Source organism: Thrips palmi, unplaced genomic scaffold (assembly GCF_012932325.1).
Source record: "Thrips palmi isolate BJ-2018 unplaced genomic scaffold, TpBJ-2018v1 HiC_scaffold_19, whole genome shotgun sequence".
NCBI lineage: Eukaryota > Metazoa > Arthropoda > Insecta > Thysanoptera > Thripidae > Thrips > Thrips palmi.
In genome coordinates this window covers 4,017,196-4,566,765 of record NW_023144628.1, presented here as the reverse complement: position 1 = coordinate 4,566,765, position 549,570 = coordinate 4,017,196, and the positions used below count along the sequence as shown (strand labels likewise).

The 549,570-nt window shown below is 57.3% G+C and overlaps 30 protein-coding genes, 2 long non-coding RNA genes and 1 other non-coding gene across 82 annotated transcripts; 16 read left to right on the top strand and 17 right to left on the bottom strand.

Annotated features, from left to right (window-relative positions):
* Positions 1-57,032: 57,032 nt before the first annotated feature.
* On the bottom strand, positions 57,033-59,298 carry LOC117646012. The gene is made up of 3 exons (XM_034386631.1): positions 59,133-59,298; positions 57,744-57,832; positions 57,033-57,571 (listed from the first exon to the last, which is right to left on the bottom strand). The coding sequence occupies exons 1-3, from the start codon at positions 59,193-59,195 to the stop codon at positions 57,454-57,456; spliced, it is 270 nt and encodes an 89-aa protein (XP_034242522.1). The 5' UTR covers positions 59,196-59,298; the 3' UTR covers positions 57,033-57,453.
* Positions 59,299-64,159: 4,861 nt separating this feature from the next.
* Positions 64,160-79,557, bottom strand: LOC117646644 (SUN domain-containing protein 2-like). Of its 4 annotated transcripts, none has more exons than XM_034387734.1 (12): positions 78,912-79,557; positions 69,322-69,458; positions 69,003-69,239; positions 68,672-68,908; positions 66,913-67,217; positions 66,559-66,837; positions 66,183-66,477; positions 65,809-66,093; positions 65,550-65,665; positions 65,304-65,471; positions 65,133-65,225; positions 64,160-65,050 (listed from the first exon to the last, which is right to left on the bottom strand). In XM_034387734.1, the coding sequence occupies exons 1-12, from the start codon at positions 78,995-78,997 to the stop codon at positions 64,940-64,942; spliced, it is 2,349 nt and encodes a 782-aa protein (XP_034243625.1). In that variant the 5' UTR covers positions 78,998-79,557; the 3' UTR covers positions 64,160-64,939. The 4 variants fall into 4 exon arrangements, with proteins under 4 accessions (XP_034243625.1, XP_034243627.1, XP_034243626.1 ...); XM_034387736.1 differs by lacking the exon at positions 78,912-79,557 and adding an exon at positions 71,096-71,192 and having other exon boundaries at positions 64,940-65,050; XM_034387735.1 differs by lacking the exon at positions 78,912-79,557 and adding an exon at positions 70,915-71,089 and having other exon boundaries at positions 64,940-65,050.
* A 223-nt stretch (positions 79,558-79,780) lies between these two features.
* LOC117646645 (partner of Y14 and mago) lies at positions 79,781-82,821 on the top strand. Of its 4 annotated transcripts, none has more exons than XM_034387739.1 (4): positions 79,781-79,906; positions 80,216-80,340; positions 80,586-80,822; positions 80,921-82,821. In XM_034387739.1, exons 2-4 carry the CDS (start codon positions 80,301-80,303, stop codon positions 81,400-81,402), a joined length of 759 nt encoding a protein of 252 aa, XP_034243630.1. In that variant the 5' UTR covers positions 79,781-79,906; positions 80,216-80,300; the 3' UTR covers positions 81,403-82,821. The 4 variants fall into 4 exon arrangements, with proteins under 4 accessions (XP_034243630.1, XP_034243633.1, XP_034243632.1 ...); XM_034387742.1 differs by lacking the exon at positions 79,781-79,906 and adding an exon at positions 79,938-80,009; XM_034387741.1 differs by lacking the exon at positions 79,781-79,906 and adding an exon at positions 79,965-80,081.
* Positions 82,822-82,932: 111 nt separating this feature from the next.
* LOC117646643 (ATP-dependent RNA helicase DHX8) lies at positions 82,933-88,627 on the bottom strand. Its single transcript, XM_034387733.1, is given in 21 exon segments — positions 82,933-83,248; positions 83,321-83,500; positions 83,598-83,801; positions 83,894-84,015; positions 84,104-84,198; positions 84,201-84,255; positions 84,350-84,490; positions 84,578-84,718; positions 84,795-84,976; positions 85,069-85,293; positions 85,381-85,499; positions 85,586-85,833; positions 85,921-86,102; positions 86,189-86,312; positions 86,392-86,598; positions 86,674-86,812; positions 86,896-87,167; positions 87,291-87,714; positions 87,797-88,128; positions 88,205-88,290; positions 88,534-88,627. Coding segments are annotated over 21 exon segments (3,795 nt in total). The 3' UTR covers positions 82,933-83,025.
* Positions 88,628-88,957: 330 nt separating this feature from the next.
* LOC117646389 lies at positions 88,958-105,123 on the top strand. Its single transcript, XR_004587781.1, has 4 exons — positions 88,958-89,223; positions 89,313-89,397; positions 99,679-99,763; positions 105,080-105,123. It is a non-coding gene; the product is annotated as an uncharacterized LOC117646389 (long non-coding RNA).
* A 231-nt stretch (positions 105,124-105,354) lies between these two features.
* On the top strand, positions 105,355-195,106 carry LOC117645671 (calmodulin-binding transcription activator 1). Of its 8 annotated transcripts, none has more exons than XM_034385979.1 (30): positions 105,355-105,796; positions 150,823-150,914; positions 173,771-173,838; positions 175,801-175,936; positions 176,028-176,099; positions 177,047-177,191; positions 178,743-178,789; positions 179,167-179,367; positions 179,442-180,096; positions 180,181-180,547; positions 180,675-180,892; positions 181,028-181,317; positions 181,396-181,519; positions 181,606-181,853; positions 181,938-182,189; positions 182,299-182,504; positions 182,637-182,900; positions 182,985-183,055; positions 183,137-183,329; positions 183,422-183,528; positions 184,002-184,094; positions 186,358-186,425; positions 186,507-186,670; positions 186,765-186,946; positions 187,034-187,179; positions 187,266-187,465; positions 187,574-187,648; positions 187,747-187,774; positions 188,010-188,160; positions 188,241-195,106. In XM_034385979.1, the coding sequence occupies exons 1-29, from the start codon at positions 105,367-105,369 to the stop codon at positions 188,133-188,135; spliced, it is 5,268 nt and encodes a 1,755-aa protein (XP_034241870.1). In that variant the 5' UTR covers positions 105,355-105,366; the 3' UTR covers positions 188,136-188,160; positions 188,241-195,106. The 8 variants fall into 8 exon arrangements, 7 of the variants coding, with proteins under 7 accessions (XP_034241870.1, XP_034241869.1, XP_034241871.1 ...); XM_034385978.1 differs by having other exon boundaries at positions 177,047-177,281; XM_034385984.1 differs by lacking the exon at positions 105,355-105,796 and adding an exon at positions 140,170-140,277 and having other exon boundaries at positions 177,047-177,281.
* Positions 195,107-218,753: 23,647 nt separating this feature from the next.
* Positions 218,754-239,429, top strand: LOC117646247 (bromodomain adjacent to zinc finger domain protein 2B-like). The gene is made up of 26 exons (XM_034387080.1): positions 218,754-218,844; positions 218,926-219,087; positions 219,174-219,534; positions 219,620-220,194; positions 220,279-220,714; positions 220,762-221,110; positions 221,220-221,486; positions 221,644-221,969; positions 225,957-226,038; positions 228,146-228,496; positions 229,438-229,491; positions 229,800-230,118; positions 230,215-230,472; positions 230,553-230,865; positions 231,007-232,456; positions 232,536-232,696; positions 232,780-232,964; positions 233,052-233,197; positions 233,284-233,481; positions 233,565-233,746; positions 233,828-234,011; positions 234,120-234,241; positions 234,332-234,473; positions 234,557-234,720; positions 237,732-238,121; positions 238,207-239,429. The coding sequence occupies exons 1-26, from the start codon at positions 218,832-218,834 to the stop codon at positions 238,397-238,399; spliced, it is 7,383 nt and encodes a 2,460-aa protein (XP_034242971.1). The 5' UTR covers positions 218,754-218,831; the 3' UTR covers positions 238,400-239,429.
* Positions 239,430-239,517: 88 nt separating this feature from the next.
* Positions 239,518-246,165, top strand: LOC117646147 (acyl-CoA-binding domain-containing protein 5). Of its 4 annotated transcripts, XM_034386884.1 has the most exons (10): positions 239,956-242,185; positions 242,267-242,272; positions 242,748-242,941; positions 243,025-243,187; positions 243,267-243,442; positions 243,523-243,688; positions 243,761-243,915; positions 244,259-244,333; positions 244,748-244,947; positions 245,029-246,112. In XM_034386884.1, the coding sequence occupies exons 1-9, from the start codon at positions 242,092-242,094 to the stop codon at positions 244,898-244,900; spliced, it is 1,182 nt and encodes a 393-aa protein (XP_034242775.1). In that variant the 5' UTR covers positions 239,956-242,091; the 3' UTR covers positions 244,901-244,947; positions 245,029-246,112. The 4 variants fall into 4 exon arrangements, with proteins under 4 accessions (XP_034242774.1, XP_034242776.1, XP_034242778.1 ...); XM_034386883.1 differs by lacking the exon at positions 239,956-242,185 and adding an exon at positions 239,518-239,715 and having other exon boundaries at positions 243,523-243,915; positions 245,029-246,165; XM_034386885.1 differs by lacking the exons at positions 239,956-242,185; positions 242,267-242,272 and adding an exon at positions 239,526-239,715.
* A 1,551-nt stretch (positions 246,166-247,716) lies between these two features.
* LOC117646146 (CTD small phosphatase-like protein 2) lies at positions 247,717-257,433 on the bottom strand. 3 transcript variants are annotated; one of them, XM_034386880.1, is made up of 11 exons: positions 257,031-257,433; positions 251,819-251,960; positions 251,519-251,741; positions 251,291-251,428; positions 251,006-251,171; positions 250,664-250,908; positions 250,360-250,503; positions 250,022-250,251; positions 249,816-249,942; positions 249,620-249,715; positions 247,717-249,538 (listed from the first exon to the last, which is right to left on the bottom strand). In XM_034386880.1, the coding sequence occupies exons 3-11, from the start codon at positions 251,687-251,689 to the stop codon at positions 249,473-249,475; spliced, it is 1,383 nt and encodes a 460-aa protein (XP_034242771.1). In that variant the 5' UTR covers positions 251,690-251,741; positions 251,819-251,960; positions 257,031-257,433; the 3' UTR covers positions 247,717-249,472. The 3 variants fall into 3 exon arrangements, with proteins under 3 accessions (XP_034242771.1, XP_034242772.1, XP_034242773.1); XM_034386881.1 differs by lacking the exon at positions 257,031-257,433 and adding an exon at positions 256,875-256,990 and having other exon boundaries at positions 249,473-249,538; XM_034386882.1 differs by lacking the exon at positions 257,031-257,433 and adding an exon at positions 256,017-256,837 and having other exon boundaries at positions 249,473-249,538.
* A 332-nt stretch (positions 257,434-257,765) lies between these two features.
* On the bottom strand, positions 257,766-261,004 carry LOC117645659 (carnosine N-methyltransferase). The gene is made up of 8 exons (XM_034385948.1): positions 260,757-261,004; positions 260,170-260,374; positions 259,932-260,098; positions 259,714-259,854; positions 259,439-259,598; positions 259,245-259,353; positions 259,024-259,148; positions 257,766-258,943 (listed from the first exon to the last, which is right to left on the bottom strand). Exons 1-8 carry the CDS (start codon positions 260,852-260,854, stop codon positions 258,773-258,775), a joined length of 1,176 nt encoding a protein of 391 aa, XP_034241839.1. The 5' UTR covers positions 260,855-261,004; the 3' UTR covers positions 257,766-258,772.
* Positions 261,005-261,331: 327 nt separating this feature from the next.
* On the bottom strand, positions 261,332-297,372 carry LOC117645658 (protein alan shepard). Of its 8 annotated transcripts, none has more exons than XM_034385939.1 (12): positions 297,109-297,372; positions 274,954-275,103; positions 271,348-271,562; positions 271,128-271,186; positions 270,764-270,903; positions 267,803-267,960; positions 267,567-267,726; positions 267,428-267,439; positions 266,961-267,164; positions 266,742-266,837; positions 266,524-266,663; positions 261,332-266,438 (listed from the first exon to the last, which is right to left on the bottom strand). In XM_034385939.1, exons 1-11 carry the CDS (start codon positions 297,166-297,168, stop codon positions 266,538-266,540), a joined length of 1,380 nt encoding a protein of 459 aa, XP_034241830.1. In that variant the 5' UTR covers positions 297,169-297,372; the 3' UTR covers positions 261,332-266,438; positions 266,524-266,537. The 8 variants fall into 8 exon arrangements, with proteins under 8 accessions (XP_034241830.1, XP_034241831.1, XP_034241837.1 ...); XM_034385940.1 differs by having other exon boundaries at positions 271,134-271,186; XM_034385946.1 differs by having other exon boundaries at positions 270,812-270,903; positions 297,109-297,371.
* Positions 280,979-281,051, bottom strand: Trnaa-agc. The gene has a single exon. It is a non-coding gene; the product is annotated as a tRNA-Ala (tRNA).
* An 11,122-nt stretch (positions 297,373-308,494) lies between the features above and the next one.
* LOC117646403 lies at positions 308,495-310,597 on the bottom strand. Its single transcript, XR_004587782.1, has 3 exons — positions 310,392-310,597; positions 309,809-309,890; positions 308,495-308,643 (listed from the first exon to the last, which is right to left on the bottom strand). It is a non-coding gene; the product is annotated as an uncharacterized LOC117646403 (long non-coding RNA).
* Positions 310,598-310,611: 14 nt separating this feature from the next.
* LOC117646399 (tRNA N(3)-methylcytidine methyltransferase METTL2) lies at positions 310,612-312,316 on the top strand. 2 transcript variants are annotated; one of them, XM_034387296.1, is made up of 7 exons: positions 310,612-310,752; positions 310,817-310,964; positions 311,062-311,214; positions 311,299-311,550; positions 311,634-311,747; positions 311,833-312,005; positions 312,085-312,316. In XM_034387296.1, the coding sequence occupies exons 2-7, from the start codon at positions 310,831-310,833 to the stop codon at positions 312,234-312,236; spliced, it is 978 nt and encodes a 325-aa protein (XP_034243187.1). In that variant the 5' UTR covers positions 310,612-310,752; positions 310,817-310,830; the 3' UTR covers positions 312,237-312,316. The 2 variants fall into 2 exon arrangements, with proteins under 2 accessions (XP_034243187.1, XP_034243186.1); XM_034387295.1 differs by lacking the exon at positions 310,612-310,752 and having other exon boundaries at positions 310,759-310,964.
* Positions 312,296-320,119, bottom strand: LOC117646393 (tyrosine-protein phosphatase non-receptor type 4). Of its 3 annotated transcripts, none has more exons than XM_034387285.1 (19): positions 320,006-320,119; positions 319,392-319,484; positions 319,143-319,320; positions 318,888-319,016; positions 318,746-318,788; positions 318,490-318,657; positions 318,289-318,409; positions 318,117-318,204; positions 317,842-317,997; positions 317,529-317,761; positions 317,264-317,434; positions 316,988-317,174; positions 316,736-316,906; positions 316,545-316,662; positions 316,196-316,456; positions 315,997-316,113; positions 315,671-315,906; positions 315,299-315,583; positions 312,296-315,206 (listed from the first exon to the last, which is right to left on the bottom strand). In XM_034387285.1, the coding sequence occupies exons 3-19, from the start codon at positions 319,290-319,292 to the stop codon at positions 315,123-315,125; spliced, it is 2,718 nt and encodes a 905-aa protein (XP_034243176.1). In that variant the 5' UTR covers positions 319,293-319,320; positions 319,392-319,484; positions 320,006-320,119; the 3' UTR covers positions 312,296-315,122. The 3 variants fall into 3 exon arrangements, with proteins under 3 accessions (XP_034243176.1, XP_034243178.1, XP_034243177.1); XM_034387287.1 differs by having other exon boundaries at positions 317,842-317,994; XM_034387286.1 differs by having other exon boundaries at positions 320,028-320,064.
* Positions 320,120-320,449: 330 nt separating this feature from the next.
* Positions 320,450-323,145, bottom strand: LOC117646396 (KAT8 regulatory NSL complex subunit 2). 2 transcript variants are annotated; one of them, XM_034387293.1, is made up of 8 exons: positions 323,026-323,145; positions 322,239-322,560; positions 321,978-322,156; positions 321,718-321,892; positions 321,472-321,635; positions 321,238-321,374; positions 320,885-321,145; positions 320,450-320,735 (listed from the first exon to the last, which is right to left on the bottom strand). In XM_034387293.1, the coding sequence occupies exons 2-8, from the start codon at positions 322,502-322,504 to the stop codon at positions 320,538-320,540; spliced, it is 1,380 nt and encodes a 459-aa protein (XP_034243184.1). In that variant the 5' UTR covers positions 322,505-322,560; positions 323,026-323,145; the 3' UTR covers positions 320,450-320,537. The 2 variants fall into 2 exon arrangements, with proteins under 2 accessions (XP_034243184.1, XP_034243183.1); XM_034387292.1 differs by lacking the exon at positions 323,026-323,145 and adding an exon at positions 322,753-322,993.
* A 41-nt stretch (positions 323,146-323,186) lies between these two features.
* Positions 323,187-324,921, top strand: LOC117646398 (nucleoporin Nup37). The gene is made up of 6 exons (XM_034387294.1): positions 323,187-323,508; positions 323,634-323,831; positions 323,916-324,063; positions 324,175-324,394; positions 324,490-324,649; positions 324,741-324,921. Exons 1-6 carry the CDS (start codon positions 323,323-323,325, stop codon positions 324,831-324,833), a joined length of 1,005 nt encoding a protein of 334 aa, XP_034243185.1. The 5' UTR covers positions 323,187-323,322; the 3' UTR covers positions 324,834-324,921.
* Positions 324,922-324,955: 34 nt separating this feature from the next.
* On the bottom strand, positions 324,956-326,160 carry LOC117646401 (probable 39S ribosomal protein L23, mitochondrial). The gene is made up of 4 exons (XM_034387299.1): positions 325,823-326,160; positions 325,410-325,615; positions 325,255-325,325; positions 324,956-325,150 (listed from the first exon to the last, which is right to left on the bottom strand). The coding sequence occupies exons 1-4, from the start codon at positions 325,834-325,836 to the stop codon at positions 324,998-325,000; spliced, it is 444 nt and encodes a 147-aa protein (XP_034243190.1). The 5' UTR covers positions 325,837-326,160; the 3' UTR covers positions 324,956-324,997.
* A 68-nt stretch (positions 326,161-326,228) lies between these two features.
* Positions 326,229-341,344, top strand: LOC117646395 (trithorax group protein osa). 3 transcript variants are annotated; one of them, XM_034387289.1, is made up of 10 exons: positions 326,232-326,657; positions 326,831-326,896; positions 335,953-336,120; positions 336,563-336,797; positions 337,292-337,627; positions 338,102-338,244; positions 338,327-338,375; positions 338,452-338,607; positions 338,905-339,051; positions 339,539-341,344. In XM_034387289.1, exons 1-10 carry the CDS (start codon positions 326,578-326,580, stop codon positions 339,647-339,649), a joined length of 1,491 nt encoding a protein of 496 aa, XP_034243180.1. In that variant the 5' UTR covers positions 326,232-326,577; the 3' UTR covers positions 339,650-341,344. The 3 variants fall into 3 exon arrangements, with proteins under 3 accessions (XP_034243181.1, XP_034243180.1, XP_034243182.1); XM_034387290.1 differs by lacking the exon at positions 326,831-326,896 and having other exon boundaries at positions 326,229-326,657; XM_034387291.1 differs by lacking the exon at positions 337,292-337,627 and having other exon boundaries at positions 326,239-326,657.
* A 134-nt stretch (positions 341,345-341,478) lies between these two features.
* LOC117646400 lies at positions 341,479-342,836 on the top strand. Its single transcript, XM_034387298.1, has 5 exons — positions 341,479-341,764; positions 341,861-342,017; positions 342,103-342,196; positions 342,291-342,467; positions 342,538-342,836. Exons 1-5 carry the CDS (start codon positions 341,697-341,699, stop codon positions 342,696-342,698), a joined length of 657 nt encoding a protein of 218 aa, XP_034243189.1. The 5' UTR covers positions 341,479-341,696; the 3' UTR covers positions 342,699-342,836.
* LOC117646394 lies at positions 342,833-346,406 on the bottom strand. Its single transcript, XM_034387288.1, has 11 exons — positions 345,977-346,406; positions 345,689-345,899; positions 345,485-345,615; positions 345,210-345,401; positions 344,596-345,137; positions 344,237-344,523; positions 344,070-344,165; positions 343,699-343,983; positions 343,534-343,624; positions 343,345-343,456; positions 342,833-343,267 (listed from the first exon to the last, which is right to left on the bottom strand). The coding sequence occupies exons 1-11, from the start codon at positions 346,131-346,133 to the stop codon at positions 343,218-343,220; spliced, it is 2,154 nt and encodes a 717-aa protein (XP_034243179.1). The 5' UTR covers positions 346,134-346,406; the 3' UTR covers positions 342,833-343,217.
* Positions 346,407-346,618: 212 nt separating this feature from the next.
* Positions 346,619-348,651, top strand: LOC117646402. Its single transcript, XM_034387300.1, has 2 exons — positions 346,619-346,970; positions 347,104-348,651. The coding sequence occupies exon 2, from the start codon at positions 347,133-347,135 to the stop codon at positions 347,520-347,522; it is 390 nt and encodes a 129-aa protein (XP_034243191.1). The 5' UTR covers positions 346,619-346,970; positions 347,104-347,132; the 3' UTR covers positions 347,523-348,651.
* A 1,644-nt stretch (positions 348,652-350,295) lies between these two features.
* LOC117646246 (carboxypeptidase N subunit 2-like) lies at positions 350,296-355,877 on the top strand. Its single transcript, XM_034387079.1, has 10 exons — positions 350,296-350,327; positions 352,345-352,564; positions 352,670-352,900; positions 352,976-353,370; positions 353,731-353,971; positions 354,068-354,463; positions 354,563-354,706; positions 354,783-355,091; positions 355,222-355,374; positions 355,442-355,877. The coding sequence occupies exons 1-10, from the start codon at positions 350,296-350,298 to the stop codon at positions 355,583-355,585; spliced, it is 2,265 nt and encodes a 754-aa protein (XP_034242970.1). The 3' UTR covers positions 355,586-355,877.
* Positions 355,878-355,922: 45 nt separating this feature from the next.
* LOC117645740 (neo-calmodulin-like) lies at positions 355,923-451,645 on the bottom strand. 12 transcript variants are annotated; one of them, XM_034386107.1, is made up of 10 exons: positions 451,587-451,645; positions 450,110-450,248; positions 422,893-423,003; positions 400,349-400,390; positions 376,037-376,105; positions 366,792-367,076; positions 359,356-359,491; positions 359,142-359,277; positions 358,913-359,061; positions 355,923-358,843 (listed from the first exon to the last, which is right to left on the bottom strand). In XM_034386107.1, exons 2-10 carry the CDS (start codon positions 450,146-450,148, stop codon positions 358,812-358,814), a joined length of 999 nt encoding a protein of 332 aa, XP_034241998.1. In that variant the 5' UTR covers positions 450,149-450,248; positions 451,587-451,645; the 3' UTR covers positions 355,923-358,811. The 12 variants fall into 12 exon arrangements, with proteins under 12 accessions (XP_034241998.1, XP_034241999.1, XP_034242001.1 ...); XM_034386108.1 differs by lacking the exon at positions 400,349-400,390 and having other exon boundaries at positions 451,587-451,644; XM_034386110.1 differs by lacking the exon at positions 376,037-376,105 and having other exon boundaries at positions 451,587-451,643.
* On the top strand, positions 393,012-399,603 carry LOC117645742 (troponin C-like). Of its 2 annotated transcripts, none has more exons than XM_034386121.1 (6): positions 393,012-393,065; positions 397,302-397,332; positions 398,555-398,698; positions 398,985-399,101; positions 399,182-399,313; positions 399,396-399,603. In XM_034386121.1, exons 1-6 carry the CDS (start codon positions 393,063-393,065, stop codon positions 399,422-399,424), a joined length of 456 nt encoding a protein of 151 aa, XP_034242012.1. In that variant the 5' UTR covers positions 393,012-393,062; the 3' UTR covers positions 399,425-399,603. The 2 variants fall into 2 exon arrangements, with proteins under 2 accessions (XP_034242012.1, XP_034242011.1); XM_034386120.1 differs by having other exon boundaries at positions 397,302-397,359.
* Positions 401,409-402,322, top strand: LOC117645743. Its single transcript, XM_034386122.1, has 2 exons — positions 401,409-401,563; positions 401,805-402,322. Exons 1-2 carry the CDS (start codon positions 401,467-401,469, stop codon positions 402,047-402,049), a joined length of 342 nt encoding a protein of 113 aa, XP_034242013.1. The 5' UTR covers positions 401,409-401,466; the 3' UTR covers positions 402,050-402,322.
* A 1,300-nt stretch (positions 451,646-452,945) lies between the features above and the next one.
* LOC117646010 (uncharacterized abhydrolase domain-containing protein DDB_G0269086-like) lies at positions 452,946-475,572 on the bottom strand. Its single transcript, XM_034386629.1, has 4 exons — positions 475,136-475,572; positions 457,933-458,164; positions 457,213-457,854; positions 452,946-457,146 (listed from the first exon to the last, which is right to left on the bottom strand). Exons 1-4 carry the CDS (start codon positions 475,156-475,158, stop codon positions 454,663-454,665), a joined length of 3,381 nt encoding a protein of 1,126 aa, XP_034242520.1. The 5' UTR covers positions 475,159-475,572; the 3' UTR covers positions 452,946-454,662.
* Positions 475,573-476,555: 983 nt separating this feature from the next.
* LOC117646443 lies at positions 476,556-488,200 on the bottom strand. Of its 4 annotated transcripts, none has more exons than XM_034387367.1 (32): positions 488,049-488,200; positions 487,162-487,490; positions 486,550-486,640; positions 486,386-486,462; positions 486,104-486,301; positions 485,926-486,021; positions 485,700-485,825; positions 485,262-485,357; positions 485,102-485,176; positions 484,915-485,001; positions 484,685-484,831; positions 484,505-484,598; positions 484,220-484,419; positions 483,980-484,134; positions 483,617-483,898; positions 483,292-483,535; positions 483,117-483,210; positions 482,919-482,997; positions 482,783-482,821; positions 482,372-482,696; positions 481,736-482,280; positions 481,303-481,620; positions 479,094-480,323; positions 478,829-479,018; positions 478,602-478,754; positions 478,255-478,520; positions 478,063-478,165; positions 477,871-477,984; positions 477,494-477,799; positions 477,355-477,420; positions 477,103-477,283; positions 476,556-477,025 (listed from the first exon to the last, which is right to left on the bottom strand). In XM_034387367.1, coding segments are annotated over exons 1-32 (6,318 nt in total). In that variant the 5' UTR covers positions 488,050-488,200; the 3' UTR covers positions 476,556-477,014. The 4 variants fall into 4 exon arrangements, with proteins under 4 accessions (XP_034243258.1, XP_034243260.1, XP_034243259.1 ...); XM_034387369.1 differs by lacking the exon at positions 488,049-488,200 and adding an exon at positions 487,822-487,988; XM_034387368.1 differs by lacking the exon at positions 488,049-488,200 and adding an exon at positions 487,575-487,793.
* A 116-nt stretch (positions 488,201-488,316) lies between these two features.
* On the top strand, positions 488,317-495,019 carry LOC117646446 (ras-related protein Rac1). 2 transcript variants are annotated; one of them, XM_034387375.1, is made up of 6 exons: positions 488,317-488,646; positions 491,660-491,731; positions 491,824-491,941; positions 492,030-492,092; positions 492,185-492,319; positions 492,404-495,019. In XM_034387375.1, the coding sequence occupies exons 1-6, from the start codon at positions 488,612-488,614 to the stop codon at positions 492,557-492,559; spliced, it is 579 nt and encodes a 192-aa protein (XP_034243266.1). In that variant the 5' UTR covers positions 488,317-488,611; the 3' UTR covers positions 492,560-495,019. The 2 variants fall into 2 exon arrangements, with proteins under 2 accessions (XP_034243266.1, XP_034243267.1); XM_034387376.1 differs by lacking the exon at positions 488,317-488,646 and adding an exon at positions 491,081-491,162.
* A 1,105-nt stretch (positions 495,020-496,124) lies between these two features.
* LOC117646445 (transmembrane protein 147) lies at positions 496,125-497,383 on the top strand. The gene is made up of 4 exons (XM_034387374.1): positions 496,125-496,307; positions 496,476-496,614; positions 496,720-496,941; positions 497,024-497,383. Exons 1-4 carry the CDS (start codon positions 496,231-496,233, stop codon positions 497,273-497,275), a joined length of 690 nt encoding a protein of 229 aa, XP_034243265.1. The 5' UTR covers positions 496,125-496,230; the 3' UTR covers positions 497,276-497,383.
* Positions 497,384-497,699: 316 nt separating this feature from the next.
* LOC117646444 (T-complex protein 1 subunit epsilon) lies at positions 497,700-502,334 on the bottom strand. Of its 2 annotated transcripts, none has more exons than XM_034387373.1 (10): positions 502,223-502,334; positions 501,268-501,493; positions 501,001-501,199; positions 500,431-500,623; positions 499,416-499,565; positions 499,046-499,165; positions 498,573-498,758; positions 498,361-498,498; positions 498,041-498,221; positions 497,700-497,962 (listed from the first exon to the last, which is right to left on the bottom strand). In XM_034387373.1, the coding sequence occupies exons 2-10, from the start codon at positions 501,419-501,421 to the stop codon at positions 497,841-497,843; spliced, it is 1,443 nt and encodes a 480-aa protein (XP_034243264.1). In that variant the 5' UTR covers positions 501,422-501,493; positions 502,223-502,334; the 3' UTR covers positions 497,700-497,840. The 2 variants fall into 2 exon arrangements, with proteins under 2 accessions (XP_034243264.1, XP_034243263.1); XM_034387372.1 differs by having other exon boundaries at positions 502,039-502,294.
* A 317-nt stretch (positions 502,335-502,651) lies between these two features.
* Positions 502,652-508,121, top strand: LOC117646206 (putative zinc finger protein 840). Its single transcript, XM_034387013.1, has 9 exons — positions 502,652-503,031; positions 503,165-503,358; positions 503,445-503,656; positions 503,759-503,784; positions 503,884-503,957; positions 504,168-504,254; positions 504,326-504,515; positions 504,630-505,116; positions 505,207-508,121. The coding sequence occupies exons 1-9, from the start codon at positions 502,730-502,732 to the stop codon at positions 507,331-507,333; spliced, it is 3,699 nt and encodes a 1,232-aa protein (XP_034242904.1). The 5' UTR covers positions 502,652-502,729; the 3' UTR covers positions 507,334-508,121.
* A 19,005-nt stretch (positions 508,122-527,126) lies between these two features.
* LOC117646094 lies at positions 527,127-527,765 on the bottom strand. 2 transcript variants are annotated; one of them, XM_034386788.1, is made up of 2 exons: positions 527,615-527,765; positions 527,127-527,546 (listed from the first exon to the last, which is right to left on the bottom strand). In XM_034386788.1, exons 1-2 carry the CDS (start codon positions 527,678-527,680, stop codon positions 527,238-527,240), a joined length of 375 nt encoding a protein of 124 aa, XP_034242679.1. In that variant the 5' UTR covers positions 527,681-527,765; the 3' UTR covers positions 527,127-527,237. The 2 variants fall into 2 exon arrangements, with proteins under 2 accessions (XP_034242679.1, XP_034242680.1); XM_034386789.1 differs by having other exon boundaries at positions 527,127-527,537.
* Positions 527,766-549,570: the final 21,805 nt, after the last annotated feature.

The following is a 549,570-nucleotide window of genomic DNA, read 5'->3' as shown; positions in this document are numbered from 1 at the left end:
GTGTGTGTATTTTCAGCGTCTCTGCGGGACAGGGGCTTTGCTCTCGCTCGAAATAAATTTTTCATACTCGTTGCGAAATGGTAAGTTAACTCGAAGAAACTCCACTCCTCCCGTTTCCCCCGACCACACACCCGCAATATGGGTGTCGAACAGTCGCGGGACGCCACCTTGGCTCCACATCGTCGCGGGCAGGGCTGAGTGGGGGACCAAGATGGCGGCCCGTGACTATGGGGTGTCTATACTACTGCCGCACTCTGGCCTCCTGGAGAACCACCGCAGCAGCTGGCGTTCTATGCGGACTACTTGGAAGCCCTAGAGCAGGCCGCGGAGTGCCTCGCCGACGCCAGGACGCCCCCGAAGCGGCAGGCTCAGCGGAGCGAGGACCTGGGAGCCTAGAAGCCTGGAAGCATTATGGAGCAGGCGCGGCGCCCCCACTGGGGCGAGGGGCTCTAGGGTGCACCAGGTGGGGGCTCAGCCGGGCTCAGCCACGCTCAGCTCGGCGCGCAGGGGAGTGGAGGAGGGGGGCGCGGCCGGCGCGGCGCAGCGCTGGGTGCAGGAAGGTCAAGTTGAAGACCGCGCTCCGCCCGCCCCGTCCGCCCGCCCCTGGACCCCGTGGGTGCACTGCGGCGCGGCGCGCAGCATGGCGGGTGGGGCGCGGCGGGGCGGGCATGCGGTCAGTGGCAGCCCGGGGCAGCCCACAGCGATCTGGGTCATATTTCGCCGCGCAAACAGAAACGCGCAGAAAACGAAAAATAGTCCGGCGTGACATGGCGATGGGGGAAAGTTAGTCGAGAGCGGCTTGTCTCGGGGGCCAAGGTTGGCGGATTCATTAGCGCGGTGGGCTGGACGGGGCAGCGACGCAGCGCCTAAGCCATGGCTAAGCTCGTCGTCACCACCTTCCGAAAAGCCTCTCTGCGGCAGTTGTCTGCAGTGTGCCCGCAGTGCCCTCCAGGGCGGAGAAGGGAAGGCGAAGCAGCGCGAAGCAGGCAGCGCTGTGGTTCCAAGCTCCGAGAGTGGCGGGCATTCGCCGCAGCATCTTGCAGCAGCGAGTCGGCTGGGCCTGGGCGGCAGGGCCTCAGCCTGGGATGGCAATCAGGTGCACTTCTCTCTCCCTCTCTTTTCTTCCTCTCTCCCTCTCTCTGAAAAAAGAGGAAAGCAGAGAAAAACAACATGGCGTTGTGGAAGGTCATGGCGACCCCTATCTGGCAGCTGGCTAGCCCAGCCCATCCCAGCGAGCTCCGTGAAGCAGGCCATTTGCAATTACATGGCGGGTGGGGCGCGGGGCGAGGCGGAGTCCGCCGGGCGGACCGAGGAGTGGAGGCGGCGGGGACGGCGGGGCTGTGGTGGACGCCGCAGCCATTTCCCGGAGCTAGACGCCGCCGCGCCGCCGGGCCCCGCCAAGACTACCAACACCACCGCCGTCCCGACGACCCGCGAGCCAGTCAATCCCTCAACACATCCACGGGTGCCTATCCAAGACGAAGGCTGCTGTGGGTGGGGCTGGTGGGTCGGCTCAGAGCGGTGGCATGCTGCAGGTTTGGCGGGCATGAGTTGTCGACCCGGCGCACCACGCTCCGCGACCGCTCCGCGCACTGACCCGCACCTGCAGGCTGCACACATCTATTTTTCACGATGCGCCGCCACGGCCTGGGCTCCACCTCTCACGTCCGCGACGTCCGCGACGACCGCGACGGGGCGGCCATTGCAGGACGGGAGTGGACGCGGCCGGGGGAGAGGGGGGCAGGGGGCAGGCGGCACCGGCGTCGAGGAAGCAGCAGGGGAAGGGGACGCTTTCAAGGTGAGCCGGTGTGCTAAGATTCCCCTCTCCCTCGGCCCCCCGGCCCCCTCGGCCCATTCCTACACGCCTGCTGTGCTGGCTGTGCTGGCTGTGCTGGCTGGCTGTGCTGGCTGTGCTGCTGCTGTGCCCGGCCGTCTTCCCTTACCTTTTGCCCGATCACGAATCGGCCGTCGCGGGCCGTCTCGGGCCGTGGACTGACGGCTGCCTCCCGCTGTCGTGGGCCCGACCCGGCCCGGCCCGGCCACCGAGTGGGCCAGTGACTGGACTATTGCTCCCTGGCAGGATGCCTAGCTCGTGTTGGGAGCCTCTCCGGCCAAAAAATAACCTCTCACAAAAGAAATTGCACGCGCGCAAAAACACCCACCCACTCACCTTAAATTTTAAGTCCTTTGGGGCATCATCACCATCTTTTAGTAGCGCAGAAGAGCACAGGCGCACTACACGAAGTAAGTGCTGTTGCCACAGGCCGGCGCGGCCCGCGGCCTAACGTCGGAAAAACGCATTAAGACACACACTCACCCACGGACGCCATTAGTGAGTCGTTAAACCCCCCCGAGGACTCTCATCTGGCCGCACCGGCTACTTTGGAACTATGTTTGCGAAGATTTGGGCGAGAGCACAAGCGACGCGGTTGTGTGGTTACGGGCAGCGTCGTGGCACTTTTGCTGCGATTTAAACTTGAACTGAAAAGGCAATAATAGGCGCAGTCCAATAGCAGCATTCCCGCGTCCGAGTCGCAACAACGACACCAGCAATAACAACAACGACAGCAACGACAGCATCCAGGTCGCCATGCTGTACACAGAGCAAGCGAGAGAGAGCGACCCGCAATGAATCACCAGGTGTGATTGATTTCCCCTGTCGCGAGTGGGTGCGCGCTCACACACACACACACACACACAGGCAATACCAGGCCATGTCCGTGGTTGTCACGGTTATTGGTCATCCGGCAAAGGGAGCACGACAACACGCACGTGTACTCACGCCTCCAGCAGGGGGAAAGGGGGGGGAGGAGGAGTTGCATAATAATAATAATAATAATAATCATTTTATTGAATGTTGCGCTCGGTAATCACAAATATAGATTTCATTCCTCAGCCAATCGGAGAAGATGTTCTGCGCACCCAATCAAGTTTCAAGTTAGGGGTTCAACAATCAATGGTTGTGCATAATGTGACGAAAAGTTGTGTGGTGTCCACGGGTATCCAGATTCGACCAACTTTGCGGGGATGCTCCTGCTCTAGCAGTGGCGTGCCAGACGCACCGTCCAGAAAGAGGCAGGCCAAGCCTAGTGCGCGCCATTTCACACAATGCCTAGGAAATTTATTGCTCCAGCACATCAAGTAGTATGCCGTGGCGTGCGGCGTAGCGTAAAGAATAATGACGAGTCACTGTAAAAAAAAAGAGAAGGAAAGAAAGAAAAGGGCTCCGAGAATGAAAAGTCCGACTTGGCGGCTTGTCGGCTGCCATCGCCATTAGAACACCGAGCCGGGCCGCGCACCGGGCCGTGGCGCCGCGGCGAGGCGCACCGAATGGGGCGCACCGACATGCTCTTGACGCCTCTGCCGAAAAGGTTTGACTTGACGGGCGCGTGGGCGAGCCAGCCACATCGCGACGTGTCCCGTCCCCTGACGAGCGGAGCGCAAGTCGGAGCGAAAAGCGAATCGCAAGCCAACGCGGGCTGCATACACCAGCCTGCACGGAGATGGCAATTACACTCCGCAGAGTTAATTGCTGCACCCACACTGCAGCGTTCCCTCCCCCCCCCCTCTCTCTCTCTCTCTCCCCACAGGAGGGTGGAAGTTGCTGCCACGTTGCTCGTTTGAGCGGAAGGACTCTGGGCTGACACGCTGGGCCTGGGTGACTTCAACGCGCGGGGGCGGTCTAAGAGGAACTCCATCGGAATGACCAAGGTAAATTAGGCAGGCGAAAAATATTCATCGCAAAGCCAAAAAAGAAAAAGTGACGACCGCGCGCCAAGCGCACGCACGCGGACTCACGCGCGGTTTGAAACGGTGCGATGATTTTGCGAATGAGTGGGCAGGGGGCGGGCAGGAGCAAGACGGCAGCCAGAACCGCGGGAGGAGTGATGCTATCTGACCGGCCGGGCTTCCTGTGGAGCTTCGGACTGTTGTGTAGGAAGGCGAAGCAGCCAAGTCGAGCCGAGCCGAGCCGAGCCGAGCCGAGCCAAGCCGAGCCGAGCCGAGCCGAGCCGAGACAGAAAAAGAGAAGAATGCACAGAATCCTACGACGAGCAAAGCTAACTCTGCGGACGGCTGGTGTGTCTGCAAGCAAGCGTCCAGGCTGCGCACTGCGCCTCGGACTAAAGCAGTGGTTCTCAACCTTAGGGTCGCGACCCCAAGCGGGGTCGCGAAATTTTTTTAAGGGGTCGCGGCGATGCTGGGGTCGTGTTTTAGGCCGATTTTAAGCAGCCACTGCGTCTGATCCGAGGCGGGCATTTTGCTCCCTCAACGGGCAATCGGTCTTTGGACCTTCCTTTAGCATGCCTTTGTTACGGAGTGCAATTATCAGTCTTAGTTTGGGAGCAGTATTGTCTCAAAGTTGGCCGAAACGCTCAGAAATGTCTATGAAAAATCGTGTTTTGGACCGATTTTAAGCAGCCACTGCGTCTGATCCGAGGCGGGCATTTTGCTCCCTCAACGGGCAATTGGTCTTTGGACCTTCCTTTAGCATGCCTTTGTTACGGAGTGCGATTGTCAGTCTTAGTTTGGGAGCAGTATTGTCTCAAAGTCGATCAAAACGGTCGCAAGTGTCTTTGAAAAATCGTTGTGACTATTTTGGTCAACTTTGAGACAATACTGCTCCCAAACTAAGACTGATAATCGCACTCCGTAACAAAGGCATGCTAAAGGAAGGTCCAAAGACCAACTGCCCGTTGAGGGAGCAAAATGCCCGCCTCGGATCAGACGCAGTGGCTGCTTAAAATCGGCCCAAAACACGATTTTTCAAAGACACTGCTGACCGTTTCGGCCAACTTTGAGACAATACTGCTCCCAAACTAAGACTGATAATCGCACTCCGTAACAGAGGCATGCTAAAGGAAGGTCCAAAGACCAACTGCCCGTTGAGGGAGCAAAATGCCCGCCTCGGATCAGACGCTGTGGCTGCTTAAAATCAGCCCAAAACACGATTTTTCATAGACATTTCTGAGCGTTTTGGCCAACTTTGAGACAATACTGCTCCCAAACTAAGACTGATAATTGCACTCCGTAACAAAGGCATGCTAAAGGAAGGTACAAAGACCAGTTGCCCGTTGAGGGAGCAAAATGCCCGCCTCGGATCAGACGCCGTGGCATGTTAAAGGAGGGGTCCCGTGGGGTCGCGAAATTTTTCCTGGGGGTCGCGGAAATTTTTGGCTTCAAATTTGGGGTCGCGAGCCGAGAAAGGTTGAGAACCGCTGGACTAAAGGCAAAAGGCACATCCTGTCCTGTGAATCTCCAAGCGCCGGCCAGACGGTCTGCAGTGGGGCGGGGCGGCGGGGCGGCAGGTCCTCAGGGCTTTTGGAACATCCTGTCCGGCGAATCTGGACGAGCTCGCCAGTCTAACAGGTGTCGTTCTGCAGCGCTGTCCGGGGGAAAGGAGGGGGAGGGGGCCTCCGTGGCCTTGGACGCCCTGCGGGCCTGCGGGTGCAGCGCCGCGATGCTCCAGCCGAGAGACTCCAGGCGTTGGGACCCGGAAGTCTGCGCAGTAATGGCTGGAGGCAGCCTGGAGGCAGCCTGGAGGCAGCCTGGAGGCAGCCTGGAGGCAGCCTGGAGGCAGCCTGGACTCCAGGCTCCAGTGCCGAGGTGGCGCAGCGACGGGGCAGCACAACTTGAAATCGGATGGACGGACCCTTGTCGTCGACGAGGCGGCCATCGAGGCGGCCATCCGAGCGGCTGCTTCACGCTGCCCCCCTCGGGACTTGGAACCACACTTACACTGGTTGACGACCGCTAAAGGCTAAAGGCGCGCGGTGGTAACCGCGGTGGTAACACCCCGCGAGCTCTCGCGGCTCCTCGCGGCTCCTCGCGGACCGGGTCCGGTTCCGAACTCGTTTTTGGCGTGAGTCCGCAGATCCGCTCTCCGCACCACGCGCACCCTTTGGCCTTGGCCGGGCCGGGCCGGGCCGCGTGCTGCGTGCCCTCTGAGTCCGCTCCCCTTCCCTCTGCTCGACCCTCCCGGCCAAAACGACCAAGACGACGAGCGCCGAAAAAGTGGCGCGACGGCCCCGGACGGCACGGCACGGCACGGTGGGCACGGAGGGAGGGCTGCCGGTGGCGGAGCGATCCCGTGTCCGGACCGTCCCGTCCGGGCCTCCGGGCCGTGGTGGCGGCACCGAAAGGGGAAGTAAAGGTTAATGTGTTTCAGCAGTCGCACACGCACACACACACACACCAAACACGCACGCACACACAGACACAAGAGGGCTGCACCTGTTGGCCGTGCGTGTGCACCGTGTGGACCGTGCCGGCGGCGAACACGCGCGTGCGCTGCAAGGCCCACGCCACGATTCTCGCAACGCCGTCACCTCTTTTTGGGGACTTCTTTTTTTTTGACGTCGGTTTCCTTTTGTACCGCTGTTATTTCGCCGTTGGGAGAGTGGCAAAAGCAAATCCGGAGCGCGCTCGCTGGCTGCGAGATCTGCAATCCGTGTTATGAATCGGGATTAGCAGAAAGAACAAGAAAGGAGGGGGCAGGGGCCGGCGGGGCTGGTGGGGCTGGCGGGGCGGGCGGGCGGGGGGGGGCGGGGCGGGCGGGCGGGGCGGGCGGGGCGGGCGGCACAGCGGTGACTCGGCTGGCCTTGGACTGGCCGCCGAGCAACTGGTGCCACGATACAGACGCGGCGCAGCACGGAGCGGCACGGAGCGGCACGGAGCGGCACGGAGCAGCACGGCCGACGCGGCGGGCAGGACAATGGCAGCACTCACGCATGAATACGCTATTAGACTTGAATAGTACCCATCCTTCGGTCCTTCCAGGTCCACCCAGCGAAAAAACAGGAGCCCGAGCGGAGTGCCACCCTCCCTCATGCCTGGCACAACTTCTAGGAGGCCTGGTAGAACTTGAGGACATCCTCGAATTGCGAAGTGCCATAGGCTGCTTCTCATCGCGCTGCCCGTTTACGAGGCATAGCGTGGACACCGTGGACACCGTGGACGACGACACCGGAAATTGGATTTCGTTTAGCTTTTTTCGCCGAGTTGGCACTCTCTGCACGGCGGGCCGCGGCGGGCGGACCGGTGCAAGTGCACCGCCACGGCGTGCACGCCGACAGTGGACGGGACGTGTCTCGGCCTAACTAGGCATCCGACAGCGACGTTATTCAGGTGCAATACCCGGGGCCTGCCGGGGCCGCCGGGCTGCAGCGCTCCATCTCTCCCGCCGGGCGCCCCCGGAGTGCGAGAGAGAGAGAGAGAGAGAGAGAGAGAGAGAGAGAGAGAGAGAGAGAGAGAGAAGAACATCCATCCACAATGGACAAAGACACGCGGCAGGCCTCGTTTGCGCGCCGCTCCTACAAGTAGTGCGAATGCGCGGCGTGAAAGCGGCGAAGCGGCAGCCGCTGAGAAGGCCGATCGGCGCGGGTCGCACGCCGGGCACGCCGAGGCTCCCCGTCGATGAGTCGGGGGCTTTCCCCCGAGTCCAGGACGCGGCCGGCACTGTGGGCCGTGGCAGTGGCCGTGGCCGAGGCCACGTCCTTGGCCGGCAGGGGCGAGCGGCCGGCCCGCACCACGGGCGTGCCCCCGGGTTGCCCGCCGCCACGGCGCTCCGCCGGCCCGCGGTCGTCTGGGCCCTGCGGCCTGCGCCAGCCAGCGCCTCGCCGCCGTGCCGCCGTGCCGCCGGGAAGGAAGGGAGTGCCCAGACTTCCCTCCCAGGCTCGGACCGGGGGAAGGGGGGGGGGCGCTGCGAAGCCCGGCCCAGTCCAGCGCAGTCCAGCCCAGACCGCACCGCCTGCTGCAGCAACCTTGGGGCCTTGAGGTGACCGAGACCAATGAGAGAGAAGAGAGATAGAGAGAGAGGACGCCCGCAGCTCGCGGCGCTCCTCCTCGGCCTCTCCACTTAACGCCCCCCCCCCTCCCCCCTCCCCCACCGTGACCGTGACTCCCGCAATAAGCACACTTGGATCATTGCGGCGAATTGCATGGATGCGTTGCACGCGGCGCACGCGGCGAAGTGCGTAGGCTCGGCGGACGCTCACGCGGACAGACGGACAGAACAGGGCGGACAGACAGACACGCTGGCGTCGGCGCTGTTATGACGTGGCGGCACCATATAGCTGGATATATTGCGATAGGCTCAACCCGATGAGACGTTGCAGCGGGGACGGACAGACAGGAGGGACGGACAGACTGACGCACGCAGTCAGACGGGCAAACGGACAGACAGTAAAACAGGTAGACGGGCAGAGGAACAGACCGGCAAGCGGCCGAACAGACGGACGGACGGACGGACGACAGACAGACAGACAGACAGACAGACAGACAGACAGACAGACAGACCGCGCGGAGATGCATCAGGCTGCATCGGGCTGTGTAGCAAGGCCACGGCTGCATTGTTCGCCATTATCTCGGCAATCACGCCACGACACGCCGCGCCACGCCATGCCACGCCACTCCTAGTCAGCACTGCGTCCAGTGCCTGCCACCTCGGCCGGCCAGCCAGAATGCTGCTCCTTTTTTTCTGACAAGTTTTGACTTCTTTATGTGAAAATTACGAGTTATTATTCACGCGCGGCGGATAAGGCGAGCGCGGGCTGATTTGAATTTCCACCCAAGAAAAAGGCTCTTTCATTTTCGCCTTTTGGTTATGCGCTGCCGACCGGCACAGCGCACGCGGCACGCCCGGCGGAAATGCTGTACACGATCGAGTGTACAGTGGACACACCACGCACAGCGAAAGCCCAGGCGCTATTCACCAAGGGCCGCCCACCCGAGGTTCGAGCCCGCATACTACCCCGTATAAGGAAACCGAACGAGTATTGACTGAGAAATTTGAAAGGGAAAAGAAAAAAATTGAACTCTACACCCCCTCCCCAGTCTTAATGGGGAGGCCTCCTGCTTTACTTCGGTGTTCGGGATGGGAACCGGTGCTATCAGGTACCTGGGGTTAATCCCGTCAGCGACCCTAAGCGTTCGCCGGGGGACCCAGTAGGACCCCAAAGCTCAGGCAGCTGGGTGAGAGCACCCAGTACGAAGCTCTTTAAGGGGCGGGACGTAGAGTGAGACGACAGAGAGACAGAGAGAGACTCAGACAGAGAAGAGGTTTGGTGGGAGCTTCTTGTTTTCGTAGGGTTGGTTGTGTACCCCATGGTACCCCCACTGTCCGGCGCTCCCGTACCGAACATACAGCGTTTTAGGCCAGCTTCAAAGGACTTATCATCGCCTCCCCGACAAGTCAAGGAGGCACCACCCGCAACCACACACCGGGTGGTCTGGATTGATGGATCAAATACGCCATCGCTCCAGTGCCGAGGCCAACCCGCCGAAGCGGATTGCTTTTTAGACACCCACAGCGGAGTGGCCAGGTGAATGTGACTCTGACCACTACGCTATCACGCTTGTACGTCTGGCAGCGTGTTGGACGACGGGTTTGAGTTCCAGTGGGAGGAAGGCAGTCGAAAAATGTAACGAAACGATGAGATTCGATCCCCGGACCCCGCCACCGGGATCACACGACTTTACGCTCTCGGCCACCACGGCCCATGATGAGGAGACCGGCGTGAGGTGGGTTCTTGACGCAACAGGACTCGACCGACACGGTCAAAATTTCGCAAGAAGTTGGGGGAGTCGAACCGCCGACCGTAGCATTGGTAAACGACGCCTCTACTCCCTGGACCACCACGTCCCATGCACGGAGTGGGCTCACGTTCACGGGTTTCAACCGCACTGGGTGGCAGTAAAATTAAATGGAAATATTTGTTAGGAGTCGAACCTCTGGCATATGGGTCTGTTGCACACGGCTCCGCTCGGATGGCCTCGAACCACCACCCTTAGGATAGTAAGTCGAAAAAACGTATGTGACGCTGGTATTCGAACGCCCGCCTGCGGGAACTCGATCCCACGTCTCTAACCTCTCGGCTATCACAGCAGTTGTGAAACGCGATGGATCATCTGCATTCATTAACGTTCGTTGAATGAGATTTTTTTTTTTTGCCCGTCGCATCTACTATGTACGGTGCTTCTTGCAGCGCAAACGGACCTGAAGAGACAACAGTGTTGTAGTGTCATTCCCGAGACACACCGCCGGCAGGCGCACTTGCAAATTACCTCGGCAAGCACTCGCACACACTGGCAGTACACACACACACACACACACACACACACACACACACACACACACACACACACAAGCGCACTCTCATCCGTTGCGCCATCGCATCTGCAGCTGTTTGGCTGCACCGGCGTGCCCCGTCACGTGACACGCGTCGTCACGCCCAATCGTCGCGTGACGGGAATCCAGGAAGCCGCGCGACGGGCCGACGGCGCTGCGGGGCGTAGCGGCGTGGCATGGCGGGCCCATGACCTTGCACACCTTGAGCGGAGCCTGGCCGGCCTGCGCGGCGGTGCTGCATGGCGCAGCATGCCGGCTGGCCTGGCTCGCCGGGCTCGGCTTGCCGGGGGTGCTTATGTCACGTCCAGTAAGTCACGGCGAGAGGGGCGCGGAGCGGCGAGGAGCGCGTCGACGCCGGGGCGCTGCGTGCGGTGCCGCGCGCGGCTCTGCGGCCCCGAGCAGCGAATTGGTGTTTGTCTTCGCAGCGGTTTCCAGGATATTTGCCACAGCCACACCCCGGCGTCGCGGCGTGCGGCTGGAGCCTGCAGCCTGGAGCCCAGCCCGGCGCTGGCGCGGCGCAGAGCCCCACTACTTCTTGTAGCCGCGCAGCCAGGCAGGCAGCCAGGCCGCGTCCAGTGCGCGCCGCGCTTTGCATATCTCACTTTATTCGCCCACAAAGTCTATTTGCGGCCCTGCCCTGCCTGCCCTGCCTGCCTGCCCCGACGAGCGCGTAGAGTTGTCTCAGACAGGCATCATTAATTCTCGGCCCAGAGGCGTGGCCCGGCAACGAATCCCGGCGACGGCATCAATTTTTCAGCGATAACCAGAACGGAAGGAGTGAGTGAGTTGCGTATTTGCCCCGAGACTACGCGCGCCGAGACGGCTAGGCTCGCGTTCGCCATCCACCATCCGAACCGCGCCCAAAATGAGCAAAGTTTGGCTGCAGCGCAGGGCCGGGCGGCCGGGGCGCGACGCGAGTCCAACCGCGGGATCGCGGAGCAGCGCGTCGGCCTGGCCAGGGCAGCCAAGACGGGGCGTGGGCGCGAGAGGCGCACTGCCGACACTGCCACAGGTGTGGCCCCACCGGCCGCTCTGTCTCTCTCGCACCCCTCGCCGATGAGTGCGACGGAGACAGAGCGACGAAACGGCGCCCCAGCCTGCTGTTGCCGTGCACCTGCGCATCTGCAGATGCGACACTCCTACGGTCGGCTACCCATGGGCAGCGGCCAGGTTGCGAGCTTGCCAGCCCCGGCGCTGAGACGACGCCAAGACGACGCCAATGGTAATGACCCGAATGTCAACCAACCGCCGGTGCCGCCTGGTGAGGTGCCGCGGTGCCGCCTTGGCAGCTTGGCACGCCGCTGAGCCGGGCCGAGCCGAGCCGAGGAGACCCGCTCCCACTAGAGCCCAGCCCGCCTCAGCCTCAGCCAGCCACGGCGTTCTCCCATAAAGGATCCCCTTTACGATTTGTCCGTACACTTCTTGGCACAAAAATACCGGCTTTGACGGCACCCTGGCAACACACGCAACAGTGCTGCCCTCTGCTCCTCTGCGGCGCCGGCTGGCGGTAGTAGAGACCCACAGCCTACCCCGTGCGGCCGGGGGGCGGAGGGGGCGGAGGGGGCGGAGGGGGCGGGTACCTGGGGGCCTTCTCGCTTTGCTCTTCGCGTCGCACCGACTTTGTGGGGCTTGGCAAGGGGCCCGGCCCTCTGCCAGACTGGCGTCGCCGCTGCCTGCCTTACCGCGGCAGAAGTTGTTGCTGCCGTTGTTGTTGTTGTTTGCGAGGAAGGATGTTAAGAGGGAAATAAAAATAAAAATAAAGATGGTGCTCCCGGAGTCGGAGTGCTCACTCCACCCTGAAGTTTGGCGCCGCCACTGCCGCTTGGCGAAAGGGTTGGCGGTGACGGTCGTGCGCACCTACCTCCAGGAGAAGCCTCGCCAAGTCGCGAAAAAGGGTTGGGGGGGGGCACCTTGGCGTCGTGTCCGCCGCGGGCTCCACGCACACACACAGCCACATACGCGGTACACTCATACACATACGCATTCGCGCACACACACACACACACCCACGCGTGTCGCATCCGCCATGTCGAGGCGGGCGCTAGGCGGGCCCAGCACAGGATCCCCGCGGTGCGGTAGTGAAGCACATCCACAGTCCACAGTCTCGCGGTCTCGAGGCCCATCAGGCGAACGCTCTGTCTCTCTCGCACCCACGCGGCACACCGCATCGCTCGACAGCCCGCCATGCCCGCCGTCCCGGCATGGCAGCGTGACGCGGGGAACACAATCAAGACGGCCCTACACTACGAGCGAGTCACTCTGCCGGCCGGAGACGAGGGGTCTCGGTGACGCGACGCATACCGCCAAAGGCAGCGTAAAAGACAGCGTCAAACACGGCGTCAAAGACGGCGACACGCGCGGAGTGGAAGTGGAATTCACCGGGGCCAAGAAAAAAGGAGAATGGAAGCGGCAGCGCCGGGGAGTCGAACCCGGGTCCCAAGGCATGGGAGTCGGTGGCCATGCCCACGCAGCCACCTCGGTAGAAGAACAAGCAAGCTGCCCTGCTGCAAAAGGCCGCTCGGCGGCACTGTACATCGACCACCACCACCGCCGCGTCGTCGGCGCCCTCGTCCTCGCCGTTGCTGCTTGTTGTGGTTGCTTTGAGCCGCCGAGCCGAGCCGCCGAGTGGAGCTGCCCCCGCGCTAGGCCGCGTGCCGAGCCGCCGTGATCCTCCTCGGCTAAAGTCCTCTTGATAATTAATTGGTAGCCATCCAGCCCGAACCAGCCGCCACAGGGTGCCTCTCCGGTGACTTTGCCCTCCCCCCTAAACCCTCAATACCGTCGACGGCCAAACCCCGCCCCGTGGGGCCGGAGCACTACAGAAGCCATTGCGTCATTCTCTGAACTCATTCTCGAGTTCGCTATTGAATGAAAAGTGCAGCGGCTTAAAAAGCGGCAAGGTAATCTACACGAGCACCGCAGAGCCACGGCTGCTGATGCTCCCCCAGACAGTGCAGGCAGCACGCAGAGGCAGGCAGCCAACGGGCAGCGCCCGGCCGCCCGCAGCCCGTCCGGCACCCGCGCGTGGGGGGCTGCCTGCCTGCCTGGCGGTCCTGGCGGCCGGCCTCCGTCCGCATTGCGAGGTACCCGCCGTGCCTGAATGTTGCAGCAGGAAGCCCGCGCCTGGCATTGCATGGCGTGGCGTGGCGTGGCCTGGCAGGCACAGTGACTAATTTCCCCAGACGCACGCGCACACGCGCCCACGCCGCAGAGAAACTGGGGCGAGGCGGAGCAGCGTAGCGGCCGGCCTTTAAATGTGACACGGCGCGGCGCGTGACACACACACACACACGCTTACTCACGCACGCACACTCTTTTACTCACACACACACGTGGAGCGGGATCATCGCCGCGTTTGTGTGTTTGTGGATGTATGTGTGCTTGTTAGCATGTATCATTGTGATGGTGCTGTGTGTGTGAGTGCCGCTGTCCTATCTCTCCCCGCGTGCCACCCCCTTCCACCCCCTTCCACCCCCAGCCGCCCCGCCGTCCCCTTCCTCCGACTGGTCCGACACGACGCCGTGGGGAACGTCGGCCGGTTTATATTTGCGGCGTCAAGGCCGCGCCACACGCCAGGCCTCCGAGAGCACCCTCTTACACTAGTTGACGGCGCGGAGGCCTGGCGTGTGCCGTCGACACGCGCGTCCACGGCTGTGACGCCGTGACGCGATTCGTGACGTGTCCGTGACGCGTCCGTGACGCGCGGTCACAACGGGGCAACGGCCACCGGTTAACCCGGCCGGTCTCCTCGTCCATCGCGGCCTCGTTGGCTGCACCGATAATTTCCAGTGCGCGCGCATTGTGTGCGGCGCCGCGCGGCGCGAACCGCGCCAACAACAACAACGCCGCCACCGCCAACAACAACAACTGCAGCACGTTGTTGGTGGTCATCGGCCCGGCCAGGCAGCCCCAGGCAGCCCGAGCCAGCCGCCTGGAAATGCCGCATTGACGTTTGGCCGCTTGGCTGCTTTGGCGCGGGAAGCCGAAGCTGGAGCTTATTCAGGATTATTCCCTGGCCCGCCCCGCCCCGCCCGACCCCCGTCTAGCATCGACCCCCGTCTAGCATCGACGAGAGGAGAGCTTCCGTCTGACAGGGCCCCGCGGGGGCGGCGCGCCGAAAATCAAACGTGAATGGATAAAGTGGAAATCGTAAAAAAACAACAACAAAGACGACAGTGTGGTTTCATTTATTCCTCCGATTGAGTGGTGCAGCGGCACTGGGACCGTGACCACGCCACTGCCGCGCCACTGCCGCGCCATGAGCGCCATATGACGGTCGTGAAATGGACGCGGCGCCATTCCCTATCCCGTCCACACTTCCTGAGACAGACGTGCCTGCAAACATCAGGACTCTTGCGTGACCAGAAGCAGAAACCGGCGGCGGTGTCGGAGGGGGGGGGGGGGGGGGCAAAGGGCACTGTCCCGAGGCAATGTCTCGACGCAGCACATGTACGCCCCGCACGCCCCCGCAACGCCTCCGCCACCCCACGGCCGCACACACGAGCATGTCTAGGGGATATTTTATTTAATAAAAAACAATCCGAAGCAGTGTGGCGCTGTAATTCAAGCTCGTGCGGAGAAAACGTAGCGGCGCGACGGGGACTCGAACCCAGGACGTTCCGCGCCGCAGTGCAACGCGCTGGCCACTGCCCCCGGCAGCCGGATGAAGAGGCCCCTCTTTGAAGGACGCCGGGCTGGGCTGCCGAGCGGCCAAGCGGCGCAGCGCGTCTCTTTCTCCCCATTCAGTCGGCCGCGTAGCGCCGCGTAGCGCCGCGTAGTCCCGCGGTCGCTGGTCGCGGCCCGCGCCCCTTATTCTGATTCAGCATCCGACGTCTTCCCCGATCCACTCGCAGCGGACAAGGCGGCTACGGGCAGCTACACTGTAACAAAAGGGTTCGTGGCGCCGCGGCGCGCCGGGCGGCTGAGGCCAGCAAACGGACCAAATAAACAGCAGAAAGTAACAAAAACCAATTTGACGACGCGAGCGCGGCGCCGCGACGGCAGTGCGTCTTTCCGATCCGGGCAAATATGGGGAGGGCGCCATGAAGGCATCCGTCAATAAACGCGGCCTTTACGACGCCGCGGCGGGGCGGGGCGGGGCGGGACGGGGCGGGGCGGGGCGGGGCGGGGCGGCCAAGCCTTGTCGGCCGAAACGAACGTGCCGCCTCTCCGGAGCCCGGGCCGGTGTGGCGAGAGAGTGTCTGCCGAGCCCCGCCCCCGCACGGCCGTCCGGCGCGGCGGCCGCGGCACCCACCGTCAGCCTGCGGATCGGCGGTAGGCAACCCGCAGGCACGCCTGCAGTGCATTGCCTACCGCGCAGGCTGTCTCGCCCGCCACGCGGAGGGAGGGGGTGGTGTGTGTGCACTGTTGGCACTGTCTGCAGACTGCGTTCGACGTGCCACCGCCAACCCCCGACCTGAAAGATGGGAAGAGACGCGAAGAAAACAGCCTAACCTGACCTATCCCTCACCGCGCAGTGGTGGTCAAAGCCTTGGGCTCAACCCTTCGCCAAGCAGAACGCCGCTTTGAGAAGTTTCCTCCGACCTTTCCTCCGACCATTTTTCTCCGAACGCTGAAACTTCTCAATTACACGTGAACGCATTCGAGTCCAAAGGCATGAATGATTGAGCACGCCGAATCCCCGCGAAGACGCGGAGGCCTTTGGGCGCGTTTTGGTGGTGCTGGTGGTTTTTTGGTTGGGGGAGGGGGTGCGGCGGGTCGATGGGATGGCTTCAGCGAAATAACGGCGCCTTTGAACAGCGAGTGGGCGTGGGGAGCATCAATAAATAACCTTCAAAATCGGCGCGCCCTGCTCGCGCCCTGCCGTGCCCCGGGACGCACGCAAGGTCAAGTCGCCCAGAAATAAGCCCCCCTGCATGCCCCGCCCCGGGGCCGCCGAGCTACCAGCCAATTGGAGACAGCGCCGTGATATAGGTGACCAGCGACTCACACTTCGGCACTGTAAAAGCAGTAAAGCGTATTTCTGGCGGCGGGGCGGCGAGGCTGCAGCGCGCGGTCCCCGGCGCGACTTCGACGTGGGCACGGAGCGCGGCACAGTGGGCCAGAAGACGCAGTGACGTGCGCCGTCCCCCTCACCAAGTGCCTGCCGCTGCAGATTGGATTGCTTCCGCACGCCTCCGCCTACGCCGCCATGCAGACCGTGCAGACCGTGCCGACGCCCCACGCCGCCGGAGCCGAACCACAACGAGCAGTGAACCCAACGCCGTAGCGCCGCAGCGCCGCGAGTAGACACGTAAACCTTTCCGTGTCTCCGCAGTCGCTCTGTCTCCCTCGCACCCGAGGCGCGCCGTGAGTGCGAGAGAGACGACGGCCTGGTGCGCGGGCCGACGAAAGGCCCGGCCGTTGGACTTCCCCGCGCATAAACCCGGCCAGCCACGGCGCGGACAATGATCGCGGAACTGGCGTAAAGCCGTCATCGGCCGCCAGAGCGCCGGCAGGGCCTGGGCGGGGAGTGGCCGAGTGACACGACGGCAGCGACAGCTCTCGTTTTGCACGCGCGCGGGTTCAAATCCCCTCTGCGGCGAAGGCACCCTTCCTTTTCAGGGCGGCGATGCGCCTCAGTGTCCGCGCCCCGCCACCCTGTGCGGAGTTTGAGGGACGCTGCACTCTTGTGGGTTGACTGGATGAAACTCTGCACGAATGAAAACGCACTTTGGACTCTCGGTTCGCTAACGTCGGGCGCGCGGACTCGGCGCCACCACTGTCAACGCACCCAACGCACCGCCGTGTACGCGCGCCGCAATGTCACGCAGACACAACACCGAACGACGGCGCAACCAGCGAGAAAAAAAAGGTCTTTTTTTGCGAGACACGCTGCAGACGTGACACCGGCGCAACAACCAGCCGGCTGGCCAAATTACCCGCGCCATTAAAAGAATTAGCCTAAGTACGCGAGTTTCATCCCAGCCAGCGCCCGCGCCATCCGCAGACCATCAAGCCGCTCTTCTGTCTCTCTCGCACCGCAGCGGGACGCCCCAAGAGTGCGACAAACACCGAACCCGAGAAACAAGAAACTGCGAGTGAAAACCTCTGATTTTTCAAAAGGGACTTTGGGTGTTTTGTTTTCTAAAGCTGTATAGTGTTTCGCTGGTTCGTTGTGGAACTGAGTCCGAAATTGGAGTCGTCCGCGCGGCAGTGATGCCCACAAAGGCGAGCCTCAAAGGGCTGCCCGACCGCCCTTTCATATTCTTGCATTCACACGGCGTCGGGCACGGCGTCGAGCAGGGCGCCGGCTCGGCACTGGCGGGCACAGCGCGGCGCTCTCCTGATTGGAGCAGACCAGTGAGCAGGAACCATTTAAAACTCGATTCCACGGACGCAGCGCCATCGCGCTCTCATTCGACTTTAATTACTCAACTGAAAAAATAATATTTGCTTTCTGATCACTTTCCCTGCTACTATTACAAACATGTATCGAATATATTGACTTCTTGACTGAATTATCAGCGTGAATCGGCGGTGCCCAATATGCGTTGCGTTATGAAATTAATCTTTCCCGGCTTGCCTTCGTGCCCGGCGCCATTCCGCGCGAGCGTGATAGTTTTTGTCTTCTAACTCACTCCAGTAATGCCGTGTGAAGGGAAAGGGGCCCCTTGCCTTTTGCTGTGACATCGGCCTTCGGAATTACGCTGTACCGAACAGTAATTGCTCCCAGGAACGGAAATTCGGGCCACGCGGTGATGAAAAAGGGGAGGGCTGTGGACGGCGAGGGGGAGGGGGCAGACAAGTCTGAGAGATTCCGGCAATAAGGGGATGATGAATGTGTCTGCGAGGCCAGGCAGGCCAGGCAGGCCGGTCCAGTCAAGGGTACTGAACGGGTCCGCCGAGGGGAGGGGGGGGGGGGGGGAGGGGAGGGGAGGGGAGGGGAGGGGAGGGAGGGGCTCTCGACCCGGGATGATGGGGGCGGGAGCATTTGAGTGATAGCACCCCAACTACACGCCCGGCTGCCCGGTTGCCCGGCTGGGCGGTAAGCTCCCTGAGGGGAGGGGGCTCAAGACTCAAACACGCGCAAACGGATGGCTTCCTTAGGACACACAGATAAATGTTTGTCATTCATTAGGCGAAGCAGGGGACCGCGAGCAGTGCTTTCGTGGCCGTCTCCCTCGCACCCCTACGTGCGTCCCTGTGAGTGCGAGAGAGAGAGAGAGAGAGAGAGAGACTGTACGGTGTGCGTGCGGAGCAGGCGAAGACGCCGAAGCACCGCCTTACTTCGGGGGACTGAATGAAATAGCGCATCCTCCCCACTCAAAGCGCGGGCCGCGGGGCGTTGCCGGCGTTGCCTACGGGCTGCCCGTCTGTCTGTCTCTGTCTCGCACTCGCGGGCCGGCCCGTGCGTGCGAGAGAGACAGCGCGCCGCTGCGGAGGAATTCGCTGATAAATTCAGGACGCGACTCGCCGCGGCGTCGTGCCGCCGACTGCAGCACACAATATGTCTTGGCGCGAGACGGCGCGGAAAATCAAATCTGTCATGTTTTCGGATAAATATCCCTCACTGCCTGCCTGCCTGCCTGGGGCGTCCCCGGCGTGGCGCGGCGACGTGGTGTTTACTTGTCCGACGGCGGCACGGCACGGCACGGTACGGCGGCACGGCACGCACGGCGGGCGGCACCGTGGCGCCAAGCCGTGTGTGAAGGGATGCCAACCAGATAGGCGTCAAGAGCAGCCGGGGGCGAATTCGCAAACAAGGTATTTACGCAGCGGGAAGGGTGTTTGTTTGACACCCACCGGCGCCAGCGTGAGCCAGCGTGCGCGTGACAGTGCGAGGCGTCGTCGCGTGCCTGATGAATTTGGCCCGAAAGCGGAAAACCACTCGGCCGCACTGGGACACGCCGAGCCACGCCGAGCCACGCGGGGCCTGCCGGTGGCGCGGCCAGACGCAAGGCGCAACGCACCGCCAGGCACCGCCAGGCCAATTGAAATTCATGAAGGAAATTGCCGGCATGGCACTGCTTTACATTGTAGACACACTGGCCGCTTATGCCGCTCCTCTCGGCCCCGCTGCACCCTTGTCACCGATTCACCGCGGAAAAAGCTAAGTCGATTCGACTGAGCTTTGTTCACCGACGTTGCCCACGCTGCCTTATGCCGTTTTTCCAGTGCAGGCGGTCTCGTGCCCGGACGGGAGCTTTGCCGCCATGCCGCTCAGAAACGCGCGAGGTTCACTCGCCGCAGGCCGCGCAGGGTTGGCGTGTGTTCGCTCTCGCGGCGCCGCGGCAGGCCAAGTTTGTCCGCCCCGACTACGTCCCGACTACGTCCCGACTACGCACCGCGACAGGCAGGCGGCGGCCCGGGCTTATTCCGCTGAGCCTCTTTGACGGAAACAGTTAAAACTTGGGAATGGGCTTCGCGCGCAAATCGGCGATGGAGTCTTCCACACAAAGACGGGCAGGGGGAGCGAAACGCAGGCCGCGCGCGAAGGAACACCCCGCCCCACCCCGCCACGCCCCGCCACGCCCCGCCCCGCCACGCCCCGCCACGCCCCGCCCCGCCACGGCGCCGGTGTCATTCCCAGACAGTGACCAGCCCGCTTGCACGATACTGCATGTATATGTTACCCTCGCACAAAAGCTCTAACACAAATTGCATGCCACGTTATCACACACACACACGCTCACACTAACACCCACACACACACTCGTGCGCGCGTGAATACTGATAAGCAAGCGCGCGCATACACACACACACACTTGGCTGGACGGCTGAATTTTTAAAAGACACCCCTCCCCCCGCGGTCGTCACGGACGTGACAGCTACCTCACGCGCGACGCGCGCGCGACTAAAACGAAAAGATAATAATGTTGATAATAAAAGGGAAAATAAAAGCGCTCACACACACAGACACACGTTCAGAATTTATTTGAGGCGTGGCCGTGGCTCCATCCCCCCGGGGACTCACAGGGCGCCGACGGTGTGCCCTGCAGCGTGCCCCCAGAGCTTTGGCCTCGCGGGAGGCAATGCACCCCACCTTGCTGCACTCCAGCCTGCGAGGACGCCGCTACACATGCGCCTCGGTGGCCGAGAGCAGAGGGGCGATGGGTCCCGACATGCGACTTCGGGGTTCAACACCCGTCCGACTCCGAATTTTTATCACCATAAGTTTGCATCGCACGAAGGCGGCTACAGATGATGGATTCCCGGATGGTTTAATTTTTTGACCTGGCTAGTCCACTGCGGATTAAAGCCGTGGCCGGCCGAGCCCAGTGGCCACGGTGGCTGGGTGCGCAAAGGATCCGTACTCGACGCCCAGCACTCTCAGTCTAATTAGCTCAGGCCTGCTCCGCGCGCAGGTGGCCTTTCGTTGATTTGGTTTTTAAGTAAGCAACACTCGCGGGGGTCGGGTCGTTTGCGTCATGACAGATGGCCGGCCTCCCGTTTCGAGATGGCTAAGTTTGGCCGCGTTGGCCTGATGGACCCTCGCCTCTCGCGGCGCCCTTGCCCGCCCCGCCGGCTTCGAGTTGGCGCGCAAGAGTTAAGCAAACTTGCAAATAAGCACGCAGAAGTTAGTAGCTCTCGCACCTATTGTTGGCGATGGGAAGGGTCAGTCACTCGGCTTGGCGGCCGGCAGCACGTCGCCCTTCTGCAACCCTTTCCCCGGGGCCCTCCCCTTCCCTTCCTCGACCCGAGCCGTCTCGGAGAGCTTCCCTCCCTTGTCGACCTGCCGGCTTGTCGACGAGGCGTCGAGGCGGCCGGGCGACATTGCTCGGCGCTGTCGAGGCGAAGCGCTGCCTCCATGAAGCAGGCGGCCACGCGGCCTCGCCCTCACACGTCGCCACCGCCGTGGCCCCGCCGTGGCCGTCCAGGCCGTTCAGACCGTCGGCCAGGCGTGCGCCGGTTGCCATGGTGACGCTCCTGTTATTTCGCCGTAATTATGCAAGGCGGTGACGTCATGGCGCGCCATTTTTCATCCGCACCGCGCAGATCGGCTCAGGAGGTGGCCGAGTACAGTGCCTGCTTCACCTTCACGCGGAGCGACGCGGCCATGTCGTGCGGGAAGACCCTGCTTGGGGGAAACAAGCCGACCGAACGGGGGGCCGCGCAGTCGCTAAAACGCTCTCAAGGCTGTCCGGAGAGGGCCTGTAAAGGCTAAACACCCCAACGGCCCGACGGCCAAATGCCCCTAAACGCCACGAGGGTGGTGAGCGCCTCGCGTGGCGACGGCGCCATCGCGGGCCTCGGGGTCACGATCCTCGCGGCCTCGCCGGGCCTCGCCGGGCCTCGCGCACACCACCAACACATTCAGACACACACACACAGACGGGGTGCCGCAACCACGACAGAGGTCCCAAGGGACGCCAGCCCCCGGCAGCCCCGGCCTCCACAACGGCGGCGCCTGCTCCGCCTGTTTCGCCTACCCGCTCGGCGGGGGGCAGACGACTCGAATCTCGTCTCGGAGATTTCACCTCCGCTTGCAAACAAAGGGAAATGAAAAATTCAGCGGCCAGGGCTCGCAGACTTGTGTTTAGAAGCCGTCAAATATTTGAGCAGGCGAGGTGAAAGGGGGTAGGGGGCGTCACAGAGCACTGCCCCAAGTAATAAAGGGGGCTGGCTGGGCGTGCGAGATGGGGTCCCGATTTCCAGTTGGGTGTGCACCGAAATTCAAAGATGACTTCTTTGAGAGCGGACCTTGCTCCGCGCCGCCAAACGAAAACAAACTGGAAGGGAACACATAACGCTCGTCCTGCCAGCGGCCAGGCAGGGCCATGCAGGGCCAGGCAGGGCCAGGCAGGACCCGGCAGACTCGAAGGGCAATAAGGGCTCGTGGCGTCCTCGCCGTCCTCGCCCACGCCTGGCTGGGCAGCCCCAGACGGCCCCCAAGGGCCCCGGCCGGGCCCCACGAGAGGGAAAGTTGGTGCCCCTTGCCTTTTTCAGTGCCGGCGTGAGGAATAGATTCTGACTCAGCTGTTGGCATTTGCCGAAGGCGCTACGGTTCCAAGTCAGGGCTGCCTGCTCCGTCTGCTCTGCATGGTTAGAATCCTAGATCTAGGACTCTGTGCCTGTCTGCCCGCTTGGAATCCAGGACTCCATGCCCGCTCCGCCTCGCCTCCCTGAACGCATTGATATGCCGCGTAACGCTCGGGGGCGTAATTCCTCCCCCGAGAAGGCGAAAACCGTGAAGGTCAGCGCGAAAGGAAACCCCTCCCCTCCGCTCCCCCGTGGAAACGGATCATCCCGACAAACCAAGCGAAACGATCCTGGAGATGTATGGAATCTCTGCGGGGAGCGACCAAGAAGATGGCTTTTGTGCGAGTCCGCTCGCCCGAGCGGACTGACTGCCGATTCGATATTGTGATGGCGAAACCATTCACTGCATCTTGCATCGGCAGGCCCTGGGCAGGCCCGTTCCGTTCGTTCCGTTTCGTGGGGCCCGGCCCGTCGGACGCGCCCCGCCTCGGCCCCGGCCAATGGGTGGGGCCGATGCCCGTCGCCGCATTGTCGGCCGAGACTCTGACTCGGGGAGGACTCTGACTCCCGAGCGCTCGGGACGTCTAGCCGTGGCAGCAGTATGTGCGCAAAAAAGATGCGCCAGACTGCAAGTTCATGATTGCTCGAGGCGCGAAATGACTTTCTCCGGTCACTGTGTCCAATCAGAGCCGGCAAATCGGACTCCCTCAACCGGGGGGGAGGGGGGGGTTGATCTTTGGTCCTTTCTTTGGCATATTGCTTGTGTGTGCGATTTTCGCATGTTTTCGGTTGGTTGTACATTTGTCTTTAAATTGTGAGAGATGTGGGTGAACATTTGTCTTGACATTGTGTGAGATGGCACCAGGCGTAGGCAGCAAGTCTCCGTGCTGCCCCCCCCCCCCTCCCGGCCATGACCTCCACCACGCGCGGGCTGCGCGGGCCCAGCGGCCCAGCGCGAGGACAGTCCTGCAGGGCCTGCAGCGCGGAGCCCTGTGTTTTATGGCGCCCCGCCAGCCAAGCTTTCTGCATAATTGTCTCCTCAGCGACCCTCGCCCCCCACCCCTCCCCGCCTCGCTTTTTCATATCACTCTCTGGGCGCCACGTCCCCCCCCCCCGCCTTTTCACCAACCTTGCTGCCACACCTCGCCGTCCCAGCGATTGAAGCAACCAAATGTGACGAAAGCATGATTCTCGAGGCAAACTCCATCCGTTTTCGACTTGTGGCGGCGGTGGCTGCGGCTTCATGACAAACAGAAAGCAACCCGGGGGCAACGCGACGCGGCCCATAGCACCCGCGGCCTACCGCAAACACACACGGCCCACTGTACACTTATACTGCACCGCGCGGTATGATGGCTTGGCTGGGGGTGGCAAAGTGACGTGGAACGCCTTTACAACTGCCACATCGTGGTGTGTGTGTGTGTGTGTCGCGTAGTCGCGCAGAAAGTAGAGGAAAGAGAGTGCTGTAAAATGTACAGTAACTCCTCCGCGGACAGGGTGGCGTTTCTTTCCGTCCGTTGCTCTGGCCTCCGCGATGACTCCCCCCCCCCCCTACCTCCTGGTGACCATTAAAGGTCTAATTCCTGCTTTATCAAGGGGAAAGGAATGCCTCCCCCCGAAAACAAGCCGCCGGGCTCCGCGTCGCTGGAAAAAGAGACGCTGCCAGCGGTGCCTTGGCGATGCCGCCGAAGAAGCATGGGGAAATAAAGATTCTGGCGCGGCAACGCGCGGCAAGCCATCAGCGTATTGCACCGGCAGCGCCCGTGGCAGCGCCAGCGGACAGAGACAAAGACGTTGGTACAAACCGCTCTCTCTCTCTCTGCTCGGCAGCCCTGCGGCCTGTACCCATTCGGGTAGAGAAGTGTAAACATCGTATCCCGTGAAAAACTCCGGCCCGAGCAGTGCAAATAGTGAATAGAAGAAGAAAAAATACTCTCGGGTCGAATAACTATTTTCCCTTCTTTATCCCGGCCGGCTCTCCTTTTACGACCCCCGTAGTGTAAGGCGGCCGGGGCGGGGCGCGGCGGCGGGCGGCACCCCTTTGGACGGGTAGCTTTTCTGCGCACGTGGCCCTATAAACTCGCCCCCACCTCTCCCTTTGCAGGACCCTGCAGCGTCCTCCAGGACTCTGGGACTCCAGGGACTCCAGGGACTCACCCCCCAGCGGCCCTGCCCACGCGTCCGCCCACTGTCTTACCGCCAACTCTGTCTCTTGATTGCAATCACAAAGTCATCGACGATTGCTAATTGGCTTCTCCATCATCATTTCGAAACTGACACTTTTTCCTTGCTTCCTGCAGCCGGGATCATGCACACACACACAAAAAGACACACACACACACACACAGAGGACGAGCGACGGCGCGCCAAGACGTCGCTGCGGGTTCGACTCCCACCGGCGCCGCGGTCGTTCCTTCGCAATTAAAACGGAACGGACTTTTTCGTCGAGAGTCTTGACTCGAGGCTCCCGGCTCGCAATTAGGGCCGGACCGGAACGGAGGGCAAAGGGGAGAAAAGGTCTCGACTCCGGGCGAGGGGGAGGGTGGAGGGAAGGGGAGGACGCTCACCTGGCCTCTGGGAAGGGCCCGAGGGGCGGGGATGACTTCCGGGCGGCGGAAGCGAGTCTGTAGGGGCTGGGCCGGCTGGGCGGGCAAACCGGCAAACTCAAAGGCGAATTGGACGAGCAAATAGCGAGGCTCTGATTAAGAGCGAGCAGGCGGCACGGTTCGTCGCGCCGAATACTAGACAGAGGGCACGCGGCGCGACGCTGTCGGCAGAGCCAGGGCAGAGCCATGCAGTGTGCGCGAAAGGACGGCCCCAGAGAAAGGGCCTCCCCGTCCTGTTCACAAGGAGAAGCAGGCCCCAGCGATGCTCATCACGGGCATGTCTCGCAGGGGGCAGCGCGTTTGGGCCAAGTACGCCGCCCCGCCCCGCCCCGCCCCGCCCCGCCACGCTCGTTGCCCTGATGGTTACGACCCTGCGAAGGAGCTACACAACACCGTGTGTGGAGCTCATCCCGCGCGGCGCGCTGTCCTCGTCTCCCTCCGACCAAACACACACGCGCGCGCGCGCGCGCACACACACACACACACACACACACACACACACACACACCAACAGAGTGTGCTTATTCGCAGGTACACGGCGGCCAAGTTCTCCGCGCCAACTTTCCGCGCTGGCCTGTCTCTGTGCCGCTACTCTGTTCGGGGGGTAAACAACCCCGGTTCGGTCCGGCCGGAGGGTGCCTGCTTGTAGTAGCGCGGGCGAAGGCCGCGAAGGCGGTGGCCGCGGCCGCTGCTGGGGATGCCAATGACTCGAGCCTGGACTCCGTCCTGGACTCCGGCCACGTTCCAGCGCGAATTTGGGCGCGGTCGACGGCCTGATTGGACGGCCCATCACGGCCGGGACGGCCGGGCGCCAATGGCAGCCAATAGGCAGCTCGTTAGGGGACTGCGTATTGGCTGGCTGCTGGCTGTCTGCTCGGGCTGGCCGCCGGTCGGCGCGTGGACGTCTAATTAGCAGTCGGAAGTGGCGCCGCTGGGCGCTGCTACCCTTTCAAGGCCGCCGAGCGCGCCGAGCGCAGTGCCGCTTCCTTTTTGTTTTCTCTGTAGATCTTTAGATTCGAAAGGACCTTTCGCGTGCTTCCGGGCGTGCGTCCGCATCGTCCGCGACCCCGCCAGCCTGGCCGTGTTTGCGCATCGGAGAGCGGCGCGATTCGTGGCGCTCCATTCATTCAGCGAGGAAAAAATAGGAATGATAAAACTAGGGGACGCCATTTCTTGGGAAACGTGGTTTGCGGTCCGCGCGACGCTCCGAAATGAGGGAGCCATCAGGAAAGAAATTAAACGTCGCTCGGGCCGAGAGGCACCATGCCGGGCCGACGGCCGACCACCCAGCGCCCGGGCACTGCGGGTTGCCTGTCTGGCCTGGCTGGCCTGGCTGGCACCCCTGGCCGAGCTGGCGCAGGCGGAACGGAACGGTGCTCTGGGGACCGAGCGCGCCGCCCCGCATTTGCATCGGGGGATGCTGGGCCGGGATGCCGCACGCAGTGTGGGAGGGGGCGGCCCGGGCAGCCTCGCACGCGCGCCCTGGCGGCGTGCATCCGCCGCGCCAGCGTGGTGGTTCCAGCATCCCTGCAGGCCCTGGGGGCCCTGTGCCCGCTCAGCCCGCTCAGCGCGCTCGCTCGCTTTATTCGGCGTGGCTTGCTGGCTGGGGCCCTGGAGGGGGGGCTCACGGATCTGGGTTAATGTCGCCCCCGCCACGCCGCCGCGCCGCCACGCCGGTACCCCTTTTCCACGCAGGCTCGCCGAGGGGCCCGAGGGGGCCGCACAGCGGGCTGGAGCGGGTTGGAGCCACAACAGCGTGCCGTGCCCCGCCCTCGGCGCTGCGTGGCTGCTGCCCGTGAATGGCTGCGGTGGGGGCGGGACGGGGCGGGACGGGGATTGGGGTGCACTGTGCACGCGGCCATCCAGGGTGGTGTTTGCCGAATGCGCGAAGCGGTGGTGGGGCCGACGGACCGAAGGCCGAAGCGAGACAGGGTAGCGGCGCCGCGCTGTCGAACAGCGTCCAGCAGCGGCGCCGCGACGCACGCCTTGTGGGCAGTAAATCCCGGTCAAGAGCGTGATTGCGCCGTCATCGCCATCCCGGCCGTCCCGCCATGGAGAGGCCGCGCGTCGCTAACTGGCTGGCGCCGCGGGCCTTCATCCAGCGACGCTGCGGCGCGGCGCAGGGCGTCTGACAGTTTTACTTGTTGATGGCCTACATGCCCTGCATGCCCTGCATGCGGCACCAAGAACAACGACACGTGTGTCCGCCGCAACCCCGCCGCAACCCCCCTGCCCTTCCCCCGGAGCATCCACAGCCCCACCCGGATCCCCGCCCCCTCCCCCACCCATCCAGCTTCCTGCTGCAGCACCGCGACGCCGCCTCCGGATTCGGTGACCTCAATTCCAGAGCCCTGCGCTGGGAGGGGGTGGAGGGGGTAGCGTCACAGCGTCACTGCGTCGCCGTCACAGGGGAGGGGGTGGGTACCCGTCCGCGGGCCCGGTTTAGGGGCCCGGGTTAGGGGCCCGTGTTAGGGGCTCGGTTTAGGGCCTGGCCTGCTGGCCGGGTACCGGGTACGAGGAGAGGCCCTGGTGGGCGCCACGCCCCGCCACGCCCCGCCCCCAGAGCGAGCGAAGAGACGCCCGCGCAGCGCGTCCGAGGCCGAGGGGCCGAGGGGCTGTGCGGCCAATCCGGGGCCACTTAGTCGGAACGACTGCCAGATTATCTCGATGCGGGGGAGGGGGGGTGGCTGCTGTCGCTTCCGGCCACTGGAGTGAAGCGGGGCCGGCAGTCCCGGGGGCGGCTAAACCCAGCCGGGGGCTTAGTGGGGCTCTGAACGACATGTCGCATCGTCCCGATCCAGCCAGACGCTCGTGCCCCCCCCCCCCCCCCCCCCGGCGCGGTACGCGGTAGCGCCGCCTTTGTCTCGCAAGGAGGAGGTTGCTGGCAGTGCTGGCGCCCGGGGTGGAAACACCCCATTGTCCGAGCCAAGGCACCACGTCGCGGCCGCCGCCGTGTAGGGCCTGCGTTAGGCCGCGCTGGCGCCGTGCGTGTACGGCCTTCGGCTCCCCGTCAAGAAGGGCCCCAGGACGGCCAGGGCATCGTCGGCGGTGTCGGGTTCCCCTGGTTGCCTCCTTGACGGGGCCTGGCTCGCCTGGTTGTGGCGTCCCCCTCGGCCCTTCGGTGTCATGTGCCGTCGCGACGACGCTCTCAGACTACGTGGGCGTCGCGGTGGTGGTGTGGCAGTGTGGCGGCACGACGAGCTCTCTTGGAAAGTTAATTTCGCCGAGACGAACCGCGTGGTGAAAATCCGGCCGCCCCGCGACGTACGAGCGGCAGGGCGGGCGACAGCAGCGACAGTGCGCGAGGTTGCCGCCCAAAAGTCAGCTCGTTTCTCTCCGCTTTCAAATTGGTCGCTCATTGTTGAGCCTTGTGGTGGTCCGCGGCGCTGCGGGGGTTTTGTTAAGAGGATTTTGAATTCAGCGGTCGTGGCGAGCGGGCGCACAGCGGCACGGCGCGGCGCGGCACGCACACCGGCGAAAAGGTCAGCCAGATGAAGGGGGTGGGGGTGAGCAGGGTGGATGCAGTGGCTGGGGCGGCCCGGGGTGGGGGTGGGTGAAGTGATCCCTGTTCCCCTTTCCAGCTGTTCATGACCCCAATACTCGACGGGGAACTTCTCTCTCTGCTCTCATTGGTCGGCCTGCCTGCCTGCCACATCCCGGCCCCCCACGCGCGGTGCACTAGCGAAGCCCTTGGCGAAGTGCGGGGGGTGGGGGGTGGAAGAAGTAGGCTGCAGGCAGCACAAGACGGTGGTGACGAAGGACGCTGACGGGGGGCCTCCCGTGGCCTCGGACCCTGCGCCGCCCTGCGCGCCGTGGTCCCTGGCCCTCTCACTGTCAAGGCGAGGCTGCCTTGCTGAGGGGGTGCTTGGAGGAGCCGCGCGGAGGGGCGCTAGGCAGGCAAGGCAGCCAAGGCGGCGAGGGGAAGGGCGTCCCCCTCCCCGAAGCAACGTCCTGAGTGAGCCGCGCTGCCGAGTGGAGACAAGCATGGCGTTGAAGTGGTGCCGACGGCAAAGGAAAAACATAAAAGAGATGGCGACACGCCCTGCAGCCCGGCGTGGCGGTGCCCCGCCCCCCAGCCCCCCAGCCTCCCTGCTCCCGCGGCGCGACCTGGGGGTGACCTGAGGGCGCGGCGGCGGCAGCGCGCACGTATTGAACAGCAGAAGGGACGCTTCCGAACGTCGTGCCGTCTCTCTCGCACACATGGGGCGTCGCCGGAAGGGTGCGAGAGAGACAGAGCGACAACACGACTCGGCCTGCTGGTGGGATAGCAGGTGAGCGGGGGTGAGATTGCCGCAATATTCACCCCTGTGTGTGTGTGTGTGCGGCGCGGGCGTGTGTGTCTGTATGCGCGAGCCTTTTGCTACGAGATTTTCATCGCCGCCATTTGCCAAGTGCTCCAGGTGCAATCAGTGCAGGCGCGGAAACCGTGGCACAACTTGGCTCTTGACTTGGCTGCGACGAAGGTGGGGGAAGGCAGGAGTGCGGGGGGAGAGGGTCGTAGGGTTCAATTTTTTATATTTTATTTTCAACCAAATTTTGAAGAGAGTTGTGTATATGACTCCGTCGTGGGTAGCATGTGTTGTTTTGTCGAGGGTGACCGGATTTGGCACCCCTGCCCCTTGCTAGTTGGTCGTCCGCGTCGGACTCGGTATGCAAGACGCGGTGCTGGATCGCGGTGCTGCAGCGCGGTGCGGCCGTGCACACAGCGCTCAAAGCAGACGGTCTCGACGGAGAGGACGGCCACGGCCACCCCCATGCTAGGTCTCTGTACCCCACCAGGCGCATCCTGCATAATAGTACACACCTACAGATGCATACCCAGCTGAGTACACATCCACGGCCCCCGTTATGCTGGAGCCAAACTTGCAAGTTGCTGAGGAGCGTCTTCCGTAATGCCTTCAATAAATTACAGATGTACATCAGCTGACGCCAGTCCAGGGTGCCCGGCTGCCAAGCTGCCCGCAGGAGTGTACCGGTGGTAGCGCGGTAAGGGTAGGTGCACCTTCAATTTGCCTGAGAGCCACTTCAGTGCATTACTGGACTGGCCTGTCCGACCAGAAACGTCCCCCCAGTGAGCGCCCCCTGCCCCCGCCGACTCCGATGACCCTCCCTTTTCCTCACCGAACGCCCCGCGGCCGCCAACGCTGGAGCCAAAAAGTTCAGCTTCGCTGAGGAGGTTTGCCTTTTGTTATCAGATGACGCCGAGGCCTGCAGGCTGCCAGGCTGCCAGGGCCCAGGAGTCTGCCGGGCACGCGGAGGGCGCGGGAGGGGGGGGGAGACAATTGCCGGAGAGCCACTTCGGCGCATTACTGAAATGGCCGCACCAGAAACGCCACCCGGGAGAACAACGCCCTCGGGGACTCGATGAACCTTTTTCAACCAAACGCCTCATGTGAACAGGGCCTCAGTGACGTAGGGCCTTTGGGGGACGGCGGTGGCTTCTCACCGCTTCGCGAAGACAAAGAGATCCACCGGCCAACGCGAACCGAGCTTCGGAGAGGCCCAAACCCTCGGGCCGACAGGGACGCAGGCCTTCAAGTGACCCCCTCGGGCCCGGCCTGTGACCTCGGTGGCGGGCCCCGTTCAAAGCGGACGCTAGGCCCGGCGCCGTAGCAGGGCAGGCGGGGCTACGAGTGGCACAAGGCCCCCCATTCCAGGGGCCGACGACGGTCGAAAGCGGCAGAGTTTCCCTGGCGGCCCGCGTAGTTTTCCTTCTGTGCAAGCCTGTCTTTCTTTACGTTTCGCTGCACCTTTCGAATGTTGAGAAACGATATCGAGTTTTTGTTTTTACCGCAGCACAGAATACTTCCCTGGGCCCCGTAGATTTATGCAATGAATCAAGCCTTTTTTTCAGTCATCCGGCGGGGTCTTAATTTGTTTGTATTTTTGTTTGCCGCAGAAGACCCCGTGAATACCCCCTCGATCATGCAATGAATCGAGTTTCTTTTCAGTGCGCCTCCGGTCGGGGTCTTAATTTTGTTTGTATTTCCCGCGTTCTGCTGCAGAGGACCCCGCTTGAGCAAACCAAGCTGCGGCGCGCGCAAACTATTCGTGCTGAAGAAAGCGCGCCAAGAATTTCCATTTTAAAACGACGCGAGTCTCCGGAGGAGGGGAGGAGGGAGGGGGGGGGGATGGTGGTCACAAAGGAGCGCACCACTATACACTCCGCGTCCACCCGCACCCGTACACACACGCACGCACACACACACAGCAGGGTCTACGGCCCTATTCTCCAGCGCCCCCTTCGGCACGACACACCAACACAAATACGCGACGGGCCAACATAGACACGGATCGATTCGTCAAGGCCACGCGCCGCCCCCACCGCCCCCTGCCGCCCCCGCCGTGTGGGACGCCGAGCGGGGCCTAACTCGGGGGCGGGCGGGCGGCGCGGCGAGGGTGTGGGCTTATTGCTGGTTGACTGCTGGGGCGGCTGGGGCTGGCCGGCGTGGTGCGGCGTGGCGTGCCGTGGCGTGCCGTGCCCCCATCTGTTGCCGTGCCGTGACGGTAAGTTGAAAGGTTCGCAGGGAAAATCCGCGCGCGCACATCGCGCACATTCAGGCAGGGCGGCTGCTCAGCGAAGCACTGCGAAGCACTTCGAAGCCCCTCTCCTCTCTCACTCCCACTCCCTGCGAGTCCCAGCCAGCCGCGTGCCTGCCTGGCCCGGCCGGTTATTCAGCCTTCCTCGACCAATTACCCAGTGGGTGGAATTTAAAAGGTCGTCTGTCTCTCTGTCTCTCTTTCTGGAATGGAGCCACCCTCGACCATTGTTGAGATGGGTCGACCTTCGTTTTGTTAAGCCCAGTGTGGTGTGAGTAACGAGTACTCAACATTACGTATTCCGCAGGTTGGAGTGCGACTGTCCCTCCGATTCTGTTGCTCTCCACAGGCCCTCCGTCCGTCCGTCCGTCCGTCCGTCCGTCCGTCTCTCCGTCGGGAAGGGTTCCTCGGAGGGAGTGAACCGAAGCGAAGCGCGAAGCGGCCCCTTGAGTACTCGTTACCTGGTCCGCCCGGCCCGCCGTGCCTGGCCCGCCTTGCCTCCTCAGCCCCCGCAGGGCCCAGGGCGGCGCAGGGCAGGCAGAGCCGAGAGCAGTCAAGCCCGCAAAACAGCGCGTTGCCATGGAAACTATGAATGGCGTTTGCGCTCCCTTCGGCCCTTCGGTCCACGTCGGTCCTTCGGGGTGAGGAGGCAGGGCCGGGGTACTTGGCAGGGTTTACAGGGCTGGGGTACGATGGACAGGGCTGGGGTACGATGGGGCAGGGTGTGCCCCGCCCCACCAGGCCCCGCTAAGCCGGACCGAGGGCACACATTAGCAAAGGGGGCCCGGGGCGCAAAAAAGGCGCTCCCAGCCATCAGCGCGGTAGGCATGCGTAACCATGGCAACGGCCCTCTGAATGCGCTGAATGGTCCGCCGCAGCACTGCCATGGCACTGCTGGCACGCAAGAAAAGGGCCTGCAGGCCGTGAAAGGGCATCCGCACATCAAAAGGCGGAGTCGGAGTCGCCGTCGCAGCCTGGGCGGCCTCGGCCCAGCCGAGCCAGGAGGGTGAGAAAATGCTGGCAACACTGACGGCCAGCAGGCCAGCAGGCTGCTCAAAAGCGAAACGGGAAAATGGGATTCTGTCTTTCGCCGTTCCCTGTCGGGGCCAGGCGCGCGGCCGAGGCGCGGGCGAGGCGCCCTGGGGCGCGGGGCCTAACCCAGGCTAGGTTAGGGCGTTCATGACGGTCCGACCGCGTAATTTTCTTTGGCGGGGAGGGCCGCCCCCAGCCAGGCCGCCCCTATTTCGGCCATGCAGTGCAGGCCCCGCGAGTGCCTGCCACCCCACGCCCGCCCCACGCCCACGCCGCGCGGGCAGTGCTATCGTGCCATCATGCGGCCGCCATGCAAATTTACACCAGGCGGCGTGTGGAATAGAGAGGGCCTGCCCCGCCGGGCCACGCCGCCACGCCGGCCAGCCCCATCGATATGCACTATAACTTTCGGATTGGTGCGTACCGTTGCCATGGCGACCGACACGAATATCGTAAGTCATACCACCGACTGTGCGGGGTGGGCGGGGTGGGCGAGTGAAGGGCGGCAGAGCAGAGCCCGCATCGCTGCCGAGCCCGGGCCCAGGCTGCCTAGGCCGCAGGGGGTGCGAGCTGGACGGAGACGGAGATGAGAAAATTACTTCACGCCGTGTCTCCCGTTCCGAACCTGTTTTCGCGACGCGCAGGCTGCGGGGGCTGCGGGGGCTGCGGGGGCTGCGGGGGCTCCACGCCGGTAACAGAGTTATCGGTGATCGGCGCCTCTCCGCGCGAGGGTCGGGTTGAGAAAAGCAGAGGGTTTTAAACTCCCCACCCTCCACCTCAAACAACCCTCCACCGAAACTTTCCGAATTTGCCCTTGCTTGTTTGAGGATTTTTGATAGCTCTCTACCCACGCCGCCCTCTTCAGCGCCAAACAAGACCAGACTGTTTTGGCTACGAGGCGGTAGCTACGCGGTCGCGGTGGCTCCGGGCGGCCTCGGCCGGCCAAGCCAATCAGCTTCCAGGCTGGACAAACTTGCCGGGGAAACTTGTTGTCCTGGAGGCGGCGAGGGCGGCGAGGGCGGCGAGGGCGGCGAGGCGCAGGCGGAAGGGAGGAAGTGCAGCCAGAATCAAAACAGTTCCCAACTCGTGCGTGGGAAGCACAAGGACACGACACGACACTGCCGGCAAAACCGAAAACACGGCGACGCGCTGCAAGAAGACTCAAGGCGAGGTTCTACTTCTCGCCCCTGTCGGAGTGAGACAGAAGAGCCTGGTCGCTCGCAGGCAGAGAGGCCATTTTCGAAAGCACCGCCTCTCTCCATCGACGATCAAAAACAGAAAGGCACGCCGAAAAGTGCCCGCGGCACTCCACCGCAAGTCAATGGGCAAAGTCGGGCTGCTTACCGTGTACTTACATCGCCTGAGTGAATATTGGAGCGGCTAGAAGCACTAATAACTCCACCGAGTTCCTTCCCCAGGCCATCCGCCTGCACTCAGTGTGACGTTGGGGGGTCTGCCTACCCTGGTACAGTCAGCAGCAACAACATCAACAACGGGGTTCGACTAAAAAGGAAACCCCCTTTTATTGGCGAAGAGCGGGGTGAAAGTGGAAAGCAATTTGGCCGGGGTTAACTCTATTTCTGCACTCGTCAATGTCGCTGGCCGCCCGGCGAGCGACACCATCAGCCTCCCCCAACCCCCTCCCCCTCTCCCCGAAACAAAATGCTAATTAAACTCAGGATGGAATTATTGATCCCCTTGTGACAGCGACGCGGCGGGGCGAGGCGTGGCGTCCACGCGCGCCACGGACCGAGCGCCATTGTGATAAAGAAATTAAAGTCACAATAATCAACTTTGCGAAAAATAAAGAGGGGGGGGGGCAAAAAGAACCACTCCCGGGTGACATTGTTGCAGTAAAGTGTCTGGCTGCGGTGGGTGTATTGTGTGATGGTGGCCGTGGATTACCCTGCCCCACCCTGGCTTGCCCCGCCACGCCCCGCCACGCCCCGCCACGCCCCGCCACGCCCCTGCCGGCAATGAAATAAACAACACACCTAAATTGGTCGTAAAAGCCCCACTGGCGGTGCTGGCGGCGCTGGCTGTCCGGCGGCGGCAACAGTTGCCATTGGCAACAATGCGCGTGTGTGGGTGCCGTGTTGTGTTTCCTCCGAGCGAAGGCGCGAAATTGGAAACGGGCAAACAAAAGCGTCTCGCGTCGCATCGCGTCGCTGGTCCGGACGAGGCCCCGCCTATCAACTACAACTACCATGCCGCCATCACAGCCACAGGCACCACGACCACGAGACAAAGGACCGCGGCAATGTCACACGGTAATGTCATTGTCCTCGGGCAAACCGCCCCCGCCCCCGCGGCCCCACGCCCCCGCGCCACAGCAGACGACGTTTTCAGCCGAAATATCGATTGCAAGTCGGGCCAGCGACCAGGCAAGTCAGGCCTACGCGCCCCACCATGGCCCCACGTACCCCAGTGCCTCCCTGCCCGCGCCCCTGCCTGCCCCTGCTTGCCGCCACCCCGCGAGGCCTCACTCCGCCAGCCCCGCCAGCCCCGCCACCCGGGCCGTAGACCCGCCGTCCTTGGGCAAGGTTATGCACCAACACACTCCACCGCCACCACCGCGCACCACCGCGCCGCTAGCCCGCTCCAAACGACGGACAGAGCGCGCTGCCCCGCACCGCCCTGCCGCCCCCGGCATCCCACGCAACTTTTCATTTTTTCCGAGGTCCGGCCGCGCGGTAGAGGTAGGAACAAAACGTTTTCCCGATGAGAAATTGAGCGGTCGTTTTCTTTGGTTCGTCAACAGTAGTCGGGGGTCGACGGCTCGCGGGGCTCGCGGGGTCAATGGTCAAAGTTATGAAAAGGTAACGGATGGCTGAACCGGGCGGCGGGCCGAGACGAGGAGTCGAGGAGGCGAGGGCACGGAGCACGGTGTAGGAGGCACAGCGGAGGCAGAGACACCCGTGGAGGTGGCCGCGTGGCTCTGCGGCCCTCCGTGCCTCGGCCCTTCGCACAAAGGGAAAACACGCCTCGCTGCCCTCCTTTGGCCCTTTGTCTTCCTGTCTTTCGATTCCGCCGAAATGAAACAAAACGAGGACGTCGCGGACGCCGTCATGGACCCCGTCCTCGGCCCCGGCGCCTCCGTCCTCCCTTCCTTCATTTCCCGCGAAGGCTTTATTTGGTCCCTTTGCCTTGCACGGCTTCAGCGGCCTCAGCCTGCTTCAGAGCGTTCACCCCTTCACCTTCACCGTGGCGGGGGGGGGGGGGGGGGGGCTCTGTTTGGGCATGTCCGACGCAGCGATTCGCGGAGGGAGAGCACACCGCCACCAGAATTAACCCCGAGACCGAGACCGCCCGCCGCGCGAAGGAAACGGGCTGCTTTGCAAACGCTGGGAGGGAACCGAAAAGAAAAGAGTGTTTCAGTTTTCGGCTTGTGTGCAGGTGTTCCATCTGTTTGGGCTCGACAGCCGAAGCGCACTTCAGGCGAAGGAACTGTTCTCGATTCAAAACGAGAGTTGGTCGGTGCCACTAGCAAAACAGTCACCCAAACACAACAGCGAAATCGCGCGGATGGTCGTGGAGCAGCTTTCCCTCTGCCGCGCCTCCACTCTCCACGCGTTTTCACCCTGTTGGTTTTCCATTTTGGACGCCGCGGCTCGCGGGGCGCCGGCCGATACTGTTCGGGGCGCTGCGTGGCTGCGTGCCTGCGTGCCTCTGACAGCGGCGAGTTACTCCGCCGCGCCGCCTGCTCCAAACAGCCCCGCTCCGCCGCCAACACGGCCACCAATTTGGCAGCCTTCATCAGCACGTCCGTTATTCCCACCATGGAAATGGCGGCTCGCCGTCCACTCCACGCGCGTGTGTGCGTGGCGCGGCGTGGCGCGGCGTAGCGTGTGTTGACGGGACAGGTTATCCACCCTAGGCAAGGCGAGAGACATCGAGGCAGGCGCAGGGCCGCCAAACTAACCTACTCCAACCGCGCCAAGGCCACCGGGAGGCCTACAGGGCTGGGCCGCTGGGCCCCATAGGGCTCCACAGGGCCCGGTCGGGCCTCGCTGCCCTGCTGCGTTGGCCCGCCTTGGCCTGCCTACGCAGCGCCGCATGGCGGGGTCGGGAAGCACACTGGCAGAGGGCGCTGGCGTCGCGGCATCGCCCCCTCCCAGGGCCCCTCCCAGGGCCCCTCCAAGGGCCCCTCCCAGCCCTACGCCCCCGCGTGCCACGCCCGGCCACGCCCAACGCCCCCGCGCTTGCATCGCCCACGCTCCGGCCTTTATGTTCCAGCCGGATTTGGCGCCGTAAAACGCTTGCAATGTAGGACACGGCCGAGCGCTCCAGCAAGGCTCCAGCGTGGCTCCGGGACTCGGGCGGACTCCAGGGCGACGACCCGGCCGATCTCACGCTCGGGAAGGCGTGAAGGAGGCCGGCCAGGCCGGGCCAGGCCGCCACAAAGGGCCAGAAGCGGACGCGGGGTACGCGGCCGTGCGGCCTGCCTTTGGCGCTTGGTCGGCAGCGCTACGCGGTGCCAGTGCGCCAGCGCGCGAGGGGTGTGGTCGGCCAGCAGTCGCACGGTTACGACCACAGACCGAAGAAAGCGCTGCTGGGACGAGCATCCTCGGGGAAAGGCAGGGAAAGGGAAAAGAAAGCCGTGCCGGCCGGACAGGGAAAGTAGTCTGAGGCCCGGGCGGGGTGCACCCCACCGCCCACCGCTCCAGCGACCAATCTGGACGCCACCGGATGCGGAGGGCCCGGGGGGCTGCGGAGGGTGCGATGGTGCCGTGGCTGTGCGATGGCACGGCGGGTGGAAGTGTGGAAGACGAAGACAGGCGGACTCGCAGCACACCCTGCCCTGCTCGCGGTGACGCAACACCAGCCAGGCCGAGCCCGGCCGAGCCCGGCCGAGGACGAAGATTGCCTTGAGCGGCGAAGCGGGCTGGCAAAGCGAAGCGGGGCCTGCATTTGGTATAGGTTAGGTTTGTTTTCGCCAGCCAAGGTCCTTGGGTCTGCGGCTCGCGCTGGGGCCGGGGGCCGGGCCAGCCCAAGCAGGCTTCGTTAGGCTAGGTCACTAGCCCCGCGCCGCGCGCCGCGTGGTGGCGTGGCACAGGCGTGGCCCGGGCGGCAGTCGCGTAAGCCTCGTCTAGTCGGTCTAGTCGCGCGGTGCTATTTTCGCCGCCACTACTGTCAGCGACAGCCCAGCGTAGCAGCGCCGCGCCGACGGACGCGGGGTCACTGTAGTTTTAGAGAATTTGTGACGTAAGGCTCGGGCTTACCAAAGGGAGGGAGGGGGCAATGCGAAAAAGGGGGTGGCCTGGCCAGCGGGCCACAACTGATAAGGGGATTCCGCGAGGCACATTCGTCTGCATAATGCCTCGATGGAGTGCATGGTGCTGGGGGCGGGACAGAGAAGAAAATACAAGAAAAGGAAAGGAAAGATAAAAGAAAGGAGAAGAAAGGGGCGCAAAGGAATCGTCGTCCTCTTTCACCCACGCGGACCACCCCCACCCGCTCATTAAGGTACGGCTTTCCAACGCGGGCCCTTGAATACTTTAGAGTGTTCTGAGGCAGCAGTCTGCTAATAATGGTCGATAACCCCTCTCCCCCAGCTGGTACCGCGATAAATAAATCTCCACCGACGTGCCGCTGACTGGTAGCTGGACCTGAGTGGCATGGAGTGACAGGGAGTGGCACGGAGTGACAGCCCATGACGCATTCATGGCAACTTTCATGCCCACCGCCCTTTCCATGGCCCCGTCCATGGCAGTGGAGCGGCCTGGCAGCTGGGTCTGCAGGGAACCAATTCCCAACTGGCGTTTGGCAATGACGACTCCAATTTAAGTTAAAGGCGGGCCCGGGCCCGGGGCGCGGCGTGCCGGGCCGACGTCGCAGGGGGCACAGCCTTCCTCCGGTATGAATGCCAGTCGACGCCATAAAGGCGGGTCCGCTGTATTCCCAAACATCGACGTAATTAAAACAAGAAACAATTGGCTCTAGCTTTGCAGTTTTCCTCGACACGAAGCTTTACAATTGGCGCTGAGTAGAGCCCCCCCGCCCCCGCCTGCGCCAACCCCGCTCCGAGGGGCCCATGTTGCCGCAGAGGCCGAAGACCTCTGCGACCTTGAGGCTCAAGGCGGTGGTGGTGGTGGTGGTGCGGCGCTGCCGGCGGACGGGACGGGACGGGGGTGTCACTACCACGACGAGGTTGGCCGTGGCCACGGCGGAGGGAGCACCACCATGATGCCGCCCTTGGCGAGGTGCTGCCCGCCCCAGACACTTTGAAAGGCCCCCCGGCGGCACTTGTTAGCAAACGAGTGAAATCCATCCAGTCCCCTTGTCTGCTGCTGGCCGGGCTGGCGGGCTGGCAGGCCGGGAGCCAAAGGAAGCGCGCCCGTTTTTTGATTTATTTCTTTCCTGTTTTGCCCGGCCCGGCTCTCTGTTTGAGACGCACGGCCCCCCGCCGCCACCCCGGCCTCGACCCCTCGGCGTCGCAGGCGCCGCCGCCCCGCCGCCCCGCCGCCCGCCGCCCCGCCGCCCCGCGCCCGCCGCCCCGCCGCCCGGCCCGCGCGGCCTTCAGCCTTCAGCCAAGCGCCACTCGTGTCGTCCACAGGAGGAGGCTGCCAAAAGGAATTCCCTGGAGCCGTAACATGAAAATGATTTTCTCTCTGTTTGTGTGTGTGTGAGTGTGTGTCGTGAGATACGTGAATATTTTTTTGGAAAATAGTGAGGTAAAAGCTAGCCAGCCCCGGCGCCGCCCCGCCCCACCCCGCCACGGCTGGCTCCCCGTCTGGCCCAAGGTCTGGCCGCAGCCGTACAGCCGTTCGGTTCAATTAGCACTCTGCGCGCAGACACTCTGTGCTTTCTGGCTGACATAATTGGGCGGGCGTAGGTTGCCGAGGGTAGCGCAGGTACACTCACACTCACTCACACACACAAACACAGCAGGGATGTTGTTGCTTCAGCCCGCCGTTCCCCCCGCAGGCCACATTCATCACAATGCCCGATGTGGCCAGCCCATTACAGGGCTGCGACGAATTTTAGATGTACTTTGAACGTAATAATGGGTTGTGTGAGTGTGTGTGTGCCCGTGCGTGCGTGTGCGCGTGCGTGCCGCGATGCGGTGGCTGTGGTGTCAGCGGCGGTGCGGTATGGGACGGTCGTATGCATTCAATCAGAAGCAAAACAAGACCCCCAGGACGAGCAACAAAAACGAGAAAGGAAAGAAAGGGAGTTACAGAGGGAAATAAAAGAGACGAGAAAGGCTGCGCTACGCGGGGATAACGTGGCGAACGTGGTGATAGAAAGGCATGCAGGCATGACATGTTTGCCGCGGAACACGTAGAGGGAAACAAAGAGAAAGGAGGCGGGCGCAATTCGTTTACGTGGCGGGAATTCTTTATTTTCGCGGCGTGTACCGCGTGCGCGGGGGAGGGGCAGGAGGAGCAGAAGAAGGAGAGGAAGAAGAAGCAGAAGAAGGAGAAGAAGAAGGAGAAAGAGAAGAAGAAGAAGAAGAAGAAGAAGAAGAAGAAGAAGAAGAAGGAGAAGAAGAAGGAGAAGTCGACGGCGGCGTAGTTCTGATCTCCCCTCCACCAGCAGCAGGGCTGAGGGAGGCACGGCGTCGGGTAGGCCTGCCCGGCACACACCTGCGCGGGCGGGTTGCCTACCTCCACGGCGCTCCGCTCCGCCCGCTCCGTCTGCTCCACCCGGCCACCGCCGCCGCCGCCGCACGACACAAACTTTCTATGTAAATGCGGCGGCGACGCGTCGGGACCGAGCGCGAGCACCGAGCACACGCCGCACCACCGAGGTGTCTATTTGTTGTTCAACTTACGTCGCGCCGGCATACGGACTCGACACCCGCAGTGGGGAGGGGCGGGGAGGGGCTCACAAAGGGGCCCAGCCAGCCCTGCGTCGCACGCCGCCACACCCTTCTTGGTGTCCCCAGCGGGCTGCGGGCCGCAAGGCGAGGCGGGGCGAGGCAGGGCAGGCAGGCCGCCATTACACCCCTCCTCTGCAGTGTGACTACTACGCAGTACGCAGCGCCCCTCCACCCCCTCCCCCTCGGCGGGCCCAGCCGTGACCTACCAGCCCTCCGCGTCCATTGCCCTGCCCGGACCCTCCGCTCCGAGCCCAGCCTGGACCTGCCCCCATACCCCTCCAACCACCCCGTCCAACTTCCCTCGCCGAGCCTCTGGGCTGCCCTGGGCGAGCATGCCATCCGAGTTTGGACCGCCCCGCCCCGCCCCGCCCCGCCCCGCCCCGCCCGGGCAGAGGGGAGCAGCTAGTGGTTCACCGCAGGCGCGGTCGCCCACTCTATTTTAACGCTTTCCCCAGTATTTCGCTTCGCGCTCCCTCGTCCCCTCGTGTGTTAAAATGCTTATCACTCTCCTCCCCCTTTTCTCCCTTTCTTTCCCGATATTTACTGAGAGCTTGCGCAGGCGGGAATCTTGCCCCGCTCCACTCGGCCGGCCCATCTTCGCCACGCCCTCGCTGTCTCTCTCTTTCTCCATTCCTCTCTCCTTTCGCCGTCTCTCTCTGTATTTTTTTTTCTGTTTCCTCTCCGAAATTACAAATATAAACCGGGCGGGCTGCGCGGGCTGGGCGGCCGCAGCGATAACACACATGGCTGCTTTTAATTTGCCGCCCCCTCAATTCAACAGTGCGGCCGTAAGCTCCCGCCAGCGCGGCCGCCACTCCGCCGCTCCGCTCCGCCACATCGCCAGAACGCCAGCAATAATTGGAGGGTAGTAATTGATGCACATCGTCAGAAACGAGGCATGAACGAGCGGCGAACGAGGACCACGTCGTAGCCAAACCGTTTCCCACGCGCTTTTGGCGGAGGAAATCCTCCCTTACGCCTTGGAAGACTCTAGCTATTTCTCGTGCCGTTTTTTCCTTATCATTTAATTTTCCGAAAGCGTAGCACTCGCCCCGCACGAGCGATACTCCATTTGGGCGTGCTGCCCTGCCAGGCCCTACCCGCCGCCTCGGGGCTGCGGGGCTGCGGGGCTGTAATGCGGTATCGCTGGGGGACGGGGCCGGACGGGGCACGGAGGGGAGGGGAGGGGGTAGTTCCGGCGGAAAAACGAGAGCACTGGTGAGGCGGCGCGGAATCAACCGCTGCAGAGGGCGAGCGGGACGGGCCGGGACGGGCAGACGGAGCGTTGGCGGCAAGTTTTAATTAAAATGGAAAGGGTTTCTTTGACGCAATAACGGTGACGCCGACCGCACGGCGAACCGGGCCTGCCGGGCCTGCCGGTGGAGGGCTCGCCGTTCGCGGTGTCGACGTCGAGGGCGTCGACAAAGAAGGTCACCGTCGAGGAGGTGGTCGCCCCCAAGCCCGTTGTTCTGGGGTGCAAGTCCCCGAACGGGGTGGAAGGCTGCCTGCAGGGCACGTCCAGGGCGAGGGGGCGCAAGGAGGCGTCGCGGCGCGTCGCGGCGCCGTCCGGGAGGCCGGCTAGTGGGAGATGGCGGTCCAGACGGCCAGACGAGCTGCTATCACTTTCACTGGTCGGGTTTCCACCCACTGGCCGACGCCGTCCCCACCCACCGCACCGCTAGACGGGGCCCGCGCCCCGCGCTGCCGCCGCTGCCGCGGTACCCATTGATCCACCAGGGCTCCGCAGGGGGCCCCGCAAGGGGTGCGACGGGTAGCGGACGACGGAGGTTGAGGTTACCCCACTTTCCGCGCCGTCAACGAATGGGGTGCATATCAGTTGACCCACCTCTCAGGCAAAATAGCCAGGAAAAATTTATTAGACTTATTAGGTAGAAATGGAAGTGCCCTCTCCTTTCGAAAGAAAACAGGATTTGAAATGTTGGGAGTCGATCGCGAGGCCCCACGAACGGGACCCGACGCCTCTGAGTCCTCGGCCAACGCAGCTGGCGGCAAGCAGTTTCCTTTTTCCTCGCTGGGGCGGGAACTTCTTTTCCATTCTCACTTTTACCGAAGTGCGACGCGCCAAGCGTTCCTCCGCAAAGTTTCTGGCGACGTTGCCTGTCGTGTACTCCGTCCGCCCTCCGCCCGGCCGCCAAGGCAGCGCGCCTTTTGGAGCAGCCAAAACTTGGTTCCAGCAGCCTTGCCTTGCCTTGCCGGGCGCGCACGGACACACACACAGACACACTTGCGCGCATGTCCAGCCAAGCCACTCCTGCAGGCTCCAGGCTGTGCTCCAGGTGTCACGGCAGAGCCAGCAGAGCAGTCGGTCCGAGCCACGCCAACGAGCCAAAAGGACGAAAAAAGGGTGAGGGCGCAAGCGACTTCGCCGAGTATTCCTTGCACAAACTCACCCACACACGCGCACGGCCGCACGCACACACGCCCAGTGAAAGGGGATGACGCCACGACGCGTCCTTGCCAAGACTCGGCCCGCCTTTGTTGCCGAGCTTCGCAGCAATCAGATCTCCATCGTGTTTGCTGGCGGAAGAATAGAGGAAGGGTGGGGCTGGGAGCAGCGCTGGCCTTTTCACTATGTGCGACAGCCCGGCCAGGGAGAGGGACTTGTCCCGGTGTCTGGCGGTCCGTAGGGCCGACGCAGGGCCGACGCAGGGCCGACGCAGGGCCGACGCAGGGCCGACGCAGGGCCGACGCAGGGCCGACGCAGGGCCCCGGGGAACGGGGGCGCTATGGGGCGCGCCATGGGGCGCTCTGGCGACCGACAAGGCCTCCCCCTCCCCTTCCCCGCAGACAACAGGCTGTGTAGTCCTCTCCCTTTGTTTCGTGGTGAGCCCCCACCACCCCCTGTCTCCCCTCTCCTTGTCCCACTCATCCCTCGGCCGGCCTCTCCACGGACTCTGACAATGACGGCTGAGTATCGTTCAACGACAAGCAAGCCGCCTCCATGGTGCCCTCTTCCCCACCCCCGCCCCACGAGTTCGAACACAGCCGCCGCCACGATGTCCCCCCCGTCGGCTCGGCAGGCTCCACTTCCACCGTGCCCTCCATGCCGCCATGCCGCCAAGCGCGGCCAAGCCCACAGGGGCGGGAGGCGTCCTTGTTTCCTCTCGAGTCCGCCTTGACGTAAACAAAACAGGACGCGTAATTGAAACCGATCCGAACGCCACCCCTATCCGCGCCCCGCCACCCCGCCACCGCCCACGTCCCCAGCAGCTCTGCCGCTGGTACTCTCGCTTTCCGAGGGCGGCGCGGCACGGCGCGGCACGGCGTGGCGGCCCCCTGCCGCCCCTACTTTCCCCTGCCGCCCCTGCCGCCCCTGCCACCCCCTACTCCATGACCTCCGGCGGCCCTCCCTCGCCGGCCCTGTTTCCATCCCGCCGTGCCGCCCCCAGTGCCAGACGCCGCTATTGATCGTCTGTAATTTTCCAAATCCCCCTCCCGCTTCCCCTCCCCTCCCCTCAGGCCGCCTCGCCCCGCCTAGGGGCACGGAGGGGGCGGCCCTTCCACCATCCCTGGACCAGCGCGTCGAGCACCGCGGCGACCACGGCGATGATCACCGCGCCGAACACAACGACGACCTCCACAAAGCACCGCGACGAGCACCGCACCCCCTTGAAAGTCCGGGCTGCTTGCTGCTTTCCTCTGCGCATCCCGCCGCGGCGCGCCGTGTTTCGACTGATTGGACCGGGCCCTTGTCGGGGAGTCGGAGACGTTTTTTGTTGTTGACAAGTTGCTGCTCCTGTCGGGCTCTGCGCATGTTAATGACGGGGGCGTTGACTGTCTGGGAGAGGCAAGAGGGGCAAGGCGCGCCCCCAGCGGGGCACCGCGGCACCGCGGCACCGCCAAAGAGGCAGGGGTTATCCACTCCGGGAATCGGCAGTGCAAAAAGCAAAAAGCGAAAAAGCAAAGAGAGAGTCACGAATGATTCATGCAGGATTCCCGCCGGGCCGGGGACCGCCGGGTGTCGAACTCGGGTCCCTCAGACTCAAAGACCGCGACGCCTCTTCGCTCTCGACCACCGTGACCATGAAGAAAAGAGGGAGAGGAAAAGAAGAAACCAGGAAAAGAGGAAAAGAAGGAGGGTCACGTGGGGTCGACAAATTTTGCCGCTGGGGTTGCGATAATTTTTAGTCGCTTTTTTGGGCCGGGAGCTGGAAAAGGTTGACAACCGCTGTGCACTGAATAGGTAAAGCAAACCGTTCGACGACAGGCGACATCCTTCGCCACAGCCAGAGCGCCTTTTTTTCGCCATCCCGCTGTGTCCATTCTGCTTGTAAAAACTGCTGGTGTTATTTTGATGTGCGGTATTCCGCACTTGTTATTTCAGAGTGTGGAATTCAGAGGCATTTTCACGTTGATTTCGGGCGTTTCCAGCGTGGAGAGAGACAACCCGTGTCCGCAGCCGCGAGGGGGGAGGGAGAGGGTTCCAGCCCTTGTTCTCTGCGGTCCGCATACTATTCGAACACCGCACTCGATATTGGTTTATTTCCGAGAAATCGGATACTCTCCAAGTTGTGTAGGAACGGTGAGTTGCGCAAAAGTCAGGCCCGCTTCAGCCGCTTCACTCGCTTCAGCCGCTTCACCCGCTTCACATGCTTCGCCCCCAGCCCCAGCCGGCCACTCGGCCATTCGTCTTCGGCCGGCGGCAGTGCGCTGCTCGGACGGACAAAATACGATAGGATAGGCGATATACGTCAGCGCGGCAATTTCAAGCGTGCCAACTGATAAGGAAGAGATTTGTCGCTGCCTCGCTGCCGTGCGCCGGACGGGTAGGTTGGGGACACTGGTCTGGCGAAACTGGTCTGGTCTGCCCGAGGAGCCGGGGTGAGGCCGGGTCAATAGAAAATAGAGCAGGCTGCCCCGACATAACCTGGCCGCCTAGATCGAATTATTTGTTTCGGAGATCAGACACAAATTTTTGCCGGGTCGGGCAATCACAGCTTGGCCACTGCGATTCCTCCCTCGGGTCGCGTCCGGACGGGGCCGCGCCCGGTCGGCCTCAAGTATGTCAAGGCCGTCCTGGAGCGCCGCGGTGGCGGGGCAACGCGGGAAGAGAGAGAGGGGGCCATGGGGTCGAAAACACGTCGCGAGCGGGAATCTCCCCGGCCGCGGCGAGGTGGTGGTTGTGGCGCTCGCCCTTGTCTCTGCCCAGAGGCTGAGGTCCGACTCGGTGGCCTCAGTGACCCGCCTGGAAGCCTTCATGCTGACCACCACGGTGACCTTCGTCTCCTCCGCCACCTCCTTGGTGACCTCCACGGCCAACCGCGGTGCCGTGCGCCTCCCTCCCCGCCGACCCGGGTCGCCGCGATCCCCCCGCGGATCCCGCCCGGATTCCCCCCCCCCCCTTCCGCTTTGCCCCGCATCCCGACGAGGAGACAGCCGAACACAGCCGCCCTCTGCCGGTGGCCTACTTTCTGCCGGCCGCGCTCGCACCTCCACGCCCCGGCCTGGAGCTGGGCGCTGGAGCCAGCCCTGGAGCCAGCCGAGCCCTTGAGCTGGCGCGTGGAGCCGCCCGGCCCAAACTCGTCCATTGTTTGCCGCGGTCGCGGGTTCGACTCCTGGAGGGGTTTGTTCCTGGAATGCCACCCCGCGTGCTGGAGGGCAGCCCGACCGCTTTGACCTGTTGCCACGCGACGCCGCGGGCAGGGCCATTGCTTGGCGTTCGTGGCGTGACGGCACGTGACGGGGCAAGCGCGGTGCCTGTAAGGTTTCAGACTTTCAGGGCGAACGGTGCTGCGAGGCGAGGGTCACGGCTCGGACAGGGAGTGCGATGGACCTCGGGATCGGCATTGCCCTCGGCATTGCCGCACTGCCGAACCCATCGAGTTCCAATTCGACAAGCCCGGCTGCCCCGGCCCGTTTCGCAGCGAACCAAGGACCGAGGTGCGGCCCGGGCGGGGCGGGGTGGGGCGGGCGGCGACAGGGAATCGCTTCATCCGCGGCTCCCACGCCCCTTGCACGCCCCGCAGCCCCTCGTCCTCGTCGTCTCGCTGGTCGCGGTGGCGGTGCTGGCCGCGCCCTGCCGCGCCCCACCCCAAAAAGCCTGCTGGCCCTGGGTGCCCAGGGTCGCCCGGCGGCTCCACCCGCACCGCCGCCGTGCCGCCACCGACCCGCCCGCTATGACCCATTTTAGGCCGTTGCCGCTCCGCCCCCACCACGGCGGCCACCTCGGCCCCGCCGCCACGCCGCCCCCACCAGAGAGCCCCAGCTCAGCCCCGCAGCACCCCGCAGGCCTCGAGGGTGCCGCGTCCCGCCGCCGCCACCCCCCGGCCCTCCGCCCCCACCGCCCCCGACCTATGCAGGAGAACCGGCGTTAACCGCGCAGCCCCGCGCAGCCCGGGCGTGGGCGAACCTACACGGCACCTCGCGGGGTGCGTTGGGCAGGGGTGTAGCGAAGCAGGGCGAAGCGAGCGGGATGTCGAGACGGAGACGAAACTTGCCTTTGTCACCTCTGCGCTCCCAGCGCCAGGCTCGGACTGGCACAAAAATCTGCCGGGGCCTTCGGGTTTGGGGCCAGTAACGCCACAAAGTTGGTCAAAAAGTGATTGAATCTCCGAAAGTAGCCGTTTTTGCTGAATTTGGGTGGCCACTGTGTACAATCTAGTCGCCGTAAAAGGCCTCCCTCGACGTCCTGGTATTCTTAAGACCCTACTCTTTCATGCCCTGTATCGGGAAGACGTTGACCACAACTATTTTGGCTTTGACCGCAACGATTTTCCGCCCAAGTTGGTCAAAAAGTGGTCGCATCTCGGAAATTTGCTTATTTTGCTGACTTTGGGTGGCCACTGTGTCCAATCTAGTCGCCGTAAAAGGCCTCCCTCGACGTATTAGTATTCTTAAGACCCTACTCTTTCATGCCCTGTATCGGGAAGACGTTGACCACAACGTTTTTGGCTTTGACCGCAACGATTTTCCGACCAAGTTGGTCAAAAAGTGGTCGAATCTCGGAAATTTGCTGATTTTGCTGACTTTGGGTGGCCACTGTGTCCAATCTAGTGGCCGTAAAAGGCCTCCCTCGACGTCCTAGTATTCTTAAGACCCTACTCTTTCATGCCCTGTATCGGGAAGACGTTGACCACAACGATTTTGGCTTTGACCGCAACGATTTTCCGACCAAGTTGGCCAAAAAGTGGTCGAATCTCGGAAATTTGCTGATTTTGCTGACTTTGGGTGGCCACTGTGTCCAATCTAGTGGCCGTAAAAGGCCTCCCTCGACGTCCCAGTATTCTTAAGACCCTACTCTTTCATGCCCTGTATCGGGAAGACGTTGACCACAACGATTTTGGCTTTGACCGCAACGATTTTCCGACCAAGTTGGTCAAAAAGTGGTCGAATCTCGGAAATTTGCTGATTTTGCTGACTTTGGGTGGCCACTGTGTCCAATCTAGTGGCCGTAAAAGGCCTCCCTCGACGTCCTAGTATTCTTAAGACCCTACTCTTTCATGCCCTGTATCGGGAAGACGTTGACCACAACGATTTTGGCTTTGACCGCAACGATTTTCCGACCAATTCGGGTGAAACAAATTCTTCACGAGGCCGGAACAGCGTGCCGTGCGTGTGCCTTATTCTTTGCGTTTCCGTCCGAAATGTCGTTCCGAGCGATGAATTATTTGGCCGGTACGGACGCCGCTGAGCCGGATAGCCGAACGCGTCCCCAGCGGCGGTCCTGAGCCCCCTCGCATTCTTCTGGCAGCTTATAGGCGGCCAAAAGGCATTCTCCGGCCACCCTCCTCGCCCTCGCTTCGCCAGCGGAGCCTCGCCGCTCTGCCGCTCCACCCTTTGCGGCGTAGGCACGGGCCACAGCGTCGCAGGCCGAAATAACAGGCTGAAGTATGGACAAGTTTGCCTTTGCCGCGGCAGCGCTGCAGGTACGAGGCATGCGTGCCTTCAGGGACTTCTGGACGGTTATCATCACCGCCGTGCCGGCACTCCGGCGCCAGGCCTTCCAGAACGCCGGGAACCTTGCTGCCAGCTCCGCAGGGAAGGCCACGCCTTCGGAAACAACGGACGATGCTCCATTTTTGCGGCCTAGGCCGAGCGCGGCCGAGCGGCTCGTACGTTGGGGAAATTGGTAGTCGAATTTCCCCGAGGAACTCCGAGAGCAGCTCGCACCCTCTGATAGGGCGGTAATCGAATACACGGCCAGGGCTGCCGAGGCGCGGCCCTGGCCCGCCTGGCCCGCCCGGCCCTGCGAGGAAAACACGACCAATTTATGGCAGTCGGGCTAATAGAGTGATGAAGGGCTGCTTTTGCTCGACCTTCTCGTGGAAAAGTAATTTGAGCGACTTGTACGAATTGCTGTGCCGCGCTCGGGCCTTGTTCCGCCCCTTGACGGCGCACTCCCCGCTCGCTGCCCAGGTCGGCGTCAATGGCATCCGATGGTCCGATTGCCGCCCCAACTTGACGCCCCGTCCGCGCCGTCCGCGCCGGCCGTACAGAGCAATGCACTTTGGCGTCCCTGCATATTTCACGAACCCGCACCCCTTTCCAGTGTCGATCCGCTGCTGCCGGCCGGCCAGCCGTTCGGTGGCGGATTCGCGAAGCGCGAGGCTCCGGAGTGGCGCTTGCTGCGCGGACGCTCCTCCGCCCCCCGTCCCCCCGGGCAGCCCCCGGGCCCTCGACAGGCTCGCCTCGATGAGTTCCAAGTCGCCGCGCCGCACCGCGCCGCACCGGTCCATACCGCCCGTTGCCGAACGGCCGTTGTGAGAGATCGCGGCCGTCATGGACGTCATCGACGCGGAGGCACTCTGCTGGAAGCGCGGCCCGCAGGCTGATCGGTCTCTCTCTCTCTCTCTCTCTCTCGCTCCCTCCCTTGCAGCGCCCCGGGCAAGAGAGAGAGAGGGGGGCTCCGCCGAATTCCGTTTTATGGCGGCGGCCACTCCAGGGCCTGGAAGGTGCCGAGCGCTACATTATGAGCAGGGCAGCGACTTTCTCGCTCCACTGCAGGCTGCCTCCGCGCGGCCCTTCCGTCGGCCGGTCTCTCTCGCACCCGCATCGGACGCCCCACGAGTGCGAGAGAGAGCCCCGCTCGGAGTCAGTCTGCTGGAGGTGGATCCGATTAAACACGCGGGGGAGCGTTGGCGAGCGGATGGCGGGGAGGTGGGGGAATTTAAATCGATTAACAGGCGCGGGCCGGTGACCTCCCGAATCACTCCGCTCCGCTCTTCTCATTATCGTGACACGACGCACTGTCGCTCGCTCCCTGACAGAGCCTCCTGCGAGGGCGAGCGGCACAGAGCGACGAAGACACTGTCCGGAATCATGCAGGCCGCCGCTTTCGACGGCGTGTCGCGTGCGAGACGCGTGTGCGATGCGCACGCTGGCGGCGCACTCTGGCGGGGCGGGGCGGCTAATTGCAGTCATCAAGCCATTGTCGGCATGATGACGTGTAGCGAGTAGCAGTGTGGTGCCTCAGCGGGCCGAAGGGAGACCTTGGATGCGGCATGGCGGCGGCACGGCGGCGGCATGGCAGCGGCGTCTCCGTGTCTGTGGGTGTGCGCGGATTGTTTGTGTGCGTTGTCGGTGGCGGGGGTAGCAGACGCGCGTGTCGTGTCTGTCTGTCCGCCTGTTGGCTCACGGCTTGCGGCTTGCCCGTCCGTCTGTCTGTCTGTTCGCACAGCGCGCGCGGCGTCCAGTTTCTTTTCTGAAATGAAAACCCATTAATCCTGTGCGAAGCACAGCCGACTGCGGCAGGCTTGCAGGCTGCCTCGACCTTGGCGGCCTTGGCATTGGAGCGGCGCGGTGCAGTGCGGCGCAGCTGCTAACAGGACTGGCCGTGCGCGCAGTGCAGCATGTGTGGCGTGGGGAGTGCAACTAGCAGTGCAGCCGGTGCGCGGCGGCCTTGGCTTGCGCTGCCCGCGGTGAAGAATGGTGTCATCATGGCGACCAATCCGCTGCGCCTCCTGGCAGACCAGCAGTGCAGCCGGTTGAAAATTAAACAAAAATACTTCGCACGTCGAGAAAAAATGTGAAGTCGGAGCCTGTTTGAACCCTGGATTTGATCCCGGTTCGGCGGAGGGCCGCGGCCGCTCACTGTCCAGGGTTCCTTTTGTCGCGACCACTCGCCTTTCTCCTTTCGGCCACGCAAATCCAAGCGGACGTGGATGCATCTTCCGAAGGGCGCCAGGGACCACGCCCGGACGGCCCGGCCCGGCCCTTTCCCAAGGGCCGGAAAGATTGCAAGACTGTGGGAGAAGTGGCTCGGGAGGGCGGGGCGGGGCGGGGCGGGACAAGGGCCCCACTGGAACATGCCACGCCACTTAGCCGCGCTGCCCGGCTCGGCCCGACTATTCGCAGCTAAGAGGCCGGAAAAAAGCGGCCCCGCCCCGCCCTGCCCCGCCTCGACCGGAACGCCAGGGGCTTTTCTGCTGCTGGTGGAGGAAAGGGAAGTCTTGAGTGTGCGCACCGCCCTCCAACAGGATTCCCCAGGATTACTCGCCAAATCCCTTACCCCCCCTTTCCTCCCCCAAAGTCCTGTTTACACGGGCTGCACCGCCTAGGCGCAGCCTGGCCTCCCCGCCGGTGGGCGACGGCGGCGTCCTCGGGGCGTCCTCGGGAGATCACAGCCAAAGTCGATTTTCCGCCGCGGCAAACTTGCCGAACTTTCTCGTTTTGCATGGCGGCCCGATAAACAAACGCAGCCGGCGTGGTCACTGCCGACGGATGTAGGGGCCGACTGGGCGACTCCGTAAACAAGCAGCACTGCCTCGTCGCGGTCGTCGCGGTCGTCGCGGTCGTCGCGGTCGTCGCGGTCGTCGCGGTCCTCGCGGTCGTCGCGGTCCACCCCAACTCGAGCCGGGAACGCGTCCCTCCGCGTACTCGCTGTTGTTCACTAATTCATCGCCGTGCCGCCGCTCCCGGCCCGCCTCATGTTCGTCGGCTTTTCGCATTTCCCTCATTATTTTCCCGGCCGCGTGGCTCTCCTCGCTTATCCCTCTGCTCCTATTACACCGGCAGCCTGCGCGGCACTGCTACAGCACGGCCACAGCAGTGCCGGTGGCCGACAACGGTAGGGCCAACAACCGCATTACGCTGATCCCCAGTCGGCCGGCGGTTCGGTTCGGGCCGCTGCTTCGGAAGCTGCTTCCGACCGAAGCCCCAACCCATCGCGCGGGCTTTTAAATAGAAGATGAACTTCGATGACGGCATCATGCGCCGCGCAGCACCGCGCCGAGGGACTGGGGTTGGTCTGGCCGGTCGAGACGGCTAGGCCGGGTTGGTTCATTTATTGTCCGCCGGAGCGCCTCGGAGCAGCAGGGGGTTGGGGTCGGGCCAAGCAGAAGCAGCCGAAGCAGGCGGAGGGAAAGACTTCATCAATCACACATGATTCTGATCCGCCAAGTCTGCCCAACGAATCCGGTAGCTTCTCCTCCCCAGCCCCCCAGTCGACGCCGCATTGCCCAGGGGGAGATGCTGACGGAGTACAGCGAGGAGGTGAACGCTCGACTGGGTTAGGCCCCGCCCCGCCCCGCCACGCCCCGAGTGTCTAGGGTAGCAGTCAAGCAGCGACATCGCGGCGTCGCAGCGCACGTCCTGATTGGTGCTCCAAGCGGTGGCGAGAGCACTGTAAAAACCTTGGCCTGAAAATTGTGACCGAACAGTGTCAGACTTCAAGTTTTGAACACTTGGAGGGAATGTTGTGACTGCGATCTCGTTCGGATCTCGTTGACGCCGTGGAGCCGTTCGGGACGAGGGTGATGGCAGTCCACTCGCAGTCCATTTGCCGTCCACCCTTTCGCCGCATCGCCAACTCAGTGTACGCCGCTACACTGCTACACTGTGCTGTCACGCTGTTACGCGGTGCTGATGGCGCAGACCCGCGACCCGAGCGTGGCGGCAACGCGCCGAGGATTGATGGGCCTCCAGGACATGTCGGCCCCCCCCCCTCCACCTCTTACCGGCGACACGGAGTCATCCCGCCGTCCAAACATTTGCCGAACAGAATAAACCCATTCCGAAGGACCAGACACTCCATTCCGCCCCGCCGCGCCCCACCGCCGCCAGCAGACTGATTCCGCGGAGCGCTCTCGCTGTCTCTCTCGCGCCTCACGCCCGACCACTGCTTGGAACCAGACTGCCGCAACGGAGAGCGCCCGGTGGATAGGCAGCCCCTTTGGCGGGGGTGCGCGCGCCCCGGTGTTCTGCAGGCGCTGCTGCCGCCGCTGCTCCGAGCCGGTTGGGTTGCCTGCGCGTCCGGGGGTCTGGGAGAGCCGGCGGCAACCCAACGCGCTGCTGCCCGGGCGCGTCTCCCAGACCATCGTCGTCGTTGTCGTCGTCGCCTCCGCCGCCGCCGGCGGCCGTTCCCCGCGTCTCGGCGAAAAATTTATCCCGCAAAGTTTGCTCCGCTCATCCTTATAGCCGATTAAGTCGAATACTGGCGATGCGCGTCCTGCCCGGTCCCGCCCGGTCCCGCCATGGCCCAAGTTGGAAGTTGGGCGAGACGCGGGGGGTCGGCGATTTCCACCGTCCGAGCCGCCGGTCGGGGCGGCCACCACAATGGGCCCGGCGCCGGCGTAACAGAGATTTTATGGAAAGGCGTAGCGACGCATCTCTCCCCCCCCCTCTCTCTCTATCGCTGTAAAGGGAAATTATTTTTTGACGGCGTGTAAGCACAGGCGCGCGTAGTGAAGCGTAGCCGAGCGTGGCCAGGCGAGGGCCAGGCGCCACTTGAGTACAATTTACGGCCACTTGGGGAGGCGCTCCGCGCTCCGCCCCCGCGGGCCGAGTGCTGCATTTACAAGGGCATATACAGCGGGCACTCCAATCCAATGAGCTATCTCGCCGCGCAAGTGTGTGTGTGTGTGTGTGTGTGTGTGTGTGTGTCACACGCGTGAGTGTGAGTGAGGGCGTCTGCAGGCAGAGATAGTGCGAGTGCTTTGTCTCCACGGCGCCCGCTGACGGCGGGGTAGGCCGGCCCGCACGGCGCGCGGGTGTGGTGGTGGAGGCGGTGGCCTACCCAGCACGGCGCTTGCAGGCGGAGGCGCGGAGGCTGGAGCAGCTTGCCGCCGCTGCCGCCAGGGGTCGCCACCCCACGGCGCAAGTCTCAAGTCGGCAGGGCTTCAATAATTTGACAGATTAGTCAGTCCCGCGCGCCGCGCCGCGTCATGGCCGCGTCCTCCGTCGTGTCGCTGGGCGGCCGTCGCGGACGTGTGCGTGGTCGGGGCAAGGGCAGGCAATCAATGAACGGCTTACTCGAGGGAAAGTTTTTAATGCACGGTGCAGGTAGCAAAGCAGTGAAGGAATACAGTGTACTGGCGCCCCACCCCACTGGAAGATTCCCACGGCCCCGTCACCCCTCCGGGCCCTCCGCGTGCACGGCCGCACGGCCGCACGGCGAGGGGCGCGCGCCCCGCCTCGCCGAGTACCTCGTTAATACTTTGCCCGAACTCGACATGGGAATTTACATACTTTAATGTTACTTCGCGGACTGCACACTCGGCAGTGAGGAGCGCCCCCCCCCCCTCTCCCCCGGCGCTCGGCAAGCCTTCCGCTCGGCGAGCTGAGCGAGCCTTCCGCCCGCCGGCGCGGCCGTCGACGACGACGCCGGTTTGTCATGCCAAAATAAAGAGGAGGGTGGAATGGCAGTGCTCCGAAGGTCGTTACTGCTTCGACGCGGTCCTCGAGGGCTCTTTTATTTGTGTGTCCGCCATCGAGGGGTCTTTGACGTCGAACCGGAATGCAGCAACTCGCTTCCAAGGGCCGGGAATCGTTGGAGACGACCGTGAAGAGAGGGCGCGCCACCCGGCCCTTCAGGACGGCCCTTCAGGGCGGCTCTTCAGGGCGGCCACCCTACAGGGCTTCCCGCCGAAGGCTGTCGCCCCCTGTCGCCCCCTGTCGCCCTGCTGTCGCCCTGCACGGCACACCGCCGACAACAGCCGCCGACGCCCTGGCCGCGCGCCGCCATGCCACCCCCGCGCACCGCGCCGCGCGCCGTGTATTCGCCAGGGGCTTTGACCTACTTCTAAAAGGTCATGGGTGTCTCTTGGAAACAGTCCGGGGGGTGGGAATGTGACAGCGTGGCAGCGCTGCAGGGCGGGATGCGGAGAACGCCCTGGGCTGGGGCGCAGGGCGCAGGGCAGGGCGCAGGGCGCAGGGCAGGACGCAGGCGGGCGCGGCAATCGATAGTGGTGCAGGGCAGGCGCGGCGCTGTGCTGTGCTGCGCTGCGGGGGGCCGGCTTGGCGTTAGCACTGACCGCTCTGAATGACCTTGGCGCCCGTCGGCCCCTCAACCCTTGATGCACCGCGCGAGAAAAGACCGAAAAGAGGCACAGTGTAACAAACAGGTATAATTTATTACACAAAAGGAGTGCGACTAAGGCGCTCTCACAACAATGTACACTAAACGTCACAGACAAGAAAAAAACCTGCCATAAAAAAATATAAAAACAAACAGAAGTATCTTGGTCCACAGTATCATAGTGGCAAGAAATGGATGTTATGAGTGCGAAAGAGAAAGGACAGCACAGGTGCTAGAATAAGATGACTAGGGATCAGAGAGAGGAATGAATGGGTGGACAGTTTTCATTTTTAGTCATGCCAATAAAGTTTTAGAATACAATAAGGAGGTTACAACAGTCGATACAGAGTTCCCCAGGCTGACGCACTGGGATCAAAACATTATCAAAATTCCCTGCTACCCTGCTTAATTTCATTCGACTTAAACTCAACTGTCTTCAATCAGAGAAATAAGGAAAGGCATTAGAAGAGTTGAACATTTGTCAGAGTTTTACAAGATAAGCTGAAAGAGGCGTTACATATTACTTCGTGCAGATTTAATTATACGGAGGCTGCACACACAAGGACGACACAAAAGATGGAAACGAGAGTACATTAAATACACTTTTGAACATTGAAACAAATAAAAATAGAGATGCCTCTCGCCAGAGTGGTGTCAATGCTGCTAACGAAATACTGCTCATTGACGTGTTGAGTGAATTTATGTGGTGACAAAGTGATGATAAATGAATGCGATGACGATGTAATGAATGAATAACGATGTGATGAATGAGTGGACAAATGACTGAGACGGAGCGAATGACAATGATTTGATGACAATGATTTGGTGACAATGATTTGGTGACAATGATATGATGACAATGATTTGATGACAATGATTTGGTGACAATGATATGATGACAATGATATGATGACAATGATATGATGACAATGATATGATGACAATGATATGATGACAATGATATGATGACAATGATGACAATGATATAATGACAATGATATGATGACAATGATATGATGACAATGATTTGATGACAATGATTTGATGACAATGATTTGATGACAATGATTTGATGACAATGATTTGATGACAATGATTTGATGACAATGATTTGATGACAATGATTTGATGACAATGATTTGATGACAAGGTAAGTATTGATGGCAACGATTTGATAATTATTTCATAATAATAATTTGATAATAATGGATTTATAATAATGATTTCATAATGATAATTTCATGATGATGATATGATGATGATTTAATGATAATGATGTCATGATGATTTGATGATAATGATGTGATAATGATAATGATACGATGATGATTTGATGATAATGATGTAATGATGATTTGATAATGATTTGATGATAATGATATGATGGTTTAATGATAATGGTATGATGATACTTGATGATAATGGTATGATAATGGTTTAATGATAATGATCTCATGATGATTTGATGATAATAATTTGATGGTGAATGGATGTATGAGGACGATGTGATGGTGAATGAGTGAGGATGAAGTGATGATGAGTGAATACATGGGGATGATGTGATGATGAGTAAATGCATGGGGATGATGTGATGAATGAATGCATGGGTATGATGAATGAATGCGAGGATGATGAGAGGGTGAATGAACGGGGATGAAGTGGTGATGGGTGAATGTATGTGGATGATGTGATGATAAGTGAAAAAACGAGCATGATATGATGGTTAATGAATGAGGACGTGATGACTAATGCATAAATGAATGACGATTTGGTGAAAGAATGAATGTTAAGGATTAGATGGGGAATGAATAATGAGGATGTGATGAAAGAGAGAATGATGAGAATGAGATGAAAGAATGAATGGTGAAAATGCGATGAAAGGATGAATGATTAGGATGTGATGAATGAGAGAATGAGGATGGCGAATGAATGAATGGGTAAATGAATGGGGGAATGAATGATGACATGAAATAATGAATGAATGACATGAAATGATGAATGAATGACATGAAATGATGAATGAATGACATGAAATGATGAATGAATGACATGAAATGATGAATGAATGACATGAAATGATGAATGAATGACATGAAATGATGAACGAATGACATGAAATGATGAATGAATGACATGAAATGATGGATGAATGACATGAAATGATGGATGAATGACATGAAATGATGGATGAATGACATGAAATGATGAATGAATGACATGAAATGATGAATGAATGACATGAAATGATGAATGAATGACATGAAATGATGAATAAATGACATGAAATGATGAATGACAAGAAAGGATGAGTGAATGACATGAAATAATGAATGAATGACATGAAATAATGATGAATGACATGAAATGAATGGAATAAATGACAAAGAAAATGAAAGAGTGGGCATGAAAAGATGAGGGGAAAAGAATAGTGGAATGAATGACCCTGGGGAAACAATGGGTGGGAAATAAATAAATTTTTCGACACTTGGAAAAATTTTTCATGAGAGGAATGAAGAAAATGAAAAGACGACTTTTGGACAATGTGCTGAAAGATAAATAAAGTTGAGATCGAATATGGCAAAAGAATGAGCGCTAAGCAAATCGGGACGGCAGCGACACCGAACAGTGGTTTTCGACGGCTTGGGAAAACGTGCAAAGGAAGAGGGAATTGGAGAAGCATGACAAATAGAGCCGCTTCGCTAGGGCCCCGATATTTGATGGCTGCATAAATTTTTGGCAATAAATTCGAGATCGAACTATCACAAAAACGACATTACCGCTGCTAACGCAAATCGGGACGGCCTGCGACACCGAAGCAGTGCGTGCTCGGCGTGCTCGGCGGCGTGCTCGGGGACACGTGCAAAGGCAATGCATGGCGAAAGGAGAAGGCATGACAAGGATGAGGGCGCTGGGTCGCTAGGGCCATGGCGATGATTGGTGATGGCGAGAGTGGCATAAGGATGGTTGTGGCAATGATGGTACGAATGCGATGACAATGATTTAATGAAAGAGACCCGTTATTCAAACGGGTGTCAAGTTAAGGGAAGAATGGGCAAGAGCAGCAGCGCCGTGACATGTGGTGCAGCCAACGTTAACACAATAATGTCCTAACACCGTGCGCGTGCGTCCGCGTGCGTCCGCGCGCGTCTCAGTGGATGCCTTCTAGAGGTGAGTAGGTCTTGTACTGGTACAGGTCGGAGCCGCCGTATCCATACAGCAGCTTGCCCCTTCCCTTCTCGTCGTAGTACGGGTACCGGTACTTGGGCCTGCAACACACAATGGCCAGCCAATGGCCCGCGTGAGCACTACGGGCAGCAGGCGCGGGCTGGCGGGCGCTTGCACAACACGGCAGTGTGTCCCGGCCACGTCCATGTGCCGTGCCGTGCCGTGCCGGCCGGGTCAACGTCTCGCCGTGTCTGGCAGTCGGTCGGTACGCACCTCTCAAAGTACTGGAAGTTGGGCGCTTTGGGCGTGAGCACGCCCTTCTGGGCCTGCACCTCGGCCAGCAGGACGGCGCTGCAGATCACCTGCAACAGGCAGACGGGGCACACGGTCAGGCCGAGCCGAGTCGGGGCCGAGTCGGGGTCCAGTCGGATCGCGTCGCAAGCAAGGGTACGGAAAGAGCGGTAATGCAAGCGGGCCGGCCGAATGGTAAACAACGCGCTGTGTGTGTGTGTGTGTGTGTGTCTGTCTGTCTGTCTGTGTGTGTCTGTGTGCAACGCCTAGTTCCACATCCCCGCTCCAGCCCTGCGCCTCGCCTCGCCACGCCACGCTTGTTGTTGTCCTGCGTGTGACGCAACGCCATGATGTAACGTTACGCCTGGCCGGCCGTTACGGGCGGGGCGGTGCGGGTTCGGGCGCGGCGTAACGTTGAGGCTCCGGATGACTCCGAAGCGCCCCCCCTCCCCTCCCCCACCAGCAGCACGGAGATTTGGAGGGGTGGGCGAACGGGTGCGCCGCTCGCTTCCGCCTTGAGTCCCGCACGTAGAGGGGCCATTTTAATGACCCAGTTTCCTTCAACCTACTCACACACACACACACACACACGATGGGCAATGCTTATTCTCCCAACAAATCAACCCCCTTTATCCCCTTTTCGCCTCACGGCCACAGCGACGCTCGGGTCAACGCGCTGTGCAGTGCATGTGGCCGTGGGGCCAGCAGGGGCCAGGCCCGACCCCGACGGGGCGCGGCGGCACGGCGGCGGCATGGCGGCGGCTAGAAGCCTCTCGCGTGCAAGAAGACGCGACGTAAAAAGCGCGTCGAATGCGAATCGTCGCCACGCAACAGCGCTGTGCTTCGGCTGTGCTGCAGTGACCCCAAGGGGGCACAGCGTGCCCAGCGTGCCCCGCAACAACGGGTGAGGTGACGGGCGAGAGGTGCGGAGCCGCGCGAGCGACGCCATTCTCTCCCAGCTGGCTCTGCTCGGAATCAGACCACAGAGATGAACCGACACGTTCTGCCAGTCACCGGCGCAGTCACCGCCAAAGGCCAAGGGAATGTCTTCTCGTCAACATTTCAAATTCTCAGGTGACTCGCAAAGCAACGCAAACCGGTGGGGCACAGCACAGCACAGCAAAAAAAAAATTAACTGTTCATATTGTAAATGTCACAGTTTTTGTTTAGATTAAAACTCTCTAGATGCGTTTCAAACACGACAAAAACAAAGAAAATTCCTAAAAATTGTTTCGGGGACTGGAACGTGGCATGGAAAAACAACACCGTCAAGAACCGCCAAACCGCCAAGCGACATATCTACCTCCCCAACGTACAGGTGTTCCCCTGGCGGCGGCCGCAAGCCGCGGACCGGGTCGTCGACGTACTCACCAGCAGCACCCCTAGCTGGGCCCTGGAGGCCCTGGAGGCCGTGGAGGCCGTGGAGGCAGCCATGGCGGCGTCGGCTCGCCGGCCTCCTCGCCGAAGGCCTTAGGGAGGCACTCGTGCCCCGGTGGCCGCGCGTGTCCGTGTCCGCGTCGTGACTGGTGATGCGGCTGGGCTGGCACTTTGGGGCGTCGTCGGGCACTGCCGCCGTCCGCCTGGCCCAGGAACCGCCAGCCGCCGGCCTGCGCCAGCGTGCGCCAGCCCGGCAGGACCAGGGCTGTCTCCGCGGGCCGCCCGCTTTCCCTTTCTCGCTCCCTCTCGCTGCCTGGCGTGCCTGGCCGGGCCGCGGGGGACGAGGACGCCGACGGCCGCCTGGACGGCCTGGACGATCTGGACGCAGCGCGCCAGCGCGGCTCCACCGGCCGGTTACTTCACGGACTTTCCCTTTCTCTGAGGCGGTTGCACCGCGAGCCCCCCAGCCCCGCTCCGGCCGCTGCCTCTCCCCGCCGTGCCGCGCCGCGGCGAGCCGCTCCAGCCGCTCCAGAGCCGTCCGCAGGCGGTCCAGCAGCTCCACCACCACCGCGGCCACGACGGCCACCTCCACCTCCGCGTCGACAGTTCCGATGTAATAACCGGGCCACTTCTCCACTTCTGGCCGCCGCCGCCGCCGCCCCGGCGGAAGCGTTCCCTTCGGCTTCGGCTCGGCGTGATCCAACCGCGCGGCCCGGGATCACGTCCACGTCCCGAGTCCCGGACACAGCTGCGACTAATGCTCACCACTTTACATAAAACCCAAAAACCCGCCCTCCGTTCCCCTCTCGGATTTCCGTCGCCAGGAAGAAAAATGGGAGCTCTGACCGCGCTATTTTTCCGTCACTTCCTTCACTAACTACGAACATCGTCAAACTTTTTGGGTCAGTTTAACTTTGTGCGCTCGACAGTGAGAAACGCCACCGATTTGAATCTTGGCCGCCTGTTTTGAAACCGGCGCGCAGTGCAGTCCTAGTCCTGCCGCAGTCCTGCGCGCCTTGCTGCCGCTGCGCTGGCGCCGCCCTGCTGGACACCGCCCTGGAAGCTGGAGCACTGGAACACTGGAACGCTGGAACGCGGCAGTGGCCGAGGCGCGAGGCACCGCGAGGCAGTCGCCACACAATCGAAGCGGGACGCGGCTGCCGGCTGCCAGGGCCTTGCCAGGTGTCCTAGTTGCTGCTCCGGCCGCCTGGAGCGGCTGGACAAAAAGTATTTGATGTAAGCGAAAAATATTCCAAACCAATGGCGTTTTCAAATGCCTAGGGCTATGCTGCCACGAGGAGCCTAGCCCACTATTTAGCTCCCCCTGTGCCGAAACTACTTAGCTGAGCGTGAAGAGACAAGTCCGGCCGAACGCTTAGCAGCTTGCAGCTACTGACCCAGCCCCGATTATTTTTATTTTCCTCTGTGCGGCTGGATTTGCCCGTTTCAGTCGACCACGTCTGATAAGGTCAATTTGGTTGCGATTACATGCAGATTTTCCTCCGAGCGTACGGTCGCAGTTCGTGTCGCAAACAAAAAAGTAGTGTAAAAAAACGTGAAAAAGGAGGAGTGTTGCAAAGCAACACCCTCGCAGAAACCAGAAGCCATTTCAGATCCAATGTTAATAAAATGGATGTGGATCGAGACGGGCCTAAACCACCTGTGCAATCCAGGGGGCACGGCGACGGTGTCTGGCACGCTATTCGCGGCCAACGCCACACACGCACACACTCTCACTCACTCACACACACACGCACGCAAAAACACTAACCCCGGCCAAATCGTGATGGGAACTCTTTTCTCTGTTGTAATAACGTCTGTTGGCGGCAAATCTTGAGAGAAGCGGAATCATAGGGGGAAGGGAGGGGAGGGGCTGCACTGTCCGGAGAGGGGCAGGGGTGGGGGAGAGAAAGAGAGAGACTGCTGCAGGAATAATGCACCGAGACGGCAAAAAAGACACGGGGACGGTCATCACTCCTACACCGTACACATGCACGCCGGCCATTGTACGTGGGGCGTTCCGAGCGTTCGGCGAGCGTGCGGCACGCGGGGCCTCGTTATGGGAACGTGCTGATGGCAGCAGTGGTCCTGTGCAACCTGTGCAACGGTGCAGCGTGTTTCGTAGTGCAGTAGCACGGTATGTCGTGTTTGTTTTGTTCTCAGCTTCCATTTCTTTCTATCTTTAAAAAGGGGCACGAGAATTTTTTTTTAAAGAAACGAAGTACAAGACTCGTTGGTTCAAAAGTGTGGTGGGCCCATTTTTTTTTTGATTCCCCTGCCACCTAGCTTGCTTATCACCGCTGTCGTTAATTCGGTCGCGGCCAGGGCAACCAACTCCCCGCTCGGTCGCCCCTGGTCGCCCCCGCACCGCATCCCAAATGCACGCAGGCGAGCCCGCCAGCCCAGGCCTGGCTCTGCGCCGCCCTGCCAAGTTTGGCGACAGCGTGGTCGCAAAGTTCAGTGGGTTATGCATAATGTTGGCCGTGGTCCAGACTCCGGCGCCGCGTGTACGTAGTAGCAGTGCAGCCGGGCCCGCTGGAGCTACCTGGAGCCACCTGGAGCCCTCCGCTGGAGTCCCCTGGAGCCCCGGGAAGCCGAAAAGGCGGAAGACAGTTCTGGCCGCATCTCGCAATGCCCCCCCCCCTCCCCGCCCCAACCCGGCCAAGAAGAAGAGAGAGAAACGACTTTGGACCGGATTGGACGGCCTGTGTGTGTCAGTGTGTGTGTCTGTGTGTGTCTGCCAGCCTGAAAAGGCACCCGTTCTGCCTGGATGCGTTGCGACCTACCGCTCTGTGCGCCTTCTCTTTGTAGGAGGATTCTCCCCAGACAAGAATGTTTTCAGCCAGATGCTTTTCTTAGTCCGGCGTCTGGTCTGGTCGCCTTTCCCTGTCGTCTGGCCGCCTGGTCCCGGCCTGGTCGTCCGACGCAGGAAGTGCCGCACCAAGTGCAGCATTCTCCCTCGCTGTCCCGCTGTCTCGTTTCATGCTGCATGCTGCAGGCTGCCATGCTCCACGGAAAGGGAAGGCTATCGACACCGAGCCGACGCTACCTGTTCGGCGCTCCAGAGCCGCCTGCATGCCTGGATCCGCGAGGGCTTGGCGTGGCGAGGCGTGGCGCCGGCCCGTCCGGTGCGCGGCGTCGTCCGGCCCCTCCGCGCCGCCAGCGTCCACGGCGCTCTTACACCACGGCCTCTTTGGGCAGCTCCGGCGGCCCGCACGGACAGCGCCAGCACGGCCCGCACGGCCAGCACGGGCACGCCCGATAGCATCTGTTTGGACTGGAGGCCCACAGTGCCGCGGCCCGGTTCTGCCGGTGGTTTCGGTAATCCGCGTGGAGCGGCTCGGCACTAGTGCGAGTTTGGCTTTGTCAACGCGACACGTCGCGATGCGACGGAGCCCAGTCGAGCGTGAAGTGAACTAAAGCGAAGTGGACTTCCCCGAGCATTGAGGTATCGCCATGCATGGTCGCTGCGCGTGGACCCCGGCCCTATGGTGGGGTCACTGCCAAAGCGATCAGAGGACGCGACCCCTTTACTACTTACTCCCATGGGGAGTGCATGTAAATTACTTCTACGCCATTTATTTTTCCTCGTGAATTCCGACTGATTCTTTACAAGTTACAAGTCATGGGGGCCATGTGAAAAATCACATGAAGACGTCAAAGACGAAAGACGCATTAGGAGGACGCGTGAGCCGACCAGATCCGGATTCTACCGGACAGGACCCCTAGCACCTAGCACCTCCTAGAGCCGGACGGGGCCGACGCCACCCCAGCATCACTGGCCCAGCGGCACGAAGCTGCCTCTTAGTTTCACCCAAGGACTACACTGCTACCACTCTTATTACCCCAGGTAAAAATTCCATGATGCCCAGCCCCTTCCCATGAGGGTTGATGACGTCTATGGGACCTAGGAAACGTCATGCCCAGACGATGCTGTGATTCGAAGTAAAATGTCCAATTTGCTATTCCCATTGGATATGATTTCCCCCAGGACAAGGAAGAGGTCAATAAAAACTTTTGTATGGAAGCAACCGTACTTTAATGTGTCTAAAAAATAAATTACAAATACATTTCAGTTGAAGTGTGTCAAAAGAATTGCACAGTGAATTTTTTTCTATAACAACAGTTATTTCTATTCAAAAAAGTATCAAAATGCAGGCAACTTTGGTATGTATTAGATTTGAATGATAAACAAAACAAAAAATATTGCACGATAAATGCACTTGAAAAGGTATTGTTTGTAAGAAAAATACACCAGAACACTAGACAGAGCAAAGGCATAAAAATACTCAAAAGCTATGGACATCAGTTCTAAGTGCTGTAGATAACAAGCTGGAAGCATTAAAATCTGTGTGAATTTCACATTGCCTAATCTTTGTAATTTAAACATCATAAGCTGTGGATTTCCAACCCAGATTTGGCTCGGCACAATTATTTGCTGTCCTCTACTCACGGACATTAGGTATCAAACCAGTCTTCCCAAATGAGAAACGAATTGATCCCACAAAAAGGTACACTCCTCATTTAGTGATACAAGTAACAAAATAAATTAAAAAGTCTTACATATATCATACATTTCTTTAGGTGGTAGATTTTACTACTAGATCAATTATCACATTTGTTATACTAGGAGGCACACTCAAAAAGGACTTCATCCAAACGTCATCACTAAAACCTACATGAATCAATCTCTATGGACATTGTGTTCGTCACTATAAGGATTCCAGCACATACAAACCAATAATACTCTGATACAAAGTTCAGTATAAAGGACATTTGAACTAAACCATTGCAAAACTCTTTGTACTATCAAGCAAAACTTCTATGAGCACAACTGTGGGCAAAATTAGAAGCACTTAGTAATTTCCAATACCAATTGGAGAAGAAAAACTGTAAAATTTTAGCAAGTCCTGACAAATGCTGCTCTTCACAGTTCAGACACATGAGCATTGTGGGACTGCATACCTAAAAAAGCTGACAGCGTTTCTGCCCCACTTGGAATATTATTTTTGAATGTGCTCATACAAGTTATTAAAAATGGTTTAACAGCCTGACCACTTTTTTTTACATAAGTGAGTCTGTCATGTCAACAACCAGAATGTTATTCAAATCTTGAGATCTGATTGAGGATGAACAAGAATGTCACGGTCTTATTAGGTACTCATCTCAAATTGCTGTCATTTTCTTCAGTAAATCAAGATCAGATCAAGATCATTTGGTCAAAATCATAATGATAAAGTTCGAGGACATCTCTACTATGTCCTTTCAAAATAATGAGTAACACTCTCCTGAATCATAGCAATCAACTATACACAATCTTCTAAAATAGGACTAGTTCATATAAACATTTCTTACTTCTATAAATAAATATTTTATAAAGCACAAAAATATTGACTTTGGTTTAACCACACTATCAATGTTTACCATAAAGGAAGGAAAAAGGTGGAAGAACAAATCAAAGTTGCAAACAAACCAAAAAGTACAACAGGCCAACATCATGTTAATCACATTAAGTAAGTTGGGACATTGAATGAAATAAATAAAGAAAGAGATCATGACTTTGAGTGGAAAAGCTACAGATCATACACTACATTCAGGAACATACAGTTAAAGGAAGAAAAAACATAGCCGTTCCACTGAGAAATTTTATTTCTTTGGGAAAGAGTAATTAAATTGTAAAAAAGTTTGACTCTCTTTTCAGTCTGATATAGCTCTTATTATCATATTTGGCTGTGGCATGGCACGGCATTGCATGGCATAGCCTGTCACAGACAAGCGACAACTTAAATCAAAACAGTGGCTTAGGCGATTTTGCCATGAACTCTAAATCGGTACATGCATGTGTAGTTTATATTGCCATGATTAGACTTAACTTGTATTTCAATCAGCTGAAGAGGCTGCACACCAGAACGCTGACAGAAAAGCAAAAAACCAAAATTAGTATGTTTCTGAAGAAAATAAACAATAGTTACTCACATGTTTTGGGGAACTTACCTGAACTGGGAAATATTGCATGCTAGTACTATTTTGTAGGTAATGGTAGTTTCCAAGCAGAATAGGGTCATGATCTCCTTCTGCCCTCAATCCCTAAAAAGAGAGAAACAAAGGCATTAGAATGACTATGTTGTCAATGAATAAGGAACACACAATACAAATTGCACATACGTAAATAGAGAATTCTTTTGGTGCAGAGTCCATTTTGCCTGTTGGTAGAAGTACTGGTGATATGTGCTCATAAGTGAACCCTTGGACTAGGATTCGATGTGAAAGCTGAATCACAAGGTAGCCTTGTGATCCAACAAAGGCCCAGCATTCACCAGGGTGCATACCAGGCTAATCATGAAGAAAGAGGGTTTCATTAGCATAAAGTAAAGATGAATGTGTGATAAACTGTACCAAAATACAACGTACCTGGATGACAGTGCGAGGACTGTTGGAGGGGTACCATAGGGGAACACCAAACACTGACAAGGTTGGGGACTTTACTTGGTAGGTCTCTGTGCAACGGGTGCTGATAACCTGTCCACCTAAATGTGCAAATGTTACCATTAAATAATCAGCTTTCAAAAGTGTCAAAAAAGTAATACTTAAAGAAAATGATTTTAAAGAGTTAATTGCACAAAAGGGTGCAAATATTTTTTCACACAATTTGAATTTTTGTTGGTAGTACCTTGAGATTCAAGAGCATAATCAGCCATCCCAGTTTTATCTGCGTCATAAAGTGCCAAGGCAGACTGAACTATCATGCGCACTCTGGATTCATCCCACCCGGAAATAGACTGTCCTGAGAATCTTGTCCCTGACTGAAGATGATCATTATGGAGCATATATGAACTGGACACTTCAGCTCGAAGCTTTGACATTTGAGCCAAATACATTTGTGATTCATTTGCAATTCTTGCTTTTATTTCTTCTACTGAAGCTCCCATCATTTCAGCACTGCGACGCTCAAGTTCTGAAAAAAATAATTGAGGTTTGAGACGGTTGAGAAACAAAAACCAAAAAGTTATGCTTCAGAAGTGAGAGGGGATGTTGGCTAGTTACCTTCATTGAAGTACTTTGTCATGTTCGCCATTTTTCTTTCAAAATCATCTTTGTCAAGGAAAGTAGAACTAATCCACAAGCGGATTTCAGTATCATTAAATTGAACAATATTTGCTGGTGCTTTGTCAACAGGAGTCAGATGTGCAGCTACAGCACCGAGCAGAACCAAACCTTCAGGACTACTAAAAAGTTGTTTCAACTCATCGTGAAGTTTTTCTTTGAATGTAGCGGCGCTGACAGGGTCCGACACTCTGCAGCATGTCATGTACCTTCGTTTCCATCGTCTTAATTCGTTCTGGAAACACAGATAAATTTCAAAAGTTGTGGAGGAGTGTCAGAGCAGAAAAAAATTTAATAAAATCAAAATTATGAGTACCTGTAGGGAGACAATCTTAGCATTCAGTTGCTGACCATGTTCTTGTTTAGCTATCAATTCTGCCCGAATCTTATCCTCACTTCTGGCTATTTTAGACAGAACTTCTGCTCGGATGCCCTCTTCACTTTTAGACATTTTTGACAAAATTGAAGCTTCTTGGTTTTGTAAAGCAGCTCTAATAAGGGCTTTGATTGAGTCACTTTGGGCTTCATTTGAAGAAAAAGATGGTAGTCCACTGTCACTTGTCTGATAGTCTGAGCGACTTTCCCATAAATTGATCTGAAAAGTCAATAGATACTTAGGAGTCACAACTTTTCATTTATTCACTGAATCAATAAGAAGAAGACCAATTACCTTAAAGTTTAAAAAAGACGCCATTATCATTTGGAATAATGAAATAATACTCCATCCAAAGGACACAAGCACTTCACCAACAGAAACAAGAAGGTTCCAAGGAGCCAGTACTATGTCATAAAGAACAGAAATGAGACCCTCAAATGATGAAGGACTGAATGGAACTGTCATGCCATGAAACACAGAAGAAAAAAGAGAATGGATCATGCTCAATGGGAATGTTAGGACATTCCATATCCAGCTGCTAGTTTGCTCCTCAGTCATCTTTGGTGGAACTGATGATGAATCATCCCACAACCACCAAACTGAAACAGAGAAAATTTTTTTTTTATCAGAACTAGGAAAGCTTATTACAAGGTTATTTCATATTGATGGTTGACAGAAAATGGATTATCAATAAGAATGAGATGAGGAATGAAACCATAATTAATATACTAGCCGCAGAAAAGAGAAAGGAATTTTTGAAAGGCAAGAAAACTCACCTTACGTTGTACAGGGGTCGAACTACACAAACAACAAGAAGGATCTAGATTTTTGTGACCATCAAAAGAATCCATGTCTAGGACTTACCTCCCCAAAACACCCCAAAAGACATAATAAGATAAAAATGTAATTTATTCATACTGCAGTTTTTGCCAGCTTTCCTTTCTTTTAAAAAAAAACATACAAAATACATGAACAGTATACAGACACTATTTGGATAAATTTAAGTACTGTATAATCATTTGTAATTCACATTTATCCTCACAAGTCTCAAAGTTAATCTGTCCTTTACCTCAGCATGCCCAAGGCTTTTGATGAGGACGAGGATCAATCAAATATTCCTTTCCCCACCTGAGACTTGAGATGTGCAAGCAACATAAAATTTGTTAGAGTTAAACTTGCACACAGCTTATGAGGCTTTGAATTTTATGTTAATCATGATGTTAATGAATACACTAAAAACACAAATAGGTTTTAAAAAGCAAACATTTAATTCTTCAGAAATAATAAAACATAAAGCTTGAATTCTTTTCCAATTATTTTTAAAAGAACATGCCAGATAGTACTTCAATTGAATGTGTAGTTCGCTCCTCAAGTCTGACAAATAGATAAAAGCACATGCAAGAAATGCTAATGCAAGACATAAAAATGTGATCAATAAGTAAGTTGGGTTATAATATCTCATAAGAGACAAGTAAATGTATGTATAGAAGGATGTAAATGTGTGTATGTGAATGTATGAACAGCTGTAATTTCTAATAGAAACAATACTTAAGATAGAGAAAGATTGCATCAGCATCAAAATTTACAACAGGAAAAGAAAGCACAAGGAATGAGAAAAATTTTGGTGGGCATAGGAAGCCTCTCAAAAGGAGCCAAGCCATAAGCAAAGACTATTAGCAGCTTACAACAACAGTGGTATTGCGCATGCATGTTATTATGTCCTGATAGTGAAAGGAATATTGGTCAGCCAGCTTACACCCTGGAACACAGCACAACCAAACTTCAATCAAAACTGAGTCCGTGACAAAGTTGTTGGACAAAATAAGCAGTTTCTGCACCACTACATATGTATGATGTACATGCCCACAATGACTTCAATAAAACATGCGAAACATCCACTCCACTAGATGGACGTAAGTCCATTTTAACTAGTTTTCCAAAATTTCTCAAAAACACAAAGTAAAAAAATTGCAAAAATAGATGCAAAGCAGAAAACAAAACCCATAGAAAACTAACAGTTGAGTAAAAATTCTGAAAGACAAGTTGCACATACCTATAAAACCTAGTAATAGTAGTAGCAGGAGGAGAGGAAGCAATCGAAGAAATCTTGATTTTCTTGTCACTCCTTTGGATGCCCATGTTGACTGCCTGGAGGATGTTGACCACGCATCATTGAACACATCGTGGAATACATTTCGATAGATCCAACTGGATGATCTGTAGATGTGTGTCTGTATTCTTGACAATAGTCCTTCTTGCTTGGGTATGTATGAGTAATAATGTTGAGCTCCTGTAAAAGAGACAAAAACAAATAAAAAATTTACAAGCATGTTTAGGGCCAAATAATAATAGCCAAACAAAAAGGGTAAAGTTGTCAAACTTACTTTGAGCTGGAGGTACTTTTCTCCTCTGACTAAAGGATGTGTAGAAGCTATTTGTGGTTGTTATTAAGAAGGTAAAAATGCTCATCATAAATGATGATACTGTACTTTTCACTATCATCCAAGTGCTTTTCTGTCCTTGTCTTCTGTTGTAAGCTAACCTTGAGTCATCCACCTCATCAGAATCAGAGCAAAAACTGTCTGAATAGTTGAGTCTTGATGGGTTAAAGTGTGACTTGGCTGATGAAAAAATAAAATTAGTAAATTTCAATACTGTTTTAAATGACAAGAAACAACTTACACCGTATATTTTATATCTTACCCGCCACATGGTGATTGACTTGGTTTGTGCTGTGAAGGCCAGACCGGGACATATTTGGTAAAGTCATCACCCCGGGTGAAATTTCACGATGGTAACTTGACAGGGGTGAGTACGTGTAATCCGTTTTGGGAAAAACACTGCAATCAGAAAACACCCATGTTAGAAAGAGACAGAGCATAGCACAGAGGCTCGAGGCGAGGGAATTCAGCAGCAAAGGGGTGACGTCTCTGCCCCTCTCTCGACGGTGGTGCTAAACTGGCGGGAAAGTCAAACATGAAAAAGAGGGGGGGACAGGGACAGGCTGAGTCAACAGCCCCCGCGTCCTCCGTCCGGTTAGCGCGGCGCGGCGGCCAGTGGTCCAGTGTCACTGCCCTGAGGCGGTACGAGTCCTGGGCGCGCCTGCCTGGGCGGGCGAGTCTCGGACCCTGGTCCTCACAGTCCTGGCAGAACTGGAATGCAATGCCCTGGGACTCTACCGGCCCTGGGGCGGCAGGCGCCACTGTGCCCGCTTATCTCGCGCACATCCATCAAGAACACCGTCAAGTAGACGGCCGTCAACGCCAAGGCTGGCCGCGCGGCTGCCACTCCAACTCACTCTCCGTGCGGGGACTCGGGCGACTCCAGCGACACGGCGGCCCTGGACCGGTAGGGGGTGTGCCCCGGGCCGGACGAGGGCGGCGAGCACGGCGACCGCGGCGACGAGACCAGGGAGCGGCGAGCCGACGACGACGACGCGGCCGCGATCCGCGGCGACCGGCGCGGCGTCGTCGACACCGCCTCCATGACGGCCGCGCGCGGCTACGACTGCCTCGACAAAGCCAGGCAAAGCCCGCGCACTTTCAAACTCCACTTCGCCTCGCACTGAAGCCTGCAGGAGCCTTCGATTCACACTACGTATGTGTAGCCAAGCCAAGGCGGCGGTTGCCGGCTGCCAGTCGCCAGACGGGCGATGCCGAAGCTTCGTTCCGTCGCTCTGTCTCTGTTCCACTCGCGGGGCGTCCCGTGAAGTTACGAGAGAGACGGCGACAAAACGACCCCTCGGAACCGCTCGGCAGTCTACGGCGCGCGCGGGAAACGGCGGCAAAAGGGGACGAATTTAGAACGCCAGAGAAAGGCAAGGGGGAGGGAGGGAGAGGGGGGCACATCGCGGAGGTCGACCTCTCCGTCCGACTGCGCGCCGTCCTGCTCGGACTGCGGGCCCCACGCTGCCGTGCAACGCCCTGAAGCAGCTCACTCAGCAAAAGCTGTGGCTGTCCGCCGTCCGCGCGTCAGCGAGCGTGGCCCGACTGACTATGTTGTCGCGGACTCACTCGCTGAACGTGGAGCAGACGCTGTGCGTCGCCCCGCATGGACACCTGCACGCGCACCGCACCTCCAGGGTGCACTTCTCGCACACCCCGGCGCCCTGGCCGCCATGTCCGCGGTCGCAGAGGACCAGCACCTCCACGTCCATGCGCCAGCAGTCCACAACACCGACGCGGCCAGGCCAGCACACTGCCGTCACAGCGGACTCGAGCGACTCGGGGCTCATGGAGACACCCGCAGGGTTCACCGGGGGGAAGGGGGCGGGCCAGGTTAGGTTCACTCGACTACCGAACAGGTGTGTGCCGGTGTCAATAAATAAAACGGCGACTGGCAGACGACAGGCGGCTACAGCGACGGCAGCAAGCAGCCAGCAGGGCTAGCAGACGACGCGACGGCTAGCAGAAGACAAATGGACAAATGCGACGGCCTGACGGCGCTGACACGAGGCGACGCGGCGAGTGCCCCCTACCGACTGCCGACTGATCGCTTGCTTTTCTTTCGGCCGGGCCGGCCGGTCTGGGTCTGGTCGGCTGGCCGATGGCTGAGCCGCCCGGCCCGCAGCGTGGCGTGGCGTGACGTACGTGGACGTACGCGTCGACGGCCGACGCGCCGCCGGCTCCAATCCGCGTCCCGCGTCCACGAGGCTCGCCGGCAGGGCGCGGCGTTGGACCGGTCAGCCGTCGGGCCGCGAGACGCACATGGGCTCTGCCGCTTTGCCCCCACCCAGGCACGCCCGCACGCCGCCGGGCCGCCAAAATCCACGCGACGGACACGAGGCCCTCGAGGCGCGCGGAAAATGGCGGGAAGCAACACACGCGAGCACCGAGGCCTCTGGCGGCAGTGCCGCGGACCCACCCACCCCTATGACAGGTGAATCAGACCCACCTGGTCGCACTCGCACTGGCCACCACACTGGGCACGCGCGCCGACAGCCGCGACGGCCTGCATGGCCTGCAGGGCGGCGCGCGGGCTGATCGGATCGGCCCTTCGTCCGGCTTGGCGGCGCAACCCGCCCCGCCCTTTCCTACTCTCCTAATTTTAGCGCATCTCCACGCCCCGCGGCGCCTTGCCGCCTTTATGGCCCCATTCCGCGCCCCGCGCCGCGGCCGGCCGCCCGATGATTCCGAACACCGCGTCGTCGCTGTCTCTCTCCCACCCCCACGGGGCGCTAGCGGCGCAGCGTGAGTGCGAGTGAGACAGAGCGTGGAAAGCACTGTTCGGGATCGGCCAATAGACGGACACCTTGCGGCGCGTGCGGCGTGGCGCGTGCGGGCCGCTCAGGTTGCGATAGCCGCGGCGTTCCGTTTTCCCGCGCATCGGCCGAACAACGAGGACGGCCCGCGAGATAAGGGCGGATTGGAAGGGGGGCTAATCCACCGTGCCTCGCCTTATCGAGAGGCGATGCCGGAAGGAGAACACACCGACCGACCCGACGGCCGTTGGGCCGAGCCGGGCAGCGCGGCAAGACGAGGAAAACGCCCCGGCCCGGCCAGGCATGAGAAGACAAGACCGAGGCCGGCCCGGGACGGCCGGACCTAGGCCAATTGGGCGGCGTGCTGTGGTGCCGGCCGGCCCTCGGCCATCACGTCGGGGCGGCGCGCGGCGCGTCGCTTTCCTCACAACAACGCGCGCAGAGCGGCGCAGAGTCTCGCCACGCCGCCGAGCCCCCCGCCCGCCCCTTCCGACCAACGCGAGGAGGCTGCCTGCACACAACGAGGGCCACATGGCTGCACCACCGCACGCCGCGCCGCTTGCCCTCGTGTCCCGCCTGCCGACTGAAGAGTCGAAGCGCCCGATACTGCCACGTGCAGCACACCGGAGCGCAGCGGGTTGCCTGCGCAGCCCCTGTCTGGAGCGCCGGGAGGGTAGGCAAACCGACAGAGCTCCACGCACCGCAGTGTGGCGGGGTGCCTACCCTAGCCCCTGACGCTGGAGCGCCCGGAGGTAGGCAATCCGACAGAGCTCCACGCACCGCAGTGTGGCGGGGTGCCTATCCAGCGCCGTGCTTGCCGGGGCCTGGGCTGGGCCGCGGTCCCGCGGGAGCTGTTTAACATTTTTTTTCGGGCCGTAACGACTCGAACTCCTCCCACGTGACGGCGCTGCTTTATTTATAGGGCAATCGCGACACGATTCGTCGCCCAAGGCAGCCCAAAGGCAGCCTAAGGCGAGCCTTCTTGGCTCGGACGGCAGCGGCGCCTTCAATTCAGCCAAATTGCAGCTCCCTCCCCGGGCTGGAGCGGAGTGTTGGCGTTCGAGTGAAAAACAATCGCGTGAGGATCTAGTTCGGCCTGGCCTCGAGGGGCAGCCTCGGGCAGCCTCGCCGTCAGACCGACCGACCGACGTCCCTGTGGAGTCCCTGCGGGGCGTGGTGATGCTAATGCAGGATCACTGCGCTAGCCGCCGCGCCACCGCGCCGCCACGCAGGTGCGCCGGGTACACCAGCATCTCGCTGCAGCAGCGGCAGCGGCCAGTGAATCAAGATCCAATGGCTGCACTCCGCACAGCAAGCGCCGTGCATAAGGACCGGCGGGCGAGTCTCCTGCACTGCAATGCACTGCACAGGTGGCTGCGGCATGCCTTGCGAGCCCCGCGGCGAATGCAGGGAACGGCGAACGGAGAAACGGCCCGTCGCCAGGGACTGCGAACGCTGCGTAGCGCGCGGACCACCAATCCACGCGAGTGATCAAGACACACTGCTCACTGACGTGCAAGCCCGCCACCGCGTGACAAGTCGGGCTTTCTGGAAGGCAGTGCAGTGCCATCACGAAATGCTGGCTCTGCGGCTGAAGCGTCAATGACAGATCCCCCTCACCTCCTCCGGATCGGAGTCCCAAACCGCAGCAGTCCCGCGGCGGCCGGTTCGCCTCACTGCGTTCTGCCGTCCCTATTTTTAGCGATGCGGAAATCGAAGCCGCGCGCGCGGTTTCTATTGGCAGTATTGGGCAGTCAGCGCAGCGCTTTCGTGGCTCTGTCTCTCTCGGGGGCGTTGCGAAGGTGCGAGAGAGACGCCGAATGAGTCCGCAGCAGCCTGCAGCTTGTTGCATGGCGGAGTGGGCTCGGCCTGCCTGGCCTGCCCATGCCCGGCCCGCCCACACCGGCCGGGTGCACTGGCCGGCCGAGCCCAGCCTGGCCCAGTCCAGCAGCGGGCCAGGACTCCAGGCCAGGACTCCAGGAGCCGACCGCAGGATCAGCCGCGCCGCCTCGCGCTTCGGGCAAAGTCGAAATTAAAGCCTGACGAGTCTTCATTCCCCGTTCCGTGCCGTCGTTCCGTCATCAGGGATCAAGACAGCCGGGGGCAGGCCCAGGCAGGCCGTGCAGGCGGGGCAGGCGGGGCAGGCCCGCAAACCACAGGCCCCGCCGGGCCAGGTGAGCGCGCGGAGGGCCCACGTGCTCCCCCCCCCCTCCCGCCCGCGACCTCATTTCAGCCCTTCCAGGTCGGACCGACGTCGGGTCGTCCATCGCGGAGACTGCAGCCCGCCGGCCTGCACCGCGGCCTGCACCGCCTCCGTTGCACGACGCCAGGCCGCTCACTTGCCACCGAACGCTGCCGGGATCCTTCTCCTCCATCGTCCATCCTTCGGCTTCCTCCGGCCTACTTACTTCCACCACTCGCCGGAGCCCTTGTAGAAGCTGACGGCGCGGCGCACCGCCTCCTCCTCGCGGGCCACCTCCTCGGCCTGCTGGGCGCGCTTGCGGGCGAGCGGCGACACGGACAGCGCCAGCGCCTCCAAGATGCACGCCGAGGCCGACCGCCACGGCGACGTCTTGGCCTCCTCCGTGAAGGACGCGTGCTTGCTGACCCGGCCGCCGCGCGCCGCGACGCCGCGGGTGCCGCGCGGCCGCCCGCGAGGCGTCTTCGGCGTGGAGGCGACGGCGGCGGCCGAGTCCTCGGTGAACGACGTGTGCTTGAGGATGCCGACGACGGGGCTCAGGTCCGTCCGGGGCTGTGGCGGCAAGAACCCGTTGGCCATGTCGTCGCTGGAGTGCCGCTTGGAGGAGAACACCTGGAACAGACGTCAAGTTTTGAGCTGAACCCAGACAAGGGGGAAAACTTTCAAGAGACGGGCGCGCTGACTCAGCAGGACTCGGACCACTCACCACTCGCTTCTTGAAGTTCTTGACGGTCTGCTGACTCGGCTGGTCGTGCCTGAAGCGCTCCTGTGCCACTGTGTTGCGTAGGTTCTGCATGGCCACATCCTTGTAGCCCTTCTGGCGGCGCGCCGTGCTCGACGTACTGCAACAGCCAAGCGGAGACTTGAATGCACTTTACGGCTCGGTGCGGCGCGGCCTCGACTCCTCGACGCCGTGCCCGGAGCGCCTCGCGGCTACGCGGCCACGCACGGTACCTGGCGCGCCGCGACACTGTGCCAAGCACCAAAGGATCGGGGGGCCCAGCCCGGCCCGGCCCAGCCCTGCCGCCGCCCACTCCACGCTCCACGCCGTCCTCGTCCTCCTACTCGCCCGCCGGGGAGAGGAAGGAAGGGCTTTAACGACCTGGAGTCACGCCACGCTCCGCCACGCCCCGCCCCGCCAGGACGCGCTTCACTTGCAGTGCAGGCTCCGTCTTTCCTTTCCAGGCGCTGCTTGGCTGGCACACTGCTTTGCATGGCCTGCGTGGGCAGCGTGCCTTGCAGCGTGCTGCCAGTGTGCCAGTGCTGCAGCGAGGCGCCGCGCGGCCCTTCGCGGCCCTAGGCGTTGCGAAACGCGGCGGCCGAAAAGGGCCAAGGACGAGCAAAGCAGCACGGCGCAGCCTTGGCGTCGCGCCTCGGAATCCCTCGACCCGAGCAGCCCGATGACGCTGCAGTACGGCGACTGGAGCGCCGAGGGAAAAGTCAGGGAAAACGGCAATTATTGACTGATTGCGCGAGCGAGCGCTCTGCATCGCCGTGACCGCCGTCGACGCGGAAGCCGGCGCCTCGTCGAAGCAGAGGCAAACTAATAAAACGTTTAAAATACGAGGCGCGCGGTAATGACTCTGCGGCGCGGTGGTCATCGACATGTTTGTCATATTTAAATTGGCGCCGCGCCCCGCCTCGCGAGACGTCTGTCTAGACGGGTCTCTGAATGTCTTTCTAGCCGTGTCTCTCCGTGCCTCTCTGGGCGCGGACGCTCTCCCGTCACGCACGCCGTCGCGCGTCGTCGCGCACGTCGGGCCGTCTGGGGCGTGACTCCGTGACGGCTAATGAAGCGTTCGGCGACGTTCGTCGCGACGCGCGCGCCTCGGTGTGTGGGCGTGTGGACCCTCACGCGCACGAGCGACACCAGAGCGACACGGTGGCCGCCGAATCCAGGTCAAACGGCCGATTGTTGTGAGCTGCCGGTGACCCCGTAAACCGCTCGGGTCGGGGCTTCGGCCGCTTCGGCTCGACGCGTTTCATCCGATGCAGCGATGCAGTGATTCTTTCGTTTCCGGGACGCGTTGGAGCAGCCTAAATGCCGCCACTTGGTCGCCGCTACAGCCCCAGCCGGCCCGCAGCCCACCGCATAGCCCTCCAAACCAAAAGGACAGTTTAACGACTTCCGCCGGACACCGCGCTGCGCTGCGTTGCGGGACTCTAATTGGGCCGTTGACACACGCCGCGCTCTTTGCGCTTTCAGAACCGGACCACTTCATTGTCTTCATTTCGCCGTCTAGTCTCCGCCGCGGCGGTGGTCCCGGTGCGGGCCCTGCAGGACTCTGGCCCGCCGCGGGGCCGCCAGCCCGCCATAGCGCAGCGCGACCGGGCCGTGCCCCGCCATGGGTCCAACACGTGCGGGGTTATAAAAGCGCCGCTATTTTACGACTGTTTGGCGGCGGACTGTGCGAACGGAGCGGTTCGCGCGCTGCTTCACGGTCCACCGCTTCCGCCTCCTAGACCACGGGGACCACGGCCCCAAGGACGATCGAGGACCGCGCCGGTCGGGGCTGGGGATCCTGACAGTAGGCGCCTTCAAGACGACCCGACCCGCAGTGCACACGGCCTAACGGAGCGTGGCGGGCGCGGCGCGGCGGGGCGTTGAGGCTGCTAACAGACGCGTCAAAGTACCGGCTGGCTGGGTACAGGCTGCACCAACACCCGCCCCGCCCCACGCCTCTCACGCGGCAACGCGCGGCAAGCGGTGCCGCCCGCCCGACTTTCCGTGTGCCCGCCCGCCGCCGCCCGCCCGTCCAACCGTCTCGCTCGGGCATACATACATTCATGCATTCCTCTCATGAGCGGCGGCTCTTGTCTCGGGGCCCGGCATGCTGTATGAGAATGAATGAGACACACACACACACACACACACACACACGACGCGTACGCATGCTCGCAGCAATACGGACAGCGGTGGTGGCGGGCCCGTTCGTTGATTCATTCGTTTCGTCCACCCATTCGTTCACTTCATCCACCCGCGTGTCGATTCTGCAGGGGATGAGCTTGGATTGGGCACGAGCCGCGCGGGCCACTCGGGCTTCGGCTTCTGGTCTGCTGACCCGCCGCGCCGCGCCACGCCGCCACCTGGCGGAGGGCCAACGCCCAGTCGCGGGGGAGGGGCGGGGGCGGCGGGCGGCTTCCGTTTTCGTTTTCCCGCCACCGCGAGCGGCGAGTCGGCGAGCAGCGACCGCGCATGAGCGTTGGGCAGCGACACGCCAAGGCGCGCCAAGGCTTCGCCAAGGACACGGAAAGCCGCAACAATGGCTCATTTGGCGGCGGGGCGCTCGGCCCGGCCACTTGCAGAGTTCGCGCGGAGACGACGGTGAGAAACTGTCGCGGAATCCACTGCCTCCCGTGGCTCTCAGCTCCTGGGTGTGGCACCGCTTGTGCAGCAGCGCCCAGAGCCATTGCGCTCTCTCGCACCCCAAGGCGTCCCACGAGTGCGAGAGAGGCAGAGCGATGAAAGCACCGTTCTGAATCGGCCCGGCCGCGGAGTGACGCGTCGCCGCGGTGCAGTCGGTGCAAACACGCGGTGCGCGGGCACACACGGTGTGTACAGTGTACAGTGCGCGGCTAAAACAAGCCGCGGCGTCACGCAGTCACCTCTCCGACGTGCGGCGCCGAGCCGGCCGGCCGGCCGCCGGGACGGCGACGACGTGCGCGACACCGCACCGACGTCGTCGCCGTCCTCGGCGTGGAGGGGAGCAGAGGGTCCGACTCGCCCCCTCGCCAGTGGCCACCCTCGCCTCCCCCTTCCGCGCCGTAACAATGGCTGGCCGTGCCGTGGCAAGCCGCGACGCAATTTAGATCAGCGATAAGGATTCTGCATAACGCGGAACGCGGCGCTCAGCTGTGTCCTCTGCGAGGGGGACGTGCAGAAATGACGTAACGCTGGGCGGGGCGGATTGGGGTCGGCCGGCCGGCCGCACCCTTCGAGCTTCGACTGCTTCGAGGGACTCACCCTCCCTCTCGGGCCTCGGCCGCGAAGCCTTGATCGGCACTGCCGCTGCGCTGCTGCGCCACACTGCGAGTACGGCGCTATTCTCCGGCCCCGTCAGAGCCCTGCCTGCCCTGCCCGCCCAGTATCAAGTGATAAAGCCCCTTGCGATTACTCGGCTCGGCCCTCGGCCCGGTCAGGCCAGAGGCCAGCTCCGGCACGGCTCTGGTTCGCGCGGCTCTAGCACCGGGCAACCGGTTCGGTTCCACGTCGGTAAGGCGTAAGGCCCACTCCGGCTGCAGGCTCCGGTCGGGCAAAGGCGGGCCAAGGTCGCGAAGGCCGGCAAGGCCGGCAAGGCCACCGCACCGTGATAATGGCCTCGCGGCTTCGCGCCGAGCGCGAGGGCGGGAAAGGTGTTCCGTCGTTTTTGGACGGGTCGCGGGTTCAAAGACTCCTAGGGCTTTCCCCCTTTTTTCCCCTCAGAGCCTCGCCGTAATCCTGTCGATAATAACCGACGAGCAGAGAGTCCGGGAGAAAGGATTTGGTGAGAGGGGAGGGGAGGGGCAGGGGCAGACTAATGTGAGGAGGTACTGACTGGGCCCTTCGCGGCTCTCCAAGCACGCTCGGCGCCTCGGCACAGAGAGGGGGAGGGGGGGGGGCATCTTGGTGAGTCACTCCCCTTTACTTGCGTCTAGGCTCAGGTATGGGATGGGCTTGAAAAATAAATTTTAATGCACAGGCACCCTAAAATACATAAGGCACCCTCAATGTAATTGAAACCCTCAGTAAGTTTTAAAAAACAAAGTACGGCCTAAAAAAAATTTTTTTAGTTGTAACTGAGCTAATGGGCCAAAAAGCCGAGGTCTCCGTAAATCATTGAAAATGCAGATTTAGTTTCAGTCATGCCTTGCTATTCAATACTAGGAGAAATGTAAAAGTTTGTGAAAATTTACCTGTACTTCACTTTTTCTCGATCTTCTGATAATGAAATGGAAGCTGATCCATTTCGGACTCTGGATCGCAGCACTCTGTCACTCATGGCTTCAGGTTTAAAATGTACACACAACACTAAAACTTAAAATATGGGGCAGTAGACTGCCTCCAATCTAAAAATTCCATTCAATAATTAATGGAAAGTTCTGTGAGACCCACTAACACGCTCAATCATTCACAGCAGTTAAATGTCACTACAGAATAACCTCTGTATAAAAAGTTTCACAAATACATGTATGGTAGGTACATGAGCTCATAAAATATAGGTTAGTGGCAACCTATCAAAACATTGCTTGAATGCATCAAATGTGATCCTTCAAAGCAATACAGGAGGAAAATGCACGGTCCTAAAATCGTGTTGGTGGTGGTCTTGTGTAGCGTCCTCCAACATTACACTTCACAGCAGTGCTTTCTTCTTGGACACAGTTGACACACAGCAAATGCGTCATCAAATTAAAAGTCACAACCAACTCGCATCACTGAAAAGGAATCGGTGAATCGCGGGGCGTAGCGAACAATGCGCGGACGAGAATATTAAAAACAAACAGACAACTCCCGTCCGACACATCCAACACGACGAACGCAAACAGACTGACCCGTCTGAGAGACTACCACGGTCTGTTGCCTCTGAAAGTGCCTCTTGTGAGACTAAAATAGGCAATGTTATGACAAATTCATAATGAAGAAAAGGCCCTTTGACTAACCTTTGACCTACTTTGATATAAGCTCCCTTATTCGAAATAAATACTTAAAATGGAAGGCAGACTCAAATGTTTTTAGAAAATTCGAAAAAATTTCCCCAAAGTCCTCTTTTTATGCCATGCCCGGGAAAAGGATTGGGATATATATTTCTCATTAGTTGGTGCGGGGAATACGTATCTGAATCGAAATGTTTTCGGTTCTTGGTTGTAGTTGGAAAAACCGTGCATATTTACGGCTTCACTCACCTTCAGAAGTTAGTATTTCTGACGTACTTTAGTAGTAAAATTTGTACGACATGAAGATCAGTTGACCCTAATGATTAACCAAAATTTTATTTCTATCAATATTGCTTTCAAGTATTGCATAATCGTCCAAATGCACCACCGTTCCGAACCCAACTGAGCTTTGTTGTGTTCAGTCCATTTTGGGTTGTTTGTGCAAACCGCTATTACCTGGAGCATATTTTTGTAACAAATATTGAGGGGGATGAGGTTCTCAAATTCGTCGATCGATTGGAAGTCTTTTGCGTCGCTTACTATCGATATGTTGTTTGTTTTTGTAGCTGCGGTCCCAGCCGGGGGCGCTCGGTGCTCGCTGCTTGCACTGTTTACCCGAAACAGGGGTAAATCTTCCCTGGGATTTCCAACATGACATCGCTGGCCACGGAATATGTCAAAACTGACGATGGTATGTACTGCTTGAGTTGCACTTCGTTTTGGTCTTGCTGCAGATGATCGTTACATATACGGTGATTTGGGTTGGTCTCAAGCTTTCTCCTCGTATTGCCATTTAGGCAGTAGTGCGTCTCTCATTGATTTTCAATGAGTTCTGATAGACGTTTTTAAGTTTTGTCTGAAATAAAGATTATCCTCGTCTCCATTTCCAAGCCATATCTAGAACAGCTATCTATAATTTGAATGCCTTTTATTCAGGTACCCGTTTTATCCCTGCGACTCAACGTCCTGATGGCACATGGCGTAAGCCTAGGAAAGTGAAAGATGGCTACGTCCCTCAGGAAGAAGTTCCCCTGTATGAGAGCAAAGGCAAGATGTTCCAAAATAATAAGCCACAGTATCCAGTGGGGCTCAGCCCAGATCTGATTGCTGCAGCTGAAGCAAGGAAGGCCGGCAACAATCCTATTCCCGGCTTAGTGATCCAACCTCAAGATGGTTAGTAGTTTCCTGAGTTCCTGTTACTTGTCTAAAATGATTTTGATTTAAATATCCGGATGCTTTATTCATATTGTTATTTTATTTTTCATTTAAAGCTAAGACTGCCAAAAAGAAGAAGAAGAAGAAGGCTGGTCAGGGGGAAGATTTGAGTGAGGCTATGTCAAGAACATCTCTTTCTGAAGCTTTGCTCTCTACAAACCACATCACATCATCAGAGGCCGCATCCCAGGACAATGAGTGGAAAACCTTTACTGCTAAAGGAAAAAGCAAACGAGGAAATCCAGTTCCGGAAGCTCCACCCAAATCTAAAGCAAATGCGGTTGGAATTTCCCCACAAACATCGAAGCCTGCACAGAAAGCTGCCCCGAAACCAGCACCAGCTCCAGTTGCCCAAACCCCTGCCAAGACTGATACTGTGTCAGATCCAGCTAAGCGCCTCAAGAACTTGCGCAAGAAATTGAGGGAAATTGAAACTGTAGAACAGAAAGCAGCTTCAGGAGTCAAATTGGAAAAGGATCAGCTTGATAAAATTGCTCGCAAAGCTGAAATTTTGAAGGAGATTGAAGATTTAGAATAGATGTGATTATTAGTCTATTACATGGTTTGTAGATTGTTTTTGGCTTTATACTACTGTACTGCCAGGAGCACCTGATTGAAATTTACTCAAATTATTAGCTATTTCATGTTTTAATAGCCTTACCTAAGATTCTGTCTTCCCTTTCTCCTGTAGGAGTAATCAGTCATAGATTTTACCAACCTGTTTTCTTTCCTCCATCTTTGTTTCCCTCATTTTAATTTATTTTTCTGGAATGAATTATTGAAAAATTTTATTGATCTCTGGACATGGTTTTCTGTTGTGGTTGAAAAGTTTAAATTTTATGATTTGACAATGGATGCATTTAATCTTATGAGTAACAGTGCATTTAACCAGGTTTTACAACTGGGTAGGCATCATTATGCCTATTTTCTATCACAATCTGTAAGTGCTACTCACAGAGTAAGTCACAATGATTAAAAGAAGTGCTATGGTGAGGTACTTAATACTAGTAGTTAAATCAATTTCATGTACTAGTAAACCTCACCTTTCCTTCCCAGAAGAAAATTCTTTTAAGGTATGCATGTTAATTTAATGGTAGTAGTAGTGTACATATTAATGTTTCAAATGAATTGCATGGAATTTCATGCCAAATATGAGAAAGTAAAATTGGTACACATCCTGGGCTTTGCACTATTTTTGTATCTGAGTGAAACTGAAACACCAAATGTTTATACTACCTTACCCTCATAGAGGTCTAAATGTGATACATACATGGCTTGAGCGAGGAGGCAATCAGAATTTAAATTTTCTTGCTCTGAGTGAGTGAGCTACAAAATGTGAGCAATAAATGAAATAGTGTACCTGAAATTTATACATGGGTTTAGGTGATGGCATAGAAAACTACATTTTACTTCAAATAATTGAAGCACCAAGTACAATCACTATTTAAGTAGACTGTAGCAAAACTGACTTGTATTTATTATTAGCTTCTTCACTGAGTTGGCTTCTAGTAATATTCTTTAGATCACTGATGATGCTTGAAATTCGAGGTTGTTTTTGTAATTAATGTATGTAGATGAATCATGTGTTATATATTCAGTTGTGTAGATTGAATGAACTGAAATCTGTCCTCATCATGTAAGTTATTGTCCGGTTTAAATTTTACCTCCTTCTTATTAGCCTTTCTGCCTAACCCCAGATGTATGTACTGTATGCATCTGTATGTATGATTTTATCTTTGAAGAACTGCTCTTGACTTAAGTGAAGAGAGGATACTTACAGGCCATCTCAATGACTTGTCATCAAATGAATCATGTCATCTAGCTTTTAATTTACAGAAAGAACTTGAACATATTTCTGAGACTGATTCTACCTCTTGTTGCAGCTGCTGACACAGGTGCAACAATTATAATGTAAAATGTCATGGCTGCATAGAATAAAACCCTCTGATAAATTTGACTTATATTTTTTAATAACCTAATTTTTACCATTTGCAGATCCAAAAGCTTTTTTTTTTTTTTTTTTTTTGGGGGGGGGGGGGAGGGGTTGAGCACTTAATTAAATATCACATTACAGCTATAAATATTTACACTTTATTACAAATGAAAATAAAAACATTGTCCATGTCAAAGTTTCCATAAAATAATAATTGATACAGTTCCATTAGTTTCTGCGTCGCCTGACTCTAGAGATACGCCATGCGTTGGGCTCTTCATATTTGTTATACAAAGGTTCCAAGCGCTGGTTCTTCTTAAACTTGCTGAGTTTTGTGGGGTCTGAAAACTTGAAGAAAGCTGGAGCAAATTCAACTAACCACTTCGGATCAATTGTTGTGACTTCTCTCATATACTCCTTAGTTGTTTGTACCAATTCATGGTACACAACCCTGCAATAATGAAAAAGTAATGTTACCACATTATCGTACACAAGAGGCTTAGGTAGAAGTACAACTGCTTACCATTCCGGCTGTCTGTTAAATAGAGCGCTAGATGGATGAATGTATACCACTTGACTGTCAACAAGGGTACGGTAACCTTCTTGAGGATCTTTTTTGGCAGCGTTACGGAAGAAACCTGAACACACTGTTTTCTGAACTCTAACTGTATTCTTTCCAGCAGAAACAACATCAAGTTTGTGCCTGTGACAAAACAAAATAGAAAATTAATACCAAGTAGTCTCCAACTAAAATTAAGGTTTAACTTCAATTCCTGTCTGGAATGTAATATATACAGTACCTGTCCATGATTCCAAGAAGCTGTTTTCGCACATCTTGAGCTCGCTTTAAAGTACGGATTTGAACAAAGTTTTCATAGCACCAGGCATTGGAAAATTTGTTGTTTTTCCAAGAGTTGTAAACAGAGAGAAGAGTGAGGTGGTCACCCTCGGCCTGATTAAATTTGGCCTTTTTCTGGTCAGCCAAAGACTGCTTGTCCTTGGGTCTAAAATAAAGAAAGAAACACAATAGTGAGCAAGAATAATGACAACAGTTCACACAAGACTATGAAACTTAAGGGGGGGAAATGTTGCTTACCTGTAAAACACATTTTGAACTGACAGCATTGACACTATAGTGAGGACTTCATCAGAACATTGAAGGTGAACTGACATAATTAACATTTTGGACAGATTTGGCTCAAGAGGAAACTCTGCCATCTGTGCAACAAGAAACAAAGGTATCATTAGATTGTGCCCATAGAAAAAAAACAACAACACAAAATGTAGAATATTTATGTGTACTGACCCTTCTCCCAAGCCTTGTCAGAAGACCTTCACTGTCAAGAGCGCTAAGGGAGTGTAACTGCTCTAGAGCCATGATGAGTGATTCTACAGGTGGGCATCCATGAAATCAAAATGAAGGAGATCATTGATACCCATGGTCTTGAGCTGTAGAACCTGAAATATTTTTGAAAATTCGTGTGAATTACAATAAGGTACAGAGGGCAAAAAAAAGTGTTACAATTTTAAAAGAGCTGATTTTATGACTTACTGTAGTGGCGAGGTTGGTACGTTGGATTTCAGGTACTGGGGTCGGTAACATCTCATCTCTGTAGGCACGTTCTGTATACAGACGGTAGCATTTACCAGGACCTGTACGGCCGGCTCGACCCGCCCTCTGTTTAGCCTGAGCCTGAAAGACAAAATATTACTGTCTTTTAGCATGGCAAAAAAAAGAAAGATGATGGGGTATGTATTAATGCATTTATAAGCTAGCTACCTGTGAGATAGGTGTCACAACAAGTGAGTCCATGCCTGTTTTTGAATTATATACTTTCTGTTTTACAAAACCAGGATCAACCACATAGTAAATACCATCTATTGTCAATGACGTCTCAGCAATATTAGTTGCAATAACGACCTGAAGAAAACAAAAGCAGGTTGTAATAAAAATCTGAAAAATGCCTGAAAAATAATACAAATGAAGGTGAACATACTTTACGTGAACCTGGAGGGGCTGGGTCAAAAATACGAGTCTGCATTTCACTAGGCAAGGCAGAGTAGACGGGTAAAATAATAAGTTCAGGAACGTCTGGGCCCAAACTTTTCATTCTTTCAAAAAGTATTTCACACGCCGTATCAATTTCTTCTTGTCCCGTAAGGAAGAGTAGAATGTCACCTGATGAATAAGACAAAATATTAGTTTTTAGATGAAAAAATTATCAAAACACAAATGCAATAGAAAGAAAAGTCACCCAATCATCTACTTGCCTGGAGGTTCTCGCAAGTGGATTTGCATAACAGTGATAAGAGATGCATCAAGATAATCTGTTTCAGGTTCTTTGGTATAGAGGACTTCCACTGGGAAAGTACGACCAGGAATAGTAAAAATTGGAGCAGCAAAGAAGTACTGTGAAAATTTCACTGCATCAAGAGTAGCTGACGTGACAATCAGTTTTAATTCTGGCCGTTTTTTGACAGCTTGCTTCAACAACCCTGCAGAAAAAAAAAAGATTTATAGAGACTGTTAAAATGTTCCGAAATGCAGGCACAAAATAAAAAGTATCATAATCTTAAACTCACCAAAAAGAACATCAGTGTGTATGGTACGTTCATGAGCTTCGTCCAACATGATAACTGAGTAGTACTTTAAATCCAAATCTATCAAACACTCTCTTAACAACATACCATCAGTCATGTATCTGAAATGTCAAGGCAAAATTTTAAATAGATTAGCACAGAAATTTATAACATTGTCGAAACAAGATCATGATGGTGGTAGTCTTACTTGATAACAGTTTCTTGACTGGTGCAATCTTCAAAACGAATAGTGTACCCAACTTCTTGTCCAAGACGACATCCAAATTCTTCAGCCACTCGCTTAGCTACTGACATGGCAGCCACTCGCCGAGGCTGAGTGCACCCAATTTTACCTCTGGAGGTGAAACCGGCTTCAGCCAAGTACTGTGTTATTTGAGTTGTTTTCCCAGAGCCCGTTTCTCCAATAACAATCAAAATTTGGTTGTCATTCACAGCCTGTTGTATGGAAAGGGATTTGTAGAATGAAAAAGATGGAAAGTAAACATAAATCAACAGGTCTGGTAAGCAATAAACCTATCTTACCTTAGCAAGCTCATCCTTCAGCTTGTAAATAGGTAAACTCTGACGCTGCTCCAAAAGACTCATGTTGGTTTTCTTTCCAAAAGAGCTCTTTCGACCTCCAATAACATGCTTTTTCCATTCTGGAAGATCTTGCACCGTGTTTCCTATACCCCTCATATTTGCAGCAAGAGCTCTTCCATCCGCTAGAAAATGTTAAAAGCAGGGGAACATTATTATACAAGAACAGAAATGACAGAAACAACAACACTTGTATGATTACTCAACTTACCCTCAGGCAGAGGATCAATCCAATTTTTATTCAATCCTGCAGGGACAGAATCCATTTCTTGTTCCCTCTGAATCATTTTAACTTCACGTCTTTCCTTGGCAAGTGCACTTTGCATCATAGCAGCCTAAGCAGAAAAAAAAAGTAAAAACAATTTTAAAATGCAAAAAAAAAATTTTTTTTAATTAAAAAATGGTGGAACTTACCTGAGCCAGAGATCCATCTGGATTTTTGACAATTCTGACTGGAGAGAGATCATGCAACATTCGTCCATGCCCTTGAAGGAAAGGAGGCTCATCTTCTACAATTTCTATTTCAATGTCCTCTTCTTCGTCATCCTCTTTAGGAAGAAGTCCTGTTTCGTCATCAAAGTCGGGAAGCTCTGATTTGTCAATGCAAGCTGCTGACAACATCTGCAGAGCAATCAGGTATTAAACAGTGAGATTCAATCAAAAACATATAACCATCTCTTCATACAATCCACATACCTGTTTTATTTCCCATTTCTCTGGTGATGAAATCCTATTCACTCTTTTTCTGCTGTGATTGTCATCATCCTCCAGGTCACCTTGCAGGTCTAGGAGGGATGTTGGCCTGTCTGGATTTCTATGGGCTTGCTCTGAGTCACTAGAAATGACCAATGTAACAAAAATTCATTAGTTAGACAAGAAATTCACAAAACTATGTCCTATTTTATCAACACAACTTACACTCTATTTGCAGGTTTAGCTATGGCAGGGTTGAGATCTTCTCCTGTATCTTGGTCTACATCCTTCATAGAAAGAGAGACTTTTTGACCAGCCACTGATAACACTTTCACGCGCACTTTTTGGCCTCTTTGAACAACGTCTTGTGCCTGCGTTACTCTTCCTTCCCTTCTCAACTGAGAAATATGAACTAAGCCTTCCCATCGCCGACGTAGGCCTTCAATTTGCACAAAGCAACCAAATTGTACAATATTTGCTACCTTCCCAGTGTAGATCTTTGGATAAACAGAGAGATCAAGTTCATTTTAGATTCAGCTTTTGATAATAAAGAGAAGCAACTTAGTTAAGATAATCAGTAGTGTGAGCGGATCCAATACATGGATGAGAGAATATCTTACCTTTCCTAATTCTGGTTCATTGGCCAGATCTTCATCAGGAACCTCATCAATGGATCCTCTTCGCCTATCTCGATCTCTATGATGTCTGTCACCACTTCTGTCCCGTTTTCTGTCCCGACTCCTGCTACGATCCCTCTTTCTATCTCTACTTCTACTTCTGCGATCTCTCTCTCGGCGATCTCTGCTGCGACTTCTCCTCCTGCCATCGCGACTTCTGCTTCTTCTACGACCATCTCTGCTTCTGCTTCGCCTTCTTTCTCTATCTCGACTTCTTGGACGTTTTTCTCTACTTTTGCTACGATGTCTCCTCTCTGTGTCTCTACTCCTATCTTGGCTTCGACTTCTATCTCTCCGTTTGTCTAAATCTCGTTGCTTGGTTTTTGTTGCTTCCTCCTTGCTAGGCTCTGACTTCATCTGAGAGGGCCTAGAAAAATAAAATTATGAAATAAAATTAATTGTTATATAAAGAGTAGTAAAGACAATGAAGGACAATGAAGGCTACATACCCCGCTGATGGAGCCAGGGCCTCCAAAGCAGCCATGGCATCATCAATGACGTCAACTTTAGTTTCATTCTTCACAGTAGGTTTGATATCAGCCTTAGAGTCCGAGTCTTTGTCTTTGGCCTTTTTCTTTTTCTTGCTTTTTTCTTTTTTATCCTTTGAATCAGCACTGTATTTCTCATCAAATTCAGGGTCATTAGGGAGAGCTAGGCCAGGAAATTTCATGGCCAATTTATCTTGTTTGGTGGCAGGCTCAAAATTAGAGGGCAGTGACGAGGAGGAAGAGGCTGGTTTCATGTGTTGAATAATACGAAGAAGGTTGCTGACAAATGAGTCCTGAACAAGTAAGAAAGAATGAATAGAGAGGAATCACACAGCGAACATAATCTTGGCAGTTCCATTGTGAACGTACAGAAAACTCTGCTCCATTTTCGTCTAGAACTTTCTTGAAAGACTCAAGTGTGTTATTTTTCACTGAGAGGGCGATGATGAATTCCGCTGGAAACAAAATAAGAAGAGAAAAGTAAGAGCATGGACCTTCACTGATCATTGATAAAATGGTACATAAGGAGCACATATGGAGATAAGAAGACTGATACCACAATACAAAATATTGTGGAATGAAATAATTTGGTGTTTCAGGTAAGAATGTCCACAAATAACAAGAAGTATCCGTTTGCGTGACAACACCGAAGGGAGACATAACCTCATAAAGATACAAAATACTGCACCCCATCTCACCTAAGTCTTTGTCATTTAAACCTAAATGATTCTCGAGTTCTGTACAAATTTTAGACACCAATGAAAGGTGTTCTAGCTTCTGAACTTCATCCATTTTTGCACAAATGAGCTTGAAAGCAACAAATCGACAGTGAAACGCTTTCTTCACACTTCCAAAACAATGTCAAGTGCGAATAACGTCACGGGTTGCCAACTACGCAACGCTTAAAATTCAAGTTCTAAATGAATCAATAAACGTTTTGGGGTATTTTACGAGAAGTTCTCTAGAAAATGTGGTATTCAATTTATGTTAGTAAAATTCAGCAGAAATGCAAATTTTTCGCCTCTTTCCACGAGGAAAACTGTCCCTTCCCCAAAGGTGGCAACTCATTAGTAACAGGAAAGCTTTATTTGTTTTCGTTCAATGGTACTCACTCTAGCATGCGTTTTGATGAATTGAGTGTCAGGTTAACGTCTATGATCGAAAAACTGGCAACTAAATCTAGTACGTATTCAAGAGAAACAAATTGAATGGGACAACAACGCGCTGACTTCAAATTTCCCGCGGTGTCCGTGCGCACATGCGCACACAATACAAGTACTATGTGAGCCAAGCTGAAAACAAATTCGTCGCATTTACTCGACAAATTTTAAATATTGAAACGAAGAGAACAACTAAAATTTGCTGTTCGAACCTTGAAAAGTGTCGAGGTATTGAAAGCAATCCGTCTAAATAATTTTTCGAGCCAGGGCTGACTCTGTCGTCTGCTGAACCGAGAATCGTCTGTTTGTTTTTATAGGTGTCTGCTTCAGCCACGGTGTGCAAGAAGGTCTGAGAATTTCTGCAGGGTCCACGCCACCAAGAATGAGATTTTTCTGTATTTGGTAAGTGGAATTGCCACATATTTTAGCTTTTTAACACACCTCACCCATCATTCTTACACACAGAATCATAATTACGGTGAGTACGTGTTTCGTTATCAAATCGGATCTCCAAAACCCCTTCTCTGTATCCCGGGGATCAATGCTCATTACCGAATGACCCAGGCTGTGTAACTTCTCGTTTTCCTCTGACCGACGGCAAATCGTCAGCGACAGTGGCTGACAGCGATAAATTTGCGCGCGAGGAGACTCATTCAACAAGGAGACTCCTCTCATGTTCTTGTTCCGCTTGCGAGATATTGTCAGCATTTGACAGGTGCTGGCCTCTAGCCAATTTCTAACCTTACTCCTGCGTCGCTCGGGGATTAGTCGTTACCCTTTTTGTTGTGTTCTAATGCGTTGGAGTGCACGGCAACCTAAAGCCGATCATCTTCTTATATTTTTTAATACTGGGCCTAACAAGCTAAGTAAAGAGACCAAAGGAGGAAGGTTGGTTTTAGTTTGGGACTCCATGGTAATATAATTTAGAAAAAAAATATTACTGAGTTTTTGAGTTACCTTCACCAGAAACCAAGAGAAAATACAAATGGACCATACAAAAAACAAATGGATCATATTAAAAAACGTTAATGGGTTGTCCATGTGTGTCATATCAGTCAAAATCTTTGGCAAAGGTAATCATATCCTCCATAAAATATTGAGATAAAAATACATCTGCATGTGTGCTCCTTGTATGCCGCCCTAATATATAAATTCTCGCCACAGTCTCTCACCCATAATGCTCTGCACCTTCCCAGAAAGATTTAAGGCATTATTTTTGAACAAGGGTGTATGTTTCCAGAACCACTCACCAAGCTAGCACTTGAATCTTTCATTGTCCCCCCCCCCTCTCCCCTCTGTCTCTATTTATCATTTATGAGTTTATCCCCTGATGATCGCGGAATTAATTGTGACATTACCGCCAAAGCCCCCGGCTGCCGGATTAGCGGCGCGTTTGACCCTTTCCGTCATGGTTTGATGAAGCCGGGCTGCTGCTGGCCTTCCCCATTCCCCATTCCAGCCGTGCGTGGCGTGCGTGGCGTGCGTGCTCAGAGGGCTCCGAGTGTTGCCGTCGCGTGTGCCTCCGCCTCGGCCTGCCTCGGCTTGCCTCGGCCGGCGGCGCGGCGGGACATGGACCATGGGCGCGGTGCCCCTTTTTAAGAATCCAATCCTGGAGGCTGGAAGGGCTGGAAGGGCTGGAAGGGCAAGCCGTGGCGGAGGGGCTTGCGGCGAGCGAGAGGGAGTGAGAGAGAGGGGTGGCGGCGGGCTCCTTGGACTGCTCGCCGCCCTCCCCTTCTGGCCGATGAATTTATCATAGCGCCGGAATGTGTGGGATCGCACGGCCAGGGTTGCGGGGGGAGCGAAACCCTTTGCCACACCTAGAGGACCTAGAGACCGACGCCGGCTCCACGGGAAAAAATCTAACAATGTCGAACTGACGACGCCAGTGACGTCAAGGCTGGAACCGGCCGGTGCGGAACGGGCGGGCCAGGGCCCGCCTTGCCGGCCTTGCCTACCTTCGAGGCATCATCGCAGACATCTAAACGGGCCGATGTCATTATCGAGCGTTCTGGCCTTTCCTTCCTCGGCGGGGTGGGCGGCGCGGCGCGGGGCGGCGTGCCTTAGGGAAATGAGAAACCAGAACGCCTGGCGCCCCTGGAACCGAATCTGGAGCGGAAGCGCGCGTCGGGGCGGCGCCGGGCCGCCAGGCCGCCGGGCCGCCGGGCCGGGGTGCGAACCCCAAGCGCGAACCCCAAGCGCGAAGCGTGGCAGAGTCAGAGTCACCTCCGCGCTTCGCTGGCTTCACTTGCTCCGCTGGCTTTGCCCGCTTTGCCCCGCCCGGTCATTATTGGCAACATCCTCTAACGACGCCGCCCTGCTTCCTCCGCGCCCCGCCAGCCCCGCCAGCGCCAGCCCCGCCAGCCAGTCCCTTGTCTTGCCGGTGGAAAGAAATCGGAGGCCGGGCGGAGTGTGGCGCCAGCGAGTGGCGAGGCGTGGCGCTACAAAGGGTGCCACCCACCCCGCCCCGCCCCGGTCGACTTGATGGACCTTTTCCCTCAAAGACCTGAAAATGTCAGGATATCGAAGCCGCAACCAGACCTCCAAATTACCCCTCCCCTCCGTTGCCTCCACGGCTCGCGGTCGCCCCGCGGCACCCCCACGCCCCGACACCACCGCCAGCCACGAGTAACAGACTAGTACTCGGGGTATTGCGGGGTGGGGTCGGATAGACGAGACGGGTCCTCGACCAGCACGGCAGGCGTATTGCAAGGTGGCTCGACCCGAAAACATTTGTTCTCCGAGAGATTTCCACGTGAAGTCCTCAGGCAGAAAGTCGTTCTGTCTCTGTCGCACTCGTGGGGCGTTGGGGTGCGGGAGAGACAGCGACGGAAGTTTTCGGAAGCGCTCGGCAGAAAACTGTGCTGACGGAAAGTGGGGCGTGTGGCGGTGCGGCGCGTGGCCTTGGGGGCAGGGGCGGCCGGGGGCGGGCAGGGGTTGCGCGGCCAAATTTGGCTGGGGCCCCGGGTGGTCCATGCCGAGGGAAAGGGGGACCGGGGGGACGGGACGGGGCCTCGCCGCGGTCCCGCTTGCAAGCGCATGGCCCTCACAAAGGGCGAAGCAGTGCAAGCCAAATAGGCAGTCGCCCGCAGTCGCCCCGCCCTTAAAAGGCGTGCCAGCGGTGCTAGCCCTGCAGGGCCTGCAGGCCGTCGGCGCCGTGGTGCTGGTGTGAGTCCACGCGTCGTCACGACACAGCGGCGTCCTTGACACATAGCCATCACGGCGGGCATCAGCTGATCGGAGCGCGCCGCCCGACGGGGGCGTGTCGACATGCTTTTTTGCCGCGGCACAAAACACAATACGCGAAGCGCGAGGCCGTGCCGGAACCGTCCTGGGCCGCGCACCGCGAATGCAGATTGATGCCTGGCTGGGCCTGTCGGCCTTCTAGGGGACCTGTTGGCTGCGGCGGGCGGCCGGGCCTCGTCGCACCGCGTCGCACCGCGTCGCACCGTCGCCGTGCTACTTAGCGCGCCTTGTTGACGACGGCATTGATGTCGCGGTACAGCGCGCGGCGCGCTTCCTCGCGTTATGCAGTTGGAAAGTGTTGTCGGCGCTGATGAAACCAAGCCGCCCCCTTAATGGCCCGTTGCGTGCCCTCGCCGTCTACGCGGCCCGTGTCGTCCTGGCCGTCCCTCCCCGTGCCGTCCTGCCGTGGTGGTGGCGGTCGAGTGGGCTCACGGGAATCACGCGGACACGACGGCGCGGGCCGCCAGGCTCGGCAGTGCAGTTCCACCAACCGAGCCACTGCCTAAACACAGTTTGAAGCGCGCGACCCCTCGGCCGTGTCTTGCAGTGTGCCGACCGCATGCATGGCCGACTCGCCGGAGTGCCGGGGCATGGCCGGGGGGTTGGCAGCAGTCGCGTGTCGTCTGCTGGTTACTGCGTGGGCCGGGCCCCGGCTGCCCCTGCCCCGCCTGCCCTGGCTGCCCCGGCCATGAATCGTGGCCGAATCGCGCCGAATCTGAACCTGAAGTTTTGTGCGCGTCCCCGCTTCCTTCCCCCTCCCCCTCCCCGGGCCGGTCCATCCCTCTTCGCTGTTGTCGCCGTATTTACACTTAAATGGACGCGAGCGTGGTCCCGCGGGGGCCGTGCCGCCGTGCCGTGCCGGTGCTGGCCCGGCTGCCTGCCTGCCTGCCTGGCGGGGCGGGCCCGTCAAGGGAAGCACGGCATTGTAAAGGTCCACATTGATTCCCGCTCCGATCCCTCTGCGTAATTTCCTCAGGGAGGCGACACGGTCCGACTTTTAACTCCCGACTGCCGCGTTTGCCGCGCTCGCGACGGCAGTAGTTCGCTCCTCGTGTGGCTCTCGCTCGTCGGGACAGGCGGGACCTAACCAAGGCTTCTCTAGGAGTCAAGTCTTTGGTGTCGAAATGCATGCGAGACGTTCTTCGGCAATGTGCGCAGTGTGCCCCTACATCGCGTTGCCGCCCAAAACGGCCTCCCCCTCCCCTCCCTCCCGCTGTGCCAGTGTGCTTGCAGCGTGCTTGCAGCCTGCCCGCCCGCCGCCCGGCCCTCCTCTTTTTGCGCCGGCCTACCCGGGTGTGAATGTGTGGGTGTGTCTGTGTGCGCGAGCGCGCCCGTCTGTGTGCGGAACAGTGTGGAAGAAGATGTGCGATATGAGGTGATTATCTTTTACGAGCCGCTCCTAGTTTGTCATCGAGTTCAATGGGGATTTGGCTTTGATGGCGATTCTCCAGTGAGAAATATCTCATGTCTCGCAATGCTGGCCGAGCGGGGCGAGCGGGCCGTCCGGGCGGCAGCGGCCATGGCCATGGGCCGCCATGGGTAGCCTAGCCGTGGGGCGGCGGTGGAGTTACAGTGTAGGAGGTGGCAACGCGATGGTGGCGCCGTCTGGCGTGCGGCAGTGCCACTATCTATTTGGCTGGCCTGGCTGGCCATGGCTGGCCGGTGCTATGCCGTGTCGTGTCACATTGCGCTCCTTGTCTTGTGTTTTGTGTCTTTGTTTCTCACGACACGAGATATGCCAAGTCATATGCAGCGAGACAGAGACAGCGGCACTGCGCCATTTATTTTATTCGCTTATTTATCTTGTCGGTGCCGCCCACACGTCCAGGCAGGCAGGCCGGCCGCGGCCCTCGGAAACTATCCGCGTGAAAATGCGCGAAGGCGCGCCACAAATTCGCGCGCCAAAGTTGGCCTATCTTCCCGGTGGCCTGGTTGCGGTGGCCGCCGTCCTCGGCGTCCTCGGCGTCGCCGCGGCGCGCGTGTTCGAACAAGTTGCAAATGGCCTTCGCCATCAGCATGAGGAACAGCTTGTGGACTCTGGCTACCTTTTTGGCACACATTTCCTTTTTTTTTGGCTCCCTTCTTTTCCTCTTTACGGACCGCGCACGCGGTGGGCGCCGTGGGCCGCGATCCCAGAATCCGAGTCAGGGTCGTTAGTCGTTGAGGCCGCCCCCGCCCCGCGCCCCGCCCGCCACACGGCCACAGCACCGCGCTGTTTGGCTTTGGCCGGCCCCGGGCTGGCTTCTCGCGCCAAGCACGGCGACCAGACAGCGGCCGGGCCGGCCGGGCAGCGACAAGGCGAATGGATCGCTTTGCCTATTTAAATCTTTTTCGGACAACTAGTCCACACTTTTGACGACGATTGGTCGTGCCGCGTGCCGCGCGCCCTGACGAGGCTGACGAGGCTGACGAGGCTGACGAGGGCGCGCGGGAACTAGGATCAATACAAACCGCCGGCGGCGGGAGCGGGGAGCACGGGGAGCACGGCGCGGCTGCCGGCCAGACTCAGCGTACGGCATCCGGATCGGAAAATAAAGTTGGCCGGAAAATATTTACACACGTCGTCGCAATGTGATGTGACGATGTGCCCCAGTGCCTTGAAGAAGGGCTGGCTGTACCACCCTTGCATGGGCGAGGCCCGGCCGCCCGGCCCCGCCGAGGAGGGGTACCGAGTGTCCTTAATGGGTGTCATGGCGCCGGCTGTGAAGACACGGCCAAGGAAGGCAGAGCCTGGAGGGGCTGGCGGGGCTGGCGGGGCGGCACGCATCCTTGGCAACTGATATTAGAAGGCCGCCTCGCCTCGCGCCCGCCTGCCACACAGACCGTGGTCGTGTTGGTCTGGGGCCACTTGTCGTCGTCGCCGTGCTCGTGCATGAGGGCCTGCGAGGCCCGCAAGGCCCGCAAGGCCTATGCGAGGGGAGGGCCGAGGCGGTTAGCGTCCCGACGGGGATAAACTGAGGCGAGTAACGTCCAACACCTCGTCCACACCCGGACCCTCGCCCCTCGCCCCCACCTCCCCGCGAAAATGAGCCGAACCTCGCAGCAGCAGCAGGCCATGCGGCATGGCCGAGGCGTGGCGGGGGGCGCGGCCTGAAGGGCCTGTTCTGCGCGGCCTCGTGGGAGATGGCTGGGCCGGGCCGGGCCGGGCCAGGCTCGGGGTCGTAATTGTTGACATGTTCCACGCGTTGGGTCGTGCGGCGGGGCGGGGCGCGGCGGGGCGGCCAACCAGGCAGGCGAGGTGGCTCTTGTTTACATATTTCTCTGCCATTGCCGGGCCGCGTGGCCGCGTGGCGTGGCCGCGTGGCCGCGTAAACATACAAAGCACATCACCCCGTCGTCGGCGTGACGGTGGGGCGGCGGGGCGGCGGAGGAGGGCGGCGGTGGCCACTGCGTCTTGTGCGGTGGGGTTAAAGTGGTGCTGCGACCACCGAGCGGAAAATTTAGGGAGGAAACAGGTGCGTCTTGGAGCGGCGCAGCCGAGCGGCACGCGAGAGCAGCCGGGAATCCGTGTCACGGTGCCCGCAGCAGGGCCAGCAGGGCCGCTCTGCACTTGGCAGTGTAGGCAAGCTGAAAGCCCCGGCGCGGTCTTAAATGAATGCAGCAATTAATCTAGAAGTACCCAAGCCGCCACCCCCACCATGCATGCTTCCTGTCCCCCCTGGTTCCGGCGGGGGCGGCGGGGGCGGCGCGGGGGTGGTGCGTCGCCTTTTCCGGCAGGGTATAGTTTGAGTTTAGGCCTTTGGGACTTTGCATGTCGCGCTGCAGGCCTGCAGGCTGCACCGCCGCCCCGCTGCACCCCCACCCCCTGCTCCAGGCCAGGCGCCGCGCCCCGCCCGGCCCCGCCCGGTCCGCCCGGCCCCGCCCGCGAGAGTTATAGCTTGTCTCCTGGCAGCGCGAGCTGCAAGCAGGCTGCAAGCAGGCTGCAAGCTGCACTAGCTCCGAGCCAGTTTTCTCCCATTCTCCGTCTCTGTCTTTTATTCTCGCCGTCCCTCTCGGCCTCTCGGCCTTCGCCGCGGGTCGCGTCGCCATTATCTCAGTTTGGGCGACTGTACGTCGCGGCCATCGCGGCCTCCCATCCGCGATGGTTTTCGCGGTGCTGCGTGTCTGCCCGCCGAGCCCGCCCTGGAGGACACCCTTGGCCGCCCCTGGCCCACCTCGAGCTCCCCCTCCCCCTCCCCGCCCAAATTAGATAATCGCGAGCGCGCCGCGTGACAAGGCGGTGGCCGACTTAGAGGCCTTATAAACAATCGGGGATACAAACGATGTCGAGACGGAAGACTTTGAGGGGGCGGGCTCGGGCTCCGCCCAGGGCTCGGCCCAGGGCTGCGCGGCGCGGGGCGCGGGCTGGGTGAAATGTGGCCCGTTTGCGGCTGATCGTCGGAGTTTGCGTTTATCAACTCTAATGGCGGGCTTTACTTTGCGTTGTCTCCCGCACCACTAGCTGGTGGTGAAGGAGGGGGCGCCCTTCGTCGGCCGACAGCTTCGAGGGCTTCGAGTCGCCGGAGTGAGTGCGAGTGTGGGAGTGACTGCGAGTGTCCCGTCCGAGTGGCAGGCAGGGCACGGCAGGGCCTGTATAGTCAGCTGTTAACCAGTAGTCCTGCCAGCCCCTCCTGCCGTGCATCCCGTCCAGGACTCGCTGGCGTGCTCCGCGTGCACGAGGAAGGGGAAGTTAATTCCTAAGTCGTGCCCCGCCCCGCCCCGCCACGCCACGCCACGCGATGTGCCTGGCGCCGGGTAGGGCTGCCGTAGCGTGCCGTTCGTCTGCTCATTAACGCGAAAATTCATATTTAAAATAACTTTTTTCTCTCTGTCTCTCTCGCTCTCGCGGCGGCGGCCCGGCGGCCCGGCGGCGCGGGATGTGATGCAAAAGGGGTGGAGGTTTCAGGTTAGCATGATTGTGCAGCGGATCGCGGGTCCCACGCCTTCGGCGGGGGCGGCGGGGGCCGCGGGGGCGTCGGGGATATACCCCGTGCCTCAGGCATCGCGTGCCGCCACACTGTCGCCGGGGGTATAGCCGCCACGCTAGGCCCACGGCCCGCGCCAGCGCCGCGCGCGCGGAGCGCCCGTCGGGTAGGCAACCCAGCGCGCAGAGCACTCGGGTGTGTAACGGGCTTGCCTTCCCACACGGCGCTCAGGCTGGGCTGCTGGGAGAACTTGAAGGCCCTGGCTGCCTCGGGCTGGCCGAGGTGGCGTGATTCGCAACAATAATTATGTGCCCGGCCCCGCCCCGCCCCGCCACCACCCCGCTGGCAAGAGCGGGCTGCCAAGCAAGCCGACTCCACCCAGACGCGGCTACGCCAGGGCTACGCCAGGGCTTCGCGGCCCGAGCCAAAGCACGGCGTGTTCCCGGCCGGATCGGCTCCGAAAAAAAGGAAGAAGAAGTAGAAAGTCCCCCGCGCTCGGCAGCCGCCGGGACTCGAACCCGGGCCGAGAGCCGCGCGCGGAAATGACTGGCATAATGGGGCGGCCTGGCGTATTTTTCCGTCTTAAACAGTCTTGCGTGGAATGCCGTGGCGGGGCGGGGATCGCGAGCGCCCGGAGGGACTGGAGGCACTGGAGGGACTCGGGGGAGACGAGGAGGACGAGGAGGGCGCGAGTTTGAGCGGGTGGCCGAGGCGGGCCGAGGCGGGGCGCGCCGCGTCCTTGCGTGACTCGCCCACATTCAGCGTCAGCCGTCATCAAATTTCTGCTCCGACCCCCTGCCCCACTACGGCCTGCTTCCCGTGGCCTAGCGCGGCCTAGCAGGGCCTAGCGCGGCCTAGCGCGGCCTAGCGCGGACGCGAACGTGCGTTAGACGGTGCCTTGACTTGGGCTAGGCCCCCGGCATGGCGGCGGGGCCCCGGCCGTTTGGACTCGGCGTTGGCGAGGCGACACTGGGCGGCGCCCTTCCGTCCGCCTTGGACTTTCATTTGTCGCCGATTTACCCACCCCGCCCCACCCCGCCCCCCCGCCCCCCCCCCGCCCCCCCCGCCCCACCCCGCCCCGCCCCGCCCTCTCGGAAATGAATAATTTTCCGCGCCGCACCTGATTGGCGGCAGAAACTCCGGCGCGGCGCGCCAACTCGCGGAGAAAACTTTGACCGGCAAGTTTTTCATGCCGTCGTCGTCTTGTCCGGTGTGTGTGCTCAGCTGAATCAATCCGCTCTCCGCCTCGCTGCCTCGCTGCCTTGCTTATTGCGAGGCCGTCGAACGCCATCTGGACGCGCGCGGCCCGCGGCCCCGCGTCCCTCCGACTTGTTGAGGGCATCCAGTCGATCCTCCCCGCCCCGCCCCGCCCCGCATTGCTGCTCTGCTGTTGATTGCCTGCGATTTGGCCTGATCTAGTTTTGGAGACCTCCTCGTCTTGGTCCTGGGTCCGGGCCGTCCGGGCCGTCCGGGCGGGAGGCCGCTGGCTGCAATGGCTGGCTGTCGGCGAGGCGACCTCCCCATCTGTCCCTCGCTCGCGTCCCCCGGCCTTCTAATTTCCTGCAAAGCCGAACCGAGAAGAAGGAGAGCGTTTTTGTTTTCGTCGTCTTGGCTCCGGCCTGGCCGCGCGGCCTTGGCTGCCTCGGTCCGTGCACCAAACACGTAACGCTCTTCTGGAAGGGCCCGGCGCATCTACGTCACGGTTATCTTTAACTCGCCGGAAAGGTTAGGCGGAGGCGGAGCGGGCCGGGGAAGGAGGGGCGCCTTGAACACTGAATTCTAGCAGTCACACTCAACCACTTTCTCTGAGATTTTTAGTCGACCGCCGTTCTTTTTTTATTAGCGAATAACTATAAATATCCCATCCGCTTCCGCTGCAACCCCCTGCTCCCCTTCCTGGTGACCGAGTCTGAGCCGACGCCAGCCAGCGGCCGACTGTGGCGGCTGGACACGCTCTGGCCTTCCCCGGCCTTCCCTCGCTGGGCCGCCCGGCCGTGGCTGCTGCTGTATTAATCTCGTAAAGAAAATGGCCGCCCCATAAAACACTTCGGGGGAAACAAACGGCATTCGAAAATGAAACTCGCCGGGGGACACTGCGGGGGGAGGGGGGGGGGAGGGATGCGGCGGCCCGAGCGGCGGCCCGGCCATTTCGGCTGGACGAGAGTTTAGCGCCGCCGAGTTTGTTTTGACACAGCGTTGTCAACACCTGGAAGAAACAACACTAAATGAACAAACCCCGTTCCAAAAGTAAAAAAAATGAATAAAAAGAATGCAAAAAAGTTGTCTGTTTTTTGTGGACGTGTGATTGCGGCCGGCGCTGTGTTTCTGTTGGAAACGGAGACGGGCAGCATAATAAAGGACTGGCTCCGGAATGCAATGCGACCAACTTTGCTGATAAATAATATCGAGACGCCGCGCAGAGGCCGCTCAGGGCCGGACCGGCCGCACTGTGCACATGCATCAGGGTGGCCAACACAACGCCACCCTGCAGTGTCACAGCGTCTCACAGTGTCTCATCCGTGGCCTCTGCTTCCAGAACGATGCCCAGGTGGATGGCAACGGCCTGCCCCGTCCACCACCGCCCATGGCGTCCTCGGCCGTCATCTGCTTCGTCAACGTAGGTGAGTACCTCTGTCTCTCTCGCACCCGAGAACGACTCTTGGGAATCGGCTGCGGCATGCATGCGATTGTAGTGCTGAGCCAGGCGGGCCTCGAGGGGAGGGGGAGGGGGTTGGACTGGCGGCTCGAGTGAAAAGTCTTGGGAGTCAGCGCTTTCATCCCGGCATATGAATGTCTGTGTGGGTGGCGCGCCATGGCGGCCGTGGCGGCCATGGGCCGTGGCGATGGCGGCGGCGCCTGCAGTGCTGCGCCACTGGTGGACCGCACGCCGAGCATGCCGAGAGCCCCGAAAGCAAACTCGTGAAAGGGAGGGAAAAAGAGCCGAGAGGCCAACACGGCTGGCCGATCAAGACGACCGCGCGACCGCGCGCCTCCTCTGCGAATAAGGGCGCGGTATGCGCAGGACGCACTCTGGTGCAGCCCGCCGTCTGCTTCACTTGAGCTGCCCTGCTCTTAACGGAGTACGGCCCTGCGCCGTACATTGACGAGGCGCGCTTCCTAATCTGCACTCCAGAAAAACTACCCAAAAGTTATCTTATGGCGAACCGAGCATTTAAAAGTGCCGCTTGATCGAACCAAACCGAACCAAACGCAAACACTTTTATGACACCGTCGTCTAGCGCAGCCCCGACGGCGTTGTTTAAGGCGGCCGCAAGCAGCAAGCACGAGTGCAGCAGCACCGCCCCTTCCCCCTTCCTCTCTCTGCCTTCAGTGAAAAGGCAGAGGCCGCGATTTGCTGAATTGGACAGTCTTTGCAAAGGGAGGGCGGGCCCATTTAGGGCGCGGCGGCGCGGCAGCAGAAAAGAACAGACGGCGGGCGGGCCGGGAAGATGTGACAAGAGCGCGACGCGGCGGGGCGAGGCGCGGCGCCAAAATTTGAATGGACCTTTTTGTTCTTTGCAATTTTCGGGCTGTTATTTATGTTTGAAGAACCGTGTCACGTAGTAGACAATAGCACCACTTGTGCCCCCCACCCCCTTGATCCCGTCCGTCGTCTGCTTCACAGCGACACAGTCGCGACACAGGCGGTCTTTGCCTTTTTTCCGCGCGCGGCCCTTTAGTGCAATGGTTCATCGCCTGGGGCGGCGGCGGCCCACGCTCCCAGCGCCCCCAGCGGCCTCGCTCCGAAAATACTCGCGGAAAAGGACTGGAGGAAGAAGGGCTTTGAAGCCCCCCCCCTCCCCCCCCCCTCCCACTCCCCCGCCTCCGCCCCGGACGGTCCCTTGCCGCCGCCTTCTGGCGTTGGCAATTTTCAAGGTTGTCCGAACTGGTTGCAGCGTTTGACGCCCGCCTTGCCGGCGCCGCGGTGGCCGACTCACGTGTCCACTTTGTGTCCGGACGGGGCGTGCCCGGCGTGCATACCGATGTGACGTGCCAGTGTCGTGGCACCGTGACATGCCAGTGTGCTGGTCCGAGGCCCTCGCCGTGCGGCCCTGGCTGCCCCTGGCTGCCCGTGGGGACCACATCCATTTCGCCTGCTTCACACCGACACACACACACAGAGACACTTTTCTATCGGCAAGTGCGCGTTAAAGTATTCCTCGCCGGGGACGCTTTGAGCGGCTGTGAGACGGGCAAGAGAAACTGCCCCCGCCAGAGTCGTTCTGTCTCTCTCGCACCCCTATACGGGACGCTCGACGAGTGCGAGAGAGACGGAGCCCCGCAAAGCACCCCGGGCACCGCGGGCGGCCACTTTAATTGTTGGAGGCGCCCCGCCGTTCCTTTTCTCACTCTGCTTCCCTTTGACGAGACATTTAGACATTTAGACGCCGTCGTCGCGGCCACAACAGTGGCGAAGCTGGCGGAGGGAGGGGGGGGGGGTCAGCGCAATTAACTCAAATGCGGTGGGCTTTCTGTCCCCCTCCCACCTCTCGCTCTCCTTCGCCCTCATGAGGATTTATCACCTGCAGCAGCGCAGCACTACCTGGGTACCGCCGTGCCGCCGTGCCGCGCCGCGTTGGGCCCGTTTTGGGATTCATGGCATCGGCCTGCCCTGTGCATGGCGGTAAAACACCCCGCTCATCCAGCAGGCCATCCAAGACCACCGCCGCGTCGAGCGAGTGCGATTTCCCGCCTTGGAAAGGCCGCAGTAGGCGCCCAAAGTCAGCCAGACTCGCGATTTGACGCTGTTCGCGGAAAAGACTTATGGTCGTTTTTTTGGAGTGGCGTCACGACGTGTGGGCTGCGACTCTCGACGCGGTGCCCATCTGCGACGCGCGACGCGCATTCGGCGCGCATTCGGCCATCTGGCGTGCTGTGCTGACCCGATTTCACGTACTATTTTGCACGTCCACGGCGCGTGTTGCCTTGCCAGCGCCGTTGACGTACGATCCTCCGAGGTGCATTATATATGACTTGCCGCTCGCGCTGAAGGCTGATCCCTAGCGCGGGTTCCCATCGGTCTGTCTCTCTCGCACCCGCGCGGGGTGAAGCTCTTTTGTTGCTGTTGCTGGTGTCGTTGTTGTTGCTGCTGTCGTTGTCGTTGTTGCTCGTCGGCAAAGTGCAGGATGAATGCGTGGCCGCCACGTGCTTGGCCTTTGCCTTGGACTGAGTGGGGAGGCTGAGGGACCGGGAGGGGCCGGGGCGAGGCGGGGCGAGGCGGGGCGAGGCGGGGCGAGGCGGGGCGAGGCGGGGCGAAGACCGCTGATCGCCAAGATGGGGCAATTGAGAATTGCTGACCGGACGCTGGCGTGTCGTGTCTTGTTCTCCACTCCCCTGCAGGTCCTGCAGGTCCTGCAAGTCCTGCAGGTCCTGCAAGTCCTGCAGGCTGCAGGACGGAGGGAGGCCGTCGCTGCATCGCCGTGTCGCCGTCAGGTCCGAGGCTAAGTCCCACCTGGCCGTCCCCACCTTCCTTCCCCCCACCCGGTCGAACGAGTGCGGCTCGGATTCGCCGAGAGTGTTTTGTGAGGCCTCGTCCCGGACTGCCAGAAGTACCGAAGCACCGGCCGGACGGCCTGGACGACCTCGTCGACGCCGCGGTACGTTTTGAACCCCGCCGGTCCAGTCGAAGGGCTCTGGCGAAAGGCTTGGGGCTCTTGGGGGAGCCCTTCGGCAGCCCTTGGGGGAGCCCTCGGCGGGGCCCTCCGTGGGGCCCGAGGACCACGTCCCGGCGACAGGGCCGACAGGGGGCCCCGGTGGCTGCCGCTGCCGCCTCCCCTCCCCCGCAAGACCCTTGGCTTGGCGGACACCCCTGCCCTGGCCTTCCTGGCCCTCCTGGCCCGGGTGGTCTTCTGTGGACGTGAACGCCATGCAAATGTCCCCAGCGTCTGCTCGCAGCGGCAGTGGCGACGCGCGGGGCGGGGCGGGGCGGGAAGTTGCTCGGCGGGGCGACACTTGGAGGGGCCCGGCCGGCGCCTCTCTCGTTCTCAATCCGCGATCCGCCCTCGCAGCCGTTCAGGGGATACTGAGTGGCGTCAGGGAACGCGCTCCCCGCCTCAAAAGTAACCCGCCGCCGAGCCACCGCCTGCACCGCCCCCACGTACACTCGCTCACTGCTGCCAGCAATCTTTTCTGGTATAGCGGGATGAAGTTGACGGAGGCCATTTATGCGGATCGCAAAGTGTCGTTATGTGTTGTCGGACGTCTTCGCTTTAGTCACAAACTCGTAACTGAAATAAGAGTCAAAATCAAAACACACGCCAACCCGAATTTACACCTTCCCTGTCGTCTGCCGTCCCCTTCTTCGTGCCTCCCCCCCCCCGCCTAATCTGAACGGCAAGCTGTCTGGACTGCGTCCGATCACCCCTCCCCCTCTCTGTGTGTCCCTGCCCGGTGCGCGCCTCGCTTTGGCCGTGGGGCCGCAGGGGACGTCCAAGAAAAGGGCGGCCTCCGTGATCCTCGGTGTGGCGCGGTGTGGCGCCTCCCCCGCCCTCTTGACCCTGCTGCTGACGCCAACAAGTCAAGGCGCTGCCCGGGACTACCACAGGGGAAAACATTTGGGGCTGCGCTGGCACTGCCTATTGCCTCTGTAGGCTACAGTGCAGCACAGTGCACCGAGCAGTGCAGTGCATCGGCTGCTGCGAGGAGCGGAGCGAGGGATGGCGCGCCATAGCGTACTCAATCGGGCCTATAACGCGCCTCTTCCCCATCGAAATTGGTTGCCATCCATCTGCAGGCCCTCCACTCCTCCTCTTGCCCCCTCCTCAGGCGCGGAGCGCGCAGCGCGCACGGTCGTAAGGACACCAAAACTATGCATGATTTCGTTTCCTGGAGCCTCGCTCGAATCGCAGCGATTCGACTCGAGCGAAGCAAAGCGACGAGCCGACAGAGCGGGCGGGGCGGGCGGGGCGCGCCGCCGCCTTCTATTGTGCTGTATCGCGTTTTATTTATCCGGCTCGGCCCAGCCGATGGCCCGGCACACCCACGCCGCGCCGTGCCGTGCCGCGCCGTGCCGCGGGCCCTCGCGACTGGCCTGGGCCCCGCTGGGCCCCGCTGGGACTGGGACCCCCCGAGGCCCGACGACTCTGTTGAAATAGCTGTGCACGGCGCGGCTGGCGCGGCCTGCATGGCGCTAGCACTGCGCTCTGTGGGATTTGCCTGGAACCGTTTGGACGCTTGCCATAACCCAGTATTGCGTTCACAAAGTCGAGTCCTTCGCTGCGCCGCCATGCGGGCATGCGGGGGATGCATGGGGGAAGGATGAACGCTCCAATCAGTTCGCCAATTTTATCCCGTTTTTCCCGTTTTCGCGTCCGTTTGTCGGGCCGGGGGCGGCGGGGGCCGAGGGCGGCGTCGAGTCGAGCAGGCAGCCCCGCCCCGCCCCGCCCCGCCCCGCCCTGCGTGGCTAGTCGCGCCAAACTTCGATATAGATGTAATGAAATGAAGAATGCATGCCGGCCGGCCGCGGCCAGCCCTTCCGCTACTACTTAAAAGCGCGAGGTTGGCTGTAAATAAAATGTTGCCCGCGGGAGGCCGCCGGGCTGGCCGGGCCGGCTGGCCGGGCGTGCCCAGAGCCTGGACCTAACTAATGCACGCGTCGCTCCGCGGCTCCGCGCCGCCCTCCCCTTTAACGGCGTACTTGAACTTGTTGGGATGGCGGCGCGGCCTCGTCGGCAAGCCGTTCTTGCCCCCGCAGGCCTTCCGCGCCTTCCAGGGATCTGTAAGAGACCCGTAAGCGACCCGTCGGGGAGATGTAAAAGCACTGGGGAGAGGGAGGGGGGTTGACGGCGTGCTCCGAGCGTGCTCACCGGGGGGCAGAGAGTCGCGCGGACAGGTGTGACTTGCGTCCAAAACTAGGTGGCGACCATTTTGGTGTGGGCAGGTGGTTTGGGTTGTCTTCATCGTCTGACGCGCTCTGTGGCGCTGTCTGTGTGTTGCAGAGAACGCAGAAGGCGGCGTGGTGGCTGCGACGCCCCAGGCCCTGGCGCTCGCGCCGCCCCTCGCCCAGCCGCAGGGCCAGGACGCGCAGGACGTGGTGCTGTTCGAGGATGGCCGCGCCCTCGACGTGGCCACGGTGGACGTGGCCAGCGACGCCGCTGAGGACAACGCCCTGGTGGCGGACGACGCGGACGAGGAGGTCGTGTCGCCGCCGCCGCGCTGCGTCACCCAGTACATCCGGTTCCCGGTGCGCGGCGCGGTGCGCGTGGCGCCCCACGACGGCGGCGACATGATGGACGACAAGGGCGACGAGGTGGTCGGCGTCGTGGCGATGGACATGTCGCTGGGCACGCCGGGGCACGCCGTCATCCTGGGCGTGGTGCCGGCCGACGGCAAGGGCGCCAAGTCCACGACGCTGTCGCAGGCCCTGGCCCACATGAAACCGTACAAGAAGCACCACACCATCCACCTGGCCAAGCCCACCTCCACGCTGTGCACCACCACGACCACGTCCACCACCGCCACCGCCGTGTCCGCGCTGCTGGGCCAGGCCATCCAGGCGCAGGCCCTGCAGGCCAAGTCCATCCACGCGCCGCCGCTCGTGCTGACCAAGGCCGCGCAGGCCGCCATCAACAAGCCCACCACCAGGTCCGCCACCGGCAGCCTGGCGCTGCCCGAGGACAAGACCGCCAGGGCCGCCGCCACCCCCATCGGCACAGGTAGGCACCGCGTCGAACGTCCTTGAGGGAGTCCCCCGTCTCCGGGGAGCGCGCGGACGCGGACGCCCCTACACATGCTCCCCGTGCTCCGCTTTCGGCCGGCTGATCGGGCAGGAATGTTTTCGGAAAGCGATCGCGAGCGTCGCGAGGCAGGGGCTCTGGGAAAAACGGAAAGCAAATACGGAAAGCGCCGTCGCGCGCCGCCCCGCGCCGCCCCGCCCGAGCAGGCAACTCAATATTATCGTATATGGCCTGGGCCTGCCCTGGGCCTGCCCTGCCTGCCCGTCCTTGCCGCGAGTAATTCGTTTCCTATGCGCATAGGCCGTGCCGCGTCGCGCACTTTGGTTGACACTGCCAGAAACGGGGCATGAATACAGTGCGGGTGGGCGGGGCGGCGGGGCCGCGCGGGGCGCGCCGGAAGATGGGATAATTTCCTGTCTTCGGGCCTTGGGTCTTGGGGCCTTCGGGGTGGTGCACTGCACGGCCTGCTGCATGCCGGCGGCGCGGCGGCGCGGCGGCCTCGGGGGCCGACATGCACCTCCCCGACGTACGCGCCGCTCACTTCCCAAATTATTTCTCGCAGCCGCATTAGTTCCTCCAGTCAGCCCTAATTACTAGTAATAGGCTGTGGCCCCGCGCCCCGCGCCGTCGGCGTGGTCGGGCCGTGGGGCCGTGGGGGCTCTCCGCGCGCCGCTCCCCTCTTCGGCGGCACCCGCTCACAAATCACTTGGCATCGGCCGCCGGGAGCCCTCCCCTCCCCTCCCCCGCCCCTTACGACGGTCCTGCCCTGCCCGCCCTGCTCCCTGCCTCATATTGCCCGGCAAAAGCGCGCAACAAAACCACTGCTAAATCCCAATAAAAGTTTTTCCCCGGTACGGCCCGGCTTGTGTTCCGGCCCGCTGTGTGTGTGGCGCAAGGGAAGTGCCCAGGAATATGACGGTGCTCTACACTCGAAACATACGAGCCCGCTCACACACGCACACACTCTCACTCTCGCATTCCGAATGGTTGAGTGAAAATCTAAACGGGGACGGCCTGTTTTATCTGTCTTATTGTGATTCCACTACACAAACTTGCAATTACTATGTTTGTTTCTCGAACTCTCAGACTTCTTTCTAGTTTATTTAAAACAACGACAATGTCAGAAATGCGTTCTGCTAATGAGAAATAGTAAGTAACGGTCTGCTGAGAGTGTTCCCTGTCTCTTCTGCACCCTCACCTAACCTTCCCGCCTTCTCTCTCTCTCACACACACGCGCGCAGATACATAGCCGCAATCTCAGCGGCTGACTGCTACCCCGCCGTTGTAGTGATTCAAACCGACGGATGACAAATCGAGTTTTTATGTTCCATACGTTGCTCGTCTGGTCGGCCTGGTCTGCCGGCCGGCTCGCCACGGCCAGGCCGGTGACATGGCGGACTGTGCCTTTTGTTATGGATGGCGGTATTATACGCCGCGACATCGAGTCGCCTCGATTGGGCCGCCGTCAGTCCGCTGATGCCACACTGTCTGTCTCTCTCGCACTCGCGGGCCGTCCCGTCGGCGTGCGAGAGAGACAGAGCGAGTCTGCTGGGCGATGAGCGCGTCGCGTCGCGGTGGCTGGCTCGGTGGCTGGCCCGGCCTTGATTCCGTTCCGGCCCGTTCCCGCTTCCCGCCGCTTCCCGCTGCCGCGCGCCAAAACTTTGCAAATACTGAAATATGAAAAACTCGCCGTCGGAGTGGGGCGGTCGTCGCCGACAGTGTCGCCACCTGTCTCGGCGCTAATCCGCCCGCCACACCGCCGGCTTCTCTCCTTCACGGCCCCCACGACGGCCTGCCGCGGGAAAAGCGACGTATTGAGAGAAAAAACTCGCGCGCGCTTTAATCCCGCCATTTTTCGCCGCGGAGGGCCCGGACGGCCGGGACGACGGCGAGGACGGCGAGGACGCGGTGGTTGCCGAGAAAGAGAAATGCCCCCTCGATGTGTCACCGCCTCCCCGACTTAGCCGCCGTGTTTAGTCTGCGGTCGATCTCCCCGCCTATCTCCGACGGCCTGACGGGGACGGATGCAGTTTCCACGTGTAAATTCCCGCCACTTTTAATCAGGCCGAGGAGGAGAGAGAGGGAGAGGGTGGTAGCGGTTTCGCCGTGCGTACAACCCACCTCCTCTCCTTTAATTTTTTTAAGCGGTCTTGCTACCGCTTCTAGCTCTGCATACGATCCCACTCATCCCATCCCATCCATCCACCCATCCATCCATTCAGCGCGCTCGGAGGGGACTGCATGGTCGGGGTTCGTCGTTCGTCGTTCGTCGTCGCCTGCGCCGCCACGCCGCCTCGCCGCGCCAGTCCCCACTCCTCACAGCCACCCCCTCCCTCCTTGCCCCTTCTCTGCCCGGCTTCCCCGGCCGGTCCACGGCAAGACCGCTTTGCTAAGCTTGCCTTGGCGGAACTTTTTTTTTTAATCGCGTTTTTTCGCGTTTTTGCCTTTCTGCCGCTCCACCCTAGTACATATACTTTTTTGAAAAGGTTTAACGCGTTGCCGTGGGCCGCGATGTGGCTTACCTGAGTGTCATAGTGTGAGTGCGTTGTGGTGTAGTGTGTGTGTGTGTGAGGCGGGGTCGGGCGGCGCTGATCTCGATAAGGGCGGCCATCTAATATTTATTCTGTGATCTGCGAGCCGGCTGAGCCGGTGTTGTACATGGACTACAAACACACGCACTCACACGCACACGCGCGCGTGCAGGCCGTGCAGGCTCAGCGGCAGAAAAGTGAGCAGCCCATTCCTGAACCGGCGCCCCTATGATGCGAATCTCCAAACTCGGCTTGCTAAACAGGTCGATTAGAATAATAAGGCCTGGGGGGGGGGGCGTTGTTTCGCTACGTCCGTCCGGCGTTCAGGCGACGCGTGTGCGCCGTTCGCCACGTCACTGACAAACTGCGTGCGTACTGCCTGATTATCGCACAGTAAATCCAAAACCCAGTTTCTGGGGCGTTTTTGACCAAAATCCGGGGAGAAATGAATCTGTTCCAAGGTGCCACAGCCCTCGGGGCGCGTGCCGCAGCCTCCGAAAGCACCGTGACAGTTATTGAACAGCCATCCTACCAGAAACTGGGGCGTCCACTCCTAGTTCTGCGGCAAACCTGCATGATTTGGTGGCAAAGGCGCACGGCTTCTGTTTGAAAAGTTACCGGTATCTTTATACCCCGATTTCTGGGTTTTTTCTACGTTTTGATGCCCCAGAAACTGGGTTTTGGATTTACTGTGCGTGGGCTTTTTTTTTGTCTCGTCGTCTCTTTGTCGTTGGAACGGCACCGCGCGTGTTTTCGCTTCGACAGTTTATTTTCGCGCGTTTGTCATAAACTGGATTCTGTCTCCCGACCCTCCCTAAATGGCGGCGCGGCAGGCAGCGCTCCCCGCCCCAACCCGCCCCACCCCGCCCCACCCCGCCCCACCCCGCCCGGCCCCGCGGGCGCAAGGAACTGACCGTGACAAACGCCCCGATCGCCGCCCCGTGATGTTGCTGTTGTTGTTTGCGTCATCCGTTTGGCCCGGCCGCGGCCCCGCCCCGCCCCGCCCCGCCACGACACAGGTGCAGCGTGTGTGTTCGTCATTTGTTTTGCGCGGGCTGCAAGCGCTGCAAGCAATGCAATGCATGCTCGACTACCACCTCCCTTCGGCCCTTCCCCGCCCCGCTGGCCTGGCCTGGACCAGCCCGCTGTCCCCCACCGCTTTAAATCGGCCGGCCGGTCGGCGGGGAGGGGAGGGGAGGGGAGGGGCAGTGCGGGGGCGGCCACAAATTCATCAGCGCCGACCGACCAACCCTATCATCGCCCTCGTCCCCCTCCCTCTGTTCTTTCCTCCGCCTTGGCGCCGTTCCCCCCCCCCTTCCCCCGCCCCGCCATTACCAGTGTGCTCTACAACGACGGCCTGCCTCGAGGCCTGCCTCCAAATCAGGGCCGGCGGCGGCAGCTCCCCCTGCCCCGCCTGCCGGCCTGTCGCGCTAAAGGAAAGAAATTAATAAGTGTCAGGCGATAATGATTCTGAATACGTTTCTGCTTTCTTTCCGCGGCGCTGCCGGGCGCTGCCGTCGCCCTCCTCCCCGCCGGAGGGTCGGGGGTTCGCTCTTGTTCCTCGACGGCGGCGGATTTTGCCGGAACAATGGCGGGGCGCGTCGCGTCGCGCCGGACGGCGAGTAGTCATTAAAATTGGACCGGCCGGCGGCGGCAGCGCGGCGGCAGCGGCCGTCTGTTTAGCTTGGGGGTGCGGCGCGGCCGGCGGCCGGGGCCCCAAGAAGCAGGGAGGAGCCGCTTTGTGTTTGTATTCATTGGCGGACGTCGCCGTCGTCGCGGCCCCGAGACTGGCCACCGCGGCGCACAGGCGGAGCGCCCGTCGAAGTGCGGGTAGGCAACGCGGCGCGCTCGGCTGCGCACTGCCCGCGCGGTGGCCTACCTCGAACCTCGCAGGCGCGGAGCGCGAAGCTCCCCGCCGCCGCGCCGCCGCGGTGCATCGTGTCGCAGCTCGGCGTTTCATTGCTTTTTCCCGGCCGGGCTTTGGCTTCGGCTTCGCTTCGCCCCTTTTGTCACAGGTGCGAGAATAGCCACTAACAAAGGGCGCGGCCTCGGCGGCCTCGGCGCGTGGAGGCGCAGGGGGAGGGGGAGTCTCCCAGGGAGTTATTCCGTGGCGCGCTTCCAGGCTTCTAGGCTTCCAGGAGGAGGGAACACGTATCGACTGGTTGGGGAAACAAAGCGTGTGTCGGCGGTTTAGCCGAGCGCTGCAGCCGTGGCGTGCCGTGCCGCGCTGCAGCGGCAGGCCTTCTTGGAGCGCGGCCCTCAGCAGCCCGGCCGGCCCTTTTAACAAGTAGCGGTAACGAGTCCTGCCCTCCACTTGTCGTCGCTGCAGCCCTGCGCCCCGCCCCGCCCCGGTGCACCGATTCGCCGCACGTCCCGCGTCAGGGTCTTAACTAGCTGGCCGGCCGCGTGTTTGCAGCGCCGTGGCCTGGCCTGGCAGTGCCCTGGCCTGGCAGTGCCCTGGCCTGGCAGTGCCCTGGCAGCGCCATGCTGATTAGCGGCCAGTCTTGCTTTTCCAGCCAAGTGATTAATAAGCAGTCCGTCCACGTCGCCGTGCCGCCCCGCCCCGCCTTCGTTACGGATTGGAAAACTGGCCTAGGCTCCAGCGGCACTGCTAATTTGGCGGCCAGGTGTGTCTGTCGGCGGCGGGGCGGCCGGGCCGGGGCGGGGACCTCGGCGACGTCCGCGACGACGACGACGACTTGTGCTCGGCAGGAATGAAAAACGGCGCGGCTGATTTAAGTTTGTTTAATGAATCCTGGGGAGGGGGAAGGGCGGAGGCCTGTCGCAAGCCTTCCTTTGCCTCCTGTCAGTCAGTCACCCCTCATCCCCGCTTCGCCTTCCTGTGACTTCACCTCGGCTTCAGTTCGACTTCAGTTCGACTTCACCTCAACTTCATCCCCGACTTGAACGTGTGCGCGGCCCGTTGCTCACAGTGGTCTTCCCGGCGTCGTTGCGGCACGGTGGCTCGACCGCGGCGTCGGCCTTCATTAAGGCGGAGGAGGACTGCCGGTGCTCCGAAAGTGACGTCGCACAGATGGACGAGCCGTTCGGGGTTCTACTTTTGGCGGCCGTCGCGACGCCGCGCCGTCGACCACACTGCACTTCTCCGTTCTTTGTCGAAATCGGCCGCCATGCTGGCAGGCTGGCGCTGTCCTTGCACGCGCTGGTTGGCCAAGATGGACCGGAAGTGGGAGGGAGGGGGGGAGGGGGCAGACCGCGCGAATAAATTATGCTTGGCCGTGCCAACATCACGGCGTCACAGATTTATGGCGGGAAATCGGTCTGCCAATTACGCGGTATTGCAATACTCGCGGCTGCAAGGCCCGGCAAGGCCTGCAATTAGCAATCTGATCCGCCCTAAACGCTCGCACAATTAAACGCTCCGTCCGACTGCCGACCCGCGCGCACACACACACATTCACACACACACACTCACACCTGCGCACTTGCACATGCATGAGCTGCCCGGTATAGCACTGCTGCGGCTTCCGTGTCTCGTTGCGGTAAAGTGTTGCCAACTTACACTCGCCGGGCCGCGGACAGTGCGACTGCAAAATAATTGACTGGCGTTTCATTTTTTCCCCGTCCGTCGTCGAGGTGGTTTCCCCCGCCGCCTCGTCGCCCCGATTACCAGTGTGGGCCACTTGTTACGACTCGTGATGCCCGGTCCGTGCCCGGTGGCGAACGACGCGACAAAGACGCCAATCTGCCAGTGTTTATATACGGACCCACGCTTACTTGTCTGTCTGTGTGTGTGTGTGTGTGTCTGTGTGTGTGTGTGTGCGTATGTGTGTGTTTGCACGTTATTGTGTGAGTGTGCACAGGCGGAGCCGGATAGGGAGAGCAAGTGTGTTGTGTTTATAGCCCATCGCTGTGAGTTATAGTGCCGTGATGTTGGCAACACTGGAAAAGTTTTTAATTCGGCGTTACCCCGCGGTTTTACACCCTCAAGGCCGCTGCATGACCGCACCGGCCGGGCCTCGGACACGGCCTCGGACACGGCTACGGCCTCGTACACGGCTCCAGCCTGCTTGCCGGCCGCGGTCCGGCGTATAAACCGCCTTCCTTGTAATTGGCGGCCGAATGACGTCAGAGCCAATGGGATCGATGTGGTTGGCTGGCGGCCCGGCGGCGGGGTGGAGGCCGTGGAGGCGCAGCAGGGTCCATCCCGGCAATCTGTGTGTTAAAAGCCGCTCATTGGTGGTGCCACCCTCTCCCTCACACACACACACACACGCGCGGGCTTGATACACATCGCTAACGGTCCAGCAGTGTGGCGGTTCCTCTTAGTTTGTGGTGCGCGTGTCGCGGCGTGTCTCCGCCGTTAAGCGCTGTCTGGAGTGGCGGCGGCGCGGCCGGGGACGCCGGGGCGCCGAGGCCCGGCCGGCGTATCTGGGCCGACGCGATTGACGTCTGACGTGCCCTCCCCCTCCCCTCCCCTTCCCCTCCTCTCCCTCCGCGCGGCCCTTTTTAGTGGCCGGCTGTTCATTTTTCACCGCCCAGTCTAGTGGGCCCGGCGGCACTGGGGCGGGGCGGGGCGGGGCGGGGCGGGGCGGCCCGGCTTGTTGTCCGGCCAAGTCGAGGAGCGTTTCCGGATGTGCACGCTGCCATTTCTATATCCTCCGGGCAGTCCGCTCCCGGAGAAAGAAAGGGGAGCTGGGTCAGGGGCGAGGCCGTCCAGGCCGCACTCTTCTCCCTCAAGAGACTCCAGTCTGCTGTGTGCTGCTCCTTCACGAGGCCTCCAAGTCCCCATCACAAAAAAAATCGCCAAGACCGTAGCGGCCACATCGGATCACCCCGCTTCACAATGGCGTGGGCGTCGCAGTCCGTCCAGAGAAGGCATAAAGTCGAAACCTCCGGTTTTCTCACACACCTTTCGCGCTGGCCGGGGCCTCTGCTGACTGATTCCGCGAGTCGTTCTCGTCGCTCCGTCTCTCTCGCACGCGCCGGGCGTTGTCGGCGCCTCGTCGCTGGCCTCGGCCTCGCCTCCCGATCCGCGTGCTGCAATAATATTGCGATTCCGTTTTATTCAATTTTTGCGCGCTCTTGGCTTTAATAACGTGGCTATCGGATCGGCATCGACGCGCCCCGACCAATGCACCGCCCGGCCCGGCCGCTCGGCCTCGGCCCTTTCTGGTGGCTGTAATTGGTGCCAGTTGGGACTGCTGGCTGGGCCCGGGCCTCGCCGCCAGGCCTCGGCCCGGGATGGCGTGTAGTGTCCTCCGCGCGGCGGCCGCCTCGGCCGACTGACGGGGACGTAACTGGCGGCGCCGCTGTTCCCGATACGGCAGTACGGCAGCACGGACGGCAGCACGGACGGCAGCACGGCGGAGACGGAGAGGTGGCGGCGAAGTTGCAAAGAACGTCAGCCAGGCCCGCGGCCAGGGTGGGGGATAGTGGGATAGTTGTAACTTTTATAATTGGACTGTCAAAATGGTTGGCTGGCGGCCCGGGCGAGGCGCGCGGCGCGCGGCGTGCCATCCCGAGGTACACGCCAGGCATGCAGCGGCGCGCTGCCGCCTCCGTGAGTCCGTGGGTTCGAACCCCGGCGGCGCTTGCGTCCTTTTTTCGTTTTTTTTTTTTGTGCCCTTTGATTTGGCCGCGAGCTGGCCCGGCTCTCTGCCGTTCGGAAGGGTCAGGGACTGGACGTGCAGGCCCGGGGCCTGGCTGAGGGTTCAAAGGGCTGCCCGGGGCACCGCGCGGCACCGCGCCGAGTGAGACATGTGACACTTGGAGTCGCCCTTCACCGCCATGCCGATGATACCCATGCCGTGGACGGGAACGACGTGGACCGGGTCCCGGATTGGATTGATCTAATTTCAATCGACCTCCTCCATTGGGTCTGGCGGCCTGGCCTCGGAGCGGTGCTCGGAATGATGGCGCTGGACTTAATCCCCCTCCCTGGCCGCCCTGGCAGGCCTGGCGGCCATGGCCCGGCCGCCCGTTTTTAGGTGAGCTTCGTGTGGCAGCCTTCCAGCTGGAGGAAGGGCGGCACGCGTCTGGCTCGCGGACTAGTGCACTGTAGGGGCGGCCAAGGCCCGCCAAGGCTGGGAAAGGCCGCCGGCTCTTTCCAATGAGCGGGCAGCAAGGTCGCCGATGTGCAGGCAAGGCGTCACTCAGGCCGTCAGGACCACGGCGGCGGCGGGCACGGCGGGCACAGCGTGAACAAAGAGACAGTCTGCTTCGCCTCGGCCGGGATGGCCTGGCCGCCCCGCCCCGCGCCGCCACAGGCCGTTTCGTCGAATATATTAGCCATTTGGCGACACTGGGTCCATGGCGCCATGGCGGGACTCGGCGGGACTAGGGTCGCCCCGGCCGGCCACCCTATTGGCGCCTGTCTCCCATACACTCCACATGGCTTGATTTGTCCGCGCGGCTCGCCACGGCCTGGCTGCCCCTCCGCTCCGCTCCACCCTCCTCCAACCCCCGGCCGGCGTGCGTGCGAGTGACTGGCACTGGCTGCGACTGGCCGCCCGGCCGGGTTCGAGTCCCGACGCCGGCGTTTCGTTTTGTTCCCCGGCTGCTTGCAAGTCGGCATATAAACCCATTAAACATCGAGGAAATTCCGCGCCCCGCGCGTAGATCGCGTATACACTCCGTCGCGTTTCCCCGCCGAGAAAGAGAAACCTCGGCACGAATTTGGTGTCGTTTCTGTTTATTTTTTTTACGGGTGGTGTGGGTCGCGTTGAATTGAGTTGGGCGGGGTCGGGCGGGGCGCTGCTCTGCGAGTTGGATGTCTCGCGGCCATTACCGCACGGCCCGCCGTCGGCCCGCCGCCCCGTCCGGAACAAGTCGCTCCGTCTCTCTCGCACTCACATGGGGCACCGCAAGCGTGCGAGAGAGACAGAGGCCCTGTTCGGAAGCAGCCCGCTGCCGGGGCGTGGGATCGTCACCGCGAGTTGTAAATAAAGCATTTTTCGCGTGGCGATGTCGCGGTGCCGTCGCGGTGCCGGCGCGGCGCGCGGGCCACGGCGCGCGTTTATTGCCGCTTCCGGTTAAAACTCCGGCCGTGCCGCTTGTTAGGCTAACTGCCGCCCGCTCCCTTCGGCCCCGGGGCCCTTTGCCCTTGGGCTCCAAGGCGGTGGCGCGAGGCGCGGCAGCCATCGCTCATGCGTTGCCGCGTTAACTGCGACAATTAAGCATCTCGCCATAAATATCCCTCATCCCTGGCCGGGCCGCAGCGGCTGCCAACGGCCCCCCGGCACGCACGCGGACGTCTTCGCTGCCGATGACGGCGTCGAGGCCTTCCCGTCGTCGTCCTGGACCCTCGCCGTCGTCCTGGACCCTCGCCGCCGTCCTGGACCCTCGCCGTCGTCGTCCTGGACCCTCGCCGTCGTCCTGCACCCTCGTTAGTCCACCCTCCCCGTCCGATTCCATGATGATGGCCTTCCCGACTTTGATTCCACTTTTCTATTTGACGGAAAGGAGGACGCGGAAAATGTAATTATTTGCGACGAGGTATTGCATTATTCAAGTGCTGCCATTGTCGGCGCTCTAATTATCCCACCTCGGACCGCGAGGCCCGGCAGGCCCGGCGAGGCCCGGCAGACCGAAATGCATGCCTCGGCCGAGTCGGCCAGGGCGCCGCGGTACAACGGGGATTCAATTGTCTTGATCTGTGAATGGCCGTCCGAGCGAGGCTGGCGGATGCCCTCTGTGCCGTGCCCTGCCGTGCCCCACCGTGCCTTTATCCGGGATGGCCCTTGCTGCCGTCTCTGCCTGCGTTTTGGCACGGCCAATGGCATGCCGGGATTGCATTCGGAACACATGTGCATTTGTTTATTACGATTGGGTGGAGCTGGCAGCCGGGCAGGCCGCGCCAGGGGCCAAGCGGTGGCGCGACAGTCCACCCTGCCTCCACCGCCGCGCCAACGGAGTGCGCCGGACTTGACGGAAGGGCAACCGAGCCGTCGGACACTCAGCACGAGACGAAAGAAAACGGCTCTACCTAAACAGTCGTATTTACTTTTAACCATGCAACTGCAAAACATGTACCGTGGCAAGTTTTTGTTTTCCTTTCTGATATGATGAAGCCAGTTTTTGGCGAAACACGCGTTCGGCCTGGCGGGTTATATGCAATTGAAAGACACTAGAAGAGAGGCGCCCCGCCCCACCCCGCCCCACCCCGCCCCCGGGGGACGTATGTAGCAGCATGCAGGAAGCCACCGCTACATTGGGACCTGGCCACCGCCCCGCCAGGGCCCCGCCCCGCCTTTGCCCGGCCAATAAGATAACTCTTATTTATGCTCGCGTGTGAGCACTGTGAACGCGATTTAGAATGCATATGCAAAGAGCAAAGAGGACTCCAGCGTGCTCCTGGAGTCCTGGAGCGGCTGCTGGAGGCACTCTGGAGGCACACTGTGGGCTCCAGGCTCCAGTGCTGTGTTGTCCTTTTGGCCGGCAGCCTCTCTCCGCGGGGGAGAGGGAAGGAGAGGTGCAGGCTGGCGTACTAAACGGCCAGCCGGAAACGGCCACCTTACAAGGTGCACCACTGTCCCGGGGCTTTGGCTCCGACCGCCCCAAGTTATGAGCGCCATTTTTATTTTTCATTTTTCCTATTTTTATTATGTATTTGGAACCGCGCGGCCATCGTGAAGTCGGAGTGTGCGTCGCCCTGGCCGTAAAAGTGAAACTTCCGGGGCGTTTGGCAGTGTAGCGTACCGCTTCGCTTCGTTTTCATGTATTCCTCCCCCCGGGCAGGCAAGCCGCCCGGCAGGCCGCCCGGCCGAACCCTGATTGCGATAACTGGGCGCGCGGCCGCGGGGCAAGTGCCGCTTCCTCAAACAAGCCGGGCCGTGCCGCGCCGTGCCGCGCCGCGCCAAAAGCTCTAAAAGCGGTTCATGTTAATACGCCCCGCGTTTACCATTCGGCACGCGAACGCGCGAACCGCCACGCGAGCGGCCGACCGCCGTCGATACCCCGCGCGCCGCTTCGATGACGCGCGCGGGGTATCGCCGAGGTCGTGCCAGGTTCCAGGGTCGCCGCCGGGCAGAGGCCGAGGCTGGACCGCCCTGCTGTCTGCGGCCCCGTCGTGCTGGTGGTGCTGGTGGTGGAAGGGCGCGGCGCGGCGGGGCAATAAAAATGATCCAGCGACAGAGTCTGGCCTCATTTCCATCGTTTTCGAATCAAATATGTTCTATTCCGGCTTTCGGCTCTCGGATGGTAATTATGCATGCGCCATTGGTGACTCGGCGGAGCGGGTCGGCCTAGCGGGCTGCCGGCGTGGGTGAGCCGAGCCGCCCACCGTGCAGCTCGTGGCAGCTCATTGCATGTACCGAATACATTCCTGCCGGCCTTTCGGCCCTTTGGGCTGCTAAGGGGCGGTCCCGCGGGCCCGCTCCGCCCCGCTCCGCCCTGCTCCGCCCCCGGACCACACAACACACAAAACGCGCGCAAAACGCTGCAATAAACAAATGACTGCATAAATAAGGGAATGAGACGATAACAAGTTTGTAATAATGTGTGCTGTGGACCGACCGGGTCGCGCTGCGGTTTCGGGGCGCGGGGCGCGCCGAGTGCTTTTGGCTTTTGTCGGCCTCTGGCGCCTCTAGCTGCGCGGCCCGCGGTTGCCACCCTTCCGTCCCGCGCTTAGGCCCGCTATGCCGCCATCTGCGGCGTGGCAGTGAGGCCGGGCCGAGGCCGGTAGGCGGAGTGTTTTAGATTGGGCTCGCCGTACCCGTTTGCCGAATCGGCTTCTTTGTCTGTGTGCTCGCTCTACCCCGCTCTGCTCCGCTCCCCGGGACCCTTCCGGACCTTCCGGGCCGCGGTTCGCAATCGGGCGACTTTCTTGCGGCGAGGTACTCTTTGTATTAATAATCCGTGGGCGGGTCGCCGCAGTTTGGTCCGCCTGGCCTGGCCCGGCCTGGCCCCGCCGCGGTTGGTTGACTCGGCCTGGCGGGCCTGGCGGTGCGCGGCCCTACGCGGCGCCACGGCCCACGGCGCGCCGGCCGGGTCCGGGAGGTCGACGCCGCCGCTGCCGCCGCCGGGGACGTCTGGAGAACAAGAACAAGGCTATCCTCTTTCCTTTCTCCGTGGAAATTAGCTGGGCGCGCACCTGGCGCCGCCTTGGCTGCGCCTTGGCGCCTGAAACTTCATCCCTGGCCGCGGTATTCCGTCCCCCCCCCTCCCCTCCCCACGTTCGCTGCCGCTCGCCGGGGCGATGAGGGCCATGAGGGCCGTGCTGGGGGACAGGCAGCGCCCGGCGCGCCGGTCGCTCGCCGAACCTCACGGTAAGCGTAAGCTATTCCAGGGACGAACACCAACAGACCTTATTTTCAAGCCCATTTAATATTTCATGGCCGCAAATGAAACGCAAGGGAGCCGGTGGTGCCGAGAACCACCGCACTCATACACACACACACACTCACAGACACACACACGCCGACACTACGCGCGAGCACTGCCCCAGCCCGAGAGTGCTGGCTCGCTCGGGCCGTTTGGTGTCGTCCGCTGCGTCCGCTGCGAGCCCAATAAGTGGCCTTCCTGCCCTTCCTGGCGTGCCGTGGCGTGGACCTTGGACCGCCCGGCCCTTCTTGGTGCTGCGCCCCGCTGGGCCACGAGGGCCACGCAGGGCCACGCGTGTGGTATGCATGGCCTTTCGGGACTTTGGGCGCCCTGCGGCCTGCGGGGCGGGGAAGGCGAGGCGGACCAAGGCGGACCGAGGCGGTGGAGAAGACGCCCTTGTTGTGCGGGCGCCGCGTTGCTGGCCGTGTTTTTCTCGCTCATTTCGGAGGCGGGAACGCGGGGCGGCGCAGCGGCGAGGGGAAGGGCCTACACTGTGTGGCCCCGCCGGCCCCGCCGGCCCCGCCCTCAAAGAGGACATTTGATCCCGGCGGCTTTGCCCCCGGCGGGGCGGCGCGGGCGCCCCTCAATTATTCAGTCGCGCAATCCCCACAAATATTGGCCCAATAATTTTCTCGTGGAATATTTACAGGAATCGCCACCTTTTGGCTTGGGCGCGGCGGTGCGGCGATGGGTGCGGAGGGGTAGAGGGGATGCCGGGGGAAGGAGGAAGCAGCGGGAGGAGCGGCCGAAATGTAAATATTCACGCGTAGCGGCCCCGCTTCCGGTTGCCTCGAAAAACAACAACAACTGCCACTACTGGGAAACGAGATCGAACGAACCAGAGGGGAGGAGGAGGAAGAAATTGGGGCTTGCTTCCGTGTTGCGCGGGTCAGCGTTGGCATGGCCGGCATGGCCGCGGCTGGCACGGCATGCGCGAGGCCGGACGGCGGACGGCTCTAAGTTTCGGATTTATCTGCTGGCGATGGGGGAAGACAGCGCCGGCCAAAATAGGCCAAAGTAGCCGCCCCGCCCCGCCCCGCCCCGCCCCGCCCCGCCCCGCCGCGGACTGACCATGGAGCTCACTTGCCGGGCCGGCCTTCCTTGTCGGACGCTCGGCGAGTTGGCAAACTCTTTGGCCACTATCTCGGGAACGAGCGGTGCGTGAACTTGGCCTTTTTCTTCGGTTTTGGCAGAGCGGTGCACCGCCCTACAGAGAGAGAGAGAGAGAGAGAGAGAGAGAGAGAGAGAGAGAGAGAGAGAGAGAGAGAACGCCCCTCTGTCCGGCATACATTACACGGCAAAAACACGCTCACGCGGCTCACGCCACGCATGGCCGAGGCATAAATGTAGAGGGCGCTGGCATCTGAAGGCGCGGTAATTTGGGTGTGGAATTGCTATGTGAGGATTCGCACCCTCCCTCTCTCCCTCCCTCCTTCCCCATCCGCTGCCTGCCTGCCGTACATTCGTACAAGGCCCCTCTTCACACACACCGTTGGGGCCGCCGCCACAGCTGGTGGTCGACGGGGGTTCCCTTGATGAGGATAAAATTTGAATGAACGTTTTAAGAAAAAACTTTTTTTACCCGTTTGTGGGTGGCTGGTTTTGGGGGGATATATGTAGTTGGAGGTCATGGGTCTCTTTAAAGACAAAATTGCATTATGTTATTTTTGTGGGTTTTAATTTATCAGCCTTCAGACACGGTTCTAGGCCGACTCACCCAGGTGTGATTGACCCAAAGCATTTTCACCCATACGCTATTCACCCCCAAGTATTTCACCCAGGTGTAATTGACCCACGTGCGATTGACCCAGAAAGCTGTTCACCCAGAATTTTTTTTTTACTTTTTTTAGCTATATAGCTCATAGGCCCTCCCAGCTACCGGAATAGTTTTCCCTGGCCCTCCCAGCTGCCGGAATAGTTTTCCCTGGCCCTCTCAGCTGCCGGAATAGTTTTCTTTGGCCCTCCCAGCTGCCGGAATAGTTTTCCCTGGCCCTCCCAGCTGCCGGAAGAGTTTTCTTTGACCCTCCCAGCTGCCGGAATAGTTTTCCCTGGCCCTCCCAGCTGCCGGAATAGTTTTCCCTGGCCCTCCCAGCTGCCGGAATAGTTTTCTTTGGCCCTCCCAGCTGCCGGAATAGTTTTCCCTGACCCTCCCAGCTGCCGGAATAGTTTTCCCTGGCCCTCCCAGCTGCCGGAATAGTTTTCCCTGGCCCTCCCAGCTGCCGGACCCGTATGAAAATGAAAAGTACGCTTTTAGGACGCTTTTAGGACGCAAACAGGACGCTTGGCCTTGGCTCAGACTTGTTCGCTTTTAGTCTGCTTTGCAGGTGGACTAGGACGTAAACAGGACAGAATCGCCCAAAAAGCGCCCTCTGCGCGTCCTAGTCCGCGCGGGACTAGGGCGCTTTCAGTCCGCTTGCGCGGGACTAAAGCGGACTAGTCCCCTATCGCATCCCCGCCAAAAGAATGCCAGCGCCGGGCCGCCGGGCCCCGCCCCGACCAGCTGCTGAGACACAAGGCTTCAGTGGTAGTCGATCCCCGGACTGCTGCGTTGATGACTCGCCTGGCTCTTCGTTGTCGAGGACGGTGACCACTGCGCTAACCTGGAACATGGGGACCGGGGCCGCAGGCGAGCCTCTTCACTGGCACGGCGCGCTCAGCGCACAGACAGTGCGCGCGCTCCCTTCCCTCCTCTCTGGCGGGCGCGCCTTTCAAGGTAGAGAGGTGCGGTTTTCGACGTGGTGGTCGCTTTGCATGGAACTTGGCATCTAGTAAGGCTCGTCACGTGTCGCTCACAAATATGTACAAAATATTTCGTAGAGGTAAAATTTTGTACGGTGCAAACAAAATAGAACAGATGCATTTACCGCGCGTCAAGTTAAAAACAAAGCGTGGAACTAGAACCATAAATGGGCTTATCTTAAGCAGCCCTTTACAGTGGAGGAGATTCATAGTAGTATTGATGTTGAACCATGTGAAAAGCGTTTAAAAGTCAATCACTGCTGTGTTCTTCTCTTAAGAGGGTAGGATAAAGATACCGCCTGACCAAAATTGCCACCAGTTAAAATAGGTATTATAAGCATTTCGATTGAGAGTAAAGGCGCTGGAAGCGCTAAGGGCAGGGATGACATTGAACATTTAACACTCGATGACTCAATCACCAACCCCTGAACACTTGCGGACTAGTGCGCTAAAGGTACGCTTGCATGAGGGACTAGGACGTGACGAGGCCGCACAAGGGCCGGACTCCGAACGCCCTAGTCCGTGCGGGCATTAGCGCGCCCTCTTTACGCCCTAGTCCCTCCTGCAAGCGTACCTTCAGCGCACTAGTCCGTCTCGAGCGTACCAAAAGCGGACTAGTACCCTCCCCGGGCGCGGACGGCGGGACTCCTAGCGCCCTAGTACCCAACGGAGCGGCCTTTCCGCGTACAAGTCTCGCGCGTCTTCGAGACTAAAAGCGTCCTAGGACGCCTGTTTGCGCACCAAAAGCGTACGAGTCCACCCTGCAGCGTCCTGTTTGCGTCCTAAAAACGTCCTAAAAGCGTACTTTTCGTTTTCATACGGGGAATAGTTTTCCCTGGCCCTCCCAGCTGCCGGAATAGTTTTCCCTGGCCCTCCCAGCTGCCGGAATAGTTTTCCCTGACCCTCCCAGCTGCCGGAATAGTTTTCCCTGGCCCTCCCAGCTGCCGGAATAGTTTTCCCTGGCCCTCCCAGCTGCCGGAATAGTTTTCCCTGGCCCTCCCAGCTGCCGGAATAGTTTTCCCTGGCCCTCCCAGCTGCCGGAATAGTTTTCCCTGACCCTCCCAGCTGCCGGAATAGTTTTCCCTGACCCTCCCAGCTGCCGGAATAGTTTTCCCTGGCCCTCCCAGCTGCCGGAATAGTTTTCCCTGGCCCTCCCAGCTGCCGGAATAGTTTTCCCTGGCCCTCCCAGCTGCCGGAATAGTTTTCTTTGGCCCTCCCAGCTGCCGGAATAGTTTTCCCTGGCCCTCCCAGCTGCCGGAAGAGTTTTCTTTGACCCTCCCAGCTGCCGGAATAGTTTTCCCTGGCCCTCCCAGCTGCCGGAATAGTTTTCCCTGGCCCTCCCAGCTGCCGGAATAGTTTTCCCTGGCCCTCCCAGCTGCCGGAATAGTTTTCCCTGGCCCCCCAGCTGCCGGAATAGTTTTCCCTGACCCTCCCAGCTGCCGGAATAGTTTTCCCTGACCCTCCCAGCTGCCGGAATAGTTTTCCCTGGCCCTCCCAGCTGCCGGAATAGTTTTCCCTGGCCGATCACCGACCGCTCTGTGGCTTTTGACAATACCCCTCTCTTTAAGCAATACTTCTCGCTCCCACAGTGGGCTTGGGCGAATTATTTTGACGTGGGTGAGATCGAGAAAGGGTTAACAGACCTCGGGTGAATTTTAGAGGGTGAATTGGCCGTGGGTGTATTGACTTTGGGCCTGTTGGGTTTTGGGTGAATAACGTCTGGGTGAGTGGGCCGGACCCCTTCAGACACGTCGATGAATTGCCCCTCTTTTATGGATTTCGGTTAAGAGTAGAACAACCCACATTGTTGGCGGTCTGACCCGGTGGTGTCCGCTCGTGCATGCGTGGCGCGGCGTGGCGCGGCGTGGCGGCGTGGCGAGGCCGCGCACTGCGGTGGCCAGCGAGCACTATGAAATGTAGACGCGCATTCCTACCGCAATAATTATTTTCTACTGGGTAATTGTTTCTGGGGTCAGCCCTCCAGTTGCAGCCCCCGGACAGTGCTAAGGCCCGGCCACAACGCCGCAAATCAACATGCATACACTCACACACGCGCACACACAGCCGTATGAAAGAAGGGGAGGGGTGGGGGTGGACCGCCTGCAAAAGATGCGACCACTTATTGGAAGTAAGCGTCACTCGTCCGGGCAGTACGCTGTAAACTTGGCGGAGGGTCAGTGGTGTGTGGCCAGACTGGCGAGGGTGGGAAATGATTTTTTCCGGCCCTGGGGGGCCCAGGCCCCTTTGGTGGGGCCGCGGGCCGCCCGAGGCCGCCTCAAAGGAGACAAGTGGGTAGTTGCATGCCAGCAATGCCAGCCCAGTGAAAAGGCAGGGGAAAAAGCGGCGCGCAGAAAGGAGAACTCTTGGAAGCGCGAGCTCAAAATAAAAAAAAGGCAAAGAGGGCAAGATATAATGAAAGTGGAAATATGGTCTTTGGCACGTATAGAGTCTATCCACGGCTGGCCCTGGGCTGCAAGCCGCTCGTGCCTGCTGAAAGCTTTTGTAGAGGCCGTGCGGGGGTGGCGGCGGGGTGACGGGGCCGTGGACGAGGCCGCGTCGGCCGCGTCTCTCCCACGGCCCGGCCGCCAGCACGGCCTCAGCCAGCACGGCAGCCAGCACGGCCTCGGCCAGCACGGCCGCCAGCACGGCAGCCAGCACGGCCTCGGCCAGCACGGCGCCGGCAGCGCAGGCGGCGTCCTTTCTTTCTTTCTCTCATTACAGCATTTGCATGGGAGATGATGAAGGAGCCCCCCAGCCAGGCCGGCTGGGCCTAGGGCCGGGCCTAGGGCCGGGCCGCGCGCCGCGCACACCGTAAGTGAGGCAGACTCGACTCGCGGCTCCCCTTGTTGTTCGGGGAGTCTCGCGCATCCCGGCGAGGCCCGGCAAGGCCTCCGCTCTCCGCCCTCCGGCCGCCGTAATTGACTGTCGGTACCCGGAAGTAATTCTTTACAAGGCGCGTTAGTCTGCTTCGGGTCCGTTTGGCTCGCTTCATGTTTGGGAGCGTCGCCGCGCTCTGGTGCCGCGCTGCCGCCGCTGCGCGCGCAATAAGCCGTCTGGTTTACAGCGGCAAAAGGATATGGTAACAGCCTCCTCGGCCTCCTCGCTCGCGGCGTGGCGCCGGGGCGGGGCGGCGCGGGACGCACACACTCGAAAAAGAGTCGCACGCGCTTTTGCATCCACATGACAAAACAAAGAGAAAGCTGAATTTCTTTTCTTTTCGCTGCTGTTTAAATTTCTTGGCCGCAGCGCCAAATTTTTTTTTCTATTTTTACTGTGCTGGTGGTTAGGTTGTTTAGTTTTTTTTCGCGAGTTGGTCGTAAAGATTTCGCTCGAAAACGGCTTGATTTTTTTTCGTGGCCGTTTGTCCATCTAGATGCCCTCGCTTTGATTGATTGTCAGGCCGAGGCGATTCGCCGTGGCGACCAGAGCCTTCTCGGAGTGCAAGGCGAAGGGAGTGCGGCAAGGAGGCTCTGGGAGGGAAGGGGGAAGGGCACCCATGCAAGCAAACAGGGGAGCAGGGGGCGGGGTGGGGGTCAAGTATGAGCCATACAATAACGCCATAACATCCTAGCGGCTGCGTGCCAAGCTTCCTTATTCCGCCCCGCCTCGCCCCGCCCCGCCCCGCCCCGCCCCGCCACGCCCCGCCACGCCCCGCCCCAAGGCCAGACAGATCAATAAAGCCTTAGGATTGGAACAAGTAAGAAATAAGGACAATGATGAGGTTAGGGTTGGAGGAGGCGGCGGCGCGGCGGGTGGGGGCTAGGCCTGCCTGGGCCTGCCCGGGCCTCGGCGTTGAGGCAGGCTGGACCTCCCTACCACCCGGACGCTCTGCTTCGCCTGCTACGCCGTCTGGCTGCGCGGTGCTGCGCGGTGCTGCGCGGCGCGACCGAGAGGCCCCCTTAAGGGTGGCGGCGAGGGTGCACCCCAAGTCGGCTGCCCGAGGGGTGCGGCGCCTCGCGTGGCGGGGCCCGCGTTGGGTTGCCTTAGGTTGCCGCCGGCCTGCTGGCTGCCTGCTGGCTGCCTGCAGCAGGGAGCTCGGCGCGGAGCTCACTCGGCCGACTCGGCGTGCAGTGTTGTTCCGTCAAGCTCCACTCCACTGCTATGCCGCTATGCTGCATCACGCCAATGATTCGCCGGTTCGCGCCGCGGCCGCGGTTCATTCATCTTGGCGGCCGGCAGTACCGGCAGCGCGTTACGCCTGGCGGGGCCGCACGGCTCGCCTACACTGTTACACCGCCTGCCTGCCTGGGCGCGGCTACGCCCACGGCTGTCCGTGGCTACGCCTATGGCTACCCCCACTGGAAGAGGGTCATATCGCGGCGCTGCCTCGCTTCCTTGGTGGCGAGGCGGCTCGCGAGGCGCGGCCCCCGGCCCAACCCCAGGCCCTTTCCAGAGGCCTCCAGGGCCTCCAGGGCCTCCCCGGCGCTGTAGGGACACCGCTTTGTGCTGCAGAAGGGCTTTTCGACATGAAAAGGCTGAGATTGACTTGTCGCCATCGCACGGCCCTCGGCTGCCCCCGCCGCCCCCGCCCGCCCCCGGTGCGGCCTCGGCAGGGCCTCGGCGGGGCCGCGGAATGCAATATATGGGGCGCGGGGATGATGGGGGCAAGGCTCGCGGGGGTGGGGCCGTGGCCCTGGGGCCCTGGGGCCCTGGGGCTGTGACTGGCAGCGCTTTGTCCGAGCCCCGCGGCCAACACATCTGCGTGGAGGGTCGCGGCGAGCCGACCGTGGGAACCTGGCGACGTCCTTCCGGGTCTGTCCGCCCGTCGGCCCGCCCGTCCGTCCGCGAATCAAACTGTGGGAACTACTCCGCGGCGACGGCAGCGGGAAGTGCGCCCCGCGCCCCGCGCCCCGCGCCCCGCGCCCGCGCCCGCGCCCCGCCCCAAGCCCCGCGCCCCGCGCCCTCGCCCTGCCCCCGCCCCGCGCCCGCGCCCCGCGCCCCGCGCCCCGCCCATGCAAAGGGACGCTTTTGTTTTTATCGGCCCCTCGCGGGGTCGCTCGCACAGCCTGCGCGTCCTGCACGGCCACGGCGCGTGTTTCTTTTACGAAGGACCAAGTTTTGTCGCTGTGGTTTACCTGGCGTGGCGCGGCGTGGCGCGGCGGGGCGCGGCGGGGTGCGGGCGTGAGATAGGATGCTCCAGGGACTTAATCTGCGGACGGCGGACGCCGAGTTGTCTTGTTTTCGAGTCCGCCGACGCCGCGCCTCGCCCGTCCCGGGGGCCGTCTTGACTAAACTTTTTTCGCACCACCTTCTTCTTCCGCGCGCCGCGCCCCGCCGCCCGTCTTGTGGATCTGTAAATACGTAATGCCGCGGCACGCCGCGCTACGCCACGCCACTGGCAAGGCCGCCACGCCACTGTAGGGCGGAACGCGCAAGTAGCGTAATTAAGCAAACGGCCTGGACCGGAGCGCGTGGGGCCGGCGGGGCCGAAGGGGTGACGGCGTCGCGGCCCGCCGTGCCTTCGCGCACCGCCGCGCCGCTGCGAAAACGAACCGACTCGCACTGCCGCCAACTTGTGAATAACGTCGCCTAATTTTTTCGGGCAGTGTGTTGGCTGGCCTGGCTGGCTGGCTGGCTGCATCCCTTCCCGGCGTGCCTCGCACAGCCGCGCCGCGCGCCCTTGTAGTGTTGTTTTCTGTGGTGGCGCCCCGGAGTCATGCTCGTGTGTGTGTGTGTGTGTGTGTGTGTGTGTGTGTGTGTTGCCCTCGCCCCGCCCCACCCCCGGCCCTGGAGTAGGCCGTCCCTGCCGTTAGACAGCCCCCGTCGACTTGGGTGGGTCCGGGCGGGCTGCCAGCCCTGCGCGGCTCCCAGCCAGGCTCCCGGCCAGGCCGTGGCGGGGCGGGGCGGGGCGGGGCGGGCGGGGCGGGGCGGGGATGAAGAGCTGGAATGCCAGAAGGCTGCCCGACCGTATTAGGCGCGGCCAACAACTCCCTTGTTGCTACGCGGGGCCGCGGGGCCGCGGGGCTGTGGAGCTACGCGGCCCCAGGCCCGAGGCGCAGCCAGTGAGCGACGCTAGGCGCGGCGCGACCGCGAGTCCGAAGTATGATTGAGCAGGCACATCACTCGACGTCGCCCACCTCGCCCGCCTCGCCCACGTCGCCGTCGTGGAGTCACGCGAGGCTGTCGCCCCCGCGGCCCGGACGGCCCGGAGCTCGTTCCAGCTCGGCGCGCCTCGAGGCAGGTGTGCTACTCGGTGTGCCCCCACGCGGGCTGCCTGCCTGCCTGCCTGCCTGCCTGGCGCGGGGCCCGGTGGGCCCAGCCTTCAACCCTTGCCTCCACCCCCACAACCTACCCCCAGCCCGCGCGGCCCCGTCATGATCACCCATTTTCCTTCTCGGCAGACGTTTCCGTGAATTGAATATGGTGGGGGGCTCGGTGGGGGCTGGCTGGCTGGCGTGCTCGCCCCCTTGGGGGCCCTCGGCCTGGCCCACCCGGCCCACCCGGCCCACGGCCCTCGGGGCCTTTACTTGAGGAGCCCCTCCTCGGCACGCCGTGCCACGCCCCGGCACGTCAGTATTACTGTCAAAGTTGCGGCGACGGCCACTTTGGAATGTCAATCTGGCGGCGGGGCGCGGCGGGGCGCGGCGTGGCGCGGCTCGAGGCCCTTCTCTATGGTTTGGCTTCCCTCCCACCACTCCTATCCGCGGCGCGCCGGCCCGGCCGGGCCACCCTCGTCATCCCCACCCCATAAAAAGCAATGTGCAGCCTCTTCAGCCGCGCCACGCCCCGCCACGCCGCGCCACGCCGTGCTCAGATGCGGCGGGGGACACTTGCTGCGACCCCTCTTCTCGCCCGAGCCTGCCCTTCACAATAAACGCGTGAGCACTTTAGCATGTGGTCAGGGTTTGGCTTTATGAGTTTGGCCCTTTTTTTTCTGGTCCTGTTTTCCCTCTCCCTCACCACCCCGCGCGCTCTCCGCGCTCTAACGCCCCTGGCCTTTTGGCCCTTTGGCGCGCCTCGGCCTGCGGTGAAGTTTTCGGGTGCTCACCGACAACAGGTTGTGCGAGTGTGTCCGTGTGCCTTGAGGGCGGATTGTCTCACCTCAAATCCCGCCGTATCGTCTCAGTCAAAATTTGAAAATAATCGACGAATCGGAAACACTTTTGTTCGGCTTTTCCCTCCGAAATGTCGCAGCCCATTATTTCCCACGCTCCGTCCAGATGGCTGATGGCGAGGGCGGCGAGGGCACCGCGGCAACGCTATCCAGTGGCGATGAATGCGTGAGGCGGAAGGGCAGAAGGGCGAAAGCAAAGACACGCGGCGACGGCGCAGGACGGCCTGTCTTCCGCCGCCCCGCCGCCCCACCGCGAAACCCGATCACATTGCCATCCGGCAGCGCGACTGGGCCGCGCCGAAAGGCCGAGGCAGAGGCGGAGGCCGAGGCCGTGTTCCTCTAGTGGCGGCGACGCGGCGACGGTCCCTCGTCACTCGCGGGCTGCCTGCCGCCTGCGAGGTAGGCTACGCGCGCGCATCCGTGCCTCCGCGTTGCCTGCCTGCCGGGCTGACGCCGCCGGCCCGCCCGTCGTGGTGGTGTGCTGGACTTGGCGTGCGCGGCCGCTCGCGTGGCCCACCACGGGGCGCTGCAGCCCGCACGGCAGCGTCACTGTAACACTCTCTTTGCTTGCATTTTGGCGGCAATTGGCGCCGTTTGAAACTGTCGCGGCGCCGCCGTGGCCTTCTAGTGTACGACGCGAGCGGGCCGTGACCACGCCATACGTCTTTTCCACGTGCATCGTCTGTGTGTGTGGTCCTCTCTCTTTCTCTTCCCCGGGCCGGGCGGGGCGCTCTCTTTTTCTCTTTTTCTCTTCCTCTCTCTCTCTCCACTCGGCATTCCGCGCGACGCCGCTGCCGCCCCGGACCGGAACGCACCCGCGGCGGCGGCCTGCGGGGCAGAGGCGCAGCGGCGGCGGCAGCAGCATTGCACGCTTTGGGTTTGAACGCCTTTCCCTTCCTTCTCTCACTCTATCTTTCTCCCCTCCGCTCCGCCTCTCTTTCTCTCTCTCTCTCTCCCTCCTCGCTCGCCGTCCCCTTCCCCTTGCCACCCCAGCGAGGCCCCAGGGCACCACCGCCAGCAAGCACGGTGACGGTCTCAGCAGGTCATCTTGATAAATTTTTCACATGCCACTTGAGTTGCCAAACATGTACAGGCTGGTGGCATATGAAGCGTTGCGGGCGGGGCTGCAGTGGAGGGAGTGAGAGGGGTGGGGGGGGAGGGTAGCTGCCGGGCTGTCATGGGCTGGCTGGCCCGGCCCGCCGAGGCAGAGGCAGGGCCGAGGCTGGGCCGTGGAGACCTTCAGCACACACTTGTCCATTTTGAGCACGCGAGCTCCTCAGAATCCCCTTGCTCCAAATTACACGGATAAATATTGAAAACAAAATATCGCTTTTTTTCCCTTTTTCCTTTTTTTTGGCGGAAGCGCTTCTCTGCGACCTTATTGGAGGCGCTGCGCAGCGCGATGCACGCAGCCGCGCAGCAGCGCCACCAGTGTGCTGCCCCGCTGCCCCCGGATCAATCAAACATTTTGAAATTGTTTCCGCGCGCGACGCGGCGCGACGGCTACACTGTGTGCAGCTCTCCGCGATGATTAATAAACGCTATCCCTTTTGTTGCGCTCCCTTATTTTTTATTCGCGTGTGACCGGGGCATTCGAAAATGGTCATGTTGCCACTCATTCCGGGCGGGGACCGAATTCGTGTGGGAGCGAAAGCGGCGAAGCGGTCTCTGGAGGGGGCAGTGGAAAAAGGAGGGGGGGGGCGTGTATCGGGGCTTGCCTGGGCTTGCCGACACGTCGGGCGTGATTGGCTGCCGATTACTTATGTATGAAACACCGCAGCTCACACCTGAGGGGGCCTCTCTCTCTCTCTCTCTCTCTCTCTCTCTCTCTCTCTCTCTCTCTCTCTCTCTCTCTCTCTCTCTCTCTCCATACACACACACACACAGCGACTCACCTGCGGTGCCTTGCTCCACCTGTTGCACGCGTAACCAGTCGATTTCGCTTCCGAAATAATTGTCATATGACACTTCATCGCTGAGGTCCAAACCCGCGTTCGTGTCTCTTTGTTTTCGTTTTTTTTTTTTAAGCGGGCCGATTTCATTTTGTAGTGGGTCGGAATCCCACGCCGCCCAGACGAGCCAGGCCGCGCTGGGCGCAGACCAGACTGATTGGCCAGACCGCGTGCTAAGTGTGATTGCAAGACGTCAGCCCCCTTCGGGGCCCTTCCAGGTGGCGGACGCCCTGCTGGTGACGTCCTGCTGGCGGTATAATGTCGCCCTCCCCGCCCCTCCCGCCGGGGTCTGCTTCTGCTCACGCGGCGCGCGGCGCTAAGCCGGGATGACAGGGGACTCCTTGTAGGAGCGGGACAAGGCCCTGGCCGGGCTCGCCGGGCTGCTCAGCGCCGCGCGCGCTCACCTGCCAAATGCTTACTTTCTTAATTTTTTTCTTTCGAATTTCGGTTACACGATTTTGCTCAAGCTGACCTTGTTCTCCTCTCTTGTGTTGCAGGTAAGGTTCGGCGGTCGCGGTCGAGAGTGGATGAGTCGCTGCTGCCTGCGTGCGGCACACTGCTGTGGCGAACGGGTGCGCGGGTAAACGGGGAGCGGGGCGAGGAAGTTGGCGGAAGGAGAGGCGGGTGATTTTTCTTGCTGGAGCTGGTGACGCTACCTCCACGGGGATTCGAACCCGCGCCGCGGTCACGCGAATGCAATGGCGTGCCGGTGGCGTGCCGGTGGCGTGCCAGTGCCACTCAGCTGATTTGGGCCGCGGTGTGGCAACGTGCGGCGCGCGTGCACCCCAGCGGTGCCCCCCGCCACGCCGAGACGGCCACGCGCAGCGCCGCGCAGCGCGCAGGGCATCCATGGAGGGCGGCTCGGCGCGGCCCGGCCCGGCCCAGCCAGCCCGCCGGCCAGGAAGACCTTGAGGAGGGAACTGGGTAGGGAGGCGTTGGCACGGCCGGGGCATCGCCGGGGCATCGCCGGGGCATCGCCATAGGCAGGCAGCGCGCCCCGCCCGCCCCGGAACTCGCAGCACCTGCCCCGGCGTCTCGGCCGCCAAGCAGCGCGGCAGCGCGTCGAAGAAGGTCGGCCTACGCTGCAAGTCGCTGGAGGCCTTGGTGGAAGGCGCTGGAATGCACTCGGAGATGCGTTGGGACGAACAGGGAGTCACTGACGGGCGCTGAAGGTCGCTGCGAAACGAGCTGGAATCCACTGGGAGACGTGGGAAGTCTCTGGAAGACGCTTGGCAGCACGCCGTGCGCGCCGTGCCCTGCCCAGATTAGCCGTGATTTGGCTCTGCTCGTCGAGATGCTCGTCGAGATGCTCGAGGCTGTGGAGTGGCAGACTGGAGCCATTTTTTCTCCAGGCAGTCGTTGGGGCACACGGTTCAGGTCAAAGAAACTGGGCGAGGCGGGCCGGGGCGGGCCGGGGCGGGCCGCTGCTGGAGAAGTGTCAAGTTTTGCAACCGATAAACACGGCTGGAAGACGGCGCGCAGGGGTGCCGGGGTGGGGGTAGCGCGGCGTGGGGTGGGGAACGCCCGGGAACCTCGCCCCCCCCCGCGGGGCGCGGGCTGGTGCGGGGGCGGGGGCGGGCGCGCCGGGAGCGCGGGGTGGCGGGGGCGGGGCGGCGTCGGGGTGGGGTGGGACGGGCCCGCTTACCACGCCAGTCTGATCCCGCCTCCCCGCGAGGCAGCGAGGCACAAGTCGCCCACTAGCCTTTCCGACCAGTCTTTCAACAACGGCACCGCCTGGAAGGCCGACCGCGCCGGTGCACTTGTCTGCTTGTCGCGCGTGCCGCGTGCCGCGCCTGTCGTGCGCGCGTTCGTCCCGCCGGGCATGTGACGCCGTCACGCCGTCACGCCGCCGTCACGACGAGGAAGGCGTCGCTCAGGACGCCCTTGCCGGCGTCGCCGAGGCTTGCCGAGGTCGGTGCCGCCGTCACGGCCGTCACCGCGACGGCGCGTCTGCCAGCCGAAGAGGGAAGGGGGCGTGCCTCGGCGTCATCGTGCCATTGTCAGCGACGCCACGGTCTTGTTGTCGGCCCGGTCTTGCAGCCCAACAGGCGCGGCCGGCGCGGCCCTGCACTCCAGGACTCCACAGGACTCCAGCCGGCAGCGGCAGCAGCGGCACTTCCGCGTCGACAATGGGCCCACTCGGCTGGAAGGACAAGGACAGCCTCGCCTCCAACAAGTCCACCTTGATTCCGATCGCAGCGGAGTGCGCAGCGGCGGCTGCAGTGGCGGTCGGCCGGCCGCGCGGGGAAGTGGTCCAGGAAGAGGTCCAGGAAGTGGTCCAGGAAGCTGTCCAGGCCGGCGGCCGATTGTGCGGTAGGGCACCCCGAATCACTCGACCGGGTTGCCATCTTCGACGGCGAGGGTCAGTGGCGTGTCGTCGCGGTTGTCGGGCCGCGTCTTCTTCTGGACTCGTTTGCAGACAGTCATCGGTGTCGCCACAAGCAGGCCGCTGCCTCCAGCAGCACGCCGCGGCGGCGTCCTCTCCGCCTCGGACCGCCTTGGACCGCCGCGCCGTTCAGAGATTGCGACGCACCGCGCGGCCCCGAACCCGAAACCCGCGGCTCGCGGCCCGCCGCGCCGCGCAGTGTCGTCTTGGAGTCCGTGTTCAGCGCGTGTTCTTCTGGTGTTGCTGTCCGTTTTCCTGCGCATCGGCGACGACCGCACCGAGTGGAAGCTGCGCGGAGATGAACCAGAAGCCTCCCCGTGTTTTCTTTTCTTTGGTCCTTGGAGCCGCGCTCCTCGAAGGTGCCTCTGGGCGACCACGACCGTGCCAGCGCCGCCCCCTTGTTGTTGCTGGCTTCTGATGATGTCGTTGATGTTGTTGTTGCTGCTGATTTGGCCGCGGCGGCCGGAGAGGAGGGGAGCTGTGGACTGATTCCGGGGAGAGTCGTTTCGTCGCTGTCTCCGTCGCACTCACGGCACGTTCCTGGAGGGTGCGACAAAGACAGAGCGACGGGGTGACTCTTCGCAGTGGCCCCGCCAGATGACGACTCGTTTGCACTTTGACTGTCACGCGATACTGCGCGGAAAACGCGGCGCCCTAGCGAGGAGGGCGCGACGCCCGGATCGCGCTGGACCCTGGATCGACTACCGGCGGCGGCGGAAAGTTCTTTTTGTTATTTTTTGTTCGGTGCGGCCTTGTGCGTGTGTGTGCTTTTTGTGTGTGACGTGTGGCGCTGGTTGCATACGTACCGCGGCGTTCAACTCTCCGCGCGTGAGTGGCAGGCGGGGCGGGGCGGTGTGGGGCGGGAGCGCCGTTTCGCGAACCCGCCGTGTCTATTAGGGCCGCCCACACGCCCACACGCCCACACGCCCCCGCCCACACACAACCCGATCAGTATTGTTTGCGCGGCGCCACGCCGCCACGCCAAGCAAAGTGTGCTTCCGCTTCCGGCTTTGTCTCGCCTCCGGGGCCCGCCTCCGGGGCCCGACTTCACCCCGCACTAGCACGGTGGGGCTGCCTTTCCGTTCCGGGTCGGCGCCAGGCTGGCTGCTGCTGGCTGCCTTCGCGCTCACGGCTCACGCCGCCACCTGGCCGCCAACCTCGCTGCCCGGTGCTCGTACTGCTCGAGGCGCACGATTGCAGTGCCGGGGCGGAGAGCGTCATTGCCGGAGCAAGGGGTGCTGCGCGCTGCCGGCACTGCGGGCACTGCGACGCCGCGGACAGACGATGGCGCTCGTTGTCTGCTAATAAGACAGTGGCGGCGCGCAGGTGGGCCGGGCAGGCAGGCAGGCAGGCGACGTGCTTGTCGCTGCAACACGGCGTAATGAAAAGGCTAATGGTCGCCGATCCAAACGGCGCGTCGCAGCGCGGCCCGGCCGGGGCTCGGCGGCGTGGTGGTGGAGGTTGAGGCGGTGGTTCCGGCGGCGGATGGTTTCGCCTTTCGCCTCATGGTGGCGGCGGTGCTGTCATGTCGGCGGTTGGTTCGGCCGAGGCGGTAGCGGCGGCGCGGCGGCGTCGCCGGAAGTTTGGGGCTGGAGGTCGGAGGTGTGGAGCCTCGTCTCCGGTCGGCGCGGCCGTGGCGGGGCCGTGGCGTGGCGTGCCTGCAGGCCATGCGCGTGCGCGCTCCGCTGCGTGTCGGACGCGACACGCGAGGATGCGTGTGCAGGCCTCCCATCTTCTTCGCCTGCCGCGGGCCGCGTGCCGCGTGCCGCCCAGGCCTGGTTGCCGCCGCCGTTGCCGCCTTTGTCGGATCGCAAGTGGAGCTCGCCCCGCCCCGCCCCGCCCCGCCCCGGCGTGCGAGGCGAGGCGCTAGCGCGGAGGTGGCAAGCATTGATGTCTCCCTATCTTTCACGGCGTGTAATCCGCTCCGCGGCACGCGTTCGCTGCGTTCGCTGCGTTCGCTCGCGCCTCTGGTTGCTCCTCCTTTTCGCTCTTTGTTGATTTACGCTCCGCGAAGGAAAGTTTCACGGCGTCATCCCGCCCCGCCCCGCCACGTCCTCGGCCGCACGGTCACGCTAGGCGCCCCGCCCCGCCCCGCCCCGGTGCCGTGATGCTCCTGTTTGCTCGGGGTCAGTGTGGCCAATCGCGAATCGCGGCATCGCGCGCGAAAAATGAGTTGTTTGTTTTGAACCGCCGGCAGGCCATGGCAGGCCAAGCTCTCTACCTTTCCGTTGAGCAAACAGGAAGCCTGCCAACGGGCACTAGGAGCCGTACGATGAAAGGGTTGTCGACCTCAGCTCAAGCTGAGTGGGTGTTTCTATTGCCTCTTAGTTGCAGATTTCACGTGTACCCTTCTTTTAAAATCGCTCCTTACATAGCAGGCGCCCGGCGCGCGCATCGTCTTGATGCCTGCGGTATCGCCCCGCCCCGCCCCGCGGCAACCTCGACACGGGCCGCGCAAATATTTGCCTGCCAAGGAGTTTGCCTCCCCCGCGCTGCCCCTCACCAATTACACTGTGATCGTGCTGGCCGGGACGAGGCGAGTGGAGCGCGGCGCGCGGTCAAGCGGGCGAGCTTAGCTGGGGCGGCACGGCGGCAGGATGCGCCCGCGGCGGGAAGCCGAGCCGTTGTTGTATAAAGTGGCCTGGCCTGTGGCGGCCCGTGGCCTCCACCGTCACGGCAGGCAGCCCTTCCGAATCGCGTGTAATGAACACGGCGCCACAGTTTGCCAACTTTAAAGCGTGGCTGTCGCGCGGGGCCTGCTTGGCCTGCTTGGCCTGCTTGGCGTGCCTGGCCTCGAACGACGCCGCCGCGCGTCCCGCCTGACGCATGTGCCGCGGCGGGGCCCGGCTGGCTGGCTGCCCTGCCAGGGCGGCGGCTGGATGGCGGCAGGGTTACCCGGTTAGGTGGGTAATTACCAACGCATCAGGCCCGCCGTCGACCTGAAAATTAGCCCCGGCCTTGTGTCTCAAGGTGGGCGGGGCGGGGCGGGGTGGGGAGAGGAGCACCCCGTCGTGGTGGCGTCGCCTCGCCCCAGTCCACCCCAGGCCGGGCCCCGGCCTGTCGGCCTGCCCGTAAATAGGGAGCGGGGCCTCGTTTACCGCCACCGCCTCGGCCCCTCCGTCCTCCGTCCTCCGTCGCGCCCCCCGATGACACACTGGCAGTGTACCGAGTGTACGCTCAGCTCGCGCGCGAGTGTGCGTGCGGCGTGTGCACACACTGGGCTGCTTGACGCGGTCGCGTGCCTTCCGTAATCCCGGATCGGCAGCGTGCAGCGCGTGGTGGAGGCCGTGGAGGCCGTCCGGGCGGGGCGGGGCGGGGATTACGGCCAGCATGACCACCGACGCGAGCGCGCCAGCGTGTGCGAGTCCAGGTGCGAAGCGAATGTGTGGCCGCGCACGCGGTGTGTGGACCCGCCCCGGATCCTCGCCGACGTCGTCGTCGACGTCAACGTGGTTATTTGCGCGGGAAAATGGCGCGTTGCGAGGCAACCGCCGCTTTTAAAAAAGCGAAAAGCGCGAGGCGCGCGCCGTCGCTCCTTCTTCTTCCCATTTGCCTTTGAGGCGCGCGGCGCGGCGCAGCGCGGCGTCAGGATAAATAAGTATAAATTGTTATGAAGGCTTGTTGGGGGATTATTGTCGTGAAAGAAAAGGAAAGGGCTTGTTTACCCCGACTCCCCTACCGAGCCCCGGCAGGCCGCCAGGCCGCGGTCGCTTGGCCGTGCTGCCCTCGCGGAGCCCCGCAGCCCAGCCCAGCCCCACCGCTTAGCGTTTGGCGCGGGCTCCTCTCTCCTTCTCTTGCCCGCGGGCCACGGCAGCCACGGCAGCACGCGCGCTCTGTCGGACGCAAGAGGAGTGAAGGGTCGTCCCGCCGCTCTTTTTCGGACGTTAGCTTTTCGCCGAGTCTCGACGAGTTTCGATGCCGCCACGTCGTTTGGCGGTCCTGGGTCGCGTCGTCGTCGTCCGTGTTATTTGCAGTGGGCGATAATTACAGGGGGAGGGTCGTTCCCCGAAGGTCCCCGAAGGTGCCCCACGTCGGGCGGCCTATGGCGGTGTGGCGGTGCGGGGTGTGGCGGCCGGCTCGTCCTTCGCCCTTCGTCCTCGCTCCTTCCCACCAACCTGCAATCAGCGGGATTATTGAGCCATTGGATTCCGCCTGGTTATGGCCCGGATGGCTTGTAACGCCGCGCGGCCCGGGTGGCTCGGCGACCAAGCCAGCCCCTTGGGGGCCTCCCGGAGTCCCAGGTCCCGGGGCCGAGGCAGGCGTGGGGGAGCGTGCCCGCCTCATCCCCAGTCCCGCCACGTCCAGAGGAGCTGGTCGGGCGGTGCGGCGCGGCGCCTCATGGCCTCACGGCCAGAGCTCAGCTGGGCCGGTCGCGGTCCCTGCGGTCCTTCCATCCGGGTCCACGAGTTGCTGAAGTGTGATTTATCGTGAAGCCCGCCCAGCCCCTCGACAAGGCGGCGCGGCGACGCGGTGCCATACCGGCCCGGTCGTTCTGTCGTTCTGTCGTCACTCCGGCAACTTGCCGCGCGGAGCCGAGCGGTGCGCCAGCGGGCCAGCGAGGCCCCGCGAGAGTGGGGCCGAGCCGGGCAGGGGGCCCTCCACCCCCCGCGGACCCGCCACCGCAAACTTAGGCCGCACTCACCTTTTTCCGCGCGGGGGCGGCGCCGGACTGCTAATAGTGGGTCCGGGTTCGCCGTGGTTGCGTCGGCTATTTGCGGGGGTGTCAACTGTCAGCCCGACTCGCCCCACCCCTCCCCACCCCGCCCGCAGCGCGCTTCTCGGTGGCACGTTCCCCGCCCCGCCCCGCCCTGCCCCCGGGGGCGACCGGGCGACCCGCTTTGCCTATGCTCGAGAAACAATTCCTTCTGGGCCAAGCGGAACATCACCCCTGCGGCCGGGCCTCGGGCCGGCGGTGGGGGCAGCGGCGGCTTGCTCGCGGAGTTCATGAAGTTATGCCGGTATCGTGGCGGGGCGTGGCGGGGCGGGGCGGGGCGGGGCGGGGCGGGCGTGGCCCGTCTGTCCCGCGTCCCTCCCTGGGGTGCGAGATTCATCGCTTTATCTCGGTGCTGGTGGCGGCCCTGGTGGCGGCGCTGCTGGCGGCGGTGTTAATGGGTCACCTCCTCGAGGCGATTATCACGACAAGCCGACGGCCGACAAGCCCGGCGGTCCCCAGGCGTGGGGCAGGCGGGGGACTCATGCACTACCAAAGTTGCCGCGCTGTCCGGCGCCGAGAGCCGTGAGCCGGACGCGCTGGAATGTTGCTAGTTGGCCCCGGGAATGTCGCCTGCCTGGCCTGCCTCGGCCGCCTCGCGCTGCCACGGCTGAAGCCTCGGGCGGACACGCCAGACGCGCTGGACACACCGCGACACTAGAACCCGGACCTTGGGCCTCCCTCCCCACCCCGCACAACCAGCAGGCCGATTACGAACAGTGCTGCCGTCGCTCTGTCTCTCTCGCACCCTCACCGGACGCCTCATGAGTGCGAGAGAGACAGAGCGACGTTGTTCGGAGACGGGCGGCGCGGATTCGGCACGCTTTGGCGCGCGGCGCGGATATTTACGGCCGCCACCTCTCTGCGCGCGTCGCCCGCGTCGCCCGCGTCGCCCGCGTGCAGCCGGCGGACCGGAGCCACTCCTGACTGTGCGTCTGTCTGTCTCTCTCGCACTCGCGGGCCGCCCCTTAATGGAGCGAGAGAGACAGAGCGACGAAGCGCGGCGCGGAATCGGCTTGCAGAGGTGGCCGGGCCGCACGTGTTTGCTCCGCGACACTGGATGCTCGACCTGGGCCTCGCCTCGCCGTCGCCGCCACTGTTTCCCGTTTTCCCTGTTTTCCCGCTGCTCCGTCTGCTCCGCCTCTGCCTCTGGCGGCACGACGCGAACCCGTGGCTGAGTAATCGTCGCGGAGATACAAGTGCACGTCGCGGCCGCCTGGGTTGATAAAAAGGGGGGGGGGGGCACCCGCTCACTTGTTCGGTACAGTACCGTGGCGACGTGGCCGTGAAATGCGCGGGGCAAAGCCAATTTATGCCTGGCTGGCTGGGGCTGGCCGGGGCGGGGGTTGTCGGAGAGGAAGGGCTCGTAGTCGGCCACTTCCTGCTGCTGCTTCCTGGCCGCCGCTGGGGCCGCGCTGTGCGCTGCGCGGTGTCGTCGCTCTGTCTCTCTCGCGTCCGTATAGGACGCCCCATGAGTGCGAGAGAGAGAGAGAGAGAGAGAGAGAGAGAGAGAGAGAGCCACGGAAGCGCTCTCGGGAAGCAGCCTGGCGCTGAATGGGATGGGCTAGAGGCCGATGCATCTCGCCGCTGATGGTCGCGCAATTCTCGCCGGCTCTGCGTTTCCTCACTTGGTGGACGGGCACGGCCTGGCGCGGCCTCCCCGTCATAGGCGCGCATCTGTCGCCGTCAGCCCCTCGCTCGAAGTCATCGGGCCTAGTGCCTGGTGGTCGTCAAGGCGTCCAGGGGCGTCGAGGCGCCTGCGGTGCGGCGGGTAGGCCGGCCCGCCACACACGCGCGCGCAGCGTGTTGCCTACCCGCGCACAGACGGGCGTGCGGCCCGGCTTGTAACCGGGCAATCACTCGTTTTTCTCGTGTACACAGTATGGATAGGGCGTCTCAAAGTAGCGGTCTTCGCTGACTTTCAGTCCTCGGCGTCTTGGCTTTTGTTGGTTCGGTTTGGTTGGTCCTGAGGCGTCGTGGTCGTGGTCCTCTTGGTGGCGGTCGCTGTCGCGCACGTCCTCGTCGCTGGCTCTGGCATGGCACGCCCTCTGTCCCGCTCCGCCTCCACGTCGACAATGACGCCATGTTTGCACGCAGCAGTCCCGCGGCGACACCCGGAGCCCCAGCACAGCGAGCACCGGCAGCCCGGAGCGGCCGCGTCCCGGAAGGCTGCCCGGCTGGGCGGCGAGGCGTCCCCGCCGCGGCCACGCCCGCCGGACCGCCAGGACACGCCCGAGGCCCCGAAGCAGAAGAGCCGCCGCCTCGGCCACCGCCGCCAGCGCGTGCCCCCGGAGCAGCCGGAGGCGGCGTGGCTGGCTCGGCCCCCATGCCGTCAAGCTGAAGGGACAGGCCGTGGACAGGGTCCGGAGCCGTCAGGGGCCGTACCGCGCCGTGTACGGCCACGCCCAGGCCCAGGGGCTGTCCCAGGGGCTGTCCCAGGGGCTGTCCCACGCGGCGTCCCAGGGCGCGTCCGCAGCCCTGGAGGGCTACCACCACCACTATGCGCCGCACGCCTCGCTGTCCGCGTCGCTGCCCCTGCACCTGCAGATGCACCACCAGCAGCCGCGACAGCTCCAGCTGGAGGCCCCGCACGCGCAGCACGCGCAGCACGCCCAGCAGGCCAGCTGCAGCCGGGGCGGACCCTTCGCCCACCGCGGCAACGCCGTCGTCGGCCCCCACGGCCACCCGGGGGGCCACCACGCCGTCGGCCACCACATGGCTGTGGTGCCGGTGGCCCACGCCATGGCTCACGCCGCGCCGCACCCCGGCCAGCACCACGCGCATCAACCCGCCATCAACTCACGTAAGCCATCGTTTTCCACTCTAAGTTGGCCGGGCCCTGTCCGCTGCCCGGCCTCGGCCCGGCCTCGGCCACGCCCAGGAAGTCGATTAGAAGGAGGCTTCGATTGGGGGGGGGGGCCTTGGCCGCCCCTGGCCGCCCCTTGGCGGCGTGACTGATGGCGCCACTCATTGCGTTTATTAACTGGAGGCGATCGGCGCCACTTTTTAATGGGCGCCATTTGTGCCGCGCGGGCAGGACAAGCAGGACAAGCAAGCCGTACTCCTGTACACGCGGCGCAGCGCTGCGGCCGATTTGTCCAGCGAGGGCGGCAAGGCGCGCCGCGTATAAATCTGTCGACTTGGCCGGCCTGCCCTGGGCCTGCCTGCCGTCCGCTTCGGCCCCCGTCGGACGGACGCTGCCACGCTGCAATAAATGCATTCTGTTGAGCGAAGCGCAGCGCGTTCTTTCCTTTTTCCCTGCCGGCGCATTTATTTGATCTCGGAATACGGTTGGGTTGGGTTCGGTTCGGTTCGGCGGAGCAGGCGGCGCGTTGCCTCGTAATAACAGTTTGCTTTTGTTTTGTTTTGGGATCGGTCCGTGGGTCCGGCCGAGGGAGGGCCCGGCCGCCCCGCGTTGTTCGCGGTGCTTTCCCTTCCCGCGGAGGGTGCCGAGCGAACGCGGCGCGGGCGCGGGCAGCAGGACCGCGGCATGTTCGCCCAACACCTGTTACGGCTTGTTAACGACCGTACCTGTGGCGGCCACCGCGAGGCACTGCGCGCCCTGCAGGGCCTGCATCCCGTGCGTGCGTGCGCCGATAAACGAGTTAGTATCACGCGGCGTCACGCGTCGTCACGCGGCGGCCCGGGAATGCGCGCCAAATTGAGGCACGCCGTGGCGCCGCGTCACGACAGGGCTGCAGATTGATTCCACACTGTTATCGTCTCTCTCTCCCTCTCTCTTTCTCTCTCTTCCTCTATCTCTCTCTCATCCCTACGGCCATGCAGGAGAGACAGAGCGTCGAAACCGCTGTCCAGAGCGAGCCCGGGCCCTGTGCGGCCCTGCTTGCTGGTCCGGCTTAAATTGGGGCGATGTGTTCGCCGTGTCGCGCGCATGTCGGTGGCCCTCCGCCCACACTACACCGAGGCCGAGCCGGAGGTAGCCCAAAGCGGTCCGAGTGGACACGGCGGTGGGGGAGGGGAGCGGGAGGGAAGGCATAATCCAATGCCACTAACCGGGTGACTGGGCCAAACTCTGCGCCCCGCCTGCCCCCGCCGCGCTGTCCCTGAGTGCCGGCAGCGCTGGCAGTGCTGGCACACTGGCAGCGGGTGCAGCGGGCGGAGCGGGTGCCAGCCGTACCTTTGCCCATGATGGATTTAACTACAGTTTTCGATTCGCTTCGGCCTTTGGCGTGCCTCTGGCGTGCCTCTGGCGTTGGCGCTGAGACTGAGAGCCGGCCAGCGACATGGCGGTCACTTTGCACAGGCTGCTCGGGATTTATCACCACACTGCCGGAATTTTGCGTCTTGGAAAATGTAAAGCGCGGGCCGTCGGTGGCGCCTTTGCTGTGTACCGTGTTCTATAACTCATGGGATAAAATTGGCCGGTTCGTTTCCCGGAGTTTGGACGCGCCCGGAAGCTTTACGACACGCTTTTGGCGCGAGATTTGAATGCCGCCCGCTTCCCGCCCTTTCGTCAGCAGAATGCAAGTTTCCCGGCCGGCGGCGCAGGCGGCAATGGCCTCCTCCGGCTTAAACGGATCTCTCTTTTTTCCTCCTCTCCCCCCCCCCTTCCTCTCCCAACCGCCGCCGCCGATGCCGCCTCGGGCCTATGGAAAAAGGAAGCCGGATATTTCTTGAAAATTTATGCACCCAGGATGACATGCTTTTTTCCGCTTTGTCTCTATGGTGATGTTGTAATTATTTGAGAGATCCTTTCCGTCACCTGTCAGCTTGCGGCGTTGCGGCCGGGGCTGTGGCGGCGGCGGTGTGGCCGAGGCCTGCGCGGGCAGCGCGGGCAGCGCGGGCCTCTGCGTTATCTGCCTCGGTCTTTTTATCCGCGTGCCCGGCCGGCCGGCCGCAGCCCCGCACACCGTTCACAATTTGTTGTTATTAGCTGCTTGATCCCCGAGCCCGCTGGGCCTCATAAACACGCCCCGGGCCGGCAGGCCGGCTGGCCCAGGACCCAGCCGGAACTAGGCGAGCCCATGGCCGTGCCGCCGGGCCGTGGCGAGCCAGCCGAGCCCCTCCAATCCACCACATCCACATGCCCGTCCAGAGATTAACACTGATGACCCTCCCTGGCGAACCACTCCCCCCCCCAACCCCCACCGCCGGCACGGCATAAAATGCAACCCCTCCCCCTCCCTGCCCCGCCAGAGATAAAAGTGCATCCAGATTCTCGCAAATGGGCTTATTTCCGGGCTTTTTTTTTTTTTGCGCGGCGCAGCGGCAGGAGTGGAGCGAGCCCCGTTTGAGGAGTGCGCGGCGCGAGGCCCAGAGAGGCCCCACGAGGGGTGCTGCGGGACGAGGACGGCCTGCCTGGCCTGCCTGCCGGCCCCGTGGGCCGCGTGCACTCGGTGCGGCGTTTTGCTGCATCGCCAAGCCGGGCCACTTTATCCTGGACCTGGGCATTTAGAACGTCGTGTGCAGCGGGGCGGGGGGCGGGGCGGGGCGGGGCGGGGCGTTCCCGGGGGAAGCGAGCTCATCCCCGCGGCCCGCGTCGCCCGCCGCATGCTGCAGGCCATGCCGCAGGCCAGGCTGCAGGCCGCGCCGCCAAATCTCATGCGATGTCGTTAATCCCGCCAGCCTTCCTTATTATTTGTGTCCCAACACGCCGCGGCGGGCGAGTCCGTGTGTTTGTGTGTATTGTTGTTGTTGTTTTTGTCCCGCCCCGCTTTGCACTGCTTTGCACCCTTTCCGTCCGCCTCCCTCGCTGGAAAGCAAAGCCCTGTCCGAGGCGCTCTAATCACACACGCTCGCGTCACACATTTGTCACCAACGCGTGTGTGGCTGTGTGTGTGTGTGTGAGTGTGAGTGCGATGCCGAGGGGGCGGCGGCGTCTAGTACCAGCAGCAGGCCGGGGACGCCGGGGACGGTGGCACGGCGGGGTGATGATAAATTTTCACGCAGCATGTGTTGATAATAGTCAACTATTACTTTCTGATAAGCAAACAACGCGGCCCGGCTCAGCTCGCGCGCTGTCCTGCGCAGCCCGTGTGCACCCCGCTGCACCGCGGCGCCCGCCTCGCCCCGCGCCCCGGCCTGGAGGCCCTGCTGCTGGCAGACACCCCACACCCACACCGGCCCCGATTAACACCCTTTGGAACAGGCTATCCTCACTGATTACACGGCCTAACCTAACACAATCCAACATCGGCCACAACACTGGCACCCTCGCGGGGCCAGGCGGCTATAGCATGCCGCCCATTGTTGGAAATGAACCCCCTCCGCGGTGCACTCACTTGGCTCTCTTGACACCCCGTTCCGTTCCGTTCCGTGGCTCCGTGGCCTCGTCTCGCACACACGGTAGCCCAAGCGGCAGCCCTACCCGCACCTACACTCTACTCCTTTCTGCACGCCCCTCTCTTCCGGGCTCCGAGCTTGCCCCGTTGTTTACATGCACACTGTTTTGATTCGCGTGCTGGGTTTGAGTGAGTGAGTGAGTCGGGGAGTGGCTGGCAGGCACCCCGCCCCGCCACGCCCGGGCCGCGCTGCTGCAGTTGCTGCACGTGATGGCGAATTCGCGATCCGACCCGAACGACGGCGTGACCTTGGTCGGCAGCTCGCGAGGCGAGGCAGCCCGCCCGCCCGCCTGCTTATGCAGCTGCAGGTGCGGCTCGGCTTGCCCAGCCCAGGCTTGCCGTGGGTGGGAGGGGAGGGGATGCAGGCTGCTTCCGAACCGTGCCTTCGCCACGCCGTCTCTCTCGCACGCGTGCCGAAGGGGCGCGAGAGAGGCCGCGTCGAACCACTGTTGTCGGGAAGCACTGCTCCGCAAAACAGTGTGCCGGCCGTGTCGGTCGTGTCGGACACGCCGCGCTGTGCCGCGCTGCCTGGGATTCAATTTGTTTCACTCTTGTAAGTTGGCTGCCTGGCCGGCCGCCGCGCCGTGTCGTCAGCCTCCTCGTCGGCTTCCTCGTCGGCTCCCTCGTCGGCCTCGTAGCTCCCCGCGGGGACCTCGCAGCCTCGCATCATCCCGGCCAGCAGGACTGGGTACAAGACTACACTCGCGTCGCCGCTACGAGGACGGGGTGGACGGGGCGGCCGCAGGGACCAGCTGGACGGTGGACGGCCCGGCTGGAAGGCGGGGGGCGCAGCGCGCAGCGCGCAGCCGGGCGGAACGAGTTTTCGAGCCTCTCAACAACTTGAGTATGATATGTGGGCCGAATCTCGGCTCGGGGCGTAAGTGCGCGCGTCGTCTGCGCGGCCAGGCGGGGCCAGGCGGGGCGCTGTTATGGCAGTGTCGTCTCGCCGGCGGGAAGCCGAAGGCCGAAAGCCGAAGGCCGAAAGCCTGCCCAGCTGCCGGCGCTGGAGACGCTTCCCGACGTTCAGGCCTCTCCGAGCGGCCCGCGGTGTAGAGGTCAAAGTTTCGGAAAAGTGAAAATTTCGCTCTGTCGGCGCTGCTGCTAGAGAGAGGAGGGGCACGGCGATGGCGCGGGTGCTCGCGAGGGAGAGAGGGAGGGGGAAGGGGGGAGAGAAAGGGGTGGCGTCGTCGCGCACGTCGCCTCACTACGTCTTGCCGGTTTCATCATCTCGGCGGCCATGCGTGCGTGCGCCGTCCTCGGCGTCCTCGGCGCCACCGTCGCGGAGGCCTCGTGCCGGACACACGCTACGCACGCTGGGCGTGGCGGGGCGGGCGGGGCGGGGCGGGGCGACCGGGGCCGACATTACCACCCCGTGGCACGCCGCCACGCCGCCAGGCCGTATCGTCCGTAATAGCTCCGCGCGGTGACCTTCCCCTTCCCAGCGCCGTGCCCCTTGCCCCGTGCCCCTTGCCCCCGCCAGTGGCGTGGCCGTGCTTGGCGGCGTGCTGCTGGCGCTTCCGCCGCCGGCTTTCGTTTCGCCTCGCCGAGTCAAGCGAGAAGCGCATCAGGCGAGCACTTGCAGTGCAGCGTGCAGCCGGCCCGGCCGCCGCTTCTTTGACGGCTGAGTAATGCGCGGGTCGTGTCCGCCTCCCCCCCCTCCCCCTCCCCCTCCCCTCCCCCTCCCCCTCCCCCTCCCCCTCCCCCCCCCCTCCCCCTCCTCGAGGACGACGCCAGTCTCCCTCCGGCGGCCTCACCTGGCCGCGGTGCCCGCCGTGGGCCCGCTGCCCTGGGCGTCCTCCTCGGCCTCCTCGATTGAAATCTGTGACACGCGGGGCACGCGGACCCCGGCCCGCAATCCCGCATGTCCCGCCGAGATGCTATCGCCGCCGTGATCCCGGCCGGGCTTTCCTGGAGGGACGCGCTGGAGCCGCCGGACCTGCTGGAGTGGACGCGGTGGACGCCCACTCCGCCCCCTTTCGTCCTCGCAGACCGTCGCAGACCGTCGCAGGCGGGAAGGGAACCGACGGGAACGGGATCAAAGTCGGAAGGCGCAACGTCCTAACAAAAGGCAATAAAACGTGTCCGATATGGAGAGGAGGAGGCGTCCAACTGATGGTGAACGTTGCTCCGTCTGCGCCCATGTGTGTGTGTGTGTGTGTGGTGTGTGTGTGTGTGTGTGTGTTGATGCCCTTCCTCTGTGCTTCTTCCCTTCGTCGTGAGTCAAGTCGAAGCCATTCCGCTCGGCAGCAAGTTCGCCTAAAGAGATTGATACTTGGGAATCTGTTTTATGCTCCCCCTCCCTCCCCCTCCCCACCGAGCAAGCCTCATGGGCCTCTCAATGATTTAGGTCCCGCCTGTGACGGGCGACCAACTTTGTCCTTATCAGACGGGAAGTATAGCCCCCCGTGCCCCCCACTCGCGGAGCCTGGTGGGGCCGGGCCGGGCCCCGCGGGGGGTAGCACAGCCGGGCAGGGCGCCCGGTCTTGCCCCCCACCCTCACCCCCGCTTGGGCCTCCCCGTGCCCCTCATTAGACGGATTATGGATAAAACAACTAAAAATGGTCTTGGTCGCACTGTTCGGCCTGCCGCTCCGCCGCCTAGGCCAGTGGTTCTCAACCTTAGGGTCGCGACCCCAAGCGGGGTCGCGAAATTTTTTTAAGGGGTCGCGGCGATGCTGGGGTCGTGTTTTAGGCCGATTTTAAGCAGCCACTGCGTCTGATCCGAGGCGGGCATTTTGCTCCCTCAACGGGCAGTTGGTCTTTGGACCTTCCTTTAGCATGCCTCTGTTACGGAGTGCGATTATCAGTCTTAGTTTGGGAGCAGTATTGTCTCAAAGTTGGCCAAAACGCTCAGAAATGTCTATGAAAAATCGTGTTTTGGGCTGATTTTAAGCAGCTACAGCGTCTGATCCGAGGCGGGCATTTTGCTCCCTCAACGGGCAGTTGGTCTTTGGACCTTCCTTTAGCATGCCTCTGTTACGGAGTGCGATTATCAGTCTTAGTTTGGGAGCAGTATTGTCTCAAAGTTGGCCGAAAACGTCAGAAATGTCTATGAAAAATCGTGTTTTGGGCTGATTTTAAGCAGCCACTGCGTCTGATCCGAGGCGGGCATTTTGCTCCCTCAACGGGCATGGTCTTGGACCTTCCTTTAGCATGCCTCTGTTACGGAGTGCGATTATCAGTCTAGTTTGGGAGCAGTTTGTCTCAAAGTTGGCCAAACGCTCAGAAATGTCTATGAAAAATCGGTTTTGGGCGATTTTAAGCAGCCACGCGTCTGATCAGAGCGGGCATTTAATCCCTCAAACGGGCATTGGTCTTTGGACCTTCCTTGCATGCTGTTACGGATGCGATTATCAGTCTTATTGGGACAGTATGTCTCAAAGTGGCCAAAGCTCAGAAATGTCTATGAAAAATCGTGTTTTGGCCGATTTAAGCAGCACGCGTGATCCGAGGCGGGCATTTGCTCCTCAACGGGCAATGGTCTTGGACCTCTTTAGCAGCCTTTGTTACGGAGTGCGATTTCAGTCTTAGTTTGGGAGCAGTATTGTCTCAAATCGGCCCAAAACGTCGAATGTCTTTAAAACATCGTGCGACCGTTTTGGCCAACTTTGAGACAATACTGCTCCAAACTAAGACTGATAATCGCACTCCGTAACAGAGGCATGCTAAAGGAAGGTCCAAAGACCAATGCCCGTTGAGGGAGCAAAATGCCCGCCTCGGATCAGACGCAGTGGCTGCTTAAATCGCCCAAAACACGATTTTTCATAGACATTTCTGAGCGTTTTGGCCAACTTTGAGACAATACTGCTCCAAACTAAGACTGATAATTGCACTCCGTAACAAAGGCATGCTAAAGGAAGGTCCAAAGACCAATTGCCCGTTGAGGGAGCAAAATGCCCGCCTCGGATCAGACGCAGTGGCTGCTTAAAATCGGCCCAAAACACGATTTTTCAAAGACATGCCTGAGCGTTTCGGCCAACTTTGAGACAATACTGCTCTCAAACTAAGACTGATAATCGCACTCCGTAACAGAGGCATGCTAAAGGAAGGTCCAAAGACCAACTGCCCGTTGAGGGAGCAAAATGCCCGCCTCGGATCAGACGCAGTGGCTGCTTAAAATCAGCCCAAAACACGATTTTTCATAGACATTTCTGAGCGTTTTGGCCAACTTTGAGACAATACTGCTCTCAAACTAAGACTGATAATTGCACTCCGTAACAAAGGCATGCTAAAGGAAGGTCCAAAGACCAGTTGCCCGTTGAGGGAGCGAAATGCCCGCCTCGGATCAGACGCCGTGGCATGTTAAAGGAGGGGTCCCGTGGGGTCGCGAAATTTTTCCTGGGGGTCGCGGAAATTTTTGGCTTCAAATTTGGGGTCGCGAGCCGAGAAAGGTTGAGAACCGCTGGCCTAGGCCCCGCTTTAGCGCGGCCTCCCCCTCCCCCAGAAAGCCTCCTGGCCTGCCTGCCTGCCTGCCTGCTGACATCCTGGAAAGCGATCGCTTTCCGAAATCTCGATCCGCGGTTCTGTCCGCGCGCGCCTTACGCCCCGCGCCCAGGCCGTTCGTACGGAAACGGTTGCCCCTTTTATTTTCCGACTTCCCTTTTTCGCGGTGTCAGGCTTCCTTTCTTTCTCTCTCCCTCTCTCTGGCCTCGCCATTCCCTGTTTCGCCAAATCAGACGCGATGCAAAAATGAGCAGCGCCAGCAGCAAAGTCCAAAGTCTAAAGTCCGTGAGTTGTGTTGCAAACGAAGTCTGGCTGGGAGGCCGGCCGCGTCGCCGTCGTGGCCTCGCGCCGCCTCGGGCGCCGACTTGCCCGCCCGCCCTCGGCGCCCTCGGCGTCCTCACGACACAACGCGTCTCGGGGCGCCACCGGAAGGCGCCGCGTCGCCGAGGTGCTAAAGGAAGGCGTCGTCCTGGCTGGGCTGGCTGCGCTCGTCACCACACACAGCGCCGCCGGGAAGCACAGTCTGCGCTGCGCGGCGTCCTGCCGTTCTGTGCAAGTGCATCTGCCGCCGCGCTGGAATTTAGGGGCAGCAGGAAGCGGGAGAGTTAGTTTTGGGTTGGCTCGGCGCGGGCGAGGCGGGCGAGGCGGGCAGCAGGAATAACGCACTTTCAGCAAATCGTCCAAACCGCCTGCCCTTTCCTCCGCCGACCACGAGATCCTTTCAGACACACTCCATGTCGTCTTCCTGACCCTTGGGCCTTGAGGGGCAGACCGTATGTTGCCTCCCCGTCCCCTTCCCCCAGTGGCGTGGCGCGCCGTGGCGCGGCGTGGTGGCCCCACGTCTTTCCGGCGGAGAGTAAGTGTGACATAACCTCGGCCTGACGCCGCCGGACGGGGCGGGGCGGGGCGGGGCGGCGTGCGCGCACGAGCGTGCTATCAGTGTGTGCGTCATTGGGCCCGTCCTGTCCAGCGTGCCGATAACGCCCACCCTTCCGTGGCCGCCGTGGCCTCGGGACCGCCGCTACATCTGTCTGGAATCAAAAAACCGAAACAGATAAAAACGCCATCTGGAGCGGCGCTCTGCTGCCAGCTCGGGCTGCCGGCTCTTGGCTGCCAGCTCGGCGGGGCGGCCGCCACGCACGGCCCGGCGCCCCCCGCCTGTCCACCCGCCTGTCCGCCCGCCCCTCGGCGTGCCATGCGCTGCCGGAATCGAATCATAGGTCCGAAATATGGCACACTTGTGCTGCTGTGTGGGCCCCACGGTGGGCCCCACGGCCACACGGTGGGGGATCACCGCCGGCGGCGGGGCCGGAACGGCAAGGCAGCAATAACTATCTGCCACCTCGGGCATCGCGGCCTCCCCGCTACACCCTCCGAGTCGGTGTTGCCACAAGTAGACAAAAATGGCCGCGACGCGCCGGCGTCGAACAGTTGGCAACACCACTGACTCGTGGAATAGACACTCTGACTCCCCAAACGCGTGACTGGCGGTTCCTCGCGGCGGAGATGGCTCGGAGGAAGAGAGGCAGCGGCTGTCGGGCGAGAGCGAAAATGAATAGGTCATTCGGGGGTGACGTCCTGGGCCAGGACGCTGCCAGGGCTGGCGGCTCCTTCGCCCCGCGGCATCCCTGCAGGAACCGCAGGCGGCCTGGAGCCTCGAGCCCCCTGTGTGCGTACTCACCTACAGCAAGGCTCACGCGATTTAGCGTATGGAAGGCAAATATTTGCGGCGCGCGTTTGCGTGTGTGCGTGCGTGCGCTCGTCTGTGTGGGTGACGACTTTGGTTGGAGCCGGCGCACACAGACAGACAAGGAAACGAAGATACCGACGGGGGTTGGGGGCTGCTGCTGTGTTTGTGCACCGCAAACAGGGTTCTGGTGACGCCCGTGTTGTGTTACCTGTATCGTGTTTGTGTTTCGTACCTTTTCGTGCCGGCTCGCGCTCGCGCCCCCCGAGGCCCTGTCCCTGCCCCGCCGCGGCCCCGCGGCCAGCGCGTCGCGCCGCGCCGCCAGATTCAAAACATTCATTTTGTCCAAACATTTGCTTTTGTTGCGGCCAACTTGGGCCCTGCCGCCCTGGCCGCGCGTTTTTGTGTGAGTTGCGTTGTCAGCACTGGCCGGTCCAGTTGGGCCAGCCGGGCCGCGCATGGGGACTGGGGAGCAGCCCGCCAGGCCACCGCCGTCCCACAGTGGTCGAGGCCCAGAAGACCGGTTCAGGCGGGCACGGCTCTTGTCGCGTTTTGAGCTTCCTCAACTCGAATCAAGCTGGCGATGGCACCGATGCACTCCTCGTTCCAAAGGCGGTGCTATGGCGCTGCCACGTGCTGGATTCGAGTGACCCTCGACGAAATGAGGGTTTGAAAACATGCCCCGAGCTCGGCCCCGCTGCTGCCGATCCATCACCATTACCCTGACCGCGCGGCCTGGCGGCCCGGCCGGCCTGACAATGCCTGCGCCATCTTGATCTGCCCGTCATTAATCGCCGCTGTTATTACCGATCGATTATCTTTCTAAGGGTTTCTTCGGCCCCTTTTTGGGTCGCGGTTCCGCCCCGCCTGGGCCTGGGCCTGCCTCGTTAACCCTGCCATGTCTCCGCGTGTTCCAGATGGCGAGCCGATCAAGCTGCCCGACAACCTGGAGAGCCTGCCGCGCGCCGAGCACTTCCCCAGCATCCGCCACCGCTGGAACACCAACGAGGTAGGTGCCGTCTCACTCGCACCCCCACGGGGCGCCACGCGAGTTCGACAGAGACAGAGAATGCGTCGGCCGCTCTTTGATGTGGCTGGCTGCGGCTGCCACACTGTTTGCCTCCCTTTTTTTCTGCCCTTTTTGTGTGTGTTGGATTTAGACTGGCTCGCCCTTTGCCTCGTGTCTGGCCTTGCGGGGCCTTGCGGGGCTGGCGGGGCTGGCGGCGCGGGGACATAAAATAAAGGAGAAGACGACAGTTTATGGACCGCAAAACAAGCTGGAAGCGGTGGAAGCGGCAGCCAACCTGTAGGAGTGTAGCGGCGGGCTTGCCTGGCCCATGCCTGCGTGTCGGCGTGCCGACGGCCCACCTCACGGCGCCACGCCGCGCTCCGCCGCGCTACGCAGGCAACGGAACAGGGGCCTGTCACCGCCACCTCTGCTTACTTTTCTCATCCCCCACACATCGAGGCGGCCCGCGAGATGCGCTCTGTATGGCTATACGGCGGCGCCAAAGCCTCCCCTCCCCTCCCTTCCCCTCCCCTCTTCTCCTTCTCCACTTCCCCTTCCGCCCCGCGGCCGCGATAGTCCGATGATTTGCCATTCGGCAACGTAACTTTTACTTGGCTCTCGCGTGATGGGCCGCCCCGCCGCTCGGTCATAAATCTCTCCCCCTCCCCCTCACTTCCGCCACCCTTCCCCCCTCCCCTCCCGCGCCGCTCTCCTTTCCGCCCACACTTTTTGATGAGAGGGTCTTACACAATCCGAAGACTGCTGGTGATAGTCAGGAGAGGTCGCCCTCCCCTCCCCCTCTCCGCGCCCTTCCGCCCTTCGGCCCGCCAAATTACACGGGGATTCCGCGGGAAACAATGAGCAAGCCCTTTGGGCCGACCCTGCGGGCCGAGCCCTCAGCCATAGGGCCGCTGGGCGGCGACCGTCCCGCGAGGGAACGCGCCAACGAGGGCTATTTTCCAGCGGCTGTCCGAAGTCGTCACGCTGCGGCCCCGCCAGGCCCCGCCAGGCTCTACCAAGGGCCCCGCGGCCCCAGTCGTCGTCATGACTCTTTCTTCTTTCTACCTGTGATGTCTTTATGATCCGCGAGGGGACTCGACTGCAGCGCCGGGCCTTATGGCGTGCTTATGACACCGACGCGGCACGGCGCTCATTCCGAACTCGTGGCGCCGTCCCTCTCGCACTCGTGCGGCGTCCCGCACCGGTGCGAGAGGGACAGGAGGGTTCAGGGGGTCGTCAAGCTGCAGCAGCGGCTCGCGTTTCATTGGCGCGGACCTCTCCGTGCGCGGCGCGCGGCCGCCCCGAGTGTTTATGTCTTGCAGAGGTCTTTGACGACGACGACGACGAGCTCGGCCTGCTGCAGGACAGATGACGACACGCCGCCGAATCGCGGCCGGCCGTCCGGTCAGTCGGCCGTAAAAGGAATGCGCAGGCCGCGTGCAGCACCGCGTCGACGCGGCGGCCAGGACGGCGACGACGGCGTGCTCGGCCAGGCCCGCCCTTTACGGCGGGGCTTGGCCCGCTCCGCGCTTCGCCTGCTTCGCGTAAATCAATCCGGGACTCGTCATTTCATTCCGAGGCGGCTTCGCCGTGCTCTGCCGGGCTTTGCGGTTTACCGCCGCCGCGTTCGGCGCGGAGGGTCCGCGGCCGCCGAGCCGTGCCGTGCCGCCGAGCCGCGAGCGAAATTAGCCGCGCACTCCGCAAATGGGAAGTAAAAGCGTAACGGCCGCGAAACTTCCGGTGTAGTGATACGGCCTGCAATAAGCAGGTGATGGCGCGCGCGGAGTATCCCGACTCAAGTTGTCGAGTTTATCAAGTCTTTTCGCGCGTTTTTTTTTTATGTTGTTGTTTTTTTTTTTTTGCGGGGATACTCGCTAGATAGCTGCTTGCGCTCCAGTTTTCGAGGACGGCGGCAAAAAGCGGGCTGTGACAGATCCCCCGGCGTTGGCCGGCTTTGCTCGGCCGTCGTGGGGTACCGTGGCGAGGCTCGCGGACGCGCGCGGACCTCATGGAATAATCGGCCGGGAGGATAGCGAGCTGCCTTGGTCGCGCTGTCTCTCTCGCACGCCCACGGGGACGGGGCGCCCCGTGGGTGCGACAGAGACAGAGGCTGCCGGAGCCTGGAGACTGGATTCCAGTTTCTTTCCCGCGCGGCCCTGCCAGCAGCTTTACGTGCGCGCTGAGTCGAAGGTTGCTGTCACCAGGCTGGCCTCCTCTCTCTCCCTCTCCCTCGTGTTGTACCCCTGCCCCCGAGGGGGGTCCATTCGATAGATAGTCCATTCGAGTGCTGGCTGGCCTGGCTGGCCGTCTGCCTCCGCGCGGCCCGTTCTGTTGGCTGTGCCCCTGTCACAAGTAATTTATGGAGCGCCCCTCCCAGCCGAGTGGCATCCTCTCTTCCTCCCCCCGCCGCCCGCGGGCCCCGCGAGGGGTCCGTCTGCTTGGCTTGGCCGGACACGGCGCGGCCTTGGCTCGCATGCCGCTGGCTGGCCCCGCGTGACGTCACCAGTGTGTTGTGCCCCGCGGCGGGGTGCGGCGCGGCGGTCGGCGAATGCATTGCATACAGCTAACAAAAGAACTGGCGCGGCATTAGCCTATCTTGAGGACCCCGTTACGCTGCCGCCACTGTCCCTCCCCCTCCCCCCCTCCCCCCTGGCGAGGCCGCCGTGCCGCCGTCAGCGTCAGTCGGCGCGACGGGCCGTTGTGCTCGCTGCAGCTCGGCATGATGCCCGCAGCCCCGCAGCCTGGCGGCGATAGCGGCTAGCAGTGGCGTTGCGGCCATAGCGGATAAGGAGCCGAGCCTCGAGGAGGCCCAGCAGTGGCGACGGAACAACGGCGCGGTTTCTTTCGGTTAGGCCGCCGCGACTCGCCTCACGCCACGCAGTCACGCCCAATTTCAATCCCGGGACTTCCGCCACCCCCTGCCCCTGCCCCTGGCCGCGCCGCCGTATGAAAATGTGTTGGCGTGTCCGCGGTGTTTATCTTTTCCGTATCGTTGGAGGCGAGCCGCGAGCCGCCACGGAGTGCCACGGAGCGCCACGGAGCGCGGCGGCGGCCGGTGGCGTAGCCGCGTAGTTGAGTCATAAGCGATCCAATGTGCTCCGCTCGCTCCGCTCCACTGGCGGCGCTGGCCGCGCTGCCCCCTCCCCCGTATCGCGCAGTGTTAATCGCGCCAATTATTTCCATATTTCCCCGCCGAGTGGCCGGGGCAGCCCAGGGCAGCCCAGGGCAGCCCGGGGCAGCGCAGGGCCGCTGCCTCGGTCGTTCTGACGGGACGCTTGGCCGAGGCCGGTAATTTCATCGATTTAACACCTGAAATCGCTGATTACGGCTTTATGAATTGCGCCCCGCCATGAGAAGCGGTAACGCCGAGCGGCCGTGACTGCTGCTGTGTACAAATGTTGTGGGGGCGGTCGGGCCAGGCTGGGCCTCCCCCGCCCCCCCGCTCCCCGCGGTCGCAGGCCGGCGCACCTGCCGCTAGCTGCAATGCCGGCAACGCCTCGCCGGTTTGCAAGCATTACCGCCGGGGACACCGCCACACCGCCACACCGCCACACCGCCGGGCCGCCGCGACACTGAGAAACGGAGTGGCGAGTGTGTCCGTCTGGCACCGCTCGAGCCGAGAATCGAACCGTCGAAGATCGAACCATCGAGGTGGAGCCCTGTCGCCCCTCTTAAGTTGAAAATTTAATTTGGTCCAGCGTTTGCGTGAGCGAGAGCCAACCTCGGGTTGCATTGTCGAGTCAGCCCGGTGTCTGCCTGCGCGCGTCGACGCGTTGGAGGTCTGGTTGGAGGAGGCGGGGCTGGCAGAGTCTCTGCCTCCCTCACGGCCCTCACGGCGCGCCGCGTGTCACGCTGTTGAAGAGAGGAACGTCTCGGCGGCCGGGGAGGGGGAGGGGAGGGGGAGGGGAGGCTGGCTGGGGCGCGGCGCGGCAAGGCGCCTACTGAACACCGTCTGGCTTACGGTAGGCCTGGGCGTAGGCCTGGCCCTAGGCTTGGCTGAAGCCCCCGCGCCAAGCCTGCTCTGCCTGCCTCCGTGGAGCCGCCCTGGAATCGCCTGGAATCGCGGCGGGGCGAATCCGGGCGAGGGGAGGGGGGGGGGGTCTCGGCGGCTACAAATCTTGAAAACGTTACCCCGCGCCCCACAGCGCCCCGCCACGATTGGCCTGGCGGCTGCAGCGGCGGCCATCCCCGCCGCTCCGCCGCTCAAAATGTCCCCGCGACGCGAGAGCCCGCCGCAGGCAAAGAAAGTAACTAGCGTGCACCCGCAGTTACCGAAGAATCGTTTGCCTGCGATGACTCGCCTCCCCTCTGCTGTTGTGGCGGCCGGACGGCCGGACCCGCACCGCTTAACTTTCCTCCATTCGCCGCCGCCAGAGGCTGGAACCGCGTGCCTTGGGCTCGCCTGGCGGGTTTGCGGTTCGCGGGCTGCGGCGGCGGTTCGGGTTCGGGTTCGGGTTCGGGTTCGGCTTGTTGATCGCGCCGTCGCCGTCCTCCTTCTGGTCGGCAGGTCGATAGTGCTTAGTGAGGCGCGTGGCACGCGCTGTGGTCCGGGTGGACGGCGTCTGGCACTGCTTGTCCTCGACGCGGAGTGGAGGGCGGAACCTCGGGCGGGGGAGGCGACGGGGGGCAGGCAGTGCGGGATTGAGTCCTTGCATCGCGCCCCATCGCGTGGCGTGAGTTTGAGGGGGGGCGCCACTGCACGGGGCTGCACGTCCCCGGAAGTGGGGACGGATCCACTGTGAAATACGGGCGGGCGCTGGCGGGCCGCGGCCTCCCCGTCGGGGCGAGCAGCGGCTGCCTGTCATCCGGCAGCGTCTGCGCTGTTCATTCGCCCGGATTTTACGGCCCAAAGTGCCTCTTCCTTCGCGTGTTTGAGAACCGTTTTTTTATCCATTCACTTCATTTTCCCTTCCCCCGGCTCCCCGGCCCCCCAGCCCCCGGCCCGGCCGTGATCAAATTTATAGGAAGGCTTCTCCTTCTGAGCAGCGTGCCCAGCGGCCTATTACTACCTGCAGGAGGCAGGAGGGGGTCGCACGCGGCCCTCCCTTCCCTGCCCCCCCCCCCCCCCCGGCCCGCCTCGGAGCGGAAGCGAAGCGCTGCACTAGGCTGCACTAGGCTGCGCCCGCCGTCGAGGGATTCGCCCGGAAATTTGTTGAAATTGCGCTGCGACTGATTTGAGGCGGTCCGTGGCGCGCAGCGTGCAGCGCGCTCGCGGCGCAGCAGGTGCAGGGGGGCCGAGGGGGGCTTTATGTGGGCCAGGCGAGCCAGGTGCACTGCAAGTCCGCAAGTGCAGCGAGGATGGCGGCGGCAGTGCGAAGGACGATTGCAAAGACGGTGGCGAAAGCGACGATTGCGAGGAGGGTGCGACGAGGACGAGGGTTGCGAGGAGAGTCCAGCGAGGACGGCGATTGCAGCCCGTCGGCAGCGCAGCGCGTGCTCTCTCCTTTATTCCCGCATGCAGCCGTGCCTCCACAGCGCGGCCCGCGAGCTCCCGATGATCGTCTCCACCTTGAGGGGCCCCGCGCCGCCCCGCCCGTCTGGCAGTGAGTGCGGGCGACTGCAGCGACTGCAGGGCAGGCCCGCTCCGGTGGTGGTGTTTGGGGACTGTGGGCGCGGCGGCGAAGCGGCTGGGCTGCCTCGGCTATTCTTGCCACGTTCTCGGCGGGGCGGGGCGGGGCGGGGCGGCGCTGGGGGTGATTCGGTACACGGGTGCGTGGGCGTGCCGGCCGGCGTGGCCAAGCGTGGCGCGGCCGGCGCGGCGGGAATATTGAAGTCATTGATTTTATCGGCCTCCTCTTTGGGCCTTCTGGGGCTGCTGGCTGGGCCGCTGTATTCATGGCCTGCACGGCCTGCACGGCCACGGCGGCCGGGGCGGACGTCCGCACCGAGCCACACGTCGGCCGTCCGCCCGCGTGCCGACGGCCATGACCCCGCCGGGGCCCACCGGCCGACCGTCGACGGGGCATTTAATCGTCCATATAAACCTGGCCCGGCAGAGGTTACGCCCGCGAGCCTCGGCCGCCTCGGCATACGGGGCCCCGCCACGCCCCGCCACGCCCCGCACGCACTCGGGGGTCACGGCCATGCCGCCCCGCCCCGCCCCGCCCCGCCCCGCCCCGCCCCGCCCCGCCGCGCCCCGCCGCGCCCCGTCACGCCACGCTCCGTAACCCGACTTACTCCGGCACACCGGAGGCCGGAGGAACGAGAACGAGCCAGCGGCCCGGAAAAGCGGGCGCAGCTGACCGGTATGTTGAGTCTGGCAGCCTGTGCGTGTGTGCGCGCGTGTGTGTGTGTGTGCGTGCGCGCTGGCTCGGCCAGCCCCACAAGCAGGTCACGGCGGTAGGCAGACCGGAGAGATGTTTCTACGAGCACATCGATGGCGCGAGCGAACACATGCAGACACATGCCTCCATCGACGGGGGTGCCAGCCTCCCCCTGCCCCTCCCCGGGGCTCCTTCATCCGCCATTCCTGGGAGGGAATTCCTGCTTTGGCGCACGGTGCGCGTACTCGCGCGCAAACCGGCTTCAAAATGCGACTGCGAGCGATGGCACGCATTTGGCACCCCTTTTCCCTGTTTTTTTTCGGTTTTGCTGTTTTCGCGCCGAGGCCACTCTTCGGAATCACTCGCCTGTCCCGCCGCGTTTCGCCGCGTGCGTCGTCGTCGCGGTCCTCCGTCCTCCGGGGATCAATAAAGTACTCTGGTTTCGGCGCCGTCTCTTGCGCACGCACGGGGCTTGCCGAAGGGGTGCGAGAGAGACGGAGAGAGACGGCACTGCAACCCTTCGGTGGCCCCGCGCTCCACGTGCCCGGATGTGCACGGCCCCGCACGGCCCTCGCAGGGCAGGCAGGCAGGCCGGCTGGATCGTGCTATGATAGCCTATTTGTCTGAGCCCTCTCTCTGTCTCTCTCTCGCTCTCGCGGGACGGCCCGCTTGCTCCCCCCGAGGCATTGCTTTGCTTTTCTATCGCTCTCTGTGGCGCGCGCGCTCACACATATTTGTACACACACACACACGCACACACGCACACGCACACAGGTGTGCTGCAAGAAATATGTCCTCCTGGGGACTAAAATGCCGAGGCCTACTCAAGTCGCCTCCGATAAATTCTCTCCTTTTGAATAACAGCAAACGCGCACTCACACGGACACACACACACACGCTCGCACTCACACACAAACACACACACAAAAGCCACACAAATACAGCATCGACAGAAGATGACGTGCTCGAGCGCTTCTAGTGACATCCATTCTTCTAGAGAAAGGAACTCTGGCGACGGTCGACGAAGTGGCTTTGGATGCCGCGTTGAAACTGCCCTAGCAATTTATGGATCGCCCCCTCGCCGAGGCACGCTTGGCCAGTGTGTGTCTGTGTGTGTGTGTGGCTGTGTGTCGGAGGGAGAGAGAAAGGGGCGAGTGGAGTGGACAGACTTGGTGGCCACGGTGTCTGCGCAGGGACACATCGGCACGCATTGGAACGGAGCGGAACGGACCGGAACGCCCCGTAAGTCGAAAGCTACTCCTCTCTCTTTCTCCCTCTCTCTATTCCTCTCTCTATCTCGGGGCCATCCTCTCCCATCTTCTATCCTCTCCCTTCAGCGGCCTTCCATTTTCTTCGCCCACCCGAAGCTGGCCAGGGAGCGCTAGCTTCACGGAAAATGCAACGTGTGCATATCTCTTGCATGGTGCGAGTTATGCGCGGAGTGCAGGACGACTTAGTTTTTAAATCCGATTTCCTTAATTTGTTATTCTGTCCGAAACGCTCATAAACGCTTACCGTTGGACTCAATTTTTTTTGTTAAGTAGCCACTCCCTTTGGACAGAGCGACGAAAACGACTCCGCGAATGAGTGTGCTGGCCCGCGGCTTGCGGCCCGATCGGTTTGATTGCCTGGTGATAAATGAGGTCGCGGAGACAGGCGCGCTTCGCAATGCTTTGCAATGCGCCGCGGAATTTCCGATATATTGGCAGAGAGTCTCGATACTCTTATCGACGGGGTGGACCTCGCCCCTCCCTTCCCTCCTACCCGACTTTTTGTGTTTGTTTTTCCCCTAGCCTGCCGGGTCCCGGGCCCCGCGCCGAGGGAAAGTATTACACTAACAAACAGTCTGGATTTAAATTTGGCTTTATTTTTGAAAAGTTTTTCAATCTGCCGAAGTGGCCCTCGTGACAATCCCACGGCCGGCCGGGCCTCTCCGCGGCCACCGGTTGCTCTACGTTGCTCCGCGTTGCTGTGCGCGTCATACGCGGAGCAGCGGGAAGATTGGGGGCCGTGCTGCCCCACAAAGGGCCCCGCCACGGCCCGCCACGGCCAGGCAGGCCGCGTTGTTGAATATGCCCCCACCTGCTGCCTGCCTGCCTGCCTGATGTAAGGAGGACGGTGCATCAGTGGCGACGCCCCCGACAGTTCGCGAGTGAGTGCAAACGTGCAACTAAATAACAGTAACATTCCGCAGAAAAACAAATGAAGGAGAGCAGAAAAGAAGAAGTGGAAAGATGGTTTTGATCCAGGAGGCAGTGAGTGCCGGCGACCTTTGTCGGAGCCCCATTTGCGGGGAAACTCGTGTAAAAGCGCGCGCTGTTCCAATTGATGTGAGACAAAAGCCCGGCCGTATGTACAACACGCCATTTTGCTAGTTCAGCGCCGCCCCGCCCCGCCCCGCCTCGGATTTATAGCCGGGCTTTGCGCGCGTCCTCATCACTTCCCATCGCCGCGCACAATCGGCTCGAAATCGTAAATGAGCTGCTCATATTTCGCGCTTGGCATACCACATCCATAATCAATTGTGATCCCCTTTTACCCCGGCCGCGGGGACAGGCCAGCGCGCGGCCAGCGCGACCCAGAGTCACTTGCTGTGGAATGTATCGCGTTGGCGGGGCGGTCCGAATGACCGGGACTCGAGGCGCGGCGGCCCGCGACGCCGATCAGCGAGACTGTCCGGACGGCAAGTCGAGGCCCGCTGTGCACCGCGGCCGTCACACACTCACTCACACGCGCACACACACACACACACACACACACTGACACACGCCACCTCACGCACTCACACACGCGTGCGTGTTTGCGTTGCAGCAGCAGCCACTTGGCTTGCCGTTCCGCTTGAGCAGTTCCAAGGTAAACGGCCAAATGTGCATCCCTCCCCCTCCCCCGCCCCCAGAATAAACACGACAATTAGCTCGTCGTCGCTGTGCCCGGCCTGGAGCCTGGAGGGCCTGGAGGGCCTGGAGGCGGCGGAATGCGGTTTGGCCTCGGGTAACGACGCCGACGACGACGGCAACATTGTAGCGTCCGGAGGACGGAGGGACGCGGCGGTGGCAACCCTGCCGCCCCGCGGCCACCCCGCGGCCACCCCGCGGCCAGGTGGGCCAGTCGTAGGCCGCGAAAGGAAGCCACAGGCGCTTTTTGTTTGGTTTTGTGTTTTGTTTTTTTTGTTCGGTGCCGCTACAAAAATCCTCCCCGCCTCGTTGGCGCCTCTGTGTGTGTGTGTGTGTGTGTGTGTGTGTGTGTGTGTGCGTGCGTGCGAGAGCGAGAGAGTGTGAGCGCTGCATCCTTGCCCCCTCCCCCCTGGAATTATTTCAGTGGCGTGCAATAATTCGTGGAGGGATTTAATATTTCAAGAACCTTTAATCCTGCTCGGCGCCCAGCAGCAGCGGGGCCCAGGGCATTTGTGCATAGCGCGTGTTGGTGGTTGAGTGAACGTGTGTGTGTGTGTGTGTGTGTGTGTGTGTGTGTGTGTGTGTGAGCGTGAGATTGTGAATGTGCGTGTGTGTGTGCGTGCGTGCGCGTAGGCTGCACCGCTTGAGCCTATGCATGTGCTTTGCAGGCCTGGTCGTTAATTGTAATCTTGGCGCCGTGCTGCCGTGCGACCACCACCAGGGCGTCTCTTTCTGTCTCTTTCTATCTCTGCCCTCTGGCCTGCTCTCCACGGCCCGCGCCTTCACCGCCCTCCGTATCTTTATACTCTCCATGTTGCAAGCAGCAAGCAAGCCCGCTCCGGGGAGCCGTAGGCAAGGCCAGGCAAGGCCGTAGGCGGCGCCGTCTTTGGGGCGAGCGAGCGTCGCGCTGTCTCTCTCGCACTCGCGGCGCGTCCCGCAAGGGTGCGAGAGAGACAGCACCATCGGCCCGCAGGCTGGCTGCTTATCGAGGCCGGCCATTGGCTGCGCGCCGGCGGCGCTGGCTTGCTGGAGTGGCTGCACTCCGCACTGCATAGTCGCGGCAGTGGTACGTCGCCGGCCGGGCTCTCTGCTCTGTGTCCGTCTTTGGCGGTCTTTGGCGGCGCTGCTGCTTTCTTGCTGTTTTTGTTTTTGTCCGGAGCTGGAGCAAGCTGGAGTGGACGGGGACGCGGCCAATGGCTTGCTGCGCGGCGCGGGACGGCCAGAGCCGGCCAGAGAGCGATGCACGTTGTGTGCGTGAATACGGCGAATGCGAGGCCGGACAGCCAGCTCACATAGAAACAGAAGCGTGAAGTTATTGTGGTCGATCTGTCCAAGTATTGAGTGTTTTCGTCTGTGTTTTTTTTTGTGGATTTTGTTTGTAGTTGTGGCGCCGCGCGGCCCGGCCTGATGGTCGCGGCGGCCGTATGAGCCTCGTAGTGCCTTCCCCTCCCCCGCCCCCTCCACCCGCATCGCCACGGCCGCCGTCATCGAGTTAGTCGTTAGCCTCAGCGTTCCTCAACTTTTATCGAGTTCCCCGGTCCAAATGGTCAGAGCGAGGTAGGCAAGTGGGGCCCGGCCGAGCAGGCCGAGCCTGGCGGACGGCAGGACGGCGACGCACTAAAATACGTTTCCGAAATAAATTAGTGTGGCCCGCCGGCCGAGTTCGAGTGGCGCGGTTCCCGTCTCTCTCGCTCCCATGCGGGACGTTGGGGGGCTGCGTCCGGGACGCCCCGAGCACTGACCCCTGCCGCACGCGTTGCCCGCGGAAGGGGGTGGGGGTGGGGCGGATCCCCCCCCCCCGGCACACAAATGGGCGCGCTGTCTACAAGTTTGAGTCGGATGCTCCCTCAGACAAATCGTGAGGCCGTGTTGTGTGGGACACCCTGATAACAGCCAGAGATATGACGGAGTCGGGTTCGGGCCTCCCCGGGGGCGGGGCGGGGCGGGGCGGGGCGGGGCACCTTTTGTCCCGCGTCTGTTCTACCAGGATCAGCTGCTGGCCGGGCCGGCGGGCCGCTCCCCTCCTTAATCACAGCGAGTATCGTGGCGGATAACGGCATCTCAGCGTGACCTGCTCGACCTGCTCCTCGCCCGTCGGTCCGTCTGCCTGTCTGCCCGTCCGCCCGTCCGTCTTTGTGCTGTGCGCGCTGGCCGTCCAAGCCATCCATTCCCGTCTGGCGCGTCTGGCGCGTCTAGCGCGTCTAGCGCCTGCGGGTCGGCGGGTAGGCAACGCGCCTCGCAGGCGTGCGGCCGCACGGCCCGCTTCGCAGGCGGGAAGGCGACCCAGCCATCCAAGCCGCCGTTGGCTTGGCTGCTGCACTCGGGGCACTTCGGCCAGCACGCCATGCAGGCCGCCATCCGGGCCATCCGCGCCCTGGTCGTGGCCAGTGGCGTGCGCAGGGGGGGGGGGGGGGGGGGTCAGGGGGGTCATGACCCCCCCCTTTGGCCACTAGACAGCCGCCTGGAAGGTAGGCAAATTGCGTCACTTTCCCCCTGTAAGTAGGCAAAAAGCGTGGCCTGACCCCCCCCTTTCTAAATTTCTGCGCACGCCACTGGTCGTGGCCGCGCTGCCGGATGACAATCGAAATGTGTGTCGCCGTCGCCGTCCCCTTTGTTGGCGCTCTTTGTCGCCACATCGGGAAGGTCCCGGTGATTTAGCAGCGCGCCCTCAAGGACGCCGCGTGCCAGGGCGCCAGGGCTTCCAGTGCGGGCGGCACGGCGACACTTGGAAACTGTTGGCGCTGCAGCGCTGCGACGTGGTGGCGGCGGCCGAGCCGGACGGTGTAGGGGGCTGCACGTAAAACCCCAGGGCAGGCTCGGCCGGGCCCAGGCCCCGCGGGACGGCGAGTGGATGAGGTGTTAATCAGCCAATCAGGTGCCTCCCCTGGCTCTGCCCCGCCGCGCCCCGCCGCGCCCCTCTCGCTGATTGGCTGATTGCCCCACTCTTGGGACGCTCTTCACTCCATGCCGACCCTCTTCATGTTGGCCCCAGCGTGCCCGGCAGCCCGGCAGGGAGGAGGGTGTCGGGCCGTCTGAGGCCCTCCCCCACCCCCTCTTCCTCCTTTCACGTGTCAAGTGCTGATCGGTTTGCTTTCCCCGTCCAAACAAAATGCCTATGCTCCTCCCTCACTTACTCTGTCGCCGGCCCCTCCTCCTCTTTCACCTCGCCTCCTCACTCCACCTCCACTGATTGCAGCCCTCAAGTCCGGCACGCTTCCCCCCCCTCTCTCTCTCTCTCTTTTCCAGTTTTGCTGCCGCTGCACGCGGTGTCGTAGATTGCTTCCCGGATTTTCAGTCTGGAGACGGAGGAGGCGGGGCGGCTGGGCGCAGCGCAGCGCGCGCCTCCTAGAACGACCCTCTTTGTTCTGGCCGGGCCGCCGAGGCCGCCGAGGCCCTGTGAGTTGTGGCAGTGCAGTGGCGGCGCGGAGAGGGCCCTCATTGATGTACGGACCCCCGCGGGGCCTGGGAGGGGACGGCATTATTTTTGTTTGATAGGCGTCTGTTGTTTCTGGTGGCGGCGGCTTGGTTTGTCGTGCTGTCTGTTTTCTCTCTCTCGCCGACGCTCCCGACCGGGCACTTCGACACTGGCAGTTTTGTCGAGTCCGGGCCCGCCACTGGCAGACCAACGATGATGAACCAAACCGAGGACGGGTCACTGGGGATGCCTCTCCTCCCCGCCCCTCCCCCACACTGGGCCCCACACTGGGCCCCACGGGGGGCAGGTGATGAGGAAAGGCGCAGAGGTCAGTCCAGTCATTGTGCCCCCACGTGCGATGGACAAGTCCGTGGGCAGCATCCACAAGCCCCTCAGCCCCGCCCCCACCGCCCCGCCCCGCCCCGCCCCGCCCCGCCCGGACGGGCCCCGGCCTCACCGGCTACCACACGAGAGGAAAAACCAAACCCACCCTTTCTCGGCGGGCGGGGCGTGCCTCGTCGGCCGAACGGACTTGATTCGCTGCTGATAATGCATCAAATCGGGGTTTTGTTCCGATTTTAAATTGTTCAGGTTTCCCTGAATCGTCATCAACGCTGGCTGCCGCGGATTGGGGCCTGACTTCGTAGGCCGTGCACTGTCGACCCACTCCGAAGCGCTGCGACTGCATTGCATCCCAGTCGTCCCAGTTAGGGCATAAATCTGGCTCGGCCGCCCCGCCCCGCCCCGCCGTCGTCTCGACGTGTCTATACGGCCGAGCGCCGCATTAACAGTCCCGATCGAATTAGAATTTTCATTTACATTGTCATCGCTTCCAAACGCCTCTCCTGCCCTCCCCCAGAAAAGAGAGAAAGAAAGGAACACGAAGGAAGAAGTATGGCATTGAAGGGTGAGTGGTTCATTGTTTGTTTTTCCTGCAGCCGATGCGGCCCTCCTCGTGACAGGCAGGTACTCGGGGGTAGTTTCGGGCATCGCGTGATCCCTTGGAATCGAGTGGGGGGGGGAGCTCCGCCTCCGAACGCGATGTATGGCGGCGGGCATGTAGAGCGCTTTACTCTATTAATTTCACACTCGATGCCAGATTCTTATCTGGCGGTTTCGCGTTTTGGCGCCAAGGCCGCCGAGGCCGCCGGGCCGTTTAGCGAGGCAGGTGCGCCCCGCGTGTGATTTAAGGCTGTCCTTTGTTTCGCACTTTGTGTCTGCGGGCTCCGTCGCTCTGTCTCTCTCGCTCCTACCATGTCCCAAGGGTGCGAGAGAGACGGAATCGCTTCGCTCGGGTCGTGCTGTATGGCGTGCTGCAAACAAATTCTCCTTTTTTCCCGGTGTACTCGTCGTCGCCATTTTCCGGCTTCGACTGATCCGCCACTACACGCTCCCAACATGAAGCGGAAACGCGACTGACTGCGCGATTAATAACCAGTCGGATTGGATTAGCGGGGCGAGGCTGCCGCCAGCCTGCCACCTTCCAGGGCACCCGGAAAAGAGGGGGCACTCTCACACGCTATGTGTGTGTGTCTAAAATGCTGTGGCATTTTTCACGGCGCCGTGCAATACTGTCATTTTCGTCGTCGCACGCCGAGAGATGTTAATCTAATGAAGGAAATGGACGTTCTCAATCTCGTCGTCTGGCCCCTTTTTCTCTCTCCCATTTTCTTACACTAGGTGGCCTTTGATTTCCGCTGTGGAAAGGGGGAGGGGGAGGGGAGGGGGGCAGAGGGTCGCCGTCGTCGTCGTCCTCGTCGTCTCGCTGGATGGCATTTTAATAAAGTGTTCGGCGCCACCCTTCGTCGACGTTGTGTTTCGGCCGCCGGATCGGCCGCGGCCGGGGCAGTGCAGGTCGGACACGTGGGCCGGTTACGCCGCCGTGTGTGTGTGTGTGTGTGTGTGTGTGTGTGTGTGTGTGTGTGTGTGTGCGTGCGTGTGTGCGGCTTGTACGAGGACGGAATAATTAGAAAAGTATGCGCTTAATTCACAGTGCTCCACCGTGGCTCGCACGCTCGTGGGGAACACGCCGCCAGCCGCCACTGTCGGGAGGGAGGGAGACGGAGAAAGAGAGAGAGTAGCAAGAAGAGGAAAACGAAAAACGAGGAACAGCGAGGGGAACCAACAGACCGGTGATGTCGCGGCGTGAAACTCGAAACTGAAAGACTTAAAGTCGACCGACAGAGAGCAGCGTGAAGCAGGCGGTGCTGGTGGAGGTCAAGTCCCTCCTCCCGGCGGCGCGCTGTTCGAGTGGCGACGACGCGATGCCGCGGTGCCGCGTCGCGCTGCCCAAAGTCGGCCAGCCCTCCCTTCCCTGTTCCCATTCCGCTAATGCTATTCATGCATTTCTCACAGTGCTCCCGCGGCCGGGCCGGCCGGGCCCTCCAGTCCAGGCCGGCCGGGCTGCCGAGGGAAGAAAGCATTACACCGCCAATTATTATTGTTATTATGTTTTGGGGCGTTAACATGTTATACGGCTCCATCCCCTCCCACTCCATTTTAATCCACCGCCTTCCCCGCCCCCCGCCGAGGGTGGGGGTGAAAGGGGAAGCAGGTGGTGAGGTAAAAAGGGGGGAGAGTGGCCGCCAGCGATGTTAGTTGATTCCGAGCCCGACGATTGAGGAATGGAAATCGTTCCAGAATTATTTTTTTAATCATTTTTTTTTTAAATTTGTTCCGCGTCTCTTTGTGAAGTTGCCGAGACGCGTTGAGGTGGCGAGGGTGCTGGCTGGGTTGGCAGGTTCTGGGGTGTGGCGCGCGCGTCCAGGGCGTGCATGTGTGCGTGCGAGTGCCTGCATGTGATTAGCACCCTTCGCCACCTCGACCGCCGCGCTGCGCCGCGCGCCACGCCTCGGTGCTGGAGGCCTCGCTGGAGCGCGGGGCGGTGCACCAGGTGCCTCTGGGACTGGTTGACTGGGTTGTTGGCGGCGTGTGGCGGCGGCCCCGAGCCCGGAAGCGCTTGTCCGAGTTTGACTCGTTGCTTCGCAGCTCGCCCTGCTCGCCCTGCTCGACCAGGCCATGATGGCGCTACTACCCGACACGACACTGTACCGCGATACATGTCTGTCGATAAAGTACGCCAAAGTACACAACCAGCCATCAACTGCACTTCCTCTCTCTTTTTTTTATTTCCCGGGGGGTAAAACTTTTTGCTAGCGTCATTTCCGTGGCAAGGAGGCGGAAGGGGGGGGGGGGCAGTGTGAAAGTCTGATTGGGTTGCATGGTGTACTTCTTGGCGTTGTTGATGTTTGTTGTTGTTTTTGAGCAGGTGGGCATTTCCGATCTCCCCTTTCCGCTCACATCAGCCCCACATGCTGCCTTGGGCGCCGCCCGCCATGGCCCGCCATGGGGCGACATTTTGGTCGCTGTGGCGTGTGTGTTTTCTTGGGCCATAATAACCTTTGGTCCGCGGAAATGTCATGTGTGTTGCTGGAGCAGTGGCCTGGAGTCGCAGCGCGCGGCCCCGAGTGTGTGTGTGTGTGTGGCTCCAGTCCGGGCCTGACTCGTGCACGGCGCGTGCCTCACCTTGGCCGTGCCTTGGTCGTGCCCTGGTCGTGCCGCGTGCATTTCGGGCAACTTTTAATAGCAAAGGCAGCAGGGGGATGTCACACGCCGGCGAGGGGCCAGCTCACGCCTCCCACCCCTCCGTCGTCTCCCTCCCTCTCTCTCTCTCTCTCTCTCTCTACCTCTCTCTCCCTCTCTCTCGCTCTCCTCTAGACTTGACCTTGCTCGGGAAACAAGCGCCAATTCCCCTGTTTTCCCAGTGGACCTTTGCGTTTCGCTTTACACAGTAGACTGAGCAATTCCCTGTTGTTACCCCCGAAATGGGGCCATAGCACTAAACGACAGTTTTTTTTTTTAGCCGGACCTGTCTTTTTTTTGTCTTCGTTTAAGCTGGTTAGTTTTTGTTTTTGTTTTTTGTCGACTCGAAGCGATTTCGGAGAAATAGGAGCGGTGGGAGCGCGAACCCCTCGCGTCGGTGGCTCCGCCGAAAACGAAGCCAATAATTGATTCAAATGAGACTCGCGAGAGGCCTTGCCTCCGTTCCCTTACTCGCGTGGCCCACACTTCCTGGCTGGCTGCGTGCCGATGTGACCGAAACCGCCGAAGTCACGTGTATTGTATTGTGCTTCTCGGAGGCCAGGCGATGGCCTCTATGCACTGCAAGGGCTCCATCGGGAGGCGAGCGCTGTCCTGCGGCGGCTAGCCATTGTGGGACGGGGGCACGGCGTACGGGGTCTGGCCGGCTGGCCTTGCCCCTGACGCACGGCCGTGGCTGGCCGTGGCTGGCTGAGGGGAACGAAGGGCCCAACTGCGCTGCTCAGCGCGCATTATATGGGTCAATCCATTTACCGGCGCCGCGCCCCGCCACGCCCCGCCGCGGCCAGGACGGGAGGAGGGCGACAACAGCTTCTGGGCGTTGAGGGGCTGACGCCGTGGGCTGCACCGAGCCGACGATCCTCGCAAACCACACCTAAGAGCCCAAGGCGGCGCGTTTTGCCCGGCCGGGACTCGAACCCGGGCTCGTGTCTCAATCGGGCCGCTATCGCCGGGGCTTTTTCTCGGGCTTTATTCCTTTTTAACACGCCGTTTGAATGCCGTGCCGCGGCGCAGTGAGCCCGAGGCCTGCGGCTGCCTCACGCGGCGATTGCTACTTTCCTTGCCGCTCTCGCTTTCGTTGCTCGACGGCGAGGTGCGGCCGCCAGGGTGAGGCCGCCGCCGCCGCTGGGTAGCAGGCACGGCGCCGACGGCCGCCGACGGGTAGCCGCCGCGCTCGCCGGCACGCTGGCAGCGGTTCAACGCGAGCGCGGCGCCGACACCGCTGGCTGCCATTGGCTGCCATTGGCTGCCATTCAAGTCGAATTAGGAGCTGCATTCGATTTGCGGTCGAGCTGGCCACCGCCCCACCCAGGCCCAGGGCCCCACCCAGGTCACACCCCGTCGTGCTGTGGTGGACGGTGCCGGGGAGGCGCGCCGCTCAAAACAAACGTCCGAAGTGCGCTTTTCTCAAATTTGCCTCGGCGTGTCGCCGCCACTGCGCCGCCGTCGCGCCGCCCGGGTGTCCACTGTTTATCGAGTGCGAAGAGCGGCATTAGGCGCGCGCCGCCGCGGGGAGGGAAGTCCATCGTGATTCATCCGAGTAATGTCCCCCCCCCTTCCCCCGTCCGACTTTCTCGGCCCTTCCTGGTCCTCCGTGAAGCTCATCCGTTTGCGTGTTTTGCATTATGTATGACGCGCGGCAAATGAATTTATGCTTCGCCGTGCCGTGGCTGGCCCGCCCGGCCGCGACGCCCTCCCCGCCCCGGGCAGTGCCAAGGCGGTGCCAGGCAGTGGCGTGCCGAGGCAGTGCACGTCCAGGGCCAGGGCCTCGGCCACGACGCGGCCGGCAAGTGCATCCCACCTCGTCGTCGTCCGAGGTGTCCAGCGCCGAAGTGGGCAGTGAGAATGTTTCTCTACCCTCCCCTAGCGGAATGTGTGATGTCTTGATGGCCGGGCCTGCCCACCGCCTGCCCATCGCCTGCCCGGCCCCTGTCCCGGTGGTGTGGAGGGGCGGCCCCGCGGGGGGCGCTGAGATACTGTGATACGGTTTGCGCGGGACGCGGTGGCGGGGTGGGGCGGGGCGGGGCGACGTTGCGGCCCGCACGCGAACCTCGCATCGCTCCTAAACATACCGCCGGCCCGTCGCCTCCCAGGTTGTTGTTCTTGTCACTCGGGGCCGCCCTCGCCACGCCCCGCCCCGCCCCGCCGCGCCGCGCCCCGCGCTTGGCCTTTTTGCCGCTCCGCTTGTCCATCACCGGGCTTCTGCCGGGCCGCCGCCGCGCCGCCGCCAGTCCAGAGGCGAGTCGGGAAGGACACTGTGGACAGGGCCGCCCGGGGCAGCCACATGAAGTCTTCGGTTTCCCTCCAACCGGCCGAAATGATCTTTCTCTCTCTTTTTGCCTCGGTTCGGCCGCGCCGAGTGGCGGCAAGCCGTGCAGACACGTTTTGCATTCCATTTCTTTCTCTTTTCTTTCTCTCCCTCTCCTCCGCCTTGCAAAAGAGTGAATTAAGCAAGCAGTCCCGAGAATTAGCCCCGCCGTATTCGCTTTTGTTCCCTTGTCTTTGTAACGCCCGAGCCATGGCGAGGCGGGCCGGGACGGGATGGCTTCGGCCCAGCCGCCTTCCAGGATGCCGTGGAATCCGAGGACCGGGTTCGAACCTCGGCGGCGGCGGCGCCTTTTTGGGGCCGGGTCGGGTCCCGGACACCTGGCCGTGGCCGCTGCTCCAACAGGCGCGTTGGCGTGCGACCCGACACGGCGCGGCGCGCAGCTTGAATCGCTGACAGGGAAGAGTTAGGAAGGGTCGGATTGCTGAATGAAAAATCGCCCGGGACGTACGGGGAGCGTGGCGCGGCGTGGCGGGGCGTGGTGATGGATCACGACAGACATTAGGCGCGTGACGCTCCCACGTTCCGGACCGGGGCAGGACGGGGAAGGGGTTGGAGTGGAAGAACCAGAGGGTAATTAAATTGCCCAGCGCGTGCCTGAGCCACCCTGTGCAGGCCTGTGCCGCCTGGACGACCCCCTCCCCTCCTCCCCCCGCGCCTCCTCTCCTTTCCGCCTTGAAAATGCACCTCGCGATGTGCATGTGACACGAATTTTATTAATGGTGCGAGGGATTAATATATAGGGTGAGCCACCGCCGCCGCCAGCCTTTTACTGCTTCGTTGTTGGTGTTTTTCTTTTCAAAATAAAATATAAAATCGGCCCGTTTTTTTTTCTTTTTTTCCTTTTGCTTTACGCTTTTTCCGAGGCGTTTTGTGTCGTGACCTTCTAGCCGGTTCTCTTTGACCAAGTTGTCGTGCGTCACGGAAGACGAAGACGCGACGCCGACGACGCCACGCCGCGGGGCCGTTTAAGTATTTTCGTTTTTGTTTCTTTTGTTTTCGTTGATGCGTTGACGCTCGCAGTCGCATCCACCTGCATCCAAGTGGCAGGCGGGGTGTCGCGCCACTAATTAATACCATTCATTCCGAACGCTCGCCTGCTGCTGTTTGTCACAAGCTCTCTTTCTCTCTCGCTCCGCCAATCCGGCCCCGCGGCCTCGCACTCGCACTGGCTCAATCGCGCGCGAACTGTCCGTCTCTTTTTCCGCTCCTTCCACTTTCTTTTTAGCAGATACCTTTTCTTAAAAACATGCCTAAAACTTCAAGGCTGACTCAAAAATGCCGTTTAACTGACAAAAAAAGATTTTCGGCGATGTTTAAATCCTCTGTTGTCTGTTGTGACCCAAGCGGAAGTGACCCGCTCGCCTTTTGTTCTTCTTCTCGCCTCCGCTGAAATAGTCGATACCTCGCCACCGAGGCACCCAATTATTTCTAGGGTTTCAAGACAAAAACTTTGGGGTTAGGGCCTAGTTCATCGTTTTTAATTTCAAGGAAAAATGGGTGCTTTCTTTAGGCGGTTTTAGGCTCTTTAGCACGGTGGCGGGAAGCAGCGGGTTGAGCGCGCTCTAGTGGCGGGACGGTGCACTAGGGGTCTGGCGGGAACGCCGCGCCGAGCGGTTGGGTTCGTCCGTTGGCTGCCGTTGGCGCGCTCGCTGCCCTGTGTTGTGCCGCCGTGTGGAGCCCGCCGCGAGTGTCGAGTGTAGTGACGGTGCCGTTTGACCGCGTGTGTTTGTGTCTTTGTGCGTCGGTGAGGCCTCGGGCCGACTTTACGACGGCTCTCGTTCAGACAGCCGCGTATGATTGGCTGCCTTGGCTGCGCGGTTTCTGCTTGGAGCGCCGCTTATTCGAATCGAAGCCGCTTCCAAGTGGTCGCGAAGCAGGTCTGTGGCGTCCCGCGCATCGCAGGCCGGCCGGAGGGCGGAGGCTGCGTCGGAACAACCCATCAAGTCATTATCAGCGTGTGTGTTTGTGTGTGCCAGACGGCACGAAAAGGATATCATCGTCGGCGGCGTTTATCACCGTTATCAGGTGCAAGGAGCAGCAGCGGCAGCAGCACCGGGACCGCCCGCCAAAGTTGGCGTGCCCTCGTCTTCGTCCTCCTCTTCGTCTGCCGCCGGTAGTATGGTCTCATGTACTGATTCCGAGAGTCATTTTCGTCGCTCTGTCTCTGTCGCACTCATGGGGCGTCCAGTGTTGGTGCGTGAGAGACACAGCGTCAAAAACGACTCTCGGAATCAGTCCGCAGTGTGACGTCCCCCTGCTCGCAGTCCCCCGTAACCAGCCCAGCCCGTTCCAGCCCTTGCTGACCTCCCCTAACCCCGCACCCAGAAAAAGGGTGTCTTGAATCGAGTCGGGCTGGCCTTGAAACAAGGCTAACTGGGCCTTGATTGCTTCAAGGCCAGAAAAGACTTGAATCAAGTCAGATATTGCCTTGTTCCGTCTTGTCGTGGGTAAAGTCATTTCGGACTTAAAACAAGTCCATGAGTAGTCTTTAATGGCCTTGTTCCGTTTGGGCTTGTTTGGCGCCTTTGGCACCGCCCGACCCGACGTGGTTCCGGCAGCTGCCGCAAGAGTGCGCTGCGCGCGTTGCGCTGCCGTCCGCTCGCGGGGCCAGTCCCGGTCGCCAGTTAGGCTAGTTCGGGAGCAGGCCCCCATTAAATCGCTGGTGTGAGTGATGATAGGTAGCAACTTTCAATCGAGCAGTTGTCCCCTTTTCATATGTCGCGTCCCGTGACGCCGTCGCCACTGCGCCATGGCACAGTGTCGTGACGGGTCGGAGGAGGCCGGGCGCGAACCAAGGTTGCGGACGGGAGACAGTAGTTAACCGGAAAATTTTTCGTCGGTCGACGGGGATCGAACTTCGGCTCGGTAGGGTGCAGTGACGCACCGGCATTGCCGTTGGCATTGCCACCGCGGGTTACACCGAAATCCACCCCACCACTGTTTGATCAAACCTGAACAGTAAGGAAATCAACTTCGCAAACTGCACGATCTTGCGGAATCCCTGTTTTCCTACCCTTTTCTCGTTCCTTTGTTTCTGTTTCTGAGGGTGGCTCACTCATCCCTGGTGCACCTTGCCTGGGTCGGCGCTTGCTCTGGCAAGCCTTTTGGGACTGTGGCGACTCCTCTGGTGTAAAGGTCATGCGTGCGTGGCTCCAGTTGAGCCTCCAAACTTCCAGTGGGCCTCTAGCCAGCTTCTTGTCGACTAAGAAGTCGTACTTGCTCGTCTGCGCCTAGCGAGTTCCCCAATGAGGTTAAGTCTAGCGAGGTCAAGCGAAATGCCAGAAGGCCGCTTCCGAGCACCGTCTCCGATGAACCTCCTAGCCAGCCCCACTGAGTTTGTACGCGGGCGCGGGCACTTGCGAGATGTCCTGGGGTATTTGTGATCCACTCCCAGAAACAAAAACAACGGAACGAGGAAAGGATAGGAAACCAAGGATTTTGCGAGAGCGTGTTGGTTGCCAAGTTGATTTCGTTTCTGTTCGGGTTTTGCCAAACGAAAGGGACCGGGGGGATTTTTTTATTGTCTCCGCTCGGTGAGACAAATCGCAGGTGGCTATTTGACGCGGCGGCGCCCTGGCGGGGCTGGCGGGCTGGCGGCTCGCTGACCGTGATAGATAGGGAGTCGCATTACGTCGTGTCGCCGGACAGGGCCCCGCCCCCCGGCCCCACCGTGGGCCTTATCTCTGAAGCGAATGTAGTGTGACTGTGGGGGCGATGGGCCACGAGCAGCCATCCCTCTTCTTCGCCTCGGCGACGTCTCATTTTCATTTCGCCGGAGCGAGAAAGAAGAAGACGCCTGAAGAAGCTGACACGCGGAGGGCCGGCCAGGCCGAGGGGCAGACAGCACAGCACGGCGCGGCACGGCGCGGCACCGCGCGCGGGTACTTGTTAGGGAAGGAGTACCGTAAAGAAACAAGTTGCGATGGAATTCATAGCGGCCGAGTGGGCCGTGGTGGCGGTGGTGGTCTTGGGGCGCGGCGCGGCGTGGGGCTCAGCAGTGCCCCCCGCCCCGCCCCGCCGTCCACACCCACGCCGAGCGCGCCGAGTCCAAACACGGACCTGCATTATTTATAAGGCCAGGAATCTGAATAAGCTCTTCTTAAGCTTCTTCTTGTGGTTGCCACACGGCTGCCACCGCCGCGCCTCAACTTTCACCTGGTGCAAGGCGGGGCGGGGCGCCAGGGATACTGCACGCCACTGACGGGGCGGGGCGGGTACTCTTCCTGCACAATAAAGCCGCCAAGCGATTTTAGTCCTTTTTTTCCGCGTGGTGGACTTGTGTCGACGACGGCTGACTCTAATAATGGCCATGTCTGCTGAAACGCTATCCTTTCACCCCTCTGTCTGTGTTGCAGGAGATCGCCGCGGTGCTCATCGCCTTCGAGCGGCACGCCGACTGGCAGTCCAAGGAGGTCAAGATCAGGTTCGTGTCGACCCGGTATTCACTCGGGCGCGCTGTGGGTGCGCTGGGTGTGTACACAGTGTAACGGCGCACCCCCTTCTCGTTAACCGCCACCGGGGCCCGCCGGGGCCCAGCCCACCACCCCCGCATCCGTAGTGCAGCTCGTCTAGCCACTGATAGCATCAGCACCTTCGCGCGGCCCGGGCTCAATCTGCAGGTAGCCAGTAAAAAGGGCCGAGTTAGGGCGGGAAGAAAGGGCACGGCCCGGCACGGCCCGGGACCTAAAGGGAAAGGGACGCCTCGCGCGTCACCTAATGTATGGACGGCGCGGCACGGCACGGCCCCTTGCGCCCTCTGGTGTGTGTAATTAGAAGCGAGATGTACGGCGTGCCTTACGGTGTGCCGACCAGCCCTGCCAGCCCCAGCTGTGTGGCGCGGTGTTCCGCCAGGACCGGGGCACGGAGGACGAGGACGCGCAGCTCGGCTTCGGTGCACGACCCCGCGTCACTGCCCAGCACGCCGAGTCAGCCCTCTCCGACTAGAGAAGTCGGCTGGCCTCCGTCGCCGTGGCCGTCGCCTTGCTCCCGGAGCGAATATCGGACGAATCTGGAGCGCCTTTGGCCCCGGAGGCTCCGTCCCGTCCGTCCCCGACTAGGCCTCCATGATCGATGGTGCGTTGTCCGAGACGCGGAGGGCGGTGGGGTGCCGGCGGGGCCGGGACCGGGCCAGGTGCAGCAGGCCGCTGTCAAGCTAGCAGTGGAGCGGCGCCGCCAAGTCGCCGAGGCTCCACACTGGCCGGCCTCTCCGGTCGGCCTCCACGATGACAAGTCTCATTGCTGCGAGCTGCTACGGCGACTCGGTGGACTTTGTCACGGGCTGTGGCCACGGCCCGGCCGGCGCCCGGCCTGGACTTCCCCGGACTGGCCGGGACGGGACGGGACAGCCGGTTGCCCGGCCGCCTCGCCTCGCCACGCCCGGCCATTGTACGCCGTAATATATACGGGTCGTCAGTATTGTTGCGTATAATTTGTGAGGTCGAGAGCGTCTCCCAGCGCGGCGCTGCGCGGGGCTTGGCGGACACCCCCAGCCCGTTCCGGGGCGGGGGAGGGGAAGGGCGGCGGGGCGGGGCGGGGGGCGCTTCTTCACTGGGGCGCGTCGCGCCGCGCAGCCGAGCGGAGGGATTTCCGCGAAACTAACTGCCACTACACTGCCGCGCTGCGTGCTGTTTGGCGCGGCCCACCAAGTACCAAGTAGTGCGCCATCCCCTCCAGTGTACACTCCAGTGTGCGGTCCGCAGGGCGCGCGCTTGCCGAGCCCCTATTGTGGTGCGGCGCGGACCGTCGTCGGGGGCGTCGCGGTCGGCTGGACAGCCGAAGTCGCGGCCCTGCATGTGTGTGTGCGTGTGTTTAAGGAGGGCTGCAAAGGCTTGTTTGACGGCGGATTCGTCAAAATTGAAGGGACTGTGTGCTTTGGGTGCTTTGGGGACTGCGGCGGGGAAGGGCGGGGAAGGCCCATGCTGTCCATGCTGGCGGTGCCTTTTCGCTCAGGCCGTGACGTGCCGGCCGCCGGCCGACGCACGTATATCGAGGTGAGGGTCGCCGGCGTGCAAGTCAGTGTAGGCGGCACGGCCTTTCGTCGCTCCGTCTCTCTCGCACCCCCGCGGGCCGCGCCTTGAGTGCGAGAGAGACGGAGGGTCCGAGCCGGAGGGCAGCGGCGCTGTGATTCGCGGAATGGGATTCCAAGGGGCCGAGGGGAGGGGAGGGGCGTCTCGAATTTGGTTGTGGAGATGGGTTCGGCCTTCGGGGCGCTGCCGCTGCCGGCCGTGCTGGCGGTGCTGGCTGCCGCGAGATGTCGCGACCCAGTGCCTCCGCGACGCCGTCCCCGTTTGCCTATCAGCGACCCGAGGCTCAAGGCCAGCAAGTCGCTCTGACTTGGCATGGGTGCGAGAGAGACAGATGGCTGACGTTGATGCTATTGTTGCAGGCCCAAGAGCGGCTCCATGCTGCTGTACTCCCGCAAGAAGGTGCGCTACCGCCGCGACGGCTACTGCTGGAAGAAACGCAAGGACGGCAAGACGACCCGCGAGGACCACATGAAGCTCAAGGTCCAGGGCACCGAGGTAAGCTTCACGCCTCGTCGCCGGCGTCGCGTCGAGCTTGATGACCCCCTTGGGGGAAGAGGGCGGCCCTGACTGCTTCTTGTTTTTACAGTGCATCTACGGCTGCTACGTGCACTCCGCCATCCTGCCCACGTTCCACCGACGCTGCTACTGGCTGCTGCAGGTGAGCCACGGACCGCCACGGGCCGGGAAGGGCGTTTTGCTTTGTCGCCGTCGACGAGGGCGCTTCGTGTGCCGTCGGTCCGTTAGGCGTGGCGTGGCGTGCGCCGAGCGTGTCGAGACAGAACAGCGACGCCAAACTTTTTCATAATTGAGCAACCCGTATACAAACATGGACGAGCCAAGTTCCGCACCGCACACCCTAATAATCCGGCCCTTCGTCCTTCAGCGCCCCCCACCCCCACCCCCCCACCCCCACCCCCAGGCCGCGCCACGCCGCGCCGCGCTCCCCAGAGCCATATCTCTGTGAATTTTGTCGCCGGGCCAGTCTAATAATTATGAGAATGTTTGTCACTTTGCTCCCGGGAACCGTACTGTGCGCTGCGTCGTCATCCCTCGAAACAAAAGTTTGCTTCCTCCGCGGGGGCGAGGCGTGGCGGGGCGGGGCGGGGCGGGCCCAGTCCAAGACACGGCCCATGGGCCCCATGGGTCAGGTTGGGGCGGGACTGAACGGGGCTCGCTCGGAGGCGAAGAAGGAGAGCCGCTAAAGGGCATGCAGCGAGTGACCTGCTTGGGTCTGACGGCCAGGGTCTGACGGCGAGGGTCTGGCCCCACGCACCGGCGCGCGGCCTGCAGCGGGATGACGTCGACGAAGACGAAGGAGGAGGGGAGGGGGTTGTGTGATAGGCGCCCATTCGGCACCTGTGCCCTAGTTAGTGGCCTTCGCGTTTGGGGTTCGGGGGTTGAGGGTCGTCGCCTCGTCGCCGCGTGAAACAGTCCGGGTAATGACGGTTAGGGTGAGGCTAGTTTCGGCACACCGCCCTACACCGCCGAGAAGAAGCTTGCCGCGCGGGTGACCGCGCGCTCGCTCCCATTCCTGTTTCGAGGTTTTTTTTTCAAAAAATACATGGTTTTAATTTTATTGCCATTAATTCTTGCTTGCTATCGCAGAACCCGGACATCGTGCTGGTGCACTACCTGAACGTGCCGTACCCGGACGACAACAAGATGGTGTCCATCTCGCCCAGCCTGGCGCTGTGGGGTGACAAGAAAGAGTGGACGAAGGAGGAGCTGGTCTCGCAGCTGAAACCCATGTGTGAGTCCCTGGGCCGTGTGCCCCGAGGAGCCCACCATCGACACACGGCGTCCCACCACCAGATGCATCCCTTTTCCAACTCCTCGACCGGTGTGTCTCATCTCTCCTCTCTATCTCTTCTTCTTCCTCTTATTTTTCTCGTTTTTATTTCACTTATATTACTACTACTACTATCGTTTGGTTCTTTTTTATTTGAATAATTTTTTTTTTAACATTACTGATGCCTCGCATATACATCTATTTTGCTGCATTAAGTATCGTATTTACACAGTCACAGTACCTTATCATCATAGCAGTAAATAACTTCTTACTCGGTCCTCTCGTTTCATTTGTCACGGCTTCGTTTTTGCAAACCACGTAAAAAAAAGCATTAAAAACGCGCCCGACAGCGCCAGGCTCATGTATACCTGACCTAATAAACAAGCCGAGCTAGAAATAAGAAAGAATCCCATTTGTCGGGGCTTGAACGCTGCCGCGTTTCGAATGTGACGGCAAATGAGTGGTTTTTACTCTTCCTATTTCTTTTGCCGGCCATTTTCGGGACGCTGTACCCACTAGCGATACTGTGGTCGCTTTCATTAACCGAGTACTGAGTAGTGAGCTTGTCTAATTATTTAGAAAATGAGTTCCCAGTCGGCCGGCTTGACAGTTGCAAAGTTGTGGAGCGTTTCTGTCCGCCCGACCGTCCGATGGCCATTTGGCAACGTGCCCGTCCACTCGAGTTGACTGGGTACAGTGTGTGTCGGAAGTGCCTGTCCGAATGCTTGAATATCGCCACACTGCTTAAAAAAAACAGTATTGGAATTCTTTTAACGTTTTATCGGGTATGAAACCTTCATTTTTCCGTTGTGAGCTTCATTCTGATTCGTTGAAGTAATTTAAAGTAAACCGACTTAGAACTAACTGACACTCTCCTAGCGCAATGTATTTACCACCTTTTATATTTTTTTGTTCTAATTCTTTTACTTTAGTTTAATTGCCATTGTAAAACTTTGCGCTTTCCCTCTTCGTCCATCAGATTGGTATGCAGCGGCTGGGTGAGTCCTCGTCCATCTTTGTATAATTGTAATTTTCGGATTCCTTTGATCTACCTTATAACTCAACGTCGAATAATCGAAGAGCTTGAAACATTCTCAAAGCTGGCCAATTCAGTAGATCGAAGCACACAGACACGAATCGGGGCTTTCTTATCTACCTGTCCTTGTTTTCTTTGACTTTCTTTTCCGTCTTTCTCTCTGTCTGAATTTTGTCTCCCTCTCCCGCCGTCCCCTTCTTCCAACCATTTACCTAAAAAACTCAGTCCAATAACAACAGTCTCTCATTCACATCGAAAAACGAAAGGGAAGGAGCCACACTGTGAGGTACAGTACCACCTGCATGTGCACGCACCGAGTACAGTAAACAAGTAAACACGCCGACATGCATGCGGAGTATACCGTGGAGTACACCGCGACATGTAGCCCCGCGTAACGTCTCTCCTTCCACAGCCACCTCCGTCCCGGAAGTTGCTGGCGGCCAGGGCACTCACCCTCTCTGTTTCTCGGTTTGCAGTTTACAGCGAGGATGAGCCGGACCACAACAACGAGCTCGAGATATCGGTGAGTGTCCGAGAACGCGTTTCGAGTTTGGAGGGCGACGACCCGGCCGGTCAGCGCCTGTGAGCCGCGGGGTAGGCAACGCGCCGCGCTGGCGTGTGCGGCGGGCCTGCCTAGCCTCGCCGCTGCAGGCGCGCTCCCCGGCCCGCCGGCCTGGCGGCCTCTTGGCGTGCTTGCCGTGCCCTCGTGTTCCATACTCCGGGCCAGGCACTCCTGCACCCTCCCCTCCCCTTTTCTCAACTAAAAGTCTGAAGAGCGCGTGGCGCCTCCTCAGAAAGTGTCCTGCAAGTCGGTAATGGGAGGGCTTGGCTGCGCTGCCGGCCGTCGAGCCACTCCAAGACCGCAACTCGCTCATCACCGAATGCCCCTTTCCCTCGCAGACGGCCGAGACGGTCGAGTCCATCGTGACGCAGCTGATGGAGCGGCAGCGGGCGGCGCGCTCGGCCGCGCTGGCCAAGCAGCTGGAGTGCGGGTGTCCGGACTCGACCTGCGCCGACGGCAAGACCTGCTCGCACCCCATCCGCCGCATCACGTCGGCCAAGCCGCAGCTCACCACCGTCACCATGGACCGCAGCAACCAGGTAGGCTGGCGTCCGCGGGGCGGCAACGACGCCGTGCTCGAGACGGAGTGTGACTCGCTTGCATTGCGGCGCAGGTGTCGTCCACGACGGGCACGGGCTCGGGGACGCTCATCACCCAGACGCAGAGGCACCACGCGACGCAGCACACGTCTCAGCACACCGCGCAGCACACCGCGCAGCACCAGATCCACCTGTCCGAGACGCACCAGCAGCAGCTGCAGCAGCGCGTCACGGCGGCGGCGCAGCAGCAGCAGCTGCAGCAGCACCACCACCAGGCCGGCCAGCTGGTGCAGCAGGCGCCGCCGCTGGTGCTCAGCCTGTCGCAGATCCAGACGAGCAGCCTGCTGATACTCAACAACGCGGCCAACGGCCAGGCCAACCTGGGCCCGGCCTCCGCGCACCAGCACCAGGTCGCCACCGTCACGTCCTTCGTGCGCAACGTGCCCGGCGTGGCGCACCTTCCCCACCACCCGCACCACCACCACCACCTCAAGCCGCCCAACGCCTCGGCCACGGCCGCGGCCGCCGCCGTGGTGGAGGCCGCGGGGCTGTCGGGCAAGACGGTCGTGTCGGAGGCCTCGTCGCTGCACGCCGTCATGAAGCAGGAGCAGGAGGCCATGGACATGAACACGTGCCGCATGGCGGCCATGACTGCCGTCAGCCAGAGCAGCAGCACCGTCGTCAGCGTCACCAGCCACAACATGGACGTCACCAACGGCAACATCGCAGGTTCGAATCCCGGCACTGCCAGATCGGCTGCTGTATTTTTTTTCTGGTGTTATAACTTCTACATGGTGTTTTATTGTTCTCCAGATTTTGTCATGTATGACAATATTGGATTCAGTCAAGAAACTCAACACCTTCAAGTGGTCAGCAGTGCTACTAATCAGCAAGCAATACATGTTGACAAAGCAATGAGTAGCCCCCCATCTCCCTCAAAGCAAATGGACACCAGATGCAGTCCAGACATGCTTGTCACACATCAGACTTTCTGTGATGATGCAGTAGGCAATGAGAGTTGTGGCAACAAGTCCAGTGGGACTAGTGGGGCCAATAGCAGCAGTGACGGAAGCACCACTGCAGGCTTCTTCGATGCTCTAGAAATGACGCAGGAGGACATTCAACGAACATTGTCTGCTAATATGCCAATGTCTTGTGCATCTGATCAGAGGCTGCATACGTAAGTCTACTGCAGTGTGCTTTTCTAACTCATGGAGTGTAGTATTTCCAACATGGATCGTTGACTCGAGTTCAGCATTAAGGAGATGCGTTGGTTTACTGTTGTTATTCTCACTGTTCCGTTGCAGTCCAATGGATACTGTCCCATCCGTGCAGGAAACTAGTCCAGATGAAATGTCTCCTCACGACTTAAATCCCATGGACTTTATTGAAGGCTGTGAAGTAGTGTCAGGAGCTGCAGATGATGAAGATGTATTTGTTAATCTGGACGCCTTTGACATGCTTGGTGATTTTGTAGATATAGATGGCCTAGATAACACAGCAGAGAATTCATCTCAAAGTTCAAGTTAGTACCCTTCTTTCAATTTTCTTTTTTCCTTAGGTGCAAATACAATAAGTATGTCAGTTAAGGATTAGGCTAGGCTGATCATCCTCCATCTTCCAAGCAGCGAATCAATTAATAAGCTTTTCTCATTTTCAGGAATTATGATAAATTCTGAAAATTCTGAATCCCCTTCAGTAGGATCAATAGAATTAACTCATCAACAACCTCAGTACCAAGAACAAACAACACTTCTTGAAATAAAGCCAGACCATGATGCTGTTCTTAGTCATTTAAAACAAGAAGAGCCTAGCCCTTTAGAAGAAAATCAACAGCAGCAACTGCAACAGTTACAGCCTCAGCAAATTAATGGAAATGTCAATAGCAGTGAAACAAGTCTTCCATCGGTTGAAATTACCGAATACTCGCCTGAATGGGCATATCCTGAAGTGAGCATGCTTCATTTTGCTCATGGTACTGGTACCAAAATAGAGCAGGATATTTATTGTTTAAAATTTATTTTACAGGGTGGTGTAAAGGTGTTGGTCACTGGACCGTGGTATTCATCTTCTCCCTACACAGTTTTATTCGACACGTTCCCTGTGTCCACAACGTTGGTTCAAGATGGTGTGTTACGTTGCTACTGTCCAGGTATGTCTTTCATTTACTTTCGAATCCAATAAATAACTACTGTACTGTCAAACAGAGCCCATACTAATTGGCCTTTTTTATTTTAGCTCATGAAGTTGGATTAGCTACACTTCAAGTTGCTTGCGATGGTCACATTGTTTCAAATTCTGTGATGTTTGAATATAAGGAACCACCCAAGTCTCCTGTAGAGGCTGTTGGCACAGCACTCCAAGATCAGAAGCGTGATACTGCTGACTCCAATTCTTTGCTCAAACTTACCCTACTTCATAGACTGGAGGCAGTAAACCAACGGCTTCACATTAAACAAGAACAAAGTGATCATTGTTCAGACCTGGTGAGTTCTTGCCTCTGATTTGATGCAAATGTTTTTTCCAAAGCTTTGGAAAGTTACTTGACCTTCCCTCCCATTGTGTCTTAGATGGAAAGCGTAGGTGACTTGGAGGAAAGGCTAGTGGCACGATGCAGACGAATGTCCTCCTGTCAGTGGAAGGATGTTGAAATGCCAGTTCTTACAAGCCATCGCAATATGACACTTCTACATCTCGCAGCAGCATTGGGGTATCCTAGGCTCATTTGTGCCCTTATTCATTGGCGAGAGGAAAATTCATCTCCAATATTAGACTTAGAAGTTGATGCATTATCAAAAGATGAAGTTGGTTTCACCCCTTTGGTAAGAAGCATTCTCATAAAACTATCTTCAATAATCTCTTTAAAACGGTTGCAAAGGGCATTTATATTTATTGAACCTTTTACTATTATGATGATATGTGCCCTTACAGATGTGGTCCTGCTCTAAAGGCCATAATGATGCGGCCTTGGCTCTGTACCGATGGAATCACTCTGCATTGGATTTAGTCAACATCTTTAATCAAAGTGCTTTAGATGTTGCAAGATTGTCTGGTTTTACCTCTCTTGCATCGGAAGTTACTAAGTTAAAGAATGAACGTCTCAAAACTAATGCCCTTTCTCCATCAAGCCAATCAAAGTAAGATTTATTTAAATTCATGCAATTAATTTGGACTTTTGTTCCTTTCTTTTTATTTACATGTAATTTTATTTTACCTAGGCTGATTGCTTACCATATCATTCTTCATTTTCTCCTTATATTTGATTGCAGTGATATGCTGTCGCTTCTCTTTCCTCCATCTCCTTCCCCATCATCTGGGCTTTCACCATGCAGCTCAGTTGTTTCAATACCATCATCTGCAGCGTCATCCTCTGCATCTACATGCACCTCTGCTTCAGCTACTGGAACAGATGTTTCACAGGACAGCTTATTGGATACAAACTCATGGGCTTCATTGTCATCATCCAGGTCTCACGATGGGGTTTTCTTAAGACCCTTAGCAACAAGAACTCGAAGTGACGGCCAAAAACTCAAGTAAGAACCACACTTTTCTGAATAAACTTTGTTTTTTCTTTCCAATGAGTCGGAATGAATTAAACATTATAATTTCTCCTGCAGAAATCTAGAGCTCCAAGTAAACATTCCCCCCTCCACATCAGCCATGCTGAATAACTTAGAAGCTGCAACAGGTATATATTTCTTTTTTTGTCAAAACTTATTGAAATTTATTTTAATTTACTCACTTGCCTCTAAATTTATTTCTGCCACAGAGTCAGAACCTGGAGAGATACGACAATCACAATCCCTAAAACGTGGATCTCATCATCTTGTAAAGAGACCATCTGTGGACAGTGGCATCAACCTTGGTTCTGTTCAGTCTGTTCAATCTTCGTGTGACAGTCTCTCATCTCTTAGATCACTTCGAAGCAATCGGTTTAACAGAGACAACTCTCGCATATCAAGGTATCCTATAATTTTGGTTTGGACTTATAATATTTTTTTTTTAGTAAAATAAGTTCAATGTAATGTAAATATATTGATTTCCCTCTTATTAGATTTGACCGCAGTATGTCACTTCCACTAAATTCACCTAAATCAGCAAGTGATTTGTTTGGGTCAAATGGCTGTAATTCACCAGCACGCAAAGGAGACTTCTCTCTATGTGAGTACAAAATAAGTGGATTCTCTTTGAAATATCCTGTGATGACATCTGAGATATAGCTTAATTAAACATATCTCTCTCTCACACTTAATAATTTAATCTTATCTAAGATGGGTGTTCCAAACCATAGTAGTAATTACTTTTTAGGAAAAAGTTTTGTTCCATGTACATAGATATTAAGAGAAACTGTGCTAGTGAATTGTGGTGAGATGTGACCTTCTTCGTGGTGTGTAAGACAAAGCAATGAGTATCATTGTGAAAAATTGTTCGTTTAGTTAATTGTTTTGGCACTTATAGTTTGGTTCTTCATTATTCATAATTGCAATAGCAAAATATATATGTATGTTTTATCTGTTCACCATCACAGCTGTACTTGTCTCGTCATGCGGATGTTTTCTTACCAATTTTAATCAGCTACTGCCAGCTTTTGTCTTTGTGAAAGTACGCCTGTTTGACGCTTGGTGTTTATCCAGGCGAAGTTACATCTGGAGACCGGAGTGACAGTCCCCTAATCGACATAGAAGGAGTTTCGGATGAAGACTCGGAAAGCAGGGAAAGTGTTGTAGGTCAGTCCTGTGCTTTTCATTCAACACTGCTGATCATGTGATTTTTTTCATCCAGTTCTTTTCTTTTTTAATAAAAAAGGGAGTGAGAGAGGAGGAATTTTGGCCAATAATGATTAGAAATGAACTAATCATTCCAAAATTTATCAGTAGTACTTGATATGATAGATATCACATTGATCAAACCAGTGGTGTTTGTGAGGCTTAATTAACACCTGCAATGTAATGTGCATGTGTGTGTCCCCTCCCCCTCCCCCACTAACCCTAATGCGTCTCATTTGTGTGGCACAGTTTTACTGATATGGTATGGCACAATGACATATTTAAAACTTCTTAGACTGTTTATTTAAGGGTGTAATTCGAAAAGTTAGAGACCAATTTTATTTTTAGTGGATTTCCATGATACAAATCTAGATGATTGCATCCTTTTTCTTTTGAATATGTTAACTTTGTGCCATTGAGAACCCTCATGCAAAATACATTAGCACATTGTGGTACTGGTAAATGATTTGTATGTCTATGTTGTTTAGTGCTCTTGTGTCCTGGTTTGTTCCTTTTCTTTTCTTTTTTAAATTTTATGTTTGTATTATCCTAAAAACCCTAGGAACTTGTTTGGCTGGTATATCTAACAATTGCATAAATCGCATACTGTGCATAATTAGGCCGAAAGCATCAGTTCTTCAGCTGTCTGAATTCTCATGGAAACACAACCATGCTTCATGCAAATTACTACACTACCTGGCAGTACACCCATCTTTTTGACAGCCAAGACTCATGTACTTGATCGGCAATTGTGATGAAGGAATGTTATGGGGATTTGCATGATTGTTTCTATTTCTAGATCTGAGTATAGGAAATGTTACTTCCAATTTACAAACATTTTTCAGGACTATATAAACACAGTTTATATTATTATTATTATTATTATTACTCACAATAGAATATGGGATTAGTATTTTTGTTTGTGATTCAGTTCAGATCCTGATTGTAATACAAATAGATGATTCCACAACACCTACAAAGTACAACTCACCACAAGAATTTTCCCACTAAATGGTGCAAATAATACTTTCTCTCTTTTTGTTCCTCATATGGCCTTTGCTTTGCTAGTGAAATAATTCTTTGAAATTAACATGGTTTGCTGTTACATAGAATATAGCAAGAATGTTTGGTGTTTAGGATTTACTGTTTTCTCTGAATGTGTTTGGTGTGGTGCACTGGCGCTTGTCTCTGTGTTGATTAAACTGCATGCAGTGTCCAATCACAGCTTGTCTATAGTTTCACTTGGTGTTAGTTGTCTCATTACTTTATTCAACTTTCCTATTTTTACTATTGGAACAGAAGTGGTGCTGCGTGCTTTGGGGCAGTACTCGTCATTGTAACTCCATCTGTAACTTAAGAACTAGATTCGTGTATGCACAGTGTTCACTTCAGTTGCAAGGTTCTGAGAAACTCTCAGCCCATTATCAAAATCAGGTGCCAAAACGGGCAAGTTTGGAAAGTTCCGAATCAAGATTTTTCCATTTAGCCTTTTACCTATCATAGGAGGGAAGATAAGAAAGAAGACTTTTGAAGAATCAGTTTTTGTGATTTTGAAATCATTATAATTTGTTTTTAATTGGAGCTTTTGTAGCATGTTGCTGATGAGCAAACTTTAACAGTGATCAGGTGGTGCTGAGTGTATTCCTTCTCTTTTAGACTTTTTCCCCCTTCCTTTTGCTCCCAATCATATCCGCACCCCTGCAAAAATAGTTCGATTAAGCTATATGTGTGCTATATGTGTGCTAATAGGTTTGGCTTTATAATTTGGACGAAGGGAATACCATGAGCATGTTTCAACTAACAAACCAAAAAACTCAACCTTTTTTTAATTTATTGTTGGTTCTTGAAAGATTCATTTATCATATTCCCTGTTCAAATACTACAAACACATTCCACCCATTAGTTCATCCAAGTGACTTGCCCATAACTACAAAATAAAATCAGACTTTTGAATAAATGTGGGTGGTTTGTGTTGGAAGTAAATTTAGGTATAATTGGTGTTGCTTCATATCTTGCGGGTGTTTGTTGGTGTTATCTGCATATTGGTCAATGTTATTTGTGGGGTGTGCTTGCTGGAAGTTTTCTAGTTTTGTCCTTGTATTTCTCAGTGTGTGTTTTCTTAGGCATGACAATTTCATAATTTTTTTTAAAACAAAGGTTAATTTCTACTCTTTTAGCTTAATCAACAACCATGTGACTGATTCCCCATTACTCCATGTTACAGGGCAGCAAGAAGTTCGTGTATTAACTTTGGCAGAGCAAATAATTGCAGCAATCCCAGAAAGAATAAAGGTAAAACTCTTCCTTATATTTCTTAACAGAAAGTCCTCACAAAACACAGTAAAAAATAAATTTCCCCTTTATTTTTTGTAGAATGGAAGTGACGATTCTATGATGAGTGATGATAGCTCCTCTCCTGGTGATCAGAAGAATGAAGGCCTTGATGTGTTTATGGACTCATCCCTCTTGGATGAGCCACCCTCTTCTGCCTTTGAATCCAACGAATTCAACTTTGAATTCAGTGATCATAACTATCGGTAAGCAAGTTGCCTCAATCACTTGGAACCCATATCAAGCATTTTCAATTATAATTATTATGATTAATTATTATCTTATCCATGTTCATTTTAGATACTATGATGTGAGCACACCTAGTTCTAGTCTCAGCCCCTCATCAAGTTGTCTTCAATCACCTTGCTCCTTTGTGTTGGAACCCTCACCATCACCTCCCCCTACAACAGCAGACTTCTGTGAATTCTTTCAGGCTTCAGGATCTCTTTTTGAAAAGGATTTCTCTAATCTAACTCTGTCAGGTAAGATGTTGATCATAGAAGCTTTATCATGGTACATCACTGGTTTTCTTGTCCGGTGTATACTATACAACATTGCACCCATATCAGATCGTGAACAGAGGGAGCTCTATGAAGCTGCAAAGATCATTCAAAAAGCATACCGGTCTTACAAAGGACGTAAAATTGCTGAGGAACAGGAAAAAGAGCGTGCTGCTGCTATTTTAATCCAAAACTACTACCGACGCTACAAACAGGTATTCTACTTCACTTGTCATAGTTCTTGGTTTTGTTATTCGTTATGGAATTTTGTTTCTACCTGATATTATTGTCCCCTCAACAGTATGCGTACTTCAAACAAATGACTCATGCAGCAACAGTAATTCAGAATGGGTTCCGTTCTTATCAAGAGCACAAGCGCTTCAAGAAAAGTAAAGAAGCAGCTGTGTGCATTCAAACATACTACCGTAATTACCGTGATCATGGAGGACGATCATCCAGTTCTAGTCCAAGCTTTGAAAGCACTCCGTCCTCTGGTCTCAAGTCAGTTATTTTCTTTTGCTGAGTTTTGATGATTTGGGGTCTTAAATTACCTGCTTCAACTTTCACAATTTACCTGCTGGTTCTGTTTTTGTTTATCTGTTTTCATAGGCGGACCTATTCTCAGCGCCGACAGCATCAAGCTGCCAGAAAAATTCAACAATTTATGCGTCAATCTAAAAACAAGTGAGTGCTCTGATATGACTGTATTCCTTTTCCTAATAATGGAATGTTTGTTGGTGGGTGGGGTACTAAAAATAACTGGTTTTTCAATGCTGCATTAGTGATTGGGATGTATCAACAGGTCAAGTGGTGAGTCCTGGTACAACTGATATAAGGAGATGTTCCATTATTTATTAATCTTTTTTTTTCAATATTTGGCTAAAATGCCGTAGTCTGGGTATACAATTTTGTTTGGCTCTTTGTCATTCTTTTATGGTAAAAAAAAAAAAAACCATTGTCATTCTTTTATGGTAAAAAAAAAAAAAACCATCACTAAAACACACCTTTTGCTGACTTTAATATTTTTTTAAACTTTCTATTTTAGGTTGCAGACAGAACGAGCTTTGGCAGTCGCAAAAGAGAAGCAGTGGGGCCTGTCGGAGTTCCTGGCTGCCCACCGAAAGTAGCCTTATCACGAAACTTTGGACTGATTCAACACCGTTCAAAATAAGAGCAGCAGTGTCTTTGTGAAAAAGGTAAACAGTGCACTTTTCCTTTAATGCATGATGAAAGGAATATCTGCAAATTTCTAAAAGTTGTGTAATTTTTTTTCCAGGCAGAAATACATACTTTTAAATTGCAGCATATTTCTAGTGTTGCCACTCTCTCACTACAATGCTCACCTCAAATTTGCTTTTGTACCTCTTAAAGCACTTTGCCGAGGAAATTCGTAATAAGATTACTGTATTTAATGATATTTGCAATCACCACCATTGATTCTGGTTCAAAAACTTCTGGTATTGTTTCAGTGTTGTTTGGTGTGTTAAGTTCTGTTAGTCTGTGGTAAACTTACTTCTGTGTGTGCTGTGCATTGCAAAACACTTATCCAATGATCGGATTTTTGAATGTGCACTTTTGAATGTTGATGACTCCCTGGCATCAATGTTTCAAAACTGTATTATGAAGGCTTTTGTGGTTGTGCTGGGTCTTCTTATTTCTCTATTTCCCCTAGATTTAGAGCATTTCTTTACATTGTTCAAATCAGGTGAGGAAGCCAGGGTATTTTCTAATATCTCCCTTAATGTTATGTATATTCCACATTTGTGGCGATATTTTTATTCTTATTTCTCGCATCCAGAGTCCAGTTAGCCCCTGTTTTGTGCCATTTTCTGCAACATAAAGTTTTAAAAAAGTCATTCAGAACACTTATGTGTATTCTTTCAAATATATTTATGATTTTTAATCATGTTATGATATTTTTAACCTTTGGTGCTTTCATTTAGTGGTGCAGGATTTAGAAAAGAAGCATTCCTTAGTAGTCACACCAAATCATCAAGCTAATTCTGTATCCTCCGTCTTTGAAAGGTACTGTTGTTAAGTTCTGTTTTAAAAATTTACAAGAACGGATTTATGGGAATGTTATTGTGAAGTTTAATGAGTACCTTCTGTTAGAGGCCGGTCCTCAAATGTACCTATTGTTTGCTGTTCATATTGTTATGTATAAAATGTGTACATCCATCCATTCATCCATTTCATTCATCCATTTAGATGAGCACTCATTATTGATATGCAGCTCATTAGTGTTATTAATACTTCTTGTAAATATGAGGAATATTGTGTGACCTCTGCGCCTCTCTTATATGTCCTCTCTAAAAGGGGTGAAGTTTTCTTGACGATTTTTCCTTCCAAATACTCTTGTAGTATGTTCTGCTCAGTGGAAAATTAATGTTGAAAATTTAAGGGCACAGGAAAGGCCAAAGAATTAGTACATCAACCTTGCATAATGCATGCCTACCACCTATATAACATCTTTACCCTTCAATAGTTAATAACATTGTCTTTAAGAATCATTTATTCTCAATGAGGACTGCTGATTGAGTTAATAATTGGGTACAATCTAAGGTTTCTGTTTTAGTTTATGCCAGTGTTTCAACCAGATACAAGAGCAGAGCCAATGAAGTTTTCTTTGTATGTTTAGGAATGCTCTTGGCTGTTTCTATTTTATGGTATGTGACAATCTCCTGTTTGACTGGAATATCACCCTTTGCTAAAGAAGTTGTTTACAGTTGCTTAGATACCAAGGAACTTGATGTACTACTCATTGTACACAAACTCTTTGGTTGGGAAATAGACTTGATATGGGCTTGTCTGCTTTTGAGTCATTAGGCAAGCCTACTGTATCTGTGATTTGTCAGGAAAGACTATCTGTAAATAACTTGTCCAAAACACTGTTTCTTTAAGTTCTATAAAAATGAGGGTTCTTCAGTATGTTTAGAATTAATTCTTCAGTTCTTCCTCATGAACTAGTTCAAAATTACTAGCAGAGGTCATATTTTTTTGTAGTTCAAAAAATTGATAATTTATGTTTTCAGGCATGTTTCCATTTAATTTGTGATTAATCATTCCTGTTCAAAGCCTTTCATCCTTATGTGTAGTATGGGAAAAAAATTGGTAGAAGCTTGCTGCAGCAGAATTTTCTTCTTTTCCTCTCTTTAAACTGATCTATGTCATATTAAACTTTAAAACTTAGCTCTTTTGATGTAATTTTCAGTGGCCAATTCTGCTGGTTCATTCATTCAATTCGTTACTATTCAGTCCAGAATATTGACAACCAAGGAACCTAAGTGAATTCAGCTGCAACAAGTTGTTCAAGCGTCTCTCCCCTTTAAAATTAATGTTCATTAAGGAAATGTATTTCAGGTGTATAAGGAGAGAAGGAAAAAGACATTCCCCCCAATGGAAATGTGCTTCTTATGAGCTTTTGGTTACCCATTACAACAACACAAGCAATGTTTGAGCTGTTTGAGGAAAACCGCCATTTCATCATCAAATTTCAGACCAAAGGCTCATGGGCCTCATGTTTTCATTTTAATTTATTTCTGGTTATGCAGGGTGATTCTCGTAGTTAAGTGCTGCACCAAAAAGGAGGGTGAATAGAGGACCCTTAAACATGCTCCTTTTCTATAGAAATAATTTTGTCTTGCGTTGTTCCTGATGGGTTCTCAGGCAGCTGGGGGCATGCTTCTGTGATCCAGGTGCCTCCTTGGAGTATCACTTCTCCCTGGGACTCCCCTCAGCCTCAGCCTTTCTGGTGCAATGTGCAATGTAGGTGCTCCACGCGACGCGGTGCGCGATGCGCGAAGGCCCTCTGATGGGGGAAAAGGGGGTTGCACAGCCCATAGGTCCCAAAGTAAAAAACGCTTGTTTAGGGATCCTCTTTACCCCCTCCCATTTGGGCCCTACTTACCAGAATCACCCTGTGGTACACCTTTCTAGACACACTAAAATCAACGTTTTTGCTGTTGGTTTTTCTTTGTCGAATATTTTTAATCTAGGAAATTTCCCTTTGCAATCACATTTAAAGTTGCAGAACACATTTGCTCAGCTGTACAAAGTTATAGTGTTTTACTGTAAAAAAAGTTATTTCTATTCATCAGACACTGCGGTGTTTGTGATTTTCTATTTAAAGTAGATCAGTAGTGAAATCTAGTCAGGTAATATTTCAAGTTTCTGACATTATTATAAAAATTCAATCCCATGGGGTTTTACTGCATAGATTTTTTTAAGGAATTCAAGTTTAAGAAAATTCATAATTTAAACTCTTCATACTTTATGTAGGGAAATACACATGTAACGGTATATTTTGTATTTGAGAATTTGAACACAACTTCTTTATAGTCGCAACCACAGCAATATGCTAGATTTCAACATAAGAAATACTCAAAAAAACAATTCTGCAATCTCCGGAGCAGAAAAAGACTTTCGAAACAAAATGCTATCTTAGGAAATATACAACGCTTGCTAACTTGGATTCTCTTTTATTCCATTTGATCTTGAAACTTTTTGTTTTGTGAGTGGTTGTGCTGACAAACAGCATAAATGTTGCTAGCCATTTGCTGTACTTAACTTCTCAAAGTGGTAGGATTTCACTCCATAACAGTTGTGAGATGACCATCATTTGCTCATCTATATTTTTTTTCTCTCTCTTCTCCTTAATCAATCACCTCTGTATAAGTTTGAAAACTAAATCTGAAACAGCTAAACTGGTTCCTTTCCAAACTTTTGTTATACCTGGATTAGTAACTCAGCATTTATTTAACTGTTTCTTGATCTTAATTTTTCAATATAAGTACGGTTTATGTATGAGACATATCTGCTTTGGATGCCTTTATATAGAGTTAAAAATCGGAATATTTAGATTCGTTAGTATGTAAAAGGCACAGAGAAGGAAATAGGTCCTAAAAAGAAAAAAGGTTGGAGTGGAACTCCTGACAAGTGTTCAGTTAGCTCACAAATTTTCAGGCTGTACTATACGTTCTATCAGAAACACTCCTTAGCTAAAATTTATATTTTTCTACATCTTAAGGTCAAAATCACACAGTTCTAAACAAGTCGAGGACAGGGTTGTAATAAGGTTGCAGTGTCTTATTGTTTCATGTCAAATTTTTAATTCTATTGGTTGGTCCTTAATTTATTGATTCTAATGGTGTTTGCAAAGCTTGGTTTGCTCTCCAATATTCCACAGATGATAGTTAGCAGCTGTGTTGTGAGTTAAAATTCTTCAAGATACAATTTTAATCTGGTCAACTCTCTTTGCATCTTGTAAAATTTTGTAGATAATAATATTGATTAATTTTGTGCTATAATGTACTTAAGAGTTCCTGTTAACAGAGGCAAAGTTTTTGCAACTTTGCAAGGTGTTTCTTTTTGCTGACACTTTGACATCGAAGCAAATAGCAGTGTCTTGCCACGAGCTCGATGTATGTTATTATGCATTGAAAAGGCTGTGTGTTTCCTCTTCTTCCTAACACTCTTTTCCAAATGTTGATTTCTGCTTGTCTCAAGTGGAGTGATCTTGTGACTTAAAAATTAGAGCATCCATTTCTGTAACATCTGTCACAAAAAAGGGAATTCTGCATAGTGCTGGATGGTTCAGATGGTATATTCTTTTAGAGATTAAGCTCCAATTGAGGGGTGGATTTTTCTAGTAGGGAAAGGAGAAATGGAGCAAGTTGATTAATAATTTTTTACAGTAGTTTTGTAGCTTTCTTTCTCAAATGAACCATATGCACATCTTAGCGTGTGTGAGGAAACCATAACACCAATTAAATTTTAATAACATTTTCAATTTTTGGATAAAGTTAGTTGATAGGTATCAACCCTCGCTGGTGGTTATTTTAAAAGCCAACTCCAGTGAATTTTTCATTTTAAATGTAGATCTTTATGTATTCAGATGTAGCTCAATGCGCTTCATTCATGAAACACTTTTTCTAATTTTTCATTTTGTGGTCTTCTCTTATCTTTGTCCTGAAGCTCTCAGAAAATTAGTAGTATTTTTATCAATATTGATCTCCATTATCCATTTGTACTTAAAAGCAAGCACTCTCTAGTCTAGCTTAGGTCGCTTTTTAATAAATTTATGAGGACAGCGGTGTTCTTAATGAGCAGTCAAACTTATATTTCTAGGGCATAAATTGCTCCAAATTATGGTTGCTTCTGTTAACTTCCGATAATTTCAGAAGTCATCCTCTTCATGTCCTGTTCTGTGTTAATTATGTGATGGTTGGAGCTGTAAGGATTTTATTTCTGAGTGTTTCATATGATTTCTACCTGAGTGATCGTATTAAGATTTTCAAGTACCTGTACTGTGACATTTTTAATGGTGTGGTGGAAGGTGCTCTCTATTCCAAATTGCAAACACATCAATCAATATTTCATGTACGTTCCTGCCTATTTTTCTCCATGCACCTTGATGACTCTGACTCACATAAGCAAGTTATTTTGCATTATGCTTCTCAGATTGACTGTTGGGTCATCATGGTGCTGCTCAGGCACCATAACTGCAATTTTGAGTCCATCGTCTGCAACTTTAAATGCCACACTGTGCTCAAAACTACTTTATTGAGGTTTTAGATTGTTTCTTTTTTTGGAGATGCAAGTGACATCTGCTTTCAAATGTGATGCATACCTTTTGAAAATGAAGGATGGTATGGAAGTGATGTGGCTGAATCAGTAATTGGTGAAGGGATATAAGTTAACTCCATCCTTGTACATAAGTTGTTGAATATTGAAAATTTTATTCTTTAAAGCAGTTATACTTTAATTTTTTCTTACTGAGTAGTTTTATGTAATGTATAATAAGATTCATACATATGCTTCTTCAAATAATTTAATCTCTTTAAGTGCAAGCAAGTTTAAAGCAAGTACACAATGTCTACCTAAACATAAGTAAATTTTTATGAACATAGTAAGTCAGGGGATCTGCCTGAAAACAAGGCAATAGTTTGGGGTCTGTAGTTCAATGCTGCTAATAAACTCCCCACTTGGTCAAGATTTGATTTGTTGTGTGGCATTTTATCTACAACAATGTTACTGAAAGTCACTTGCCCCTGCCAAAGTATTTTATTCACACTACAGTTCTCTTCCTGTGGACTTTTCTTTGAAACATTCATTTCTTCAATGCAAATATGATTGGTTCTGGCAGCTTTCCTTAGCAGTTCTCTTGCACTTCAAATTTCTTTATTAAGGAAGTCAAAACCCGTGAGAGTGCTTTATTGTCTTCAGATGATGTAAGTTAATATTTATTCTCCTTTGTGCCAACAGAAGTACATGTATACTCAAAACCTTGTATTTCACTTCTGTTTATTTAAAGGAATGGCTTTGGTTTGTAAGGAACCTTGCATTCCCAAGGTTTTGAAGCAATAAATACTATCATTTATTAAATATTTACAGTGGGGTAGTTTTGCTAAAACTGGATGTTTAACTTACAACGCAGTTCTATCTGGTGTTTTTGAAGGCCAAAGGCAATATTTCACCCTGTTTATGAGGTGCTGATGAATTTGAACTTATTTTTGTTGTTGTCACAGCTCGTTAGCTTTGTTAGGTTCTGTTGTTGATGTATGAAAAATTATATTTTAAGCAAAAGTTTCTGGAATAAGTTTACGAACGATTCTTTGTTGCACATATTTTTTGTATCATACATTATTTTAAGTGAAAAACCAAGTTAGCAAAAACATGCATAAGCATGGATTACTGGCAACTAACCCGATGTCTAGTAAGAATGTGATTAATTATTATTATTATAAATGCTGCCGCATTTTTAGTTCTATTTCTTGGATAAGTATTAATAAAAGCTATTTGTGAAGCTTAATGCTGTTTTGGGAGAACTGTGATTCTTTTGGGAATGGCTGACTAAACTTGTAAATTGTGTACCTATTTGGAATTTTAATAACTTGCGGGCATGTTGTTTTCTTGTTAAGCTGCTTATTTTAAAATACCTTGCTTTTTCAGTATTTGTTCAGTCATCCATGGAAATTACACTAGTAGCTCCTAAGCTAGTCATTTTTTTCCTCAAACTTTGTGATTTTGTGACAGAAACTTTTATTGTCCTACTATATTATCAAATTTTTAAACCTTCCTATCACAAACATGTATTGTAGATTCTTGGGCTGTTGAAATAAAAATGTATCTTATTTCTTCGAATGCCGGTGAATGATGCATCAAGCCCCTGCCTTGCTGCAGCAGGCAACCCGCCGCGCACCCCGCACTTCCCCGCGACACCACCCCAACGATTCGGCGAGTGGCGGGGGCGGCGGGGGCGGCGAGGCACGAAGTGGAAAATGCTTCGCGGGCCAGGCCAGGCGGCAGGACTGGGGGCCTCCCAGCAAGGGACTTTCACCTGCTGCGGCGCTACGCACTTCTATCCTTTCAAAACGCCGCTGACTGATCCTTTCTCTCTTGTGGGGCGGTCCGTGTGGGTGCAAGAGAGACAAGCCAACGGGACCTCCTTTCCGGAATGAGTCTGCTGCTGCGGCCCCCGGGCGCGGCGGCGCTGTTTTCCGGACTGCAGCCAGACTCGAGAAGTTGCGCAATTCATCTACAGCGTGCCGTGCGGCGCTGCGCCTCACATCACACCGCTGCGCCTCGACGCCGCGGCCGTGAGGTCGATGCGGGCCTCGAAGTGCTGCTGCCGCCGCCGCTGCCACTGCCGGCCCCAGCACCCAAGGGGGCGGGGGATTTGCAGAAGCAGTGCGCAGCTGTGCGACGTGTAGCGCGTAACGCATGCATCCAACGCCACACCGCGGCCCGCGACGGTCCGCTGCAGTGCAGTGTCCTGGTCGCGGCTAGCCGCGGCTAGCCCGCCCCGCCTGGCCTAAGTCGGGCCTACTGGCTGCGTCCTCGGGGGAAGGACCAAAGGACAAGGCGACAATGGTTCGACCACTAATAAACAATACCCCGGGCAGCCAATGTACCCGCGATGCGATACGTGGTGGCCGCCAGCGGTTGTGGCGGCGCGGCCTGATGCCGGCGTCCTCCGCTAGATGGCGTCGCGGCCCCGATCGAGCGCGCCTCCTCTCCGTCGTCGCGGCCAGAGTGGCGGCGCGGCGGCAGAGAAAGAAGAATGACCGCAGTAATGACGAACGCCGCGACGCAGCGGCGGCCAGCGGGGCGGGGCGCGGCCGGTCGCGTCGGTCTCGAGGACGAAAATCACTCGCCACGCCACTCGCCCCTCGCCTGCCTGGACACGGGACAGTTTCACTGCGATTATGCCAATGTGATTACGCTCGCATTGGAACGGACTTTTTAATGTCCCCGTCGGCGACGTGGGTTCGAGTCTACGCGCCACAGAGTTTTTCGCGCGAGCCGGTGCTTTGGTGTTCTGCAACTGGCCGCTCGCCGCGTGCGCATGCTAAGCATGCAAAGCAGCGGTGCACCTGCACTGCAACCGCGAGTCTGGGCGTCCCGGCGTCCCGGGCCGCGGAATTCGGCCGCGGACTCGCAGCGAGCGTGCTGCGGTGCTGCGCCGCGCTATGGCTGCGCGGCGGGCGTCTTTTCTCTCATCGGCCTCGTTGCAGGGCAGAGCGGGGCAGAGCCAGGCGGAGCCGCCAGAGCCGCCATGGCAGAAAGCGACGGGGCGGGGCGGGAGGGGGAGGGTCGCCTCTCACGAAATGGAAGTGAGGGAAGCGGAGAGAAGGGAGTTGTGGGCGAGGGGAAGGGAAGGGCAGTGCCGCGGTGCTGTCCTGTCGCTGCTGTCGCTCACGCTCGCTCGGTGCCCGGCCAGCCCCGCGCCGCCCCGTGCTAGCTAGCCCCTCCACCCCTCCGCTGTCGCGGTCCCCAGGCCCGGCCGCGTCCGCGATACGCCCGTGCCCATCCACCTCCCTCGAGGAGCCGCGCGACCTGCGGCCACGCCACGCCACGCGCCACGCCCTACGGCCGGGGGGAGGCCAAAACGTACACTCCTTCATGTTGACGCGGACCGCGGACCCGACGCGCCTCGGCGACAAACGAGGAGCGAGGCAAAGCGAAGGGAGCGGCGAGCACCCCGAGTCCCACAGCCATCCGCAGGACCTGTACCCTCCGCCTCCTCTCCCCGCTGGGGGGGCCTAACGCCAGGCAGGGCGGGGCGGCTCTGGGCGGCGCGGGGCGGCGCGGTGCCGGGGCTCCGTTCTCTCGCTCTGCCGCCACCACCACTCGAGCCAGCCCTGCCAGGACTGCCAGCCCTGCCCCGCACCACGCCAGTCCCAGGCCTGCCTGATCAATATTTCGGAGTGCCTGCTGCTTTATCCGAGTATTCATTATCTTGCGTTCGCTTTCACGTTCACATGGAGGGTGGCGGCGGGCGTCACCGTCGCGGCCCTGCCTCGCTGCCTTGCCTGCCGCTTTGTCCCTGCAAGCTCCTGCAAGCTCCTGCAAGCCGCGAGGTCGCGAGATGCGCCTGCCTCTCCTTTGTTTTGTTGCGGAGTCGTTGGGCCGTTGGACTCTACGCTGTACTCCTCTGGCGCGCGGCTGGGCGCCGTCGGCGGTTGGCGTCGGCGTGGTCTGGATTCCGACCCGCAGTCTCACGGGGCCGTCTTCGGCGCGGCGCTGAGACGTTTCCTCCTGCTGGCGGGTGGTTGGGCCAGGCCAGCGCTGCTAACGTCAACCGCAATGTGGCACCCTGGTGGCGCCCTGCCCTGGCGCGGCGTGGACCGGCGTGGTGCGAGGTGCGTCAACCGCGGCTTATTTTAGGCCGCCTTGCTGCAACGCTGCGCCCCGCGCTCCCCGGAAGCAAAGCCTGCAGGGGTCAGACCCGCGGCGGCAAGGCGGCACCCGACCTGGCCTTCCGACGCCGTCGCCGACGGGCCCTGGGGACAGCTTCCGGACAGGCGATAATGACGTCACAGACGGCTAGCTTCGGGATTGGCTCGCGACGAGGCAGCGAGGAGTCTCGGGTCCTTCGCGTCAACGAGGTGCACCGCCATCACTCACAAGACGAACCATCGCTGCTCCGCGTGGAGGCCGTCCAAGGGCCAAAGTCGATTGGGCAATTGGCACTTCTTTGTGGCGTCGGCCCGCCATAGCCCATCGCCTGCGGGCATGCCCGGGGCCGGGGCAGTTCGCGGCCACTGGCTGCGACTTGAGAAGTGTGCCGCCGTGTCTGTGTCTCTGGCGTTTTCGGTCGTAGGCAAGAGGCGAGAGGAAAGCGAGGGAACGAGGAACGAGGCGTGTGCCGCACAGGCAGGCCATGGCAGGCCATGGCACGGGCAGCCTCCGGCCCGGCGTTCCGCGCTCCGCTCCGCTCCGGAGCGGTTCGCCCCTCGCCGGTCCCGCCTCCGCGCTCGCGGCCGGGATAGATGGAGAAAGGGAAAAAAATGAAAACAAAAAAAAAAGATGGCGGATAAACGAAGTGCGATCTGCGGCCGCGGCGGAAGAGCGGCGCGGGGTAGCGCGGCGGGGAGGGGGAGGCCGCGAGAGGGGGGTGAGGGGTGCGGGGCGCGGTGAGGTATGGCTGCCCTTTCGACTGGCGCGGCACGGCGAGGCACGGCGTGGACGACGCTCTGATCAATATCCACCAACGTGCGTTTCATCGTGTGCCATTGCCACCAGCACCCCGCCGCCCGCGCCGCCCGCACCACAGCTTGCCCGCCACGCCTTGCCACGCGCCGCCTCGCCTAGCCTCGCGGCGAGGACGAGGGCAGGGCGACGAGGACGCCGGGCCATTCAATCCAATCCGAAGCGCCGGGCGGCCCTTCGCCGTCGCCCTGCAGGGCCTGCAGGGCGTGCCTGGCATCCCTGGGTACTCTGTGGCGGCGCCGGCCCGGCCTGACTGCCTGGACGAGGTTTATGGACAGCCCCGCCGCGATGCATGCATCGCCGCCATCGCCTTGGCCCGGCGCTCGACGCGCGGCTCGACGCGCGGCTCGACGCGCGGCTCGACGCGCGGCTCGACGCGCGGCTCGACGCGCGGCCACGCGGCGTGTGCAAGGGACTGCCCCGCCGGCTAGAGCCGCGGCCGCGACCAGCGAACCGCGACGGGGCGGGACGGGACGGGACAAGCCGACAAGCAGCGGAGCGGGCACCGCCAGGGCAGGGCACCGGCGCGCCGCGCCAAGAACTAGTACACAATGCAGAGCCAGCAGCGCCGGGGCCAAACAGGCGCGGACCGCGCGGACCCGCAACGGTCGGATCGGTCGAGTCAGGCTGCGGGAAGCACAACACTGGCCCCAGAGGGACGCCCTGGCTGCCCGGCCCTCCCTCGACTCGCATCGTGCAGCCATGGGTGTACCTACACCGCAACCGCACAGCAGGCTCACTCCGAGAACACTTTTCGCTCCGTCCGCCTCGCGGCATCCACAGAACGCCACGAGAGCGAGGGAGACAGGGCGATGGGCCCACCGGCCACCGTTCGGAACCATCTTGCAGGCACCGCCTCGGCAACAGCACTGTACAGCACTACTGCAGCGCGCCGCGGACAGCGAATGCTGCGGATCGTATCGACTTTACTCCAGGCGGCAAGTCAAAGTGGCGCGGGGCGGCGCGGGGCCCGGCCCGGCCGGGTGGCTCGGCTCGGCTTCCTCCAATTCACTGCCAACTCGACGCCCAATCGGCCTGCCTGCCCGGCCAACAATTTCCAGGGACGTGGCGCGGCGGCCCAGCGGCTGGAGCGGCTGGAGCGAGCTGGAAGTTGGAAGGGAAGGCATTGGCCGCCGTCTCGGACACTGTGCACTCGACGGCGTCCAGCGATTTACAGTGTCGCGGAGCTGGAGCTCGGCTGGAGGCTGGAGTCATCCGGGAACGCTGCTTCCCTGTTCTGGTTCAGGCGCTGCGTGCGGCGAGCGGGCGCTTTGGCGAGCGAGCGTGCACCGCGGGGCCCCGGAGAGAGAGAGAGAGAGAGAGAGAGAGGGGGGGGGGGAGAGAGGGGAGGAAGGGGAAAGGGGGCGGGGCGGGAAGGGCGAGCGAAGCGTGCCCAACACGGCGCACGGAGCAGAGGAACGGAGAGACAAGCAGAAAGGCAGGTGATTATTTACCCTTCCCCTTCCCTCGAGGCCAATGCGGTGCGTCGCGTTGCGTTGGGCTCTCGGCCGGGCCCCGGGCCGGGCCGGGCCCCGCGTGGACAGCCAGGCCCGCCAGCGCGCCAGCCCGCGCCCCGCAATGCCACGTCGCCCCGCGCCGCCCCACCGAAGCCTTATCGACCAGCTCGGACTGAAAAATGAGGCCCAGGGCCGCCCAGGGTCGCCCAGGGTAAGCCCAGGCGACGGCAATCGGGGCGCGACACTGTGGGCGCGACTTCCCCGGCGAGTTCAACTCTCGCGAGGACTACTTGATGATGCGGCCGTCATCGCCTGCATGTCGCCGGTGCGCGGTGCAGCGTAGCAGCGCAGCAGCCATGGCAGCAGGGCCGAGCCCGGCCGAGCCAAGGCGACGCGGACAGACGCGGCGCTGGTGCGGCCATGGCGTCGGCGTCGGTCCGAACGGGACGCCAACGGCAAGGCGCGGTGCGGCGTGGCGCGGCGGGACCCATGCCGTGCCATCCCGTGCGCGGGGCATGCTGGGGCCTAAGCCTCGACCGCCCTGGCCTGCCTGCCCTGCGCAGCGACGCCCCCCCCTTTTCCCCGGGCCACACGGCCCATGGCTGCCCATGGCACCACCGCGCCGCGCTTCGAGTCATGGGCCAGCCCGCCCTGCCGTGCCCTGCCGTTCGGCCAGGCTCCACCCCTCCGCGCTCCCATCGCAGGGCAGGGCGCACGGACAAGTCGAATAGCGATAGAAGCCCCGCCCCCCTTACCCCGCACCTGGAGACACACAACCCCAAAGGTAATAGATTGCCCCCGTGTCTTCGTGGTGGAGCACTGCATGGCCTCATCGACGCACAGAGTGTCAGCGCCGGATGGCTCCTGCAGGCTCTCCAGGACTCCACGCTCCAGGAGTGCGAGGCAGCGACGGCCAAACCGCAGCAGCTGTGCAGTAGTCTCCATTCCGCACGGCGTTTCGTCGCTCTGCCTCTCTCGCACCCCGACGGTACGCCTTATGAGCGCGAGCGAGACAGAGCGACTACAATGTTCGGAATGGCTCTGCAGGACCTGTTTGGTGGGGACCGCTACCCTCCAGGCCGGCAGCCCAGTCCGCAGGACAAGGCAACACGCTGCGGGAGGCGTCGCTGCCTTGCGGACCGCGGACCGCGGCTTCCGTCGCTCTGTCTCTCTAGCACTCGCGGGGCCTTGCGTACGGGTGCGAGGGAGAAAGAGCGACCAGCGCTCTGCTGGCAGTGCTGGCAGGCTCGTAGGGTCGAGCCGAGCGCGAGCCGGCACTGCTAATTAGGCACGTGGAGTAATGGGTTCCTTTCCTTGAGTCCCTCGGACAGTGTCGGCGTCGGCCGGCCGGGACGCAGGGCCGCAACTCCAGGATTCGAGTTGCCTGGCCGCGTTTGGTTGACGTCGTGCCTGCACCCAATTGATCGTGAGCAAAACTCGGACACGCGGAACGCGGCGCGGTAATCCCCAGCACAGTAATGACCGCCCAGGTCGCCGCCGCTCGGCCGCTCGGCCCCGCTCCGCGGCCCCCTCCGCCCCGCCCCGCCCCTCCGCGCGCAAGCGGTGGTTTCGCCGGGAATGCGCGCCGGCACGGAGCCGACACTGCATCGGATCGGCAGGCGAGGGGCATCAATAAATGTGGGACTGAGCAGTATCGCCGTCTCTGTCTCACTCTCGCGCCGTGCCGCCGTGCCGCCGACCGCGAGTCTGCGAGGATAGCGTAAAACAGGCGTGCTCTCGCAGGACTCGGCGAAGGCGAAGGGCGCGGGCGGAGGAGGAGGAGGAATGGAAGGAGTGGACGGGGCTGCGTGCGTGTGCGTGTGTGAACGCCGGCCGTCCACGTCCAGGCCGTCCTGCCGCGGACACCCCGCGCCGCCCCCGCCGCACCCCGCGGCCACCCGACCGCGCTCCCCGGCCCTCCCGGCCCCGGGCCGGCGCTCCCGGACGGACAGACGAGCTGGCAGGCAGCCGGCCCGCCCCGCCCCGCTCTCTCTGGACTGACACACGGGCGGGCCGGGCCAGGGCCGGGCGGGTCGGCGCTGGGCAAGCAGCAAGCCGAGCAGGCTCGGGTTCTGCTCGGGTCGGCTCGGGCCTCCTCGGGCCTCGCGGCGTGCGGGTCGGCGCGGGTCGGGGCGGCCGTAGTGGCGCGGGACAGCACGGCACGGCAGCGCTGGCAATGCTGGCAGCAGTCGCACCGAGCCGACCCGACCCGAGCGGAGCGGAGTGAGGCGGAGCGGCGAAGCGGCCAAGCGGCGGCAGGGAAGCGAAGAGCGAAGGAGTGCGAGTGGAAGTGAAGTGAATGCGAGCAGAGCAGGAGGAGTCGGAGCGCAGCGCAGCGGACATCTTGCTGCCGTGCCGCAGTCCGCTCCGCAGTGGCAGTGACTCGACGCCAGAGTCGCGCCCAGGACGCCGTCAAAGCCAAGCCGCGTCGTTGCGCCCTGCCGCCCCGTCCCTCCGAATTCGAACGGCGCGCCAACCGCCATCGGGCGTCCGCTACGCCGCGCTCGCTGCGCCACTCGCGACGCGACGGAGGCGAAGAGGCGACGCGCTGCGTGGGAGGCGTCGGGCAGGACGCCGCGGCCTGTGCGCTTGTTTGTGCAGTGCAAGTCTTGTGCAAGTGTGAGTGCGGCCGGCTTGACCCGCCGGGTCACCGCGAGTGCCTCTAGTGCTGCGCTGTGCTACGCCCTGCCGATAGTGGATTAAAGGCGGCGCGGACCACACAACAAAGGAACCCTTCTCCTCTGACAACCGTCGCGGCTTCGCGAAGGACCCAGCCAACGCGTCGGCGGTGGCAGAGCGTGGCGGAGCGCCGGACCAGGTAAGAAGGCCGTTTTTCGCTTCACCTGTTCGCGAGCCGCTGGCCGTGGCGGAGCGGAGCGTCGCGCGTCGGAAGTTGAAGGCGCCGCGCCGCTCCGCCCGCAATGGCGGCCCGTTTGAATGGCAGCGGGTGCACACTGTAGTGGGCGTCTGGCGCGCCGCTTCGCCGCTTTGTCATTGTGTGGCGATTCGCGGAAACAACAGTCGCGGTCAAGCTTTCATTAGGGAGGGGGAGGGGGGATGCTGCGGGCTGCCTATCCACAGTGCGAAGCTTGAAGCGGTTAGGCCCCGCATTCCATAGAGGTGTAAAGACGCAGGCCGCTCCGGTTCTACACGATTACCGGATTAGCGGATGCGTTGCAGGTTGACGGCTTGCAGCCGTCCCAGGTTGACGCACTTTGAGGCGCTCAAGTGCTCGAGCCTCTCACTGATCCTCGCCACTCAAGCGACAATCTCCACCGCCTTGACGCTGCTTGACGCGGAGGAGTTGAAAAGACGGACGTGGGGCGACGCTGCGACGCTCTATCGCGTCCGCCCTCCGCCTGGCCGCTTCCTGGTGGCCTGGCCGTCAGTGGCCGGGCCGGCGGGGCGTGCGCGAGCTGCGCGAGCTTCCCCCGCTGTATGCACACGAGCGTCTTTCTTTTTTCGGAGAGCGCTCTACGCAAAAAACGATAAGATAGCGTCCACTGCGCGCTGCGGCGATCGCCTCGGTGTCTTGCACGCCTGTAGCCGTGGCGCGGCGGGGCGCGGCGGGGCGGGGGGCCGCTCTATCGGACCACGTACGTACATTGGGCCCCGGCCGGCCAGCCCCAGCGCCCCAGCCCAGCACTCCGGCAGGGCCGCAGTGTGTGTCTCGGCGTGGCTCGGCCACTCGGCCTTCATTGCCTTCCTGGCCCCACCGGCCTTGTTCGTACCTGGCAGCCTGGCGGGCCGGGCCGGGCCGGCTCACCTGGAGGATATGATGCAGGGCCGGGGAGCCAGCCAGCCCAGCCGGCCGGCCAGCAGGGAACATCCGTTGATGACGTCCAGTCAATGCAACGATTCAGTTGCCCCGCCCCCGCCCCGCCCCTCTCCGCGCCGCGCGGAGCACCTAGAGCACACCTTGGCTGTGGCTGTAGCTGCCTGCCTGCGAGTCTGTCCGTGTCTGTCTGTCTGTCAAGGGGGCGGCGGGTGTCTTGGGTCGCCGAGTGCCGGCAGGGGCGGCGGGTCGCACCCCTACCACAAACCATGACGTGTGTGAGGCAAGTTTAGTCCCGGCCCCTCCACACGAGATGGCATCGAGGCTGTCCTGTCTGGTTCGGCAGCGGGGTGGCCAGGGGAAAGGGGGAGGGGAGGGGAGAGGGGCAGCGGAGCCGGCCCCGGCCGAGACCAGCGGCAAGGAAACATTCGTCACTAAACGCGGCGGGATAAAAAAGGAGAATACTAATGAGGCAGTGAGGCTGCCGCCAGGGCACCGCCATCCAACCAGCCATCCACGCAGTCCACGCAGCGCGCACCCTCCACGTCCTCGGCGGCCTCCACGTCCTCGTCGGCCTGGCTGCCCGGCCCTTGGGGCGGAAGGGGAAGGGCGGCCATAGCGGCCAGGATGGAATCACGGACGTGCTCGTCTCCATGTTATTATTATTCTCGAATGCTGCTTTCCCCGGCGTTGGATCAGCGTGCACGGCCAGGGGGCGGGGCGGTGGCGGGGCGGGGCGAGGCGAGGAGGGGAGGCACTACTGCTTGGGACGCCGCGCACGCAGCGGGGGAGCAGAGCCAAGCAAGAGCCAAGCAGAGCCAGGAAGGCCCTGGAAGCCTGGAAGGCCCCGCGGAGGACGCTCTGGTGGGCAGCGTCGTGCCTGTGCCCCAGCGGCCCTGCGGCCCCAGCGCACACCAAGCCGTGCACCAGCTTCTCCCTCCTCCAGGCAGGCCGCGCCGGCCATGCCATGGCCATGCCGCTATCTCACCTGGCTGGCCGGCCTGTCCGTCTGCCGGCCTGCCCTGTCAGCGCGCTGCAGCGGTCCCGTTGCTCGGAGGACTTATCTCTGATTATGGCCGGACTGTGTATATTTCGGGTGTGCGCGCCGACCGCGCCCTGCCGCCTGCCGCCCCGCCCCGGGGAGTGGCACGGCGTGGCGTGGTCGCGCGGTGCGCCAGGACGACGACGACAGAGAGAAAGAGGACTCTCAGTGGCGTCGCTCTTGCGCACCCCAGCCGGCCCAGCCCGCGCCGCATCCTCGTGGCGACGTGAAATCGATTTCAAAGTCGACCGACATCTCCTCCCGCAGCACCGCGGTGGCCCCGAGCAGCGCGTCCTCGAAGAGCGTGTGAAAGAGAAGCGCATCTGGCCGGGATTTGGCCGTTTGGTTGTTCGGCCCTTTGGTCCGGATTACCTGGCTAGATGCGCGTCGAGCGGGCGGGGGGCGGGGCGACGCAGGACGGGACGGGAGGGGAGGTGGATGCGGGTCCCACTCGCACGCAAGCAGCAAGCAGCAGCACTCGAGGGGCGCGTCGGTAAATGGGATGCGTCGGCTGTGTCGCGGCGGACGCGGCGGCCGGCAGCGCGGGGGAGAGGCGGGGCGGGGCGGGGCGGGGCGGGGCGGGGCGGGGAGGTCGTTCTGCTGGCGCCGGCCTCTGCAGCGCCAACGGCCAAGCATAGCGCAGCATAGCGATGCAGATCGCGTGTGGCGGCGCGCTTGCCGCGCTGGCCGCGCTGCGTGTGCCCCCAGGCCCCAGGCCCCTCGGCCCCTCGGTGACGCCATTGCACTGCCCGTTGGAGCCAGAGCCCCTCCTCACGGTATTCGATCACGTCCGCCGCTCCGCCGGCGCGTATCGCCTCGACCAGGCCTCGGCCGCGACGCGCCGCAGTGGGCCGAGCTTGCAGTGCAGGTGCGGGGCCGCGGGGCCGCGGGGCGTGTGTCGCCGGCCGAGGCTGGCCGAAGGGAAAGCCAGCCGTCCACCGCGCCGCTGCAGGCAAGGCTGCAGGCCTGCAGGTGTCTCGTGTGCTTTGCTGCACTGCTGCACGGCACTGTCATGATCGCGTCGACGGGTAATTGTCTTCCCTTCCGCCGCGCCGAACTGGAGTACAACTGGAACGGGATCTGGAAGTGCCGGTCCGCGACGGCATGGCAGGGCGGCCAAGGCATGCCCCAGTGACCCGCGGCCGACCCGCGGCGGCGTGGGCCTGCCCTCCGCGGAGCCCTCCGGCCATCCGACGGCCCCCGCCACGACTTATAGGGGATCACAGTGTAAAACAGTGCAGGCAAAAGGCAGGGTCGTTGGATCGGCCGATCGGGCCGCGAAGACGCGTCTGGCCAGCCCTCGGGCCAGCCCGCCCGCCTCGCGGCCGAATGGTGCGCATCGTGGAAAGTCCGACGGCGGTTGGCTGGCGGCCGCGGGGTGGGGGTGGGGGAATGCACTGCGTTGCGCGGCGTGCGCGCGATGTACGATGTACCGACGTTCGATGTACCGGTGTGCGGCGCAGACGGATTCCTTGCCGTCAGCGAACACGCCGCACGCCTCGGACACGCGGGACGCACTCCTTGCACGCCGCCGTGCAGTTCCTGGGAACGCAGACACGCCGCGAGCAGCGAGCACGCCGTCGACGCCCCGCGGCACGCCCGCGGCACGCCCGCGGGCAGACGGAGAGGCGTCGGGCGCCAAGTAGCGCGTCGAGGCAGTCGAGGCACGCGGCGTCGGTTTGGTGCCACCCACTACGAGCTAAACGTGCGCGCACATGCACTTGATGCACTCGGCTGCGTGCTGCTCGCCTGACTTGCCGCTTGCCGCCGCTACGGAGTGTGCCGGCTGCCGCGCTGCCGCCCGTCCCGGCGGCGCTAGGCAGTACCGCAAGACTCAGGTGCGGCGGGGTGGCCTACCCGGCGATCGTCAGGCGCGCTGGGGAGCGGACTGGACGCCAGCAATCGGTGATGTCCGTCGCGAAGTGGCCGAGCCGGGAGCACACTGCCGTGGAGCTGCCGGAGGGCCTAAGGCACTGCTTCGGGGCGCCTGGGGCGCTGCTGATGTGACATGTGCGCCCGGCCGCCGCTTGGCCGCCGCGACCGCCACTGTTGCCGAACCTCTTGGCGGTGCGAGGCGAGGCGGCCCTGGCCGTGCCGGCCGAGCCTACCATGCAGACAGGCCGGCCTGGCGGGCCTGGCTTGGCCTGGCCGCTCATTCCTTCTCCCCGACCGGACAGACCACGGCACGGCACGCCACGCCACGCCACCTCGACCGTCTGCCGGCGGACTGTCGGACCGAGCTGGCAGGCCATGGCTGGCCATGGCAGGCTGGCCGTGCCGCCGGGGCGCTTGCCTGCTTTGCCTCTCGCGGCGTGGCGTCGGGGTCCTGCGTCATTGATCCAACTGGCTCGGTGCTGGCGGTGGCCCGGGCCTCTTCTCGAGGTCCGGGGCCTTCCGGTGCGAATGGCGTCCCCAACGGCGATTCAGAAAAAGTCGTTCCAGTCTTGCGCTGTCCACAAGGCGTTAGAGTGAAGCGTCAAACCGCTCTCCGGGATCGCTCTGGCGGACGTGCGGCGGAGAGGCGGCTTGGCGGCGATCTGGGCCGAGGAGGCCTGCGTGACCTCCCTTCTTCACACGGCGGACGCAGACGCGGACCGGCTGGACGCAGAATCCCATCATGCTGCGGTTGTGCGGTGCCGCGGGCGAGGCACCGCGAGGCACCGCGAGGCCGGTGGAAATTGGAATGACGGTCCTGCGAGGCGTTGCGCCGCGTTGCGCCGCGTTGCGGCTGTGGCGCAGCGCTCTGGCCGTCTTCGTCTTGGCGTCGTTTTCTTCCTCCGCTGCATCGCGCGCCGCGCTAGTGCTGCACCGCGCTAGTGCCGCACCGCGCAATCGCCATCGCGCACCAGACAAAAGGCCTGGCCGGCTCGGCTCGGCTCGGCATCGCCACGGCCAGGGCGTCTCCCGCGTGGCTCGGCTGGGCCCTGGCCGCCCTGGCCGCTCTTGGCCTGACGGGTGGCCCACATAGGAAGGGAAAGGCAGAGCGGCAGAGCCAGAGAGACACTGCTTTACTTAGCACCGCCCACTCGGGCCACTCGTGCATGGCCCTCGGCCTGGCCCTCGCCCTGGGCCGCCCAGTGCATTACGCTGGGCTGCTCCCTCGTCCTCGCCGTCCTCGCCACGCTCGCTACGCCGCTGGCCGCGCCACGCCGCGCCACGCCGCGTCCTAAGCCAACCGGCTCTGGCCGATCGAAATGCCCTGTGCGCCGCCGGGTGCAGGCGGGGCGGGGCGGAGGGGCGGAAGGGGCCAAGACCGCCCGGCCCCGCCCAGCACGCCCAGCCGACCGGCTAACCAAGCCACACGACGTGTGTGAGTGTGTGTCTGTGTGTGGGAGTCCCGAGTCCCTGGTCCCGGTGGAATAGGGATAGGGCTCGGCACTGCGGCCCTCCAGTGCGGTGGGAGGAGGGCGCGACCGCTGCTCCACGGTCTTGAGGACCCCGACGTTGCGGTGCAATCGCGATATCAAATGCCGCTCGCAGGCTCGCAGCTCGTGCCCCTACGCCAGATCCCCGACGCGGAAGAGCGGTCCGTCGCCGTCGTGGCGGTCTCGGTGTCGCGTGGCGGCGGTGCTGCGCAAGACGATCCGCGGGGTTATCGTCTTCTTCGCGGGGCGTTCCGGCCGTTCGGTGCATTCGGTATTGGAGGACGGCGACGTGGAATTTGGGGAGGAAAGGGGGGGGGGCGATCAGTTTGCTTGACCCTGACCCTGCTGCACCGCTGCGTTGAGGTAGATCGGGCGTCCCAGTCCGAGTCGTTGGAGGCCGAGGATCTTCCACAGCCTTGCGACGCGGAGTCCTTTCGGGGACTTGCAGGCGGATAAGCCGCCACGGCGCGGCGGCGTGGATCTCGCTCGACCGGGGGGCTCGGGCAACGCGGGGCAACGCGGGGCAACGGGCACAGTGGCGTAGCTCGGCCTCGCCTCGGCGTAGGTGCGGCGGCGCGGCGCGGCGGCGAGTGTGGAGGGGCTGGGTGCTGCGCGGTGCTGCGCGGTGCTGCGCGGTGCGCGTCATAGCGGTGCAGGGCTGGGCCTGGCCGGGCTGGCCGCCTGGCCGCGCTGGCGAGCAACGTGGGGTGAAGGCGCGGCGGGCCGAGTCCACGCCGTGGCGTGGCGTGCCTCTGCCTCGGCGTGCCCACGGCCAGGGCGCCCGTCCCCCGCGCCCTCCCCGCGGGCACCACCGTGGCAGCGCCGTGGCAGTGCCGTGGCGCAGCGCAGTAATCGATGGGCTCCACGGGCCCGGCTCGGCTCGGCTCCGCCCGGCTCGACTCCGCCAGGCCCGACTCCGCCCTGCCCGGCCCGGCCCCGCACGACCGACGCGGCTCGGCTCGGCTCGCAGCTATGCCTTGGTGACGCCATGCCGCGGCCGTGCCGTGCCACGCCGTGCCACGCCGTGCTACGCCTCGCTGGCCGGGCCGCGGCGCGGTGGCGGCGGTGGCGAGCGGGCACGGCCAGGAAGCCAGCGAGCCAGCCTGGGCTGCCAAACTGCCACGCCACCACGCACCACGCCCGGGGCTGCGGGCTGCGGGTTGCAGTGTGTCGGACAGTGTGTCAGGGGGGTGTCCGTGCACCCCATCATCCCATCCGCGCCGCCAGGGCCAGGCCAGTGTAGGGTGATCGGGGCGTAACGAGAGAAAGCCGTCCTGGAACGCTGCCGGGCAGGGCGGCGCGCCCGGCCGGGTCAACGGACCCGACGGGGCAGTCCTGGAGTCCTGGGCGAGGGGTCCCGCTGGAGGCACGCTGGAAGGACCTGGAGCACGGACGCGGCCGACGCGGCGCAGACCCAGGCCGGGTAATGTGGGCATGATTCAGTGCTGGTGTGTCGTGTGCTGGCCGGCGTGATACAGTGCCTGTGCCGGCCGAGCCGCCTCGGACGCACTCAAGGCCAGGCCGCAGGCCGGTCTGGCTGGGTGTCGCAGTGCGTCCGTCCCGTCGCCTGTCCGCGGGGCGTAGCCATGGGCGTAGCAGCGCCGCGCCAGGGCCCCGGACGGCCCCACGGCGAGCCTCACCACATCACGCCGCCGCCTCTCTGGCCGTGCCGCTGTGCCGCCGTGCCGCGCCGTGCGACCCAAGGACAGACATTCCCCGAGAAGTGCTCTGGAAGCGCCGCCGCGCCGCCAGACGCTCCTTCGCTCCTTCTCCTTCCTTTGTTTCGGCGGCCAGCAGCGACAGCAGCAGGCCGATTCCGAACAGTGTGTCGCCGCTGTCTCTGTCGTTCTCCGAGAGCGTTCCGCAGGGGTGCAAGGGAGAGAGAGAGATCGACGACCCCCTGTTAGGAATCAGACTAACGCACGGGTCGAAGCCACGCAGCAGCGCTGTGGCCGTGTCGCCGGCGAGGTGTCTCGGCCGGCCTCGGCCTGGCCGCGGGCTGAGTCACGCCGTGGAAAGGCGCGGGGTGACGGGTTGACGGGGTGACTCAGCACGCGATGCAGCGCGTCGCGGTGAACCTAGGTGAACCGAACGCGCTGTTGGCCGAGGCGCTCGCCGCAGTGCCAAGACTGGCGTCGGGTTGCTCGGCTTGATTGCAAGTCGCGGAAATGATTGGTAAACAATGAGCAGATCGCGATGACGGCGGGGCGGCACGGCGCGGCCCGTTCAAGTGCACCCCGTTGCCTCATCCGATTATCTCTTTCGCTCCGCGTTTCTTTCTGGCCGTTTGCCGGCCGCGCTGCTCCACGCTTATCGCTGGCGGGCCCGGCCGGTGTGATGATTTCCTTATCGCATTCGAGGCAGTGCCTGCGGAACGGCCTGCGGAAGGGCTGGGCTCGTGGTGAGTCCTTTGAAGCCCTCTGGCCAGCCGGCCCAGGCCCAGCCCGCCTCGTGGATGTGGATGAGACACCTGCGCGTCGCTCGCCGCTCGCGTCGCTTGGGTGCCGCCTCGCCTTGCCTCGCCTTGCCTCGCCTTGCCTCGTCCGCATGTCCGCATCGACCGGCCCGCGCGGCCCCGGCCCCGGCCAGCAGGCCGATTCCGAACACCCCTTTCGTCGCTGTCTCTCTCGCACTCACGAGGCGTCGTGGAGGAACGGCGACGGAAGGACGGTTCGCAAAGAGCCTGGCGCGGCGTCTGCGGAGTGATGCGCGGCTCCCCCCTCCACCTCCACCCCTTGGAGCCCCGCTGTCCTCCCACAGTGTCCTCCCCTTTGCAGTTCGCCGTGGTTCCCCGCCCCCACCCCTTCCCTGCGTGTGCCTCCATATTTCCTGCTGTCGCGTTTCCTTCCTCAAGAGCCTGGGCGTGCGCGTGTGTGTGCGTGTGTGTTGATGGCTACGATCGCCCCGCCCCGCCCCGCCCCGCCCCGCCCCGAGTCGCCGTCGTTGGTGCTGCTGTGCGTTGGGCCTACCGGGCCGTGGCGAGCCGCGCACCGCGACCCGCAACGCTCCGCCACGCCACGGCTGCCACGGCAAGCCGTGCCACGCCACGCCACGCCACGCCATCCGAGGCGAGGAGCGGGAGGGCGAGGGTGAGGGCAGTGGAGCGAGTGAGAGAGAGGATTGGGCCCATTGGGCCGGGTTGGCCGCGGCCTGGCTCGGCTCTGCCCCGCCGCGCCGCGCCGTGCCGTGCGCCGTCGCCGTCGCCGTGCCGTGCCAGGCAGTAGTCAGTGTTGGTCCCACCGGCTGGCGGCGAGCAGCTGAGCCCCGTGCCGCAGCGCAGCGCATCGTACCGCGTAGAGCCCCGCACCGCGACGCCGCGACGCGACGCCGCGCCGAGCTTCGCGGCTTGGCGGCTTCGCGGCTTGACGCACACCAGCGTCCCCGCACCGCGCTCGGCCTGGCCGGCCTGGCCCGCTTGGCCGCGTCCGTCAGTCCGTCCACTCGGTTCTTATTCGGCCCGGCAAGGCCTTCGGCGTCGTGCTGCGCCGACGCGCCGCTCCGCTCGAGCCGCGTCTGCCGGCGTCGCAGGAAGTGGAAGTGCGAAGTGCAGTGGCGGCAGTGCAGTGCACACTTGGATAACTACGTGCCTCAGGACACCGGCCGGCGGACGGCGTGGAGGTGAGTGGCGACGTGGCCAGGTCACCGCGACGCCCTGGAACACCTGGACTTCGACGGCGGCACGGCGTAGCGGCAGCTGAGTGGAAGCAAGGGCCTCGCGGACGCGCGGGAGTCGCGACAGTCGCCGACGACAAGCGGACGACGACGAGCGGATACAGAGCAGATAGCGAATGGCAGCATGTGGCGCCGAATACGGAGCCTGCCAAGTCCGGTGCGAGCCGTCCGGGCTTCGGGACGACCCCCGGGCTGGCTGGCTGCTGGCTGGCTGCTGGCTGGCGGCATGGGCGGGGCGGCGGCGGCCTGCTCGTTTGATGAGGTTGACAGCTGATCGGTGGGCTGGGTTGCATGGCTGCATTGGCTGCCAGCGCCACTGGCGATTCGCGTGTATTCGCGTCTCTTGGCCGTGTTGCATCCTTCAGCACGCCGTGGACACTGTCCCTGGGTAGTTCATCGAGGCACCGTGTGTGTGAGAGAGGGGGCCGACAGTGCGCGGGGGCCCCATGGACTTGATGGGGCTCGGGGGACCCGACGGGCCCGGCTTTGGGCTTTTGGAAATGTGAGTGTGGTGGGGTGGGACACTTGTTGCCTACTTTGCAGGGGGCGGTGCGGCGGCGCGGCCGTACAAGGGCTCGCGAGGGCTCGAGTCCAAAGTGCAGGGGTCACGACCATCTGAGAGCCACGGACAGCTGGTCGATCCGAAGCGGGTCGTACTCCTGGGCGTTACAGTGCGTACGCATGGCCGCGACGCGGTACACTGTGATTTGTCATCGGTCACGTGGGCCGTGAGCTGGTGAGCTGCACGAAGGGCTCGCGCACGCGTGCGGCGGGCGGTGCACAAACCTGGGCGAGACAAAGCGGCCCGGAACGGAGGAGGGGGGTCATTTTCTCGATTCCCGACGTGAGCCAGAGGGTGGCATGCATGATGGGAGCGCCGAAGCGAGACCGCCCCTCCCCCCTCCCCCCTCCCCACACACAGACGCGTTGGAAGAGGCAGCTGCGTCTGACACAGGAATGAGGAGGAGCTTGGCTTGGTTTTTGGTTTGTGCGTGGCGTTGCCGACGGGGCAGCGGGAGCGGGGCCCGCACCGCGCGGCGTCGGAGCGGTGGGACGGCGGGACGGCCAGAGGCGGCCAGAGGAGTGAAATGCACGGCAGGGGCGAAGCGAAGGCAGGCGAGGCGAGGGCCGTCGAGGAATCGGGAACCGCATTCCACCGCGTCAGGCGGGGTGGACGAAGGCAACCCTAACGCCCCGCCCGCCCGGTCGCCTCCAGTCGAGGCTCAAGGCACTCGCCGCTCGCAAGGCCCATTGAGGCGAGGCTCGCTAAGCGCGCTAAGCGCTAAGCCAAGTCGCCGGGGCCGTCCTCGCTAACGCGGCGCTTAGCAGCATTGTTCCATCGGCCGTGTCTTGGAGACTGCCCAACCGGCACTGCGACTGCACTGTAGCGCTTGGAGGCGCAGGCTGAGTGTGCAGCTTGGGGCACTTCGCCTGGCCGGTCTCCGTCCCGTCCGCCGTCCCCGGCCGTCTCCACCGGACCGCTGCTTCCTCTGCAGTCTGCAAAGGGAAAGTGGACTGCCTCCTGCGCGGAGCGCGGACTGCTGGCGTCCTCATTGTCTCCCAGCCCTGCAAATGCTTGTCGTGACACCCGTCAAACGTCGTCAAACCGAGGCCGACCCGACCGCGTGATTGGCGCGAGGGGAAGATGATGGCAGCGCAGCACACGACCGTGCGGTGCGTTCGGCTGATGTAAACAATGTAGTGCAGTTTGATGTCTGCGAAACTTGTTCTCAGTGCACAAGGTCGCCCTCGGCCTGCAGACCTGCACACTGCGCGGAGAAGGCGCGTCGAACGTGGAAGGCAATCGCCGAGGATTGTTGTGACCCTGTGATTCATCAGGATGACTTCGCGCGGCAGTCGCTGTGTGTGCATCGCGTTCCGGCTTGGCAGGCAGGCAGTGCTCGCTCCCCACGCCATGCCCCGCCATGCCGTGCTTGGTGAGGTAGCACAGCTGCTGCCGTCGGCTACGGCTGGAATTTCCGCTTTGCCGCGCGTACCCACACACTCACACCCGCCGTGCATCCGTGGCACGGCGTGGCACGCCGTGGCACGCCGTGCATGGTGGAAGTAGCGCATCCTCTGCGGCGCGGAGGCGGAGGGCTCGGAGGGGCGCACAGCACAGCGCAGGACGCGCCGAGCGAGCGGGCCGCCACACCACACCTAGCGAAGGGGCCATCTGGCTCGGTGACGGGCAGGCCGTGCAGGCCCTGCAGGCCGCAGGGACGTTGCCCTCCAGAGGAAGCGGCAGGGCGGCAAGCGGCAGGGGGCGGTGCCAGAAATACACGCGCGGGTGGCGCGGCCGCGGCGTGGCGTTGCGTCAGTGCGCTGGCCCTAGGCGGCCCGGCCCGGCCCAGTGTTTGTCGGCACGACGAAGACGGCGTGCCCCGTGAAAGGCGCGAATGGCGCGAGGCGCGGTCCACAATGCCCCCCGTGGCCCCCGCTCAAGCGCCGACACTGGACGGACGGCGGTTTCAAAGGTCTTCCGCCTAACCCGGAAGAGGTTCCATTTTCACTCTCGTCTCATTGTTGGTGGAGGCGTGGGGTTGGCGGGCCTGGCGTGCCCGGCCTCCCTGTCCGGCGCCACGCCACGCCACGCACGCGGCCCATCCTCATCTGCTACTGCGTGCTACTCCCCCGCCTCGCCTCCCCTCCGCCGGCCCTCCCCTCCCCTTCCAGGCCGGCACCCTCATGACGGGAAATCGATTTGATGATTTGTGCGGGGCGAGCGCCAGCAGGGCCAGCAGCCGCGCCACCGCGCGCCACGCCCTGGAGGGCCTGGAGAAGAGGAATCCTTGGAAGGGAAGGCGTCGCGGTGGAGCCCCGCCATGCCTCGCTGTGCGCGTCGCGCCGCGCGGGGCTGCAGATACATGCCCTTCCCACTGCCTCCACTGTAGGCGCGCGTCCTGGAAAAGCCCCTGGCGTTGTGGCCCCGCCGAGGGCCCCCCGCCGGCCCCGGCCCCCTGCCAGGCCCGGCCAGGCCCGCGCCCGCGTGCTCAGGACGGAGCGCCACGGCGCGGTCGGACGGGGCTGGGGCCGCTGGGGCCCACCAGGTGACCATGACCTTGGAGGGGTCGGGTACAGTCGATGTCATAAGTTTTTGAGCGAGCCGGCTGCCGGGGCTACCGGCGTGTGGGCCGCGGCGCCGCGCCGCGCCTGACTGTACATTCTTCAGGTGGGGAGGCCAACGACCGGCCTAGGCTGCCTAGGCTAGTCGATCCATTGGCTGCGGCGCCGCGCCGGGGCAAATCCCAGCCCATCGCCGCTTGATCCGAATCCTTTCACGTGGGCAGTACTACACGATTCCGATCTCCCTCTCTCCGCTCCATCGAAACCAAGTTTCGCACTTGTAGCACGATTGACGGCGTTCTTCGGATAATGAATTTAACCTCTGCACTGCTGTTGGCTTGTTGGCCGGGCCGAGGCTGACGGCCAGCCCGGCGCTGGCGTTGCCGCGGGGTTGCGGGGTTGCAGGGCGGAGAAATAAATGGTGGGGGGCGCCCTCGCCGCCCTGCCGCCCTCCGGCGGACCGGCGCTGCGTTCTGCTGGACGCGAAACGCGAAAGGGGAGTTGGGTGACAAGCGACGCTGGCGGAGTCGGGCCGGCGGAGCGCGCAGCTCCCCTCTCTTTTTCCTCTTTTTGCTCATCCATCTCTGCTTTCGGGCAAACTGCCGCCTCGCCTGGCCTGGCCTGGCCTCGCCCTCCCTTCCACACGGTGCGGTGGCGCGGCGCGGCGTGGCTTGCCGTGGCGTCGCGGTGCGCTAAGGGTGGCTGGGTACTGCCCTGCCTGGCTGCGGGGCCCTGGCCTGGCTTGGCGTGGCCTGGCATGGCTTGGCCGATCAATACGCCACGGCGTGCATTGCGGGGCCGGGCCGGCCGGCCGGGGCTGCGGGGCTGCGGGCCCCGCGGGGCCTCGCCGCGCTTTGCGCTTTGGGCAGGGCCTGCCGCTGCCCGTCCTTTGTGTCCGACCAACGACCGTCCGAGCAGCCCGAGCAGCCCACGGGGCCGTCTCCCTCGCACTCGCTCTGCGCTGCTCACGGGTGCGAGGGAGACGGACGCGCGGAATGAGCCTGCAGGCGGGCTGTACTGTCCGGTCTCGACGTCTCGACGCCGCGGCCTTCTCCGAGTCCGCCGACAGCTATGCGGCGTCGGTTGGGGGCCCACTGCCTGTCGCGCCGCGACGAGGGGCCCCGGCCGAGGTGGCCGCCGTGCCCGCTAGGGCCCACAGCCCACAGCGACCTTCGGCGCGCTCCGCTCCACTCCAGGCACTCCAGGTGCGCGGCGTTCCGTCGCCGGGGTCTCTGGGTCAAGCCGGCTTCGCGGCGCTCCGCTTTTACGGCGGGCGTAGACGGTTTACGCGTCGACTCACGCGTTGGGCACAGACTACCGAGGCGCCGAGGCCCAACCTTCACACTGTAATTGCTCTGGGTCAAGATCGCGGCCGGAAGCAGATCGCACGCCGACTGGCATGGCGGGCTGGTCGTCGGGGCTTGGTGGCGACGCCGCTGGTCGCGGCTGCCCTCTGGTGGCTTTGCGGGATGCATCATGGCGCCATGCATATGTAGTCGCCTCGGCTGGAGCGAGGCCGGGGCGCTGGAGCCGCTGGAGTGGGTCTCGCGAGAACCGCGGTGGCGCCGCCTAGCGCCGCCTAGGGGCGGGGCGGATGAACAAGGGATGGCCAGGCCGGGCCGGCGAAGCGCAGAAGGAATCGCCAAGGAAGGAGCGGAGAGACAGAGAAAGAGAGAGACAGAGAACAGCCCAATGAAAACGCTAGGCGCGCCGGCGAATCCATAGCGAACTAAATGGAGGCCGAGGCGGGGTTGGGCGGGGCGGGGCGGGGCGGGGCGGGGCGGGGGCGCGACAGCGGGGGACAGCGCCGTGAGGGAGATATATAGGCGGGGTGGTGGGTGTGTTGCAGCCGCGGCCCAGGTCCCCGCCACCCTGCCACCCTGCCACCAGGCCCTGCCGCCCTGCCCAGCACCGCGGCACAGCGGCAGCCAGAGGCTCCCCTCGGATTGCGACTTTGCGGCCGAGCAGCGAAAACGCGCGGAAAGGCAAGACTGCCGCGGCGCACCGCGCTGCCGAGTGAAAGTCCTGGCCACTGGACTGCGTGGCGTGGACGCACCGAGTGTCGAGAAACCTTCATTCATTCGTCATTCATTTATTCATGCATTCGGTCCATGCATCGCGCAACAAGTTCGTCATTCCCGCCGTCCATTCATTCATGCATTCATTCAACCATCCACTTTCGTTTTACTATCACTACGCCTTTCAGCCAGTCAGTCAGTCAGCTGATCAAAGTTCATTCACGTCGCAGCCGCCCCCTCCACTCTGGCCGCCGACGCCCCCTCCGCCGGCGTCGTCCCCGCGCAGCCCGCGCAGCCCAAGGCTGCCCCAGGCCCACGGGGCGGCGACGCGACGTCGTCGTGCAGAGCCGAGCGAAGCCGCCTCGCGCGATTTGGAGATTGACGCGGCGTCGTCCGTCGTCGCGGTGGTCCTCTGTTTGGCGAGCCTGGCCCTGCCGTGCCGCGTTCCAAATACTGTATTGCCGTCCTTGTGCGGGGTGGCGGTCGCGGCGGTGCGCTGTTGCCGGTGCTGACGCCGGCGCCGCCGCGGATATGACAACAGCGCCGCGGCGTGGCGTGGCGGGGCGGGGTGAGGGGGCGGCGTCTTGGGGGTGAGGAAAGGGGTGTGGTGGGGGCGTGCGCGCGCAGCTATCGAGCGCGTCCCGCCCGGGCCGGCCCCGCGCCCCACGTGGCCCACCCCGCCCCGCGCCTCCTCCGCCCCGCCCCGCCCCGCCCCGGCGTGGGGCTTTGCGCGGCACGGCCACAATAGTGGGGCAGGTCTACAACAGCTGAGGCGCTGCGGCGCTGGGGCTCGGTGGGGTGAGGCGGGGGCGGGGGTTGCACGGGCGCCCCCTGGCCAACTGTCTGAATTTGTTTTTGTTTTGAGTAGTTTGACGTCGCGGCCGCTGGCAATGGCTCTTCCTGTTGAGAACAATAGGGAAAGTTGTGGGTCAATGCCCCGTGGTCCCTGGTGCTTGTGTTGTTGATTGATTGTGTCTCGATTGGGGCGAATATCGAATGCCGCCGATATGTGCTAGGCCGTTCGGCGTCGACTGTCACTGCTCCTGTGTCGGCTGGTTGAAGGCCAATGCCAGGCCAATGCCAAGGTGACGCGAACGCGGCGCTGCCCCTCCGGCATGTTTATTCTAACGCGCTGCACTTTCCCTCTCTCGCGCGCGTAACGTGTTGCTTCTTCCTACAAGAGGCCCCGAACCGAGCCCGTTTCTTTGTTCAGAAAAGAGGAGACTTGTTTCTGACGGCATTTTGTTGTTGTTGTTGCAGGAGCATCCCCCAGATGCGATAATGCTGGTGGCAGCGCGCGTGCCGCCCTCGGACAGACCGTGATTGTGAGTACACTGTGCTGGCAGCGCTGCGGACGCTGCGGAAGGAGTGGCGGGTCGGGAGTGACTGACTGTGCGTGTTGCACGGTGTTGCAGGCCGGCCATGGACAAGGACAATGACAAGGACCGCGGCGACAAGCTGGGGGCCGCGGGGGCGGACCCAGCCTCGTTCCTGGACGCGGCCACCCTGTTCGGTAAGCGCCTCAGCTGGCCTGTCGGGCCTGTCGGACGACGGCGAGATCGAGTTGGCATGTGACATTGACGCGTTGCTCTACCTTCCCCACAGCCGCCCACTCGTTCCTCAGCGGCGCGGGCATGCCGGGTGGCTACGGCAACCACCTCGCCGGCCACCCCGCCCTGGCGGGGGCGTACGGCATGAGCGGCGCCAGCAGTGGCCGCAACTCCAACGCGGCGTACGGCGGCCACTCGGGGCACTCCAGCAGCCACGGCAGCCACGGCGGGCACGGCGGCCATGGCGGCCACGGTGGGCACGGCGGGCATGCCAGCCACAGCAGCAGTCATGGCGGCCACGGCGGCCACTCGTCGCACGCCAGCCTCGCCAGCCACGCGTCGACGCCCACCTCCGCGGCGTCGGCGGCCGCGTCGTACTCCAACCTGGGCACGCTGAGCGTGGCGGCCAGCCAGGCGGCCAGCCTGGGCATGAACCCTGCGAGTGAGTACCCAGAACGGCCCCACTGCTGTGCCCTGTTGCCCTGTCCGATGGAGGTCGTGACCCCCCGGCTCCTTGTTGCAGGCACGGCGGCGTGGTGGACCATGGCGGCGTCGCACCTGGCGGCCCAGGACTACCTGGCCAGGCTGCAGGCGCAGGCCAGCGGGCTGTCGTTCCCCGGCATGGGCGCGGAGAGCATGATCCCGGGCTACTCCAGCCTCATGTCCGTGCCGCACTCCCAGCACCGTAAGTAGCAGTGCAGTGTGCTGTAACGTCCTGGACTGGCTCTGCGCGCTCTGCGCCTCGTGCTCACCAACCCTCTGTGTTCGCAGTGTCCAGCAGCAAGAGCAGCAAGAGCTCCAAGAACGCGGCGGCGTCCGCGCTGTCCGTGCCGTCCTCGCTGTCCGTCTCCGCGCACCCCTCCTCCAACTCCAGCTCGCACCGGAGCCGCGAGCGGGAGCGCGAGCGGGAACGGGCCCGCGAGCTGGAGCGGGACCGCGAGCGAGAGCGCGAGCGCGAGCGGGAAAGAGAGAGAGAGCGCGAGCGGGAGCGGGAACGAGAAAGAGAGAGGGAACGTGAGAGGGAGCGCGAGAGAGACCGAGAACGCGAGCGCGAGCAGGAGCAACTGAACGCCGCCGCCCTCGCCGCCGCGGCCGCCCTGGGTGCGGCGGGAGGACAGCCCAACCTAATCAAGTAAGTAATCCGACAGTCACAACACCTGCAGCCTTTGCTCACTTGCCTGACGCTAACTGGACCTGTCCTTCCCTTGTGTTCACAGTGACTCTGCCAGCATCCTAGGCGGCGTCCGTCTGCCCCCGGACACTGAAATCATCAAATACACGTCCTCGATAGTGGGGCCCAAGGTGCCGGGCAACACGAACCGGGGCCGCAAGAAGACCATCTCCCTGGACCCGCCCTCCGTGAGCGTGACGCCCACGCACTCCTCGACGGGGCTGCTGATCGACCGGTACCGGAGACCGCTGCCCCCGCTGGACTCCGTGAGGCCCTTCGACGCCACGGACCGGGACCAGGGTCGGGGCGAGGGAGGGCGTGATGGCCGGGAGCGCGACCGGGACCGCGACGCGAGGAAGCAGCCCGCGCACACCAGCAACGGCACGCTCAACCTCGCGGGGTCGCCGCGGTTCACGCCGGCCGCCTCGGAGGGTGACGAGGCGCCCCTCGACCTGTCCAAGCCCGTGTCGAAGCGCGAGGACGGCGACGACCTCACGCTGGACATGTCGACCCTCAAGGCCAGCAAGGCCGCCGTGCTGCACGCGCAGATGTCCTCCCTGTCTTCCTTGTCGGCCATGTCGGCGCTCGGCGCGCCGCCGCCCGCGCACTCGGACCGAACCTGTAAGTGTCGACGGTTTATTCGAGCAAGCTGTCTCGGTCGCGGATGGTTTATGGCGTGTTCTAACGTGATGCCTTCTTGTCCAGCTCGCCGCAAGCCCGGTCCCAAGCCGAGGCGGGTGCCTCAGACGCCGCCTGCCGCACACAGCCCGGGGCTGACGGGGCTGAGCCCCGCTGCCACACCCGCCGCCATCCCCCCCGGCGCCATCCCCCCCGGGCTGCCGGCCCTCCCTCCGGGGCTGCTGGGCGTAGGCGTGGGCGTCCCCGGATCGCCCAGCGCCTCGCTGGCGCAGTTGTTCGCCGCGGCCGACACCCGCCCGGACGACAGCGACTCGCCGACCCACAAGGACGGCCGGCCGCGCAACCTGGGCCGCGGCGTGTCCAAGCCCAAGAAGAACACGGTGGCGTCCTTGCTCGCGCAGAGCCGCGCGCTGGGCATCAAGCCGTCGCCGAACATGGACCTGGAGGCGCAGTTCTCGTTCCTCAGGAACACGATCGCGGCCGCCGAAGAACGACGTCAAAGGTAAGGGGGTTGGTCTTGCTGCATGTCTTGCTGCGGCTCGTCTCTAGTCCTCTCGCAGCGTTCTTGAATGGAATGGTGTTGCTTGCAGATCGCGATGCCGAAGGGGACTACAGCAACTCTCATGATAGCCAGGATGACGAGAAGTCCAACCACAAAGCCGATGATTTCCAAGAAGATCCAATGCACGATCGGGAGGAGGGCACTGAGGCGCCACCTACTGAGGAACCTGTTCGCGATCAAGAATCAAAACTAGAGCAAAATGAGAAACCTGCCGAAGAGTCTGAGCCTGAGTTAAAAGAATGTACCCCTGATGACAGTGCAAGTCAAAATGACATTACCGGTCACTCTGGGGATCCTAACAAGCTAGGCGAAAACTGTAAAGATCCAAAGAATTTGGTAAGTTTTGATTGACTTTGGAAGCAGTTTCACTCACACATTCTCAGGTGTTGTCTCATGCATGGGAGTGCATCATAATCATAATAATTTGCTTTCTTTTTGTTTGAAGGTGGATGGTGATCAGTCTGCCTCTGAAAATGACCTCTCCTCAGATTCAGATCTTGATGATCTTGATGACGGCAGTGGGGAGCCAAGTCCAAAGAAACGAAAATTAACGCCTCTTGATGAGAAACTACTTCGTCTTCCATTGGAAAGAGGATGGCGCCGAGAGACCCTGATTCAAAGACTTAGCCGTTCTGGCTTGAGCATAAAGGGGGAGGTGACGTACATTTCACCGTGCAATCGGCGTTTTAAGCAGTACCCAGAACTCCTCAAGGTATGTTAGCTTTCAACCTGATACCATCTCTTGTTGGTTCTGCCTCAGCCATCATACTTAAAGTAACATTTTGGAAGCTCTGTTTTCTGTGGCTTTTTTTTTATTACAATTTCTAAAATTTCTGTGAGACTTAAGTTTTTGTTTATTGTTTTTTCAGCACTTGGCTGCTTTGGCAGTTGCTGCTGACCAGACTGCCACGGCACACCAGCCTTCATTGCCCCCTCTGACCCGAGAAAACTTCACCTATTCCTCAAAAGTTGTTATTGGTGACTTTCTGCAGCCCACTGTTGGAGAGCAGACAGTCCGTTTAAGTGACTCTGAAGTGGCTAAGAGGCTAGAGGAGTTAGTGGCAATGCGTGGTCAAACTGGCAGCCAGCACAGCAATGCACAAATGAAGGAGCAAAAGTTGCAGCAACTGAAACAAGACAAGGAGGCTAAGATAAAGGCTCGTGAAGAGGCAGCTAAGCAGAAGGAGCAACTCAGGTGAGAGAAGTGGTTAATCAATTTGACCAGAATGACCGCAATGGTAGGCATACATGTATCATTGTAAGCAAAAGCACAACATATGATCCTCAGTCATAAAGAAAGTTCTGCACACTGTCAAGTGTGGAAGCGTGTCTTCTCTTTTGATGACACTTGTGACTCACAATGCCAGGAACTTAAGTCAAAGTTCATTTTGTTTCTCACTTAAATTAAGATAATTGTCCTTTAAAGTGCAACTTGATTGTTTCTTTGCTGCATATTTGTCAGCTTCATTTTTATCCCCTCTTTGTTTTGCGCTATATTTATGGTGCTTTACCTCACACAATATTTGTGTGGTGCTGGTGTAATATCGGACAAGAGCATCTGTGAGAGTTTAATGGACCAAACTTGCATTCTCTGTTTGCTCCCATTCTGCAACTATATTGGTTTCCTGAAAACTTTGTTATTTTGATTAAAATCATTTTAAATTTGATGTTATCAGAGGGTTGAGGTCAGATAATTTATTTTTAATTTTTTAACTTTATTTCATGTTTTCATGAATTAATAAGGCAATTTACACCTCTTCTCATATTGTTGGGTTCATTTACAATACATGTGTTCCCCTAAAATTGGCATATTCTGGAAGCAACAAAACATGTTGTTTTGGCTTGCGAAGTGGGTTTGCATGATGTTTGGTTTACGGTGATGGCATTTTCTTTAACGTGTGTTGTTAATGAACCCTTCAGGAACCATAAAATTTCATTTGATTATATTTTGGTATATTTAGAAATTGCACTTGTTGAGGGTCACAGCTAGACCACTTTATTTTATTACGTCCAACTATCCAAGATAGTATTGTTACCACGTCATCATGCATGTCAAACGAAAGGAATATTCTATACGAATTTCAATTTAAAGTTCTCTAAACCAAACTCATTCCACAAACCAAAGTCAAAATATTATTTATTGTAATTCTGTTCAAGAACTAACATTTTAAGGTAATTTACCTACCTTCTGTTATGTTTTGGCTTTTTCCTTTTTTACATTTTTTATTTCGTTTTCACAGTGTAAATATCCATTTGGTTCTCTTTTCTTACAACTAGTTAACAGCTGTGATAACTTCTCTCACCAGCTTTTACAAGTTCTTGCATGTTATCACTTGCTAATGGCATATTGTGAACAGTCGTATCTCGTTCTCCTCCTCATTCTTGATGCATTGATCTTTATATCAATTTAACTTTTCTTGAATGGATTAAAAAATAGAACCAAAGTAGAGATCAATTGTGTCTCTTAATTTTAAGGTATGGGTGGTAAAACCATCTTTAAGTGATCTTTTACAAAAAAGTGAAGAGAAGAATCTCTGAATTTGTTGGTAGTGGTTAATACTCAAAGAGGTTGGTCCTCTTCTTTCCCTTCCTCATTTGCATTCCTCCTTTAAAAAATAAACAAGAGATTTTATTGGTTTTTTTGTTGTTGTTTTGTTGAGGTTTTCTTGCTTTCTTTTTAGATTGAAATGTTGACAGGTAACATCAGTATTATTAGTGCATGAGTCATTTGTAGCAGCACTTTTAGTGCTTTAATTTTTGATTACTTTTTTTTCCTTTTTTTATATTGTTGCCATTTAGTGTGTTTCTTTTTTAATTTATTTGAAGAAAGCTAAAAATCTGTTAATTTCATAGAATCCAAGAGACAATGATCTGGGTTATTTTATTTATTGTTATTGTTAAAAAATTCTACATTCCTTCCATTTCTTTTTTTGCTTGGTAGCCTCACGTTTCAGTGTCAGACCCATTGGGGATGCTGAAAGGCTATTTATTCCATGAGCTCACTTTCTCACTACTGTGCTGCTAGGCATTTTGCCATACTTGGAATGTAGTATTTAGTAATGAGAAGAGCATTCTCATGTTTAATTTGTTGATCTCACGACTGCAATGTCTGCTTTGTTAGGACAAAGGCAATCAATGTAATCAGTATTAAGGGGGCTACTCTCTTGAAGGTACAAGTCATATATTTTCTGTTGTTTATTTTTCTTCCATTTGTAGTTGACATCTCTTATTGATTGAAGCACACTTAATTCATGAGCAATTATGCAAAGTTTTCCTGGCTTGAAGCTAATGTTGCTACTGATACATCTGCTGTGCTATTGCACTCCATGTGTAACCAGCCTTCTTGTGTTTGGGTATCTGAGGATCTGTGCTCTTATTGCCAATCAAGTAACTTTTAAAATGGCATATTTGTTGCATTACTATATTTGGGAGTTTTCTTTTTACATACAATATTGTTTTATGTAGGCAAAGTATATTTATTGCACATTATTCAAATTGTGCATTAAGGCAATAACAAATGGCCCAAATGTGATACCATACCTCACTGGGACATAGATATAGAACACATTCAGACGTGCAGAGTCTTTAACTCAACAAACTTGCAGTGCCTTTCAAATCCCTACCCGAACTTTTGAGTTGGAATTTGTGTTTCTGTCTATGCCATGCAAATGCATTTGATCATTACATTTAAGGGTCATAAAGAACATTGTCCTTTCAAAAGGGACCTGTCTTTTATAGAAGCATCATATTTTTTTTGTGTAACATCCTCCTGCTAGTCAGTAACGCATTTAATTTCCTAACATGGAATGTTGGATATTTCAGCAATTTGATGTGGAAAGATCCTGTCAGCAAGGAATCCCGTCAATTGTTGGATCATGGTTATCTCAATGTTAGATTAATCATTATGATAGAAGACCCCTTCTTCCTTTTAAAGTCAGCTTCTAAATGTATCATGTGTAGCACTTTGCTGTGATCATCATTTGGAGTAGTGCCTCTGTCCCTCACTGAATGAGTAAGGTTGTCTTGCCAGACAGTAGAAAAAGTCCCTTGCGCAATGAACAAATGTCGTGAGTTCTTGTGTAACTAAAGAAAATTTATTGATACACATGCAGTATATTGACATATAGCAAATATATTTACCATGCATTCCTATTTTATTATGTCAACAAAGTTTGTACCACAGATCTTATAATACAAAATGATGTAATAAATTAATACTTCCATTTGCAATTTGTGTTGTTTTTTAACGTCTTGACAAATTATCTTCCACCACACACTGTTCTCATTGGGGAATGAGCACTGCATATAAACACCTTTTGCGTTTAATTTGGGCCAAACATGGAGTGCAATGCATGAATGAAAGATGTGCTTCAAACTGCTCTAATGTTAGATATGATAGACAGTGATAGGAGCTTAATTTTTTAAACTTGCATAAAGTGTATTTGCTCATGAGGTTGTGTGCTTTTATTAATTTGTAACTTGTATTGATAAATTGCGTAAATTTTTGTATTTAATAAATTGCTGTGAATGTGTGATATGTAAGATTAGGGAGATGCTTTGCAGTGGAAAAAATTTAGTTGACTGCTGCTGTTGCATTTCATTGAAGGATTTCATTGTAAGCTTTCAGTAGATTTTTCAGATGGCCCATCACATTTGCCATATTTTTCTCCTTTTGCCGAGCATTCTTTCTATCAGCATTGAAAAAACTGTTCAGATTTTGAAATTTTGAGAGAGAAAACCATAGTAATAATCCTAATCCTTTTACATAAATTCAGTTCTTTTTGTGCTAGGTCTACTCAATACAAACTGTCAAATATTTACATCAGATGATTTAGTGCACCTATTACATTATCTCTTATGGGGTTATGGATTTCATTCTTTCTTGACTCATTCTTTCTGAATTGCATGGTTAAATCAACTCTCTGCTGTTATGACCTCATGGAATAAGGAACAATATCTTTAGTAATTCACATGCCCGCCCAGATGTCATGACATACAGTCACCAACAAATGATGAATTTGCTATAACAATGCTTCACATCAGCTGAGGATCATAAGATGTATTGATCGTTGCACCCAAACAAATGTTTGCACCTGTTGCCTTATAAAAGAAGTGATCTTTTTGAAAATCGTCTAATAGTTCAATATCAATAAATAGTTACAAACAATATTTCTTGCAACAGGATCCAGAAAGAGCAGGAGCGGTGTGAAAAAGCTGAAGCACTAAAGCGTGAACGTGAGCAGCGCAATCAACAATTACTCGAGGTAGGTAGTTGCACATCAACTAGCATGGTGTAGTGGTCACTCTTTCCATCCTGTCTTATTGTAATTTTCCTCATCTTTATTGTAGTTTTTCAGTCTTGAGTAAAAACCAATAGAACATGCCAAGAATTTGTTAGAAACCTTCTAATTCTTCTATTTCTTTGCCACCCTTTATCATCTTATTTTTATACTGCACAGTATATCTTGAAATTTTTACTGACCAGTAAATATGTTTTAGACAGTCATTCTTATCATTTTTCCTACCAAACATCTTTAAGTAAGATACCCTGGGAACTGTATCACTATTACTAGCTATACACTCAGCTTGTTGCAGATATTTCACCCTTACATCACCATCATGTATTTCTCAAACTTGTCCCATTCCAATCCTTCTGATCTCCTGCTTCATCTTAGTACTGACTCCGCTTGTGAATAAGTCTCATTGCATGGCAAATGTCTTGTATGTGAGTGTGTTATTTTGCCTGCTTTTGAGATCCAAGCCCATTTATTTGTCCCATCATTATCAATGACTTCAAGGATGGTCAAAATGAGTGTATTGTATCTCATGTTGTTCATATGTTTAGTCAATCCCACTCTTCACAGTTTACACATAGAGCTAGAGGCGAGGTAGAGAATGGTTAGGGTAATAAAGCCCCTACCTTCCACCTCATCTTTGGCCCTATTCATAAACTGTTGAAAGTTTTCAGACAAAAGTCAAAAGTCTGCAGCCTCAAGGAAACATACTAGCTATCACAGGTCCAGTTCTCCCCTTTTTGTTTCAACATCATTCATTCTTTTTTCTTCAAGCAACGAAAAGAAACTGAAAATTATCACTTTTGTCCATCTTTGTGTTTTCATGTATGAATGTATGTGTGATTGTGGTCAGTTATGGAAGAGTGTTATGACAGGTGACCTTTCCCCTTAAAGCTTCACTTACACACACATAGCAAGGTATTGTGTCAAAATTTCTAACCAGCACTCTGAATGTCAACTTCTCTATTATTAAACTTACTGACAGGAACTTCTGATCACATTCTTTTGGATTTTTGTGTGCATCTTGCTTTCAGGATAATAGTTACTTCATAGTATCGAGAAGCTACTCATACATATATGGTAGGGCGGATGTAGAGATTTGCTTGGCAATGCAGACTGTGTGAAACAGGCCTGTGGCAGCACCCTTACTGACTAAAATTTATTTTTCTATCAAAATTTTGGAGAATTTTGGAGAAATTTTGCAATAGAGATGGGCGAGGCAAGAATCCCCTTATCAATAAGTGTGGTCTGCAGTCACATGTAATCTTCAGAAAAGAAAGGGAGACAAGATTGAATGTTAAATTGGCTTAATAACATTTGAGTAATCATCTTAAATACAGCCTGCTTTGGTCTTTTGGGCTTGTTCATATGCACTTTTGGGGACGCATATTAGGTTCCATATTAGATGGCCGTGCAAGGCCTCAACATCAGTATTTTATATTTGTGACCTTATGCCTCATACCTCTATACATAATATCTTATACTGATGAGAACCTTCCACTCACCTCCTGCATGTCAGTTCAATCCCAAAGTTATGGTAAATACATTAGATAACCCTGGCTCATGATGAACAGCAATTAGAAATTAGAGGAAGTGAATTGAATTGAAGCCTGCATGGTTGCTTGTTTGGATAAATATCCCTAAACCTGTAGTCAGAGGCAAGCCTGTGTGGTGGCAATAGTCACTCCATTTCATCTTGAGATGGCTATTCTAGACTGCTAGCATCATTTGATCACTGCCTATGAAATGCATCAATATACAAAATTGTTTTATCAGTGATGTCACAATGTGTATATATCATATCATATTTAAATTTATTCTTAAAAATTTTGCCTTGGAAAAAACAAACAAGTGAGGATTGTTCTATTTGCTGTCAACTTTTCAATTTTAGTGAATTACTAGAAGATGCTTTGGAGAATTTTGGTGTAGAGGCATAAATTAAAGAGAACACTCTTTAAAATGAAGGACTGAAAGATATCTTACCTTTCCAAAGCATCAGCTGGTCTAATTCACTGCCGGGAATGAACTTCCTGGCTATTGGTGGCGGTACGATAAATTGGCGTGATCCCCCCCCCAGGGCCGCAAGAGACTGGCTTTCACGGCTGAACAAAAGTTGCACATCATTCGAGAAATAGAGGGAGGGCGCAGCAAGTCGGATGTGAGTCGAGCTTTTGGACTGGCCAGCTCCACAGTTGCAACCATTTGGAAAAACAGGGAAGGCGTTTTGAATGCTCTTGAAAATCAAGTCTCTAAGGAGCGCCCTCCTTCCCGAACCCCTCCCAAGGGGTCACCAAATAATCTTCAGTGCAACAATCTATCAATTGCACCTTCAACCGCCCCACTGGCAGCATCTCCTCCTCCAAAGAGCATCACTCCACCACCTGCCCTTGCAGCGACGCCTCCAATCATCCCCCAAACTGATGACATGGTAAGGGTAATTAACGCCGTCACATCGCATGTAAGGGGAAGGTGAGCGGGGGGAAAGAGAGACCCTAGTGACACGTATTTGTTGGCCGCCAGTGTTAGTTGTAGTGAAAGCAGTGAGGCTGAGCCCAACAAATATGCCATGCTGGGGAAGGTAGCTGCCATGCCTGGTCTATTTCGCCATGCCTCGCCAAGCGTCATCTTGTTTCATCACCCTAACCAATCATCAAAAATCCATTTGTGAGTGTGTGTTATGAATGTGTGGTTGAATGAATGGAAAATTGTTTCTTTCTTTTGTCCGTATTAACAGAAAAAATGAGTGCATGGCTGTAGCCTGCTCAGTGTTAATCAAATACTCAAAGAGATTTCTGCTAATCCAATTGTACCCAATTTTCATTGCTTCTTTGTGCATGTGTGGAATGTGTCTGGTTATAGCACAGTTATGTCATCCGTCTACATTCATTGTCATATTTTCAGGATTCGTTCCCCTCTTCCTGGCATCAATATTTTCTAGACATTTTATTCATACCTGTGAGGCTTTCTTTGTTATGCCTTGATACCGTCTATGATTTTAGAAACATTTCAATTCATTATCTTTTCATTACATTTAGCAGCTTTGTAGTTTTGTGCTTGCTTGAAAATGATTTTTTCTAGGTAATCTCTTTTAGTCAGAGATATTGCATGACATTTGGTCACTACTAATAGTTACTGACCAGGAGGTGAACATCCTTACAAAGAAGAGATTTTATTGTTTTTATTGTTAAGTCTTATCTTGATCTTTCCACTACTGGTATTAATTTACCTGCATGGGCTTATCCTAATTTTGGTGGAATGTCATTTATCTTATTTCTTAGTTTGTATTTGTAATATTGTTTGTGTGCGAGTGTTTGGTGGTGCGTATTTTGACTCGCACTGACTTGTGTGTGGTATTTTCTGTCTGTTCAGCTATACATGCAGGAGATGAATAAGCAGCGGGAATTGCTCTACACTGTGGAGCTGGTGAGTATTGTGTATGTAGTTAATGGGAGTGGGTACATTTTACACACATTGTGGGTGCACTTGCTCCATCTCCCCTTCTCTTCCACCGACAAAACAATCCAAAACTTCAAAACTTCTTTGTTTCTTGTTTCATTCTCCTTTATTATAATTCTTCCTCTTATACTTTTGGAAATGAAAATGCACTTGTACTTTTTCCTTACTCCCTTAATATATAATCTTTTGTTTGCTTTATGAATTTAAATTAATATGTTTGTGCTGTCTCTTGTCTCTTTGACTGCGTTGCTGAAATTTCATTTATCCTGTTTTAGGAAAGAGAAAGGAGGAGACAACATATGGCCCTTGTAAGATCGTTGGAGAACAGGAAGAGGCTTGAAGAGAGGGAAAGGAAGAGGCTTGAAGCAAGAGCTGAAAAATTAGCAAATCGAGAAAAGAAGTTAGAGCAGAGACGCATTGATGTAGAACTTCTGACTGAAATTCGCAAACCTGTGGAAGATATGGAACTACCTGAAGAGAAAAGTCTTCCTAAGCTAGAACGCGTACCCGGCCTACAGCTGTGCGGTCAAGCATTTCTAGACATACTCATGGTTTTTGAATTCCTCCATACATTTGGTGAAACATTAGGATTTGGTAAGTGCTTGTGCTATTCTATTCCATTACATTTTTTCTATTTTGTTACTTGTATAAATGACAAGGCTTAAATCTCATGTACCCTCAACATTTCAGATATGGAAAGTCTACCTACATTAAGTAGCCTTCAGTCTGCTCTACTTTATGACCAAGACACTGAAGAAGAAATGCTCTCTGTGATGACACACTTGCTTGTATGTGCAATTGAGGATCCTGGTATTCCTAACCCAGCTCGCCATATTACAATATTAGGTCAAAGTTTAAAACAAGCTGATATAACTCACAGCAATATTTCTGAAATTTTAAGAATATACTTATATGCTAATGCCACTGGTGAAGTGAAGGCTCTCTCTGGTGAGTAAAATAATTTTTAATTTATATTCCCTCTTGTAGAGTTGTAATAATAATGATAATAAAAAATTTATTTGTCATAGGACTGAATTTTGAACGTGATAGAGAAAAGCGTATGTCAGATCATCACAATAGTTATGATGATACTTGTCCAACTATTGGAAAGAATGCTGCTTTTTTTGCCTGTTTGAGGGAAAACTCTACATGGGCAATGTCTGAATGGCTTCGCACACATCCTTTCCTTGCTCTCAGCCCAACATGCAAAGCTTCTATACTTGCATTTTTGTGTAATGAATTACTCCAAAACAAAGCAGTTACTGGTCAAATTGAAAAGGCAATTGAAAATGCGGGTGAATTGAGGAAAAATCGTTACATTCTTGACAACAAAATTAGGAAGTAAGTGTTGAATTATCTTTTTTGGGCTAATTTCTTGTTTGTTTCAATGTTTGTTTATTAGTTATGCTGTTCAGCTCAAAATCAGCCAAGATTCACTGTCACAGACATTATGATGTCAATTTTTATTTGTTTCTTCTGCAGGCTTCGTATGTTGCATCAAAGAAAAGCTAGGATTGCAGCTATTCAAACTGCCACAGCTCAAGCAGGAAATGTTCAAGCAGCAGCAATCCAGGCTGCTGCAATTCAAGCAGCTGCAACTCAAGCTGCAGCGAGTCAGGCGGCTGCAACACCAGCTGTGGCAACTCAGGCTGCCAATGGTCAAGCGCCGACATCTCAAAGTAGTGAATCCGAAACAAATAGCGAAGCTCAACCGGAATCTACTGAAACTGCAGCTACTGCTACTCCTTCGGTAGATACCTCCACCACATCTTCTGATAATCCTACCCCGACTCCAGTGGATCCAAGTGCTAAAACTGAAGACATTGTTGCTGCAACCAAACCAAATAGCACTGAATGTGCCAAAAGTGAGTCTGCAGCCACTCCAGCCACACCTGCCACTACTCCAGCCAAAAAGCAATCTGGACCTGTTGAAGCTGAGGAAGCTGAGGATGAGAATGAGGATGATAGTTGCAATGAGAGTGAGGGAATCCTGCCAGAAGAAGAAGAAGATTTAAGATTAAGTGCTGAAGAATTAGCAAAGAAAATTGACAGAGTAACTCGTCAAATTGAACAAAATCTTCAAAACTTAAATGCTTCTTGTTATCAATTAAGAGCTACTGCCTTAGGACAGGATAGGTATTACAGACGTTACTGGACACTACCAACAGCAGGGGGTGTGTTTGTGGAAGGGATGGAGAGTGCTGAGCCTGATGTTTACAATGAGATGAAAAACCATGAGGGTACTTGTAAGAAGAGACCAAGAAGTGAAGATGATGAAGGGAGCAGTGAAGAGAGTGAAGAGGATGGTCAGAGACCAAGCAAAGAACGAAAGGAAGACAGCGAAGACATTAGTGAAGATGAAGGAGTAAATGGTACTGATGCAACCGATGGTGATGACAACGATGCAGAGGATGAGGATGAAGAAGTTACCTCAATCACTGAGAGAGACGTAACAAACGAAACTGCAAATGGTGGGAACAACTCAGATAACATCAACAAAGATATGACAGAAATAAAGAAAGAAGTAGAACATACAGAAACGGAAGTTGTTAAAGAGGAAACCCCACCTGTTTCTGATGCAGTGAAGATAGAAACTAGTGAAAAAGAAGATAATAAAGAGGTTTCTATCAAGGCAGAGGACAATGAAGAATCCAAGCCAGAAAAGCAGGAAGAGTGTACAGTAAAAAAAGAGGTGAAACCAGATATGGAAGATATTAAGCCAATTGTGAAGTCAGAGGATGGTGTTATTGCGGAGAAGTCAACAGTAGATAATACTGCTCTAAGTTCTGAAAAAGTTGACCCAATAGGATCAGAGCTTGTGTCATCTCCTGAGGGAGAGAAGAGTGTCCAGAAAAGTGAGGACCCTGATACAAACTCTAGGGATGAAGCAGATGCCAAACCTGCTGTGAACCATGTAGACACTAATAATCAGGTATTTTTAGTTATCTTTTCTTGTCTTATACATGCCCTCATGATTCTTCCCTACAATTTATTGTTCCCATTGATTCCAGGCATCAAATGTTTGTCCTCATACCAATTCAAATAACACTCTAAACAGTGCCAAGGATTTGAATGGTGGATGCAGTAGTCCTGACAGTCCTGAAAAGACATGGTTCAGCATCATCCCCAGAGACTCCTGTGACAACACATCAGTTGGCAACAATCCTGCAAGGTATAAACCCCCCCTCATAAACCTAAGACTTAAAAATACTTCTAGAAAATATATTCATTTTTCTCTTTGGTGGTTTCCTGCAGGCTTGTTGATGGAGAATTAAGAGTTCCTGTTTATGGCTGTGGGCGTCTCCCTTCACCTGTGTCAATGATGCCCCTGTGTGAGTCTCCACCCCCTCTAATGATGACAACTGAAGAAGCAGAGGAACTAGAGAGGGTCAAAATTCATGGTCCCCCTGAACCACTTCCATGCCAGCCTATTCCCAAAGGTAGCATTTCTCATTACCATGAGAGATGATCCACTGCCCAGTTCTTCTGGTAGTACTTTCATAATCAATGTTTAATTTTCCTTCCAGAAATGATGAGAGGCTGGTGGAAAATATCCAAACCAGAACATTTAACTGAAATTACAGATGCTTTGCATCAGCGAGGTATCAGAGAAGGGGAGCTAAAGAGAAATTTGGTTAAACATCTTGAATCATCTTTAGAAGCATCAGTATCAGTAAGTGCTTTCTTTTTCCTTCATCTCCCTCTCTCAAGATATACTAAAATTGGCATATTATTCTTTATTTTAATTTTCTCCATTAGACTTGTCCTGCTCCAAATGACATGAATCTCATTGAGTTGCATTGCTCTGATGTGGATATCCCCATGGATTTGGGAGCTCCTTCTGCCGATGTACCAGTGCAGTGGTCGGACGATGTTGCATTGAGAGTGGATCTAGCAATTTTGGAACAGGTGGAGGCTATGGAAGACAGAGTTGCCAATGCAAGTATGCAGGTGAAGGTAAGTACTGCATCTCACATCTATTTAAAACAAAACTCTGTGTTTTCCTTTTTTTTTAAATTAACTATTTTATTGATTCCTAGGGATGGAAAGTTCCTAATAGAGCAACCTCTGAGGAAGGATTCAAATTCCGACCTTCATGTCTGGATGGGCATGTCGAAGAAGGAGACCAACGAGTTAACCCAATCACTGTAGCCAAAGATCGTCTCCTTTGCCTGGAAGCTGCCATAGAGAGGCGCTATTTGAAACCACCACTAGGAATCAGGTCTGCTTTTGACCTCCTTTTCACTTTTTTTCTTTCCGCAGGGGAAATTATTAAAATCTTTTTTTTTTTTTACATTTTCAGTGTTGGGGATGTGAATCTTATGGGATTGTCAGGTGATTCATCTATGCCTGATCCGGAAAGTTTACCTAAAGGTCTTATCATTTGGCGTGAAGCTGTTTCTAGAGCGCATACTGCTGCTCAGCTAGCTATGTCTTTGTATATGTTGGAGTCATCCATAGCATGGGATAAAAGTATCATGAAAGCTGTGAGTGTCAATATCAATCTACATTTAAGTTTCTGGACTGTTGCTTTTGCATAGCTGGATTATATTATTTTAAATTCCATTACACTATATATTTTTAATTATTTGCAGAACTGTCAATTTTGCCACTCGGGAGACAATGAAGATAAATTACTACTTTGTGATGGATGTGACAGGGGTTACCACACTTACTGCTTTAAACCTAGAATGGAAAATATTCCTGATGGAGACTGGTGAGTAGTCTAACCCTAAAAGCCCATAGGAAAATTTATAATCTTCACCAAAAGAATTTTTCTGTTTACTGGTCATTTTGTTTCTTAAAGGTACTGCTTTGAGTGCATGAATAAAGCAACAGGAGAAAGAAATTGTATAGTGTGTGGAAAGAAAACTGGACGCAACCTGGTTTACTGTGACAACTGTCCACGTGTGTATCATACTGATTGTCTCACACCACCACTGAATAAGGTAAGCTCTATGTAGAATCAAGTTGAACCATTTTTCTGTTAGTGAAAAGTGGTATTTAATCCCAAATCATTTTGGTTTTAAAGGTACCACGTGGCAAATGGTATTGCCAAAATTGCCATTCAAAAGTACCAAAGTCTAAACGAACAAGTAGCAACAAGAAATCTACACCCAGCAAAACATCAAGAAGCGATAAAGACAAGAATGAAAACACTAGAGATAGTGAAAGCAGTGATCCGCCACCATCCAGGTCAGTACTTAGCTAAATTCTGTTTCTGATTGAGAGGAGAAGCCAAAGTTTAGAAAGAGGGAGAGACAGTTGATGCAATTGTACTTCTTAAATGACTTTTCATTTGATTCAGAGATTAAAATTTATTTATGGGGAATTACATGAAGGTCTACAAAGTACATGTTAGTTATAGTTTTGTGCTGGAAAATTTAGATTTCTTACAATGGTAAGTTATATTTGTTGGAGACTCCCTTTGTATTCTTTCAGGGAATGAGGTACTTTTGTTTAAAACTTAGTTCATTTCATCTTGCTAAAATTGTAGGTGCCTTTACCTTTTTTATGGGTGGGTTTGATAAGTTTTGTGACTTTTTCTTTACAAAGTCCCTTAGTTTCTGATGACTACAGTGCTGCCTTACCCTTTGCTTTGAGCATGCTCCCTGAAACTTAATGTAATATCTTGCATGGAAATTTTAAGTTGTACAAATCATTGTTTTTCAAAACGTCTTCATTATTATTTCCAGTTAAAGGTTTGCTTGTATGCTCTGCTTATAAATTGATTAAGCCATTTGCTATTTCATTTCCTTTCTATGTTACAAAAAACAAAAAAAAGCAAAAACAAGAATAACACCTGTGGTTTGCAATTTTTGAAGTTTTCTCAAATTTACGTTTAGGTTTCCATTCATTTTAACTTCTATAAATTTGAGTAAGCATGTGCTAAATGACAAACATATGTAGGGTAACAATTGACTTGCTTCAACTTCTAACTTCTAGAATGTAATTTGATATGTAAACCAAAGAGTCCGATCTCGGAGGATCAGGATCAGAAACATCATTGGAATTAGTACAGCGTCCCTCAAATGATTTTTTTATTTCATTTCATTTTTCAGGAGCGTGAAAAATAAAAGGAGTTAATCCTGATGCTCATTAAAGGATGAGCAGAAACAGAAACAGGCTTTATACACTCAGGGTACCCTTTCATCCGTGGATCTGCAAACAACCTCTTGGACAAACTTCTCAGCTTTTTCACAAGGTTGTGAGGTCAATTTTAGAGCTTTGTTTTGCCTTGCATTCAACTCAAGCTCTATTGCTTAGGTTTTTGTCCCTAGAACACATTTGAAGCTCTCGTATTCAGCTATTTTGGCCTGTTTGATGATGCTTTATTGAATACATTGTCTGTCAAGGTAAATCCATGATAGCATTGAAAATGGTCATCCGTTATTTATCCAAACAAATAATATTTCTTTTGGGCTCGGTGTCATGCCGAGGTAATGTTGACCAACCATGGTTGTGACATAATTTATGATTTTTTAAGAGTCAGATCTCTTTTTTCTTTTTAAAATGATGTGATTTAATAGAAATTGAATTTTTAATGAGTTAATGTAAATATAATGTAAATATAAAGATAGTTGTACAGTTAGAGTAAACATGTTTAATAATTTAGTATTGAATTTCAGAATTTATTTTGAAGAGTGTTATGAAACGTCAGTTCTTGAAATTTATAGCGTACTTATACAGTGTTCTGCAGTATACAGCCAAAGTATCTCACATATAGATTTAATTGTGAGGTGTGTTGAAATAGAAAAGAAAATACAACCTCTATGATCCACACATCCCCTTCCCACATTCAAATTTTGAGTGAAAGTATTTTCTAAAAGTTTTGGCGGAAAGATACTATAGTTTTAAAAGTCTAAAGGATCATAGGTCAGAACCATATTCTTTTAAAGGTTTACTTTCATATTTAATATGTGATTAGAGCCAAATTGCTCTTCTGTAAGGAGGCATGTATTGAGTTTGCAAGACATGCAACTTAACTGCAAGCTTGAAAATTTCTAAGAATTTTTCTCATTATCCCTAATAAGTTCAGTTATGGTTCACTTTTATCTCAGGTCACAAGTGTGTGTGTGTGCAACTTTGTGTGAAATATTCTGGTCATATTTATTGTAATCTAGCACAGTTAGCAAATACTTTGGGAGAAATTTTCTCGGTGGTGCTTAATAGTTTACCAGCTCCAACAAATTTCTTTGCACTTTTAGGGATGATGACTCATGTGATATTCATATATTCTTTTTATTATTTGATTGACAGAATTGTTGGCCAAATAAAGAAGTAGATGAGGTGGCTCTCAGCTCTGTCTCATGTTGAAAGAGATTGTATTTTTAAAGAAAATGGTTATGAATGGAATAAATTGTTACTGCCCTTTATAATTTTATTTATTTGTTTTCCTCCCCCTCAAGTCAATACATGCTTCTGCTTTTCAAATTGTGTTAACTCTTTTTTCCTCTCTCTTTTATTTTGGAGGGGAAACTTATAGTTTATGCCTGCAGAGTTTCTTTAATCATAGAAATTCCTCAATGATGTTCTGGTCCTAACAAAGTGAAGCACTTAATGAAAAGTTGTAGTTTAGGAATTGCTTATTCTCCTTCTTTACTTAGCAATTACATGAAGCCTATAGTGAAAGTGCCACTGTTTTGCATGAGATTACACTGCACTGCATTTGGAGTTCAAACTTTTACACGGGTTTCATGGAACCAGCTGCAGCAGTTGGCTACTTTGAGTATTTTGGTTTATGATGTTATCATTACTATCCCTATCTTCAAAAAGAAATTCACTTAGTACTGAAAATGTTTTAGTGGTGGGCTCTGAAACAATTTAGATGTGGAAGGAATAGTAGTTCACCCTTCTGCTAACCCAGATGTAGATAGCTTCAGTGCTTCTGTAGAGTAGTCTATGTAACACTTTGAAGCCTCCTGCTTCTTACTAAAAAGCTATAAAATTTCTCTTTGTTTTCATAAATATTTTGATAAAACAATGCAGTGATGGATGGTACCTCATTTTGGGGAAAGCAGGTCATATATGTTGTGGAAACTATATGAGTAGTTAAGTGTCTCGTGCCTAATTGCAGGAAGTGCCATAAATGAAGCTTCTCATTACCAATTAATTGTATTACATTCTAACTTAACAAGAACACAAGAAGACCTTACACAAAGCTGCAGTGCGTCATCTTCAAAGAGAACTTCTTACTTTGCTTTCAGTCCTCCTTCACTGAAGTCTCCGACTCCTATGGATGTTCACAGTGAGCCTCCAGAAATGGATTATATGGCAGACCTTTGTTCTGCGAAGCATGTTGGGGATAACAAATTAAATGACAATGTTATTAAACATCCCAACACACCACCACCATTATCTCCCCTTCCTGCTCCAAGCAGTTCTGTTACATGTACTCATGTAACACCAAAAAAAACTAATAAGCGGTTGGCTAAGGAACTGACACCTTGCCGCATGCTGATAGATGAGTTGGAGGAACAAGAGGAATCTTGGCCATTTCTTCTTCCAGTCAATACAAAACAGTTCCCAACTTATCGTAAGATAATAAGATGGCCAATGGATCTAAGCACAGTCAAGAAAAAGCTCATCGATGGACAGTTAGTATTGACTAAGTGCATACATACAAGTTAAAAACTCAAACTTTTTAAGTACATCATCCTAATACACATTTCCTCTATTCAGGTATAAATCAAGAGAAGACTTCTGCTCTGATGTTCGTCTCATCTTTAATAATTGTGAAACGTTCAATGAAGATGATTCACCTGTGGGAAAAGCTGGTCATGGCATGCGAACGTATTTTGAAACTCGTTGGGGAGAAATTAATGGGCATGGACACAAGGGAAGTCCACACTCAACTTTAAGCCCGTCACGCTGATAAACTGTTAGCTTGAAGCTCAATTTTATCAGTAGAGTTCAAATTTTTCATTTTTAAACAAAATGAAGCTTTTTGTGAATAATAAAACCACTGTGTATTGGTTAAAAACACAAAGTCACAGAGGTTGAGAAAATGTTCAGTATTCTTTCCTGTCATGCAGAGTGGACTTTGTTTGTAACAGTACTTGTCCCTTTTGAAGACAGTGATACCTGTGATAAACATGTGATCGTCATTTTGAAGTGAGCCAATCTTAAAACCACATACATCACTGTACAATAATTATTTTTTGATACATTTGTATATATGTGCGACTGTTGGACATTTCAGTGAAGTGTGTCAGTTACTACTGTATGTGTCTCGCATGGAAACATTTTGTAACAAATCAGATTTGCACAAGTTTAGTTTGCTTCTTGTCATATGTGTTATGAGAGTCCTATATAAGTTGATAAGATGTTACCTCTGGTATCCGCTAGTTTCTTTGTGATACAATGATGAAGAATAATGCCATTTATTTGAGAAAAATACGAAAGGCATGTGAGTGTTTACAAATAAAGCGAGTAGATAGTGAAAATGTAAGAATGTCTCCTTTATTTCCTTTGGCGAGGTACAAAGCCATATTTTGCACCCAAGGTACCAAATTTTAATTCATAACAAAATTCTTCATGCGTCACAAGGCCACTATGTAAAATTTGGCCCAAACAAATTGCGCGTGGCGAAAATAAGTTTAAAAATCACGTTGAGTGTCAAGTCACAAGAGAATCCTGCCTTAGAGTCACTAATCCTAAGACAATGGAGCCTTTGTCATGACCTATAAAGAAGCTCCGTACACAGGAATAAAATACTTTAAGAAACTTGTCACAGGTTTTTCAGTTAACTAATTCCATTAAATGCCCCAGAGGCATAGGAAATAAACTAGTTAAAAGTCACGCAACCACTTTGACTGTAGGCGCAAGCTTCGTTCGACCGCGTTCGAATTTCGAATCGTCCCTTACGGCCCGCGCTACTACCTAGCACTTCCTAGCCTCGCGCAACACACCGCCTTCTAGTAGCACACTCGTATGTGGCGCGCTCTAGCGGCAGGTGGCATCGTTTTGTTGGTTTTGTTGTCTCACCGCGTCGGAAGGGTTGCCTCCCACCCAGGCGTCTTCTGCTGATAGCTTCTGCTTTCTGCAACTGTCACTGTCGGACGATTTAGTTCATTGGCCGGAGGGTTCCAAGGCGGAGGGGCCTGGTATGTGGTGACGGTGCATCAAAAATGTCGATCGAGGAAAAATTTCGCGCCGCCGTCAACGTTATTAGGAGTTTACCTAAGGATGGTGAGTCATGTGTGCGATATGCCGATTCTGTAGTCCAGTGGGCGAATGGTGTTTTCTAACCTTTAGTAGCCTGCGCTCAGTTCATCCTACGTTCTTCTGTATTACCTGGAATTTCACCCTTCGGATCATTCAGTTCTCCTTTTTCTGACGCTTTCTTCTACTCGGAACAGCCACCCATACTTGTTTTGAAGAGAGGTTCTCAACTTGCCCCATTTTTTTTTTGTTGGCCAATACCTTTTCAAGGTGAATAGATAGGCACAACTAGTATATATTGTCTTGCTCCAGTATGAACAAACTTCGCTTTTCTATGTTTGATATTTAACTCAAATGATTTATGTAGCTTATGAATTAATCAAACTTCCCTTGCGCACATCAGTTTTATGGTTTGTTTTGAAAACGTTGCCCTGGACCCTCCACTTTGGGAACACAAGAAACAACTTAATAGTTGAAGTAATATTTTTGTTCTTTGTGGGTCAAATTGCAATTTGGAATAACTGTGATCCCATTCATTATCTGCTATATCCGTTTGGCTATTATCATTTAAGAAGCAAAGACCTGTATTGTTTCTGGAAGTTTCTATATAGAATTTGGTTTGGTTTTGCTTTTGTTCATGCAAAAATTTCCACCATTTTATACACAATAATGATTTGATCTTAACTCTACTATCAATGTTTTCATGGCAAATAGAAAGCATTTGTCTCTCCATCGCTAAGTCCTACTTTCGCAAACTACTAGGAAAGGTTCATCTGTGCTCCGCGATGCATTCAAAATTTATCTCTGGCTGAGGTTGCATTGTGAATTTAGGAGCCAAACACTACAAAACAGAAGTTGACCTATAGACATGCTCTCTTGAACTGTTTTCTATGTCAACCCAAGGATGTACGGCATGTGGGAAAACCTACTGGACCAGTTGTGGAACCCGGTAGCCTGATGGCAGTATATTTTATTTTACTTTGGGGTCCCACGGCGTGTGCGTGTTTTGCTCTGTTTGGGCTCCATAGAGCCGGTCTGGCAACGCCATGCGCTGGCCATGCTGACGCTGTGCAACCTGTCCCTCCCTCTCCTCTCCCTCCGGCTCCCTCCGGCTCCCTCCGGTCGTTACATGTTATGCAATGAGCAGGTTTTCGCTTCCCAGTCGGGAGTCGGGTCGGAGTGTGACGTCATGCGGCGCGTGGCCCGTGGCGCTTGGCTTTTGCTGGGCCCCTGCACTTCTGGAATCTAATTGCACCCCCCCTCCTGGTTCCCGCCTGGCACCCCGTCCCCCCGTCCCGTCCCCGGCCCAGCCCGGCCCTGATATCTAAGCCTGAGCCTGTCTAGTGCCGACGGGTGGGGCGGTAGGCGATGGGCCCTGCAATGACCGTTCGACTCGGAGAGGCGGTGGCCGTTCCCTTCCCAGCCAATCATAATGCCCTGCCTGCCCCGCCCCGCCAGTGGATCGAGTGATCGAGTGTGCCAACGGGCCAATGTTTATTGAACAGCCCGCCTAAGTGCGGGCAGGCAGCCAGCCAGGCAGCCAGCCCTCGGCAGTCGGCCGCCGGGCTGGGGGAACGACCAGGACCGACTCGCCAAATTCAAACCGGTCAAAGGGGTGCTAAAACCTTGAATGCGGAGCGACGAGAATGGCAGCGTAGTTTTCTCGGCCCGCCGCGCTGCCGCGCAACCACACTCAGGGAATCGGAATCGGAATGGATGGAACATAGAACTAGTGATCACGGCGATACGAGTGGCAGCGGAGCGCGGAGTGGACGACGCAGCGTTTGCGCGTTTCTGTATTTTGACTTCCCTTATCGCACCCGCCGCGCTGGCTGCTGGCTGGCCGTGCATGCCCGTTCCTAACAGAGTGTCTTCGCTCTTTCTCTCTCGCACTCGCGGGGCATGCCGAAGCGGAATCGCCGATAAGCCCCGAGCTTAGCGTCGGAATCACTGTTCGATTTGTCATTCGTCGCAGCACTGCGGCACGCGGCACGCTCTGGGGCTCAGTGAGGGGGCACAAAGCTAGACGAAGCTGACGAAGCTAGACGAAGCTAGACGAAGCTAGACGAGGCGTGCTGTGCCGACGGCCGCTCGCTCCCACACACGCGCCATATTCAAGGCGTGCGAGCCAAGCGAGGGTCGAGCCGTACCTTTTGCCTACCTTCCAGGGGCCATGCCGTACTTTCTGCCCTCAGGTTGCCTGCCGTTCAAGTGGCCAGAGGTGCGTCAGTCTCCTCCTCCCCCTCCCCCCCCTCAAATCTACGTCGTGGGCCCCACAGGCCCCACTCGTCACTCGACAAGATTGAGCCGCACTTGGGCTCGAGTGCCTGGCTGGCCTGGCCCAACACGTCTCCTTCTCCTTGGGCCCGGTGTTGCCATGAGCATCCGGAGGAGCGTGTTGAAATGGAGGCTGTTCTGAGTCTTCTGTATTTTTCCCAGACTGGCCCTACTATCACTTCTCTTTCCCACTTCCTCTGCGTTGCATCTTGTGTGACAAGTTAAATGGATGACCGACTCGGATTTGACACGTTACAGTGCGCCCTTTTATTAAAATTGTGTACTTCTTTTTTACCCACAGGACCTGGTACGTTGACGAGTTTGACTGCAGTTACTGAGTTACTGTACTCTGGGACTGGGACTCACAGACGCGGGGGGCACGAGTCGAAGTGGGATTAGAGATTGCCCTAGTCCTCTCTATTAGCTTCCCCTCGTCATGGGTGACTTGAGCTGCAGCGAGACACGAGCGCAGACTTCTTGCATGCAACTCCTATCCCGAATGACATCCCTTTTCATTTTGGGGGAAACGGAAAATTTGGTGGTGGTGACAATTCATATGATGATAAATCAGTTTATGCAGTTTGTGTACTTTCACCCTAGAATGTATTACCTATCATAGTCCAATTAAAGCTTCCAGCTACTACCGGAAAGCGCACTGTAGTTGTCCACAGTAGTAAGCATATGCTCTATTTTAGAATATGTGCTTGTAATAACTTTGGACAACTGCATAGTACTCTTATTATACCCATCTGTGACATGGGCTTGTTTTTCTATCATTTCAGGTGCCTTCCAGCCATCCCATGAGCTCATGCTCAGGTTTTACGCTTACTTTAAGCAAGCATCAGAGGGTCCGTGCAAAGGGCCCAGGCCTTCATTTTGGGAGGTGGTGAAGAAGGTCAAGTACGATGCATGGGCTAAATTGGGTAACATGCCTGCTGAGGAGGCCATGAAGAACTACGTGGATGAATTAAGACAGGTACAAAAACAAACTCAGAAATTTTTCAGTTGCAAGTGGAAAAAAAATTGATATTAATTCTTTTATATTTTTTTAAATGACAGATTGTAGAAACCATGTCATATACAGATAATGTAGCAAAGTTCATGGGAAGTCTGGATTCTGTGTATGAAGCTATACCGGCATCAGACTTGGAATTGCTGCTTGGTCCCACACTTGAAAGAATGCGTTCAATGCCAGGGTCTCCACTTAGCAATTCACCTCTTGGTATGTTTTAGAGAATTGTGTCTAAAGATGATGTAAACAGATGTATTGTTTAAAGTTTGACCCTTTTCTCTTGTGATAGGATCAAGGGAAACTTCTCCAACCAGAACAGGAAAATCTGCTCCAATTTCTTCAAGTCTAGGATCCAGTCCTGCCAGTAGTGAATCAGCAAGCCCTGACACCCATCCATGCTCAAGTGATGAAGGGGATGATGACGAAGATGAAGATGTCTTCATTGACACTGTAGAAATCAATGAGGTGAGCATACACGAAAAATTTAAATTATTCATGATTGAACCAGATATTTGTTATTCATGGTTTTTATCTCACAATCTTAGTACATCAGTGAGAAACACATTGCTCCATCCTCTGCACGAAACTATTCACAAATGAATGGTTTACATCACAAAATGAATGGAGATGTTTTACATAATGGGCCAGATTCTGACATGCATGACAGAAGTAGACCTAGAGACAGGGGAAGTCCATCAGCACGGCGAAAAAGTAAGTACTATCCTGCAAGCATCCCTCACTTATTGCAAGATTTTTCTTATTCTGTTACTTTTTTTATTTCAGATCCTTCCCAGGCCCATGACAGCCATGACATCTCTGAACAGATGAGAGATGTTGTTCTACATCTGCAGAAGGACTTAGATCGCATCACTGCAAGAGTTCGATCCTTAGAAGTTGCATCACTTTCTCGTGTTCCTGCATCACTTGAAGCACATCAGGTAACCTTTCTTTTCTTTTTTTTTCTTGTCTTGTTTGACATCTCTGTTAGCTTCTTTTTCTGAGTTGTTTGTAAATGCTCATTCTGAGACTCCCTAAGTTTTCTGCTTTTGGTTTTCAAACAAATTTTCTTTGGTTTTTCTTCTTGTTATTTTTTAACTTTTAATTTTTGTAACGCACTGAGTAGTGTATCTTGCTTTGAAATTGAATTTTGGTTGAACAAAGGCCACTTAGAGTCCTCCCATTCTAGGACTCTAAGGCCACTTTGCTCTTAATGCATGAGATTTTTGCACCTGCGTTTTTAGCTTTTTTCTGACTTTTTTTTATTGCGTTTCCTTTTCTCAGTCTTTCTTTGACCCACTGATTGAGTCATGTGCTTCTTGTGAAGACATTCGACGTCATGCAGAAGCTCTCTCCAGGGTAAGACAGCTGGATTGCCCTTTCTGTAATTGACTTGCTCTAAGAGAAGTGACGGTCATGGGATTTTCCTCTGTGTTATTGGCTGTAGTCATTGCAAGGGTAACACCCATCATTGTTTGCATTTGCTTTATCTTTATGCATTTCCTTGAGTGTTTTGTACAAAATGTTGTACAAATAATTTCTTGGACCTATGTGTTTGTAGTTTTAGTTTGCTTACCTCATATTTCTATTATCAATGTAGTCAACAAATTTGGGCATGATACTGTTAAGTTTTCACCATAATTTGGATTTTTTTTTTGCATGTTAGCATACTACTTCCAATATGATCCTGTATTGCTCTTATTTATTTCCAAGAGAAATTATACTTTTTTCTTGACTTTTGTTCGATGTTTTATCGATGCATTTCTTTTACAGTCTCGTGTGTCTCGCCAGCCTAAATGGTGGCCTTTCCGAGACCTTTCACCCAGAGCTGTGTTCTTCATCACCGCCTGGCCGATTCTAGTGCACTTCTTCATGCTGTGGTTACAGCGACGAAGAGCTGCTCTCAACATTAAACGTCCTCTGTGATAAAGTGACTTGCTCCTTGCAGTGCACTTCTTAATTATGATAATAAGGTAAGGTCCTCTTTTTGATAGGTGTAGTTAAAATACTTTGAAAGCATGAAAGAACTCATTGGTGTGTTCTCTTGCTTCCAGGTTGCTTTTCCCTGAAACATCATATCCATGTTCACTTACCATCACTTTGATATTATTGTGTCGTGATTCATCAGAATCCCAATTTTTATTGCTCTCTGATGTTCAGTTAACATTTCTTGTTTCATAGCTTTTTAGGGCAAAGAAGGTACAACTGATTTTAAATTTGGACTTGTTGATCAAACTTAATCTTTGCATTCCTCTTGAGTGTGTGTGTGTTGTATGAAGTCATGGTACTATGTTGCATTTTATATTTTAATTTTAAAAGGCTGTTCTTTGATATCTGTTGCAAAGAATGGTAGAGTTTTGATCAATCAATGATGTACCCCATTTTTTTGTCTTTTCTTCTCTCTTTTGTGTCCACTCTCCTCATTTTTGTATCCACTCTCTCAATCAACACGTGTCATGAGATTTCGACTGAAAAATTTCATGGATATTGATGTTTATGAAGGCCTTAGTAATAAGAGCTGTATATTTGTTTCCAGCAAGTGAATTCTGTGACTGCCTCCAGTGTCCAGATTCCAGATTTGCAGTTATTGATAATTCTATGTGATCTTTCCAATCATCACCAAATACCCTAGAATTTTATTAGATGGAGGATCTTGTTTACATGATTTAAAGCGAATCCTTGCTTGAAGATACGATTCATGTTAGTCAAATGCGGCCAGTTAGTATGAAAGGTAGTTGTCAGTGTGAACAGGAGTAACTTGTAAGTAGGGGGCGGGCGCGGGTCCCCAAAGATTGTGTCCAAAAGTTAAAAACAATCTAATTGAGCTGAGTGATCTTTGAAATGCAGTAAAGTTTGTGCACAGGGTTCTTTGTATCCTAGATATTTTTCATATACTGTGTACAAAGTGCCAAAAGATTAATGAGTAAGCTTCCAATATCTCAGGCTTTTACCCATGTACAAATAAAGCGGTTTCATAGGAAGGTGGGTGACCTGAGCCATGTGGTTTTATTGCTTTCAAGCAGCAACTAGGTGATACGGACTGTGGTAAAACTTAAAGAAAGAAACAAATGTTCTATTAATGGTTGAGGATATTCTTAGTTTGTGTGTTTTCTTATGAATATATATATTTGTATTTTATTCCTCTTTGTCACTTTTTAAACATTTTGAATAAAGAAGTGTAATTGACTTAATGTTCAGCCAGTATTTTTTATACCTTCTTGCTGTTTGTGTGTGTGTGTTTGTGGGAGAGACCCACATGCCTGGAGTTTAAAGCTCTAATGTACGGACATTGTTGACATTTGATCAAACAGGTCTCACGATTTCATTTAATTTGCTGTTTATTCTTTCAAAAAAAAAAAAAAAAGTAGCCTATATTTTTCATTACTAACATACAATCAAGATTCATAAATGAAACACAAAAACAGTAACAATAACCTTCAGAAATGACTCAACTCACTTTTTAAAAAATGTTTAACATTATCCAGAGCAAAACAAACAAACCAAAGAAAAAAATAGGATATAAAGATCGTTTCAAAATTATGAATTTGTTCAAATCCCAAGTGTCAGCAATGGAATCATGCAAGCTTACACTGAACTTTACTTTTCTAAACAGACTTTACTACCCACTAACAATGCATTTGTGTTTATGTGACAGACTGAATAGGGTTATTAGTAAATACAATTAATTACCTCATTAATTAACTGACTTGCTAGTTTCACCTCTCAGCCTTGACCACTGCTAATTGCCGCACCAGCCAAGCAAATTTTAGGGAAAGCATTAGAAAACATTTAAATAGGAGATTTACTTTAAAACAAGAGAGAGAAAAAAAAAGGCCCGTTTCCACATTTTGCCTAAGGTAGCAGAAGCAAGTAAGAGATCCAAGATTCTCTATTATTGCTCCCAGAATTTAATTAATAAATATTTTAGAATAGGTATCATGCAGAACAGCCAAATATTGTAGAACAGTACAGGTAGCCATACAAGACCTGTTAAAATTTACTGTAAAACTGGGACAGTGAAACTGGCTTTTTGTCACATTAATCAATCATCTAATTAATTTGTTGCCTTCAGCTGCATCATGGAAGTTCTATTATGAATGTTTGATACTAAAACTGTACCTGAAACCATTTAACTTGTCTTCAATCAAAAGCAGACAGATCAGTATTTTAAAAACTTAACACCAAACGTAATTACATAGTACCCACATAAATTTCTCAACATTCTCTTTTCTATGTCATACTTAAGATGGTCAAGGTAATGGTGAAGTGGATTCAAAAAGAAAAAAAATATAAATTGACAAATTTACAAAGTAATGGTAACCTTCAATAACACTTTGTACTATAAGAAAATATATCAATGGCTGAATGGATCTACTAACAATGGTCTCATCTTGCTGGTATAATCAGCTAGGAAACGTGGCCCAGGCAGTATTTCAACATAATTGGCTGAAGACACCAGGAATTTAACTAGGGAATGTCATGTGTAGATTTTAATTCCAGCAAGCCAAACGTGACCATTCAATAAATCCAATCAAACCCATCTATTAAATTTCAAGGATAAGGCATTCCCTCTGGACTGAAGCTTGGACATTGTGACAACAGGATAAACAGGGAACTGAAAGATATGATGGGCTTACGATTCAAAACATTCAGGAGACCAGCTCCTCTACCTACAATAACTTAAACAAGCCTGTCAAGATGTTTGTCAGTAGAGAGGATATTTCATGAAAAGTAACCAACAATTGAAGCAGCATTCTCTTTTTTATGTACCAGGTAACTTGTAGGTTATTTATTTATTACGAGGCATGGCAATCTTTATATAACAGGTAGATGAAGATCAAGGTATACTTCACATGCCTTCAACTTCAAAATAGTTCACATTAAATAGAACAAATGGAACATAACGTAATTTTGAACATCAAATACAAATTTGCAAGTTAAAATGAGAATGAGCAGACAGTAAACTAAGACTTCAAGAAAACCTCTTAAAGTTATGAGCACTCAAATCACTTACATTTGCTGCTCAGCCAGGATCACCACTAGGCAATACATCTGCAGAGGTAGTAAGGGTCACAACCCCCACAAAATACTTAAATTAGCCAGGCAGGTGACAAAACCGCAAGAAAATGATTACTCTATTCAAAGTTCTCCTTACTAAGAAAGGTATGCATCAGCTGAGGTGTCAGTCATAACAAATTGAAAACTAGATGATGAAAACACAGCACCTTAGACCCACTTGTGTTCAATTTACTTTTAACACAGACACCTACAAGACAACAATCACTACTCCGCTCCCGGCAGCAGAAAACAGCTTATGCATACCTCTCACCATTTCCATGGAAGCACACCACCATAAAAAAGGAAAACAAATTCTCAAAGAGATTATGGGAGATCATTCATCATAAAATATTTTCACAGACAGGGCACGGTAATAACAATTACAATGCAACATAAATAAAACTTAGTCAAAGCCCACAAACAAAACACAAAAATAAAAATCCTATCACAGACTCATTTTACTTTAAAATTAAAGGGCGCAGAACACCCTGATTGTTTATTTCTCAAATTTTTTATGAATGGCCAAAAGATCAAAAGTGACAGTAAAACAGCCAAAATTGTACTCAAATACAAAACACATAAAGAATACATGGTAATGTGGGATGATCCACCAGAATCCTGAGGCAGCAAACAACTTCCATGAAAGAAAAAAATTGAGATCGATTGCTAACATTATCTTACTTCTTAATGCAAATTTTAGTGTAAGTCTCTGCCATGGCCAATTGGATCTAAACTAAATAAGTTAAACTCTATTTTAACAGTAGGACAAGTTAATGATAAACACAATAACTGACAAGCTAGAATAAAATTTGTACACTTTCTAATCATCTGTTAACATCTTGCGTATAGATATATTTATTTGAATATATATTTATTTATATGTATGTATATATATATGTATATAATATGATTGCATTATTATATTATAATTTTGATAGATGCACAATGACTAAGTAGGTTAATATAGAACAGATGCATTGCAGGTGTACGTTTACTTATTTACACAATCAAAAGTTAAGATTCACAACGACGCATCTCCTAGAAATTGTCAGAGAATAAAGGAAAATGTCAAAGCCATTTTCTGCAAAGTTTACAATAATGCAAAACAGTAGAAAACAGATGTTGCAAACGGTAAGGGGACTAACACAATTAGAGCCACAGGGTAAAAAGCTTCACAATAAGCTTAAAGAATATAAGGTAAAAGTCTTAAGGTAAATTAAAAAGTCTACAAGACATGGAACACTGATAAAATATGATGATGCATGGTAAAAGAAATTAAGAAAAGCAGAAATGTAATAAATTAAAAGCATTCAAATTGGTGCCCAGAACATGGCTTGAAGCTACAGTAAATGAATACTGATTCCACATCTTCCACATATTACAACTGATGGGCAATAAGCACTGGAGTGGTAGACATGTTGACATGCACAAGTTTTTAAATTAATCTGGGGGAAGATACCTGAACAGCCTATATTTGTCACGTATATGAGGCCGCACATCTTCATTCTGAAAACAAACATAGAAAGTAAGATAATGTGAACCAGTCAATGCAGTAAAGACAGGAGAAAAGAAAGGGTGCACTCTTACCTTAGAAACCAAGCTCTCCAAAAACGGAAGTAACTTCAACAATTCTTTGTCAGATCGGTCCACAAACCAACTTTCAATAGGGATTCCATTTTCGAGCTGAAACAAATAATTAACAATAAGCTAGGAATCAAAGTAACTAGATGTAAAACAATCAAGGCAATATTTGAAAATTAGAAGTTTTTGTTCCAAGTTATACCTGATAGCCAAAGGCTTGAGGGGAATTGTCCACAATTATGGTGCGAGAGAGGTCCCTGCCCAAAATGGATAAATCCTTTACATAGTTGCCCTGAACACAGACACAGTGTTCTCGGAAAAGGCGATACCTTTGGACACAAACATAAAAATTATTATAGAATAATAGAACGAACAGTCATCTAAGTGTGACTGGTGTTAACTACTCACTTAATGAGTTCTCTTCTGGGGTCCAAAAGATTTAACAATTTGTCAGCATATACACGTTTTGAAGCAGTAAACAAAATCACTTCAAATAGACGAGAGCATCTCTCAAGGAATTCTTTGAAATAAGGTCTTGTACGCACAAAGACTGTGTATGAGCATTCTTGGAAAAGAACAGGAAAAGAAAACGCTGCTCCTTCCAGCTCTTGAAGACTACAATGCACCAAAGTTTCATCCTGTGAACATTCAAGAAAGTCAGGATATAATATTTGCCACAGTATAGTTTAAAAACATGAAACTTTCTGGGTCCAAAGGCTGGCTCGTTTACAACGCCATTGACTTACCAAATCAAGGACAAGGGAGAATTCTGGGCTGCTACGCGTTTTTAAGGGTAGTGCAGGGCAACGGGAACGCATTTCATTTGTCAGGGGAGGCAGTTGCTTTATGAATTGGTAGGGGTCAAAAGGCTCCCACTCTTCTTCACAGGACTGCAACAAACAAAGGCATTATTATAATTGCAACACAAAATACCACCAAACATTTTGAACACCATTCGGGTTCAAAGGCAAAGCTCAGCCCGCTCTGGTAGCTCTCCTAGGGTCTCCCCTCCAATCCACAATAGTGATGAAAATTCCAGTGGCAACTCACCCCTGAGGTTTCAGCCTGTGTCATCATGTTCTCATCTTGAGTAATTTCTGATGTGTCTTCATAACACGTAAGCTCTCCTTTATCACCATTTTCTTCCATGACAGAATTGTTATTCATAGATTGGAGATTATTCACAACTTCAAGCTGAAGTTGATTTTGTTGCTGGGCTCTTTTCTGTTCTTCCTCTTCCTGTTGCTGTTGGGCAACAACAGCTGCTGCCATTGCATAGCATTGCAGAGCCAATTCTAAATTTGAAGCAAACAAAAATATTAAAATATTGTTGGGTACAAAAATGCCAAGACTGACAAAAAACTGATGACTATTAAAGTTTCAAAAGCTTGCCTGAGTTGCCAGCCTTTGCTTCTTCCTCCAGCAAGCATGACAAATCTATGTCTACATCATTCGATGGGTCCTCAGGTTGATACACATTGAAAACAGCTGAGTCTGCAGGAGGGGATGCAGCAACAGGCACAGAATTCTCCTTACTTTCTTCACACATGGTAGATACCTAAAAGAATTAAAAATGATGGTAGAACTGAAATTGATGGCCCCTTTCCCTCTCCCTTAATATTTTCAAGAGAAGGATTGATCTGAATTTTTGTTATTTGATTAAATTATTTTGCTTACAATAGATAGTACAGATGTCCCTGGAGTTGATAGACAAACTTCACTGCTGCTAGCACTGTCGTTAGACTTTGCTACACAAGGTTTCTTGTGATAAAGATGGTCTGTAGTTTCTTGCGGTAGAACGTTGTCACAGGAGTTCTGAAGACATCAACAATGTTGGATCACAACTTGGAACACTGCTCACACGATGATAAAAATTAACTACTTCAATGGTAACTGATTGTCTACCTCTTGGAGGAGGTTTTTCGAACGTCTTCGACAACGAGAAATCTTCTGACAACGGCCTGAATTTGAAAGGCCAAGTGTTTTTCTAGAGTTTGTCCCTGTAGAACCAGGACCTGACTTTTTCGTCTGTCGCCCCCGTCTGTATGTTATCCGCTGCTCACTGCGCAGCCACATTATTGCTTCTCCACCACTCTTGAGGCAAATCACCTTGGTAAGGTGCCAGTAGCTAAAAAGAAAACCCAAGTTGTAAAAATTACAAAGATAAGTAAATGCCAATTTTAACAGCAGTACAATATCACTTACAAAGAAGAGTGGCTGAGACTAGAGTATGGACTTAGAATGGGTAAATTTATGGACCAATCCCAGAAGGCGAAGTGTCATCACAATGTGGCTCTAGGGGGAGAAAATCCATTGAGCAAGATGAACCATGCCCCATCATGTCTGCCTGTAACAAACAAGGAAAATTGATAGGAAATATGTTGCTGGGCTGAAGGTCAAAGCTGTAACAGTGAGGAAAAAATCAAAGGATGGTGTGTGTGTGTGTGTGTCATTAAACGTCTCTTTTACAACTGCAAAGCCTTTCCCCAGAAATCTCACCCAATAACTGTGACGATTTATTTCTAGAGAGCAGTTTCAACCATACACCTGTCTCATCTACAAGTGTGTTTAATTTTTTGGCTTCTAGATGCATTGTCAATACATCTGTGTGACGGGCCATTTAAGCTTCCTCGCTCAGGCAGTTTCATTTTCCTCCCCAGACAAGTCCGTCAAACTCTCTCCTCCCTGTGCTCCTGCACCAGCTGCATCATCGCACAGCTCGCACAGCTACCACCAGTGGCTCCTTGGAGAAAGGTGGGAGGAGGGGGAAGGGGGAGGGAAGCTTTCTCCGCGCTGCTGCAGGCGGCACAGGCTGCAGGACCAGGACGACCGGGCCGCTGCAACGGGCTTTGGAGAGGGGAACGACAGAGGAAAAAGAGAGAGGGGGAGGGGGAAGAGGGGCGTCTCGCGGGCCGTGTGGCGGCCGGTTATTTGTTTGCAGCGAGACGGGCCGGCTTACACTAGCGCGCCGCGGTCCTGCGTCCTGACGCTCCTGACCCCGCTTGGCGAGGCCGGCTTACACTTGGGCGAACCGCTGTCCTGCCGCCCGATTCCGAAGGTTCGCTTCGGCGCTCCGTCTCTCTCGCACTCATTACGCGTCACGCAGGGGCACGAGCGAGACGGGGCGACGCGGCGATCATTCGGGATCGGGCAGCTGACCGCGCGACCCGCGCATGTAGCACCGAGGAGCCATGGGACTTCCCCCTGGTAGGCAACCCAACGGACATCCGCGCCGTGGTGCGGCGGTGGGGCCGTGCAGGACCGGTCGGTGCGTAGAGTGGGGCCAGTGGGGCGGGCAGACGGCTGCAGGTGCACGCGGCTGAAGAAGAGGGAAGGGGTGTCGCCGCCCGCGTCCCCGCCGTCCCCGCCGTCCCCGCCCCGCCTTGCCGCGTGGGCGCGGGGCAGCGCGGGGCAGCGCGGGGCCGGGGATCAATACGCAGACAGTCCCTCCGCGGTGCCGCCACGGCGCCACGCCACGCCGCGGCCCCACGCGGCACGCGGCACGGCCTCCTGGGGCTCCAACCACGGCATCGCAGGCATCGCCCAGCTAAACACCGACCCGGAAACGGGACGGGCAGGGACGTCCCGGCGCCCCGTCATGAAGAGGGCTACAGCGCCCTGCCTCCTGCCAGTGCTGCCGAGCTGCCCGGCAAACACAAAAGGGGGGGGGGGCACCGCTGCCTTCCCTCCCTTCTCCGCCCTCCATGCGAAGGGCGCACGGCACCGCACCGCACGGTGGGATCGCGCGTCGCACCGCGCCTTGGTCAAACCGAAACCCGGGCTCGGCGGGGAAGGGGAAAGGAAAGGGGTGGGCAGGGCAAGCCGGGCCGTAGCGAGCCGGGCCGGCCGGCCGAGTCCTCAAGTCCTGAAGCAGAAGCAGCAAGCGCGTGGCCGGCCTGGCCCGGGCCTGGCCCCCCCAGCACTACCACGCTTTGGCCCGCGGCCGGCCCACGTCGTTCCAAGACGTTCACACGGGGCCCCAAACGGCCCGAACTGGCGGCTAGTCTCGGTCCCGACCAAGCGATGCAGCAAGCAGCCTCCAGCCTAGGACCCCCGCGACACGCCGCGGCCTGGGGGCTCAGCGAGTAGGAGCTGGCCACCCCATTCCGAAGGGCATCCGAAACGAAGCCCACATCGGCCCACGCGGTTTGCGCCCTAGTCAAAGGCCTTGCGCCGGTTCCGCCAGGTTGGCGCCGACATGCCCCTGGACGGGGCGCACGACGGCCGCGCGTCCAGCGAAGTCTCCCGGCGAGAGAAAATGCAGGTCGCGGCGCGGCAGCAGTAGCAGTGTCCGGGCGGGGCTGGCAGGCTGGCAGGCTGGCGGGGCGGCCCGCCGAGGAAGCGTGCCGCGGGAGAAACTAGACGAGTGAGAGTGGGGCAGGCTAGGCAGGCTAGCTAGGGCAGCCCAACAGAATAGAGTCGGCCCAGGCAAACTTTTCGGACTTCCCTCCAGTGAGATGGGTAGCCTAACCTTCTCTAGACCCAAAACTACAAGAGTAGGTCAAATGGACTCCTTGCCGCTGTCGCACTGGTGTTGCTAGCACACGTTTAGTCGGTCTATCGGGAGCGGGGTATCGCCACTACCGGCACTTCCTCTGGTGACCCTATGCCCCACTTGCGTTAGAGAGGCAAAAGAAATTGTAACGGGTGTTTGAACCCCGGCGCGTACCGGTCCGGGTGGCGCCTACCCCCGCAGTGGGGGGTGCAGGGTAGTGGTGCACGGCGCTCACCGCGCCGGGGGGGTTGAGGTGCCCGGCCTGCCGGCCTGTACGCCAGCACAGCCCGGGCACAAGGCACACAGAGCCCCGGCACAGCCCCGGCACAGCCCGGTCGAAAGCCCCCCCCCCTCTCTTCCCGCGACTTCCCTGCCCGCCAAGAGCTGCGCGAGCTGCGCGCCGGTCGCAGTGCGCACACCGGAAGTACGTCACAGTCACCAGGGCGCCATCAGGCCGCGCTTTCAAGCGTCCGTCGGCGCGCGACACCGAAAGCCAGAAAGTCAGCGAGGCTCGGCGATAGCGATGCCGCGCAGCCTCATCGGCTTTGGCGGTGCCAGAGCCGCCAGGGCCGCCAGAGCTACCCGAGGCCCCCGTCGTCCCCGCGGAGGCCCCTCCGCGCTCCGCGTGCGGCACGGCCTTGAACACCATGCTCGCCTGCCGCCGCGCCTCTGCCTGGTCTATGCCCCCACTCGCTCACTCGCCAGCCATGTCGTCTTTGTCCTGTCCGGGCCGCGGGCCTGTGCCGCGAGTCTGTGCCGCGGCCCGTCATGCCTCGGTCATGCACGCCACGCCGCAGCACCGCAGCACCGAGGCCCGCGTCGCGTGTGCACTTGTGCACCAATTGGTCCGAACGGTCTGCACAGTACACAGCTTACACAGCAGGCTCGCCAAACGCAACGCCCACACGCGGCTCTGGCCCTGCTCTGGCTCGACGGACCAGGGTTCGAACACCCTGGGACTTCCACTTCCTCGGGGGGTGCGAAGGGATGGCATGGAGGCTTCCGCCTCACAACCCAACCCAACCCAACCCACCTCGCGGATAAACACCACACAGACATGACTTCTGCACTTGTATTGGCGAGGTTCCCAGCGGCCCGGCGTGCTGTGGTACCGCACCGCCCAGGGACCATGGCTGGGACGGGCGGGGGTAGCTATTTCTATTTCTGCATCGACCAGCATCAACCCCTACGCGACGCTACGCGCACGTCCCTGTCAAGCGGCGGAGCTGCGGAGCGCAGCGCCGCGGCCCGAAGGCGAAGGCCCGAAGGCCCGGCACTCGGGCACGGCGGCTAGACAAGGCATCGGCAACACAAGACTAGACGCACGTCATTGTGTGTGGGGGCTGTGGGCTCGACGCTGTGGACGACGCTAACGCTGCCTTGGTCTGCTTGGTCCACGGTCCACGTCCATATGCCCCACGGGTCTAGGTCCGGACCGTGGTGCGCGGTGCGTGCGAGCGAGTCAGTCTTTGGAGAGCGGGAGAGGGAAGGAGAAGGGGACTTGTCAACGCAGGTCTAGCTCGAGGCGGGCGATAACCTGATTCTGAGACCCCCTCCCCTCCTCCCTGTGATTCATCTGAAAGCCGTTCTCACACTCTCTAGAAGGGGGCTGTCCAAGAAAACAGTGACCGACCGTAATGCTTTCGACAGGGAACCTGCATGCTAGAGTGACTGCACGTCAATAGTAAGCCTCATGTTTTCCCTCAAGGGAAGGACCACCAGACATGGAAGCAGATAAAACAGATAAGAATTATATCTTGACCATATAATATAACATAAAAATTGGTTATCATTTGATGGTCGGCACACTTTCCGGTTCTTGCCCCCTCTCTGATAATATGTACTGCATTTGTTCGACATTAATGAGTGCAATTTCTTGTTTACAACTTTAAATTCGCTTAATCTCACCTAAAACATTTGGACGTAGTACGATGTCAAGTGGAGTTTCGACAATTTCACTGTACACTGTTTCCATGCCTACTGACCGATGTGTCACGACATAAAAATTCATTGGCACAGTGGCCGCATTTGATAAATATGGGTATTCTACTTCATTTTAAATTTAGAAATCCTGTCAGTCAGGTACATCTTAGCTTAAACCATCTTCTCCCCTCCCAAGTTCTTCAAAAGTAGGATGAGCCTCGATTATTGTTAGTTAAAATTTCAGAGTAAAGTACTCGTCAAGATAAAATTCGCATAAATCATGACTGAACATAGCCCAAACATTATCCTCATGAGGCATAAACTGAAAATTGTACAATGAAAAGAAAATGCAAAAGGAGCGACACCATATCCAACTTCGAGAACCAGTTCTGACATTTGTTTGCGACAGGTACTTCAAGACATTGCTGACTCAAAAATTTGCATTAATAGAAAATTTAGGCTTGCAAAGAAAGAACACACAATGTATAAATATTTTAAAAAATACAGCAACACATGAATAAAAATAGTATGGTAAATTCAAATGGAATACACGAGAGTGAGAGCAAGAGGTCACAACCAACAGCGAACAGCAAAGAACTCATTCAATCTACTCGTACTTTACAAGAATAACACGAACTGTGCTATCTCGAATGACAAAGATTCATTCCATTTTCGATAATGAAGGATACAAAGGAATACAACCCAACCCAACGTCCGACCAAATCATGAATCAATGAGTGAATGAATCAAGCCCGCTGCCTATCAAGACGCTTCACACCAGAAGGACGAACAGAAAGGGCAACCGCAGCTCGAAGGGACTAAAAAGGCATCGCAACGGCTCACCAGAGTGTGCCGAGGCACAAGAAAATTGAAGAATGACAAGTTTTGTGTACATCTTGCTTAGCCTAATCGTTTGTTTTGGAAGGAAGGCGGGAACGGGATGTCAAAGATCCCGCAAGAGTTGCCTCCAAAAATTCAAGTTGAGGAAACCAAACATACCTTCAAGAAGGATCTGAGGCGAATGTCGGAGTGCAGCACTAGTCGCAGAGGGGAAGAACCACCAAACGAACCCAGGTCAACGCAAATTGGACCGAAATAATGCACTCTCTTCCCAAAATTTCTTCTACCGTAAACAATCACACAACATGGCGTCGGTCCGCTGATCAGTACAACAAAAATACCGCCAAAGACGAATCGAGGAGACACAGCTAGGATGGCACAATTTCACTGAAAGAAGACGCTAGCGAAATCGGCCACACGGAAAAATAGAGTTTGAAACCACTTTTCAGGCAGTCCGTCCGTGAAATTCCCACCAAACACAAACAAATCGCGGCGGTAACATTCACACAGCTACGAAGCAGACGCCATCACTCGGGACTCCGATGCTTTTCTCACTCGACGAATCAGGGACCAGCCTGGGTCGGGGTCGGGCGGCGTGGCCCGACCGCTAGGAGCACCGACGCCGCGCCGCGCCGCTGCTGTGGGCGGGGGGCCCGTAGCGATGTTTCGATCCCGCCGCTAGAACCACCCACCCACCCACCGCGGGGACTGGGACTGGGGAATTCAGCCGGCCCCAGCCCAAATGAATGGGCCTGACTGCACCTGCACCGCGCTTATGCCGCACCGAAAGCTGCCGATGCAAGAGCAGCCTTGTGCCCTAGGTTTGTTCTAGGTGACACGTAGAATGAATGGAAATGGAATGACCTGGCTCAACTTAAACAGTAACACAACAAATTATACCAGCATTACGTTTTAATAGCAAATTTTATTACAAAGAAAGTTTTAATACTAGGTCTTAAATCATTTAAGAACAAGAACCAGAGATAGCATTTATCTCTGCAAGAACACAACCCTCTCAGTCCAATCACTTCAAAATTTATGACTACATGCATCATGGCAACAAGTACAGGGAATCAACTACCAAGAGGTGAGAGCAACCACAAAAGAAAAGTTATACATAAGTTTGTTCAAAATCTCACATTTGAGAGTCTCAAAGTCTTGCACAAGACTGACGAAAGTTCATGAGATAAAATTAAATTCAGAAAGTATAAAATCCGGTAACAAAAGTCAAAACAAAACAATTAATTTCTTATTTTAAGGGAGAGGGAGAGAGACGTACCAAAACATTTGGACAAACCATAGCTGAGCTAGGTTTGATTGCATTAGTAGGGAACACATTTAATAACATGTTTTTCAAATTATGAAAAGTACTTTAAACTCCTAGCTATTTTTCTTTAATTTAGAAAATTAGTTGTTGCAGCAATTTCAGAAGCACATTTATATATTTGAGAAAATAACAGAATGGAGACCAATACCCCTTTTGAAAACTTACTTCTCTCAAAGCTGCAATATCACAAATAAATCATATAAGAAAATAACATAGATCCTATTAGAAAACAAAACAATGTTGAGACAATAGTGACATAGCAATCACATACATTTAGACTATGTAAAACAAATAATCAGGAACCTGTGCAAAAAAAAAAATAATGCAAAAAGTATTTCAGACATTTTGGACCGGCAAGCATTCTTATAATATCAACTGAAAAACTCACCACGCATAGGAGGAAAAACACGAGATTATACCACTGAGTCAAAATATTAAGGGAACACTCACTAAACATGTCAGTTGGATAAATAGACCCTACAATTTTGGTCAAGAAATATGCTAAAAAGCACATGGAGTGTCCTGGGGTCACACACACTAGAATAGTTACATAAGAAAGGCCGAAAGTCCTCATCTATGTATCTTGAATTGATCTCTTCTGACCAGCAGAATTCTTCTCTGGGTGGGCATGCCCATTTTGTTGGAAGGCCGGTTTGCGACACCTGAAGAATACGCTTTTATATTCCTGCTGCAACATTGATTCTTGCATTTGGGAGTAAGTTGTGGATACATTTGTGTCCTCCTTCTGCAAATTAATCCTTATTAATGTGACTACTGTACTAGGATGGATGGGAGCAAAATCCGGTGTAAAACAATTTTCCGTACCTCTATTTGAAAGCCAACTTTTTCAATAATATCGCGAACCACTTCATACGAGGGTTCAATGGAATTTTCATTGGCATTATCAGCAAAGTGGTAAAGCAAAGGACCAAGATTCAACCATACACCACCTGTTTTAACAGAAAATAATTTAACACCAATAAAGAAAACAATCTTCAAATTTGTATTGCTTGAGTGTCAAATTTCACGGTAACATTTGAAAGCACCTGGTTTCAAAATGTTGTAAATAGTCTCAATAAATGAAACTATGTTATGAGCACAGTCAATAAAGAAACAAGTGGCAACACAGTCCCACTGCTCAGGTTCAACATAAACCTGAAACAAAATCAGTGCTTTGGAATTAGCAACTAATAACGAAAAGTTACATTACTTCCTACTCTTTTGAACCAAATTTACATACCTCCAAGAAATCACCAGCCGTCATAGAAAAGGTACTAGAAGGTAGATCAGAGGGATTCACATCAGGAAAGAGAACACTTCTTGTCTGGCTCTCTCCTTTCAAAATGTTACAGTTCTGGTGCACCCAAGGGAAAAGTTCATATGCATTAACTTCATGAATCCTGAAAAAAGACAAAAAAATAGTTTTAAAAATAGCTTGGTATATTAACTAGAAACCTTATATATTATACCAGTGCTTTACAAAGGACAAGATACACAGAATAAAATAAGACAGACCTGTTCAAAACAAAATTTGATGCAAACAGCATGAACAAGGAGAACTCATTTCCCTGGCATTCATAACCATTACGTGCTATTTCAAATGCTAGGCGTCCTAGGCCTGCACCTGGGACTAAAACCTTGATGTTTGCAGGGTCACTACACAGAACAGAATTAATGAATCAGTAAAATTAGTTACAAGAATAAACAGGAAAAATTTTGTGGAGGGCACCAACCAAAGATTTTGGGGGAAAGTTCGCAATAGTTCATCAATAATGGGCTGGTAGCACATCATTCTTTCTTTAGCTCCTTCTGAACTCCAATCACGAACAAGTTGTTTAAGAGTAGTTTGAACTCTCTCCAAATCATTGGACACATTGGACGAATGATTAATGTTGCTGTCCTGTAAACAGAGAGAATTTTTAGGAACATGAAGCAACATTTACCCTAAGGTACAGAGTTCTGAGGACTCACTAGGTCGTCTGCATTGTCCGGATGAATATTCACAAACATCCAATTGACATCACGAATAATAAGGTTTATAATTTTCTCATTTTTTTCAATACATTGCCTGATAGTTCCCAAATGTTGCTTGTATTTCTCAAGCATTTCTTGGTGACGTTCAGGCAAAGATGACATGAAAGCTTCAGTTTTGGAGATTCTAGCTAGTGAATGTTTCCTGCATGAACAAATGAGACGAGTAAGTGCATACAATGAAAACACAAACAACAGCAGCCAAGTTCAACATAATAAGAGGAAGGTTCACATTAAAACAGAATCGATCATCTACAAGAATATCGAAAACAAAATTGTACAGCCCAATTTCAGTCAAGTTGAGTAAGTGCACCTGAACAACAGGTTTTCAAAGTGCAGGTTATGGTTTGTCATGGAACATGTCATGAGATACGCACAGGGTTCACGTGAAGCGACGCTTTCGCATACCCAGCTACAGTAAAAGCGATTAGAAACGAGACAGAAATACAGCGACAAAAGCAATGCGGTGCGTTCTCCTGGGGGATGCTTTGTCTCACTGTAAACACAACAACAACCATTCTACTCACTTGTAATACTTGAAAGCACACTCAATTCGACGGAAATTCCGTCTCTCCTCTTCCTTCTCCAGCGGATTAGGAGTTCTTGGTCCATCGTCGACGTCCATTTTAATCCGAGAAGTAAACAGTTCGACTTCAGGTACTTTTCTGCTTGCGGTGGCCCCTCAGCCTCTACCACTACCACTTCACTTCTCTCGTGTTCGCGTTCGCACACCTCGCCTCGCGCCGCCGCGCGCGCCCGCGTGCGTGTGTGCCGCCTGCTTCTGTGTGAGTGCTTGCTTGAGCGCACAGGCCGCGCAGGGGGTATTAGGGTTTTGAGCTTAAAACTTCCCATTCAAAGGGTTTATTATTTGGAAAAATGGAGCTGTTTCTATTTGTTGATAGCTTGACACGGATAATTGAATTATTTGTAGTTTACTGCTATGGTACCAATTTTCCACAAATCATCCTTACTGTTGGTATGGCATTCCCACTCCCCATAAGGTTAAAACTGTTAAAACTGTTTAAGAGACGCCATGTAGTTTTTTTTTTTTTTTTTTTTTTTGAAATTGTGAATGTGATAGGGGTCAAAATATTAGAATGCATTTTTTTCCACTTTTTTATTTTGATGGATTTGCATCCAGAAAAAAAAAACACTCAATGAAAGAGTTTAACTTTTTATGTCTTTAATGAATGAACATGTGAATCAATGATGAAATGGATGAATGAAAAGCTTCTTTCAGCTTTATAAAGAGCACAAAAGAGGAGGAATCTAAAAACTACATCTACAGACAAAATCTCAACAATTATTCCACTTTTCAGTCATTCTTTCTTTCTCTCTCTACAACCACACAAAACATACAATCAAATTCAGATTTTCACAACGGGAATTCTAAGTGACCAGAGCTTCTTGTTCATGGGGTCTTTCAAACTGATGTCAGACCAGACAGAGGAAGAAAAAAATGTCATTGTAATGCCAGGAACCTCAATCAATGATCACTCGATGATAATTTGTCAGGAGGAAGGAAAGAGAAAGGTTGCTTTAAAACAGAAGAAAAAATAAAGAAGAAAAGGAAATCTACACTATATACAGTTCTTTGCTATAGTTCATAAGTGCCTTTGATAGAGGTTTCAACCTAAATTTGAAATTTTATAGAAAAAAAAAGAAACATTTTGTACAAAATCAATTCATAATTAAATAGCCTCATATCATTAGGGATGAAGAGAAAGAACATACTAACTAAATTCTACTGACAGAAAAGGAAGGAAGAATGAAAACTTGATAAATCATTAACAAATATTAGCTGGGTATTCTTTGGATGTAAAGGGTCTGGAAGTCCATAACTTAGTAACTATGTTACACTTACTCATTTAATGATAAATTAACTTTATGGCAAAACTTTTGATTTGTGGAGAGGAAAGAAGTTCCACTGTATTTGTCTACATTTATATAACAGTGATTAAAAAAACTTTATAAAAGCTCTCAGTCATCTTCTTCCTCTTGCCACCAAAACTACAGTGTGTCCACAATGTCTTACTCTTCTATGTACTTCCAGCATAACAGTATAACCAGCTGTACAAAATAAGAAACTCAAATCTTCAATAAATAAACATCATAGTTGCATACCAGCCTAACTGGTACTGTTAATGATAAAAAGAATTTTTGGCAATAATAAAAAGATGTATATATCTTGAGGAAGAAAAGAGCAGTTGAAAAAAAAACAACAAGAAACTCTGAGCACATATTTAGCAGCAACATTTGTTCAGTCACACTTGCGCACAGCTCATCATACAACTTAAATTACATTATTTTCATTCTTAACAAAAATGTCCTCCTAACTTTTGCACACACGCCCACCATTGTTGTCCATAGTCTTAGCAAAGATTGAAATATTATGGCTCAAGCTTCACACAATGACATCATACTGAAAATCAGTCACTCACTAATATCTAATCTTTGTCACAGTACTGAAAATGGTACTCAATCAAATTACCGTTTCCTCACAAAACACCTGAATGAAATTTCAAGCAGACCAAACATTTTCTAACATTGGGAAGACTGGAATGCACCAATTTTACATGACATTCTTCAATCACTTGTTCAATCCTATACTCATAACTGTTCATTACAATATTTACAAGGAACTTCCTCCATCAAGAAGAGGAAATCAGGCATTTCACTTAATTTGTTCTTGATTAAAAACAAAATGAACAAGAAGAAGCTTTCTCCCTACTTTTCTACATAAACTAACTAATTCTCTAAAAGAAAAGTCATTCTGAATCAAACCCTATGGTTTTCCTTCTCTAAAATCTCAGGGTCCATTCAACTTTAACAGGACATCTGGTAACTGCCCTTCATTTGAAACACAATTTCAAACTATTATTTGTTGTTGGTTTTCTTAAAAAAGAACTGTTAAACTCTTAGTGCTATAAGTAAAACCTCTTTTATAATATGACAACATGTAAAACCCATTTCGTTTTGCAGAGAAAACGGTGGTGTAACAAAATAAAGTATTTAACAGCTCTGTTCAAAGTTTGATCTAGCACAACACCAAAACATGAAACATTCAAACAAATAAAATCATACTAATGGACATGTACTGCAGAAGAAATCTGCAAAGCGGAGAGCATAGATAGTTCAGTGTTCTAGAGGAAACGGCAAGGCACGGCTTGCTTCCTTAGACAGATATCATCTGCAGCACGACTAGAGGTTCAACTCAGGCTGGGAGGAGCTGAAGTGACCAAATGTCCTTCTGCTCCTGATGGGAAATCCACAGTTTAAAGATATCCAGCGCCATAATACTTCACCCTACAGAACTTAACGTTGCATCCTTACTCACAATGAGTCACCACAAGAAATGACTTATATCCTAAAATCTATAAACTACATTCTTAACTTACGATGATTCACCTACAATAAATGACTAACCACTACTTAAAGAAACAACATTTTATCATCTTTGATTTATTTTATCCTACAATCGAAGATTCCTAGAAAGATTTTTTTTTTTAGCGTTTTTCATGCTTCAAGATTTACTACATTAAAAGATCTAAAACACGCTCCAGGCAGGAGTGGGGAATGGGAAAACATACTTCATAGGAAGGGGAAACGAGGTAAAGACTTACACCTAGGAAGAATGTACAATAAAACATTTTCTTTTCTTAAAACCCATGCAAGGGACAGCAATGCTACTGCTTACGTCAATAAGAGAAGACTATGCAATACCAGCAGCGGTACATTTGAATGCATATTGAATGGTTACAGCTTAACCATACAAATGCACAGCAAGTGACCCTGGGGGTTCCACACATTATCTGCTACAATGGGACAATTGGGCCACTGTGTTAGCCCAAATTTAAGACATTTGGGATTAGAGCACCAGGTGCTATTGTTCTCATGTGCAGCACTGGTTTTGTTAAGAATTTTTGTCTATTCTCCAGCCTTGTTGAACATCTAAAATCATCAAGTTGAAAAAATAACCTCCAGTGAATGACACTTGAAAACAACGCGCTATTTCATTTCCTTTGGAATATCAAGTCATAGTTTTGGGATAATAGTTCATTCTAAAAAATATCTTATTTTACCACTTTGACATCAAAGTGAGGCGTATCAAAATAAACTAAATATCTTGAGATTTTAACAGTGTAAAATATTTCTCACATTTGGAATATTAAAAAGCTTACATGTTAGCTCTACTCTAGGTGGGCTGACAGTAGCTCACTCGTTTCATGCTAAAGATTCCTAACGGTGCCGACAATTATTCTTGGCCTGTTCCTTGACAAAAACAGTCGACTATCACAAATCACCAAATAACAAAGAGTAGGTAAATGTTATTGGAAAATAAAACACATACAAAACAAAAAGAAAAATTATATAAAAAAACTGAGCAAAGTAAATTTGGTTTGATAAAATCAGTCTATTAAGAAAAGTAGAAATGTGGAGAATATTTTGATGATAATCAGAGTAGAGAAATTCCGCCTCACTATTTGACATCTGTTTGTTTTTTTAAACACAACTAGGACTGTAACTGAGGCGGGTCCGACATCACCAGTACCACCGCCAGTAACCATCAGTATCTGTTGAAGATGGTCATTGGTAAAAAAAGGCACTATTTATAAAACTCAATTTCACTACTAACAATTGTCAAACAGGACACTAATATTTCCAAAGTCAAAGAAGAATCGCTACATTTATTATGAAGTCTTTGCTTCTGTTCTTTAGATATAAAAAATAAATATCAACCTTTTCAGTTTACTTTTGACAACACAACTTTCCTATGCTTGTATCCAGAGAGAACTAATGTGGAATGTAAAAGAAAAGCCTCAAAATCCCTTTAGATAATAAGATAAAAAATTTAAAAATGTCAATCAAACCAGACTCAGGCCCATGTGCTCTTGTCTCTTTTGCAATGAAACAAATCTCTCAATATTAGAATAGAGCTACAAGCAGTTTAAGACATAACAAGACAGCATTGTGAGTCTGCCAAGTTAGCCCATAGCGTATGCCGAAACAACATAGCAACACTTACGGTCCCGTTTCATCTAACACTGCTTTCCTTACTCCCGTACGACACAAGATGAAAAGTAACGGTAGAGGGGCTTCTCATGAAGAAGATTTCTAAATTCTTATGTTGCCACAATAAACAATTGAACTTTTGCTAGCTGTCCTGTGAGTTATTTACTTCCTGATGATGATATTTGCTCACAAGGGGGCATGAACATGTAGCATTTCTTGAGTAAACAGTAGAGATGTCTTAGTGGTACTGAATTAGATGAGGGGGAAATTTCATAGTACAGTACTGATTAAAACTGACTACATAAAAAATCCTGATGTTCAGTTAAAATATGCTTAGTAACTTCATTCTGAGAGCTAGTAAAAACAAATTATAAAAACAGAAATAAAACATACTGCATCCAAAGAGCCAAATGAACCAGTCCAAGTGAACAATGATTAGGTTGGTAAATTCTTCTCTGCATAGCACAATCACAGCAAAAAGAAAGAAAAAAAAAACATGGAACAAGAAGAAATTTGGTAGCTAACATGACATTTTGATAGCCCAGACAATAATGCTTACCATACTTAAGGGAATTCTTTAACAGGTTTTCCTTTTTGAAGGAAATCAATCTTTTGATGAAGGCAGTGACTCAAATTTGCCCAAATGTAGCACTATTATGGCGAGCAATGACCACCAAGATACAAAATCTGATGAACTAAAATTCATTACAATAAAATGTGTGGCCCGAGCACATTGTTTCACCCCACAATGAGAGATGTAAAATCAATCTGAATAAAAAACCAAACATAAAAGAAACACTGGTACAAAAGAATCTCATTTAAAGAACAAATAACATTCACATTTAAGCCCAAAGAAGATAAAAAGACTGAATGAAACACACGGCTGGGTTGTGCATATGCGCAAATGTGCTAGAGAGCAGCAAGATGTTGAGAGACACGATGTTCCATATTCCATTCAAGTTCTTAGCATGCTGTGCCACAAAAGATGCTTAATAAACCTGACTGCACATGTCTGCAGCTTCTTCTAAGGAGCAGCAGCTAGAATATCACCTATTTTAAGGAATTTTCAACTGCAGTATAAAAAGATCATAGCGGTTGTAGCCTGATGAATTTCAAGTGCTTCTTTTCCCATCCATTTTGATGCCTAGTTTCCCGTTCATACACTGTTGCTTGAGAATAATCAAATTTTGGCTAACCTAAAACAAACAAGAAACGAGTAAGCATGAATTGTAAAGAAAAATTATCACAGTGAAATGAAAAACAAAACCAATGTAAACTCACATTAAGGGTTACAATCACTTAGGCGCCTGCTGATACGTCTGGTATGAATCATCCGGCGAAGCAGTGTTCGATGTGTGCTCCGAATCCGGGATCACAGTGTGGATGATCGAATGTGGGTAGTAGGGGTATGGACTAACATACTAAAGAAACAAAAAAAAAAAAGAACCATGAGTACAAAAAACTAAAATCTAGCAACTGTGTATAAAAATAGAAGTTACCGAGGGAGCAGTGCCAATGTGCATCGTCTGCATCTGTGTGGCTAGTGGAGGAATCATAGAGCTGTACGGCACAGAGTTTGGGTCGGATGGCATCATCTGAAACAAATTTTACATATACATACCATGATACTAAGCTAAAACATATAAAAGGCCCCTAAATATGTCATTTTAAATGTTCAAAATTCAAAATGAGGGGTACTGTGCTGTCATTTTCATTACCTCAACTTGGGTCATAGGGGACGGCTGCATAACATATTGAGGTCCACCATGTACTGACGTCATCCAAGGTGCAGCTGGAATTGAGTAGCCCTGGACTGGTCCAAATTGCCTAGCATAGCTATGGGTAAACGTAGTGGGAAGTATAGCTTGACCTGCAAGACCATTTTGAGCCATGCCACTAGCTTCATAACTAATTGCTCCTCCCTAAAAAAATAAAAAACATAAACTTGTTATCAATTTGAAAAAAAATTATTAAGAAAACAATGCAGCAACAAAACAAGGCAGTAAACAGACTAAAGGTACATGGAGGGAAACGTGTGAGGTTTAAAACAATGAAAACAAAAAGGGAATTCGATAATTTAGAGAAATTGTATTTGATCTGATCTTTGGAAGTAACACTAAAGTAAGAAAAACACTGGCAGATGGAACATCAGTACAAAAGATGTGTAACAGAATTCGTTACTTACATGCTCAGGTCCCTAGTATTGGCAGAAAGAGCAGAACAAGAGAGAAAGGGAGAGAGAAAGGATTGAGATGTTAGAAATAGAAGACGTTGAAAAGAATTTCCTAGAAAGACCCATGCTAAGAGCGACTTGAGTTACTTACTTCACTGCCATCTCGCCACATGGGTTGGTTCGGTCTGTACATACTCCTTTTTTTGTTCCCACCATCAGCAAATTTAACTAGCAATGCATCTTTTGCTCCTTGCAAATTCTGCCCATTGAATATATTAATGATTTCTTCACATTTTTCTTTCGAATCCATCCTGTTTAAAATAAGAACATATGTTTAGATTTGGTCTCACCATTAATGTCACTAAGAAAGAGAAGACAAGACATCACCTTGCAAACCCTACACCCTTGCTTTGTCCTGAGGGGTCCCTCAAGATTCTAGTTGAGATGACCTGTCCATACTTGGATAGGAGGGTTTCCACATCATTTTCTTTGTAGCCCAAGGGCAGATTTGCGATGTAGAGATTTGTGGGATCTTGTTCCTGTTGCTGTGAATCGCACATGAACAAGGTTAGACAGCACTCTCTCGACTAGTTTCAGGTATGTCCAACTACAATCACAAGTTTGTGTGCTTTTGTGCATTTAAAATTTTTAACATTATTTGATGAAACTCGGTTCTCTGCACACACAGCCAAACATGTGATGATTATCATGCAATTGAAAAGAACCTCCAAAACCATAAAAGATTTAACAGGAATTCTCAAAATGAACCATTACAAAGATTCCAATCAAAAACGTACACAAATGTGTCAATCTAAACGAATAGGAGCAGAATGCCCCAAAATTTTTAAGCACAGATGAAAAGTTTCCATAATTTCAATCAATAAGACAATTTCTAATACAGTTTGGAAGGTTCTATCTAATTGAACTGAATAAGAATAAACATAAAACTGCAAACAAAAGTTAATGTGCTTTAAGGATGGACCAGACAGTTGAGATGTGCGTAGATGATACAGAAAAAAAACGAATATTAAAGAAATGCCCTGGTTTATTAATAGGGACAGGTTATCAGAAGTTTACGGTTTAGAAGAAATGATCAAATAGAAAATCATTACTGGTGGGTCTTTAAAGTAAACTTTTATTGTTGAAAATTTACTATTGTAATAAAAAGCCTTCAAAACATACTAAGCACCGTAAAATCCTTTAGAACAATCAATGCAGAGAATACATCTTTACTGTCATAAATTCATTCCTGAATAATTGCAAATAATTAAAATTTGATGAACTCAAAGTTGAAAAGTAGGATTGTATCCAAAGTTTACTCAACAATGTTGATACATCATGTTTTTAAAAGAAGGAAACAAAATTCTCAAGATTGAAGCTGCTTAAGCCCCATACTAATGCTTCATGAATAATAGAAAGGCCATAAAGCTGCATAAGAAGCCATAAGAGAAAAGAAATGAATGAAGAATACAAGATGTATTGTTTCAGAGAAGTGAGCATAATATCAGAACAACAATTCTGAAACTTTCATTTAATTGATACTTCCTGTATTCATTGGGCAATTCAATGTTCTAACAATGTAAATTATAAAAGGAAAAGGAAAGGTTTCCAGTAGATTTCTGATTTGCCCGTTATGATATATGCTCACAAATCCCAGACATGATTCCCAACCTAACAGGGAGAGTGTTATCATAAAACCAGAAGAATGACTCATGGAATTAATGGAATACCATAACATCAATAAGATACATATGCTGAGCGACACTCAAAGCACACTGACAGAAATTTATTGTTTATACATAATGCACTGTAATACTGTAGCTGCATTTATATGCCTGAAAACTATATGGACATCAAGTGACAAAGAATAATATAATACTAGTAGCAGATGTGAAAGATATTAAACCAAAAGATTCAAATAAGAATTCCACTTCCAGAAAATCTGTGCATATTACTACAAAATCCAGCCAGTTGTACACAGGGACTGGGAAATAGCTTGCTACTACTAAGATGTACCACACCACACAAGAACAAATAGCTCTATTAACACCACCAGGAGCCTAACATAAGCTATTCTTTTCAATTTAAAAACACCTCACAGTTTCAAATTAAATAATAGCACCTTGTAAATTAAGTAAGGGAGGCTTATAGTAAAACATGCAGGACAATTACCAAACTACAACCCAAACACCTTTCCACACACCTGTCTACTACAGTCCACTCCCAACCACATACTTGCTACATCAAAGGGACAGATGAGACAAAGGAATCTTTCTCCGGTTGGTGTTTGTTTTTATTAGTTAATTAACAGTTACCTGCTGGGGTTGTACATCGCTATGGACTTCTAGCTCTTGTTTCTTTTGAGTCAGCATTACTTTAGAACTAACTGACTAAAAGACTTCTATCAGAACTACAGTTCTAGGTAGTTCAGGTCAATATATATACCTTTTGAAATTTTACTATACCTTGCAAGTGGAACCATTAATCACATTGAAACATGAAGGGCTCAGAGGGATGTAAAGTGCGAACTTGTATCAGCAAAACCATAGCCAGAAAGAGCCATGATTAAAAACTTGGAATTAAAAACAGCCTCACAAGATCAGTAAGATGGTTCAATAAGATATGAACAATTACAAGGACCAACTAAGCCTTCAAGATATAGTGCACATTTATTTGAAGATGGAAGCTGGCTGCATTGCTTTATAAAACTTTAATATTGGGAAAATAAAACGCTCCCTCATAGGTTCAGAAATCACTTGTGTGTTCACTGTGTCATCTAACTAAGCCAGAGCCAGACAGAAGCAATATTTACAGAAGTTACTACAAGGGGAAATTACAATGACTTGTCATTCATGACACAGTTTGGTAAGTTTGAATGATAAACATGATAACAGGTTTATGATATTTTAGTTCCTGTGTTTTGTTTTTTACCTTCACTCTTTTCTTTTAAGTTTTTATTACTTTTAAATATTTTAAGGAAAGACTTAATTGTGAGTACTTTCAAAGATGCATTATTTAAATTTCAGTTTAGAGAGCATAACTTTTGATTGAAAGATGTGGTTATGGATGAAAGATGATTGACTTTACTATCATGGTGACACATTCATCATTCAAAAAGTCCTTTGAAACATGTTTTTGTTGGTGATTTCACAAAGGGAGGGTTCTCTAAACCAACAGAATTATTTACAACTAGGGCTAGGGAGTTCCCTTCCTAAGGAAACATTTACAAATTAAAAAATGGCTAGCTTCTGTCATAGCGATGGCTTTTAAAAACTATACACTTAAACAGAGAAAGTAAGAAAATAAAGAAGAGAAAGAGAAAAGAGTGAGTTGAGTAGTTTTACTTGCATGCACAGAACGTACACTGGCTGGTCTACGCGGCAACGTGATACCCACTTTAGCCATCTGCGCCTGGATTCCTTTGGCTTGCAGAGCCTTCACAGCGGCTTCAGCACATTGGCTTGATTCAAAGTCCACAAACCCATACCCTGAAATTCGAAAAGGGACAAAAAAAAAGAAAAAAAAAGGAGAAAAAAAAACACAAATGGATGAGAACTCAAGAATTTACCCAACCTTAACTACAATTTGTACCACATTCCATCCGCCACAAGCAAAAAAACAAGCACGTTAGTGATTTACTATCTCTCAACAAAAAAAGAGCAAATAAATAAATAAATTTGGCTTTAACATTATTGGCGGACAGATGATTTACCTTTACATTTATTAGTATTTTTGTCGAGAATGGCCTTTGTTGAGATGATGTTCCCATATCTGCAACAAAACAACACAATTCTCATTAGCTCACGAGACACTCAAAACTCAAAATTAGGAAAAAGAATTCGGTTACAGGACTGGCCATAATTATGTGAGGCATTACATTTGGCACTGGACTGACAAGTTGCTAACGCAGGTTGGCATGACAAGATACTCACGGCTGGCACATAGCTACTAGGTCCTTGTCCGACGTGTTCTGGTTGAGGCCACGGATGTAGAGGTTGGTCTTGCTGAGCTGGTCACCTCCCATGCTGCTGCCGAGGTGGTTGCTGAGGCTGGTGCTGAGCGTCCCGCTGTGCGACCCCGTGTTGGAGCTGGACGAGCTGTGCGTGTTGGCCGGCGAAGTGGCCGAGGGCACCCGTCCGGAGCCGTACTGCAAGAACAGGGCGCGGAGTTGGATCACTTCATCGAGCAGGAGCACACCATGCTCGCCGAACAGGCGAGGCCTCGGGCAAAGCAGCCGCCAACAGCGCGCCACGATGCACCAGGGGCAGAGGCGGCGGAGGGAAACCCCACCGAAAAGTAATGTTCCGGGTACACTGAGATTGGCAATTTTGTTTTCCTATGCAAAATCCGTTGCCCACCCGTCCGTCCAAGAACGACACGCCCCCCCCCCCTCCGAATTAGGGAATGGTGTTGGCCGATAGTACGACCAAACGTTCAATTCGGTCAAGCTGTGGCGACCTTCGCGCCGTCTTCAGACTCGGCTCGGCGAGTCCAAGCTGTCCGAGTCCAAGGCGGCCGGGCGACCGGCATGGCAGCGCCTGCAAGCATCAAGCTCTGCCAAAGGCTTGGCTCTGGCTCCCAGTCTCCACCCGCACGGGCAGCACGGCAGGACATCCTGCTCATCAGAGCCACAGCCACGTCCACGTTGTCGCCACGCCCAAGCCTTCCCGGGAGAGAGGGCGGCCTGGGAGGGGGTAGTTTTCCCCGCCCACACGCCGCGCCGCCCCCGCGCCGCCGGGCCGGGACGCCCACGACTACTCCACTCGCTCCTCTTCGGAACCCGGGGTGCCTTCCATTCCGTTCCCCGTTCCGCGTTCGTTGCGCGTTTCGCGTTGCGCGTGGCGCGGTTGCCGGGCGCAGCGCGGGCCCACTGTGTAAAGAGCAAAGTTGGCCGGGCAAAAACATTTCCACTATTCCGCAACTCGAAATGCCAGACCGCGCCGGCGAGAAGAACTCAGCTCAGGGCCCCCGTTCGGAAAGTCAGTTCACTTGGTCCAGAACGCCAGAACCCTCCCCTCCCCCTTCCGTTCCTTCGTCATGCCAGGCTGCGCCGGGCCAGGCCAGGGCTCGCTTCCAACTTCCATTGGGGCGGGATGAGGATGAGCTGGGGACGGGTAGACGGCCGTGGGAGTGAGTGGGGTCAGCTCGACAGGGATGGCCGGGGATCCGGGTGGAGTTTACTGCGGCCGTCGGCCGTCGGGCAGCCTGTCCTGTCGCCCCGCTGGCGGCCAAGTCATGGGCTGCCATGAACTGCCATGAGCTGGCGGCCCGGCGGCCCGGGCACCGCCTACGCCCCACGCCGAGCCGACGCCTGCCAAGCAGGCAACCCGAGGCGTGTTCCAGATAACGCCGGCCGTGCGGCATGCGGCCGCGTGGTGATGGTGCCCGTGCGGCTCCATTCCGAACAGTGCCTAGTCGCGCCATCTCTCTCGCACGCGCAAAAGCGACCGCAGGCGCGCGAGAGAGACACGCGCGCTTCGGAATGAATCAGCCTGCTGATGCCACCGGGGGAGCGGGGGAACGCCCAGCGCGCCCAGGCCATGGCCCAGGCCCACCGGGGGGACGGGGAAGGGAAGGGGTTGCCCTGGTTACCCTGCGGGGCCGTACCGGTGACATATGACACTGTGTTCAGCACACATATGCATGCAGGACGAACACGGTGCTCCACGCGCGGCGTCCAGGGGGCGGTCCGTAAGCGAGCCCGAGCCCTCGCCGAAATAAAGAAAAGTAAAACAGGACTAACACATATATCTAACACATCAAGGGGTGGAGAAGGAAGGAGGAGGAGATGAAGAAGGTTCCACACTGGTCAGCTAGTTTTACAAAAGACCCGCCCACAGCCGTATGGCTTTCAGAGGCAGGGGGGAGGAAGAGAAGAAGGAAGGAAGTAGACAATGATGCATGCATAATTCACGTTCCACACAAAAAGAGTTGACGTTGAGACAAAACCAACGCGGGTCGCTGCTGGGCGCAAGGCTGGCGCTAACGGGGAAGGTCCAAAGCGTTACGGCCAGGGCATGCGCCGGTTTGCGGTACACTGTTCAAGGGCACAACTACGCCAAGCGACGCCTAAAGCCGCTGCAGCTACACGGCCTACACGCCGGCGGACGCGCCTAGAACAACGAAAGCCAACATTGAAACAACACCAAATCTAGAAGGACTAACAGTGACTACCAGGCGGTGCAGCCCATGGGTGCAGCGACGAGGAAAAAGCGGCAATCGCTCGGCATTCGGCACCAGCGCTGTGCCCTACGCAAGCACACACGCCGCGCGGCGCCACGCCCCTCTCCGGCGCCGTCCAACCTTATTGGCGGCTGGGTGGCTGCGGCCCGTCTCGGGCCCGTGGCCGCGCTCGGCGCTTGCCCGAGTCGAGGCGGTACTCGGCGAGTACTTACTGCAGAGACCTGGTGCGTGAAGCTCTGCACCCCGGGCGGGCACGGGGCGTACACCCCCTGCCCATGGGCCGGGCCCTGGGGCCCGAGGGGCGGCCCATGGGGCGGCCCATGAGGCCCGGACCTGTACGCCGCGGGGGCGGCGGCCGCACTCCAGCCTCCGGAGCCGCCTCCGCCTCCGGCACCGCCTCCAGTGCTTCCAGTGCGGTGGCTGATGCTGCCCGCACCCTGTGCACAACAAGCGAGTCAGGGCCGCGGTCGGCCAGGCACCGGCCGGGCACCGGCCTTGCAAGCGACAAGCTCATGACGTCATGTGCCGTACCACACCGTATCAGGGCCATGGCGGTCTCATGGAATACCGTCATCGAAGCCTATCGCGGGAAGCATGGCTATCGAGGAAAAGCCTCGAGCTAACGGACTGCGGGTCTCATCACGCCATGAGACGACCATGGCCAAAAAAAAATAAATGGGGTGGACGTGGTAGCACCATGCGACTGCATCACAGACACCATGGGAGTACCAGGCGTCAGGAGAGCCATTCCACGCCCATAGGGGGCCGGTCCGATACGACACAAGGCGCGTCAAGTGTACAGCGAAGCAACATGAGTCACTGCAAAAGCCACGTTGTCCACATCCTCGTCCAAATCCATGTCGACGCTTCGGCGCGCCTTTGGGTCTTCATCCAAGCGAGGACAGAACAGAAAGGGTTAACACCGTGAGACCGCGACTGTGAAGACTGTGAGATGGCAGCGTCGAAGAGGGAAAGGGAAACCAACTCCGAACGTGGACGATGAGGGACTTTCATGCAAAACGGAGCAAAGTGCCTGCATGGCGTTTCAGTGGCTATTCATTCCAACCAACACAACAATGTCGCGCCGTGTCGTGTATACTGTACAAACAGGCGTGACCGAGGCCTCTGGCCTCTTCTATGGACTCTAGAGAAGCGTGGTTATGGTACAGTGAAGCCTACTGGGCCTAAGGCTGGGCGCGGGGCCGTCGTGGAGCGTCCGCGGTCCACTGCAAGGCTGTACGTCAGTACGTCTCTCAGAAGCAAGGCTAGGTTAGACAGACCGCGCGTGGCTCGGGGACCTCGACCTCGGGGACGGTCTTGGCGGTCTCCGGGCCGCACCGGGCTGGTGTGCTCACCTGGTTCTGGTGGTGTCCGCCGGGTCCCGGTGAGCTGAGGTTGTTGGGCGGGCCCCGGGGTCCGTGGCCCTGGCCGTGGCCCTGCCCGTGGCCCTTGTTCACGGGGGCCAGCCCATTGGCGTTGCCGTACCCGGGTCGTTGCGGCGCGCCCTGCAACACAAACAACAATCGTCAACACTCGTCGCACATTCGCGAGGCAGCCTCCAGGCAGTTCATCCAGCGCGTTATGAAAGGTTATCTGGAGCGCCGCCGCGTGGCAGCACCGCAACCATCACGGCCAGCACGGCGAGGCCGAGCACGCCCCGAGACTCCGCGACGCAGGGCTCCGCCCGCGACGTGCCAGCGTGCCGCCAGCGTGCCGCCAGCGTGCCGCCAGCGTGCTCCCAGGCGTGCCTCGAAGCGTGCCGGCGCGCGCGGCGTCGCGGACGTGCAAGGGATGCGCAAGGCGGCGCCTCCCCCTCCCCCTCATCATCGCCTCCGACTGGAGGCCTGGAAGCACTCCGCACTCCGCGCCGCCTTCATCATCGCTCGGATCCAATTCGGGAAAGGGTTCGGGGCTGCGAGGCGAGGCTGCCCCGCCGGAATCGAACCGGGTCCCACCCTCTTTCCCATTCGGCAGTTCCTTTCCACGCAGTCTAGATTCAAAGCACTGTCACAGGCTTCCCGAGTCAAAAGATCGCGAGATAAAAACCATTTGGCAGTCATTTTCCGACACTTCCTCTCGGCAGTGGCGGCGGGCCGCGGGTCCAGCACACTGTTTTGCCACCCCAACCCCCAAGTGCCCACCGTGCCCACGGGGAACAAAAGTCTAAGCACATAAGTACTTTCGCCGCGTAATAATAATCCGCTTGCCGGGAACAGGGGGCCCTTCATCTTCTTCCCGCAGGAACAAGGGGCACAGCACGGCACGCGCGGCACGCACGGAAACAAAGATGGAAAGGTAATTTTGTTGGTAATATCGCGAGAGCTGAGCGGGCCGGGCTGCTGGCTGGCTGGGCCCCCTGCTGCTGGCGAGATGAAATCACCTCCATAAATCGCTTTTCTTTCCTTGTCCAAACTCGAAACCCGCAAACTCGAGATGGCACAAAGGACGCGAAGAGGAGGTGGCGGCGCTCCTCGCCAAACTGACACTCTGACACCGCCACCAGAAGTACCGGCAGTAGCAACGCCAGACATGCATCACTTGGGCGCGCGGCCGCGCAGCGACGCAGCACGCGTCTCTATGTGTCCCCAGCGCCCCCCATTCTCACCCCTTTCTTTTTGCAGGGACGACGCCTTTGTGGCACCCTGGGGGCACATCCGAACACGGCGCGAGGGAGGGTCGCAAACCGACCCCCCACCTGGACTCGGCAACATCCCCCCGGCGTCCCAGGTACACGCACACACTCACACACACACGCGCGCGCGCGCTCGTGGAGTCGTTGAACCGCCCGGCTTGTCAAGGAGGCACGCAGCGCGACGCGTTGTGCATCCTCCTTCCTCTACATCGCCACTCATCAAGTGCGTCAAGCCGCGCCAGTTACTCGTCCTGCGCCGTCTGCCACGGACCGTGGTGGTGTACGCCACACTGGCACGCCACGGCCGCGGCGCGCACGCTCGCGATGACGTCACACCGCGCCTCCGTCGGCGCCCCGGAAGCAGCCCCGCTGCACTCTCGCTGCACTCACTGGACGAACTTGCCGCCGCTCGTATTTCGACACAAAACGCCTCTTCCTCCACTGTTTGTTTCTCTCCGTGTTCCCCCTTTTGGATCTCTTATCACCTTGGCGTACGCAGTGCATGTGAGTGTGTGTGGGTAGTGTACTCACTGTACTGCAATGTGGAGATAACAGAGTGCTCTCTCTCTCTCTCTCTCTCTCTCTCTCTCGCTCTCTCAGGACGCGGCGAGGAGGCGACGCCCCGACGCACTGCAAGTCCAGGCGACCGTCCTCGTCGGATGCATGTCGTCGGCCACTTGACTTGACTGCAGCACCCGTCAGTGAGTGGCGCTTGAGAGAGACAGAAAGGGGGGGGGGAGACGCGATCGACAAACTATCCTCGCGAGCCATCCAACCCATAGGCGCCACGGCCGCCACGGCCGCCACGGACCGTGCAGAGCACGCCGTCGACGCCAGCCCGGCCGCACCGCCGGCACGCTTTGCGGCGCGCTTGGCGCTCTTGGCCGGGACTGTACACTGTACCCGACGACGCATGTTTAATTAATCAGAAGCCATCAAGCGCCGCCTCGTCGCATCAACAGGCCGTGATCGCAGTGGATCGCAGCCAGCAACACCAGCAACACAGCGGCGTGGCGTGCCGGCCAGACTGTCGTCGCCGCGGCTGTCAAAATAAAATATGCATCCAGAGGAGAATGTGTACACGTCGTCGGGAGCCAGCACGCGCACACACGCACACGACACGCACACAAACACACGCACTCGCGCGTTACGACAGGCGGAAAACTTGGCACGCGAGTCGCATTCGCGGGGGAAATTGAAGCCCATACAGGGGAGGCTGCGAGGCAATTACGTGCATCGCGACGCACTAAGCGACAGGCAGGCAGCCAGCCAGCGTAGACGCACTAGAAGTTGGTTCCTTTCCTTCGCTCCGACTGGTCGGACTGGACACACATTTCCGCAATGCGCACTCGACCGTGCAGTAACGGGGCACACGCGCGCAAAACCACCCCGCACGCACGCACGCACGCCGAACGCGCGTACGTACGGTGGCGCCCTTCAGCAAACGGCCGCACTTTCACGCCGCGCGGACCGCGGGGCCCCGCCAAGGCCCCGCTCAGCACTGACCGCCACAACACAGGGCCCGGATCTGGGGGACTCGCGGGTCGCGGGTCGCCGCCACGTCCCTGATAGCACACTGCACGACCAACGCGGAGTGCCATCGCACCATCGGATCGGCCGCGGCGTCGCCAGCGGCGGCCAGCGGCACACACAGGCCCTCGAGGGAGCTAACCGGGGAGGCAAGGCAGGCAAGGTCACCGAGGCGGAGCAGCGGAGAAAGGACATTGCCACGGCCAGAGCGCTGAGGCCGGGCTGTGGGCTCGCAGTGCACTTGCAGCGTGCTTGCAGCCTGCCGGCCGCGCTGCACCACGCGCGCGTGTGTGTGTCTGTGTGTGTGTGCGCTCGCGCGACGCAGTGGCGGCCGAGACCTCCGCGCCGCGTGAACGCGTTGAGGTCACCTGCAGAGCCGCGCCGCGACCGACCGGCCGACAGCCCCCCTCCTTGCCCCCTTGAGAATAAATCGGCCTGCCGGCGTCCACTCCACGGCGTCCACAACAACGCGGCTCACCGGCCGGCCCGGCCAGCCGCGCAGCATCGCGCAGCATCGCGCAGCATCGCGCAGCATCGCGCAGCATCGCGCAGCATCGCGCAGCATCGCGCAGCATCGCGCAGCATCGCGCAGCATCGCGCAGCATCGCGCAGCATCGCGCAGCATCGCGCAGCATCGCGCAGCATCGCGCAGCATCGCGCAGCATCGCGCAGCATCGCGCAGCATCGCGCAGCATCGCGCAGCATCGCGCAGCATCGCGCAGCATCGCGCAGCATCGCGCAGCATCGCGCAGCATCGCGCAGCATCGCGCAGCATCGCGCAGCATCGCGCAGCATCGCGCAGCATCGCGCAGCATCGCGCAGCATCGGCAGCATCGCGCAGCATCGCGCAGCATCGCGCAGCATCGCGCAGCATCGCGCAGCATCGCGCAGCATCGCGCAGCATCGCGCAGCATCGCGCAGCATCGCGCAGCATCGCGCAGCATCGCGCAGCATCGCGCAGCATGCGCAGCATCGCGCAGCATCGCGCAGCATCGCGCAGCATCGCGCGCACGGCATCGCCAGCATCGCCGAGCTCGCGCAGCATCGCGCAGCATCGCGGCAGCATCGCGCAGCATCGCGCGCATCGCGCAGCATCGCGCAGCATCGCGCAGCCGAGGTCGCGCAGCATCGCGCGCATCGCGCAGCATCGCGCAGCATCGCGCAGCATCGCGCGGGATCGCGCAGCATCGCGCAGCATCGCGCAGCATCGCGCAGCATCGCGCAGCATCGCGCAGCATCGCGCAGCATCGCGCAGCATCGCGCAGCATCGCGCAGCATCGCGCAGCATCGCGCAGCATCGCGCAGCATCGCGCAGCATCGCGCAGCATCGCGCAGCATCGCGCAGCATCGCGCAGCATCGCGCAGCATCGCGCAGCATCGCGCAGCATCGCGCAGCATCGCGCAGCATCGCGCAGCATCGCGCAGCATCGCGCAGCATCGCGCAGCATCGCGCAGCATCGCGCAGCATCGCGCAGCATCGCGCAGCATCGCGGCGCAGCATCGCGCAGCATCGCGCAGCATCGCGCAGCATCGCGCAGCATCGCGCAGCATCGCGCAGCATCGCGCAGCATCGCGCAGCATCGCGCAGCATCGCGCAGCATCGCGCAGCATCGCGCAGCCTCTGCGGGGGCAGCAGGGCGCCGGGCACGCAGGCAGTCCCGCCACGCAGCCGCGCTCGGCGGCCCGGACGCGGCACGGCGCTAGACTGGCCGGGCGGCTCGGCAAGCCGTTTGGCGGCTAGGCGTCGCCGACCTCGCCGTCGAGCGGCAGTAGTACAGTGTGGTGGAGTGCTCCTCCACGCCACTGGCAGCCACGGGCCTGCCTGGCCCGGCCTACCGCAGTCAGCGTCCCGCGGACCGTTGGTAAACAGCGCGAAATAAACCCGGCGGGCCGCAAACACCAACACGCGGAGCCAAAACGCAAACTAGAGCGCGGCCGGCGAACGCGGAAAGACCGACCGCCAAATCCCCGAGCCCCAAGCCGAGCGGAGCGGCAAGCAGGGCAAGGCGGAAACGAGAGGCCGGGCCGAGCGGTGTGTTTGCCCTTCCATGGCTCCGTGGTTCCAGTGCCGGTCCAGTGACAGTGCGGCCACACTGTGGCGGTCCTGTCCTGTCGTGCTGCCGCGCCGCTCGCGTCGCATCGTCCGCCAAGTCGGGCCCGTCGGGCTCGCCGTCGGCCCGGCCACTTGGAATCCCATTTTTACGTCCCTCTTCTTCGCGCTGCCGCCGCGCCGCCGCGGGAAGAAAAGAAGAAGGACAAACACAGAGGCGGCGCAGGACCCGCAGGAGGAGGAGGGATGTGTGCCGAGGGGAGGGGAAGGGGAAGGGGCGCTAATAAAATACGATAGCCCGGCGTCGTCCCGACGTTCGCGCGCGGCTCCCCGCAGATTGCAATCGATGCAGCGGCAGCGCCGGCTCGCCGTGCCGCACGCCGCGCCACACATGACTCGGCCGAGCTCGAGCGCAAACGCTCCGACGCTCGCGAACGCGCGTGCCTGCCCGCACGGCCGAGGAGGAGGAGGCCCTGCTGCAGGAGGCACGCGTTGTGGACGCAAGTAATTGGAATTGCTAGACCGAGGAAGCAGAGCGAGGCAGAGGATGACCGGGCAAATGGGCCGATGGAACAGCATGGCACGGAGCGGCGGCAGGAATCATCCACCCCCTCCCCCTCACCTAACACACACTCATCCTCACATATGGAAGAGACGGGAGGCGCCCTTGTTCCCTTCTTCTCGCGCCACTTCCCCGAACCACTCTCCGCGCGGCACGCTGGCTAAATATTGAACCTACCCCCAAAGACAGTCCTGTCGGCTGTCGGTCTGTCCGCCTGCTCGCGCGCTCCCATCGTCCGACCGACTCGGCAAGGGCCGTACGTACTCGTACTAGGGCTGGCGGGGCTGGCGGCGGCGGCCTCGCCATCCAGCGAGTCCCTCAGCACTCGGCCGGCGTTCCCCGGAGTTCCTCGAGGACTCGAGGAGCAACGGTGCTAAATTAGCCGACTAATGGGCCGGCCCGGCAGGCCCGGGTAGTCATAGAGAGGGAGGCGACGGTCGCGGGCAAGCGAGAGAGAGCGCCCGCTGCCACTTATTGATTGCGGCCTAGACAAGAAGGAAATGTCGGTACGAGTGCCGCCGGCTGAGAGGCGGTGGTAGACAGCGACACCTATCTATCCGCGCGATGGAGTGGGCCCTCGACGAGGCGAGCCGCCAAAAACAAAAGTGGAGGTGCGGGGTATCGATCCCCGTACTTCTCGCATGCTAAGCGAGCGCTCTACCATCTGAGCTACACCCCCTCTCGGGTTACAGGGCTCCGCGGCCGCAACCTAGTGCAGCGGCCCGGCGCGCCGCCCCCCACCACGGCAAGCCGGCTCCCCCTCCACCGCCACCGGGCAGCGCGACGATCCCCCTCCACCGCGACGACGAGTGGCGTGCTGCAGCGGCTGCAGCGGCCGTGTTCTCGTTGAGGTCGTCGCGCCGCCGAGCGCCGAGCCGCAACACACCTCCAGATTGAGTTAGAGGTGACGGCGAGACAAGGTGAAGGTCTAGACCGTCTAGGCCGTGTGGAGGTCCTAGATCCTCCGCGGCCGAGGCCCCCGTCAGCGCCCCCAGCCGGCCGGCCGGCCGGCCACGACCAGTGACGGTGACTCATCGACGCCTTGCCCTCGGCTAGTTATTTAAACAAGACTCGGCCGCGCCCCGCCCAAAGCACAATGACATTCTTACGATATCTGGATGGCGATACGGCTGCGCGGCGTGGCCGACCCTACTCAGGCGACTGATAAGGGGGCCGCAGTGGCCTGTGTCTGCACCGTCTGCACATTGTGTCTGTGCGTAGCGTATACACGACACGACGAGCACGGGAAGCACGGGCACCGTCAAGAAAAACAGAAAGAGTCACTTCCACGTGTGTGCATTTCAAAAATTGGTCCGTCATGATTTGCAGTGTTCTACTGACCACTGACCAGGAACCGGCTCGTTATGAAACAATAAAATGCAGTGTAATGGAAGATCGCTTATCGAGGGAAAACCACCTTCCTGGAGCGCGGATGCCGCGGGCGCCCTCCCCTCCCTCCGGAACCCCTCGGAGCTAGGCGACACTCTGCGCATCCGCTGCTTCCGACCTACCCAGCCCGGACTGCCTGGGACGGGACGGCCTGGATGGCCCGGACCCGGTCGGGCAGGGTGCGGCGTGCCCCGGCGCCCACCCAGGACGTCGTTAGACGTAAAAACTTTGCCGCTATCGCCGCGCCACGCCCTTCCCTGCCCTTCCCGTCCGGACGGCGAAAACATTTTTATCTTGGGAGCCGCCGCCGCACTGCCGCTGACTGCCACAGACAGGAGCTCAGCGGGAACATCAACAGCATGGCCAGCAACAAGACTATCTGGGCGGCCAACAATCAGGCCATGCACACGCCCAGCCCAGCGCAGCCAGCCGGCGGCCCTGCCCCCTGGGCCTGGGGCGCTGGGGCCCTGGGGGGGCCGCCGGCCGCCAGACAGCCCGCCGGCCAGGGCGCGGCGATTTCGCGAGGCGCCGTCAAAATGAATCAGGACGCGGCAGGAGCGTTGACGCGGCCGGGGAGTGCGCCCGCTGGCCAGGGCCGCGTCTAGCCGCGTTCGGGTCGAAGCAGGCCGAAGCTGCCGAGCCGCAGCCGAACGAGGGCGACGAGGCGACGACGCGTCACGCGCCTCGATTGACAATCAGTGACAGTGACAGCGGCGGCTTAGCGGCCCGGCGCGGCCCGGCCGGCGGCGACCGGCGACGCGAGGCAGGTAGATGAAGATCACAGCCAAGGTCACCGAAACCGAAAGCGCAGCGACGGTGCCGGCCGGCCGGGGGCCGGGCTGCCGGCTGGCTGCAGCGCGTCGCGCCGCCGTGCGCCGTGCGCCGCCCAGGACCGCCCCGCCCACGGCAGCCCACGGCCCGCACGACGGCCAGGTGCTGGAGCGGGGGTTGCCCGGGTTGCCCTAGGTCGCGGCCGGGCGGCCCGTACCGCACAAAGACCGCGCCGAACCGTCCGACCGTCGGACTCACGCCAGGATGGTTCCTCTTTGTCTCTCTCGCACCCCTACGGAGCCTCTCGTGGGGGCGAGAGAGGCAGAGCGGCGACACCGCTGTTCGGAATCAGACCGCAGTTGGGCGAGCGGCGAGGTGAAGCGCGCGCGGATAGGTGCGCCAGAGGGCACGGGGCCCGGACGCGCAACGTGGTGCTGCTAGGGGAGGCAACGAAGACGCGGACAGTGGACACCCTAGGCAGAGGCACGCGGAGTGGGGGCGCTCTGTGCGTCTGTCGGGTGTCTGGTACCCCAGCAGTGAGGGTAGCAGCCAGCAGCACTACCTGGCGGCGGCCAGCAGATGCAGCAGGACGGGTTTAAATAAAACCAGCAGACGACGGCGGCAAGGCGGGGCCGGGCCGTTGCGGTGCGCACCCAGCGCGGAGAAGGCCAGACAGTGACCTCTCCATCCCCCACCCTCACCTCCCCGCCCCTCGCCCCGGGACAGCTGCCACCCTACTGCTGCCAGCACCGCCACGCCGCCACACCGCCCCAAGCACCGGCCCGCCGCCGGCCGCAGCCATGGAGGCGGTGACCTCTCCGCTCGCTGGGACCGCAGTGCATCGCGCAGCCCCCCTTCGAAACTCACTTCGGCCGAATCTGCCGTTTTGATTCACTTTCGACTGTAACCCGCATCCACCCGCCCGCAGGAAACCCGCAGGCCGCAGCAGAACCAATGACACGTCTAGTCGCATTCGGTCCGCTGCGCGCTGCCAGGCGGCCTTAGTCACGCCGCGACCCGGCATGCGTTCTATTGCGTAACGCGCGCGCGGACAAATCGACACGCAACTTTCTCACAGCGTCCCGAGGAAAATGTAATGCGTTTCCCGGCACCCCGATTCCGCACAGCGTATTCGTCGCTCCGTCTCTCTCGCGCGCCCACGCGACACCCTACGAGCGCGAGGGAGACGGAGCGATGAGCCTGCTACCGCTGCGCTGGGACGCGACGCGGGGGCGGGGCGGGGCGGGGCATGCGGGTTGCGTGCGAGGGGCCCATGTAGGAAGGGGGTGGGGCAGGACGGCGGGATGGCAGGACGTCGGCGGTGCATTACAAGTACTAATGCCGTTCCCGCCATCGACTTGCTGCCAGCCTGCCATCGCCGGCCCTGCCCGGCCCTGTCCGGCCCGGCCGTCCTAACCAAGCTGTATCCTCCGCGTCGGGGCCCATGGCCCATCCTATCGGGGCAGCAGCAACAGCCACGCCGCCGCGCCGCCCCCGGCGTTCCCAAATCCGATTTCCAAGTCGAGTAACTCACTCCCTCGGCGCGCGACCGACGCCCGCAGCCGTTTCCGAGACGCGCTGGCTGCGGGCTGATTTCCAGCGTCGGTCTGTCTCTATGGCGCGCGAGGGAGTGTCCCGGGAGTGCGTGAGAGGCCAGCGGGGCGACGGCGATGGGCGGAATCGCAAGCCATGGCGTAGCATGGCGGACCCCCCTCGCTGCCTCGCTGCTCCCCGGCATGCCGTACATCCTGCTACGCTGCTACCGCATTGCAGCAGGCAGGAGGGCGGGGAGCAGGGAGGGAGCAGGCACGGCGCATCCAACACCATTCTGGCATTCGGGATTAAAACATGCAGCAATTGCCGGGCCAGCACTTCCTGCTGGCCGCGCTGCAGGCCAAGCTGCAGGCTGCGGCACTTCCCCGCATCGCGCGCCCCGCCCCACGTCGCGCTCGTCACCAAGTAGTAGTAGTAGAAGGTGTAACGCCGCTTATCTGCATCCCTTCCTTGGCGGCGGCGCGGCGGTCGGCGCGAATGAGGGTCGCCGGGAGGCACTTAAAGGGGGGGGGAGGGAGTTGAGTTAAGCCCCATTCCGCGCAGGCGTGTTGCCTAACGGAGCAGAAGTGATTTACACATGCACGCCAAAACTTGCGACCCCCGCGCGCCGCCGCCTCGCCTCGCCGCCGCGCTTGGCGGCCTTCCCCGCCGCGACGCCGCGCGCCGCAACGCTATCACCTGCAGCACCCCGAGCTGGTTATCTTTCCGGCCACACTCTCGCGTCCTCTGGCTGACCTACATGCCCGGGCTGCCGCCAGGGCTGCCACTGCCGCCAGGGTGGCGGCCGCCGTGGCCGCGAAGCAGAGTCTTAGTCACACGTACCGATGGTCACGTGTTCGTCACGTGGTGGACACGAGTTCGTCACGCGGCCGTCGAGCAGCTCCGCGACGACGGGAGCGATCGATACGAGCAGCAGAGCAGCGGCCCCTTCCTCCTCGCGGCCCTCGCGGCCCGTGAGCCATGAGGTGTCATGCCGTTTGTCAACCTGACGCGCGGCGCGGCTCAGCCTTAGCGGCTTAGCTCTCTCCCCCCCCCCCTTTTCCCTTCCCCCTCGGCAGGTTGGAGGCAGGCAAAGGAATTACGGGTAATGGCCGCCGGGCCGAGGGGCCGTCCTGAGGACGGAGGACACCAAGGACGGCGTCTATTCATCCTGCACCTCGTCCTGCACCGGCAGGCCCGCAGGCCCCAGGGGTTTTGGAAGGTCCTGCAGGAGCCGCGCGGATCCTGGAGCTGACTTAGGACCGCCCCGCGGCCATCCGTCGCGTAAAGCCCAAAGCCTTCCCTCATGCCATAAGCCCGCAGCCCGGCCCGCCCGGCCACAGGCCATGCCATGGGCAAGGCGACCGACGGCGACCCATGGGCGCGACCACGACGCGGTGGAGGGGGCAGCAGCCTCGGCAGCAGCCCTCTCTCCTCCTCCTCGTTGCGACTTGCAGGCGCGTTGCGTTGGCTTTGGCCGCGATGCGGGCGGCGGCGGGAACAGGGAACGGCGCGGCGGGGGTGGCGTGGCAGCGCGGCAGCTCCTTGGAAGGACCGAAGGACTGCGGACCGGACGTGCGTTATCCAAGTTGGCGGCACCAATCTCGTGTAGGGCGACGGCCCGAAGGCCCGGGGTAGGAGGGTAGGGTACGCCCGAGGGTACGCCAGTGGGGTAGGGCCGAGGTCTCTCTCGTCGCCGAGGCCGCGCCCCGCTTGGCCGTGCTGGCCGCGCCGCCACCCGGTCCAGCCCCTATCTAATCTTATCTCGCGGAATGGACACATTTCGTACAGACAGACCGACAAGCGCCGTTGCAGGACGGACCTTCCCGGCCGGCAGGGCCACAGGGCGACACATCACCGCCACGGCCAATATTGACGCAGCGTCTCGCCTGCAACTGTGTGTGCCGCGGGGGGCGTCCACGGGGCCCACGAGGTGCCCGTCAGCGCCCGGGCAGCCTCCGGGGCGGATGGGAACCAATCGCAGTAGCACTGGACAGAGACTGGAGCAGACCCAACTCTGAAATCCGCGCGCCCCCGCCACGAGGCCAGCCATGCCGCCAGCGCCAGCCAGCCTCGCGCCGCCCCGGCCGAAGTCCGAACGGGACCGAAGTCCAGAGAATGTAACTCGAAGCCCCTGGCTGCCCCTGGCGCGGCGAGCTTGGAATGCGCTGGCCCGGTCACGGCCCAGCCCCTCCCCCTCGCGCCGTGCCGCACTCCGACAAGACCGCCGTCATTCCCGTGCGGGCGGACACCGCGCAGCACCGCGCCGACGCGAGAACTCTCCCCCGGCGTCGCATGCAAATTAGGCTCGTTTTCAGAGAGGAACTGAAGCGAGCATCCTTCGACTGCTGTTCGCCACCCCGTCGAGCGGAGGTGGCCCGCTCGCTCTGCTATCGCTGTGCGCCACCCCCGCAGCGCCACGCAGCGCCACGGCCCGGAACGCACGCACCACCCCGCCGCCCCCGCGCCGCCCCCGCCGCTGACGAGGGTTTAAAACGTAATCGCTGCCCCCGCCCCGCCCGCCCCCACACCTGCTACCGCCTCCAATAACGCCCGTTTCTCTTTCCGGGACAAAGTCCGGCTCCAGCCACTTCCACCCTCCGCGCCTCCGGGTGTAGGGCAGTGGCGGCGAGCCGCGGGGCGCGGTGGCGGCCCCGCAGCGACCCCCTGCAGGTAGTACAAGCCGGCCAAGCCGGCCTGGCTGGCTCTACTCCGCCGGCTTGGCGCGGCTCCGCGGCTCCCCCGTAACCGGATTAAAGACTTTAGCGGAACATCTGTATCATGTTTAATTTAATAAAGCCCCCGGTTTGTCGGCCGGCATGCCGCGGCAGTGTACTAGCGCACAGTGCGGCGCAGTGGCGCACCCCGGTGAGGGGGGCCAGGCCGAGGGTCAGGCGTGTTTGCACCGCCGGCCCCCAGGCTCTTCCTCATCCGGCCGGACCGGGCCGGACGGCCAGAGGGAGGGAGAAAGAGAGCCCTGGCGGATTCCGCTTTTAATAAGAGCAGGAAGGAGACCCGGATGAAGATGAACCCCCGGGCCACGCCACCACGCCCCGATTCCATTCCCCGGCTCCGGGCGGAGACGCGGCCAGCTTGACCCGGAGCAGGAGCAGGGCTGCGACTTTACGACCACCGCGTCGCGGTCCGGCAGTGCAGTGCACTGGCAGTGCCGCGGCCCGGGGCATTTCACCACTGTGCTGCCGGCCGCAACCCTCCCGCTCCCCTCCGGCCGTTGCGATCGGATGAGAGGACCGAGAGGACCCGGCGTGGTCGGGCGTGGTCGGGCGTGGTGACACTGGGGCGCGCCGTTCCAGTGTTCCAGGCTGGAACTGCTGGAAAGCCACACCGACAAGCCGGGCTAGCCGGGCCAGGCGCGCCCACCGCGCAGCGCCGCGAGTCAATACTCGCGTCCTCCTCCTCCTCCTCTTTGCTGCTGCACCCTCCCCCACCCAAGCCGGGAGATCCCCTCCCCTCGCCGGGCATACGGCGGGCAAATCGCCGGGAAGCCGCGAGGGACCCGGCCGGCATTCGCATTACAAGTACTCCCGCACACAGCGGACACAGAGGCTTGGCTTCACAGTGTATAGTAGTACATGGCGACTCGCCATAGGGATTCTCGGCTCTCGGCGAAAACCCGGAGGCCAACGGGGGAGGCGCGGCGGGGGCCGCGGCAGGAAGTGGAAATTGAAGCAATTACACACAGAAAGAGAGAAGGAGAGAGCGCGCGCGGTCAGCAGCGCAGAGACGCGGGCGCACAGAGAGAGAGAGAGAGGACCGGCATGCTATCGCACAATCCGCAACGCACACATGAATCCCCGCAGGCGGCAGCCCGCATCGTGTCGCGCACCGCCAGGACCGCCACCGCCGTCGCCACCCTCCACGACGGCGACGTCCACGACGTCCACGACGTCGGCTGCACTGCAGAGTGTACTACAGTGTACGCGGGGCGCGGGGCCGGGTCACATCGCCATGGTGCCATCGCCAAGCGAAGCAATCAATTGGGGCGGACGGGACGGCGAGGGGCCGGCAAGGGACTGCGGCAAGGGCGCCTCGAGTCGAGGTCTGCCCACTCCGTCCTCGGGCCCATCTGGCTTCATCTCGCTCTCGCTCCGCGTGCTCCTCGCTCTGCACGGAGCCGGACAGCCGGACGGCGCACAGGCGGACGCAGTGCGAGAGACTCGCGGCGGAAGCGGCTTCCGTCGTGGCGGCCCTTCGGTGCCCTTCGGTGCCCTTCGGTGCCCATGACTGCATCGCCTTGGCCGCGGGGCCGCTGTGACGTCATCGTCGCCATGCCGCCGGCCGGCCTTCGCGCTTCGCGTCGAGGAGGGCGGGGTCGCGAGCGTCACCCGCACCCTGCTTCCAAAAAACGCGACTCCGCACGCAAAGCGACGCAAAGCAAGCAAAGCGAAGCACAGCGAGGGACCCCTGTCCCTTTTCGCCTCCAAGCGCGTCGCCTTCTTCGCGAGGCCTGCGGCCTGCGGGACTGCAGCCCGGAATGCAGGCGTCGGCTTGCAGCGCCGCGCCGCCTCACAGTGTGCCGACGCCACGACTCACCACCGCGGCACCGCGGCACCGCGCGACAGACACCAACGAGACTCACCTGCAACAAGGAAATGGGGCAAAGTTAGAGCCGCGTCGCAAAACACACACACACACACGCGCGCGCGCGCGCGCGACAACAACTTCGGCGGGCATGCAAACTCCAGCGCGAACACAAAACCCGCGCGTGGAAAGTAATCCAATATCCCTCCCAGGTGGAGGCGGAGGGGCCTGCGGGACCCGGTCACACCACACCACGTACACCACACACTGTACACCGCCACTGTCACACCGCGGCCGGGTTCCATCGGGGCTCCAGAGGGGGCGGTCCGAACCCCGGTCCGAACCCCGGTCCGAACCGAACCAGTCGGCCTGGCGGGCCCGGCGGGGCACCTGCCCAAATCAAATTTCATTCACGGGCCGAGTGTCTAATTAAACTACAGTGGCGGCGACTAATGACCAAGGCGGGAGGCATGCCATTACGGCGAGGGGCATCACGTCGGTACGAAATACGGGGACGCGCCGACGGGCACCGGCAAACCGGCTTGGCTCGGAGCTTGGACTTCCAGCGGCCGGGAGGGAGGGAGGGAGGGAGCCACCTCGCAGTTCCGGCCCTAGAGCCATGGCCTCCAAGGCCGCGCGCCGCGCACCGCGCCCCGGGCTGGTGACCCCGGCCGAGCCGGCCAAGCCCACGTGGGGCACGTCCAGGGCGCAGCGGCTCCGCCCTGCAGGGCCGCGGCCGGCCCCGGTGGCGTCCCGTCGCCGTCGTCCCAGGGGCCGGAACCGTGACGTCACACTCCGCGGCGGCTACAAGGCGCGCCCGCGGCAGGCCTGCCTCACCTGGCACCACGCCTGGCACCAACCCTGGCACGGCCGCGGAGGCGCCAGAGCCTTTGGAGTCTCTGGAGCCACGGCCAAGCTAGAGCTGCATGCCGCCCAGGCCGGCCAGGCCGGCCGGCGCACATTCCACATTCCAGGCGCCGGAGGCCAGCGCCGGCCACGGCCACCGCGTGACGTAACGCGTTCGAATTTACCAACAACTGGCGACCAACAGCTGTCAATACACAAACACATACACACTCTCTCACACACACACCACACAACTAACTAACCGGCCGCAACAAAACCGATCCCGAGAACCGTCGTCACTTATACGACACCATTTTATGTAACGCCGCACCACTGGCGATAAGCTCACGAAAACAATCAGAGAGACCCTCCCCCCTGCCCTCTCCTGCCTGCACCAGAGTCACCAGCCCCACGACACTTCCTGTCCAAGGGCAACAACGTCGAGTGACACGCCGGCCGCGGGGGAGGGGGGGGGAGGGGATAAAAATGAAACCATCGGCCCACCAGGCTACGCCTGCTACGCCGGCAACGCGAGCCAGGCCGGGCGAGGCGAAGCAGGCGAAGGAGGTCCGAGGGCACGACCACGACCGACCGTTTAGGGACACGAGCAGAGCAGGCGGGCAGCACGCACTGCACGCACGCAGAGGGGCAAATCACGCGGCCGGGGCGGTTCGTTCTGTCTCTCTCGCACCCCCACGGAAAACCCCAAAAGAGAGAGAGAGACAGAGCGATGAAACGACTGTTCGGAATGAGTCGTCAGGCGGCGCGCCACGTCAGCGAGCAAGTCGTCGAACGCACCGGGACGGAAGAGCGGAATGGCGGAGCAGACACAACATAAACCGCGGCGCGACACGGCGGGGCCGGGCGGGCCGGTGTTGTGACAAGGCGCGTCGGCGGCAGGGATTTTAAGAGGCGGGCGCCCCGGCATAAACTAGACCTCGACGAGCTCGAAACAAACCACACAAACTATGGCAGTTAGGGCTGCCTCGCCGCGTCGCCGCGTCACACTGAGCCACAAAGTTTCGCCTCGCCTGCGCGGTACTTCCCGCCGAAACTCGGAAAGCCGCGCGGTCAGTGGGGAGCATTGCGCATTGTAATGTGTGTGTACGCTGTGCCCCCCCCCCCTTTCTCTCTTCCCCGAACGGCAATCCCGGGCCAAACTAACACCGCCAGCAACCGGCCGGCCGGCCGGCGAGTTGAGCCCCAACGCCCCCCGCCCCCATCTCGGCGGAGCGTTTCCCAGTCAGCAAACCAAGCTCGCTAGGTTCCCCCGCCCACGCCCGACGCCGCGGGGCCGCCCGGCGGGCCCAAGTCGCTACTCCAGAAGCCCCCCGCCCCTCCCCAGGGGCCCGCAAATGTAATCATCAACGGCAACCTCGCGACCGCGGCGTGCTCCCCGCGGCACGCAGGCCACGCAGGGCCCTGCAGGGTCCCACCAACACACCGCAAAGTCCCAAGTCAGGGAGCTCCCGCCGGCGGCCACGTCCACGACTTGGGCGGCGACGCGCCGGTCCACACGGGGGTCATGGTGGCGCGGTGCGCGGCTATTGCTGTGGCTGAACCGCTGCAGCGTGCGGCGGGGGGCTAGATCAATGCGGCCGCGCGTACGCCGACCAGCTTCAAAATAGCTCTCAGCCGGTCGAGGCACTGGCACACCAACGAGGCCGAGAAGGCCCCGGCCCAGGACCCGCCACTGCGCCAGCATGGCCTTGTTTACACTTGGGCCCTAGTTCGGCGCCTCGGCGCCCACCCCGCCGCACTGCCCGCCACGGGGACGAGTGCACTTGTAGCGCGGACTTATGTAGTGGCCACTTGGAGCAAGGCGTTTGGAAATGCGCTGCTCCTGGTCAAGGAGGGCGGCAGGCTCAACACGCACGCCACCTTCCTCTTGACATTCTACCCTCTGCTTGGGGTGACTGAGACTTCTAGTGACTGAGATACCCTCATTCTTGGGGTAAACTCATCGCGTGGCTGTAACACCCTTCCCTCAGGACAGTCCTGGCCTTGCTGGCCTTACTGCACTTGCACCGATGCGCTTGCTCCGGCGCTGCACCATGGCAACCGCGCCCGTCGAGAGCCGCACCGGGAGTACGGCGAGAGCCACCTTGCGCGGCGACCGCGGCGACGGCGCATCCTCCGGGTGCTTGATCCGGGTACCTTCGCGGGTACGGCCGCACCGCACCGGCCGCCGGAGCGAACCTACAACAATCAGTGCCCCGCCGCGCCCCGCCCCGCCCCGCGCACAGTTGCCACGTCGCCCAGCCCATGGAGTCCATGGCCGCGCCGATCCGCGAGCCTCGCCGCGAGCCCGTCCGCCGCCACGCCGTGCAGAGCCTCCTCCTCCCTAGCGAGTCCCCCTCGCAGGCACGGCAGGCACGGCAGGCACGGCAGGCACCGAGGCAAGGATGGGGTAACGACTCTCCGTACGGCTCAAATAACAGGTTCAAGCCGCACAGCCGCGGCCAGGCAAAGCGAAGAGGCGAGCCATGCGCGTCCCCCCTCCCCCAACCTTTGCTACTCGACGGTCGCACTTGCCCCTCTACGCGGCATATCTGCTGCCTCCCCTCTTCAGCTGCCGCTGTCCACGGGGCAGTGCACTTGTTAGCTGCGGACTAATTTGTGGCCAAATTGGACCAAGGCAAAAGTTTGGAACGGGATCTTTAGCATGCCACTGCGTCTGAGCGAGGCGGCATTTTGCTCCCTCAACGGGCAATTGTCTGGACCTCCTTTAGCTGCCTCTGTTACGGATGTCGATTATCAGTCTTAGTTTGGGAGCAGTATGTCTCAAAGTTGCCAAAACTAGAACCTAACATTTTGGGGTTAAAGCCATGCGTCTGTAACAGGCCACTTCCCTCAGGACAATTGTCCTGGCCTTGCTGTTACATGCACTCTGTACGGCATGTGATAGCAGCTTAGTTCCGGCGCGTCAGCCAGTGTGCAAAACAGGCCAACGATTTTTCAAAGACATTTCTGAGCGTTCGGACCACTTTGAGACAATACTGCTCCCAAACTAAGACTGAAATCGCACTCCGTAACAAGGCATGCTAAAGAGGTCCAAGACCAATTGCCCGTTGAGGAGGCGAAATCCGCCTCGGTCAGACGCAGTGGCTGCTTAAAATGGCCAAACACGATTTTTCATAGACATTTCTGACCGTTTCGGCCACTTTGAGACAATACTGCTCCCAAACTAGACGATAATGCACTCCGTAACAAAGGCATGCTAAAGGAGGTCCAAAGACCAATGCCCGTTGAGGGAGCCAAATGCCCGCCTCGGATCAGACGCAGTGGCTGCTTCAATCGGCCCAAACACGATTTTTCAAGACATCTGAGCGTTCGGCACAACTTTGAGCAATCTGCTCCAAACTAAGACTGATAAGCACTCCGTACAAAGGCTGCTAAAGAAAGGTCCAAAGCCACGCCGGTGCCAGGAGAAGCAAAGCCCGCCTGGATCAGACGCAGTGCTGCTAATCGGCCCAAAACACGACCCCAGCTACTCGCCGCGACCCCTTAAAATTTTTTCGCGACCCCACTTGGGGTCGCGACCCTAAGGTTGAGAACCACTGGGCTAGTCGCACGACGCGAACACGCCGCCTGCTCGAGGCTGGGCTGGGCTGGGCTGGGGCTCTTCCGAGCGGCCCCCGCAATGCTTTCTTTATTTCGTTCAGTCGAAAACGTCCGGCGAGAAGAGCCCAAAACGCGAGTTGCCTCTGGTACTACAGGGACCACAGTGTGGGCCCGGGGCCAGGGCCCGGTGACGAGTCGGTCGGCTGTCCGCGACCGCAGCGCGCCGCGGACGCGGACGTCAGACTGACAGCCGCCCACGCCAACCTGCTGCTGAGTGAACGACCTCACCCAATGGCCGGCGGGGCGGGCGAGGCGGGCGGGGCGCGGTGCTATCGCTCGTACGACCTTTCTTTTTGGCTGCCACGGCCACGTTTCACCCGCTCTTGAATCGGCCGAAAATTTGTCCGACCCCGTTTCATCCGACCTACGTTTGCTCCACATTTCTTCATCCTCGGGAACACTTCAACAACCCAAAAAGCATTGCCCGAGAGAATTTCTGCAGACCAAGCGCATTTCTTCTGCCCAAGTGGCCGAGACCGAGAAACCCCGGCGCGGCCAGCCAACGGCCAGCGCGCAGCCCTGACCCTAGGAGGGGTCATGGTCGCCGCTCGGGGCTCGGGGACTGTCAGGGACGCAGGGCAGGCGAACGGCCGCAGGGAGGCCGCGTCTCGTGCGCGGACCTGACTGGCCTGGCCACAGCCCGGGCGTGGCTCGGGCATGGCTCGGGCCTGCATGAATCAAGGGGCGGACAGGAGGGTGACTACTAGTACGGCCGTACGGCCACGGCGCGACGGCCATGGCCAGGCCATGGCGGCCCCACGGCGGCTCGCACGCCTGCTGCAGCCGGCTTGCTCGCCGGGCCGCCGGGCTACGCCGGGCTACGCCGGGCAGGGCACCGGGCGGCCAGAGTGCGGCGGACAGGCGAAGCAGGCGAAGGCACAGCGCGGCCGTTGCCCCGCCGTACAACAACCTTGGCGTCCGAGAGAGGCCGGCCGGCAGCGCGGGGCCCTGCCGCCCTGCCGCGGCCCGGCATCGTGGCGCTACCAAAGAGTGAGAGTGAGAAGAGGAGAGAGACGGCGGCAAATAAAAGGAGTGCAGGGCGGGCAGGGCCAGGACACGACACGACACGGAGGGGGTAGTGCCTGTCGGTTTATCTGCCCGTCTTGTCTTCGAACCCACCGGAATGCCGCTGGCTGGGGTGTGGGGCGGCGGGGAGGGGCCCGGGGACCCGGGGGGGCTAACTCTAAGGACCTGAGGTGCGCCTGCGCGGTGCCGAGGTGCCACGGCCGGCGACAACAACATTGCCCGTGACGGGCCCCGCGCCGCGCGCAGCCGCCACTGCGTTTCCCAAACCCGGGCGGGCCATTCAGAAGTACGGACAGCCCGCCGCGCTATTTCGAGCGGCGAGGCGGCCGGCCTGCAGCGCCCGTCCGTCTGTCTGGCCGCCGCCCAGCGCCCTTCCCCGACCTGACGCGCCGCCGCGCCGGACAGACACACAGGCCGACTCCAAGAGCGCGCGGCGAGAGGCGAGGGGGCGGGCGGGGGGCGGGATCGTCGCCCCCCGCGTCCCCGCGCGGCGCCCCAGAGGACGTACGCCACGCCATCAAACTGCCCCCTCCCCCTCAATAAGAATCTTGGACGAGGAAGGCCGACCGGCTGGCCAGCGCACGGATATAAATAGCTCGAGGGTTTGCCGGTTTGGCGCGCGTCGCCGCGGCTTTAAATCAAAACAATAACCTGCAGCGAAGCAGCGAAGGAGTGCGCATCGACGCGGCGCGGCGGTGGCGAGCTGTCATGTCACGAAACGCCGACGCGCCGCGCGCGACGCGACATCGGCAAGGGCGTCGGGACGGCGGGGCAGTGGCCAGCCAGCACCGCGTCGTCGGCGCGCTCGACGCCCTCACGCGCAGACGTCGCGGCGACGGCGACGACGACGTGGGAGGGCAGTCGCCACGCGCTTTGCGAACAAGTACAGTGCGGTGACCACGACGACAGGGCTTCTCCGCGCTTCCGCACGCAGCGACTGGAGGGCGGGCCGCACATCAAGGAGAGTGTCGCGAAAGAGGGACGCGAGGAGAGGCGATCGGACGGCGGACTCTCCCCGTTTCGGGCCGTACTAAGGGGAACTCGTTGTCACACATGCGCGCAGTCACTCAGTGACTCTAAAACACACACACGCTGGCGGCGTGACACTGGCCGTGCCGCGGCAATTACAAACAGAGCTCGATGGCGCGTGGCTCCGCGTCGCTGGCACGGCGTGCTGGCGAGGCTGGCGGCCGCCCCGCCCCGCGCCATCAGCATTGCAGATGAGGAGGGCCAGGAGGGCCTCTGGGCCGGCCTGCAGGCCTGCATGGCGGCGGCCAGCGACAGGTGCCACTCGCACGCGGGCCAACCAAGCAACCCCCTACGCGCCCCGCGCCCCTACCGCCACACCACCCCGCGTGCCAGCACACCGCGACACCCCCGAACCGTTCAGCACCGCGCGCCAAGCACGCTATGAACCCCATGGGCATCGTCACCGCGCACACATGCATATTCAAAGCCAGGCTACACGCAACGCGCGCGCCGCGCTCGCACGCAGGGCGACAGAGTTAGTCATTACCGGCGCGCGGCGTCGTTGACGGCGTCGTCGGCGACCTCGTTGGCCGGCCGCGTTCTTGCAAGTCGTGAGTTTTTTTTTCGGCGGCCCCGCGTCGCCAAAAAGGCGGAGCAAAGCGCTGCCTTGGACATCGCCTGTTTCCCTCTCGGAATCCGTACGACGGCGAGGCAAGGCGAGGCGACGCGTAACGCACAGGTCGAGTTACACCAGTCACTTACTCCCCACCCCCTCCCCCGCGCCTTCCGGGGCCCTTACGAATGAGCTATCCTGTGCGGTCAGCGCGCGGGGCCGCATCGGGGGCCGTGGCGGGGGCCGTCCGTAAGCGCTCCCACGCCGTTCCAGTCCACTCCCCAGTTCCGTACGCCGAGCCCATGTGGCTGTGCGCCCAATGGGCCGAGCCCAAAGTGCGGCCGGCCCGCCTGGCCTGGCCCTTCAGCGGTCCACAACGGAAGCCGTACAGCGGGGAAGCGGGGAAAGGGGGGAGGGGTGGTGTGAGGTCGCCGGCCGGCGGCGCGGGGCGCTGGGCCTGCGCTGGGCCTGGTTGTTGGCGGAGTGCTGTCAGGCGCAACCGCGGCACCGCGGCCAAGCCGGCGAGGCTGAGGCTGCTCACTGCTCAGGGGGGCGGGGCACCGGCACCGCCAGGCACTGCGGCGTCAGCCTCGGCGTCAGCGCGTCAGCAACCGCCGCGCCGCAATAGAAATTCCGCGCCGCTCCGCGTGGAGAACAAGTCCGTCGCCGCGCCCAGCCGCCAAAACCGCGTCAGGCAGAAGCGGCAAGCCGCGGCAAGCGGGCCCGGGCACGGCAGGGCACGCCAGAGAGAAGGGTCGTTACTCCGGAGAGCGCGCGCGAGCGGGACGGGACGGGCACGGCCGAAGAGACGCGCCGCGAGTACCGTGGAGAGGCCAGCGCGGTGCGGCGCGATGCGGCGCGGTGCTGGGTGCGGCAAAGGAGAGGAGAACCTGTTGATCGGATCGAGGTGCGCGCGGCGCGGCGAGGCGCTGGCGTAGCGGCGGTGGGGTGCGGCGGGGCGTGGCCACCGCCCCTAGCGGGAGCCCCAAGGAAGAGCCCCGCCCATACGGCACACTTAACTACCTGCATTTCTTGCATTTGCCGCGGCTAGCCGCACCCCCGCGCCTCCCCAACGCCGCGCCGCCCCGCCCCCCACACCCCCAAAGCACCCCAAAGCCTCGGCACCGCTGAGCTGGCCGCGGAGGGCCCGGGCGCAGTGCGGCCTATCTGCCGCCTGTTGTCCACGTGCAGGTGCAGCGAGGTGCCGCCTGCCCGCGACTTGGCCCAAGACTTGGCCAGGGCGGGGCTTCCCTCCGCCGCGGCACGTCCACCCTCGGCCTAGAGCCTCCGGGACGCCGAGAGGGCCGCGGGGCCGCGCCGGAAGGCTGTGCGCGTACTTCCGTATTTCCGGCCGGCTGTGTCACTGTGTGTCCCTGTGGGCCCGAGGCTGCCCGAGACACAGGGAAAGCTGCTCGATAATTACCACCATTTTGTAGTTCATCTTCCTCTGTTGGGCGGCAGCGTTCTCCATGCGCACCGCCATCCTGGCGGGGAACGGCCGGAACGGGGCCTCACTTCACTGCACTTGTCACTGAACACACACACGCACACACAGACACAGCAGGGCGTATTCCAGTGGGGCTTGCTGCTGGCGTCGTGTCACTCGGTCACTTCAGCCGATCGGCATCCCGCAGGACACCGACGAGGGCAGGCGGGCCGCCTGGCGTGCACGCGCAAGCGCACGCATCACACGCTGCACGGCCGGGTGCCGGCTGGGCGTGGCGGCGTGGCGGCGCGGCGACCACGGGGGGCTGGGTCTGGCCACTGTCTGGCCGCGCGGCGTGGCGGCGCAGCGAGGGGGGCGTCGTCGGCGGGGGCGTGGGCGGGACACTGACACTGTCTGCGACTATCCGACTGTCCACTACATGGTTCGCCTCCAGGCTCGTCGCGTGGCACGTCGCGTGACGGGGCGTGACAGGCGGCACGGGGCAGCACGCGTTGCGGCTCGGCGCGGTGCAGCAGAGGTGACGGTGGACGGGCCACGACTGACGGCACCAAGACCAAGAACGAAACGACGGCGGCGGCAGCGGCGCGGCTCGCCACGGCCCGGCACCCTGCTGCTGTCAGACGGCTAGTTGCGGCGGACGCCACGGGGGGCGCTGCCGTCGCCGCGCGGCACGGCGGCACGGCGGGGCGTGGCGAAGCGTTGGTGCGCTGCCGCCGCTCGCAGCCTAGAGAGCGGGGCCGACTCTGCGCCGGCCGGGGCCGGCCGGGGCCGCGGTTGGGTTGGGGTGCCACCGCCAGCACCGCCAGCACCGCCATGACGTCATACGTCAGCTGACACGCGAGGCGGGGGCGGCGGACTCTGGCGGCAGTGCGCTGCGGTGGCTACAATGAGCATCGACGGGGCCCTCTGCCCTGCTCTGTGCACCGCGAGGGCCGCGGGGGCCGCGAGGGCCGCGAGCCTAAGGGCGCGGCAGGGCAATGGCCGGGAGGCCGCGCCCCCTCCAAGCCCCCCGCCATCCTGGAGAGGGGCCCGCGGCCCGGCAGCCCGCCACACGGCCTTCCCCGCTGGAGCGGCTGGGTGGGGTCCAAGGGTCAGCGCCTCCGAGCGCCTCCGTGTCTCGGGAAGCGGCCGAAGCGGTAAGCTGGCCGGCTATCGGGGAGGCCGAGACCGCCCTGGAGCGAACCGCAACCAGGATAACATTTCCAGCAGATAACATTTGCAGCGTTGCGGGTGAACGGGGTAAATTAGCGGACCAGCATCCTCGGCGTGTACCATTCCCCGACGTTCCACTTCCCGGACTCCCAAGGGACTCCCGTGCAAACGCTGCAGCCCTGCTGCAACCGTCCTGCAGCCCGACGGTCCCGGCCGGACGGCCGGCCGCAGGTTCCAGGACTGGCGAGGAATGCGATGCCCCCTCCTCCCCGCGCAGAGCCGCACTAACCCAACCGGTAACGATTGAAGTGAGTTTGTGTGTACGTCAGGCAGCGTCAGGCCGGATGATAGGAGGAAGACCGGCAACAGCTAAACGGCTTGGCCGTCTTCGTCTTGTCAGTCTTGCCCGGGTCGCCGCGTCTCCCCCCCCCCTCCCCTCCTCTTCCATCGTCTCCTCCGGGGCCGTCCGGGGCGCCCAAGCCTGGAATTCGCAGCCGAGGAGCTAGCGGAACTGACGGCAGCGCCGGCAAAAAGCCATCAAAAGCAGGCGAAGAAAGCCATCTCAATCCCCAGCAGCGGCAGCCCGCTCGCTAGGCGCGCTGCGCGGAGGCTCGCCGTCAGCCCGGCAGGTAGGCCCGCCCGCGCCACAGGGGAGCGGCCCGGCTGCCTACCCGGAAGGCAGCAGGCGGCGGCCGGCCGGCCGGGACTCGAACCAAGGCCGCCAGCTTGGCCGCCAGCTTGGCCGCCAGGCCCGAGGCCGGTGCAGTGCCTTACGCCCGACGTCTCGGCGGCCAAATGACAGCACTACGCTGCACTGCGCTGCACTGCGCGCGCGATGTAACACGGCCTTCCCGGTGTGGTGCGGAACCGGACTCGACCCTCCCCGTAGTCAAGTGCAGCGCGCCATATCTGGAGACGCCCAGCCTCGCTCCGCTCCGAGCACTTGGGCAGGCAGAAGGCAGATCGCTGCCCGGGGCCGCGCACAGCTCGTCTTGGCCGCGTCGCCTTGCCGCGTCTTCAAGGGTATGATAACTAACGGGACGGGGCTGGCGCAGGCTGGCGGCGACGCCACTACGCCCCGCCGCGAGGCTAGGCAGGCCGGCAGGCCGCGGCGTGCATAGCTCGTCCCGCATTCCGCTCACGGAGACGGAGTAGACGGAGTAGGGAAGGGACGCTCACTTGGCGAATCCCCCCTCCCCTCCCTCCTCCCTGGCCGGTTTGCGCTTCTAGACTCGGCGCTGTTCTTCCACTCCAGCATTCCTATATCGACTTGAGGCACGGCCGAGGCACGGCCGAGGGCCCAGGCTCGCTGGCTCGCGGGCCGCGCGTCCTCTGCGGGGGGCCGGGGGCATCCGGGGGGGTCATCAGCTCGACACTGAGGCACTGCCCTGCTCGGCCCGAGGATCGGCCTGCCGGCCTGCCCAGTGCCCACACTGCCCACTGCCCGGATTCCGGGATTGGCTCAGCTGCGCTGCGGCTCCCGCGGCCTTTACATAACGCGTGTACGCACGCCGACATGCCGCGGCGTGGAAGCCGAGGCCAACAGGGTGACCGTCGGACGCCGAAAAGCCAGGGTCCATTTCCGTGGTGAGGCGGGCCTGCCTGTCTCCAGGCGCCAAGGGCAAGGGCCTCTCAGTCCTCTACGGTCGCACCGCACAGACTAACCCGGACTAACCCGCGGACCCGCGCCACCGAGACGGAGACGGTCGCTCGGTCCACGGCCGCCGTTTCAGTCACAAGAGCCGAGCGCTCCAGCTTGGCGAGCCCGTCACCACACGGCAGCCCTAAGCCGCCTAAGCCCTGACGGTCGCTTGAGCCGCTGTGAGCCCCACAGCACCGAGAGACGCTCCATCGCCTCCTGCAGGGCAGGGCCCGGGGGCCCGGGGGCGCGGGGGCTCGAAGCGAGGCGCGCGCCGCGGTACGCTGTACGCCGGCCGCGGCAGACAATTGGCAACGGCGACGGCAGAATGTGATGGCCGCGACGTGGCGCGGCGTGGCGCGGCATGGCGGCGGCCGTCAACCTTATCCCCTACTATTTCGGGAGACCGACTCGACTCCGGCAGAGTCGACGCACCCTGTCACCTGCTGCCAAAACAAGCGGCAGGCGCCGGCCGGCCCCCCTCCCCTCACTTGTTGGGCGGGGCGTCGCGGGGCGTCGCGAACAGACCGCGGACACGAGAGGGGCCGTCATCAATGCGGATCAGCGCGAAAAGGCGGAAAGTGGCAGCGAGGAGCGAGATGAGGCCCAAAGAAATCAGAGAGGCGCGGGGAAACACATCGCATCGGCCACTGCTCCCCTCCCCTCCCCGCCGGGCCTGCACGCCATGGACGGCACACCTGTGAGCGGGGACTACCGCAGTCAGCACGCTGTCGCGCGCCGACGGCCGCCCCCCGTTTCGGCCAGGCCACAGGCCGCCACAGGCCACACGATCGCGTGGCGTGAGTCAGGCGGGCGGCGACAGCAGGCAGAGTCAGGTAGAGCACGCACGCCCACGTCACGGCACTGCGCCCTGCACTGTGTCGTGACGTCACGCGCCTCATCACCCCCTTCTTCGTTATCGCGGCGCCACTGCCGATATGGCCGTCACGGCCCACGCGAGGGGCGGCGCGGACGCGACGCGGTCAAGGAGACGAACTGCGTGCATCCCCCTGCCCTCCCCCCTTCCCCTCGCAGTCACGCCGGACACGAGTCATTAGGCACAGGCGGAAGCTGGACAGCCTGGACAGCCTCGCAGTGTAGGCGGCACGGCGGGCCGCGGCTCGCAGAAAGAAGGGGTCCGAACCGCCGCCCCCTGCTCTGTGCTATAGCAGCCACTGCGTCAAATTTAGTTGCGGTCATAGGCCTTCTTCGACGCCTTACTATTATGAAGACCCTACTCTTTCATGCCCCGCCTCGGGAAGGCTTTGACCGCTGATAGTTTGGGAGCAGTGGTCTCGCAAAAATGGTCAAAAAGTAAATGAATTTCAGAAACTTACCGTTTTTGCTGACTTTGAGCGGTCACTGCATCCAATTTAGTTGCGGTCAAAGGCCTCCCTCGACGCCTTACTATTATGAAGACCCTACTCTTTCATGCCCCGCCTCGGGAAGGCTTTGACCGCTGATAGTTTGGGAGCAGTGGTCTCGCAAAAATGGTCAAAAAGTAAATGAATTTCAGAAAATTACCGTTTTTGCTGACTTTGAGCGGTCACTGCATCCAATTTAGTTGCGGTCAAAGGCCTCCCTCGACGCCTTACTAAACGAGACCACCATGAGACCGCGGCGGGGTGACCAATAACGCTTGGAGAAAGTGTCCCGAAAATAAGCCCAAAAAGTGTCCCAAACTCTACTCCGAAAAAAACGGCAAAAAGACTGAGGGCCTTCCCGTCCGCTCCAGCCAGGCTCCAGCCCCACCCTTTCCTTCTCGCCAAACTCGGACATCTCGAGAAGTAATCACGCCGCCCGGAGATATATCGCACTTTTTACTTCCGTTCCACTTCTGCCCCTCCGCACACCGCCACCACCACCACCGCCCGCAAAGCGCTGCAGTGCTCCATTTTTTCCCTCCCTCATAACGAGGCAGCCCCCACGCCCCCACGGCCCGCCCCCGGCCCGCCCCCGGCCCGCCCCCCGGCTGCTGGCCAAGAAGTGGTCGGGTAGCCACCCCTTTCCGGCCGCCGGGCTGCGGGGGCCCACGGGGCGGCCGCGACGGCCCACGGGGGAGGAAGGGCTCTCCGTCGCACACGCACACAAAGACCGTCACTCACCCCGTCCGTCTGTCTGCCGCTCTCTCTCTCTCTCTCTCTCTCTCTCTCTCTCTCTCTCTCTCGCTCTGCCACGCTCGCACTGCATGTGTGTGAGGGCGAGGGAGTGGGGGCTGAAGTGTCCGTGCGTCACTTTGGGACTGCTGGGGGTGACACGACGATTGCTCGGGGGGGAGGCCGCGAGGGGGTTGCGGGGGCTGCGGGGGCGGCCGCCAGGGAGCGGCGTCAATGTAGCCGCCCCCGCATCCCCCGCACGCCTTGGAAAAACACCGCTCTCTCTTTCCCTCCTTCGTTCCGCATATGCGAAGCCGCGCCGAGGAGCGGCTCAGAAAAAGTAAATAAATAAATAAATACATAAAAATGAAAACAAGCAGCAGCAGCAACAAAAAGCGGGAACCGAATGGGCTGGGCTGCCCGCGCGCGTGTGTGTAATAAGAAACCCGGCAAAAATGGAGGCGACGCGGCGACGCGCGCACGGCCAGGCGGAATGTGAAGGGAAGATTAATTGCCGCTGTTTGGGGGAGGGGGGGGGGCGATCGGCCGTCATGTCCACCTCGGACCGGTCAGCCTGCCGCAGGGCAGCGCGGGGCCGGCATGCAGCGGGGCCCGGCCGCAGGGGCGTCGACGCGTTCGAATTCCAGGGGGGTGCAAGCGGCGCTCTGTATTGAGGGTTGCCTACCTTAAGGCGTTTTTGTGTAGCGTCATTTGCTCAACGTGAACATGCATGTCAACAAAGACGCAGGTCTTGCAACACTCAAAATGCCCGGCCGCCTAGACCGACCTGGCAACCTGACCGTCTGAACCGGCCAAAACCTAACAAAAGCGACGACAATAAAGCGTTCCACCTAACAGCCCCCGAGAAGATTTTTTGAGTCGGAAACGAGTTTTAGAGATTCCATGTTGTTGAAGAACGGGCTTCAACTATTTGAAGTCTTGAAGTCAAGAATGTTTCAAGCATTGAAGGCTCAAAAGACCTAAGTCCTCGCGACGCTCACCAAAATGGTAATTTTTAGGCTTTTGGGGGGAGGAAAGTATGAGGCATAAAGAACTCTCTTCGGGCATGATCCAACATTGTCAAAAGTTGTCCACGCGTTAGTCACGATCTAATATGGGGGAAAAGGTCAATATGTCCCACATAAGAGTTTGTGTTTGTTTGTGTCAATATTAAGAAGACTGGGCGGCAGTTTAAAACGAGTTAATTTACATTCTTTTGCCCGAAATGTTGCCCCCCCTTGCCCCCCCCTGGCCAAAACTTGGGGGGTGCATTGCCCCCGTGCCCCCCCTGGCGTCGACGCCCTTGCCCGGCCGTGGCGTCGGCCAGGCAGGGCGGCCAAAAGGCCAAAACAAAAAAGCGGCGCGCGGAAACGGAAAGAGAAACAGGGCCGCGGGCAAGCGGAGTCGGCAAGCCGCAGCGCCGCCCCGCCCCGCCGCCACTTGACGGACCAATCCGTCTTGCTGCTTGAGGTTGAGGCGGCTTGAGGCGAGGCCCTGGAGGCCCTGGAGGCACAGGCATTGGTCGGTCATCGATTGCTCTGCGGAGCTGTGCGGAGCCCTGAAGCGGCGGCGGCGCCCCGGAGGACCCCCCCCCCCTCCCCCCTTCCACCTGAACCAACGCCCCCTCGCACCCCCTGAGCTCCAGCGGGGAGTGCCGCGGAGGGGGAGGGGGCAGCTGCAGACAGGTGCGTGAGCGCTTGAGCCAAACACACCGCGGCCGCGCGGCCCACGCGCAACGGCGGCACCGCGCGGGGGCGTGGCGGAACGCGGGGGCGGAGGGGCGTGCGCACCCTGCGGCCTGCGGCACACTGCGGCCCGGCGACGCTCCTCCGAACTAGGCCGGCAAATCGGTCCAAAGACCACGAAACCACGAACCCGTAGAGGGATCGGACGCCCAAAGTCTCCCAAAATTACGATTTTCCGTCATTTGCCATCGTTTCGACCAACTTTTGAAACGAACCCGCTCTTAAACAATTCCCATGAGTAATTCACGGATGTGTACCAGTGCCCTTAAACATTCGAAATATTCACAGATATTCTCTTAGGCACTGCGTGTTGCGGGGGGCGTAAAGGACCGCGCCGATGACAGCGCTTCCCACGACGGCGAGGCGCTTGCTGCTGTGGGCGCTGCCAGGCGCTGCCTATGGCGCTGCTGCCTCTGCCGCCGCGCCCGCGCCGCTCCCAGCAGCACGTGTGCTTATCGCCAGCCGGGGCCGTTGTCCCGGTGCCACCCCCGCCGCGTGCACGTCGCCGCGTCTCTCTCGCACCCCTCCGAGACGTCCCCCGAGTGCGAGCGGGACGGGCGACGCGTTTCGGAAGCGGCCTGCTGCGGCAGCGCCACGCCGCGCCACGCCGCGCCCTACCGCCGGCGTGCCTGGCGTGATGAATGACAAGGCATGGTACAGCCCCACATAATCAATACCGCAGGCCTGGGTAGCCTGGGTCCCTGGGTGGGCGTACCCACATGCCGCTCTCTCTCGCTCTCGAGGGAGGCTGATCGGCGTGGGGTGCTCCCCGCGCCGCAATCGCTTTCTTTGTCCCGCGGTTCGACACGTAGCACCCCGCACACACCTTCACCCACGCCGTCATCAATGGGCTAACAATGCGGTCAGCGCACCGCGGCGCCGGCCCGGCACCCCTGTGTGCTCGCCCGTGCTCTCCGCCGCCACCGCCAGAGCGCTGGCCGGGCCGGGCTGGCCGGAACGGCCCGGGCCGCGGGGTGCGGCGGTGCGGCCCGCCACCGTCAGGGGGCGCCACCGCCACGGGCCTGCCCAGCCCAACCCAACCCGGTCGGTCCAGAGGGCGTCGACCCGCGGCACAGCGGGCACAGCGCACGACTTGGGCCAAGCCCTCCCCTCCGCCACCCCAACAATACGCCGCGGCGTCCCTCTCATCCCCGCCGAACCGCCCGCCCCGCACGCCGCGAGTACCTAGTGGTGGTGGCGCCAACGCGCGCCGAAGAGCGCCGACGCCACCGCACTGTGAGCGAATAAAAATTTGCCCCGCTAATGATGAAACCGGAAAGCAGGGCCGTATGCGAGCACGCCGCGCCGCCCGACGAGGACAAAAGGGAGACGGGGGCGGAAGGGAAGCGCCCCGCCCCGCCCCGCCCGGAAGCCGCGCCGCACGGGCCTAAATGCCTCCCCGCCCATTATGGCCAGGATCACCCTGGCGCCAACGCGGCACTGCGGCACCAGCAGACCGACTCCGAGAGTCGTTTTCGTCGCTCTGTCTCTCTCGCACTTATGGGGCGTGCCGTATGGGTGCGAGGGAGACAGAGCGACGAAATCGACTCCCGCAGTCAGTCTACAGGGCCGGCACAGGCCGGGCTGCGCCATGCCCCGCGGCCACGGCCTGCTTGTGCAGCTTGCGGAGCTGGGGCTCCACTTGAGAGCCGCGGCCAAAGCATAGCAAAGCAGCCGCCGGGCGCTCGGCAGCCTTCGGCCGTTCGGCCGGGCGTGGGCCGAGTCTGCCGGGCCGACCAGCCGGACGGGCAGAGGGAGGGACGGGCGGACACTGCCAAAGAATCAATAATTTAGCACCCTCTCCTCTCCTGCAGCGGTGCGGCGGCGGCGGCGCTGCGCGGCGCCCAGAGCCCTGGCCCTTCCGCGCGGCTCGGCGCCGCCGCCCTGGGCCCGCCCTGGCCCGCCCTGGCCACCACCACCCCGCCGGGCCGCCGCCAGCCGCCAGCCGCCCCCGCGCAGACCCACCCCCTCGGCGCGCCCGGGAGTCCCGGCGCCGCGCCATCCCCTCCACCGCTGCATCCCGTGCCGCCGCGCCTTGCCGCGCCTTGCCGCGCCTTGCCGCGGACGAGGACGACGACGGCGACGAGGGCGCCTCGGCTCGGCTCGGTGCAGAGAGACGGCAGAGGGGGAAGCCGGCCGGCTCGGCTGGCTCGGCGCACCAGCACGCGGCAGCATGCGGCAGCAGCACACCCACGCCGCGGCCACGCCATGGCGACGACGCCGAGGACGGGGCGGCCGCGCGGCGTAGCGGCGACGCGGGTTTTGTATCGACGCCCAGACTCCCCCGCCTCACCCCGCCGCCCGCGCCACCCCCGCACATCTCCTGGGTGCACCCCGCAGGCCCGGCATGGCCCGGCATGGCCCGGCAGCGCGCGGCAGCTTCCTCTCCGGTCGCAGAGCGGCCGCGTAGCCGCGCCGGGTTTGAGCCTGAGCCTGCTGTGCCGGCCGGGCTAGGCCGGGCTAGGCCGGGCCGCCGGGGTGGGCGTGGCAAGGACCGCAAGGACCGCGCTCGCGGAAGCAACGCCGCTCAGCCGCACCCACCTGGCCTGGCCACAAGTGTAAACTGCAAACGGCAAGCCTCCACCGGTCCTAGAGGTGCCGCCTGGCTGGGTGCCACCTAGGGGTGCCACCTAGGGGTACCACTCGGGGCGCCTGGAGGAACCCACGAAAAAGGAGAGGGATGCGGAACACGTCGCGGCCCTTGGGTCACACAGTCAGCGCGTGCATTGATCTCTGGCAGTGGGCTGCTGTGGGGGCCACTTGAGGCGGATTGCCCCCCCCCCCCCCTTTCGCGATTCAAACACCCCCACACTCCTAGACAAGCATTGCGCTGCGACTTCGCCGACTTCGCACGGCGATTTCGCCCGGGGAGCCATATGCTCGCGCATACGTCCCCATTTGCCGGCGGCGACAGAGCGAGAGACGAAGGGCTGGAGGCTGGAAGGGCTGGAAGGGCACAGAGCGGCGGCACGGAGCGGAAATTCGAAAGGAAAGAGGGGCGGGGGTGGGCAAGGGTGGGAGGGGGTCACAGAAGAAGAGGCATGGCTGGCAATAAAGCCAAAGCCAAGGCGGTGGGATCCCCCTGGATCCCCCGCAGCCACGCCTCGCCCCCCGCCCCCGCCGGCCTGACGCACAAATCCCGCGCCATCCCTCTAAACTCGCGACTCGCGACACAACTAGACGGATGGTGCGGGCCTCGCCTCGCCTGCCTCCGGCCGTGGGAAGCGGGTCCGGACCCACAGAGACACAAAACACAAGGGCAGACAAGGCCGGCGGCGAGGGCCAGCGAGCTGATTCCGGACGGTGCTTTCGTCGCTCTGTCTCTGTCGCACTCGTGGGACATGTAAGGGTACGAGGAATCAGGCTGCGGGGCGCGGCAACCGGCAGCACAGCGCTGTTGCCAGGGCGGCCACCAGAGTGCGCTCTAGCGCACCGCAGCGTCAACGCGATACGCGAACCTCGCAGATTTAGATAAGCCCGGTAGGGCGTACGAAAGTACACGGTACACGGCTCGCCTGCGCCCCAGCAGTGCCCCGGCACCGAAATTCACCGCCACAGTGTAGGCAGTGGGAAATGGGGTGAAAGGGGTACGGCCCGCCCCGCCAGTTCCTCTACGTGGGCAGCGGGCGGCGCGGCGGATCAGCCCCGCCCCGCACCGCGTCGCCTCGTCCATCATGCCTGCCTTTATCCGCGCTGAATGGGGATCCCGTCCCTTCCCTTCATTGGGGCGGGTATTCGCCGTCGCGCACTAGACGGCCGGCTCCACGCGCCCCCACCGCACCGCGCCCGTGTAGCACGAGCACCACCATCACCACCTCCAGCGCGATGTGATGTTCACCACTGACCCGGCAGGGCCGCCGGGCAGGGCGCCGGGGACGCGGGGAGGGAACCGAGGGAACAGAGGGAACCCCCCTGACGCGGCTGCCCGTCGGCCGGCCTGCTGGTCCAATCTGCAACCCGGCCGGCCCGGCCACCCGCAATGCGCCACTTCTGCCGGTGTCCGCCCGCCCGTCCGCCCGCCCGTCCGCCCCCCCGTCGGGCCGAGACGACAGCTCAGACCGTGAAAGAGTGTGCAAATCCCTTTCCGATTCATAGCGCGGCGTCGGCGCTAACGTGATATCGGCGCTTGCAAATGTGCGCGGCGCGGAGAGGGAGGGGGTAGGGGAGGGGGATAATATCCTGGCAGGACGTGGATCACGAGTGGAAACGACGGGGCCCTATTGGAGAGAGGCTTTGGAAACGAGAGGAACAGAAAGAAAACGGAGGCGGCGGCGGCTTTGGGGCCAAAGGACTGCGGTGTTATGGGAATACAATTCGATATCAGAGCGCGGCGAGAGACAGACAGACAGACACAGGCAGACAGACAGGCGGGCAGACAGACAGACGCCGCGAGGTCCAGGTCGCCGAATGGCCGAATGGCACGACCTTCGCAATGTAAACATGCACCATCGCATCTGCCGGCATATCGCACAGCGCACCGCGTCACCGCCTTGTTCATTGGCGACACACGGGCGTCGCGGACAGTTGCTAGAGCGACGAAACGACTCTGGGATTGGAATCAGTCAGCTTGACGGCCGGTGCGGCCGCCCAGTCGCAGGGGGTCTACCACCTGAAAGCCAATCAGCATGCAAATGCGGCAGCGCGGCGGCCGGCAGTGCCGGCAGTGCCTCCACTCACATTGACGTAGTGCAGGGCGGGCCGGGGGCCGGCGCGCTGCGAGTTGGGCCCGGGCACCGGCACGGGGGCCCGGTAGTAGGCCGAGCTGTACATGGGGGCGGGGCAGAGCAGCGCCTGCTGGCCGGCGGCGGTCGCGCCGAGAGAGCCCGCGGGGGGAGCGGGCTGCTGGATCATGGGGGGCTCGACGACCAACGACGAGCGCCTGCAACAGACAAAGGTTGCCGCTGTCTCTCTCGCACTCATGGGGCGCGCCGTAGCGCCGCATCGGTGCGAGAGAGACAGGGCGACAGCGCGACACGCATGCGAGGCTTGTGGCTTGCGTGCGCCGCCCTGAGTGTGACATCATTTATGGACGAGCTGGGCGTCATTAGGGGAGGCGAGAAGGATCAACAGCCGCGCCAATATCGGGACTACATCGACACGGCCAGCACGACGGCCAGCACGCCGCCTGGCCGCCACCGCAAGCTTGCCAAAGAGTCCACCAAAAAGAAACTAACCAAATGTGTCGCTTGGCCCGCTGAGTCTCCGCCCCCTCCCCCGTCTCCGCCCCTTTCAGACTAGAGGGGTCACTAACGCAATGCACGGTGCAGCCGCGCAGCGCGGTGTTCCGTCCCTCTGTCTCTCTCGCACGCGTGTGCAACGCCCCGTGAGTGCGAGAGAGACAGAGACAGTCGCTCTGCGCACACTGCGTCCCCTAATGAGAGATTTCCTGCATAGGGAGACCAGGGAGACCTAGGCGGTCATGGGTCCTTAACAGCCAATCGGCAGCCGGGACGGGGAGAGGGGATGCCACTCAACTAACCGCACCGGGACATAAAATTTGGCGAAATGTGGAGGCGATTAAGAGGGCAGGCACCCCGATGCACCGCATCGTGCTAAGGGTGTAAGCTATGAGCACGGCGCAAAAAAGAACTAGTGTGTCAGACGGACACGTGCTCCGAAAATTTGACAGAATAAACATATTTGAATGGATAAGGTAAAAGCTTTTTCTTCCCCTTAAATAACTACTATTACCATCCATTTTTTTAAAACCAGCACGACGGTTCAATGTTTGAAGAGCTTAATATTTAGGATGAGAATACGTGTGGTGCTAGTGCGCTCTTTTCCTCCAACCGATTTGAGGGATGTTTGGCTTAAGATCCCCTCCCTCCCCACCCCTTATAGGTTAGACTCAGTGCATTCCACCGCAGGGTACAGTAGCTCAGTTAGCACTTCGTTTACACTGAGCTTCCTTCGCTAAAGGCACGAAGAATGTACACGTTCATGGAGTCATGTGCTTGAAATGGGAACATTAACTCAAACAATGCTACCAAATGATTGCAGCATTGCAGCAAAATGCGAAATGTAGTTGGCGACTTTGTACTTACAATCTAGAGGAAACCGGTGGATTCAGGGGCTGACGTTGGCAGGTTAGAGAGCATCATTTCCCGTGAAACACGGTAAAAGCATCTGCAAAACAAGAATCCGCCACTGCTGAATACAGTCACAGAATCCGCTGAGCTTGGACATCTTTATTTGGTACCACGGAGCAATCACGGGCAAACCGGCCATTGATCGCAGGCAGCCCGGTACAGTGTACCTCCGAGACAAAAGCGAAAAGCGAAACGAGAATCAAAATACGGCGTCACTAGACAGGGCGGTCGAGAGCTGGAAAATAACGAACCTAACTCGAACAAAAACAAAGACGGCAGTCGAAAGCCTTAATGTAAGACCTCCACCTAGCAGAACGAAATGCAGAGACGCACAATAACCAAACTTAAATGTCAAATTAACAACCGAAGATCCTTGACAAAACTAAAACGACTGCGACGTTTCGTCTGACGCAGGAAATGACACTTGCGAAAAGGGGGATATGTCCACTAGCTTAATGCAGCTGACAAAACCAACACTTCACTGGCCCATCCCTTTCGGTTAAGCGCAAGCATTTCAGTCTACACCATTCATACTTACTCTCAACTATCCGTTGGGCATATGAAACATGCCCGTTCAACTGCGTCCGTAGAGTGAAGCTCACAACGTAGAAAATTGGCCAAAGTTTCGACAGATATCTCACAAAACGCGCATGAAGAATCGTCAATATTTACACCGATGATATCAATTGCTTTGAGAGGCTTGGGCTTTAAAAGTTGACTGCAGACAGACATCAGCGCGATCTCGTAGCCAAGTCCCCAAGCTCGATGCCGAAGCCGATGCACCCGCCCAGCGCCCAGTGTCACTGACAGCTCCTGCACTGCCAAGTGGCGCCACCGTCCGCGAGACTCACATGGGGGAACTGCTGGCGCGGGGTATCGCCACCGCCGGCGCCGGGAAGGTAGGCATCCCGGTCTTGTGTTTTGGGGCAGACAAGTCAGTCTCTCTCTCACGTTTTTGGTTAGGTTACCTGTTCCCCATGGCCGAAAGTGAGGATGCCTCTCAAGAACAACCATCATCCTGCAAGGCACCTAATACGGAAGACGACAAGAGGCCTCAGTTTGGAACAAGATTTTTAACTGACTCTGACGATGTTTTTAAACATAATGCATGGTAAGATTGGCTCCGTCTTCCTCTCTATCAAAAGTGCATGTGGGTTGTCAAGTTCTTCAATGTGCTCCCTTTCTGACTCTAATTTTTGTTCATAAAGGGATAATGTGGAATGGGATGAAGAACAACAGAAGCAAGCCCAGATGAAAGTTGCAGAAAATTCTGAAAAGTTGGTTCCAGAAGAAAACCGTCAGAAGTTTGAAGATGACGCCAACAAGTACTGGGATTCATTCTACAATAATCATCAAAACAGGCAATGTTTATGTTACTATTCTATGGATTTGTAACGCACTGAAGTCGTCTTAATTTATTTCATATTATTTATTTTTTCTTTTAGATTTTTTAAGGATAGGCATTGGCTTTTCACAGAATTTCCAGAACTGGCACCGAAAGCCAGTACGAAAATGCCAATTGATTCAGCCGATTCAAACACTCACCGTCGAATTCTAGAAATAGGGTGTGGTGTGGGAAATACAGTTTTTCCTGTTCTCCAGTACAGTCAAGATAAAAATTTATTTGTGTATTGTTGTGATTTCTCAGCTACTGCTATTGACATACTCAAGGAAAATCCTGAATACGACACTTCACGGTGAAGCAATTTAAAACCACATCTATTGGCTCTTATCTTGTATGCCTTCCAGTTTGTAATTATTGTCTTCTTAAATTATTCAGGTGCTGTGCCTTTGTCTGTGATGTCACTAATGATGACTGGAATCCTCCATTTGAGGAGAATTCTCTGGATATAATAGCTTTTATATTTGTTTTGTCTGCAATCAATCCAGAGAAGTAAGTTTATGTAAAAGTGCTGTTTATATTATGTAAGGAAATCTATTTGGTAGGTTTATACTGATGGCTTTCTACTGTGTTTCAGAATGCCCCATGTTGCAAAGAAAGCGTTTGATTACCTCAAGCCTGGTGGAATGGTTGTGTTCAGGGACTATGGGCGTTATGATATGGCCCAACTTCGTTTCAAAAAAGGCCGCTGCCTTGGAGACAACTTTTATTCAAGGGGAGACGGAACCAGAGTGTATTTTTTTACCCAAGGTATGTTGAAACAATCTGAAGGCTGAAGAAACTTGTAGATCACTGACATAAATGTCACTAATATGAGTCAAAATTTCAGAGGAATTGCGAGCACTATTTCAAGGGGCAGGGTTCATTGAAGAGCAAAATTTAGTTGATAGAAGACTTCAAGTAAACAGAGGAAGACAGCTAACTATGTATAGAGTATGGGTTCAAGCAAAATATCGCAAGCCACGTACTGAAAATACTTAGCTTGGTGTAGTTGGTTTTTTTTTTAAATATAAATTCATTAATTAATTAAAGCCAGTTTATGCATTCAGTTGAAACCAGTATATTTGCATATCAATTTTTAACAATATTGTCACAGATTGTTGCAACACACAACCATCAGCTAAACAGGTTACAGCATTACAGAAAAATACACTTCAAATGCCTACACTTTGAGAATAAGAAAGCCCTTACAAACTTGTCTTATTAAAATATCTTATTTCCAAACTGCAACATCTACAATAAATTTTGTCAGTGGCAACCAAATAGTTGTGGTTTCTTCCAAACTGTTTTGCCACATAACATGTGTAAATAATTTGGTTGTTATAGGTCATAAATACGTACTTCTAAAATATTTGCTGCAACTGAAACACACAGGTTAAGGTATCAGTCTGCACCACAATCAAATGATTCATTGGTAAATTGGGGACTTAATAAGCAAATCCTCTAATTTATACTCTTGCCCGGACATACCCAAGCTATTTTTCCAATAAGTTTGATTCGACTAGACAAAACACTAAGAGTGCATAAACATTTGATAAAGAAATAAATAATCTGTTCACTTGAAAAACAATCTCTTTTTCAAATGAAGAAAATGTAGATTGCTTGAAAAGCTCCATGTCACATGAGAATATATTGAATCAATTGGGATATAGTTTTATGAAGCTTGACAAAATTTATCAAAACCCAGCTGTAATAAGAGCCTTAGTAGATGATGACAAGAGCATTGGCACTCTTAGTTCATTCACATATGATGAAAGAAAGTAACATTATGAACACACTGTGGAGCAGCCTAAGAACTACCCTGTATACACAATAATGTACTTCAACAATTGAATAGGACTTACTAAGTAAGAAAGAGGAAGTACATGATAAAAAAAAAAGAAACATACAGAGTACACTAAAAAAATTCAAAAGCATTTTGTAAAAGAACACAAAATTAAATAAATATATAATCATAACATATTTTCCATAAAAAGTCTAAATCACAACAATTAGACACTTCATTGCTTTATCCTGTTGTACAGAAGATAGCTAAATACATACACATCACTTTTTCATCTACACAAAAAATAAATTTAAAAAACATTCAAGAGCACACTTTGACTGACTGAGTTATGCTTATGCAGCGTGCACAAAATCCACTTTTGTTTGAAGACACTCCCAGAGTCAGCCAGAACCATTTATGTTTACAAGCTTTGTTGATGAAAAGTCTGAGGTAAATTATGGGCAGACTACTCTTGTTAGATATGTAGTACTACTATTACATACATTACAGAACAGTCTTTCCCTACCAATATACAAGTTCAAGAAGAGGAAGAGCCTTTAAAAGAGTGCTTGCTGTGCACACTGCACTTTGCTCACAGCATGAAGATAATCACAAAACATTATACAGAACACAAATAACTACAAATTATTTACAAATAAATGGCTGTCCAAAAATGACATAGTCATTGTAATTTTACCAGAGACAAGTTGCGTACTAGTTTTTAAATGAAATACACCAGAGGGACTTCAAACAGGTGAGCCCTGCAGTCATATCATTAAACATGAGACAATGAAGGGTCATTTTAAAAGGTGGGAAGAGCAACAGTTTGAACTTAAATATATGGCATTAAAACTACAAATAAGCTCAGGTTTAAAAAGGGAAAAGAACAATATTGCACACAGATTAGCCCAGTTTTGTTTTAAAAAGAGAACACAAAGCAAAAAGCTCAAGCCATTGATTGTCTAATGTACTAAAACATTTGAAATCCAATTCAAAAATTTAGGCCAGAGTTGTATTAAAACAGATGAACTTTCAGTAGTAAATGATAAAAAAAAGAGTAACTACCCTCAACTGCACCAAGGATATGTTTGCTACCCAAACTACAGTAATTGTTAATTTGCCAAAATCTTGCAGATGCTTACAAACACACACAAAAGATTCACTGAGCACAATTAAAAGCTGATGAACACATAAAAGCTGTTACTTCTGGAAGACACACCATAAAAAGAGACCTAAGATGCCAGGATGGATAGCCCAGTGATCCCCTGCTCATCCAAATAGTTAATGAGATAAAAGTGAGAGCAACTATTGAAACACAAGTCTGACATGACTAATGAGAGATATGTATTGAAAAGTGAAATTTTCTAATAACTTAACTAAATATCACGGTAGAAGCACTTGTGACCAAATACTTTAACTAAAAACATACAGTATAGATTTTTCTTGTGAGAAGGGCAAGCTAAAAGGGCATGCTGAAATAAAAGGAGTTCCAGAACTGCCAGTAATACTGATGGTAGCCTCAGTAGCAAGTTAATAAAAGGGCTTTAAACAATGAGAAGCTGCACAAAATCTGTACAAGTATGGGAAAATGCATGTCTATGTTGCAGTGGTATTTTCCAATATTTCTACACTACAAATGGCAGGTCTCAAAAAGTACAAATAGCGCCATAAATGGCAAGACCCCAATATCACAATTCTCACATTTGCATTGTGAGACACCTCCTATTTCCACTAGGCCAGTATAATCAAATACATCACATACAACAAAATTATATTTTGTTATATCCTCTCAGGAAAGACTCAGTTTCAGACTTGACGAACATACCTACGAGTACTGACCTATAGCCTAAAAAGCTGAGAAGGATGTCTAAAAGTCAATTTTAGGTATGGTGAGGTGGACGGCAACCATAAGAGACAATCAATGTCCCTCGGACGATACAATACAGTGGCAGGATTTACATACTATTTAGATCCAACTTTTAAAATCATTCATAACATTCATTTTCTACAAAACAAAAAGGAAATTTGGTCTGCTAGCAGAGAAATATCAAAAGTTTCCACAGAACAACATACTGTCTCCAATGCCTATCTATAGTTTCAAATCACCTGCTGAATTCTGGCAAAGGTTTTATCAGGCCTTCATTGAAAGCCCGATGGACACTACTACAAACGAAGTGATATTGTGCCTGTAACAAGAGAAAAAGTATAAATACAACAATAAATTAACTAACAATAGGAAGGACATTTTATGATTGTTTGTTTTGAAATAGTAACTCACGGGTGTCTGTATCATGAGTGCTCGCTGGTCTCGCATTGCACGAGTGATATCCAGGGGATAAACTGGTTGATTAGCTTCAATAAGACCCATAGCAGTTTCCATTAGAATCAGAACTCCTGTTCTGCCGATTCCCGCAGAACAATGCACTATTGTGGGTTCTACCATTCCTCTCCGTGCAACTCGCACTCTTTCAGTAAACTCAACAAATCGTATCCAGTCCTCAGGGACCCCATGGTCTGGCCACGCCAAATACTGCATGTGGCTTATATCTCTCTCCTCTCCCGTCTGGAAAACAAGTAAAATATAACAGTTTCTAGAGGCATATTGTTGTAAAAATTGCTTGATCAAACACATGAAAGAACTCTCTGATACCTCAATGTGACGAAGAACAAATTCACGGAAGACAAAGCTTTGGGTTGAGTCAGTGATTTCGCTATTGCATGTCACTGTCAACTGATTTTCAAGATCCATAGTACTGCCTACTTCCGGCCAGTACTGGGCACACTTTGTTCTGCCTCTCTCAATGACAGTTGTTAACATTACTACTAAAGTTGTTTGTGCCTCTAGCACCATTTGCCAGAAATCTTGAACGGTGTTTGATAACGGACCTAAAAAATACATGGTAAAAAAATTTTCATTCACATTGTCAAGGAAGCAGATGCCGTATGAAAAGTTAGTATTTTGAGCTCATATCATACCTTGGCATGCAATGTACCGGTTAATGATTCCTGATCCAGGTATTTCCATATTTACATAATTGGCATTAATATAATCACCAGTGGAACCCCCAACTAGAATGACCCTAGTAGCATCATCTACAAGAGAAAACAATAAGAACAATTTTAAACATGAACAAACTGATAATTAGGAAATTACTGCCAAAATAATTTAGCTTACATGGAGAAATATCTCTATATCTATTCTTCATCTGGTTGTCAGACTTGCGTGCTTCATTTGCAGCAAGTTGTGGGTTTTTACGGTACAGCTGCTCAAATTGTGCCAAAAGTGCCCCACTGGCCAGGCCATCCTCCAAGAGGAGCATGGATTGTGCCAATGCATCTCCCCCTACCAGTGCCCCAGCTGGCCCCCCTGAGCCTCCTATGACATCTGGGACGTATTGATATGGTGGTTCCTCCTCCTCATGAGCTTCATACACAGCTACAAAAGACACAAGTTGTTCAAATTTTTAGTAAGAATCATTTTGAAAGTAAAAAATTATTATTTGTGATGTGAGTTGGAAACTTACCATTTGGTCTCACAGTCAGAACCAACTCGCCACAATGAACATCGCGTGACGCTCTGATAATGTTCACAACTTGATCATGTGTCATACCATTCACTTCTCGACCATTAATAAGCAAAACCTTAAGGAAAAAAGGTGGTTAAATTTATTACAGAACATCAGCATAACCGAGAGGCCTACTATTATGAAATTACCTGATCTCCTTCATTAAGTTTGGGGTAAGATCTATCAGCCGGAGTATTAGGAGCCACTCTTGAAACAAGTATTGGCATTCCTAAGTCTGCTCCTCCCTTAACATTGAATCCAAACCTTCCTTGCTCATCAGGACTTATTCGTATCATCACCAAGCCCTCTTCCGGAGGTGGCTGTAAAGGGGAAAGAAAAGATAAATTATTTTATAAGGTAAGAAGGAAAGCAGCAAAAATCTTCTATTCTAAAACATGTACCTGTGGTGGTTGCAGTTCAGTAAGACTAGGCATTTCAAATGTACTTGTTGTTGTACTACCATTAACCACTAGCTCAGGCTCAACTGGCTCTTCATCAACATATGTCATTGCTCTGCTAGAAGGAAGTGACGGAGTGAATGGTCTACCTATACGTTCTTCAGCTCTTACATCCAGGAAACCACCCTCACTAAAAAGTAAAACAAAAAAATTAGGGCGTAAGTGAATTTTAATTTAAGAGTCAATAACTGAAGTCAAAGGATAGTTCTCAGAACTTACTCATCAGAGGGATGAGAGGCTTCTCCCCAAGCTTTTCTGGGTTCACGGGATCCTAGTGAGGTCACTTTGTTGTCATGTGGTCTTGGAGTGCGAGTTGGTGCTGTTGGTAAAACAGCTTTGTCCTCAACTGGTGGTGGCACTGTTGTTCTAAATGGCCGTTTGCTTGGTGTCCTGTGACATAAATGAAACGATTAGGTAGTTCTTAACACAAGAGATTAGAGTTTAAGTACTGAAAAATGCAGAAAGGGGGAAAACAAAGACTCACCGAACAAAAGTCCTATCAACACGAGCTCGTTGCCTACCATCCTCAACTGTTTGAAATTCAGTGCGGCCTGAGTAAGTGAAACGTGAGCCAAGACTAAGTGGAAATCGTCTTGGTCTAACATGAGGTGAGTGAAGGCGAAAGAATGTATGATGCTCTACACATGATTTCCACAAATTTTTAGATGATCTATAAGTAAGCATGTTGAATCCAAGCAGAGTATCATAGTTTTCAGACTGAAAATTAAGAGCGCATTTGTTAAAACTAGTATCATCAAAAGTGGGCATGACATATAAAACAAAGACAGTCAACTTACTGGTTCCCTTCTCAGCTGGACAAAAAACTGCTTTCTTTTAAAAGACAATTTAACAATTTTGGACCAAGAAAAGGTATTAATCCTTATATTATTCTGGAAGACCACAAGACCCAATGATGTGACACCAAGCTGAATTTCTTTTCCTGAAGAATCCTGCTGCAAAACCAACTCAATTTTAGAAAGAGTAAAAAGAGATTTATGACAAAAAGATGATGCAAATAAATTATTTGATTTGATTTAATAAATGGCTGAGAATGGATAATGAAGACACTCACTCGAGCTCTATGTAAATCAACTCCATACATCTCCAATCGTTTCGCATGATCTAAGAAATTAAACTCTGCGTCGGCCGGTGTTTGACCCCTAAATTAAAGTATTGGTTAGATGAATTTGGATGCAATCTTTAAATTTCTAGGATAGTTAGAAATAAAATAGATTGTAACTCACTTATGAAGTTTGTGTAGCTCAGCAACCTTCTTTTCCATTTCTTCTGTTTGTCCTGACATGAGTTGAAGGTGTGATAAGTAACCAGACCCATGTTCTTCAGGGTGGTAGTCACCTAATTCCGCTGTAAAAGCAGGAATAAAAACATCATCTAAATGAACATTGAAAACAAACATTTTCCCAAATGAAGATAAGTAAAATTACATTGAGCAGTATAACTGGCAAGGAGGCAGGCTGTGCTAGGGGTGACTTGAAGCCTGCCCTGTAAGATATCTTGCCGAACTTGTAGATATAAATGATATCTTGTATATTCCTCTTGAAGTTTACTGGGGTCCGACACATAAAACTTAACTCGAAAATAGAGACTGCCACCTGAAAACAAGGGAACAAATTTTATACAGAGCAAAGAACCTTTGGAAACATATGAAAACATCAGGCATACAAAGAGTTAGCTTCTCACCCTTGATTTGTTTCTTGACAGGTTTAGAAGGATCAAGCCATCTCTGGAAGATTTTAAGAAGTCATGTATCAATTTAACAAGGTCCCCCCCTAAAATATTGCTAGGCATTTAGTGCGACACAAGAGAAAAATATTTTGATTACCATGATATCAGGATTGGGGGGCGTTGGTAAAACTCCATTGTCAGAATATTGTAGGCCGAAGTAATCTTTCTCGATGAGTTCCAGATGCTGGAACACCAGGTCCAACAAAACCTGGCCTTTAGCACGCTTCTGTAAAATGAACACACATTTGCTTGTAGGAACCATTTGCTTAACACGACACACTGCACAAATCATGGCAAAACAAAAAAAGTTTCTTGCAGAACCAGTTTGGTTTTAAGAACTTCGCTAGCTTACCTCCAACTGAAAGCAGTGCTGAGAGTCATCGAGAAATACCACAGTGGCTGTAAGGGTCTTCAGTCTACGGTCCCGCGCCAGCTCGGAGGCTCTTACGTTGTAAGTCCCGCTTGAACCACTGAAAGCCCGTCGTGACACGCTTTCAATCATCCTCCTGCGAGGAGTCGTTTGTTTTAACCTGAAGGAGGATCAAGTTCAGTGACACCCTTAACACAGGATAACAATCTAAATTAGGTGCTCAGAAGTCACCTGCATGCGTTCTTCTGGATGAGTAGAGATGCATGAAGACATGACGGTTATCGCATTAAGAACTGCATCATTTTAAGAAAAGAGCTCCTTCGCCTGTATGACAGAAAAAGACGTAGGTTTTTTTTTAAAGCAACAGGGACTTGCTAGAAACTGATGGAGAGAATACTGTGCTCTCAGACGCTACGCAAGAATCAAATATTGGCAAATGAATGATATAGATAAGCAATACAATATTAGACTATGATAGTACCAAAATAAATAAAAGGGTCACTTCTACCCTTGACAGGTATGGAAATAGATTATCTTTAAGGGTTATGACATTTCCACCTCAGTGAAACAATTGGTAAAAAAGCACATAAGACGAAGGATTACTATTTGAACGGCAAATGATGAGGAGAAAGTTGTAAATATAGAAATTAACGGAGTATTTGATAAATAAAACGAAGTTTGTTCTTTTCGTCTATTGTATGATGCAGTCGACGCCGTCCCGAACTTTTAACTTTCAGCAATTAATCACACAGCAAAGGTTTACTCGTATCTAATCATTCAGTTGACAAAGCTTGGTAGCCGGGTCCAAACATTAAACGAAGTCGAGGTAGAAATATTGCACTAACTTTTAAATACAACACAACGCACAGCGCTTCGCTCCTGCAGAAGCGTTCGTTCAGTTTTCAGTTCGGTCGTACGACTCGGAAGAAGAAGAAAGGAAGAAGATACCGATGACCTTTGTAGGGCGGTAGGTTTGAATTTCTAGACATTGCTCTCACCGAAAGCGGCCACCATGAAGTAGGACTTTTCCATGCGGCCACCAAAGAAATGTCATTCTTTGTAAATACTGAAATTGCAGGTGACGTGAGTGAAATGGGCTCATTAAGCGCGTCTTGCCGACTCCATCGGCAGGATTCTCGGCGATTATCGGATTTTTGATTTGTTTTTACCCATGAGGTACTGGATGGTCCTCACCATGTTAATGGTTTGTGTGGTCACGGTGTGGCAGTCTACTGCAGTGACTGATGCAGGTGGAGGAGGTGAAAAAGCAGGTAAAAACAACTACTAGATGATATATATAAACTAGTTTAATAACTTATAGATTAATGTTTGGTTGTTAACAAAAAAACAATGTTTTCACAACAATAAAAATACTCTTTAAAAAGCATTTAAAAAGTTCTGATCTTTTGAATCAAGTACTATGTCCATATCAGTATCGATTGAATCGGGTAAAGCAAGGCTCTGTTGTTCAAGCTGTTCTTGGAGTTGCAGACTTATCTGCTGAATCTGCTCTTCCTGTTCCTGTTTCAGCGCTTCCTCCTGAGTAAGGCATGTGGGCTCAGTCTTTGGTTCCACCTTAGAGAGCAGTAAGAAGAAATAATTTTAGCATAGAGGGAGTTATGGAGGCTGAGGAGAAATGCACAAAGCCAAGACACTTGTAAATTTCTTTCTCTTAAAGAAAGAAACACTTTGCTTGGAGGTAAAATAATAATTTTGAAACAAACCTTGCTTTTCGGAAATGAGGGGAGGACAGTGTGATAAACACAAAAAGCATCTTCTGCAATGTCAGGCAGTGGCTCCTTGCATTCACTGTCAGACCCAATCTTGCAGCCACAGGGGCGAAACAATACTTGGTGAGTGTCCTGAAGGATATGTTTTGGACAAAATTTGGAAACAGGAAGACTTCTGGCCCCACACTTGACACCACCCTCTGTATAGACACATTTAGGGAAAGGGGCTGGTCTCACATTCATACCATCTGTAACCTAAATATAGAAAACAAAGCTTTAGGTTTTTATTACAATCTTCATGTGTAATTATATTTTAATATTCACCAAAAAACAAAAACTAGACTTACAGAAGCTCTTCTTTCAAGGGCCTTTTTATGAAGAACTGCCTCCACACCATTTCTGCGGTGATAGTGATTTAAGGCTTTCAGTTTTTCATACAGTTTTTGCTCCCGAGAAGAGTTACGTGGTTGACTGCTTATGCTACCTACACAAACAGTAAATAAAAAGTATTAATATCTCGGACCTTCTTTAGGAAGAGGTTGCCAACAAATAATTTTACAATTAATTATTTTATTCCTTACATAATGATTCTTTTTCTCGTTTAAGGCTATGTAGATATTTTCGACGGCGTTCCCGAAGTACATGCTGCAGTCTACGAAACTGTTCGATGTACAATGACTGCAGGCGTATGAGTTTGTCCCTTGTGACCTGCATGGCTTCCTCGGAGGTATAAACACCCGCATGCCTGTATTATGATAAAATGAAAGTGTGGTCAGTGAAGACAAGACAAAAACTTGCATGGTAGAAGTATAAGAGCTAGAACATACTTTAGGAGATCTTCCTGCTGACTATCCACACTCTCAGCATCACTCGAGTCTGCATCAGCATCCCCTCCTTTCCAAGTCACATCCAACATAGCTGCATCAACATCTGAATCGGACTCACTTCCATAGTCAAGAACACGAGATGAGGACGCATTTATCATAGAGGCATCCATATCCACTGAAAAAATAAAGGACTATTGAAATATTTGTCTTAAATTGAACATAAGCTGAATATGAACTGCTGTCTCCACTAGAGAACTTACAGAAAGGATCGAGAGGTTCATCTGAGCTCTCCTCTTTCACAGCAGTGTTTAAATTTTGAGATGATGGAACATAATGACTTAAACCTGTTAAGAGAGACTCTGTGGAGGGGGAAGGGAAGTGTCGCAATGATGATTTTTGACGCTTAAGTTCCTCTTTCCTGGAATGGATGGAACATAATCTGGAGAAGAAAACAAACGAAATTATTCTAAATAAAGGTACTTATGGTGGACCAAAACTTGGACAACGGTTGTAAAGCATACCCATTGTTACGGCGGTCGCCTTTGTAAGCAGGCTTTGAACAAGGTCTGCCGTTAAATGCAAACACATAACTACATGGTTTGTATGGTGCTGCTTTATCTTCAAGGATGTGTTGCATACAGTAATGATAACCGTCTAATCTTGACAAGGAACAATCATATTGTTTATAGCGGCATTTTGCATCTCTCAGTGCTCTTTCAGCTGCCGCTTTAGATAAAGGCGCTGGAGGCGGCTGCTGCGACTGTTGATGACTACTTGATCCCGACATTGTATGATGTGGGCGTTGTCAGTCCTTTACATGATTTGGAGGACACAAGGCAGGAGCTGTAGGCAAAATACAAATTCAATCATTGGCGGAATAAAACTAACAATGTGAATTAACCAATGTCTGCTATGGTAGAGTCAATCTAGCAGTACGATTTGAAGACTCTAACTTCTGTATGCACATTTTAAGACACAACAAAACGGAGTATTGTTGAAAACTACACAAAATACATATGCTTCATGCTACTGTACCTCAAGAGCACATTAAAAACTCAAAGATGACAAAATTTGGTTTTTGTAATAAGAACGAAACAGGACGAAATATGAGGGTACTTCAGACCACTGATGGCTGCTGGCTACAGCTGAACCGAAAATCTACTTGAGCAAAAGCTAAGAGGAGATTTAACAGTCAGAAGATCAAAATAACGAAGCCAAACATTAACTACACCCTTTGTGGTGAGTGGCCATCTTGATGGTGGCTTCTTCGAGCGTTCTCTAGCCAACCTGTGAGCGCAAAATAAGTACCTGAAATCGTCAGATCACGTAGTTTTGGCTAACTTTCAACCTAAAGATTATATTTTGCTTAGTTTTTGGTCCATCTAGGACCAGCGTCACATATGGGAAAAACGCTCTTAAGGGCTAGAAATTTGTAGTTGGCGAACTTGGACTACACTGCACTTGCTACTATGAGAATATTTTGAGTCAATTACTGAAAGTTTGAAATTTAAATTGTACGCTACCTTGTTACTTTATTTTATTGTTACTGTTGACTTTTCATTGATTTTCAAAGTATTTTCTGCTGCCGATTAAAGCGTTTTAACCATGATGGTTTTAAACCAATCATTCTTGTCGCAGCCCGTGCCAACTCCTATTATAGATAGCAGAAAGTTTGTTTTGCCCTTTCCCAGTCAGATTTTCCAGGTTGAATTCTCTCCTTATGAATGGTCACAGAATCTTTTGTGCATCGCTTTAAAAGACAAAATTGTTGTTGGATCATTTTCCATACAGGTTTGTTTGCTGATGCTGTTTCTTGAAAATTATTCAGTGAAGTGATTTGCATAACCTTCCCGGCGGCCGGCTACCGGTCTATCAACATTGCTCCTTACAAAAAAAAAATGTGCTCTATTTTTCAGGAAGAAGATGAGGGTCAGGAGAGCGTCGAGCTCAGTGTTATTCACGAATTCGCGCATGGAGCAAGAGTTCATTCCCTGGCATGGAGCCCGGAGGCATCTACCAACGTTTTGCCAAAGTTATTGTGCTTCTACACCGCAGATTCTGAATTTAATGTTTCCTACTTCGACAGTACTCAAAATGCAAATTCATGTGTGAAGGTACTGATATCAGTATGGGTTTAAAACATTTCAATCTAATAACTTTTTTTTTTAAGGACATCTTTACTAACTTTCTGTACTTAGGTTCTTGGTAATCATTCAGACTATATCAATGCATTGGCCTGCGACCCTGAACGGAACTATCTTGCATCAACGAGTGATGACCACACATGCAAGTTGTGGCCCTTGAAGGAAGGAGCGGAAGATATAACATTCTATCTCACATCCCCAGGTATTTAGTATGATGAAATAAGAAATGGCATTTTAAACCCTTTTTGTGATTTATATTTTGTGTTACATTTCATGTCTATTCAAATTAATGTTTGATCTTCCTAACTGTCAGGAATGAGTGTACGCTGGCACCGACAAGAACCTTCCAAACTTCTTGTCGCCGAAAAATGTGGCCTCATCCGAATGTACAATATTGAAACCCAACGGGCCATTTTATCTTTGGATGCTGGTCACTGCCCATTAATGGCTGCTGATTGGTCTCCCAGCAACTGTAGCAGAGTAGGCTGTGTAGCTGGCGGAGACTTGGTCATCCGAGATGTAACAGCTGCCAGGTAACGCTTATTGTGTGTGTTCCCCTTAGCAAAATCATGTAATTCATTTAGAGTATCCCCTAACTTTTCTCTTAAATTTCTGTTTGAACTAACAGTTCTCCTGTAGAAACAAGACCCATTCATATGGAAGGTGGAGTGTACATGCGATTTTCCCCCGCAAGTGAAAATCATCTGGCTACAATTGGAAGAAGTGATCACCTATTGAAGGTTTCTCATGTAGGCTCAAGTCAACCTCTGCTCACTTCGACCCTTCAGGTAAATATTTTATTTTCTCTGGAGTGCGTGTTGCTATTTATTGGGTCTAATTCACTTCTTATGCATTAATCGCTCCCTGACTTTTGTGCAGGTTTCAGGCGGCCTTTCCTGGCATTATAGACTCCCATTGGTTTGTGCTGGTTCAGACCGGAAGTTGATCATTTTTAGAGTCCTGACTAAGTAATGTGTTGGCAGTAAGCTTCTGTCTTATTTTGTATGTTATGTACCTTCAACTGCAATGTCCTAAAAATATAACTGTATAATTCACAAAATTGAGGACCTTTTTCTTTAACCAATAATCATAACTTTATGAGATTTCTGACTATTTATTTAACATATTATTCTACTTTATTGTTGGAACCAGCCGGGGAGTCCAGGCCTATATTGATATTTTTCTGTTAGTGCTTTTTTAGTCTTCTCATTATCCTTTTGACTCTGCTTCAGCAGTTCCATTCCAGGCTTAAGAGGCACGTCAGGGAAAGTGAACTTGAAATTCTTCTCCTGTATGGATTGGGAAAAAAACAAGTGAATTAAATCCTATCTTAGTTTTTCTATATTCAACATGAGGTACCTCTGAATTCTGAACTACCTTCTGAACTACTTACCATGGTTACATAAGCAACTTTATAATCATTTTCTTTTGTGACAAATCCCTTAATATTTTTCACAATATTACCTGCACAGTAGAATCATGATAGTGAATTAGAATCTGGAAGACTTCGTATGTGAAGACATCATAATGATTTCCAACTTTACCGACCGTTTTTCATTTCTACTTTGGCAGCAACAACCGGAAGATTATAGATTTTTTTCAAATAGTTTCGGACATCATATTCAGTCATTTCGTTGGAAACGTGAAAGTGCACAACATTAGGTGGAACTTCTTCCTTGGGTTTCACTACCTTCATCCAGAAATTCGGTAAAAACACTCTGAGCTGAGGATTTCCTCGCTGGTAAAGAGGGTACCTACAAAGTAAAGAAGTCAGTACATATTATTGTTAAATAAGAAGTTAAGGGTCATGTTTGCCATTTTCATTGGCTGTAACAACCAGAATAATTTAGGTGAAACACATGTAATATTATCACCCCTCAATTGAAGATTAGGTTAGGATGAGGGCATTATCGAAAAACAGGCAAATGCTATAAAGGGAAACGATATGAAAGGTTTCTTACCATCTCGTTGACATAGTTCCGAAATGCGTAGTGTTGTTATCGCAGACGTTTGTCTAAAACAGCGTTCGCTAGTGTGGTCTCAACTTTTTAAAAACATGCCCCAAACAAAGCTAAGCCGTCTGCTGGACGTGCCAATAAGCAGACAAATGATTATTTGCAGTCTGAATGGTGTTGGGAGGGAAACATCCCACTTTTTATAGTTTTTTTTTGTTTATGAGATGATTACGAGATTCGTTGCAATCAACCACAGTCGCAGTAAAGTTTCATACGACTTTTTGTAATGCGATGACAGGACGTCGACTTGGTTTAGCAGCTGTATGTTGCCTGCCTGTCGAGTACTTCCCCCCACCAGTTTCCGAATGCTCGTCGGTGAGCGGTCCCGGTCCGCCTCTGCTCTCCGCTCTTGAAGGCACGGCGGCACGACCGACCCAAACGAACCAACTCAGTCTGGTTGAGTCGGCGGCACGGTGAAGTCCGGCGTGTTTGTATCGCGGGCCTAAGTATTTGTTTACCAACAGTGCCTTACCCAGAGCGAAGTGACGGAGGGAATGTCAAGCACACTTGCGCCACCTGCAATGGTTAGCCTGGTGGATCTTAAAATGCAGTTCTGACCTGCTGTTAAACTATGTTTTCCTGAAGAAAATGTAGTGACGCTCGGGGTACACAGTGTTCTCCTTTTCTGCTTGAAGTATATTTCGCGTTTCCGGAAGTGTTACTAGTACATACTTGGCGGCAGTAGCCGTTTTCTATGCACAATGGCCAGGCTCACAGAGGAAATGGTAGTGGCAAGAACAAAACAATCGGATATCGGACAAGTGACGAAATTAAACTGCTGGTAAGTTTACTTCAAATGTCCTTTTGCAGCAATATTTCTACTATTTGTGTGGTCATTCATTGCTCGCCCCACTTATCTCTGCCATTATTTTTGCTCTTCGTCTTATCCTGATGACTAATCCACTCGACTCGATGCAGTAGTGGAGAAAGCCTCTAACTGTGTGTCTTGCGCAGGGGAAGCGAGCTGTCAGACGTCCGCCTCTTGAGAAGAATGCAAAATGTGGAGGTCCTGTCCTTGAGGTAAGGGAGAGCCGCTTTGTTTTCCCCAAATGATTTGCGTTCGGCCGCGTCGGCGTCGCCAGGCGGTGTCTCGCGCTGAGTGATGCACTTGGAGTGCCTTCTCGTGCCAATGTCAAGCGTCCCCCCCTCCCCCGCGTGCATCGTGCATCCAGGAACAGCTGTCCGGCCGGCGTGCAAGTGGGCGCTACCCTCCCCCCAATCAAAACCGTGAAGCTGTGCCACCGCGAGCGATGACGTCATGGGGCCCAGGGCTTGCCCAGGGCTTGCCCAAGCTTGCCATAGCATTGTGGGGCGTTGTTGCAAAGCACTGCGAGGCGTTGCGAAGCGCGAAGGCCGTGAGGCCCGGTCAACAGACACGCTCCACGGACACGGCCGATACACTCGGGCCTGGGCCTGGAACGCAACCGAAGCCGTGCCGAAGCCGCCGGCCGTGCGGCTCCAATTTGGCGCGAAGCTTGAAGCTGGCTGGGCAGGCGGCAAGCGGACGGCAAGCGGAGCCGCCCTCCGAGGCCTTCCCTCGAGGCAAAGGGAGGATGGCACGGAGAACGAGAAAGCCAGGCTGCTGTGAAATTTGCCGCCAAAAAGTGACGCGTTTTTGTCGCGTTTCCGTGGTTTCCGTCCTCGCTTCCTTTTTCCTTGCCTTGCCCTGCCCCCCGTATTGATCGCTGGATTGATTCACCGACAGTGGCCTGGACTGTGCCCCCGCCCCCCGGCCTGACAACAACAAAGAAAGGCGGCCCATTCAAGTCGGTGCACTGCATGCAGTGCATGCACTGCATGCACGCCACCGCGACCTGCAGCACTGCCGGCAGTCCGCGCCGCACGCACACCACAGAGTAGCACAGGTAGCGCCCCGACTGGACTGGAGACTGGACGACGACTGGACTTGCCGTGGGCAATCTCCACATCGCGGGTTCGCCGCGCGCGAGCTTGGAGCGAGCTTCCGCCGCCGGGCTGCCTGGGGCAAGGCAGGCAAGGCAGGCAAGGCCTGGGGCTGCCCCCGCGTGCCGCGCACGTGCGCTGACCCCAAAAGATGACTCATTGAGTTCATCACGCGGTACGGGGTGCCGCGCCGCCCCAGTGGGGCCCTGGGCCCGGCCCCGGGGGGGTATCGACCCACTACTGGCGGGGCCCTGCAACAACGTGGTCGCCCCCCTGTCCCCCTCGCCAGGAACCCCTTGCCCGGCCCTGCTGTGCCGCGCCGTGCCGTGCCGGCAGGTAAGGGAAGGCTTCAGGCCGGCCTCCTCAAGGTTGACTTGGCCGACGACCGGGCGAACCGCGAACCGTGTCCACCACGGTGTCCACCACGGTGTCCACCACGGTGTCCACCACACTGCGACGGGCGTGGCGTGCCCGCTTTGCTTTTCGCTGTGGGATTTTTCTTTTCTCTCTTTTCTGCGGTTCTCGCACTAGTTGAGCCGCGGGACGCTTTGTACTGTACTTGTTTTGAAACGGAGCGCGGAGGGGAAAGGGGAGTTCATTGTGCAGCCCAGCACTCCGCCGGCATTAGTTCTCACGGCTCATTTTGCTGATTGGTCGTGTGCGAGTGCCACGGTGGTTGGGCTGGGCTGGGCGAGGCCGCGAGCGAAGCTTCGGAATGGCATGGCATGTCTGTTCGCGGAGCACAGCGCACAGAGCACCCCGGCGCCGGCCAGTGGATGGCCCCAAGCGCCCCGCCCCGCCACGGCAACACGCACGCGAACAGACGCGAACCCGGCGCTCCCAGTGTGCCGACGAGCACTTCGCGGCTCGCAAAAGCTAGCAAGATAAGTTGGATCAAGTCGGGGTGGACCGGAGGGATAGTACACTACCGAAGTGGAGTGTGTGTACAGTGCAGGAAGTGTGAATGGACCCGCCGGGAGGTGTGCGCGCGCACTCACACAAACGCCGCTGCATGCTCGGTAAGCCAAGCCATATTCTGATTGGCTGCCGCGGTGCCGGGGTGGCCCGGCCAAGGGCCCGGTCCTCGCCCTCGGCAGCCCTCTGGTCTATTTCCGTCCCTGCGCGGCACTGCTCTAGGCACTGCGGGGCGGGCAGGTCGGCGGGGCAGGTGGCAGGGCACCGCGACGCCGTGACGCCGTGCATCTGGGTCGACGCGGCCACGCCACTACGCCACTGCGGGACGGGACGGGACGGCAGTGAGCACGCCTAGGGCCGCGCCAAGCGGCCAAGCGGCCAAGGACCGATCGACGGGCCGCGCGTTTCGTACCCTCGGCGACGGAGCGCCGCTAGAGCGCCGTGAAGGCAGGCAACGCAGCGCGCCGCCACGCACGGGCGTTGCGCAGGGATGCCTACCCGCTGTCGCGCGGGCGCTCGCTCAGCAAGGCAGGCGAGGCAGGCGATGCAAGGCGCTCCGCTGCCGGGATCAAACGGCGAGAGAAGCGCTCTGCGATCGGCGGCGAGTGAGTGGTCGAGGCGGGAGCTTGGCGCGCACGCACGCAGGCTGCACGCGTGCCGCGCGCGTGGATCGAGTCCTGAAAAGGCGAGCGTGTTTCAGAGGCGGCACACGCGGCCTTTAAAAGGGACACTGGTTCCAGTTCTCGAGAAGAAGCGTGTAAAATCGGATTGGCCATCTATCTGTAAAGCAACAAGACGAGTATGGGCCGGGACTGGCTGCGTCGCGGCGTGCCGGGGCGGGGCGGGGCGGGGCGGGGCGGGGCGGGGCATCCAGGACAGGACTAGGGCAGAGCTCTGAATGCCGCGCACGCCGCGCACGGCTCGGCTCTACTTCTTCCTGCCTCGCCGAAGCCACGCCGAAGCACGCCGAGCCTCTGCGAGGAACGCAGACATGGCAGGTGTCAATCAGACAGGAACGACGAACGGCGGCGGGCCGCGGCATTTTCCAAGTCTGTAAACAAACTAACGGTGGACAGGGCAAGCGTGCCTCGCTCGCGTCGTAAACTGTCGATGAAACGCACGCCACTTTTCGCACTCTTTTTCAGCGATGCCGCACCTAAAAAAGAAAACTCCATGACGAAAAAACCAGACCGGCGTTCTTCTATCCTCCCGCGAATTAACGCCGCGGTCTCCGCGGAGGCTGAGGCCGCTGAGGCTCTCAAGTCTCGCGAGTCGCACGCCCACGGAGAGGCCAATTTAAAGCACGCCCGGTCTTTTTTGCGCTCGCCGGCTCGTTGTGTGAGTGCGTGTGTGCCCGCCTGTGTGTGGTGTGTAACGGGACCCTTATTATGCCTCAGAAGATTCTCCGACGGACGTCTCTCGCCAACCTTTTCCTCTCCTCTCCTTTCCGCGGTCGAAAGACCGCCGCGCCGAAACTATTTGCTTGTTCCTCCTTCCGCCGCGATGCGGCCGACAAAAGAATTGTTGCCGTTTTGTCGAGGCGCCGCTGCGCCGCTGCGCCGCTACTGCACGCGCGGGCGAAATAATGCAGGCAGGACAGTGAACTCTTCCCGCCGAAGGCGCCGAAGCGGCGAGGGCGGGCTGCGGGCTTTGCCTGCCCGGGCGACTTGAGTCCGTCGCGGTCGGTCTCGCACGGCGACACGGCGACACGCGGCCGCGTGCAGGCTCGGCCGTGTGTGTGTGTCGCAGCTCCGCTGGAAAGACAGGGACTCCAAGGAGACTCGCTCGCTCCGCGGTGTCCTGGCCCGCCCTTGGTCCGCCCTGCAGGCTGACGCCAAACAGTGTGTCGTCACTCCGTCTCTCTCACACTCACGGCACGGGGCGGGGCGTCCCGTGGGAGTGCGAGAGAGACACGGCGACTGCAGGCTTGCTGGCCGGACGCCGAACTACGGGCCCGGCCTCATGGGCCCGGCCCACGCACGCCGATCCGACTCGATTCGGCGCCACGGCCAGTTGTCGCTGCCTCTGCCGGCCGAGGCGGGGCGAGGCGAGGCGGCAAGGCCCTTCACTGCCACGTGTTCTCGCCGTCCTGGTGTAAACCAGTGTAAACATTAAACGCGGCAGGGCCACGCTGCCGTCCGTTCCGACCGAGCGGCCGATCCGTCACTGGGATTGTCGCCGCCGCCTGGCCGATCGCGCGTGTTTGAGTGCACTAATGTCTAAGCCGCGGCGCCGCTGTGTGGGCTTGCCCGGCCCGTCCGGCTTGCCCTCTAGCCTCCAGCGACGCCCTGGACTCGGGCGAATCGTGGCGCCCGGCCCGCCCTCTCCCTGTTCCTGGATGGCCGAATCGCCGGGCCGTGTGACGGACGAGCTGAGTGAGCGTGTGTGTGTGTGCGCCTCTTTGTCGTGGTTCGCGGTGTAACAAGTGGGCGGGGCGTGTGACTCAGCGCGACACTGTGGGACACTGTGGCCGTGTGCAGCGCTGTAATCGCGCTCACACCGCAGCACCGCCCGATGCCCCTGCTGCCCCTGCTGCTGGATACTGGAAGCGGCGGGCATCGGCAGGCGGGTGGCATCCCACGCGGTGCCGCGAAGGCACCGAAACCGCGAACGAAAGCTAAAGGCGCGTCCACAGTCCACGCGTCTCCGACAATTCTTTCCTTTTGTCGATCTCTTTTGTGCGGCGCTCGTTCCTCGTGATGCGCTGACGATGACGCATGCTGCTCGATAGGAGATGGCGTCGGCGGCCCCCAAGTCATCGGCTGGCGGCCTGGCGGAGTGACTGCCAGGAGGCGGCATGAGACAGGCAGTCGAGTAAGCTCTGTCGTGCCGGCAAGGCCTGCCTGGCCTGCCCGGACTCGCTCCTTACTGGGCGGGGAGCGGCCAAGCGGCCCGCGTCGCCCCCCGCCTCCGAGACCCCCGCCTCCGAGACCCCCGCGCTCCTCGACGCCCCGCTCGTGCGCCACGCCCCGCCAGGCCGCCGCGCTGGACTCGCAAGGACTTGGTGTGGGCGCCGGCACGCCGGCACTGCCGCCAGCACCTACCAGCACCTCATCGCCACTGACCCTTCCTCCTCCCCGGCCTCCTCCTCGGCCTCCTCCTCGCCGCGGCCTGCTGTCCGCCTCTCTGTGCGTCCGCCAGTCTCGCGAAAAGGGGGCGCGAAGCTTTCAGTTGCGCTGCTGCACTGCTGCACTTCGTAGTACGTAGTACTACTCGACACTGGCGGGGCGCCAATCGGGTCCCCCCCCCCTCCCGGGTTCGGACATGGAACGCTGTCGGTCGCGTCGCGGCTGTCACGGCGGCACATGTCCGCACATGTCCCGTGTCGCGGCTACACCTGCTTCGCGCTTCGCGGCGGCGGCGGGGCGGGGCGGGGCGGCCCGACACTGCGGGGGCTACGTGCCCCCTCCCCTCCCCCTGGTCTCCAGCAAACTCCAGCAGGGCGGTCCCAGTTTCCAGCCTCTGGTTCCAGCCTGGTTCCGGCTGGAGGGCGGGCCGAGTTTGGGCCGCCGTGGCGCCGGCCTGGCAGCACTCGGCCTTGGACGCGGCGCGGCGTGGCGCGGCGCTCGCTCTGTGCATATATATGTCGGGGCGGGGCGGGGCGGCCTGCTGCCTCCTCTTCCTTTGGCTTGGCGCCATCGATTCCAACGACAACAAATGTTTGTCTCTCCCTCGAGATGGAGACAAGACGACCTGGAATCTTCTATTGTCATCTGGTTTCGTTTTGCTCCACGCTGTGCCCCATGTGGCAGAGCCAGGGCTGTGCCAGGGCAGCGTGGCGGTGGGGACGAGGCCAGCCCTGGCCAGAGAGCGCGGTTCCGCGAAGCGCTAACGAAGGGGCTTGATTGCGGGCACGGCCGGGCACGGCGGCATGTTGATGATGTTGGGCAGGCCCGGCTCGGCCCGGCGGCACGCGAGCGACGCTACGCGACGCGGGGCTGCACTCTGCTGCACTCAGCCTCGCCCAGCCGATCGAGCCGAGCCGGTGCAGCGGATGCGCGGGGCAGGGCAGAGCGGAGCGGGGCCGCAGATTGGCAAAGCGCTGCGCCGGCACGCGAGTGTGGTGGACCGGATCAGAGTGGCGATGCAGGCGATGCGGGCGAGGCGACGGTCGTCCAGGCCGATTCAAACATTGCTCTCATCCCTCTGTCTCTCTCGCTCCCCCGTGGACCCGTGGACCGCCCCACGAGTGCGAGCGAGACGGGGCGGCCAAAGCGGCGGGTGCATCGGAGTGCGGTATCGGGCCTGTTGGCCTGTTGCACGCAACGTTGCAGCGAGGGGCTTATCTTGACCGGGCCGAGCGGTACGGTACGGCACGGCACGGCACGGCACGGCACGGCGCCGCCGACAAAAGGATCGGGCGGTCGGCGCGCGATGCGCACCCTGCACACAGTGCACTGCGGAAGCGGCGGGGCGGCTCGCCCAAAAGCAGTATAAGCGCACGGACACGGGGCGCACCTCGCAGAGCAGTAGCCAGAGCGAGTAGAGCGCTCACACGCGCGGTCGTAGATAGCGCCTCCAAGGGACGGACGTGACTCACGCACGCCCCGCCCCGCCCCGACGGTCGCGGCGTGCTCCAGGACGGCTCCAGGTCGCCTCCAGGACCCCTCCAGGACGGCCCCAGGACGGCCCCAGGACGGCTCCAGGATGGCGGTAATGCCGGGGCAGTGCGGCCGGAAGCGAGGAGACTGGTGCGCTGCATCGCCGCCGCAGTGCCCCCTCCCCCTCCCCCTTTTCTCTTCCGGACCAGCGCCAAGTCGTTTGTGCACTGGGCTAATCACTGCAGGGGCCGGCGCTGGAGCCTGGCCGGCGCCTGCTTGCCCCTGCGGGCTCGTTCCGAGTTCCGAGCAACGCTTCGTCGCTCGCCGGGCTCGCCCACTCACTCGGGCGGTGCGAGAGAGACGGAGCGACGGTGGCGGTAGTTTTGGAGTGAGCCTGCTGAGGCGCCGGCGAGGTAGGCAACGCTTGGCGGCAACGCGCGCGTGTCTGGCGGGGCGGCCCGCCCTCCGTCCTGCAGGCTGAGTCGCTGGCTTGCCCGTCAGTGGCTTGGCGTTCGCGTCGTTCGCGGCCAGGCCGAGGGCCAGGCCCGCCAGGCCCGACCGGTGCTTTGCCTGCTGCTTTTCTCTCCCCGCGCGATGCACTTCCTTCTCGCCTGTCTGTCTGTCTGCCCGTCCGTCCGTCTGCTCGGACTCTCTCGGCGCGCAGTGCATGCAGCAGTGCAGTGCAGCGGCCCCCTTTGCATTGCGGAGGCACGTTCGTCCCGAAGGAACTCGGCACGCCACGCCACTGCCAGCCCAATCTCGCGCGCGGCCCTGCGGCCCTGCGTCTGCGTCCGGCGGCAGCGAGGCGGCAAGGCACGGCGGCACGGCGCAGTGCGACGCCGCAAAGGGCCCTCCGCGGGGCGTGACGTGGCCGCGACGAGGCACCGCGGCGAGGCTCCACGGCGCTGGGCCGGCGGGGTCCTTCCTCGGCGCGGCTTTCACTCCGCGGTGCTCCGCCTTGCCTTGCCCTTCCTGCCGTGCCCCGCCTTGCCCTGCCCTTCCCGCCGCAGCGCCGCAGCCTACCGCTACACTGCCCAGCAGGCTGGCACGGCCGCGGCGGGCTGGGCGGGGCGGCACTTAGCCGCCAAGCACCGCCAAGCACCGCGTTGCGACGCTGCACCGCCACGCGAGCCTGTCTCGCTCCCACCCACCAGGACCTCCGCCAGGACCGCCAGGACCCGCTCGGGACACCTGGCGGGATTGACAGGCAGGGCGTTGACACCGGCGTCGATCTCGGCCGCGCCCCGTCCAAGACAATCGCCTCGCCGAAACCCCAACCCTCCCGCGCTCAAGTTTTTAATTGCGTGACATAACTGCAGCACGCAATGATCGCGGTCGAGGGCAGTGACGCAATGCCGGCACTAATGATAATGGTTGGCGATGCAATTTGGTGTGCCGCTGGTGCCGCGCGCCCCGGTGCCTTCTTGTTCCTTGTCGGTGGCGGCCAGGCGGGCTGGCGAGGCTCGGCTGGAGCTGGCCGTAGAGCCAGCCGAGTGCAGCGAACAGCGAATTTGGATGAAGTTACGTGCCGCGGTCCGCGGTGCCGGCAATGGCTGGCAAGCCGTGATACGGCAAGGAGATTGCCGTGGAGATGGAGAGGGAGAGACAGTGCCAGGGGAAGAGCGAAGGCCTGGCAAGCAAGGCCACTTTCTAGCGTCTTTAAGCATAGACGGTGAGCACACACCGCCAATTCCGCCGGCACTGCCCCGGCAGGCCGGCAAGCCGACAGGGAGAGCCGGAGCCAGCCACTTGGAAGGGGCCTTGGCTACTTTAGATGGATCGAACACCGCGGCTGCGGCGGGATCGCTCCGCAGACGCCGTCACCGAGGCCGACGAGGCCTCCCTGGCGGTGGACGGACGACGCCGCGCAGTGCCCCGCGATGAAGAGGTGCCTGCAGGCCTGCCCACGAATCGCCGCGGCCGCGAAAGTGCGTGGGAGAGCTGTCAAGTGGCACTTGTTCGTACCGGTGCGACTCACACGCAGATGAAGGCGCGTCGCGTGTGAGTGTTGTGGCTGTGTGCGTGAGGCAAAGGGGGGGGAGTGCGGGGGCGAAGCGCGGGACTAGTTGCTAGCGCGTTATGGGCACTCTGTCTCGGCAGAAAGAGAAAGCCCAGTGCGGTGCGGTCGCTGTGGGAAGGAAGATTTGGGCGGGCCGGGCCTCGCCAGGGCCTCGCCAGGGCCTCGCCTAGAGACGAGTCTAGAGAAGGCGTCGCTCAGAGAGGCCAATAGCTTGATCAAAGGTGCATGTCGTCGTATAACGTCAATGGAGCAGACCACTGTAAACCGAATGCCGCTTGGAGCTGTGCGTGCGGTGCTTATTGGGGCCCGAGGGACGGGGCTCCAATCGGCCCCACTTCTGCATCTGCACACTCGAGCCGCAGCGCGCGTAGACCGAGGCGTAGACTCTCCGGCGCGTCGGGGAGACGCGGCGCGCGGCGGCCGGCGGGGCGTCCAGTTTCGTGTTTACAACGTCCGCGACTCCGCGGCAAGTCCGTGGGATGGACCTTGACTCGAGTTGCTCAATTTACGGATGCCGCCCCCTTCCCCCTCTTCCCTCGCTTGCCCGGCGCGCGGTGCAGCAGGTGCGTCCGAGAGGGGGAGGGGAGGGGGAGGGGGAGGTCACACTCTGTTGGCGCCGACTCCGCGACTCCGCAAGTTAGGGCGAAACAGACACCCGCTGACCCACGCTAAGCCTTACCCACCTTCTCTGTTCGCAGCGTCAACAAGATCCGGTCGCTGGAGGACTTCCAGCACTGCCGCAACCTGGTGGAGCTATTCGTGCGCAAGAACGAGATCGCGGACCTCAACCAGATCCTGTACCTGCAGCACCTCCCCAAGCTGCGGAACCTGTGGCTCGAGGAGAACCCCTGCGCCAACGAGGATGAGTGCGTACCCAGTACTCAGAGCGAACCGGGAGAGCGGGATTCGAACCCTCGACCCGGAACGGAGCGCCTGCGAGCAGCGCGATGCGCGCCGCGCCACGCCGGTGTGCGGCGGGCTGGCCTACCCGCTCTGCTGGCAGGCGCTTCGAAAGCAAGCCGCCTTTTTCCGCTCGGCGCCTTCTCGGCCTTCTTGGGCAAGCCGGCAAGCCGCTCGCGAGTCGAGCATTGCGTTTACGAGCCCGTCGTTAAAGGCGAGGCATGTGGAGTCGAGTGTACTGGCGCACCGGCGTAGCGCAAGGCAAGAGACTAGATACCCTTACAGCTGCTCGGCTTCCCTGAAGCGGCGCAGCGGCGCTTGGGCTATTAAGTGCTGTCCCCTCTCCCCTCCCCAGTGCCCCGTCTTGGCAACGCGTCGCCGCAAACTCTAAACTCTTTCCCTTTGCAGGTACAGGTACACGGTGCTGCGGGCGCTGCCGAGCCTCAAGACGCTGGACAAGGTGCCGGTGCAGCCCGAAGAGGTGCAGGACGCGATGCGACGCGGCAGGGACTTGACGCACCCCCAGGACCCGCAGGACTCGGAGTACTGGGAGCCCCAGCCCCAGAACGACAGCCAGAGCCCCCTGCGGGACTGCAGCCCGCCCCCTGCAGCGCCTGTCGCGTACCAGCCGCAGCGCACCGAGGTACGCGCAGCGCGCAGCGCGCACTGCCCAAAATGTATTTTTCTTGCTAAACATTTTATTTCTTATTTTTTTGGTACAGAATTTTTGAACGTTTTGGGCTTTTTATTTACTTTCTGACGCGATTAAAATGTTTAACTTTTTGGATTAATCAGACTTGCTCCGTGTAAATTAACACCCATGATAAAAAGTAATTAATCGTGGTACTGATCGTCACGATAGGGTAACTCTCTAACTGGATGTATTTTCAACTTTTATTTCACAGTGGCTGTTTTCAGTCTGCCTTACTGTACTCATTCCATCCTGCATTTAATTCTGTGTTTACCATTATCTTAAAAAAGCTTGAGGTCACTTACTGGCATAGCTGTGTCTAACATCAGAGCAACGACACGACACACCCTTGCGTAGAAAGCAATCGCCCCTTTTTTTGTTACCAACATAACATTTTTGTTGTCACCCCTGTTCATGCTTCCTCATTACTCCATCGTCGCCACCAGCCGCAACAGGCAGCGCCTCAGCAGCCGCCGCAACACTCCCCTCCGGCCGCTGAGAAGCAGCAGCCACAGCAGCCCTTGTCCGAACCACCCCGCACGCCGCAGCAGCCGCAAGCACCAGACTCCACGGGGGCGGAGGACGGCCGAACCGGCGAAGAGTCGTCGGCCTCCCCGAGCTGTCCTCCTGCCCGCCCCTCCAACTCCCCACCCTCCACCGTCTCCCCCGCCCCACAGCCCAACGGCCCCCGTAGAACTGTGCAAGCCCCCGTTCAGTCATCAACGCAGCAAGCGACCCAAGGCTTGGGCCCAGTTCCCCAGAGCCAGGGCCCCGTGGGCCAGGTACTGACACATCTTTCTTCTTCGGTCAGCTTTCGACATTTGCAATCCCTTGCCATTTCCCCCCTACTCTTTACTCTCACTTCTTTGTTTATGTTACTGCAATCTGTTTGCTGTAATTTGCATGTGGTTAATGGAATTTTATTGGTGCATGTAAATCTGTTATGATCCCTGCTTCTCTAAAAACTTTCAGCTTGATTTTGTGGTGTGCGGTGTAAAGGTTCAGTGTACAAAGGTGCAAATTTTATTTATTTGTCTCCATTCCTTATTGAAGCCTGTTACCATTTTTTTGTGTGCAAAGCTTTTCCTGCAGTTTGAATCAAATAAATGGGAAGACTATGTGTAAGGTCACTTCAGTGATGCTTTGCTACCATCAATTAGTAATCCCTGTGAGGTTTCAGAGTGCAAAACTTGTGTAACTTTCTTGGTGTATTTCCAAAGTTGAGAAATAACTGAAAAATTCTTTTTGTTCCCTAGCGGAGTCCTCCAAGATGTGCAGTTGACACTCAAGGCGGTACATTTACACGAAAACCCTCAAGAGACTATATCATTCGTAATGCAGACGATATGCCTGTTGGAGGTGGTGGTGGCCAGTACTACTATGAAGATGGAGATTTACAGTATGTATTTTGCCCTTAAGTTTTACTACAATTATCCTTGATTTCACAGCAAATTTTTCTACTTTTCTTGTCTCATTATCAGGTATCAAAGACAACCACAAAATATCCCACCTCAACAATATGTGTATGAGGTAAAATATGTCTTGTTCCTGATTTCTTTTCCTTTGTTAAGAATGAAGATCTGAGCAAATATGATTTTCCTTATAGGACCCACCTATTGAGGACGAACCTCCAGTGGTGCTTCGCCAACCTCACCGAATGAGTAATGGAGGGTATCATGACGTTCTAATGAATCAAGGCGACAATAGTAGCAGTGATGGCAGTGGTGGAATGTACAGAGAACGCTCACGTCCTGTCAGTACAGTAAGTCATAGTTGTGTAATTTTATTTGAACTTGAGTTTTTTTGTAGTCGATTTCTGCCAATAGTGATTGTTTTTCTTTTGTGTAACACCTGCAGTTTTGGGCATTTTTCTTTTAATTTACTTTACACTTGTAGTTTCCTGCAAAGCTGAACTATATGCAAATATTTTTTTAAATACAGTATGCTGGTGCACCCATTATTTCACAGACTACATTTAATATTAATTGTAGAGGTATATTTTTTTTTCGTTGAAGGAGGTTTTTTCCTGTTTTATTTACGCTTCTATTATTTTGACAAGGTGGAGGATGACTCAAGACAAACGTGCGAGCGAAATAATCGCCAGACTCATGAGAGACTATCATCAGCTGCACAGCGGCTTGCAAACGACCGCATGACTTGCAACACCAATCAGCGTGCACCTTACCCTCGCAGACCAATTACAAGGGTGAGTCTTAGGATTCAAGATATATTTTTTGAAGCTGTTAAAGTCTTTCCCTTTCTTTGAAGTGCACTTTCATTGTTCCACTTAAATTTCTTGAGTGGGCACATGGAAACTTGCTGCATTTGAGTGCACAAAATTTGGATGTGCCTTATTGGCTCCATTCAGAAACATAGTTTTCTAAAATCTAAATAAATTTGTCGAGAAAACATAATTTTACATAGAGACAAATATCAGTAAAGTTCACTTTCAACACAAAAAGCCCAATTTTTCTGTTGATTTTCATTTCCTTTACATTATGGTAAAAGAAAGCAACTGTAAACATTACTTTCTTGTTTCATCCTCTTCCCTGTATTTTGTTTTAAACTAGAGGTACAAATTTGAGAACCTAAATTTTGTTTTATATGGCGTGTAGCAATGTGGATAGCATTGTAGGTTTGACTGTTTAGTTTGCTTAACTTTAAAGCTCAATTTTTCTTTACTTTGTTTACAGAGTTCAAATCTGCTGTCAGCAGTTCTGTGTCTAGTCAAAGAACTGGATTATCCAAGTTTAGAGGTAGTAGAAATGGCTGTCAAGTGCAGAATGGATGAACTTGAAGATTAGTACTGTCATCGTTTTACTAATGATCTAATCTTGACTAATTACCAACCAAAAAATGTTAAATTTATTTGATACAGGTGTAGATTATTTAAGGTTGACATGCAAATATGTAAATATGTAACATTCACTTTTATTTGAATTTGATGTGTGATGGATGTCCTGGTAGAGTGTGGTGCTGTACGAATGGAACAAAAGAGGACAAGTCTGGAATGTCATTGGGAGTGCATTCACTACCGATGTATACAACCATACTTTTAAAGAAATAATGTGATATTGCTGGTTTTATAGGACCTTATACGTAATTCATAAAAAAGTTCCACCTTTGTTTTGGTATCAGAACTTAAAGCAGATAAATTTTCCTAGAGATTACTTTATTAAAGAAAGAGTTCATAAGAAATTGCAGCCTCTTTGTCAATTTTTTTTCTTTACTTGGCTTGTAATTATTGGACAAATCGCATGCTCCAATGTGAAAATTATCTTGCCTTGTGCTGTAATTTCTTCCTTCATGCAGGCAAACTGCTAAATACTGTTGGACTATGTTGATGCTCCTTTCGAATCCCTAGTAGTAGAAATTTTGCCATGAGTGCCTTTTATTCATGTACCAGTTGGTTGAGACATTGAACAGGTTTTGCAGACTTTGCGTGGTGATTAGGATGTATGGTAATATAATTACGCATTACTAATTGTGCTTTAAACCCAAACACGCGCAGCTGACAGTTCCCTTACGTAGTAGTTAAACTTGTCTCTGAATAAGTTAGATCTGTTGAAAAATACAGGGTTTGGTTGTGGATAATATGTGCAGAAACTAGATTTTAGTCATGATATCTTTGCACATTTCACCTGTACCAGTCAGGTATACTTCCCAACAAAGGCACCAGGTCTATTTAGTTTTTTTGTTGATTAAACTACCTTTCTATGTTTTTTGTCTGCCTGTAAAGAAGATTGGTTTTGCTATTTTTGTCCCCTGCTCAACATTCTGTACAGGTTTTCTGTCTGTAGGTGCTCCCAGTGGCTTGTCTTTGTTTTTTAAGCCTGGTCTGGTAAATATGTACTTTTTTAAAGGATAGGAAAGAAAATTCACACTGTTAACTCATTGAATTTTCTTTATTAAAAGGTTAATGCAACCCAGTACACAGAGGTAGCTAACTTCTAGTCTTCATAAAGGTTTAGCTTCAATTTCCTTTTTTTATACCTTCATTTGTTTGTTCTGTTCTCTGAAGGGATCAACAGTAGGTCAATTTTATTTGGTCTACTTGCATTGTCCATACTGTTGTATCCTTTTGCATTAATTTTTTGGTATTCATTTGTTGCTAACTGTGTTCACATACAGTTCAACTGCTCTGAAGAGATAAGACTTGTTTAAACACTGCTATTTGCTATCCCGTCGGTGCTACTTGAGATTCATTAAACTGTGATCACTTGACAAATGTTGAACATATAAGAATTGTTATTTCATAATTAATTGCGGGATATAACTATGTTTTCATAGCCTTACTTTCTTTTCATTCTTATTATACAAAACTGAGATTTTAAATTGTTTCTAATGTTAATTTGGATCAATAGGTCCTGAACAAACCCACTGTTGTCATTTTTCTCACTTTAGGTACTTTTAAAACATGAGTGAGTGACTGTAACTGCACTAAAACTGGCTGTGCTATGATGTGAGAAATGTATTAAAAGAATGCAATATTCACTTCAGACTTTGTTGTCATTTTGGCGTCCTTTGACTTTCCTGTCTATTGATTGGTCCAAGCTGTGTCACTTACGCACTTAAATTGAATGACTGAGCAACTGAACTGGATGGACTAGTGGAGCCTCCCTTCCTTCTTCCCCCAGCCCCCACCTGTCTCAAGGTTCAATTGTTGTAATTGTCTCTATGACAACCAGCAACCCTAGGGGTTGCAGAAAACAAATGAAACAACATTAAACCTTTAAAAATTTAAAAACCTAAAAAAAAGAGAAAAATAATTTAAAACAAGAAAAAAATACATGGGCCAATTTTAAAATAAGATAATTAAAATCTATTTGACGGTTGATAGTAACAATCAAAATGATGGCCATGCCAGATGGATTTCCAATGGAAATGGACTTTCCATACCCAAACCCTGATTCAAGCAAGTAAGACAGGCCTACTAGTACACTCAGATAACAGAAATGACATATGAAATGATTCTTTCAAGACTTCAACTCTAAAATGTAACAATGCAATTGCAGGAGACCTGATGCAGAATGCTCACTATTACTTCAGCGCCCTGCAGTGGAAGACTGCTCTTGCCTTGACCATGGCCCAACTCCAGAAGTGTCCTACATGCGCTATACACGAGCAAAGGACATGCAAGTTTATAACCAGATGCAAGCTATGCGCAAAGTTGTAAGTTATGTTGAGCAATCTTCTTTTCTCTAAACTTTTACAAACACAAAAGAGGCTTGAGACTTTCAACAATTTTATCTTTTAGATGGCAACTCGGGCAAGCAACATTCTTGATCACTTGTGTCCAGATGAAGATTCTAAAATGAATGCTTTCCATATCATTGATTATGCAAAACGAGGTGGGTTGCACATGGTTGTTATTGCACATCTAATAAATATGTGGGAAGCAAAACACAAAAAAATGTTATAAAAGTAACACATCTACTATTCCAGGACATTTACCTGGATGCTACACTTCACTAAGACCAGTGGAAGTCTGTGAAGCAGGGACACCTATAGAGCCACTACGAATTGGGTTGACAAATGGTTATAGAGATGCAAGTCTCTTTCCTCTCTACCCAAAGACTCGGCATATTGTAGATAAAAGTCACCCCCTTGTCTTTACACGAAGTAAGTGTCAAATCACAACAATCTGTTTTATCTCATGAGTTAGCAACTAAAGACCACATTTCTTGTCCAGCACCTGAAAACTTAAAGCACTGGTTCTCACCATACATACCTGGACGATCAGAATATGAAGATACAATTTCTCGCTTGGGACTTGCAAGGATGCGGAATACTAGGCAATATTTAGAACCATTGCCGAGTTCTCGTCTCCGATGTGGTGACCCAAACTGTTGAACAAATTCACTCAACATTCTCGAAGAAATCAAGAATGCTCATATTCATTTTCAGATCTCACATTAGAATAGTTCACCAATTTGATTTGTTCAGTCAAAGTTAAGTTTTAAGGAAAATAAACAGCAAAGACAAAATAAATTAAAACAATTTTTTTTTTAAAACTGGACGAAATTTTTCTTCTGTTTTAACTTAAAAAATAACACATGATATAAACTGGGCACAGTTTGTTTTAGAAGAACAAAACCACAGCACTATCACTAAATCATGGCAAACCTACAGTTACCAAGATTAGGACAAAATAATAATAATCATGGAGATGCGCATTTTTGTCACCTCTAAATCAAACTGATTATAAACACTATACAAAAACAAAACGTAAACATAAATCACTGTCTGAGACAGGTAAAATAAAAGGCAGAGAAGTAATTGAGCTTGGCTCGAATAATCTTAACAGTTCAGTTGGAAAACAGAAACACATAATGATAGAGGAATGTAATGAAAGGTTCATGTTCATATATCTTAAGCTTTGTTGGCATCTTGAGGTGAACGCCATCCTGGATCCCAGTAACCTTGAATTCGAAAGCCAACCAGTTCAATAAAGAGACTTCATGTATAGATAATGCCAAAATAAATCTTATTGTTTTACCTGGTGGCGTTACAGGGCTAGCACCAGCACCAATCCTATCCCTGTGACGAGAACAGGAGTTGACTATTTCCCTTCTTGCTTTATCATCATCACCAAATGCAGCAGCGAAAAACTGAGGAAATTATTATTACTAGTATGGTATTATAATATTTCTTCAAATAATCTTATACGTTTCTGATTGTCACTTACCCTGCCACATTGAGTACATTCCAAAGCAGGAAGATTCTTCCTTTCAAGCTTCTTACGTACTTTTCCATAGGTCTTATTTTTTTTTGGCAAACTGAAACAGAATTAAATTTGATGAAGAAAAAGATTAAGATAAACTATGGTTTCATTAACAATAAGTCAACCTACTGGTTGTAGCTGTTTTCTATAGGTCGGGGAGGAGTATCATCGAGATTCTTCTCGTCCAGAAGCTCAACAAACTCATTCAGAGCAGAGTTATCCATTGATACTTTTTGGGTGCTTACAAAAGGGGGCTTGAACTGAGATTGTAATGTTCCTTCAAAGTTATCCATTGGTTTCCTCCGTTTAGTTGGAGTGATGAATTCCTTTTCAGTGCTAGCATACATTGGCTCAAAATATGCCCCTTCACTATCCTTAAAATCATGTCTATCTTTCAAAGAAATAGTAGAAGTCCTAGAAAATTGCATTCATAGTAATAAAAGAAAATTGATTTAAATAGCATCATACAACATGCGTTTTGTAGTACACTTATGACGTACACAGCAGACTGCACATTTCCTTGAAGAGGTTCCTTAGTAGTACGAGCTGGACTAATGGGTTCAAACATTGTGGCATCACTGTCATCTGTCAAATGGCTTATAATAAAAACAAATCATTAGGTGATCATCCGAAACATAAAGCAATACCAAACTTGAAAGCACCATACCTATAATTATCATGATGAGACTTTGATATGGCTAATTCTATTTGCTCCTCTTCACTTAAATGAGTCAAAGTCTTAGAAAGATCTGCTCCAGTGGATTTCTTAGCTTTAGAGCCAAGGTGCTTTCTGTTTTGCAGGGATAGCTTGGTTGATCTGTTTGATTTGGATGAGTTCAATTTTGACCCATTCATATTGTCAACATAACTAGTTATAGTTGGTTGGACTGACATTTTCCGTTTTCCACTTTCAGTTCTTCGATAACTCGTATCCACTGCATTTGCTGCCGCAAACTGAAAAAAAGATCTTTAAATAAAAAAGTTTTGAAGAATGAAAAATGTTAAAATTATTCTAGAGAGACTTACTGAGCTGCTTCTGAATCTTTGTTTCTTGGAGGATGATCCAAGAGAGATATTTAAATTTCGTGCACCAATTTTTTTACTTCCTGAATTACCTCCAAAGATAGGACTTGGATCTCTTGTTGTCTGCGCTTTAGAGGGAGTGGAGGGAGATTTAACATTGACTGGGGTACCAGAAGGAGATTTTTTGTCATGATGACCAGTTGAGGTCAAACTGCTACCATTCTCTTTGTCTCTTCTAGAGGAGGGTCTATATTCTACTTGTTCTTCACAATTTTCTGGGTTAAATGTTTCTGGTATGATAATATTTTCCTTCAATACAGATCTTTGGTTCACAGGTTCATCGACATCCTGTGTATCAACAGCATACACAACGGGCTCCTTTTGATCAATGATTGCTTCATCACTCTTGAAAATCTTTTTATTCTTTCCCCTCCTTTTACTTTCTTGTTTGTTGCTAGCAGAGGGTGGGGTAGGAGCTATTTCATCCGGGGATGAAGCTACTGAATTCATGATTTCAGCTAAGTGTCTAGGTTTTGCAAAATCATCTGGAAGTAGATAAAAACAAATTAGATTAAAACACAAACTTGGACACTAGATGGAATGATGAGAAAACTTACTTTTGTCTGATTTGTGCCTTTGAAAGGTGGATCTTTTACAAGCATCTGGAGTGTCTAGTATTAAACTTTTGTCAGGTGAAATTGCCTCTAAATTTTCACGACTTGAATGGGTCTTAGCATTGATTGTATCCTTTCCAGCAAGTTCAGCTACTTGTTGCACTTTAGCAGCTGGCCATTCATCAGTTGGAAAGTCTAAAAAATTTGGCGAAATTTGCGAAATTCAATAATACTATAGGATGATAATAAAAACATAAATAAATTGCAACTCCACTCACCTGTGAATTGAGGTTGAGTTTGCAATTGGGTCATCATTTGCTGGACTGTTACAGCATTGTTCTGCTGAAGACAGGCCTTAAACACAGCATTAAGGCGAGTTTCCACTTCACTACTTATCCTTGATTGTAACCTGTAAAGACCATAAAGGACATCAAGGCACTGAGGACTGGGCCTGGCAGGATGTAGGAATCTTTTAAACTCACTGTTTCCATTTTACACTGGCCGACTCGGCTTCCTTCTGAAACTTCTTAGCCTTTAAATCCGATGATTGCAATTCAAATTTTAGATCTGACAGCTCCTTTCGAAGATTTTTAGCATCAGTCTCATATTGCTCTTTCTTTCGTGTTACAGCTTGTAGTTGAACTTTTAACGAATTGACTTCACTCGAGCCACGTAACTGTTTCTGCCTGAGGCCTTGAAATACACAAAACACAGGTCCAAACGATGAACGAAAGTAAGGAGTCAGCGATGACATAAAACTTTATACAAACCTGTGAGGAGGAGTTGGGTGGATTTAAGCAAAAGGGACAATTTAATTACATCCTCATCTTCATTGAAGTTTTCGACCATGCTACTCTTTGGCATAAGTGAGGTCCACACCGCCTCCACGGAGTCAGAACTCCGACAAATGCTCCCAGATTGAATCATTTTTTAAAAATATTTTTTTAAATTAAAGCAGCATTTTTACCACCCTCAGTGACAGTTAGAGCTATTAAAGGTTATCACCACAAACAAAGCTCATTGATACACTCATTTAAAAATTTCGTCAACTGAGAAATGCCCGTGAAATCTAGCAGAGGCATGCCTAAATTTCGACTGTAAACTTAACGAGGTCTTCTCAAGGTACGTCAGTGACGTTCTCGTTAACCTTTGTTTACAGTTGACATTGACAGGTCAGGTCAGGCAACTGGCAAAGCATGGCACCGGCGCGCTAAAATTCAAATTTCAAGGCTACCAATCACTGCCCCAAAGCAGACTTGAAAAGAAGGCTCATAATACCATGACAAAGAAAGAAAATATTCAACAAGAAAGGTGTTTACTTTAAAAAATTCTCCTCTTTACCGAATTGCGGTTTCTTGCAAGGATTTGTCAAATAGCTTGTTCCATGATTTGCATTTCTTGTCTGGCTGTTGGTGAAACTGTGCGCTGGCTAGCCAACTTTACCCAAGAACAAGTTTATGTGTTTCTTTTTGTAATGAGCCTTTTACTTAGACTCATCATGATTAAGAAGCTCACGATAGATTGATTCCACAAGACAGCTGACTGACAAATCGCGATCTTTCCGAAATCTTTCCAAGCAATAGTATGTGATTGTCAATGTGGGTTGGATACCCGTGTGTTTATGTTTGTCATTTTTGTCGTGTAAAATCACCATAAATCTTCCTCGAAAATCGACGCACTCCGAATTTCTGAGTTTTAAATTGCCCCCAACTCCCTTCTCCTTTTGATCTTTACTGCTCTTAGCTGCTGTCTGCTGTCCCTCAGGTACGAAACCTCAACTAACCTCGACTGCCTCAAACCTCTCTGTTGTCTTATTATCTGTCACTCTGAAGTGATTCTTGTAAACGGTGAAATTCAACTCGGTCTATTCTATTAATATTTTCGTTTCTTTCTGTAGGATCGATTCTGTGTGAGACGGAGATCATAATGTCAACCCCAATCATGGTACCATTGACGAAGCTGCTCAGTGCGTTATGGACCCCATCTATTCCTCTGGGCAATCCCTCAAAGCTTCCAAGTGAAGGTCTTCAAGACTCATGTACCAGAGGCTTCCATTTTCTTGTTCGATTAGCCTGGGAGTCAAGATATATGATCCCAGTCATGTACGCAGTTTTCTCTTTCCTCTTTGATATTCAAATGAGGCTTGAGATCATTGTTCTTCGTGAAAGGGTGCCAATACATGAGGTGGAGGAAGAAGAGGAGGAGGAAGATGCATTTCCAGCGCTGGGTCAAGAGGAAGATCTCATGCAAGAGTCTGAAAGTCTAGGAGCTCCCAGTGAGCCTGACAGTCCGTTGGAAGGGGAGGACGATCAGTGAACTCTGCCCGAATGTACATTCCTCACCCAGCAGCATATGTATTTCAGCTGTTGATTTTTCGTCTTTCTCTCTAATTTATTTGCCACTAGTAATAATGTGATATTAATAGTCTCAGTAAATTTTTGTGTTTTGTTCAGTTTGTATCAGGACTACCAAAATTTACTAGAAGTTTTAGCAAAGCAGAGGCTTATTATTTTGTTTAAATGTCTAATGTTTTTTATGCATACATGTTCATTTCTTTTAAATGTTTTAGTTTACAAGGGCCATAATAATTAATTTTAGTTCTGATACTGGTATGTGTTTACTGAATCACCTCAACCAATTCAAATGAATTAAATTTGAAAAATTTGATTTTGAAGTATTAACTTGGTTTGTCTTAACTTTTTCGAACTTTTTGTGTTCTACAGTACTACTTTAGGTAGAAGCAGAAAAAGTTATCATTTTTTCTCTCTTTCTCTTTTTTAAGTGTACTTAGTTTTACAAGCTAACCATGGTGTCAGCGACATAATGTATACAGGAGTCATACCTTATGTACATTGACAGAAAAAAGTGATTTTAGTCTTGGTGTTAAATATGTTTTTATCTTAGATCTTATCACCATGATAGTGTAAGGATTGTTAATGAGCTAATGACATGACTGTGATGAATTTGAAATAATGTACAAATGCCAAGCTGGTTAGAAATTATGTTTCACCAAGAAATATTTAAGACTTCTAGCTCTCCTTATTTTATTATATAGAAAGGAAGTAAACAATTATTACGGAGACCTGGAAAATAAATTTTTAGTGATGCTGATCCATTTTGCTTTTAACAATATTTTAATATCTGCAAAATATGTACAAGTTTCATAAAAATAAAACATGAGTCTGATTCACTCTCTGAGAGTGAATGTCAGTAGCATTTTAGAAACATCACAAATTTTTATTTGTGAATTGTCTTACCTAGTCCCAGCGTTGAATGGCAAGTTGCATGTTAAAAATATCTTGTAGTCCTCCATCTTTAAACCTGTTATGAGGCTAGACACTGCAGGTGCCTGTGATAGATAGTGATGTGCATCCATGTTGTCTGTTGAGCATTTTCATTTCATGTGAAGTAGATTTAAGGGAATAAATCAGGTCTGAAAAAAATTGATGCGTGTGAGTTTCTGTATCCGACTGAGAGTCGACTTCTTCTTTCCTTGGTCACCCTAGAGTTGAGCCGGCCCTAGAGTCCGTCCGCGCCGCGCCGGTGCGTCACGTGTGTAGTCGCGTCCGCCGGTGCCGCGGCTACGCGGCGACGCGGCCCGGGCCATGCGGCCCAGGTACGGCAGGTACGACGGGCAGGTAGCCCGCCAGCCCGCCCCGCGCCCCGCAGTAATCAGTCCAGCCGACGCCGCGGTGCAGTGCGCAACGCAGCGCGCCTCACGCAGTGCGCCCGCCTGCAGCCCGCGCAGCCGGAAGGCTCGCCTCGCCGCTCCGGTGCAGTGTCCAGTGTAGTGTCTCAGAGACCGGCCGGCGTGGCGCGGCGTGGCACCCAGGCCATCCAGGTGTCGGCTTCTCGTCCGTCGGCGACACGCGGGAATGCGGGAGCTGTAGTTGGCTGTTCGCTGTAGCGCGGTCGCGGTGTCCGTCTGCACCACGGCGTCGATCCGGCCGCCCTCGCCGCCGCCATCCAGGCCGCCATCCCGGCCGCACGGCGCGGGAGACGCCCGGAGCTGACACGCCCAGGTGAGGGAGGGAGAGAGGTCCGCGTCGGCCGGCCGAAGTGGAGCGCCTGTCGTCGCGGGGGTAGGCCGCACCGCCACACACGCGTGCTCGACGGGACTGTACAACGCCCAGGCGCTCCGGTGCAGTCTGGGGTGCGTAGATCATTTATTGCGAACATTGTTTCGTCGCTCTGCCTTTCTCGCACCTTCACGGGGCGCCCCACGAGTGCGAGAGAGACAGAGCGAGGACCGCGATGAGCGTAATCACGGCGGTTTCAGTGGGACTTGAAAGGCTTCAAAGTTCGCCGGCGTTCAGAGCAAGCGGGCAGTCGGAACCATGGCGAACGGGTGCGAGCGACACAGAGCGACGCGTCATGGACAGGGCTGGGCTCCGAGGGCTCCGAGCAGGTGGGGCGGGGCGGGGCGGGGCGCTCCGATAAGATTAGCGGCTAGATCGATGCCGGAGATAAGGCACGGCCTAGCCAAGGCGGCCACGGCGGAGGAGCGCGCCGAAATGCCGCCGCGATGCCGCGACGGGCTGCACGCTGGGGCACGCCGATTCCCCGACTCCACGCGTTGTTCGTCTCTCTCGCACTCTCGGGGCGTGAGAGACAGTAGCAACGAAACGCAGGCCGAATCAGTCTGCTCCCTAGGCGGGCATGGGACTGTCGCTATGGATGGACCTGCACGCGAAAAGAAAAAGACAAATCACCAATCATTGGAGTGAAATGTTCGTCTATGCGTGTAATCGTTTTTCTCAGTGTGGGTTCCTGCTACTGAAGGAAAGACATGCATACATTTGGGCCCTGGTCGTCCGAGGGTGATGATCCGAGTCGTAGATAGTTGTATCATGTTCCGTGTGCGTGTGTGTGTGGACGGGACCTCGGACGTGACTGCAGCTCGCCTTTCCTATTCCTCACACACACAAAGCTTACGCACGCACACGAGCCTCGGCATGCGGTGAAGCCGGTGAATAGCGCATGTAACCGAGTTCCTGCCACGGGCAGCCACAGGCAGCCACAGGTGTGTCCATCCCCCCCCCCTCCCGGCCTCCCCCTCGTCCCTTTAAGCCGGCCGGCTCGAATCGCCATGCAGTGGGATATTCATGACTTCCCCTCAAGGTCAGGATCACGATCGCCCCCTCCCCCGCCCTGTCGTCTTCTCCCTCCGCCGCTCCCTCCGTCGACTTTCTAAACACCCGAACGCTCATGACTTTCTTCCCGAATAACGAAACCGCCGTCACAGCGACGAGTGCGGCATCGAAGGCCAGCTGCCGAGGAGGTGGCCAGCCGCCTCATTCTGACAGGCCGCTTCGTGGCGTTGACTCTGTCGCTCCCGTGGGGCGGCCCGAACGGGTGCGAGAGAGACAGACTGCGTGTGTGACTGATGCCTGCGTAATCACTCGGCGCGGACGGCTCGAGCAGCTCGAGTCAATTTTTGCATCCGTTGTGCGATCGAGCGGAGAGAAAAACACACACGCGCGTAGCGCGTAGCAGGCGTAAGCGGAGACGGCGCTGGACTCGCGCAGAGGACGCTCTGATTGGCCGTGCTAAGTGGCGCGTCAGGCGGGCAGCCAAGCAGGCAGCCAGGCGGACAGCCGAGCAGGCAGCCGACGCGAGCCAATTAGACATGCAGTCCGCGGAAATGCATTGTTTGCGTGCCGGTCTAATATCGGGGGCCCTCTCCGGCGACGACGACAACAACAAGGAGCAAACAAAATTTTCTTTTGGGTCTGGACGCGCTGCGACGTTGATCGCCCGCCCGATGGAGCCAAAAGTGGCCTGTCACACAACGCGTGTTGTTTACACAGTGCCGTTGAACGTTGGAGGGGGAAAATACACTACTTTTGACTTTTGGCTCGGTTTGCTCCGCCTCCGCCTCGCCGTGTGTATTCCTGCCACACGTTGCGTTCGGCGCGGCGCGGCGCGGCGCTCCATTCAGGAACGGCCGCATGCGGAGCGCGGAGCGTGCGGGAGGGAAGGCAAGGGAAGGTTGGCGGCTGTCGCGTCGCGTCGCCTGGCGGACGCGGCCCCGCTCTATTGACAAACACTCCGCGCACCGCTCGGCCCGCAGCTCGCGGTGACTCGCGGGCACCGCGGCACCAGCTCTAAGCGGCTGCTTTATCTTGAGCGAAACGGCCACGGCGGCGCGCCGAAGGCACGGCGAGTGTTCATCGGCGAACCATTTGGCCTAGGAAGGGGCGGGGCCGGGGCGGCGTGTCGCCGTGTGCCGTCGCGGGGGCAGCGCGATGAGTCACTGCCGCGGCCAAACGCGATGTCCCGCGGTCAGCCTGTCCAAGGGCCGCGGGGCCGACCCGGCCGTGGCGCGCATCCAGGCCAGGGGCAGCCGGGGAAGGCCGGGGCGGCCAGGGCCACGGGCCGAAGCAGTTCGCGGATTACGACTCGATTGGCAGCAGCACTCGAGCCTCGGACTCTGCGACAATGTCGGAGTCCAATCGGCGATCTGCAGATCACGGCACGCCGCTTCAAACTCGGAGTGCCACTTCCGACTCGTAGGACCACGTCATAAACGACGCTAAGAGCATCGCGCATCGCGCATCGTGCCGCTGCGGCCGAGCCACTCGGAAGCATCTTCGTCTCTCTGTCTCTCTCGCAGCCCTGCGGGCCGCCTCGCGAGTAAGACGAAGACAGAGCGACGAAACGACTCCCCGGAATGAGTGCGCTGTTACCGCACCTCTTAGTCATTTGACGTGTTATCCGGCCTGTCGCGGCGCGCGGCCTTTCTCTGGCGGTGCCGAAGTCCCCGGCCCGCGAGTCGCACCGTGAAGCGCGAAGCTCTGTCTCTGTCTGTCGGCGTGATTCACCGCGAGGCGAGGCACGGCCGTGGGAATCGCGCGCCGTGCGGTGCGAACCACCAGCCGGTCGTTGTTTCGTCGTTGTCTCTCTCGCACCAGTACGGGCCGACCCGCGAGGCGACTCTTCGGAAAGAGCCGCTGCTTTGGCAGGCCTTGCCAGGCCTTGCCTGCCCAAAGTGAGACGCGTGAGTCCTGTTGCAGCGGGGCCGGGCGACGCCGGGCGACGCCCTCCCCGACGGCCGAGGCGCCAAGGCGACGGCGGGCTTGATGGCGGCGCGGGCCGTGCTGCTGCTGCTGGTGCTCGCCGTCGCGGTGCTCGGCGGGCCGCGGCTCGGCGGTGTGGACGGCGAGGACTACCATGACGCGGCCGCCGGCGAGGAGGACGCCCTGCCCGACGTGCCCGACGAGCCCAGCCTGCCCGACGAGCCATCCGGGGTGTGCCCCGCGGCCTGCAAGTGCCGCTTCGGAGTGCGTCCGCTGCTGGTGGACTGCTCCAACAGAAAGCTGAGCGCCTTCCCGGACCCCACGGAGATACCGGAAGAGGTAAGCCAATCCCCTGGCCCCGGGGCACTGCAGTGCGTGCTGGCCGCGCCTGGAGGTCATGTCCGAGTGTCTGCACAGTGTACCCCAGTTAGCGCCCTGCTGCAGGTGGAGGTCCTGGACCTGTCCGACAACGCCATCCGCGTGGTGCCGCGCGACCTGCCGGCGTGGGAGCGCCTGCAGGAGCTGTCGCTGGCCGGCAACCAGATCGCCGCCTTCCCGCCCGGCGCGCTGGTGGGGCTGTCCGCCCTGGAGGCGCTGGACCTGAGCAGGAACAAGATCGCCAGCCTGCGGCACGTCAAGCCCGACCGCTTCATCGTCAACAACCCCGTGATGCAGGTTCGAGCCCCGGCTAGAGCGGCCAAAATCCCTCGTGAACCTCTTACACTGACCACGTTGGTTCTGATCCTACAGGTGCTCAACCTGTCCGGCAACGGGATCCAGGACCTGGGCCACGGCTCGTTCCAGTCGCTGAGCAGCGAGTCGCTGCACGTGCTGGACGTGTCCAAGTGCGCCGTCAGCTCCATCGACGGCGAGGAGGCGCTGGCCGCGCTGCCGGCGCTGCGCGTGCTGCGCGTGGCCGACAACCCCCTGCAGCAGCTGCCCGTCTTCGCGACCGCCACGGAGCTGCGCGAGCTGGACGCGTCCGGCTGCCGCCTGCGCTCCGTCCCCGCCGGCGTGCTCTCGGCGCTGCCGCAGCTGCAGCACCTCGCCGTCAGCCGCAACCCCGACCTGGCGCACTTCCTGCCGCCCCAGCCGGCCACCCCCAGCCCGCGCGACCCGGACCAGCTGTCGCACCTCTTAAAAATGTGCGTGTGGGGAGAGGGGGAGGGGGCAGGGTTCAATCCTTTCCACCGGCGGCGGCAATGGCGCTGGCTGGGGATTGGAAGCGGCCGGCCGATGATCGCCTCGCTTGATTGACGCGCTGCCCGAGTCATGGAGGCACGGAGGCACGGGCCTGCGCGCCTGGCTGCAGCAGTGACCCACTTCCCACTGCCTGCTGCAGCATGGCGGCACTGGCGGCACGCAACGTCGCGTTCACGGGGACGTCGTGAGCGTTTGGCCGTTGTCCGGGGGCTCTAAATTAATTTTTTTTATAGTTGAATTGTTGTAATGCCCGAAAAGGCAACACTCGTCTAATTAGTGTTTCCCTTCCCTACACTGTGCAGGCCGGCGCCGTGGTCCGCGACGCTGCAGGTGCTGGAGGCCGAGGAGTGCGCGCTGCACGAGACGTCCTTCCTGGCCACGCTGCCCAACGTGACCGAGGTGCGTCTGCGCGGCAACCGCATCGCGGCACTCCAGCCCGGCGAGCTGATGGACAACGCCGTGCTCCAGCACCTGGACCTCGCCGACAACCGCCTCGAGAACCTGCCCGCCGACGCGTTCAAGGGCACCGAGGACATGCTCAAGGTGCAGTGTTCGTGTTGTTATTGTTGAAGGCATAAAAATATCCCCCGATAAAGCCCGCCCCCGAAGGTACTCGAACCCACGCTCTCTCTGCTGCAGGAGCTGGACCTGTCCGGCAACCGGCTGACGGCGCTGCACCCAGAGACGTTCTCGCTGCACTTGGCGCTGCGCTCCCTCAACGTGTCGCGCAACCCCATCGCGTCGCTGCAGCTGTCGGCGCCCCAGCTGCGCCACCTCGACGCGTCGCACGCCGAGCTGCAGGTGGTGGCCGAGGCCGTGCTGGACGGTATGCCGCGGCTGCGGCACCTCAACGTGTCCAACAACCCCCTGGCGGCGTTGCCCGAACGCGCCGCGTCGCCCGGCAGCGACCCCGTGCTGCACACGCTGGACGTGTCCTTCTGCAGGCTCACGGACCTCGGCGCCGACTCGCTGGCCGCGCTGGCCGTGCTGCAGACGCTGGACCTGCGGGGGAACCGCTTCACCGACCCCCTCAAGGTGAGTACCCCGCGCCGCCAGGCCCGCTAGGCCGCTAGCCCGAGCCGCACGGGGTATCGCCATCGCCCCGCCAGCCTCAACTGAATGCTTGCTCGGCAGGTCGAGGCGTTCAGCGAGAACGCCATCCTGCAGACCATTCGCCTCGGCGACAACCCCTGGCGGTGTGACTGCAGGACCCAGGACTTCCGCGACATGCTGGACTTCCTGCAGGCGCAGCCCCCCAAGGAAGACCTGCACTCCCTGGTGCGTCGCCCTGCCACCTCTAGTGGCTAACCGCTACCGACACGCTTTGTTGCTGACCCCGCCTCTTTTGCTGCAGCTGTGCCACAGCCCCGAGTCGGCGCAGGGCCAGTCCTGGCACGCGGCCTGCCTGGCGCCGGGCGCGGGCTCCATGGCGTCGCTGGGCACGTGGGTCTTCGTGGCCGTGATGGTGATCGGCGTGGCGGCGGTGGCCTTCGGCGTGGGCATGGCGCGGCGCGTGCGGCGCGGCAAGGCGCGGCGGCGCCGGCAGCACGAGCAGCAGCAGGAGGAGGAGCGGCGCGCCTGCGAGCAGGAGGCGGAGCGGCGACGGCTGCACCGCCGCATGCAGATGCAGCAGCAGGAGCAGCTGCGCCGGCAGAACATGCGGGTGAGTCGGCACGTCGGCAAAGATCGAAAGCACTCTGAGCATTCTAGCAAAGCCGCCCTGATTGCGGCGCTTCAGACCGGCTTGCGCGACCCTCTCGACCTCGTACTCTGATCCGCTGAATCCGTTGCAGGCGCAGCAAGCGTCGTCCCCGGACGAGCCCGACCCGCACCCGCCGTCCTACGAGGAGGCCATGTTCATGGACCGGATGACGAAGGGCGACGAGGGCCACAGCGACAGCGACAGCGAGGAGGACGAGGCCTTCCACGAGGAGCTGCAGAGAAAGGTTCGTCCTCGAGCACCCCGAGTTCCTCCTCGAGTAGGCGACCGCTAACGGCAAGCCCCCTTGACAGGTCGCGCGCCTGGACTCGGCCGGCAGGGCGACCGACGTCATCGAGGAGGAGGAGGACGAGCACACGGCGCTATCAAACGGAAGCGGAGCCAACAACGGCAGCGCGCGCGGCGCGCGCAGCGCCCCCCTCAACACGAGGCTATGAGGCGGCACGGCCGGGCCAGGGCCGGGCAGGCCCCACCCCGCCACGCCATCAGCTAGTCAGCATCACCAAATCAACACACCTGCTCATTGCTCATTGATTCGCTCCAATGGCACTCGTTAACCTTTTTGTACTGCTCGACGCTTGGACTGAGTGCGGCGTCCAACGCGGCGCAGAGTGGCGCCGCTGCCCGTCAGCATGGCTGTCAGCCAACGCCAAACCCGCCACGCTGCCTCGCGGTGGATCTCACACCAGATGTGTTTTTGTTAAAATAAATAAGACTCCTTTTGTAGAAGCCTTTTGTTCCATACAAAGTGTAGGGTGGAGACCAAAGCACCTCTCAAAAAAGCAGCACGTTTCATTTACTTTTACTTTTCCTGGATTTTTCTGCTTCTTTCACATCAACATTTAAAGCGACAGCGCAGCATTAACATTTATGGCAATTTCTTTGCGTCTATGGCACACATATAAAATATTGTTACGTAATTGTGTATACATGTACATGTATACCTTAGCGGTCAAGATAAAAGTGCACGAATGACTTGACTAGCAAAAGCGAAACGGAAGACAAGACAACCGTGTAGATAGGGCGCACTCGTCAGGTGTTGCGTGCGCCCTGCGATGCCTCGGATAGAGTTTGAAGAAAAGACCACTAGATATATACATATATGTTTACAAACTTTAAAGAATTTTTAAAAAACCTCCCTCGTGAATCCTTTAGACATTCGGTCCGAAACAGGTGTGGAAGTGACTCAAAAGTTCACGCAAAAGAGCGCTTGTGGCACAAATTTCAAGTGAGCTTACAAGGTCGACTTTATAGAGTCACATAGCCCAACCTTTTTTTTGTTGCAGCTGAACATTTTGACAGCTTTTCTCTCTTGCCTTAAGAGACCAAAATCAATTTAAAAGAAAACCCACAAAATTAAACACTGTCATAGCCACACCATCGGTAATGCACTGTGGCTAAAAGAATTAATTCAATAAAATCTATTTACAAAAGATCAAGAATTCGCCTTCCTACAAACACACACATAGCTCCTTTCACTCACATCACGCAGTCGAGGTACAGTTTGGCCAACACGCCTAATAAACTCCAAACTCAACTCGAAGGAGAACAAAAGCAACGTCAGTACGAGCATTTGGCCTACTTAGGCCGAAAGACTACAAAACATCTGGCAAAACTTTGGTTAAAACACATATCTAGTTACATAGAGGATATTTGTGTTCAACAAGAAATAATTTTTGACAAAGTTTTAAAATTTATGATATTTTTGAAATTTATGATAGAGTATTGGAGAGACTTACACTGACTACGTGGCTGTAAATTAGTGATAGAGAATCACAAAGTATATTTTTCTAGCGCTCTTCACTCAAAATTCACACGCAATTTAAATTACTTAAGAGCGAAAATATGAAGTATTTCAAGATATTGCGAACTACAATTTTGGACGTAGAGGAGAGACGAACCTTGATATCATAATTGAGAATACTGTCGATTTAAAATTAAGCTAATTTATGGAATTTCAGATCGTGTCTCCTCAGGACCTTCTTTGTCGAGTCGATCATAATCACGTCTTAATCATTACAGTCGGATCTGTCACAAATTCCTTTTTTTTTGCGTCGTGAATTTTTGTGATAGGTGACTAAGATGAAGCCATATAGACGAGTTAAAAAGACAAATTTGCATCAGGAAAAATACTGCCATCTGACAACTGATTCATCTTGAAGAACCCTCCCACTGATTCCGTCCTTCTGTTGACACTACGATATAATTTCACCAAAAATATATGTTCCCTCTAACATTTTAGACAAATGTGTGAAATCAAATACAATCGTTAGCATTCTACACAAACCCTCGATCAACGAGGAAATGATTCTTTTGAAGGTATAAGCTCTATCAACCACAAAAATATACGGCAATTGGTCCGTACGTACAAGAAGTAAGTGTTCGCAGTGCTTCTAAGCAAATAAAGAAATTATATTGTCTTCACACAAATAGCGCAGCAATATGTGTCGCCGTCACTGTACAAAAACACACAATTTGTGAAATCAAAACAAACGAAATGTTCACACCGAAACTAAAATACGGGCGCGTGCTCATACATACAAACACACACATACACACACCCACAAACATGAAGACATACAGACTACACCCCATTCGTACAGACACAAAAAGCAGTGGAAAGTACACTCCACCACAGCAGAATAAGCCCCTAGATGTCCGTAGGGCCCATTCGAATGCAAGGTACAAACTTAACTTATCTCGTGAGTCACCGCAAAATAGCATTCGTGAGGACTAGTAGTTAAAATGAAAGGTCTTAAGAACCGAGAAAACCTAATTTAATATGCTTAAGTGCAACTCCGTGAATGCCATCAAGGAGAATTCGAATTCCCTTCTGTTTTACTTTTATAATGAATATTGGTGTCAAGCGGAAAATGCTGAGATAGATCACCGCAAAATAATAGTGTGTCTACGTCGCCCTAGAAATTATGCGAAAGGGAAACCTTCTATATTTCCTACACTGGGTCTGCTTAACGGTAGCCCCGCAGATCGTAATCTATATTGGTATAGATGGATAATGTGAATAAAATCCACGGCGCGATCCTCTAATTATAATAATAACATTTCAGAAACGGCATGCTGGTTAAAGACTACGGGTCGGACTGGCAAGCATTCTACAACACCGTCAAATCGTTCCTGCCGCGCGTACCGCACTATCGCTACATATGAAGGCTGGTCTCTGTGTCCATCACGATTTAAAAGTCAATGCTAACCTAACACAACACACACATCATGTAGTATAAAAAGGTTCTCACACATCATCGTCGGGTTGGAAATGCCGTCTTTCGAAAGCACTCACACATTGTTATAGTTACTACTGCCGAGGTCAGACCAACGCGTCGGGCACTGGTCTGTGCGTGCGGACTTGGCATGCTCCGGTCTTAAGCATTCTTCGCAACGGTCAGACGTCTTTCCTCATATAATAGTAATAACAATAATCGTAATAATTTTATAATATTATAAATAATAATAGTAACCTAAACGAGACGCATGAATGCGTGCGAATGTCTCTGGAAAGGCGGGCGTCGCGTCACACGCCGCCCGTTTCTGGAGCGGCGGCGCAGCGCCGTCGTCTTCAGCACCGCGACAGCGCGCCGCCGCCGTGGAGACGGACAAGGACACCGAGTGGCTGCACTGGTCGGCCAGCGACCGGCGACTGCCAACTCAGTTCTTGGCCGTCAGGATGGTCACGAACTCTGCAACAAGCGCGTCGTCAAGCACACGGGCCACTCGATGCTCTGTCCGCCGTCTCACAGACCGCTCACCTTCGTAGTTGACCATGCCGTCGCCGTCGAGGTCGGCCTCCCGGATCATGTCGTCGACCTCCTCGTCGGACAGCTTCTCGCCGAGGCTGGTCATGACGTGGCGCAGCTCCGACGACGAGATGAGGCCGTCCTTGTTCTTGTCGAACACCCTGCAACAGACGCACCGTGAATGGCCGAGAAAGGCGAGAATGGCGAGCTAAGGTGGATTTGGCGGGGCCTGGACGCCGACCTGAACGCCTCCCGGAGCTCCTCCTCGCCGTCAGCGCCCTTCATCTTCTTGGACATCATCTGCAGGAACTCGTTGAACTCGATGGTGCCGTTGCCGTCCTGGTCCACCTCGTTCACCATGTCGCGCAGCTCCGTCTCTGCAACGGGCGGCATGATGGCACACACTCTTTTTGGTACAAACCGATTCGCAAAGCAACAACTGGGGCCCTGCTCACCAGTGGGCCGCTGCCCGAGGGAGCGCATCACCACGCCCAGCTCGGCCATGGTGATGGTGCCGTCCTCGTCCTGGTCGAACAGCATGAAGGCCTCCTTGAACTCGGCCACCTGGTCCTCGGTCAGGCCGTACTCGGACTGCAACACAAACGGGGCGGCCGGCCCGGTCAGGCCACGCGTCTCTCTCTCGCGCACCACGAGGTGCAGCCGGTCTAGCCCTTAATGGTAATGGTAATGCGAGGTAGGCAACCGCTCGACTTGCGGCTTCGGCGGCACTGCCTATCCCGCTGCTCGCAGGCGCTTGCCGCTGGAGCGCTCCGGGAGGGAATGAATGAATGAATGAATGAATGAATGAATGAATGAATGAATGAATGAATGAATGAATGAATGAATGAATGAATGAATGAATGAATGAATGAATGAATGAATGAATGAATGAATGAATGAATGAATTGCTGATTGAACGAACTCGCGAACGACTTACGGACTGCGTCCTCGTCTCGTAGCCGCTGGTGAGCCGGGTCAGCCTCCTGAACTCTTGCGAGTACTTCTCTTCACCTGCCGCCATGCTGGCCCCGGCCCCGGCCAAGAGGGCCATGCCGACGAGGGGACTAGAAGCACGCGGTGCATCAGGGGGAGGGGAGGGGGAGTGTACACCCTTCACTGCAGTCGCGTCTCCTCTTTGCTCCCCATCCCGGCCCTCCCACGCCACGTCCCGCTGCCGTGTGTGAGTGTGTGTATGTGTGTGTCCACTTGAACGCATCCCGTGCTGCGCGTTAGCTCCCGGACGACGTCGTCCTGTCGCCTCGTTCGCGCCATCGTCCCGGCGTCGTCACGTCGCCGTCACGTCGTCGTCACGTCGCCGTCACGTCACCGTCGCGTCACGTCGCCTCGGCGGCGTTGCCGGGCGTCGCGGGGCGCGGTGGTTCCAATTAACGTGCGGTGCATGCAGGCGGTGCGGCGCGGCGACGCCGGCCGAGGGTCGAGGCAGTAGGGCAGTCAGCCCACCTCAGCACAAAATGCAGGTCGGGCCGCTTGCTCTGCTTGCTCCGCTGCTGGCCTGGCGGGCCTGGCGGGCCTGGCGCGGCGCGGCGTCTGCGGCACCCTGCCGGCGGGGGTGGGGGGAGGAGGAGCCACTCTCGCCCGTGGCGCCGGCCCGCCGTCGCGACGCTCTGACGGCACCGCAGCGTCGTGGGGAGGAGGGCGAGGCGGGGCGAGGCGGGGGCAGCGCTGTTGTGGTTGAGCAAGGTGGGGGGCGGGGCGGGGTGGGGCAGGACGACGGAGAGCAGGACGACGAGCAGGAGGAAGAATGGCTGCATCTCGGAGCGGCCAAATGGAAAGGGGTGGGGGCGGCACACACGCACACACTCACACTCTTGTGTGAGAAAGTGTGTGTTTGTGGTGAGGGGGAAGGGGGCACCGGCTTGTAAACAGAGTTCTGCGTGTTCTAATGGCGAAATATGGGGGCCGCCGGCGGCGGCGGCGGTGGTGGGGTTTGATTCGTTCGGCCTTCGGGCCCTTACGCCCTCCGCGACGCGTCGCAACGAGCAGCCGAACAAAAGGTGTCTGCGGAAACGGTGAAATATACACGCCGTTATCGGGGTGCCCCCTCGCTTCCCCGCCCCGCCACGCCCCACTGCGTCTTCGCCGAATAATCTTGAGACTGGCGAGGGGCCGCGGCGGCGCGTCGTGACAGACACTCCGCTCCATTCGCCGCTCGTTATTGGCCGAATTCCGGCCCCTATTCGCAGTGAGGTCCTCGCTATTCGCAGGGCGGGCCCCGTAACAAGGTCGCCTCGCCGCAGCGCTCGGTGTAATGAGACCGCGCGGTGGAAATAGCGAGCAAATGCATTTATTTTTATTCTTAATTTGTGTGGAATTCCCGGGAATCCCGAGTGTCTTTCCGTCGATGCCCCCCCCCCCCCCCGAAGGCCGAGCAGACCGAACACACATGCACACTCGACTAATCCAAGTGGCGCACTCTACGGCAGGGCTGGCAGCGGGACAACCCTGCGCCAGCAGATTGGACTTTTGCTTCTGGAGACGACTCGGCTTTGCCATGGCTTTGCCGTGCAGGACGCGGGGGCGACAAACGGTGTGTCTGTGCCAACGGCAGCCAACGGCAGCCAAACGCAGCCAAAGGCGTCTTTATAGTGCCGTAAAGCTAGTCCGAGTTTGCGAAACACGCTGCCACTGCCGCTGGGCAGCGCCGCGCCACGCCAGGCGACGCCAGGCCCCGTGTCGGCGACACCACCCTAACTGCCGCAGCTCGCCGTCCGACTTACAGCCTTACAGTGGCGCTCCACAGCCGCCTCGCCCCAAACTTAAACAAAGGCCGGTTTAACACACTAGAATCGCTCGCCGGTGTGCCTGCCTCAAAGATCACTTTACCAAACGTTTTTCGTGAAAAAACGTTCGGCAGCGTCTTGATGAAAACTGAAGATGAAATTGCAAAATGTCGTGTTGTTTTGAAGAATGTCTCGTTTGCAACGCTGTCGGCGTGTGCGACCCCCTACGGCCCTACGGCACATAATTCAAGAGTTTGCACAAGGCGCTTAGGCGGGGCACTCCAAGGCCCCCGTGCACGAGCTGCGCTCAAGCTCCGCTAGCGGACGAGGAGCCGTGCTCGCTGCTTGAAAAGAAAGACAAGGGGCAAGATGGCTCTCCCCTCGTCGCGTTTGTTGAACCTCACTATTTTACGAAAACTTTCTTGCAGAGATACAATTTATGGCGAATATTTGCCTTCTGTATACACTAAGGGTCCGAGTTCCGAGATCAGCGAGCTGGAGGAAGTTGTTTTAGCGTTCAAGTCCGGCTATATTTTTTCTCAAACTACCCAAAAAAATAAAAATGTATCCGTTTTTTTCTCTTGTCCTTTTGTTTTCGGTGATAGCCTGGGTGGCTGCTCATGTAAGTTGATGAGTTGGCGTGGTGCCCTCATCGGCAAAACACGAAAGCGAGATACCTTGAGCAAGAGAGAAGGATGGAGGATGAGAGGGCAAACAAGAGAGAGGGGAGGGACACATGCGCAGCCGCAACGGGCGAAAAGGAGTTCGCTGGGGATGCATGTTTTCGTGGCCAGTGGAGTGGGGTCGGGAGCCTCGTGGCTGTACCAAAGTCCGGTCTAACGTTGTTCTAACTTGAACAGATATTTTCTATTTTTCGATTAGATGCTTTGATTTCAGCTAAAACAGCGACGACATTGCGCTTTTTGAAGTGTACCATATTATGCCGCTTGGCACCTGTTCGTCGTATCTCCACGCGGCGCCGCCTCGAAACGCGCTCGCAAAACGGGTCTAACACAAAGCGAAGCTCTAATCTAAAAGTAGCGAGGACCACGGCACGAAGGACCCAGGTCGACGGTCGCGGCGGCCCCCACGCAAAGTGAAGCCTAAATTTATAAAGAAAACAAGCTAAGGAAGACTGCAGAAAACGAAAACAAACGACAGGCCCTTCTCTCTTTTCAGAACGTTCGGACCAGCGTTTCTTCACACGATTTTAAATGGATTGCTATTCATTTGTCTGTCACACTTCCGGTGGTGACGACTGATTTTTCGGCCATCCGTCAGCCCGCTTTGTTTTCGACAAGGCGCCACTCACTCCGGGCCCCGAATGGCTGACGAACCGACAACAACAACACCCACCACCTATCAGCACCGCCAATAGCAAAAGTGGCGACAACAACTACACGCCACCAGCAACAACGTCAACACACCAACAACAACAGCGCGACGCGCGGTGACGCCGCTGTCAACCGGGCGAGAAAGAAATCGCGCGGGACCACCGCGGCGGCGTCGCGACGCGGGGAGGCGGTCGGCCGCGGTCGGCGAGAGACTAAGCAGACGGACGTCGGCCGTAGCCTCGCACCGCCACACTGGCACCGCTGGCACACTGGCACCGCCACCGCGCCGCGGCGGTCGCGAGCTCGCGACAAACGCACGTGCGCGTCAGGGCTTTAATGAGCTGGTCGGGGCGTGCTTCCCACGACCCGTGAGTGTGACAGAGACAGAGCGACGAAGCACTCTCAGCGCGGTGAAGGAGAAAACCAAGATGGCCGCCGCGAAACATAACAAACCCTCACTTGTTTTCGGATTTTCCGCTCTGCGCAGGCGCGCCTGGTGAATCGTCAACGGGTAGGTCTCATGAACCTAGTCGCGCGACTCGCGTTCGGCATTGTCGTTGACCGTGCGGAGTGAGTTAGCGCGGGCCGCACTGCAAGGCCGGCGTCCCTGCAGTGTGCTTTCCCAGCTGATTGCCTGGCGTCCCGTTCGCGTTCGCCCCGTTTTCGCCAGTTAGATGTCACACCCTCCCACCTTGTCCCGCCAAATCAATGGGGGCGGGCCGGGCGGGCTGCAAGGGTTCCGGGGCCCCGGACGTGCCCGACCGGAAACGGACGAGTCGCATCCCTCTCTCTGTCGCTCCGCGGGCCCGGCGCGCTCCGCCTGCCCGGCCGGCCGGCCAGTCTCCCTCGTCCTCTGTCACATTACGGGCCGCCAGCCCTGCCAGCCCCGCCTGGCCGGCCGGCGCCGCGGTGCAGCCAGCCAGAGCAGCCAGCCGGGCGCGGCAGGCAAAGGCGGGCGAAGGTGGGCAAACGGCCACGACCTGCCCAACCAGCTAGTGGACGCACCGGCCTGCACCGGCCCACTGGGAAGGGCCGGCCGGGCCGCGCGGATGGGACAGGATGGAGCCGGGAGGGAGACGGACCTGAGGGATTCAAATTTAGATTCTAGCGGGGATGCCTCCGCTCCGCCGCCTCGCAGCGATGTTCCCTCCCTCCCTCCCACCCCGACCCCACCCGCACCCACTCCGCTCGGTTCGGCAGCATCCCTGACACAGGATAGATATGTCACCGGATCGCGCCCCGTCCGCCCGTCCGCCCGGGCCCAGTACAGCGCCACGGGATGGGATGGCAGCACTAACGCGATTGGCTGTGCGTCACTGACACTCTTTGCCGCCAAAACCGCACGGCCGGCTCGGTGCCACCAAGGGTGCCACCGCCGTGGTGGACACCACGCGGGCGGCTGCTGGTCCGCGTCTGGTCGGTGCGACGCGACGCCGGCGTGGCGCCGTCCAAAAACCCGGTGGCCGCCACGCTCCCCCAGAAGTAGGGGCGACTGGACCCGTCCCGTCCCGTCGCGTCCCCGTCCAGCGATGCGGCAAAACTTTCCAAGTTGGCGTGCCGTCAGGACGGCCAGGACGGCCAGCACGTCAGGGCCACGCGTCCGGGCTGGCTGCCGCCGCGCTGCCGCCGCCTGGCGCTGGCAGCGCTGCCATGCCTGGGCGTGCCTGTGGAGGGCGTCGCCGTGGCGGGGCGTCCCTGCCCGGACAGGACAATAACCATCCCGGCGGTGCGCGCCGCGCCAGCGCGCTCTAGCGGCCCAACTCTGCAGCGCGACGCCGCGACGCCGCGACGGCTGGCTTTGTTTCCCGACCGTCACAACGTGCACGACGTCGTAATGGCTGCAGCCGTCCCGATGACAAACGGCGCCAGCAGGGCGTGGGGATTGTAGGCCGACAAATGCAGACCGTTGGCGGCGGCGGCGGCGGCGGCGCGGCCTGCCCCGAGGACGCGGCTGCACTGTGCGGCAGCTGCGGACAAGCGCGGGACTCGCTGAGCGCGCACCGCACGTTGCGCGTGCGTGCGAATTATGTGCTAAAGTCGTGCGCGGTGGTTTCGAACGAACGCCTTTAACGGCCGTTGCTGTGCGGGGCGTGCTTCATGGCGCCGCGCGCTGCTCTCCCCCACCGCCCCCACCCTCAGACCCCGGGAAGAACTGCCGGCGTGGCGCGCCCCGTCGCCCCGTGACACTGCACATGTTTCATTGCTCTAACCCGTGTGGCCCGAGACCCGGTAAAGATTGTTTTTTGGCGTTCTTCGGACTCCAAATGTACTTTAATTAACACCAAAAGGACACCATAGAAGCACGCTAAATAACTCCAATTACATCAAATGCATTGGTGTCAACGCGCGTTATTATGGATTTTTTTTAGTGTAAAAAGGCTCGTTTTTTCACCAAAAGAACGCCATAAATACCAAAGCAGAGGACAGCCATAGAGAAAAATGACAAAAGAGAGACGGCAGGTGTTGATCCCCCGATCTGCGACACGGCAGTTTCGTGCGGAACCGCTTGGCCAGAGCGACTCCGAGAAGATGAGCCGCACGGCAGCTATTGTCGTGCGTTGTGCCCCGCTCGGACTTAGCCCGAATCCCCGCGGCTGGAGCCCAATCTTGTTTCTATAAACATGAACTCGTACAGTGTAGCAGACCATTACAGGTTCCGTCATTTTATAGAAACAGATTGGGCTCCAGTTCATGTTCTATAAACCTGACAGGACCTGTAATGGGCTGCTACACTGTACGAGTTCATGTTTATAGAAACAAGATTGGGGTCCAGCCGCGGGATTCGGGCTAAGTCCGAGCGCGGCACAACGCACGACATATAGCTGCCGTGCGGCTCGTCCCCCCGGACTCGCTCTGGGCCCAAACGTTCCGCACGAAACTTCCGAGTCGCAGATCTGGGGATCAACACCTGCCGTCTCTCTTTTGTCATTTTTCTCTATGGCTGTCCTCTGCTTTGGTATTATTATGGCGTTCTTTTGGTGAAAAAACGAGCCCTTTTTTCACTAAAAAACTCCATAATAACGCCGCGTTGACACCAAATGCATTCGATGTAATTATGGAGTTATTTAGCGTGCTTTTATGGTGTCCTTTTGGTGTTAATTTGAAGTACATTTGGAGTCCGAAGAACGCCAAAATAACACCATCTTTACCAGGTCTCGGCCACACGGGTAATCAGTTTGCCCCCACCGCCGACGACGCGACGCTCCGCTGCCCCCTGGCGCGCACACTGGTGGACCCTCCAGCCAAGGGCGCCGCGTCGCCGCGCGTTGCTGCAAGGCAGGCTGGCTCCTCCACGCTCCTCCACGCAGTGCGCGCAGTGCGTGTCCTAGATTCGCCGCCGGAGCCGAGGGGCCGGACGGGCCGGGCGGACGGCGGGCAGGTCCAGGGCCGCGCCGCACGGCCCCACGGCCTCACGGAGCGTGGCCGTGGCCCTGTGCCAAGCAGCGCCAAGCAGCGCGTGGCCCTCACCGCTAGCGGGCGGCGGGCGGGCGCGGGGAGGGCGTGCATGTTGTTGCTTGTTGTCCGGACTCGCTTTCAAACTGAGGTGGCCGCCGTCGCAACCCTACGGCCCCCGTCGCCCATCAACATCACAGGGCGGAACGGGGCGGCGCGGGGCGGCCGTGGAGAGGGGGTGGAGGCAGCATTGGGAAGCAGCAGGGGCGACTAAAGAGCCGGGCCGCGAGCACCGCAAGCCGTGCGGTGACTAGAGAGGCGAGGACCGGAAGGACCGGGCCAAGGGGATCCGAAACGCGACGCCCGAAAAACGAATCGCTTTCTGCAACTTTAGCGCCAACGGGCCGGATTTGCAATACTGACCAGGTTGATGGTGACGACGAGGTCGTGCTGCTGGTGGCGCTGCCCCTTCTTCTTGGCCTTGGCGGGCGCTGGCTTGGGCGGCGGCGGCGCGGGCTTGGGCTGGGCCTTGGCCTTCACCTCGCCCTTCTGGGCGCTGGGCGGCTTGGGCGTGTGCGCGGTGGCGGCCTTGGGCTGCCCCGGGGCGGGCTTCCCCGTCGACGGCGTGCTCGCCTTGGTGCCGACGGGCGTCTTCTCCCGGGACGCGGCCTTCTGCGGGTGGGAGCCATCGGCCGGCTTGTTGCGCGCCTGCAAGACACAAGGACTGGTCAGCAACACTCTGGAAGTCAAGTCAAGGCGATCATACCGACGGAGCGAGTCCACCGGGGTCTATGAGCCTGCTGTCACTCTACTGTAGGCTAACTCATTGCAACTTCACCAAAAACACAAAAAAAAATACTGTCATAAATGAATGTTGCTTTCAAACCGTCAGCCTTCCTGAAAAGTGAATATTTGGAGCCAACGTAGTCCTCTTCTCCACCCTAGGGCAGTGGTTCTCAACCTTAGGGTCGCGACCCCAAGTGGGGTCGCGAAAAAATTTTGAGGGGTCGCGGCGGGCTGAGGTCACCTGGGGTCGCGGTGGTTTCGTGGCTGGCCTACAGGCCGAGCACTGCCGGGAACATAAATTCGCGGAAAGTTGATCAAAACGGTCAAAAATGCCTTTGAAAAATCGTGTTTTGGGCCGACTTTAAGCAGCCACTGCGTCCGATCCGAGGCGGGCCTTCGTAATTTCTCAACGGGCATTTGGTCTTTGGACCTTTCTTTAGCATGCCTTTGTTACGGAGTGCGATTATCCGCCTTAGTACGGGAGCAGTGTTGGCTCAAAGTTGGTCAAAACGGCCAAAAATGCCTTTGAAAAATTCGAGTTTTGGGCCGACTTTAAGCAGCCACTGCGTCTGATCCGAGGCGGGCCTTCGTACTTTCTCAACGGGCATTTCGTCTTTGGACCTTCCTTTAGCATGCCTTTGTTACGGAGTGCGATTATCTGCATTAGTTCGGGAGCAGTATTGGCTCAAAGTTGATCAAAACCGACTTTAAAGACATTTTTGACCGTTTTGGTCAACTTTGAGCCAATACTGCTCCCGAACTAAGGCAGATAATCGCACTCCGTAACAAAGGCATGCTAAAGGAAGGTCCAAAGACCAAATGCCCGTTGAGAAAGTACGAAGGCCCGCCTCGGATCAGACGCAGTGGCTGCTAAAAGTCGGCCCGAAACACGATTTTTCAAAGGCATTTTTGACCGTTTTGATCAACTTTGAGCCAACACTGCTCCCGAACTAAGGCAGATAATCGCACTCCGTAACAAAGGCATGCTAAAGGAAGGTCTAAAGACCAAATGCCCGTTAAGAAAGTACGAAGGCCCGCCTCGGATCAGACGCAGTGGCTGCTTAAAGTCGGCCCAAAACACGATTTTTCAAAGGCATTTTTGACCGTTTTGATCAACTTTGAGACAATACTGCTTCCAAACAAAGGCGGATTATCCCACTTTGTGTCAAAGGCATGCTAAAGGAGGGGTCGCGTGGGGTCGCGGAAATTTTTGGCTACAAATTTGGGGTCGGGAGCGGAAAAAGGTTGAGAACCGCTGCCCTAGGGCCTAGCTACGGCATGCATGCACTACACTGCGAGGCGGGCTGCAGCGGGGCCGCCCTGTGATTGACGCCGCGCTCTCGGCCTCTCATCGCCATGACGGCGTGATGCGGCATGACGGGGACGGGGCGCCGGGGCGCCGGATGAGGCAGGGCTGCAGCCCGCCGTGGCGCGGCGGCGGGCAGGGCAAGCCTCGGGGCAGGCGGGGCTCGAGCCATGGCCTTCTTCCGCTCCGATTCTGTGCCGAAGCCTTTGCCTGCCTTTGGCTGCCTTTGGCTGCCTTTGGCCCCGCCAGCCTTTTGCCGCAGCAGGCAGCAGCCCCACTGCAAGACGCGGGATAATGCCGATGCCCCGCGATGCAGCCCATCCCCTCGTCGCGGAGCGGCAGCCACGGCGGCAGCCACGGCGGCACGAGGGAGGAAAGGACGGCAAACAAAACGGCCAAGTCGTGCCAGCCGTTTTGGAAGGAACGCCGAATGCAGTCGTCGCTCCGCTTCATTTGCCGAGAGCTTTCCGTTCCCGGCGTTCTGGCTTTTCGGCTCCGCGGAGCTCCGAGGCACGGACTGTGCGCCACTGTAAACCGAAGGAATGACTCAATTACGTCTACCCGCCCCTGTCCCCTGTCGGCGCCCTGACGAGCCAGACGACTGGCGTGTCGTGCCTGGACGTCCCAGTATCACGCGCATTGTCAGTCTTGGAGAGTGGGTTGCTTCCCCCTCCCGAAGCCTGAAGCACCCCCTGCACGCCGTGCACGCCGTGCTAGCAGAGCCCCCCCCCCCCCCCGGCCCATCAAGCAGCGCGCCGACACTCCCGCCATGCATATTAACGCTCATTCTCGCACATTGTGTTTAACTTTTGCCGGCACATTTTTTTTTCTCCCTCCCGCCCTGCCAGCCTGCCTGCCTGCCAGCCTGCCTGCCCGTCACCCAGTGTGGCACATTCTAATTGCTGCTCTTCGCTCGGCGTGCCTGCCGGGGCACGTCCGCGGCCGAGTCCGCTCCGCCGGGCAACGCGTCCAGTCCCCAAAGTATGTCCGCGGCGTCAGGGGAGGCTCACAGACCCGCAGACTCGTCAGGTTTGTCGGTTTGAATAGGACGCCTGATTGGATAAGTTTTTGCGACTGGCGAATGTCGACGGCGTATGTATCTGCGATGCCGAAAATGTGGGGCAGTGGGAATGTCCGCGTCCGGCTGGCCATCTGTTTATCAGGGTCCTGACGTCCGTCTGGCCTCAACCAGGAACCACCAGGGCCCAGCTCGTGCGGCCCTTGCCCCCCAGGGCTTCAAGCTCCCACTGCTCCCACTACCTGCGTCTGCATCTCATTGCTAAAATTTCAATCCAACGGCCCTCTTCTATTTTCCCTAAGCGGAGGTCGCAACGTTCAGTCCCCCCGAACAAAGCTGCTGACGGCACGGCGGCCCCCTCTCGGCGCTCCCTCTGCCTCTGCCCGGACGCGGCCCGGACGCGGCCCGGCGGATGTTTCGAAAACGGACGGGGAGGCGGAGACAGAGACAAGGGCGCTGGGAGCAGCTTTCGTGGCGGCCCGGGACGGCGGCACGACGGCGGCAGTGACCTGCCGGCCTTTTTTTTTCTCCCTCCCTCCCTGCTTGTCTGGGCCGAGAATCTCTCTCTGTCTCTCTCCCTCCGCCGACATGTACACTCGGCCGCACGTCAGTTCATTGTGCAAAACTTGGCCGGAGGAAAAGGAAAGGCAACTTGGGAAAACAGTTCCATGTTCTATGGGCGGCTGAAGGCGAGCGTCAAGGGCGGATCGGCGGCCGTCGTGGGGCCTGGCCGTCGGGCCGGACCGGCCGCCATCCACAATCACAATCAGGGAGAAGCGAAGCAGCGGAGCGCGGCCCATCGAGATCCATCGGGGATAACGTCCCCCGAGCAAAACCGTAGACATGCCGCACCGACGGGAATCGAACCCGTGACCTCGCCGTTGCGCTGTGCTACGCTGACCTTGACGTTGCCGCCGTAGCCTCGCCGCTGCTGGGCGTGGTCCTTCTGCTGCTGCGTCACCTTCCTCGAGATGAGCCCGGGCCTCATGGTGGCCGCTCAGTGCATGGACCTGCACACGCTGCGCGTTACAACAACCCGGACTGCTCGGACGCGACACGCGAACTGATCGCGGTTTACCGGGATGTAATGGCAGAGCTACTGAGTGCCGAGGCAGGTTTCTAAGGTCATGGGGGAGCGTGGGTTTAGGGGTGCTTCCATCCCTGCTATGCAGTTTTATGTTTGTTTTTGTGACGGCTTACAGGAAATTTCCGCGTGTCCCGGAGCTAATGGCCTCTCGGCGCGGCTCTGGGCCCTTCGTCGGGGCACTCCGCCGGCGGGAGGGGCGGGCAGAGAAAAAGAGGGAGGGGGGGGGGGATCCGGGCCGGAAGCGCGCGGGATGGACGGCCTGTCACACTTTGGACCAATCAGAGTGGCGCGGCGCAGCGCCTTGCCTGAGATATGTGTGGAAAACCAAACTTTAGCTGCTGTAGCCGCGATTCCTATCCTGGGGCCCTTTCTTCTCGGAGCCATTTGCATCGGCTGTCAGCGGCTCCCTCTGGGGCCGCCCCGCCCCCGCACGGCGAAGCACGGCCAACAAAGAGGCATCATTGGCCGAGACGAACAAAAGGCAAATGCAGCCGCAGAAGTGCGCGCCGCGCGGAAGGAAGTTTGGAGCCGAGCGGCGAGGCGCCTTCTGAACATGTGCTCGAAACGTATCGCCGCATCAGGCCCCCGTTCAACGCACAGTTTGGTTGGTTCGCGCGCGAGCCCTTGTCGGACACCCTTGAAACCAGAGATTTCCCCAGCCGAACATGTCCGGGGCCCTCGCGGCCCCTCGTCCACAGGTGACGCGAACCCTCCGGGGCCCCACACGGGCCCACCGGACGGGCCCACCGGACGGGCCCACCGGACGGGCCCACCGGACGGGCCCACCCGCATTGCAGCCACGGGAGGCCTCCCCGACTGAAACGGAGACGAAAGGGGAATTCCGGGTCCGGTGGTGGGGCTGGTGGGGGTGGTGGGGGTGGTGGGGGCATGCCGCTGCAGCGGGGCCGAAGCGGGGCGGGCAGGTGGGCTCCCGTGATTGCACGACTATGACGAGAAGCGCCCTCGCCGTCCCTCTGCAGAGGGCTGCCTGGGGACACCCCGTAAATGATTCAGCCGAATAGTATTCTTTTGCCTGATCCTGGAGCGGGAGCGACGTGAGCGCTAAGTCGGCATGCCGCCCGTTGGGTCACCGGCGGAGCAACAGCGGCTGCTGGCCGCCGTCCGCGCGACGTCAAGCGACGCATGCGGACGTCCCGCAACGCAGGCAACGCGGCGAGGCCGGACCTGGACAAAGTATCTAAAAATCTAAAAAAAAGTATCTAAAATACTTTGTCCAGGAGGCCGGACGCCGCGATGAGCCACCAGCCCTTTGCGCGGTCCCGCTGCCTTGCTGCCCCGCTGCCCCGCTGCCCTGCTGCCCTGCCCGACACGCCAAAAAATAAAAGCGGCAGTCGAGGAGAAATGAATGACGACAGTTTGGCCGGGAGTTGGAGTGGAATGGGGGCAGCAGCGGCAGTGGCGGTACGAGTGGGCGACGCGTGGCGGGCGCGGGTCACGTCGGCGTCCTGGCGCGACGCGTGGCGGGCGCGGGTCACGTCGGTGACCTACAGCGGCACGTGCGGCGCGAGTTTTTAATATTCCCCGCAATGCACTCCGGGACAGTCTGCTATCGAGGACGCAGGGGCGGATGTCGACTCGGTGGCGCTTTCGCTTTGGCTTTCGCTTGGCTTTCGCGCGGTGCTTGGCTGGCGCTATGCGCCGGGGGTCTGGTGGAGCTGGGGGAGATAAGAAACCTGCCTCGCCACACAAAGGACACCGAAGGACACTGAAAACTGGGTTGAATTTTTATCACTCGGCGCGCTATCCCCGAGATAGCCCGAAGTGCACGAGGGGATGCACCCGGTCCTTGTGGGGGCGTGGGGCCGTGGGGCGGCTGGGCCGCGCGAGCCCCGCTATCTCCAGCGGCAGGGCTCCTCGAACGAGCAAAAGAGGTACTACACCGTGCGCACAAAAGCCTTCGGGACTAGGGGCTGCTTCTTAGGGAGATTAGCGGGCCGTGCCATTTCCACGCAATGGCGGCATCACCGTCGCCGTCATCCCCTTCAAGTTGCACCGCGTAAAGGAGTGCTCTCGAATTGCAGGGCCACGAGTCACTTCCATTCGATTTGGTCTTTTTGATTTTACTGTCACACTTTAAGTAGCACATTCATTCAAGAGATTTTTGTTTTTCAAAAGTGTCGACGTTCAGCAACCCAAAACAAGGTGAACGGACACAGATTAGGGCCAAACGCATGGGATGGTGTTTGAACCGTTTCGGCCACAAAACAAGGCCCTCAGCCTTGCCAGGTTCAATTTCCAGTTTGACTCGAAGCTACACGGTGCCCTCGTTTACTCGTCCAAGGTCCGCGGGAAGGAAGCGCCAATGTTCCTGATCGGTGCGTTACTCGGAGGGGTGTGCCGCGAGACCACCACGAGACCGCCGCGAGGCCCTCGGCGACGTCGCGGCCGAGAGCGAGAGGGGCGCACGGAGCAGCGAGAGGCGCGGCGGTGCCGGCGGTGCGGTCGCTCCGTGGGGACGACTGACAGCCAGGCCGGCGCGGGCGGCACTGGAGGCACTGGAGGGCGCCACGGCAGGGCGGCAGGGCGGCACCGGCGCCTCACTCCTCCGGGGCTCCGGCGATCTCTCTCTCCGCGAAGGGGGCGGGCCGGCGGGCCGCGGGGCGCACACTGCCGGGCGGCAGGCTGCTTACCGGTGAGTCCGGCTGCACTCCAGGCTGGAGTCTCCAGTCTCCACTAGCTAGCCGGGGCGAGGTGCAACTCCCGGCTGGAGTGGCGCAAGTGGCGGCCCTCTGCCCGCTCCACCGTGACCCCGGCCACCTGGACGACGCGGACGTCTTGGACGGCGAGTAGCCGCTTCCTTCCTTCTTCCTCCTTGTTTCGTATCGCACTTGAACGAACAAGTCTGCCCGTCTCGTGCAGTCCACTTAGTCGCAATTTGGCCAGCACTCCCCCCACCCCCTCTCCTCCTTAGTCGTGTGGAGCCCGCCCGCTCTCCGCCCTCCCTCCACCGCTCACGTCTCCGGGCCAAGGGGTGGGGGCGGCGGCCGGGGAAGGCCACGCCAGCCACGCCAGCCACGCCGCACAGATCGGCTGCCTCAACCGTACCCCGAGAAAGGTCCAGAAAAAGATCCCGATAATTTGCACATGCCTTCTAAGTTGATTGAAAATGAAATATTTTTATGTGTTTCGGTACCGACTTATCAATTATTATTCTATTGCCTTGAGGTTTTTCGGGACCTCTCGCGCCGAACTTCAATCTTTGCGAAGCATTTTGCGCGTACGTAAGATTCAAACAATTCAGTTTGTACGACGAAATACTTGTAAAATTACAAAGTAATCTTTTGAACAATGATCAAGATGCGTAGTTGGGAAGGGTCTGAGAGTGTGAAGCCTCGGCGTTTCGATTCCGAGCCGGCCTCGGCGCCACTGCCCTGCCTTTGCGCCTTTTTGCCTTCACGGTCTCCTCGTCTGCCCCTGTGCCGTCCGCGCATTTTTTGAGGATGCTCTTCGGCACTTCCTCTCTCCCTCTCTCTCCTCATTCATCATCCAGCCCCCCCCCCTTTTCCTCGATCTGGGCCGGCCGTGCAGTCATTACATAAATTCCAGCTCGTTTCCATACCATGCCCAGCCCGGCCCGGCCCGGCCCGCCGTTCGGATTACGGGCGCTTCACATGTAACGACCCTTCCGAACCCGAATCGCCGCGAAGCGCGCACCGTAAAAAGGGGACGCCGCGGATTATTTTTCGTTTTATGTTTTTCTCATGCAGCATGAATTTTTTATACGGATTTGCGATTCGCACACATTATGCCCGTACAAGAATAACACATTCCGAAAGTTGAATAATCATCGCAAGTCGGCTGGAGTGCGTTGGCAGAAGCCGTCTAGCCGTGAAATGGATTAGCCTGACTGGGCGACGACGGGGCGGGCGGACGGCACGAGTGGACGCGAGGCGAGGCACGGGGGTGGCGCGGAAAAAGTTGCCGCCCCTCCGTGCCTGCCCTGCCTTGCCCTGCCTTGCCCTGCCTTGCCCTGCCCTGCCTCCGGTCTGGTCCCAACGCCCCCCCACCCCCACCCTTTCCCCTCCGCCTCCACCGCCGGCTCGCTCCCTGCGCCGATAAGTCTTCATGAGAACACACGTCATTTCGCCAATTCTGCCATTGTTAGCGCACTAGGGACGAATGCCGCTCGCCCCCCTCCCTCTCTCTCCCACCGCCTCGCTTCCGTTCGACGTCTTGTTTTCCATCTCTGTCTCCGCCGAGCCCCCCCTCCCCCTCCCCCTCGGCGTGCCTCGGCGTGCCCTATGCCGCCATTGTCAGGGACACATCCAGGTGACCTACATACGAGGGAAAAGGGGGTAGGGGGAGGAACTTCTTTAACAGTGGCGAAATGAAACGGCAAAAGTACCTCTAAAATAGTTGGCGAGACAGACGGGCGTGGTAAGCGGGCGCCTCGCGCCGCTCCCCGCCTCACGCACTCAACTCTTTTCGGTAGTTGTTGGCAAATTGCCCCGAATGCGAAAGGTGCCTCCCCGCTCGCCCCGCTCGCCCCGCGCCCCCTCCCCGCGGGCCTGGCGCCGCCGAGCAGCCCGAGCGGGACGGTGGTAGGCTGTTAAGGAAAGCGGGGTGGGAAAGGGAAAGTTGAGCCAGAGCGGTGAAAAGTGGGGAGCGGTGCGGAGCGGTGGCATGAAGGCGTGGGAAGGAGTCTGCCGAGTCTACTTCACTTGTCTGCGACTGCAGTTCGACTGGGGAGGAGGGGGGGGGGGCACCCAGCAGCCTGCCTAATTACCTCAGAAAAGGCGGACCACTTGCCAAGTCGCAGCGCCGACTGGCCGAGCAGCGCCGAGCAGCGCGCTGCACCGAACCGGCGTATATTTGCAATTACCCGCGGGTACAACACATTGCAACACTCCAGCCAATCCACTGTCGGGGGCTGTTCACAAACCACTTGACTGTCTGTCCGTCTGTCTGCGCTTCCCACCCATGCCCCGTCCGACCTTGGCAAGTATTTGCCGGCCATGCGTCTTGCCGTGTCTGGCTCCAGCCCCCTCCCCCCACCCTTCACCCCCTTCGGCGCGGCGGCCAAAACGTTCTCCATAATGAGCCGGCTGCGATACTGACGGCACTGGAAGTCTCAGGCTGGCAGGCTGGAAGGCGCAGGGTGGCACCAAAAGCAACCTCGTTGTTCCTAGTCTGCAGTTATAATCCTTCTCTAAGCGGTTTTTTTAGATGAACACTTTGGGGTTGTTGCTCCACTTTCTGGCGGCCGGCGGCACGGTTCGCCCGTTTTGCAAGTTGGCTGCCTTGATTCCTGATTCCTGTCCTTCATTTAGAACACCTTTGTTACGGAGTGCTGCCAGCCAGCCAACCCTTTGGGCACTGGCGCATCGTGGGATTTTTCAGCCTGCTCAAGGCGCAACACACTGGTCTACTACTACACCGGCTACCGCCCGCTACCGCCGCTACCGCCTGCTACAGTGCTACTCCTTGCTGGCCGCTGGCCTCCGACTTACGGGCGAGCGAGGCGAGGTGGACGAGGACAACTCACATGACCGCCTGTTGGACGTGTGCGCGCAACTCACCTGCAAAAGGAAACACCAGTCCGTCAGACAAGCAGGCAAGCGAGGCTAGGGTGCTGGCGGGGAACGCCTGAGGCAACGCGAGTGCGCGTTTGGCGGTGCGTTGCCTACCCGCCGGGCGGCCTCCAGGAGCTCCAGGGAGTCGTCGACCAGTCGCTCGGCTGCCACAGCGGTACCCCTCGCTACCCGCGGGACTACTTCGTGCATCAACCCCACACCCGTCGGCGATACCCCGGGTTGCTGGGGACATCACACCGGCCCCGCGCGTCGCAGCGCGTCGCTACCCCTCCCCGGCGCGGCGCTGGCCGCGGGGTGTGTCGCCGACAGACCCTCCACGCCGACTGGCCGATGGGGGGCGCCACCAGTGCAGGCACACGCGCCGCCGCCTGGACCGCGAGAGGCGAGAGCCCCCCGCAGCCCCCCGTCGCCCCAGGCTCGAGTAGATTTCAACCTTTTTTGGGCGGGGGCGCGGCGGGGGCGCGGGGCCGAATCAAGACGAGAGGGACTCCACGAGGGCCGGGCGGAATGAGCAAACGTGGAAACAGTTACCATGCCAGCCAAGAAACAAACTCGTGCAAGCATCGTGCATTCTACTGTCCCGAAGCAATTAGATGGTCGGACCATGACCTAGAAGCGCGCCGCTGAGGCGGGGGGGGGGGAACCGAGCCGATTTGGTACGCATCACGATGATGAACCGGAACAAGACGCCCTACGCCCCTTTGCATTATGCCTCACGGGATAAGCTGGTGGGCCTGGCTCGACCCCTCCCCTTCCAAGCCAAACAATCCCCATCCACTTTCTTTTGCCTCGTTTCCAAAGGGGGAAGAGAGAGGGAGCACAAGGGCACGGCTCTCCGGCAGAATACGTCTCCTTGGCAAGGGCCATAGGAGGATGCAAACAGAGATTTCCAGATACTGTGCAATGTGCGACCCTCGGCATTTCCAGCGGGCTGAGTTCGTCCGTGTGAGTGCATGAGTGTGTGTATATGACCATGTCCGTGGGTGTCTGTGTGTGTGAGAGAGTGTGTGCGATACACACAAGCGCCGCTGCTTCTCATCCCCTTTGGAGCCGCCGCCACCTCAAACGCCCCGTAAAGCTGTCTGGTGAATTTCCACAAAACTTGGCGTCCGCCGGGTGGGGCCGCGGGGCCGCGTGGGGCGCCTACACTAGCGACGGGGCGGACGGGGCGGTCCGGGACGGCCGGACCGCGCTGTTGTTTTTACCGCTTTGGTCACAAGCCGCTTCACAGCTCTGCCGGCTCGGCCCGGCTCGGCCCGGCTCGGCCCCTTCATACACAACGCTCCGGGCTCCGGGCGGCCGAGACTCGCAGCAGTGTGTGTCCGAGTGTATTTTGCGCCCCGAAGCACGCCGATTCACAGCGAGCGACTCCGAGTCACCGTGGAGGCGCTGTGCCGCTACCGCGAGCGATTGGTCAAGCGGGCTCGACCAATACGGGGCCGCACGTGACAAGCCAAAAAAAAAAAAGGAAAACGAAAAAAAAAAAACCGGGGATTTTCAAAACAAACTAAGCCGTGGAAGATTTAGAAAAAACCGCAGGTGATTAGCGTCCGCGACGGATTAATTCGGGGCGCGTTTTTCCTCGCCGTCAGCGCCACGTTTCCGCGTGTTGGGACTGGGCGTGGACCGCTGCCGCGTGCTTCGCAGCGCTTCGCGGACGGACGGAGCCGTCTATGGATTCAGAGTCGCCCCTTCGAAACTGGCCTTGGCCGTGCCGTGCGTGGCGTGCCGCGCCGTGGCCGCCGCGTGGCCCATGCGATGCCCAGCAGACCAACAGGCCAAGCCAAACATCCCCCACCCCCACCCCCACCCCTAGAGGAGTGGCGAACCAGGAACGACGGTGGCGTCTCTCCTCGTGCGCGACATCTCAAAGACCTCAAACGATTCTAATCGTAAAAAAAAAGAAGTTTCGTTCACCTCGAGAAATAAAACTAACAAAAACAACCGGCTTGAGCAAGTCCGAGAATGGCCGCAGCGCGCTGGCTTGCTGGTGCGTACAGCGCGGCCACTGGAAAGCTGAAGCTGAAAAATGACGGAGTCCCACCTCATTAATTTTCGTGTTGGAGAAAACCAGCAGCCCCCCCCCCCCCGCTGAAGGTCGCCGAGTCCGCCAGTCCATTGCCCCATTCGCGGCACGAGGATTTCCAGCCGCGATGAATATTCACAAGGCGGCGTGCATCCCTGTGACGCTGACGGAGTTTCGGTCTTGACGCGTCTTGACGCGCCCCGGGCAACATTTGAGTCTCCCTAATAATTTCGCCCCGCGACAAAGCCCCCCCCCCCAAACCTAAAGCTGCTCGTGGAAAAGGTGTAAGACCAGCCGACAAAACACGATGCGGGATTAAAAAGGAGGAAAGTTTATCCGTTCCTGTATATATTTTTGAAACTTCTCAGAACTTTCCTGAGCGAGTTCTTCTCTACCCACACACTCGTCGAGTCGCGGGAGGGAAAAGTTGTCGGCGGTACTGCGAAAGCCAAAAGTACTCATGTGTTACGGAGAATCTCTTCTCGGTCTCGGCCGCCCCGGCGCCGGGCGTGTGATAATCAGAACCATTTTCCTCCGAAGTTTCTCGTCGAGAGAGTTTGCCTCCGGCCGCGCTGCGCCGCGCTCGCACCTCGCGACAACCGCCTGATGAATCCGCGATGAATCCTCGGCGTCCTCGGCGCCCCTCTCCTTCTTTCTTGGCGCGCAAACGCTAAAGCGCCGGATTAAAGTTTCAAGCCCGCCCTTTTCCGAAATAAGCTTCCATGATGACGCTAAACGAGGCAAGTCGCCACACAGCGCGGTGGCGGTCTTGGCGGTCTTGGTGAGGGCGCGCCGGATCCGCAACGCGACGCGGGGCTTTGCCGCGCCCAGTACGTCATAAGTTAGAGTTTGTTCAAACTGACGCGTGCTGGGCGCGCGAGAGAGAGCGAGGAGGGAGGGCCGGGGGAGTGAGAGAGAAAGAGAGAGAGAGAGAGGGGGGGGGGAGGTCACGTGGGCGCGGTCTGTCTCAACATGTTACACGCCGCCACGAAGCTAAAGCCCCTCCTATAATGCCTCCTCGCCCCGACGGCCGGCGGGAAGGAAGGCAATGCCAATTCTGTCGCGGTTAAATGGAGAAAAGGATGTGGAGAGGCGCCGTGAGGGGGAGGGGGAGAGAGAGAGGGAGGGAGAGCGCGGCGGTCTAGTCGGAAGGGAGCCCCACTCAGAGATGATGGAACCAATGCAGCCCCAGTGCAGAGGGTGCAGGGCGGCACGACAACAAAGCGGACTGACGCCCTCACGCACACGGCCCCACACTCACACACACACACTCTCTTTCTCGCACACACACGGGAAATAACAACGAAAGCAGTCAAATGGCCGCACTCAGCAAGGCCACCGCCTTTATTTTGCTTTTCCTCCGTTTTAGGTTTTGTTTTACCTTTTTTCCTCCCTTTTCATTCCACCGGAGCATTTTTTTCTCCCGTGCGGTGTTTACGCGCCGCTTTCGGCCGTCTTGTGGGGCTGTGCATCCTGCATACGGTCTGCAGTTCTCGTGCCACTTCTTTGATGTGCTTCGCGGTGTGCGGACGGACGGACGGACAGACGGACAGACAGACAGACATGCTGGCTCACGTTGTGTCTGGCCCGCCGCGCCCCTTGAAGGTAGGCAGCCTGGAAAGCCCGACCGGTGTGGTGCGGGCTCCCCCCTCCCTCTTACCCCCCCCCCCACACACACACGCATACACACAGCAAATGAGTCGCCGCAGCGCGTCCACCGCGTCACTAACTTCATTCTTCTCTCTAGCCGCTAGAGATATAATTTGAAATTCTATAGGGGTAGGAATCTCACAGTTCCCGATAGAGACAGAGAGAGAGAGAGAGAGAGACAGAGAGACAGAGAGAGGAGAGTGGGGCGTTCCAACGCCTCTCTCCGCGGCGGATTGACACGAATACCTCTGCGGCATGATGATGGTCGGGGGAATCCGCGCGCTGCCATTGTTGTGACTACGGACACGGCGCGAGGAGTCGTCAGCCAGAGTCAGCGACCCCCCCAGACATGTGTGTGTATACGAGTCACTCGGACACGAGTTCACGGCGTTTGTTATTTTAGACCCGCTGTTAAAAATTGCATATACGAGTCGTGCTTCTGTTGCCGACGTCGGACAGCAGACATCACGAAACGGCTGGCGTGTCGCTCGATTTCTCGAGTCTGTATCTACATCGTCTCGTTTTCATAATTTTCTGTCGGTTTTGAAAATGTTTTTGCGAGTGTGGCTCGGGGGATTTGCCGGGTCGCTGGCCGTGCCGAGGCCGTGCGCGGCGGGCCTCGGTGGCTGCTGACTGAATGAGGCTCGCGGGACGGAGAGACGGAGGCCGCGGGGCGCGAGGCTCGGAGCGAGGCTAGAGGCGAGGCTAGAGGCTAGACGAGAGGCGAGGCTAGAGGCGAGGCTCGGAGCGAGGCTAGAGGCGAGGCTCGACGCTCGTCGCGAGGGGCTCGGCTAGCGACGCGAGGCGAGGCGACCGCCGTCCGCCCACGCAAGGTATTTTCAGAGTCCATTCAATAACGGTCGCTCGCTCCCGGAACAAACGACGCTAGGGAAAACAAATTCGAAATAGCTCCCGGCGGGGGAGGGGGGGGGCCTTCGCGGCTTCGCGCTTTGGGCTTCGCGGCGACGACTGATGCGCGACGACCTTCCGCGCCTTCGCCGCCACCTCGGGGCCTCCACTCGGTTTCTGGGACTCTCGGACTTTGGGACGCGCAGTCCAGGGGCTCTGTCTGGGGGACAAATCACTGGAGCGGTGGAGGCATGCTGGAGGCATGCTGGAGGCAGGCACGCTGGAGGCCACCGCGCGGCGCGTGCCGCTCCAGGCGCACCGTGCACCGCTCCGCCTTTTCCGTCTTTCCGCTGGCCCAGCGTTTCTCAGGGACACGGCCAGCGCGCCTGGCGAGTCGGCGAGAGCGGCAAAACGGGGCTACACTGTGTGGACGACAACAACCACTGGCGCCAGCGCACGCCACTGGCGGTGAGGCCGGCGAGAATCACTCGTCGGGCCTTAGGCTCTGTCGTCTGGTTGACCCCGCCCGTCGCGGCGCGGAGGCCGGCGGCGCCCTCGAATGTGTGTTGGAATCTGCTCGGGGCGGGGCGGGGCGGGGTGGGGTGGGGTGGGGCGGGGCGGGGCGGGGCGCCAGGGGCCTTCTCGGTCATCTTATTTTCACGACCATCCTCCACGCTACACTGGGCATGCGTGTCACTGTGGGCGTCATGTGTGCGCTGCTGAATATGTATGCGCGCGCAGGTTACGCACGCACACACGCACGCGCAGACACACAGACACACACACACAATACTGAAGTAACCTCTTTATTTATTTAGTAATTTTGATCAATAGACCTTCAAAGTCACGTTGTAGGGCAATGAAAACTGCCAAAAAACATCAACAAAAAAACGAGGACCTTGAGTTATTTTACCTCCCGAAATATAGCCAAATGACAGGAAGTACATGACCGCGTACCGCACGGTCCAGCTGCGTCGACCACCTCATTAATTGAGTCTCCGTGTGCGTGTGAGAGCGCGTGTGAGTGTGAAGGACCGACAGTGTCGGTGCGCGTGAGAGAGTGTGCGTGCGCGGCCGGCGTAGATGTGTGTATCACCTGACGACCCTATAACCAATAACGCGGGGCACTCGACGAAAAGAGTGAAGAAGGTTGCGGAGCCAATTGGAGCGAGGGAGAGAGAGGGAGGGAGGGGGACGGGGAGGGCATGCGACCTGGTTCCCGCGCTGCAAGTGAGGTTAAGGAGAGGCGGGAGAGGGAGGGGAGGGGGGAAGTCATCAACTTAGCCCCAACCCCTCGTCCCTAACCGCATTGAGTCCACTCGTCTTGCAGCGCGGGAGAAACAGTGTGAAAACATTCCTTCTCGTCACCGAGACCCCCATCGCGACCCTGTCCCTGCAAAATGAGGCATTTACTGCGCTTAGAATAGCCAAGTGGCGCTCTGACTCATCCCCCCGCCCCGCCCCGCCCCGCCCCGCCCCGCCCCGCCCCGCGCCGCGCTTACATGGCCCATCGCCTGCCCTGAAAGTGATTCACCGGGGCGCGGACAAAGGGACTCGGGTTTCCGTCGTCGTCATCGTCGTCGCCGCCGTCGCGTAGCTCCGCGTAGCTCAACAGGGTAGCGGCGGCGGAAGCTAGCTTCTGATTCCGCACTACGGCCGTCTGGGGACGGGCGGCGCGGCGGGCGGCGCGGACGGGTTGGACGACGCGCCACCAGGGCCGAGAGGGCCGAAGGCCGACGGGGCGGGCCGGGCCGGGGGAGCGTCAAAGTTCTCGACGGCGGGGACGCCGTGCAGCTGGAGGACCGCTGCGCTGCTGGTCAAACTCCAACCCGGGCTGTGTAAGTTGCCGCCGGTAATGCAGTTATGCTTTCCATCGAGCGACCGCGTCGAGACCGCGTCGAGACTGCGTCGTCGCCGCCCCGTGGACGGGCTCGGACTCCCCGGGACGACCAGTTCAAGACTAGTTGAGGTGGACACGTCTCGAAACTCCGTGGCCCTGCACTATGACTCGAATCAAACACGTGTCTGTCGTTCCAACAGCTCAACGGACTGCGCGTTCGACAAACGATCCGAGGGTACCACTGAATGCCCACAGCAGAAAAGTGTTCCCAGTTTCGGTCCCTCGCTCCCTCTCTCTTTACTGTGCCTCTCGCTCGGCAGGCGCGGACGGGGACACTCACCTCGCTGTAAATCAAACTCGCGCGTCTTACATACCACGCCCGAAATACAAATACGCGTTAAAAATGAAAACGCCTCTCTTTGAATCGCTTTCTTTTCTTTTCTTAAATCGCACCGTGGCTGAAAGCCCCAAGGCCCCCCTGGCGGCGTGGAAAAGAACAGGTCGTAATCCCGTGATGTAGTGGCGGGGCGGGGCGGGGCGCGGCGCCTCCCTCAGCCTCGGGCGGCGCCGCTAGAAACAGGATGAATGAACTACGCAGGGCTACGCAGGGCTACGCAGGGCGCGCGTCCAGCCCTTGCCGAGCCCTGAAGGACGTGCCGGGCCATGCTCCCCCCCCCCAATCCCCCCAGCCCCTGGAGGGAGCCTCCAGAGGGCCTCCCAGGGACCCGCAGCGCGAAGGACTCGTCGGGCAGGTGGGCAGCTTGTCCGTCCGAACGGCAGGCCGCACGGCGTCCGCGTCTGTGTGCGTGTAACGTGTAACTGTAGCCGGTTTCGTGCGCCGAATGGAATTCGGGCGAAGCGAAGGCGTCGCTTCCATTCCATTGATACGTGGCAGAAGGCGGGCGGCGTGGCTGGCGGCGCGGCTGGCGGCGGGCCAGGCCGTTAGTCCTGCCGATTGTGACCGCGTCAAGACAGCCGAGGCATCGGCAACAACATGACACGCCGCACGGCTCAGCGTGGCCACGGCGTGGCCGAGCGGCGAAGCGCTGTCCAGCATCCGTTATTCGCCGCGCGACACGACGGCTATTTTTACACTGTGCCGTGTCAGCGTTTGTGTGTGTGAGTGTGTTTCCGAAAAACGAGCTTAAAACGAGCAGGCGCCGCGGGGCGTCGTGTCGCGCGTGGACAGACTGACTGACGGCAGTGGCGTAGGAGCGGCGGGTACAGGAGTCCCGGGCGCGTCGGCGCGGAGGGGGTTGATCGCAACCTTACCTCCGCCACCGCCTCTGCCGCCGCCGCCACCAGCCCGAGGGAATGCCGGGGGCCAGGGGACGCTGCGCGGACCGGCTCGGCGCGGACGGCCCGTGGCGCCAGCGCGGCCAGCGCCAAGCCACATCAAATCAGCGCCGCGCCGCCGCGCCACTGTACAAGGCGACTGGGAGGGGCGAGGGGAGGGATAAAAATTACGCGCGCTGCCAAAAAAAAGAGAGAGTAAAAGAAGAAACGAGCCTCTGGCCGCTCTGCTTGGCGCTGCTTGGCGCGCTAGCGCAGTGCAATACTTTTGGGCATGTTGACAGTGCGGTGTCACCGACATTCCTTGTCCCGTTCTTGTTGCCCATGAATAATACCGAGTCACGCCCACTGCACTGCAAGGCGCCCCCCGCGAGCAGCTCGCTGGGCAGACGGCCTGCACGGCCAGGGCCGGACGGGGCGCAGCAGGCGGCGCGGTGGAACGCAGTGTCACTCCAAATTTTTGTCTTTTCGCCGAAGCACGCCGTCAGCGCGAACACATTTCCCGGGCGGCACTAGTGCTGCTGCTTGCACCGCCTCCCGGCTGCTTTGTTTACAAACCCACTCCGGCCGCGGCCTTGAGGCCAACTGGCCCTCGGTGTCGGTCCCCAGCAGCACGACTGGCGCTGAATTCGTTGAATTAGTGACGCGTGAGCGGGGCTGTGCCGAAGAAGGGTCGCGATGGGTCGCACCACCCTGGAAATGGGTCGCACCACCGTGGAAGAAAGGTCGGCCTACCCGAAGATGGGTCGCACTACCCGAAGATGGGCTGGGGCCACTTGGCGGCGTGGCTCCGCACGGCTGGCGGCGGTGCGCGGCGGGGCGTGTGGCAACTTGCCGCTTGCCAAGTGCTGTTTGTATTTCGTAATTGGACCCTCCTCGCGAGACCAGACCACCGACGCCGCGCCCCGAACCGCGCCATCGCCATCCGGACAATTCGCCTTGGCTCGCTGGCGGCGCCCGGCCGGAGTCGGGATTAAATGTCACGCTGACAGTGACGGGTCGCCTCGTCGGCATGGTGACGGCTGCCGTTGGCGGCGGCTGCGGATCTGACGAAGATGACACTCCGGGAAATTCATCGGGAACGCGTCGTACAGGTGGCGGCGTGACAGGCGTGAGGGATGAAGCGGCGCCAAGCCGGAGGGAGGTCGCCGACGACGCGAAGCTGGTCGAGCTGGCGGAGCAAGCCGCCGCGCTGCCGCGGAACGAGCGACAAATTCCGGCGAGGTAGCGGCGAGGTAACAGCGAGCTACACCGGCAACCGGAAACCCAGACTCGCTCTCGACTTGCCGTGTTTCGTGGGGACGGGAGGAAAAGGAGGGGGGGGGCTGTAAGGCGGCAGCGAGATAACGGGAGGCAAAAGAGCGGAATGGACTGGGTGCCGTGTCGTGCTGCTGCGTCGGCCGCGCGGCGGCAGGCCGTGTCTGGCCGTGTCGCTGGAGACGAGGGCGACGAGGGCGACGAGGGCGGCAAGGGCGCGTGTCCTTGGCCTAATTCGACCTTGTCGCGAGGCGGTCGTGAGGGAAAGCAGCGACGCATTCCTTTGGGATCGCCGAGGCCTGCGCGGGGCGTGGCGTGGCGGGGCGGTGGCGTGGCGTGGGGCGGGGCGGGGCGGGGCTGGCGACACGCGGCTTCAATTAGAGCGAGACGTCATGTCTGCCGCGAGTAATAAATGCAATAGGCGGCGCCAAAATAAACGTGGATCGCGACGGGCGGGTTCGCTTTAGGGTGTCTGCCTGCCGTGAAGCGTCTGCCTCGTCTGCTTGCCGTGGGGTCCCCGCCGTGGGGCGCGGGGCGGCGGGGTGGAGAGGAATCTGCCGCGGTCTCGCACCGCCGACCGTTTCCCGGAATCCATCGGCAACCGGACGGGACGGACGCGCGGGTGGCTGGAGCGCCGGCCATGTCTCGTTTTGCAGTGCAGGCGGGCATGTGTCGGGCCCGAAATGGCATACGATCATGTGTGGTCTAGCCCTTAATGGTAATGGTAATGGCAGATAGGCAACACTCGGCGCTGCGCGACCGCCGTGCGTGGCGGGCCTGCCTACCCAGCACTTCGCAGGCGCTCCGACTCCGGCTCGACCGAGCCGAAGAGTCATTCCCGAACTTTCCCCCACTCGTCATGTGGGCGTGGACGGCAAGGACGCGGGCTTCCTTCGCGGGCGGCGGCGCGGTGCTGGTGGGGGAAGGCCGGGCTACCCGCACCCGGCTGAGCCGGGCAGGGCGCACTTACCTGGCTCCGAAGTCAGAGTGTGCAGGTCCGGGATTAAACAGCGGGGGGTGCGAGGCGGCCCAATAGGATTGCCGGAGGAGGGATGAGTGATTTGGGGGAGGGGCGGAGGACGTCGCAGCTGTTGGTCGGCGCGCCGGAGTTTGGGCTACACTGCATAATCCTCGTCCTTGGCCGTGGCCCCGCCAGCCAGCCATTAAAACGCTCCAAAAACGAGTCTCTTTATCCTTTAAACAATCAAAGTCTCTTTTATTCGCGGCCGCATGGAGGTATCGGTTAACCGCGCCATACTGCCCTGCCGTCCCGTCCCCGCCGCCCGCTCCGATATGCACATAAACTCGGTGGCTTTTTCAGTGGCCACGTGATTTAGGTTCATCGCGGCTTAACTGTCGTGTCGCTGGGCGGATCCAGACCCACCCCCTTATCCCACCGCCCTGCAATGCTCCCCAGCACCGCGGCCGAGTCCGCAGTACAGAGCAAAAATGCTCTCGGGCCGAAGAAACGCACTAGGTCGAAACATAATCTCTGGCGAATCAAGATCAAGATTTAAAGCTTTCACGTTCGCTTTCAAGTTTTTCCCATTTTGTTGTGGGTGGGGGTTCATCGGGGAGGTCCCTGCCGCAGAGACGGGCAGCACTCCGGCGAGCCACCTGCGGCTGTCTGGGCTGGCTGCGGCTCAGGTGAGACAGCGATGAATACTTCCGTCCTTGCTGCCCGCCCTGCCCGCCCGCCCCGCCCGCCCCACCCGCCCCACCTGCCCTGCCCGGCGAGGTGCCCGCGACCATAATGGATGAAGCGGTGCATAATGAAAACACGGCAACTGATGGAGCCTTGCCTCGCGCGTCCTCGGACGTCCTTGGACCCTGCGCCTCGCGCCTCTAGCGCCTCAGCGCCGCAGTGACAGTATTGAACGCGGCAACGCCGGGCATCGCGGCCTCCGGTATTAATCAGCCCCCGAGGCCCCCGAGCGCGTGGACGCCACTCATGGCCACGCCCTGTGGAGCGCGAGGGAGGCAGGGCCAGCAGCAGGGCCGAGATGCAACTAAGGCGAAGGGTCTCCGCCGTGCAATATATATGGACAGGGCGGTCAGTTGGGCATTCCTTATTCAGAGGGCTTCGCCTGGCCCGCCCCGCCGCGTCGCCGACGCGATGAGCCCCATCTGTTGGACGCCCTGCTCGGCCAGCACGGCCAGCTCGGCCGGCACGGCGCAGGGACTGATGGTGCGGCCAGGGCTGCCAGCGCGCGCGTCCAGGGCGTCCAGGTGGCAGCGCCATGCGTCACGCAGGCCGCGCGGCCCGACAAGCCAGTGTAGTGCATCGCCCCAATCTGGAGCCGCGTTTGAGAACGAAGCGTTCCGTGCCGGCCAACCGCACTCCAGCAGAAACGCTCTGCGTGCGGCGCCGCCGCGGCGACGCCAAGTGGCGTGGCATTCAGGCAAATTGGTGGCGCCTTACTGGATGGGTGAAGCAAACGACCTCGCACGCCACGCCACTGCAGGTGTCGGGGCCGTCGGGGCCGTCGGGGCGGCGCACGAACATTGAGGTATTGAGGCATCGGCCGCCGTTAATCCACCTGCATCGACCTGTGGAGCGCCGCCACCGCGTCAGGCCGCGCCATGCCGTGCCGTGCCGTGCCGGGGAGTAGTGTGTCATTGTTCTGTCGATGAAGGCATGACTAAGTTATCGCCCGGGAAGTATCGGCGGAGTTACCAAGCCGAGGGCCTTGGCGCTGACATGTCGTGTTCCTAGTGACTACTGTCCATTTCACTCTTGGAGGGGGGATTTACAAAGAGCTTGTTAAAGAAAAACATGACCTCCAGAAAATTTTCAAAACTCCAGGTTTACTTTCCGTATTTACTCAGCCGCGCAGGAAGCTGTTAAAACAACTGCCGGTGCGACATAAACTACAGCCACACTTGACTGACGGAGTCCTTCCTTCCGAGGCCGCCGGGGCATTCCACTTGGACCGACAGAAGCCGCGCCTCGACGCGGGTCACGCGCTGCGCGTCAAATATACAGCACACTCGAACTCGCCGAGGGGAAAGGGGGAGGGCTGGGGCGAACCCCCGAGGGCCAGCCAGCCTATCTACGCTGCTAGCGGGTGCCGCGAAAAGATGTTGTCCTCCGTAGGACTGGCGCCTGTGGTCCTGTTGACTGGCGGCCTGGCGGCCTGGCGGCCGGGCGTCCAGGAGCACGGCCAGCACGGCCAGCACCGCCACGCAGCAGCGGGCCGGCCCGCGCGGAACGGGGCGCGGAAGAAGGAAGATGAAAGGGGATAAGCTGCGATACAATGTTGCAGCGCGCGAAAAAATGACGCCGCTGTAAAAAGGAACCGAAAAGAAAGACTGGAAGAGAAATGAAAGCACGCGCCGCGACGCGCCGCCCTTGGGATGAAAGAAAAAGGAAGAAGGCAGGAAAAGCGGCGGGGAAAGAGACGAGTGCGTTCCAATCTAAACACGCGTGCGCCGGCCGGGGGGCGGGGTGGGGCGGGGCGGGGCGGGGCGGGCATTCCGAGCTGATTCATGCACCACAGCGTCGTCTGCCTCTCTCGCTCCTGCGGGGCGTGCGGCGGCGGTGCGAGAGCGACAGCGCGACGGCAGGGCGACGGCGGCAGGGCGACGGCCCTCCCGCCCCCAAGGCCCCGGCCGGGGCATGAACCCGACCAAAACATCTTGCGGCGGAATGCGGTGCGCGCCGCCTGCCACAGCCTGCCCGCGGTCATGCGTGTCCGTGCGTGCCTGACCCTGCCGAGCGCTGCCGAGCACTGCCGAGCACTGCCAAGTAGGGATGTAAGAGCAAGTAATATTACCGGTAAAGAATGGTAAATTACGGTAAAATACGGTATGTTACGCAGGCCCCGGTAAAATTGGTATTTTTAGTAATTTTGAAACTATTGTTAATTTTGAAAAAAGCGGTGTCAAATGTGTAGAAATCGTCGTTTGGGCTGACTTTGGGCAGCCACTGCGTCTAATCTAAGGCGGCTAATCGCTCTCCCTCAACGGGTGACTGGTCTTTGGGCCTTCCTTTAGAACACCTTTGTTACGGAGTGCGATTAGCCGCCTTAGTTTGGGAGCGGTATTGCAGCAAAGTTTGTCGAAACAGTATCAAATGTGTAGAAATCGTCGTTTGGGCTGACTTTGGGCAGCCACTGTGTCTGATCTAAGGCGGCTAATCGCTCTCCCTTAACGGGTGGGTGGTCTTTGGGCCTTTCTTTAGAACACCTTTGTTACGGAGTGCGATTAGCCGCCTTAGTTTGGGAGCGGTATTGCAGCAAAGTTTGTCGAAACGGCATAAAATGTGCAGAAATCGTCGTTTGGGCTGACTTTGGGCAGCCACTGCATCTGATCTAAGGCGGCTAATCGCTCTCCCCCAACGGGTGGCTGGTCTTTGGGCCTTTCTTTAGAACACCTTTGTTACGGAGTGCAATTAGCCGCCTTAGTTTGGGAGAGGTATTGCAGCAAAGTTCGTCGAAACGGTATCAAATGTGTAGAAATCGTCGTTTGGGCTGACTTTGGGCAGCCACTGCGTCTAATCTAAGGCGGCTAATCGCTCTCCTCCAACGGGTGGGTGGTCTTTGGGCCTTCCTTTAGAACACCTTTGCTACGGAGTGTGATTAGCCGCCTTAGTTTTGAAGCTGTATCGCAGCAAAGTGGATCAAAACGATAAAATTTTACTTTACCCAAATGTACCGTATAATACGGTAAAATACCGTATTTTACCGTTATTTACGTAACTTTGAATTTTACCGGTATTTTTACATCCCTACTGCCAAGCCATTCCGCTCGGTCTCTCTCGCACCCCCGCGAGTGCGACGCGACGCAGCGTCGAGGTGGCTCTGGCTCCCCGTGGGTACACTGCGTTGGCCATAATTCTAGGCCAGTGGTTCTCAACCTTAGGGTCGCGACCCCAAGTGGGGTCGCGAAAAAATTTTAAGGGGTCGCGGCGAGGTAGCTGGGGTCGTGTTTTGGGCCGATTTTAAGCAGCCACTGCGTCTGATCCGAGGCGGGCATTTTGCTCCCTCAACCGGCAATTGGTCTTTGAACCTTCCTTAAGCATTCATTAGTTACGGAGTGTGATTATCAGTCTTAGTTCGGGAGCAGTATTGTCTCAAAGTTTACCAAAACGGTCAGAAATGTCTTTGAAAAATCGTGTTTTGGGCCGATTTTAAGCAGCCACTGCGTCTGATCCGAGGCGGTATTTCGTCCTCCTTCAACAGGCAATTGGTCTTTGGACCTTCTTTTAGCACGCCTTTGTTACGGAGTGTGATTATCGGTCTTAGTTTGGGAGCAGTATTGTCTCAAAGTTGGCCGAAACGCTCAGAAATGTCTTTGAAAAATCGTTGTGCCTGTTTTGGTCAACTTTGAGACAATACTGCTCCCAAACTAAGACTGATAATCGCATTCCGTAACAGAGGCATGCTAAAGGAAGGTCCAAAGACCAATTGCCCGTTGAGGGAGCAAAATGCCCGCCTTGGATCAGACGCAGTGGCTGCTTAAAATCGACCCAAAACATGATTTTTTAAAGACATTTCTGAGCGTTTTGGCCAACTTTGAGACAATACTGCTCCCAAACTAAGACTGATAATCGCACTCCGTAACAGAGGCATGCTAAAGGAAGGTCCAAAGACCAATTGCCCGTTGAGGGAGCAAAATGCCCGCCTTGGATCAGACGCAGTGGCTGCTTAAAATCGACCCAAAACATGATTTTTTAAAGACATTTCTGAGCGTTTTGGCCAACTTTGAGACAATACTGCTCCCAAACTAAGACTGATAATCGCACTCCGTAACAGAGGCATGCTAAAGGAAGGTCCAAAGACCAATTGCCCGTTGAGGGAGCAAAATGCCCGCCTTGGATCAGACGCAGTGGCTGCTTAAAATCGACCCAAAACATGATTTTTTAAAGACATTTCTGAGCGTTTTGGCCAACTTTGAGACAATACTGCTCCCAAACTAAGACTGATAATCGCACTCCGTAACAGAGGCATGCTAAAGGAAGGTCCAAAGACCAATTGCCCGTTGAGGGAGCAAAATGCCCGCCTTGGATCAGACGCAGTGGCTGCTTAAAATCGACCCAAAACATGATTTTTTAAAGACATTTCTGAGCGTTTTGGCCAACTTTGAGACAATACTGCTCCCAAACTAAGACTGATAATCGCACTCCGTAACAGAGGCATGCTAAAGGAAGGTCCAAAGACCAATTGCCCGTTGAGGGAGCAAAATGCCCGCCTTGGATCAGACGCAGTGGCATGCTAAAGGAGGGGTCCCGTGGGGTCGCGAAACTTTTCCTGGGGGTCGCGGAAATTTTTGGCTACAAATTTGGGGTCGCGAGCCGAGAAAGGTTGAGAACCGCTGTTCTAGGCTTCATTGTCTGGACGCCGATCGAGCGCCTATCAAGCGGTTTGGACCGGTTGTGACTCCGCGCTCTCTGCGCGCCGCCCGCCACCGCCCCCTCCACCTCGCCGCGGCAACGCAGCCGGCCACAGCCAGCCGCAGCCAGCGGTACACTAGGCAAAGCAGCCACCGCAGCCACGTGGACCGCGGCCAAAGGGAGGAATTATTTTTCTATTGGCCTAGGCACGTCGACACGCCCCGCCTCCCCCGCCTCCCCGCCACGGTCCGCCTCGCGCCGCCACGCCGCCACCGCGCCGTCGCCGTGGGGGCAACACTCACACACACAAACGGGTCGCGGACAAATCGGGCGAGCCGGGCGTAAATTTTTCAGCGATGAGCGACAGTCAAGGTGCAAGGTCCCCGCCGGTCCCCGCCGGTCCGCGCCGCCCCACTGGCCGATGGCTCTCGAAGAGGTCCTTCGCTTGGCCGGGCGTCCCTCCACGATGACACACCGCCTGTCATAAATCGGACGGGTAGTTTGCTCGGCCCGAGGACCGGCCGGCCGTTAGAGCCGCGAGCCGCTCGTGCAGGCCCTCATTCAGGCTCTCGGGGACCACTCCCTGAGTCGCGTGGCGCGTCCGCGGCGTGCTCGAGGAGGCGAAGAAAGCCAGGCCCGAGGCCAGGCCCTGCCGCCTGCAACCGATTACTGCACGTAGTTGGCCGGGGAGTCCTCGCTGGTGTTCATTAGCCTGCGTCTCTCTCTCACCCTCCCCTCCCACGTCCCTCCCCCAAGCCTTTAAAAGAAGAAATTCAGGAAAAAAAATGAAAAAAAAAACAGCAAACAAACGTGGTAGTAAACGTTGGTGGCGAGCGAGACTGTTTGCATCCAACACAACCGCCCCGCACTGCTTCATGAAAATTAGATGCCGCCCCGTCCTACTGTTCGTCCTCGTCCTGCGCCGCGCCGCGCCGGTGCAGTGGAAGTAGCGGGCAGCAGCGGGCCGCCGGTACACTGCGAGAGGAAGGGAGAGGGAAGGTGGCCCGTATCGGCACTTTCTTTTAGCAGTGACGTGCCAGACATGACGCCGCCACGCGACGTGCCTGCCATGCACGCTTGGTTTCGTTACCAGTGCAGGAACGACTTTTTCCTCCTTTCGGCATTTTGCGGTGTAGCGGTTGGCTGGCCGCGTTTTGTGCCATGAATCAAAGCAATGGAATTCCCCCGCCCCTGCTTTTCGGTGGTCATGAGGCATCAGCATTACACTGCATGGCCCGTGGCCCGGCCGGCTCGGCGCGGTCTCTCGATGGATCCCCCCGCAATGCACAGCGTGCACGGCCCCTCCCCAGAATTCCTCCCCCTCTCCCTCAATACAAGCAAACGCCGGCGCCCCTCCCTGCTCGCCGTCCGTCTGCCCGTCTGTCTGTCTGTCTGTCTGTCTGTCTTCTGTCTGCCCGCCGTCAGGATGAGAGCAGGGGAAAGCGCGTCTCTATATAAGCGGCTGTATATTGGTTCCCCTCAAAACGCGCTCGACCAAATTCGCGCCCCACCCCACCCCGCCCCACCCCGCCCCACCCCGCCCCCCCCGCCCCGCCCCGCCGCGCGGCTGGACGCGGAGGCGGCGTTCGGCCGCGGCCGGCTCAGACAGTGCCGAGGTGCGTGGCAGTGGCGTGGCAGTGCGTCGAGACGGAGCGACACAGCGACGAGCAGCGAGCCGCGAGCCGAGCTCACCATGGTAACGGACCCTCGGGCCCCTGGCCTGCCCCGTCAAGAGAGTGCTTGTGTCGCTTGTGTGTTGTGCTTGGTGGAAACTAAACCGCCACCGGAAGAATCGTGTCCCGAAGAAAGAAGACTGCAGTGTAGTGCACCTGGAGGCACCCGGAGCAGGCGGCGCGGGGATTTACCGCTGGAGTGGCTCCAGGCCTGATTGTACTGTTGGTTGGCGGGGCGTTGCCGGGGCGACCGCGGCGCGCTGAATACCTCGGCGGGAAAGCCGAATGCACGGAGTGGCACGGAGTGGCACGGAGTGGCACGGAGTGGCTCATTGTCTGCTCCCGGCCTAGGCCTTGTTGGCCTTGTTGGCCGTGCTCGGCTTAAACGATGCAGGCTGCACCGGGAACCGAGACGCGAGAAGTGGTCGCAGTCGTCTCAGCCTCGCGACTCGCTTTCCGAAAGTCTGCGCTTTCGAGTTGACGGAACGTGTGACCCCACCAATGGATTGCTCTCCGAACGAGGAATCCATTGGTAGGGTCACACGTTCGATTCGAGTCCTGTTTAGCGACTATCGGGAGCTCAAAACGTGCCTAGAGTTTTGGCCGCCGGCGCTGGTCTTCTGGCCCACTGTGCGCCGGCTTGGCCAGCTTGCCCGGCTTCACCTGCATTCCATTCCGATTCGAAATCAGCACCGGACCGCCTTTCCCGCCCCGCCGGCCCCGCCGGCCGCGCCCCACGCTTTTGACTTTGGCCCCTGCCGCTCCTGCCGCCCCGCCGCGGCCCTGCGCCCCTCTCGATCGATAGCCAGGGGCCCGGGGCGCACGGCCAGGGGCCCGGGGCGGGGCGGCAGGGGCAAGGGGCCCGCCGGGGGGCCGCGGAGCCGCGGGGGACAGGGATCGTCCAGCACGCCGTTAAAACGCCCCTCAGGACGGGACTGCAGCACGGCCGGCGCACGCCACGCCACGCCAAACCCCCTTCACCCGCCGCGGACGAGACGAGCGGCGACTGGGATGCAACCAGCTGCAGGGGAATGCAGGAGGTGCACCGCCTGCCTCCGCCTGCCCCCGCCTGCCACGGCACGCGCGGGTTACACTACTGACAGTGCCGCGGCCTGCAGGCCTGCACCAGCTAGGTCGCCCAGCAGGCCAGCAGGCCGCCCTGCCCGTCCGTCGGGGACCTTGGTCGCGCTGCCGCGCTGACGTGGGTGATCGCCTCCTCGGTGTCTCTGGGTGCGAGTCCGACGGAGTCCGAGCCCGCCCCGCGGCCATAGAAAACAACCGCGCCGCCAAGCCCGCCAAGCCCCGCACACGCGCCGGCCCACGCCCGCAGGCAGCCCGGCTCGCCGCGCCTCGCGCACCTTGCCGTATATTTCAGGCGTCTCTATTTATCCTCTTTCTTGTCAGAATAACTCTCGAGGAAGTGAGGGAGAGAGGACCCTCCTGGCAGTGGAGCTCCGTCCGCTGTAACCCGCTCCGCCGCGCTCCGCCCGGACCGCTTCACTGGGAGTTTGTCTCCGATTTTTCAGTCGAGCTCTGCATGCACTGCCGGCTGCTTGCTGCCGTGCTCACCCACGGCCCGGCCCGGACCAGTGCCCTGGACCCGCGTGTCCCCAATGCCAAGTCCCCCGGGGCGAAAAAAAAAGTTGCTTGGCCTCGCAGAGCTTCGCAGAGCTTGGCCCTCCACCGACGACGCCCTTAACTAATGCGCCAGTACACTAAACGACGGACTCGCCCGGCCCCGCCGGCTCAATGCGCCTTTTTGGGGTGGAAACTTGAACTAGTCTCTCCTTTTTTTCGTGTCCCTTTCCCTGGCCGTACTGGGCGTGACGGGGCCAGTCCCTCGCCGCAAGGCCGCCAGCGGCCGCCAGGGTGCAGCCCTCCCCTCCCCTCCCCTCCCTGCACTGCCCTGTACTCACGGACCGGAGCGGAGGGACCACCGCGCCGGCGAGACAGAGGCCGATTCAGCCACCGACTGCGGTGGCGCGGTGGGCCCGTAGGGCCCGTAGGCTTCGGCCATGACTTGCATCCCCTTCCCTCCGGGCTGGCCACAATTATTTGCCCCAGTGGCACCCTGACCGCGACGGCCCTTCGGAGTCCTTCGGGGCCCTTCGAGGTCCTTGCGGGTCCAGACCGCCCGGGCGGAGGGGCACCTGAGCCTCCCTGCGGTCTTGCTGACGAAGTGCCGGCCGCGCACGCGTCTCGCAAAACACGCCCGTGCGGCCGCTCGGCGTCCGTCTAGGGGCTGCCTGTGGCTGCTGGCGCGAGCTAGCGCCAGGTCGGGACGGCCTCGTCTCTGGCTTTTCCTGTGGCGTGGTAATGTTCCCTGTAAGTCTTGCCTCGCGCTCCCCTCGCTTCTCTGACTGAGCACTCCCCGACCCGGAAACCGAAGACTCTAATTTTATTCAAAACATTCATCCTTCTCTATTAATGTTCCTCTTCCCTCCGTTTCTCATTACCGTTTTTACTCCAAACAGTCCCGTCGCGCCTGCCTTCATCCTTACTCTGCCCCCTCTCTGCCCGCCCGTACCAACACCGACCCGCTCTCTCTCGCTGCACTGTCACCTTAAAAATTTCACCGCCGTGTATATCGCCTACCCCCCCCCCCCCCCCCTTCCTTCAAGGAGACCGGCGCCGTATATAAACCTCTTGACGCTCCCTCGACACGTATCAAAAACACCAGGGCGGCCCTCTCTGCCCCAAGCAACCCTCTCAATCTGACCCTCTCTGTCTCTCCGACTGGTGGTAATTCTCGGACGGTGATGGCGAGACCGCGCAATCTCCCCGCTTCTTTCTCTCTCTGCCGCCAAGAAGTACAAGATATTCGTCCTTGGCCTGCTCGCCGGCCCGAGGCCCTTCGCTCCCTTTTTACTGCCCTTGTCACACGGCGCGTCGCACAGCGCGACAAACGGAAATGATTGCCTCTCCGTTTTCAAAAGGCCAGCCTTCGCGAAAAGGCCACTCTTTCCCATTACGGCAGGTGATCGCAGCCGGGGGCGAGCGGCTGGCATCATTTTTGCAGAATCCACTCCGTGACACTTTTCAAATTAATTTCACGGCCAAATCGGCACCACAGTTTCGGGCAACAGAGACATGAAACGTGGAAAGAAAAGGAGGTACTTAGGAATTTGCTGAGGAGGTATTTCTCTTTTTTCTCAATATCGTTATTTTGGGGTCAGTTTCCAATTATTCTTTTCGGCAGTGACGAGGGTGCCGTCGCCGCCGGCGCGCTGCGAACCCCGATTCAATCTTGCGAGGGTAGTACATCACACGACCCACCCCCGTGCCGTCGCCCTTCCGCAATCTCCGTCTCTTCCTTGTAGGTCACATCATCCGGCGTGCATATAGCTCAGGCGCCTCCCGACGGCCCCTCCGTGTCCGCACCTTGCCGAGCCGAACTTTGCCGAGCCGAGCCGTGCCGAGTCGTGCCGAGCCGAGCCGTGCCCCCCCACACGTGATTACAGCAGATCACCGGCTGGCTCTATCGAGGCCGCGGGGGAAACGGGCAGACCTTATATCTGGCTTCCTGAGAGCCACCAAGCCGCGCGGCCGGGCCCCATCCATCTCTGCGATAAGGACCTGGGGCTGCTCCAAAAAAAGAGACTTTTGCATGCTTTGGGGGAAACTGGGCACGGTCGTGGGCGAATGGCATGTTCGAAAGCTTCGACCCCCGGTTGTCAAATGTGCTGATTTTTCCAAGCACATAGAAGACCCCGCCGTGGTAAACTATTGAATTTAGAACATAAAGACACAAAAGGTGATTCTCCTAAACATAAAACAAGTTCACTAATTTTTTGGTGGACTTGGTGGTCTTATTGGTTAAGAGGATTCCCTGGCCACGAACAGGTGCCACGGCACGGCGCTAAACGGAGCGGCAGCGTGTGACACACGTACTGTATATCGGGTCGGCATGCACCGCCTATGTTTCACCGGCCGATTCACTCGGGTTCCCCGAGGCAGCCGAGTGGCTCACACACGCGCCGTCGATGCGGCTCCCGAAGCGAAACCTCCCCTGCATAATCGCTGGTGAACAGGAATCAGGCGCGCGTGAGTGGCGAGGGCTCTCATCCTCTATGTGTGTGTGTGTGTGTTTGTGCGCGTGCGCGTATGCGTATGCGTCTGTGTGTACCTGAGTGTATGTGTGCGTGCTTGCGTTTGTGGATACTAGACGGAGATGGCGCAGCCTTGGGTATCTCCTCCAACAGAGTAGCGACTTTTGCTGGAACGAGTAATGAGATGGGACTTTTTCTTCTGTGTTGCAGTCCACCACCATGGACCAGGAACAAGTCACCAGTAAGTATAGGAAATATTTAATGGACAGTAAGTATCGTCTGGAGAAAATGTGTACAGTTCCGATCGACTAACACACTTATTATCTTCCTAAATCTAGAAGCCAAAGTCCAAATCACGTACAGTGGTCTCTAAGGGAGTACGTTTTCTTTCGTGCTAAACAGAACTGTAACCCACCTGACAGGAAATTGTCTTCGCGACCGTGATAGCAAGGGCTTCATGATGAATATCACTGCCGCAGCGACGTGGAACGTGCTAGCAGCAGCCCTGTGGGAGGCGCCCTGGAAGCCTGTAATACGGTTCCAATCATTTTCCCGGCCGGGGCGCAAGTTCACCCGTGGTGAAATAATTAGGCCGCGATCGGCAGCGAAACATTGCCCGAAATAGACTCCCCCTCCCCCTTCCCTCCACCAGCGCGGCGCTGCGCAGATAGCAATCTGCCTGGCGCCGCACGGTGTTTGGAGCCGGCAGCCCGGAAGAGATCCGGATGCAGCCTCGGCAGACATTTTCTGGAGCGGATCTCTACTTCGAAGCCAAATTTGTTCCTTTAAAATACTACTAAAATACTACCTCACTAAGTTTGGCCTCAGTGATGGGGTGTTGCTGGAGGCTCCAGTCTCTATCACGAAGAGGGGCTCCGAAAATCACGGGAGCTGGTGGCAGCAAAAGTCCCTTCGCGGCGTACTGGCAGATTGATTTAAAATTGAGGGAGCATGACAATGTCACGACGGGGACGAGGCTATCAGGCTGCCACGCCGGCCTTCCGGATCCCTCCCTTCTCCTCTCTCCCTCGGAACGAGGCGCGCGCGGACTGACTTATTATCAAACCGGGATACATTTTGACGACCTAAAAGTTCCCTCGGCTGGCTGGTGCCGCTCGAGCCACCCCTCAGCTCTCGCCACGGAAATCCACGGCAGGCAGCGCCATCATCTCGGAGTGGAAGTTTTCTGCTCCATTGATTACGACCGTCGGGCTTAGACTTGGGCCAGACCTACTTCCCAGTCCGCCGTAAATGTCGGCAACATTCGGAATAAAATATCAAGGCAAAAACAGTTCCCGGGGGCATTGCTTTTACACAGCTGGCCTTCGAGTGCCTGTTCACTAACGAAAACTAACCCGTACTTTATTCGAACGACGTCTGTCTTTCGTCTTTTTAGTCATTTTTAAATACTGACCAGCAGTCGTGAGGCTAGAATAGTGAACCCGCATTCTGTGTGTCTACAGTGCTGCGAAGAGCCTTCTCCATGTTCGACTCAGCCAAAACAGGCTGCATAGAGAGGGAGAAGGTGCACACAATTCTCAACACTATGGGCCAGGCCTTTGACGACAGAGAACTTGACCGATACCTCACAGAACAGGACCTAGAAGGTGAGTTCAAGCAAGTTGTTTCAGTTCACCCGAAGATTGCATCGCATCGTTTCGCAAGAACTGCCATATATTCCCAATAAGTGCACTTGTCTTCAAAACCTTCAAAACGTTGAACACATTTCTGGTCCAAAAAAGTTTAGGTGCAATTGGAACAGTCCCTTGCCAGAGTTTATGCATTGTCTGGCATCCGCTCGTGAGGGCGTGACTCACTATGCAACATGTGGAATCGCTCTTTGATGGTGTCGGCACTTGTTGACTCAGCTAATCAAGATTTACGCCTCTCCAGGTACGGGAAAGCTAGACTTCGACGCGTTCTGCAAGGTAGCCATTCACTTCCTGGACGAGGACGACGAGGCCCTGCAGAAGGAGCTGAAGGCCGCCTTTAGACTTTACGACAAAGAAGGTATACCACGCGGCCTCTCGACACGATTAATGGGTAGTAAATTGAAAACGCCTTCGAATGAGATTAATTCTCCCTTTCAGGAAACGGATACATCCCGATTTCATCCCTGCGGGAGATCCTCATCGCCCTGGATGACCAGCTGACCCCTGACCAACTCAACGAAATGATTGCTGAAATTGACACCGACGACTCCGGCACGGTAGACTTTGATGGTAAGAATCAAGGGTTTACGTATATCTTAAACCCGTACAAAATTGCCGATTTTTGACAACCTTATTCTTTTTCTGTTTTTAGAATTTATGGAGATGATGACTGGAGACTAAACAGCTACCGCCTATTTAATTTTAGGAATAATAATAAATATTTATTGGACTGATCGTTTTAGCATGGGGGTGGGTTTTTTCGTGATATATGACTGTATGTTTTGTGCATTCGATTGAATGAATACCAGTTGATTATCAAATAAATTAATATTTTCACAATAAATTGGTGGAAAAATAAAGTGTTCTCACTTGCCCAACCTTACCTGACCTAAAATTTACTTTCACCAATGGGCATTTCCCTCATGCAACACTGCAGTCATACTAAAGAATACCTCAATTGTATACACCACCATGCTGTCTAAAATTCTGATAAACTACTCGTAGACAAAAATTATTCAAAAACTGTCGTATAAAAGTCTAATTTAAACACAACAATTCTACAAATAAATTTTGAAACAAAATCATCGTATAACAACCTCTACATTGTAGTTACTAATACAGACACTATTAAAGTTACTGCTATGAACAATTAATTTTATTTGACATCAAACTCTACCGTATCTAATTTTTACTATTTATTATCACTATTTACAAGTCGTGACAAACGTTTTGTGGTACTATCCCTCTCTTGCTCTCTGGATGTAAGTCATGTTTTGTGCTGTTTGAGACAAAAACTCTTTAAGATAAACCTTCTGGATATGTGTTAAGGTTTCAAAATTCTTGGCATTTATCATAGTTTTTATCAAAATGCTGATAGTCATAAAATGTTTCTGCCACCTTTATGAAAACTCGTAGAAAGCGCGAGCGCCCGACACATGTTAATTATGTATGAAAAAGCGAGAAAAGAAGAGGAAAAGAAAGCATGGGATAGAGAGAAGAGAGAGGATATTGTATTGGTTAGGTGACGAAAAGAAATGGTGGTATTGAATACTATCTAGCTAGTGCTTTACAGCATTACCAAGTCCAAATCAGCTAGGACTGTACCTGGCTGAGACTCCTAAAGCTACTAGTACTGGCGCTGCGAGCCTGGAAAAGACAGAGACAGAAGAAGAAGGGTAGCAAGAGTTGCTTGTAAAACACATGTCAGGGCACGGCGTGGAGAACCAACACCAGTGTGGCAGCCAAATGAGCTTCCATTGATGCGTTTAGGCCTTTGTTTTTGTCGAGACAATTAAGCAGAGTAGGAGAAAGGTAAACTTTGCGCACAGTACTACGTTCCACAAAACAGGAAGGCAAAAAATGGAAACGAAAAGGCAGGTTTGAGGAACACACAGCATAACAGGGTCCAGAACACACAGCACATTGACGCTTCACATTGAAAGCAGCGTCGGCCTTTGCATGCACAAGGGCCATTATTGGCAGTCGTGTTGCCGCCGTCCAATAGCGGCGCGGGCCGCACAACAAAAGGCGAGCTGATTGGCCCCGCCAAGTGGCTGTCAGCCAATCAGGAGGCCGCTTGCAGTCCACCCTTTATTGGAGGGCCTTCATCGATCAGGAAGACGTGTTAAGCAAAAGGAAGCCGAATGCAGACAAGGCAGATAGAACAAAAGCGCGGTGTGTGGGGCACGGCCACATCGTGGCTTACCGCGCCATAAAACGTTATGACCCGACGCAGGTCCGTAAATGCAGAGCTAATAAACACCAGACAGGCGCCAGTGGCTTGGCCGCTGTCGTATCAGGGGTGAAAGGGATCAAATGTAACCCGCAGTACATGATGATAAAATAGCTGAAACGGATCCAATGCGTCCATTCATGCCTTGGGCAAACAGCACCGTCTTCAAAACCAGCTCTACTCTCTTACTCACACACCCACACTCAGACCACACACACACAATACATAACACACGAAGGGGTTGTATTACAGTTCTGGCAGGCTATGAGGTGGTCCCTGGCCACACGCCAGCCCGCCAGCACGCCAGCCCAGCGCACGCACGACACGCAGCGTTGCCTACCTTGGCGGTGCCGGCACGGAAGGTAAGTCCTACAATGGCGCTTGGCCGGTACCACGCCTATCGCGACTCTGGCGCTGAGGCGTGGCGGGGCGGGTGGGGCCACCGTCGTCAGCCACCGCCTCTCGCCCAGTTGTGCACCGGTCGCCCGTCATGAGGCTCCTCGGCCTGGCCCTGGTCGTCTGCGTCGTGGCTTTAGCCCACGCCGCACCCAATAAGGGCGCCCACAGCACCAAGGCCGCTGCCACGGGTGAGGCCAACAGCCTTTGGTGACGTCCTCCAAGGCCTTCTAAGGAGCGTGCGGACGGGGAAGGCGGGCCGGCAGTGCCCTACTGGGCGTGCAATACAGCGGTCCGACGGGACGCCCACGGGCAGGACACTGCCCTCTGGTTTCTTTTTTGGCGGGCATTTGCAACGAATCAGTTGCCTTGGAAGTGAGCCTGTTGTACACACGTTAGCCAGTAGGGTCCTCAAGCAGACTGTCGTTGCAGCCTCCCCCTGCAAGGTGGACGGTGACTGCAAGAAGACGGTGTGCGGCAAGACGCTGGCCGTCTCGTGCGACAAGCCGACCAAGAAGTGCGTGTGCAAGGCCAAGGCTCAGAAGACCAAGAAGCCAACGACAACGACCGTCACGACACCAGCCGCCGAGAGGGCAGAGGCCGAACCCAGCCCGGAGGACGCCGAGAACAAGGGGCCGGACGCAGCGCCACCTGCCGCCGAAGAGTTGGAGGCCTAGGGGTAAACGACTAAGCCTCTTTTAACCCATGCCAATCATGTCAACACCCACCGGTAACAAACTAACGGTACCTCACTGAAGTCCAAATTGTAAACTAAAATTTGGTTCAAGTTTATAATGTGATAATGTTTTCACTTACTCTAAAAAGCAGGAGTCGTTTACCCCTCGTCCCCGTCTTGAATAATTATTAAGGTTCTGGCACAAGGGACATTTTATTTTGATTTGCCTCGGTGTACAGGTTTTTCATGACAACAACAATGGCTTTTTACTTTTTCCGACTTTGTCCTTGATCAGCACCCGGTGGAAGGCAAGTCCGATCGAACAAATGAAAGAAACGAGGCTCGTTTTCTTAAAATATTATGGTGGTGGTCGTTGGTGTTACAAGGTAAGTTGCAGCCCGGATACCGGGCCTCTGCTGCCGCTGATTTCGTAATGAAAACATGGCTGCAGCGCAGGCGCCCTCTGCGGTGGCGTGACCGGCCGCCAAGTTTGCGATAGTCGCTCCTTTTCCCAGTGGTGCTGCCGGTATTTCGCGTGCCTCGCTGAGGCGGTCAAAGGGCGGGGGTGATGGCACTGCAAAACGAAATTAAAATTTACCTTGCTGCGGTTCCGCGGCGTGAAGTCTTCCTTGGACGTCTTCCTCCTCTTGTCCTTGAGGATCATACGCGCCGCCGCGAACGCCATCTTGCGGCTTTGCTTGCGGCAGCTGTCTCTCTCGCTCTGGACTCACGCGGCCCGGCTGGCCCGGCTGGCCCGGCCGCCCAGACTGGGTGCGGCTTGCGGCCGCGGCCCGGCGGTGCCCTCGGAGGGTGCTGCGGGGGTGTGGCGGCCGTCTTCGTGCCCGCGTGCGCACGCTCTGGCCGCACGCGCACGGACGGCTGCGTTGACTTCACACGCACGGGACATTAAGGCAGGGCGGGCAGGCCCAGTTGGAGCGCTCTACAAAAGAAACAACAAGGTCACCCTCAAGGTCACCCTCAAGGTCAGCAGCCGAGGGCGACATCGAGGTAGCCGCTATTGCCCGTGTCTCATTGGTCGGAAGTGAAAGCGTCTGTAGATTCATTTTGATCTCTCTAGTGTCCTTCAATCGTCGTTTTTCGAACTCCCCCAGCCCACACTTTCTGCTTGCCATACGTCAACTTAATTGAAAAATAACTGCTTTACTTGCACGCCTTGTGGTGCAGGACGGTAGAAAAGCGTCCGCATTCCTCCCAGTCCTACCCGCGGTCGGCAGGAAGGGCCAGTAGTCCCGACAAGCGGTGGGGAAGATTGAGGAAATAGAGACGGTTGTGAAATGACATGCAAATTCATACCGCGTCGAGGAGAGCGACTCTTCGCCTCGCCACCACCACCCTACCCTCCTTTTCCGCACCGTCTGAAGCCCTCCCCACCCCAGCATCCCCCGGCCACCGAAAAAGGGGCCAAAATTGTTACGGCGGGGGCCTGCTGCCCTGTTTCCATCTTTATCACACCAAAGCAGGGATTTCGAAGATTTGCCTCTGTGTGTGTGCGTGTGGGCGAGGCTGCGCTTTGGCTCCTTGCCCTGATGCCACTGCCGGCGGGGAGCCTTGGCCTAGCCTTTCCTTACACTGCCATCATAAAGTGCGTTCTAGAAATACGCACGCAGGCGGCGAACGTGAGCCGGTGGGAAGAACATTTTCGCGGATATAAGAAATTCCCTCCCCGCAAACACACACGCACACATAACCGTGCGCGGGGGAAGTGGGGCCGAGGAAACGAGCAGACGGCCGGCCTGTTCGTGCGCTGGGCGAATCAAAGGAAGCGAGGCCGGAAGTAGGCCTTTTAGCTCGGCATTGTGTCCAGGCCGTCCAGGACGTCCAAGACGCGCTGGAGCAGCCCGGGGAAACAGGCCTTTCCGGCCCGGGGCTGCCCGGGGCTGCCGGCCGCGCCCTTTGGCTGCGCCCTTTAAAATCACCCCGTTTGAATCCATCACTGTCACCGCGGCACCGCGCGCCGTGAAGGGCTGCTCGCGCCAGGAGAAGGGACTCCTGAGGCGGAGAGTTTTTCATATTCCTGCCGCTCCGACAAAGGCGCTACGGCGCCACTTTGGCAGCCGTTTTGGCACGCGCCATTCCAAGGCTGTCCTCATCGTTCGACTGTTCCGTTGGCGCGTGGTGCGTGCGGCGTGGTTTGTGGCTCCTGCTTTCGCAGGGTGTTTGAGTCAACGGTTGAAAACGGAAAGAAATTTGTGAGCGATGGTTCAGCCGAGCGTGCAGTGACGAAATGGGGGGTGGGGGAAAAGAACCCGCACACGAGTGACTCTCAGCGACCAGCGTTATCGGTCGGCTTGCCATGCTTGCCATGCTTGCCATGCTTGCCACGCGTCACTTACTGCCCGCTCAATTCGGACAGATCGCTCACTGCTCGCCTTGAGAGTGGCGCGCTGTCACCCGCTGCCGGTCCTCTCTTATTGCACCTCGTCCTCCGTCACACGGGAGGCGGCTGGCGGCCCGAGACTGCCAGAGATACTCGGGGGAGGAGAGGCCGTCACGGAAAACCCCGTTCCGACATGCCGCGCGAGATTGTGAATTGGATTCAGATTTCTGGAGTCACGCTCTCTCCCTGTCTTCCTGACCCTCACCGTCTCGCCCATCCTCCGTGGTGAGTGGCACTGGCACTGCGATGACTCAACCCAAAGATTCATTTGTCTGTCTGTCTAGCACTCGCGGCCTTTCCATGTAGACAGCGGTATTTTCAATCAGCCTGCTAACCCGAGGCGCGAGGCTTCAGACCCTGCTCCCGGGACATAATCGCACGGCCAGTTTCTCGGGACCCGGGTCGCCTAGCCTCACGAGTACTTTGCGACGAGCATAATTTATAGTTTTGGTTCCGGGGCTGCAGCCTGCACGCCACGGCGGGGCCACGGCGGGGCGGCGGGGCTGGGCAGCCCCAGGTGCGCCAAGGAAAAGGCCCTGCAAAGTGCGAATAAATCCTGCCGGTTTACGGCCATTGGCGACGCTGCAGCGGCCCACGCAGCGCAGGCCGCCCTCACAGCCCTCACAGCCCTCACAGCCCCTGGAGCACTTTGGCAAGGCCCGGTGGCCCCAGCAACGGACGTAATACTTTCCACATCACGACGTGACAGGCATCAAGCTGGGACAGGTTTCAGAAGCCACTGAACCCAGTCCTAGCAAAACTCTTTCCAAACGACTTCATGTTTTTTTTTCACGCCGTTGCTTTTGCCAGCCCGCTTGCCGGCTGTCGCTTTCGGCCCTGCAAGCACTCCAGCGGCCCTTCCTCACCCGGAAAAGCGTCACATGACAGCACACACACTTATAACGGAGGCTTGGCGACGCCGCGGCGACACACGCAAACGCCGTCGTCTTGTGTTGCTTGCGCCACACACGCGTGGAGGCGGTCGGCAGGCTGGCAACTTGATAGCGTGTATCTGCGCGGTCCCTTTTAGCGACCTCCAGCGCCCTCCAGCGCCCTCCAGCGCCCTCCAGCGTCTTCCAGTTCTTGCCGGAAGCAGCCAGTGCGCGTTCGAGCTTTCAGCAAGCTCCCTCCAAAAGTACACTTTTGATGGTGAGCCTTCCGAGGTGCACCACCCAGAGGTGCACCTTCGTCAGAGGAGCGCCTTCGGAGGAACGCTTTCAGAAGAACGCTTTGAAAGGTGAGCCTTCAGAGGCAGGCTTGCGGCGCGCCTTTCAGGCCGTTACAGCAACTAGTGCCTCCACCCTTCCCCGTCCGCGGGCCAATTATCCGTCCGCAAAAACACGGGTAAGACAAGCGGCCATTGTGCGCCCAACTTTGGCCGTCATAATGGGGCGCTGTATAATGGCCAAGGTCGAGGAAGAGCAATAAATGAATCTATCCCCGGCTGGGCTTTACGGTCCGGGCTGCGATGCCGCGATCGGAGAAGGGCCGGCGCGCCACTGGGAGGACGGGAGGGACGGCGCTGCTCGGACTGCTGGAGTCACTCCAGTTTCCAGGCAAGCCATAAACATCGCCGGACGCTCCGGGCGTCACTGAGGGCGTGCCGGCCGTGGTCTCAGAGGTGTGCTGGCTGAGCGGAGCGGGAATTCGGGACTTGATTCGGAAAGCACTCTGGGACACCGCCGCGGACGGACACCACGCGTAGCGTCCTTGAAAGGACCCCCTCTGAGGCGCGCGGAGGGCACTTTAGGCACAGGACCGATTACGGGGCACAGCGCGTTTCACGACGCGGAGGCTGTTTTATGAAAATGTATATAACACGCGGGGCGGCGACGTGACGGTCCTATCGCCACATCAAAGTCGCGGAAGGGCCATGTCTGGGACGGGCCATCACGCTACGGGGCGCCACGGGGCCATAGGGGCTGTGTGGCCGCGGGCACGGCGGCTACCAACACCGCCTCTGTGCCGCGGGCCCGTGGGTGTGTCGCAGCGCGACAAGCACCACCGCGCCAGCGCCTTGGGTGCGACACGGTGCGACAACTGGGTAATCAGGGCACCGTAAACCAGGCGGGCCCCGCGTAAAACCCCGGTTGGATAAGGAAGAGAGCCACACCCTGCACTCTCTGTTGCCCCCTGCTCCCCCTGCTTCGCCCTCTGCCTCTCCTTCTCCTTCTTGGGGATTCCCCTCCCGTATCGGAAACGCACGCACCTCGGGGATAGCGTCACAGAGCCCTGCAAAATGGAGCGAAAATCCCTGACAAAGGGGGCGGCTCGTCTCGCCCCGTCCGGGGCCCGTCCGGTGGGGGAGGGGGGCGGGGTATCAGTGTCTATCGCGGGAGGCGTCGGGCCCCACCCTCTCAATGGCACTGGGGCCGGAGCGGCGTGCTCGGGCGTGCTCAGCAGGGCGGAGACGGATTTGGGAGGTGAGTCCAACTTCACGGGGTGGTTGGAGTCTGCTGGGGACCCCCCCTCCATCCATCAGCATTTTCAATGATCTCCCTCCGGGGTGCACCCTTTGCCTTGCTCGTCCATAAAAGCCTTTCAAGAGGCTCGCTCTTTGGTAAACTAAAATCCTGCCCCGACATCCAGCAGCACCCCTCGCAGTCGCGACACCGTGCCCCGCCTGGTGGCCACCCTGACCTAAATTCGCTCCCGACGAACGTTGCGTGTCGAGTGTCGAAGGTCCGAGCGGCATCGGTCGACCTGTTGAGGAGAGCCTCACGCTCAGAGGAGAGCGACAGGCAGAAGGACAGCGTAGCAGCGCGACGCACGCCACCGTCATCGACTAGAGTCTATCGCACACCTGGAGGCAAACGACAACGAAGCAGCCAATCCTAGCATAGCAGTGTCCCCAACGCACCCCGGAACGCATGTGTGGCGGTGCTTGCTTTGCAGTGCGGCTGCAGCGGCGGCAGCCAATCCCCTGAAGAGACATCGCTACAAACGCGAGTTCTGCGGGATGAAAGGGGCTGAGTGGGAGGGGGAGGGGAAGGGCAACTTCACACGGCGCAGATCAAAGGCCCGGCCGGCCCTTCCGCCGCCCTTCCGCCTACCCTTCAGCCGCATGCCGAATTTGGCCATAAAACGTTCTTTTTTTTCGCCGCAAAAGAATCGAAAGGGGATAACGACAGGCATGAATGGAAAAAGTGCCGGCGTGTACTGGCGGATAAAATAAAAAAATAAAAAAATGTACGGGGCTGTGCCCAAAAGTCAGTAAATCACCCCAACCGCCAGGAAATTAGTTTGGAGGTACGCTTTGCTGCTTTTTTTCGACAGGGAAGAAGATCTACACCATGGGGCAGCGCAATAAGTCAAAGTCGTCTATCGGCAAACCGCCTGGAGGCCTGCATTCCGGAAAATGTGCGATGACGAACGACCGACCGACCGACCGCAGGGTCGCTACTCACATTCGCAATGCAAATAGCCAACTTAAAAGCCGATGAAGCGCATAATTTTTCAAGTGCCCCGCATCAAATCAATTTAACACCCTCGCAGTGTGGCAGTGTGGCGCGGGGGCGTGTTCTACATGCACCTGGCAGGCCCGGACTGGCCCGGGCCGCGGGGGCGCGATCGCGCCCGGGGCCTCGCGCGAAGCGCGGGGCCTTTCGGCCGCGGGCCACGGGGCCTTTCCACCGCGGGGCCTTCTTGGCCGCGGCAAAGTCACGGTCTTTAACTATTTACGTACTTAAATCAAAGGGGTACCCATTTGAATATTTCTCAAGATTTCGCAGAATTTTGCGTCAAAATTATGCCGGATTCCGCGAGATTTTGTTGGTTGGTATTCCACGAAATTTCTGCCGATTTTACGCATGATTTCGGCAAATCAAGCGCATTTTTTGTCCAACTTTGGTCCCAAAATCGTTGCGGTCAAAGGCAAAATCGTTGTGGTCAACGTCTTCCCGAGACAGGGCATGAAAGAGTGGGGTCTTAAGAATACTAGAACGTCAAGGGAAGCCTTTTACGTCAACTAGATTGGACACAGTGGCCGCCCAAAGTCAGCAAAATCAGCAAATTTCCGAGATTCGACCACTTTTTGACCAACTTTGGTCCCAAAATCGTTGCGGTCAAAGGCAAAATCGTTGTGGTCAACGTCTTCCCGATACAGGGCATGAAAGAGTGGGGTCTTAAGAATACTAGAACGTCAAGGGAAGCCTTTTGGGGCTACTAGATTGGACACAGTGGCCGCCCAAAGTCAGCAAATCAGCAAATTTCCGAGACTCGACCACTTTTTGACCAACTTTGGTCCCAAAATCGTTGCGGTCAAAGGCAAAATCGTTGTGGTCAACGTCTTCCCGAGACAGGGCATGAAAGAGTGGGGTCTTAAGAATACTAGAACGTCGAGGGAGGCCTTTTCCGTCAACTAGATTGGACACAGTGGCCGCCCAAAGTCAGCAAAATCAGCAAATTTCCGAGATTCGACCACTTTTTGACCAACTTTGGTCCCAAAATCGTTGCGGTCAAAGGCAAAATCGTTGTGGTCAACGTCTTCCCGATACAGGGCATGAAAGAGTAGGGTCTTAAGAATACTAGAACGTCAAGGGAAGCCTTTTGGGGCTACTAGATTGGACACAGTGGCCGCCCAAAGTCAGCAAATCAGCAAATTTCCGAGACTCGACCACTTTTTGACTAACTTTGGTCCCAAAATCGTTGCGGTCAAAGGCAAAATCGTTGTGGTCAACGTCTTCCCGATACAGGGCATGAAAGAGTGGTGTCTTAAGAATACTAGAACGTCAAGGGAAGCCTTTTGCGGCTACTAGATTGGACACAGTGGCCGCCCAAAGTCAGCAAATCAGCAAATTTCCGAGACTCGACCACTTTTTGACCAACTTTGGTCCCAAAATCGTTGCGGTCAAAGGCAAAATCGTTGTGGTCAACGTCTTCCCGATATAGGGCATGAAAGAGTAGGGTCATAAGAATACTAGGGCGTCGAGGGAGGCCTTTTACGTCAACTAGATTGGACACAGTGGCCGCCCAAAGTCACCAAACACGGCGTACCCTCCCCTGGCTAGTAAATTTAAAACAATGGACGCATATCGGAAAAGGGGGCCCTTGACGTCACACTGCGACCGGGGCCCTGACTTAGCCAGTCCGGCCCTGGCACCTGGCGTGCTCGCCTGGTATACGCCTCGCTTTGGCCGGCCTGAAAAAATGCATGAGAGTGGCTGCCTGCTGGCTGGGCAGCGCCGGCAGCGCCCGTTGCCTCGTTGTTGCCCGGCTCGCTCGCCACCACTGCCGCTGGACGCGTTCCCCGCGGCCCCCGCGGCCCCCGCTGCCCCACAGGCCTCTCCGACGGCAACCCGCCCAGCACACACACACTGCTCCGTGCTTTTCCCTAGCTGGCCAGTCTGCCTGCCAGCCTGTCTGTGTGCTCAATAACAGAGGAGACGGCCGCGGCCTGCAGAGCGCAAAGTGTCGGGAAGAGCCAGTGACGTTGGCGACGCTAGCGAGGTGGTGACACATTTTGAATCTCACGACGGACAGTGTCACGACATTAGAATGCGAACTGTTCGTTTTTTTTTCGGGTCGTTTTCGTCGCTGGCCACCACGGTCGTCAACACATTTGAGTGTGTAGGGTGGCGGTCACCGGGCGGTCGCGGCCCTGCTCGATGATGCCCTTGATGGACACGGGCCGCGTGGCCGCGTGGACATGGAACCCGTCCCGGCCAGTCCGGACAGATTGAATTTGATAAAGTCGCGTCCCCACTGGGGGACTCCCCAGCCCCGCCGACCCTCCCCGACACGTGTCCTCGCTGGTACACTGCCGTCCCGCCAGAATCAGTAATGAGGTAATCAGGTTGCAGGGGATCGATTGCACGTGTGTGTGTCCTTGTCTGTGTTTTGACAAGTCCGTAGTGGGGTTGCCGAGAGTCTATCGGCCAGTGTGCATGGGTACGCTCCGTGTGTGGTGTGGTGTGTGTGTCCAACTGTCCGATCTTTGATAGGCTGGACACGACCGGGCTCTCGCATTCAGACTTTGAGAGCGGTGGAGGCGCATCGTGGTTGGGTTTGGATCGAATTATCTCACACACACACACACACACACACACACACACGCACACACCTACACAGTCTGATCCCGGCTGCCGTGCGGCCCGGCGTGTGCCGAACACGGGCGTCGTGTCACGCTGCTGCGCGTTGTCAGGGGCCACACACTGTCATTCAGCCCGACCTCGTTGCCTGTTCCTAGTTCCCTGTTTCACGCTTCAAGTTGCTCCGGGCGCGCTCCCGTGCCGCCACGCCAGCCTCGCCGGCCGACCGGTCGCCACTTCACGGCTGCGAAACATGGGAACGCTTTCAACGCATGCATATTCGGCCTGTTTAGTGCGTGAGCCAGGCCTCCGGGCGTCCGGCCACGCAGACGGTCAGAAAGGAGGCACCCAGCAGCTCCACCAGCGGCTTCGATTTCCTGCGTTGCCAGGTGCCTTACGATTTCCTGTGTGTGCTTCGAACTTGCCGCGAGGCGCGCTCCTGCCACACCCATGCCTGGACGCCGGCCGACCGGCGCCGACTTCAACCGCATGCGAAAGCAGGGAACGCCCGGAACGCAGCCGGCAGTATTCGAGACCTGCCAGTGCGGACGCCAGGAGCGCCCGGAGCAGTCAGGCCAGGCAGACAGCAGGCAGACAGGCAGGCAGACAGCCAGGCAGACAGTCCAGGCAGACAGGCAGGCAGATTCCCGGCAGCACAGGCAGACAGTCAGGCAGACAGTCGGCATCGACAGTCAGGCAGACAGTCAGGCAGACAGTCGGCAGACGGCAGGGACAGCGGCAGACAGTCAGGAGACAGTCACGGCAGACAGTCAGGCAGACAGTCAGGCGACAGTCGGGCAGACAGCCAGCCGCCAGACAGCCAGGCAGACAGCCAGCCAGACAGTCAGGCAGACAGTCAGGCAGACAGTCAGGCAGACAGGCAGGCAGACAGCCAGGCAGACAGCCAGGCAGACAGTCAGGCAGACAGCCAGGCAGACAGTCAGGCAGACAGGCAGGCAGACAGCCAGGCAGACAGCCAGGCAGACAGCCAGGCAGACAGCCAGGCAGACAGTCAGGCAGACAGTCAGGCAGACAGCCGGACGGGCGGATGCTCGTTGTTGCTGGAAAATCTCAACACATCCCAGGGGATGCGCCCCTTGGCCGCCGAACGCCCGTCCAGCTGTCTGTCTGTCTGTCTGGCTGGCTGGCAGTTTGTCCGTCCGTCCGCCGACCCTTTGTCCATTATCGGGCTGTGCAACACAGCTGACACACTCCGGCCACAATTCTCGAGTTATAGCCGTCTGCAGTTCCGAATGCCTCCGGGCTCTGGGCTGGGCGTGGTGGCGGGGCGGCCAGTGTGTGAGTTGCTCTCCTCTGCCGGCGGACACATTGTCGCAGCCCCGCAGACTCACAGCAGCGTGCAGTCCGCGCGGCGAGGCGGCGAGGCGCGGCCGAATAGTTGAACGCGGGTTGTTGACTGGAGCTCGGAATGTTGTGGCCCCAGCGCCAAGCGCACTCCAGAGCCACGCCGGCCGTTCCAGAGTTCCAGGGGGTCGATACGATACCTTGGGTGGACAGCAGACACCCTGCGACTCCGAGACGGGCACCGGCCTCACCCTCATTCTTCTGGAACACTTTGCCGCCCGGGCTCCACCCCGGTCGGCGGGCTCCTTCCGCGCGGGGGCCATCTCTCCCTCGCTCCCGCGCGGGACGCCCCGTGAGCGCGAGAGAGACACTCGATAGACTCGGAATCAGCCTGGAGCCGTTGGCACAGGCCCCCTATCAGGCCCGCCGTCAGTGGACTCCCCGGAGAGCAGGGAACACACCGACCGACCGCCGGGCCGCTGGCTTGAGCCTCGCCAGGCTGGCCGGCCTCGTCAGGTACACTACACTGCGTCTTTCACCGCGGCCGCGCACGCAAGCAGCGCGCAGGGCGGCCGGGGCCGGGTCGGCCGGGCCCGCGGGGAATACGAACAGCCGACAATCAAACGGACGGACAAGCAGTCCACTCCGAGCTCGAAAAGAGCTTGCTCACTAATTTTCTACCATGAACAAATCCGTCAATCCGTACACCACCTCGCTCCGCCATGCGATCGCCCCTCGGGTCGGCCAAATCGGACGTTGGGGTGGCAGAGAGAGCAATCTGCAGCGCAATGAGTCGTCGCATCGCAGTCCCTTGGAGCCACTGTTGCCCTGCCCCAGATCGGGGATGCTTACAGTGACGGCGCTTTGTCATCACTCCCTCCCCGTCGTTGATGCTGCCGGGAAAGTAAAGGCTCGACAATAAATTTCCCCAGCCGACCGGCCGACCGGCTGAGTCCGAGCAGCGGTCTCGTCTCTCTCACACCGTGGGTGCGCGCGCGAGAGAGGGAGGGAGGGAGACAGGGCGCTGTTGTTGGCCGCTGCCGCGCTCATTTAATTTGCCGGTCGAACGGCGCAGCGGTGCCCGCGGCGGGGCGCGGCGCAGCCAGAAGCAGCGGCCTCGGACCGGGCCGCGCGCCCAGATATGCCCGTCAGATAAGATTGGGAGGGCGCGCCAAGCGCGGGGCCGCGGGGCCGCGGGGCCGCGAGCCGACGGGAAAGGGCCCAAGTTTGCGGCGAGGCGGCGACGCCGGGGCGACGATACCGCCGCCTCGTTCTGAAGGGTCGCTTCGGTGTCCTGTCTCTGTCGCACTCACGGGGCGGTCGGAGCGGGTGCGAGGGAGACAGAGCGAGCGAATCCTTCGGAATTCCGGCGGCTGGCGCCGAGGCACGGCAATGCGGGGGCTGGAGTCGGCAGTAAACGCCGCCCGAATAATCAGCCACCGCCGCCGCCCCGAACGGCCCCGAAGCACTGAACCCGTGTCGCTGTGAGGCTCGCAACTACGGGACCGAACGGCAGGCCGATTCCGCACCGCCGCAGTCGTAGGTTAACGCTTCCACCCGCAGTGTAGCAGCGCCAAAAGACGGTGGCCGCGGTCGCCAGGAAGTGATCCCCAGGCGCTGTGGTGGTGGCCGAGGTAGTGATCGAAGCAGTGGCCGAACGTGGTGGCCAGGGCGGGTGACCTGGGCGTTGGTCTGGGCGTTGGCCTCGGCAAAGGGTCGCACTAAAATGCCTCTTTATTTGAAGGCGGTGCCGCGGCGCGCTCCTGGGGGCTGCTCCGCTGCTCGCCTCGGCCAGGCGGGCCAGGCGGGCGAGCCACACTGTCCATGTGGGTGACCACGGCCGCCACGACCGCCGCCTTATCACACCGGGGCATCGCGCGGGATGCACGGCCGGCCGGCACGCCACCGCCGCACCCTCCCGGGACACAGAACGGACGACGCCGCCAAAAAGTTGTCCAGCCCGAGGAGCAACAGACGGGCACGACGAAACACGCGCGAAAAAATGCCAACAAGGCTGAAAGGTGGGCAGAGTAAATGCCTTCCCGGAATCGCTCGCGTGCGGAGCGGGACGTCTCCATCGTTGACTGGAGGGGCGGCGCGGCCCGAAGGCCCGAAGGCTAAAAGCCCGGCCGCCCTTTTCATGGCACGACGCATGCATTGTACGCGTTGCGTGAGGGAATGTGGCCCCCGAGGGCCGGCAGGGCAGTGGCATTAACAAGTAAGGGCTTCAACTTAGCGGAAAAGGGCGGTTTTGAAGCAGTGTCGCAAAAAGAAGGGCGAAGCGGGGCAACTGTTATGTGTGCGACCAATTTTCTCTGTTTTTTTTCGTCAAGCAGCCAGCAGTTATTTCTACTGTCTATAAGCCACTCAAGCAATTCTGGACCCCCGGTACCTTCGGGTTAGGCAAGCCCACGCTGGTCCCAAGGAAAGGGTGGCCTCGATGCCGCCGGGAGCTAGGCCGGGCTAGGCCACGGTCACGCCTGCGGTCTGGGACCGGCGGTCGGTGGCGGCGGCCAGTGGGTGCCAGTGCTTTACTGCTTGTCGACCTTCCGTCGGCCTGCTCGGTGAGGCGGGTCCGGGCCGTCCGGGTCCGCGCCGTCCGGGTCGCTCGGTCGATCCCCTGATTCGGCCGAGGACGCGACCGCGGCAGCGTGGCAGTCCCAGCCACACATGGCCGGCCACATGGCCATGCCGCCATGCACATTGGCCTCGGGCTTTTGCCCGCCTTTGCCTGCCTTTGGCTGCCCCCGGCCGGCCGGGGCTTCCACTTGGTGCTGTTCGGCCCGAGCGGCCCGCACGCCATTCCGAATGGCGCTGGGCAGGCCGGGTCGCATTGCCGCGACACTCACGCAAACCCTCCCTTTTCACGAATCGTTCCCTTTTCGCTGTTGGCGGAAATTCCGCCACGGTCGGGGGGAACAAAGATGTCTTCCAGGAGGAATGCCGGGGGGCGCGGGCTAGTTTCACGTCCCGCCTATGCAATTTTTAGCGAGCGGCGTAGGATGGGGCCCGGGGCACCTGTCTCGCCGTGTTACCAATGCATGCCTCTCTGCGATGAGCGCTCCGCCCGCCTCGGCCCGCTACAACCCACTCCAACTCCTCCAGCCCCAGGCCGGCCGCCATTACTGCCTGCAGGTGCCGGGGCAACTCCCGCGGGACTGGGGAGGTGGCGGTGGCGGCGTGCGAGAGGGAGGCCCCCTGGAGCCGTGCCTCGGGGGTTCCCGATGAGCCTCGTCAGCTGCACTGCCTTCGCTGCCCGCAAAGCACGCACGCCGCGCACGCCGCAGCTCGGAACAGCCCGCGGCAGCGCCGGGCACGCACAACAAAGCCTCCAATCCTCCGAGAGGCTGGCATTGGTCCTCGTGACAGTCGCGGCGCTCGGTCGTTCGATTCGTTCCGCAGACACCCTCCGAGAGGTGGGCCTGGTGTGACACCGGAAATGAGCCGCCCGCCCGTGGCGTGCCCGTGGCCTAACCAGGACGGCGCAGAAGAAAGGAAGGCGGCCTGGAAGGCGAGGGGCTGCGCCTTCGCCAGGATGCTGAGTGGGTCGGTTTAGCACGGGGCGGCGCGGGGCAGCTCGAGGGGGGGGGGGGGAGTGCCTCGCGGCTTGCGTCTCGGCTTGCCTACGGACGGATCCACCCTGTTTCATGTTTAATGCGAAGGCCGCCCCATGGCGGGCAGGTACGCGCGGTACGCGCTGGGGCTGCGGGGACGACGCCCTGACACACTCTCCCACAAAACAGACGCACACACGTGCCGACTGACTGCGAGGCGGCGCGATTACTTTAGAGGATTTTACCTCATTCTGGCATCTTCAGAAGAGGGTCAAGTGGCTCTATACAGCAGCTTACAGTGGGTGTGATTGGAGTGTGTGTGGGTAGAAGTGGAAGGGCGCCATGGGCTGCAGCGTTATCGGCGTGCCGACAGCCTGCGGCGTAGGCAGTGCCGCCCTGCCGAGGCGCGTGCGGGTTGCCTACCCGGCGGTCCGCAGGCGCTCCGAGAGGCGGCCAAGGAGGCGGCCCGAACGGCGACGCCTCGCCATGATGCCCTCGCGGCGAGGGACGGGGAAACAGGAGGAACAGAGGGACGTGTAAAGAAACGGAAGAAAGTTGAGGAAGGAAAAGCACCTCCGAGAGGAACGGGGAACGAGTCCTCGCGACGGCCAATATGTATACACTCTTCGTGATTGGGGGCGAGGCAGGGCCAGGCAGGGCCAGGCAGGGCCAAGCAAAGCTTCCCTCCGCCTCGCCGTCGCCGTCCTCGGCGGTCCCGACTCGTCGCGTCATAGAATATTACGACGGAGGCGAGCCGGCCCAGGACGCAGGGCCCAGCGTCCGGGGCCGAGTGCGCCGTGCGGTGCCGCTGCCCCGCCCAGTTCCGGCTGCTCTCTTCCTCGTAGTGCAATGAGTAGCGTCCCTGGCTCTCGTCGTTGTGCAACCCTGTTGTGGATCGATTATTCGTGTGTGTGTTTTGAGCAATTGTGGCACGTCTATAATAGATTGAGTTGCCGCTATGGAATCACCTAACGCGGCCCGTGTGGCGTGACTGACATGTTCGCTAACTAATCTATCTTTGGGTTGGTTTTTTTTTGGGTTTCCCCCGCGGTGGCGCTCGCGTGAGTCGCCTGGCCCCGGCGACACATGACACCGCGACGGCGCGGCAGCGCGTCGGCCATCCCCTCGAATCACAATCACGCTGCACACGTCGGGGAGCCGGGCTGAATCAGTCATGCGGCCGCGGCGTGTCACAACGGCGTCACCGCGCCGAACAGGCCGAACACGCTGTCCTGTCTCTCTCGCGCCACTGCGGAAATCCCGCGAGTATGAGAAAGGCAGAGCGACCTGTTTGGAACCAGCCCACCAGCTGCCCCGTGGTGTGAGCGGGCCTTCCCCTGCCTTGCTGGCCTCGGTGGGCGACACGGAGCGGTCCCCATTCCCTCGCGGGCCGTGCAGGGCAGGCGAGAGGGCAGGTCTGCCAGCAGACTATGGCACCGACACCGCGACGCCACACCGCTTCACCAGCTTGGCCATTATTCAGTGCAGGTGCTGGAATGTGCCGCATCCTGCAAGCACACTTAGAGGACCGCCACCGCGACTAGCACCCCCCGCAGCACAACCACCACGTCATTCGTTTCAAGTTTGGCACCACGCGACGCCACTTTGACCTGAACAAGCGACTCGGTGTTCCACTCCAGTACCCATCGCCCCGTTTCCCACGAGTCGATTATTTTCTATCCACACGCCACTTTCTTCTTTCCCGCGGCGACCCGGTCGCGCGCCACGGGGCCGCGTGGTCAAAACGCATCGCCGCGCCGTTGTCGTGGAAAGGCTAGGTATACGGCCCCATTAAAAGTTGGCGGCGGAATACAGCTAGCCAACCGGCGAAGCGGGCAGGCCCGGGCAGAGAATGCGGCGTGGCAGGCAGGGTGACTGACTGGAGGGCAGAGCCCGGCAGGGGCGGCGTGGTGGTGACGGGCCGCGAAAATTCCACCACGGTTGTCACGCCGCAGCGTGGCGTGCGTCATGGCATAACCCAGGCATCACGCCACTGCCTCGCCACGCCTCGCCACGCCACGCCTTGCCACGCCTCGCCACGCCACGCGAATGAAGCGTGTGGAATTACTGCCCTGTGCGGAACTCGCTGGGCTGGGCTGGCCGCGAGTTCAATTTTGACGACTTTTTTACGCTTTCTGCTTTTGGAGGGACGTAACACGCGGTCGCCGCGGTTCGTGTCGTCTCTCTCAGCCGTGACCCCGCCAACCCCACGCTGCTGCTGCTCCGGGACAGACGAGGGTCGTTTTTACGCGCCGTCGCATTGATTGTGGCCTGCCTGACACGCGGCGTGTGTCCAACGTCCTTTCAATTAGTTCACAGGGAAGTTCCGAACTCGACAGCGCTGTGTCCCTCGCACCCCTGGCGAACGCCACGCGAGTGCGAGGGAGACAAAACGAAAGTCAGCGTGTGCCGGAGATAATGCCGGGACCCTGGGACGGGGCGTGGGAGGGCTCGGGCAGCTCGGGTCACAGACGGTCACGGAGGAGTGAGAGTAGGACGCCAAGGTTGTGCTGACGGTGGAGGAGGGTGCAATTACAGGCCTGGGTCAGGCAGTACATCGCCGTGGCGGCTGCCGGGCAGCCTGCCTTTTCAGGCCAAGACTTTTCTCGGCGTCAACACTCACAAAAGTTAGCGAACTGAAGGTAACTCAGCCAATTTATTATTTTTTGGCGTAATATCGATTGACCGAGAAGTTGGCACAACTAAAGACATAAAAGACCTAGTCACTTCGGCCGAACTGTCTTTGCAGTGCGTCGAGAGATGGTGGCAAGCGAGCCCAGCGCCCGGCGGGGCTAAACGTGTTGAGGAGTCCCTTGCGGCGCTTCCATTCACGATTCATTCGGTTTTAAATTTTAATCCCCCATTCCACCACCTCCCACCCTCTCCGTTCGCCAAGAGCGGTTTGTCCTTTCCGTTCAACAGCACTCATCGAAAAGCATAAACAAAAACAAACGGCTTTTAAAAACAATCGGGGGAACACACGCAGCAGGCCGTCTCGCTTGCAAGCGACACAACAAGGGCCTCTGGACTCCGTGCGGCCGGGTGGACAGACGGACAGACGGGCAGTCGATTAAAAAGGACACGCGCGAGCCATTAAAGGTCGCTACCATTATTCAGTGTCGGCGCAAACAGCACACGTCGCCCCACCGACCTACGACGGTGACCCCGCTACAACCGCCGGCCACCTCACAGAGGCATCACGGTAAAAAAAATAAGAGGGCAGACGCAACGACTTAAACTTCCAGTCATAATTATGTCCACCTTTCGAAGCCGGTATCGACTAAGGTATAGTCAAACCAGTTCAACTTTGCTGACGGTGTTCTCGCGCACGTTGCTGCGTGTGGGGCGCAGGGGAGGGGGCTTGCGGCGATTGATTAAGTTATTCCAGGCACAGTGTGTGTACAGCAGTGCGGCTCGGCCTGCCTAATGGTGTAATAACGCTTCCCATTACCTGAGACAGCGGCCTCGCCATTTCCATATCAAACAATGTCCGAGCTCGGTCAGGCCTGGGCCGTGCCTCGGCCGGCCGTTAGGGGCGTGCGTGTCGCCGCGTCGTTGGCGCCCCAGATTCCCGGAATGGATTCACGGGGAGGTGGCACACCCCGCAGATTCAATCAGGGGAAGACGGGAAAGTCGCGCGCGAAGAGGCTAGCGTCGGACCCAGTCGAGGGAAATTGTCTAATCGGATGAACTGTAGTTTGGTTGACCAAGAAGAATTAACCAAGGAAGTCCCGCCGTTCAACATAATTAAACTGAATTGTTTTGTCTAAAAACATGTGGCAGCCTGGTGGGCTGTCCCCGTCACTACCAGAGTACCAGAGCTCGCGCCGTGTACCGTAGTTGTGCAGCGGCCCCTCGGCTGTCCTGCATGTGAGGGAATTCCACTGCCCAGTCAACACCATTAAGGACCGAGCCAGAAAGGCGTTCGGTCGTTCGTTCATTTGGGGCATTTCAGTTGATTGACGCTGGATCGACGGACAGTGAGATTGGTGTCACGGCTGGGTGATGTCCACGCTCGCCAAAGCGCTCGGTCGAAGAGGGACGCGCCTCAACGCCTGGACAAATAAACAAGCGTCCGTTCGGACGTTTGCTTGGCCCGACACACGCCGTCGTTGTCGCTTGGGTAAAGTGATTAACGAACCGGAAGTCATTTGGACAAAGTTCCGTGCGACGACCCTCGCTTCGCATCCTGGACCTACAGCTCTCGCGTGGTACTTCACGACCCCTTCCTGCTTTCACTTCCAACCAATGTCACGGCATTCTCGCCTCCAGGGTGCCGCACCCAGCACGCGGCCCGCGGCGATCTGGTCGGATGCAAAGACGGCCGCGTGCGGGGGGACGGCCACCTGGCGGTGAGCCTAGGCCCGGAACTCGCCATGAGCCCCGCCATCCACTACTCACATCACAGCTGCAGCCGGCCCGGCCCGGCCCGGCATGGGGCCAACAATCAACAGTTGGAGCAGTGGGTGCCGTGTCGGCCTGTCGGCCCTGTCCACCGCGCTATCGCCGCTCTCGGCGTGCGGCGCGCCGCGGAGCGATGCCGACCAGCCGGCCCGCGGGGGTGGTCGCGGACGGGGCAGCGGGCGGTGCGCGCGTCGGGACCCAACTGGCAGCCGGCAGCGCGCCCCGCCGGCGGCCCAGCCCCAAGCCGCGCGGCGCTGGAGAAGGGAGGGGGCGTGGTCCCTCACGTTCACGTGCCCCCCCCCACCCCCACCACCACCGCACGGCGCGCGTCCTCTTATCAATTATACACAAAAAAATGGAGGTTTTGCCCCCGGCTACCACCATCATAATCATCGTCCCCATCATCCTCCTCCTCTAGCAGCCTCGTGCCCGTAATACCAGTCGTCGCTAGTCGTTGACAAACCTGGTGGACACCTCTGCCCAGCGTGGTCAGCCTAGTTCGCTGTCTTTTCCACTTCCTTGTCGTCTTCTACCTGCTTCTTCTTCCTCTTGATTTGATGTTCTTGTTGTCCTTGCTTTATCTCCAATCGGCCCTCATCCACCCCTCGCCTGATCCGCGCACGCCGCAACATCTCCTTTTATTCTCTCCTTTATTTTTGTTTGCCTGTCTTCTTTATCTCTTATCCGAAAATCTATCAGGGTGCGTCCCTTTCCTGCTCCACTGTACGGGCCGCATCCAGCGAGCGCGGCTTGTCCTTCGGAACGTCGTGAAACTGCTCCGCTGCTTGTTGTTGTTGACGACGGCGCTGCTGGATGTTGTTGCTTCGGACAGCATAAGTGTAGTTTGTGACCAGGCGCCGTTAAGGCGGGCTGGTCTGAAAATCCCGTTTCTGAGGATTCCAAAAACTCTCTCTGCGTCGTTAAGGGCAGAGGAGTGCCGAGCTTGGCGAAGATTGCGTAGTGTTGCCTGGAAGGCGCTGGGAGGCGCTCGGAGTCCTGGCGGAGCAAAGGCCTGTAGCAACCCGACCCCAAGTCCTGGAGTCTGTTGGGCGGAAATGCTGCCGGAACCCCCCGAGCCGCCTTTGCTTTCTTTTGGCGCCCCGGAAAATAACCTCTTCACTCATCCGACGCCACCTCACTCCTCTCTCTCTCTCTCTCTCTCTCTCTCTCTCTCTCTCTCTCTCTCTCTGTATCTGCCTCATTCATCCACGCTGAGAGCTGTCGCTGCCATAGCGCTATGGCACGTTTTTTATGAAATTACCAAAGTAGGGGAGAAAGCAGGTTATGTAATTGGTATTATACTCTGCATTGACGGACCAGTCGTGCTCCCTCCCAAAATCAACAGTCCGGCGTCTTGGTACTATCCTGCTCACTGTGGGTGCGCTATGCGCAAGTTGGATTCGTCAGGGGTAAACCCAGGCAAACCTGGACGGGGCGGGCCGGGCAGGGACTCCCCGCCTTGCAGGGGCTCCCGCCGAGCCACGCCACCCGCGGAACGTGGAACTCGGCAGCAGGACTTCCGGTGTGGCGCTTGCCGGACCGACGCAGGCAAATACTCACCTGCAACAGACAGAGACAGCGGTAGAGACAGAGCCGGCAGACGGCGCTTGATGAAAGCGGGGCAACTTCTCGTTAGAGCGTGCGCTGCGCCACAGCGAGACGACGTGCGCAGGCGCCCGCACGCCGACGACGCCAAAACAAAGTGATCAAAGTTGCGGAGATGGAGGCTGGGTGCAAAACGGGGAGCAAAATGAACGCGTGCCAATGAGAAAGACTCTGCTTTTTGGCGGGGCGGCCTTGGCCTGCCCACTCCTCGGCTTGCAGGTGTTTTTTTCTTTTCAGCCCTTCATCACGTGACGTCGTTACCACCGCGAGAGGGTGCCATAGGGACGCGGCGCCGCATAAAGGGCCGTGAAAAGGCCGCGCAAGGGACCGTCTAAGGGCAGCGCGAGGGACCGCACCAAACGACATGGTGACGTGAGGAGGTCCCCGCAGCTGCACTTCAATTACCTGCAGAAAGAAAAGAGTAAAACACGAAATGCAAGCAAGCCCAGTGCCAGCAGACCGCGCAGGGCAGTGTTCCAAAAGGCGATAATTTGAGGGAGAAGGGACGGTGGGGAGTGCCGACCGGGGTTGAGTCAGGTTCGGGCGTTGTTTACCCACCCCTTGCTGGCTGGCGACCCCTCCGCACAGAGAAACGGCTTTCACTGCCTGGCTTTCTTTCTGCCGATAAGCCGCTGCTATCACTGCACCCCACCCTGTGCGGCCTCACAACTGTAGGCGGCTGCCCTCCATTGAACCAAGCTGCCTTTGTACGTTTACCGCCTTCGGCTTGCTTTATGAATGCACCTCACGGTTGTGGCCATCAACGATTGTTTCTCCGCAAACTATGACGAGAGGGAAATGAAACGACTAATAAAGTGGTGCTACTCGAAAAATGGGTTGGCCGTTAAAGCCTGTAACCTGTCATGCAAACTCAGGGCAAAAGTTAACGAGCCAGTATTTACTTTTTTAAATGCAGATATGCTTTGTAATGGCAAATAAAAGCGAACGGTTGTGTCATGCATTAACTAGAGTATTGGAGGCCCCGAACAGACGCGTCAGTGGCGGAAGCCAATACCAGAAAATTGGTCGGTTTCGAAAATTGTTTACGCCGCGCGTTTCTGGCTGAGCGAACTTCGGCGTCTTAAATAACGCTTTGCCGCACTCCGCGAAAAATGAAACTCGCTCCGCGTGCCAACCTGCCGAAACGAAACGCCCTCTGCGTGCAGCACCTCGCTCTTGCTACACAGAACAGCCAACTTTACGTGCCCCGACCAAGTTTTGTGCACTTCGAGCGGAATGTTTGACGTGCTCCTCACAGGGCGTTTTACGGGCGTTCTGCGCGAGGTGCTCTACGAGCCATGGCTGGAGGATTTAAACTAGTGTCCAAGAACAGTTTTAGGACTCTACGACTCTAAGTTAAACGCGTCGTTCTGGCAACGTGACTTGGGTGTTAAATGACCACGGTGTGGAATTAATATTTCTTGCCCGTAGTAATACTTTTATTGCGCTACACTAAACTTGACTGAAAACTAATTTTGCGCTGCTGCCGTTCCGTTTCTACTTCTACTTTCTACCGGTTGATCTAAAATAACCGGATTGTTACTCGTACGCATTGTTTGTGCAGGTCGTGCGAACTGTGTGGCGTTCTGACGGGCGTCTTTTCCCGGTTCTGCCCTTTCTGATTGACATGTCCAACTCCATCGGCCGGTTTGTTGCGCGCCTGAAACACCAAATACGACGTTAGTTGACTCAAAACGTTTTCAGATTGTTATAATTTTTTTTTGCAAAATATGAACAAAACGACAAATACGAGGATTCAGAGTAAAGTCTATTTCAACATGCAGCAGTGGAATGCAAACAGTTTTAATGGTGTTTCCATTCCATCAAGGAACAAAAGAGAATAAAGCGTTCATTGGTTTATGTCCTTTATATCCGAGTTAATATCCTGCAGTCCGTAACACCTCGCAGCCGGGGCTGTCAATCACCACCTGAAGAGAGAGAGCAACATCATCAACTCGACACAGCGTCCCTCTGGAATTGGATATTGTTATCGCAAGCTTTGAGCTGCCGCGTCCCAGCTCCATTGACGTTTTCCCATTATTTATTCTTTCTCTGTGAACGTTGCGGGGCTCCAGCTGAGGAGCCAGAAGTCGTTCGTCATGCGGCCGGACGTGTCGCACTGATGTCAGCTCGCGACAAGGAAAGTGATTATAGGCTAGCGGCCGAGCAGTCGGTAAGTGGAAACAATTTCCTTCTCCGGGAGACCCGAGTTTTGCACGGCGTCAAGGAAGCGGTGGAAAAAGGGCCAAAGCGGTTGTTGCCAGAGCGGGTTACTCTTTGCGGTGCTCCGTGGATCATGGCACACCACAGTGTCACATGCACTTTGGGCTTCCATGCACTGCTTCTTTTGCGGCGTGCAGTATCCCTTTGGATAGATACGAATGGCCACGAGACAGGCGGGGTGGGTAGTGGCGGGGCGGGTTGTTGCAGGGTGGGTTGTGGCGGGGCTGGTGCGCCGCGGCCTTGTGGGCATGCCAACTCGTGAAGTATGTGGGGGCAGGCTGCGTGGCTGCCCGGCTGGCCTCTGTGGCGCTCTTTCAATTTCCAGCATGGCGACCCTCGGCCCCAATCAGGCTGGCGAGGCTCGGCCAAGGCCAAGCAGTCCTTTGTGTTCCACTCCCTTTTGCTTCGGCCCACGAGCTGACTCGGGAATCACTGTGGAGTAACAGAGTATGCGAGGTGCCTACTGCTCGCTAACGCTGAGGTTCCCAGCATATCCCGGGAGTTCTGTGACAGTTAGCCCGGCCGGCAGCCCAACGGGACCAGCGCCTCCCATGTTTACCCTTCCGCAGGTTGCAAGGGCTGCAAGGGCTGGAGGAGCTGATGGGGTCTCCCCTCGGGGCGCACTCCACCCCGCCCCGCCCGGTCGGCCGACAGTTCAGGTGATGACCAAAGTTGGGATTGTTTTTGTCTCAGTGAGTGCCGTGGCAGCTAGCCGGGCCAACGCGGGTGGCGCTCTCGTATTGAGTGCGCGGGATAGCGCAGCACATGAATGCCACATCGCCCCGGGCGAGGCTCCGAGGACCCCGACCACTCAGGCCGGGACGGGCCAGCTCTCGGAACAGCCGATGCCATCATGCCAAGGACACTGTGTGGAAAGAACCTACTGTACTGCCTTCGGGCACTGCCTTCGGGCACTCTAGTGTCAGCATGCTGGGAATCGTTAAAAAATGAGAGCGGGATAGTGGAGAGTGTAGCTAAGCATGGGCACCCTTGTCTGAACCCACACACACTGCTGGACCTACAAATGCGCTCTCTCTTACTTTTCTCACTCACGGGCCGGGCCACTACTTTGGCGCGCACCTCCCTCAAGGGAAGGGAGCTGGCAGCCTGATAGCCATTCCCGTGGGTCACTTTAGATCGGTTCTTCCCGCTAAAAAGGCCGAAGCGCTCCCAATAAGCTGCGGGACCCTGGAACTGTTTTATTTACTGGGAACGGAGATTCCCGCCGGACTCTTGTGAAGTGGACATTTCTATCCGTGCCCAACCCGTGCGCATGGCCAATTAGGGTTTATGAAATCGGAATGAAGAAAAATGAACGAGACTCGGAAGAAAAGGGATTTCCTAATTCCTCGAAAGGCCAAAATTCTTAAGTGCCTAGCCATTTACCCCAAGTATTTCGAATTGCAACGGCGCTTGAAAGGAAAAGAGGAAACGAACTAATCGGGCAAAGAGAAGATTTCCGAGGAAAAGGGGAAAGCAGAGGCACGCGTAATGCGTCCCATTTCGTCATTCATTAGTGCGGAAAATATGGCGTGGGATTAGGCGCCGCTGCAACGAGCAGACGAGTCGGCTTGGCGGCGCTAACTGGCGCATTACGGAACCCTCATCGTGTTGCAAGGACGGCAGGGAGTGGCAAGCCGCCACCAACCAGAGGCAACAGGAGTTCGACTGGACAGGACGAGCAAGGAGACAGGAGGTGTCCGGCAAATCCCGACAAATCAAACAAGAGGACCGCACGTGAAATTCTGTGGCCGTATTTTGTCATTTTGGAGCCAAGACGCTGTGCCGTGCTGCTCTCAGCCGGTGGTGACAGCCTTGACGACCTGACGGTTCTGAAGCCGGGTTGGCTGAGCCGTCGTTGGCTGCACCTGACACCTTTCCCGCCGCAACGACCGTTAACGCCAAGGCAAACTCGGCGCCGCACCGCGCCGCGCAGCGCCGTGGATCATGGCCTTAATGTTTATTTTGCTTTTGGTGCCGTTATTACGGGGGCCTGGTGCACCGCACGACTCGTTTTAAAAAAATGACACGCATCTGGGATGTTCGTGCTAAGAAATCGCGTTTGTTGCTGTGGGGAGTGAGGCTGAGCGACACGTCGCTATCCTAAAAACGTTTAGAATTGTCATATTTGGACGCTCCATTAAGCATGTGGCACTTTTGTTTGTGGAGGGTCCACTACCAAGTGCCCCCTCGCTTACCCCAGCCGTCTGGGGCGCACCACCACCCCACCCACCGTGTTTGCAGTGTGTACCCCGCCTTCCGCATTGCGCGACACAACCTCGTTTTCCAGCCAATCGGCTCGTCTGCCGTCCTGCCGCCCTGCGCGCGAACTGAACGTGCCAGGGATAGCGCTGTAGGTCCGTGCGTAGCGCCTCCGGAAATGACTGATCTGCCGAGGAAACCGGAACCATATCCCGGAAAGCAGTTAGAGACTGGGCGGCGCTTGCCGCTCGCGAGCGGCCGATTCGGGTGGGGCGGGGCGGGGAGGGGCCGGGTGGTCCGAAGTCTGGAGCGTCTGCAGCGGAGAGAGACGGAGCGAGAGACGAGAAAGAGAAAGGCAGAGCGCGGAGCCACGAGCACAGCAGTTCCGTTCAGTTGGTTTCTTTTCGGGGAAGGGGTGCCGGGGGCGCAGTGCGGCGGGGATGCGATGGGCTGAGTGTGTCAGTGGGGCAGGAGGGTCTCTGCCGCTCTGCCGCTCTGCTCCAAGGGAGGGGTTGGCTGGGCTCCGCGCTGCGCGCCCTTGAGCCACCCCAACGCCCGTCGGCTTCGCCCACGCCCTCTGGCGGGGGGCTACGGCGACATCCCGGCGATACCCCCTGCGCGGCTGGCGTCGACACGCCGCGCTCCGCCCGGGACACGATGGGTATTTCCGCGCGGCACGATGTCGCTGAAGATTGCGCAACCAAGCTGCTTGCCCCGGATAGGTGACCACCCTGCTCTTCTCTACATGTTTCCATGAAGCCAATAAATGAATTTTCTGTCGAGAACAACCAGCGGTCATTCTGCGCCACCATGACCTGGATGACCAGCATGCGAAAGGTGGCTCGTTGCTTTTCACTTGCCGGCATCCCGTAACAAAATTTTACGAGTTATTAGAAACAGTTAAGACTGACGCCCTGATCTATGCTTGGGGTTTGGTTCCACAAGGTTGTGAGGAGGGGGAGGGGTGTCCCTGCTGCCCACCAGGGGCGCCCCAGGCAGCGGGAAGCCCCGGAGAAAGGGAAGTCGGGTATGAAAAATGGGGGCAGAAGTTGTCACCTCGGTCGCCGCTCTTTGTCGGACTATTGGAGGCTGGGAAAGGCGTCAGAGGAACATGGCTTGGCTATCAGACGTCCATCAATGCCACACCTGCTACCTGCCCGCGCACCGCGCAGGGCTTCGCACGCTCGCAATTTCACGGTCCAACTGCTTCTTTTTTATGCGCAGAGGATTTTGAATGTATTTCCCAGTTTTTGCACCTTTTTTCTGTTTTATAGGTTTTGTTTGTAAGTCGATGCCGACAAATGGGGGAAGCTTCTTTGCGCCCCAGGGGTTCTCCCGGTTCCGCGCAATAAAAACTGATATGAGCTTGTTGTGCGGCGTTGCTGGGCGGAGCAGCGGGAGGGTGTCTGGTTTGCGCGGCCGCTTTCGGATTGGCTTCCCAACACGCAGTTGACGTTTTCATTATGTCAATTGGGTGGGTCAACTGAGAGGTGGGCATACCCATGCAGCCTGGTCTGCGCGTGTCTTGTGTGTGTGATGTGGATTAGATTTGGAGAGTCCCTGAAAGTAATGCGGGCAGAGTGCCTGCGCGAAATGGGAACATGTGACGGGCAAGGGCGGGGCAAAGAGGGTGCTCGAGTTACTACGACAAGGCGAAGGTGGGAGGCGCGGAAGGCGCGGCACGATGCGAGGCCACTTCGAACTGTTCCAACCGACTAAGGCACCATAACACTAATCCAATAATATGAAGAAAATAAGACACAGCCAGTGAAAGTTTGCTTCAGCAATCCAGCGTTTCGGAGTGCAGACGCTGCCTTTTTTCTCATCGGGCGTCCCCCCGGCAGCCCCTGGCAGCCCCCGGGCGAGTGTGTTCGCCTCGCCAGGCGCCACAGATTCCGGTCCAGAGAGCTGACCTTGGCTAAAGGCCGGCACTGCGCGACTCTCTGTGCGACCACTCGGCGGCAGTGGCTGCCAGGGGAGTGGGGGTGGGAGAGGCTGGGTACTCGACTCGCACAGGAACAGCGCCACGCTCGTATGGAAGCCAACATCACGCCAAATGTGTCCGACTGTGGTAAGGCGCGTCGATAAAAAGGAAACGCGGATCAGTGCCATGGCAATACTAAATAAAAATAGAAAAGATAGTTTCTGTTCATGCCTGCCCAGCCAGTCAGGCCACCCCAGCGCCAGCCCCAGGCCCAGCCCAGGCCCAGACCCAGGCCCAGCCCAGGCCCAGCCCAGGCCCAGCCAGGCCCACCCCAGGCCCAGCCAGGCCCAGCCCGGGCCCAGCCCGGGCCCAGCCCAGCCCAGGCCCAGCCCAGGCCCAGCCCAGGCCCAGCCCAGGCCCAGCCCAGGCCCAGCCCAGGCCCAGCCCAGGCCCAGCCCAGGCCCAGCCCAGGCCCAGCCCAGGCCCAGCCCAGGCCCAGCCTAGGCCTGTCACAGCGAGTCTGCCAAACAAATACGTGTCGGCCACGCGCCGCGCAGTATATCCGTGCCTTTATTGGTGTTTGTCAGAGGGCTGACAGCCGCCGCGCAGGGCCAGCGCTTTCATCTCCCGGCTGGAATGGCGGATACAATGCGACGCCGGAGGGCGGCAGCTTGGATCTCGGTGGCCCCCTAAAAATGGCAAATATTTTTTGTTGTTGTTTCGCTGTGCTTGGAATTTGCGTCCTCAATACGGTATTACGGCAGGAAGGAGCCGGAGCTTGGCAGAGGACTCGGCTCCAGCCTTTAATGGTAATGGTTTGGCGGGTAGGCCAGCATAGCGTCGCGGCAGACAGCGGCGTGCGGCGGGCTGGCCTACCCGCCGCATGGCAGGCGCTCAGCGGCCCGGCCGCCCGGCGGAGTGTGGAGTGGGCGTGGTGGAGGAGGGGGCGGGCAGCGAGCGGGCAGCGCGCCGCGCAGAGAGGACGGCCAAAACGCCGTCCTTCATTAAGGACCGTCGGAAGAGAGGCCGTGCTTCATCGCGACGTCACAGTGGGCCGGCCAGCCTGGAGCCGCATTAGTCTCAGAGCGGGGGATCAAAAAGACGAGAATGAGTGAACCAGCGGCGCGCCGTTTCAAACAGGGCTTGGCGACGCAGCACGGCGCGGTGCGCGGCACGGTGCGTCGCGGCGCGGGAGCGAGACGCCGCGCCGCCGGCCTTTGTAAGGCGTTGATGAGAAATCTCGCAGTCGCCTCCCCCTCCACCCCAACCAACACGCCGCGCGGAGCGGAACCTCGTGTGTGCACACCATCAGGGACACCGTGATTGGGGAGGGGGAGGGGGGCGGCTCGGGGTGGGAAAATGAGGTGGGCCGCCTTGATGATGCAAGCGCGACAAACCTGGTGGGCATTAAAGTGCCCCACCCCAACAGCCGACCCACCGGCCTTGCGAAACTTGAGTCGCTCAGTTCAGTGAGGCCGGCGCCCCATTGCAGTCTCGGAATCGTCAGCGCCGGCAAGGTCCGGGAGGGGTGAGCGAGCGGAGTGGTGGTGGCGTGCGTAATGAAATTGGCCCCTGACTCAATGTGTCCAGAGGCTTTACTGCAGAGCGCCGTGGCCGCCACTGCTATGGCTCGGAAAATCGCTGAGTTGTTCCAGGGCGCGCTGCACGTCCATACGGGATGGGCGCCAACGAGAGGCACGGTGCAGCACCCACCCTGCGCCTCGCTCCCTGCCGCCCCGCAACTAGAGCAAAAGTTCCGTTTCCCGGGCGTGCGCGTGTAACGTGTTATTCTTTAGCGCCTGCTCCGCGTCGGCTGCCAACGCGTGGCGCGGGGCTGCGCCTCGACGGGCCTTGTCGGCCTCGGCGGGCCTCCTGCGCCTGGCCGCGCTCCCCGGGGCCGTGTCGACGGAGTCCCTTTAAAGGGGCGGCTAAATTAATTCTGTAGCAGCCACGCACGCGGCGCCGCAGCGCCGTGTGGTCCCGGCGCGCCGCGTGCATCGCAGATCGTAGGCACAGACGGATTCGCTGTCGCCGAGGAGGAATGATCCTCGCGGGCGGAGAGCTTGTTGTGGAGCTTGGCGGAGCTTGTGAGGTGCTTCGAGGGGGACAGTTCCTGTGGAGCGCTTCTCGGCGCCGAAAGCCCCTTCGGCCGCCTCAGAGAGGACTTGGCTTCGCTTGCTTGTTTGTCTTCGTTAATAGTCCGCGACGAGCAGGCTGCAGGCTGTCCTTGCCGCGCGCCGCGCCGAGTTGTAAATGAAGCTCGGGGGACCGGGGGCCGGCATGCTGGCGGCGACAACAGGGCGGCGGCGGCGGAGTTTGCCGTCGACAGCGCCATCTAACGACGCCGCGAATAAGTACAAATCGCTCTCGAGACCGTCCGCTCCCTCCAGGTCGTCATCCCTCCTCGTTGGAAACAAAACACGTCCTGACGAAATTCCTCCACTCTTTTCCCTCTGTCCCTCGCCGCTCGCGACATACTTCAGCCTCGCGTGCCGGACCGGACCGTGGGGACGCGGTAAACTGCGAGCGTGTTCGTAAGTGTGTGTGTTGTGTGTGTGTGTGTGTGTGTGTGTGTGTGTGTGTGTGTTCGTAAGTGTGTGTGTGTGCACACACAAGAGCAAGAGCCTGGCACATGAGACCCCCTCCGCGATGCGAGAGTTTTAATGTGATCAAATTAAAACTTTGGCTGTGCCAACCATTTATTAGAAGACGCATAGGGGCGGTGGCGGTCTGCCTGGGCGTGGCTCGGCGTGCCGCAAGGCTGCAACGCGACGCTGCAGGGCAACAGGTCGCCCAGGCCTGCAGCGGGCCTTCCCCGTCCGCGCCACGCCGCTGCACCTCGCCGGGCGAGGCGCTGGGCCACACCGCGGGCTTACAGGGGAAGGCTTTCAGCTTTCGGCCCTCCCCGTGCCTCCCGGCGCACCACTTTGAAAGCTTTTTCCGAACGCACTTTTTCCTCCTCGCAAACACCACACGCGGGGGCGGTGGGTGGGGCGTCGACGAAACGTCATCGATAGTATTAAAGTTTTTCGCGAAATATTGTAAGCGGAAAGGAAAGATCTCATGTGAAGGTGGTGCGTTGTAGTTGGTTGTATACTGTCGGGCCCTCGGTGCCAACACACTGCCAACACACCTACGCTCAACGTGGCCGTCACCATGGTGGACGGAGCGAGAATGAGGTCCCTGTTCTCTTTGAGGACTCGTTCGCGGCTCGCTGTGAGTCCGTTTTCGGCTTTGTCCGCATTCCGTGATAAGTCAAAAAGACTACGCGGGAGCAGACTCGTCGTCTCGGTTCGTGGCTTAGGCCCCTCCTCTGTGTGTACGTGTTAGTGTGGTTGTGTGTGCGTGAGGAAAGGGACAAAACAAGGACGTGGAATGCTGTGAGCGCCGTGAGCCCCACAGCCCGACTCGGCCCGGCTCGGCCCGGCTTCTGGGAGCGGAATGGAGTGGAAATCCCCACAAATGATTTCATTCCCTTAAAACCCCCCGCGCACGCTACGCGCAGCGCGCGGCACCCTGCTCCACACACTCGGTTCCGGTTTTCTTGCGAGATTGTTTCTTATTTCAACCGTAATTTAACGTTGGAAATGTTTGTTCCGCTCCCCTTGAGACAACAAGGGCACAAGGCAAAAGAGTGCAAAATAAATACTCAAGGAAAGCCGAGGCGTCGCATCCCTTTTTCCTCCCAGACGGACGGGTACCTGTTTGAGGAGCGCGTGGCTGCGTACGCCCGTGTGCTTTGGCCTTGGGGGCTTGACGACACGGGAGGAGCGGAAGCCGAGATGGTGATGAGAAAAACGGACCGTTGGGGAGACGCGAGCGCGGAATGCTGCCAGAGGGAAGACGAGACGGAGGCGCTGCTTACACCAGGCGAGCCTGCAGCGCCATGCAGCACGTCCCATTTTCAATTAGTGACCCCGGCGCGTTTCCGCATGGCACGGGAGGCGTGGAGGACGGCCTTGGCCGCACTGGAGGGGGGAGTGTTCACTGCACGCGATATGCACACTGGGCAGCGCGCGACACGCGAGATCTCCAATCCACCGCGAGTCCACCACCACCACCGGTAATAGCATAATGTGAGCGACGACAAAAACCATAACCCGGTAAAGAGGCGTGTGCATGTTTTCCTCGTCGCTCTCGTGCGTATTTTCGCTCCGTCGTCGCGTGGCTTTCGCCTCCCGGTCGGATCGAATAATCCAGTCGTGATTGCAGTCCAGCCACTTCGTTACGGCGGGATTCAAGACGCCGCGCCCCCAACTTGTCTAACGCTCGTCCGGGGGGGGGGGGTGAAAAGTGCGCGACGAAGCGCCAATGACTGGCTGCGCGGGGAGGTAACTTCAGAGCCGAGAGTTCAATGGGAGGGAGAGAGAGAGGGAAGGCCAAGCCGAGCAGCGGAGGAGCAAGACAAATCACGAGTTGTTTTTTAAACTTGGCGAAGCGAAGACAGGCCGGAGAAGCAATACCATGGGCTGGCTGGGGAGGGGAGGGGAGGTGGGCTGAGACGGGGAGGCCGGGGAACTCAAGGGGCGTATCGTCGGCGTCGTCAGCCAGGCCTGTGTCGTCGTCCCGTCGCCGCCGTGGAGGTGGTCGCCCGCCAATAGGGGGCGCTGCTGGCCACCGTCTCTCCAATTAACCGCCGCCTTTGTGTTACGCAGACTTTTGTCCGGCCGCCTGGAAGCTTGCTGGAAGCTTGCTGGAAGGCTGCGCGTAACCTAACTAGGGCCACCCCTCCCCTCCCTCCGAACAACCTCCTTTCCGCCGCTGCTGGACAGGGCATCCCGTCAAATATGTCCAGCAAAACGAAACGGCACCGCGCACGCCGGACGCGTTCGCCGCGTTTCGCCGCGTTTCGCCGCGTTGCGCTACAGCTCGACCCCACTCGCCCTCGCCGTGCGGCCCCTGTTCCTGACACGGCCACACTTACGTAAAGACCTCGTTGTTCGGCAGTGTGACAATGCTCCGGGGGTGGGGGTGGCGGAGGCGGCGCCCCGCATACCCATGGCCCCCCACCCGGGACGTCCGGCTGCATTCCGCGCGCCACCCATACACCGCCCCACTCAATATGAATATGAATCGGAAACTGGATTCGCTTTGAGCGGCAAAAAGGTGTTGGGCTGTTCCACGCGCAAAGGACAACAGTCGCAAAGAGAGAGAAATAGGAGCAACACCAACCAGGCAAAAATTGGCAAGCGGCAAAAGAACCAGATCAACACCTAAAAGGCAAGTGCACACAGCTGATTCTCATTGAGATTTTTCGCGTTAGATGTGGGATTTTATATTCGCGGAGCTGGAAATTTGAGACCGAGGCCGGTGGGCTCGACTCCTGTGCGGCCGTGATTCGTCCAACTTGATACGACCTTGGCAAGGTTCGCTCCGCACGAGTCGCAGTTGCTGCAGGCGGTCCGGGCCGACGGGCGGAGTGCGGTGCAACCCGAAGCGCTAAGGCTGGCCCTGGCTGGCACGGCCGGCCGCTCGGGAGTGCGGAAGCGCCCTTCTCACGTTCCTCGTCAAACAAACCGACAGCCCGCGGCACCGAGATTCGAACCCGCGCTGCTGAGGTGGGCTGGGGTTCCGGGGAAAGCAAGCAGAACAACCAGTTGACGAAGCCAGCTGCGCCCGTGGGCCACGACGGCCACGACATTGACCCAAACCCTTGCAACTGGTGGATCCATTCTCGACTTGTGGAGTTTCGGAAAGACACTGGCGACACAGCCCTCCGACACATTTCTCGAACCGAGACGGACGCGCACGACGCGCACCCGCCGAACTCAATTAGAATTACTTGCACACACTGACGTGCCCTCGCACGTACACACTCACACGCCCCCGACTCTGACACCCACACTCACACACGCGCTGGGCCAACGAGACCATCCGGATTCCGATCACATTCTGCCAGTGTTCTCAAACGGGCGGTCCGGCTCGGCCCACCGCCTAGACAGTGGACGATGATGGGCCGTCGGTCTCCCGTCCGAATTTTGCGGGACACGTCCGAGGCAACGAGCTGGGTTCGGCTGCCTTCGGCTCGGCTGCCTCTGTCACCGGCCGCCGGCGGCCGGTGGACCGGCGGCGGAGGTGTGATCGGCGCTCGACGAGTGAGCACATCTTGCATCTCTCTCGCACTCAAGGCGGCCAGTGGGTTAGACAAGGATGGCTGCCGAGCGGCGCGCTGCCTTGCCTGGCATCGAACCGACCGCCGCTCGCAGCGAGCCAGCGCGTTGCGAGCTCGGCTACGCAGCCGAAGCCAAGCGTAGTGCCGATCGGAGCGGGTTGTGCGACGGCCCGCTGCTCTGGACGGTCCGGGTCGCCACCCGGCCCATGCTCAGAGTGGCGGGCCGGGCTGGGCGCTCTGGCCAAGCAGCGCCAGGATGGGATGGGCCGAGCTGGACCGCCCGTTTGAGAACACTGCATTCTGCAGCGGGCCGTGCCTGGCCCTGCCTGGCCGTGCCCCGTCGTCGTATAGCACCCCCGTCTCCTACCGCTGCACCCCTCCCCACCCTCCACCTTCCCGACCCTCTTCGACTCCGACCCTCCGCTCTCCCACTTTTGGGCCGTCAGCTCGCCGTCGTCCAGTCGTCCCCCACCCCCCTCTGGTCTCTCTCTCTCTCTCTCTCTCTCTCTCTCTCTCCATCGGCTAATTGCGGCCACCGTCTTATGACGCCATCCCCGCCACTGCCGCGCCGCCCCGCCCCGCCGCACTGCGGAGGCATTCCAGGCATCCGACTGGACGCGGAGGAGCAGCCGACTCGAGGGGCTGGAGTCCGGGGCTGGAGTCCAGGACGGCCCACAACACATCCCTCTGGATCAGGAATCCAGCAGGTTGTCTCGCTCGCTCGCTTGCGAGACTCGCTCCTTCGTGAGAGAGAGATGAGAGAGACCTCTCGCTCAGAATCATCAGCCAGCAGGCCGGGGAAATAGGCAGCCGGCTGGTGGTACGTCCACTTCCTGGAGGGGCGGCAGGGCGTGGCAGGGCGTGGTAGGGCACCCTCCAGACCGCTGCCCCCGCCCCGACATTTTTCTTTACGGCGCTCCGCTGCCCGGCCGCTCAGCGCTGCTCAGCGCCCCCCATTGACCACAGACCGCCCGCAGACTGATTCCGGGCGGCAAGGCCTCTCACTCGCACTGATGTAGCACCCAGGGAGCGAGAGGGACAGACCGCGAGCCCGCTGGCCAGGCTGGCTGGGCTGGCCTTTGCTCCGGGCGATATCCGGCCCGGTCACGCTCGGCCGCGTCTTGAGCCTCCCCCTAAGTACGCGCGCCTGCGGTGGTGGCGGCCATGGCGGGGCCATGGCGGCGGCTGGCTTGGTTCTTGATGCCCGGCCTAAGTAGAATTAGCGAATCTCCGGGGGGAGGGGGTCGACCTTTCCACTTTCTTTGCAGCGAGGAGCAGCGCGTGGCAATAGCTTTCGTCGGGGCAGACGACCACCAGGCCCCACCGACTTGGGCATCGAGCGACGCGACTGTCCCAACCGAAAGAACCGTGTGCGCCTCTCTCTCTCCATGAAGGAGAAAGAGCAACGACACATGATTGTGCGAGCCGGGCGTGAAAAATGACGCCCCCTCCACCTCCGCAGCGTGAAAGCAGGCCTGGCAGCACAAGGCCCATCAAAGAAGCGGTCCTCCCTGTGTGTGTGTGTGGTGTGTGTGTGTGTGTGTGTGTGTGTGTGTGTGTGTGTGTGTGTGTGTGTGTGTGTGTGGTGCGTGCGATGCACTGCGCTTCGCCGCTTTGCCCACCCATGTGGGCCGCCATAGCCTTATCGCCGGCATGCCTCCACCGCCCCGTCCGTCCGCCCCGGCCACGGCCACCCCGGCCGCCTGGCCTGTCATTTCCACTTGAACCGCGACCTCGCGGCCCGCTCCTCCCACTCAGAGTAAGCCTCTGGCCGTCCCTTAGCATATCACACGTCCCCATCCCCGACCCCCGTGCCCACTTTCCAACACTTTTTAGCAGATGATACCTTTACTCTTTGCTTTAAAATATACACCTAATACTACGAGACACAAAGGTGTCAGCTAGCTTTTACTCTAGAGTCCAGAAACGAAGTACGTATCCTAACAATATAACATGGGGCGGGCTGCCGGGGCGGGATGGTGAGTCTGTCTGTCTGGCTGTGGCTGGCCGCGGCGCAGCCTGCGCGGAATTCAACAATGCTTCCCGGCTAGGCCACTGGCGATGCCCGGCGAAACTCTCGCGGCCACTGGCGATGCCCGGCGAAAGTCTCGCGGCCACTGGCGATGCCCGGCGAAAGTCTCGCGGCCACTGGCGATGCCCGGCGAAAGTCTCGCGGCCACTGGCGATGCCCGGCGAAAGTCTCGCGGCCACTGGCGATGCCCGCGAAGTCTCGCGGCACTGGCCATGCCCGCGAAAGTCTCGCGGCCACTGGCGATGCCCGGCGAAAGTCTCGCGGCCACTGGCGATGCCCGGCGAAAGAAAAAAAAAGAAAAGAAAAAATTTGAACTCTACACCCCCTCCCCAGTCTTAATGGGGTGGCCTCCTGCTTTACTTCGGTGTTCGGGATGGGAACCGGTGCTATCAGGTACCTGGGGTTAATCCCGTCAGCGACTCTAAGCGTTCGCCGGGGGACCCAGTAGGACCCCAAAGCTCAGGCAGCTGGGTGAGAGCACCCAGTACGAAGCTCTTTGAGGGGCGGGACGTAGAGTGAGACGACAGAGAGACAGAGAGAGACTCAGACAGAGAAGAGGTTTGGTGGGAGCTTCTTGTTTTCGTAGGGTTGGTTGTGTACCCCATGGTACCCCCACTGTCCGGCGCTCCCGTACCGAACATACAGCGTTTTAGGCCAGCTTCAAAGGACTTATCATCGCCTCCCCGACGGATCAAGGAGGCACCACCCGCAACCACACACCGGGTGGTCTGGATTGATGGATCAAATACTCCATCGCTCCAGTGCCGAGGCCAACCCGCCGAAGCGGATTGCTTTTTAGACACCCACAGCGGAGTGGCCAGGTGAATGTGACTCTGACCACTACGCTATCACGCTTGTACGTCTGGCAGCGTGTTGGACGACGGGTTTGAGTTGCACTGGGAGGAAGGCGGTCGAAAAATTATTAAATAATGGGATTCGATCCCCGGACCCCGCCATCGGATCACACGACTTTACGCTCTCGGCCACCACGGCCCATGATGAGGGGATCGGCGTGAGGGGGGTTCTTGACGCAACAGGACTCGACCGACCCGGTCAAAATTTCGCAAGAAGTTGGGGGAGTCGAACCGCCGACCCGAGCACTGAGAACCGACGCCTCTACTCCCTGGACCACCACGTCCCATGCTCGGAGTGGGCTCACGTTTACGGGTTTGAACCGCACTGGGTGAGGCAGTAAAATTAAATGGAAATATTTGTTAGGAGTCGAACCTCCGGCATGTGGGCCTGTTGCACACGGCTCCGCTCTCATGGCCTCGAACCACCACCCTTAGGATAGCAAGTCGAAAAAACTTTTGTGACGCTGGTATTCGAACGCCGGCCTGCGGTAACTCGATCCCACGTCTCTAACCTCTCGGCTATCACGGCAGTTGTGAAACGCGATGGATCATCTGCTTTCATTAACGTTCGTTAAATGAGATTTTTTTTCGCGTAACACTATCTTTGCGTAAATCTCACCCCCGGCAGTCGGACGGTGTTGCGGCGTGTCGAGGCGAGTCAGTCACCCCCTGGTTTTCCATTTCCGCGTTGTGCTTTTTTTTCTGGCCGTTTTCTATATTTACTCTTGTTTTCTTTTTCTCGCCCCCCGTTGTGTCGTTTTCTGGCGACGCGCCTCTTTCGCGCGCCTCGCAGGTGAATAATGAATAACCATCCCGCTTTTCGGTTAAACGGGTCACGCTCCAGTGCGCCGCCACCGGCCGGCCCGCCCGAGGCCCGCCCGAGGCCTGCCTGCTTGGTTGCCTGTCCGCCGGCCTACCTGCTTGGCCGAGTGAAACGGTGGCAGCGGACCAAAGGAAAGGAATGGGTGGCTCCAGGGCGCGAGTGTTGCTCTGCGCCCTTTATTCGTTTGTGTGTGTGTGTGTGTGTGTGTTGATTCATCGCCACTGCCCTATCTCCATAGATATACTAGCCGCTGCGACAAATCACTCTTTATGACGCAGCTTGAAGCAGCGCCCACCGGACAGCGCGTCCGCGTCCACGCGCGGTGTGTGGCAGCCGAGCCCGTCCGCGCGCGCTCGCGTCAACGTCGTATCGATTTACGATTCACGAAACAAATCCCTCGCACCCTGGGCGCCGCTGCCGCCGTGTTCCCGCATCCCGATTTTTGTTGTTGCCAGTGTAATTGCGGGGGTGGGGGCGGGGGTGGTGTGTGCAGCGGCGCGTGTTGCCGGGCGGTAGGCCACGGCTTCGCGCGGCTTCGCGTCCCGCCGGGGCCCGGTCCGGAGCAGCGCGGCGGCCTCGTCCTCCTCGCGCCAAACACCCTTCCGAAGCGCCCCGCTCCGCGGGACGCCGGGGCACCAACAACGCAGGGGCATTGTGCGCAGTCCCCGCAAATAGTTTGGCTCCGGGGAAAAGTGTTGCGTCCCTTGGCGACCCGCCGGCCCGCTCAAACTCGGGCCAGGAAAAAGAAGCAGCGGACAAAAATCGCACCGGCCAGAATGCCTTCCGCTTGGCGGGGCTCGGTGCTGCTCGGGCACTCCACGCGAGTGGTGCCCCGCCCCGGGCTGCCCCCGGCTGCCCCACTGCGTTGCGTGGACTCTCCTTGCTTCGCTGCCCCACTTCGACGCCTTACAGCGCGGACGCGGCGCCGTGGCGCCGTCGACCACGTGGCCACACGGTGCAGCGGGTCCAGGGGGCGGCTCAAGAAACAAGAAGAACAAAAACAAAAACATCGACGGCCCCTTATCATGTTATTACCTCAGCAGCCGCCTGTCATTACCCCCACCCTGGTGCCGTCGGCGGGTTTTGTCTTTTTTTTTTGACCGGTAGATGGCGCTGTGGCTGCTGCGCCTCAAACGCCCGGCGTCTCATTAGCCATTCCACGCGCCTAGCCCGGCAGCGCTAGCCCAGCACCAGCAGGCTGCGGAGCGGGGCGGCCGATAGCAAGGTGGCGCGAACCGAACCCCGAACGAACACTGACGAGAGAGTGGCTGGGCCACTGATTGGGATTCGCCAGGCTCCCCTCCCCCTGCCCCGCTGCTGGCTGCCGATTTCCTCTCTAGCGACCTAATATCGTGTAAACTGTTCGGCAGAATCCGAGTGACTTGGTAGTTTTTACTTCTTTTCTTTCTCTCCGCGTATTTGACCGTGCTGGGTCTTTTTCCTGCTCGCGCCCGCGTCAGCCAGCCGCCAGCCGGTCAGAGCGACCCCGCCAGGGCGCGCCAAGGGCCAGCAGTAGGCTGTCTGGCCGAGGGTCGTTTTCGTCGCTCTGTCTCCCTCGCTCTCGTGGAGCGTTCCGGATGCGAGATGCGAGTGTGAGAGGGGGAGAGAGAGCGATGAAAACGACTCTCGGAATCAGCCGACGGCCCGAAGCAAGAAGTTGGGAGCAGGGAGATAAGGGAGAACATGGGGGCGGGGAAACACACAGCAACTACTGAGGGCCCGGCGTAACCTTTAAAAGGTTCCGATTGAATGGTTCGGTGATTGTGTGGGTAGGTTGGTACGCGCGTGGGGGAGGGCTACCCGTTGCTGCCCTCCCGTGGTGTCCCTGGCCACGAGCCATGTCAGGTCACAGCCAGAAACAAAGTTTTCCCCAAACAATAATCGCATCGCCGCTGCTCCGCCGTGCTCCGCTCCTTGTCTCTGTCTGAGCGCGAGCAAGCGTGTCGGGGTGCGCAGTGTCGCGCGGCGGTCTCCAAGCAGTGCTGCCAACTCCGCAACAACTAAAGACAGTGCGGGGCCAGCCAGCAGCAGCGCCGCCGACCCAACAGGTCTTCGGAGAGAGGGAGAGAGAGAGAGAGAGAGAGAGAGAGAGAGAGAGAGAGAGAGAGAGAGAGAGAGAGAGAGAGAGAGAGAGAGAGGGTTGCGCAATGAATGGCACTCAATAACAAAGACAACAACAGCGGCAACTCTCGGCCCGCCAAGGCAGGTAGGCTGGCCCACCGGCAGGCAGGGAATGAGAGCTGTTCAATGTTTGCCGTAACCGTACGTTCCGATCAAAGTAAATGGGCCGCTCCCTCCAGGCTTAGCTGGCTGACGGGCGGCCGGTGGGGCTCGGTGGGGCGTGGCGCGGTGGGGCGCGGCATCGCAGCAGTGGCCTCGCGGCCCTCGCCGCCTGCAGGCCTGGCCCTGCTCGCCGTCGAGTAGAGCGATGCCGTGATGTCGCTCGCTCCATCGTCGCCGCGCCGCCCGCCCTTTTTACAGGCCGACACGGCCATATTGGATAAGCGCGGTGGACGTCCAGTTTATGGCGCCGAAGCAGAAGCCGTCCCGCCGCCCCGCCGCCCCGCCCCGCCCGCTCGCACGGATTACTGCTGGCGCTGCTGCCTTCAGCGAGGCGCTCTCCGTCTCTCTCGCACTCGTGGGGCGCCGCGTGGAGGTGGGAGGGAGACAGCGACGGCCTCCGCCGCCATTGGCCGAGGCGGGAACGGGCCGGCGACAGCCGCGAGGGACATTGCGCTAACTCGCGCAGCCAGGCGCGGCCAGCAGGGTGAGGCTCACCATCAAGTACCTGCCGAACATCGCCTCCATTTCTCGAGCCCGAGATCATTTCTCCAGGCCGAGAGCATTATTTCTCCAGGCACCATTTCTCCGTGGATGAACTCGCGGCGCATGTGGGCGCGGAAGCCGTAGGCGTGGCCTTGCCGGTCCGCTGGCCGCTGGTCCGCTGGCCGCGCACACGGCAGCGCCTCGCCTCGCGTTCATTCGGCTTCCCGTCCGCCACGCCACTGGAAAGCCGCACGCCGCCCGCTGGAAGCTGGACGCGGCAATCGCTTGGCAGCCCAAGGGGGAGGGAACAGGAAAAAATCCGTAGCCCGCGGCCCCGCTGGCCCCGCCGTGGTCCGCGAGTGCCGAACAATAAAACGCCTTTTCGTTTTGGAATCGCTGTGTGAAAAGGCGCGGAAGAGTCTGGCAAGCGCGTGCACACCAACCAGTGGACGGGACGACGACGGGTGGAGCTGGGGCTCGAAGGCTCGAAGGCCGCCGTCTTCGCGCCGCCACTTTCAAAAGGAACAGAGCCACGGGCTTCCTGCCTTCTTGTCGCTCTCTTTTCCTTCAAGACCGTCGTCTTCTTCTTCTTCTCCTTCCAGCGCCCCGTTGCCTGGCGTTGCCGCGCTTCGTCGTTGCCGGAGTGGCCTCATTGATGCCTCCGTGCCGCTGGTGCCGCCGGCAGGGAGCCGAGGCCTCGGCTGAGGCGTTCTCAAGCAAGGGGATCCCGCGCCGAAGGGCGCCGGGGATTGCGGATCGGGACCTCCACTTCGCCGAAGCCAGACGACACACATTCTCGCACACAGACGCGCCGGCACACACACACACACACACACACACACTGGCATACGCACGCGGCGCGCCAAAGCCGAGAGGCAGGGCTCCAAACGGAAACGTGGCGTGACAACGGGAAATGAAATTTGTCGCGAGGCGTCGCATGAGCCTCTTCCAGCGTGACGGGGCGGGAAAGGGGTGAGAGCTGCAACACGCGCCGCGCCAACGCGCTCGCGCACACACACACACACACGCTCACACACAGCAAATTTGATGCTTGGCAAACGAGTCGGACTAACTATGAGCAGCATGCCTACGCAGGCGTTGCCATCGTGCGACGCCCCTGCCCACTCAGAGGCCTGAGGGCCTACTTGGCGGCGGCCACCGCTTGCAGCGGGGATCAAGTAGTGGCGCGGCGTGGTGGCCGAGGCCGCGGCGGCGAAGGGCGGCGGGGGTGACTTTAGTGCAAGAAGTAAGTAGGGCTCTGCGCGCTCCGCCATGGCTCCGCCTCGCCCAGGGCCTCGGCAGGCCCGACAGCACGGCGCGGCACGGCATGCCGGGGCACGCCACGCCACGGCGTCGGCGCCCTCTAGAATCTCAATTATCCCAGCAGGGCAAGGGATCCAGAGCTGCCCGGGCCGAGGCGGGCCGAGCCTGGGCTGGCTGCTGGCAGAGTGCTCCCTCCCAGAGGGCCAGTGGCCGCCCGGCCGCCATGTGACTACCGCGTCCCGGCCGCGCCTTGAGTTGTGGCGCCATTAGCTCGACCTCCATGACCTCCGCGACCTTTGTCGTGGTCGGCTGGCCGTCGGCTTGCTTCGGAAAGGCCGACGGGAAATAGGCTTCGCTGTGCCGCGTTTTGACGCGCTAAGTTCTCTCCGGCTCTCCCGGGGCGGGGCGGGGCGGGGCGGGGCGGGGCGGGGCGGGGCGGGGTGGGCTCTCCGATGAGCTCCACTCCACAGCCCCACGTCGACGAGGCTGCCGTCCGTCACAAAGCCTCGTCTCGCCTGGCTGCCCGTTGATGGCGATGGCCGGCCCTTTTACGCAGACACGCGTCCGCTGGCGTCCGTTGGCGGCAGTTCGCGGCCACCCCTTTATAGTGCTGCCCTCCACGCTGCCCTGCAGGCTGCCCTCCACGCTGTCGCGGACGCAGTAAAAGTGAAGGACAGAAGAACTCCGCGCGACAGGAGTCCCATCGCCCCGGCCGCGTGTACGGAGGGCGCGGGGCCGCTCCGGGTCGGCTGCTGGTTTCGAGGCGCCCTTTTTGTTTTCCTGCCTTTCAGCAATTTGCCGTCGACTGGGGCGTCCAACATGCCGTGCCGCGCCTGACAAGGACTCTCGACATCGTGCCGCGCCGTGGAGATGCCTTGTTATATTCTCACGCCCTTCCCCCTCTGCCTTCGCCTGCACTCTACAAAATGTCTGCCCGCCGTTGATGGCGATGGCCGGCCCCTTTTATGCAACACGCGTTTGCTGGCTCCGTTGGCGGCGTTCGCGGATCTCGGTTATAGTGTTCCCCCTGTGACCCCCTGGCCCCCAGTAAACGGGGCGAAGAACTGGCGCGGAGCCCTGCCGGCCGGTGTCAGGGGGGGGCCGTCCAGTCGGCTGTGTTTCGGGGCCCCTTTTGTTCACCGCCTGTAAGCAATTTTCCGTGAACGCGTCCAACTGCGTTCCGCGCAAAGGCTGTGAATTGACCTGCGGTGCAGACTTGGTTATAAATTCACGGCATTCCACCATTTTTGCCTTGTGCTTTGCCGCCCCCTGGACCCTGTCACTCTGCACTTGAAGGCAAATTGCTGAGAGGGCCGCTGGGGTGGGGGCTGCCTGCGGAAGAGCACCTACCGCCCCATGCCTCCCTGTCTGCCGCCCGCCGCCGTCGCGAGGGGGGGAGAGAGGTGCATTCGAACCGCATCCATTAATCACCAGGAAGGGGCCTTTCTAATGAGCACAATGGCCATATTTTTCCACGCTGTCGCCGGCCGCCCAGGCTGGCAGCCAGGCAGGCAGGCAGCCAGCCAGGCAGGCAGCGCCGATACCAATCCCCCACTTTGATCCTGCTCAGCACGCGCGCCCGGGATCACGAGGATCTCGACGACGCAAGCCTCATTTCGTTGTCCCGCTCGCCGCCGCCCCGATGCAGGGGCGTGGGTGGGGCGGTCCCTCTGTGCGAGCGGGGGAAGAGGGCCTACTGGTGCCGTGACCAAGCCCGGCCCGCACCCACCCCGACGACGCTCAGCCTCCCAGCGGGCGGGCCGTAGCCTGGGGGTGCTGCGCGGTGCTGCGCAATGCTGCGTGCGTGCCCCCTCCCCTTTTCTCCTCCACTTTCATCGTGGGCCTCTTGTTTCCGCCGCGGCGTGTGACGGCACCGATAACCCGGACCCAATAACGGGATTCGTATCAACGCGAAACACGCACGCACACACACACACTTTTCTTGAGCCGCCGCCGCCTCGCCCGCCCTCCCCGCCCCCTTCACCCCCCGGAATACCAGACACAATTTTCCTCTCAATTGGGCTGTCATAACGGTCGAGCACCGAGGGACGCTGGCTGGCTGGCTGGCTGGCTGGCTGGCTGGCTGGCTGGCGGGCCACCGTGGCGTGGCGGGCAGGTGGAGGGCAGAATAGGGACGTCAGAATGGCATCCTGGTCCTGGTGGTCCTCCCCCTCCTCGCGCACGCCGCGCCGCGCTGTCTCCGGGAGGATAGATAAGACGTTGTTGCGGAAGTCGGGGAATGAGTTTCAGCGGCAAGGGGGGCGGGGGGCCCTTGCGGGGGCCTTGCGGGGCCCTTGCGGGGCTCCAGCCAGAGAAGCCGCACGGAGGCTGGCAAGGCTGGCTGGCCATCAAAGAAAGGGGCGGGGGGAAGGGGGGGGGGGCAAATTAATATCCCGGATGCCTCGCCTTCTTCGCTAATCCCCTTCCAGTAATCAAGTGACAAAGTTCCGATGCAGGAAGGCCGTCCGGCGTGCGCGTTGGTGACGTCACGGAGTGTGTGTGCGTGAGCTCATCTCGGCCACGTGGAGACAGCCCCCATTTCAGATTTCTCGCGCTGCAGTGGAAATAAATAGCACTTCCGGAAGCGAAAATGGCTCGCGGAAATGGGAAATGGGGTCCGGGGGAGGGGCACTTGTTGGGCTCCAATTTCTGAGTCGAAAAGGAGCGGCCGTTCGTTAGAGGGGGCAGTGGATGAGCGGCCCTCCACTGGAGTGTGCATAGAGGCGGCCGAATGCTGATCGAAGGAATTAGCGAAATAATTCACCCTCACGGGTTTTGCTGCCGACAATACCGTTCGGTCTGCAGGACGAAAAAGTCGGAGCCAATTTCTCGAGACCTCTTATTATTTTGGCGGGTAATGAACTTTGGCGGGAAGCTGTCATGGTGGAAACAAGGCGGCCGGGCCGGGCCGGGCCTGGGCGCGGAGATGCAGTCGGGGTTTTGCGTTACTGTACTCTCGGGGCGTTGTATGACAGGCTAATCGCCGGGCTTGGCGGGGCTGGGCCGGGCTTGCCCTCGGCGGGGCGAGCCGCGACGGGCAGCGCGCCAAAGGCAGCCAAAGGCAGCCAAAAGCAGCCAAGGGCGGCCCGAGGCCTGAAGCACCCAGAGGCGTCCGAAAGCCTGCACCCTTTGCCGGCTCGGCCGGCCGAGGCGGGCAGAGGCCCCTGTACTTGGTCGTTTCAAAGGCCCGCAGGTCTTAATGGGGTTTTCAGCGCGCGGGACGCCCCGCTCCGCCCCGTCCGCCCGCTCCGCCCCCGCCCCGCCCCGCTCCGCCCCGCTCCGCCCCGCTCCGCCCCGCTCCGCCCCGCTCCGCCCCGCTCCGCCCGCTCCCCGCTCCGCCCCGCTCCGCCCCGCTCCGCCCCGCTCCGCCCGCTCCGCCCCGCTCCGCCCCGCTCCGCCCCGCTCCGCCCCGCTCCGCCCCGCTCCGCCCCGCTCCGCCCCGCTCCGCCCCGCTCCGCCCCGCTCCGCCCCGCTCCGCCCCGCTCCGCCCCGCTCCGCCCCGCTCCGCCCGCTCCGCCCCGCTCCCCGCCCCCGCTCCGCCCCGCCCGCCCCGCTCCGCCCCGCTCCGCCCCGCTCCGCCCCGCTCCGCCCCGCTCCGCCCGCCGCTCCGCCGCCCCCCGCTCCGCCCCGCTCCGCCCCGCTCCGCCCCGCTCCCCGTCCCCGCTCCGCCCCGCTCCGCCCGCCCGCCCGCTCCGCCCCGCTCCGCCCCGCCTCGCTGCCCCGCTCCGCCCCGCTCCCGCCGCCGCTCCGCCCCGCTCCGTCCCCCGCTCCGCCCCGCTCCGCCCCGCTCCGCCCGCCCGCCCCGCTCCGCCCCGCCCGCTCCGCCCGCTCCGCCCGCTCCGCCCCGCTCCGCCCCGCTCCGCCCGCTCCGCCCGCTCCGCCCCGCTCCGCCCCGCTGCCGTCCGCCCCGCTCCGCCCCGCTCCGCCCCGCTCCGCCCCGCCCGCCCCCGCTCCGCCCCGCTCCGCCCCGCTCCGCCCGCTCCGCCCCGCTCCGCCCCGCTCCCGCCCCGCTCCGCCCCGCTCCGCCCCGCTCCGCCCCCCCGCTCCGCCCCGCTCCGCCCCGCTCCGCCCCGCTCCGCCCGCTCCGCCCCGCTCCGCCCCGCTCCGCCCCGCTCCGCCCCGCTCCGCCCGCCCGCCGCTCCGCCCCGCTCCGCCCCGCTCCGCCCCGCTCCGCCCCGCTCCGCCCCGCTCCGCCCCGCTCCGCCCCGCTCCGCCCCGCTCCGCCCCGCTCCGCCCCGCTCCGCCCCGCTCCGCCCGCTCCGCCCCGCTCCGCCCCGCTCCGCCCCGCTCCGCCCCGCTCCGCCCCGCTCCGCCCCGCTCCGCCCCGCTGCGCGCCGCCGCTCCGCCCCGCTCCGCCCCGCTCCGCCCCGCTCCGCCCCGCTCCGCCCCGCTCCGCCCCGCTCCGCCCCGCTCCGCCCCGCTCCGCCCCGCTCCGCGCTCCGCCCGCCCCCGCTCCGCCCCGCTCCGCCCCGCTCCGCCCGCTCCGCCCCGCTCCGCCCCGCTCCGCCCCGCTCCGCCCCGCTCCGCCCCGCTTTCCCCCCCGCTCCGCCCCGCTCCGCCCCGCTCCGCCCGCTCCGCCCCGCTCCGCCCCGCTCCGCCCCGCTCCGCCCCGCTCCGCCCCGCTCCGCCCCGCTCCGCCCCCGCTCTCGCCCCGCTCCGCCCCGCTCCGCCCCGCTCCGCCCCGCTCCGCCCCCGCTCCGCCCGCTCCGCCCCGCTCCGCCCCGCTCGCCGCTCGCCCGCTCCGCGCATCCGCCCGCTTAACAAATTTCCCCCGCTACGCCCGCTCCGCCCGCTCGCCCCGCCCGCCCTCCTACACACACAGCCACTCACACACGCACAGGCCGTGGGGGTGGGGCTTGCGCCTCCAGAGCCCGCCTCAGTTTCAGGAAACAAAAAAAATCCTGCCTGATTCCTGGTTTGTGGACCACAAATTAGGACGCAGGGTTAGGCCCACGCACGTCGAGTACAAAGCCCTTTCGCGCACAGCGGAGAGTAATCCCGACTTGAAGTTGGCCGTGGAGGCCGCGGCGGGTCCTGCATCCAAGGCCTCATACCCCCCATCCTTTCTCTCTCTCTCTCTCTCTCTCTCTCTCTCTCTCTCTCTCTCTCTCTCTCTCTCTCTCTCTCTCTCTCTCTCTCTCTCTTCCCCACCCCACCCTGTCCCTTCATCTTTATCTCGTTCTGCCTCGTGCATTCCAGCGAGATAGGAGAAATCCCCCGGTAACGGATGGTATGCGTACATGCTCACTGCAAACAGGCAATGCGACCCCAACCAAACAAAAATTCTCGAATAAGAAAAGAACACGAAAATTATATGCACCCAGTTGAAACAGTAAGTTAAATAAGTTCGCCGCCTGCCAGAATCATTTTTACGCGGAAAATTTCTGTTTTTACTCCCCCTTCTCTCTGCGAAGCAAGGCCTGCTCGGTGGCCTATCGCGGCGCGCCGGCCGCTCTGCTCCGCTGGGCTGTTGATAACACACGGCCGGTGTGGGACGCTTTTCCCAATCGCAATCACGATATCAATCTTCCCTCTGACAGGTGGATTGTGGATCCATTGTGCAAGGCCGATGCGGTGCGCTCCCCCCAGCCCCCGGCGGGCATGGCGGCGTGCCTCATGTCTTGCACGTATTTCGGACGAGCCACGGGTAGCGTCCAGTGTGGTTGCACTGGACAAGGCCCACCCTCCGACGTCACTCCGGATGCGGCCTCGGACGTTTAGTCGAGGCCTTTCTTGGTCACGGCCTCGGTCCGCCTTGGGCTCGGCCTCGGTCACCGCCTTGCAAATAATTACAGCCGAAATAACGACTTGTGCAGCGCGCCGCGAGCACCGCGTCTGAGGAATTCATTTCTTTTCGCCGTCGGCGGCGAGCAGTTCGCCCCAGGCCGCGCCCCGCCCCGCCGCACCCCGCCACCCCCGATTCAAATGCAAATTACCTCATTTGTCGAGGAGCCCCAGTGTCAGACCGTCAGAGCTGCCCGCAGCTGTACACTCTGTACACACCGCGCGCAGCCAGGGCGCAGCCCGCGGCCCCGGGTTCGATTCCCACGCGAGGCGTCGCAGAGTCAGCAGTGTAGCGGGCCAGCTGCACCCGCTGCGTGCGAAGGGCGTTTTTAAAAGCGAATCCGCGCATCCAGTCAATCCAGCCAGTGCTGCCAATGCCAACGAGCATCCCGATCGTGCCGACGGTGCTCCGACGTGTACACCGGAAGAGGGGGGAAGGAGGTGAAAAAAACGGGTGCGACGGCGGGTTTCAAACCCACGCCCCGCCCGTCTCAATAATCCTTATTATTGCTGAGACGTGCCCGTCGCTGCGGCGCTCCGTGGTGCTCCGTGGCGCCGCGGGCAGTGGAATGCGGCCTCCACCCCGGCCTCTTGTTTCTAGAGGCAATATTTTTCCGGGGAAAAGCGGAAAGCCAGTATGAGCGCTGGAGTAGCCACACACACACACACGCGCGCGCGCGCGCACAGACTATGTTCTGTACTCTTTCTCCCTTTCTTTCTCTCTCGCTTACTCTCTCCCTACACGCTCACGCATATACAGACACTCACACACAAACACTCAACTGGCACACCGGCCGGGTGCTCCCACCTCCACTAGGCGGGTACGCTAACTCGGAGTTGCGTTAGTGCAACCAGTGGGACTTGTGGGGTGCACTTGTCAGAGTAAATCCACTGTCTGGCTGGTGGCTTTGGCCAGGCGGGGCGTGGCCACGGTCTGGCTTTGGCGAGGCTGGCCGCCGCAGACCATTGGAGTATTGGCGAGGCTGCGTCCAAAGTGCTAAGCGGCGCGACGCGGTGCGGGGCAGAGCGGCTCCCAGGCGCTTCCGAAACGCGCCGTCCGCCCTAACAAAGCCCAACGAGCACGCCCGGCCCGGTCCCTGCCTTCACTGCCTCGCCGCGACCACCGACCACCGACCGCGGTGCCGCGGCCGCCGAGGCTTCAGCCGGCTTCAGCTCCGGCCGGCCGAACCGAACCGAACGGAACGAGGAGTGTTTCTCTGTCTGAACGACGTTCTTGTTCTTTAAAAAAAAACTCGGTCCAAGCGTGATCAGGTGCACAGCTGTTAGGTGCTCCATCCCGCTGGGGTGGACGGGGTGAGTCTCGAACCCGCTCCATCTCTCCCCAGACTCGCCTACTCGCTGCACCCGGTGGTCACCTGGTGGACCACCAAGGCGGTCGAGAGGGGCTGCCCGAAGAGCAACGGAGGGTGATGCACTCACACTACGAGTGACGCTCGACGCCGCAGGGCAGGGTGACAGCGTGACAGCGTGACAGCGTGACGGCGTGACAGTGTGACAGCGTGACGGCACGGAAGCCCGGGCGCTTCTAATACCTGCCGTGCGAGCGGTTCCCGGCGGTTCCCGGCGGTTCCCGAAACGACCGCCGGGAGCGCTGCCCTCGTCACGGCAACAATTAATTACGTAAACGGGAGGGGAGGGGCGCTTCCGCCTTCCCTCTCTCCGCCAAGGCGACTGGGCAGCTCGTGTTTCCAAAAAACTTGCATGAGCGAGAAAAGGGCCTCGCACAGGGCGCGCGCGTCGCGTCGCGCATCAGGTGGTGGGTAGTCACTTGATCATCCCTTGTCGATACGGGCCGTGCCTGCCATGGCCCGCCACGCCTGCCAGGCCGCCGCGCAAGCGATCGATCAAAACACTTTGCTTTGCGGGTTTGCCACACAGTGTGCCTCACTGTGAGGCACACATGGCGACGCTGCAGCATATTAGCCCTTGGCCCGGCCCCTCCAGCCCTCACAGCCCTTCCAGCCCTCACAGGCCGACGGCAAGGCCCGCCACAGCGTCGTCGACTCATATCGACCTCGACATGGCGGTGCAACAAGTCCTGGAAATGAGACACGTCACCTCACGGCTCAACAGCGGCGGATCCAGAAACGCTCCGTTCCGGCCGGAGCGCCCGTCGAGTCGAGGGTAGGCAACACTGCGTGACGGCGCGTCCGGCGGGCCGGCCCACCCTGGACTCCACAGGCGTTCCCTGACGCTGTCCACACGAGTTGGAAGGGTTCCCGACTCCCTCCAGTGTGTGGTTCGTGTCGCTCGGCGTGTAATTAATGTCACCGCTTCAGTCGGTCTGCCGGTCTGTCGGTCTCGACGCGCGAGTCACGCGAGTGCCGACAGACGGCTGGAATTCGGCACAGAGCCGGGTAGCTCCGGCGTTGGCAGCGCGAGGGCCCCTTGTTGGTGTGTGAGTTTCGGCTCGAGAGTGGCGGGGGACCACGCCGGCTCAGCCCCGCGCGAATACGAGGACGCTTCTCGGGCTTCGCGGGCTTCGCGCTCGCTTGCCGCGTCCAATTTATTCATGGCGAGGCCGCGGTGCCACGGCGCTGCGGTCCAGGGGATTAACGCAAGCAAACGCGGCAAGTTGGACAAGAGTGCCACGACGCGGTGGCCCCGCGGACTGCGCGGAACACGGACAGCATGCTGAATGGCTGGCACACTGCAGCCTGGAGACGGCGGGCTGCATGTCCGGAGGCTGTGAGCTGCTCTGCCGTCGCAAGGAATCGCAAGGAAAACACAATCCAGAAGGAGGGCGAGGCTGACTCACTGACCCGCCGCATGACGCGCAGCGAGAAGGACGACGTCTTCATGGTGGTGGAAATGTTGACGGGCAGCAGAGAAGTCCTGGGCGGGCAGCCTGGGGCGGCCTAGGGCAGCCCTGCTGCGGCTTTGTCCTGCGCGACCCGGTACCTGTTGCAGACACACATTCACATTGGGTGCGGCAGAACAGGTGTCGGCACGCGGTCATCCCGGAGGAGGCCTTCTAAACGATCGCGAAGGCCATTGTCTTCCACTCTGCTGGCCGCGCCGTCGCCCCCCGCTGGAGTCCTTATTGACAGCGCGGCGCGTGAAGACGGCCAAAGTTGGCGGCTCCGCGGGAGAACGGGCGGACGGCCGGGCGGACGACGCGATACACAAACTGGGAAGGGACACGGCGCCCGCCACATTTCCATAAAACTCATCAAAAGTCGGGAGCGAAAACACGAATTTGCCGTTACTGATCAGCGACGCGTCGCTGCAGCTGTATCGCACTGACCCGAAGCCGCAGACTTCCGGCGCTGCGTTCGAATACCGAGCACGCCTAGTCTTGGACAGGAACAGGCGTCGCGACGGCCCGATAAAAAGTGGCGGGACAGGCCTGCTGTTCCAAGCCCCGCGCCAATGAAGAGAGTTTCAGAACTCTGGCGGGGCCCCTTTATTCTACTTTGGAAGCCAGCAGTGCTGCGTAGCGCCCTGTCTCCCAATATGGTGCAGAATTAAAAACATCCCCGTCGGGTCGCACTGCCAGGCCGCTTCACATTCAAAGACCGGCGATGGCGGCGATGGGCAGTCCGTTCCGAAACTGCCGCGGGCGTGGGTGGCCATAAGTGTGACGGCCGACCTGTGCCCCCGCGGGTAGGGCAAGCCCCGCACGCCCCGCACGCCCAGCAAGCCGCGGCGTGTATCGGCGAGCTGTCACCACGTCTTCGCGGGGCGGGGGGGGGGGGGGGTGCTGGAAAAGTGCGGGGCGGGGCAAGCCAAGGCGGCACAGTGGAGCCGTCTCCCTCGCACCCCAGCGACTCGACAGCACCGCTCGGAATCAGCCTGCAGCAGGGTGTTGTCGGAGTGGTGTTTGCCATGGATCGGTGATGGATGGTGCCCCCACCTCCGCTGGCCCTGGCCCGCCCTGGCCCGCCCTGTCCCGATCGTGTTCCGATCCCCTTCCGCGTGGACCCAATTTCCCAGCGCCACGTCTGCGAGAACCTCCTCGTCCTCCTCCACATCCTCCTCGTCTCCAGCTGCTGCTGGCCCCGGCGGCGTAAGGATTCGCCCCCCGCTCCTTCCCCCTTCCCCCGCCCACACACACTTGGCGGCGACTGGGAACGAAGGGACCCGCCAGACTCCACGACACGAAATGACACTAGGAAAGTCTCCTCCAGATTCAAACTTGCAAGATTTAATGTGTTTTAGCATCAATTTTTTTTAAACAGAAATTTGGACAAACACAGTTTTATTTTTATTGTTTTGCTAAGATGTGTAATACCGTACCGCTTCACTGGCGGGGGCAGTCCGCTCGCGCGTCGCGTGGCCGCGTCGTCGCCGTGGTCGTTGGTCGCCGCGCCTCGCGCCGTCACACTGGGGGCGCCACTCGCGGAGGGCGTGGAGGGCGTGGAGGGCGTCGCCGCGTGCCTCCGCGTCGCGCACGGCGTGCTCGGCCTGCTCGGCGTGCTCGGTGCCGTGGCGCGCTGCGCTGCGCTGCGCTGCGCTGGCCGGCTCGGCGTGGGGGTCCGCCCTGGGCTGGAGAGGGGCAAGGACTGGCCGCCGCGCCGCCCCGCCGACAGGCCGTGCCTCTGGCCGTGCCGCCAGGGTGTGGCGCTCCGGGCCGGGGGCGGGGCGGGGGCGGGGGAGGCTCCGGGCCGGGGTGGGGGTGGGGGAGGGCGCCGGAGGGTGACGCTGTTGCTGGGGGCCGCCAATGCCACCTCGGCGCGCTCAACCGGTGTCTGGTCTGGCGGCGTGTACAGACGGAGCGGGTATTCAGTCTGCTTTTATTTCGGGTAAGCGTTGAAGACGACAAAACGAAGGGACGGCATTCTGGCTTCTCAATGTTGTGCCGGCGGGCGTGCTTACACCTATTTTGCCATTGAAAGCGCCCATGAACAGCAGTGTGGTGGTTCGAGGCCGGGAAACCGACGCCGGGCGGCAGGCAGCCCAACGCGCGCCGTCGGTGTACGTTGGGTTGCCTACCCGGCAGGCGGCGGGCGGGCGGCGGGGCGGCGGCGGCGAGCCCACGCAGCGAGGTGCACTCGTACTCGCAACGCCGCGACGCGACGCGTATCGCCGCTTGTCCGTCTATTATTTGTCTTTCGGTATCAGGAAGCATTATTCGGAGCACCGCAGCCCAGTCCTCTCTCTCGTTGCCATGACTACGGAACGAGCTGTTTCCTGATTTATGTCTCTACGGAGCGAGCGCGCAGGATTATCATCATTAATATTATTGGAGGTCGATAATGGAAAGTAGCGGCATCGGGCCCCGCCCTTCGGCCGCGTTGTTGCCGCTCGTTTGTTGTGACTGCTGAATGTTGGTTATTGGAAATGTTCGTCGCGCGGCGATAAGGCATCTGGGCGCCTGGCTGGCCGATGGGGGAAAAAGAGGGGGGCTTGAGTTGCCTAGCGCGCCGGGCGCAGCACTGCCCACAAGATCCACCAGGAGAAACGTCATTTCAATTTTAGGACTTTCTCTTCTCTTTCAGCGAGAACGAGCTGCAACCCAGATTTCACTGTTTTGTGTGCTCCCCATCTTAGCTTTCAGTATTTGAGAGATAACCGTCTTTAGGGAAGATCTGTCTCTTGCTATGCGTTTGAAGTGTTTTGATTTCCCCAGAACTGGAGGCAAGAATCAACCACAGCTTAATTTATCACAATTTTATTTTGTTTCGATGTTTGTTATAATACACAAGTAAAGCCTACATGGCTTATTAATTACAATGCACTTTCGCACACTTTATGATTCACTCGAAGGACGAACGCCAGCAAGCTGGCCCATGCAACACACTATGGAAGCGTAGGAATAAGTTAGGGGTTTGTCATTTACTGCCGGTTTCGTACTGAGATGCGTATCTTACAGACGAACAAACAAGGAAGATATGTTTTGAGTCGACTCGTTCAACTAAACTATAACTAGAGAAAATAAAGGAGAAGTCCATTCCAATGCAACGATGATTTTTTTAAATAATGGGATGGATCTTTAAGCTAATCACATTCATCCACTTGCACACGATGAAAAACATCAGGAATTCTTAGATTACTGTTTATACACGGTTTGTCAGTCTCATCAAAAGAGAGAACTTCATTCGTGAGCACATAGTGACAAAGACATGGTTAAAAAAAGCTGCTGCGCCGAGTTTGTTCATATTCTCAAAAGCAAACAAAAACAAGAGAGATCGCTGTTCCCTTTTTCCCGGTACTTTTCCGGTGAGACTCACAGTCCTGTCGCCACAAAACATTATTTGGTCGAGAGGCTTCCCCGCCGCTTTCTCGATTCTAGGTCCTGCCAGGACGATTTTCGCTGTGCCGTGAAACTCATACCGCTAGCACACGAGGAAGTCGACAAAGGATCCCCTTCCACTTTTCCGGACAAAACGCGGTCCCTCTCTTTTTTTCTCATTTTTGTGCACATGTACTTGACTGTGCGTTTGCAATTTCGCATACTCGGCGAGCAATGTCCACTCGGGCGCTCCTTTTTTGTTCCCGACCGGCGCGCCCAGCCGTGCCCTGCCTCGCTCCCTATCAGGCGGGCTGCAGATAAAGCCTACGCCACAAACCGCTTCTTCATTTTGTTAGGATATAAATAATCCGGAACGGTTTTCATGATGTCCACCACGCTGCGCGATCGTGGTCTAGGGGAACGCCCTGTAAGGCTGTCAGGCTGTCAGTGCTCCACCACTCTGACTACAGATTCGGCCCTCTTACTAACTAGGTAGCCACACATTCCGTAAGGCCACGACATACTCTATACTTTAACAGCTCGAGGAAAGTCCTAGTGAGATTTTACAACGTATACAATCGAAATGATATATTACATGTACTTACGCACCTAGACTATTCACAGAGTAGAAATAAGAGGGAACAATAAGATCGAGTAATTATTAATCTACATGAAGCCACAGTGGTCACTATGGCATCGATAAATAACAACAACGAGTCATTTGTATATCACCAAAATCATAAATTAAGTAACTTCTTTTCTCAAGAGTCCTCACTCAGCGGCCTCGCACATAGCACTCTCGCCATCACTCGGCACAAAGAAATTACAAAGTCTTGGAACAAAGTTTACGACCAACACACAATGGATCGCAATGGGAAGAAGAACACAGCCTGAAGACAGGGTGAACCTGTCGACTTGGATAAATAAATTTGGCAGTATTTGCCGGCGGGCCGCGGCCGGGCCACGCCGACGTCGCCGACCCTTGCGGGGGAGAACCTCTGCCATCGTTGGCGTCCAATCAGTCTGGCGGCAGCACTGCCCTGTCCAGGGCATGTGTTACGTGGTTTGTGGACGCCCTGCGCCCCGGCGGCCGCTACACTGTTTCCACTTTGGTTCCGGCAGCGCGGCAGCCTGCCCTGCCTACGTGTTCCTGTTGCCGACGCCGTTGGCTTTGGTGCCGTTGGCGCCGTTCCGGCTGACCAGCACGGGCGTCCTGGGCACGGGGGTGGAGATGACGCCCGCCTTGACCGTCACCCGGCTGGGCTGGTCCGCGGCGCGCTGCTGCCCCGGCGTCGTCGGGGCGGGCGTCGCCGCGCTGGGGTCCACCGGGAGCTTGCCGTTGGACGTCTGGCCGTTGGCGGGCTTGCCGTTGGGCTTGCCGTTGGGCTTGCCGTTGGCGGCGGGTTGCCGCCGGGCCGCTTCGGGCGTCGCTCGGACTGGCTTCTCGGGCTTCGGCGTCTTGGACGCTGCGTTGCTGTCGTCGTCGGCGGCCTGCTGCAGCCGCGTGGTCTCGGTGTCCTCCCCCTCCTCGCGGATGAGCTCCAGCGAGGTAAGCGACGTGCGGCGCGGCGCTTCGGGGTCGGCGGTGGCGGTGGTGCCCAGCAGCGGGTTCATCATGTCCTTGAGCTCGGTGCCCTCGGGGTGGTGGACGCGCGCGTCGCCGTTCTCGCGGCGGACGCGGACGGCGTTCTGCTTGGCGTCGGTCTTCTTGGCCTTGCTGCGGAGCAGCGCGTACAGGACGAGCACGATCATCGTGGCCACGATGCACCCCAGGATGACGTACGTGATGGTGGACTTCTGCAGCTCCACTTCACCGGAGTCGCCGCCCAGGGCCGTCCCCGGCACCTTCTCCACGGCCAGCTCCTCGTTGTGCTTGGCGTCCTCTGGCAGGCCCGCTGCGACTGCCACGTCGGGGAGGTGTGCCTCCGTGGCGGCCTCGACGAGAACGTCTGGGATCGCATCCGGCGCGGGCTTCGGTTCGGCGGCCACCTCGACAGCCGTCTCCGGGACGATTTCAGGCTCCACGATTTCGGGCACTGCCGGTACAGCCTCAGCCTTCTCGAGGGCATCATGGCCCGCGGCTGCCCCCTCAGAGTCGCCATCCTCCACACCGACGATGTTCTTGGCGACGACCGGGACGATGGCTTCCTCCACGACCGGAGCAAGGCCTGCTGCGGGCGTGGTGGGCTCGGGCTCAGCACCTGCAGCAGGAGTGTCCGGCGCGGAAGAGGGCTCCACGGCGGGGACGACGGCCACGTCGGACTCTCCCTCCTTCACGTCCACGTCCTGCGACACCTCCCCGACGGCGGAGTCGGGGAGCTGCCCCGCTTCGGGTTCCCCTAGAGCACGGCCGTGATCGGCGCGGTCCGCAGGGCCGACGACGCCTCCGGGTGTGGTCGCGGAGTCTGGACTTGCTTGCCCGTCAACATCAACACCCGCAGCAGCGTCAGGGGGCGGGGCGTCGGTGGCGGCGTCCGTGGCGGCGTCAGCACCCTCAGGAATCCCTGCAGGCGCTGGGGCCGCCTCCGTGGCAGCCTCGGGAACCGCCTCGGGAGTCACCTCAGTGGCAACCTCCGTGACGGCATCAGCAGCGGCGGCGGCCTGGGCCGCGGCCTCGAGTGCTGCTTCCGGGACGGCCTCAGCAGCGGCTGCCGGCACAGCCTCTGAGGAAGTCTCCGTGACGGACTCGGGGACGGAGGCAGGAACAGTCTCGGGGACGGCCTCGGCTGCAGCCGCAGGCACGGCCTCGGAGACAGTCTCCGGGACAGGCTCTGGAGCAACCGTTGTCGCTGACTCTTCCGCGAGCAGATCTCGAGCTTCGCCGTCAACCACCCCGCCTGCGGCAGGCGCGGCCTCCGTCACGGCCTCGTGGTCCTCGGGCGCCTTGACGGCCTGCTCCTCGTGCGTCCCCATGGCGATGGTGTCAGCGTTGCGGAAGAGGGTCTCCGCGTCCTTGTTGATCTCGACCCCCTCCTCCAAGGACGGCTGTCGCTCCGTCTCCAACTCCTCCCTGTCGGCGGACTCGCTGTCGCTGTCCTCGTCCTTGGAGGCCGACTCGTCGTCCTCCTTGGTGGGCGACTCCTCGTCCTCCTTGGTGGGCGACTCCTCGTCGTCCTTAATGTGCGACTCGCCGTCCTCCTTGACGCGGGACTCGTCGTCGTCCTTGGCGGGCGCGGACGTGGCCGCGTCGTCGTCGTCCGCGGGGGGCGGCGTGGTGTCGGCCGGCTGGTCCGCCTGGTAGAAGCTGATGTCGTTGTGGCTGACGGCGCGCTGCGAGCCAGGCAGCTTGAGGATGGCGGCCGGCCTGGCCGGGGCGCCGTCGATGGCGTTGTTCTCGTGGGTGTACACCTCGTAGGACGCGGGCGGCAGCTCCAGCGAATCGTCGTCGTTGGGCAGGGAGTCGTCGCCCACGACCGCGGAGGAGGTCGACGAGGACTCGTAGTCGTCGTCCGCAGAGGAGGACTCGTCCGAGGAGCTGCTGCTCTCGGAGGTGTTGGCCTGCCTGGCCTCGTCGCTGCACAGCTGCTGCTCGTCCACCTTGGTCCAGGACATGCCGCGGTACTGGGCGGGCTCGGCGCAGATGACGGGCCGCTCCATCATGACGGGGCGGCCGGACAGCCAGGCCTGGAACAGAACACACGATCAGCACCTCGTCAGCGCACCAAGGGGCGGCTAAGTCCGCGCGCTTACCTGCAGGCCGACGAAGGCGCAGGTGCAGTGGACGGGGTTGTCGCTCAGCTCCAGCTTGGTGAGGTTGAGGGCGGTGATGACGGCGGTGGGCGGGTCGCGGATCAGGTTGGCGCTGAGGTCGAGGTGGCGCAGGCCGCGCGGCAGGACGCCCCGCTCCACGGTGTGCAGGCTGTTGCCGTCCAGGTACAGCCGCCGCAGCCCCGTCAGCGAGTCCAGCACGCCGGCCGGCAGGGCCTCCAGCCCGCAGGCCGACAGGTCCAGCACGGCCAGCTTGGCCAGGGCGCGCGGGCTGCCCAGCAGCGGGCGGCCCTTCTGCAGGCGCAGCGGGTTGCCTCGCAGGGACAGGTCCGTGAGGTTGCGCAGCCCGTCCAGCGAGCCCTTGGGGACGTTCACGATGTCGCAGTGGCCCAGGTCGAGCGACAGCAGCGACTTGGACGCGATGAGGGGCACGCCCGGCTCCAGGATGATGGGGTTGCCGGCCAGGATGAGGCGCCGCAGCGCGGGCATGCGCTTGAACACCTTGTAGTTGAAGCGCTCCAGCAGGTTGTTGGACACGTCGAGCTCCTGCAGCGAGTGCAGGCCGTGGAAGCCGCTAGGGATGAGCTCGGCCAGGCCGCGGTTCGTCACGGACAGCTGCAGCACCTGGAGCAGCGAAGCAGCGAGCGGCGGGTCAGAGAGGGCTGTCTGGAGAGAGGGCGCCGTGCCCACACTGTACCCTACCTTGGGGAAGACGTCGAAGTGCGTGAGGTGCAGGGCGTGGGAGCGCGCGCCCCGGCCCGCGGCGGGCGGCAGGATGCGCACGTCCTGGGCGTCGCTCTGCTGGTCGGCCCACTCCGGCACCTGGCGGCAGTCGGCGCGCTTCAGCCCCTCGGACAGGAAGCACCGGCACGACCCCGGGCACGGCTCCAGCGGCTTGGCCGCGGCGGCGGCCAGCAGCGCCAGCACCAGCAGCCTGCAACAACAAACCAGCTCGTCTCAGCCTCCAGATCCCACTTCCAGTGTGCAGCACTGCGGGGCCAGGTAGACGAGGTGTGCTCCTCGCAGCGGTCGCTGTTCGCACCGTTCGCCCCGTTCGCTTCGATGAGGGATTGGATACGTGCTTAGTGCGCCAACTGATTTGCATAGACGCCGCGCCACGCCGCCACGCCGCCACGCCCCGTCGCGCCGCGACACGCAGACGCTCTCTGTCGGTGTTGACTCAGTGAGTGTGTGTGTGTGTGTGCGTGTGTCGCACCGACTCGGCCCGGCAACGTGTGAGTGCACCGTGAGTAGACGTGCGAGACGTACACAGGTGGTCCAGTTGAGTGCAGCACCACACCGGCTAGCAGTGTGACGACATTCCCTGCATTCGAGCCGGCAGGGCCGTGCGCGTCACGGCGCGTGTCACAGTGTCACGCCGGCCCTGGCGGCTGGAGGCGTCCCGACGACCCGACACGGTGACGCCGCGGGCAACAAAAGGAGAGACAAGGCGTCCGCATCGAGTCCGATTTTGCCTTTCCGATCGGACAAACAACGCGTGCCACGTGCGGCAGGGGCGGCGGGCCGAACCACCTGGGCCCGCCCCGCCCCGCCCCGCCCCGCCCCGCCATCACAAGTCATTAGAAAGTCAAGGCGGAGGCGGCGGGCAGGCCGGGCCGCCGCCAAGGGCCGCCAGAGGGCATGCAGGACGACATGCAGGGCGTCCTGGAGGTCCTCGTCCACGCGTCCACGCGCACGGAGGCAGCGCGACGGCAAGCTTTATTTGGGTGTCGAGATCGAGAAAGATGAAGCGCCGAGGTACGCCAGGGGTATCGCGTTGCTGCCTGCCTGCCCGTCTGTCCGTCTGTCCGTCCGTCTGTCCCCGGCGTACAGGTGTCGCGTGCCAGGGCGTTGCTTTTTTGTGCCTCCTTTCCACTTGGAATGCACGAGAATGTGTCGCAGGTGGCGTGCCCTGCCCTGCCCGGCCCTGCCGAGCCAAGACGGGGGCGGGCCGCGGGCCGGGGCCGCGCAGAGGAGGCCTTCGGAAATTGAGTCTTTCTTTATTTCCCCGAGGGCTGGGGGCGGGGCCCTGCTGGCTGAGCTGTCTCTCTCGCACCCCTACGCGACGCCCTCTGGGTGCGAGAGAGACGGCAATCGTCCCGCTACGCCCGCTGGCCCTGCAGGGCGCGCAGAGGGCACGCAGTCTCACGCAGTGGAGGTGGGGGCGCCATGCCGGCCCCGGACCGCCTGGACTCGCTTCTCTCAAAACTGAAACGCAACAAAACAACAACAAACGGGACGGTGCGACTCGGCTCGGCTCCGGGCCGTTGGGCCGTCCGGGCCGCGCAGCCGCGCTGTGCAGCTAATTGGAGCCGTTACGACCAGAAAGTCAAACGCGAACCGAAGGCCCGCCCGGCTCGCCTCTACCCTGCTGCCCTGCCGGCCGACCGTCCTCTAAGTGAAACGAAATAAAATGCAGGAAAGAAAGCCATCACGTCCCCCCCTCCTTCATCTCTCTACTTTGTTTTGCCTTCCTCTGGGTCAGTTCCTGGCAGGACCCGGTCGCACCTTACATGCGAGTGGGATGGCGGCAATGAGGTACGACTATCATTCCCAAACCAATTTCCGACGGCGGATTATGACGTCATCAGTCTGTCGGCCTGTCGCTCGGACGGACAGAAACAACGCGAGTCGCGGAGGTGCGGCGCGGCCGAGGCCAGAGGCACGCCGTCCGTGACCCGGGTGCCACGCGTCACGCCGTCACGCCGTGTCACGTCGCGCAAGTGCATGATCCAGGTCTCCAGGTGCAGCACGGCAGCACGGCAGGCCGCGTGGTGGTCGACGCCGGCCTCCGAGGACACGCGTTCAGCCCGCAGCAGCCCGAGCAGCCGGCCGACGGGGGCTCGGTTCGCTCGGTTCGGCGCTCGGCCGCGGCCAGCCTGTATCGCCTTCCCGCAATCTGAACCGCATATCACTGCCTCGGCGGCCGCATCGCCAACGAAAAACAAACAAAAAGTAAAATCATTTCATTCAATTTGAATGTCTTGCACTGACCCCTGCGAGATGACGACCTAGATCCTGGCGGCAGCATGGCCGCCGCCGCCGTCGCCCGGTCGCCGCCGCGCCGCGCGCGCCGCGTCGTCTGTCTCCAAGGCACACGGCCCACTGTTCGGCTTCCAATCCGCTTGGGAAAATGTGACGGCGCCGAGCAAAAAAGTCACCGAGGTGTATTTTCTATTTTTAGTGCTTCCAATTTTACGCGCTGGCGGCCGCAAATAATAGGCCCTCTCATTACAGCATCGGGTGGGCTGGAACTGGCCGACACACGCACACTGACACACGCACACCGACACGCGCAAACGTCACAACGCCGCATCGCCGGCATTAATCCGACGACGTCTCGGTTAGAAACGAAAACATGTAATTGTGTGAGTGAGTGTGTGTGAGTGTGTGAGTGTACTGGCGCCCTCGCTGCAGTATCTGCAGGCCTATCGGCCAGCCAGACGCCGCGCGCCACCGCGTATGATGGTGAAGTGCGCATCGCCGAACCGCGTTCAATCGCCATGTTGATTCCCGCCAGCCAGGCCAGCCAGCCAGGCTGCGCGCGCTGGCTGGACCCTCCACAAGAAAGACCAAAAGAAAAAGAAAAAAAAAAGGAATATTAATTTTGTGTTCATTGTTTTGATTAGTGACGTTCTTTTATTATTTCTCGATAAAAGCGGCGTGCGGCTTCAATGCAGGGCTTGATGAACTTTGAACTCTCTGTGTTATGGCTCGAAAGTTTGGGCCGGTCGAAAAAGTCCGGGGCGGCGTCGTGGCGGTGGGATGGGGTGCCGCGCCTCGTTTTCGTCGCTCTGTCTCTCGCGCACTCGTGTGCGAGAGACAGACTCTCGATATCAGTCTGCAGCGGCAGTGCGGTGGGCAAGTCGGTCACGCCGCCGAGCAAGTGTGACACTGGTGTGACGCTGCCCCGGCCGTCACGGCGTGACGAGGGCGCTGTGACCGCGGCGCTGATGATGCCACCGTGCGCGATGCGCGCGATGCGGTTTTCTTGTTCCAAACGTTAAATAATGGAGGCTGTTCGGGTTCGGGTTACGCGGAGCGCCACGCCGTTCGCCGCGCGCTGCCGCCTAACTGCAGCCTCATTACGAACAGTGGCTTTTCGTCGCTCTGTCTCTGTCGCACCCACGGGGCGTCCTGAACGCGTGCGAGAGGGAGCGACCGATAGAGGCGTCCTCTGCAGCCACCGGAGGCCGAGATACGAGGGTTTTCGGCCGCGTACGCGCTGGACGCGCTGGACGCTGGACCCCAGCCGCGTCGACCCGACCGCAGACCGGACCATGAAACATGAGGAAGGCTGTGATATGCGCCGGCCGCGGCGAAGAGAGCCGTGGACGCGATGCACCGACTGCCGGCCAGTCTCTCATACTGCAACCAACTACAAAAATTGTTCAAAAATTTGACAAACTACAAAAATTGTTCAAAAATTTAAATCTCTTCGCCGTGGAGAAATGGCGACCTTGCTAATGATCAGCGCGTGCGAACAAACGGGGGGGAGAAACGCATCGCAGCTGACTCCTTCACTGTTGGCGATTTCCAATTTAACTTTTTGTTTGGGTTTGCGGGGTCTTTGGAGCTGTTTGCGCTCGGCGCTCGGCGCCCGGCCTGCGGGGCCTGCGGGGCCTGCGGGCAAGGACGATGCTTCTTCTACTCTCCGAAAATAACGATCAGTCAGCCACCCTGCTGTGCCACCACTGTGCCCCCCACACTCACACACACACATGAAACGACGATGCGGCAACACACACACACACACGCACACACTCATACATAACAGAAACCCGCGAATGTGCGGTGACAAATTTTCGTGGTAAAACAATAAGCATTTCCCCTCGGCGAAGAAGAAAATAAACAGAGCGCGGCTCGCGCGGCTCGCTTGGGACGCCGACGTACGACGGCGGAGGCTCGGCCTGCTCGGCCTGCTCGGCCCAGTGGGGCTGTCACTGTCGCCCCTCCCCCCGGCATCGCCCGGCATTCCTCGCGGGCCTCTCACTTTTACTGTGATTTACGAAAAGCCTGCTCCTTGCCTCCGTGTGTGTGTGTGTGTGTGTGTGCGTGTTCGCGACCGTCCGCTCGCGTGGGCGCGTGTGTGCGTGCGCGTGGCCGTGAGTGTGCGCGCGCTTTGCCGGCTGCTTTGCCGCGGGATGATTCCCGTGCGTGAGTCAGGCACACCGCCCCCCCCCCCCCCCCCCCGGCTCGGCCGGCACGCGCCCGCCGCCGTCGAGTTAAAGAAAGACACCAAACACGACACGGCAAAAGACTAAAACTTGGCTCGCGCGAAAACAAATAGCGAGAAAAAGGTGGCGTTCGCTTTCTGTCTGAGCACACCAAGTAATCGGCGGCTACTTCGGCGAGGCCCTCGGCGAGGCCGGCGTGGGTGTGCGCCGTGCGGGTCGCGGGGGCACCTCGCCGAGGGGCGCATTAAAGCAATTGCCGAACGGCCGAACGCCCCCGGCCGTCCGGCACACCAATAACGGCGCGGCTAAGGCGCTGCTAACGCGGTTCAAGTAGCGCAGCGCCGCGGCCGCGAAGTGCATGCCCGTGGCCTTGGCCGGCCTTGGCCGCCGGGACCGCGACGGCACACGCGGCACGCCGTTCGAGGCCCATTACCCAATTGAGGCCCGACCGGCGCGAGGAGAGGCAAATCACTTAGAGAGTTAGCGCGTCCGCGCCGGCCAGGTGGCGCTGCACGTCGTCAAGATGTCGAGGAAGTGTGCCGGGCGGTGCCGCGGACTACAGTGGACCTCCCGCAAGGGGTGGGCCGCCCCGCCATCGCCGCCAACAGAGGGCGTGTCTGCACTCGACGTGCCACGGAGCCGGTGACTGACGACGGGACATTGTGGTTCGTACTATGCAGTGGCCTCCGCGGACACGCGTTGCGATTCTTGCTCCACCTCGCCACCTAGAGCCGCCGTCATCCAGGCCGTGGAGGACCCCGAGGGCCCGGGCGCAGGGCGCGCAGGCCGAGCCGTCGTAGGCGGAGCGGCGGCAAGGCGGCGAGGCGGCAATCAGGCGGTTACTATGCGAGGCGAGAGGCGCTTGAGGCGCGCGGTGAACGTGGAAGTGCCGCCGTAGAAGTGGAGAGTGGAGGAGAAGAAGGCTCCCAGCAAAGTGGGGCTGGCTCGGCTGGGCCGGGCTAGGCCGCCGCCTTGCCGTCGTCTTGCGCCTCATCTGCACCCCGGGCACAGTGTCACAACCTCCCGAGCCATTCTGAAGACTGAAGCGTCGTTTCGTCGCGCCGTCTCCCTCGCACCCCTGGCAGTGCGACGGAGACGCGCAGCGACGAGGCGGCTCTACGGAATCATAGCCCTCTGGGTCACACGCTCGACGAGGTGCGACACTGCGGTGCACTGCGATGCACTGCAAGCGCCAAGGCAGTCCCCTGCACCGCCCAATGGCACTGCAGCACACTGCGGCCGCCAGAGGAAACTCTAATCATGAGCTTGTCCTGTGCGCCCCGCCCCGCCCCGCCCCGCCCCGCCCCGCCCCGCCCCGCCCCGCCCCGCCCTCGCACGGCGCAAAAGTGCGCTGCTATTTCCGTACGGCGGAACGCGGCACAACGGGAAGTACTCAATTTGGTGGAAACGAACGTGCAGCCGAAAAGACTGACGAGCAGCGCCACAGTGGCGTGCATTCCCATGGCCGGGGTCAGGGCCGCCAGGGCCGCGTCAAGGAGCCGCCCGACGGCGCCGTGCCTGCTGCAGCAGCCCGCTGTCGCCGGCGACGCACTTGGTCGAGTCGCCCAAGCGCGAGAAGGAGGGCAGGGCGGCAGGGCGTCGCCGGAGGGCGGGGCGACAAGCAGCTCGACAGTGACAACCGCAAAACGCACCGCGCCGTGCCGCGCCGTGCCGTAAATGGAGTCAAGTCAAGTCGTGGAGCCACGGAAAGGCCGGCTCACACCGTGCCGGCGTACCCGGGGCGTGCCGCACCGACCCGCGGAGCCTGGCCGACGACAATTCGCCTCCATTTTTCATTTTTCCGATGCCGTCTGGACGTCCCGGAACGCCGCCCACCTCCTAATGCCTGTACTCGACGTGATGGCACTAGCCGAGTTGAGACTTACTTCCGCACCGGCCGGCCTGTCGGCCAGGGCCAGGGGCGGGGCCGGGGGGCTTCGGCTCGGCGCGGTGGGCGTCCAGGCAGTTTCGCCTTTGGACGGCGATCTGCTGATCGCTTTCCAATAAAGGCCTTACGAGCTCCCACGCAGTCTGCAGTCGCGGAGCGGCGGCAGCGGCCCTCTCCGGCATGGCCGTCGCGTCGCGAGCATATCGGGCGGGGCGGGGCGGGGCGGGGCGGGGCGGGGCGGGGCGGGGCGGGGCGGGGCGGGGCGGGGGTCGCGCGGCGCAGCCAGGCGCGCCGCGGCCCGCGACAACTGTCTCATTTCGACGACATTGTCGAAGTACGCGCGGCCGAAGAGGGGAGGGGGAGGGCGGGGCTTGCAGCCAAGTTTGGCATTGTCCGCGTGGCCCGGCCGGCCTGCCCTAGAGGGCTGGAGAGGGCCTAACCTAACCTAGCCCTCTAGCCGCGGGAACACTCCGCCGTGCACAGCAAGACACGACGCGGTCGTCGCCGTGCAGGGCTGCAGGGGCCGGCAGGGGCCCAGCCACTACCGCGGCGGGGAAACCCACACCGTAATGTAGTTCCATACTGCATAAGCACTGTCCTTCCCTCCGTCCTTTTGACATTCACACACACACACACACACCCAGACACACACACACACACGTGCACGTCTCGGCGGGGGCATTTCTCCATCGCGCACCACGCACGACGCACGGCCGGAGGACAGACCGACGATTGCCACACCGAGTCGTTGTCGCGTTCAGTGGCGACGACTTATGCCGTCGCCTGCGTTTTAGTTCTTTCGAGTATGACCCACCCGCCCCGGGCCGCCCCGGGCCGCCCCGCCCCGGCCGAGGAGGGAGTGAAGAAAGTGTGTGCGGGGTCGACGAACCGAACCCGCGCCGCTCGTATGGCCGTACTGCCGTAGCACTGCCGCACTGCACGGCCGCGGCGGCCCGTGGCGCCCATGCCAGCCAGTCGCCAGTCGATCAGGGCTTTACAGTGGCCAGGCCATGCATAAACATGTCGTCAAGGAGACACCGCATCGCGCCTCGCGCCCGGCCCAGCCAGCCCACTCACACACTCCCAGCCCGCACTCGCGTTCCCGATCTCGTCAAAATCCCGAGTAGTAGTGTATACAGGCCCACTGTCCTTCGGAACCAAACCCCCTCCTCTCATTTCTCATGAACCTGCCCGCCGACACCGCCGACACTTGCTGAAAAAACATTCAAGACGTCATTGGCGTTGGCCCTGGCGGCCCGGCCCGGCCCGGCGGTCCCGAGTTCGCGGCACCGCGGCGCCGAGCGAGCGCGATTTTCAGAATGGAAATGGAGTTGTCTGCGAGATGGAAAGAAGCGGGATTCGTTTTTTGCTCGCGGCCGATATCCGCTGTGCAGGTAGCCCGACTGGAAAGAAGTCGAAGGGCGCGGTGGCGGGGTGCATCGGGGCGCCTAGAACGCCCCGCCACGCCCTACCCCGCCACGCCACGCCCTTCCACAACTCGCTTTAAAAGTTTGCGAGGGAAAAGCAGCGGGGTGCCTCGCGCGAAGCGGAGGAGTGTCGTGAAAGTGGAGGGAGAAGGGAAGGGGGCACGTATAGGCACGACCGAGGCACTGGTGATGCTGCCCCGGCTGCCCCGCACTAGCTTCCAATTCGTCGGACCAACCTCGCCTCGCCTCGCCCTCGCCCAGCGGCCTTGGTGATTGCGACTAGAAATAGCGTTTTGTGCTTTCGTTTCACAGTTTTGCAGTGTGGCGATGGCGGACAGCGGACAGCACGCACTCGATCGGCTCGTCGAGTGTTGCCAAACCACCCCCCGGTTCTAGTCTGAGTCACCCCGGCCGAAGCCGGCCGCGCGCCTTATGTCTTGTCTCCCGTTCCGAGAATCCGTGCTCAGGGGCCGAAGGGGCCGCGCCGCCGCGCCCCGTGCCCGTCTCGAGCATGACGGGTTCGGCCGTCAGCGCGTCCATGAGTCCGCGGCCCGTGCCGTGCCTTGACGACATTCCCCCGAGCGGGCGCTGCATGTGCCTAGGGCTGCGAAAATCCCAAATTGAACTTTGGAATCACGCTGTCGCGACCGCCTCTTCCGCCGATATGGACTAGATGACCGGCCCCGGCTCCCGGCGTGCCTCGGCTGGGCTGGGCGCGTCCTCCGTGGGGCCCCGCTCGGCTCGTCTCGGCCCCCGCCGTACGCCACCGCAGCCACCGCAGCCACCGGGCAAGGGAAATATAAACAAGCCCTGCGCCCTCTCCTCTCTCCTCTCGCACATTCAAATATATTTAGCCTCATGAAGTCACCAGTCCGACCGCAGTCCCGCGGCGCCCTGCCCCGCCCTGCAAGTGTAGTCGCTGTCACCATGCCGAAGCAGCCGAAGCAGCCGAAGCTTGAGGCGCGGTGTCATCATTAGTTAGTCTCAGCCCGCCCCGCCGCCGCCCCGCCGCTGCTGCTCCCGACCACGCCGTCGTAAATCTTAATCGTAAAAGCGGTTTCCGACTTTCCGACGAACAGGCCTCTGCGACACGGGGCGTGCGTGGCGCATGTGCGTCAGATGTCAGCCGAAAAAGACGCGCGTCAAACCGGCGGGGGGGATTGCCCCCCGTAAAGACTCGGGACGGTCGTGTGACGCGGCTGATCCAGCGGCCCGGCGTTGCCGTGGCGTTGCCCGCGCGGTGGCGGGCGAGCGGTAAACGACCGGCCCGGGTTCGAGTCCCTGCAGGCCCCAACAGTGCGGCCGCAAATGGCAAGCGACATGACTAGGTCGGCCCGGTTGCCCGGCCCCTCCGTTCCGTGAGTGAGGCTGCGCCGGGCTGCGCGGGTTCAAGGTCATCCAGCAGCGGGGCGCGGCGTTCTAGCAGCCAGTACACGACCCGCGGCCCCGCGGTAGCTCAATGACTGCCATACCCGCGCGCGGCCTGCTGGGCGTACTGGAGCGCCGTGCCGCGCGCCGCGCGCTTTTTGCAACGCCACCGCTCTTCCAGCGACGACGAGGACGACGACGGGGTCGCTTGGCCGAGCCCCGTCGCGGCGCCGAGACGCTGCGACGGGAGGCTTGAGGAGACGACGGTTAGTTTTAGGGCTCATACCAAAGCGAGCCACACGCTCGGCCAGTTTTTGACCCCCTCCCCACTTTCCCCTCCCGTCGCGATGTGGCCTGGATAGCCCACCTCCTTAATCCGCTACGCGGTTCGTGCGCCAGTCACCAGTGTAGTGCGCAAGAAAATAAAGAGCCGGCGCTGCTGCTTTCGCCGGGAAACCACCCGCGCTGCGCGCCGCCGCCATGCAGCGGACAGCAGTCACCACGCGGTGCTCTGTCCCTCTCGCACTCACGGCGCGCTCCGAGGGGTGGACGGGGTGGGAGAGAGACGGCTGCAGGGCACCGCGAAAGTCGCGACAGCAAAGCGACGTTCACGACCGCGTTAACGCCGAGGCAACCCGGGAGCAAACACGGTGACGCGGGAGCAACGAGCAACACGACCGATAAAAGTCGCCTCCGAGCGGACTCGAACCCGGGGCACGCGCACACAGCGCTGCGCACACGCGGCGGGGGGCACTCTTACACGACGCAGCACAGCACGCCGTGGGGATATTAGTGTTGGTTTAGGCAGGAGAGTCGCCACCCCAACCTGTGGCCCGAGGAGGAGAGGGGGGAGGGGGGATGTTGACGGATTCAAGATTCGAATCCACCTCCTCGGAATAATCGGAGAATGTGTTCTTATCCCATCGGAGTAAGTGCGTCGCGTCGTACTGTTGCTTTAATAGGCGAGGCTCCTTCAGTCACTCTGCGTGTGCGTGAGTGTGTGAGCGCGTCTGGTGTGCGTCGCCTTCCACACGCTTCTGAGAGAGTTCAGTGCAGCGCGGCCTGCACGACCACATTGCGATCGGGCGGCGACGAAGACGAAAGAAGCTGTGGCGCGGCCCGCCCGGGTCCGCCGGGTGTGAAAAGGTGTAATGATTGACAACAACGGCGGGGCCTCGACGCAGTGACGCAGGTCGACGACGCAGCCGGCCCGGCAGAGCAGCCGCGGGCAGGTAAGGGAAAATGACGCATCTGCCCGGCGAGCACGGCGGACTTACGGCCGGCCGGCCACGCCATCACACGCACCGCGTCGCGCTGCACACACGACTATATTTGGAGAATGAGAATGGGCCCGAATCGAAGCCAGCGGGTATGACACACACGCTGCGCTCACACACACACGGGCACACGTTCCTTTTATTGTGTACCTGTCAGTGTGCTTTGGGATGCAATAATGGGGCGGTCGGCCGATGAACGCGCCTGCGTGTGTGTGGATGTGTGTCTGAGTGCATGCGTGTGCGTGTGTGGCGCATGCGCTTTTGGGCCAACGGCCAACAGGTGCACTGGAATGCAGGGGTCACAGGTGCACTGGGGACTGGGGTGCCGATTTTTGAGGTTCAGTTGGTATGCCGTGTGTTTGGTCCTTTGATTTGTTTTCCCTTGCAGTGTCGGCACGCCGAGTGAAAGAGGCCGGAAAGCGCAGCGTGTTGTGCGTAAAGCGCCGCATGGTGGCGGCGCATCTAGATTAGGACCTGAAATATGACGCGCCTCACTGCCGGACCCCGTTCGCCCTGACCACGGCCCTCTGGGCGGCCGGCGCTTGGACCGCGCGCTGGGGCCGGGGGTCAGCTCCATCTCCAAGAGTACCAACCGCACCGCGCTCCAGTGGCTCCAGCGGGATTTAAAAATAACATCGCGACGAACGCTGCGCTGGAAGTACTACGCTGGAAGTGGCGGCCGGGCGGACGACGGCATCCTGGCCCTTGGCTGGCCGACGTCACCGACGGGAAGGCAGCAAGCCCGCAGCAAGCCCGCTGCAAGTGGGTCAGTAGAGACAAGGGCGTGTTAACGGCGTAGGCACACCAGTGTAGGCACCACACCACCGGCAAGTCGCGACTCACGGCGATAAATCCAATTGCAGAAAGCGGCGGGCAATAACGGAAACATGATGATCGTCGCCATCGCCATCGCCCCGCTCGTGGGGCGCGAGGCGAGGCGCGAGGCGCGACGCGTTTAGCGGTGAAGAATGTGTCGCCAGCCCCGCCAGCCGCCGTCAAGAAGCTCGTCGCCAGCCCAGCCAGCCCAGCCGGCCGGCGGAGGGCAGCGGGAGGGCAACCGAATGGTTTGAATGATGACGCCGGTGCGTGCCTCAACGTGGAAATAGTGAAATAGTGTGCGGGCGCGCCTGAATCGGGGAATTAAGGAATTAGGGAGTCGGCGCGGTCGGCCCGGTCGGCCTGGGTGGCTGAAGGCAGACGCACGGCCCCGCCACGCCACGCCCCGCCACGCCGCGGAAGGCTTCTGGAAGATATTCATCATTTATGAAGATAAGACGACCGGGGGACCTCTGTGGTAACTGTGGGAACCACACGCGTCCGCTCGTTCCGGGGCTCCCTTATCAACGCCGTGCGCCGTTCCTCCACCCGTTCTTCGAGCCCTCGGAACTTGGAACTTGAACCGGCATCACTCGGGCGGCTCGCGGTGTCGGCGACGCCGGCAATGCCCACATGTGGCCGCGTCATAAACGGCTTTATTACTCATTTCTCTCTTTACTCCGTGCAAGCCGAGCCCGGCCGAGCCCCGGCAGCAGCGCCCGGCGCGCCCGGCAGTCAAGCACAGAAGGCTAATAAAGTTGCAGCGGCAGTCAATCTTTCATGGGATTTTCAGATAGAGTTGGTCGACATTGGGCCGCGCAGTGCACTGTCGGGTCGTAGCTTCCTTTCATTCGGCCTGTCCCCCCTCCCCCTCCCACCGGGCCTTCCCCCGCGCGCTCCGCGACGTGTGTTCCACGCATTCGGCCGCGACAAGTGTAAAGCGGACTGCACGCGCGCGCGCGTTAAGTTTGCTCAAGATGATGGCGCGGGTCAGCAGCACAATGGTGCCAGTTCCCACGTTGGGGCCACGGCGCAGCACAGCGACTCCTACCCCGCGTCCTGCGTCCTGTCTTGGCGCGCGCGCGCGCGCACACACACACACACACACACACAATGTCGTGGTCGTCGTTAAACAAGTATATACCGGAGCCGCTCCGCGCTGACAGCCTCCTGACAGTTAAAGAGTCGTGTGCGTTTTCTAATCGGAGCAAATCGACGACTTTCCTTCGGCATAAACTTCACAAGTTGCACCGGACTGCAGCACCGGCCGTCCAGCGGCTTCCAGCGGCTTCCAGCAGCGCCGGCAGGGCCTCCAGGGCCTTCCCTGCCCGCCGATGTCTGCGGGATGATCGCGGGGAATTCCCGGAACGGAACGGACCGGCGACGGCGGGCGGTATCCGCCTTGGCAAAGCTTGGAATGCCTCGCCGTGGCCAGCCGTGGCCCACCGTGCGTTTCGACACGCCGACCCGCCGACCCACCGACCACCGGGCTGGCTGGCCCGCTGGCGCGAGCACGGCGTTGTAGCAGACCGAAGTCGCACGGAACGCGCGCGCAGCGCTCCGCCGCGTGGCCGGTTCACGGACTTGGCGTAGGTCAAGAGCGGCGCGGCGCGGCGCGCGCCACCGTCCAAAACGGAGCGAGGTCTCTTTCTGGAGAACTGGAAAACGACGACGCGCGGCCCCGAGGCACGTGCGCCACGCCACTGCCACCTGTCACTGGAGCCTTGTCTCTTGACGGCCGGACTCCAGGCCGGACTCCAGTCCAGTCGCTGGAGTACGTCGCTGGGCGCGCCGCTCCAGTCAGCCACACTGCGAAAAGGCGGTAAGGCTCACGGCAATTACTTCACCGCCTTTCCATTGGCCCGGTGTCAATACAAAGTCACGGCCAGCCAATTAGGGGTGGGAACATTCCCGCCTTTGGAGTCGGAGTGCAGGTGCAGCTCGCCCCGTCATCGGAGGCGTTTCGCTTCGGCCGGCGGGGATTTGCCGCGATCGGGCCGGGCGGCCGGGCGGCGCGGTGCGCGTGCCGGGGAGTGTTTATCTCGAGAGGAACACCGCACCGCGCCGCACCGCACTGGCCGGGCTTTCGTCGCTCTGCCTCTCTCGCACTCACGGCGCGACGCGGAGGAGTGCGAGAGAGACGGGCTCGTGCGTTAATCCATTACACGGCACTCAGCCCGGCGCCTGGCTGGCCTGCTACCTGCGCCAAGTCCGTCCAAGTCGCCGCCGCGGCGCCCGTCGACTATCACCTCCACCGGTAAATGCCTCTCTTGTCCGGGTCACCCGGGCCGAGTAAATGGGCGGGGCGACGGGGCACTCTATGGGCCTGGCGGCGTGGCGGGCGGCGTTATCACGACGAGGACGCGCCTAGCCTAAGGTGGCCGCCGTGGCCGATGGGGCGCTCGGGCCGACCTTGCCCACCTCAAGCAAGCCGCAGGCACCGCCACCGTGGAGCCCCGCCAGCCGCGCCACACTCGCTGCCGCTGCTCTCGATCGGGGGGAAAATCACGGACGATTGAAAAACAGAGCCGGGCGGGCAGGCCGCAGGGCCGGGATCGCCTCGTTGTGAGTGAGAGTGACGGGGAGGATGTTGTTGTTGGTGGCGAGCCTGTCTCGTCTAGCGTCTCGCGTCTAGCGGCCTGGCGGTGACACGGCACGGGCCGCGTCCCGCGTCGCCCCGCGTCGTCCCGCGTCGGACAAGACGTGATTTCCTGCGGATTAAGCGCCGCGGGTGGCGGGGATCCTTCCAATCCATCCCCATGCACCTCGACGAGCACCTCGACGTGGACGTGGACGACGGCGGAAGGGGGGGGGGGCGGATTACAACGAGCTCGGATCAACGTCAGCTCCAGCGCTCCAGCGACAAGGACGGCCAGGAAATAATTAGTTTTTTCGGGCGACGTGTGTGTTATCCTGGAAACCCTGCAGGAGGAGTCCTTTCCCAGATTTCGGGCGGAAGACGAAAAGGAGGACGAGAAGGCGCCCATGGCCGTGCACGCGACGCCACGGCGCGCCACGCCACGCGCTGCGCCGGCCGGGCCCGCGGCCTTGCGAAGAGCAGTGCGAAGTGAACTTTGGCTGACCGAGCAGCGCGCTGGCTGGCCAGGCGGCAGACCCACAGGCCCGGGCAAGCTCTAGCGCAAGCCGCGACCGGCGGACAGGCCGCGAGGCCTGGCCTGTCCCATCGGGCCACAATCAGCCCAGCCGGTCGGACCGAAGTACCGAAGCCCAAAGCACGCGCCAAGACGGCCAAGACAGGCGACCCACTTTTGCGCTTTGCGCTGTGATTCATTTTCGAGTTTGGCAGCGGGGCCGAACCGAGCCTCTTCCGGCCCTACACTACAAGTCTCGGCTCGGCGTGGACGGACGGCCAGCACGCCCCGCCCATGCAGCTCGGAGGCTTGCCTGTAGACCGATGCCGAGAGTCGCCCTCGTCGCGCCGTCCCTCTCGCACCTACGCGGGGCGCCCCACGAGAGCGAGGGAGACAGCGCGACGAGAACGACTTTCGGAATGAGACTGCTGCCTTGCGACAAAGCGCCGTCACCGCTTGCGGCCGCTATCGGCTTATCGGGATCCCCCACCGCGGCCAAGCAGTCGGGCCCGGCCAGGCCAACCACGCCCTGCTGGCGATAAGGGCCAACCCGGCCGGCCTGCCCGGCCCGCCGAGGGAATGCCCAACCCATCCCATCGCGGCCGTGCGCGAAGACGCCAAGCACGCCACGACACTGCACCGCGCCTCGATGCCTCAATGGTTGGGTTGACTGGGTTGGGCTGGGTTGAGATTGATGGCGTTCCGTCGTTTGTCGCCCTGACCCGAAATGGCATGTCCCGCAGTTTGAACTGGAAAGTTTGTGATCCGTGTGGCCGCCGCCAGTGCCGCGAGATAAGGGAAGGGCGGCCGCAAAGTGTCCTTCCGTGAAGGCGCATTCATGCCCATGATGGCGAGGCGCGAGGCGCACCCGACGGAGGGACGGGCGGGGAGACAGACCAAAGAAGTTGCTGGCCACACTGGCGGCCTTGTTGGAGCACTCTGCGATATGGACGGGACGGGCGTCTGCGTCGCGGCGCGGCGCGGCGGGGTGGTGGCGGCGTTGGCGTTCTCACGGTGCTCCTCACCTCAATCGACACTGGCCATGCCCGCCATGCCTCTCGGCAAGCAGCACCAACACCACCACCACCAGCTGCAGCAGGAAACGAGCGTGCACGCCGCGCATATCCGATGCAGTCGCGGGGTCCAGCCGTCCAGGCCGCGCCGCGCACCGCGCACGCCTTGCAGTGCCCCGTCCTGTACGGTACGCACGGCACGCGGCGCGGCCGGTGTCACGGTGTGACGACCTGACACGCGTGACGAGGGCGTGTCACGCAGACGCGTGGCCACTGTGGCCGCTCACGCCCCGTGTCACCGTGTCGCCGTGGTGTCACTGGGCTGCCCACGGCTCGTAAGGTAAACACACACACACGCACGCACGCGAAAATGACTGCCGCCGCCGCCGGGCTGTAGCTGTAAACGTTTTTGTAGTATACCCCGAAGGCCGCGGCGGGACGTCGTCGGTCTCGCTGTCTGTCTCGCTCGACTCGAGGCGTGCTTACGTCAGGATGAAAACGTAAACGCGGTTTATACGGTCGGCCCGGGCTGGGGCTGGCCGGGCTGGCCGGGTTGGCCCGGTCTACTGGTTGCTAGCGGCCGTCAACGAATGGCCCATTCGGATTCGGCCATTCGGCCATTCACAAACGGTGGGGCCCGGCCGCCAGTGTGGCGGTGCATCCCGGGGAAAGGTGTCCGCAGTTTTCACTTTTTAATGCGGTGCCGTTCATGCGTCGCGTGCCGTGCGATACCAGACGGGCCGTCGGATGCGGTGGCGGGGCGGGGCGGGGCGGAGCGACGTGACGCGCCTGCAATGCAATGCACTCCCCGCGGCGGCCACTTCCAACACGCCACGCCGCCACGCCACGCGCCGGGAATATAATTATTGATATCCAGACGGCGGTGGCCTGTCGCCGTGCCTGTCGGCCTGTCGGCAGCTGCAGGAGGGCGGCGGGCGATGGCGGGACTTAGTCGAGCAGGGCAACGCGAAGTGGGAGAGGACGGTACGCCCTGCGTCCTCGACCGTCTCCTCCTCACATCTCACCCCGAACTGTGCGACCACCCCCAGCCGAGCGAGCCCAGAGCGTCGATGAGTCGCTCTGTCTCTCTCGCACTAACGGCACGCTCCATGAGTGCGACAGAGACAGAGACGAAACGCGGGGCCGAAATGAGTCGGCGTGTGACATGGATGGGCAGGATGTGGCCGCCTGCAGGAGGTGGACGCCGTGGACGCGAGACACGACGCGAGGGCCCCTCGGTCTAGGCCCGCTGGCCGTCCGCTTCCTCCCTCCAATGAAGCACGCCACTGTCAGACTGTCACCTCCGAGATATCGCGTCGGATAACATCGCGGGCTGCGTGCACTGCGTGGTCGTGATGGTCGTTGATAAGCAGGGGGCCGTGATCGCCGGCCCGGTGGTCGGTGGCAGGCCATGCCGGGGCTGTTGACGAGCCCCGCGCTGCTGCAGCCTGCAGCACTTAGTGCGCGCCGCGCCACACCACTACACCACAAGGTGCTCGTGCGTCACTCGTCTAACTTTTTCATTACCACCGTGCAGCGCAGTGAGGTGATTGGGGCGATGCGGTTCCCAGATGGAGGCGCGATGCGCATGCCTGCATGCCCCAGCTCGCTGTCACCACCCCGCTTCCCCACACCCACCACATCGCACCCGGCACCCACTCTCCGCCGCGGGGCTGGAGCCGCTGGAGCCGCTGGAGCCGCGAGCGCACCAGCCGCTGGTTCGGCCAGGCAGTGTGAAATTTCGGGTGCAGTACTCAAGGCCCTCGCCCATTGACAAAAGTAGCAGTCAGTGCGCCCCTCCCACCCGTCGCTCTGCGTCGCTCTGCGTGCATCGACTCACGACTCACCTGTGCAACGCCGGCAACGCCATGGTGACGGCGGGCTCGCCGGTTCCGCCAGCAACAAGTCCGGTCGACACTTTGACGCCTCGCAGCGGCCGGCCGGCGTGCGGCACGGAGTGCGGTCAGCCCCCGCGGGACTGGGACTTCCCCCTCACGCACTGGCGCAGTCGCGCACTTTTGGGGCACTTTCACACACTCCGTGTCATCGCGGCGACCCCCCTGATGAAGGCGGCTCGGAGTGCGTGGCGGGGTCCATCCGGCGGCGTTCTCCGAAGCACTGATGGGGCGCGGTGGGGCGCGGCGGGGCCTCCGCGATTAGGAGGGGAGCCGAAGGAAGGCCGCGATGTGCACGCCGCGATGTCTCGAGCACGACTAACCTAACCTCTGTGTCTCTCAGGCCTCAGTCTCGTCTCCACCGCGAGGCGAGGCGATGCCATGCCGGGCACGCCGTACACTGAGTGTCGTGCCGGTGCCGGCCGGGCCCGGGGCGGGGCGCGGGGCGCGGGGGCCTGGGGCGCGGCGGGGCGGCCGGCCGGGGCTCAGGCTGCCTGCGGTAGGCTGCCGCGGTACGGCGGCACGGCCTACGGCCCTTCCCTTCCCTGCCCGGCCACCAGGCCCAGCCCGGCATTCGGGGGACCGACCCGACCGACCGGCACGGGGCCTAAATGCAGTGGCGGGGCGGGCCGTGCAGCCGATAGTGCAGCAGCGCAGCCAAGCCGAGCCCCTCCCATGGCCGTCGCTTGCAGGCCCTTCGGGGTATGCACCCCCCGGCCCTACCCGGCCCGGCCTCGGCCACCGAGAAGGGGATGCTGCAGCACAATGCACCGACCCCAACCCGCGCCCCCCGTCGGCCGCCTCGGTGGAGGCTGGGTCAACGCTGGTGCCGGCTGGAGGGCGGGCGGAGAGGAGGCAGACATGCATGCTTGTGACGTGTGTCCCGGAGACGCCTTTCCCGGTGGGCCTTTGCGCGGGATTTACCCCGTTGTTTCTTCTTGAAGCCCGGAGTGGACCAACTGGGCAGAGGTTGTTTCCGACAACAATGGGCGGGCCAGCAGGCCGATTCCAAACAGAACTTATCTCCGCTCCGTCTCTCTCTCTCTCGCACCTGCATGGAACGGGAAGCTCCACGGTCGCAAGTGCGAGAGAGACAGGGCGACGAAAACAAAGCACTGTTCGGAATCACCCTCATCCTACCGCCTTCGCTCTGCTTCGCTCATTAGTGCGTCGAACGGCCTTCGCGAGGAAGACGGTGTTCATGTTGACGTTGCAGTAATGGCGGCGATCATTTTTCTTGCTCGTTTTTACCGAAATGGCGTGTCAGCGTGAGTCGAGGGTCGAGGACGATTATCGTTGCCGACTCCTTGTTCTGGAGACCCCACTCGATTCCATGGAACTCTTTGAAGACGGGATCAATCAATAAAACATCTTAATTTTTAATTAGTTTTTATTAATTTTTTTAAAAATTCACATTTAGCTTGCATAGGGAATCAAGAGGACATAAAATTTTGTGATGAAGTAGAAAACTAATAAAACAAGACAAACACATCTATTTGAAGTAGAAATCTTATCTATAAATTAACGAATATCACAAATTTTAAGAGTGTACAACTTTACTAATTGAATGGAACTTACAATTGTGCAAGCCATGGAAAGACTTCCTTAAAATAAAACAAACAATTATTTGATGGCCTCTCACCAATTGTTAAGATAATCTCTTAAAGATTAAAACTTAAAAACAGTTTTAGAAGAGGAGCTATAAAATAAAATGTGGGTATAAATTAGTAACCACTTGTCTTAAAGGCAGTCATAATTAAAACTATATTTGGAAAACTGTCAATGTGAAGTTAAAAAAATCAGCCACTCCTGACGCTGAATCCTATGATGCTCATGAAGGATCTGCAACAAGGCAAAATAGGGGTTTTAAGTTAAGTTTGAACTAACTTAAACATTTGCTAGTTTTCTTATGAACCCACCATTAGGAGGCATGGGCAGATGGTGTGCTCTATGTTTTTCTCCATTTTCTTGATCCCTGTCACTATCGCATGCAAGTCTAGTAGGAACGCGGTCTAAACCTTGTTCCCTTTCTTGATCCGGATCGTTTTCTTGATCACAACCTCTGTTGTGGGTCTGCTCCACCGTCCATGGCTCAGCAGCCTGAAAGACACAAACACAATTATGATCATAAATATTTTAGTTACACAGAACTTTTTTGCACTCCCACTTACCTCCTCCAGCCCATTTTTTGAAACTGTGCTTAGTCCAACACCTCCCACTGCACCAATAGGGTTATTCTGAGAGAAAAAAAAAAAAAGAGTTAAAAAACAAAATAAAACAATATGACCATTCCATAAAAGCAAAGCTCACCCTGTAACTATTCCTATCAGCTCCTGCACATGCCTCTCCATCCTCTAGATGTGGCCCCACCCCCTCTATCTCCATTTCTGGAGCTCCTGATGCGCCGCCAAGTTGAAACACGTGCACATGGAGCAGGGTCGAGGCTGAATCTGATGCAGGTGCTGACAGTGGCCCCTCAGTTGAGCAGTCTCTATCGGCTTCTGAATCATCATCACCATCAACATTGTTTAGGGTGTGATGAGACTGATCAGCCTCAGCCAAATCTCCATTGGATGCTTCACCTAACAACCCTGCATCCCTCCCTTCTTGGTGATTCTATTGACATAAAAGGTTCATTGTTAATTTAAGTCACATAAAAAATATTTTTTGATTTTATGTTTAAATACCATCTGTGATGTGTGCTGAGCATAATGGGAGGTAGGTGAGACACAATTGACGGAGGGAGATGACAATGTACTTTCCCGGAAAGAGCTCTCCCTCCTTGAGTGAGTTTCAGCTTCCTGGCAACAGAAAATATACACAATAGATTAAGTTGTGATCATATTTAACTCGATAAATAACCAGCAGAGATACATTACCATATTGTTACAGCTATAAAAGTCAACCATGCTTCTATACATTAGTTTTATTGGTAGAGCATTGATAACACATGAAGTAATTTCACTCCTTATATCACCAATTCTAAAATAAAAAAATTAAATTAATACCAATACCATTTAATACCACTTGTTGGATGATTTATAAAATTAAGTTTGGATTTGACCACAAACCTGCGTCCTTTGAATTTCTGGAAAACACTTTCCAATACACTATCGATTTGAGAGTGAAGATATGAGGCAGAGCGTGTAGAGTTTGATGCCTGCATATTAGACACTGGTGGGGTGGGCGGGCTGGGTATTAGCTGAAGAATCCTACTTCGCACATCCTCCATTAAATTCAGAGAGCAAGTTTCTTCTGAATTTCCAGACAAAACTGCTGCCAGTTCTAGACCCAATACAAGTTGCATCAAGGTCTCACCTTCTTGTGTGCTTGAAACCTGTGGCAAGTAAACAAATTTCAGGGATGCAACTCAACTAAGACAACTTTACTAACCCAAAATAAATTTAATGGTGCTTACCTTAACATCAGAGGAGCTGCATGCTCCCGCATAAGGAAGCCTGTCTTTTTCTTGCATCTGCAAGTCAATTCTCTTAGCTTCATCTTCATCATCTTCCACTTCTTCCTCAAATGGTGAAGGGAATCCATCTTGGCTAACAGCGCTTAAATCAATCTGAAATGATAGAATAAAATATTGTTCAGGAACTTAACAAAGTTGTCCATGAGCAGTCACTTAATGTATTCTACCTGGTATCTGCTGACAGCTTGCTGAATCAATTGAAGTACACTTTGTCTAACTGAGTCGGAACTAATGTGCTGTAGATCTTTAAGAAGTTGGACCAAAAAGTGTGATCGACTCCCATTGGCTGAAATGAGTGACGTCATTTCAGCAAACACCGACTCCCGCAGTTCCTCAAATAATTGACCTTGACCAGAGCTGCAAATGAAAAATTCATATAAAGCCAGTCTTTTTGCAACACTTTAACTATGTAACAATTTGTTAGAAACTCACATATGGTTAAGTACTGTATAATCCTGATTATTCTTATTGACAGTTCGTTGACAGTTTCCAGATTGAGATTTCATGGAAGAAGCCTGATGAGGGTTACATTGAACTGGAGAGTTTTGAGCAACAGCTGCTACTGCAGCAGCAGCAACTGCTGTTGAGTCCGAAAGAGGACTACGTGCACCTGTCTTTGTCTGGTATTTAGGACACTTTCGAATTTGGAAACAACTCTCTTTCAGTTGGTTTTTTCCTGGTCCAAAGCCATGAATCTCAACATTTGACATATTCTGGCTAGATGAGCTGTGGCTACTGGCAGAACTTTGGCAGTTGTTGAACCCTACACTTCGTAAAGCACTTGAATCATCACATTCAGTTTCTTCTCCATGACGAAAGATTGAGTTATCCTCAGTTTCATTTATGCCTCTTATCCTTGTTCGGGTCATAGAAGAAGTGGTTGAGCAGGGAACTTGGAGGTCCTCCTGAAAACCAGGTCTTCTTCCAATACAATTGTATGTTCTTCCTGTGTCTTGACCTGACTGCTGCTTGGATGATTTATAAATTGCCTCTGAATCACTGTTAGACATTGGAAACACAGAGGAAAGTTTGGATGTTTCCGCATTGTTGGACAGAGCGCCAGATGATGGATGAGTAGTTGCTGAGTGAATATTCCTTTGATAGTTTGTTGAGAATGCTGGAGCATTACTAGCAACCCCTTGCAATGTGGTATAAGTGCGCTTGATTGCTCCTGTATTTCTTTTAAGTACAGTTGAACTTGGTGGTTCATTTTCTGTGGTTCCATTATGATAATCCATGTTAAGGCGGCGAGAGTGAGAGTTCTCTCTTGCATGATCAAGAGAGCAAAATGCTCCTGTCTCATTAAACTGCTGGTTTGAAACTGAGGAGGAAATTTCGCTGAAAGGAACCCCCTCATTATTCAATTGTTGTCTTGTGTTTTGTGCTTCTATAAATTCCTGCAAGTTGGCAAATGAAGACGCCGCGTTCAAGTTTACTTGATTCAGGCGAGACTGAAGGCTAGCAACACTATTTCGTAAAATTGGCATGGAAGGGACTTCAAACTCCTGTGATGTTGGGGATAGCAACTGGGAGTTAAGAGGTAAAGCAGCATCTTCCAAAGCTCTCGAGGCTGAACGGTGATCAATCTCATTTGAAGGACGTCGCCTTGGTGACCCTAATCCTCCATCAATATGATCAATGTTGCGTTTGTCTTTCCGTGATCTGGAAAGAAAAAGAGAAAAATGGAGATTGATAGAAGATAGTATGACACATTACCCTTAATCAATCAAATTACATTTATAGTTCACTACTTTAAGTTATAAACCCCATTATTCTGATGATTCTTACCTAAGAAACTACATTGTCTCCTTTACTTCAAGGAAAATGGTTGACAGTGAAAGTTCTGAGCAAAGACTTCTTTATTTAATAATAAAAAACAAATTAAATTTGACTTGAATCAGAGAGTTTGAACACCCAAGAGAGAATTGGATGTTGTGTGTCTAGCCAAAACTGAACTGGTTCTGACTGTTAGTCTTGCATCATGTCTTTGATTAAAGCACAGATAACAAAACTGCAAACTATGAGAAGCTGACATGACAGCATGTCACCCAGACAAACTGAAAAAGTTAGGGGAAGCATAGCTGTTCCAGTTTTAGTATTCTTCCTCTCCAGACACACAAATTCAATGAAGACACAAAGGGCACAATAATGGTTACATAATGAATCAGCATGACTTAAATTTAGTATTCTGCTTTGCAAACTTTCACTCTCAAGCTCAAGGGGACAAAAACAGGCACTTTGAAGCATAATACATCCCATGCAATTACTGGTTCAAAAATTGGTTCAGACACGAACAAAAGAGCCCCATGCAAAACTACTCAGTAGGCCAATTTGATGTAACAAAGTCAAGTAAATGCGAAAAGCCAAAATCTTTACTGACATCAAATGAGACAACAAAAATGAAAAACAAGACACTGAACGAAGCCACACCTTACCGTATATATACTTGCACAAACTACAATCTACGTATGACTGAAAACTGATTTTTTTTTAAAGTTCAAAGAGACAAGAAATAATACCGCCGATAACAGATGATAAATAATGAATTTTATTATTCAGTGAACAATCAATACTTTACTTTGGACTAAAGAATGACAACCTAGCCTTCATATACCTAGTAACATGAAAGAAAATCACTTACATATTCTGAACAAGAGGAGATGTGAGGGAATAGTCAATGGTTGTAGGTACAGGCCCCATTGCACCAAGGGAAGCACCGGCAGAGTCAAGGCCACTGGACTGCGTTAGAGCAGAACCTACTCCTGGTAAGCATGGTTGAGTCGACAGGGAGTGAAACTGAGGCATTCCAGAAGCAACTGGTATTGCGGATGAACCCGGTACAGACATAGGAGTTGAACTCCGTAATGAGTTGTGAGAGCGTTCAACCAAAGGGCTTGGACTATGAGGCAAGCCTTCATTGCTCTTTGCACTGGTCGAAAGCAGATTCTGCCGCGAGTAACTAGACAGACATATACATCTCTCTGAAGATATTGTATACAATTGACACACCTGCATGTGCATGAAAACACTGCACAAAACAATAAACAGAAATATATTGAAAACTAAAATGTTACCTGCGGAAGTTGTCCCAGTAATTGTTGGTGCGATTGCCAGGAGGGACTTGATTATTAAGGGTCGGGGGACAGGGTGCAGGGGCTGGGTTTGCCCACTGCTCCTCATTCTGGAGCAGGCCAGGGTGGACTGCATGGTGTGCACCCTGGTGGACACCTTGGTGCACACCAACACCAGCCTCGACAGATGGGTGCACACCAGAGTGGTGAACACCAGGAAGAACACCAACAGGCCCAACATGGCCGGCACCAGAGGAAAGCATGTGTACAGAATTGCTCAGATTTAGAAGCTCATGCTGCTGCATTTTGAGCATATGAAAACACTGGTTGACAGCAGTCAACAACACCTGATGCTGTTGCAATTGTCCTGCCGCTAGAAGTTGTTGGTAATAAGCCTCTCGGTCATGACTAGAAGCTCCTGGAGGAGGGGGTGGAGGGGGCGGAATGGCTGGCATTAGGGGCAGCACAGGCGACGAGTTGAAAACATCAGTGTTGTCCACACAAAGGCTCTGACAAGACTGACTTAATGCTGCTAAACGGTTCCTTACCTAAAATAGAAATTTGAACAATTTTTATTGCGTCACTCTTGATCTAAGCCCTTCAAAAGTACAACAGAACCAATAAACATTACTGTCTTACATCTTGTGTTTGATGCTGCAGTACACTTGGAGATGGGGATGGCATGCTAACAACAGGTTGAGTCTCCTCTGGAAGAAGGACATTGTACCTCATGGATTCAGAGGAATTATTTTCAGCAGTCATTGTGTCTCCTTGAAGCATTGATGAGCTCCAGACAGCACGCTGATTTCTAGCAACATCTGTGGGTGATTTTCTTCTCATCAATGTGCTTGGAGCAGAGGACATTTGAAATCTGTCAACAGAGTGCCTGTCTTGAGAAGGAACCTGAGCAGCACCGGCTCTTCTTGCCAAGGTTTCATCTCTTCCTTGGGACGATCTTTGATCCCTGTAAAATAAAGTAAGTTAAGTCAAAGTGCTTTTATTGTACATTATTCTCATAAAAGGACACAGAGATGTTCAAAATGGTCTCACCATGACATTGGCCCAGCATTGCCTTCAGAAGCTTCCGTCCTATAAGAATTATAACAATAATATTTTTAAATTTATTTTATTCACTTTATTGAGGTAAATTTAAATCAACATTACAGAAGATGGAGTTCATACTCACACAGGATGGATGTGAGAAGCTAATATTGTCAAAGCATTTTGAGCTGCATTTAGAACAGGAGCAGTTCTGGCATTAAGTTCTGTGAACAGAAAAATTTATTTCATCAAACTAAAACAAAAACTGGATCATGTAATTGATATTACTGTAAAGCATGTAAAATTAAAAGTGTTAGGTACATTGACATGTGTCTTTCCTTACCTCCATCTAAAGCTATTTCTTCCTGTAACTGTTGCCACCTGTTATGTAAATCTGACAAAATTTCCATCCTTCTCTGTGCTGCCTCATCCGCCCTCTGAGGGAAAATAATTTTTTGTGTGATTCTACCAGTCCTAAAAGTACATTATCACATTAAACAAGAATCACATTTGTATACCTTGCTTTCTTGAGAGTTCTGACTCCTGCGGCCTTGATGGGAAGGAGAACTGCCTTGCAGGCTGCCAGCATTGCTTGGTGTCCTAGCATTAGCTGATTCTGTTTTTTCTGCAGACTGATGTGACTGCAGCTGACTGAACAAACCATCAAGCTGTCTCTGCATGGCTGCAAGACCATCTCTCTCAACTTGAAGTTGAGCTGCTCGTTGCTGAAGGCCTTGTGAGAGCTCACTAGCCATTGATGCACTACAAAAAAAAATTGAAAACAATAAAATTGAAAGTTATTAATAAAAATTTTAACAGGAGAAACACCCTGCAAACATTTACCTTTCAACTAAGGACATTTGCTCCTGATTCCACTGGATTGACGACTCTGGTTCATCATCCTCCTCTGCATCTGCTTCTGCTGCTGCATCTTCCTCCTGTGCCCCTCTCTGAGAGCCACTTGTGCGAGATGGAGAAGTACTTTGCAAAGCGTTGGGCTGCACTTCACTCCCAAACTCATTAAGTATGTGTTCAGGTATGGGGAGGCCAGAAGACCGATACTCCTGAACAGTTGCCAGCAAGCCCCGCAATCTTCCTAGCTTTGCTCGCTCTTGCTCGAGAAGTCTGGAATTCAAGATGAAGAATAGGTCATTTTAAAAGGGAAAAGAAAGAGTGAGAAAAAGAGAGAAAAATAAGAAAACCTACTGTTGTTTAATTGTTTTATTCCTCCTGGCATCTGAACCATCCAGTGCAGCAACTTCACTATCCCCTAGCCTTTGTCGTTGTATATTAATGGCTTGGTCTGTCACAGCCTCATCAACTGAATTCGTGTCTGAAGTGAGGGATCTAGTTTCTCTTCTCTGGATAAAAGTTTAAAAAAAGGTGAAAATTAGTATTTTTTTTACCAAGCACAAAGATATACCAAGTCACCTGAATAGTACATACATTGGCAAGGTTAAGCAAGCTCTTTGCTTGGTCAAGCTGTGCACGAAGAGCATTAATTTCTGCAACTTTATCATGAACAATTTGGCCCTGCAAACGCACTTGTGCACGAGCATCCGCGTACTCATCAATAGCGTCTTCAACAGCACTGTCTTCACTACTGGCTTGCTCTTTCACCTCATCACTAGTCATCAACTCCTTCACTGAAAGGGACAATGATATTATTCAACATTAAAAGTAATTTGTAAAGTTTCATAAAACTGAAGTATTTAGAAAAGAAAAACTCACAGTAGGTTGTAACTTCTGACTCTGTGAGCTGCCTCTTTCTGTTTGGAAGTTCTCTATTGGGAGAGATCTGAGGGGCCTCAGGCTTACTTACAACCTACAAGGAGACAAAAGTGGAATAAAATATTAAGTTAAAGAAACAAAATGTAAATATAGTACTAACTAAATAAGGTGGAATATTACCTTGCTTTTGCCCCTGAAAGGCGATGAGTGCCTTTCCATATCTTGGAAGTTATTCAACAAGGATTCAGAGAGTTGCTCATCTGATCCAGTGTTTTCACTTTGCGCATTTACAGGACATCCATTTGATGACAAAGCCATCAATATATTCTGGAAATTGAGACAAATGTAGTAGCTGAACATGGATGATACTTTATTAATTTAGGGATATGCAAAAACAAGTGGAGACAAACCCGAGCTCTTTGAGCTTCCTGGAGCTGCTCTTGTGCTTCACTTCGTTTCTGAATGAGCAATGCCTGCTCTGCTTGAAGAGCATGAAGCTGGAAATTGAATGACGCATTACATTTAAGTTAAAACGAAGCTTCAAAAAAATAAATATTACAAGGAAAAAGTTTTAGTTTTTGTTAAAGTTGTTTATACCTGTCTTAGAGATTCCTCAAATTTTATTTTAATTTCACTCTGTTTTTTGGAGTCTGTTGATTTGGGGGTTGTAGTCTACAACAAACAGATAAGACAGGTCAGCATCACCAGTCCTGAGTTACTTTGAAGAGACAACAAAGTAGAGTCAGGTTTGACTTACCACTGCATTGGCCACATGGTCATTCCCATTGAGATGAGTGTCTTGAGACTGCGACAGACGGCTGGCACCTTCAATGGCCGGGGATTCCATATTTGTCTAAATTGAGAGTTTGCATGATTAGTAAGTTCAGAGAGAAGGGTTGAAAGCAACTAATACAAGTCAGGAGAAAAATAACTCTTGAAGAATAAGCAATTGCCCATATTTTACCAAATGTCTACGATTTGAAGGAATAATCACATGCAGCCACATCAATTGAATTAATTAACACACACCCAAACATCTTGAATGAGAGTATAAGAAATGTTAAACAGAAGTAAGTTACACACAACAACAGGTTATAAAATTGGATCAAAAATACTTGGAAGCAAATTTAATAAATGTTATTTGAAGTAATCAAAGTTTAACCAACAAAGTTTTGATTCAAATGAAACATCTGACCTTCAAATTATCTTCAATGGTGATCTGTTCTAAGGCAGAGAGCAAGGATTTAAGTTTTGCTTCACTGTCATGAAGATCCTTAAGAACTTCCACAAGAAATTCTACTCTTGAGTCATCTGTGGCCCCCTGTTGCCCATATAATAATACCCACTAAATGTAGCTTTCTTTCATAAATGAACGAAAAAAAAAAGAGAGCGATGATACACGATGCGTTCAAGAAACTTACTGCATCTGAGAGTCTGTATGACTCAATCAGCGATGATGTTTGTTTGATGTAATCTTGAATTTGACTCAGGCGATGTTCCACCTGAATGCGATCGGGCTAAAGACAAACAAGAAAAGAATGATCAAATACTCTCATAAATAGAATACAAGAATAAAAACTTAATTATAGAAAAAATTACCGATGATGGAATATTCATTTTTTTAGTATCACTCATAGGACGTCGATTAGTCTCTCCATTTCGGTTTTGTTGTTCAGAAGATACTCCATGATTAAGAGCTACACTATGAGAGGAAGCCTCAGATGGTGTTGCAGATGGGCTTGCACCAGAACCAGTATCCTGCCCATTCATTCTCAATCGATGTAACTGAAGGGCTGCCTGAAATTTGATTGAGATAAATTTTTAATAATAATTATTATTATTAATGAGCCATGCAACAAGTTTTCTGTGACTTTGACATACCTCAGAGAAGATACCTCTGTATGGGTGGCTCACTTGCGGAATTTGACGGTTATCCTGAGATACACTTTCATCGGATGCTGAGAGGATTTTGAAGTGTAAATATGAAACTTAACATAACATAGCACAATATGATGAACACTTGCTTCATAATGCAACATAAATACCTGAATCATAAAGCTCAGAGGATGCAGGCCTATTCCTACAGCTTCTATGGGTAGTTGAAGGAACCTCTCCACTTTGCCAATCGAACAGCAGCTAGGGCAAATTAGACAGACAATTTATGTCTTACAGTGATCAGAAAGAGTAAAAAAAAAAAAAAAAAAAAAACCTGTTAAATGGTGAAATAGACAGAATAGAAAGCCTTTTAGTGTAACTAATGAAAGGGAAAGAAATTCTCAGAGCAAGAGAGTGTGCTCTTGCTGTGTCTACATTTTCAATTTAAAGTGACAATTAATACTTAAAGAGTTTTGGGAAAGTTTCAGTTTCTTACATGGAGCAAATTTGAAAGGAACAAAGAATATAGCTTTGGAATAGCACTTCCCCCTCCCTTCCGAAAGACTAATTATAGAATACAGAGAATGCAGAGGGGGCTGAAACAAAAATAGCATTGGTTCTAAGCCAGAGTGTCCAAAAGCAGCCTAAGAAGCACCAAGAGGTGAAAATCATGTCCATGTATTGAAAAATGATTTCAAATGTATTGGAAGAAGTTGAACAGTGGCACATGGTTAAATGTATGAAGATGGGTTATCAGAAATGATTCTCTCTTGAACGCTTACCTGATTTTTGGGCATATTTCTGTACATTAATGATTGAAATTCATTGATTGACAATCCATTACTATTCAAAGGCATACTGCTTCCATTGAGAGCATATCCATTTGTGGTGGCATGTTGATGTGCTCGAGGCAGTTGTTGTTGAGACGTTATTGGAGGATTTACTTGGTGGGAAGGTTGTGAGTGAGGTAAAGGATTGTTGGAGTGGCTTGTCATCTTTTTACGAAGTTTTACTTTAGGAACAGCACCACCAACGGCAGCGAGATGTACAGATCCAGAAGAATTTCTACTGGAAGCAGAGCTGGGACAGTTCTGTCCAGGCGATGAATTCACTGTTGGAAACAGAAAAAGGTCATCCATATTGAGATGTTCCCTTGATGACAGTAAATGAAGATTTATGTAATATGGACACAGACTGTAATCTGTTAAAGGAAATAAACATTTTTATCAGAAGAACCTCTTCTAAGATGCACTTAACCTAAACCTATTATCATGTAAAAATACACCTGGATAGAGACATTTTAACAGATATTTACATGAAAATTGGGAGACTAACTATCTGTGCTGAGCCTTAAGAGTGTAAAGGTTGAAGCCTTAAATGTACTACTAGAGGTTAAGTAGACAGTTAACCATCACAAATAACATTATTAAATAAATAAAAACCTAGAAAACTTGTAAATGGGTTGAAACAAGTATAAGAATAAACACTGCGGCTGCTAGATAAAATACGGGCTAAAATGAATGGGTAACATGGCAAACTGCATGTTGATAAACTATTTGCTTAAACTTCAGGGTTTTCAAAGAAACTGCCTTGAATATGACGTGTAATCGCCACTTTGTATACTATGTGAAATTCATGATGTTTTAATCTCAGATAAGTGAACACTCACTTTTTTGCTTTCAGAAAAGATACAGCAATGGTTAAATAAACAAGATCATGACTATGAAATGTAAACATGTCACCAAGTTAAGTTGATCCTCCACAACCCATTCACAACAACCGCTGTACAGGTTTGTTTCCGGATCCGAAACACATCTAACTGAACGAGCTTTAGCGGGGCCGTTCACCTATTTTATAGCACTCACGAGTTCTGCATCGCGCTGAAGCATTTAGAGTGTGGGTGGGGGAACAGGAGGGGGAACATGCTCAAGTAACAGCGAATCAAAATTTCAGCGGCCAGTCTGAGTCTAGGTGGTGGTGCCACAGATACCGTGCGGTCATCCAATTTAATTAATTTGCTTTTGGTTGGAAAGCAATTGTTAACTGGAACAGTGGTAAAACTTTGCGCGAATTGTGTGCTAAAGACGCTTGTCTTCGCTGCCTTGTCCAAGGCTGTTGTGCTAGAGAATTCTGCCTGAAGGTTGGGCAGCCCTCCTCACCCCTTTTTCGGGACGGTCTACTCTTCATCCGCGTACGCCTATCTTCTGGATTTCTTGAAAATTCCGTTTCAAAATGCAAGCCATCAAGTGTGTTGTGGTGGGTGACGGGTAAGTGCAATATTTCTGCTACACTGGACTTACCAGTGGGTGTGTCAAACGTCAACTTCGGCAGTAAATCGGCTACATTAGATGTACAAGGACCTGTTCCCATTTAGATCGGGTGCTTAAAATATTCCATTTTTTTCTCTCCAGAGGTTGAGTTACTGTATTTTACGAAACAATGATTTGTTGCATCTAAGTACCCCTCAAATTTAAGCTCAATACCCCGTTGCCTGTAGCATGTTTAGTATTGTTATTGGTTGTGACAAGAGAAGTAGGGTTAGGATTGTTTGTTGAAGATGTTGCTTCTAAATATTTATCCGGCTGCATTCTCTGATAGTTACCGAAAGTTTTACTATCAGCTTCTTGTAAATTAATGTGTGATCGTTCCTGATGTAATATAGTAGAAAATCCCTTTATGTTTGTAAGTAAGAAAGACGTGTCTTTTGACAGACTCGTCATTTTACATACTTTAAATCCATTTGTGCGCTTGCTGATGTATTTTATTCAAACTGAGTGGAAAATGGCAGTTATCTAAGCTAGATTTTATATTTGAAGCTCACTCTTCACAACCTTACTATGAATTGATTATGTCAGGTTAACAAGTGTCCGTCCACCTGATATAAGCTTTGACTGTCTTCACATGCTAAATCTTACGTGTTTTAGTTTATCATTTATGGTTTTCTTGGCACATGCGGGTTTCCTCTTTATCCAAGGCAGCCAAACTATGTTCCTAAGCGTAACTGTAATTATAAAAACTCAATTTTCTGGTACAAGTTTTCTGGTAAAGTATATTTTTACCATTATTATTATTATTAAAACCATTTTGAGAGCTATAGCATTTCTTTGAAAATGCACAATAGTTTTCTGCATGGAGATTACAGTTACTCTTATTGCCTGATACATTGGGCCAGTCCAGTCATCATGGGATTATCATATTGAGTCACTCACTCTGCCATGTGCCCTGAGCCCCCCTCCCCCCGCCTCCTCCTTGCTGGACTCCTGTATCAGGTTGAGTCTGCCGAGTCAGGCAGACTCCCATTGCAGCTTGCGAATACGAGGACACTGTACATCTGAGTAGCTGAGCTGCTTAGGTGGCCAGTGTACACCACGACGTAACCCCCGCCCCCCTCTCCTTCTGTGAGGGGCATTTTTTTTCGCGCCAAACTGTTTGTTCGAAACCGTTTGCTTTGGGCGGGCTCCTTGCCAAGCCCTGGCTGCCTTGGCTAGCTTCCCTGCTTGCCAGCGACTGCGTGCTTGGGAGCGCTCGACCAGGGTGAGGCGCCGTGCCACGCCGTGCCCCGTGCCCATTCCCGCGGCCCCGCACCCCCCCGCCGCCGCCGCGGCCACCTTGACACTGGCACTTGGCACTGGGTCGGCCAGGGCGGCCGCACCGCGCAGCGCACCGTGTCCAGGGAAGGCCGAGTGTGGGTCCGCCGAGGGCCCCAGGCGGCCCTAGGTGAATTTAGGCCCCACTGAGCCGAGTAGAGCGCTCTGGGCGTCCGGTGCGTGCCGCGGCCGCTGGCTGCTGACATGAGCTGCTGCAGGTCCCAACCGCCTTGTGCCTAGCTTACAGTATTACGCGACACGAGTGCCAATGACTCCGCAGTGACGTCATTGTGACGTGACGTGACGTCCGAGGTGATCGGCCCTGCGGTCCGCCGTCAGCCATCCGCCCCGCCGCGGGGCACCGCGGGGCTCCGCGAAGCGCGAGACTCGGCCCCCTTGCCCCGCGGCGGGGCCCTGGCAGGGCCCAGGCCCGGCCGAGGGAAGACCTGACACCTCGTAGGTCGCGGCCACCGCCATGCCACCAGCACTAGGCCGTGGAGCTGGGCGACACTTGCGTTGTGCAATTGCCTCGGTGCTAGGCCTGCTAGGCGGTGCCCTGCCTGCCCTGCCTGCCCTGCCCGGTCGTCGCTATGTGCTGCCGCTGCAGTCGCGGTCGCGGTGCTGACGCTGTGTGTTCCAAGAAGGGCCACCAGCGGACAGGCACCGCGATCGTGGCAATCATGGGCGTGGCTCGGAGCGGACACTTCCGACCGACGCGACTGCGGCCTGACGTTAGGCGTGACGGCGTGACGGCGACGTGGGAGTGGCCCGCGCCCCCCGCGCCGCCGCGCCGCCGCTTCGGACTTGTTGGACGCCACGGCGGCCACGCTACAGTGCAGGCGGCAGGCGCTGGCGGCCTGTCGGCTCAGCGCGTCATTGACGTGGTGGTGGTGTGGTGGCGGCCCATGGCGGCCGCACGCCCTGCGCTGGGCTACTGCCCTGGCCCGCTGGGCCTAGAGCTGGGCCCGCTGCCGTTGGTTGGGCGTGGTTGGCGGTGACGCCCGGCCCGGCCCGGCCGCCCCGGTTCAGCGTGCGGAATGCGGATTTGCACCGCGATTACTCTACTGGGGCGCTCCGCGTCCGTGCGTCCGCGCCTCCCGGGTGTGGGCCGGGCCGGGCCGGGCCGGGCCGCGGACCGCCATCAAAGCGTATCGTCGGAGTTATTCTAATTCCTCGCCGACCTTGAAACTGCAACTGTAAGCAAACGGGCAGCGGGGGCGGACGCTGGCCGAATGGGTCGTGGATCTGGTCGCCGCACCGCGGGGGGCATCGGCATCGTCCTTGAGGGGGCGTCTCGAAATAACCATCGCTGCGTGTGGGAACTGGGGGAACCAAGCGTCGCCCCCGCCCCATCCCACCAGGAGCGCGGCGAGCACATGGTGGGCATTGCCGTAGCACTGCCTGTGGGAAGAGGAGAGAAAAGGGGGGGGGGATCCTCGCTGACTTCCCTGGTCCTCCCCTTCTGCCGGGGGAACCTTGACATCCACCCAATAACTCCCGGGCCTCGGACTGGCCTCGGCCTGACCTTCCCCTGGCCATGCACTTGACGTCACACACGGGTTGGTGGGGCGGGAGGGAAGTCCCCTGCCCCTCTCGCAGCCAGAGGGGGGCGGGATGACAGCCCGTCTCGACGACATGCACCTCACAATTGTCATTGTTTCTAATCTGCAACTTTGTGTTTGTTTCATTACAGTGCTGTGGGTAAAACTTGCCTCCTCATCAGTTACACAACCAATGCCTTCCCTGGAGAGTATATTCCCACTGTGTAAGTTTATTGAAATGGAGACCAAGTGTGATTTCTTTTCATCTTTTTTGTGGTTGGCATGTCTTAATTATGTTTATCAACTTTGATCACAGGTTTGACAACTATTCTGCTAATGTTATGGTAGATGGAAAGCCTATTAATTTAGGTCTGTGGGATACAGCTGGTCAAGAAGATTACGATCGACTGCGACCCCTATCATATCCTCAAACGGTTAGTATTGGCAGTTGGCGCTAGTTGGCTCCTCTTCTTCTTGTATTGTATTGTATTCTTTACTGAAACTTTCTATTTTAATTTTTAGGATGTGTTCCTCATATGCTTTTCGCTCGTAAATCCAGCATCGTTTGAAAACGTCCGAGCAAAGGTAATTTAACTGTCACAATAAAGTACTATCACTTGTTTGAATTTCTAACTGTGCATTCATTTATCGTTTGTTTTTTATTTTTTATTTTCTAGTGGTACCCTGAAGTGCGGCATCACTGTCCAAGCACTCCAATCATTTTGGTTGGTACAAAGCTTGATCTTCGAGATGACAAAGACACAAATGAAAAATTGAAAGAAAAGAAACTGGCCCCAATTACCTACCCACAAGTATGTACTGCTCATTTTGTCAACAATCATGCACTTACCTTATATGCATTTGGAGTGGCTCTAATTTATCCTATAATATTACAGGGGTTGTCTATGGCTAAAGATATTGGTGCTGTGAAATATCTTGAATGCAGTGCACTTACTCAGAAAGGATTGAAGACTGTGTTTGATGAAGCAATCCGTGCTGTTCTCTGTCCAGTTATGCCTGTGGCAAAGAGGAGGAAATGTACTCTACTCTAAAGGATGGAATTGATCATCGGTTTGTAGGAGATGGTTTATTTTACCATAGAGAGAAGACTTAACTTGGATTTATATATTTAAAAAGGAAATTTTGTGTTAAATCTCTCTGGTAAAAGTAAGAAATCTTATCCTCCTCTTTGAGAAAAGTAAAACTGTTTGACTGTGATTCCTAGAAAGAAATCCTTTTGGCTGGAATCTAAGGCATGTGAATCCCGTGTTAGCGGGGATGGCCTCACTGATCCATATTAAATTTGTGGAATTCATTCTGTCCGATAATTTTATTGTAACTCGTATCAGGGAACAATCCAACACTTAACAATTTTCTAGCTGTTGATTGGGCCTACTAGGGTTCGGGAGGGGACGGGGGGGAGAGAGATATCTTGTTATCTCTGTTACCTTTGTGGATCATTTTCGGTAATCATATCTGTTTGTGAATAGTGTGTAGGTGTGGGTGTGTATTCAGTAGTGAGTCACAACTGAAATGATGAATGTTATAGTCTTGCTTTAATCAGTGCTTTTGTCACTGTTATGTGATAGCACAAATTTTGTTAACTTGTTAGTGCACTGGAATGACGTGGTTTGGGTGCATTACTTACTTAGCATCTTGATTTCAAATGTGGCATGCTAATTTTAAAAAAAAAAACTACTTGTTTTGTTCTTGTAGTTATTTGCATCGTTTTCTTGATGGGCACCCAATCTTTATTGTTTTTTTTTTCATACTTTCTTCCAAAAGACTCTTTATTGTACAATTTTCACTGCCATACCTCCTTTTCCAAGCTTCCCTAAATTGAATCAATTTCATTACCATACTGACTGTTTTTTTTTAAATTGGTTATCAGGGGCTGCAAACCTTAAGCAGTCTGTGTTACTGTAAACATTCTTCACTTGCCTACTGTTATAAGGTTTGTGTGATATTTAAGCTAAACTAAGAGACACTTGTTTGTCTTTTCTTCACATTTACCTACCTGGTCATTTTAAAATTATGCCACAAAGAGTCAAGGCAGAAAGCACTCTAGAGACTGAAACAAAGATAATTTGCTTTTAAATACTGTAGTAAAATGAAATAGTAGTTTAGAAATGAACACATGGAACGTTCTACTGCACAAAGATATGCACTTGACAGTTACCAAATTCCAAAAGAGAGTGAAATTTGTCATGTAGTTAGGACTTGACTTGTTTGTATTTCTTAAATATTTGTATCTTTCATACCCACATCTGCCCACTTCGTTGAGTTTTTTTTCCTTTCAAAGAGTAGTTGTTCCCCTTTTCATTGTTTCTTTTTCAAAATGATGTTCTTGAGACTAATTTGTCTTTATTCTACTTATAAGGTCGAACTAATGTACCAATCACATTTTGGGTTCTTTCAAAAGATGTGAAACCCTTAGGGATCCTACAATTATAAAATGCTTTACATCTTCAATCTTGTTATCATAATCTTTTGGCATTCAGTTTCAAGAGGAACTTTGTGAGAAGAGAAATGGAATATAGTTTTGTAGCCTTGACTTTTTAATTACCTGTACGCCACAAATTAAAGCTTTCTACTGTTTTCACGATTTCCACCTAAAGACTGGAGTGAGAGAATACCCGATTTAATCATTGTTCTACTTTAAATTAATCTTATCAAACCTGAAAACTAAGAACATAGGGAAAGACTTTACCATTACTGACTTCAAATATGTTGTGTAGTGACTGGAATGTCTTCAAGATGTCATGGTCAATTTGTGGGTCTAATGGCCATTGATGTTTTTGCTTTCAGTATCCCTCCAAACTTTTCTGTTGTCAAGCAAATATTAATGCATCTCAACTGCTTGAAAACCAAGTATGGCTTAAACTAGAAGATGTGATGTGTGGTTTTTTTTGTCATTGTTTTTTCCCCCCCTTTCAAACAATGTGCTTCCCCTCGACTGTACAATTAGTAGATTTGGATGTCGTTTCCAGCAGTTAACTTCCATACAGTACTTTTCATCATTTGGCACCTTCAACTGGGTAATAAATTTGCTTTTCTGATGTGGGTACCCTTATTTCTAGAAACTGTTTTGTTCTGGGCATACCACAGCTAATTGGTGATACAAAGCCCTATAGTAAGATAATATTTTGAAGGGTTGTTTGTTTGCATAATTGTTGTAGAGAGATTTATTTTATTTTAAAATATATATACATTATGTTACTCTTCTGTTTTATCTTATGAAGCTACTGATTCTTCATCTTTGTAATTTGTATTAATGAGACAAATTAATCCTGTTTATCTTTTTTTCCTGCTTCAAATTTATAAAGCGTGTATACTTTATTGTGCTGCATTGAAGTGTTTTCTTTTTTCCCCACCTTCTTTAAAGGTAGGTTAGTAAACTAGGTTGTCTTAATTCATCGACTTCTGAGGTTTCACTTGTTTGAAATTCTTCTGTTAACGACTAATGTGAATTCTAGGTCATTAGCGCATTAGCAAATGTTTCAATTCTGCAACTGCATCTTAGTAATTCAGAGTCCCCCCTTCCCATGTTTGCCCCTTCTCTTGTATTCCCATTGAAAGGACACCTTGGATTGCTAAACATACTGGAACATCAACCACTCGGGGGGGATTTATATCTGTTTAATTAATGTTTCTGCTCCAAATTGTGAAAAATAAGGGCTGGTAAAGCATTGAGGCGCAAACAAAAGGGGAACACGGAAGGTATTTTGAACTGATTGCTCTCAAATTTGTATGGGTGTATCCCCCCTTAATGCCCACAAATGTGTTCAATTATTTAATTCTTACTGTATCTGCCTGGTGTTTTCTAACTTGTGAGTTGTGCCCTAAGCGCACACTTTAGTAAGTCTCGTCTAGATGCTTGACAACACTGAAACTGCGGTCTATCAATTACTAATTAATTACAATAATTAAATGCATATTTGTAATCAGATCCATTCAATTTTAAGTAACTGTGGCTGTTGGTGTGTCTGACTGCTGGTTTTATCTGAGCTGAAGCCATTTTTAGACAATTGCATTAAAAATGAAGTTTTTAAACTTCTTTTGAACTTTTGCCTTTTGTCAGCTATAAATGTGTTACTACACTGACACAAAATTCTCATGGCTAGGGATGAAGCAACAAATATACTTGTTTCATTGTTGAACAGTGATATTTAATATAGTTTTAACATGATTTATTGCTTGTTTAAGAAAATAAATTAAGATTTTAAATAAATGAAACATTGTAAAGCTGTCTTCATTCATGTGTTGCTGTTGTGGTGATGTGTGACTAGGCTTAATTTTTAATGTAGCCTCAATCATTCTTACGTTAACTAAAATTGTCATTATATGCTTGTATATATTTCTTCCCATATTTTCTGTAAAAAAATAATTAGATAAATTTATATTAATCTGAATGAAAACCTCTTGTCTTAGTTTCCTCTAAACCTTTTCACGAAACACCAGAGACACATTCCATTCATTAATACCCATATAAAACAAGAATGGACAATCACCCTCAACTTTGACGCCTCCGAGGTCTAGTCTGTACCTCAACTCAACTTTATTGTTCTCCTGAGCGCACTTTTCAAACACGCCGCCTCAAATGAAGTAACGGCGAAGAGGGGAAGGGGGAAGGGGGAGTCGACGGTGGCAGACGATAAGTCACACCGGATAACCCCAATTTACTCAATGGTTTTCGGTGTAAAATAACTACTTTCCTTCCACAATGACCCTCTATCACTTTGGAAATTGTGTGGCCTTAGTGTATGTGCCATATTATCTAACTTACAAGTTTTCTGGGTTGTAAGTATTCAAGTATTCACTAATTTGGAAGTATAGGTGTCATAACCTTATTCTAGGACTATCCCCGAACTCTTCATTTCAAATGTTGTCTTATGACTTATTGGAGGATGTTTTTGATCCCATGTATTAATAATGTTGTTTCTCTTTTATTTATTTTTACTCTTGCAGGGGAGAGTACGGGGCATTTTGGAAATGTATTCAGGCAGGGTTCATTTATGCCTTCACTCAATTGGTGAAAATGTTGATTTTAGCAACATTTTTTCCCACAAGTGAAGGGCCAGGTGTAGCAGGGATTGATCTCTTTACCGTGAGTAGCCCCTATAAATTTCAATTTTTATTTTTTGCTCTTAATGAAAGCTCTATGCTGTTTGCATTTCATGTGGTACATAAATTTATTTTGTATTTCTCGCAGGAATTTTTTAAAGCCACGGTAGACTTGTTGGACCTGGTGGGAATGTACCTTATTTTATCAGGTATTCCTGGGAAGGGTCATGCTAAAATTGTGACAGCTGGTGTTGGCTGGGGAGGAGCAGAGTTACTTTTAACCCGAGGCCTTTTACTATGGGTAGGCGCCAGAGGGTCTGAATTTCACTGGAAATACATCCAGAAATGTTTGGAGTCAAATATAAGTCTGGTGAGTTGAGATGTTAATTTCATAATCTAACTCTAGTCAAGGGCCTGTCTATCTCATGAATGTTTTGTTTTTGCTCATGCAGGTTCAGCATGTAAAAACTGCAGCTCTCGTGTGGATGTGGACCAGGCATGATCTTAAGAAATCCTTTGTTCCCATCGTTACAGTACTTCTCCTAGCTACTATTTACAAGCCTCTAGTCATGGAGTATGTTGTAGAAGTGATGGCTATTGGTGCTTGGTCGGCTCTGTCCCTTAAAGCAGCTGTTACAATACTGTTTGGTGTAATCACTCTCCAGATGTATGTCGTTCTTGCTGAATCTATTGGTATGTTTTAACAGTTAGTGCTACTTGACTTGAACATTCACATGTGTTTCATCATCAATGAATAAGATTGTATATTTATATTTCCATTAATTCTTAATTAAATCATCTCGTTTCTTGTATGTGAGCTTATTTTCATTGATGAACCAATCCTCAGCATCAAATTACCAGAATCAAGATATAATTAAGTGTATCAAACTGTAGATAATTAGCTTACATAATTTGATAGGGTTGGAGGAGAGAAATGTACAAATTAACAGTTATTCAAATGAGTTTATTACAAATTTGCAAATTATTGATCACAGTGGTGTTACATTATTGGCTCAAACACAAACAGCCAACAACAAGAAGCAATTATAAATTAATGGTTAATAAAAGTTGCAATTGAAATACATGTGACACTGGGAATATGAAAATATTGGTAAGTGAAGCAACAGCTCAAATGCATTTTGTATACTGGAATGAACCATAGGCTGAAAAATAAGTAGATGATGATGAATCTCATAAAATACTAATAGTACTTAATTTTATGACTGTATCACAGTGGTCAACACCACCACACATGAGATAAAGGAGAGATTAATGATCAGCTGGTGAACGGATATCATCTATCTTCAGAATCATCTTAACCATTTGTGTAGCAAGAAGAAGTTGTTGTTTCTTGCTATGAAGTGTTTCTATGACGTGCTGCTCCTTCATATCTGAAACACAAATGGAATTTTGTTAAAACATTGGCAACACAATCATAGATAGGGAAAACTGCAAAACAGTCTCTTTACCTGAAGTACCCTTAAGCATACAATCAATGCCAAGAGCTGGATTCTTCTCCTTCACTTGTCGGGCTTTCACTTCAGTTAAAGTTTCCATGTTGGATAAACCTGAGTTCTCAGCCAAAGACAAAGGAATCATTTCCAGGGCATCAGCAAAGGCACGGAAAGCGTACTGTTCAAGAGTTGAGATCTGGAAAAGGAGAAGATGAGAATCAGCATCATAAAAGAATAACAACATTAAAAAGAGCAAGAAGTTTTGGCAGTAGGATTTGGCAGTGTCTGCCTCAGTGAACACCACTGGCAAAGAGAATCCTAATAAAAATACTGACCTTGTCAGCCTCCTGGGAGACGGCAATTGCGCAGGAAATTTCAGCTGCACCTCCACCATAGACTACCCTGTTGTCTTGAACAAGGTTGCGAACTACACAGAGTGCATCATGGAGAGACCGCTTAGCTTCTTCAATAATCTGTGAACACAAAGCAGTTAAATTCATTTCCCGTATTTTATGGTCAGAGGGAATTCAGAGTAAAGCATACAGACCATTTTGTTTCCACCTCTGATGAAAATAGTAACAGCCCTAGAGTTTTTACATTCTTCGATAACCAGCATCCTCTCCTTGGTAGTTCCAAAGACAAGCTCTCTCACAAGACCAGCATGACCTAGCTTCTCTGGTGACAATTCTTCAAATCTGGGGACAATACGACCTCCAGTGGCAATGGCGATGAGCTGGAATTTAACAAGTGAAGTAAGTTCAAGCTACCAGCAATCTACACGGGAAGGATAGGCAACAAGAAATATGCCCTCAGCTCTCATAATCTGCCGCACACAGGGCAACATCTGTCTTAGAGCTCAACCAGACAAGGAGAGAACAGGAGTAGAGGACAACAGCAGAAATGAGAAGGTGACAGGAAAGGTAGAAGCTGGATGAACGTCTAGACAGCCTCCCTTTGCGTTGCGCTTTCTAATCATCGGGCAGCCACATAAGAGAAGTGCATGTTTTGCAGCGGACCCACCTCAATCTCTGGCCCTCCAACCCAGCGAACAGCAGGCAGTTCCTTTTGAAGGAGAAGGTGGTTTGCTTCATCATCAAAGCCCCATTGGCAAATTGCTAGGGTTGCACCAGCATCCTTAACCTGGGGGGCAAATATTAAATTAGTAAAGAGATAATCAGAACTTAAGAGCACTTTAGAGAGGCACAATAAAGATAATCTGTATCAAACAATATGACCAACTTTAAGATAAGCTCAGAAAGAAGGAATGGATTGATTGACTTAATATAGCAAGAGTCAAATAGTCCATACTCTACATGAAGAGTCAGACTGAGTGCACTTGCATTAGGAAATTTGACCTATTGCTTTAATACAAAAAGTAACAAAAACAGACCTGCTGCACCATCTTGAGGAAAGTCTCCACCTCATATTTCCTAAGCTCCTTGTAGTCTTCCACAGATGTGACATCCAGCTTATGAGCTGTTTTGGGCTTTGGAGGCTCAAAAGGACATGTGAGAATGGCAAGCTTCACATCTCGAAGTACCTAAAATAAACAATTCATCAAGTTAAAGGACAAAAGTCAAAATTTACACTTTATACACTTACTAGTGAGCAACTTCCTTAGCACAATAAGCAAAAATTTATAAACAATAAACTGTATGGTTCACATCAGTGACAAGGACATAGGAAACAGTCCCTTCAATGGTTAGGAGCCAAAATAATCTTGCACAATTTGTCCCCTTCAGCACACATGGAATCTGAACTGAAGTCTATTTTGTGCTGTATTAGATAATGAACACCTAGTGTGTGGTTCACATCAGTGAAAAAGACATAGGAAACAGTCCCATCAATGGTTAGGAGCCAAAATAGTCTCGCACAATTTGTCCCCTTCAGTGCACACGGAATCTGAACTGAAGTCTAATTTGTGCAGAGCTAGATGTACATGAAAAAAAAATAAACCTAGTGTGTGGTTCACATCAGTGAAAAGGACATAGGAAACAGTCCCATCAATGGTTTGGATCCAAAATAGTCTTGCACAATTTGTCCCCTTCAGTGCACACGGAATCTGAACTGAAGTCTAATTTGTGCGGAATTAGATGCACACACAAAAAATATACCTCGTGTGTGTTTCACATCAGGGAAAAACATAGAAAACAGACCCACCAATGGTTTGGAGCCAAAACAGACTCACGATTACGGTTCAGACTGAATATTAACTAAAAGTTTTAGATCTAAAACAGAACAAACATAATGCATGATGAAACTGATGTGTGGTCCACTATAGTGAAAGGAATATGTAAAATAAGTCCCCCATATGGATGAAGCCACGATTATTTAGCACAATTATAGCCTAATCAGAGCCAACCGGTTCTTCAGGTCTACATAGTGCAATAAACTCATCAACTCACCTTGGGCATTTGAGGATGTGACATGTCTTTGTCAACAATCACCCCTTTGACAAGCATGGTGTCTTCTAAGCGGCCACCAACTTTGCCCTCCATCTTGATCAGCTCAAAGTTAACATCGCGCTTCTCCATGTCAGCAACAGCCATGACAGCATTCACAGCAATTTCAGCCATTTGACGATGGCATTTGTTGACACTGTAAATCGAACAATTATCAGTTAACACAAGACTCACTTCATTAGCAAATAGAAAGTAACAGACAGAAACTGTAAGAAGCTTCTATATTGTCATTCTACAAGACTAATGACAACTCAAACACTCCTATCGTTCTAGCAAAATTCAGAGAATTGAGGGAATAATTCCAACCATTCTCTGAACATTGCATACGCAAGATTAAAAGAATAATACAAGAATATAAATGTACCAAACTGAATAATCAAACTTCTGATAAGGCAGAAGATGGGAATAGAGAGTGGATATGGTCTAGCAAGATTTCAAAGTAATGAACCCACAATCAAAGTCCACACAGAGTGTACTTGCAGCTTAGAAATAGAAATAAAAATATTTCCTTACATTTTAGAGCCTAACGTAGTCATGGCAGTTTTAATAAGATGCTCCGGGTTCTTGGCATCTACAGGAAAACTGTCAGCAATGGATTCTAAGTGCTTCACAGCAAACTGTGCAGCCAGCTCAAATCCATCAGCGATGCGAATGGGGTGAATGCCTTTATCCAAAAGTTGTTCCGCTTGCTCCAATAGAGCTCCAGCCAGCACTGGGGGAAAGAGGACGGTTACACAAATACAAAGACAAGATTAACTCAAGATGTCCAATGAGACCTACCTACAACACCAGTGGTTCCATCGCCGATTTCATCATCTTGAGACTGGGAAAGCTGAACCATGAGCTTGGCTATTTCATGATCAACATCCATCATCTTCAGGATAGTGGCACCATCGTTAGTCACAGTAACGTCCCCATCAGATGACACCATCATTTTATCGAGTCCTTTGGGGCCCAACGATGATCGCAGTGTGTTCGCAATCTGGCGCCCAGCGCTGATGTGAGACTGAAACAAAAAGGTGAAACATAGCTACCTCATGAAACATGAAAGGAATGAGTCACATGACTCAACCATCTAACCACAATTTTCTCAAAAGCAGCAAAATGAACTGCAATTTGAAAGAAACCGATTCCACAATAAAATTGATGGCATGTCTCATAGAGATTGAAAAAATTAAAATTAACAATTGACGCCAGAGATCTAGGTGGAATTGGGGGTTAAGGCAAATTGAACAACATAAGAGATAAAAGTTACCAACTTCAAACAATATAGATCAACAGAAAATAACCCTTAGATAACTAGAATATTTCGGAAAGCGGAACATTTCCCAACAATAGCGCTCAGAAACAAATAGTAAGTTTCGCCGGGTGCACACCTGTAACTTCCAGGGGCCCGCATAACAAAGAAAGGTTAAAATCGGCAAAGCTGATGCACCAATTGTAGTTGCATTAACGTGAATGGTCAAGCACTTAACACGACAATGCGATCGAATTGAACTGAAAAACTCCGCAATAAGAAAATATTCACCAACGAAGAACGATGAAACAAACCTTGATAGCATCGTTGCCAGTTAATCTGTTCTGCTTGTCCTGATCACGAATTATGATGAAAGGACGACCATACTCGTCGAAAGTAAGCGAACCCGGGATTCCCGGCATGATGATATTTTTTGATTCACTGGGATGATACTAGAAATAAACTGGCGTTCGCTGTGTTCAATGCGGATCAACTTACACCGTCGCCATGATCCCACCGCCGGAGGAGAGGAGAGCAGAGAACAGGGCAGGAAGTGGCAGCGGACGGAAGGGAAGTGATTGAAGAAGCAGAAAAGAAAAAGACTAGTGCCGCAAAAAGCCAAAGTTACCCAACACCGACCTAGCATACAACGAAACCAACCATTAAACAAAATTAGACTATCGCCATCAAACTCTGCGTTAATCTTGTTTGTTACAGGATTTAATCTATATTTTTGAATAATTGTTTTCAACTTGAGTTTTTGTTATTTATCACCAACCCTGAGCTGATTCAACGATATAGTTATGCTGATTACATTTAAAACGTTGGTATTGTTTCGCGGTCCTTAAAGGTATCTTCCTAAAGAGGTTCGGTTTTCAGTCGTCTCTGAATCGTCCATTTCTGACCACTTTGAAAATAGTGATTACCAGTACTAACCAGTACGAGCTATAGAATTTTGTTTTTTGTTTATAACCGTGGTTACCCACCCTCTCTGATCAAAATACTATGATTTTAGTATCTTACATTGATATTTTAGATTTTGTTGGTGGCGATAGGCTTTGCCTCATCGAAGGAGAAGAAATCTTCAATGATAATAAAGTTGCGAACGTCGAAGTGCTGTGCAGATCTGCTGGAGAATGCTATGATGTTTCAGCAACCTGCCAAGACACTTCACATTCCAAAAATGTTACTGTTTGTATTAAAATTGACGAAAACAAGAAGAAAAGTTTTCTATCGAATTGTACCTGTGTCCGTAGTGGATTAGGAAAATGCGGACATGTTGCTGCTATTCTCATTTATCTGCACAGGTAAGTAAAATGATTTGACATTACACTGAAAAGTGTATATAAAGAATGATTTTGTCACCTAAGCATGCTTATGTGTCAAATATTTTCTCATTCTTACTGAATGGAACTTACGATCTGATTCTGTTATTTTCAGAAACCCCCTTAGCTGCTCAAATGACAGTGATGCAGCCCAATTGCCTCCAAAGTCTCAATTTGAGTTGAAAAATTCTGAAAGAAAAATTGACAATAATTCATTGAAGGAAGATCATATTGGGAAAAGGCCAGAGGAGCAATATTGCAGAAAATTGAGGAATAAGCGTCCTATAGCTGCTGTTGGAACAACAAGTCGTATGTATTTGCTTTACTATTTTTGGAGCCGTAAAAGGAATGTAAAGTTGAGTAAGGCACATTCATTAGTGTAATTACTTTTGAAGGTGGTGAGACCAAATCTAAATCTGTGATTAACAAGACAACTAACCTTGACAATGTCAAGGCTATCGAAGATGTTGATGACCCTACCTGGGTCAAGGAAAGTGACGGAGAGGATGATGAGGCCATTGATTTTTCACCTTCATCTGATGACGATTGGAAGCCTTCGCCTGAGAAAAAACGTCAAAAAAGGAAGATTTCTTTATGTTCCTCAAAGGTGAGTCTTTGAGTTAATATCTCGTGACCTTATGTATCTTTTTCTTGATCTCATTTTACATTCTTTATCCTTCTTGTTTTTTTTTTTTTTTTGTTTTTTTAGGATCCTAAAGGTGTCTCAAAAGCTCGGTGAGTTTCACTTTCTGATTTATTTCTAGGGCGGTGTATTTAGAACATAATTTGACAGCCTTGGCACAGCTATTGTTATTACCTCTTTTCACCTTGCAGGGAAAAGAAACATCACATGACTATACTAAAAGAAGACCAGGAAGCAAGAGAACTCTCATCTTCTGCATTTCAAGGTAATAACAATAAAAATATTATGTCTTGAGCAGTTGGGAATGAACTGATTACTCATTTAATATGTTCCTGACTTTAAGGTGATAGTGTCCAATTTGAATGTCTTAGATGTAACTTTCAATTCTGTAAAGAAGTATTTTCTTGTAATCAGTGTAAAAAAGTATTCAAATCTCGTTTAGCATTAAAAACTCATGAAAACAAATATGATATAGGATGCGAAGGAGAGGAGCAGAAAGAAGATGAAGACAAAGCGGATGATACTTCAACAAGAACAGAATCCCAGAAGAAAAGCCTGGCAGGTGTGTATCTTGTGTCCCTTACTTTTGAAGAATTTTTCGTTGTAGCCCAATATATTGACATTATTACTCAGTTTCAGCACCATTCGAAGAGGAAGAGGAGGAAGACAGCAATCTGACAATGGAACCATTGCAGTGTCTTCTGTGTGAAGTGGCTACTGGCACTAGACAGGAAATGCATGGCCACTACATACTGGCACATCGCACCAAAAACAGAGACACAGTAGTTGTGTGTGATCGATGTGGGGATTTCCGACTGCCAAGGTAATTTGTTTTGAGTTTCTAGTTTGATCTAAACATGGATCTAATAATTTGGTCAAGAATGAAATGAATACATAGGATGTTACTAAATAATGACCAAAAATGAACATATTGCAGGGACCACATCTGCCCGTCGCAGCAGTCGTTCCGGTGCCGCATGTGCCGAGTCTCGTTCCAGTCGGGCCGCTTCTACTGGAACCACCTGATCCGCGTCTCCAAGACGCACACTGCGCGCCTGGAGAGGGGCGAGCAGGGCGCACAGGGCGCGCAGGGCGCGCAGGGCGGACTGCCTCGCTGGCGCTGCGGCTGGTCGCGGTGTGCCGAGCGCTTCCCGACCGAGGAGGAGCTCATGATCCACGTCCGCCTGCACCTGCCCCAGCCCGTGGCCCACATGTGCACCGTCTGCAACCTGCTGCTGCCAAACGCGGACGCCAAGGTGCTCCACCTGGCCAAGCACGACTCGAGCGTGTACGAGTGCGCGGCCTGCGCGCACGCGTGTGCCGACAAGGAGGCCTTGCGCCAGCACTGGCAAGTGCACGCCAACGAGCGGCCGCACCTCTGCGACCAGTGCGGGTGGCGCTTCGTCAGCGAAGACCTGCTGCAGGTTGGTGGCGCCGCTTCGCCGCTTGCTCTTGTTTTGGCTTTCTTGCGTCACTTGTACTGATTGTTCCCGATGGCCGGGTGATGCCCGCAGGTCCACGCGCGCAAGGTGCACGAGGGCGGCCCCTTCTCGTGCAACAAGTGCCCCACGACCTTCAACGACCGCACGGACTTGCGCGTGCACTTCGGCGCGGCGCACGGCAAGGTGCGCTGCTGGCAGTCGTCCTGCACGTTCCGGTGCACCAGGAAGGCGTCGCTGCAGCGCCACGAGAGGCAGGTGCACCGGGCGCACGCCAATGCAGCCGAGGACGACGTCGACGTCGACTTCAACGTGGACGACCCGCCGCCGCCCCCGGAGACGGTGTTGGCGGATGCCAGCGGCGACGACAGCTCGCTGACGTGCCCCGTTCCGGCGTGCGGGGCGAGCTTCGCCAAGCGCGGCAAGCTGCGCGACCACGTCCGCGACGTCCACGACGGCGCCCCTGTCATCTGCCCCGAGTGCAACAAGGCCTTCCGGACGCGGCGCGCGCTCGACGAGCACGTGCGCGTGCACACGGGGGAGCGGCCCTTCGTCTGCGCCGAGTGCGGCATGTCCTTCAAACGCGTCCAGAACCTGGAGTACCACATCAAGGGCGCGCACAAGAACGAGCGCAACTTCTCGTGCCCCGAGTGCGACAAGCGGTACATCTCCAACGCCGACATGCAGCGACACCTGCGCTACAGCCACCAGGACAGCAGGAAGTGGCACCTGTGCACGGAATGCGGCCACAAGGCGCCCAGCCTGTTCAACCTCAAGCAGCACGTCCAGAGCAAGCACACGGGGGAGCGGCCGCACAAGTGCTACATCTGCCAGGCGGGCTTCGTCGCCAAATCGGACCTCACGAAGCACATCATGTACAAGCACGACAAGCAGCAGCCGTTCCCGTGCCCGGACTGCGATCGGCGGTACCAGCGGCGCCGCGACCTGCAGCTACACCAGCAGCGCCACCACGCCACTGGTCACACCTGCCCCGAGTGCGGCAAGGCCTTCGACTCGTACGCGTCCATGATGCAGCACGCGCGCTACCACACCAACGAGGAGGCGTTCCAGTGCGCCGCGTGCGGCCGCCGCTTCCCGCACCGCATGAACCTGAGCCGCCACCTGTGCACGCCCGACATCAAGAAGAACTTCCGCTGTAAGACGTGCGGGCTGACCTTCACCACCAGCGGCAGCCTCAAGTCGCACCGCCGGCGGCTGCACCCCACCGAGTACGCCGCTGACCTCGCCGAGCCCACAGCCAAGCAGGCCAAACAGGATCAACAGAACCAGGATCAAGAACACCAGGATCAAGAGCACCAGGATCAAGAACATCAGGATCGAGAACAGCAACAGCAGCAGGAGTCGCAGACGGTGGAGCAGCCCTCAGAAGACCAGCAGCCGCCGCCGCCACCCTCAGAAGAGCCACCCCCGGAGCAGCCACAGCCGGTGGCGCAGACGCCGCAGACCTCATCACCCCAGTACCTGCCGCCGCCGGCTGCCCAGTCCCCCGTCATACATCACGCCTCGCTCAACCAACAGCCGCATCAGCAGCCACCGCAGCAGCCGCAGACACCGCAGCCCGTGACGCAGTTGGCGGCGCACGAAGCGGCGCAGCAAAGCCGGCAACACGTGGTCGTACATCAACCGCGACATCACCAGGAGGAGCAACAGCACGCGGACCAGCAGCCCCAGCAGCACGCCGCGCTGGGGGAGGCGCACGGCGCGTGGGTGATGCAGCCCGCCGGGGCCGCGACGGCCACGACGGCCGCGCTGACGCAGGACGACGCTATCCTCACGCTGACGACCTGCCCGACGTACCACGACCCGGAGAGCGCGCCGCCGCCCCTCGTGCTGCAGCCGCTGCAGCAGAGCAACGTGCTGCGGTACTCGGCGCTGCCGACGGACGTGCCGCTGGTCGTGAAGGCGCCGCCGCCGCTCGTGTCGCTGCAGGTCAAGGCCGACCAGCAGCAGGTGATGTACGCGCAGCCCGCGGTGCCCACCGGGACTCTCGTGTCCGCCGCCCCCACCGTCAAGCTGGTCTCGGTGAGCCAGAGCCAGCCGCCGCCACTGGCGTCGCTGTCCTCGTCGGGGCAGATCCTGGGCGCGCCCATCCAGAGCACGGCGGACGGCTCCATCCACCTCGTGTTCGTCCCGGCCCCGACCGTGCCGGCCGTCCCCGCCGTCCCCGCGCACACCAAGTAGGCCAAGTAGTGCGGGACCTTGCCGCAGGTGGGGATAATCCTGCGGGCCGCCTGGGGCCGCGCACCCAGCACTTGGACTCTTTGCCCTCCCCCTTTTTTCACTATCCGATTCGGCCCTTTTATCCCCGCCACTGCAGGACAGGGCCGCCGTTTCTTGTTGATCTTGGCTCGGCGCCGCTCTGCCGCTCCGCGCGGCCAGCGAATATAAGGTGGCGGACAAAAAGGCTCTCAGAGTCGAGTGGAGTGCTGGAACCCTTGGTTACCATAGCCTCATCGGTTTAATTCAAACGTTTTATCAATTTTGAAACAAAAAAAAATGAAATGAGAATTTTTACAAAACCGTGTGAAGTACGTAGATATGAAATTTGTTTTTGCTCTGTGTTGTTGGTACCTTTCAACTTGATTAGTCATTAGTTAATACCTGTAATGTTGAATTTTGAACGTTCATCTCTTTAAATTTGTGATTTCTTGGAGTGATCTTTACACGATCCTTGCCCACGAGTAACTGATCAACTCCCCCAGTATCACATATGTCTGTGACTTATTTATTTGTTGTTGTTTTTTTATTGTTGGCTGACGAGTCGTGTAATGTATGTAATTTATACATAGAATAAATACATCTCTTTAAATTTGTGATCTCTTGGAGTGATCTTTACACAATCCTTGCCCACGTGTAACTGATCAACTCCCCTAGTGTCACATGTGTCTGTGACTTATTTATTTGTTGTTTTGTCTTTAATTGTTGGCTGACGAGTCGTGTAATGTATGTAATTTATACATAGAATAAATACAAAAAAAAACTCAATCAAAGGCAAGTTGTTTTCCACTTGATTACTTCCCTTCCTCCATTCGGCCCCTTCGTCCTTGACAGACATTGTTCGCTCCGGGAGCAGCAGACCGGAAGCGAAACTCCCGGCCGCTGGTCGATCCTCCCGATCCCCGCCATTACACGGCCTCGCATGATTAGTTCCGATGTGCGCGCGGCCTCTCGCAAAATAAAACAAATAGGCAGCAGCCCTGGCAGCCCCAGCGGCCTCGGCCCCGCCTCTCCGAACACCGTCGCGACGCTGGTGACGCTGGCGACGCTGGGCCGGAGCGTGGCTGGGACATGGCAGAGCTTGGAGCGAGCTAAGCTGGGACCCTGAGCAGCACCGTGCTTCGCCAGCTTCGCAGAGCAGCGCTGGATCGTGCCCCGGCGGCCCTTGCGGCCCTGGCCCGCCCAGACCGGAGCCTTTGTTTGGAAATCCCCAGATTTAAGCTTGAGAAAGCTGGCAGCTGCTGAAGCCCGTGAAGAGGCGATGGAGTTTGAACATCTCCCGCGCTTCTCACCCGTCCCATGTATTTCTTTGCTGGCCTGGCTGGCTAGGCCGCTCGATCTAGGTGCCGTCGCCTCCCCCGCCGTGCCGCCGTCCTGGGTCAGATCGCGCACCCTGCGAGCGAACCGAGTCGGCCAGGGTTGGGCGCCTGGCGACACAACTAAGCAAGGGCATTGATTTGGTTTAAAAACGATACAATAAAACAACGGCACGGGAAGAGGGTTGGGAGCCACCTGCCCGCGAAGCAGTGCCTGAAGGCGATGGCAACGGAGGGGTAATTTATCGGCTGCTTGTTGCCAGTCGCTGCAGGCGGGGCGGGGCGGGGCAGCCCCAAACGGTCCCCCGTCTCGCCGTCGCGCCGTCCCGTCACGCCCCCGGCAACCCTCCAGCACCTCCCGAGTGACTCACGCTACTTCGCAGCCCCGTGGAACGAGAACGAGATAGAGCGAATAATCGCTCAGCTTCCACGCACAATCTTCAAAGTCAACGGTATACTACCCAAAACATTCCGAGTTGCAACCGCAAAGAGGGTGACTTCTGCCGACTGATTCCGCTCAGCGTTTGGTCGCTCCCCGTCGAACCTAACGTCCCGCGAGTGCGATAGAGACAGAGAGACAGGTACACCCCGCGCGCGAGAGACTCTCCCAGGGAGTCGCGGGGTATCGACAGGGCTGCTTCTTTTTGCCACTGACGGCACCGCTGCGGCTGCAGGGCTGCACACGGCCCTCCAGAGAGCGGGCAGAGCGGGCTGGGGCATGGCGCGCCGTGGCGGTCGCGGCCGAGAGAAACGGAGAGAAACGGTCCACATTTGTAGCCTTCTTCCTCCACGCCGAGGTCGTAGCTGTGCCGCCGTGCCGCCGTGCCGCCGTGCCTGTGTCGAGTCGAGGCGGTCGTGGCGCACTCGGGTCTCGCTGCGGCTTTGCTGCCTTATTCTAAATCCAACGTAAAGACATTAAGGAGTCGGCATCTTCGGCCTGCAATCTCCTCACGACGACGACGGCGTGGTTTCAGCTTCAGCCGCTTGAGCATGGCCCGCCATGGCGGCCATGGCCGTCCCGTCGTCCTCCGGGGGGCCGTCTCGGGGCTCCCCCCCCCCCCCCCGAGCGTGCACTCCATCAGTCCTTCAGCCAGAGCAATGCCGGGCCAAGCCGCCGGAGGCCGTGTCGGCAAAGTATGAGGCCCCGCGAGCTAACGTCCCGCAACGGGCGCCATCAAAAGAACAACACTCGCTCCAAAAAAAGAAAAAGGAACAATGCCGTTCGGCCGGGCCCGGCAGGGCCGCTGTCTCGAATCGGGCAGTTTGGTCGAAATTCGAGGCGAAATTCCCACGAGCGCCATTGGTCGTTGGCCGTTCTCGGTGGAATCGCCCGGGAGCGCGCGAGCGCGGAATGCGCGGCCCTTCCCGATTTGATGGCCTCAAACAAGCAGCCCGCCGAGCCGCCATGGCGCACCAGCGCTCCCAGCGCCACTAAGTTGATTCAGTTACTAATCCAGACTGATCCCGGCCGGCCACGCCGTCACGCCGCGGTCGCGCGTCCCCCGAGGTGCGACGAGGACGGACGCTGTTTGGTAGGCGGTTGACGGCGTGGTGCGCGGCCAGCGCGGCCAGCGCGGCGTGGGGGTGACGCGCCAGGACAGAGCCAGGTCCGAAGCAGCAACTTTTAATCCCTGGGCTTCCTTGGCCCCGCCCGCCCCACCCCGCCGCACTTGGAATTGGCCGGGTGGCTCAAACAAAGTAGGCCGCGCGGCGCGCAACGTCCCCGTTAATCAGAGCAGCCGACGACGACCCCACGGCCGAGCCACGGCCGGGCCCCTCCAACAACAGCGCCAAACAACTTCGCGCGTGGTCACGGAGTTGCCGCCAATGTATCGGAGGAGGACTCGCGGCGGGGCGGGGCGGGGCGGGGCGGGGCGGGGCGGGGCGGAGGGTCGCGCGGAACACGGTTGGCTTATTTGCATTCCAGGCGCGGGCTGCGTCTGAATATTCCGCTGCCAACGGCACCAAGTGCCTTTCGGCGGCCTCGCCCAGGCCTCGCCCCGTCTCACCACTTGGCTGTTTCCCCCGCAGCCCCGCAGCTCGGCTTGATTGGAGGCGGGGGAGGGGCGGGGCTCTGTCCCGGCCGTGGTCGTCCGCCCCGCCAGGCTCGCTGCCGCTCCGTGGTCGACGGCCGACGCCTCTGGAGCCTCTGGAGGCTGCGGGGCTGCGAGAGGCGCACTAGCCGCGCCGCGCTGGCGCTGGCTGGCTGGCTGGAGAGGGTTCGAGAGAATTTGGACGCGCTCCAAACCATGCAGTGCGGGCCGCGCGGGGCAGAGGCAAGGGGGGGGGGAAGGGGTAGGCGGCCGTCGACCCCGTCGCACAGTGACACGGCGACACGGCGCGGCGGCGCTGTCAGTCAGCAGACGCGACATTCTGCAGCTCAGCCAACGCAGCCAACACCGGCCCGAGTGGAGCTTCAAATGCTAACAAACTTTTTTAAAAAAATGAAAAGAAAAAAAACTTACAGACATCGTTTTTCTCGTCGTTTCTCGTGACGCATGTCTACTTTTGCTTTCTCCAGCCCTTGAGGGCAGAAGAATAAAAAAAACAATTTAAATCAGCGGACGGGGCACTGGGGGCAGTTGCCTCTGCGAGGACAAGCAGGGAAATGGTCCCAGGAGGAGCCAGCCAGGTAATGGTAATGACTTGGAGGCCTTTGCCACCCTTCCACGCCCCTGTGAGGCTCACCCTGTGAGGGGCGCGGCGCGACAAGGGCAGGGCGCGGCACGCCCTGCGCACGCCACGCCGCTCGTTGAAATACTCAATTACTTATTTGCGACGCGGCGGAGGACGACTCGAGACATTGTTTTCTCTCTCGACTCGCCGTGCCGCCGAGGCGCTGCTGCTGGGGGGGGGGGGGGGCCACTAATGAACAAGGGTGTCGCGCCGAAAGTTTGATGGGGGTGCGCCTCTTTTAAAGAGAAAGGCGGCGGGGCGACGCTCGCGCTGACGCTGCACGACGACAGGTAGAGGGCCACAACGGCACCGCCCTGGCGGGCACGCCGGGCACGCCGTCATCAGACCCCCCCCCCCCCCCTCCGTCTTGCGGCTCTCGCTTCATTGACGTCATGCAGCCTTCCGTGAGAGTGAATGTGACTGCCATGACGCGCTGCGCTGGACCCGCAGCAATCACAGACCCCCCCTCCTACCCCCCCCCCCCCCCCCCGGCGACACGGACCCTCTCCCCTGCGCGCGTTGTGACCCCTGACTAATCCAGACTTGAACTATACTGCCCCTAGCTGCACTCCATTTTCCCCCACCGAATGGAGGGGGCGTTCGGGGGGGGGGGGGGCGTTGGGGAGGGTGATGGGCTGTGAAATGGAGCGGGGGTTTGTTAGCATACCGTGCGGGCCTGCGGCAGCCTCGGCAGCCTGCGGGCACCACTCTCGCCTGCACCGCCGCGGTGGCTGACCCTGCCCGGCCGAGGCAGGCCGAGGCAGGCCGAGGCAGCGGACATCGTTAATGGGATGAAAACCCATCGGGCGCACGTGACCGATGGCCGCCCTGCGGTCAGGCAGCCCGGCAACCCGATCAGCAGCGGCCGCCGGCTGCAGCGTGTCCACGCAGTTGTTGTCCGCCAGGATTCAACATGCGGACGCTGCAGCGCGCGCCTCCTCCAAGCGGGCCCTGTTCCTCCCGGTGGGGAGGGGGCGCCAGCCCGCAGCCCCACTGCCCGGGTATTGAATATAGACCGCTTGTCGCCAGCAGTTGCCACGGCCGAGTGGCGCAGCCGGGCGCCGCGCCAGGCGTGGCGGCAGCCCAGCACCGCGGCAGCACCGGATTCGAAAGGCAAAGTTTGGCCCGAAAATCATCCCCCGCGGGGTAACGGTAACGGCTGCCCGCAATCGCCAAACTATCGAAACCTGCGAAGCTGTTAAATCGCAATCGACATGCGCGGCGCGGCGGCCACCAGTAAGGCACATCGCCGCTCTCGAAAGTTGGCAAAGTACGGCTCGAGAACAATGCGCGAAACAGTCGGCATTTTTAGCACGTGAGGTGCAAAACAATTGGAAGCCGATGCTGGGCTTGCCTCGGCTTGCGCTGTTCTCTCGCTCTCTCTGCAGTGGCCGGCCCGGCTAGTGACCACCCACGGAGACCGCTTACTGATAATTGGGCAAAGGCGGAGTGTACAGTTCCCTCTCTCTCTCCCTCCCTCTGTGCGGGGCCGCGCGAGGCGTGGGCGAGGTGGCGGCGGTTCCCGTTGGGGATTTCCAGAGTTAGGGTCGAGAGGATTTCCTAGAGATACTGCGGAAATCCTCGGGGGAAAAAGAGGGGCGAGCGGGGCGCCGGGATTGGTGGGATTGGTCGCATGACTAGTTTCCAAATGATTCGCCTATAAGCTGCTTAGCATTAGCAAGTTTTTGCGTTGCTTCGTCCGGCCCACTGTGGGCGGCCCCTGCCCGGCCGGTCTTGGCGTCGCGACCCGACACTCCCGTCCCCGTCAGGGCCGTCAGGGGGACTCCCCACCCCTCCTTCTCCCGCTTGCTTTTCCCGCGGGAAATTTTGCTTTATTCATTTTCGGAGCCCTGGTGGCCCTGGCGGCCCCGGCGCACTTCCGGTGTCGGGGAACGCGCACACTCGCCGAACCCGCCGCACCGAGTCCTTCGCCCATTGTTCTGTCCGGTTTGTTTCCTCTCTCTCTCCCTCATTCGGTTTTCTTTAATTCCACCTCGGGCTGCGCCGAGAATATCCGTTCGGTTAGAAAGGAGAGACGGCGCGGCATCCGCGGTGTAGCGGCCACAGCCAACGGCACATCGGTGCGATGCCTTTATCTCTGCCAAGTTGGCGTACGCGCGTGCAGGCAGGCAGGCAGGCCTGGTCACCTGCCTGGTGACTCCGAACGTCTCTCTCGCACTCGCAGCCCGCACGGCCGCGAGACAGAGCGCACGCCAGTCGCTGCCCGAAGCGACTCGGACTCCTCGGGCCCAATTCGTCCACATGCCCGCTGGCCACGTTGGCCCACGAGTTGGCCCACGTGGCCAGCGCGGGGTTCGTGTTTTAACTTTTAATTCTCCCCGTCGTTCAACTTTTATTTGTTTTGTTTTTACGAGTTCGGGCCGCAGTGCGCGTGCCCCTGGACGGACACACGTGTTGGCTCAGATCCACGCGTGTCTGGTCGCAGTGTCCAGGCTCTGCTGACAAAGACAGCCGGAGCAGTGAGCGCGGAAGCAGCCTCTGAAACAACGCAACAAGGACGCACTTCACTCTGTAAAAACGGGCAAAATCCCTTTTTTTTTTTTGGTTTTCAAATAAAAATTGCCCTGGATCCTGAGACCGACCGCGGCGACCTACTTCGCGGCCTTTCCGAGTGGCTGGGTGGCTGGGCTGGCTGGTCGGGCGCTTGGATTTGCACACGGCACACGGAGAGCGTTTGCGGCGCGAGACCGCGCCAGCCGGCCGGCCGGGGCCTCGGCGGGGGCCGCCGGGGCGTGGGTGGCGGCAGTGGCGGCGCTTTCTTATTGACATTAGCAATATTTATAGGTTGGGAGCCCTGCCGCCCCGCCCCGCCCCGCCCCGCCGGCCAGCAGGCATCTCTGTTGCCGGCCAGCTCGGAGTCGGGGAGGCCACAAACCCGCTGGGGGGCGTCCATAAACTACCATTACAAGAACGCGCACGTGTGTGTGTGCGTTTGCGCGCGCGTGTGTGAGTGCCGGTTGGAGTGTGTGCGCGCGCGCGGGGAGCGGGCTGGATTATTTGTGGGTGTGTGAGCGCGGGTCGGGCCCTCGCGGTAGGCAACGCGAGTACACCGCTCCCCGCTAGGCCCTCCAGGCCCGCCAGGCCCGCCACCCGCAGCCAGAAAGCGGCAGCGCTGTTTTAATATTGAACCCCTCTCGTTGCCGCAGAGCGCCTCGACTGCCTGCTGTACGTCCCGCGGTGCCGCGGTGCCGCCACGCCGCGGCCGCGCCTTTTCCGCCTCGAATGTCGAATGCATAACCCAGTGGTTGACGCGACTCGCGCCGCCGTGGCCGCCGTGGCCGTGGCCGCCGCGCCCTGCTTTAAGTCCCCGAGTCCACGTTGTGGCCAGGCCGGCCGGCCAGGCCGTGCGCCGGCCCTGGCCTCGATCTGCCCGTCACCGCTCCGCTCCGCCCGGCAGCGCGCCGTCGAGGTAGGCAGCCGGCTGCGTGGAGCGCACGGTGGCGCGGCGTGCTGCCTACGCGCCCGTCGGCAGGCGCTCGCACTGCTCGCCCTCCTCCGCGGACTCCTCCTCCTTCCTCCCTCTTCTCCTCCTCCAGCAATCGGCGGGCGGGCCGGGCGGGGCGGCCGGGTGGCCGGATGGGCGGAGCAGCTGTTGCAATGCCTAAATCACGTCCTGTAACGTCTAACCAAAACATTATCGTGGCGTGGCCATGGCGCGGCCCCGCGCCGTCGGCCGGCTGCCGTTTTTGTGGTTTTAAGCGCGGCCATAAAACGCCACCTGCTGCCGTCATATATTCGATTCCGGCGCCGCGCCGCCGCCGCCGGCAACTCGTCGTAACGGAGTAACGGTACCGGACTCGCGGCCAAGTTGCGGCCGGCGCTCGGCTTCGGCTCGGCGCCGGAAACAGCCGAACGCCGCTCTCGAAAGCTGGTCCTGTCTCCGAACGAGTACTGCGCGTCGTCCCCGGGGCGCCGCCAGGCTTGTCGCCGGGCTTGCCGCCGCCGCGGTTCGTTCTGACTTGTGTCAATAGCGACATATGTCAGCGTCGTCCCCTGCCGGCGGCTCGGCCGGCGGTGTGCCGAGGCGACAGTGTGCCACCTCCCTTCAGCGGATCGCCCTGCCCGACGCGCCTCCACATCGATTGCGCGTCGACAAGGGACACGGGGATCATTACCACGGCCTGCAGCGCGACGAGCTCGGTGACGACGCCGGACTGACGGATGCCACCTGGGCAGCCCTCTCTCCTCGGGAATCCGTAAAAAGGGGAGCCGAAGTGGCGCCTCGCGAATGAATTTCCGAATCGGGCTTTCATTTGCATGATCAGTCCGGATCACGATATGCGTTGCCAACGATTCCGAAAGTTTTGTGAAGCCATCTCAAATGGCCGGGGTGGAGAGGGGCGGGTGGGGGCGCGGCGCTCCAGTTGGTGTGGTGCCCGCTGGGGAGGGGCCCGAAGGGGCAGAAGGGGCGACCACCGATCCGAGCAGTGTTCAGAAGAAAAGGACGTCCATTTGAATTTCCGTCGCCGGAGTTGCGGGGCGATGAATTTATTCTTCGGGGCGCGGCGCTCGAACATGACGGCCGGTGGGGGCGGCCGAGGGCGGCGGGCGGCGAGCGGTCCGACTCATTCTGCCGCCACACCGCAAGGAGAGGTAGAGGCACGTGACTGGGGTACGCACACCCTGCAGGCCCTGCACGCCCTGCACGCCCTGCACGCCCTGCAGTCCTTCACGCGGCCCTCGGCCTGTCCTTGCCGTGCCCTCGGCCCTCCCGGGAAGAGGGCACCGCAAGTGCCGCGCTCTAAACACGCAGCGAAACCCCCCGTACTTTTCCGGTCTTACTTCCACAAAAACAAATATTTCAGACGTGTCAAATTAGAGAAGCGACTCGAGCGAGGCTCCCCGGCGTCGTTGACGGCGTCCTCGTCGTCCCCTCATTGTGTTGATCACGAGATTGTATCGTCGGGGCGGCTCGAGTGGCGTCCCCCGTCCCTGAGGGCCTTCTTTGTGGTCCGCTCGGTCCCCACTGCGGGACCTCTCCTTCGGGACCTCCTTGGGGCCCGCCAGCAGCGCCAGCAGCCGCCCCAGGACTCCGCGCATGAACAGCACTTGACCCTTCCGCCCGCCCTGCGCCGCCCTGGCTGCCTGGCGGCCCCGCTCTCGTAACTTCGATACGGCCTCCTTGACGGCGAGGACGGCGACGACGGCGCTAAACGCCCATTGATCGAGGGTCGTCGCTGATACGCCGGTGGCGACGTCGGCGATACGGAGGCGTAGCGTGGCGTGGCGTGGCGGCCCTATCTTGGTCGCTGTCAGTCTCCCGATTGAGGACTATCAGGACTTCCCCTTCGGTATGCACCCCTCCCTCCACCGTCAAGCAGCACACCGTTTGCGATTTTGATTCAATTGCAGTGCTTTCGTCGCTCTCTCGCACCCCGACGGAACGCCCCGCGAGTGGGACAAGGACAGAAAGCGCTGCCCGGAATCCGCCTGCAGTTCGGCCAGGCGGCGAGGGCGCGGGCGAGGGCGAGGCTCGGCGGGCGGGTTTAATACCCGCCGAATTCAGCGCGATGTTTCTGTCTCACCTGGCACAAGGCGACGGGGCGGGGAGGGGAGGGGGAGGGGACGTCCCGGCGAGTTGCACAGCGCCTTGGAGGAGCGCCGGGCTGGCTGCCTGGCTGAAGGCTCGCGCCGATTTCAAAATGAAGTTGGAGATTTATATTCACTGTCGGATGAAAACACTGGCAGCATGGAAAGTTGGAGAGGAGGGGAGGGGCTGCGCGCTGCCGCGCTGCTTGGTGGCCGAGGCCGAGGAGGAGGCCCTCGCCTCCCTCCGCTCGCGAGCCCCCGGCCAGGGTGTGGGGAGTGAGACAGTTTGGTTTTGTCAGCTGTCCGTGGCACTTCGGGGACGCGACACTGCTGACCCACTAGCAGTCATGCAGAACGGCAGGCCGACAAACTCTTGGGGAAAACTTAAAAAAAATTATTCGCTTCGCGAGGAAGGCTTTTTCCTATGCTGAAAAATGGTTTGGTGCGTGTCGCCTGGTGCGGATCGGCAAAGCGGCCGACAGTCCCCGGTCTCGAGGCAAGCGACTCGGAGGACCGACTCGTCGCTCTGTCTCTCTCGCACCCCTTGGGAAGCGGCCGTGCGTGGGAGGGAGGGAACGGCGAAGGCTGTTCCGAATCGCTTCCGAATGAGCCTGCTGAGACGCAGGTGGCGGCGCGACATGTGGGGCCTGGGGCAGCGTGGAGCACCCAGGGCGGCAGGCAGCATGGAGGGAAACAAATTGAATGGACACAGAAGCAAGTCGGGGTCGGAAAAGCAAAAAGCGCGCCGCGTCGCCCCGACTGGTAGTTGAACCCGGTCTCGCCTTTTTCCTCTGAACGCGCGGTAATCGTTTTCATTCGTCGCCGCCGCTGCTGCCCGCTTTCGAACAGCGCTTCCGTCGCGCCGTCCCTCTCGCACTCATGGGCTTGTTCGTAGGACCGCGAGAGAGGGAGAGAGAGAGAGAGAGCGATGCGACAGCCGAGAAACGTCCGCGGTGGGCCGGGCCCTCGACGGGGTCCTCGACGGGGCCCTCGACGGGACGACGGGACGGGGGTGGCTTGTGCCTGCTTGTGCCGCCGCCATAGAGTACTGCCGCCGCTGCCGCCGCTGCCGCCCGCGCGGAGGGCTGGCATTAAAACGATGGAAAAGGGAATCCCCTCCAGCCAAGCGTGCGAGTCTGTTAAGCCCCTCATTTGTCCCGGCCGGTTGGCGGCCCGGTTGGCCTACTTGCTGGATTAGACGCGGCGCGGCACGCCATGCCACGCCACGCCACGCCACGCCACGCCGTGCCGCGCCACGCCGCCTTCAAAATGCCAGCTGCCGGGAAAATGCAGTGACGCCGTCCACCAGGCCCGCCTTGCCGCTCCTGCCCGTCGTCTTATACCCTACGCGTTTTCCGAACTCGAAACGCGTCAGCCGCGCCGGCCGGCCAGCCAATCAAACGCCTTGATGTCCATCCCTCTCTCTCCCTCTGGGGGGCTCAAGTCTAATTGTCGCTTAATTGGGCCCAGAGTTACGCGGGGCAGCCCGGCAGTGGGCAGGGCGGGGCAGGGCAGGGCGCCTCTTTTTCCGTTTCGTTCTCCCTTCCCTGCAGAGGAAATTAGTACCGCCAGGGCGTGGGCACGGCGGCGCGGCGGCGCGGCGTGGCGGCATCGGCCGGGATCGCGACCTTGGGCCTTCTGTTTCGCGTCGCTCGCGGGGCTTCGCTGCTCCACTGCTTGGCTGCCTCGCGCCTCGCGCTTCGCCCGGCCCGCGGAAATGAACGGCAAAGTTAATGAGGCCGCCGTTCGGGCCTCGGCGGCTGCGCGGTGCGCTGCGTGGCCAGGACCGGCGTGCCGAGGCGTGCCAAGACGCATTAGCGATATTTAGCGGGCCGCCTCCCCTCCCCTCCAAGACCCCCAAGTTGTCACCTACTCGTCGAACTGCACTGCTCAACTTGGCGCCGCTCTGCCGCACCCAGGCCGGGCCAGGCCGGGCCAGGCCCAGTTTGACTGAGGGCGCGGCGAGAAATCACCAAGTGCTGCTAATTTTATGCCGCCCGGGTGCCGAGCCGAGCCGGGCCGAACCGAGCCGGGCCAAGCCGAGCCGAGCCGTGCCGAGCCGAGCAGAGCAGAGCCGAGCCGGGGCGCTGCGCGTGCTAATTGCACACTTACCCCCTCCCTTGTTGCGGAGACAGACTTTGTAATGAGCGTAATCGATTTAAGATTAAAGGCCACTCGGGATCAGCTCCTTCTGCAGTCGGACGCGCGGCGAATCGCCCAGGCCCGGGCCCCCCGAAGCCGGAAGCTGGGAGGGAACGCGTCGCGTGACAATGCCACATCGGCCACATCGCGCTCGCTCGCGGCAGTCATGAAAAATGGTTTTCCGCTGTGGCCACTAATTGGACCGCGGTGCGCCGCGGTGTCATACATTCCCCGCCAGACAAGTGCGTTTTGTAATTAGAGTGTGGCGCGGCCGTAAAGCCCTTGGCACGTCTTCGGGCCCCGCGTCGTCGGCGGCCTCATGGCGGCCTCATGGCGGCCTCGTCGCACGCGTGTCTTTCGTGTATATCGTAATTACGGGGCATTGCTTTGCATATTACGTAAACTGGGAGAGTGTGTGTGGCACACTGTGAGGCGTGCACGGCGTGCAGGTGCTGGCAGGTGATACCCCCGTCGACATGCCCTGGCCCCTTTCGGGCCGCTCCTCGCCACCCCCGGCGCGGCCCGCACGTCAGGGTGATTTCTCAAAGCCCACAAGAAGGGCGTGCTGCGCGGTGCCGCGGCGTGCCGTGCCTTCTTGCCCGCGGAACTGCCGAGCTGCCGGAGTCCGGGGCGCAAGTTGCGCGAAAGAGGACGCCGACAGCCTGCTTGTGCTGCTTGCCCTGCTCGCCCTGCATCGGCGTGGCGGCCGAACGAACCACAGCGGCGCGGTGAGCGCGGCAGCGCGGCAGGGCAAACTTGTGCTCGACGAGCGCGAGCGCGCCGAGTGCGCACTCTCGCGGCCAGGGCGGCCTGCAGGGCGAGGAGGGCGAGGACGGCGCGGCACTCGAAGCGGGCGGCGGCGTCTGCGTGTACCTGTGGAATGTTTCGGCTTGATGAAGGTTCGCTCCGCCCGCGTTCGCGGTCGTTGGTCGTTGTTGTTATTGTTGTTGTTTCGCCGGAACACTTCTTCTGCCGAGGCGATGGTGGCGTCACGAGCGCGGCCGAAATAAATCAGTGTTCGCGTTTCGTTGTTGTTGTTTGTTTTTCCGAACGTCAAAGAGCTCCGTGCGCGAGGTGCAAAGGGCGGCCGCCTAATTTGACGGCTGGGCGCTGCTCCGCTGCTCCGCCGTTCGGGACGCGGCCCGGGTGGCGGGGTGGGGCGGGGTGGGGCGGGGTGGGGCGGGGTGGGGCGGGGTGGGGCGGGGTGGGGCGCTCGTCGGCCGTGACGGCGGCCGCAGCCCGTCAGCGCCGGCAGCTCGGAGGAATGGCTTTAAACCGCCCTGACCTCATCCGAAACACGCCACCGAACCCAGGCAGGCCCAGGCAGGCCCATGCATGCCTGCTGCAGTCGGCGAGGTGTCTGCCCGACGCTAGCAAAGCCCCCCCCCCCCCCCCCCCTCCACCAACACCGAGGCCTCGCCTCCCCGAGGCGCGGTGTTTAAAATGCCTGCCAAACAAGAGGGCCGGCTCCACGCTGCCTGGCTGTGCCTGGCTGGCGTGCTGAGGAGGCTCATGACCTGTTGCCGGAAGGCTCCTCTTTTTTCGCCCCATGCCTGAGTGACGCGGTAATGGGAAGCCGGATGATTTGGGACCCAGCCGAAAATCGGGCGGGGAACCCGAGCCGCCGCCGCCGTCTCCGTCTCTCTCGCACTCACGGGGCGTCCCGAAGGGGTGCGAGAGAGACAGCGCCGGAGCACTGTTCAGAACCAGTCTGCAGTGCAGCCCCGGTCTGTGCGTGGGCTTTACGGGGCCGTATACTCAACGATAAACGAGGCAGTCGCTCGCTGGAGCCGAGCCGAGCCGAGCCGAGCCGAGCCGAGCCGAGCCGAGCCGAGCCGAGCCGAGCCGAGCCGAGCCCGGTCCGTTGTTGCGGCTGCAGGCCCTGCAGGGTGCGCGCTGCCCTGCAGTCCCCGACGGCAGTCCCCTCACGCCATTTCACTCAAGTAGTGCAATCCGATAGCTAATTTTCTGGCCCGATCGCGCGCGTTTAGACGGCGGCGCGGCAGCTGAGCCCCGCCGGCCCCGCCGTCGCTGTTGCTGCTGCAAACGGCGGCAACCTTTGTCCAGCGGAGCAGCAGCGCCACCACCAGCACCACCACCACCAGCACTTCTATAGAACGCAAAACCAAAAAAAAAGATATCAAACTAAAAAAAAACGAATAAAAGGACGAAACGCGGGGAAGGTTTATCGACGCGCCCTTTGTCCGCCCCTTGTCGCTTAGTATGCATGGCCGCTGGACCAGCTCGTCACGCCACGGCACGTCCGTGTTTTAGGGTCACGCCCCGCGCGGCCCGCGGCAGCAGTGCGCCAGTGGGAAGACTGGTACGCGGCGCCGAACGCCGAACGGCAGCCAACATCGATCAGCCCTCTATTGCCGCGCGTGTCTATGTGCGCGTGTCTGTGTGTGAGCGTGTGCGTGTGTGCGCGACGTAAACAGGGCTTCGGACTGCGCGCGTGCTGCGTGCGTTAACCTGTCTGTGAAAAAAAAAGACTCCAGCCGATTCCTATTCATGGTCTCGGCCGCCTGCAGATAGCGCTCGGTATAACAAAGCCTTCGTCGGCATCCTGAGACTCCTCGTCGGCATCCTGGATGTCTTCGTCTGCAACCTGAGACTCCTCGTCGGCATCCTGGAGCTCTTCGTCCGCATCCTGGATGTCTTCGTCGGCAACCCGAGACTCCTCGTCGGAGGGCGTCCAGGGCCGCGACCCCGCTGGCACTTATTAGAAAGCCTGGTGATAAATCAATCGCCAGAAGGCACTGTCGTGTCGCCTTATCACCTCCCCGAGTTATCCCTCTTATGAGACACTCTGCTGGCGGATTACACGGCCAGCGCAGCCGGGCGCGTCCCCGGGGGGATCGCCTTCGCCGCGCTGGCCGAGCACGGAGCACGGAGCCACCTTGTCGGGCTCTACATCATCCATCCTTCTCCTCGCTTCCTTGATCAATCTGTTACGCACCCCATATCTCATCACGGCAAGCCTTTTTTTCCCCCTCCCAGGCGCATTCCCCGCAGGTTTTATGTTACTCCGCGCGCGGTTTAAGAATTTATGGGTTGCGGGGCGCCAACTTTTCCCTTTCCCGCGTGTTTCTGCGCGTTACGTAACACCGTGCGGGGCACGGCGACGACGAGGGTGTCCGCCTGGAGCGAAGAGGGTAGGCCGGCGACGTGCAGCCCTGCGCCGCGGGCGTGCCTACCCGCCGTCTCGCGGGCGCTCTGTGGTCCGTCGGCGCCGAAGTGCAGGCGGCCGGGTCGGGCCGGGGGGAACCTTGCTGGGGAATCACTAGGAGGAAAGTGGGCATCCCTGTCGCAGCCCGCCTCGCCGCGGAACGGCCAACGGCCAACGGCCGGGCTAACTGCGGGGCGCTAGCGGCAAGCGCGCGAGGCGTTCAGAGTAACAGGCGGGATGGGGTCGCCGCTTGCCGCTTTGCCTGGGATGGCGGCCGAGCCCGCGGCCGGGTTGGCCTGCCCGGGCCCCGGGGCTGATGGATCGAAGCGACACCGAGACCGCCACCACGCCGTCGGGAGCCTTCCAGGTCGTCCTGCCCCGCGACTTGATCGTTGCTCCGAGGAAACCACCGTCCTTTCTTTTCCAGGAACGTTCCGAAATTTACCCGCGCCGTCCCCTCTTCAACCTCTTTACTCCGTCCGCGTCCTGTCCGTCCACCCGCTGCCGTTCTGGCCGTTTCCGACGGTAGCGACGGTAGTCCTCATCGAGACGATGGAGTGGAAGGTATTCTCCGCGCCAGTGAGGGCCGTGCAGTTCCGGACCGTCAACATGCCCGCCCTGCCCAAGTACCGCGGCCAGACCCTTCCCTCCGCGCGGCCGCGCCCCAGGACCTTTCCCTTGCCCGCCTCGCCCTGCTTCGCATCGCCGTCCCGTTCCCCTCTCTCTTTCCTCTCTTTGCCGCTCCTTCCGGGAACTCGCACACACCCACACATGCACGCACGCACGCACAGACGCGGGCACACGTATCCTGTTGCCGGGCTGCAGGGGGCTGCCGGGGGCCCCAGGACGCGTGGGGCTCCCCGATTACCTCGTTGAGTGCGAGGCGGTGCGAGGGGAAGGTAGGGGCCGGCTCGGCCGGCTGCAGGTTCAAGCCCTGAATATGTAAACAGCTGCTCGATGCCTTTTCTTGCATTACGGCTGCCCCTTCCCTCTCTCCACTTCTCGGCTCGTCCTCGCCGTCCTCGCCAGGTCCTCGCGACGTCCTGGTCCTCATCCTCCAGCGCGTCTCCGCCGTCCGCCGGCTTGGGTGGCACGCCAGGCACTACGCCAGGCAGTGCAGGCACCCCTTTGACTGACTATACCGCCGCCACGTCCTTTTGCAGAGACAGAGGACTCTCATGTCGGGTGAGGCGAGGGCGAGACCCCGCGAGGGATCACTCTGGAGAGGAGAGGCCCTTGGCCGCCCCTGCCGCCCTGGCTGTCTCGGCGCTCCGCACCGCCCCGGCCCTGCGCCGCGCGGCCCCTTCATCCAGTACCCGGCCGTCGTCCTTGGGTCCCTCCTCCTGCGGGGCTTTGATTGCGTTCGCGAGACGACAAATCAGCCCGCAGACCAAACAAGATGAGCCACCATGTCTGCCTCGAGGTGGAGCAGGAAGGCAGTGTCGGGGAGAGGTGGGGCCGTGGCGTGTCGTTGCGTCCGAAACCCACACCGCGTTCGCCGGCACTTCGAAACGGAAGAGAGAGGCTTTGTTATTCACAATCGCGGAGACTGTTTCACACTCAACCGGTTTTCCACAGCAGTGTAGGTCCTTTTCGAGGCTGCCTCTCCGGAAGTCAAGCTGCGCCTGCAACTCATTGACCCTCGCCGAAACGTCTGGCTCCGACAATGTATCGCCTCAAAAGCGGAGCAGAGCGTGCACAGCAAGCCCCGCCGCGGCGCTTGAGCGATCGGCGCCCGCCTCACTGTTTTATGGGTGAACGTTATTCGCAGAAATAATGGTCCGTGTTACGACATTGTTGTATCCGCTATAAATGGGTGGCGCGAGGAGCCAGCCGTATTGGAGGTGGTGGTGGCGTGGCGGGGCGCGGCGGGGCGCGGCGGGGCGCGGCGGGTCTAGGCCAAAGCGCGTCGTCAAACCTCGTTCGCTACACTGCGAGGCGCTGCCGAGCGCCACGCCATGGGGCCGTGGCCGTGCGAGCGAGACGGAGGAACGACATGCGTCGGCACGCCACCGCCTTTAGAACCGGTAATACACTGAGAAGACTCTCTCTCTCTCTCTCTCTATCGTGAGTAGGAATGAGACTTAGTTCGGCCCCTGTCGGGAATTGGCTTGGGTCGCCACTGTTAATTTGTTGGCTCAGCTGAGAGTGTGCGTTTCGTTTCGGGAAGCGCTTTGGTGGTTTGGCGCTGGAACGGACGCGGTGCTCTGGGGCTCCCCGCAGCCGTCGCCATTCGGTCCCAAACGTTCGTTTCCTTTTATTTGATTTCGTCGTCAAACACGGCCGTAACTCAACACCCCCACGGCACCGCGGCACCGCGCGACGCGATCTGCGTCTCGCCCTGTTAGCTCTTTATTTCGAGGATAAATAAAAATAGAGTGGCGGTGCTGGCTGGGCCTGGGCTGGGCCGCGATGGCCGGATAAGGAGATTGTCGTCTGTAAATAAAGGGTAAAAGGACACAAAATAAATGATAACGACCCGTCTCCTCGCTCTTCTTCTCTGCGTCGTGCTTTACACTGTGCCCACCTGCCCGGCCACGCTAAGCCCGGCCCGGCTAAGCCCGCGTAACTGCGCGGGCCTCGGCTGCGAGTTACGTGCCTCTCGCGGTCCGGCCGGCCGAAGCCGAGGCCGAAGCACCCGAAGCAGCCGAAGCCTTCCAAGCGTTTTCCGATACCCCTCATTCCGGCCGTTTGATTACCGCACCCAAAAATAGATTGTTTTTGCCTCTCTAATATCCCCGCTTCCCTCTTTCTCTCCCTCTCCCTATCGCCGTCTCTCTCTAATGCGTTCCCGCGCCGCCCCGCACAAGCTTCTTCGCACCTCGCGAGCTAGCTGCCCCAATCCGGCGACCTACATTCACTTAACTTTCCGAGTACTGTATTTTGTAGTTTGTTCTCGCCAGGAGGAAGTTGCTGCGACGGAAATGAGGAAACGTGGCCAGGGTCAGCGCGGCCCGGCCCGGCCCGGCGTGCCGGTGTGCACCGAGACGGCCAGCACGGCGGCGAGGCGCTCGGGGACTCGGGACCGGTGGCACTGTTTGAGCAGAGCGGGCCGTCATCGTCACCCCCTGCGCGGCCCATTGCACCCCCGCTTAGCCCGGCCACGCCGCCACGCCCTCGGCCACGCCGCTGCAGACGTGACTAGTTCGGGTCCGGATCGTCGTCTGGGGCTAAAACGGGGCCAGGATCAGGACGACGGTCGGGGGAGGGGGGCGGCAGGGTAATAAGGGGCGGCGGCAGCGCGTCTGGGCGGATGAGAAGCCAGGCAGGCAGGCAGGCAGGCAGGCAGCCAGCCAGCCAGCCGGGCTGGCAGACGTGTCGTAAAGTATACCGCAATTTTATCTCCCCGGAACTGCATCGCCATAATGCGCGGCCGGGCGCCGCTGTCGCCGCGGTGCAGATGGAGGCGGCCGAGGCCGTCGCGGTGGACGACGACACGAGTGCAGGCGCGCTGGGCCCTGCCTGCAGCGCGCCCTGCATGGCGGCGGGCAGACCGTCGCGCCCCAAACTTGGGGGCTGCTTCCTCCTCAAGGCGGCTGGCTGGGCTGCCTGGCCTGGCTGGCGGCTGTTGACGGACAAACGAAACTTCGTTCCCGCTGCTGCTCCAATGATGCTGCCGCTCGTCTGCAGAAAACTTCGGGTGCCGCCAACTCGGCGGCGCGAGGCGGCGCGAGGCGGCGCGAGGCGCCCTGCACACATGCAGCCCGCACGCCGCGGCGCGCCGCCCTCCCCCACCGGCAGGACCTTGCGCCAAGACAAGAGCGCCCGCCGGGGAACATGCAATTTCGGCTAGAAAAAGGGGTTCTTTGTGGTTGTTTTTGAGCGTTTTTAAAAATGTATCACTAACCTATTCAGTGTTTTGGAGTTCTGTATTTCGCGTGTAGGCGACGTTACTCGTAGAGCTGGAGGTGTTCGTTCGTGACTTTGGGGGCTTCTGTGTGTATTGGTGTGTGTGTGGGGTGGGCGTCCCCGCAGGCGTGGGTGGCCGGCGGGGCCCTGGGCCCACAGGACTGTCACACGCAGCCCTCTCCCTTAAGGCCCTGAAGGCCTCGGGCGGAAATTAAAAGTCGAGCTGAACGCGTTGCCAGCGTTGCCAGTAGTGCGGTCAGCACACCCGTCCTCCGGCGTCCTCTGCTTTCCGCCCGGCCGCCAAACGCACACACACGCACACACGCACACACGCACACACACACACACATTCACACACACACACACACACACATGCATGCACACACACACAGTGTCGACTCTGGCTCACACATATACGATGCCCAAGGACAAAACACTCAACAGCTTCACTATCACTAATGCCCAAACATACACCCACCCGTACACGTACGCGCGCGCGCCCGCACACACACACACACACAAACACATGCCCCCCCCCACACACACACGGATGCGGTTCCGCGCACTAATACAAGGTCGCACATACACAGCCGCCACCCTCCAGTCGTTTGGCTCCGTTCCAGCAGCAGACTGCGAGGAGAATAGTTTAGCGAAACGTTCGGAAAACACACACACACACGCACACACTAACATGGCCACACATGTACACGTACCCGGTCATATTGAATCGCATTGCCCCAGCGAGGGCGCACTAGCTCGCACACAGCAACAAGGCCAGCGATTAAACATTTTGAACCTGTATTGGCAAAGACGGCGTCCGGCTGGCCGGTGTGCCGGGCCGAGGCGAAGGGCCGAGCGACTGAAAGGCGGGCCCGAGTTACTGCGCCGTAAAAAATGCTCTGAAAGGGGTAATGTATTGTTAATGCAGTTGGCCACGGCGAGCGGGCCGGGGCTGGGCCGGGGCTGGGCCGGGGCTGGGCCGCGCGGGAACCGGCAGCAAGGCCTCCAGGCAGCCAGGCAGGCAGGGAGGCAGGCAGTACAAAAGGGACGCAGCGTTCCTGGCGGTCTGGGCGGCGCAGTTTCCATTCAAACTACTGCCGCGCGCGTTTATTTGTTCCGAGCACACTGGATGAATGATTCGGCCCGGACACCGAGGCCGAGGCCGCCTACTCCTCGACGAGCAGGTCCCGCACGCAGCGCACCAGCCTGGCGACGGCGGGCTTGGCGGCGCGCGGGTACAGCGTCCGGGAGAAGCAGCGCGCCGCGGCGGCGGCGGCACTGGCCAGGGCGCGGCCCTCTACCACGGCCAGCGCCGCATCCTCGCAGCACGTCCGGGACAGGTCGACGTACAGCTCGGAGGAGAGCTCGCCGATCACGGGGGCCACCATGTCGCTGCACTCCATCACGGCCTTGGCCAGGGGGTCCTCGTAGTCCGCGGCGTCGTGCAGCTGCCTCGTGGCCTCGACCTGCTCCCACTGAGGTGGCTTTCTCTCGGCGCAAACAACAACAAGGACGACAAAAAAGCGGCGCGGCGGACACTCACCGTGGGGAGGGCGGTGGACAGCAGTGCTGACAGGGCACACACCAGCAACACGCCGAGCACGGCCATGGCGACGTCGGCGCGGAGCGCGGACAGACAAACTCGGCTTGTGCCGCTTGTGCCGCTTGTGCCCACGGCAGGCCGCGTGTGGGGCTTCGGTAATCGGCGGCGCGTTGTTCGAGCGGCCCGGGCCAGGTGGGCCAGGCGGGGCCAGGCCGGCCCGCACTGCTGTTCAAACAGTGGCGGGGCGGGGCGGGGCTGTCATTACTGGGCCCAGGGCGGCGCGGCCAGGCCCCAGGGCAAGGTTCATTGTCTCGACGAGCCTTGCAGGCGATTTTGAGACTCGGCTGCCCTAGTCGGGCCTGCTCCGGCCTGCTCCAGGTGATGATGGGAGGGCCACTTTCTAACTTACCTGACAACTAACTTGCCAACTGGCGTGCCGCGCCGCGCCCAGTAACGAGACTAGGCCCTAAAGGGCTTGTACAAGGCGGCGCCCCGTCAGTCCGCGTCAGCACATCGGCCGGGGCCGAGGAAAGTTGTGTTCATATTCAGAAAGGAACCTCCTAGGAATACGCAGCCGGAGAAAGGCATGACACACGGGATCGGCGACCAAAGACACACGCGAAGCCCAGCCCGAGCTCCTCTCCCAGAGCAGGCGAGAGAAACCCGTAGCACGGTCGGCGTGCTTCGTGCGCAGGGAGTGGCAAGTCTGTGCACCTCGTCGGGGACGTCGGCCGTCTTGGTGCACAAACTGCCCAGCGACCGACTTCCGTTCAACACAGCGCTCGGCCTGCTGGGTTTGCTTGGCCAGCTCGGCCTGTCCGCCCGTTCGGGCCGCCCCCGCCGCCCCGTGTCGCACTTACCCAAATCTCTTGAGGGCGACCCTGGCCGGGGCCACCCTGGCAATGTAATTCTGGCGGGCCCAGCTCCTCTCTCCGGGCCAGCCAGCCTCACCGACGAAGACGCCGCCGCCCCCGCGCCGCCCCCGCGTACCCAGCCGGCCCCCGCGTGCCGCCCCCAAGGAGCGGAGCACCCCCTGGCTCGAGAGCCCGTACCTTCTTCGCAGCCGCCGCCCCCGCCGCCGTCCCCAGGCGCGCCCTCTGCGGGCTGCCCGCCTCGACTGGCCCGCCCCGCGGACCTCGCGGCCACGCATTAATTCCTACCGAAACGGAAATGGAGCTGAAGACGAGCCGGGTAAAGTTCCAATCCCCAGCGTGGCGTATCCCCCCTCCCCTTTCCCTCCGCGGCAACGCTCTCTCGCCAATGGCTCGAGCATGGTTGAGCATGAACCGCCCAACACCGGCGCGATTGCCCCGCGCGCTTACACTGCGAGAGTGTGAGCGTGGCCCAGCGGGTGGCCGAAATGATGATGCACCATCCGGCTGCATCAGCTGCCGCGCCGCCACAGCGCGATGCAGCCGCATGCGACACCTCGCCATCCATTTCAGGTCAAGCGCGCCCCGTAGACTCGTTTGAAAACAAAACAGAAAGTTGCGTTGGATTTTTTTTTGGCAAGGCTGTGACGGGCCAAGCGGGCGCATCATTAGAAGGGGACGCTTAGCCTTCGGCCCGCTTCGGCCTGCCTGGAGCGATGCCATTCCAATAACGCCTGGCGATACTCCACGCGGCTGGCTGGCTGCCGCTGGCTGCCGCTACCCCGCGCTCTAAACACACGCCTCATCGCTCACTGTCGGAATGACCGCGCCAGACCGGCCAGGCCAGGCTGGCAGACAGCTGGCGGCAAGCGTCAGCTCACGTGTCGTTATTTGGAGCGCCTTTGGGATTCCGTTTGGGACGCGGTGTGGCTTTCATTTGGTGCCAGCGAGGGGCCCGCCCGGCCGGTCGGGTATGGTTGGCCTCGGCCGGGCTGCGGGAGGTTTCGGCGTCAAAGACGGGGATCGCTTTGGCTTCGGGGAGTTTGCCGGAGTAGCGCGGCAGCGCGGCGCTCCGAAATTAACTTCCGAAATCTCATCCCTGACCTGCTTCCAGGCGTGATGCTTCCCACCCCATCCACCACGACCTAACCTCTCGCGACCCCCTGGCCGCCCCTTGGCCACCCCCTCCCCCAATGCCTGCGGGGCCGCCCCTAACTATGAGGGGAGGGGCAAGGAGTGCAGCTTCATTTTCATGGACCATTTAAAGTTTATAGTGAGACGGCTTTTGAGTGCGTCTCTTCTTGCGAACAGCGCGGGGGCGGGAGGGGTCGTGGAAGGTGCGCGGGCGGAGTGGTGGGGGCGGTTGGGGGTGGGCGGCGCGCCGAGGCCGGCAGTTATCGGAGGCCTGAAAGGAGTTGAGGCCTCGGCGGCTCCAGCAGCAGGGCCTTCTTTGTCTCGAGGAAGATTATCCCGGCAGAGGCTCGATGCAGCGCGCCGCGCAAACGTCATGGAGAAGGGGTTTCTTTTCCCCGGAGCGAATTAAGCCCTTCGTTTTTGGAGTGGTGCACTCGGCTGCTCGGCTTATTGGGCTAAACTGCGCCTGATTTGCATGGCGCGCGGCGCCAGTATGGCACTCGCCCATTTACGGGGAGGAGGAGAAATAGGGGTTAGTTATTCGCCTCAATACAGAATTCGCAGAACCATTCTCCGTCTCTTGTCAAAACTTTGGGCCGCGCACGAGTGAGCAGTGTACTCGCATAGCGAAATAATGCCTCACGATCTCCGGCAGGCGTTGCCGCCGTTTGCTGGGACTCAAATCCGGTGATCCCGCTTAAACTGAGCCGCAACGCCGCAACAACGCGACCTTGAGTGCCCCCTCGAGGTCTGTGTGTCGTTCCGGCGGCCCGGAGCTAGTTACTCGCACCGAAACACGATTTCCGAAATTACCGCTCGTTGAAAGGAATTAGCTAGGCAAAAGAGATTGACCGACCGATTGCTGCACCTTGTTCCGCCTCTGTAAACATCCTCGCGCTTCGCGTTTCGTGCCGCGCATCCCCGACATTGCTCGCCGGCGGGGCGGGGCGGGGCGGGGCGGGGAGGGGGGGGGGAGGGTGAGGCGGGGCATGGTGGGGCGGGGCGGCGTAGGCTGCCGATGGGAATCGTGTTCGTCAAATTCAATTCCCCGCCGCGCCGCCAACCCGGGAAGGGCACTTTCATCAGTATTGGTTTGTACAGGCTGACGAAAAAATAAAAAGGATATGACAAACGGTGGAGGAAGTGTGGTGTGCGCGTGCTTTTTGTGTGTGTGTGTGTGTGTGTGTGTGTGTGCGCGCGCCTCCATTGGACCGGCGTTATTTTCCCCCATTCGGGTCGTCCCTGGACGATCCCATAGTAATTTCGTAACATGAATTTATTAACACCTTCTATTACTCGGGCCGCGTGCTCGTTGGCGCGTCGTGCCGATGCCTCCCCCCCCTCCCCTCCCCCCCTCGTCATCTGAAGCCGGGGGCCGTGCTATTGCGATCGCGCACAAAGGGACAGAGTCGCGCCACTATGTCTCCCTTCCCGCGCAGTCGAGGTAGCATGCTGCACATGCATACGTCGCATGAAGAAAATTGCCTCTTAGCCCGGGCTGGGCTGCCTGGGCCACTCAAGACTTTCCTGAATGGGCCGCAAGAAGCAGCAGGCAGCCGCCAGGCACCGCCAGCCCAGGCATATTCACGAAATACTACTACATTCTAGACCGCTCCCCCCCCCCCCACTCCCCCCGCTGTCCCCCGGCATAATTCATTTGGAATGTGCCCCCTCCCCTTTCCCCCCAAATTCATAACACGCTCTCATAAATAACGCAGGCAAATAGGCATCAAGCGAGTCTTTTGACAAAGGGCGCGTTTTTATCTGGGGCCGTGCCCCACACCTGTAATAATCACGTCCGAGTGCTGTCCGCGTGCCGCCCCGCCCCGCCAGTGGGGTGGAGTAGGCCGAAGGAGCCGGGCCGGGCGGGCCGGGCAAGGGCGCAGCCAGTGAAATTGAAATCCGTATATTATTGGGAAAAGGAGGGGGATGGCATGACGGAGCGCCGAGGTGTGTTTGTGTGAGTGTGAGTGTGAGAGTGTGTGCGAGAGAGAGAGAGAGAGAGAGAGAGAGAGGCTGTGCCAGTGTCTGTGAAAAGAGAAGGTGGGGGTAGCCGAGCCGCCGTCGTGCAGGATGCGTAGGCGGTGATCTGTCGCTGCGGTCATTTCGCTTTTTATTCAACAAAGACGTATAATGCCACGCAATTTACGGCGCCCTTACGTTCACTGAAAAAATAAAAAGTTCTTGTTTTGGTGATTTTTTTTCCTTGCTTGTCCTTCTGGCGCAGACGGCTAACTTCACAGCCTTCACCGCGTCCGCGACGGCGTGGCGGCGTCGCCGTCGGCCGTCACCGCGAGCACGACGGCGTGCCCGACCGACTGCTCGGCCGCTATACACACGCGCACCGCCAGAAAATAAATAGATGAATAAACATAGATGACTCCGGGCGGGGCGGGGCGGGGCGTGTAAACCTCTTTCATGTTTAGTTATGAGCGCGCGAGGAGGCTCTACTTGGCCTGTATGCATATTCAGAGCCGCCCCTCCCCCCCTCCTCGCCGGCCCGCCCCTGCCCCACACGCTGCGTCCTTCCTTGGCCCTCCAAGAAATTGTGGCGCCGTAAAACGCTTTGCGCAACAAGAAGGCCAAGTATGGAAAGAAGGTGGAATATACAGTCCGCGGATGGTGGAGCGGCGGAAGGCCCGAACAGGCCGAGGCGGGGCGAGGCGGAGCGAGCGCTCCTGTTGCTGCCTTATTCTATGACTCGCTGCGCTGCGCTCGCTGGGGGTGCTGCCGCCCCCGAGACCGCCCCCGAGACCGCCCAGGCCGCCCCCGCTGGTTGAAGCCCGTGAGGCGGGCGAGGCGGGCGAGGCCGTGGCAGGCCAGCTCTCATTAGAAACTGAACCGCACGAACAGAGGGCGATGCGCGTCGCGGCGCGTCGTCAACAAGTACACTAATGAGCACAGGTACACTGTGGGGGTCGCCCCGCCCCGCACTGCCTCGGCCGGCCTTGGAATTTATGACTGCGAGATAATCCGCGAGACCACTTCATCAACATCATGCGCTGGGCCGGCACCTGGAGGAACACGAGGCTTGGCGCAAAATCAGCAAATTTACGAGATTCGACCACTTTTTGACCAACTTGGTCGGAAAATCGCTGCGGTCAAAGCCAAAATCGTTGTGGTCAACGTCTTCCCGATACAGGGCATGAAAGAGTAGGGTCTTAAGAATACTAGGACGTCGAGGGAGGCCTTTTACGGCGACTAGATTGGACACAGTGGCCACCCAAAGTCAGCAAAATCAGCAAATTTACGAGATTCGACCACTTTTTGACCAACTTGGTCGGAAAATCGCTGCGGTCAAAGCCAAAATCGTTGTGGTCAACGTCTTCCCGATACAGGGCATGAAAGAGTAGGGTCTTAAGAATACTAGGACGTCGAGGGAGGCCTTTTACGGCGACTAGATTGGACACAGTGGCCACCCAAAGTCAGCAAAATCAGCAAATTTACGAGATTCGACCACTTTTTGACCAACTTGGTCGGAAAATCGCTGCGGTCAAAGCCAAAATCGTTGTGGTCAACGTCTTCCCGATACAGGGCATGAAAGAGTAGGGTCTTAAGAATACTAGGACGTCGAGGGAGGCCTTTTACGGCGACTAGATTGGACACAGTGGCCACCCAAAGTCAGCAAAATCAGCAAATTTACAAGATTCGACCACTTTTTGACCAACTTGGTTGGAAAATCGCTGCGGTCAAAGCCAAAATCGTTGTGGTCAACGTCTTCCCTATACGGGGCATGAAAGAGTAGGGTCTTAAGAATACTAGGACGTCGAGGGAGGCCTTTTACGGCGACTAGATTGGACACAGTGGCCACCCAAAGTCAGCAAAATCAGCAAATTTACGAGATTCAATCACTTTTTGACCAACTTTGTGGCGTTACTGGCCCCAAACCCGAAGGCCCCGGCATTTTTCTGCCTGTCTGCCCTGGCCAGTCCGAGCCTGGGCTCGAGACGCAACACCTGCCCGACACTGCGGGGGTCTGAAAGGTTTCGATGACGGCGGCGTTACAGTGGCGTGGCCTCCAGGGAGTCGCCGCGGTGCAGCGGTTCCATCTTCCGGCCGCAAGCTTCATTCCAGCCGGACAGTTCCGGGTGTCGTTCCAGGGGGGGAGGGGCGTTACTGCTCAAGTTGTAGAAGCATAGCGGTGTCAGTTAGCTTCCTTAGAGTTGGCTCCACCTCTTTCTGCGCCGCGCTCCGCCGTCTTCGGGCGCGGGGCGTGCCCGGCGCGACTTTTGCCGAGGCGACCGCTGAAACACACTTTGGGGGTTGTATCCTGCTCGCACACTTAAAGTTGGCCTTAAATACCCCCGGCCCGCCGCGAGGCCGCGAGGCCGCGAGGCGCCACTCCCTTTGTGAGCTGTAAATCTGTTTAATGCCGCTAGGGCGGGGCGGGGCGGGGCGGGGCGCTCTCTGGCGTGAATTCGCAGTGCCCAGTGCACCAGCACGGTGGGGGCGAAAAGACTGCGACGGATGCGGCGGGGCTGCGTGGAAAATATCAAGTCCACAATTAACTGGATTTGGTCTACTTTGCACTCGGCGCGCCCTCTCCCTCCCCCTCTTCCTCTCTCTGTCCCGTGTGCGTGCGGAGCGTGCGGAGAGGATTAGGACAGCGGGTTAATGCGAACACGCTGTATCTGTCTGCGGGGCCGCGCCGCCAGGCAGTAAGCGCCACACATCCGCGTGTGCAGTCTTGGTTTATCTTGGCCGCCCGACTTATCAGTGGGTCGCGGTGGGGCGCGGCGGGGAGGGGTGGCGCGGGAGGGTTGCAGTCACGCTGTCTGGAGCACGCGGCGCGTGTATACCGAGCGACGCGGCGGCGTAGCCGCACGCGTGCGTGCCGAAGAGTCGATTAAACAGCTCATGCTACGATCAGGGTTCAAATCCCCATCCCTTCTCATTTTTTTCAGCACAATGGGGAACTTTTTTTTGCCATCCAACCGACTCTTTATCATGCGTGACGCGCCTAACGTGACCGGAGGCAGTTGCGGGTTTCGGGACTGGCGGACAGCAAGAAAGAAGTCCAGGTGGGTCCTTGACAATTATTAGGAAGTTTGATATCCTCAAGTAACATGCTTAGCCCTACTCTACCTACAGACATTAAAAGTTTACGAGGGCGGTTCGCTGCTCGGGGCTTGGGCTGGGATGGGCTGGGCCGGGAGGGTGCTAACACCATTAGTGGAAGTATGAACAGAACGACAGTTGCGAGGTAACAGGTGGGCGGTGGGGGGGGGGGTCCGTAAATGGCAGTGAAACCCAGTGAAACCAGCATCACCCCGTTCCTGTCAGTTTTCCGTAATCAAAAATTACTTTTATATTCTCGTAAAATAGGTTTTCCAGGAGCCGCTTGCACTCCTCCCGGGCTTTGTCCGAGACGGCTTTCAAACCTTTTCCATTTATTTATTCCGGGCTCAGCCGGCGCAGAGGCCATGCCTGGCCGGGCCCATGGCCTGGCCCTACCGTGCCCATCCGGGGGTCATTCGGAGTCCTCCGGCGGTCTTTCATGGGTCCGCCGGAGGTCCTCGGCGGTCCTATGCGAGATGAGGCCGCGGCGAAATGGTGCGTGAGAGAATAAAGAAAAGTCCTCGTCCTCACCTCGTCCTGGACGAGGCCCTGGACGAGGTCCTGGAATGGCCGGAAGTGTGGAAGAGGCTGGCGAGCCCCGCCCTTGCCGCGCCCTTGCCGCGCCCTCGCCCGGCCGCGGCCGGGAGGGTCCAGCGGCGCTGCGGCGCTGCCGCGCCTTCCCTGCTTTTATATTCTGACCTTCCTCACCGCCCCGCCAGGCCCGCCAGGCCCGCCAGTCGGCTTTGTTTAGAAGGTGCCGCCCCCGCCTTGTGGTTGATGCACGACTTGCCAACTTCCGGCGGCCGAGGCAAAAGGCGCGTCTTTCCGAAATGATCCCGCTTTTATTGCAGTTCGAAAAACTAGGTAATTTTATTCTGTGGGGCGCGCACCGCGCGCACGTCGACGCGGTCCTCGCGGACTCCGGCCCCAGCTCACGGCCGCGGCGAGCGGCGTCTCCCCGGCGTCCCGACGACGGCGTCGTCCGCGTCCCCCGAGGCCGGCTGGGCGGTCTGGGCGGACGAGACAGGCGCCTCCGCCTCCAGCAGCTGGTCCGGGGAGCCCAGGAGCCAGGCCTGCAGCTGGGAGGCCAGGCAGGCAGGCAGGCAGAGGGAGGTTCAGCTCGAGGTTCGGGCTGGCGCCGTCCTTTACCACCAACTCGTTAAACAATTCCCGGGCCATGTTTACGGTGCGGGGCCGCGGTGCAGCATCTTTGTGCGGCCAAACTAATCTCAAGTTAGTCTGGCTGGGCCGGGCTAGGCGCAGGGCTAGTTTCGGGATTAGCCTGCGTTTTTAATTTGCCCCGATACCTTACAGTGCGGCGGCCAGCCTGTCTTCGCAGTGCAGGCACTCACCAACTGGCGGACGTCCATGTCCCCGGCCGCGTTCACCGTCCCCGCCGACTCCTTGGGCGTCAGCAACTGCAGCGAACAACAAAGTCGGTGAATCGGCGGCCCTCCCTCGCGGAGCTGGCTCCACTCTCCTCTGCCTGACACTGACCGCCTCGACGCGCTGCATGTTCTGGGCGATGTCGGCCACCTTGGCGTCGAACCTGTACATTGCCTGGAGCAGGATTTGGGGGTGTGGGAAGCGAGTCTGGGACGCGGGGGCTCTCGGACGCCCAGGTCTACACTCACGTAGGCGGTGCTGGCGACGCCGAGCGAGGACAAGCAGATCGGCAGGAACCACCAGCAGTTCACGGTGCCGGCCACCGCCAGCACGGCCGCCTCCTGCAACGCCAAGAGGGTCCAGCTGTTGCTCGAATACGTCCAGCAATCAGGGCGGCAAAGGTGACCAAAACAAACCAAAAACACCGGAAAAAAAAGTTGGGACTGTTGCCCGCAGAGATTCATTGTCGCAGCGCGTTTTTATATTTCCCCCTGTGCGGTGGTGCGGCGGGTGAAGTTGGCAGCACTGAGACAGCCCCGAGTCGCGCAGCTCATCCATCACGCAGAACTCGGCACGAAAATGAAAGAAAAAAGGAAAAAAGGGAAAAGGGGGAGGGGGTGGAAAAAGACAAGAAGTCGAGCAGGAAGTCTCCTGGCCTGGCCGGGCCTGCTCTGCAGTGCAGCCACCACACTGCAAGCCGTCGGCACACCAGGCCGTGTGCGTTTCGCTGCGTCAGAGAGCCTGCCTTTGGCAACAACCCTTCTTTTTTTTTTGTTCCCTCCCCAGTTGGACCTGTCTGCCCGTCGTTTCCAACGAATCGGCCTAAGCAAACTCAGGGCCGGCGAATTTCCGAGTGTGGCGGCAGTGGCGGCGAGTCTGCGCGGCGCGGGGGATTTAAACGGATAGACTGACGTGTTCCTGCGACAAAGTGAAGCCCGACGGCCGGCACTGCGGTCGGACCTGGCTGGGCCTGGCTGGACCTGACTGGGCGGGGCGGCGGGGGGCACATGCGCTAGCCGAGCTTACCGCGAGTTGGCGCAGGGACTCGAGCACGCCTCCGTCTTGCTGCGGTGGCGGCGGTGGCGCCAGGACGGGCAGCAGGCGGCCGAGCAGCGGCCACGACGGGGAGGTGCCCGCCGCCACCTCGGGCCCCGCCGCCCCCGCCGCCCCCGCCGCCACCGCCGCCCCCGCCCCGCCGCCGTGGTCCGCCGCCCCCCACGGCTGCAGCCAACCCTGCCAGGCAAGCACAGCAGGGTTCACTCCAGCACGCCGCCGCCGCCGAGGGACGCGGGAAAAACGAGAAAGTTTTCGTTTCAAAGGACGTTAAACTAGCCCGGCTTGGCTTGCACGGCGTGACGTGGCCTGACGCCGGCGCGCACGGCCACCGCCTCGGCCTCTGACGCGGCGCGGGCGAGGGCGCGGGCACCTTCTGTTGCTCTACAAGTTCGACGGACAGGTGTTTCCCGGAGGCCGCAAGAGCCATGAATATTTCATCCTGGGTCTACCTCCCTGGCCGCGCCGCCCCCACCCCCACCTCCTTCCCCGGCGCTCCACGAGATGACTTTCCTCGCCGCATCCCCTTGACTTTGCGTGCGTCGCGTTGAGGGTAAAATTTCAAGGGTTGCCGACGTCCCAGGAAGTGACACGCATCTCCCGGCATAGCGGCCCCGACACGATGACGACGCCGTCGTGAGGGTCTCGTTGACGGCCCGGCGTGTCCCGGACGCGGCCCCCCAGGTCGCCGGCGAGGCCCTGGCGGGGGAACGGGCACTCCCGCCTCGGCCGAGACGCTAAACAATATTCCGAAAGAATGATAAAATACAACAAGTTTTAACTGGGATCCCCGCGCGCCGCCGCCCTTCTAAACGACTTCCCCGTCGGCGCCCCGCCGGCAAGCCGAGAGCGTTTGTGCATTGTGCAGTCACACCTCGGGCTTCCCTGGCCGGGCCGCCCCGGGCTTCCTCGGCCTAAGCAAGCGCCAAATCCATTCTACTTTAATCTCCGGCGAGTCTCGCCACGCGTCTGTAAATAACGGCGCCTTCTGCTTCCTTCCCGCCGCCCGCCCCACCCCGCCACCCGCCGCGCGAAAACGCGCCGAAACGTGAACGGCAGAGACAGGGGGGGGGGGCACATAAATACTGCGAAACGGTTGCGCGCATTCCTCAGCCGGGGCGCTCGCACGCCGCGGCGCAACGCGGCGCCGTGTGTGAACGGCGAATTTCTCATACTGGCCGTCGGGGCGCGTCCGTAATTTATTGGACGGTCCCCCAGCAGCGTCGCTCCGCGCGGCGCGCTGCTGCCGGACGAGCCGCTCCGCCGCGCTGTCACTCTCGCACCCGCACGGGACTCCGCCAAGAGAGCGAGAGAGACAGAGCGACGACATTTTCGGAATCGACCTGCAGGAATCAGTCTGACGCGCGTCGCGTCGTCCGCGGCGCCGCCTCGCCCTACAGTGCAGGGCCCGCCTTCCCGCCTGCCCGCGCGCCGCGTGTAAAATATGCATGGCAATATGACACAGCGGCGCGGCGGCGCGGTGCAGGTGCGCTGCAGCCGAACGCTTTACAGCCCGTATTTCTTTCGGCCCGAACGAACGCGCGTCCGGGCCGTGCCACCATGCCAGGCCATGCAAGGCCATGCCCCACCTCGCAGTGCCTCGCAGTGCCCTGCCGCTCCAGTTCCGTCCTGACCTGTCTCAGCCGCGCCTGCCTCGGCCTGCCTCGGCCTGCCTGCGCTAGTGCCGCCAGTGTGCCAGCGGCACCAGGATGCTGGGTACGTCCTGGCGGCACGGCGGCACCGACACGACGATACGGCCTCCGCCGTGGCACGCCCCGCCCCGCCCCGCCCCGCCCCGCCTCGCCCCGCCCCGCCCCGAGTGGCGGCTCGGTGATGCAGCAGCCGTACCAACATTGCAGACGTGACGGAGCGGTCTCGGCCTCTCAAATTGCGGGAACGCCAGGCACTTCACATCCTTCTCCGCAGCGCCTCACCGCCCCGCCCCGCCCCGCCCCGCCCCGCCCCGCCCCGCCGCGAGGGGGACGAGGCAGGGCGTTCGATTGAGCCCCACTTAGTACCTCCAGTCTCGGGGCGCGGGGCGGGGCGGGGCGGGGCGTCGTTATAAATGACGGAACGAAGTGGAGCGTTAGAGATACGGCCGGACGTCTGACCTGGCCAGCCAGCCCGCCCCGGCTGCCTCCGCCCGCGAGACAATGGCGGTACTAATGCTCCGAGCTTCAGCTAGCTGGAGCGAGCTGGAGCCTTGCTGGAGCCTTGCTGGAGCTAGCGCAGTAGTGATGGAGGGTTGCTCTCGGTGATAGTGGCGCGACTGTGGCGGACCGAGCGGACGCGGCACCCGGGAGGGAAGTGAGGCGAAGCGAGGCGAAGCCGCGCCAGTCCGTCTTCTTTTGTGTCAAGAGGGACGCCATACGGACACAGACAAGGAAACAAAAAAAAACCTAATTCCTATTACTTTGGCTTCACTGTAGATGCTCCCACGCAAATTAAAGTCCCTTTAACGCCAAAAATATCAGGAAAAAAATGTCCTCGCCATTTTCATCAAGCCGTTCTCCCCGGCGACGTCACCACCACGCCGCTAGTCCCTTGTTCGACCAAAACATTCCCCTTTACTTTATTAAAATTTCGATCGTCGGCCGCGCGCCTGTCTCGCACCAGAAGCCACGGCCACGGACTTTTGCCACCTAGCTTACTGTCTCTCCTCCCACCTCGCCACCAGACTTTGGGACATTATTAAATAATATCATAGTTTTAATTAAAAATTGAGCCCCGCCGCCGCGTCATCCCGTGGAGGCCTGGAGGGCGCGGCGCGGTGCGGGCACAAGGGCGCCCTCCCAAAGACTCCAGTAGTAATTCGCGACTTACGACTCGCCGATATAGGGACCGAATTTAGTGATCGGAAGTCCCCCTCCCCGGCCTGGCGGGCCTGGCGGCCTTCGGGCGCGAAAGATGCTGCAGTCGGCCGAGTTCGGAGTAATTTCTCAACAGAGGAAAGCTTGTTTGCTCAGAATTAATAAGCCAAGTTTGATCGGGAGGCGGCGGCGGCGGGAGTCGATTGTGTTTCGGAAAAGGCGGAACTCATCAGAAGGCGTGCTGATTAAACCGTAACACGAAAAGGGATATCCGCGAACAAAGAAAACGCCGGGAGGGGCAGTTTACTCCAGTGTAGGCGGGCGGGACTCGACACGGCCTGAAAACATGACGCGAATCCAACGCACGGCGAGGGCCAGTCGGTTGCCACCTAACCTGAGCAGACGAAAGCGGGAGCGGGAACGCGGAGCTAAAAACGTGTCATCTGCGCGTTCCCGCGACACCAGCGCCGGCCCGGCACAGCGGCCACCAGCGGTACCATCTCGCGGTGTGGCGGTAGCGGTACTCACCATTTGGGGCTGCCCGCCGCGCCCTGCTGCAGCACGTGCGGCTCCCGGTTAAAAGTGATTAAAACCAAAGGGGAAGCAAAACGCCGGCGAAGAAAAACAAAAATACGAAAAAAGGAAGTGAATTAAAACGTTTCCACGGCATGGCGAGGAGTTCCATTGTAGCCGCGCGGCTCGTTGGTGTGCGTGCGTGTGTTTGTGTGTGTGGCCGCACTGCGCTCTGTGCTCCGAGCGCGCAGCTGTGCCCCACCTTCATTTATTGTCTTTTTCGCACTACGTACACGAATAATTAATTGGGTTTGCCGTAGTTTTATTCAGCGAGGTGGTGGTCCGTGGTCCGAGCCAGCGGCGCGCAACTTCGCTTCTTCTCCCTCTTTTCCGGATTGGATTTTAATTTTACGGGTACTCGTTGGGTGGCGCGCGGTTCCAGCGCTACACCCTCATTTTTGAGTGTGGAGGGGTTGGGGTCTGCTCTTTCGGCGTGCACCACAAGACAGCTCCAAGTTTCACCCGGCCCTTGCGAGGGCGAGGGACGGCGTGCAGTGCAGGGTAACAACCCGCCACTCGGCCCGGCGACGCACCCCAGCCCGTGACGTACTTCGTGACGTACTTCGCGGACACTGCCCTAAACGGGGCCCGTTCGGCCCGTTCGGGGTGCCACAAGGTAACGGCCTGGAATTGGCTCTTTGTCCTCCAGGAGTGGGGAGGGGGGGGGGGAGAAAAGGGGGCGGGGGGAATCAGCTAACCGATTGTCCCTCACGCGGATCAGACTTTGAATAGACTTGAATATACCTGCGGAGACTAGTAAGTGAGGCCCGAGGAAAAGGGGAGGGGGACGTCGAAGGAGGAGGGGGGGGGGGAGGTTGGAATGAGAGGCCCGTTACGGCACACGTGCCCGGACTGGCGACGAGGCAGCGGGAAAAGAGAAAGGTGGGTTGCTGTAGACGGACGGCGCGGCGCGGCACGGTGGAGGGAAACAGAAAAGCTTGAACGGGCGCAGGGCGCACCGCACCGCACGGCGAGCGCAGCACCGCCGTTGCCAATACAATCACGACGGCCTCGGCGAGGACGGCGCGACCTCGCCGACGTGCCGCGCGCCGCAGCGTTACTGTACGCCGCCGTTAATGCCAAAGGATTTCATTTTTTGCGTTTCCTTTCAGATCGGGTTGTGGTGGGTGGGTTGGGCAGCGCGGCCGCCGGCCGGGCACGCATGCCGAGTGGCGGAGAGGGTCTGCATGGCGTTGCTGGCGGTGCTGGCGGTGCTGGCCCGCTTGTTGGCCGCCCAATCGAGGAGCCTGGCCGTGCATACGGCTCGCACGGCCCGCGGCTATCTGCGCCGCGCGGCCGCCGCACTTGCGTGGCTCTGGAGGCCCGGCCAGCCCGGCCAGCCCGGCGCGTCCGTGCGCCGAATAGGCCAGGTGTTCCCCCAGGAACAAACCCATCCGCGGCGGCCAGGGCACGGCACGCCCCCCCGGCCGACGTGCTGCTCGCTAAGACCGCCAGCAGGAGTAGCCAATAGGCGGCGCGCCCCCTCCCCCCTCCACCCACCCACACACGCACGCACGCACACGCACGAGCGCGCGCAGTGTGAGAACTAAACGGAGAGGAGTGTCCAGGAGGAAGACGGAGCGGCGGGACGGAGCGCAGCCAATCTCCTTTCCGAAGGGCTGAAGGGGCGAAGCCGAAGGGAAGGCCGTGGAACAAATCTTGCCGTACATCCCAATCAGCCTAAACCACACGTCAGTGGCGTCACTGCTGCTCTCGCACCGCCTCTGTTCAGGTGCCGCGCCGCACCCGCCAGAACACGATCGCAGAAAAACAAATTTTCGAAAAAACAAAACGACGAACAAGCTTTGTGGTTACCTGCATCGGCAGCCCGCCCCTTCCTTCCCCTTCCACACGTCGCAACAATTAGCCATTGTTCCGGCGCCATTGTGGGGGTATGGGCCGCAATGCACACCGCCAGCCTCGCTAGCCTCGCTACAGGGGAGCGGCGTCCTTCTTTCTGCCGCCCCCTGATACCGCGTTCAGACAGCGTGAGATTGTTGCCTAATTTGGGGCCGCAGCGCCACGCGGGGCCACGCAGCGCTGCCTCATAAGCAGGTGCAACAATGGCAGGCTGCAGTGCCGCAGTGCCCGCCCTGCCTGGCCCTGCGGCCCTGCCTGCTCACTCATTGCTGATGAGGCGGTGGAGTGGAGGGGCCCCGTCCCGCTGATTGTTACGGTTACGGTTACTGTTATGCCAGAGTAGCCCGATGCGCAGCGACGCGCTGGAGGGGAGGGGAGGGGGCGTGAAATAGATTTTAGCACTCGTCCAGCAGGGAGCGCGTGTATTCGGTTAGGTGAGGTTAAATTTGGTTAGGTCGGGTTCCAGCTATCGGTTCTCACGAAGTCACCGCCGACATTCACTGACAGCAGAATGAATGAATAAACCACGCCGAGCTTTCACATTGTCTCGTCGCTTGTCGCGAGCGCACTTCGTCCCTTTTACACTGTACCAGTCTCTCTCTCTCTCTCTCGCCCGGACACGGCTGACCCTTTGACCCCGCGTGTGAACCAGTGTGGCGGCCATTCATTGCAGTAACAGTCTTCTCCATAAAACCGCCCCAATAAAAATAACAATATCAATAGAGGCGAGGTGCTATTTGGCGTTCGGTCACGCGCCGCGCAACATAACCTTTCTTTCTCGCCGCCGTTCCGTTGTACTGCGCCGTCCATAGAAACGCCGCGCCCGTTTTAACCAATCAAAGATTAAGGACAGGAGAGAGCTGCAGCAGCGCCGTTCGGACATGTCGTCTTCAAAAATTCATTCACTTGTCCCGTCTCGTTTATCGCCTTCCTCGCCGAAGTGTCCTCTCAGCGTAACGAGAAACACGCGTCGCTGCTGCATCGTGTTATCGAGTCCTTTCATATTTGGTCCCAGCTGCATGGCTGAAAAATAAAAATAAAAACAAAATGAGATATCTCGCTGACCTACTTTCCTCCGTTAGATTTCTCAACTCCTTCTCGCGGAGCGGTAGGCCGGGTTTCTATTGAATTTCTCGTTCACGCTCGAGTCAATCTCAATTATTAAATCGGGCTGGGTGAAATAATAAAACGGTCCAAAAGCGGAGATTCTGCGACGTCAAAGAAAGTGTAAAACGGGAAAGGCGTGCGCGGACTGCGGGGACCTGGAAGAGGGGGCTGAAGAGCGGGCAGCAACGTCTGTTTTATTAGTGGACAGAAATTGATTAATTAGCTACGGATTTAATTATCTTATACTGGTTAGTAATTAATCAAAAGCTTTGCGTGCCATCCTCTCCTTCCTCGGCGTCCTGAAGGAGCTTCGGTCTGATCCAAGGAGGCTAATAAAGGGGGTCGGATTACGACGCGGTATCAAAGCGACGACATTATTTGAGGTTCGTCGTTACTCGATTCCCCCCTGCTTTTTTTTTCAAACTTTTTGGGGCAGCGTTCCTTTTTTTAAAAAAACAGCAGCAGCCCAGTGGCCATTTTCGGAAAACAAAATACATTCTTACATCACATTCTCTTAAGGCATTCGAAGTAAAGTAATGAGGGTTGCCGGTGAGCAGTGTCCGGCAGTGTCGGTCGAAGTGACGCACCCCCCCCCCTTTTTCCTCTCTGTTGTACACCTGGCAAAAAGACGAGCACCGATCGCAAGAAAGGCGGACTGCACCGACTCATCCGCATTAGACATGGCCCTGGCGATTGCCTTGTCGAAAACGCGCGCAAAACGCCGGAGGACCACTCCCCCTCCCCTCTCCGCCGCCCTCAAGACCCTCCCCTCCGGCGCCATGCACACCCCGTCACGTCCTGGCCGGCGACGCCCTCGTGTCTCGCTAACAAGGGACAGCTCGACAAGGAAGCGACGTCGGCATTGCATTGCAAGACGGAAACAACAAAGGTCAAAGTACACAGAAAATGTTGTTGTTGCATCCCGCTGCGCCGCCGACGGAGCGACTTAATTCCGGCTTGTCCTCGTCGTGGAGGTCGTCGTGGAGGTCGTCGTGGAGGTCGTCGTGGAGGTCGTCGTGGAGGTCGACGTCGCGGTGGTCGTGGTAGTAAGGACGGCCATGTCTCGTTTTGCAGTGCAGGCGGGCATGTGTCGGGCCCGAAATGGCATACGATCATGTGTGGTCTAGCCCTTAGTGGTAATGGTAATGGAGGTACCGCCGGGCAGGGTCGGCCAGCCGACGACAGCCGAGTCGGTCGCGCTGCCTACCCGTCGTGCCACAGGCGCTCGTCGAGGGAGGCGGCGACGGGAGCCTCGGGTTGCCTGCCTCGGCCCCCGCCTCCGCGCCGCAGTGCTCCACAAAGGGCACGTCGCTGCATCTGTGTACGCAAGGCAGCCAGGCAGCCAACCCCGGCGCGTTTACACTGCGGCACCGTCCCCGTCCTGGGGGGACGGCCGGGCCGGCCGTCCGGGGCGCGTATTTGACGGCGGAAAATGAGATGAAATCCCCGTGCCGCTCCGTGCCGCTCCGTGCCGCGCCGGGCCGGGCGGCGCTTTCGATAGACAACTCCGTATTCCGCGCGCGAGATCCCTGGGTAAACAGTTTTGCCAGGCAGGCCCGCTCCTTGCTTGGAGTGGCGCGCGGGTTCGTTCGAGTGGGAGGGGGAGCGTTGCCTGCGTGGCACTGCGTGGCACTGCGTGGCGGCCGGCAGCCCCGGCCAGCCCGTGGACCCCGTGGAGCAGGACGCCATCATACCGAGCCGCGAGCCCAGTCGGCCCGGGACATTGCAACGGCCCGCCGAATAACCTTCTCGTTGACGATTTATTCGCGAATTAAGGTAAATGTTTGCTCAAATTAGCCTCGACGAATGCTCCCCAAACGGTCCCCCACCAAAGTGCGCGCTCGTTCCCCGCGAAAATGTCGTTCGCGATTTGCGAGTTTCGGCGGCCGCGGTCGTCAAACCGGAGCGATCTCTCGGAAGGCATGATGGCGCATCGGGACGTTGGAAGGTCGGCGACCGCCCCGCCTCGCTCCGATTCAAAATTTCCCTCCCTTTATGTTTTAACAAGATGATAAGGTGCAAACATGCGTTACAGATGTCAGCACAAGCGCTTACTTTTGTCATGTGAGTCAATTCATCAATTTTTTTTCCGTTTATCTGCAACGCTACTTGGTCAAGGCGACGGGGTTCCGTGTCGAGCAATTCACCATGCCCCACTGGCGGTAGTCTTGTTGGGTTGAGTGGCGCAGCAGCGGCGTGGCGAAAGCTTTTAGTGCGTCATAAAAACGACATGAATTTTCAATACGAATTTGCCTGTCCACTGTATTATTTGTGCATGCGCAGTGCGCTGCAGCCTGCGGCCAAGAGGAAATTTCGCCCAACGCTGACGCACTGCACGGTGTTGTTCTAACCTCGTGAAGAATTGAATGTACGTACATTTTAACACCGATTTCTGGTGAGCACGGTGTCTTCATGAGGTAACACTATAGCAAAGGCTATTCCGCTTTGCATCCATCGTCACAATGGTAAAAGGTTAAGAGCGGCGAGACGAAGGCAAAGAACGAAAGAAACTCTGGCAGGTATGAAAAATTCGTATGGTTTGGTTGGTTCTGGTGCAGAAATACGTCTCATAAGTTTTTCATACCAAGCCTCTCGCCCTGCCACCACCAGACGCATCTCGGAGCCGAAGTAACAAACAAACAACAAACCAGTGAACAAAAGCAAGCGGCAGTCAAATAGCGCCCACAGATATTATGTTTGTGCTTAAGGTTTAGTTTAATTAGGTGTTAGTGAGATCGTGTTGTGCCATGGACGTCAAAAAGGGGAAGCAGTGAGCAATGGAGACTTGGTAAACATCGGGCCTGCAGTCCATGTGATGTAGGAACTCGAAAGGTAATGCTCTGTCATCATTTCTTGTCCAACCATAACCTATACGGTTGCGAACACGTTTCGCATACAAAATAGTTTGGGATTTTAATTTTATAAATTGGCGGGTTATGGTACTCCTGTCTCATTCTGGGCTCGATGTGAATTTATGACCGCATTTAACGGCATCGCTCCGGGCGACCACTCGTCGCACTTTATCGACATTTTTCTCGTGCAATAAACGGGCTTTTACTTTGAATCGACGGCGCATCGCTTTGCCGGGGTCGGGACGACGTCGGACCGCCACTACACTCCGTGGCCCAGCAGCCCCCGGCTCGGCGGCTCGGCTCGGCCAGGGCCGTAAACAAGACCAGTTTCTGACCCCATTTCGACGGCCGCTGCCCCGGACCGAATATAGGGGGTTCGGCTCGCGTGTCGCGACACACGCACACCCTCACACACAGACACGTCGAGGAGGCAGTGGCGTCCGAGGCAGGGCGGAAAATACTAAGACTGAGGCGTGAGTAAGTGGCTGGCTGGCGGCGCGGCGGCGGTCCCTCCCGGATTCGGGATCTCGGCGGAATGAGGACAAATTGGTGCGTAGATTAGACCGGGCCCGGCCACCCTGCAGGGCTCTGCCGGCTCTGCCCTCCCTGACGTTCCGACCACGCCGGCGGTTCGGCGAGGCCCGCCTAGGCCCTCAACCCTGCGCTTGTCTCGTCCTCGTCCCCTCGGCGGGGCGGGGCGGGGCGGGGCGGCCCTCGCGATGAGGCAGCACGGCGACGTCGGCGACGTGCCGCTCCTCGCCGGACAAATTCGTCCGGAAAGCCAAAGGCAAGCCACCCACCAAGGCCCTCCTGTTCTCCCTGCCGCGCCGCCGTATGGAGTTGGTAGCTGGCAGTGAGTAGAGGTTTGCGCGAGGGGGTCTTGTGTGTTAAACTGCGCGGAAACCCCCGGTACACCGCAGCCGGGGGGAGGGTGGGAGGAGGTGCACCTTGGTGGCATTGTGACATGGGGGAGCCCCCCTCCCCGCGGCCCCGCGGGGCGTGGGGGTTTGACTTACCCTTTAATTACAACGGAGATACCTCGCCTCGCGCCCCCGCGCCTCGCCCCCGCGCCACCCCCGCGCCGCCCCCGCGCGCACGCCATCGTCGCTCTGTTAGTTTCCTCTACGGTGAACACCGCGACACTTGCCGAAAAATTGTTCAAAATCCAGTAATGATATGTTGTCGCGACAACGCGGCCCGCTAAGCCCTGCGGGCCCCGGACCGTGGCCCGCGGTGCTCTGGCCGTTCTGGCGCCCTCGCCGCCCCGCCGCCCCGCCCCGCACCTGGGACCATTGTTGGCGGGCTTGACCCGGCGGCGCGCCGTGCCCGACACCGGAAACAATCACCGGAAGCGAGCCGAGTAATAAACTAACTCCCCGCATTTCCGCGGGACTCTCGCAACGGAGCAAATTCCAAAACAATAATAAGAATGAACGCCTTTCGGGGGGTGGGGGCCCTGGGAGGGGGCTCGGCTAAAGAGGCCCGAATTTCTGCGGCGCCATCTTTTGTGCCGCCGCCGCGCTGGCTGCCGCGCTGCCGGTGTGCGAGTCCGTTCCGGCGCTGCTGTCTGCCCTTCCTGCCAGGAATTCAAAGAGTCGCTTTCTCGATATACATTTTATTCCGGGGCCCCGCCAGCCAGCCAGCCAGCCCAGTCCCGGCTCGAGGACCTCGCCGTCCCCCCCCCCCCCCCCCGCGGGGCCCCGGGCCGACCTCTCGTTACCTCCGCAATAAATCCGGGCCACGTTTCGGCGGCCAAAGAGCGGCAGTCGTTGAGCTGCCGAAGCAAGGCGAAGCTCGGCGGAGCTCGGGGAGCCAAGGCCGCGGCAAAGCACTCGATAATGTGCGTTTTTTGTTGCCGCAAAAAGGACGACGAGTCCTTCCGCCGCGGAGTCTCTCCTGGCCGGTCCACTGGAGCCACGCTGGAGCCACACTGGAGCCGACGCGCGGCCGACCCGAAGGACCCGCTCCGGACGCGCTTTGAGCTCCTTGAATGGGACTCCAATGTGGTGGCGCTTGGAGAGCGATAGTAGCAGATAGGCACTGATAGAATCCGTGAAGGATGCCTATAATCCAGCATCACGTGAGTTCGCCCCGAGTCGAGCTCTCATTCTAGATCTCGAAACGCGCCGAACGCGTTGTGTCCGACGGACGGGGCGGCCCGTGAGTGCGAGAGAGACGGGGCGAGGATCAGTGCGCTGCCGACTGGCCGGCCATAATGCAGCTTGTTTAATCTGCCGCGTTGGGATCGATGCTTCGGGCTTCGGCGCCGTGAGGGGCGAGGCGAGGTGTAAGTTGCAGGTCGATGTGGTGCAGCGTGAGGGGGCAGGCCTTGCCCCGCCTTGCGGTGTGGGCGCGGCGCGGCACGGCCCACAGGAAGCGCAGCTAATGAGCTACGTGACGGGGCAGAGCGAGGCCGGTGGGGCTTGCGGGGCTTGCGGGGTTTGCGGGGCCAGCGAGGCGGGCCGGAGCAAAAGGAAGCAGTTGCAGCTCCTCAGAAAACGCAACAGAAGCAAGCGCGGCGCGGCGCGGCGAGCCTAGCAGGGCCAGCCGCCCCCTCTTGGTTGACTTTGCCTGCCAGGCCTGCCTGCCCGGCTGCCTCCGTCATGCCACTGCACTGCCATTACTTCTTGGACCCGGGAAGGGAAACGGCGTTCGCCGCCAGGAGGAAATGCTTTTGGTGCCAAAAAAATGAAAATGAAAAAAATAAAATATGAGGATAAATGGCGAGCTAAAGTACTTCGGCGGGGTTTGACTGTAATTTCCAGTGCAAGTCGTCGGTGTTGCTGGGTAGGGGCCGCCACGCGAGTAGTGGTACCGAATCGTGTCCGGGCAGGCAAGCCCAGGCAAGCCCGGGCAAGCCGCAGGCCGCACGACAGCGCGGTACCGGCATTCGTGTCTGCAAGCCAACTGTCGGACATGCCCGCGCCCGGAGGTGATGACCCGGACGCGGGGGTGTGTTGGTGTGTGTGTGTGGGGGGGGGGGAGGAGGGAGTATGTCCAATCGAATTATAATAACGCCGGCCCATCTTGATGAATCGGGCAGGTTGGACACGCCAACTATTTTCTTTTCCGACAACGACACTTTGGCGTGCTGTGGGCCCTATGGGCCGCCGAGCGTAGAAAGGCGCCCATCCCCAAAAAATGGAACAAAAATAAAAATTAAAAAAAAAAAATCTTGAAACCGAAACCGTGGCGTGGTGTCCAGCCGCCGGCTCACGGAGACGCGGTGACGGAATGCGCGTGAGCCCCCG

Excerpts from the sequence above, each read along its gene's own strand:
- LOC117646206 (XM_034387013.1), top strand. The coding sequence starts at position 502,730 with ATGATTTTAGTATCTTACATTGATATTTTAGATTTTGTTGGTGGCGAT. Across the intron at positions 504,255-504,325 it reads CCAGAAGAAAAGCCTGGCAG|TTTCAGCACCATTCGAAGAG; the intron begins GTGTGTATCTTG and ends ATTATTACTCAG. Across the intron at positions 504,516-504,629 it reads GGGGATTTCCGACTGCCAAG|GGACCACATCTGCCCGTCGC; the intron begins GTAATTTGTTTT and ends AACATATTGCAG.
- LOC117646395 (XM_034387289.1), top strand. The coding sequence starts at position 326,578 with ATGGCCAGGCTCACAGAGGAAATGGTAGTGGCAAGAACAAAACAATCG. Across the intron at positions 336,121-336,562 it reads CCCTGCGCCAACGAGGATGA|GTACAGGTACACGGTGCTGC; the intron begins GTGCGTACCCAG and ends TTCCCTTTGCAG. Across the intron at positions 337,628-338,101 it reads GCCAGGGCCCCGTGGGCCAG|CGGAGTCCTCCAAGATGTGC; the intron begins GTACTGACACAT and ends TTTGTTCCCTAG.
- LOC117646400 (XM_034387298.1), top strand. The coding sequence starts at position 341,697 with ATGATGGCCATGCCAGATGGATTTCCAATGGAAATGGACTTTCCATAC. Across the intron at positions 341,765-341,860 it reads CCAAACCCTGATTCAAGCAA|GAGACCTGATGCAGAATGCT; the intron begins GTAAGACAGGCC and ends ATGCAATTGCAG. Across the intron at positions 342,197-342,290 it reads CATTGATTATGCAAAACGAG|GACATTTACCTGGATGCTAC; the intron begins GTGGGTTGCACA and ends CTACTATTCCAG.
- LOC117646394 (XM_034387288.1), bottom strand. The coding sequence starts at position 346,133 with ATGATTCAATCTGGGAGCATTTGTCGGAGTTCTGACTCCGTGGAGGCG. Across the intron at positions 343,984-344,069 it reads GGAAATGTGCAGTCTGCTGT|GACTTCTACTATTTCTTTGA; the intron begins GTACGTCATAAG and ends GCAATTTTCTAG. Across the intron at positions 343,625-343,698 it reads ATAGAAAACAGCTACAACCA|TTTGCCAAAAAAAAATAAGA; the intron begins GTAGGTTGACTT and ends ATTCTGTTTCAG.
- LOC117646444 (XM_034387372.1), bottom strand. The coding sequence starts at position 502,146 with ATGCCGGGAATCCCGGGTTCGCTTACTTTCGACGAGTATGGTCGTCCT. Across the intron at positions 501,494-502,038 it reads CTGGCAACGATGCTATCAAG|TCTCACATCAGCGCTGGGCG; the intron begins GTTTGTTTCATC and ends TTTTTGTTTCAG. Across the intron at positions 498,499-498,572 it reads TCAGAGGTGGAAACAAAATG|ATTATTGAAGAAGCTAAGCG; the intron begins GTCTGTATGCTT and ends TTGTGTTCACAG.
- LOC117646010 (XM_034386629.1), bottom strand. The coding sequence starts at position 475,158 with ATGGCGTTGCCGGCGTTGCACAG. Across the intron at positions 457,855-457,932 it reads ACTTCGACGTCTTCCCCAAG|GTGCTGCAGCTGTCCGTGAC; the intron begins GTAGGGTACAGT and ends TCGCTGCTCCAG. Across the intron at positions 457,147-457,212 it reads GCGCCTTCGTCGGCCTGCAG|GCCTGGCTGTCCGGCCGCCC; the intron begins GTAAGCGCGCGG and ends GTTCTGTTCCAG.
- LOC117646146 (XM_034386880.1), bottom strand. The coding sequence starts at position 251,689 with ATGTGGCTGCGCAGTGAGCAGCGGATAACATACAGACGGGGGCGACAG. Across the intron at positions 251,429-251,518 it reads CGAAAAACCTCCTCCAAGAG|AACTCCTGTGACAACGTTCT; the intron begins GTAGACAATCAG and ends TGATGTCTTCAG. Across the intron at positions 250,252-250,359 it reads TCTCCCTTGTCCTTGATTTG|GATGAAACTTTGGTGCATTG; the intron begins GTAAGTCAATGG and ends GAATGTTCACAG.
- LOC117646401 (XM_034387299.1), bottom strand. Across the intron at positions 325,326-325,409 it reads CAAAGTAGAAATGAAAAACG|GTAATATTGTGAAAAATATT; the intron begins GTCGGTAAAGTT and ends TCTACTGTGCAG. Across the intron at positions 325,151-325,254 it reads AAGTTGCTTATGTAACCATG|GAGAAGAATTTCAAGTTCAC; the intron begins GTAAGTAGTTCA and ends CAATCCATACAG.
- LOC117645742 (XM_034386120.1), top strand. Across the intron at positions 397,360-398,554 it reads TAGGAAATATTTAATGGACA|TGCTGCGAAGAGCCTTCTCC; the intron begins GTAAGTATCGTC and ends GTGTGTCTACAG. Across the intron at positions 398,699-398,984 it reads CACAGAACAGGACCTAGAAG|GTACGGGAAAGCTAGACTTC; the intron begins GTGAGTTCAAGC and ends ACGCCTCTCCAG.
- LOC117646094 (XM_034386788.1), bottom strand. The coding sequence starts at position 527,680 with ATGGCCGTGCTCGGCGTGTTGCTGGTGTGTGCCCTGTCAGCACTGCTG. Across the intron at positions 527,547-527,614 it reads TGTCCACCGCCCTCCCCACG|TGGGAGCAGGTCGAGGCCAC; the intron begins GTGAGTGTCCGC and ends AAGCCACCTCAG.
- LOC117646012 (XM_034386631.1), bottom strand. The coding sequence starts at position 59,195 with ATGGCTGCCTCCACGGCCTCCACGGCCTCCAGGGCCTCCAGGGCCCAG. Across the intron at positions 57,833-59,132 it reads CCCAGCTAGGGGTGCTGCTG|GTGATCTGCAGCGCCGTCCT; the intron begins GTGAGTACGTCG and ends TGCCTGTTGCAG. Across the intron at positions 57,572-57,743 it reads AACTTCCAGTACTTTGAGAG|GCCCAAGTACCGGTACCCGT; the intron begins GTGCGTACCGAC and ends TGTGTGTTGCAG.
- LOC117646147 (XM_034386883.1), top strand. The coding sequence starts at position 239,655 with ATGTCGATCGAGGAAAAATTTCGCGCCGCCGTCAACGTTATTAGGAGT. Across the intron at positions 243,188-243,266 it reads ACTTAGCAATTCACCTCTTG|GATCAAGGGAAACTTCTCCA; the intron begins GTATGTTTTAGA and ends CTCTTGTGATAG. Across the intron at positions 243,916-244,258 it reads CATCACTTGAAGCACATCAG|TCTTTCTTTGACCCACTGAT; the intron begins GTAACCTTTCTT and ends TCCTTTTCTCAG.
- LOC117646446 (XM_034387375.1), top strand. The coding sequence starts at position 488,612 with ATGCAAGCCATCAAGTGTGTTGTGGTGGGTGACGG. Across the intron at positions 491,942-492,029 it reads CCCTATCATATCCTCAAACG|GATGTGTTCCTCATATGCTT; the intron begins GTTAGTATTGGC and ends TTTAATTTTTAG. Across the intron at positions 492,093-492,184 it reads TTGAAAACGTCCGAGCAAAG|TGGTACCCTGAAGTGCGGCA; the intron begins GTAATTTAACTG and ends TTTATTTTCTAG.
- LOC117646396 (XM_034387293.1), bottom strand. The coding sequence starts at position 322,504 with ATGTCGGGATCAAGTAGTCATCAACAGTCGCAGCAGCCGCCTCCAGCG. Across the intron at positions 321,893-321,977 it reads TGAACCTCTCGATCCTTTCT|TGGATATGGATGCCTCTATG; the intron begins GTAAGTTCTCTA and ends TTATTTTTTCAG. Across the intron at positions 320,736-320,884 it reads CCTCATTTCCGAAAAGCAAG|GTGGAACCAAAGACTGAGCC; the intron begins GTTTGTTTCAAA and ends CTGCTCTCTAAG.
- LOC117646399 (XM_034387296.1), top strand. The coding sequence starts at position 310,831 with ATGGCCGAAAGTGAGGATGCCTCTCAAGAACAACCATCATCCTGCAAG. Across the intron at positions 310,965-311,061 it reads GTTTTTAAACATAATGCATG|GGATAATGTGGAATGGGATG; the intron begins GTAAGATTGGCT and ends TTGTTCATAAAG. Across the intron at positions 311,551-311,633 it reads CCTGAATACGACACTTCACG|GTGCTGTGCCTTTGTCTGTG; the intron begins GTGAAGCAATTT and ends TAAATTATTCAG.
- LOC117645659 (XM_034385948.1), bottom strand. The coding sequence starts at position 260,854 with ATGGACGTCGACGATGGACCAAGAACTCCTAATCCGCTGGAGAAGGAA. Across the intron at positions 260,099-260,169 it reads CGGACAATGCAGACGACCTA|GACAGCAACATTAATCATTC; the intron begins GTGAGTCCTCAG and ends CTCTGTTTACAG. Across the intron at positions 259,354-259,438 it reads CGGCTGGTGATTTCTTGGAG|GTTTATGTTGAACCTGAGCA; the intron begins GTATGTAAATTT and ends ATTTTGTTTCAG.
- LOC117645658 (XM_034385939.1), bottom strand. The coding sequence starts at position 297,168 with ATGGCGGTGCGCATGGAGAACGCTGCCGCCCAACAGAGGAAGATGAAC. Across the intron at positions 271,563-274,953 it reads GCGGACACCACCAGAACCAG|TACGGCTCCGGACGGGTGCC; the intron begins GTGAGCACACCA and ends CTGTTCTTGCAG. Across the intron at positions 267,961-270,763 it reads CCAGTGTACGTTCTGTGCAT|CAACAGGAACAAGATCCCAC; the intron begins GCAAGTAAAACT and ends TGCGATTCACAG.
- LOC117646402 (XM_034387300.1), top strand. The coding sequence starts at position 347,133 with ATGTCAACCCCAATCATGGTACCATTGACGAAGCTGCTCAGTGCGTTA.
- LOC117646246 (XM_034387079.1), top strand. The coding sequence starts at position 350,296 with ATGCAGTGGGATATTCATGACTTCCCCTCAAG. Across the intron at positions 352,901-352,975 it reads TCAACAACCCCGTGATGCAG|GTGCTCAACCTGTCCGGCAA; the intron begins GTTCGAGCCCCG and ends CTGATCCTACAG. Across the intron at positions 353,972-354,067 it reads GCACCGAGGACATGCTCAAG|GAGCTGGACCTGTCCGGCAA; the intron begins GTGCAGTGTTCG and ends TCTCTGCTGCAG.
- LOC117645743 (XM_034386122.1), top strand. The coding sequence starts at position 401,467 with ATGAGGCTCCTCGGCCTGGCCCTGGTCGTCTGCGTCGTGGCTTTAGCC. Across the intron at positions 401,564-401,804 it reads CACCAAGGCCGCTGCCACGG|CCTCCCCCTGCAAGGTGGAC; the intron begins GTGAGGCCAACA and ends CTGTCGTTGCAG.
- LOC117646644 (XM_034387734.1), bottom strand. The coding sequence starts at position 78,997 with ATGAGTGACAGAGTGCTGCGATCCAGAGTCCGAAATGGATCAGCTTCC. Across the intron at positions 68,909-69,002 it reads AAAAGTACCTCCAGCTCAAA|GAGCTCAACATTATTACTCA; the intron begins GTAAGTTTGACA and ends TCTCTTTTACAG. Across the intron at positions 66,478-66,558 it reads CTAAGATTGTCTCCCTACAG|AACGAATTAAGACGATGGAA; the intron begins GTACTCATAATT and ends CTGTGTTTCCAG.
- LOC117646445 (XM_034387374.1), top strand. The coding sequence starts at position 496,231 with ATGACCCTCTATCACTTTGGAAATTGTGTGGCCTTAGTGTATGTGCCA. Across the intron at positions 496,308-496,475 it reads ACTTACAAGTTTTCTGGGTT|GGGAGAGTACGGGGCATTTT; the intron begins GTAAGTATTCAA and ends TTACTCTTGCAG. Across the intron at positions 496,942-497,023 it reads TGGAGTCAAATATAAGTCTG|GTTCAGCATGTAAAAACTGC; the intron begins GTGAGTTGAGAT and ends TTGCTCATGCAG.
- LOC117646247 (XM_034387080.1), top strand. Across the intron at positions 232,697-232,779 it reads GTTGGCAACAATCCTGCAAG|GCTTGTTGATGGAGAATTAA; the intron begins GTATAAACCCCC and ends GGTTTCCTGCAG. Across the intron at positions 234,721-237,731 it reads AGTGATCCGCCACCATCCAG|TCCTCCTTCACTGAAGTCTC; the intron begins GTCAGTACTTAG and ends CTTTGCTTTCAG.
- LOC117646393 (XM_034387285.1), bottom strand. The coding sequence starts at position 319,292 with ATGATTGAAAGCGTGTCACGACGGGCTTTCAGTGGTTCAAGCGGGACT. Across the intron at positions 316,457-316,544 it reads TCTGACTGTGAGACCAAATG|CTGTGTATGAAGCTCATGAG; the intron begins GTAAGTTTCCAA and ends TGTCTTTTGTAG. Across the intron at positions 315,584-315,670 it reads TTGTTCTTCGTCACATTGAG|ACGGGAGAGGAGAGAGATAT; the intron begins GTATCAGAGAGT and ends CTTGTTTTCCAG.
- LOC117646645 (XM_034387739.1), top strand. The coding sequence starts at position 80,301 with ATGACATCGCTGGCCACGGAATATGTCAAAACTGACGATG. Across the intron at positions 80,341-80,585 it reads ATATGTCAAAACTGACGATG|GTACCCGTTTTATCCCTGCG; the intron begins GTATGTACTGCT and ends CCTTTTATTCAG. Across the intron at positions 80,823-80,920 it reads AGTGATCCAACCTCAAGATG|CTAAGACTGCCAAAAAGAAG; the intron begins GTTAGTAGTTTC and ends TTTCATTTAAAG.
- LOC117645671 (XM_034385978.1), top strand. The coding sequence starts at position 105,367 with ATGATGGACGACAAGGGCGACGAGGTGGTCGGCGTCGTGGCGATGGAC. Across the intron at positions 179,368-179,441 it reads CCATGGACCGCAGCAACCAG|GTGTCGTCCACGACGGGCAC; the intron begins GTAGGCTGGCGT and ends ATTGCGGCGCAG. Across the intron at positions 181,854-181,937 it reads GTGATCATTGTTCAGACCTG|ATGGAAAGCGTAGGTGACTT; the intron begins GTGAGTTCTTGC and ends ATTGTGTCTTAG.
- LOC117645740 (XM_034386107.1), bottom strand. The coding sequence starts at position 450,148 with ATGAAGACGTCGTCCTTCTCGCTGCGCGTCATGCGGCGG. Across the intron at positions 400,391-422,892 it reads ACGACCTGCACAAACAATGC|GCTCGCAGCGCCAGTACTAG; the intron begins GTACGAGTAACA and ends TGTCTTTTCCAG. Across the intron at positions 376,106-400,348 it reads GCTTTAGGAGTCTCAGCCAG|GTGAGTTGCGCGCACACGTC; the intron begins GTACAGTCCTAG and ends TTCCTTTTGCAG.
- LOC117646398 (XM_034387294.1), top strand. The coding sequence starts at position 323,323 with ATGATGGTTTTAAACCAATCATTCTTGTCGCAGCCCGTGCCAACTCCT. Across the intron at positions 323,509-323,633 it reads TTGGATCATTTTCCATACAG|GAAGAAGATGAGGGTCAGGA; the intron begins GTTTGTTTGCTG and ends TCTATTTTTCAG. Across the intron at positions 323,832-323,915 it reads ATGCAAATTCATGTGTGAAG|GTTCTTGGTAATCATTCAGA; the intron begins GTACTGATATCA and ends TTCTGTACTTAG.
- LOC117646443 (XM_034387367.1), bottom strand. Across the intron at positions 483,211-483,291 it reads AGAACTCTCAAGAAAGCAAG|AGGGCGGATGAGGCAGCACA; the intron begins GTATACAAATGT and ends ATTTTCCCTCAG. Across the intron at positions 482,281-482,371 it reads TGCAGCATCAAACACAAGAT|GTAAGGAACCGTTTAGCAGC; the intron begins GTAAGACAGTAA and ends TTTCTATTTTAG.